The sequence below is a fragment of the Nipponia nippon genome, unplaced genomic scaffold, assembly GCF_047370975.1.
Source record: "Nipponia nippon isolate SJK-2023a ecotype South Korea unplaced genomic scaffold, ASM4737097v1 scaffold_6, whole genome shotgun sequence".
Classification (NCBI taxonomy): Eukaryota; Metazoa; Chordata; class Aves; order Pelecaniformes; family Threskiornithidae; genus Nipponia; species Nipponia nippon.
In genome coordinates this window covers 81,226,842-81,705,460 of record NW_028262380.1, presented here as the reverse complement: position 1 = coordinate 81,705,460, position 478,619 = coordinate 81,226,842, and the positions used below count along the sequence as shown (strand labels likewise).

The following is a 478,619-nucleotide window of genomic DNA, read 5'->3' as shown; positions in this document are numbered from 1 at the left end:
TCAATAATCCATACCTACTTTTAAGTGACCTGTACTACAGAGGGCACGCTTAAAATCAGCAAACCAACGGCACACGTTTCCCTGACCTGTGAGTCATACTCCACATGAATGCCACTCCGACATTACAAAGGTGAAGGATGCTCCACTGGAATACGATAGGACAGACCCTGGGGAAGCCTATTTGAAATCTGCTGTTGCTACATCCCTGCTCAGCATTCCACATCATTCTTCTTTTGAAGTCAAAGACAAACTTTCTACATACTTCTTTCTGAGGGACCAGGTGTACTGTAGTTTCAGTACTTTTGAAAATCCCACTGCAATGTTCTAGGAGTCTTGGTTTTTTCTTTTGTTAGCCTATGCTGAACTTCTTATTGATCTGAAAGGACGCAAAGGCAGATTCTGGAGCTTAAAATGTACGCTGCTGCGTTAAAACCTAGATGCACACTACCTCTACGTACTATTTTATTGAGGAAAAGTGGAGGTCTTGCATAGTAAGCAAGGGATTTTTACAGTCTCTGCTAACAGCAGTTGACTGCGCCTGTGCATTTGTGCGAGACTGCAGACCTACAGTCGGTGTCTGCTTTGTTTTGAGCCTGTCTTATATCACAGGCTGATATCTTCCCTTGTTCCTGAAATAAACGTAAGTATTGAAGGCTGCAATCAGATGATTTTGCTAGCCTGTGTTACATTATTATTTACTCAGGTGATCAACTAACTCTAATTAAAATTCTGAAATGTAAGTACCTTTTAGCAGGCAGTATCAGTGGAGCGAGACCAGCACAGCCGAGCTCTCTGGAGTCTTAGCATGCACAAATCCTGCAGCCTCAGTCCGTAAGTGCACCGCACTTTTTGGCACAGATAAGGAAAGAGACCAAAATGGCTCACATCGGGAGTCTCTTCCCAATTCCCAATGCCTATTGCACTTAAATGCACACTTGGTACGCCCAGAAATAAGGCCAGAATGACTCATTCTTAGCCCCTAGCCCTACTCCCGGCTAGTCGGTGGCAGCTGTTAGTAAACAAACGCTTTATGTGTCAGCCTTGAGACAAATAGCTCGTGTCTACCAGCTTATACAATGAGGCTGTGTGTGTGACAGCCCTGCGCTCCTGTCCCGGGGCAGGGCAACGCTAGCTGAAGGCATGATAGGCACTTCCTTCCCTGAAAGTGTGCTGGACAGTGGAGGTCTTAAGGGACCAGCGCAGGAGAAGGATGGAGGAAACTATGTTCAAACTGCTCAGACTGGGGAGTTAAAGAAACAAAGGAGCTCCTAAGGGCCTAATCCTGGTAAGGAAGCCTATGGCATCTCCTTCCTCTGGTTCCCTTAGGATCTGCGCACAGCTCTGGAACAATCTGTCCCCTTCAGCAGATGTAGTCCGTCTCCCAGCCCCACCTGAGGAGGTGCAGAGACGCTGCAGAAGGTCGGTGGTGGCTCAGAATCACTGCCCCTCAGTCGGCCTGCTGAATGCAAAGCTTTGGCACCACGATGTGACGAGCACCCGCGCCTAGCAGGATTTTATTCTAGTACAGTAAACAAAGTTCATGAACTGTTTGGACGGGCAGGTCGCCAGCCTCCCCCTAGGAGTGCAGCTGTTCGCAGCTGTTCACGGCAACGCTGCCTTCAATTATTTGCACCATTTTTTCAACACTGAAGTGGCACTGAGAAAAAAACTTCGGAGGGGAAGGGGAGGGCGAGCGCTGCCCGAGAACCTACTGCACTGCCTGTCCACCTCCACCTTCCTCAGGAAGGCAAACGACCCAGCACACTTCTGCTGTTTCTAGGCCCATGCATCTTGCAGAATCTAGCTCATCTGTCCCCGTTCCTTGTCAGACCCTGGGCACCAGCCGCAGTGCGATGTTGCACTTTGTTGTGCCTGCCGGCCTCAATGTTAAGTATTTAATATCTTGTGGCCAAAAGCAGTGCTGGGCCCTAGGATGGGAACCATTAAGCTAGACCTTCAGTGAAGTCTCGCATAGGTTGGCTGTATCCCTCGACACTGCAGTCAGGGCAAAGCAGGGAATGCTTTGGGGAAGCGAAAACAATCACACTCCCTGGTCGGTTCCAGCATGTGACTGGGTCTCAGGACAGAGTCACTGCATCAAGTGCTAGCTTGTTAAGCACAAATTACTGGCTCGTGTCTTGCCTTTTCCTCTAACATGACTGGGTGGGAAAGGACTTTATGCTTTCTCCTGTCATCAGACCAAAGCAGCGCATGACTAAGTGAGCAATGACATCCTCCTTTGAACATTTAACTCAGGAAAGAAGAACTTGCGGGAACGGTTTCAGAATAGGGCATGCCGATTTGATGTCAGCAAAACTGTATTTCAAGGCACGTGAAAGATTCCTGTTGCTGCCTTAGTTATATCCCTGGCTACTTATTTCAGGGAGGAGAAATACGTAACATCAATGAAAATACCCCTTCTGCAACTCTGTGATACCAGATCTGTAATCAAGCCTGTTCAGGGCATGAAGATAAACACTCTACCACCAGAGCTTATAGACCATTTGGGAGAATCCTTTCCCCAACAGAATTGTATAGAGTCCTCGTATGGTAGGCAGCCAGGCAGCACAGAAAAAAAAGGCTAATTCAGGGAATTGGGAGCTTCATTTTGAATCCAATCATGTGATTTATAAAATGATCGAATCGCTTGCAGCTTTCAGGAAAGCATCCTCTAAACAAAGGGGGCATGAACACCCATATTCAGAAATTCTATAAAGGTTTGGTCTAAGTCATCTGCTGAAGATTAACAGTATCTTCACCTCCTGAGAATGAAATACTTGCACTCAGTGATACACGAAGAGATGTAAAAGAATATAGAGCCAGGATAGGGGTGAGAAAAGCACTCGTCAAAAGAAAGCAAGCTCACCTAGAGCCCTCTGTGACTTATTTCTGTTCCACTCCTCTCCATGTCCTTGGCTCACGTGATACTTCATTTAGATAAACTTCAGAAGAAGTCTGGCAAAATCCTTCCTTGGAAAGGCAGACTGTTATGCCTGGCACTGAATCCAAGAGAATATTTAAGATGGTGTACAAGCCGTATTTCTGTGAGCCTGGTGATGACACCAGTGACGTGGCTCTAAAGCCTCCTTTAGTCATGACAAAAAGCTGCATTTCTAAGAGAATACGCATACAAGCTGCATTCTGCTAAGAGAATACACATGGGATGCTCCAGCTGAAAAAAGCCATTTGCCTGCCAAGCTTGCCAACACAGGTAACATGCTGTAAGAAAGAGTGTAAAATGATACCACACCCTACACCAGCTCCCTGCTGAGTGTCCTCTCAGAAGCTGCTCTTTCCCAGGAGCTAAAACCACATTTCCGCTATTTTCTCAGAATCAACTCTTTTCTATCTCCAGCTTAGAAGATTATACCTCTCAGCTACAAACACAGATGCCTTTTTTCTTTAAATCACAAAACTCAAGCTTGTATTTGTTTTCTCAGTGCTCTTCAGACTTTGGACTTTGATAAATTTCTGTGTTAAAAGTGGTTTGAAAATAAATATTTGGCTGTCTCTCATGCTGCTTTTTTCTATGGGCCTGAGAAGGCAAAGAATCTACATGGAAGTCAAAGCATAACGTCTCTAGGACGCTAGACAACCATGACAGTCTAGCAGCATGAATCTGCTGGAACATTTTATTTACGATTCAATTTCTAAGAGCTATTGGGTACCACAACTTCAGTGAACCCTGAGATGAGCTTGAGGCACTTAACATTTCACAGAATGTAGCCAAATATATTATACTATGTTTTATGCTTTGGGGTCTCTGCTGCTCCCCATCACTGGCAAAATAACGTAATGTAACAGAATAACGTCATATTACTGTTTCAGTCTATTCCTGCACGGTATACTGACCCTGCTACTCCGCTGTGTGCAGAACTTCCACTGAAGAACAAAGGCATTTGGGGGGAATATCTCATTATGTCTCTAAAGAGCGCAGAGATTAAAATAGTGCGCACAGGGAAATACTTAATTGAGCAAGATCTTTAGATCTGCAACTTCGATCCCTTTCTACTGGGCCCCAAGAGGAGATTTTCACTGGTTCAGTGTTTCTTTTTCCCTGCCTTGCAGTGTCTTCTATTTTCTCCCTCCTCCTTCAAATCCTTAGAAGCGATTTGATTCTAACCTGGGAGGAGGTAAAAAGCATCAGGCACCAGTCATGAAATGGCCTACGAAACGCAACTGCGCCAGCTAGGGAAAAGGAGAATGGAGAAGAACAAAACAGAAAGGATGACTTTCAAAGAGAGCGACTAATAAACTGACAAAAGCTGACAAATAATGGCTTATGGGAAACAAATCTACGAGGAAAAGGGATTTAGGGAAAGCTGTCATTCCTTGGTATTACTGACACAGTACACAAGTTCAGAGAAAGCGCTGGAAATGCAGTAAGAGACTGGCCTGGGCAAGTGATAAGCTCTACCTCAAACCCAAGAAGGAATTCCGAGTCAGATATATATCTATGGATAAGTAGGAAAGAACGGCATTAGATCTGTTAGATGTTTTGAGCCAGCTAAGTGAGGATGAAATGCATTATAATATGGAAAAATAGTAGAACAAACTCAGAATCATAAGCTGTTTCCTTGAAAATTCATGGAAAACCGGTGTACTTCCAAAGAATCTGTTCAAGTTGCAAATGATGCCCAGCTAGAAAACACAGCGAGGATGCTGAGGGGCTTTAAATGGATTCAGAATGATCCTGACATGTTGGACAAAACCTGGAAAATAAGAGAGTGACAAAAAACAGAGCCGAGTGACTTCTCCCAAGCAGAACTTCTCAGCTGCGCAAATGCAGAATGAGGAACAACTGGCTAGTCAGGAGTTCAGCGAGGGAACGATACGGGGATTTTAGTAGACTGTAAATGTCAGCAACATCCTGGGCGTGCAAATACAAGGTGGCATCCTATCGTGGGAACAAAGACAAACAGGAGATAACTCTCTGTACTCCTCAGTCTGGGTAAGCCCACGTCTGGGGGTGAGGTCTGTGTCCAGGTTTGGTTACTGTTCTTTAAGAAAGATGTAAACAAATTCAAAAGAAAACGGGGAGAGCTACAGGAATGATTACACACCTGTGACCAACATGCCAAGGTGGAGCAAACTGAGTTTCTACTACAGATAAGAGATAACTGAGGACATGCATAAGAAGCTCCAATTAAGTACAAGGGTGATAAAAAGAAACTGGAAATACTTTGCTTCCCATGTTTCTTTGGGACAGTGTGAGTCAGTTCAGGGGGAGCAGACAGATCTAGGTTAAAAACTAGCAATGATTTTCTAACAGAAAGGACAGTTAAATAATGAAACACATCATCCTGAAGGCTCTGGTTTATCCCTCTTTCAAGATCAGCTTGCATAAGCATCAGCAGCTTGGTGTTGTCTTATGGCAGAAGGGTAAAACGGACCAGCACTTCTTGCCTGTTAAGACAAAAAGTTTTTTTGAAGAGAATCCACGGACCCGCTTGTATTTTACAATTATGTTGGTGGCTAGGAAGAACAAAGCCCTTAAGGTATAGCTAAGCTTTACTGTCTTACAATACTTTTATTTTACTATTAGAATTATAAACATTCGAATTCGTAATGGGCAGTAGTTGGGAACCTGTGCCGGCTGACAGGCAGAAACATATTTGCCATCCACGTGCGTGCTGGAGGGGAGGAGGTTAAAAATAAATACATTGATGGGCGACCTCCAGGCCACCAGCAGCCTGCAGACACCAGCCCCAAACTGGACTCCTGAGGTCCCTTTCAGCCCATTGCCTTTGATTCTTTGCACACACGGAAAGGCTCTGATGGTGCCTGGCTTTCCGTCACTATGATTGCAAGCCCTAGAGACACACATGCTGATGCATTATGAGAACGAGCTTTTCCCCACTCTTCACTGGCTGCCTTCCAGATTTGAACGGCTGATGATGTAAAGCAGGTCTGGATCTGGGGTACCCTCGTTACTAACCGCTCTGAAGGCCAGTTCTGAGGACGGCACTCCCACCAGTTCTAATCTGCCTGCTTCTCTGCTCTCCCTACATTCTTCAGTGTCATTACTGCAGAAAGCAACTTCTTGGTCAGCAATCGAGGACAGAAGGTATGGAAAGCATTGCTCTTCAACAGCTAATAGCAACTGAGAGAAACCATCTCTTCGCTGTCTGGAGACGAAGCGCTTTTGCTGTCAGACATACTCCTCATGTGCCTCCTGCTGGCTACGGTGAAATGTTGCACACAGAAGAGCGCACGGCGTTCACAGCCGAGATACTCGCAATTAATACGGGAAAAGGATGAGACAGTCAGGGTTGCGGTTTCTTGCGTCCTTATGGTCAGGAAGGGCTCTCCGCAAACCTCCGTAAACCTTCCCCTGCCAAACTCTCATTCTCATGTTGTCTGTGGAACTTCCAGATGCCCCGATAGTACAGCCACAGGGAATAACAGGGCTCCTTAATTTCTATTTCTTTTGTACTTGTTCATGTTTCCATTTTGTTCTATTATAAAAGTAAAACCGAAGAAGCACTGTACACACACAAGGCTTGTTTAAGAGCAGTACTCTCCAACACCCTTAATACAGCAAGCGGTGGATACCATGGGATCAGACACTGGCCAGGCTCAAAAACGCTCCCTAAACTGCATCCCCTCCTGCCACTGTCAGAGCCAGAATAGCGGGACAGATGCACCACGGGTCTGATTCAGCAGGGCATTTCTCACTCGCTCTTAAGCTACAGCTGAGATTCCCTGTCACCACGCTAGATGGCACAGCTTACAGAATAAAATTCAGAAAGTTCATTTGAGACAGTGCACGTGGGCCAGGACTTCCACAGCTATGGCTGTAGCGTTGTTTATAGCATTGTAATAGTAAATATCTGCCCTACTGGTTTGGTTTTGAAATGCGAAAAGGCGGCAGGTTTGAGGCTCCTGATCTTAGGCCAGTCAGCTGCCTGGTAATTCTGCAAAGTCACACGTAGCTTTTCAAAATACAGTCCAGCAACTGCTACCACATTTACTGAATAAACAATGGTGCAATAAAGCCTCAGCATTCACAGAACACTAACTTCCAAACTAATACCACATCAGAAATGATTAAACTAAAATCTTGAATTAATTAGAAACAGAATTGCTAGTATCCCTGGGACGTCTGTTTCCTTGCCCCTTTTTTGTACTGCTGCTTTGTTTGGTTCCAATGAAAGCTTTAAAAAAATGCAAGTCACATTTTGGAGCATTTCTGTTACTCTGCTTTGGAAATTCTCTTAGGAGGCAGAGGTCTCCACGTTCTACGGGATGTGAGCATTTCAAGAATTCCTAGAGAGGAAGGGCTGCCAAAAACCAGGGGTAAGTTACCGTCTGCAATGATCTGTGTGTTTGCTTCAGAACAGGAACCTCAGTCCTCAGCATCCTCTGAGCTCTTGGGCCGTGTTCTCACTTCTCTTCTGACCAGCATCTCTGCTTCTAACACTTGATAAGCGAGCAGTGACTCAGGAATTTCAGCCTTAGTATTTGCCAAGAACCCTGTTTTAAAAAAAGGAAATAGAAAATGAATTATAGACATCCCAAGAGGAGTTCCAAAGCACAAATTCGCTGCTACCTGGACCGAATATCATTGTTACAACCATGACTGAACCACCTAAAACTAGTTATAGCCAGCATAAATCCACATTGCCTCTGAAAGGGAAAGGTTTGCCTTTCCTTTAGCCAGCCATTCTTACTTTCTCCCCTCTGTTGGCACAAGTATTTGTATGGATGAAAAGAAACATTTTTTAAAATTTTCTGCGTTAATTTTCAGCTGGATCAGCTACCTCATCTGAGCCGCTTTAATGGTCACATGAAAGCAAAGGCCTGAACAAAACAGGCAGTGAGGACAAGGGAGCCAAAGGGTCAGACGACTTTTCTGCAAGTGTGGACTCCTCCTACCAGGAGGTTTGCAAATTATGAAGCCTTTTCAGGTCCTGCCACCCACTGCAGCCACCGCAAGCAAGCGATCGTCGCTAAAGCTGAACCCCTTGCTCACCAAAACCTCCCTCACCTCCGAACTGTGGCTGTTCCACATCAGATTACAAGGATGGCCCTGGTCGAGGAGACCACGGCACTCAAAGTGCATTCGCATCACTGGATGCTGACGGCACCCGGAAGCGACTGGGCAAAAATAGCAGGTGCCCTCTGGGGACGAGGTAGGACATGCGGGGGAATCTGGAATCTGGGTTACAGAACCGTCCTTCCCCGCCTGGCTGTGCGGCAAGCTTGTCTCTGGTGGCACCTGGGTCCTTTGTGACTCCCTCTTTTTGTAATCACTCAAATGCATTATTAGTAACAATTACTCGCTGAGCACTCAAAGCAAGCTGTGTGATTGCTTCTGCAGATACTGGATGAAAGAGAGTCTGGCAACAGAAGAGACTTGTATGAGCACGGAAGATGAATAGAACCAGAGGAGACCTTTGCTCTTTTCTTGCTCATTAAAGCAGCACCCTGCCTTTCATCATGTGCATTTCTGCGTCTTCAAAATAAACAGTTCCTTAAGGATTTCTGTAATAGTCACTTCTAAGCTGTGTTAGTTTGGTGTCTCTTCCTTCCCAAGCTGTTTTATCAAATATATTTAAGAAAAGAAACGCTGGGATTAGCAGCTCCAAACACTACTTCTTCATCTGTGCTGAGGGCTGGCAGAAGGATGCTCTTTTAGTGTAATGATACAATAACTATTGATTTTTGTCTGCTCTGCTGCAGGGAGATGACTAGGAATTTTAAATTGCAACACACGCACACGCTACCTAAAGAACAGTAGTATGCAGGTGCCCTAACTGATAATCCCAGCTGAGCAAGGTGGTGTGCAAAGACGGAGCACGGGACTGTCTCTGTTTTGAAGGCTAGAAAAAAGGAATGTAAGTAAACTGCGAAAAGATGATCTACTACGCAAAGAGTTTCAGTAGTTAACGCAGCTCCTTACAGTCAAGTGCCTGTTTTAAGTAGCAAGGCTAAGCTGCACCTTGAAGCATCAACAGTGGTAAAAGAGAGTTCACCCAAACCCACAGTCACTGAGAAAGCGCCCAGGCAGGTCCTGGCTTCTCAGCTCTTTCACTCTATTATTGAGCAGAAGATCTGAGCAGTGCATGTTTAGCACATGCCTGAACGCATCCCACACATCAAAGTACCAAAATAGATACTTTTATTTAAGCACAAGCTCAGCGCTTTGTTGGAGGAGGGCTTCAGAGAAGGTGTCTCTTAGCTACCGTGGTAAGCAAAAAAAGGAAAAATATTTAGATCATGAATTCTGTGTATTTGCACAGGCCACCACATACCATATCAGCCAGGGAACTTCACCGCAAAGACTGCACACTTGTGCTTCTATAAATTCGAATGACATTTACTGTCCTGTTAAGCTGAGGTAGCGCTGCTCTAAATGACACTGAAAGATTAAGAAGTTCGCACACTGGAAATAGACTTAGTGGGACATCCACTTAGCCACTCTCTTTTCTAATGAGATAGTGCATAAAATCTCATCAGTGGGCTTTACAAATCAAGTAACGACAACGCCTTTGTTCAGATAAAGAGAATGGATTTTAAAAAGACAGCAGTCAAAACCGAGTGGAACTGCCTCCCCTACCTCCTTCTCTGGTGTTGATCTTTGGCGTTAATAGTCTACACTGACAAACATTTTTAGAGTTTGTCTCTCTAGAATTACCAATTCAAAACACAAAGCTGTAAGTTGCATTTACTAAATTTCTGGGGTTCCTAGTAAGATTTATCTGTATAACCTTTTAATTTTGAAATAAGATTTTACATCGTCACTTCAAGAGGAAAATCGGGTAGTAAAACGAAGGTAAATTAAAATAAACATCAAATATCCTCGGCACTAATGCGCTCTGAAGTCCTAGTAGTCCAAAAAAAGCTTCCTGAGCATAATACGGAAGACAGGAGAGCAGGACAATGTTAAAAAATCCAACTGTAGTCATTAGAGTATGATGCAGAAGTTACAACATCAGCAGTGAATTCATCTCAGTTCTCAGGGAAACCACAGAAAGCCTGGATTTTCATCAATACAAGCATTAAAAGGACAAGCAAGTCACTCACCCTCAGCACACCTGTTACAGCATATAAATCTAAGCCCACCGGTAACGCTAGAATTAAACTTCACAAACCTCTGCGCTTACTACAGCTCCAATGCTTTCTTTCATGCAAAAATAGGAAAGAAACTCAAGCGTTCAGTCCTCAACTTTTGCATGTCATCTCCTTTCATTTTTGCCTTATCTGTGGTTTAAAAGGCTTGCAGCATGGCTACTGTGGGAAAGAAACTCAAGCATTCAGTCCTCAACTTTTGCACGTCCTCTCCCTTCATTTTTGCGTTATCTGTGGTTTAAAAACACTTGCAGCGTGGCTACCGTGTGCAGAGTGCCTCGCTACAGAGACAAAATGAGGGAAGAGAAGGAAAAAAAAGGGGAGAGATGGCAGAAAGGGGCGGGGGGGGGAGAGAAAGCAAGCCTTTCCACTTTTTCTCACCTAACTCGGGAGTCTTTTATTCTGACCTGCCTTTTCCCTCCCTTCAGCCACCGCCCGCCGCAGGGGCGGCCCGACGGCCGCGCCAGGCGCCGAGGGGAGCCACCTCCCGCCCCGGGGGCGGCTCCTCCCCGGGGCCGGGACCCGGCTTAAAGCGGCGCCGGGGGGGTGGCGGCGGCCCCGCTGCCAGCGCCCGGCCATGGCCCGCGACCGCGGCCCGCCCGTCTTGCGGCAGCCCCCCGCCGCGCCGCGCTTCCCCGCCGCTCTCCCCGCCGAGGCCCGCGGCTGGGGCTGGCTGGCAGCGGGGCTGTGGCCGGCGCTGGTGGTGGGGCTGCTGGCCGCCCTCGTCGCCTGGCTGTGGTACGGCGGCGGTGACGGGCGAGGCGAGGAGGGCGGCGGCGAGGCGGCGGCCGGGGCGGCCCCGCTGCGGGGCGGCGGCGAGGGGACCCCGCAGGCGAGGGGCGAGGCGGCGGCGATGGCCACAGGTACCGGGCGGGGGTGCTGCGGGGGGAGCCGATGCTCCGTGTGCCTCGGCCTGCCCCCGCCGGCCGGCCGGGACTTGGGTTTGCTGCCGCTGGGCTTAACTGCGTTGCTTAAACCATGCCTGTTTTCATTAAACGCCACTTTTAGAGGATCCTCTGGGGAGCGGGGAGCAAGCGCTGCTGGAGGCCAAGGCCGCTGCCCTGTCCGGCTCTCGGAAGCCAGGGGAGGATCCGGAGGCTGTACCAAGGAAAGAGCTTAACCATGTTCAAAGCGGTGGAGTTTCGGGCGAACCTCTGGAGATGGAGCAGCCGCTCCCAAAGCGGGGTGCCACCGACTCCGGGGAGCATCCAGCTGATACGCACGGCAGCCAGGCGGGCGAATCGAGACCCCAGACGGGACAGGGAAGTGATGGATGGTGTGTGATGAGCTTGGCAGGAAGCTCCGACAATGTCTGTAAGGACAGAAGCGAGGAGCAGCCGGGTCAGCCAGCCGAGAGTAGGGACTTGGACCACGAAGAGTGGGAAGTTGTTTCCGAGCACTTGGCCTGGGGGGAGGCTGGCAAGAATGGCAGCGTGGAAGACTCCGACGGCAAGGAATGGGAACAAGGAGACTGCCCTGATGGGGACTTGAAAGCAAAGAGAGTTGCAGCCGTGCCCCCCATGTTTCAAAATATCCACGTGACTTTCCGCGTACACTACATCACGCACTCTGACGCTCAGCTGATTGGTGTTACCGGTGACCACGAGTGTCTTGGCCAGTGGCACAGCTATGTTCCCCTCAAGTACGACAAGGATGGCTTCTGGTCCGAATCCATTACTCTGCCAGTAGACACCAAAGTAGAGTGGAAATTTATCTTGGTGGAGAACGGGAAGGTCAGACGTTGGGAAGAATGCGGCAATAGGACCCTGGTGACTGAACACGAAGATCAAATTGTTCATCAGTGGTGGGGATACCATTAATGGGATTCTGGAAGCGGCTCATCGAATGGCAAACCTGCTTAGATTCATCACAGAGCCCCTAAATTTTACCCCTGCTTCAGTAGGAGACCTTCTCAAGTGCAGAGCTCTGTCAATGCCGTATCAAACCTGGTTAAACTGCGTGAGCAGCAGATCTCTGCCACCCCTTTAGGAAATCACTTGGCAACCTGAAAAATCAACTTGAAACGCGTTCTGAAGATGTGCAAGGTAGGCTATGAAGGCATGAGCAGCAGTCCAAGCAGCTGCCTGTCCGGGTAACTCTGGACCCTGGACTTGAGTTTGCGTTGCTTTGAGTGGGGCTACGGGATGCACCTTTGTACCGACTGCTTAGGGCTTTTGAAGCATACTCGGAAGTGTGGTTACCTACGCTGTAGTAGGAACTTAAGTGTTTTAACTTATGTAATGTATTAAGTAAGCAATAAACACTTTCAGACTGACAAGTCCTTTACAACTTGGCCGGTGAACTGACTCTTAATAACTTTGAAAGGAGCGTTACTTCACCTGAAATCTTAGTGCTAAAGAACTACTGAGAAGTGGCTGGCACTCCTTGGAGTAACCAAGGTTTAACCCCCAAGTACTTCATTCTCTACTCCCTGCTCCCCGGGAAGCACCTCAGCTCAAATCGAGGCTTGGCAGGTAGGTCCTTTTTAGTCAGCCCATCCTGCTGAGAGGAGAGCAAAGGTCAGAGAGGACGGTCTGGGCTTAATGAATTACTTTGTCAGGGTGGGAGCAGGCTTGAAAAAAAACCTGGACTGCTGTGATGGCTAGGGAATAGGATTCTTTCTGAAATGAAGTGGCATATTCTGCCTACCTAGGAACAATACTACAGTATTATTACCAATTACTTAGCTTAAACTCATATGTTGTGTGGTTTTTTTTTTTTCTTCCCCAGACTAGGCTTTTCAACACAAATTTATTTTAAGTTGTGGCCTTCTAGTAAACCAGATAAAGTAGGATACTTCCAGCTTCAGCCAATTCATATTTTTTATAGGACAGAAGCAGAAAGCTGCGGTGCTTGCCTGCTTTTCTTAGCTTTGGTTACAAATACACGATACCACTTCAGCAAGCTCTTCTTTCCATAATGAGGAATCTAGCTCTAGCTTGCAAGTATCACTTCCCTAGAGCGAACTCGGTCTGAAGAGCATCATTTTGTAGGAGTTCTGGAAGTGCATAAATTAGCACTTTGGTTTGGAACATCTACTTCAAAAGCACATTGCTGATCTAATTGCCTCTGCTAATTCTTTCCTGCTTTGCATGTGGAGCAGTCTGAATGTGTGAAACGGAGTGGATTTTGGTGATAGACTGGAAGACGAGCTTCAGAGGCTTACCTCCTGCATCTAATGGTTAATGGACATCCAGTTGGCGGGAGAATACTAGAACTGCTGTGAAGAAGTGTCTGAGATGTTACTGTGAGTTCAGTACCAGCTGTTTCATGACACAAATCCGTTGCGAGCGGGCTGGGCAGCCTGCTCATACAGGCATAGCCACAAAATAGCTAAAGACAATCTTGGGAGGGTGTTAAGGGGAGGGTGAAAAGAGAGAGAAAGACACTAAGGCAAATGAACAACTGCACTGGCAAGCTGGAGTTTTCCTGTTCTCACGTAAAACAAGCCCCTCCCAGCTGTTGCTACATGATAGACCAACTTGTTCCCTGGGTCAGTTACTTCTGCAGATACTAGCTTTGCTCTCGGGTTGTCTTGAGCAGCATGAAGATTCAGGTGAATAAGTTTTATTGCCTTCAAGAGACTTTTTACACAAGAGAACAACGTAGGAACTGTGGGTGGGAGCGAAACTCAGGACTGACTGTAAGCTCAGCTGCTTGTCCAGAATGAAAAGTACCCCTGTAACTACTTCCACAGCAGCAGTATTGCAGGTCTGGAAGGAATGTGCTATCATTTCTGGCAACTGACTCAGAAGGGAGAGGATGGAGCTGACAATTCAGCAGGTGGCTGATGCTGCTTCAGTGGTCTTAAACACATGCACTTGTGCACACACTGGTCCTCAACTCGCTCAACGGGAAACTAATATGAGAGTTAAGTTACTTACTACATGAACTTAAAAGGAAAATAGGATGTAGTTAGCATGCCCTGGGTTGAAAAATAAATATTAACATGAGGCTCATTTCATTTTAGGGGCTACTGCTTCACTGTAACTAATATTTCTACTGTTTAATTATGATTATGCTTATGTACATAAACAGAAAGCTCTTAAGTTCTGTCCATGTGCACCACCACTGAGGAGAGACAACATTTGTGTGGGTTGCAATCAGCAGCTTACAGCTTGAACCGCATAGGTAAAATTGTGCTGAACTAACGGCTTGGTACCTTAATTGCATTTTTTGCACTTTGCTTTTCTAACAATAAATTTAAGCGAACGATATACCTAATATACAGAGGTACAGTTGAAATAGAAGTGGATCTTCAGAAACCACTGAAGTCAAAGCAAATGTGTTATTTCAAGCTGTCTGCAATTCTTTTCCCCATTAATGCAAGTGCTTCAACTAGTGAGATACTGTCAACTTAAAAAGCACTTGTCTGGCAGCCACCGCCATCTGAGTGTATTTATGCATACATTGGAGGCGTGCCTGAGAAGATTAACTCTAGTATTAGATTAAGATATTTGCTAGAAAGCCACTTAACCCACACTAGAATAGATCCTCTAACGCAATGATGAGCATGTTACAAACGGACTAACCCTGAGAAATCTCTCAAATTGAGAACATTTGTTTGTTTGTTTGTTTTTTTAATTAAAGACCCTGCACTTCGATCCCACAGACAACACACATAGTCCTCATGATTGCATCACCTTGCTGAATGATCAAGCAAGGTTCCTACAAAGACCTGCACTGCACCTCTACTATAACCTCTAAATTATTATGCCATTCACATCACTGCTTGCCCAGCAGGGCCTATGCCATGTCAATTACTTGTTATTTGTATGGCGAAAGAACTCCGGATCTCAGTATTATTGGAGGACCTGATTAGTATTTTCTCCAAGGTTACAGAGGTGATTTCTCCTTACTGAACAATCTATTCACTCAAGCGTGAAGGTAGATTTAAACAAAGTTGCCTTGCTGCACAGAAATGGTTATGCTGGAATGGGCTGATATCTGTCTCACACAACGTCCTGGCTATGAGAGTACGGAAGCTACATGTGAGAAACAAGTTCTTGTTGACATTCCTGCATGGATGTAACAGCCTAGCAGCCAGCAGCGCAGGGTATCGAAAAGCAAATAATAAACTGTCTCACTCACAGCTTGGCAAAGCCGGAAAGACTGCAATCAAAGATCTACCTTTTAACTTCACCTGCTCGTACTGCTGACAAGTAACTTCTGACAAATTAGACAATTTGATTACTTGGAGGTGAAATGCAATCCGCTCCTATTTGTGACGTAGGTTGGTGTACGAATGCTAAATGCTGCACCTGGATGGTAAGATGAGCAGACAGCCTGAGGCATAAACCAGTTCAAAGTCACATACAGAAACTTGCATTGCACCTTGCTTGCTTCCTATTCGCTTTGCAGGTGCCTTTGCAAAAACCGTGCCCATCCCACATTCTCTCTGGGAGTTAAACTTACTGTTTGGAGTCTCTCCACGTGATCCTTTGAAAAATCTTAGACTGGTATTAGGTTTTCTCTCTAGGGGGTTGGTTGCCATCTGTGCTGTCCTGCTGTGGTCAATATTTGCCTAACAGTCCTCCCGTCCTCCACCTGTATGACACGGAATAACAAAGCGCTATGCGTGCTGCAAAGTCCAGGACGTATATAGCTGCTCTAGGGCCCGCGAGCCTGTGACCCTTTCGCCTCCCCAGGCCAATTCTTTGCCTTCTGCTGGCAGCAGGGAGGAAGCCCAGACCTGTTCCCAGCTGCGCTGGATTCCGGCACAGGGATGTTAAGCTGCCGTTTTGCTTGGCAGATCTCCCTTTTCTCTGGCTATTTGTACCTCTCCCCCTGCTCCCTTCCATTCTCTCAGGGCTGCGGTCTTTTCAAACTCTTTTTTAGCTCGGCTCCTTGAACACAACTGCGAGCGTGCTTTTCCTTGACCTTTTCCCACCTGCTGGGCTCTGGGGTGACTACATGCTCTCGTTCTCTACGCCTCGCCCTTTTCTTACAAAAACTTTGGTGGATCTGTCAAATATGTATAACAAGTCCAAACTGCGATACACAAACCATCTAAAATGATCCTGTCATTTTCAGTGCAATCGATGCCTAGGGAAGGGGAGATGCCTTTATTAACATTCTGACTAGGCTTGCAACACTGGAGCAAAAAACGACAGATCAGTGGAAAAAAATTATTAGGAAATACAGACAATTGCCTGAATTAAATCAAACTACTGTTGGTAATAACTGCGGACAGCTTAGGAACAACTCACTAATCTCTTCTTCCCACACAAGAAGACCTCAAAATAAAAATAACCTCAGAGATTTGATCTACTCTGAATACAGTTCTGTGGCTTTCAGGTCAACAAAACCAAGCTTGTATCTCCATGGCTTGTGCTCATGAAGCTACTTTTGCTGAGCTGTAGCTACAAATCATTTGGTTTGGACGAAATCATGGGGTAAGCCCCTTGAATTCAAGCATGGCATTCCATGCTGCCCCAAATCCAAGGCAACGATTGCTTTTCAGAAAGCAGATAATAAGGAACAACACTACTGCTAGTGAAGCTGCCCCACTGGCACCTCCTGCTGACCCTGGGGATGATCTCCTTTTCTGTGCTTGGGTACTGCTTTACTGCAGAGGGACATCTTGCCCCTTGTTTTGTTAGTACCGTTTATGGCAAGGACTCCCCCGCTAGCAGGCCAGCAGTTTCCGTGCCCAGCTTCTCAGCCAGCCTTGCTAGACTCTGAAGGGGCAGCACTATTAAGCTGCTCTTCACGAACAGTCCCCGGACAAAAATCAAATGACAAATTCCGGAAATTTGGGATGAGTACCAAGTTCTTCCTCCCCTGTCTTTTTTTCAACAACTATCTTGTTCCCCGAGATACTGTCAAACTCTAATAAGGCTTTAAACATCAATCTGATACTTTAGTGAGCCTGTTCATTATTACTTTATTACTTACTACTTTGGAATTGTTTTTAGCATTGATAGTCTTTTAACTCTTTTTAGGGCAGTAAGTCATTTGCCAACTGCCACAAAATCCTCAAATGTCAGAAGACACAGGAGGTTTTAAAATAAATTCATGTACGCCAGGTGTGCTCAACATGCCTTCCTGTCTATTACCAAGTGTTACGCTAGGAACGGCCTTTGAAAACATTATTCCTAGGCACTCATATTCAGGAAAGGTTGTCTGTATTGGTGACTCAACTGAAGAACATTTTGGAGACCAACTGAAAATAACAGGCCCAGCTATTTTAGCAAACTTCTTAATATGGGTGGTGGAGCCTGGTATTTAAGTCATACTAGACTGTTGAAAGAAAAAAAGTCAGTATAGATTCAAAATGCGTTTTCTTCTGCCTAAACTTCACCTATTTTAGTTTTTATAGAGGGACACGGATTGAAGAAGGACAAAGTCCCAAACTAGGAACATACCCTCAGCTGTAAGTCAAAATACGAGTGCTATGCTTACAAAGCTAATCCCAAGGCAGACTGCGGACTCTCCATTTGTACTGCGAATCAAGCCAAATATCCCAACAAGCAGTGACAATTACATAAAAAATACCACTTGATGAGTCCATTCTGCTTAAAGGAATCATGGTATAGGATGAAATCTGCAGTCTTGCAATTTAAGGTATGTGGTTCAAAACCTTATCTCAACATCAACAGGAGCCACGGGCAGGTTTCCTGCTTTTATTGGAAATACCTGGCAGTTCTGGGACATCCAGATGAATCGGCATTTATTGAAGCAATAACATGAAGTATGGAGGGAGGGGAAACCCATTTATTTTAGAATGAAAAAAAAATGCCCAACAAACCATTTCAAAACTAACTTTCTAAATAAACTGGACATGAAATGGTGTGCAAGATCCAGAACACATGGAAGAAATACTGGAATTTGAAGCAGTCAGCAGTGGCCTGTGGCCAGTGTCCCTCACAGCACACAGTTACTGAAAATGTGTGCCAGTGAAAGAGTCTGTATTTACATTTATTTCTACTCCTCTGTACTCCCCACTCATTTAAAAGTAAAAACTGTAAAGAGTGTCATGGTTCCAGGCAAGAATTACAAAGCTGTAAGAACTTTTATTATTAATCTTTAAAAATGTAACTGTTTTAAACACAACGTACATACGTGAAAGTAATCACTAATGTATACGGCGTCTTCACTTCGACAGCTTTTTCTCCTTTTCCTTTGCTTTCTCTGTCTTCACTTCCTGAGTTCTGAGCATTGATGACATGGCTAAAAATAGCAGCAAGAACGGATTATCTGAACACCACCTTATGTTAAAATGATGGAGGCCTCAGGTGCAGACACTTGAAGCTTTGTAATATCCTCCCACATGTTACACTGTAATTATCAAGCCCTTATAAATACAACTTTAGTTTGCAATTCTTTATATGCAAGGCCTTAACAGAAAAGATAAACCTAGTTATAAGTAGGCACCGCCTCATCTGCTTTGTGAAGACAAAGCACCAAATGCTGGAGTAGTGGCGAAACGCTGTTGATTTCAGAGTCTCTCTTACGGGATGGTGTGAAATTAATACCTTGGGTCCAATGCTCATGGAAACAGGTTTACTTAGTGTGTACATAAAAGGCTTCCCCCCCCCCCCTTTTATATAGTAACTCTTGATACATTACAGATATGAATATATATTTTTATGTGGATATAGAAAACAGGCAAACTGAAGGTGTTAAGGGATGGCAAAGAGTAAAAATGAGAACACTTACCTTACACTTTATATAAATAAGTTGATTACTTTTACCTAAATCAGGTCACTTGCATGTCCCTGACATGTGTGCACTGTACGATGTAGGGAAATAATAACTTCCCAAATCTATGCAGGGAGACTTAAAAGGGCAAAGGGGAAGCAACTGTAATGTGCAATAAGAAAAAGTGCCGAGAAAAGAAATTCCATCTCACTTGGCATCCTGCCATCACAGGAGTTCATGAGCATTTTACGAGCGACTTCAAAGGGAGCAAGAAGAGACCCTGAGAAGTTCTCCATCGTCACCGTGATCATCCCAGATTTAAAAAAAAAGTTGAGGAGGAAAGGATACGCTGCCGAGGCCACTGCTGGGAAACTACGCTTTTGGAGTCTACTGCTGTCAGAGTATCTTTCTGTTTCCATGAAAGAGCCATCGGCTTGTTAAAAATTCCATTTAATGGGACGTGACAGCACATGAGGGCACCCGTGACCAGCTGCCATGTTTGAAATGTTAAGGATCTTGAAGCTTATTAGAGTTAAGGGGCTGAGCAACAGTGCATTGTGGAGTTAATCTAATTACTCTCCTAGGAGCAGGATAATGTAGAAGTGGGTACTGCTAGTAAAACAGGCACGTCTAAACTGACCTCATGCAAAAACACAGGCAGTGCTTTGGCAGGTAACAAGAACAGTTTCTGGAAAGTGTGGGTATTTTAAATAAAATAGGAATATGTTTGGTAAATTCTGGCACCTTGGTTTTTTATCTGTAATGATTCCACCAGGTTTTTCAGGCTCTCCATCTTGTTCTGTAGCTTCCTAGCTGTATCCTCGCTAGTTTCCACGGGCTGAGAAGCTAGTGAGAAAATTATTCATCAATATGTTATCACAGGCTAAAAAAAAAAAACAAAGATCATTATAAATTATTTAAACATTCCATCTAAAGTAAAGTTCTTAGAAAATAAAATTTCAAACAATAAAACTTCCAGTAGCACAGAAAATGAGTAAGAAGGCAAGGTTATTAACAGAAATTTATACTTAGCGGTATTTCTCTTTAATTGAAAATACAACCACATTTCTATTTTGCCTGAAAATTTCCCCATTTGGGCAATGGAGAAAAAGTGCTTTGTGTTACTAAAACAGCACTTATGCCCACAACTTCCAAGTCCCTCTTTGCCAGTAAAACCGCAAGGGTTGTACAGAGGAAAGCGGTAGCGTCAGTTGCATTTTACAGATGGAAAACTAAGGTATAGAAAGATGTAACTTACTAAAGCCAGGAATAAAACCAGAAATTCCAAGTCTTTGAAGATCCAGACCAGTGCACAATCCTGTAGGCATTCTGCCTGCCTGCCTGAACACTAACACCCACAGACTGACACGGTCACAGCCAGTACTTCACGAACAACTACAGTCTCCCACACTGGAGCCTCTTCTGACCAGAACTTGGACTGTTTTCATTTTTGCTACTGTCATCAATTCTCAAATAAAAAGAGGCAAAAAAAAATAATAAAAGGAGCCAGAAATGGAGGTAACTGGCTGCCCAGATTAACAAACAAAACAAAAAACCCAAAACACAACAAAAAAAGAGTGATGCCACTTATCTTTCTCTTTGAACTGAGCAATGATTGGCAAATGACTGAAGGCTACAGTTGTGACCTGCTACATCTCCTGTGGTCTACGTGGAAACAATTTGGGGTTTACGTCCTATTGCAGAGATATCCACACCGCAAACCCTCGTGTTTCCTAAAACAGGTGCAATCCAGAACCAAGACTCATTGCGGCGACGGTTGTGTTGCTCCACAGGTACAGAAATTTGCATGTACTCACTTTGATGGGGAAATGCCAGGCACACTTGCGCTCTGCTTATGAACAGGCATTTCTTAGATGTTAAACATGCATTAAAAATACAGAGTAGCTAACAAATATGCACTTCATCTTTGCACAGCCAGACAGCTGGGGGAAGCAAAGGTCAGTGAGCAACAATGCTCGTGTTCTAGTCAGGGTGACTGCTCAGCCCAGCTGGTTTAGATACCACTCTGCGTAAGGAGAAGATCCTGAGGTTTCTAAAATGCAAAAGATAAAGCGACTAAGGAGAAATCTCCGTTAATAAAATAACACCACAATACAGACATGCTAAAGTTAGGATGAAACGACAAAAAAAATCCCACCTCAGAAGCAGGAAACGTTAGTCCTTTTGAGCTCCTTGGACCTATGGTTAGATTTTTGCCGGTACCAGAACTAGCTTCGAGCTAGGTGTGCAGCATCTGTGTTACACTCCTACCTGCACTGTTTATGTGCCCTCTGAGAGAAATTACATGTTCAGACCTTGCACAATAGAGAAATGCAATGTTCAAAAAATGGTATTCGGTAAGTATTACTTGAAAATTTAGTTGCTTACCTGTTTTTCCTATTGCATCTACTCATTTTGGGGTCTTTCTGCCACTTAAATGTAATAAAGCAGTCCTGACAGCCTGGCTCACTGGCAAGCAATTAATACACTACCTTGAAAACGTTCGTTGTCCTCACACATATTTTGTGATGCAGGAAAGCTTATTTTTATCACTTAAGAGCTACGCAGACACAGCCTTACATCAATATTTTCAGTAAACCCCAGAACTTTTCTAAATGTGTTACAGGAACCACCACAACTACTACAAATATTAATATTAGCCAACTGTGTTGCCTGTTACGGCAAATACTGATGTTAAGCATCCCTACAGTCTATTTACCTGAATAAAGCAATTTACCAGTTCTTAAATTGAGTGGTGTATGGAATTTATCTTCTCTTCTCCTTGTACAATACATTAATTAGCTGCTACGTTTCACTCACAATTCATTTATCACCGAAAAAAAAGCCTTCTACTTGAACAGAACCGTGACAGGGCGAAGGCAGTCTGATGTAAGCAAGAACAGGTCACTTCCAAGTAAGTGGGCCGGAACCGCTAAAGCACTGCTTTAAAATGAACCATCAGTAAGTTATGTTTCAATAAATTTGCGTAACTGTAACTGCACTTGCTGGAACCACAAATGGAAGATCAAGCCCGTGTCAGCCCTGTACGTTTGAGAATCGCTCGTGTTTACGTTCAGCAACGTGAATGGATTCTGTAAGTGACGTATTACAAAGGCCCATAAAAAATACATGCAGTATGAAGTACAGGTACCACAATCATAAACTGTAAAAGACTGTATCAGTGAATGGTGGTGGGACTCCACTGTTTTCTACAGAATTGCTTAACAGCTTAATTTAACCTACAGTTTGTAACTCACGTGCTGTACTGGCTGGGAAGAGACCCAGCCAAGCTCTCTGGATCAGTAAATGGGACCGGACTTACTTATCTGGGGGACTGTGGGTACACCCTCTGGAGAGCCAACCTTCCTTGCAGACAGTCTGTGCTCTGGTGAGGTGCTGGGGCCAGCTGCAAGGTCATCAGGTGGAGCAGTTAACAGCAAGTGTACTGGAGATCTTTCTCTGTATCTCTCCTCCTGAGAAGCCTTCTTGGGGGAGGATGTGTAACGAGGAGCTGCTGAGAAGATGGATGCACCTCCTAGGAGATATCCAAGCAAAGAGCAGTGAGCACACACCTGAAGAGAAACCCCCATACCAGCTTTGACGTTATCTCTGTAACAGTTACAGGGTTGGGTTCCCTTCATCGCACTCTTTCATCCTTTCCATTCCTTATTAGTAGCCAAGGTAGCAGGAGACTACAGCCTGTTTGCAAGGCATGCTTGTTCCTGCTAAAGTGATGGTCATGTGAAGGATGGCCAGTAAACCCGCCCGGGAGAAAGTAGGGCCTGCTTTTTTCTGCTGGCTACTCACTTTGTGTATACTTCCAAAACAGCCTCAAAACAGGTATGGAGTGCCATAGCTGCTAACAACCCAAGACTCCCCATACGTTACTGCTGACTTGGATCTCATTACTTAGGTGTAAGAACCAGAAAAAGCCATGTTGCTTACGCAGGCCTGCCATCTCCCTCCTTTCCAAGAACTGATTGATATGCTTTGAATTCCTGGCAGAAAGAGAGTCATAAGGAAAAGAGACAAGATATGCATAGAAATATGCAATCAACACATTATGTGACATATTTTCATATGTATGGCACACAGTATGTGTGTAAAACAAACAAAAAAAGAGGTTGCATGCAACTAGCGAGGGGAAGATTTACCACAATTCTTCTCTTTTTCTTCCCATAATCTGTTTCCTTACTCCCAACACCCCTCCTGGGATGTCCTGAAAATAGTTTTGGGGCGGTTTCTAACAAACTCCCCTGGTTCAACTACTTCTCGAGTCTTCTATGTAAAAAACCGCTACTTGCAGCTATTTTGGAAGCTAGGAAAAACCCCTGGATGTTGCAGTAGGTTTGCTAGAAGGCTGACAGTAACTACCCAGGAGATTTTCTTTAATACTCAGAAATATAAAAAGAGGACCCATAGCAGTTACTCCTCAGGACAAAACAGAGGAGTTCTAGCCTATCTCTGAAGCACAGTGGCTTGAATGCTAATCGAGATCAATTAAATATAGTAGCACGCTCAGGCAATTCTCACAGAGAATTCACAGAATGGATAACGTCTCGGCAAGAAAACAGAAAGCGGCTAAGACCAGTATCTTCAAACCCTGACGCTCAAAGCCATATCCTCATATTTCTGTTTACGTTACTAAATTCACGTCACCACGTTTTAAAAGGCACTGACCACCCAGTACTTGGAAGGAAATCAACGGAATTTGCAATGATCTGATTCCTCTCAAAAGCACATCCATATTTAGATACCTGAATACAGAATTCAAGAGCCTAAATTTAGGCACCAAAAATTTGACAATATTATCTGTGCTAATTACAGAAGACTATCGCTATTCATGAATAACTACCATGGAAGATATCCATCTTAGGCGTGCTGGTATCAGCCTCCATGGAGCTGGTTTGCAACAAGATAAAAATTTTGCAGTGAGTGCAATACAAACTTTGTAATAGCACCTGCTACAAAGTATTTGAGTAAATGACCTAAGAAAATATACTGTATTTGGACTATATTTTTTGTAATATTCTGTAATGTTCCAGTTTGACACCGATATGGCACATTCATCCTCAACTGTGGCCAGTAAAAACTTACCAAGGGATGTAAAGGGCAGGGTAACGTCTTGGGACTGAAGATCGGCAGTACGTAAGCACGAAGGATCCCTGCAAGCAAAACGATGGCGAAAATTGCATTCTGGAAGTATTATGCTAAGTTTTGGTAATGCTAGCTAGCCTCCACCGTGAGAATGTGAAGCTCTCGTATGTAATCTCCAGGTCTTATACATGTAAATTAAAAACAAACAATGTAAACACGTTCCAGAGCTCACTCTTAGAGGGATGAAAGTAACATCACAGCTTTGTTTCGTAATTCCCAGGAAGCTTTTAGCATTATGAATAAAACAATACCAACAAGCTCAGGACTGATGCTATATTAAAACAGCCTTAGAAAGTGAATCTCAAATGAGTACTTCAAGAAGCAGGTTACTCAGCTAAGTGAAAGCACTTCTCACCATCTGAAAGTATCCTTTTCCACAATGCTTTCAGTGGCAGAGTCTCTAGCTGCAGTCTCCCTGCATGGAAAAACACACCGCTGTCAAAATCACAGCAAAAGCCGTGCCAGCAGGATTGCTACGTTGCACAATTTTAGAAGATAAGCTAGTTTTTTAAGCAGAGTGCAATGGCAGCCACGTTCTAATAGTGAAGAAAAGGCATCGTAAGATTGTTATACGAGATCGCTAAAAAAAGTCTATTAGAGTTGGAGTGAATTTAGACTACTGAAGTAATGAATATCTTTGGGATATAAAGGACTAGATTCATTATCAACACCGGGTAGTCATAAAGATGGAAAAGAGACAATGAACTTCTTTCGACAACTAATGCCATTGCAATCTTCCTTCTGGTTACTCACACAACAGTGCTTCTATTTAGCTTCTTCAGACCGCTCTCCGGTTATTAGGTGCTTTTTAGCCCATATTTCACCTAATAGCATCAGAGGACTACAATAACATAAATTCTTGCCTTTTCCAAGTTTGGACCTATCTCTTTTCTCAGGCACTGTAAATTGTGAGAGTACAGTGGGATTTGATGAGAGAATAGAAATGGATGATTGATTCATTTCCAAAAAACAGCTAGACTAATTTTAAGTATGAGCATTGAGAGACACTTGGAAGCGTTCCAGAGAAGTAAAACCTTACTGAATTTAATGTTGACCTTTTGTAGAAATGCTCCACTGCCACCAGCAGCTCTGCTATTCCATCTGTATGTACACAACCCCCCCCCCCGCTAAGCATGCTTGAAGCATACAAAGCGCTATCTTTCTTTATCATACAAAACCTTCTTCCTCTACGTCAGGCTTTTTGTGACAACCTCAGCTTTGGAATACACAAAAAAACCCCTAAACAAATAAGATTTTATAGCAAATGGCATTTGCCATTTGGCATCTTCTATTCTTATATGGTAACTCTGGATACTTTTAACTAAGGCACTGGGAATAAAAGACAAAAAAAAAAATTGAGCTTCACCTCAGTTTTCACAGGAAACAATCAACAAATTCTTAGCTCTGCTGAAGCTACCTAGAAGCATTTTGTTCCAGCTTTCCATATACCACTTGTGTATCTTTTCGCAAAGGTCCTCTATTTAATTAATAAAGTATCTATTTAAAAGGAAATTTATTAACTTCTGTGGATTTCAGCAATGTCCTGTGGATGTCATTACCACACTTTTCTTTACAGAAAATGTGAAGGTGATGAATGCCTTTCGGTAATCCTTCTCACTTGTTTAACACCAATTCTGCAGTACATGGAAACAAAAGCTTTGGCGATTAAGGATACACGCCTGGCCAATGGATCTCATACATCACTACTTCATTGAGCCATCTCAGAATTTTGATCTACAAGGAACTTCTAAGTCTTTACTAGAATATAAACAATTATTTTCTTCCCAATTTTTAGATACATGTTGTACAACTCTCTTCATTTCTCAAAATATTGTATCGTCCTACTGTATTCACTCAATTAACATCCATATCTGTGTTGTCCGTGACCTCTTCAGAAAGGGGATTTCTCACCTCTTCCAAGGATCTGATCGTAGGCTGAAGACAGCAGCGCATCCTCTACGTGCACCATCTCTGTGTAGAAGGATGTAGAACGACAGCATCAGAACTAGCACTACCAACAGCACCGAGAGAGTCATGTACTTTGACAGGCAGCTTTGTATATTGAAGGATGATTAGGTGTAGCATTCTCCCATCCTCACTTCGGCTCTGCAATGGAACACTGTCGCAACGGAGAAAAATTCTCCTAAAACCCACATGGTCTGAACCACGAAAGCTTGTAACCATACGTAGAAAGGAACGGTTTTTCCCACTGCCACCACAAACAGAGAACAGAGGCAGTAATTACATAGTACAGGCTGGCAAAGGACACTGTTGATCGTCATGCCTCCAAAGGACTCTGTCTGTGATAGGCAAAGTCAAGGCAGGAAGAAGTCATACATTCACTACTTAAAATATCAGACAGACCGACCAACTTCTGTGCATGAATCCTTTCTGCGGTTGTGAAATAGAAGCTTCTCTATTTAAGCTGTCAACAACTTGCATCTCGGTAACAGGCAGATCTTTTGTTCAATAAAAATACCCGGGAAAAGCAGAAAAACCCAGAACACATACGATATTGGGACCGATGTGATTTTGTTCCACCAGAACATATTATGGGAGAAGCATCGTGGTTTAAATTAATTTGATCCTAATCAAAGCCCACGAATTGTATTTTCCTTTATGAAGTATCCTTATGTTCTGGATTAGAAACATCAGAATTGGTGCCGTATTGATTTTTCAACTTCACGTACCATTGCCATTATAATTTGTTTGGTAAAAAAAATAATTGCCTGCTTCAACAATGAGAGAAGGGACATTTATGTAAGGCAGAAAAAGAAGAAAGGAGTTCTAAATGAAAATAAAAGCAGAAATGCCAAAAAGCAAGCAATAAAGGCAAACGGTGTAGTCGCCTTCTATTTCCCTACCACCTTAAAGCATCTGAGGAACCTGGCAAACACCAGACGCTTTGGAAGCTTTCAGATTATCTCAAACTTACTCGTAAACCCAACTTTCTTGCAAAAAGGCATCCTGTGCTGCTCCTGAAGCACGTGAATGGCCAGATCCTAGTTTCAGAAGGCAGTACAAGTTCACAGCACACAACAGAAATAACATTATATTGCTCGTACACTGTATTCCTCATGGTTGTTAAAGGTGATTTTTTCCCACCATTGCTGTCCTTCTTGCCAAGATCCACAGAGGGAATGTCATTGTCTGAGCTTGTTAATTCTTGAAGAATCCTCTTTAGATCCTGCAATGGTTCTTCCTTCAAAACACCTGGCTTGGCAGGCATCTGAAATAAAATCATTCAGTTACAAAGTATTTATAAAGGCGCTCTCTTTTTCAGTTCTCACCTATACTCAGGAATCCTAAGTCACATGTTTCTCCTCCTCCACTCTTGTCTTAGCAGTTAGAAACAGGGCTGCTTTTTTGTCATTTCAGTTAAGGAGTGTTGGAGGCTAGATCATGGTAACTTGAAGGCTGTCAAAATACTCTCTGAATATGACTGCACTGTTATTTGGAAAGTTATCTGACAGAAATGTGTGAAGCAACTTAATACGATCGAGGGAGAACACGGCTAACATCTGCATTTTGAATAAATGTCGTAAAAGGGTTACGACTACTGTTTCACAGTCAAAAACATTAAAATAAGCCTGTAATTATGAAAGCTTCCCCCCCCCAGCCAATACAACCATTACCTTTTTCAGTACTCAGAACCAATAATCTGTGCTTATGTGACAACTCTGTTTTCTCCTTTTTAACCTGTGATTCCAGCTATTACTGTGCAGTACACAAACACAGCTCTGAAGACAGAAATACTAGTATATCGGGGTGTTTTCTAGGCACTCATTTCTATAGCAGCTGAGTTGTCTGCAAGTATAAACCACTTTATTGTCACAGCCATGCTCTGAGATGAAGTGCAATATTATTCTCATTTTACTGATCAGGACTCGAGGCAAAGGCCTGGTTCAAAGAATCCCTTCTTGCTGTGAAAAACTGGATTTTTCAGACTACTCAGCACTTTGCATGTTCTAAGCACAGCTCCCACTGACTGAGGCTTCAACTGTGGATGGAACTGGCTAGAAACATTTTGCTAACGTGTTTCCATTGAAAAAAAAAATGTCTTTTCCAATGGGAACACACTAGTTTCAGCAGAGCTTATACGAAGAATAAATCCTCAGCCTCATAATGGGTCAATGTGATACCGAGTCAGACCAAATCCTTCTTTTCCACGCTCTGGCTGAGAAACCAGGCTATCGACCGGGTAGAGTCTCTGTCTCAAGTGCTGGAGCTGCCTCATTTCGTACAATAACTAATCACGCAGGAACCGAGAAGGTTCAAGTAGACCTTGAATCAAGTTCTCCTACAACCTGTTAGGTCCTCACCATGGTACATTAAAAATCGGTCCTTTTTCCTTCTTTATCCTCAGAAGTATAAAGTAACTCAAAGAAAAATGGGAGTGCCTGACGTTGCAGGGATTTCACAGAATTAACTGTCCTTTGTTCCTTGACGTGTTTGTTACCACATCAGAAAGTAAACTAGAAAATATTAGTGAAAAATAACTGCACTAACTTGTAGTCTCCTACAGATTTTGACATAAAAATTTATGAAAAGACCTCTACCAATTTCTGTGGGAGATACATCAGGTCTCTTTTGGAGGATTATACAAAATCTAAACAGAAAATACCGCAAGATCTTTTTGGTTTTGCATGAGAGATTTGAAATGATGTTTTCTGTAATGAAAACTTAGAACAACGCTAGCATCTAACTGTAGATGTACAAAAACAAAAGGAAGGAAGGACAATGATGCATCTTTTAGGATGGAATTGGTCAAAACCAGTGAAGGCCAGCTTGGAGAACGACTTAAGTATTAAAAGCTACTACAGGTCAAAGAGATGATGAAATTTATCAGGAACTATGTACAAGTCCATTTTCACTGCCAAATATAAGTGATTTACAGCAAGTAAAGTACTAGCAAAAAAAAAAAAGCGAAAAATCAAACTGCTTACAGATCAGTACCTTCAATTTTAATAGTTTATAAATGTTACTGGTGATAGAGGTAAGATAAACTCCTATTACCATCTACAGAGTTTTTTATTGTCCGGTTGGTTTTTACGCATCTTTCGCAAACGGGAAAAAAAGAAAATCTGAAAGGCCATAATGTACGAGAAGCTACAGAAAATGATTTCATCTTTGGTGTTAAGAATTCACTCTTGGACACTCCTACCAGATGCTCTCCCATTTAGAAATTCCATGTTATTTTTATTCTTTGGAACATCCCCGTCTCCCGTGCAGTTTCCCATTTTGAGGCAGGTACTCACACGAGGGGCACAGCTGGCCAAGCTCAGGGAAGGTGGCACGACAACGGAGTGAAAGTGGGACAGAGGCAGTACGTGTCGCAGCTTGCCTGAAGCAGAAGCTGATGAGTAGCCTGGACCCTGCAGCTCCTGCAGAAAAACATCAGCCGAGCAGAATAAGCAAGTATGGCTAAGCAGAATAGACGGGCATAGACAGCATGCCCTCTGTAACAGGGCATCTCTTGTAGTCAAATCTTTTACAATATGCAGCACTCAATTCTCAAAACACTTCCTAGTATTTATTAGGTGTGCTCAGACATAACCCTTTTAGTGACTGCTCTGGGTGCAAGAGGGGCAGTTTAGTTTAGTTTCAGAATTTGAACATATGCTCTGGAAGCATTCAAGCGGAGGACATCTCAGGGCCACCACAGAATTAAACTGTCCCACAGTTCTTGTCCCTTTTTTCCCCACTTGAGTGAGAATTTCTTTCGTTGGAGTATGAGATTCCCCACCTTTGCCATCGTTCATGCGAAGTACTTTTTGTATCGCTTATGTAGATTTGTATTTTGAATATTACATTTCATTTCTCACTCAAAACTAGCAACTGGGGTGGGTACTAAAATTAAAGATAATTTCTTGTGACAAAACTACTGTTCCAATATTCATTTATAGCAGTAGTTTCATTGCAGCCTTAATAGTCTATGGTTATAAATAAGACAAACAATATTCTCTATTAAACTCATGAGTAAAAACAGAGATTGGACTAAAACTATTGGGGAATAAAAATTCTGGGCTCTTTAATAAAGAGACTGGCTTTACATTACTGCATGATTTTCCCTATACCCTGTGTTTCATGAACGCTATATAGCTGCACAGATGTCAATTACATCTTCCTTTTTCTGTCCCAGATGCCTCACGACCCTGTTTCTTTTCCCCTTGCTTCCAAAAAAGGAAAATAATTTTTAATTTTTTTTGTTCTGCCTAACTGATTAGCATAATCAAATTAAATACAGAGCCCTTGTTTCCAGCCTGTATGTAGCTTTAAGGTTGCTGGTTTTATTTCAGGCCTCAAGAAGGACGTGGGTGCCCAAAAGCTTGTTAGTACTTTCTACGCTAGCAAAAGGCACCCCTACAGACCTCGTCTCTCTAATTCAATTTTCACAATAATGCCATGAATATTTCTAGCTTTTATTTGCCTAGGGCCGCAATAAAATGCTGAAGCGTCACTGAAACCAAAGCTTACCAGCTGAAGCGTGTGGTCCAATATTCCCGTGGCTGTTGAGTTTTTTTGTTGCCCTTACCGTAAATAGCACTTAGAAGTAACTGAAATTATGGACACGACTTGTGCAGCAATGAGGTATTCCATGTAAAGAAGAGTTTCACAACAGAAACTTTTTAGAGTGTTTGCAATAAATAGGGTTAAAGCTAAAGTTAGGACACAAAGTAAATGCATCTAACTTTATATCCATGCTTCTCAGTAACGTACTTACTTTTACATCTAAAGTATGCTGCAGTCTGAAGCGCACAGCTTCTTGTTCCTGACACTGGATTATGCACTGACATTCTGCAAATTGCATGGATGCCTGTAAGAGAGGATAGATAGAAGAGGCATAAATTAATTTTGCTAACTTTCGGTGGATTACACTCTTTCGTGTTTTCTTTCCAATAAAGAAACAACAAGGTACACATACAGATGCTGTACTTATCTACTACTATCAGTAGAGAAATACTGCAAGATGACCAGATGCCTTTCTCGATAGGCTTACAAAAGCAGCTGCCTGGTTATAAGATCCTCATCGGCATAATATGCACACCATAATATCACAGAAAGGAGCTAATCCTGTCAGGGACAGTCCTGGACCTACTGAACACCTCTGGGATTAGAAAATTCAACTGTGCTAATGAGGCAAAACTATACTGAAGGTTTTAAAACGGATGGCTAATAACTTCGTTGACTTGTCTTTGTTGTTATATACTCTTTCTTCTTTAAAAAGTTTACTCTGAAAAGGTGTGAGAAGATCTAATAACGTGGCTATTTTTCATTAAGTACTTATCAGGACAGCAAGAAGAAGAGAGGAAGCTCTAAGCCAAAGCACAAAAAGAGAGAGGGATCTTTATGAACCAGACTGCTTTTATCACTCTAGGAGAGTTCCCTCTTCAGTTTTAAAATAAAACCTGGCTCTCTTTCTGTGCTTCCTTGTGACTGCCCCCGAGGCATGGGCAGGCTCCCCGAGGCACTGTGGATGCTACAAGCAGCAGCTTTTTGAACGTTTAACTCTGAATCATTAATGATGAGCAAGATGGCCAATTACACTTTTTGATGTTTATACAATGGATGCTCTGCAGTGGTATATATTAGCATCCTGTGAGACGACACAGTACAACCTTTACAGCCTTCTAACTGTTATTTAGTGTGCCATATGTGCTTGTTTTCAGTGAGCACCGGCCTCCACCGTGTCTCAGCTTCTCTGTCAGTTGGCTATTACTGTGCACAACGATACGTACTACAAAGAAAGTTAAGTTTCCAACGTCAAGCATTTAAAGTAAGAAATGCCACACTTGGGAGGAGGTATCACAAGTACGTTTATTACTTTTTTTGAAGTAATAAAGCAATTTGAGAATGACGCCTTACACGAAATTTACATCCTGAAAAGCTAGGATTCTGAGCAGCTGAAAAGGACTGTTCCTTCTCGAAGAGCAGCAGCTTACCTGTAGGGCACCTGGGATTTATCTGCTAGTCAGACCAAAATGTAGAACCTAGCCTTAAGAGTTCGGTATGTCAGCAACAGAAACCTCAACTAAAAAAGGCAAATGAAACAAGACAATGTTCTTAACTTCCCTCACCCTGAGGGCCCCACAGCTGGCTAACTAAGGTCCCAGAAAGGGCTGAGCATGGATACGTGCGGTGAGTCAGTGCGTGCCCACGCTCGGTTCCAGTGGGGCCCCTGTTATACTGAGTAATAGTCTCTCTCGCCAGGGAAAGCAGCTGTGCCAAGAGCCAGTGCAAGGTCTGGAAGGTCAAGCTACTGCCTGGAAGGTGAATCTGCTTTAAATTCCCTGCAGTTGTATGAATTCTCTTAATGAAAGTAGAAGCCTTTTACCATTATAAAAACAGAACACAGTCCTCATTATAGACATCTCTTCAGGTAAGTACCTTACAGTACATGTGAACAGGACATATTAAATACAACCTAGGTAAGAGGCCAGACATCCTCTCTTCCCAAGTGACGGTAGTGGAAAGCACCTAGAAGTCTCACTGAACTGAAAGCTACCTAAAATTACCTTATCAAGGGCTGTCTCCATCTTGGATATTTTTTCTTTCAGACGCTTGTCTTGTGATCTCAGGATCTCCAGTTCCCCAGCAATCTTGGTATTTTCTGCTGTAATGTAGCTCAATTCTTGACTTAGTTTACTATTTTCTTCTCTGAGGTAATGTTTCTCCTGAATTTAAGACAAGGACAACAAAGTATGAGTCAAGAATTTGTAGCTACCTACACTATACATACTTGTTTTCTGCAATTTTTTTTCTCTTTGAAAGATCTGAATTAACCCTTTCAGAAGCTTAGCTATTGCATCTTGCAGAAAGATGAGGTTTTTCAAGAAGATAGGTCTTATAAAGAAAAGTACAATTGGACTGGTCCTGATGAAATAACGTCTTAGATTTTAGATCCGTTTTGAAACTGGAATTTTAGGCTTCAGAATCCACAGGATCCAAAGCCAGTAAAGAAGGAGGACAGGTTATAGCGAACAGATATAAATGATCATTCAGTAAATTCCAGCTATTGGTAACTGAATGATTTCTGCGTCACAGAAAATGCTGGAAAGACCTCAATATGCAAGACAGACCTTGACATACAAAGTTTACAACCAGAACTGCAAAGAACTGCCTCAGAAACCAAACAGGGGAAAGCACTGTGGGCCAAATTCAGAAGGATACAGAATGCATTAGTTGACATTTTTAAGAAGAACTGATACGTAAGAGCTTGATTCTCATTTAAACTAGCACTGTTCTGTCACGGAGAACAAATATAAATTAAAACCTGTCTCTATACAGAAGGCTAATTTCTGTGGTAGAGACATTCCCTGACATATGCTAGCAGGAGGTCAGGGAAGGTGCCTGTAACATCAAGTAAAATTCTCTTTGGCCCTTCTTGGGCCAATTGTGCTTTTGGCCATGGATTTCTTCAAAGAAATATTTCTCTACAGTTTAAATACTTTTACACGGAGTTCTTGTGACCTTAGCTGCATTTCTCATTGCCTCTTCCAAGAATTTAATCTTGCTCTGTAATGCATCTATCTGTCCTCTCTTGGCTGTGATCTGCTTCTGCATTCCCACTGCAACTTTCATAGCTGTAAAAGACAAGGTTAATTCTCAATGAACAACATAGATTACGCATTCTGAGTTCCGACAAAAGACTCTGGAAGTCAGTTATCAACAATATGTTAGAGAAAGTTGAAGCGGGATCCTATAGTCACTTATGTGTGCAAACCACCCGTTAGAATCAGCTGGAGCTTCGTCCAAGGTGGTGACACCAGGCCCATCACACACACAAGACACGAAGACAGCATTCCCTGGAAATCTGCGTAAAGATCACCTCAGAAAACTCAACTCGTGGTTTAAGTTTTACAATATGTAGTAAATGGTAAAATAAAAATATGTTGTCCTCTGCAATATTGTTTATTTATTTCACAAAATATCTGGAATATTCTTACAACATCTAATGAGGGATCAATACTTAAAAAATCCTCTTGTTAAAAAGACAAACGTGTGTGATTTTTGGGAAGTTCAATCCATAATTACCATGGCCATCAGATCCCTCCATAGTCTTTAGAGCAGTCCTGGTCTGTTCCAGTTCAGCTTGGGCAGATTTCAACTGCATTTTCAGTTTGTTGGCAATATTTTCCGTCTCCTCGATTTTATCCTGGTAATCCCTCTTCAAATCTTCAAATCCCTCTGGTGAGAGTACATAAAGATTAAAATTACAGTGACAAAAGTTATCATTCTTCTAGACTAAGATTACTGATCTGTTGCCTACTCTATTTAAACGCGTGTTAAATATGCAGATAGCTAAGGCATAAAGCAAATAACATCCACAGCTAACAAATGCGCAACTAGTAGTTCCTTGCCCTGCGTGTCAGCAAAAGCTTCTGTTTCATCAGAAACAAACGTGTTCTTTCGTTGCTCGCCAAAGCACCGGTTCAAGAAAGTGATATAAATCCACATCTCTGAGTTCCTGCTACTAGAACCAACTACATGTTGTGAAAGTCTTAGCGAGACAGCATTTTGCTCTGGTCATTCTTCTCTCCAGCCACACTTCTAACCAGACTCAGGTCTGAACTGATCTAATTTGTCAAGCATTCCCCCCGCAACTCCACTCTGTTTCTTATCTCTCTCTTCAACTCCTCCGATGTCACCCATACCACTCCAAGCCAGTCAGCTGTGTGCTCAGACTCTACCAACAGCTTGGTCCTAATTCCTCTGTAGTCATTCACTCTGATAAGCCCTTCTTACACCTCATTCACCCTGACAGTACTATACAAACGTATGGCAGACCCGCCATGTAAAATCACAGTATCTGTTTAATTCTTACAGAACTTAACCAGTTTAGAAGTATAGCTGAGTTGTGAAGAAACAAATGCTACCAATGGGTATTTTATGAGAGTACAGGGGTGTGTAGAGCGCAAAGCACGGAAACAGTATCATCTGTCTGGCTGCAGTGCAGATTTACCAAAGGATCTTCCTGAATTTTGGTGGTTGCCTTGGGTCCAGCCCCTAATTTTTTTTCTTTTTTTTTTTTTAAATATTACCTTAATCAGCTTCCCCACACATTAGCTGTGAAGAGTGGAGTTAGAACATAAACATTTAAATAACATTGTAGCAAAACTGCAACAAAATAGAAACGAAGTTCCACTGCAATTTGACCACAGATGGTTAATGGATCCACTAGTGCTCTTCAATAACACTTGGGAAAAAGGGGTCCAGTTCCTATTCTGTAATTTACTAGATCCGTTTCTTTGGTCTCCAGAGTCAGGCGGTTTAAGTATTTTTGCTCCAAGTAGTAAGAGACTGCCATAAAGATTGCATTCCCACCATTCTGTGCCAGAATCCCAAACCATGAGTTATCTCTCTGAAGCAATCTGACCATCCCATGCTGGCAGGGAACCTTTTGCTGTACCAGCAAGCCATATTTGGATTCAGCAAGCAAGCTGCTCTTCTATTTTTAACATCAGCCCAATTTAACAGCTATCGGAGCTGAGCTAAGTCGAGGCTGCCTACCTGCAAGGTCAGCTAGCTCACTCCGACCGGCTTGGAGTTCATTCATTAGCTGGTCTTTTTCCAGTTTCATATCATTAAGCGCACGGAGCCTCTCACTGCATGTGTCTACCAGTTTAACCTTTTCCAGTTCCAGCTCACTCAGTCTGGCCTCCATTTCATGTATTCTGGCTTCTTTCTCATCCTTTGCAATCTACTTACAGAAAAAACAAGAGTAATTATGTGCAATACACATAATTATATACAACAACCACAAAGATGTGCAGACATGATCATTACTTTAAATCTTAGTTGTCAGAGAACACTTTGGGGCAAGAGAGAAAAACAGAGTAAAACAGACAAATTGCTTTTGTGAAAATTACTAATGCGGGGAAAAAGGGTACAAGAGAATCTGACGGGATGGCTTCACAGCATGTTTAACCTTACCAGGTGTATATAAAAACTGTTTCCATCCTCTTGTAGCACTACCTCCATATTCACTCCTAATGCTCACCTGTTTTCTCACAGAATTGGATCAAATGCCCTATCTGGAGTGCATTTTTTCGGAAGATGCTGACCTGCATGAGACTACCGTATCCTCTAATTCTTGTCTGAGAAATAACCAGTTATAAACAGCGTCCTCAGTTTGGAATTCTGAGTGCTTTGCTGTCTCTTATTTCTCAGCAACACTTTGTATTTCTGGTTCTGCTACTGTTGTGGACAACTCTATCACTGAGCATGAACTGTATCAGCGTGCTATATTCCAGCTTTCACAAACCTTTTGGCAACTGCTTTGCACCACTGAATTATTAATTTTTGGTGGTAATGTGATAATATTATTCTTCTCTGCCCACTAACTCTTCTAGTGCTGTTAGGATTCAAGGTGTGTTGTCCGACCTGCTTTAAAACCACACTATTGGCACATTAAGGTACAGATTTAAAAAACAGGAAACATTTACTGTCTTCCAAAGACATAGATACAGTATCATTTGCGCACCTTAAGTTCTTCTACTTTAAGTTTCCAGTCATTTATTTCTTTTATTAGCTGAGATTTCTCAACTTCCATTGCTCCTGCAGTTCGACTGCGCTGGCCCACAATCTGGGTCACGTTATCAATTTGTTTTTGGAAGATCTCAATAATCCTTTCCTTCTCCAACAGCTGCAGTTTCAGCGTTTCGCGCTCCGACTGCGCGTTGTGTAAACAGTCCTCTTCATTCTTTAGATGCTGGAGCTCCTGCATCCTACTGCCAAGTTGTGAATGTAGCTTCTTGATTTCCTTATTGGTAACCTCCAGGGCTCGCTCTTTCTCCTGCAGACGGGCTGTCAGAATTGACACTGTTTTCTCAGCAGTCTCCAAATTGATCTGCTTGGCTGTAAGATCTTCTTTAACTTTACGGAGTGTTTCCTTGGTTGACTCCAGATGGACAGCCAAAGAGGAGATTCTTCCAACGCTTTCATTTTTTTCCTTAATTGCAGCCGTCTGAATAATAGCAATACAAGGATCCACCAAGAGAAATGTTTATTTCTACTTTTAGAATTTCCTGTCACATTTCTGGTTTTCTATAGTTCATCCTAAATATCTTAGTTTTACATGAAAATTAGGTCAGCATGGTCTGGTCTACAATGACTATGTGATTCTTCCGGTTTTCTTTCCTCTTTCTTAATTTTAATAAATGAAGTACTGCTTAGAATATTGTTTTTTTAATCATAGAAAATGAAAAATGTTAAACTGATGTAAAAAAACCCCGCAAAACCCAGCAATGTTAGTATAAGATTTAGAGTAGTTGGGTCTAAAGAACTTTAAGTGTTAAAACTCAACTGACTGCACTGTAAGTTGGAAAAAAATTTATGTACGTGAATAATTTATTACTGATTTTATTCCTGCAGGCAGCAATATGCACCACTTAAAGCACAAAGTACTATGACTCAGGAACTGCTCATAGCACAAAATAGAAACGGAAGAAAAGAATGAACTTCCTGGTGCGAGGATTTTGAAGAAAAAACAATGGATTGAGGAAACGTAGAACGGTGTGCGAGGTAGCACAAGTCTGTCGTTGGTAGGAAATAAAGGAATTAACTTGATCTTTCCTCATAATGCAAAGTGGGTTACCTAATTACAGCTCATTTTTGAGGGGCTTAAGCCTTGAAGAAAGAGGAATGTACTATGAGTACACTATCAGCAGAACATTCATTTTCGCCTAAGGCTTGTATGTCAAAAATCAAAATTAAAAATAATGCTTCTACTTCTTCATCAGTAAACAGAAACAAAGGCTGGACAGGTCAGATTAACAGAAAAAAAATGCAAATTCTGACTGCCACGCATCTGCATCTTTGGAAGCAAAATTCCGGCACACGAGCTCGCGAGGCCTCCCAACTGTGGTAACCAGAGTTACAGCATTTCTATCTGAAGTACAGCCCCCGGCCGGAGCACTTTCTGTCCTGAACACTATCACACTGCAGTTGCTCACCAACCTGGAGCTCCGTTTGTCTGTGACATTCAGTCCTCATTTCCTTCACCGTGTTTTCCATGCGCTGCAGTTGCATGTTTTTGTTGTCTAGTTCTCTCCTCAGATGGTCAATGGTGATGCTGTTGTCTGTGTTCCGATCCCAAAATCGCTTGTTCTGCTCCTTTTCTAGACTTAGTTCTATCTCTTTTTTATGAAGTTCAGTCTACAAGAAATTAAAGTCATCTCCCTCCTTGAATCACATTTAAGATTTTTTTGTTCTTTCTCTTAACATTAGCAACGTTCAATTACACGGTTACACATCTGATTAGGGACTACCGCCTGGACTTCCACTTAGCAGAAGACAGGAATATTGGCTAAGCTAGTCTGACACCTCCTACACGTTTTCTTCCAACAAAGCAGTAACTTTTAACTTTTTACATGGCTGCTATAATTGTTTTGAAGCATGTAACACCTCAATGCTGAAGCCTTTCATGTCATGTATATCTATCCCAAACCCAGTATAAGCTACAAAATGAAAAAAGATTATATTGTGTCAACATCAAACGAAGAACAACGAAGCACTACATTACATGCCAAGGAAGGCTGCTCTTGATAAATACTCATCTTTACCACTAATAAGAATGGTTCATTGCTTGTTTCATTTCATTTCTTTCCCACCTCAGACGTAATTCTAACAGTACATAATTGACATTAGAAATGATAATTTAAAATGTAAATAATATTAAAAAAACCTGACATACACATTTCAGACCTACTAATTTAAAAAATATGAATTTAAAATGTGGCCAAGCTGAATTATCAATAGGCATTTCTGCTAATCATAACATGCTATTGTTACCTATCTGCATATTGTTAAAGCTGAAGTAGAGAACTACGTAGGAAGCTCAGAGAATGGCAGGATGAAAACATGAGCGGAAGACCCAGAAACAAAAGGAATCCTAAAATTACTTTCCTAACCTTCAATTAGGTAATGATTATTCTGACTCCAGTCTTCTCTATAGCTAGGTACAATCTGCAGGAAAAGATTTACACTAACATATTCTTGAATAGGAGAACATTACACGGAATGAAATAATGTCAACATCTCCTTCAGAAGCACCGTGACACCGACTGGGCAAACAAACCTAATGAAACCACACCCACTAATATCCCAACATTTAGTCATTACGGAATAATCTTATAAAAGAAGAAAATCAAGGCTAATTATAGTACACGAAGCCAGTTGTGATGAAACCAACCCTATTTTTTTATACTCTATGTTCAATTTGTGAGTATTCTCAATCGGTTACAAAGGAATGTTTAGCGCCGTTAGGAAAATCCCGGATATGTCGTGCAAAATATGTGTTAAGGGACCAAGGCTCCTTACCAGAGGGATGTAAACTGTGAGGTTAAACTGAAGGTGGCTCATCATCTTTAATATGATTTGCATAGGATTCAAGGATTTTGAATTTATGACAAAGTTAATCTTAATTCTTAATGTCGTGCATTGCTCATGGCAAAGACCTTTGGGAAACTTTCTTCACAGCTAATTTAAATTTCTGATAAAAAATAACTTAATTATAAGGGGGCTGCTGCACTTCGGAAACAAGCAATGTGCAAATGTGAACACCAGCAGTAAGGAGAGGCTTTTAGAAAGCAGGATTTTTTTCAATACTATCACTTGTTTTTACCAACAACCGATGAATCTGGTCATTCGTATTTCCACATTCTTGGTTGCGTTGATCCCGTTCTGTCTGAGCTTCTGCTATCTCAGAATGAGCTAGGTGTGACTGCTTCTCAAGATCTTTGACCTGGAATAAAGACAAATGTTCATTAGGAATTATCTTAATGTATTCTATTTTAAATAGTACATTGGATTTCTTCCAGTTTTCTTCTGGGTTTTCTACTCAAAAGAAGACCAAATGTCATCTTTTGGCTCAGCAGAGTTATTCCCTAGGCGTATTCAGAATTGTGTTGTCTTCTTTTAGTGATTAAGCTCGATTTCATTGCAGAGTTAACTGAGGTTCCCGAGAATGAATTGGCTTCCACCCTGATCCACAGCTCTTCAAAAATTCCTTACCTACACTGTAAACATTGAACGGAATGGGAGAAGAGTCACTTTAGAAAACAAGTTCCAGCTCCTTGCTTGATTTGCAGTACTACTAGTTACAAAAGCCAATATAATGCACGTATAAGTAAAACGCAATTTATATGGAATCATTTAATGTGAAAATACACAACATCTCCTACAGTGCTCTTCTAATAAACACTTTAGGATCTGCAGTCTCTCTTTTGGTCAATACCAAAATCTGGGCATTTCCTTAAAAACGCTTCCTCAGCTTGTGACAAAAGCAATCATCTCGTCCCTTCCTCTTCTGCCCCTCCCCCTCTCTTTCATGCATCCGATTGCAATGATGACATAATTCTTTTCAATTAGTAATGGACCATTTATGCAGGGCTAGTCCCAAAACCTCACATCTTTCACCAAGTGGGGGCTGGGAACATCAGGATGATACGAGAGGATGTTGTTAAGGAAAGTTCCGAAGATCATCTTATGAAGTTCTTCTTCCTCAAAATCAGATAACATCAGTAATCTTCTCTTCCTAGACCTCCAATGCCTAAGCAGCAGCAGGACATTACCAGGGCCTTTTCTTCCTGTAATTGCCTTAGGTCCTTTTTGAAAGGGGTTTCTCTCATCTTGTGGCGCCCTCCATCAGGAGCCATCTCAGCAAATCCCAGATTACTTCCCCCTGAAACCCTTCTCACACAACCACTCCCCCTTTCCACAGAAAATCTAAGCCTGAAGTAAACCCTCTGCAGAGCTCAATGACTGTGTACGACATCATCAACATGGCTTTCACAGACGGTGACAGAAGGAGCGGTCCTCACACAGGCCCTTTCCTGTACAATTAAAGTTAATTTAGGGAGAATTTGATCCCAAGCATATATTCAGCCACATTCACTTTGCGTTTAATGATACAGTGAAGTTCTTCAGGCACACCTAGGCCTAACCGCAGGTTTCACGTAGCTAAGGCAGGGAGGTGTATTCCTTTACTATGAATACATTAAGAAATCTACAGGCAAACATGTTTTGCTCCAAGTGGTAATCGCTTTCTCTGAAAGGATGCAACTTCTGGCAGCGTATGAGATGATGGACCAGTCTACACCACTTTTTAATAAAGATAGTAACATAAGCATACCCACACAGAACACTTACATGTTTACATTTATATCCACTAAGTTAAGTACCAGATTTTCTGACTGCTGAAACTATCTGGTATCAACAACTTAGACGGGCTTTAGTTTTCACCTACTCCCTTGAAAATTTTAGTCGCTAAGGTGTTTTCCTACCAGAGAAGCTGCGGAGAAATGCTCGTCGTAGCAGACAGACATAGAGTTTTAAGAGCTTTATTTAGATTTTCTCTCACGCCTTCCCAGGAACGACTCCACGTAACAGCCTGAGATCAAATGATCTCCAGCTATCAACTTGTCTCTCACTAAAGTCTACCTTCGCACTTCAGTGTATTACACTTCCTATTCAAAAGCAATTTTTATTGGACCAGGTAGTACATTCTTTTATAGATACACAAAACCAACATTTTCTGGAGTTGGCAGACCGTGAAAAATAGCCTTAAATTGATTCCCAGTTTCAAATTTTACATCTGTTATGAGGTAAACATTACGAAAGGGAACATGGCTAAGGAATATAAACTACAGTTATAGCTATAGATGTGATATGACCTTATGCTGTGCACTGCACGATTAAAGCAGAAGAATTCAGGTTAATAGACCTAACATAAAAAGCATACTGTATGTTGTACTCTTCCTTGGGGGTGAAATACAGTAATGGAGATTAATTTACAGATTCTCCGTAGTTCGGTTATGCTGCTGTAAAAAGTCACTTTTGGAACTGACTAGTGTGAGTTTTGATACATGTGAACCAAAGGAATAGATAAAAATGGGAACCTACAGAAATGATAAAACACAAAGTCCTTCCTGCTCTGCTTTATAGTGCAAGTACACGTACTCCATGGCTCCCCAGGCTTGACCTGCACATCCCTGCCATTCCATTCTCAGACCTTTTTGGATCAGAGACTATCAGCTCTGCCAAACTTCACGGCACCCCTGTGACCTGAACTTTCCCTTTCCGATAGTATGTAGGAGGAGGATGCCTAAATCCTCATGACTTGTAATCTAAGCTGGATTTGGATCCATCAAGCATTTCTGCACGGGTCAGCTCTCCTAATTTTTAAAGGGAGTGCAGAGCAACAGTTTTCAGGTCATTTTCTAAGGAAAACATGAATTATCTTTCATCAAAAATAAGAAAGAATTTAAAGATACTCAAATTGTTTATAAACCTGGAATCCAAAGCAGTGAAATAAGCGAAAGACACAGCAGATGTGATACGGAAAAGGGATACAAAATGCTGCAGTTAGCGACGCGGCAGAGATTCTGTGGCGGGACTGTAAGAAGCTCTCTCCATTTGTCTGCAGTAACGCCCTGCTGTACTACCTGGAAATAAAGTTGGTCTTTGGGGAGAAGCATGGTTAAAAAAACTTGGTCAAGACTCATGTTTTCGAATGGGATTAAGAGATGGTTTGAATACACAGGTGCTGGACAGCCTGTCGTTTTTGCCTGTATTGTATGCTGCTGCTAAGAAGCCTTTGGATTTCAATGAATGGTAAAGATTCTTAACTCACAGCGGGGCATCTCTGCGCACCTGAATGATTCTCAAGTGCTGCTGTGATCTCTATGTTCTCCCATCCTCGCACTTACCAAGACAAAGCTACCAAATATTTTTTCTGGGCAGTACAACTTAAATAAGCAGCTATTTTTACTGCCTGTTTTTTCCCCCGATATATTCTCTAGCGGTAGAGTGGAACAGTGTTCTTGTCCTGCATGTGCTAGTGATGTCTGTAGTGCAGAATCATTTTCTCTATCTCCAGAAGGCATCATTTATGGTATGCTCTCAAGACACTTGGCAAAACTATTCTGAGTTCAGTAAGTTTTGCAAAGCTGTTTTGTGTTAGGGAAAGGTAACTTGTCCTCAAAAATAATACAACCAGAGTTAAGAATAATGTAATTTATCTTACTGTCCACACAGTTTTTCTGAAGCAATCCCTTATCAAAAGACTTCCCTTATCTATCCGGAACATTTCAGATATCCACAAATCCATTTTCATTGCCACGAACGCTAACACACAAACGCATACACACCTTGTCTTCATACATCCTCTTAGCTTCTCGTAATTCAGAACGCAGCTGAGAAACTGTAGATTCCAGGTGACTAACTTCATGTGCGTGCACTGAATTTTGGTCTCTTGTTTGTTCTCTAAGAAAAGTTTTAGGTGGAGAAATTACAAACTCTAAGAACCATGAAAGCACAAGACATTTGTGGTCGTTTTCACTGCAATCAGTATGACCACTGAAACGTACTGCTTTGAAGTACGATTATCGTTCACGGTGGGATCACATAAAAACTACACCTTCCTACTGGTTAGATTCGCTCTCTGATATCCATCTCACATAAAATTACATACATAGAATTCTTGATGCTTCTTATTCCTGATGGTAACTCATTTATTCTCAAGCAAGTTCTACGAAAGCTACATCTGCTTTCAAATGCAGCCCAACTACTCTACAAGCAGAGCGGAGAAGCATTTTGCTATCAGCTCTTCAGTCTCAACTATGCAAGTCAGATACTAATGCATACGGATATCTAAATCTTATCTTAAGTTTGCAACACCGCGTGGCATGTCCTCATTCTTTTAACTGACGTATTGAGCACTGATTTCTGAGTCATCGCATGGCCAGTGAGAATGTGTGTCTTTTTGTTCTCAAGCAACTGTTACCAAAGTCAACAGTACCAACATAGCTCTTTATCCCAAATGAAAATTACCCTTCCTTTAAAATTATCGTTCGTTACTATTTGTACATGTATGCAAACAACCCAACTGTTTACCCATTCTTGTTTGTGACTCAAACGATAATGCTGCTGGGAATTAATTTTGAATCAGAATCCATAGAACATTTACAAGGCAAAGGTCACGGTGCAATGCAGCCACCTAAAACTGCACTCCGCCGCAGCTCTTAGCTTACATACTCTTTCATCCCTTAACTCTGGCCACGTACTCCACAGAAACCGTTCACAACTCGGATAACACGGATTCATCGTTCCAAAAGCCAGTGGCAAGAACAGAGCCGACGGCTCGAGCCAGGTTCAATTTCCAATGAGACTGCTGGCCTTACTCTTCTTCTGAACCGCAGCAGTCTGAGAAGAGAACCAGCCCGAGTCGCCCAATTCTCTGAGTTCGCCTAATGCACGGCTATTTTGCTTCTCCTCTATATACCATGCTTTAACTTTTTTTTTTTGTTTCTTCCCTTTTTTTCTTCATGCCATAATGTATGCAAGGACTGCTTAACTCTTTAAACAAAGACACTAAGGAACTTATGCAGCATAAGCTTTCTCTCAAATTAAGATTACTCTTAACATTTTCTATACTATAATCAAAAAACATACTGAATGATCTCCATCTGGCTTTGGATACTACTTGCATACACTGTTAGCTTTATCAGTTAGTGCTGCCACCTCCTGTTCATGCTCACTTATTAGCTGCTCAATCCTGTTTCAAAAAGAAAATACTGGTTATAATTTTAGTCTTGGCAAGTAATAACTTCTCCACTGAAGAGGTAGCGATATTTTCCAGTAGTCAGAAATGTAATCATTTTGATGTTCTATTGTGAATGAGATATTATGTATCGAGTTATTGACCCTTTTATTTGGAACAGGTGACTGTATAATTCAGGTGGATAGCTGGGGAAATTAGGACTTCTTGAACAAGGAAGGACAAAGCTCTTAGTGAAATTAGTAAGAAAATGCTGATGTTGCCACCGAAGCAATTAATTTCAATCTTTTCTTTTAACGGTGGAGCTAGTCTCCCAACAAATTCCAGATGTCCACCTAAGTGACCAATCACACTTAGAAAAGTAAGGGGTACAGATTCTTCCAAAAAGATGTTTTTTGAGGCAGTGAATAAAACAGGAAATTGTCAGCATAGCAGGAAGCAGCAGCAGAAAGTCAAGAGCAAATAAACATGTGGAACAGAACAATTACTAAGTCCTCAAAAACATCCCTTGCTGCCCCCAGCTGCTCCCCCCCCCCTTGCCAATATCATCATCAGGAAAGCATTATCTGTGGAATGTGAAAATATGTCCATTTATGTTTTATGAATAAATAAATGGAGAACAGGTACCTATTTTGACGTTGCTGAAGCAGAAGTTGTTTTGGGGTCCGTGAATCCTTTTTCAATGACTCAAGTTCTTCTTCCACCTATAGTAAACAGATGACAATGCTAACCCCTAAAGAAAAGACAGTCTAAAAAGTAGTTTTCAAAGTGGAATTTCCTTCCTTTTGCTTCCACCTTGAACTGTGAAAATGTGCACAACACAGGTTAAATTCCAGCAATAAACCTAACCTCCAGTTGGGGACAACGTAAAAGGTTGGCATAGCGGCACCTGCCATCTTAACTGCAAAGTCGCATTTGTACCTCTTTATGCCACAACCATTTTCTTAGGCCAGTTTAGATGGGAGCTCACGGAGTTTTCAAAAATATTTTCTAAAAAACAGAGCACAGAGCATTGGAAGGAAAAGCAGCACTTTCTTCACATACCAGGATAACCTTTTCTTTGAGGTATGACACCTCTGAGTCTAAATCTCGCAGGACGTCAGCAAACGCTGTGCTCAGGTTGTGGATGTGTAGGCTAGTAATATTCTCATGCTCATAGAGTTTCTTGCCTGTGCTGTCTTCGTAGTCCATTAGGATGGCACGTAGTTCCAGAAGTACTTCCTCGTGGCTGTGTACCATCTTTTTCAGATGCTCAGTTTGGCTGTCAGCCTCCCTCAGCATCTCCTCCTGCAGCTGGTTGGCAGCTTCCAGCTCTTCAATAGTATTTTTTAGTTGTATTTTTACATTCTCTTGGCTCTGGGATTCCTTTTGTCTGAATTTGGAAACCAAAGAAATAATGTAAAAAACCAGCATTCGCAACATGGATTTTTATCCTGACTAATAGCTGTAATATTTAAGTTGATTAACTGCTGTTTTTTACAACCAATTAATAAGCCGTTTCCTAAACCAAGGTGCCATAGTCTCATTGTCTTCATTCCTGAGGTCAAGTTTCTCACTTAGGAGATCTGGTGTGCCTCTCAAAGCCCATATACACACTCTCCATAATACATCTGTCTTGGCCTTCATACCTGCTATCCTGAAGCGCATCTCTTTCCAATTGCACTTCCATCAGTTTGGTCTGCAAATCAGCAATGATCAGTCTTAAATTGATTTTCTGTTGCTCATGTAGCTCAGTGGTCTAAAGGAGAAAAGAAATAAACCTCCAAGCTAAACCAACCAAAATACTGAATACATAACATAAAAAAATGAGGCTGAGAGCAGCATGGGTATGGGAATTGAGAGGTTATTTTTGTTTCTTTTCTTTTTTTTAATATTTCTTACTTAACGGGCTAGTCACACTGTGCTGCGGTGGACGGACTATGCATGGAATACCGTTACAGGGATGGTGCCAACAACATTATTACCCATTGCCTATTTCTGTCTGTCAAATGACACGTGGGAATCATGACAGCCAAGTACAATTTACAGCAGACAAGAGGCTGCTCAAAATAGCGCTGGCAAAACTGTCCAAAAACTCAGCAATGACAAAAACAATAAAAGCTCATCTATAGTTAGGAAGCTGCCCCGAATTTGCAACTCACTTCAGTCAGCATCTTCTGCACATCTCTACCTTTCTGCGAGTACTCTTCCAGAACATTTTCCACGTGTTCTTTGCCAGCACCACTCATGTTTTTTTTCTCGGAATCAGTATGCTTTTCATATTTGGAACAGAAGACACTACTGGGTGGACTGCTACCAGTACTAGAAGAGGCTGAGTTTTCCATCACTGTTCTGACAATGGAAGAAGCTAAAACATTCTGGTTGCCGAGAAATGGGCTAGCAGCATCTGAAAGGCAGATAAATTTAAGTGTTGAAACAGGAGTCGTTACATGAGAATAAACAGTCATCCGTACAAACTGGGCATTAGTGGCTCTCCGTGCCTATCTATCGATAGTCAAACCTAGGAATGGTCTTTTCTAAGGACAATAAACCCAGACAGTTCTAGGGTTGCACACTGGGTGGGGAAAGCCACAATGTTCAGAGGAGAACACTTCAAACTGCTCTGCCTTTACCTTGGGCTTGCGTCAACAAGAGCTGTTCAAGATGCAGGGCCTAAAGAAGACTCAACTTGAAACATGAACTTACGAGCACCCTTCTAAATCACATAATAGTCTGCAATCTTTATAGTGATTTACTCCCAAATCTTGTTCTGAAATCTGTTTAATACTTGCCCACGCTAGGCATATTGCCACTTGGTAAAGATTGCTCATGACTCAAAGAACGTATCATTGATTGCACTGCGAATTTGGTGGCTTCTTCGTGGAGTTTCAGAGCCTCTTTTGTTTGTCTTTCCAGTGCCTCCCTGCAGAATAGCACACAGAAATATCTGCTGAAAAGGCAGGACTGAATGCACAAGAGAATCCAACTGCACTGCATCATAAATGCAACTTGAAATGAATAACTGAAAAGAGAAGCAAAACCAAAGAATTTATTCGTAACACTGTTTTATTTTCCTGTTTTGTGCTTACATTTGGCAACACATCTTCAACTGCTGCAGCTCCACTGTAGTCAACTGAACTATTGTGTTTTGCCCCTAGGAGGCATAATGTATGAAAGTCCAAACTAGTAAAATAACACTTCATCAAACAAACAGAACTAAATTGGTTTATCTTCTGAAAAGGGCTTTCCTTTTATTTTCACATTTTATCTCCTAGCTGGCCAGTAAAATGCTACCTTACTGACACAAAACTGTAACTGTATGGTCAATCAAACCCACAGAAATCTGTCAAATACTTCATTTGCAGGCATAATAAGGAACCTCTCAGAAAACCTGTAGAATCAGTGAAGCATTTGGTTATATAAAAACTCAAGCACAGAAGAGAGGAAACCTGTTCAGATTCACACCATCTTATTTTATTGGCATTGATGAGGCAACAGATCATTTTCTACATTCCTGGGGCGGGGAGGAGGCGGAATGCATGTGTGCAAAGAAAGTAGACAGGTAAGGGGAGGAAAAAAAAAAAAAAGGCAAAAGGAATTTTTCTGACCAAGAGAAGAAATCCAGTCTAAGTGAGAGTAATAGGGAAGTTTTGGCAGTTCACTTATAAACTGTCACTAGAAGAAAGCTAAGAGGAAACATGAAGAAAAAATAGTTGAGGGACACAGAGGAATGTGAAATCATGGAAAAATAAATTAAGTGGCAAGTCTACAGGTGAGGGAGCAACATGAGATCAGCAAGGAGAGCAGCTCCCTGTCATTTAGCATCAGTACTGTTGCGTGTGCGTAGCAGGACTGTGACATTCACAAATGACCCAATTGCAACGCACAGTTGAGTTCTGTCTAGGCAGCGCCTTTGTTTTTTTTTCCCCACAACGCAGTAAGTCCCGGCGTCTGTGCGCTGCACTTGTTATGCCGTCTCTCTGCATTTTTATTAACGCATCCTGATAAATCTGGATTTTCATTCTATAACATCACTGTTAAAAAAGATGAGAGGACACAGATGCAAACAGAGCTGCAGAGCGTGGGGAAAAGCATCCCGAGGAGTTTGTTATCCTGAAAGTGGGAAGAAGGGGCATCAGCTACAGGCAAGGGTGGCGGCTCTATCAACACTGCCCTGTTATTGTGGAGTATAACCTAAATGCAAAAACAGGTTAAAAGAATGACTAGACAAATCCCCAGGACTAATAAGTCTGATAAGCAGGACAGACATTCCGATTCAGTAAGTGTTTACATTCTAATTCCCCAGACACTGAGAGACTGAGGTATACTAACCAAAAATATCACTTTTTCCTGATCATTTTTCTACGCATCTGCCACTACACACTGTTGCAACAAGCACAGTGGTGAGATGACACTTCAGTCTGATCCATCAGGGTCTGAGTGAATCAGTAAATCAAAGCTTTAGAAAGAAAAATACTATCCCCATTCTTCTCAGTTGACCATTAGTTTTCAAACTCATTAATGATCCTTCTTTGGGAGAAACTTTCAAGTATTAGATACACAACTGTATATAAGAAACACTAAATCCAAGCACCACCTTCGGGGGGGAATCACCCAAAACAGCAAAATCACTGAATCTCACAACTATCACTTTTCCAATGCGGAATGATTTTGAATATAATAGTAGGCAGAATCCTGCACCCTTGCAAATTCGTTATCAAAGGGCAGTACTATATCATGCCATCTGTGCAGAAATCCCATTGCCAGCAGGAAGAACTCATTCCACCGTGGACAGAGATGAAACTATTATCCCGGCACACAAATTACAATGATCAGTGTAATTCATCATTAGAGCACCTTGTGCACCCATATCCTTCAATTTTGTGTTCACATCTTTCCTGTCACATTGGTATAACAGATTACACCTTAGGAATCTGTTGGCTTCCACTTTCAGTGAGTGCGCTGTTTACTGGAATGACAGATAGCAAGTATGAGAATTTCTCTTATGACAAACAACATCTGTGCACCACCTTAATTCCTGGATATTCTCACACATTGTAACAGTACCCGTGAAGAAAAAGTTCGGTCCTTATTTTCTAATGTATTAAGAATCAACTTTATGTAATAAAATATCCATTTTGCCCTTCTAATTTTAATACTGCAGAAGGAACTAAAGGATATTGAGGGGAACAGTTTCTCTCCTTTTTCAAGTCTTATGCTTTGTTTTGTCAGCATGAACACAGATGGAGGCTTTTATAAGCGCTTGTTAGCATCACCTGTTAAGTTTTGCAACAACAATTCAGTGGCAAATCTTATCCACTACCACTTTCCCACAATGTTTCCAGATACAGAATTTTTCTACAAAAAACACTGAAAGTGAGATTTCTATAAACATCTGCCTTGATCTCATCTACAAATGTTGTCTATCCCCCCCCCCCCAAAGAAAAAAAAGGAAAAATGAAGAGAAATTTATTACTTGGGGTAACTTTGAGCCTGATGGTATTTGATGGGGTTTTATTTGGATTTTCCTGGGTGACTGGTCCTCTGGAAAGCACGAGACTACTCTGTAAGTCAAGAGGTACCTGCAGTAGCAGTTTCCACACCATAGACAATTTGACACCTTCCATATCTCAATTTGACTGAAAAAGACCACCGTGGGTGCTTCCTAAGGGCATGTAACGGAGAAAAGTGAAGCCCTTTATCCCAGACCCCGACCCCAACCTCAACCCCGAGTACCAGAAATGCCTTCTTAACGTGAAAACATTGCCTCCAACCCTCACACAGCAGCCCCTGAAACTTCAACTCCGCCACGACCACAGGACCATTTTTCCTAAATCGGGATGCATCCCGTCTTTCTCCCGCCCGCGCTTTCCCTGCGGCGAAGGAGAGCGAAGCCGCCGCCGGCGGCGGATCTCCTCGGCGGCCATAGCGGCGTGGGCCCGGCCGAGCGCCAACAAAATGGCCGCCGGCTGCAGCCACCTGCTTTTCCGTGGCGGGAAACGACGGAGCCCCTGAGCGCCCCGACCGGCCCCTCCCGCCTGCGCAGGTCTGTCCCGAAGTCGCTCTAGCTTCCATAAACTTTCCTCACGACGGCTCCGAGGGGCTTTTTACCTCATCAGGGTGTGCACTCGCTGTCGCCTCCCCAAAGCAGCTGCTCCCTCACGGTAAGGAAAACCCTCTCGCCCCTTCTCTGGTCTCCTCCCCGGGAAGGGGCCCTCCCGCGGCTGCTACCCGATTCTCTGGGAGCCGCCCGTTTCATCCCAGCGTGGCCTCGGGGAAGCTGTGGCGTGGATGCCAGCGGCCGTGCAGCCCGAGCGCTGTTCCCGCTCCCTTCCCGTGCCGGCGTTCAGCCCCCTCAGCCCTAAAATGGCCGCTCACGTGTGCCCCCCTCAGGCTGTGGGCACAGGAGTTAAGGCGCCCTCCGGACCGTGGGATTGGGATGGCAGGCGATTTAATGATGCCGTGCTTGAGACTGGAGATAAAAATCCTCTCATACGGAGGTAGGGGAGGGCCTGGGTCATCTTCCTCATGATATTTGGCCAGCAAAGTAGCACGTTTCACGGAGGGGTGACCATGAGCTGACTGAAGGCAGAAGTTGGGGTGAGGAGGCTTCCTCCCACCAAAGAAAAGGCCTCAGGGCTAAAAGCATCTTCACAAAAATCCAGTTCAGAAATAAAAATTAAAATATTTTGATTTTTACACCAATCTCTTCAGAGATGAAATGTTTTTAAATTCCCCGAGGTGACTGCCTGACTGGTATTTTCAATTCTCAGTGAGAGAGTGGGTGTAGAGTCAAGAGACAATCGCTTTACTTCAGCAAAGAAGACCATGTCGCTGACTGTCCCATTTTGGATCTTGATTTCAGGCGTGTGCACACAGATGTCAACAGGCTGTCCCTCTTTTCAAGTTATTAGAAATAACAGCCAACAGCTGATACCAGACACACCATGTTCCAAGTTTCCAGGATCAGGTTTATGAACTGGGCCCAAAACAAAATCATCAGAGAGCTGGAGAACTTGAGTCAGAACAAACTCAGGAGACAGACATATATGTTTATATATTTAAATACCTGACTAAGAAGAAAAACACATAATCATTCCTCAACGAAGAACACACCATTTTAATTTACAAGAGAAGAAAACGATTCACCGGGTGCTAAAAGACAAACCTGAAGACAAAGGAAGAAAAGTTGTTTTACATGGACTACTGCAGACTGAGCGAAGAAAAGTAAAAAATTAACCAGCTGAAAATAGACCTCTGGTCTCCACTCTCTTAACTGTGCTGCGCTCCAAAACTGTCACTGCATCCGCAGCAAAAAACACACAGAGAGGATGGAAAACAGCTTGAGGAAAGAAGGGACTTCGTGTTGCGCCACACAAAAAAAGAAGCAGCACCGAAAAGATACATTTTTCTTCTATCCACAGAGAAAAGAGGCAAAGGAGTTTATCAGTAAATATGCTCTACAGTATCCTGAAGCCAGATTTCAGTGCTCAAACAGTCTCAGGTGTTAACAAAGCATGAAAACTCATCCGGGGGGGCGGCCCGCACCTACCTCTGACAGACGCGGGTGAGGTTTGTTTCTCCTGTATTTTGGGCGGTCTGTTGAGGTTTTGCTGCTTGCTGCGGGGCTGGGAAAAGACGGGGGGCACTGCTCACCTCCTGCTTTTGGCGGGCTGCCCATCCAGACCCCTCCGCTGCGGCTGGGAGCCACCTGCCCCTTACCCCAGCCCCTTTGCCTGCCGCGGTAGCCTTGGGAACAAACTCCTCCTCTGGAGCCGATCATGTGCAGGAGGGGGAGCCAATTAACGCCGCATCCAGCGTTTGATGACTCCGCAAAGTGTCATTCAAAGTCCGGCTTCAGCGGGAAACTCCATAGCTTTTCCCCATCAGAGCACTTGGCAGATTTTTAACTCCTGTGGGGAATAAGAGCCTGCTGAGAAAGCAGCACAGCCTCTGGCAGCCCTTTTTGGGTGACTGATCACACCTTTTTCCTTAGCTGGTCGTGGGTCCCTGATATATGCAGGGATCTGTATGTGACCTTTTTAGAGCTGGATTAACAGTATAAAGGACTAGCAAATCTGGAGGTAGTAGGGGGAGAAAATTATGTGCTTGCAGTGGTGACAAATTTGATGGAGTTGTTGGCAAAAATGCTGCTGGATTCAGCACCTGAAATGAATTGCAGTGCTGGAGTAGAAGAAAAACTGTGCCTCAGAAATTACGTTAATAACTGCTAATCATCAGCCACTGTAGGAACCGTGAGAAGTATAGTTGTTTTTGAAATTCTGGTGTCTGCAGATATTAGGTGTGGTGGGCAACGTTTTGTCTTGGAAATTGATATAATCCAAAGAAGCACCTTGGCTTGTTAACAGGCTGGCATGTTCTTAGAGTCTTAAATAGTCCTGATGGCTATGGATAGGAGGAGGTATGGCCCCGAGAGGCAGCTCGCGGAGCCTCAGCCTGTCTCTAGAAGGCCTGTGGGGGGACAGAAATTAATTTTAGTGAATTTGTGGTGATTTGGAGTGATGGTTTTTACAGTTCCTCTGGAGCTGATCATGTGGATGAGGAGGAGTCAATAAATGCCACGTCCAGTTTTTGATTTCTCTGCAAAGTGTCATTAAAAGTCTGGCTTCAGCGGGAAACTTGATAACTTCTCCCCGTCAGGGCGGTGGCGGGGTGCTTTCTGCGGAGCATTACCTCTCCTTATAGCAAGTGCCGATTTTGCTTAGTGTTTTGTGGGAATCCATGTCTTGAGCACCCCACCCTCTTTGCTGCTTCCCCCTGTCACTCCTGAAACAGCAGTTACAATGCGGGGACAGAGTAACTCTTTTAGGATATAATTCCTGAATAACTTTTCTCCTATTTTGGGAGTATCTCTGAGAAGAAAAAATCTAAGAATCACCACAGGTTTGCCAGCAAGATGCAAATATAAACTTATTGTGTTTAAAATGATCTGTTCCTCCTACAGAGAGGACTATGATCTGTGCAGGGAGGATATAGCTTCAGAGGAAGGTAACAGAGTAATTTATGCCAGCAGAGGCTCTACTTCAAAAATACCCAGGCCATACCCACCAGTCATTTCAGATTTTGGTTAAAGGCATTAATAATGGCTTTAACTGTTAAATAGTCATGTTATTTTGGGGGGGACCGCCTCCCCCCAGTAAATTAATTTATCTGAACCTCCTGTGTTGCTTCATATGCCACATATCAAACATAAATATGTACAGAATTTGCCCTGCTCTTTACAGGATGAGCTCAGACACAGGGTTGTGTCGTTGCATCTTGCTGTGATGTCTTGCCTGATAATAAGAGCATCTGGCCGTGGTGCCTCAGGTGACTTTAGCTGTAATCCATCTTGCAAGAAACAATTAAAAGAAATAGCTTGGCACAGAAACCTCTGATCTCAGCAGATGGGTATATCTAAAAGCTGTCCAATCATGTACACAGCCTGCTAAGATAGAGATAAATACTACACAACTGTTCAATTAAATGAAGCGATGGCTGCCCTGAGCATTTTGTGCTTCTCTCTTTTTCTGAAGTGTGTAACTGAGTCTCAGCAAGGGAAACCCCTTTAGCTTAATAATACTGGATAATTCTGTGTAATCATGGAATCTTTTATTAATTTAGTGTTAGAATGAGGACTTATCTTTGTTCCTGCTTTTGTGCATCTTGTTAAGTTAGTCCATTCAGAGCGCAAAATGGCCTCTTTCTCTGGAAGGGCTTACGGGAATATATAGAAAATCAGGGATCGTTATTGCTGAAGTGGCCTCAGTGTTGTTGCAGTTATAATGCTTGTATAACAACAGCAACCTGTATGTTGTAAGCTTTTGGTGTTGTCCTGTGATGACTCTTTTTTGATTCCTGGTTCCTGATTCAAACTCTTGTTTCAGCAGGGTCATTCTCTGTGCATTACGTCAGATATGTGAAAATTCAAATGCAGAGAGAAAATCTGCAATTCTGAATCGAGGTACCCTGAATTCCCCTGCTTCAGTTGTGACAGCACTTGTGCTCTCCTTAGAGGGACAGATCTATTCCTCCCCTTAGCTTGTTGCTTTTCAGTTTGCTTTGAGTAACTGAGGGACCCAGAGCTATTTTATGCCAGAGGCAATATTAAATGGAGAGGCTTTTTTATGTTCACCAAAGAAAATTCTTTTTTTTCAGACTTCAAAGACAAATGCCTTTTCAACACAAAAAGGATGCAGATTCATGGATTTTGCAGCTTACTTCTATTTCTCAGCTTTGTTCTTTCCTTTCAGTCTCAGATCTCTGTCTTTCCCTTTCCTTGTCTGATTTTTCATATTTTACCTCAGGCCTGTCCAGAACAGCAGGCTGATTCTGTGGCCTGGAAGGAAAATGAACTCAAATCCAACCTGGAATCTGAGCAGAGCTTCCCTGTGTAGGCCTAGAAATGTCTCCCTAGAAACAAATTTTGAACATGGATAGTTGATTGCAATCCCGTTGAGGCCATACAGAGTCTTAACGTGTGTGCCTTCCTGTAATTTCTTCTTTTAGATGCGAGACTGACATGTTACAGAGTTGAATGGATGGATATGTTACAGTCAGCTCAAGCTGACTGGAGAGAAGTATGGAAAAGCCATATTTTCTATTTACTTGTCTCTAATTTTTTTTGCGTAATAAAGCTTCAGGGGAATTGTTACCCCAAGAAGGAATGATTCACTTCTAAAGGGATCCTGGGCTGATTCAGGAGGATTGTGTCTTTTGACACTTGTGTTTTGTTCCATCCTACTGCAGATTTAGGTGAATGGCTTCAGGACTCAGGGGGAGAGGAAGAAGCTGGGATGACCACTGGTGCTTGAAGGCTGTCTATTATTTAAAATTCCTGAAGCTCTTCAGCTTATACAGAGCCCTGTTTGGAAGAAAAAGAGAAGTTGTTCTGTGTTAAAACCAGTGAGCTAGGAAAACGGACTACTTTCATTTTTCAGCCTTTTCATGTTTCGCATATGACCGTGAGCACGTCACCCATTCCCTCTGTTTGTACCTGTGAAAGGTACAAACACCCACATTTCTATCCTCTTCTGTCCACCTTGCCAATTTAAAATATAAATTCTCTGGAACGGGGCTGTTGCAAGCCTTTTCCTCACTCCGTAGCAGTTTGTGCACAACTAGAAATATGAAAGACTGCAAAAGTAGGAGCGAATGCGAGATGATCAGTGCACCCCTCCTCATCCTGAACTTCTTGTCAACCTGCTTGTAATGACAGCTTTCTGCCAAACACGACATATTGGGTAATTGGTTATACTTATGCTCTTCTGATGTCCAGCTCTGAGCCACTTTGGCATGTTACTCCTCCTCAGAAGTCCCTTCAGTACAGATGAGGGCTGCTTTATTTTATAAAACTTTTTTTTAGAGATAAGTTGTGACTTTGCTTCCTTTGAACTCACGGGATATAACTAAACAGCAGGTAGATTTGAACTAAGCATAATGTTTAATTCCCCAGCCAAAAAGGCAGTAACAGATGTGTACAAAATGTAGGAGACGAATTCCCTTTCTTTGATGTCTAGGTTTACCTTTAATCTGCCCTTACTGACTTGCCAGCTCAGGGACGCAGGTAAGATCAATAACACCACTCTGAATACTTAGTAAAGATTCTGTTTCCATTCTTAAAGGGAAAAGCATAGCAAATGCCTATTAACTAAACTGTGAAATGTTTGAATTTAAGTCAATCAAGTCACCTTAAACTGTGACCACTGATACTGCCAGCAGATGGGGGCAGTATCGCTCTGATTAACTTCATTTGCAAAAGAAACTTGGAGTATTTGAAGGAATTTAGGAAAAGTCAGAGAAGCCGCCAGCGAGGAGGCAGTGCCTTTAGCGATGACAAATGTAGGCTTTGATTATGGACTCTGAAAAGTGAAATCAGTGGTAGTTTCTCTTGCTTTAGCAGTGTCGTACTTGACAATTGAGGGAAAGGGTTCTGACGTGACCCTGTTCCAAATTTATTTTCTCTTATACTAAAACCATGCAAAATTTTAATTCAAATTCTTCTACTGCACCCCAACAGAGAGTATCTCAGCTCTGTCCTGAGAGGAACTCCTCATAGAAAAATTCCTTTCTTGGAGCAAACAGTGCTAAGATACCCATGCTATTTCAGGTTCTTGCCAGAGGGAGGATGAGAAAAAAAGGTTTGTATTTAATACTTTGAAAAGTTTATATGTAGGTGAATGGCGAATATTGCTTTAATTTTATTCAGCACTGAAATCTATTTCTCGGAAGAATTAGTTTTCAGCTAAAGCACAGCAATGCTCATCTGCATGTTGTTAATCCCACTTTCTTCATCAATAGTTGCTGTACGTTGTTAAGTGATCTTGCGCTGGTCTTGTTTGCATTGCGTCTGGCAGGAAGTTAAATCCCACGTGCGCGGGCTGGAGTTGCTGTTATCTCTAGCGTCCCAAAAGTCCTTTGGTTTCTTCGGGCGTCGGCAAGAGGTTAGCATTGTGAGGGTGGCCCAGACAGCTTTCTGGATAAGAAATTTATGAGTAACACAGACGGGAACTGGGTTCCATGAGCACCTGGCAGATTTTTAACTCCTGTGTGAAATAAGAGCTTGCTGAGAAAGCAGCACAGCCTCTGGCAGCCCTTTTTGGGTGACTGATCACACCTTTTTCCTTAGCTGGTCGTGGGTCCCTGATATATGCAGGGATCTGTATGTGACCTTTTTAGAGCTGGATTAACAGTATAAAGGACTAGCAAATCTGGAGGTAGTAGGGGGAGAAAATTATGTGCTTGCAGTGGTGACAAATTTGATGGAGTTGTTGGCAAAAATGCTGCTGGATTCAGCACCTGAAATGAATTGCAGTGCTGGAGTAGAAGAAAAACTGTGCCTCAGAAATTACGTTAATAACTGCTAATCATCAGCCACTGTAGGAACCGTGAGAAGTATAGTTGTTTTTGAAATTCTGGTGTCTGCAGATATTAGGTGTGGTGGCCAACGTTTTGTCTTGGAAATTGATATAATCCAAAGAAGCACCTTGGCTTGTTAACAGGCTGGCATGTTCTTAGAGTCTTAAATAGTCCTGATGGCTATGGATAGGAGGAGGTATGGCCCCGAGAGGCAGCTCGCGGAGCCTCAGCCTGTCTCTAGAAGGCCTGTGGGGGGACAGAAATGAATTGCTCTTTGTGGTGATTTGGAATGAGGGTTTTTACAGCGAAACACTAGGAGTGTAAAACTACAGAAATCTGATTTGAGTCAGGCTAAAGGGTGAGTTCTGGATAAAAGCAACCCGTGAGCCTAACCAGGATGTGAAGCGAATGAAAAGTCGGCCCCTGGGAGGGAAGCAGAGGGGACAAAGCTCAATATGAGCAAGGATTGAGGATCGTCTACCATGAAAAATAAAGGGAGGGGCCTCTTTTCTGCGTTCCTCTTCATGGCTATTGAGAATGAGAGCTGGGGCACATGGGATAAATAGAAGGCTTTGGGGAAACTGTAACATGTTAAAGGGGATGGAAATGGGGTGGCATGAAGGGCATGAACAAATGCAAAGATTTCTGGGTTTAGAGTCGCAGCTCCAAAGCTTTTCCCCCGCAGTTCATTATGGGTTTGTTAACACAAGATCTTCACAGCTTTCAAAGCCCGAAGGAGAAATAACGCACATCCTAGGCACTATAAGATCAAAAGTGCGGGCACCTTAGAGGCATAGGCACTGCTATTTGTTTACTCAGCTATGCCAGCAGGAAAGGGAGTGGTCTGTGGGCTACCCTTTCTATCATCCTGTTCACGGGCCAATAAAAAACAGAATTTTTTTTAACACCAGGTGATATATGCTGTTAACACCTATTCAAGCGATGAGTCAAATGCCTAAGCCTACATGCATATATGCAAGAACAGATGCACCCGCATCGATAAGTTCTACAGTAGTCATTGGCAACTGCCTACATTAATAAAAATATCTCAAGTTCTTTGTGTTATTTTTAATTCCATATATTGGGAAAGCATTGACCTTTTATGTAAATGAGGGAAAGAAATACGTCCAGGGAAGTTGATAGGCTACGTGCAGAGGAAAAGCACTTTATGAGAGCAAAATTATTAGCAGTGCTCCACTGTGCTAATTTGGAACAGGTCCATTGTATTTTCAGCAACTGGCAGTTTGGATTGTTACAATTCCTTGGCAAGTACAATAGAAAGATGGTGGTTTCCGGGGGCATAACAAAAGGGTGAGCCCCAGCTTTTGCACACTGCATTTTATAATTGCATGCTTGATGCGCACAATTGGGCAGCACTGCCTTGCTTGCCTTAATCCTCTCTCTCTCTCTCTCTCACTTCCTCACCCTCCCGCATAGCAGCAGTAGCTGCTGCAGCTTTGGCAGATCATCGGGGAGAGCACAGAAAATGAAAAGAGCTCAGCTATCGCCTTAACATTTTTCCCAAAGGATTAATTTCACCTGCTTCTCCAGTTTTCCTGATAGGCTTTTTTGCACTTTTTAATCCAATAAGTATGGAGTTATTTCACATTTTAAATGCCTCTAAATAGTTTTAGGAATGGACTTTCTCTCTCCTCCTCCCCCAGCTTTTTTTTTTTTTTTTTTTTTTTTTGACAAGTCAGAAAATTGTGAAGTAAGCGGACAGAGTAACTGAGAGCACGAGAGGGAGAAGACGCTTCCATTCTTTTAGTGCAGTGGGCTGAGGCAAAAAGGCCATTGTAATGGTAAATTGCACGCAGAAAGGAAGAAAAGACTGATAATCAATCACAAACGAAGGATTCGTTTGGATTTTGGCAATTTGCTGGCCAGGGGCTTTTAAATCTATAAACTTTTTTTCTTCTGTTTTTTTTGGCCCGCATCTTTAAAAGCACAAGTTTGATATACTGAAGATGGGAAGAGAAATCTTCACAAAGCTATCCTGCCCAGAATACCTGGGAATGGGGAAAGCACAGTGTTGAAACACCAGTAAAACGTTGCAATTGTGAAGGAGGAACGACGTGCTGAAATGTTGATGGGAAACGTTTTTAACCCATCACCTTGGACTCCAGCTCTGAAGAAAAATTTTCTGTCTCAGACTCTTCTTGTTTCATGTATTCAGGGATGACTTGTGGCGGGCTTCGGGGGAGTTTAATTTCCAACTTCCTTGTTCTGTGATTGCCTGAGTGGGTTTTGTATTTGACTGAGTATGTGATAGGACAGATGAGGATGTTAGACAATATTAACACCAGCATATCATCTTCAGAGTCCAGCATTACCCATAAAGGAAGATATATCTACCTGGAGGCACAGCTTCAAGGAGGCGCTCCATGGGGATTCACACTGAAAGGCGGACTGGAGCACGGGGAGCCATTAATCATCTCAAAGGTATTTTTTCTTATTTTAAATGAAATGCAAACAAGTTAGAAGTGGTGCCCAATTTAAGGGTAAGAGTTGTAAAATAAGACTGAAATATTATATTAGACACTGTATTTGCCTTGGTTTTCACAACTGTTGAGCACCTATTCAAGTGAGTATGTTTGCTCGGGAGCAACGTATTTGAGCAACACATGAGAGCTCTTGGCATTGTCTAACTATCAAAGGTGCAGTTTTTGTCATGCAGGAAGTATCTTGGCTTGCAGAAATTGGCTCTGTTTATTTCACTACTATGAATGCGAGTGAGTAGGGGACTCTCATGAGGTGATCTTGTGTCATGAAGTCATAGCATATCTGAGCATGTTCAGTAAGCCATCAGCACCGCTTCTGACGAGAAAAGAAAGTAAGTGCTTTAAGTCACGTGATGTCATGTTGGCTAATTAGAAGTGTGTGTGCGGAAACAGAATAATAAATACTTGTACCTATTTGGTATGTATACATATTATGCTGTGTTAGCAGTTTTCTCACCCTACGTACTCTTTACTTACTGAGTATCTATTAAGTATGGTATGCCTTCAAGATTTTTATTATTTTAATTATTCATGATTGAGTATTGTTAACAGGCAACTAGTAGCATAGCTCACAAGGATATTTTGAGGTAAAAACCAGGAGAAAGCGTTCCTCTCTTTCATCAGAACTGCGCTATTAAAAGTACCCAGGTATCTCAAGATGCAGATACTGAAGACAGCTCATTTTCAAAAGCATCAAATTGAATGTATGAATATCTGAAATATGTTTGACCTATGGCCCTAAAACTCTTTTGAAAATAGGATTCAGGTAATTCTGTAATTTTACCTGTAGTAGCTCTTAACTGTACTTCTCTTCTGTGTCATCTGTCTGGTGCATTCTGCTTGTTTATGGTATGCAGTTATAAAGCGAGCTGCTAGGTGCATATATGTACTTATGTCTAATCTTACTCCGTCCTGTAAACTGGGATGTACATGAGGAATTCAAAGAATCAGAACCAACGTCAGCTAAAAGAAAATGCTGATTCTCAGAATCAATGTTACTCAAGTCTTGCAACTTGCTGTGTGAACACATTCACATGAAGACTGTCAGTCACTTGAATAGTTCACCTGAAATAAATTATTTGTAATTAGCGCATCTACATGTTGAAAGTAAAAATGGGGGATGTCCATAAAAGTTCTTTCATCATAAAGGGATTTTAGAAATTTCACGTAATCATCTTTCTTGCAGGACCTTCTTGAAGATAGTTTGGCATAGCCACATAAAGCAAAACTAGCTTCACTGAAATGGTGTTATATTTTTCCATTTTCTAAACACGAGGGACTAACACTTCAGTCAGGTTGTTCACTTTTATTGGTAGTGTTCTGCATTTGTGAGGAAAAAGTTTCTTTTTGCTTCAACATTCTTCTGTGATGTAAAAAGCGCCGCCCTCCTTTTTTTTTAATTGGGGGCAGGGAGGCAGAGAGGAAGAGAGATGGCTCCGGCTGCTGAACATTAATTAATCTATGGGATTTGGTTTCCACAACAACCAGGCCCTTTAATGTCAAACATGCCTGGAGCGTGCATAGTGCCACTGGGAGCTGTATGACTTGTGCCTGCCTTCTGTGAAACAACGCTGCAAAAATGCGGTGTTTTTTTTTCAGTTGCGTCAGTTTTTTTTTTCTTAAACTTGTAGCTACTGCTTGGTTTGTGCTATCAGCGTTAGCATTTCGTTGTTTTGCTCAGGCATCAGTGATGCAGAACTGGAGAACGGCTTGCATGTGAAAGCTGTGCTTTCTGGAATTCATGCAGCGCCTATAGCTGTTTCCTGGTTTCCAGTTTCAGCTGAGAAATTCCTCTTGTGTTTGAATTCACTATGTGCTCTTCAGAATTAATTGCGTATTAGTCAGCTAATTCAGTATTCTTCTGGTTATACTGTGAACTAATGAGGAACTGTGGGGAAATGATAAATTGAATCATGGTACAGGTTAAATTCTGTACTTGCACAAGAGTGCTTACAGAAGCACAGAATGATTTGGGTTGGAAGGGTCCATTAAAAATCACAGTACTCATGCAGGTACACACTAGGAATGATCCAATAACGGTTCTAAATCATATTGCCTATAAATATCAGAAAATGTGGATGTCGGTTTTTCATTTCTGATTATTCATAATTACGGTAGGAGTTTTATTTCTGATTCGGCTTCCTATTCTGTTTTGGCAAATACATTATGTTTATGTCCACTTAACTGTCTGTTTAGGTTGACAGAGCTGTGTTAAATGGCCTTAGTGTAAATAAAAACGTAGATTTCACCAAATATTTAGGCTGGTACTCGTGAAAGCTTGCAACATGACTTAAAACAGTCAAAGTAACCTTGATGTATTGTTATAGAATACTAGACAGATAGCAAATCTGTTTGAATGCAATAGTTCTTTCTAGCCATCAGGAACTGATGCTCATTTGGGACCCACAAGTATTGGCCTGTCTCAGCTTCAGACCAAAGGCTGTGGCGGAAGTCAAAAACCAAGATGAGTGAATTTACAAAAGGCCTAGATGCAGGAAAACTGGTTCTCGCACCCCCAACCTCGCAGCGGTTCTTTGGAAAGACAGATTTTTCCACCAATAATGTGCCAAGAAATTACCCAAAAGCAATGGCAGCAACAGTTGGGAGTTAAGTTGCAAAAACCAGACCTATATTCTCAGCTGGCAGAAGGTGCTGTTTTAGAGATCTGATTACCATAGTTTTAGTATCGCCTTCAAAATAAGAACAAGTTATCTACTGCCTTTCGGTAAAAGTCCCTGTGCTGTATAGATATATTGCTGTGTTTCTGTGCAGCAAGACAGGCTGAGTTCTCAGTGTGTGTGTGGTTCATTGCACAGATACGCGCACTTACAGTTAAACACACTAGTAAACGCTTTGCTGAATCAGCCATGATGCTCAGCACATCATGCAACCGAGTCTAAATCAACTTGTCAGAAATGTTGGTTGTGCAGCTAACATGAATTTAGGTAGTTAAAACAGATGACCTTTTTATGCTAACGCTGTACTTTTTTCCCTGTGGAAAGACAAACCTGTACCGAAGCGGTTTCATGACAGCTAATTCAAAGTCCTCAACACAGGTCTCTTCGTAATGTGTTTTGCTGGAAGTGAGGGCAGACCATAAATAAATTTATTACATCCGACCCACATTTTCCCCTCTCCACAAAAGAAGCTGCTCTGACGTTCCCTCTAGTCGACTTTTTTCTGTCTTTTTTCTGGACTGACTGTATACAAACTCATCACATGAAGGCTGTAGAATCATAATATGTTAGGATTCTGGCTGCACAGGACATTTAAAAGAACATACTGATTTTCAATGAAAAGAAATTTGGAAATGTTAACAGTGTGTCAGCAAAATGGAAACTCGGGGTGTTGACTGTCCTAGAGCAGCGCTTAGCCATCGTGGGAATGCGAGGAAGTTCCCTTGGTCTTGTGGAGCTGCCTGTTGGGCCACAGCGCTTTAGGATTCTGCGTGGTACTCCTGGACTGCCACCTAAGCACAATCTTGTGAGGGAGCCTCAGAAATAAGCTGTGTGGAATCTTCCCAACATTAATTTTTGTTGTACCAGAAGGAAAGTCATGGAAGAATGGGCAAAAAGTAGCCAGTTCCTTTTCCACTGCACCTCAAGGGAAAGTCCAAAAATCAGTGCCTAAATTAGCACCAGAATGTCACTGACGAGTAATGGGACAGTGTCCAAAAAGATGAATCATAGGCTGCAAATTAGCAAAATGTATTTTCCCTTTTGTATTGATTTTGCGGTATAAAGCATGTCAGTGAGGAGTGTAGGTGAGAGCTTGAAAGGGAGCTGTAGTCTCTAACGTTATTCCCGGGGAAGAATTTCTCATTTGTATGAGCTTAGAGAATAGCTGTCAGTCAAATTCTTTACTTGGAACTGTTTGCTGTTTCTCCCCGTGTTTTGAAATAAATAAATGTTTTCCGGAGGTGAGGAGGAAAAAGAGGTTGGTGGCAGGAGTAAAGTGTCTCTCTAGAATGAGCATGCTATGCTAATTTTTTCCCAGCTGAGAGAACATAAATGTGTCACTAATGCTTCAGAAGCTGTGGAAGTCAAATCCCCTGTGGTGACCTCTGCTTCTCTGTTTTCAGATTTTGGTTCATATAGTTCAACTTTCATTTTTTTATTATGCCTGTTTAGTAATTTAGAACCATGTAATTTTGGCCTAGATGTGGAGAGATTTGCTTACAGTGGAAATCTCATTAAGCAAGTGGTTTCTTCACCTGGAACTAGAAATTCCATGAGAAAGCAAAAGGGATTGCAGGTGATACTGAATGTTTAATTGGAACCTGATTTCCTTTGAACTCAAAACCATGATAATACCCAGAAGCAAACCCAGATTTCCATTTGCCTATTACTTTTTTGGCTCATCCTGAGCTGTAAGATCAATATTGCAAAAATGAAAGCCCCGCCTGTTCTAGGCAGTAAAGGCAAACTGGTAACAGAAGTGTTCATTCCCTCTTGATTTCCTGCAAGAATTTCTAATTTAAGGTAATTACCATTATGCGGTCTCAACCGTTTTGAAGCCAGGCGAACTATTTCTGCACTCTGGTTCTCATTGCTACACACAAACCTTTGGAATAGTTTTAGCTGTTGTAGGCCTCTGAAATGCCCTTTTATTTTGAGCCCCATGTTGATGATACTAACAAAAGAGTTGTTTCTCTTGCCTCGGAATTAAAGCATCGAAAGCGTTCTTTCTCGGATAGCGGCTGTGTGGGAACACTTTTCACATGCTGTGCCGTAGTTCATCGGTTCCCGTAGCTGAAAAGGGTAGGTCATTTACAGGGACCTCATGCCAGAAGCATGACACAAACTCTGAGGTTTACCTCTCAGCAGGGATGTAGGAAGCAATAAAAGTTTAATAATAATAGGGATAGCTTGGGACAGAGCCTGAGAAATAATCCTGATTTCTTGTACGGTGTTTAAACCTTGTTAGGAGCCCGATCCAACTTTTGATGAAATGAATAGCCCTCTAGCAGTCGGTGCTTACAGGAGCTCGATCGGGCCATCTTCCGTGAAGCTCCCATGCTTGTGCTACTTCTCTAATATTTTTGGTCATGATGCCTTGTTCGCCTCGCTTGAGTGAGCTCATAGAGCAGTTAGTGACATGTAATAAGAGTCGTTCCACCATTCTGGACAAAACAAAACCCAAAAGGCCATTCTGGACCCCAGCTGGCCCACAGACACTTATCCCTGTCTCTGCCTCTGATCAGAACGCTCCGAGTCAGTGCTCTCCCGTTAGGTCAGTACCAGGAGCCCATTGCTTTCCCCACTCGAATGCTCAGAGTTCCCATAACCAAAATTAAATTATCTTACGCACTGACAGGCAAAGTTTCTTTGCATCCATTCCCCATATCCCTGCGTGTGACAAATGGCAATTTAGAAACGGTTAACCTTTTTGTAGGGCTGCAAGCACAAAAAAGACATCCAATGCTCGCATTAGAGAGGCTTGTCTGCAGCTGGCAGAGTCACGATAGACTTGTTGGCCGGGCGTGAGAACGTGAAACTGAGCCAGAGGCATGGTGACTTGTTCTGTGATTATTACTTTTTTTAAATTATTTTTTCTTTTTAGGTTTCCATGCTTGTTCTTGTCTGGTTAGAGATGGACTTTATTTTTCTCCTCACTGCTGAAGAATAGGTTGGGGCCTCTGTGTTGTTAATGTTTAAAAAAAAATACCCCTCTTCACTATTTATTCTCCATTATACTGCGTGTGAGCTAACGAGGGTTTCCATTTCAAAGCCGTTGTTAAGTTCATGCCTTCTTGCAGAGCATTTTCTGCACTGGTTATGCATTTAGGGCCATAGATGCGGATGTTGGGTATAATATGGCAGGTCCTTAGAAATGTGTTTTTTCTCGAGTATGAACAGAAGAAGAATGGTGTGCAAGAATCACCTGAGTGCTGATCTCGTACTATTTAACTACATCAGCTTACAGGGCATGGAGGGTTGGCATGTTCGTTATTCCTTCACTTCTTGTATTCACTGGGGAAAGCAGTAAGGGAGCAGTAAGTGGGCAATAATTCATCTAGGACTAAACCATAATGTAATTGTTTGTGCTTGGTCTCAGTCCAACGGCAGGTGAGAAAGTGCTCCTGAGAAAGGGAGCAAAAAGAAGTACGGACCTGCACTGACTGGCATCCTGTCTGGCTTGTAAAAGATCAAGGACCAAACCAGCCTGGTCAACAGAAATTGTTTCTTGCCGATTCCCCTCTCCCTGCCCTGCAGTACTTCTTTTACGTTTGGCACTGGAGAAAGGTGTGCTCTGTGTGCTGATGAGCTAAGGGGTTCATGGTGCAAAATCATCTGCCTGCACATCTGACTCTTGTTGCTAGACTGTGGCAACACATAAAGCAGATGCCTGATCCCAGACACCAAGGAAATCTGGATGATGCAGACCTTTGCTTTCAAAGAAGCAGAAGGGGACTGATGCTGTAATGGTTTCAGAAAGAGGAGGGGCAGTTCCTCACCACTCTTCCTTGTTTCTCAGGGCTCAGATTAGGGCCTCAGGAAAGACTGCTGATGCCAGCACAAGGGACAGGATCCTCTACCTTTTCTTAAAGCCAGGGAGTTGCTTGATGAAAAGGCTTCTATTGTCAGCCCCGTCCATTAGGCTGCCGATCCGTTCTCTACACAAAAAGACTTCTGTTCTCTTCCACAGCACTGAATTAGCAATTGCAGACAAACTGACTGACTGACGGGAGCAGTGGCTTGCCGGGCATTGCTGCTCCACCAGCAAAGTCAGTAGGAGCTTTTCAGACTGCAGATAGGCTGTCTGAAGGGGTAGTGCCGGTTGGTCTGTGATGCATCAGGAGGAGCCCATCTGCCAGGAATACCTTGGTTGTCCTTATTAACAAGGATCAGCACAGATGAATCCCAAGGTGCACGGACAACTCAGTGACATGGCTTTTATGAACGTGCATGTGGAAGGAAATTACCCTTGAAAAAAAGTCATACCTCTGTGCTGACAAGGCGTGGGGGGGACGACTGACAGGTGTCTGTCTCTAGTTGAGCAGTCATGCTTTAGAGCTTCCTCCTTACCAGAGATCAAACCAAGCTGCGAAGTTTTGGTCCAAATCCACAGAGATACCTCGTCTTTAAGATCAGGCCTCCACCACTGCATTGCAACCACATGAGTTACAGAGGACCATATGCAGTGTGATCTCTTTCAAAGTCGCAAAAAGGTGTAATAGAAGAAATATTTTCTTCCCAGGTTCTTGGGCAGAGAGGAATCGTGTATGATTAAACACAACCTGTAATCCTTAGGGTCAATAAATGCAGCCTTTGTAAATCCTGCCCTAGCTTTATCTTACATGAAAGACATGAAACAGAAAAATGCCATGTATCCTTGTTCGCCTGGCTGTAGCAAGTATAACCAGAGTTAAGATTTAGACTGATCCTAGAATGAGAACCAGAGAATGCACTCTTTAAATCAGCATTTGTGCAGAGTAGATGATTGCTTGTGAAAGGCTCTACTACCTGCAGCCTTTCCCACGCTTCTTGGGAGCCCAAGGCACAGGAGGAAAAACCATCATCGATAATATGGCTGGAGCTGAGCTAACCTCATCTCAGATTTCATCAGTGTTTGCCTTCAGGATCTTTTGAAGAAGCTCAAAACTGTGGAGCATGAATCTGGCATGGGTATATTGTGAGTGAATTACTGAGACTTTGGGAGGGATCTTTGAAAGTGAAAATGAGATGAGCTCGAAATTGCGTGCCATCAAACATTGCTAGTCAAAGAAAAAATGTCCAGAGGCCTTTGATAATAGACTGCTAAACCACATAATTTTTGTCACCGATCTGTGTATTTCCAAAGCCCAGAGTGGATCACCATCGGGTGGCAGCAGAGAGCATCCGAGACCAGTGTCAGGAAACCCCAAAATGTGTTGGTATCCATCAGCCCAAGAGGCAAATCTCTTCCCCCACTTGAGACAGTAGACTTTGCCTTTGAGCATGAACAACAGAAACTGATGGGCGTTCTGCCATCGTTCTGGAGTCCTCAGGCTGCATTTCTGACCTTGCCTAGGGGAGGCTTTCTTCTTCTGTCTGACACAAACCTGCCCTTATGCTTGGAACAGGGGATATCTAGTTAATAATAGAAAAACGCAATTCAGCATCAGGACTAGCTTGTCTGCAGGAAGATTTGGCATCCTCTAGCTGCCTAGCGCCCAGCCACATCAACCTCATGTCTTGGATTTCTTTCTGTGATGTCAACAGTGTGGCCTGCATTAGGAATGCCTGCCAGCGTGGGTGCTGAACAGGACACAGCCTGCTTCGTACATGTGAGATGTGGAAATCGGACCCTTGGGTAGCCCCAACTGTCACACACAAGTGGTGGAGCAAGGGTTGCTAGATATTTGGAGGTTCCCTGAAAACTTGCCTTGGCTGGAGCGGGATGTTGGTCATTGCTGCGTGTCAGATGAATATAATCTAGGAAGTGTAGATTTTAAATGGACTAAATATGTTTCTTCTTTTCTTTATAATCTCATCTCACATATACTGCCATAGCTCTGTTTGTGTCTCGCCCAAAGGGTTCCTGCCTTCTTTGTAGGTCCACTTAAACCCCTCTGCTTCGGCTCGCTTACTAGATCCTTGTTTCTGAAGGAGATGTGGACTGTAAACTTCAGATGGACTTGCCAGAACCCTGGCTCTTTAAAGAGACTCAGATCAGAAGTTGTTAAATGCCGGGAAGTATCTTTCCCCTGTGGAAATATAGTCTGTCTCTGTGTATTACACTTGGCGCTCCAAGTGAAAAACCGTCTTCCTAAATGTTGTAAGTTTGTTTTAAGTAAGAGAGGGCTTGTGTAGGTTCGTTCACATGGCTGAGCTGGAAATAGAGTTCTGGTCTTCCCATTTTCAGCCAGACACGCTTAAATCTGTTTCCGCAACTCTTGTTACTTTGCTGAACTTAAAAAAAACCCCAAACAAATAAATGATTCCAGGTTTCTTAATCAACTGAAATTAGGAAAAGGACAACAGAAACAGACAAGACGAGCTTATACAGGACACAGCTTGTTAACATCCTCACTGATATTCAGGGATAGTATTAATTTTTCACACTTGCATTAAAAAATCCCACCAAAAAAAAAATTCGAACCCCAGCGAAGAATGATTCCTGCTGATAAGAAAATCACTGTGCTTAAATTCATTAATAGAATAGGCTGTGGGATACATTTCAAAGCACGGGGTGAGAAATAAGCTCCCAAATCCCATTAAGAAATAACAGGATTTATGTGCATTCCTCCCATATATTAACTTTCTCCTCTGGAAACGTCTTGTGCTGAGTTGGTGCCATTTTTCAGGCAGGTGCAGTGTTTTGCAGTTCCCACAGACCCCTCCAGATAATCTGCCAGCCTGAAAGCCCTTCCCTATTCTCACTCAAGAATGGGGATTTTCCGATGCACGGATGAATGACGAGTTTGGCTGACAAATGTCATAGCTCCATGTTCTACTGGGATTCAGTCGCACATTCTGCAGTGATGCTGTAAGCAGTTTTGTCCTGTCCATATCAGCAGTTAAAATGTTTTAAACACCAGCCACAGAGACAGAAGAGATACCGGTTTTTAATAGACATTATCAGTAGCGGGTCATTTTCTGAACATGACTTGACATATAGAGGTGCAATCTGTGATGCTGACGTCTTCAGGGAGTTGGTTTGTATTGTCAGCGGGGTCAGTTTTTATTAGCACTGTTAGAGGTTTTTCACCTTTTTATTGAAGGCAAGTTTTTGAAAATATGTCAAATCTTCACTTTTGTCATTACTTCTGAGACTTTTCATTACTTTTTTCCTTCTAAAGACATGGGTAGATGTAAAATGTTAATTCATATAAAAACGGAGATAAAAGTATTATGGAAATATTTGCCAAAGAAATGGCAAACAGATCCGTTCGAAAACGTACAAAGGGGAAACAGTTTCATGGGACGGAAGGAAGCCAGAAGGGTCTCCAGGATCCCCGAAGAAGACGCGTGTTGTGGCAAGAGGCGCTTATTTCAGAAGAATTGAAAGAGCATACAGTCCACTACATGTTGCAGAAGAAAATTCCTATCACCTACAGAGAACTAGTGACTGCCTGATAAAGCGTGTTAACTATCGTCATATGGAAGTATTTTTCTTGGTTTTCTGTTCAGCTTGTAATCAATACTTATTTTTTCTGTTGTGGTAGTGCCCGCAGGTCACAGTTAAAAGCTGCGACCCCTTTGTGCTGCTTATGAGTGTAATAAAAAAATCTGCTTCCAGGCGTTCAGAATTCATAGTTGTGATACGGTCGCAAGATGTAAATATAAAAAACCAAATGTGGCAATGGGTGAAGACTGAAGCAAGGGTGAGTCTGCAAATGCACCGATGAATTTACTACCTCATGTACTAATGATGTTGCTTGGAGTTTATGCATTATTTAATGTTGGATTTTGAGATGTTTACAATGGCACGTTATCACCAGAATAATTGAAAACTTGCAGGAGTGCTGGATCCATTATTGCTATTTTTTTATTTTTCTGTAAAAATACAGATTGTTTAAATGAACGCTTCGTTTAGAAAGGTGGATTGGTCCCTAATGTCAGACCTCACGTTTAGATACATTGATTGATGACCGGTCTGGCCAGCGGACTGAGAGAGATCCACATTTCTCAAATGCAGTCTCATAGAAACTGGGAAATGAGCTGATGGAATTCAGACCGAAGATCTGGCTGTTTTCCAGGAGCAAATACATGGCAAGACGCATTTCCAGTTTCAAGAGAGAGGCTTGAAATGGAGAAAGAAATGCGAAACATTTGGACAGAGAGGGGTGGGGTCGTGGGGGGAATCTTCATTTTATCAATGATCCCACTCCCCTCCCTCCTGCCCTGCTCCATTACATGTTTGCTTAAAAGCGGTTGCCAGTGTTTGTTGAATAGTGTCAGCACAGAAGGGATGCAGCCACTGACCTGACTAGAAGGCAACAGCAAAAGGTTAGTAGAATTAGTCTTGTACTGCAGACTTGTATTAATAGTTGTATTGTGGCGGTGTTGGCACAAACTCTGCAATTAAATAAGTTGTTGGCACTCTTCCCTAGGTTAAATTACTACTACTGTTCCCCCTGCTTGCAAGTCAATGAATACAACGCTTTTGGGGAGAAAAGTTCAAACATTTTTGTTCTTTCGGGATTCTGCACATTTCTGATTTCAAGCTAAGAGGTTTCTGCTGGCTTTCCAAGTAGACCTCTGTTGTTGTTCTGTCTCTGCAAACAGCCCGTGCAAACTAAGGCTGGAATAACCAAGCAGGGAAGGAGGTGGGTGAGGGGGAAAGACGCAACAAAAGACTGATGTAGAAACAAATGCCCTTAGAAGGGGTCCTTGCTTTCTCTCATGCCCGGACCCATGGATGTTTCTTAGCACTGGGCTATTGTTGTAGAGAATTAGGTTTCCATCACAGCTTCATCAGGGGCAACTTATTCTTTTTATCAACCCAGAAAGACAGCCACAGACACGGGGTGGGTATCCCCTCCTACCCTTGCCCCAAAGTGCAAAGCAGCCACTTTCTCCGGCCCAAGGCCCTCTTCCCACTCCTGCTTTAGTCAGTGGCAATGGGGCTTGGCCCAGGGACCCACGCACCCCCCTGTGCTGTTCTGCAGGGGCCACTCGCAGCAATATACCTCCCCAATCCTGCTTGCCAGACAACCTCGTATTTCCAATTTATTAACAGTTCCTTCTACTTTGGGAAGACGAATCCTTGCACTTCTTCCCAAGTCTGTCTCTAATTTAGCAGCAGATGTTGGCTTACCAGACGGCACCTATGTCTTCACCTGTTCACTAAGGGGTAGATCGAAAAATCGCTTTTCCCTGGCATATTATAACTTTGTTTTTCTACAGTGTTTTCAGTAAAGCTAGGGAGTCAATCGCAGACTGACTTCTCTTCATGACCTACATAAAAACTAGGACTAAGACGCAGTCCAATCCTTTGGGGTAGCAAACTGTAAACATCCGTGGCCAGTGTCGAAATGCAGCAAGACTGTGGGGAGACTGTGCTACTGTACGAGTTGAGAAACTTGTATATGTAATGGTTTTCTAAGAAACTGGTGGTATGCAGAAAAATGACTAGGGAGAGCCTTAATCTGTGTTTTCCGTAAGACTGACTGTTATTTAATCAATCATCAGATGTTAATAATGAACTGCATTTAGAGGTTTCCCTGTCTACCAATGACGTAATCTTTCTATGGCTTATATCAGTGTTTAATGGAGATTGATAGAGAGCGAACCACTAGCACATCAGTAGACGTTGGAGGTTAGGAGAAAGGAGTAAGCAGAAACAAAAGTAAGTGCGCTTGAGTGACTCTGTCTCTACGACTTCTTGTGTATCTCATCAGCTGCTTAAACAAAAGGTTCCTCTGCTGCTTGGAGCTGAAGAGAACCAGGGTGAGCATCTATTGTTCTATATGTTTTATTATTCTCGGGCTGTGATCTTGTCGGCTCTCGTTAGCTTAACAGGTTGGACTGTGTCACTCCTTGGATGGGAGACTTAGAAACGCAATGAGAATTGACACAAAGTGGTTCACTGCTGAATCACTGACCCATCAGAGTTTGAAGTGGAGAGGGTGTGATAGCACGCTCTACGAGGCGTTCTGGCTTTGGTGATGAGATATTATCGAAGGTCAGTCGGTGGCATATTTTACTAGAAAAAAAAAATGTGATCCCATGAGCTAAGTTCTGTTTGGGATAAATCGCGTACCTACACCAGCACCATTATCTTGATTTTTTTTTTTTTTTTGTTCTAGAGCAGCTAAGGGTTGTGGGTAGCTGCTCTGGGGTGCAGTGGTAGCAGATGGCAGCACCTGCTGTGAAATGGTTGTGTTTTTATATATGTGTGTATATATATATATGTGTATGTGTGTGTGTCTGTCAGTGGAGGGTGCTTGTAGTTTGTAATACTATAAAGTACCAGGATGAAAAAAATTCATGCTTTTGAGCTGAGTCAGAATATACACTGGAATACAGAACTGAAAGGTAATAGATAACTGGATTTGGAGGGGTCCCTGCACACCAATTGCATGCTTTTCTCTTGGCTGAGATCCGTGTTTTATAGACAGTGAGAGAGAACTAGCCATTAGCACAGAAAACAGAGATGTGAGAGTTAGGGAGAAAGGAGTAAAGACAAAAATTCAATCCTGTATAATACGCTTATGACATTTTGATGGCGACAACATAAAACTGGTGCTAGTTAAGAGGTCTGATCTACGCATCCAGTCATCTCAGTTTTAAGAGTCATCTCTTTATATTTCACAGGGGGTTGTAGTCTGCCCTCGTACTTTTGGTGACCAGTCAAATGGTGACAGTCAAATGTCTTTGGTTAGTTGCTGAGTCTTCGGCGCTCAAGAGTGAGTCTGCTTTTCTGTAGGATAATTTGAAAATTATCCTACAGAATAGGATAATTTCCAATAAAAGCATTCTTTTCCATCATGCTGGGGCATTCACAAATGACCTAAAGGGCACAAATGACAATTGAATCTGAGTGCCAGTGTTGCAAGGCTCCCTACAACTGTGGGATATCGTTGGCCATCTTCAGTAGCAATACTTAGAAATCTGCAAGGCAAGTTTATTGTGCCAGAGTAGAGGTTTAAGGTATTTCCTAACAAAATAGTTCAAGGTGTGAATGAATACACATTCTAAAAGTTGTTAATGTGGGAGCCAGGTAAGAAAGCCAAAGTTAGAAAGACACTTCTCTGCACGTGAGAGACTGTGCTTTTCCAAACTCTGCATATATCCCTGCAAACTCCCTATCAAAAAAAAAAATAACCCAAAAACCAAACAAAAGACAAACAAAAAAAAAAGGAAGGGGAAAAAAAAAAGACGATGGACAAAAGGAAAGTGTGGTTATCTCATAGCTGCTCAACAGACAAGTCTGAGATCCTTCTGGCACGATCAACTGGAGCTGAATTTGTCATTGTTTGGCTTGTGTCACCCAGCTGGTCGGGTCAGAGAGCTTCTCTGACCTGAGTCCGCAAGTGATGGACAGGTCTGTAGGGGGCATTATCACAACATAATCACATGGAATGAAAGGAAAACCCTGTGTGCCTTTCTTAACTCCCCACCCCCTCACTCCCCTTCTCCAAATCTTTAGGATAATACATCTTTTCTTATTTTACTCTGAATCTGTTAATGCTTCTGTTATGTAATAAGGTTTTCACAGCAAAATATTGCCTGGAGAGTAGTAAATGGAGCTCTTCCAAGGATCCACAAAGATCTGCAAAGATTGTGTTGCACTGCTAAAGGGAGCATTAATCGTGGTCAGAAATATTTCCTGCTGGGTTGTACTGTGCTCTCTGCTTTCCTCTGTCCCTCAGGCACTGGTGGAAATTCCAACTAACAAGGAGGTGGGGTTTTGTTTTGCTGGTTTAAGTTAGCTAAATCGATTTTGGAATAGAACAGAGGGTCTGTAAGTTCTTAGTGGTATTACTGCTCTTGCCAAAACCAACAGCAGCCAGGAAGAAAAACGCTGGAAACCCAAAGACCCTGGTCAGGAGGAAACCAGAGGAAGAATTCTGTTGGCCTGGGGACTTTGAAATTCTTTTTATCTTTTTGTATATCTGTATTTATGCGTGTTACTGGGTTGGGGGGAGTGTAGGAGACGTGCATTCGGAGCAGGTGGTGTCAGGAGTTTGGTTGTTCGCTTGGATTTACAGGTTTTATTTAGTCGCAGCATATTGACCACAGCATGAAAACTAATTTTTAATATATGGAAGGTGCAAAGAACATAGAACTAAGAAATATTCTTCGTTTGGCGGCCTGTATAAAGAGACTAGTTCTTGTGGACCCTGAACCAAAATTGTGGCAAGACAAAAAGAACAGAAAAAAATTAGCGGTTTGTGTTGAACTGAAAAGTTTTGTTCGACCCTGTGACATAAATGCAAGTGAACTTCGAAATGAAAATAATAACCGAAAACAAAACCAAAATATTCTGCTTTAAAAATGTCAAACTTAAAAGTTTCAACACTTTAAAATTATTCTTTCTTCCCTGCATTTTAGGGATCAACACCATTTACTGCATTTAACCTGCATGTGGAAGCAGCCTTGTTCTTGCCACTCAGAATCACACTGTAGCTAAATAACGATGCCCCACTCTTGTCGAAATACGTCTTTCAAAATAAAGCTCTGCTTGAACGTGGAGCAGTTTAGACTTCATACAACCTATGAATGACATTCCTTATTACCTTTGTGGCTTAGTTTAACCTTTTGTCTTCTGGTGAAATAGAGCTGAAACTTGCCAGAATCCTCCTCTAAGACCTTTTCTCAATAGTACAAGGGATGTATTAAGCTCCTAGGAAAATTTAGGTAGTGAGGTAGAATTTTTGTGAAGGAGTGGATGTGGTAATATCCCTGGATATCATTCCTGTGCATTTCATATTTCTAATGCAATTGCGATGCTTCAAAACACATCTTTTATAGGGGTACGCACTGATATCCACCCATTTGCGCTGCTACTGTTTTTCTGCTTGTGTATAGGAGCAATAAGGGTGGATCACAATCGCCCTGTGCTGTATAGTCTGAGCAATAGTAGTTGCCAAGACAGGAACTAGAGGAAATGTGTCTCAGGTCAGCAGTTCTCCCACACGTTCATAAGCGCATCAGGAGCTGGCACAGCGCTTCAGCACGTGGCGGTATTCTGCTCCTCTTACAGCTCCCCATATCTCCTCCGAGCACAGCGTCGCAGTGAGGCCATAATGAGCAGTCAGATACTGGCTGGTGATGAGATACAGGTCCCGTCGCTAAAGGCTGTATAAAATTAGTAATAGGAGAGGGAGTGGCAGTTGGGAAAAGCAATACTGGCTGACAAATGTAGACTTGGTTTTGTTACGCGGCGTTGCCAGCGTTAGTCCAGTGTGAGAGGTGTCAGCAGAAGAATCCCAAAACACAGTCATTCAGGACTGCGGGTTAGTTTCATACAAAGAGCTCTTTTTTTTTCTTTGAGAGCTTCATATTTCTGCTTGCGAGAAATACCGTTTCATTTCATCCTTGGCTACTGACGCAGTTTTACAATGGCTAACAAAAAATGTTTTATGTGCCCCTTGATTCACTGTAGCCTGTGGAGTTATGTGAATCAGGCAAGGATTGGTCAGCAGGTCGGGGATGCAGGTGAATGAATCCTTTGTTATTCTTGCACTTGTGAAGTTGTATTTGTGAGGTACCACTCACATTAAGGAGAAACTAACTTTTAATATTTTTCTATTACTCGTGATTCTGAAAAAGGCAATCATCTGGGCTCTTCTGCATGGCATGTTATTTGAAAGAAAAGGCATCTCCCCATGAGTACTGGCCTCATGATCAGATGTTACTGATAAATAATAATATTCACAGGATAAATATTTATCACTTTACATTTGGGCTGTATATGCTGTGTGCTGCTTAGAAAAACATTCTAAACTGGTAGCCATTGTCCTCTCTGCTTGATGTACACATTGCAAGCCAAGGGCTGGAAATGGCTTGTTTGATGACAAACGATCAGCGTCACCTTCTCTAATCCTTAGACACGTTTGCAATTCAGTACCTGCTGGCAGAGATCCGTGCACCAAACCCCTGTTTAGAGAGTCGGCACTTAACACAGGAGATATTTATTTTTGTCTTTTACCATGCACCAGCGGCTTGCAATTTTCCCTTCAAGTGTACCCAGGAAAACATTTCTGAAAATGACACTGGGCGATGGCAGAAATGAGTAAATGTGGTTTTGGAGACCGTGACAATCTCCGGTGGAGAAGAGTGCAAGAGGTTGTGGGATGTACAAAATGATGTTACGCATCCCAAAAGTGCAGGATTGACGTGCTTTCAGTCTTTGTATGTTGGGTGCTTTTGGCTGCTTGGCGAGTTGAATAGAATCATGTTATTGTAGAACCTCTTTTTCTGATCCAAACTGATGAATCTAGTCAGCTTTGTCTGGGATTTCTTATGCTTCTTACTGGCATACTGTCTATTGTGTGAAATCTTAGATGGACCACAGGTGTGGAAAAAGATTACTTAGAAAATAATTTTTCCACGTCCCCTCCTCTATTCGAAGTCAACAGAGGGTTTTGTTGCCGCATGGGGAAATAAATGCTAAAGCTAAGGCTTACAGTCTTCGTACCTTAGTGTTATCGTACCTGAAGGCAGTAGCTTTTTACACTTCTGACTCCCCAGAGCGCATCGTCCTGGGCGCATACTGGAGCAAAGATACGTGCATCCTGTTCTCTTTTCTTTCTATATCCTGAGTAAGGAAGATAAACATACGCTGTCTCATACCCAGCCATCTATATCTTTTGGCTGTAAACAGTGTGGCATTGTCAAGGTATGCTCGGGAAAGATCAAGCAAATACAAGACTGCAAAATAATTGTGCTCTTATTCCACTTCCTTGTGTATGAAAGGCATTTTTAGCAGCCCTTCCCTATCTGATATACATCCATGAAATTATTTCTGCAGCGTGGTCATCCGAGGCTCTCCTCGGCTGTCTGTAAAACGCTGGCCAGATGTAACGCCTGTCCTGTCTCTATATTGCGTTGCCAGTAAATAGCGCTGCAAAAAGTCTGCAGGGAAGGTAGGGGAGAAAGATATTTATCTTTCTTTATTATTATTGGTAACTGGAGCTGAGTGAAAAATGGATTTTCAGGTCAGTGGATGTTAAAAAAAGTATTTGCACTTGATCCAGATGGTTTGTTTCAGTAACAGTTTGAGTTTTGACAATTGCCAGAAATAACTTCAACTACTAAAATCATATCAAATCATGAAATTTTAAATTAAACCGAAAAATTGAAACTTTTTGTTTTAAAAACAGTGAACTTCAGGCTGTTTTCTTTTTAATGAATATCTTATCAGAATCAGTATGTGTTTGGAAAATGTTCCCACTACTAACATGTCACCAATTGGACTTAATCACCTAAGTCCCATAGGCATTATGAAGGTTGATGAGCAGTCTTTAAAGCAAAGTAGATGAGAACTGGATTTGCAGGAACACTTAGTGTCCAGGGAGGTTTCCTTGGTCCTTAGTTGTAGGACTGAGTACTTGAAAAAATCTGACTTCCTCACTCAAATTCCCTGTTGGCTACTGCTCTTATTTATTAATACTCAGAAGCTCTCACCCATGGTGTCTTTGCACCCAGAGGGGATGCTCTGGCCCTTTGCCGATGAATACTGCAGTGGAGAGAGGCAGGGAGGAAGAGCGCTGTGAGGTTACTCTGCTATGATGACCATCATCCCCAGGACTGGCGAGGGGACCTCCACGGGAGAGCCGACGTTCCTGCTGCCTGAGCTAAAAAGCCCAGCTCTAAGCAGAAGGTTGTCAAGAACTGGATAAGGCCGAGAAGGAGACGCTGTGTGCTCAACATAAGTGCTTAACCTCTCCCCACAGCCCCAGCTGCCAAAACTTCGTTATTTCAGCTATTCCAAATAACTTCTGAGATTTGTTTCTAAATCTAGGGGTAGCAGTAATCCAGGGAAAGAGGTTTTGGTAATGTAAGGCCTTGTCGGCAGAGTATATACACCAGTCTGGTACTTCTGTGCCAGTGTAAGCTGTTGACTTTGTGCTAGATTCACCCACGTAGGCTCTATTTGCATTGGCACCATATGCATGAGTGACGCAGACATCCCTAGCCCAAACCGGCCTTTAGCTCTCCCACAGCTGAGACCAAAGGTTAGACAACCGACACTTCGTCATGTGTTTTGCCATTCTTTGCTCAGTTTTGCATGACTCGCACCTCAGTCACTGAGCTCTGTCTCTGGCTGCACCGTGCGCTTGGTGTTTGGCATCTAACTACACATTGCCGGTTTTTATCAGTCTGGTGAAGCACGCTCCAGGAGTGGGAGCTACCTGGGTGCTGGTGCTCAACAGAACCCTCTAGCAGCCCACAGCAATGTCAGCTGGGAGCTCATGAGACTTGGTGTTTCTGCCCAATCTTGTTCTCAGTTAAATATTGAGGTGGCTGTAATATCCAGCACACGAGTTATCGCCCGCAAGGGCTGCCTAACTCCCCGGGGTTTGCCTTGGCTGAGGAGTCCTGGCGTTTAACCGACTCTGCCAGCTCTAAGGTTAACTGAGGACAGCTGTTGTACGCGGGATGCTGGCTTGCTCCTGCATCTCCTCCCCACGTGAAACATGGGAACCATCAGAACGGTATTTGAGAGGAGGACGGGAGCACAAGCCAGGCCTCTCCGGGATCTGTGCGTTTGTGTGCTAATGGGGCCCAGAGGTGATGCCAGCCAGCTATCTCAAAGTGTAGTTTGCACATGAGTGCACCAAGAATGCACCAGCTATTCAACGATAATAAGTTTTTAGAAGCACACGTTTCTGACCATGTCAAATTTTGTACCCATTCAGCTGCTAAAATCCATGGAATTTGACACTGGGGAAACAATCGCATTTGAGAAGAGCTTGTACAAAGGGGAACTCGCATTGCTTCCCAGCTAGAGCCTGAGCAGTTGATTGGCTTTTCTAACACAATATCACACATTTATTCCTAAAGCAAGATTAACGCTTTAGAAGAAGAAAGATTAGTCAGCAAGATTAGAATAGAAAACATTCTTGGAGAGTTATATTAACCATAAAGAACCATCTGCTCTCCACAACTGCAAAAGCAAAAGGAGATTTTTCTTCCACAGTTTTGGATGTTAGAGTTCTACAAACACACAAATGGGGCCTAGTCTGTTCTCAGGTCAGAAATCCCATTAGTTTCTCTACTATTACTTATGCGGGTGAAGTAAAATGTGCTTAAGGGTGTGAAGAAGATGAGCAAACAGAGAAGAATCATGTTCCTAGAGACCTTTGTGTCCAAATACCCAGCCAACACCAGAAGATGCTGCTGTGCTCAAGGGGTGCTCACACTGAAATGAGAGGAGAATGCAATGTCTTCTCCATTGGAAAAAAATGCTGGAAGCTAAATCGTTCCTGCTATAGAAGATCACTAGTGAGAGAGACTCAGTAGCATCGAGGAGGGACAATGGAAAGAAGTGGGGTATGAAGAGAGAATAGGGATCAGGATGATGCTAAAAAAGGAGAAGAGAAAACAAGAAGGAAAACTGCTTGGATAACTTGGCATTTACTTTGGCTAAAATTGACATACCAAAGGCACAAGAATTTCCCGCTCAGCTGGGATGAACAGGCTGTGTCAGGTTTGAGCTGGTGTAAATCAGCATCGTTTCGTTGACGTCAGGAGGCTCAGCCTCAAGTACATCACCTCTTCCTGCTTTTTAAGAGCGTCCTGCAACTCACATTGCCTCTCAGTACTGTCCGTTCCTTAGTCTAAACAGAAATGCTGCTGGGGTTAAGTAGTTCCCTGATTCTGCGTCATCATCGTTGTAGTAGCAACAAGGTGTCGTCCTTCTAAAAAAGAAAAAAGCTCTTAGACTGGCTCTTTTTTGTCCACGTTGCCTTCCTGAATGAAGTATTGAAGTACAGGAGATGAATGCACTGAAATCTCATTTCCCACACTGCTAGTCTGGTATCAGTTTACCACAATAACCGCTTGCTGGAAAAATAAACATTAGCTCAGAAGAAGGCAAACTACAAAATACAAAGAGATGAAATATTAAGGAAATGGTGAGCAGTCACTTGAGCTTGTACAGGAAGGAGCACTTAACTTTCTCACCCCAAGGTCTCAAGTGGGGTGAACGGAGTTACTGAAACTCATTAACCATGAATCTATTGTTCATTTTCAGCTTTTTCTATGGGGCGATCAATACTCCAAAAACTGCGTGGGAACTGAAGGGAGATTAGGAACACATAATAAAAGTGAAACCAGATTACAGGCCTGATCCTTTCTCCACTGCGGTTGTGTGCAGTTTAATTCCTGGGCAGCGAGGAAAGCAGTATGGTTCAAGAGAAGGGGCCCTGCGGGAGGACCAGGGAACTTCTGCTCTAAGATCTGACTCTACCTCTGGTCCCCACTCACACCATCTTTTGTCTCGCTTTGGTTTTGGGGCTGGAAGAGACTCGGCAGGCTGTTGAGGGTGAAACAAAATTTTCAACTCTGCCATGACAAACTTTCTGTCTTTAACAAAGGCTTCGTACAATGCATGCAGCAGTAAGGTGTGGTTTGTCAGTCACCTGTGGTTTATGTAGAGTCATTTTTTGTGATGCAAAACACTGCTGAACCCTCCCCAAATACTACATCAGCAGAGCAGCCTGCTGTGGGACAGCACACAGTTCTCAGGCTGAGGATTTGGATCACTAACACGCGTATTACCAGTTCAAGACAAAAATCCAGTAGGAAAATACTCATGTTTGAGCTCTACCCACCGACGCATGGGAGATGCATGACAAGAGCAGACACTTTCAGTGGTAGCAGGTGACAAAGTAATCATTGTAGGTGACGGGCCATGAGACTAAAATGGACACAGAGGGCTTTTTGAAGTGTTGCACAGCAAGGGCTTTAAAAGTAAGACTGCTGAGTGCATCTGTGGGTCATGAGGTACCCTCAGACGGAAATCTGCTCTTGAAATTGTCCTGTGGTAAACCTGGAAAGAGACAGTGAAATGTCGGTACTATTTCTTTTGCTGCGCACTGACGTAACTGAAGCAGAATTTGGTTCTAGCTATTTAAGTGTGATGGATGAGCGTTATTCGCTGCCTGTAGAAACCGAGAGATGACAGCAAAGTCATCCGAGGACAGCCCTTGGGAGTTGGCCAATATCCCAAATTGGCGCTATGGCATCAAAAGACAGCATTTTTTCATCTGAGCTGCTTCTCTCCCAGCAGCGGGGAAATAATCTCTTTCCTCTCTGATACACCTTCGCTTCGTGCCTCCCCTGTCTTTTCCAGGCCACAACTGGACTTTGAAGTAGCTGGTGATGGGAGAAAGAGGATTGGGAGCTTTGCCTGGGCTATGTAGAGGGGACCTTTCATAGGACAGAGAGGCCAGACCTTGGGAAAAGGTCTGTCTCACTCTGGGATGGGATTTCAACGACCCTGCTCCCTCTCTGGGTTCAAAGGGGCTGGTTTGAGCTCCCTTCAGCATGCTGAGACTTCTCTTTCCCTAGGTGAAGACAATGACTGAGCCCTGAATGGGCAGATAGGAACTTGAGCAAAGCGATTAGGACTTGAAACAGGGAAAATTATGGAGTACCGCTGTCAGCTGGGCTGGGCTGGTTCACAGCCAGTGAAAGGGCATGCTGACAGGATCATACCGTCTGCGGAAAAAAAAAAAAAAGGCGGAGGAATTGTGTGGATAAAGTAGGATTCATTACTGCTACAGAAATAAAATATGATGGCCTTTTCCTTTGAGTTCTGAAGAAAAACATGGATGATGCTGAATAGCCATGTGACCTTTTTCTTAGATCCTGGGTCAATTTTGCCTCCCCCATCACTCACACAAAAGCTACCTGATTCATCAAATTCATCAAATATAATGCATGTAGGAATGATTTCCAGAAGCCAGTGCTTTAGCTGATGTAAATCAACACATTGATCCTACTGGAACGGCACCAGGATGTCAGCTGAGAAATTGGCCTGTTTTTCTTTCACCCTTTCTTTCTCTGGAATGAATAATGTGTCCCTAAAGTACAAAACTAATTATTGTAGGCATATTGCTCTCACAAAGGAAAGACTCAGGAGTTCAGGGAGGCAGTGTTAGGCATAAAGCTCAGGCACAACCTTCAGTAAAGTTTTGAGAGAAAATAATTTTCCAGCTGTCTTTCAGACCAGGTCTTCTGGAAAATTCACTTGCAGTAGTTGCAGTGGGATTCTCCTGCCTTGCCCTGCTCTTTGAGGAAGGATGCCAGCCAGACCAGAGTAGGGCGCCCTGTTATATTTGTTCTTAGAAAGCTGGCTTTTGAGATAGAAATTCAGCAGAAGGAAAGCAAGAGTAGAAGTGACACCATCTTGTAACAGAATTTCATGTACTGCTTCAGCAGTACATTCGACCTCTAAACTGACATTTCAGAGAGGAGGAGACAGGAAAAAAAATGCGGAGAAACTAATAAATGCATCAGGTCATTCCGTCGAGTGAGTTCTTTTGCTACCCAAATAAAGAGCCACACAGGTTTTCTTCAGAGAGGAGTCTTTCCTTCAAAAAGGCAGGTTTGGCAAGGAGCGCTTCTCATCGTCGACCCAAGTGAGAAAGAGGAAATATCTGTTGCCTGACATTTGCTTAAAGATGAGCCGCTTCCACGTTTGCTTGTGAGATTGGAAGGGATCACAAAAGAATTTGATTAAGCAACAGCGTGGATAATTACATTGTTGGAAAAATGGTTCCAAAACTGAAAGTTTCAGACTGTACTATGGATGGGGTGTCTATACAACACAAAAAGCTGCTGTAAAGAATGGTATTAGACAAGAAAATTTTGTAAGATCCAGTGGTACAGAATGGACTGAGATTCTGGTGTGTATAATGAAACATGGTAATTAAACTACAGTCAATGTTTGTGCTGTTCAGCTCTTGCTGTTTCATGCGCTTTTTATTCTTAACGTTAAGGGCAGAAAACAATAGGTTATATATTTCAACTCTGTCCTCTTTTCTGCTGTATTGATTCTGTACGCCTAGATCATTTATAGGGACTCTCAGCCTCTCGCTTCTGCTTACATCTGATTTATTCTTAACAAAGGACAATTTGACCATATAAATCTCACATTTGTGTATGCCTGTGTGTCTTAAGTCGTTCCTCTCAGGGTCTGTGTATATGTAAACTTGCAGGATGCTTAACAGAGTATTTGAAACCCGGTTGTAATAACTGCTCATGGTCTGCGTTATTAGCAGACGCTATTCCTCTATGATTCTTTTTCCTCCTGGCGAGAAGGTGAACAGGCAGTGTCAAGTATCAGCATTGCCATTTGTCTTATCTACCGTACATCTTAGCCTGACACTCCAGACAAAAAAGATGGGAATTGCCAAACGCATCAGCCTTCTCCCGAGGCCTTTAAGCACTGGAAGGGCAGTTGGTGGAGACGTGCAGAGAGCGGATAGTCAGGGATGAGGGTGAGTGTGGGGGTGAAATGGCAGTCATGGGACGGTCCTTAGCACTTCATCTTTGTCCTTGAGCATTTGTGAAAGCTACTGAGTAAATATCATCTGGGAGAAGCAGAATCCGGGCTCCACAAAAGGTGTTTGTAAGTCGTGATCTCGTGGTGCTCAGAGAATAAGATTGGGAGAATGAAGCCAGCGGGAGCTTGTGCTTTCTGATGAGGGAAGGAGGTGGTTTGCTGGGTAACTAAGACCACTGGAACTGGTGAGTTCTCTTTTGTTTCTTTTTCTTAGCTTTGTACCAACTTGGCTGGTATTGGATTTCTTCTTTGCTGATTGCAAGCTACCAAGGATGTAAAATGCTGCTGTGATGTTTGCTGTTCCGGCATAGTTTTTGGTCTCCGTGGGCGTGCGAAAACCTGATCTGCTGAAAGTCTTTGCGGTTGCTTTTTATGTATGAGGTTCAAACATGCCAGGAAAAGGAGCTGGGTGGTCATATACAGATACATTTCTGGCTTAAGGGAACCAGAATAATGCCAATGCCTTCGAAGTCCAGTTAACATGACGTGGGAAGCTTGACTCTATATGCTGTATGGCTTTAGTTCTCTGAACCCAGTGAACCATCTGAATACACTGAATCCTGTGGCCGACTTCTAAACCTTCTGCTGAGGTAATGGACCTAGACAGTGCAAGAACCACTAGATTTTAAAATGTGGTCTATGTTTTTGGACTGATAAGGAAAACGTGTTAACTGGTTTTAATGCATTTTCCTATCACATCAGGTGATCTGGATGCATGTATTTCTTCCTCGTCAATCCGATAGGCAAATTCTGATTTTAGAAATGCGTCTGTTCTCATAGTACTTTAAAATCTGCAAGGAATTATATATACAGGTAGTATTTTGGTGCCTAACTCCAAACTGACTTCGCCTGCGTGCATTTGGGGACCTGGGCCTTTATACTGCTCTGCGTTGATTTCTTCTCTGTACTTCCCGAATGAAAGAAGCGGTTATGAGACTATGAGAATATGAGATACTACAGTATCTCAAAAGGTGGCAGACACCTAAACATATTATGAGTATTTGGGCAAAGGCATTGTTTTAAACAATAGTTTTTAAACCGAAGTGGTAGGGTTGCAGTTTTGCCGGAGTCTTAATTTCTTATTGGGCCAGGGAAAAGCCATATTTGAAGTTGTAATAAACCTGCAGGTTATCTGGCTGTATTTCAGTCTGCCTTATCAGTCAAACTGGCATTTGTCTTCCAGTTCCAGAACTGTTATTGTGATGATGGTTTGTGAAATGGAAACAAGACAATTAGCGTTTCAGACACACCAAGCTGGCACTTGAACCAACTTACTTTAACTCAAAGGGAACAAATGCGACGTGGAGACCATTCAGTGTAAATAGCAGCTGCAGAAGAACAGCATGCCTTTATTTTCTGATCACGGTAGGTTAACAGTTGTTTGTTAGTCCCAAGATGTTCTCTGCTTCCCCAAGTCCGTTACTTTGGGAAAGAAATGCACTTGTTACTGAAATGAAGAGTTTTGATCATGAATCTCAGTAAGTGATGAAGCATGTATTATTATGAGCTATTACAACTTTATTGGCAAGTGTCAGGGCAAAATTGTTTAGTGGCTGTGAGTGCAGGAATGGCAGATAGGAGCCTTTTCATTTATTAATCACTTTAATTCACATCTGAAACTCAGCCAGCTGAAAAATAATCAGCTCTGGAGAGTGGGCACATAGAGCAGAACACGGTCAGCTCATAGCTCGGTCTTGACATCTGCATTTTATTACTTGTACTTTAGGAGGATATGCCACGTTTAATGACTCCAGACAATGCTGAGAAAATGTTCATTATATGCGGAAGTTTATTAGATTAACTGACTAGGAGACATTTTGTGGAGAACTTCAGTGAGTCACTGCCAATCCTTATACTTCACGTTTTAAATTGCATATTAGGCGTTTTCAGTTTAACTGCATAAAATACATCACCAGTGATTGGATTCTGAAGCTAAAAGATGTGATTAGAAACAAGGGGTAGCCTTTTATTCGTGAAGGGCCATTTATCAGTGGACCAATTTACCAAGCGTCTACCACAGCAGTTTCTTAATCCTTGGAAATTTTAAACCGAAGGTGGGATGTTTTGGGTTTTTTTTTCTTACAAAAAAATGTTTCAGATTGGATTATGCAGGAATTCATGAATCATTCATTAATCATGAACCTGTGTTATTTGGCTGAATGCTCACAACCGCTTTTTCTGGCAGCATAATCTAGACATTTATCTCATGGGGTTTATGGGGTTTACAAACTTGACTAAAAAACTGCAGGAAAATTGTAGGAGTCATTTACATCCTTGCAGAAGTTGTTACAAGCTCACAAAGCAAATGGGATAAGGCTATAACTACTTTCTTAGGGTCACAGATCTTAAAATCTTAGAAAGGTGGTACTGTAAAGACTCTCTGTGGATACGTTTTCAAGCGATTTGCACTCAGAAGTGATTTGTGCTTGCAAGATTTCCTAAGAGTTGCTCAGCACCCACCTTACTGGTGCTTCTGGGCAGGAAGGTGATCCGTTGTGAGAATTCAGCACCGGGATTCATATTTGTTCATAGAAACCGACTCAGATTCTTTTCTGGCTTCCTAGCATCCCTCCAGCTCTCTTGGGATTGACAATGTCTGCTCTCAGTGTCTTGCAGAGAAGGGAAGGTAAGATCAGGAATCAAACTGTTAATCTGTTTGAAAAGTGAAATCAGAAACGTTTAAAAAAATTCCTATTGCACACTCACATTTAATTTATAAAACTATCAGCGCAGTGTCAAGGTGGCTGTATTTAGTGCTATGACTGTGTCAGTGCTAAGAGAGCATTTGCTCTCAGGAGAGCAGAAGGGAGCATGATTTGCTCTCAGGAGCATCTTGCTCTAGACGTAACCAAAGCACACAGCAAGAGACAATCCTGATCACGAAGAATATATCACTTAACCGAAGGGATGGAAGAGAAAAGCAGACACAGGAGATGATGCTGTTTGGTTTGTAACAGAGCCCATTTGGTACCAATTCCCTAGTGGTAGCCTCTAGGTGATTCAGTTTCTTGCAAAAGGTGTGTGTATTCAGGGGTCTGGGCTAGATCAGGTTGCTGAAGGTTTTAACAGCTGGACTGTACTCTTGGTTTGCAGATATTTGAGACTTATTTATTTGTTTGCGGGCAAATAGAAATAGCTATGATTGCTTTTAACACGTTTTTAGCTGTCAGAGCCTGAGTTCTAGAAGAAGTCTTTCAAGCCTTAAATCCCCTGTAGCCCCTGGAGATGGAGGCGGCGATAGATATCTTCGATAGACTGATGGACTGGAGAGCTGATGGTGTGAAGCACGTAAACTCCCACAGCCTAGTAAGAGAAGTATGTTCATGCGGGGAGAGGAGTGCATTTGCAATCACATCCAGGAAAGCTGTTGACAGATACTGATCAGCCACATACATCAGCCACATAGCCCTTGCCGGTACTTGGAGTGGAGGGAGAAGGAGAGGATTTGAAACATTTTTGTTCGTTAAAGTATGACAAAAGGCCTTATTCTGCCCAGGCATACTGCCCACAAAGCCGTTTAGGGACTGAAAGAATCAATTGAGGTGATCCTGTGCTAGCAGAACAAAAGATCTCGGCCAGCGTAATTAGCTAAGTACTACATGCTGTTCCTTCAGCCCCCACTTAGTTAATCAATCGGGACACTGAGTGACGATAAGTATTTCAGGCGGATGGCTGACTGAAAAATACCTCTTCCTCTGATAAGCAGGCTGAGATCATACACTGGCCAGAACCGCTGGGCTTCTCTGAAAGCCACGCCTGGGTCGTGGTGTTTATATACGTACATTTTATCAATAGTTGAAACCAGCTTCCCAATAGACGGACATCCAAAATAAAGGCAGTTCTCGTGACAAATGGTGACAAGACAAGTGGCAAGTAGAGAGGACTGGTTTTGCAAGAGCTCTGTAGCCAGCAGAAGTCCTGTGAAGTGAGGGGTGTCTCAGTGGTTTATGCCAGCTGAGGTGCTGAAATGTAGTGACTTAAAAGGACCCTTGTAAAAGGAGTGCGGGGAAAAAGGAGGCATTTCCTAAAAGAGAAGTTGGAGTGAGCTACCAGGAACAGATTTGGTCCCTCGGGGTGCAGCAAAAGCACTGAAAAATGTGGACTCCTTCAGTACTTAGATAGATAGCACAGAGCTGGGCGCTGCGGCACGCATGGTCGCTGCCTCTGTTAGGCATTCAGGTAAACATCGCTGTGCAGCTGCACCAGCTCTCCCATTGCAGCAATCGTGAGCTAGTGGCAGCGGAGAGCATGAGCACCATGAGAAACTCAATTCCTTGTCCCCAGAGCTGCTAGTTAAGCAAGCCTGACGCTGGTGCAACAAGGCCTATTAAAATGCATCTCTTGGTCTTAATGATTTGGGGAGGGATGCTAGTAAGGAAGAGAGGAGGGCAAATTTATTACATCTGCTTCTGATTCACCAAGACTGGCATTCGTGAGTGAATTTCTAAGGCAAAGGAAAGATGAGCAAAAGGGCAACCTGGAAGCTAAACACTGGGCTAGGACTGAGGAATGTCTTGGTTCGGTTTTGGGGTCTGTTGCAGGCTGCTTTATGCAGTCAGTAAATCCCTCAATCTGCCCACACTTTCACCTGTGAAATGGGTAGCATAGCACTCCCTCCCTATCTACGCTTTGCATGGGTTTTAGCTCTGTGAAGACATGCACAAGCATACTGTTGCAGCTGTAATTTTGGTAGGGAACTCGAGGATCCGCTATTGTGCCAACAGTAATGGTCAAGAGGCCACCAGCATCACTGTGCTGTTTTCATACATAGTGAGAAACTCCATATTTTGGCTATGAATGCGATTAAGGCATTAATCCTTGCCCCAGTAAGGGCCAAAATGCAGGAGAGAATCAAACTGCTAATCCTCTGTTCAAATCTGGAGGCCTGTCCTGTCAGCAAAAGGGTGATTCAACAAAAAGAGGGTCAGCTGGCTCTGGTCCTAATTCAGCTTGAGGAACAGATGCTGGGATTTTTGCTGTAACTGTTGCTCTGTGCAGCTTTTCAAAGGGCCAGCACTGTACATTTTTAATTATTATGTTGGCAAGGGTGAGAGTAAACAGCAGCAGTACAGTATTAGCTTTCACAAAAGTCGCTGCTGGGACAGCTGGAATGTCCGACTTGCACCCCTAAGGTTTGTTGTCCCATTTCCCTGCGGTTTTGCTCCTGCCAGGCCATTTGAACATGATGTGAAGTCTCTAAAGCTCATCCAAGCTTTTCACATGTTCAGCACAGTCTGCTTCATCTGCTTCAATACAGACTAGACAGTGCCTGTTCTTAACTTACTAGGTTAAAGACACTCCCTCAGAGAGAGAGGATATCTTCAAAAATTATCCCTTCCGTGAGCTACCCTGCCACCGACCTAGTGGATGTGAGTCCAGGGTCACGTCACAGGCCTTGCTGCTCTCGCTCTGCACAGTACCTGGCTCTCTGGGTAGTGCTGGTGAAGGGCTGCGGTGGTGCTTGGTGTGAAGAAAGCTGGGAAAAATCTCGCCCAAGATTTAGATCATAAGTTAGGTTCTGGAGGTTTATTAAAAACGTGAATCACCGCTCACTGCTTCTTGGATTAAGCCAGGCCTAGGACAGACAGGGGTTGCTTTCTGAGGTGGTGGATCGGGCTGTCATAGAGAGGAGGCTGCAAATTTCGGGGTTCAAGGTATGGGTTTGCTTTGGATTTGGAAGCCTTGAGGAAGGGTTGCTACTGGCCATCTTCAGTCATGGCAGAGTGAAATACCCATTCTGAGCCCTCTTACAGTGGGAGGACTTTTTCTCTGAAAAATGCTTCTGTATAGGCTTCATCCAAACCCCATTAAATGGAAAAGGCATATACTGAATTTAGCAATGCTTGGTCAAGTCCTCAGAAGGATATTAGTTAAACTAATTCCAAACAGCCTGAGCAGCATCTGCCGCAATATTTCTGCTTTGAGGTTTCGAGTGTACTTTTTCTTTTTTCCTCTTAGAACTTTTACGCAATCTTAAAAGTTTTCTGCAGCTTGTTTGACTCAAAGCTGTTGTTGCAAACTTGTTTGCCAGAAGGGACATTTTCATCGTTCACAGGACCTATTTTTAAATTCCACAAAGATTCCTTAAGTGAGAATGATATCCCAGAGAACTGTACAGGATGCTGTGGGTACGGCAGCTGATCTCAGGGACGTTGCGGAGCGACTTGGAGCTGAAACAATTGACCGTATTCATTGAAGCGGCAGGGAGACCATAGGGAAACAGAATGTAGTTACCTTCACTGGAATTTGGCCAGCATCCCAGTTACCACTAATGCCTCTGCTCTTACAGGAATGTCCTGGGATTTTCATTAATGTATGATTCAGCTTATAAAAACATGTGCCTGCTGCCTTAGCCCCTGGAGCTATGGCAGTTAAAGAAATGTGGTTTAGCCAGTGTGTAACGACTGGCTTCAGCAGGCACATTCCCTTCCTTTCTACTTATTTCTGCTCCCCTTCCCTTCTTTCTCCTCCCCATCCTCCAGATGCAAGAGTAAAGTTTTCAGTGCATTGCGTAAACAGCACACGCAGTGAGCCCCTGTGCCCCGTTCAGGTAGTGTTCTGAGCGTACAGCCTTCACGTAGCTGCGCGGTCACAGAAGCGTGCTCTGTAAAGTCAATCAAATGGATTTTAGAGGGGAGCCATCTCTGAGAAGGGCCTGATCCTGACTGTCAGACTGACTTAACCTTCTGCCGGGCAGCGAGGGCCCCATGGATGCTCTTGACTGCTCCCATCGTCTGTGAAGCAGGAATAAGATTCTTTGGTGCTTAAGACTGAAACGAAGAAAGTGGAAAAGATTGTGCAATATTCAGATGTGAAGTGCTCCCTGTACCCGGTCCAGCTACGCTCGGGCACATACATACATCACCGTGTGTCTTTAATGCTGATACCGCCAGGACCCAACACTACGTGCAAGAACAGAGACGAGCGAGTCAAAGGGGCCTTCTCATGGTGCAGGAGTTGGGTCACTTTTTGTGTGCTGCCCTAGGTTAGGTATAAAACTGGAGTAAGCCTAGCAGTACTCATGGAAAAATGCCTTTGTAATCCAATTCTTTCCTGCGATCAAGGGCCTTCCACTGCCAATAGCCAAACAGGTCATTTCACATTGCCCTTGTTAGTGGGAATCTCGTAGTTGTTTGTCCTATCAGTTTATTTTCGATGACATTTTCGGAAACAGAAGAGCAGCAAAAAAAATGAGAGAACTGTGAGAAACCAGGAAATGGTGCCAAGTGGAGGAGAAGGCAGGAAGGGAATGCACGTTTTCAGTTTGTATTTGGGACGCTTGCGGTGGACTTTTCCTCGGCACATACAGCAGAATAAGAATTTGAAACCCTTACTCTAGAAAGGCATTTACATCTCATACTGGTGGGTTTAAGCCCTGCATTTTAAATCGAGGGCAAGGTGTAAATATAAGCTTCCACAAGGTTAGCAGCCGTCTGGACCGAATATTGAGGTTTGTCTTCACACAGAAAATAGTTTCAAAAGACAAGCTTAAGAGCGAGAGCTCTCTGGTATGCAGGAAGGAGGAAGACAGCGGGTGATGGGCCTGGTGTTTTTACAGGTATGTTTACCTCATCCATCTCCATGGCACCTGACAGCAGCACTGGCTCTGAAAACTTGGACCTGCCTCAACCTGAACTGCAGCTAAATTCATTTGTGTGTCTACTGCAGCTAAAAATAGTTTTGCCAAAAAGCGTTTGGCTCGATAAATGAATAAGCTTGGAAATGTAGCTATAAATCCCCTTCCCTAAAAGAAGGGCTTGATAAGACAGTTCCAAGAAAGATGTGCCTACTTCAGAGGATTCGAGCAGGGAGAGGGATAGGTGGTGTGTACATCTCTTGATGAACTTCAGCGCTGCTAGTACAGCTGGGGCAGGACACAACAGAGCAGAGTCTTACTGCCTCGGCTGTTAACTTGATTTTCTGGGGCATACTGTGGAATCCGAGCTCCCCGCTCAGCTCTGCTGCTGGTGATCCCAGACTAGCTAAGTTCAGTCACCCCTGCACATCCATATCAGCTGCAGCAGTTTGGGAAGCTTGTGTCTGCTGAGAGAATGGTTGAGCTGGGGGAAAAACTGCTGCCCTCTTGAGAGGATAAAGGCTGGGCCTTAGGAAAACAGACCTTGTACTTTATAAGGACTAGGAGCTCTTCCCAGGCATCATCTGTCAGGATACCTGTAAACGAAACACAGAGAGCAGGCACTAGTATCTTTGCTTTTCTGTTGTGGGAGTGGCTTTAGGGAGTACCTCTCCCTGTCACCCATATCTGAAGGGATTTTTTTTTAAAGTAGAAAAGAACAAATATGCATCCTTGCATAGCCTAGCAGCTTTTGCATTCTTAGTGTCCACATCTGCGGTGTAAAATTAACAAGGAAGTTCCTGGATTGCTATGAAATGCCTTGCTAATCACTAGCTAAGCCTGCTTTTATCGTCTTACTTTCAAAATTGCTCCAGCATTTTCTTGAGCTGGCAAAAACCCCTCCATGTGCAGACTGAAGACATTTAGGGTGACACGTGGGCAAGGGGATTCGGGGCTGCACTTGGCCTCTTGGGCACTAGTTAAAGAATTGACACGGAGCCCAAACAAAATGAATTCAGTGCTTATTAACATGAACGTTATCCAATGTTTAGCAGCCCAAGGTGCTTTTGGGACAAACTGGTAGGGATCGTGCTCAGAACCACAAGGTTAAGGGTACGATCAGCAAAAATGTTAGAGAGCTGCAGAGCAAAGAGACCACAGAGGTCACGGCTGGCGGAGTAGGAAGGGTTGAAAGATATCAGCCAGACAGGCTGAAGAGGTCAGGACCCCTTTTCATTTTGTAATTAGGCAGAGGACAGCAGCATTTGCTGGGGAGTCTGACTGGGTTTTCAATATCTAAATTAAGAAATAAGGTAAATGCCACTGTTTAACAGTTTATTCTCGCTTTTCCACACCATAAAATTTATTCACGCATCTGCCTTTGAACCTTTGAGATATTCACTCTGGCTTAAGCGCAGTGACTGCTCTATTTTCACGACAACAGTAATAACTGAATGGCCTTTCAGATTAATTTGCCACCCTTGCATAACTCATGTTACTGGAAACGGAGCTACCCATACGTTTGAAGGGTGAAATTCAGATTTAGGATTGAGCTGACAGGGTTTCCTTCCTCTTCTCGTTAACACTACATGAGCTGCTTTTTTAGCCCATCATTAGAAAAGCATCCCTCACCGCTGAGTCCCACCAGCTGCGAGCGAGATGGTAGTGCAGAGAAAAGCAGTTGTCCCTTGAATTTCAAACTGCCGCAGGGTGGCAGCAGGGGACAAGGATAGTGGCTGCAGAGCCAGGGATTTGAACAAACCGGCCAAAGCTGTGTTCTCTCCCTCGCAGAGTTCATTCCTCCATCTCCCTGCTGCTCCCAGTAAGACCACGAAGCCCTGCAAGACATCCACAAGGCCTGAGCAAGGACAGGCTTTTCAGTTGCCGTGCTCTTTTCCATTTGGATAGCCTGGTAGGACCCTGTTTAGGAAGACGCTTGTGCACAGCTAAGACTGCACACTTCCACATGGATTCGTGGGCAGTAGGTTCTCAAACGCTCAGCCAGCCTGTGCTGGCACAAAGTCACGGGATCATGTGCGTGTGCAAGTGGGTGTGCACGGCAGTAGGTGGGTGGCGGTCAGAAGTACACGGACACTTTGAATTTGAAGATATTAATTCTTCCTGTATGAAATTGAAACCGATTGCTCTTTCTCCTGTGCTTTCGATCATTTCTGAGTATTTGATTGTGATTCTTTACTCTTTGGGGGTTAGGGTAGCGTCACAGAAAATGCTGCCAGGGAATTCTTTTCATGGGTCAATTTGGGACGAGAAGACTCTCATAGTGGTGCCATGAACTGCTCTTCACATGAACACCAGTCCTGCAGATAGCCGTGCCTGTGTACGATCTGCTCCCATGCTCCAGTGCAGGGGGGACCAGAAGCAGTACATTCTGCTGCACAAATGCCCGTTTTTTAAAAATAGCTGCTGCACTTGGATCTGTGGAACTGGCCATCTCACTGAGGATCTCAGAGACATAGTCTTCCTTTTGCCTCCAAGGCTCTCTTCCTTCAAGAAAGCGCTAAAACACACGGGAGGTGCAGTGGGGAGAAGGGGGCAGGGAGGAAGGGTGACAAGCTGATCCGTAGGCAAGGAAAATGAATCTCCAGGGCTGTCAGCCTGGCATTTTTCATGAGCAGTAAATTCACTTGAGAAGACTTTTTAATAATTATAGAAGGCCGGGGGGATAAAGAAAGGGTTTGCCAAGTGTGATGTGATGACAATGGCTTGGACCGTAAAATTCCTCTTTCGTACTGGCACCGTCACTCTAAGCCGCGCGCTGTTGCCATTATCTGGTCCGAGGGGAGTTCTCGCTGCGTTATTGTGGAGTGTGTGTGACCTGGCAGAGAGTCAAAAAGCATCGCGCCGCCGTGCTGCGATGAACTGGCCCGGCTACTTCTGGAGAGTCCGTTAGCATTTCCTTCTCGTTACCTAGGGATGCCAGCACTACTCTCTTGCCCTAAAGGACACGTCTCGTGATGTTGAGCTGTATGTTGATTGCTGTTGGCTGCTCTAAGCTTCGATCTTCAAAGAGTCCCTAAAAATTTTGATGTCTGATTCTCATTAAAATGAGCGAGAAGCGAATACCTGAATCCCTTAGGCAGCTATTGAGTGCCTGGCAAGAGCTGCAGTCGGTTCATCAATCATGGCTTTGCTGCTTCGTCTGGTTTTTTTCCTCCCATGTATAGACCATTTAGTGGTTATTAGTTTGTATTAGTAGGCTCGGGGAGGAAGGAGGAGCATGATGAAGAAGGGAATATAGGGCAAAAGAAAGAAAAGAAAATGATAGCGCAAAGAGGGAGAGGACATCCACAGCAAATAGAGAAGAATGAAAACTGTGGAGACAAGTGAGGAACCCGAAATATAGATGGAAGGACATCCAAGGGCAGTTCCTCTTGGTTGTAGAAAAGGGAAAATTGCTGTGAGAGAAAAACAGTTCAATGCCAGGGACACGGTAGAAATATTAAAGGGGGGGGAGTCTCGTTTGGCATGAGTGCAGCGTGACCTGGCAGTTGGAGTAGAGAGTGCAACTCCAGCACTAATGTGTGATTCTTTCTGTGACCCTGGAAAAGTTACGTAAACATTGCTTCTGGTTTTATTCCTCTCTAATTTAGGAACAATACTTCCTGCTGTCTTCCCATGGTGCTGAAAGGCCAAATTAGCTAATGGAAGGAAAGTTCTTGAGGATCATTATTACTGTTGTCATTACTATTATTATTGCTATTTATAATAACAGGTATAATGGAAGTGTTAATATTGGGGAAGGAAAATACGGGAAAGAGAAGTGGGAAACATCAAAAGCAGTAACTGGCCATGGTGGGGCCAAGGATCTGTCTCCAGGAGAGATAAGTACTACCTGCTCCAGTAGCCAGAAAATCCCATCGTTTTAGGTTTACCTAATTTATGGAATTACCTGATCGCAGGGCAGGTTTTCTTGGCATTTCTGTTTTGAATTCACGTGAGCAATGCGCCAAGGCAGGAAGTTCACTGTCTAATCATGTGGTGAAAAAGACCCTCAACAACTGTGCTTCGAGGGCCTGCTGGTTCTCTCCTTTCTTCTCCGAACCGATCGCAGGTGCGTACATCTCAGCCGTATTTTCTTACATGGAAATATTTTCCAGTTACCCCAAGAAGACATAATCCAAAGAAAGTCTCGTGGCAGTTGCTCACCCTGTCAAGCTACAGCTTCTAGGGGTTATGGCAACATAAGTCATAACAGCAAGTATAGAAAAGTAATACAAAAGTCTGGGAAGACGGGTAAAGCATCCTGTAAAAAAGGGCACAAGGCAGTGCTGTGTTACAAGGATTGAAAGGCAAATTCCGAATGTTGTCATTTGCTCCTTGTTTTTAGAACAGACAGGAGGGAGATTAAAGAAATAACTACATTTCCTACTATGGCAGTTCCTGTGATGGTAGGTTTGGCTTTCCCCAGGCTTGAAAAATTGTCCTTGGAGTAGGTAACAAATATAATTTTGCCGACGCATCTCCAACTGGTTTGTTTTCCTAGATGGCAAGGACAGGAGGAGGGAGGGTAGGTAAGGTCATGCTGTGAGAAGAGGGTATGCAAAGCAAAAGAAACTGACAACAGCAAAAAAATAATAACATGTTCCTATGCCTATCCATTTGCACTCCGTGCAAAAGGTGACATTTCTTGAGGTGGGCCAGGCCTTGCACGTTTTACACTTTGATTTGTGAGTGAATGTTGGTCTGTGACGTCCCACAGTTTGAGGGATACACTGCAACCACCACAAAGGGCTGTTGGAGACGGTATGGGGGGTCTGCACAGGTGCCTATGGAAAGGATTAGGGAGCCCTTGATGTCATTGCCTCAAAATCCCAGGGTTTATAGGGTTCAGGCAGTCTCTTAACAGTACCTCACCTCAGTTTTAATGATCACAACTGTTATCACAGGCTCATTGCCAGCTTTCTCTGGGGCATGGCACTGGGTGAGAAACATTAAGTGCTAGGCTCAGTTCATCTCTGTGGGTAACGCTGGTGCATGCTGCATTGGCTCCTGCCATGATGATGAGGATAGAGACGGTGATGAGGATGATGAGTGGCACCCTGCACACCGGGAACACAATAGGAGGAGGAGTGGCTGGGGAATGGGAGTGTGTGAGGAGATGTGGGTTTGCCAGTGGTCCTCCGCTGCCGTGCTCTTCCACGGTGGACTCAGTAGCCGTGCAGTAGCTTTGAGGCAGTGCTCTCTCATATGTTGGGTGGCCACATGTGGCCTAGACTGTAATGGGCTCACTGTCTAAATGTCATAGGAACTGGGTTTTTAATTATTGAAACCTTGTGAGAAATGTGAGAAAGAACTGTGAAGTTGGCAGGATGGCAAAGCAGGGTGAAAAAAGGAGTCCTGAGTGCGGAAGCCTTGGGTGTGTTTGGGGCAGAGCAGAAGACCTTTCCAGCAGACTCTTTGACAAACAGCTATTTTTAACTCTCCCATTGCAAAGCAAATATTAACTCTCAGACATGTGCAGTCACTGGCTTTGTGTGCTCTGGAGAGGGGCGAGCTGTATCAGGTACAACAGAATAACAGGGAATGAGTTCTTGTAGCCCCTTGAGCTGCTATCGCCCTGATAATCGCTGCAGACCAAACAGGATCGGGTGAACGTGCTCCAGACCCCCGTATTTGTATCACCTGGTAATATACCCTCTGTGGCACGCATGGAATGGTTTGTTTGCAAAAACCAAACCGCGAACAAAGAAGTAAGGCTCTCTGATTCCCACGTGCACTGGCAGGGTGTGTTCTGCAGGCAAGACTCAGCTGGAATAAAAGCTGGCCTCATGCAGCAAACGGAGAAAGAGCAGGAGAAAGCGATCCCTCAAATTTTACCACTGCAAAAGGGTGAGCGTTACTCTGCACCTGCACAGGCATCGCTTTTCCGTAGTTTCTCTGTCTGTGACTCAGGCACACATCGGTGCTTTTTTTCCTTGCTTTGCCCAGTTGCCGCGTGCTGTGAACAACAGGAGGGAAAGGTAGGAAGAAGCATTAATGATATTTGAGATATTGGCTCCCCAGACACCCAGAGCCAGGAAAGAAGCCATCTCCTGTCTCTACCCACCTTTTTGCCGTCTCTCTGGGTCAGCAGGAGAAGGACTGTTTGCTGCCACTGTAAAGCATGTCAGAACGTCATTTTGCAGTCAGTCTCTGGGCACGTCACAGCTGGCTTTATGCTGGCTGAAAACAATCTGATCTTTCCACTGTCCTGCAGGTGCTCTTGCTTCTCCTAGCCTAGGTTCAGCCCATATGTTGCAAATGTCACCGTGTAGCTGAGAGCGGGCTTTGCCGCTGTCCTTCTGCTCGCTGTTGTCACAGCCTTTCCACATCTCTGTCCCTGTCCCTCTCTTTGTCTAACCTGTCCATTTATATGGTCAGGCTTGGGGCAGGAACCGTCCGTGATAATGTGTTTGTACCATGCCTCTAGAAGAGGACCTCATACGGCTCTAGGCGTTACCGTAGAGCAAACACAGATTAGTTCCTTGTCTTGTATATATGGAGAGGGGTGGAGAAAATTTATTGTTAGTTTTGCCTCTTGTTACAGAAAAGTTCCTGGAGGCTTCTTGAAGGCCTGAACAAAGCTGTAACACAGGTCCCTCTTTCTTTGTGCATTAGCTGAAAGAAGACTTGATTTTCTCTGCCCTTTCCACTTTTCAATGTAAAAATCTCTGTGGGAGCCTAACAGTTCTGTGCTTAAGAAGGTGGAAAATTATCTTAAGAGCTAAGCCTTCTTTCCTTTGCTGGCTTAGGAATTTAGAGACACCAAGAGGAGTCAGACGCAAACTCATCCAAGCATGTCTTCTTATCTCTTGTAGCTGAAGCCAGCTATCTGTTTTCCATTCACTTCTTGCCGCTTTTTGCTGAGGGGCTGACTGCTGAGATTAACCTTGCTCCCAGGACAGGAAACAATCATGCTGGACATGGAAAGGTGTGGAAGTGTTGGAGCCTGCAGGGTAGTCCTAGGAATGACCTTGAATCCTCGCGACTTGTCAGTAACTTGCATCCGCCCTGCATGGACCACAGTGGCATTTCTGCAGCTGGATTGCTGCTTTGGTGCCCGCAGCCACTTTGCTTTGGTGCCTGCCCTCGATAAATTATACTAGAAAAGGTCTTGGTCCTTCAGGGAGCCTCTGCCTGCACTGGCGCAGGGGCACTCCAGTATATTGCCCGCACTGCTGGTTTCCAGATTATCCAGACTAGGAGACTACAGGAAAGCAGTCTGGTTACTCCTTCACTCCCGGGCTGCGCTGTCCCCTGAAGTGGGGACAGCCGGGTGTGCAGCCAGGCGCTGTAAATGGCACAGGGTCAGTGCTGCTCCCTGCTGTCCTGGGGTAGTGCAGGTGCAGACGCGGAGAGACAGGGCTGTAGCAGGTTTCCATCTGGATCTGTAGCACTCGGCCGGGAACAAGCAACGCTTTGCCGCTGCTGCATGTGCTTCATTTTGGCTTTTGGGAATACCCATAAAAGGTGAGGTCCTGGTCCCCTTTGTGACAGAGGCTCTGTATCAATTTCACTCAGCGTCCTGGACAGATTCCAGTTTGAGTAAATACGACTCACTTGCCTGAAATCCCTCCTCTGAAAAAAACGTGAGTAGTTCCTGCTCATTTCAGCTTTCATCCGGTCCAGCCTTAGGCACAGACAAAATAAGGATTGCCTCCGAGCAGGGGAACAGGAGAGCAGCAAAGCCACAGGGACTAGGAGTGATTTCTCCAGACACATCTTGAAGGAAGCTCCTCTGCCGCCGTGAGGGATGGATGGCCTTTCTCTCTGAGCACCACCTACCTTTGGCCACCTGGAGGTGGGGAAAGCAGCTTTGACAGCAGAAGTGCACCCCAGCAGCCGGGAGGGGAGAGGAAAGGGGCTGGGAGCTGGCTGTGCTCCTTGGTACCCCACTTTCCTCAGGGCTAGCTGCACTGAGAGAGGATGCCGAGCTCCTGCTGTCTTGGTCTCCTCAGCTACTTGGGGAGGGCACAGCACTGGGGGAAGCTCTCTGCCACAGCCTTGACACTGAATTTTGCCGCTCCTGAGAATCAAGGCAGCATATTTTATATGTATCCTTAGAGCATGAGCTGATGAATTCAGTGGAGGGGCAGGTGAGCTGATTTTGTCCTGACAGGTAGGAAATAAATGACTCTCTCTGTCCCCAGAGACACATTCACACACGCACATGCTGCAAAGAAGCCGTGAGCTGTCTGTGACAGTCCGGTGCAGCCCTGAGCTCGTGACTCTTCTCTGTATGGGGTCAAATATTGCTGAGTTTCTCTGATGTCGGCCACAATGCTACAATCAGAGCTGGTGACTGTCACTGCCAACATGGTGAGTAGATGTCCCTCTAGATTTACAGGGGTGCCTCTCTGATCTAGTATCTGGAAAATAAGCCTGGGAATGCCAGAAGTGTTACAGTCGTGAATGGTAAGGGCTGGAGTTTTCCTTGCTAGGTGTCTTGCTCCAAGCCAAGTAGGTATATTCATTAACATGGTTCAGGCTGAGTGTGGGAGAAAATATGTTGTTTTGCCTGTGTTAAATAACAGTCTTTTTTTTGAAATGCCAGAAAGATTTCATAGCACTGCTAACCCTTCAAAACCGTGTAGTTTAGCTTGTTCTTCTACTGAATAAAGTTCAGCCTCTCAAGGTGAATTCATTCTATGTGAACCTCGTATGACTACCTGGAATAGATTAGTCTCTCCGCTGCTATGCTTTGTATTTGGGAGCAGAAATGTTACTGTAGAACAATCCAGAGCCCTATGAGAAAAAAACCTCTTCCTTGCTTCCCTGCAGAATAAAACAATAACTAATTTGGCAACACTTTCTTTGGCTTGGAGTAAATGTCAATAGCTAAATTCTCTCGAGATGCATGTCTGCATCAGGGATGGGGATATCCAGCAGAGACATGGCTCCAGGGGGAGACCTTTGACTTAACTATTTTTTGATTGAATTGTCTTAACTGCTCTGTCACGCTGACACAGAGGTTGGGGACAATGAGGAAGAATTTCTGTCTGCTGCATGGGAAACACTCGCTGCCCCCAAGTTGTGACATGGCATTAAGTCTGACTGAGGGGAGCAGCATATTCTCTGCAGTCATTCAGCAGCTCTGCAACTTTGTTTTTAAGTTTGAGAACCATCTCTGAACTCCACAGGGGCTTAAAAATCTCCATCTCCAACATAAAGCCTAAATCAGTCAGCTACTCAGCGAGTTTACTGAGCAGGTCAAATTTGGCCCAGTGGGCCCCTGTGTGCACGGCTCTGTACTGGGTGCAAGATGCGACTGGTCTGGCGTGGCTGTATCATGCCTAATAGCAGCCAGGTGAATGAAAGACCCCCGTCTCACCTGTTTGGTGTTTCAGTCTGGGCCCTGAGAAGTGATTAAAACCTTGACTGTCGAATTTGGAAATGGATACAGTCAGTTTTCCTGTGTTTTCTCTCAAACGCACAGCTGGTTTAAGCCTTTCCCCCAAGTTGCACCAGTGCTAATGACCTCGTGAAGGACAAGGAAGAGGCGAACCCCAGATCCACTGGAAATGCATTGTTCCACTGGAAAGAATGAAAATGGTTCCAGTAAAATATTTGAAAACAAGGGGTCCTAAGCAGAGAACATTTTTCTGTAATGGTCCTCCTGGGTGAGTCAGAGACTCCTTGCAGCGGAGGAAGCTACCTCTCTCAGTTCCTTCATGGAGCAAAATTTCTTCCTCTCTCACCCTGTCGGTTCCTATAAAATCTTTTTCAGCAGCTCAGGAATTCTGCACAGCCATCTCCAGCAGTTCATTTGTGATGCTTCCCTTCCCATCATTACAATATCTGACACGAAAAGGGCAGTAGTTTGTCACTGCAATTGCTGCTGCTTATGTCAACACCCGGCTATGCTGGCTTACTCTTTTTTCCAGAGCATCTCCCGGTGCCACTCAGGAGTTGTACTAACCTGCTGCGTGGCAGAGCTCTCACTTGTGGAACTGCATACAGTGTGCATACATATTTGCTTGCTTTCTTACTTTTTTTTTTTTTATCGAGAAACTTCAGCAAGCAAGTTTACGGTTTAGGAATCGCATGCACCATTCATAATATAAAGGACACAAAGATGGAATAATCCATCTTAAAAGCTACAGAGGATTTGTTGTTACAAAAGCTCCTCAAAGAAGGGGAAGAGAAAAGAGGAATAAATAAAGAAAACTTCTTTAAAATAATCAAGAAAGGAACTCAGTTAGAGAGCATTCTCTGAACCTACAGTAACCATAGCGAGCCAAACAAAAGACAGTAGTAATAAGTCTTATGTATCCTTGGTGATCTGCTTAAGCAACTTCTTGCTTTTACAGTAAGCCAGGAAAAGGGAGAACAGATGGGTTCAAAGTCTGCTGCAGGACCTATTGAATGACAAGAAGCCTCCTCTAATGCAAGAAAATGGGCCGGAGTGTTAATGCAAAGCAGAACCAGGGGTGGCCTTTGGGATTTTCAGGAAAGGGCAGTGGGCACGGAAGGCTTTACTGCAGGAAGGACAACTGAAGGGACTTGAATTCGCGTCAGCTCGAGGTGACTGTTGAGGTGTTTTGAAGTGGGTCTGAAAGACGCGGGAGAGGCCAGCTTGGCAGGGAAGATCTTGTTCTCTCCTGAAAGAACCTGAAAGAATCTGCTAGATATGTTTGTGGAAAACAGAAGAAGGAACGATGTGGGGGGGGAGATGCTGAAATCACAGAAGTTTGATGGGATTTTGCAGGAAGGAGACCCATCGTGTAGCTGGATGGTGGGACACCTTCTGGAAGGCGATACTTTCCCGTCACATCGTTCTAATCGGCACAAACTCTCCCCAGGGTCAGGGCCTGTGAGTCAGGGATTCACAGAGACAGCCCGTGGAATGAGAGCCAAGATTTGGATCATTGCCACCCACAGAGACCTCACACATTAAACAGACAGGACAAAGGTAGTAACGATTGTGTCCGTTTTACAAGTGGGAAACTGAGGCATGGAAACCAAGAGTCTTTATGCTATTGACAAGTGTTTTGCTGTACAGATGCTCCTGCTGGTTTCAAGGAGAGGGGTTCTTCTCCCCACGTGGCAGTGCCTGGGCAGCTGGCTCTACTCACAGCACCTGCAGTAAGACCAGCCATTGAATCCAGCCCCCTAAGGTTTAGCCCAGCACATGAAGTTCAAAACCAGCCTGTTTTTTAGGTATTTCCCCGCCCTGTGCTCATCAGAGTCGCCTCTCATAACTCGGCTTGGCAGAGTGGTTGGCTCAATCCAGCCAAAAGGAAAAAAACTTCAGTCCCTGGCCGGCTCCCGCTGGCTCCTCCTGCTCCTGATGGATGAGCGACAATCCTACACCCAGAAGGTTTGCTGGCTGCATATCACCTTCTTCTTCTCAACTGAAATGAACCATAAGAGGTCTTACTGGCTATTGATTAACCCCTTACGCTAGGTCCTGTAGCTCACGGCGATTACATTTTTGGCGCAAGTGACTGGTGAGGGTGATTTTGACAATGCTGAGGCTGCTTGAACTACTCCAACACGGCTTGCACGCTTAAAACAGCAGACGGTATTGCTGGCTTTGCCCTCGCTGACTGACAGCACTTAGAACCACTTGACATTTAGCGAACAGTTGAAGACTTGCCTTCTCATTTACTCTGACTTGGGACCTGGTCCTCACGGCGAGACAGGTTGTTCAGAGAAGGTAACCACATGCAGAAGCGGCCTCCCTGCGTATTATTTGTCTGCTGTGGCGGGTATAGCTTTGCAAGCATCTTCCATCCGTAACTGCTCAGTGCATCCCAGACCCAGCAGAGTCCCACCCTTGACTTTGTTCAGCCTTGTCCTGCGAAGCAGGTGTTCATTTAAATAGGTTACATGTACGCTGAGGTTTGTTTGCTTTGTTGACAATTGTTACACTGGGTAGAGATAGAGCTTTGTGTTTATAGTGCAGCTTGTTTTGTTTGAATCATTCAGTCCTTCCCTTGAAATATCACCACTCCTTAAACACAAATATTTTCAGAGGCATTCAGTGAGAAGAAATGAACATGGAGCATCTGAGCCTTGCTTTGGGAGACAGTGCCCTGTTTCTGGGCTTTTGGTGGAAACTTGGGCGTCTTTTTGCCTCTTTTCACTCTCTGAGCAATAGTGCCAGGTCACAGGCCTGTTGTGAATGTTTTCCTCCAGGAACTTTAAGGAATTTGCATCCAGGGAACCCCAGCCGAATAGATGACACAACCGTACTGAAGCAATAGACAGATGAGAAGGCTAACAGATTATTCATAGATGAGATAACTATGTAAACAACAAAAGATCAGCCCATATCTCCATTTATTTTCTCTCTAGGTACGTAAGTAATACGGTTTTGATGCTGCCATCAAAAGCTTCTAATCACAAAAAGTGGGTCTTGTTTTAGGTCTTGCTTGTGGACAATTTAAGTAGACAGGAGCAGAGCAGATTATTCTCAGCCTCTGGAATTCCTTGCAGATGACTCTCTACTCATGCTAGCAAACTTCCCTTAAAGGCATTCTTTACTATGGTACTGTGGCTGGCTATGCGGCCTTGCAAGCTGCAGTTTAAGAGCCCTTGGCGTAGGCATAGGCTGGAACGCATCAGGATTTGAAGACGGATTTCTTTCAGAGCTGTTCATGATGTTAGCAACCTTATCAGAAGTATTGCGGGGTTTAGTCTTTCCTTAAAGTCTTTGATTTCACATTATTTATAAAGATGATTGGGGAAGAATCCAGATTGCCATTTTCACTAAAAAAGGGAGAAAAAGAAATGTCTAGCCCACGTAGTTGCAAAGAGAACCTTAAGACAGTGATCCCGTGGAGCGAAAAGAACTAGAATATATAAATACAATTTGGATTATTAGAGGATAAAGCCCAGATGGTGGTGGTGATGACTTTTTAACGTCAGGGTTCATCAAGGCGGAAGTTAATAAAAATGCTTCTGATGAGTATCTCAGCCTTTGAAGTAGTTGGTATTTGTTACAGGAGATATTTTTCCAAGAATGCCTCTTCTCCATTATGTGCGATCTAACAGAACAAAACAAAAACAAACCAAAAAAATCCCTTCTGTTGACTATATCACAAGTTAGTCTAACCCATAATATCCCACTCTATTGTATTTCATTGAAATGATACCCACCTGTTTTTCTTTACAGCAGCAACAAACTGGAGCAGTACTGCATTTTCAGTTTCTTATTTATTTATGCTGGCAGCAAGGCCTAATGTTTCATCTCTCACCTTTCCTGGTTATTGTGATACAAGGCTCTTTATATGAAGTCTTATTCCTGTGGTTTTATCCATTCTTAAGAAGAAAAGAAAAAACTCATTCATCAGTGGAATGACTTCCTGGTAGGATGAATGACAATGATTTTTACCTACCTTTGTATGGGGTTCAGCGAATTTATTAGCTAATGTTTGTGGAAGTTAGATTTTGAGTTTTAGAAGGTACATGAGCTAGAATACTATTGTTCAGAAGAACAGACTGGCTTCGCCTGTGAGAAATCACCATTCAACACTGAAACTAATGTTCTGGTAAAAATCTGGGTAATACGTCTACATGCGTTGAGTTACATGTGGGGGTTATGGCTCAATTACACTTTGCCTGGCATGACTTGAAATAAAAGTAACTTCCAGAAGTATGCGTGCAATTTCACTGCTCAGAAAATGGTACCGCTGCAAATAGCAGCCCTTCCCCTGGCTGGATCAGAGTCTTAATCCGATTCAGATACATCTCTCTGTCTCAGTATGATGTCTGGGAAGGTGAAGGCCTGAAGGAAGAGATTGTGCTTCTAGTGTGCCATGAGACGCTATACTTAAGTGTGGGTCACATGGCAATTCCTAACACAGCTTCTGTTGAACAGGGACTGCCAGGTGCTTTGAATATCAGGGTTTTTTTGTGGCAAGTTTTGTAATAAAAGCTGTACCAGTTGCAGTCTGAACCGGTGGCACTCCTGAGTCTCCAGAAACTCAGGATTTGCAGTGCGTTAACTCACATATAGCCTTGCCCTCTGCTATGAGGTAGTGCATTAGCGCACAAGGCTGAGATTCAGAGATTCTGGGCCAAATGTTCGTGTCCTCTGCCGTGTCACTTACTTCTTTGCAGACTTGGTGTATTTCTGCTGGCACACTGGTGGAGAACCAATGTCCATGAAGGACTACACAATGTGCATGATGGACCATACAAAACAGAGGAAAGTGCCCTAGGATTCTCCTAGCTTTGCCACTACGTAGCCTTAAGCAAGCTGCTTACTTTCTCATAAAATTAAAATAGTTGTCTATTTTCTTTAAATCTCTAGCTGAAAAATCCTACAGAGGTGCTGCATGTCATTAACTACGTGCACCTATGCGCATCCGCGTTGTTGCTGGCCAGTAGGCAAGAAGCTGTTGTTAATCAGCCAGCTAGATCACGAAGAGAAGCTTGAACAAAAAAATCACATCCAAGCTCTTCTAATCCTGGCTCTGCCCTTGGGCTTGTGCCTCGGTGCTCTTACCAGGAGGCGTTCCGCGGTCGTTTTGCTGGCATTTACTGCTTCCAAATACCAAAGACTTTTCAGGCTTATTCAAAACAGCGCTTCTTGGCAGAATTAATTTGGCTGCCGATCCCTAGCTTCCATCTATCTGAAGTGTAGGGGAGGCAAGCAGAGACCTTTGAGGAAGCTGGCTGGCAAAGGGAGACAACATTTCTTAGTCAGAGAGCTGAGTTTGGGGCTGGTAGGCCTAATTCCCTCAACAGAAATGTATGCTCAGCTCTGCATGTGATAGCCAAACTGTGACAGGCATGCCTCACCATTTCTTTCTCCTCTCTTTCCCGTGCAGATCGAAGAGGGAGGTAAAGCGGACTCCCTGCCTTCCAAGCTGCAGGCTGGTGATGAAGTGGTGAACATCAATGAGGTGGAACTGAGCAGCTCCAGGAGAGAGGCCATCTCCCTGGTTAAAGGGTCCTACAAGAAACTGAAGCTGGTCGTCCGCAGGTAGGCAAGATCCAACACTCCTTCCCCCTCTCTCTCCTGCCCTGCAGGGTGTCACAGCCGTTCCCCTCACATCTCCAGCTGAAAGCCTATGACTCCGCCTGATCTTGGCAAAGGCCTTGTTTTAAGCACAGAGGCATGAACCCAAGGGCAAATGTTTGTTCTTTTCAGCCAACGTTTCTATGACTCCATTGTCACTGGTACCTCCAAGCGTGTGAAATACATATCCAAATCTCTTCCCCTGGTCCCCTGCCACATGACAATCCAGGATTCCTGTTCAGTGATTTACAAGCTGTCCCGTCTTCCTTCAAAGTGCTTGGGGCTCCCTGTGAAAGGGTGGCAGTTCTGTACATAGCTCTTGCCTCATTTGCTGCACGTTATCGCTGTTGCTGTGACAGCAGAAAGATTTCCACCGGCCTCAGCAAGATTTGGAGCTGTTTCATGTTTTGCAGGTGAGTGAGAGAGTGGCTGTGCTGACTGAGAGCAGTCTGACCGATGTTGTACTCGGGATGTCATCTAGGGGGAAGAGCGGCCATTTCAGCTGCATCTTTTGAGCAACAACCTCTGCGCTATCCCTGAATGAGTCCTCTCGCGCGTGTTCTATGTCGCCGTTTCCCTGGCTGTCAAAGGCCTGGTAGATGGTAATGAGTAGTGATGCCCGCGTGCTGGGTTTGACTGTGCTGAGCATAACTCAGCTAAGCAAATTGTGCTGATTCTCTTTGGTGACATGAATAATAAATATGTTTGTCTTAGGGTCAGGATACAGAACTTGAATCTTGAGGTTCATTTTGAATCAGAGATGTTTGGGTCTGGAATTTGGGGAAGGGGGGATTTAATACCTTGACAGAGATGCTTCCTGTATTTTTTTTACTGTGGGCATGTCCAAACATTTTTTTCTGTGCCGGTTAGGTGATAGCTGGTATCGCTTTATGGAATGCTCTGTCCTGAATTTCCACACTTAGCCAGAAAGGAATCTGGGTCAAGATCAGCATAGCTGAGGAGCTGTCATTAGCCAAACAAATGGTGTCAGTTTGGGTCACTAAGTTGGAACAAGTGACTACCATCTGAGCGGTGATGTCCAAGTAGGACAGGTATGAACAGCTCAGACACCCCCCTGCTCTCTGGAGTATATTTCGTGCTTTTGCTGGCTATATTCTGTTGTTTACCTAAAGCACCTTTAGGTACTGACAATCACCTTATGACAAATTCTTAATATTCGTATACAGAACTGTTAGATGGTTTGTGTAGCCATTGGGAGGATATTTGCAAAAGTAGTTCACTGCAGTTTGAGTGTTTTCCAAAAATAAATGGTTTTTCTTTAAGGCCCATGTAGATTGTGGTCCAACTGTATTGACTGAACAAAATGTTTAATTCAAACTAACTTAGCAAAATGGTGAAAATAGAACCCGTTTGTCACAGTTTAATTTCATTTTGCCGAGATGAACTAGTAAAATAACTGTTTGGTGTAAATTGAGAATTATTTCTGGCGTTTGATCTGTCCACCTAAGAGATAAGAAGAAAAGGAAAGAGGAAAAGATAGACAAGCAAACCTAAAGTCCCATTGGAGTTGTTTCATCCCAGACTTCCTCCTCTCCACTTCACTTAGATATTTTCATTAGCAGCACTTCTCCGGTGGAGACTAAAACCTGCTCATCTTGTGAAAAGCCCTTTTGCAGCCTACAAAGTGGAAAAAGTGCATTGGGAAGATCGGTTCCTGTGTGTCTCAAACCGGACACCAGGTGTGAATAAGCACTCTCTCTGCCTGGATATGTATGCGCGCGCACACAGATACATACGTGCGCACGTGCACGTATGTGTATGTATGTATGCATATATGTCTTTATAGACAGAGAAGTGTTGTACTCAAGGTCAGCAGTGTCATAGCCAGACCAAAATTCAGTAGCTCCTAATATTTCCTTGGGAGATGCCTGAATCACGGGACCACATCTCTTAGAAAGCTTTGTGGCCTCTTTCTTCAGGCTAAATGAGAAAATTAGCAACTATTTAATTGCCTTGACTAGTTTTTCACATGCAGTAGGAATCATGAGAGGCAGAGCAATCCCAGTGGGCATCTATCGCATGGTTCTCATTACAGTTGATGAGTTATTGAAAGAGGAGGTGGTCCACCTGTGCAAAAATCAACAATCAGCCAGCAGTGTTTTATGTTCCGAAATTACACTTCACAGTGTAACGTAATAGTTTCTCTCTCCATTATTTTTCAATTCCCAAGACCTTTTCACCTTTTCTTCTCGTTTTTAATGAGTGTGCAAGGGTATTTCATGTTTTCCTGGTTTGGAATACTATAGTGAACTTGAAGAAAATTTGGTTTGGAGCCTTTCATGGTTTCATTTCATCACCACTAGAAAGATCAAGCACATTAACTTTAAGAGCTATTACATTAACATACTATTCCCTTGCCAAGGTACTTCAGGCCCTCTGTGCATGTTTAAAGCTTAGTGACAATCCATAAACTTAGAACTGAAAAATTGCAATTAAGAGCTAAGAGCCCAGCCTTCAGTTCAGGTAATTTGACACAGTCCCAGCTGACCCTGCAGCGCTGGCCTGAAAGCAGCAAAAGGACAAAAATGTGAGGTCCTGACTGCTTTGCGGGCAGTGGGTCACAAGTTTTTCTGAATTCTCTCTGTCACCAAAGGTGGCAAGACTCAGCACTCTGGCCAGCTGGTGGCAAGGTAGAAGACAAAGATTTTGTCTGCAGTGCTAGAGGGAAAGTGGGTGAGAAGGGATAAAAGAAGGATCCCAGAGGAGAATGGTGAGAAAGAGGAAAGCAGCAAGGCGAAAGTGAGTTTCTGCATTAAATAAAAGCTTCCAACAATATGAAATGAAACGAGGCAGGATGCGAAAGAAACAAATCAAGGAAAGCAGCTCAGTACAGAACCTGAGCCGCGTGGAGCCTTCATCTCAGTTAGTGCGATGCTGCTGGGCAGGCAGCGTATCTGTGTGATGAAATGTGAACAAAGGTTTGCAAGCCAGACTTGAGGTAAAGCTACAGCACCAAGGGTGTGCAGATTATCTTTACCCCAAACATAATGGGTTTAGCCATTAAGGCTGGTAAAGGAAGCACTAGTGTGCTTGAGGTGCTGATTTTTGTAAATTGGCCATAATGATTTAATTGAAGTGGATTAGGGTTGCTTACTGCAAATACCAGCAGTCTGAAAACTCACTGACCAGTCATTTGTGACCTGAATTTTTAGTCTGTGATTTCAATATTCATGAGGGCTCTTGCTCAGGAGTGACACAAGCTCACACTGACGTGGACTTTACCCCTTCAAAGTCATACGCAAACAATAGCAAAGTCTGCTTGGTGTATGTGGTTTTGGTCCTTTCAAGGCATATTCAAGGTCAGCATGTTTTTGAAGGTTTGGTTGTTTGTTTTTCTAATTAAAAACTCAGGAGCTCTCTGTAACAGCGTGATGGTGACACCAGACATAGCAATGGACAGAAAGCACAGATGTTTTTATTCACACGTGTTGTAGTGAGACCATCAAACAGGACCAACAGAATACATTTGACCCGCTCCGTACACTTGTGTAGCCCACGTAGCGTACTCAGATTGCTATTTAATCTTGGTTTTTATTTTAGGACAAAGGTAAGCTTTTAGTACCAGTGGCAGCAGAGTGAGCCTCTACTCGTGTTACTAAGCAAAAATTGATGTTACAACACCTTGCTGGGTCTGTAGACAGGCTGATGCAATGATGGGTTATTTCCCTTGGAATGCCATCTGCCGAGTTCAGTACTGACGCATCACTGTCAGTCTTCATCAGTCTGTTATTGATCCGTTTAATGAAGGAAAAGAGTGGGAATAGTTGCAATGAAGGGAACGTGAAGGGAAAATCAGAGAAAACTCAATATGAGAGGAAAGACTACAATAAACAGAGATGAGAAAAATTACCTGTCTCACAAGGATACTTAATAAATATGAATGGCTATAAATAAATAACCAGTACCAGACTAGTTAGTGCATGAGGATCATAGTTTGCCTTTCACTCCTGTGCAAACGTCCTGCTGACATCAGGGAGGAACTTGCAGTAGGAGACACCTGTAAAGCTGTGAATTTATACGCTTTCTGCTTCCTTGCTCATGGCCTTACAGTAGGGCAGAGGCAGAGAATGACCAGAGGAGCCCTAGTGTTAAGTAAATACTGTGCCCATTCCCTAAGACGATCCTTGTTTGGGAGATAACTGCTAAATGATTTTTCATGGATGCTCTCTAGCTGCATTTTGTTTGTCTCATCCTCAGCTCGGGAGCCTTCAGTGGTAGTTTTCAAACGTTCAGCTTTCTCTGCTTCTTTAACAGGGCAGCTCATATGTAACTTGTTTAAAAGGCTGTTCCTAAACCAGTTCCTTTCTTCTGCCCATTCCTTGCTACCTCCCTGTACTTGTTTTGCCCATTCATTTCCAGGACAAGGGACTCAGACAGGTATGGATTTGTTCATTCCTGTAGACCTCAGGTCTGCAACTGGTGTGCTATGAGGAAGCTTGCTGAGACTTCACACTTCATTGTGCTGAAGGCAGAATAAGCCAGAGTAAGATGTATTCCCTGCATCTCGGGGAATTACAGAGCCTTATTGAGCGTACCTTGGGTGCACTTCCCAGTCCCTGCTAAGTTGAGTTACGATTTCCTGCCTCACGTACCCTGCTGCTGGTATCTTTTGTGTGGTGGATTTAGCTTGCTGGTCTGCTCTAGTCCTTTTTCTGCCATCTGATTCTTAAGACGTTTAGAGTTGCACAACAAAATTACCTGTTTTCTCTTCCCCTGCTTTTTAATACAGGGCTTTTCAGGACACTTTCCTCTGCTGGCCCAGAAGAAATCACATTCGTTTTTCATTCTGATATATTTCATGCCTGAGCAATCAGGCAAAAAGTGTTCAGCCCTGTTAGCCAGGTCGAATTGCCACAGGTAAACTGAGTGGGGGGAACAGCCTTTAAAATTATCACCGGGCAGAGACAAGATAGTATTGCGCTACAGGGAAGAGCAAACAAGTATCGCTCCACTGGTGACAGGCTGTGGGAGGGAGCCAAGAAGCTAGGTCCTCAGAAAAGAGGTCTCCGCAAGTATTTCCCGTGATAGTCTTCAGTATGTCCATATCACTGCTGGTGACAAACGTCTCTCGCTGTGGGTATGAGCAGAACCAGTCCCATCAAGCCTGAGGAATCCGCAGGCTGATGCTGGGGAGATCTTTTTGCTCACAGGTTGCCAATTTGGGAACAGTAGGTGTGAATCACTACGAGAAACTGGAGAGACCAGTCTGTTTAAATTTGTAGCGGGAGGCTTGTCTACTGTCCTCAGCAAACTACCTTAGATAGTTTTTGATAGTCAGTTGATCTTTAACCAGCTGGAGGAGACTGGGTGTTTGAAAGCTAAAGCTACAAGCCACAGAAATAAGGCTTAGTTGTTTAATTGTGAAAGACGGGTTATTTTTTCCAACTTGTTTTTTTCTGTCGCTTCCTCTCCAACTTCAGTATCTAAGCAGAGTTGGGTGCAATTAAAAAAAGACCCAGGCCTTTTCAGTGGCATCAGTTCGATCGAATTGTGTTGTGCATGCTTGTGTCAGCTGAAGATAAGGCTCGAAATGTGGGCATTGCCTTGTCGGCTTTACAGCGACCGCAGTGGCCTACAGCAGTTGCCAAAAATAGACTTTTCCACAGGTCAGTAAGCAAGAATGGCTGTCAGAGCGTCACACTGTTTACATAGTTTTACATTCAACATGTTCGTAACAGCAGCAATTAGATCGCTGAGGCATGATGGCAAATGTAGCTGTTCTGCAAATATCATGCTGAAGGGAGCCACAGTCACAGGGACAACAACTCTCAGACACCCTTTCTAACACAAACACTGTTTGAACTAAGGCCTCCTACAAGCCATTCCTTAGAGTTGCTGTGGCATTCACCGTTGCCTGGCGCAGGGAGGGCAGAGGTGAAAACATGAAGTCATTCTTGTTGAGACGCCAGTATGTTGTGAAGTGAGCTTGCCACGGGCAGTTCGGTCCGTGTCCTCGGTGGGTGTAAAGCAGCTCCGTGGACTTGAATGGAGCTCGGATGAGTTACCTCAGGTCAGAATTTGGTCCTTTGATTCTTTAAACTCTTGGATCCATCATCACTCTTGGTTAATGAATGCAAAGCTCTATTAAAATTTGCTAGTGGAACAGCAAGTAAAAATTTTCTGCAGAGAATTACCAATGTTTTAGGCCATTGCTCTGTACGCGCTGCCATGCAGGGGTCCTTCTGGGGTGTTGTTTTTAGTGTTCAGGCCAGTACATAGGTTCTGACTTGGGACGTGAGGGGCTCTGATGGCGACACTTGCGTTTGCAGAGCCAGTGAGATTGTGTGAAGTATGAATCTCAAAAGAGCTGTGGTCTAAAGCAAAACCGCATGCCTCCAAGACGTGCAACATGTGTGTTCCTAGCATATATCTGATCGTACAGATACGACCGACCATAGGAAGCCTTTTCAAGTATTATTTATATGGTATATACAATGTTATATCAAAGATGAAGTACATTCAGTTCCTATAGCATACAGTTGCCCTAACATCTTGTTGTGCTCTTGAGGCTCGAGGCACGCAAGCTTAGTGCTTCTGAGACCACCGCAGTAAAAGCCACCCATCAGCCTTGTTCTTCTCCAAAGCCGCCCGTGAACGTACAAATCCGCAGTAGCTTGAATGGGGATCTGATGTTTTGGGCTTGGTGCTAGCCATTACCATCGAGATAGATACTGCAATTAAAGTACGTGGCTGCCGCTGCTCCCGATACCTACTAACAGCTTTACTAACAAACAGCTTTACCTGTCCCAAGGGCGTGCGTTTGCCCAGTTCGCATGGTATGTTTTATGTAAAGGGAAGGACGTTTGACTGTATCATCTGTCGCTTTCTGGGGCAGCTCTGTAGTGAGGTGTAAGTAAACAAAGAGGTACAAACATAGCAAAGATCAGTATTCCAGGCAGTTGATGTTCTGTTTTCAGTGTTAGTGGTCGGTGGTTTGTGTCTGCCGCAAGTTTAGCCGTGCCTGCAATTCTTTTCCATCTCAAAGAGCCTTAGGCTAAAAATACGAGTCAAATAAAGGAGGAGTGGGGATAGAAAACATTATCCTCATTTTCCTGTTGTGCTAAAAACTGTATAAAAAGAAAGGATTAAGCTTATCCTTGGCTATAACTGTAATCTGCGTGTTCGTTTTCATGCTTCCCTACAGATTCCCCGCATCACTTGGGTTACTCGGCTTATTCTCTTGGCACATCCCTGTCCCCGGGCCCCCTTGTCTGAACGGTGAGGCCTGGGGGCAATGCTGGTAGGAGAAGCATGCTACAGTCCTGAGAGCGGGCGTGTCAGGGGGAAGCTGGCTAATTCAGGCGCTGAGCCGACTGAGAATTCATTCACCCAGGGATACACCCCCTGGAAATACCAGCCCTGTGGCAGACGAAAACCTGCTGCTAAGTGCCAGGGGCCATCTCACGCTTACGCAGTCGCTGCACTGCAAACGGCTGGGGCTGGGAAGATGTTGGACCTCTGGTTATATTAGTTCTGCTCTTATCCTCTTCTTGATGTGTCTGCTTTCAGGTGCTGTCAGGGAGAAGATGCTGGGCTACATGGGCCTCTGCTCTGCCACAGCACAGCCAGTGTTATGCTTTCAGACAAATCTGGTTCTAATCAACTTATTTAAAGACCTCAAGATCAGGCAATTAAACCCAGACATCCCGAATACTTACACCTATGCCATAGCTACAAAGTTGGTCTTCTTTCGGCAGCAAATTGCTATAACTAAGGCTTTAAAAAAAAACAAGGGCAAAAAGTCTTCCACTCTACCTGATAAATGACCCTATCGAAGTGTCGAAGTGTGGGAGGAAGATGTCAGTACGACCGACATCTGAGGCTCAGAGCCGATTCGAGCCCATGGAAATCGGTGGAAAGATTCCCACAGACTCAAAGAGGCTTTGGCTCAGACCCTCGCTGAGCAGTGTTTTCCCCTAGAGAGAGGGGAAGCTGCTGGCATTTTTACAAAAAGCCAAGTGCCAACACAATTCTTCAAAGAACTCTGTGGACTAATCCTTTCCTCTTATGACACTAATGTAATTTTATGTCATATTTGACAGCGTGCCAAAAAATTGCATCGAATAAATCCAAGTTTTGTGAATGAAATTAATTAGAATAGGCATTGGCTCATGCCCCACTCTGCAGCGAGGCAGGAGCATGTTTCCAAAGAGCTGCTATGCGGTACGGTTATTTTTTTGTTCAGTGATGATGACTGGGGGAACGGGAGAAAGGAAGGTTTCGTGCACATGGAATTTTTAAGACTGACAGCTGGAGAGGCCAAAGCTGGCATTAGCACCGGTAGAGGGCTGGCAGGGTGGTCTTGTGACTCGCGCTCTTGTACGTTCGGTTGTGAACCCTTCCACAGCTTTCCGGTGTGCCCTTGGTCACGTCTCCTTGTTTCTTGGCCCTCCGTCTGCCGGGTGTCACTGATGCTCTGTTGCGTGAGATCTTGGGACAGGGAAGGGGTCTTTTAAAATGCATCTTTTTAACACTCAAAAAACGAGCCTTCAGTTGGAGTCTTAGATGAAGAGACAGCTCCTCCGCTGATGCCAACGGGTGCGACCAGCCAAAGCCCATCAGGGTCCTGACCCGTTGTTCGTACAGTATTTCCGAGGCCCGTACAGCCTGTTCCCAGGTAAGGAAAGGCTTTAAAATTTGCCTGTGCGTTGGCTCAAACTGGTAAGTCTTTAACTCTCTCAAACATGAGTATTTTCATTAGAGGAGTTTTCTGTGCATTCATCAAAATGTTTGCAGTTCCTATCTTGATAAGAAGGGTCAATGCGAAACACAAGGCAGACAGCTAAGAGGTGAACAGAATTTAGTTTTGAAATCACTGGCAATAGGCTTACTGTCTAGGATTTAATCAGCTACAGCTTAGGACTGCCAGGCTTTTAGGAAATTTCCCACAGTGAGTAGTAAACGTGAAGAAGATCTAGATACGATTTTTGAAAAAAAAAAAGATGTAGGCCACTGATGGGGACAGTGGGAAAGTGCCTTGGAAAAAAAATACCAACCACCATAATGCGTTATCCTATATGGGACATTAAAGACTGACCTCTCACCTGAAACTGCATTAGAAACACAGCGATTTCTAGCCACTGCCACTCTGCATTAGCTGCTTCTTTCAGCAAATGCATTTGGATTAGTTTGCCTTCTTCAGGCAATAATCAAACTGGGGTTTGATTTGTCAGAAAGTGACACTGGAAAAGCTGGGAAATCTCTGCCAGCGCCGTACAAAGTGCTTTTTAGGGTGTGAATCGCCTTCTTTTGGAATTTCCTGAGGATTAAGTTGGAGCTGGATCGGATCACGATAGTTTGAAAACTCGAACAAACAAGCGTGTGTTCTCCGACTGATCTGTGCCCTGCTCCTCTATCTCTGATTGTGTCTAGGCTGACCTTTAGTCGATAGGGCAAATACCTGGACTTGCGCGAGGTTCTGGTTACCTGCACAGGTGCAAAGGGCTGCAGGATGACGGCGTCACAGGGCAGCTGCAGGGGGAGAACTGAGAAAAACTGCATTTCGTCATCTTTGTCGTAAGAAGCTCCAGTTGCATGGCTTTAATTTCAAGAGCTGACTGTAAATATTGATTGATAAGGGGTTTGTTAGTTGCACGGCATTGATATGTGCTGATGTATACATATCCTTAGCCGGGTTAAATATTTATTTTGCTCAGCTACCCTAGTTACCCAGGAATATAAAACAATTTCTCAAAAATGTTTCTGTGCTTTTCCTGCTTGATCCAAGGTTTCCTCTGAAAGGGAGGTGGGGTCAGGAAAGGCTAATGAACACTAACGTAATCCTACTGATATAAATTGAGTTTGCCTGGATTTACTTCAGTAAAACAGACGTTAGGGTGTAGTGGTCACTGTAATTACTTTACATTTTTTCATGAATGGACTTGTATGGGTCATCCAGATCCCTTGGTATTGTTTCTCCCTTGTGGCTGGATAAATGGAATATCTCAGTCAAAAGAATAATGAAGAGCAGAAACTGCACAGACAGTATCAAATGGCCTTTTATATGCACGAATCTTCCTGTTTGGAGCGAAAGGCAGCCTCACTCACTTGCACAAATGCAGGTGGACAAAGAGCATTCATGTGTCTGCACCTGGCCAAAACACTGGCTACGCCAATAGCTCTGGAATATAGATTTCCCCCCCCCCCCCCATACCCCTTTCTTCATCTTTCTGCCTGCTTTGACTTTGGTATTAGAAAGGAGACAGGGTTGGTCTTCAGGACATGTATGCAAAACATTTTCATGGAGTTTATGCCTGCATAAGTACACCATAACTTTTTTTTTTCTATTAAAGAATGCCTTAGCTAATTAAAATCAGAAATATTAGTTTTAAAATACATCTTTCAGACACTGAAAAGAACCAGTTAGCTCAGAGTTACTTCTTAGTCTTCTGTGTTTACCAGGCTTTTAAAAATTATTGCTCTCGTGAAGTGAAATTGCAAGAGGAGAATGGAGGCACTAAGTGCCATCCTCTGTCTCGGGGAGACGGGAAACTCCTCCAGGATGCTGGTGTTGGGCCTGGGGCGCTGGGTTTGGTTCCTCCTGCTGACAGATATTTTTATGTGGCATTACTCCTTATACTCACCTCCCTTCTAAAAGGGAGATACAGCTCTCCTGCCTGTAGGGTGTCAGGAAGTTAACCGCACTGAAGAGGATGATGTATTCAGACTCTTGAAGTAAAGGGGATGTTGAAGGTGGAGAAAGTATGGTAAGACTCCATAGGGTGAGACTGGGAATAACATGTGTTTCGATCTAACAGCCTGACTGGGAAAAAAAATATTTAGGGTGAAATGGAAGTGAAATCGTATGTTTCGTTTGGCCTGAAATGAAATGTTTTGCTCCCTGTAGGAAAAGCCTGTTAATTTAATATATGTAACGTATATTTAATGTATGTTTTCAGCATTCTCTTGGATGCTAAGGCAGCCTGGCTGCAGAGAAGGGAACTGAACCTCCCTAGTTGCATCAGGCTGCCATCCTCTGTATCAGGATGGGTCCAGTGTGATGAGGGCCACATACTTTTCTGTGCTATTCCCATGAACTTCGTACAGAGCCACGTGCCCAGGGCCTTCTCCTCTGCCAGGGCTCACGCCTGGTGCTTTGGCGCAGGAGAAGAGGCAGTGGGACCCACAGAGCTGACGGCTGGCAGAAGGGAACCGTTGTGGGCATCATTTTCAACCCTGAACCCGCAGTCGGATTACTGTGCCCTAACTTGTGGGCCAGTGAGCAACAGAGACTGATGTCCCTGCTACACTTCTCCTCCACTGTGGGTTTTTACCCCCCACTCTCACTTCCAGTTATTTTTTGCAAATGAACTTTGAATGGTGACTTTCAAGAGGAACAAGAAATAATTCCTGGCTGGCTGAAAACACTTCTTCATTGAATTTTTGTTCTTTTCTCCTCTCTCCCTCAAAAACTCAGTGTTAATTATAAGAGGGGGCCAACCACCAATCTGCTGGGAGTCAGGACAGAGCTGACTGGCACTTTCACTCAGCAAATTTCCCCTTTCCTCACGGTCTCTGCGCCTGTCTGTCAGGCCTGCTGACGACTGCTTGGTAGGAGGGCAGTAATCTGAGCTGCCTCTGCTGAGCAAACCTCCTGCTTTTTACTGCGGGATTAGTCCGGAGGTGCCTCTGTGCACAGCACCTGTATCTGCAACTTGTTATCTTAATCGCTATGCTCTTGTTTCTCCACTTTCCGAGGCGGTAGTGCCATTCCCTCCTCCGAGGACTGCGCTCGCCAAATGGCAGGCTGCCTCCGCCGCAAGGATGGGAATACCTGAGACTTGGTCTTGTGTCTCAAAAGGTAAGCAGCCTCTCAACAGCTACAGCGAAGCAATCCGGGCACGGCTTTGTGCCTGTGGAGGCAGTCGGACCTCGCGGCATGGCTTTGGGAGAGGGAGGACAGGAGTCTTAAGGACCCTGTTGGTCCTAAACGTCATGAGCATCATAAACTTCAGAGCAAGTGAGTGTCCAGACAATGCCATGGGGGATTTTTCAGCTGCTGTTGTAAGCGAGCTCACAGCAAACGGGCAGCCAGTGCCGCGCCGCTGCTCAGGTTCTGTCACTGGTGAAGCTTTTGAGTGGTGTAAGCAAATCTATTGGGCTTTAGGCTAGAAAAGTGCCAGAAGCTTGCAGGAGAGGTGAACTTCTGAGAGCCTCCGGACTTGTACGGCATGTTTAAGGCCATTCCCTCCCTTGGTGTCAAAGGGTGCTAATAATAATGCCATGCATTTGGGATGCTGAGTCTCATGAGCAGAGGGTCTGACTCACATACACACCACAATCTGTTGGGTGCATTTTACAGTTTTATAGTCTGTAAGAGTCTCTGCTCCAGTAAGTGGCACTCTTTTTGGCCTTCACCTTTTACAATTTGAGACTTGTTTAAAGTAAGTGTCAAACCAGGCCAACGCTTGGCATCAATGTTTCATACAGATGGGCTAGCCGTACAGTCTGGCGTATATTTGTGTTTGATTAATAAGGAAACATTGCAGATAGCAGAAAGAGAATGTGAAAGAGACTGATTCTTAAGAGATGGCAATCAGTATAGCTCCAGTATGAGCCTGCACAAGTTTACATTTGTTGGAGACCTGTCATATATTATACACACCTATACGCCCTTTTAGATTGGTTGTGAATCATAAAGCTAAGTTCATTGAACTTTGATTTTGGTTATTTCCTGAGACATTAACTCCTTTAGTAAACCCATTAACTGATCTTTAAACTCATTACCTGCTTCATTGCTATTAGGATATCTTTAACTTTAGGTTTGTTTGGGATTTTTTTTTTTTTTTTGTGAATATGGACCAAGCCTTTAGCTGTGCGCTTCAGCTGAAATTGTTGTAACTGTGGTTTTTCTACAATGCAGTGATCCAGTCTGTTTAGTGAAAGTTGGCAGTGCGGGTGAAAGCAAGTTGAAGTGGTGCTGGTGGAATATTGGGCTCTGTGTCCCTGTGTACGTAAAATGGAGTAATTTTTGGCTGTAGGTTATCTGCTTAAGAAAATCAACTTGAAACAGCCTGCTCTGAAGTACAAATGCAGCCACAACTTGTGAGCGCAGCACACTGCCTTGCCTAATATGCACTCCTTATTCCAATACTTAAAGAACAGGGAGATTTTGACAATAAAACTAGAACTGGTTAGAGTAGCAAATTCCCAGTCACTTTAGATTGCCCCAGCACCCTGCGGTGCACCCTCAGGTGCAGCCTGATGCCTGCACGGGTGGGCATGTTCCCAGGCTGCAGTGATGTGAGGAACCTCCTGTCCTGGGCTGGAGGACCCGTGTACGCGCACCGCGAGGCCGCAGGGAGCTCTGCAAAGGACGGTGTCAGCTCTTCCCCACTTGCATCTCTCACGTGCTGTGACGCTCTCCTGAGGAGGACTGAAGGCAGGCAGTACTGCAAACAAAACGTTCAGCTAGAAGTTACTGTGGACAATCATATATGGGCAAGGGATTAGCTTGGGTCCTCATCCACTACCTGCTTGAGTGATTTGACATCTCCTGTGGTCTTCATGTCAGGTTGTAGAGGAGCCAGACATATTTCTTCCTGGGAACAATTTGAGCAGAGCGATTCAGTGCTCTGTAGTATACAACGTGAAGAAAGGTGTTGTACGTAGCATCTGGAATTTGAAGAGATGCCTGAATTAAAGGGATTTGGTTGTCGCCTCCTTCAAGTGAATTGAAAAAATCGTCTAGGCGTGATGTTACTGTTTTCTCTGGTCTGTTTTGTAGTCTCTTAAAGATAAGTCTTTCTGAAGCCTTCAAAGGGTTAAAGGCAATACCTCGTAGAAACCCAAGTGGCTGAAGAAGTACCAGATATTAACATTTACCTCAGTTGCCAAAGCCTGGACATTTCTTTCTGCTTTTTAGAAATTACTGCCTGCAGGGACCATTTAACAATAAATCATAGCAACTTGGCTGTTAGAGGGCAACCCATGTGCATAGGCACTAAAGGGCTGTGCCAGCATCTCCTTTGTTCAATAAAAGTAACAGCAGGAATTTGATTAAAGACTGATAGAAAAGAGAGGGAGAGAGAGGGAGAAACATAGGAAAGATTAAAGAAAGAGCGAGCCACCTGGAAACTTCATTCCTCCTTTATTTCTAACTTAAGCTCATAAATACCAAATCTAAACCATTGTATGTGTGAGAGGGAGGGAAAATTTCCTGCATGCCTGCACAGAAAAGACTGCACATGCAGACGCAGAAACCGACTTTTAGCAAAAGTCATACCCTTTTTTCAAACTTCATACTTGCTCCTTGTCTGCATCAGAAGAAAAACCAAGCAGAAAATAACTCTATCCTCCGGTGCTTTGCAAGGACAACGTTTAGGAGGGTCAGGCAAGTCACAACCATAAAGGAGAGCGGTGTGAAGGATTTTGGCTGGACCTGCTGATGAGCAGCGAGCGCGTTTCCCAGGCTGCCTCGGAGCAGCCCTGCAGCTCAGCACAATGCAGATGGCCAGCTGCACACGTCCAGCGCCGCTCTTCGTGGTTAGCCTAAAGCATCTGCCGCTTTGTCTCCATCGTTGGTGTAACCCCCTGCCCCCAAAAAAAGAAGAAAAAACCAGTGACTCCAGCAGCCAAATGCAAATAAGCCCCAAAGAGCCCTCTTACGTGTGATCAGCAAGCGACAGGCAAATCACATTCACATTCCTTACCGCAGAGCCAACGTGTCTGTTGTTTGGGTTTAGGAGACCAGAAGAGTACGATTAAGTGTCAAACGTGCGTGCGGGAGTGATGGCGGATTGACTTTTCTTTAGCCTGGTTGTGCCCCGGGAGCTGGGAAGGCTTTGCTGTGCGGCTGGAGGCACGCTTTGGATTTGGCAGGGCGCAGAGAGGGAGGCTGAGACCAGGAACTCCCCAGCAGTGAGGAATTCTCAACAAGGTTTTGCATGTTTTGGAGGCTCTTGCAGGTAATCTTGCCCTACACTAGACTAGATGGAGCAGCAAGGCAGAATGCTGTACCTGGAGTTCGTTGCTGCTGCTTCTGGTGTCTCTCTTCTATACAGCTGGACACCTCTGCTGCTTAAATCATGCTTTTCCCCACCCGCTACTTCTCTTACTCCATCTTTACATTGTTTTCCCTCTGCACACTTTCTCTCGCACTTTTTAGCTGTTAATAACATCTGTTAGACAGTGAATCCTTTCTGGCAGTGACCATGGCTCTGAACCGTGCTCCCCTCAAGTGTTTTGGATGTGATGATGTCCCCTGCAGCAAAGAGGATGCCTCTGCCTCGGTCCAGCCTTCCTCACCTCGAGCCGTTATCCTGAAGGCTGCTGCCTCCTCCGTCCAGGGAGCAGGAAGATGCACAGCCCTGGTCTGGATCAGGCCCTACGGGGATGTTTTCTCTCTCGCTCTGATTCAGACCAGCGTGAGGATGCGGAAATCGGCAGCGTCCAGGACTGAGCCTCCAATTCACAAACCGCTTTCTCCCAGTGATTCAAACTCTCAGAAGATAAAAGTATTGAAATTGTCACGACTCAGTTGTGGGAAAACTCAGGGATGGAGAGGGATGGCGAAAGGCAGAGGGGGTGGGAGGACTGAATGTGGGCCCGCTGCTTGCATCCCAGCCCCGCGGCTTGGCGCAGGCACCTCGAGGAGAGAGGTCGGCAGGGCGTCGAGGGGGACAGGCCGCCCTGTGCCGAAGCCGCGGGGCCGGAGGTATGTGGGGAATGCGAATGGTATGCTTGAGTGGACAGCTTCAGAGCCAGGCGCGGGGATGGCTCTCGCTGCCATCTGTTGTGAACCCCGCAGGCCCATAGCAACAGCGTCTCAGGAATGGGGCTGCTTTTTTTTTTTTTCATAAAGAAATTCTTCCTTGCCCTCTTCCCCGCTCCTGCATACGCATACTCATGAATAAGCGGGAACGGGGCTGGGATTCCTGCTACAGAGTCATGCATGCTAAAGGAGAAAAGGGTCTTTTAGAGCTCAGCTTGTATTTGGTTTGGGGAGGCGTTTTCCTTTCTGAGCTGTGGCATTCTAGGAACATCAGCCGATGTGTGTAATTTATTGTTAATTGCCAAAATCTCGTTCTATACAAATCCATAGTGGATCTGTGTTTGCCATGAGGTATATTCAGTAAAGTCTGCAGTGGATGTGTAGCCACCCGGTTGTCCTTCTTGGTACAACAGAGACCACTTCTGCCTTATTATTACAGATGCCAAGGTTGTAACTGGTGTAAATAACCCCAGTGTATTGATTTGTTGTGCCTATCACTTTCCTCAGGCCCCAGAGCACTTCTCTTCTAGCTAAGGGGCTTTGCTGCCTAGTGAAGTGTTGGGACTGGATTCTCGGAGGTTACAGATAGCTCAGCAGCACTGGTGTTACTGAGAGATGCAAACTCTTATGCCAGGGAAGATTTTGCCACATAAAAACTCTGTCTCCTAAAGACAACAGTGTTGAGGCGGCATGCCACCAGGAAGGGTTAATGCTGAAAGAGCCTTTATTCAGGCAGCAGGGGCAGGAATTGTCTGTCCGTCTGTCTGAGTGAATGGTTTTACTCCTTCCTTTCTCCCTGAAATTCACTTTTGAAATGCAGACTTCTTTTCTCCCCACACCTTAACTTTTTTTTCCTGCTTTCAAGAAACTGTGGCCTCATTCCTGCAAATTGCTCAACCTCTTGCTTTGAGTCAGCAAAACAGATTGTCTTTAAGCAAGTGTTTTAATTCCTTTAAGACAAATAATTATACGTTGTAATTTTACATGAGAGTTTCAAGAGGTTTGAGGTGAGACATTCAGAAGTTAGGGCTATTTAACTTTTCCAAACAGTATATTGATTTCTTTAGTATTTCTATGCCTAACAGCCTGCAATAAATGCAGAAATTTGCAGAGAAGCCCCCATAGACAAGAGGGAGTCAGGGGACTGGCAAACCGAAACAGATCTCTCAGACGTTTCATGCCATTTGCGAAGAGATGTCATGCAAGAGGAGAGGGAAGGAGAAACAGCAGACACCCCCCGCCAGCGCTCAAGGCTGTGTTTGAAGCTGGGCACACGGCTATAGTGGCTTGATCACAGGGAGGAGGGTATAATTTCAGTGAAAGCTGATAGGTACATGGGGGAGATGAAACTCTCCCTCTTACAGGTAGGTATTATCGCTTGACAGCTGTCAGTTTGCAGTAGGTGATTTGCCTTCCTGTCATCCCTCTGAGAACTAGGTATATTTGCCTAAGGTTGTAGAGAAGGGTAAAAATCCTGCTTTCAAGTGCAGGTATCATTTAACCATGATAAGGCGGCAGGTAAAGCGTTTCTTCTGCAAGACGTCTGTGGAGAACAGGGAAGTAAAGTCTTTCTGGTCCTACCGAGATGGGAAAAACCAAGTCATTAAAATCTGATACCTACCTGCTTTTAATGAGAGAAACGTTGTTTGAAGAAATAATCTCAGCCCTATCACCACTGAATTATTTTGAGGAGCCATTAGCCTTTCACCTCCTCATATGTTTTTTCTTTTACTTTTGATCTCATTCAGGGAAAACGGCAATCCTTCTGCAACAAGAGATTTGGGCTTTAGCTTTAATCAGGAGCTTACTCAGTCATAACCATGCTCTTACAGCCTTTCCTTTCCAGTAAATGATCTGCCGAAGAACTAGGGGAGTAAGGCGTAGAAAACAATACTTGAAATCAAGCACTTCGTGTCTTTAGTCGTGCTTAATACTTCAGTGTGCCAGTATGGGTATTTTTATGGCTTCTGCAATGCTCCCTTCATCTTTAGTCTCTTCTTCCTCCCCAGAAACATTTTTTTCAGCAGTTGGGGACCATGATCTGTTAGTTGCCAGCTTGAACCACAGGCATGAGGCTGTTAGTATTTCTGGCCTCGCTGGAAAAAGCAAAGAACAAGAGCAAGCTGCGAATGGATGTTATGAGCTGCACTGAGTAGACACAAAATCTGACTCAATTTAACTATACCTTAGCATCAAGTTATGCCTTTCGTTTCTTTGGTTTGCTGTATTCTCTACTTGAAAGCTGTTGTAATGTAGAATAAGATCCTTCATCCATGCAGGGACGCTCCCGCAATCCCCCAGCTGTAAGGAAAAGAAGCAAAGATGGGTTGTTTTATTTTTGGACAGTGGGATCAGTAAAGGGAGGTTGTAGGTGACTGAGCGCTATTAAGGCTCAGTCTCATTCTGTCTCTTCAGTGTTTATTACAGAGTTTTGTACTTTGCACCATTCGGAAGAACGTTTTAAAATGAAACCAGAAATGCAGGCTTGATTCTTTACTGAGACAGAGTGCTATTGCCAGTTTATGTGACATACAATACTTGCTTTAAAGCTCCCGCTCCTGACCCAGGAGATTTGTGAAGTTATCTGCTTTTCAAGCTTCTAGCTCGCATGATTCAAAGCCTAAAAGACAAGTCAAAATTCTGCGTATACTAGTTGTGACAAGTAGATGACTTTTAACCTGCTCATGTGATTTTGGGGGCCTGTTCATGCTTTTACACAGTTGGAGCGTAATACCTCAGCATAATGCAAGGGGCAGAGACTTTTTGTGATATTCAGGTTTCTCCTGCCTGTAAAGATCACTTGTTCCCATCAGGGCTCCTGGCGCCGCGTGACCCCTGAAGATCCCAGCCCATGGCGTCAAGAGAGCATCCATTCATCTCCCAGTTTTGCGTGAGGCTGCTCCAGCAGAAATCTGTCTTTTTGCAATAGTACAGCAACATTTATCATTGCCTTATAATAACTTCTTTGGGGATGGGGGAGGAAGGAAAACGAATCGTTTCCTTTGGCATCATTTCATTATCCTCTTCCACCCTGAAAAGCATCAAAACTTCGAGAGTGGAGAGGAGAAATGTCTGCAGAAGAACAACTGTCCAGTGAAGCCCCCTGTTGAAGGGGGGGTTCTCCCTCGTTGTCAGTCTGTCTTTCTTCATACGGCAAGGAGCTGGCCACAGAAGTCCTTAAATCTTGAGGAACTTTAAAGCCTCCGATCTGCTCAGTTCTAGGAACAGCTACTGATTGATTCAAGGAAGAGGCTATGGAAGTTGCCTGTTCCTTGCACCTGACCTCCCCAGAAATGTTTCTCAATTCCTAGCTTCATAAGGCGTCATGTAATACTGGACTATCCTACTGATTCCCCCAATTTGAGATCTTGCTTCAGCCAGTGGCTGGTAGAGGAGGTTCAGAAAACAGCCCCTTAACCCACCTACTTGGAAAAAACCCTTGTGACAGGTGATTCCACGGGGAGGCTGGCTCCAGGGTAGGAGAACTGCTGGTCCCAACTTCCAAGTCTTTCCTCGCTGATGCAGCTGGAGGTGGTGGGGACCATGACGATGACCAAGCCTGCGTTAGTCTTCCTCTAGCAGCCTGGTCCCATCCAAGAGTTTACCCACCATCTGTATTTAAATGCAGACACAGTGCCTCTAGCTTGAGATGAGAAGACGAGCTGTCTGCATCCTCTGTCTCATGTGGCCCAGGAGTCCATTTCTCTATATAAAATTTAGCTGCTGTTGTTGCTGTTCCTGCACCACAGCAGCTCTCCAGAATCCTTAATGTTCTTGAATATTTTCTGCCTCAGCCCCGACATGTGGTATTAGGTGGTCTTCGATGCTGATTTTTTTCCCTTGCATTTGTTTAATTCAGACTGGGATCTGTTTTCGTTCCAGCCTGGTTTTATTTCAAAAGTTATCCATCATCAGTACAGGAAGAAAGTTTCTTTGCTAAAGACAAATGAGTGAGAAGAATGGGAATTATAAATGAGATAAAATATATATACATTTACTTCAGTGCTGCTTGTCCATATTTCTTTATTTCTTCTTCTTCCTTTTATCTATGGATATCAAAAAGCAAAAAAATGCCAAGAATGTCAGATCCCATTGAAGTCATACTGACGGTATCTTCAGAGCAATCCACGGCAAGAGCTGTATTGCCCATATATCTTCAAGCAGAAAATTGTACATCATCTCGGACAATGCATGGCATTACAGGCCTACATAAGGGCCACATTGCGGTCACGGTGGGAACCATCACTCGAGTCCCCTGGTTTGTTTGTGTGCACAAGAATCATGCTTATAATATTGCTGTAACATAGCACTTTGCATCTAATTTAAGCAATACTGGGGCTTTTGTTTGTCTTACAAGGTCTAACCTAAAGACAAAAGACGTAGTCCGGCCTGAAGCTTATGAGACATTACCAGACATTCATGTTCACACATACACGCTCCGTCAGAGGAATTTATGGCCATTACGATGTTCTCTAATGAGTACAAAATGAGACCGTTACATATTCACTTAATTAGTTTGACAGATTTTCATTTAAATATAAAAAGACTTCTAGTCTTTAGAGAACAAAAGGAGGGCTTTGTTTCCAGTGCAGTTTTTGACTCTGCTTTGCTGGAGCAGGAGGTTGGGGGTGACAACTGAAGGGAGACGATTTAGTGTGAATAATTCTCATCTTTTGATTTCACGTTGCCATTTCTTTGCTGCTTTTCCAGTTCCCCTGGAGCACCTTGAGGAGAGCAGTGTGATGTGGCCCTTTCAGCTGCAGCCGGGAAAGCCCGAGTGAGAACTTGGCTTTTCCAAAGCATGATGGATGCTTTGAGATTTGGGGGGGCGGGGGGGACTCTAAGAATATTAGAGAGCTTCTGTGAGCCCCAAGTGAACTTCAGTCTCCATTAGGTCACTCTGTCTCACTATTGGTCTAGTTCTTTGGCCTAACTTATGTCCCATAGTATCAATGTAGGTGACTCCTGCTTTAATAGAAGTTGGGAACTGGCATTATAAGCTTGCTTGCAGTTTTATTATGCCTTTTTAACAGCGCCGTGCATTACAAAGAGTTCCAGAGTGCAGCACAAGCCTTGACACACAGCAGACAAGTAATGCTGGGACTTGATCTTTGTGGGAGCCCATTCATTTGTGCTCTTCAATTGAAAATGTTTTCTCGAATGCCTGCTTTTGAAGATTGACTGTGATTCCATGTCTCATAGGATGAAGTGGGAGAGAGCACCACGCTCTGGTTTCTTTGTGTCCTGGAGCGAGTGGTGTATCGGTGTGGGCCCTGGAGCTCATAAGCCCTTTTCTCATCTTTTTAGCTGTCCCTTGAGAGCATAAAAAACAGCAAGGTGAAGTTGCTGCGGGCTCACGACTGTCACTGTAACGTATGCTAGCCTGGACTCTTCTCAAGCCTTTCCAAAAAACCTCATGCTTACCTGCCATAAGCTTAGTGGCACGGAGTAGTCTCCAGTGTCCTTATCCATGCATCTAGGCATCTCCTAGGCAGGAGATCATCTGAAGGTGTGTTAGCGATACAAACTGTCACACTTGAAGTTACCCACATGCCATAGGAGCAGGAAACATTTAGAGAAAATGGGCTGCAAAACCAGCTGCTGTCCGCGTGGAAAAATGTTGATGTGCAGCCTGAGGCAGGACAGCTCTCTGAGCGCTCAGCAGCAGTGGGTCTCTCCACCCATTTTTTCTGGTCTGGACTTAGCAAAGAAAGTGCCTAATCCTTGCATTGTGGACTTGCAGATTTCCCCTTTGTCTCTCACTTACGTGCAGGCATGATAGCATGAAAAGAGGCAGATAGCTGCCCAGACACACCCAGCTTTCTGCTTTTTATGGTATTTTCTTAATAGCTCTGGCAGTCCAAATTCATCTGGGGTGGAAAGCCCCTTTGATCATATGACTACAGATTTCTGTAGGCTGAGCGAGCAGTTCTGGCCGGCAAAACCTGCTCGCAAAAGTGTCCGTTCGAATTTCAGAAACACAGGAGCTGCGCAGTAGCGTCTTTAAGCCTCCTTCGTAGCGTGATTGCGCTCCGTATGATATATTTCCATAAGGGTCAGTAGGACCGTGTGGGGTAAGGAGCACAGCAGGTTCTACCCTAGCAGTGTGTCTCCTGCACAGGAGGCGCGTTTGGGCTGGAGAGAAAATAACGCGGTGCATACATGCAAACATGTGAGTGAGAGCAGCCTGAGAGAGAGAGAGCAAGCCACAAGGAGCTCACAAAAACTGCTGCTCTGGAAGCCTCATCTTTCCAATACGCTGAGGAAGATATTAGCAAGAGGAGGTTACTCTCATAACTCCAAGGAATCGTTTGAGATCGGTGTAGGCTAAGAGTAAATGGTCCCTTTCTATTGTGCCACATTTCTATGTGGGGACAAATTTGTTTGTGGAATTGCTTCATTGAAGAGGTGAGCCTAGCCTCAGGAAATTACACAGTTTGTGGCACATTATTTAGCAAAAATATAAAGCATGATCCCAGGTACCATCTGTTCTTTGTCCAGAGGGAAGCTGAAGGAATGTGTCCTTGCTCCTCAAGCTGTCAGGCTACGTCAGATACTGCAGGGGATGTTGATGGGAATACAATGACATTGATTAGAGATTTTTTCACCTTAATAACTTTAACCACCTGGAACAACATCAGCTTTGCCACTGAAGCCAGGCAGCGTACGACCGTGGCTCTCTAACGCTTGTCACAGGCATCTCCTCGGTGTGCTCACCGCAGGCAGTGGCACCCTAAGGCATCTTCTCCATCTGCGCTGAACCTTCCTATCTTCATAGGGGAGCCCAGGTGACGAATAGCAGGTTTTGTGATACCTTGGATGTTATCATGGGGCACCTTCGGATAACACTTAGCACCTCCTTTCCCAAGTTCCTTGCTGGTTTTTGTCTCTTCCCGACATAGCAACTAGTTAATCTTAAACAACCTGGGGCTGGCCCTGGCCCCGAATCATGTCTTCACTGAATTTGCACAACAGAGACCTTCGAAAATACAAACGATTTTGAAGGTTAATAGTATTTTAGCAACATATGAATGACCCTTTCTAATACGATCAGTGTTCCTTTTAACCTAGTGTTTTGTCCCTAGTGTCGCTTAACAAAGGGAGCTTCAGAGTACATCGAATTGGCTCCTTTCAGTAATGTACCTGGCAAACAGTACGCCCTGGAGACTGATTCTTTGAGTCTTATTTCAGTCTTGCATTTTTTAGGATTTTTTCCCAATATCATCCTGCAGCAGCAAGTTCTGTTTCTCGGATACGTGGGGATCAGAGAAAAAGAGGTGCGCCGTTTTTTTATTTTAGTTATAGTGATTTCTCTTTGGAAAGGTTAGCAACAGCTATACCAGCTTGCTCTGTACCTTTTTCCACACCTTTTTTACATCTCTTCCGTCTGCAGTCATTTGTCCTTCAGTTTATTCATCTTTTGGTATTCCATGTGCTCTATTGACATCACTTCAGCTGTGTTTTTTGTTCCTAAATCGGTTGGGATATGCAGCTTTTTCAGTAATTCATAAAGGAATACTTGCTTAATTTCACTTCTGTTTTTCGGAGGGGACATGTTGGCCTGGTCGTCTCTGCGTGATAAGCGCTAAACATAACAATTTCCAAGGACATTTCTGTACTGACTAGCAGGAATTCTTAAAAGTCAACGTGAGGTGTCCCCCAAAGACCCATGTGTGCATCCAGCACATCCAAACCAAAACTCCTTGGATTATGGTAAATTTGGATTGCTTTAGGCTGGGATTACCCACCTCAGATCTGCCATCTAGTACAACGGGTCAGTGTCCTTAAACCATTTAAATGCCATCTGTGGGGCCACTCACCTTTGTGTAACCAGCCGACGTCCTTGTCAGAGCTGACACAGTTTGTTGCTGCACAGGGGTTACATTCAGGACTAAGTGCACAGCTATTTTATTTACACGTCTAAGTGCCTCTTGGTTGATGCTGGTAAATTCATGGACGCTTGAGGTTCCCTGTGACATTTTAAAAAACAGCTTTTGTGCTAGAAGATCTTGCGCAGAATAGACACTGGCTCATCCCACACCTCCCTTTAACCGTTTGGACCTCGTGGCCCAGTTGTCCTTTGGTTTACTATGAAATGTCCCATCCCAGGACGTGCCTCCCATATATTGTGTCCAACTGAGAGCAGGAAAAGTTTTGTTCACGGGTCATGCGTGCCCACGCTCTGGAAGCACAGCTGCGAAATTTATAGACAGCACAAGGCATTTCGCCACTTCCATGTGCTAAAACCTCCGAAGTGCCTGGTGTTTCTCCTCAGCTGTTAGCATACCTGAGAAGCCCCCCTGCCTTCCTGGAGATTGCCAGGTTGGCTGCTAATGTCAGGTAAGAACTGACCTTTTCCCCAACTGAATACGAACACAGCACTTTTCATGTTTCGTCCAGGATCCAGGTGCTTTTATTCCATGTTGTTTAGCTCTATCTCCTTGCCTGGCATAGGCTTTTTAAAATGATCTAATGAAAAGGAGTTTGGGCCTAATGATGAATTAGTGCTATTGGAGTTTGAACTGCTCTTGTTTTTCAAGTTATTCTTATCAGAGAGGCTGTGCTTCTGGAAGAAGAACAGCGGCTGCTCCTTTTAGTAAAGCTGACAAAGCAGGAAATGATCGGCCAGCCCTTCACAAAACCATAACTGAACATTTACTTTGAGCCACAGTGGGAGAGACCCAGACTCATAAATCAACCTGTTAAGCCTTCAGACAGGAGTTTTTGGAACCTCCTAGGCATTTCTTTTTTCTTTTTTCTGCTGCTGCTGCGAAGTCTTTTAAGGGCACAAGCTTCATGATATCATTAAGGACAAGAGCAAGTGATGTTGCTCCAGGCCTGGAGTCAAGGCAGCGAGGGACCTTACCCCTCTAGAAACAAATCCCAGCAACTTCAGCTCTGCCTAAGAAGGTACATTGAAGGAATCAGACCCTCTCAGAGCTGAATAAATGATTTCAGAACAAACAGATGCATTGAATGAATGTGGCCTTTCCTCCCCTCCGTTTAAGAACATCAAAGCAGATGCTGATACTTCATAAAATTATCTCTTTTTTAAGGACTCTTGATTAATACTCTTGACTAACCTTTTTCAGACCATGACTGTTTTCCAGGAGCAACTAGCGGAGGTAGCAGTGTGCAGTGTACGTAGCCAGAGGTGTTGGCTGCGGTGTGTGTCCCAGGAGCCTAGCTTCGGTTGTGGTGTAGGACACAGCCTCTTAGATCTCTGCGTGCTGCTGCTTCAGCTTCTTAAAGAGACAAGGGACGATGACTTTGTCCCATTTTGCTTCCTGGATTGCTAGCAAGGTGCGTACGGAGATGTCGGGAACTGTCCCCCCTCTGCCAGTGTCTTTGAAGAGGGTCCCTCTGTGACCCAGGTCTCCCTAGCGCTACTCGTGCGGCCGGGAGCTCCGTGCTGCCTTTTAGCGCAGGGTCTGAAGGTTAAGCCTGGCCAGAGTGAGCGGCTGAGGGGAAAGCGTCTATTGTCTTTTTGCCGTTCGATTCTACACCGCGGAGGGCAGGAGGCATTTTGGTGTCTCTGAAATTGAGCCCTTCAGTAAGACCTGTGTGCGGTCTTAGTACACATGCGTATCTGGTGCCCTGCAAAGAGACAGCAAGCCTTCATGTGCATGTTTAGGGGCAAAGAAAAATACAAACCATCAGCATTTAACAACATTTACGAGTAAGGCAGCTAGTGTTATTCTTCACTGTTTACCCAGCCCTAATCCCCTTGTAAGCTTAAGGAAGGAATAATTAACCAAGACCTACTTCTAAAAAATCAGCAGCATACCTCTTTCCCCCTAGAAAACATTAAAATAAAGGCCTGTAGTTACATTGTGTAAAGTCTGATTACTAGGTGTACGATTTCAGACTCTTGTTGGATTGCTATAATGATGGGTAACTGTTTCCTCTTGGGGCAATTTTGTGCAACTTGGTGTTTTGCTTTGTGCCGGCATCGGCTAGACGCAAAGAGACGGTGCACAGGCAGCTTAGCCATGCAAAGATATGCCACTGGGCTGGTCCTCCTGTAGCAAATGGGATGGAAATCTTGTGACCTAGAGTAAAATGCTGGTCAGCATTCTTCCTTTTGTCCCACATTTTTCATCAAAATAATGTAGGAGCTTAGCACTCAGGGAAAGCACTAGCCTGATGGTCTTTGTCAGATTGTGTGAAACTGCTGAGGGAGAAATATAAACGGTGGCTCCTCAAGAAAGAGGAAGGTCTATAAAAAATCCCATCACTCCCCAGGCAACTTCCATTACTCTGAAAGGAACCCACTGCTCAGAAAAGCAATTGCTTAGTACATAAACAGGCCTTTGATGATAAATGGGCCCTAGAGTTGCAGAGAAACCTATCTCTTACCCAGCAAGCTGGCTGGCCTGCACACCGACAGTCTCTTTCTCCCCATGGAACACGTCTTATATCAGCCTGAATTTTTCAGCAATGTGTTACTGACTCCTCTCTGTTTAGGCTGGAGCACCTGCAGAGCTGAAGGGACGGTCGGGTCTCTGTGCCCTCTGCGCTTGCAGGGCTGGCTGGTAGGAAAGCAGTAGAATAGGAACCAGATTGTCGCTGCTGAGCAGAACAGTTTTCTCCTTTATTTGGAGGCGTCAGGGAGAGATGAGCTCAATTATTAGGGGGCCGGGATGCCTGGGTTTCATTTCTGCCTGTGCCACATATTCACTGTTAGAAGAGAGGTAAGATGTTTACTTGTCTGTATTTGCATTTCTCTGTCTGGGCAGTGTGTGTGACAGTCCTTCCTAAGGTGAGGGATGTTATGAGGCTTAATTGCCATGTGCAAAGCACTTTGCAAAACACATTGCACCGCTGTGGCAGTGCAATTAATGGCAATTAAAAGGAAAAAAAATAAGGTCTTTCTCTCTAATTTTCAGAGGAATGTCTTTGTACTTTGACTTGGTTGCTGTAACCACAGCCCAGGAGATTTTCTGGCTAAGTAGATGGTGAGAACTGCTGCTTAGCAAAAGAAAAATATCGCCTTCCTCAGCCTCAGTCATCCAAGCTAAAAAGAGAAAGAGATTCTTCATCGTTCTCCCTCCCATCCAGCCTGTGGGAGTCCCCAAGTCTATTCAGCCCCAGTTACAGCGAAGGGCATGCAGGACTTCCCACATGGTGAGAAGTAGTGTTCGAACTTCATGTAGCTGGAAGGATGCCATGATTGCCACGCCAGGCAGGTAGCTGTCATGTCTCTCCAGTGCTTGGAAGATGGGGGCTCTGGTCACAGAGGCCCTTCGCCTTTCTGCTTCCCCTCTTCCCCATCACCTAACTAGTCCTTCTGTCCTGGTGGAGGGGCTGGCACCATCAGCACTACAAACCTGGCTTGTACTTCCAGTACCTCTGAAAGTATGCATAATAAACAGAGCACCCCAGGTCCCTGTAGCTCTCCAAAATTGTTAGAATCTATAGGATTTCACAAGTGAAGCTGACACTGTCTGTAGTCTGCTCCTTGCCGTCCCAGTAGGTCATGATATTGGCTGAAAGTCTTGCCTCTTAACGCAGGATGTCTGCTGAAAATCACTTTTACGCTTATAATTCTGGCATTTCCCTACTCCTGAGGATTCTGCAGTGCTTCAGCTCTCGCAGGGTTCACCAGAAACGAAGAACACGTGACAAGGCACAGGAGGTACCATAAAACAGTTCTGTCACACGGGCGAAGCCAGGAAAACGCAGCTTTGTACCTTCCTTTACGTATATCTTTGCTTGTTTGAAGTTGAAGATAAATCATAAGCCACAGGGCTGGAAGCCATTTTACAGCTCATGGTGTGGGAATGGGTGTGTGTGGGTGTGGGCACACTCATTGCTTCAGAGTAAACCGAAAGTAAGCCATATTTGTTTTGCGCACTCGTTTCAGAGAACTGTGCTGGGAAAGAAACGGTGAGGAACACCAGGGAGTTTGGTTTTGCTCTGCAAATTGCCCGTATGTCTTTTGGGGTATTTTGTTCGTTACGTGGTTTACACACATAACTGCAGCTAGTCGCTAAAAGCAGGTTGCAGGTAAGACTTGCCCTTCGATGGAAGTAGTGAAGCAAGAGCCTCTTCTCCTACACGTGCTGTTTAAGGAGGCAGCAGTAAGTGCTGGGCTGACCCTGTGAGTTGCCGTGCAGACTGATCAGAACTGAACAGCCTGAGCACCTAATGGATCTGTGACACTGAGTTGGAACAGCTCTTGTAAACAGGTTTTCCTGTAATGTATTTGTAACTCCCAGCCTCTCCTAAGGGTGTTTCTACGTCTGTACATCCCCTGTGCGCACCTACGTGATGCAGCGCCACACGATGACATTGCTACAGAGCGCATCCAGCCTGCAATGTGTCTGGGCCACCAGGAAACCACCAGCGGTTTCTTCCGAGGGCTTTTGCCTCACTGACAAGGACAAATACTAGAGGAAAAGAAAGAGAAAAAACAAAGGGATGGACTGGGAAATGTGGAAAATTCACAATGGACGAAGTGGCCGCAAAAACGCCGCCATGTATGTCTCAGCACAGTTTCCATTGCTAAGGCCTCTTCTCCTCCTTCTGCAGGTTTACATGGGCACCCCCTCCCCTCATGACCGCAGTGGGACTAATCAGACAATAAGGACTTCTCATGTGAGTAAAAGCTTGCAGGCCTCAGCTGCCAAGTGTTGGCCATAGTCACGTTTGTTCTTCCCAGCATTGATCGCACCCTGGGAGATGCGCAGAGGAGTATTTTCCAGAGCCCTGAACTTTCTAGCAGCAGTCGCAAGGTTAATTTGAGCTGTTTTACGACCTTCTGACCCACAACATGCTCTGGGGTGAAAGGTGCTTTGTTCCTTGTCCCAGTTTTGTCTGAGCCTCTGAGGAACGGACAGTCTGAGGAGCTAATGTGCTGCCCAGATAATGGAGAAAGGTCCAGCAATGTCAGCTTTACTTGGCGTCAATGTCTCATCCTGAGTTTCTCTTTTAGCAGGTGGTAGGGTGGAGCAACTCCTTTGCAATGTCCTATATCTTTTTTTTTATAAATAGCTTGGTCAACTTCACGACCTGGTTCCTATCCAGTGGATGCTTCGGATCAGGTCCAGTTCTGCAATGCTTTGTTGAAAAGAGGTAGCTGAAATGAGTGGATTAAGACAAAACATTTTTCAAATAACCGGACAATCCCCTGCCTGTGAGCTGGAGGCAGTAAGGTGTGCTGGATACAGCACTGGCCTTGGAATCGGGACGCTGGCTTCCAGTTATTGCTGGTTGTTATCTACATGGTTGTATCTCCTAGGAGCCCTGCTCGTGGGTTAGGAACCAACAGTGCTTGCTGCCATAAAAGCGGAGCAAAAGGCAGAGACGGGCCCTCAGGCAGCAGCAATCTCCAAGTATGCCCCGTGATATCAGGGAGGCCTCATCAGCCCGAAGGGCGTTACGGCCATCATTGCAGCACCGCAACCTTCCGGGCTGATTCAGCAGGTCGCGGTTGTTTGTGACAGAGGTGTGTTGCCTGTGAAGTTACAGAGTGGAGTTATTTGGCCCAAATACATTCATTTTATTAGTGACATTTGGTGTGAAGGTTTTATGTTTGAAAAGCACGGAGTGGCATAGCAGTGTGGCTGGTCTGAGAGCTGCTTTGAAAGAGGCCTTTGCAGTCTTGAACGGTTCAAGAGATTTGTTGTGTGACATAGATGAGTTTTACCAAATGCTTTCCATCCTCTGTAAGACTCTTCTTCTTGTTTCTCTTTCATGATAAGCAAATGCGATGTTGGAATGTTTTTGTGATGATTGTACTTTTCATGTCATTTCCAAAGAACTAATTCACAAATAAATGAAGAGAAGCCATTTTAATAACCTCATTAAGTAGGAATGCAGCTCTTTCTGAATGTAGGGTATCACTTGTGTGTATGTGAGGTTAGTTCTCAAAGCAACACTCAATAGCAGAAAGTCTTGTGGTTTCTTTCTTATGCATTTATGCACTGAGCTGCGTTCTCTTAATCCCATCTGCATCAACAGATTGGTGTTATGGAAAACCAGTAATTTCTTTTGAGAAATCGTTCCCAGCAGCAGGACATGAAACAGCACTAGCTGTAACTGAGAACAGTTCTGAAAATTGACCTGTTGCAAAGTGCGCTGTTTGGTGGCAAACAGCAGCAGCTACGGTTCTGTACTCGTCAGAGGTGGTGTAACTGATCCTCGCAGCCTTCCTCGGCTCTGCAGTGATTATTCGTCTTTCCATTAGGTTCAGATATGCGAGACCCCATTCCACTCCCAGCTCTGCCACTCATCTCCAGGGTGGCACTGGATTTGTGGTTTACCTTTTCCTAAAGAAAAGACTTAAGAGCTAAGCATTATTTTTTCATAGTTAAGGTGTACGTAAGAGGATCTCAGTTTCATTTCAAAGTCATTAAAATATTTTCTGTTGTGGAACTTAACAGGCAGACATCTTTCATCTGACTTATCCCTGGGGGGACCGGGGGGGCTTATGAGAGTTTGTAACAAATGGCTTTTTTAAAGAATGAATAAGGGTTCGTAGTTACCATAAGCTGCCTAAGAATTCTGAAGGATCTTATCTTTTTAATGAAAATTACTCCCGTGTAAACCTTATGCCAGCTCTGAGTTCATGCTGTCACATTTCAGGTTCCTTACCCACGTTTGCTCTTAGGGGCTAGCGTTCAAAGATGCATTCACCAAGGATAAAGTTTGCTTGATGAGAAGATGTTTAATTTTCAGTGTCGCTGCCATTTCAGCCTTCCTTCCAGGGAAATGAAGAGTACAGTATAATAGCTGCTGTGATTGCTTGCTGGCTGAACAAAGCAATCGTAGTTCACGCTGGAGGGAGACGGTACATTGCTATGTTTCTGTAAGGTGGGAATGAGGAAAGTTTGTAAGAGTATTCCAGGAAAAGCATTCACTGCTTCCTTTAGGAAGATTTCACAGGGATGGTGCGCAGCCGCGGTGCCCTTCCCAGTTCCTGAGCTCTGCCACAGGCTCTAGTGACTCCTCCTTCTCCTTCAGTCGGATACCCAACGTCTTGCTAGTTCCTTCTTCTGCAGAAATAGAGAGGAATGGGATAGAGGCTGGAAAGAGGATCCTTGGCAATTGTCCCTACATCTTATGGCCATGCCTCAAAAAGAAAAAAAAAAAAAAAGCAATTACTTGACTGCTAGCCTGTGAGTTTTAAGGTTAAGCCTGATGTCTCAGGGCGCAGTCTCTAAGAGCCATACATATTGATCGCCTACCTTTATCACCTGATACGGTGGTAGGACCGGAGGGCGGTGGTGATGTCTCTTCCCTAAAAGCAGGGGCAGGATTTGTTCCTGAGGCCAAGGGACCAGCTTGCCTCTTTGCCAGATTGGAAGCACAACCTTTCCAACCAGTTTGTCAGCTCAATTATTTAGCAACCTGCTTTGTTTATGCCATAAAACCTGGCTCCTGCATTGAATGTGGATTGCCAGAGGGCACAGGAACAACACAGTGAGTTGCTTTAAGTCCTGTGCATAAACTACATCAGGCCTTAGAGATGTAAAGAGGAGGTTTCTCTCTAGCTGATAGATTTATTCCCAGTCACATTCCTGTGAAAGCCTGAGGAAACAGGCTGAGCAAATGGGGCAGAATACAGCTCCTGCAATGTGGTTAGAATAGCCAGAGCTGCAGAACAAAGACCAAAATACGTTCTGCACCGCTGGGGGATTAAAGTCAGGCTGACAGACAATAGGGGCTTTAACTCCCCGCAGATCTTTCACCTGACATTGTCTTTAAACCCGTTTGGGCTCTAACAGAAACCAAGGTGAATTAGAGGGAGATTTTCCTTAAAACCTGAGCTAAAGAGTCCTGAAGATGTTAATACTCACCTTGGGCTGAGACCGGCAACGTGGCTTTCATGGTGAGTCCCCGTAAGTTCAGTGAGCTGCTCCAGGCCTGGAGGTCATGAGGTTTTCTTTACTCGCTTTACGCACAAGTACTGACACAGTTAAAGGCAAGGCAAAAATGCATGATTTACACTTCAGTCTGGCTCTGACCTGTCCCAGAGTTTCGAAATTGCTCCACTCATAATTGCATTGCATTTGCCACTTACGGGGGACGTTTGTTGGGCTGCTGAAGCAAAAGGGCATGTTACCCGCAATCAGGAGTCTATAGTGCGATGCAAAGTGCAGGCAAATCCCTTCAGAAATGCCTTTTGCATGCAGTGCTGCCATGAAGGTGATCAGCAGACCTGATACAAAGGCTCACCAAAATAAGTGATTCCTGAGTGACTCAGTCCCGTGCACTGCTGAATATTCTGGTTTGATCCAGCAAAGCTTTTAAGATCATGATCAGCTTGAAGAATGTGAGTAGTTCCACTGAAATGATCGGGATTACCCCCGTGCTGGCGTGGGGACAGCACGCCCAGCCTTGCAGGATCAAGCCCTTGGATAGAGAGGCCATGTGCTGGAGGAAGGGCGAGAGGAGGCTGCCGGCACTCCTGTCACAGAGTAGCACCCTGGAATTTAGGGCAAAAGCACACTGGACTTTTTTATTTAATGCCAGTCTGCCTGAAGTCCTCAAACTGTGCAAGCCGAGATCAACGAAGGAGGCTCAGACCTCTAACACCGGTTTCTCTTATGTGCTGACAGCAATGTCAGGCACAAAACCAAATTCTTTCTGGGTGTCAGGTAAGTCAAAGACTGCAGAGTGCCCCAGAAGGGGATTCTTGGGGATTTATGTTCCATCAACAAGATGAGTGATAATTAAAGCCTGAATATTTCTGCTAAGCTGCGAAACAAAAAAGAACCGTCTTAATTCCTTAAATTCCTCATGCCAGGCTGGAAAATATATTCCATTCATGCCTGTGTCTTGCTGCTTGTTCTCTCTGTGTCTCTTTCTTTCGTATTCAGCCACCTGTTGTAACCAGTGTCCTGCAGGTTCTCAGGGCGGCTTTCTTCTCCCCTCTCGCTGCCCTTGGTCTTGTCGCTTTGACACTGAGGCCTTGTTGTCTGCAAGAGACAGTACATTAGAGCTCCCTGGCTTGCCCGGCTCCCATAACTTCATTCTTGGAAAGTTTCTGAGTTTCCCGGGTGATAAAACATGAGCAACATTTGCTCTGACCTGAATCATTTCTGAAGGCATTCAGCCCTGTTTTGTTATGAAGGTTACTCGGGGTGGGTGGTGGGGCATGAGAATTCCCAGTGATGGCAATTCCTGACAAGTGTCAGAAAGTCGCTGCCTGCACCTTCCTTTTACGCTGCAGGATTGTTTTGATTAGTTTTTTAGCGTATGCTGAAGAATACATCTGACAAGCTGGAGGGTGAGAGACACCAGCAGAACAAATCAGCAGATTGGCTGTCGCTGCCTTCCCCCAGCTCTCAGCAAAAGGGGAAAAAAAAGAGGAGGAAAAGAAAAAAAAATCCAAGCTCCAGCTCTGTGTATATAGCAGCTATCAAACTGTCACAGATCACTACTACTATAGCTTGGGTTAGAATAATATAATAGTGGAGTGTTTGCTAGACCTGTAAAAACCTCCAGTTACTCGCTGGAGACCAAACTAATGAATCAAGCCGGACAGTGTTTAAAACTGTTAAAAAACCTATAAAATGACAAAAAAACCCACCTAGTAAATAGCTCTGGAATGTTGTGGGTTGGCTGCATGGGATTTTTTTTCCTTTGCTCTGCATTATTTGTCCCCTTTAAATTAATACTGTATGCATGATGGGTGGCTCAGGGCTTTACAGAGCCTTACAGAGAAAGTTCACTAACAGTTCTCCAGAAATTACTTTGGAGTCTGATGCGGTTCTCATTTATTCTGGAGTATATGGGAAATAATTGCGTGCACCGCATGTCTGTTCCCCTTCATATAGTATATGCTAGGGAATAATAAGACCTTGAATGTCTGGCCTTTGCAAAGAGAGATCCAGGCCACTCCAAATACTCTCCAGTCATTTTATCTAGTTTTTGCTCCCTTTCTTGTGCAGAAAGGTCTTCTGCTAGCATCGACGCGTTGGCTTCAGTGATGACACGCTGCGTTTCTGCTCCCAGCCCCAGCTCGCAAGACCAGCATCACTTCTGGTAGAAATGAAAAAGCTTCAGTTTTGAACTTTGGAAATATTCAGTCACAGGTCCAAATTTAAAAAAACCCAAACATTTCCTTAATGGCTTCAATAAAATACTGGAACTGAACCAAAGCCCTAGTTCTGAAAACCCTCAGGCTTGGAGGTGGGCTGTTTTCCTTGATGAGGCTCTGAGAACTTGCATTTTCACATTTTTATTCTTGTAAGCATTATTCACCTATAACCCAGAGGAAATCAGTAGTAACATTGGTGGGTCCGGCAGTCCGGAACCCAGCCAGCAAAACAAGACACCACATCTGGATCTCTGTGACAGAGCTAGTGAAAACTGCCCCCTCAACCCTTTTGGAAGGAAAAAAAAAGACATGGAATTTTGAAGGCTAAAGACCAAAATATTTCCATTCTAGGTGACGCACTCTTCCACTCTCCTTAGAAGCCTGGGCTTCATGAGGGGATGTTATGCCACGCATTTCACCACAGTTTATCCGCCTGGAGAGAGGAGGTCAGCCGTCATGAGAGATGTTGCCTGACCAAACCTGGTAACTGAATAGCAATCTTCACAGGACAGTGTGGTGTCGTTTCCCAGTCCCATGGCAGTGCTTGGGTGGCACTGGCTTTCTTCGTGAAAATAATCATCATTTTCTGCTCAAAACAAAGCATTTGCTTTTTAGCTTGAAACTTCATTTCCTCTTAGAAACACACGAAAACATTGGAGCAGGATCATTTAGCAGCCAGGCCCCCGTCACAGACATTGACTTTGCCTTTTGTGAACCTTACCAGCACATTGGCAGCTCCTGCCAGCGTGGCTGAAGGTCACACTGCAGCATCTCTGCCATCAGGAAAGAGGGAGGTTCATAGCTAATATTATGCCAAATTAACAGACAGGGCTTTAATGCAACATCAGTTATGTATGAATACTTGCAGAAGGAATCATGCTCCTGCTTTAAGCAAAGCTCTTGGGCATGCGCTTCAGGTTAACATAAGTACAAGTGCTTTCTTGTGTTGTGTCTCGGAAGTAAGTGATGAATGCCAAGTTGCCTTCATTTTTCCCCAAACTTGCTTTAAACATAAAAAAACTTCTTGGCTGTGACAGGTAACTTGAAACCTTTTCCTGCGTAAATTTTGTCGCAATGGCAGTAAGGCACACTGAAGAAAGCCACGAAAGAAATCTTAGCAGGAGTTTTATGCTATGATATCCACTGAACTTGTGAAGAACTTACTTGATGTGGCATTGTGAAGGTTCATATTTCATTATTAAACCTCTCCAAGAGGTGAAGGAGCTTGCAGAGATCTATCAGTATCACTGTTAGAAACAAAACACATCATCCAGGTAGATGGTTCTGCAGGAGAAAGATTTATGTGAGACCTAGTGACTGAAGAAAACTCTGATTTTGATCTTTGGAAGTAATAAGAAGTTGCTTGCCACTGAGATGCCCTCCTTTCAGAAGTCATTTTGTCTCCAGAGAATCAGGATTTTACTGTGCCACTGATGGAGGGAGGTAGAATGTTAGACGGGAACCTCTGTGCCCTCTCAGCAAACATTTGATTTTCTTTTAGAAGGAAAAATACGATTTTCCATCTGGCTATGATTTGTGAGGCTGCCGAACCCAGTTTGCCGAGCGGATCCCTGTACAAAGAAAGTTGGGTCGCGGTCCCTTTCAGTCAGACAGACACCTCAGCCACCTGCATTCAGGAAAGCACGTAAGCCTCTCCGCCACGCCAAGCCTGCGTCTGAGTCTTATTATAGTGGACTTCAGCTCACGCTGCAAATTAAGCATGTGCACAGAATGTAGGGACGTGCTCGACAGCCAGTGCCGGCTTCAAGCACCCTCCCAATTAGGGTTCAAAAGTAGAAGCTGATAGTTCTTTCCATGTTCAGGGTGACAGGGTGTCGGAGGAGGTCGATAAGAAAGATCATGCTCCTGTTCTGTGCTGCATCAAAATTAGAAATGGGACTTATCTACACAAGGATCCTGAGCGCTGGACGAGAGTAAACTACTTTGCATGTGGGATAACTGAGTGAAAAGTTGTGTTATAAGTGTGTCCTTTTTACTTTAGAAATACAGAGGTTTTCGACTACCACAAATTGCATAATTTGAGCTTCCCTCCAAGTTCTCTGTTTATCAGGCCATTGAGTCAGTATCTTTGGTGAAATCCTCCAAGAGGAGCTGTTTCTGCAGTGAGTCCTATGTGTGTGAAAACCCAGTGACCACGGGGAAAGGCGTTTCTGAGGGACTTATGCCCAGCTGGAAGAAGCTGGTCACCCAAGGCCTGCTGGCTGTCAGTCTGCAGGCGGTGGTCGGCCCGGTATTCAGAATCCTTTTGCTTTAGGATTAAAAGTAAGGGGGTGGCTGAAAGTTTTTTTAATTAATGCAGCTTTCTTTCATAGCTAGCTGGAGTTTCTGGACAGTTTGTGTCTTCTGTTTGGTCAGGTAACTCGAATGCTGTCAGTATTTATAATAATCCATGCTTTATCCATTAAGCATACAAAGGTTTCAGCCGCGTGTAAAATACTGATAAAGGTGCTCACTGATATATTTGCGTAAGTAGAATATGCTTCTGAAAAAGAGATGTCACAACATTTATAAGAGGTCACGGTCTCTTTTTCTTACCCTGAGACGTGTCTGAATCAGAGCCTGACCATGTTTTCTGCAGGCAGACTAATTCAGAAGCTAAATGCAGCTTTTATGTTGCAATGAAAGGAATTTTACCTTGCCTTAAAATGTTCTGCCGCCTTCCCTGTGGTTGGAGCGCTTTTGCTTCAATCGTTGTTAACTGGCTTTATTTAATTCCTTGGAGTCGCACAATGCGTTTCCTTGGCATGTCACCTGTATCAAGATCCCCGCTTTATTTTCAGCGTCACGGTTACATTTGCAACTGCTTCTTACTTGGCGTCATAAGGGTTTCTCTGCTATTATAGAAATGATGGCTTGATGAACTTTGAAGAACAGCATGTGCTCGGAAATGCCCAATATTAGCATCCCCCTGCCCACTTACCTGAACTGAAGCCAGTGGCAGAGACAGATCCTGCTTTTCCTCCCACATTTTATGGGAGTTTGCAGACTCTGACTATGGAGCAAGAATGAGCGGATATTTCACGTCCTTATCGGGAGTACCGTTGAGAAGGGTTTATATTCGAGATATGAGCTGTGAAGGAATACCCCTCCATTTCTGCCCTGTCATGTCTTATTGTTTAATTACAGTGTTACACAGAGCCCCTGTGGGGTCTCACCGGTTCACGGATGATGTTAATGCAATCAAGACAAATTCTAAGGCAAAATCTTTTAACGCCTGCAGTGTTTGATGAGAGCCGATCCAGCAAACCGTCTTGTTGTGAAATATTAGCAAGGCCACAGTTGGCATCCACAGTGATCTTTAATCCATGGTGTAGCTGCTTTCAGCATTAGCAGCTTCAGAGGTGTATACGATGAGGAGGGAGGAACCATACTTGGATAATTGGACAGACCAACTGACTACCTGGCAGTCTAGTGACCAAATGTAATTAAAAACATTCCTGTCTCCAGCACAAGGCTTGTGAATCTGTCCTGGCCGTCTGTAATTAAAGATGTTGAGTGGATATATTGTTTTTGGAGTGAGATTATTGGTACTTTCCTTGCTTCTTTGGGATGTTCTTTGGGATGTCCGGAGGAGTTCAGTATCAGAAGTGATCGGGAAAGGAGCAGAGCAGGAAGCGGTGTGAGCAGGTTGAAGATCAAAGGAGAGCACTGCCCAGCTGCTTGTGTACTCTTTAAAGAAAACATTTCGAATTTCAGCACATCATTAATGAAGCTCAAGGTAGACCGATCTCCTGTTACTGATATAGGGAGAAGACATAGACCCCTTGCAGGGGGAGGGGAAAATAACCATAAATTTAGCAAATACACACTGTACCAGGACAGCAAGAGCGCTCACTTGGGAAAATTAGCACGTTCCTCCCAGAGCAAGCACAGCGGATTCCGGTAAACTGCTGGATTACAGCGAGCTCCCGCACCGAGCCTGTAATGTGCTTGCCCCTTCATTTTGCGCAGCCCTGTTTCCCGGCCCAACCCTGACCTACAGGCCAAGCTTTCAATCAAAAGGGATCCTTATCTTTTTCCTTCTTTTCCAAAACTGTGTGAATGGCTGAGCAGGACTCTTTGAAGTCAGTGGGGTCTGCAAACAGCTCTGTGCTTTTGAAACTCAGGCCGTGAATTTAGGCACCTGCTTTTTAAAGATTGTTATCTGTAAATTTAGCAGTGCTTCAGCTTCCCTATCTGTACGAGAAGTCAAATAATTCCTGCTTTCTTCAGGATCTGAAACAGGGGGAGTGGGGCAAAAATGTCCTTATCTTACAGGAAAATCTTATTTAACTTAATGTGGATGGGTACATGATGGACCTATCTGAGCCACTACCTTTCAGAATATAATAAGGAATTAATCCTTTTCATAAATGTTTTACAGTACCCTCTATGAGAAAATTAATGATTTAATTTGATGGGATGGCACGAAATATGCACAGAAAGGTTATCGTGTGATTCAGTAAGGTGACTGTTCTCATAAGGATCCCCTTGTCTGCCTTTCTCTGAGTTTCTTTTTCTGTGTGGTTTCTCTGTCATTTCTTTTTGGGTTCCTTTATTAATTTCATCACGCCGCTCCCTGCCTTTTTCCTCTCTTTTTCTTCCCCTCTGGGGCAGGTGAGAAGCAACAGCAGAGAAGGAGGAGAGGGGCCCGTGTGACAACAGCTTTTCCCCAGTCGTCAGCCCTGCAGTATCCCTCCATACAGGGAAGCAAAGGACTTTCCCAGGACTGGTTCTCATGGCTAGAGGAGAAGAGGCTGCATCTGAAGAGGCAGTGTCTGAGCCAAGAAAGACCAGGCTGCGGCCTTTAGTTCCCAACTTAAGGGCTGGGTTGAGAGCACCTGTAGGTGTGGTTGTGAAACTGGCAGTAAAATTTGTTTCCACTCTCTCTTCATGAGTATTAGAGATCACACAGGGTAACTGATCAAAACCAGAAAAGATGTGAGAACTGCTGGTATTGCCTCTGTTTCTTTCTGTTGTCATTTCCCAAGGAGCCGGGACTCTACTGTGAAACTGAAATCGCAGCTTTTATCATTATTTATAAGAACATTTCAGGCTCTGAAGAAAGTGTCAGTATGGGGCTGGGATAAATCATCCCTCCTTTGTGCAAGTCTGTGAGGCAGCGCTGATCTGTTTGAGCTTTGACAGCTCAGGATCACTAAAACGCAGGGGCCTGCCATTAGCTTCATAGCGGATGGCAGTGCTTTTCTAAGGGGTAACAAACAAGTCAGCTTCTCCCTCTTGCATCCCTTCTGCTTCTCCTTCCCTGTTCTAGGCACCTTTCACTCCTCTACTCTTGTCTCATCGGCTCAGTGCCTGCAGCGATGGCAATTACTGCAATGGGAGCATACAACAAGCTATGGCTGGCTGACTGCTGGTGAGTGGAGCTCTGTCATTATCACTGCCTGCCTGTTAAAAGGGTGAGCAAGGCTGGCTCCTTCTCCCTTCCTGCCCCTGGCCTGCCGTCCCATGCGCTGCCTCACCTTCCCCATCACAACCTGCAGCGCTGATGGTGCAGGTACTTCACCCTCCTCGCTGAGAACAGCCTCCTGACAGAGCTCGCCATGCAGTCAAACCTGCATGCGCTTAAGAAGATCCTGGCTTTCTGGACCGCATCGCGATGGTGCGTACCCCAGCTCTGCGGGTTTGATGAGCTTGTGCAATTTTTACAGTCGATTTGGCGTGTTACGCCCCACTTGGGCACACCGGATCTTTTGCGATGCATTCCCTGGCAGGCCTTTTGCTGTGGCTTCCTCATCCCTCATGAAAACTTTGGCTCCCTTTGGTGACAGTTGAAGGCAATTCACTGCTATTTGTTTTGTCTGTCTTGTTTTGTGAGGGATTGGACAATAAGAGACATAGTGAGCTGGAACGCTGAATTTTGCTGTCACCTCTCATTCTGTTTCGTGTCGTTTTCTTCTTCTTTTAAGCATGAACCTGTATAGGTTAACACAGTTGAATCTGTTATGCTGATACAACCAGCTGTGTGTAGGAAATGGCATTTTTCCGTGAAGCAGTTCCAGCCTACCCCAGGCCCGCTAGCAGCAACCTGGAAATGGTGCTGTCACCGGCCTGGTTTGCTTTCTTCATTTGTCTCGTGCTTAGTCCCTGCAAAGGCTCTATACAGTCTCTATACTGTGACAAGGTATGTTTCTGTTGTTGAACGTATTGTTATAGATGATGGCAAGTTGATCAGAATAGCATCGTATCACACTGGGAGCTTAATCGCAGGTGGGCGTTGTGTCATTCAGACAAGTCCTGCGTTCACTCGCTGCGCGTGTTTGATCAGCAGTCATGTGAAGTGCATAATATTTGCTCCTTTTCTGTTGGTTTGTGTATTCAGGGGCTGGGTATGAGCTTCAGTAGTTAGCTGAAGTACTAGAGACTGCAGGGAGATCTGTTTGCCAGACCCAACGCTGAATTTGCAATCTTCCGGATTCGATTCTAGAAAACAATCTGCTTTGCCTTCGCACAGATGCAGAAACGACCGTGGTGGCACTGAGTATTTTTGCCCAGCAGGAGCTAGGACCTAACGATACCAGGTGTGGAGCAGCCTTGCTTTATAGAAACCATGTAGCTTATAATTTAAACTTCACCTTATGAAATGACAGGACACCTTCCTTTTCTGCCAGGCCACTCTGCCCGCCAGTGTCACTGTACTTCGTGCAAATCGCACTGAGGTATTTTGCAGGGTGGACTCTCTCTTCTTGAGGCTGGATTGAGGGCATGGGCTCGTTTTCAGTGGCTGCTGATCAGCTGTTAAATGGTTACCTTTCCGGTGCTCTGTTGTCACGTCGTCTTGAATCACTATGTGATTCCTGAAGACATCACTGTTCAAGTGATTACTTTTCTTGGGGTCCAAGTGTTTGGGAACTAAAATAGAACTGGCTTGGCTTTTCAGAAATACTTCATATCTATGACAATCCCAAGGAAATCAACATGAGCTGCAGCTTAGACATGCTTAAATCTAGGCATTTTTATTTAGATATCTAAGATTTTAGTTGTTTTACCCAACTCCAGATTAAGTCATTCTCTACCACTTAGAGATTCGAGTGTTTCTTTTTTTGTTATTTACTTTATGTGTGAATTCCTCTGCTTGGCCTCTTCCAATGTAAACAAACCGCAATTTCTTTGAGTGATGGAAGCTAACAAGAGTTTAACTGTATGACAGCACAGTGCGACTGACATCGTGGTATCACGGCATCGGTGTTGTGATGCTGAGCAGCCCCCTGGGTGGCCGCAGCAGAGGGGTTTTCCCTCTGTCAAAGCTGTCAGACCACAGGGCTGAATAACAGAGATGGGAAATGGCAGGGGAGGTTCTGAAAGTGCCGTTGCAAAACATCTCAAAAAATCCATCAGCACAAGGCGGCCAGACCTGTAAATGCTCCTTAGAGATGGACGCTGAAGGAAAGAGTTTCCTTCCACTGAACTGAGCCTTAGCCTTTTTTTTTGCAGGCTGTTAGCCGCATCCTTATTATTTTCCTTCGGCAGTTTTGAGCTCACACCTCCCAGCTGTGGATGAAACAGCCCGGGAAGGATAGTAGCTGAGTGGCAACCACGTAGTGCTGAACACCTGCACAGTGCTCAGAGCATGGGGCCAGCTCTTCCACGGGATGCCTGGGAAGAACGGAAGGAAATTGTTTCCAGCCATGCCTTGTTGTACCGCCTGGGACAGCATTGGTGGGAAGAAAGCCTCCAAGCCAGGCTTCACCAAGTAGTGCTGACCTAGTTAGGAGCAGAAATAAACCCTTATATATCCACGTTGCAAGTGGCATTTGGCATTTGCCAAATTCTCCGTCCCTCAGTCTGGAGAAATAGCTGAACACATGCTCTTCTCCGTAGTTTCAGCAGTAACGTGTAGCCACAAGATTTACACATGATATTGTATTCATAAGCACAGGGGAAAGTTTTGTAGACCTGTTGGCTTGCAGATAGCGACTTGATTCTTACAGGGGAAGCAAAACTTTATCCAACTGTAAAAGGCAATGTAGGGACTTAAAATTCTGCTGTGGAGGTTTTGAAAGTTAAAAAAATACAGGTTAATTTAAGCGCGCCTTTACACATATGGTAAGTGTAGTTCTCATTTCAGGAAGTAATTGGTGAGATGTCTCACAGAGGACTAATAACAGGGTAGAGCAAACAGAGTCATCGTTCTGTGAAATAGCTCTGTGTCCTCAGAGCAGGCATAAACAGTAACTGCCAGCGGTGCGTGACACAGACTGTACCGCAGGCTTGTTCCTGTTTATTACAAATAGGCAACCCACAGGATTCTTGTTCTTGGGAGAGACTTAAATGAGCTCAGCCCATTCTGAGACAGAGCAAGATGACTTTCCTAAGGCATCTCAGAGGATAACGAATTCATTTCATCAGCATCTTGAAAACGTCTTGGACCAAGTTCGTTGCTGGAGAGCAGAGCAGAGCAACGTGTTTCAGTGGTTCTGTGCAGTTGGCCGGTGGCACGTCAAATCTGTTTTAAAAACATACTCGGCCTACAAACCTGGTGATGATAATTTGCAGGTCTGAATCTACCTTTGCTAGCTTGGAGGTTTTCGCTTCTGTGGCTCGTAGCTGCGCTGAGCTCCCATTGCTAAATTATTTGCAGTTGGGGTTCCCTTTTTGGTTTTGTTGGTTTGCGTAGTGGTTACTTGTGAAACAGCATGTGAAAGAAATAGAATTATTCTTCTTACCAAGACTTGGAGGGATCCCAAGTGTATTTTGGCATCCAGATCCATTAAATTTGGGCAAGCCTCAGGCACTTGTCTTTCCGTATTGATTAAATAATATTCTTCCTTTCAGGAAACAAATTCCAGTTGACTTGCGCCCTTGTGACAGAGGTAGGGTCCCGGTATACATGGGGCAACTGAGATCACAGCTCCCGCATTTTGACAGAATTCGGTCTGGATCAGGAGCTTCACACTCCTGATAACTTTGGAAGCCTTTTTCTTTGTTTTCTCTCACACTATTCAAGACTTTTGTCTCTGTTTTTGGGTGACTTCATGGTGACCTGGTGGTCAGGGTGCTGGGATCCTGCCAAAAGCTATGGAAGGGGTGGGGACCTCATCGTCATGAGCTTACATCAGAGTTGTGCAAGCTGTATTTTAATTGCAAATTACTAGGTGATAAGAGTCAGTGCTCCTTACCTGCTCTTAAGTTAGATTACACAATTAGTGAGTTTGATGGAGAGGGCGGAAGAGATGGCGGCAGCAAAAACATGCTTATAAAGTAGAACAGCTCTTAGGCAGAGCAGACCAAGAGGGTATGTTACCTGTGGAACATGACACGGTGTGTATAATATATATAACATATATGAAACTGAGCCCACAGAGGTTGTGATGCAGTTGAGAAGGTGGCTATATTAGAGCGGTTACAGTTCCTGAAGCAGGACGCGGGCCGTGGACTCACAGAGGGTTTAAAACCAGCTCGCTCTGCGACTGCCCCAACCAAGCAGCTGCGACTTACTACAGTTGGAGGCCAGGGACTGTGTTTGATGGGGCTGTTTGCAGACCTGCATCTTTCCTTCCCTTGAAGATGTTATAAGGGCAAATGCATAAGGATGGGACGTATTTTCTGTGCTCTGGTGGCTCTGCCTTTCTCTACTGGTTTCCCTGAGCTTTGTCAGTAATTCAGAGTAAATTGCCCTTCACTGAAACAGTGAGAATCAACTGAAAGCCGCCTCTCATTAAATGTTAGGCTACTGACTTACACATAAGAATGCAAGCAAAAACTCCATTTGTTTCTTAAACCTTTATAAAGCCATTAAAGTCCAAGTGACCACTGACCTAGAAATGCGGCGGCTGCATCTCTGGCAGTCACTAAAATAGCCTCTCGGTGACCTAGTTTCTCCTAGCAGCGAGCATCATGCTGCACAAGCGTGAATCCTTCCCAGTAAACTGAACAACAAATGCTTCTTGCCGCTGAGCTTTTGGAGAGGTTGCAACTGAAGTGGTAAACCAGGAGGAACCGTGAGGCTTGTAACTGCTTGGAAAAATCTGCCTCCAGATAAGCCTCAAAGGCAACAGTCGCTCACTCGTGGGTGAAATTTTTCAAAGTGTCCGAACAGCTGCTTCAGATTCGAATGACCAAGTCCCAGTTTTCAGACACAGCCCAAATTACACAGGACCCGTTAAAACTGTGAACACCCGAGTTGCTGGATGTTTTGGGAAATGTGACCTTGTATCTGTTGTTTAATCCCAGAGCTGCTGTGCAGTTTGCTCTTCCAACCACAGAAACACTACAAGGGAGTGTGTACTGGAGGCTTGCAAGATGCAAAATCCAAATAAAAAACTAGCCTGACTGTCAGCCTTTGGGGCAGTTTCTCAGTGTTTCCTCCCACTTAGGCTGCAGTTCGCAGAAGCTTCGGAGCGTGGAGTAGAGCAGAAGTTGATAGCCTGCCTGCTCTGCAAGCCCTGTCTGTCTGTGCACGGATGTCTCTGATTTCCATTCTGCAGCTTTGTGAGCCTTGGTAATAGCCTTCCTTTTTTACACATAGCTATGAGCCTGACCTTATCTCTGGAGTTAACAATACGATACGTTAGACGTGCACTTACAAAGCCCCTGAAGAAGATGTCCAACCTAACGGGCACACACCAGGTTAGAGAGTATTAAATGTAAGCCCCTGGGAACTCTCTCCTGTAAGCTTATTTTGTTTTAATGATCTTTTTTGCTTTCCCGTTTTGGTTTATGTAGAGCAACAGTGACATCCATTGGCATATTAAGCTAATCAAAAGTACTGTACGCACAACATCTATTTACTCAAGGTGGAGGGCTGTACCGGAGGCCTCCAGCGCTACTGTTTCTCATTCAAATAGCAGCTACTTGCTCTCTCTTTGAATAATTTTCAGCACTGCAGAACCAATCCAGGTAGGAAGAAGTTAAAGCAATTTTGCTTCAGCTTATTCGCTGTGATAATATGTTAAATTTCGCTCCCAAAAATAGAAATCTGTTTTATTTTAAAAGCTGCATCCTTTCTTGAAGATGAGGGTTTAGAAGGACCACGGAAGAGAGAATTGGGAGAGACTGGGACATGTGGTGGAGGAACTGACAGCCAGAGGGTTGTGAAAAAAAAACAGTGAATGAAAGACTGGGAGTCTGAAATAGAGGATTCAGTGACAAAAACCAAACCAAAACAGATTATTCCTCTGCGAGGGAGATCTGGAGGATTCTGATTTCATTCCAAACAACCTGAAAACAGTTCAATTTCTTTTTAACCTTGTCAGTAAATCAGTACACGTTTCCTACAGACGTTTCATTGAACAGAACCAGTGTCTCTTGTAAATTTTTGACCAGCTGTAGTTACAATCCCATTTCGAGGTCAAACAACCTGTGTCTGAAAGGTCTGTCTGAGAAGCAGGACTGAACGCATAAGCCTGCGGGCCCATTTTCGTTGCCCCATAGCACAGTGCAGCTATTGCGGTTTGTATCTGCAATGAGGTGACTCCCTCGTGACTGGGGCAACTGGAACTTTACCCAGCAAGGTCAGCACGGGGTTTTTCCCTTCCAGCATCACCAGAGACAGAGGAAAAAAAGAAGTTTTGCTGATTCATGCTGTCTGATTTGGAGTCTAGTTCATAGCTTTTAATTAGAAAGGAAATTGTAAGCGCTGTGGGTCCTTCTTTGGAGCAATCATTTCCCGGTGATGCTCAGTGTACTGGAGAATTTCAGACTGCACTTTGTGGATGTGTGCAGCATGAGCAGGAGGGAAGCTCCTGAAGAAGCTTTACCTCCTGTCCCTCCAAACTGCAACATGCTGGAAATGCTTTCGTCCAGTTTATGTGATTTTAGCCCTTAGAGTATCTTTTCTTTACCTGCACATCTCTTGCATTGCCACTTTGTATGGTCTCACAGCTTGCAAATCGTTCTGCTGGATATTTTAGATACTGCCATCTTATACAGCTCAATCCGAACAGCCCGTTCCCTTTTGACACTCTGTCTCCTCCCCGCCTGGCTTTGGGGACTTCTCTGCGGAGATTCGCCGATGCTTTCCTTGCTTTCCCACCTCCCTCTGAAGTGCTTTCATGCCTCTCCGTGGATGCACGTCTGTAGCTAATGCCAGTGCACTATTGCTATGCTTTCAAGGACCGAAAGGAGAGCACATCATTTCTTTTTTCAGCTCTCTTACTCATTCTCTGGCCGATTTCTCTCTCTCGCACACAGAGCTGCTTTGCAGGTCAGCTACATACAGCGTTTGGGTTTGCAGGGGCTGATCTTCCCGAGCCATTACCAAACGCTGGAATTTCCCTGGGCGTTGACTTTTTGATGCCTGTTGCGTTTCTTCCCTCATTCCTGCAGTATGTGGTTTCACAGGGAGTGCCTGTCTGTCGGCTCAAGTTTCTTTGACTATACTTTGTATACATTTTCCATGATCAGGGACCAAGACCGAGCACCGGATAAAATCCTGCTGCTTGCGGGTAACAACGGATAACATTGTTGTGCTAACAGACATTTGCATAAGAGATATGAAAACAGCCCCATTCATACCCTTCTGTGACGGTGCTGGGTCTTACCACTGCTTTGAAATTTGAGGTGGGTTGTTGCTCGATTGCATAAGGCAACCGGCATTGCCACAGCTTTCCGCAGCCTGCAGGTGCACTGGACTTATCTGTCCCGAGTCAGGCTGCCAACAGCGGGAGGATAAGAACAGCATTCCTGCCACTGCTGCAAAGCTCCTGGCATCCCGGAGGAAACTATAGACTGCTTACGGGTGTCTTGTCTACAGACTTCGAAAGATGGAAGGGAAAATACCGCGTGTGCGCTCCAGAGCAGGCTTAGCCCCGTTCTTACCCATAAAGTAGGGATAATTTAGCAAGAAAAAAAAATCCAGATGCCTTTTGGTAACAAATAAGCCAAAAGGTGGTCTTCTCTCCTGAGAAAATATTGACATTTCATTGAAAACCGGAATACCCCGAAAGTGCAGTTGCCTATACGGCACCATACCCGGCAAAGACTGCACCGACCAGTTGTTGTACCTGTGAGACCTGCGTTTATTCAGCCTTTCCGGTGAAGACAAACAGGGTTATCATTCTCGAGTGTGCTTGAGCCTGCAATGAAAGGAAGCCTTTCTTTCCCATTGCTAAGAGGGACCAGGGCTGATGCTCTCCTGTCACACAGGGACCTTGTTCTGTCTGTTTGTCCCTAATTAATAACATCCTGTGCTGATTACTGGTGTCACACAGTAGCTTCCAGTACTGCCCACTCAGGTACTTGATTTTGCTTGTGCTGCTACACCAAACTGGCAAAATGCAGTAGATTTGAGGCAGCGAGGAAGCTTTAATTTAGAAAATTCTCTCTTACGTGGGATTCTGCTAGGAGCTACTTGAAGACTTGCACGGGTGTCTAAGGTGGCGTGCTGTGGCCCAGTTCTCTGGGGTACCCCCGTGGTGGTGGTAGGGACGAGTCCCTGCGGTGGGCTTTCATGGCTCTGCTGTGGCGAAGGGGAACCGGACGTTTTCTCTTTTGCTGAGCTCCCAGTGCTTCCGTGCTTTCACGCGCAGGAGCTGTTTGCGCATTTTCAGCAAATAATGCTTTATTACTGTCTTAGTGAAAGGAGGAAGGCAAAATTTAAAAAAAAAAGAGAGGGAGAGAGAGAACATCTTGTGAACCTGCTGTTCTCAGATCTCTCTGATAAGGACAGTTCCAAGTGCGTGAGAAGTTTCCTACTCCGAGATTTATTTACTTCTGAGAGAAAAGCCACCTTCATCTCATTATTTGATTTTCAATACAGGTTTTAATTTGGTGAGAAAATATCTTCCCCATAAAGAACCTATTCTGCCTCATTAACTCCTATAAAAAGCATCCCCCCCAAGCCTGAAATGTTAAAAGAAGCATAAATTAAGGCTAAGTTTGTTGTTTGCCGCTTTAATCAACAAACAACCTTAAAAGGGACCCACAAAAGGTTCTGTAAACGAAATTTATTAGTGAGCAGGAAAACAAGCCTTCATCCGCGGCTTCCTCCCCTTCCCGGCCCCCTGAATTTGGAGGCGGGTGGGTTTTCGGGGTGACCGGCTTTGTTTACAGCATCTTACTCTCTTAGGCAGGTTGCTGTGGTCCCATGGATCTCTGTCAGACTTTTGTGATGCAGCTGAACTGAAGTGACTCGGGACAGAGTCTGTTAATTAGGTCTTCAAAGCCGCCTCCTTTTTTCTTCGCTGTACAAATGTCCTTTTTTCCCTCCTCTTTTCCCTAAATCTGCTTGTCAGTAGCTCAGAAGGAAAGAGGAGGTTTTTCACAGCAAGAGAAAACTGCCATTCTGTTTGCCCTCCTTTCACCTCTCCAGGATGCTAGAGGAAAAGGAGATGCACATCTCTTTTCTGCCCTTTTCCTCTCCTTGATGTCTTTAAGAAGCCTTCCTCTATTTCCTCTTTATGCTATCATCATGATAATCATTTATATCGTAGGGATATCTCCACTCAAAGAGTGATGCTCACAGTGACTGCAGTACCAAGAACCGGGGAAAAGCTTAGGGACATAACCTAGAAAGTTTCAGTACAGAGGACAGGATAATTGCATAAAAACATTAAGAATTAACTTTCCTGAGCTGGCACATATGAATATGTAATTTCTTTCCGAATTCCCCGTGACGTAACAGTGAACTTCCTTACGAACCTCTTGCATTCAATTTCATTTCAATCTTAAACTGATTTTTCACTGCTTTTATTTGGGAGAAGACTCCATGAGAAAATATAATAATGGATTTTGTTCATTGCTGCAGCGTTTGGACTTCCTCGCTTCTTAATTTTTTTCACAGCTATCTTAAGTTCAGTCCGAGATATGCAGTGTAAGAGAGATCCAAGAAAAATCACTTTTGTTCACTGGAAAAAATGGCCTTGATCCATTAGAGAGCAGTTTCTGATATTTATCTGAACACCTCCTCACCTTCCAGGAGTTAGTTTGAATTGGAGATGAGCCAAAATGGGGAGTTTCTCTATACTTCCCCAAGCTTTACGGGCTTGGATTCAAACGGTCCTGGCTCTGAGCAACCTGTGGTTCAGGTTTGCAAAATCGAAAGGCGACTGGGCACGTTCTGCAAAACCTGAACCTCCCCTGGAGTTTTGCTCTCCTCTGATGGATAGCCCCGGCTCCAGCCCCTCCTTGCTCTCGTTCTTCATGGTCTGTGGGTAGGTCAGCGTTGCAAACAGCTCCTCAAAGGAAATCATCCTTCTTCAATGCAGCCCATGTCTTATTTCAAAAACTAATTTCCTCTGTCCGTCCCACGCCTTCCCTTCCTCCACCAGCAAACGTGACGCAGGTCTCGCATTTCACACCAGCTGCCTGAGCAAATGCACAAACCCGTCCAAATTTACTGTAGCCTGGCATCTGCATTGGCCAGCAAGCCGCTGACATAAATTACAGGCACAAGACAGTTTCCTTTTGAGATGTTTGACGTTGTCCTTTCGTCCTTCAAATAAGATCTTTTTTTCCTTTTCTGCGGACCAGCTTAGCCCAGCTCTGTGCCCAGCAGCTCGTGTTGCGAGAAACAAGAAGACGGGGAGGCAGGGGAGTGCAGGATGAGGGGGAGCGCAGGGATCCGGGGCTCTGTGCCGTTCCAATGCCATGCCACTCTTCAGTGCCATCGCCGGGGCACGCGGGTGTGCGGCGCTCCCCCGCCTCGAAGGAGGTATCGCAGCTTTATGTAAACAGGAATAAGGAAGCTTTCTCGGTTATCCGGTGCCCCCGGAGCACGCTGTTCGTTGAGCAAGGCAGTAGCTGACATCCAGGTGCCAGGGAGGTGGAGAACAGGAGCACTGGCTCCTGCTGGCTCCAGCACTGTTGAGCGTTGCTGCGATGCAGGGGCCAGGTGCGTCAGGGTGAATACAGCCTCCTAAAAATGCACTCAGCTTTCATGTTCTCTGTGATACCTGGGATATTTCTGCCGGTTAGCCTATACCTTCTTTAATTTGCTGTTGGTCCATTGACGGGTCTCTTAACATTTATTTCCCTTTGGATTGTTTGCTGTTCATTTGGGGGTTCGGAGGGCTTTTTGTGGCGACTAGAAAAAAGCGAAAGAGAAAAAACTCCGAGATGAATGTCTGAGTCCTTTGTTTCTCCACAGCGCAGTTATTCCTGTCATCTCCGGTGAAATACATGGGGATGGGGAGGGATGGGGAGTTATTCATGGCATCAAATTGAAAAATGTGCTTGAGTGCTTTGCAGGTCTAGGGCGGCTATACCCACTTACCATGTACACGCATTGATCCTGCTGATACGCAATGGCCTCAGCTCGAGGAAACACGCTGTGTTTGTTCTTCCATCGCCATTATCAAGTCCATCAGTGACATGAACTGAAGCAGGTAATAGCTTGAAAGCCTCCATGACCCTCAGAAATGCCCCTAGTCTGCATTTGACAAGGTGTGCAGCTCGTCTTGTGTGGTCCACTGACCAGAATGCTAGATTTTATTTCAGAGTGGCCACTGACAGTGAACAAATTTATGGCACGCAAAGTGGGCTGCTGTAAACCAGCCCTCAAAACATCACGGCCGTGGGTCGGCTCTCCCCTTACCATCCAGAGCTCTAGTTGTGGTGGCTCCTGCAACTGGTTTCCAACAATTATTTGCAAGAATGGTGCAAACATAGCCCTAGGGCGTCTTCAGCTGCTCCCAAAGGCAAACAGCGAATGCATGTCAAGGTGGCGTGTGCACAAGTTTTTCTTAGGCTATTCCCCCCTGCTCCAGATCCAGCTGGCAGGCTCCAGGGCTGATGACAGCAGTGTATACGCTAGCTGTTCGCTGTGACGTGGGAGCTAAAACGAAACTGCCTGCCTGCTTTCGGTCTGACTCCCACCATCGCCAGGTGGGAGGGGGCAGTGAGACGGGCAAGGTCTTCACCGCACCCACTGAACACTTATTCCTATCCACCTCTGCCATATTTCACTCAGCTTCTCATGCAACTTGCAACAGTTGGGAGAAACATCGGAAAGCCATCCAGGCACCGGAGAGTCCAGCTCTAGTTTCTTCAGTTTTTCTTTTAAGTCAAAGGACCTAAGTGTTCAAAGGCAGTGAAAACCCCAGCAGGACTGAGGAAAATCCGCTATATCGATGATTGCAGTTTGTTGAGGGAGACTGTATGACCTCTCCTTTTGTGCTTAAATAGGATTAAACTGCCATCGGAAGCAAACACCAAGCATGAAACCAAAAGCCTGCAAAAAATGGTAAAAACAACCCTGAGTCCCGTCTCCCCCCCGATTCTTACTCCTTGCAGGATACACTATTTGATAGCGGTGTCACAAGAGTCACCTGGTGGAGAAATCACACTTTGTTATAGATATTCTTTCACTTGTTTGCATGGAAGGGCTTTTCTTTCCAGAATAAGCACTGAAGGGCTCGGCATTTAGCCTGGTCCCTGCTGGAAAAAGTTATGGAGGCAGCTCAGTAGGAGCTGAGCTGTGCCGGAGAGGCGGCCCTGCTCTGGGTGCTGGCCTGCACACAGACTGCCCTGTGACGCAGCAGCTGATAAGCACGTACAGGACAGCACGCCATCCAGGGCTGCTCCAACAGGACGGTGAAAAATCACTTTTCAGTTGAAGCAGGATCAGGGGAGAATTGCAGAAAGGCAAAAGTGCAATTTTCCAAGCTGGCGCTTGGCGGAAGGACCAGGCATCACCCAGCAAGACGTGAACATGGCTTTACATGTGAGCACAATGGGTTTAGCTGTGTAAGGCCAGTGAGGCATCCTAGCTAGGACACTGCCGCCGCCACTCAGCAGGGCGCTGGTCCAGTGTTGGTACAGGGGGTCAGCGCGCTCCCCTACAGCCTGGCTGTATCCTGCGGGAGAATGGTCCTTGCCTTTTAGAAAGATATTGCTATCTAACCCAAAATAGGAGTAGCACCGCTGATGCGGGAGAGACACGAGGTGAGCTGTGGACACTGAGCACCGCCTCGATGTGGCTGTCCGTCAGCCAGAGCTACCTGCAGCACCTCAGCTCCCCAGCGTGGGTGTTCGCCTGACCCACGCCTGTTTAGTCTAGAAGGGAAGCTGTGGTCGTTACTCCGGGGTGGTGTGGCTGGAAGGTGTGTTGAAGGTTTCCTTTTGTCAGCAGTATGTGCTTGTTGTGATCCCTCATAGTTAATTCCCACTTGGACTAGCTGCCTGTCATCTGCCTCAGGGTGAGTACCTGTGCTATCACAAGTACATAATGCTTAAATAAATACTCCAAGGTTCGGGGGAGCCTCAGGTTTATGCTACGGGTGGTAATTTTTTTGTTGTTGTTTTTATTGCAGAAGGACAAATGTTGATGAGCTTTTATGATTACATCCCAAAACAGGACTTTGTTTCATTGCCCGGTAACTTCTTGGGAACTGTTTACCACTCGGTATCTCTCAGAGTTGCCGGCTAAGATGCAAAGTACACTTGAAGTCTTTAAAATCTCAATAAAACCATCTGGAATCGTTTTATGAAGCAAATTACTGCGGGTCCATCTGGCTCCTAATGGAATGGTCCTGAATAGGTGACATACACTGCATGTGCCGGTGTGGGAGAATGCAGCGTTCCACGTCGCTTGCCAGCCAGAGAGAGAAATCTCGCTCGGGAGAGGTGGTAGCAGAAGTCATGCCTTGAACTGAATGACGTTTGCAAGCAGGAGCTCTGCTGGCAGCGAGCAGTCACACTTGCTTCTGGATGAAGCAACTGGGTTTTTAGCTGGGTGATGGGTGTGTTTGGTTCGGATCAGAAAGGGACCCTTGCCCAGAGAGCAAACCGGAGGGCAGGCGTCACCGGAGTAATCTTTCCTCACCATTCTTACCAGGCTGTTCAATCCTGTTTCCAAAACGTGACCTGTCGTGTCGTAAGATAGCGATTTAGAGCTGTTGAAATTATTAACCCATTTTGATTGCGTATCCCCTTTGGCACGTGCACGGGAGGAGTGTGGTGTTGTCCCCCGATGGAAATCTGACCGTGACGGCCACGCTAACTGTGTAGGTGCTCAAAGTCATCACAGCCCGGGGCTGTATCCAGGTGTGTGACAGCACGCCCGATTTTAGAGAGAGACGTATTTTTCACTAGGAAGCACAAGTGGCAAAAACATGGGAAATGGTACTTACTCTGCTGTGAGAGGTGCCGCTTCATGATGGGTTTCGTGATTAGGACTCATAGCTAACGCTTACTGCCTTTATAACGTCACCGCAGGTGTTTCTTCCGCATCTCACATTCGGGTTTATCACAGGCTCTATGATTTATGCATCTTGTTAAACATTAAGCATTGTAGGCTGGTGATTATGAGTTAGCAGATAGAGAGAGATGTCAGCGTGCAAAGCTGAGCATAACTTAACCTGATAGAGATGCACCTGTGCAAAAGGCCATTAAGCCACTTTTATTATTTTTGGGGAGTAGAATATTTTAGTTCAAATAAGACCGACAGGAACCATTTTAAGCTAAGACAGAATAAGTTACTTATGAACTGAAATAAAACGACCCACGTAGCCTTTTATGATAGCTTAACGGTGGGTGAATAAACGGCTTCAGGGCAGCCAGTGCCTCTTTTTTGTGAAAAGCACACTGGGGAGTGGGATCCTTTCCCATTCAAATTAAGGGCACATCCCTTTTCCTCCCTCCGTACAATATTAATTTCTCCCTCTATAAAACAGGGATACTTTTGGATGGCCCTTGGACATCCCTAGATAAAAGATCCACTACAGGCCAGATGCTCATGTTGTGAAGAGCAGCTTTTCCAGCATCTCCTTCCGTCACCTCTTTGGGGCCAAAAGGTATTTTCTTTCCTCCAGTGCATCGCATTCCCCCACGGACCGGCCATCTTCCTTCTGCACGGCACTCTCGTGCGAAAGGCCGTAGCGTCAGGAGCAGGTGCCATATTCGCATCCGTGCGCAAAACCGAAGAACGAGGGTGAACGTGGAGCAACCTCTCAGGAGGAAACAAAAAAACCCAGGAGTCCTAAAGGAGGATACAGGGCAGAAGGGGAAAGGAAGGTGTTCGGCATCAAAAGGGCAGGAAGGTGGATGGCAAGCGGCAGGGAGGGAAAGCAGAAACCAGTTTCGTTTCACCTGCAAAATCTGTCATCGCTGGGAACGGGAAAGTGAAATCCTGCGGTCTTCAGCCAGGAAGACTTCCGTGACACGAAGTCTGGCCACTTTAATTCCTAGACATAAACCAGCTCGGCTCAGTAGTAGCCCTGTGCTCGTTTTATACCAGCCAAGAATGGGGCAGTAGAAGTATAAATTCCTGCTTTAAACTTTAACTCCTTTCCCTGTGTGTAACACAAATCATTCCACAGCTTGAAAGGTTTTTTTCAGTTATTCACGGCAAATAGGAGAAATGAGAAGGGTTTATTTATCTTGTCTCTGCCTGTCATCTTCTGGCATGAGATACAACAGTTCAGCTTCATGTAACTTTTAAATTAATTAATATAGCTCATTTGCTGATGAAATGTGCTGTATGAACCAAACCGAGTAGGTGACAGGGGACGCTGTTAGAGCCACCCCTGCCTTGACATGGCTTGCTGCGGTTGCCGAGACCCGCTCTGCAGGACCCCAGGGCTGCGATAGCGTGGGATCAGCGTGCCGTCAGAAGCACCCACGACGCAGCCCAACGGCCTCTGATTTCTGGGATGGTGGGACTGGACCCTTACCGGGACAGGTCAGGGAAAGGATGGCAGCGCTTTGGAGGGAGCCCCGTTCTCCGAGGTCCGCACACCGCGGCCGGACGGGAGCTCAGGCCGGGCTGGTGCTGCTGGCGCAGCCCCAGCGGAGCTGTGCGGGGAGGGAGAGCTCAGCACCCGGCCAAGTCTGGCAGCGTGCGACTGCCGATTTTCTGCCCAGCCATCGTGGCCGTGAAAAGCGCAAGGCAGCCTGAGCCGGTACCGCTTCAGCGAGGGCCGGCGCAGGCTCTGGCTGCGGTGCCGGGCGGCCGGGCCGCGCAGCCGTGGCAGGGCGCAGCAGCCGGAGCCCCGGCCGCGGCTCCTCGCCCCGGCCCCCCGCGGTGGGGGTGAGGGGAGAAGCGGTGGGGCCTCCCCGCACCAGCAGCGTGCGGGGGGCTCCGGCCTCTCTCCTCGCAAGGCCGCTTCTGCCGGGGCAGCCCTGGGGGCGGGCTGCCCGCCGCGGCACCTGCCGGGGGCGGCCGCTGGGTCCGCCGCCGGCCTCCGGCGCCCTCGCCCGGCGCGGCTGGGAGCGCGGCGCCGCCGCCGGCGGGAGCTGCCGGCGCCCCGGGGCAGGGTGAGCGCGGCCGCTGCCGGCGGGGAACCGGGCTGCGGGGGCCGGGGGGAAGCGGGCCGGCGGCGGGGGATGCGCGGCGGCGGGGGGGCGTGGGGAGCGGGGTAGGGGCGGTGCGCGCCGGCCGGGGATGCGCGGGGAGCGGGCTGCAGCGGCGGGCACGGCGGCCGGGGGGCCGGGGGCGGCGCGGTGGAGGGAGACCGGGGGGCCGGGGGGGCCGGTCTCCCGCTGCAGGGGCAGAGGTGCCGGGGGCGGGCAGGGCAGGGCAGGGCGGGCTAACAAAGGGCGGCGGCCCCGCAGCCCGGCTGGCCCCGGCGGAGCCGCCCGGGGGAGGGCGGTTGGCGGCGGCCACCCCCTCCCGTTCCAGGTGCTGTCGTCTTCTTCGGTGGTTTTGGAGCCTCTGGGTGCAGGGAGGGAAGGGGTGTAGCATCAGACCCTGCCGTGCTGTGCTTCCCTCTGTCCACTCGTGAAAGCTCATTACTCGGAGGGATTCTCCAGGTGTGATTGAAAACCCATCTTTTTGCTCTGATTGCACGCATACCTGTAGGACCACATCATTCAGCTCTCCTGTCTGTCCGTGCTGCAGCTGTTTGAAGGGTCCCCTTACAGCACCTTCTCTAGAGGAAATTGCTGGGCATCTGACCAGCAGGATTCTTGTTTGCCTGCGCCGCGTGGCCGTTGCATGTTTTAATAAGTAGTGTAGTGTTCTTGGAGGTAGTTCTGCTGACAGGCACCTTGCAAGGAGATACTGGGACAGAAGCTGAGAAATTTTATCACCTGGTTGGAATGACCCCCAGACTCCTTAAAATGGCAAGGAACAGAATTATATTCAAATGTAACATTATCAGCCAGCATCTTTCTTGGGAAATTTGGGAGGAATGTGACCCACAGACCTCATTTGCCCATTTGCCTTCACTCCAGTTTTCTCCTCAGCTTCTTCTGCCCAGAAGGTCCAGAGGTCCGTTTTTCTCATTCCCTGCTATAACGCCTCTTAAAGACTGACCTCTGCATGTTCTTCTGCTTATACCCAGCCTTAAATTTCCTATCCGTTCAGTGCTCCCTGCCCATTAGGTGACACCAGCAGCACCCGTTGAAGCTCGTGCATTTTTCATCCCAAACCTCAGTCACGTTTTGCCCCCTTTTGCTCAGCAAGCAGTGGGGTGAATCTCAGCAGCCCGGTGTATTTTCTCAGCAGTGAGAGAGGTGTCTCAGGTCCTGCTAGGTGCTTCTCAGGATTTTCCTCGACTCCAGCAGGAACAATGTTAGGGAAAAATCGATGCCCTAGAACTCCTTTGACTAAGGGAGGTGAAGTCCAGGCCACTTGGGAGAGAGAGGGGTGCTCCTGCAGGTCCATAATATGGGGATTTAGAGGATTGGGAGCTTGTTGGCCCATATTGAATGGTGCTTGGCACCTGTGGTTCTTAAATCGAAGAGGGAAGTTCAGTTTGACTGAAATAAGGATTACTGTAATTTTTATGGAAAGATCAGGCTGTCATTTAATAATCACAGCGACTTTTCTTCCAGAGATCAGCAGGCCAGAAGCTTAGGTATAAAACATTGCTAAGAAGCCAACGACTACGTACACAGTCAGCTCCAGCCTCCCTGGCATCGCTCTGCAGAGAGGGCTGCTACCGCGGCAGGCGGGAGTCCTGCCTCTGGGAGACAGGCAAGCTGTGATTCTGCAGCAGCCAAGAGCCTCATCAAATGTCCCTGTGTTCAGTAGATGGCAAACAAGCAGACCCCGGATTTTTTATAAGAAAAGCAGCGTGATGTAGAGCCCTTCTCCTTCTGCATAGTGGCCTAGCTCTTGGCAGCAACGGGAGAAAAGCTGTGCTCCTTGCAGGAGGATGCAGTTGGCGTTGGCGAGCAGATGGACTCGAGGAGGGTGCTGAGGGAAGAGCAGTGACAGGGAAAACATCCTTCCTGCATTTGTTTAGTTAGGGTGGACCCTACTTTAATGGTAAGCCCTCTGGGTGAGCAGTCGTCCTTCACCGTGGTGTTTGCAGAGCATCTGGCGCAGTGGAGCCTGGTCCGTTCCTGGGCGTCCTCACCTCAGTGGCGGTACAAGCAAATAAATAAGCAGGATATGACATCAAACAGGGTATTTTATAATGCCACTCGTCCCTAGCCCTGCGTGATTCCCACCAGAATTTCTAGCTTGACTAACATTTGTTTAAAAAAAGAGTTATCGTGGCCGGCACTGGGTGTTTGGTAACCGTGGCTCAGCATCTGGCCTTTGGACATCCAGGTGAAGGCTGCATTATCTCTGCTTCTGGAATGGCCTTACGGGTGTAGGAGAAGGAGTAAAGGCTGAACCCCTGTTTTGAGGGCCCCGATTCAACAACACACACTCAATTTTAAACCTGGGGTAGGCCGACGACCCTTAGCTTGGCTTTCAGCAGAAATGTGATGAGTTCTTGGTGCTCGCTGTGGCAGGCTGGCTGACTTCAATGGATGCGGGAGTAGAGAATGGCTTATAGTTAGCAGGATCAGGCCTGCTGTAGCCACACTATTCACAGCGTATTGGATGCTCGAGTCACTGGGAAGGAAAACCTATTATCGATGTGGAAATGGAATGAAGCCGATTTTTGCTAGCTGCAGACCTAGCCCCAAATCTGTGACATTTGAAATTAAGTACTAATTGCCCGTTACAAATGCTTATTCATGAATGCCCCCACGTGGAAGCTTATTTGTGCTCTGGATTCCTGTAAGAGTGCAGTTGGGAGTCTTGAGTCTCGCCACACAAAGACTACCTTTATATCACCGGGCATACAAGCAAGCTGCGCAGTGGCGATAAAGCGTATTGCCCTGAATGAACAATACCTAGAGCTCGGCTAAACTCCTGTAAACCAGGGGAGAGACAATGACAGTGTTTCCCTAATTCTTGTACCAGTTTTAGACAAGCCCTGACTCTATTCCAAAAGTAAGATTTCACAGCCTCCCGCTGTCTCAGCCGTCCTGACAGCTGCCGGGATGGCACCGTCCCTCGTTTTGACAGTGACAATCAAGCAGAGAGCGGGTCACCCTTCTCCTGTCACTGCGGCTGCCTCTGTCTTGTGGAGGCAACAGGGATGTTCCCTGAGGGTCATCTGTCCTGCAGAGGAGAGCGAGGAGGATGCAGACTATCGATGTGCACGCTCGTCTTCACGAGCATTTCCCTTTTCCTGGCAAGTGCTGTGTTGGAAATAGATGATTGACTCCCGAGAACCTAAAGTTGCAAGAGGATATAAATACGTAAAACTTTGTGAGACCCAAGTGGAAAGAAGAGACACACAAGAAAAGACTGTGTATGTTTGAAAGCGATGATTTAGTGGGGTTGTTACCAAGTTTAACTTGAGTGAAAAGCTTGGCTAACTGTGACGTGATGCATGCTTGCCTGTATTCAGACGAGAGCCACTTCTCTCATCCTTTACATTTTAGTTGCACCAGTGCTTCAATTAGTGGCGCTGTCCTTTGGTTCTAAAGAAACATGAAGAATTTCAATCATCAGTTGTTCTTGACGGAAGAGGGTTGGGTGGGTCTTTTGATGTAGCAGTAACTGCTGTATCGGCTCAGTTCTAGCGGTAGGGAGAAGGATCAGAAGGGTAAATTTGTGCCTTTGAAAGAGGAATCTGATGAAAATGAAACCAGCCCACTTCGCCCTGATTAGATTTCATCATGTTGTGACTTCAAAATGCCTTCAGCATCCTGGCAACAAGGGCAAAGATTTGAGAAACGTCCAAAAGTTAAAAGGACGCGGTTCCTGTGGATTATCGGTGTATCTGTTTTTTAAAAAAATCTCATCTTTACTATTCTTTCAGCAACTTAAAACGGTGTTGAAGAAAAGCATTCGGGCAGACAATAAAAATAGCCAGGCCAAGTGCTCTCCAGCAGCGACCTGATCCCGTCTCGTGTGTTACGGAGGGCAGATTCCTTTGCAGTTACAAACAGGCTCCAGGCTGGAGGCAGACTCCATTTCAGACTAATTTAGGGAAAGTACGTGATGATAACTGATGGCCAGTGCACAGTACAGTTATAGTGGGGACAGGGCCCCCCATGCAAGATGGCTGCATCCTAATCGTGCCATGGCAGCTTAAGTTTCCCTGGATAGATGGGAGCAAATATGTGCTGTAAGGCATAGCTTTAAAAACTAAACTGACGGAAAGATCAAGCCTGGAGTGTATTTGTCTTAATATTGCGTTCTGCCGTCTAGGCAGGGAGAAGGAAACCATATTGTTGCGCAGCTCACAAGTTCTTTTTAAGTGGATTTCCCAACAATTTGTCTGTTAAGGGTATGTATTGGTTCTGGCTGTTTCAGGCACATTATTAGATCCCAGATGCAGAGGACAAGGAAAAGGGTAGCAAGCATTAAAAAAGAAACAAGAAAACGCAGGGGTAAAAGAAGGCCTAGCGACAGCATATGAACAAAACCAAAACTTTGCCTGTGTCTCAAGCGAGGGGCAAATATAAATCCAGATATCTTCACTGAGCTACATCAGTCGCAAGACCTGGCACCATCATTGGGTTTCACCCAACGTGAACTCCTTTTTGTGACGAGATGCAGAGGAAAGCTGGGGCCGCTGTCGGGCTCTGGCCCAGGCACCTTCAGCAGAGTCACCTGGCAGAAGTGAAGCGGGGCTGGTTCCCTTCCCAGGTTTGCGGTGCGGCTGTGGTGCTGTCAGCACACCCGACGAGACGGCGTATACCACCACCCACGGGCAGGAATGATCCGCGGGGAGAAGGAGAAGCTGCGATATTTGAAGTGGCTTTTGCGGCCGAGGAGTTTGCCTTGTGAAATCCTCGTTTTATTTGTTTGTCTTCCTGTGCAGACGTCTTTTGCCTGGGAGCTCTCTTACTCCGTGCTAATTTGAGCGCCTAATGCACTGCATGGATGGTGCTGCTCTGCGTCGGGGAAGAGAGCAGTTAAGCCAGCAAAGCCTCTCCGGACCAGAGAGAGGTGTGTGTTGAGAGGCAGATTGAAAGGAGAAGATTTTATGGGGCCCAGTGGCTTTGTCATGAAGGATGCCAAACCTTCAGGCTGGAAACTGTGGGCTATCGCTGTGCAAAGCAAAAAAGGAGCTTAGTTTCTAAGTGGCTAATGAGTTTACTACCTTGTTTCTGTCAAGGGTATTGCAGGGGTGATGCTGATTAATGTCATGTCCTTTCCCCAAGGCTATCCCCTTCCTCTTCCATCTCACCAGGCTCAGTCTGACACTGTTTATTAGGCTACTTGTCCCTGATTTGTGAGGAATAAATATTGACACTGATGGCGGCTTAATAGGATTTGGGTTTGCTGTTCGTTCTGTGAAAGAGTTTGGCACTTCTGAGTCAAATGACAATTTGTGTTTGGGACTGGCTCCACCAAGGCTTAATTTTGGAGTTGGTTTTGGTTTTTTTTTTTTAACGAGGATGGTCACAGCATGTCCTGTGTTTGAGGAGAGGCTGCGACTAGGGATATGTATCGCTCCCCTTTTTCCTATCGGCATGCAGAGCAGAGATTTCCAGACTGGGACTACAGATCACTGCATGTCCCTAGCAAAGATGCGGCTTCCTTTGAGAGGGGTGCTGGTGTTCACACTGGGGAATAATTATTTTTCATGTGAGCGGTCTTTCGTTAACTTGTAAATGGCCGCCTTCTGCTTAGCTGTGGAAGACCTCAAGTCAGACTGCCGGTTGGCACTGCAGCAAGTGGTCATCTCCTCCGTGCTTTCTTAACGTGCTTGGAGCTCCGCTGAGGAAAAGCAGTTCATACTGTTTCAAACAGAGTGGGTTTGGGTGTCTTAAGTGACTTGTGAGGAAAGGCCCATTAAAAGCCGACAGGCATTTAGGCTAGGTGGGGTTTTCTGGGTTTCCCAAGAGCCGTGAAAGGTTCTTTACCTACAGAGTAGCCCCTTCATGTTCCCGGGAACCCAGCAGGATTTGAGACATTTCCCTGGAAATCAAGGTCATATGCTGATCTGTAGGGTAATTTCTCTTAACTGTTCCTGGAGGTGCTTTGTCCCATCGGTACTCAAGGGCAGCATCAGCGGGGAAGACCCTGACCTCGTCCAGGTGAGCACGTGAGCTTCCCCCAGCCTCCGCGGGTGCTAATCTTGCTTTGAGCCTGAGAAATAATTCGGGTCTGGACTCAGGATCGTCGGACCAAAACACAGTAGACGAGGTGACAAGGGGAAGAGTTTTCCTGTTGGCAGGGCGCATAGAAGAGCTCCCAGACGTAGGGCTGTGTACGGGAAAGATGCTTGTAGTATCTTTTCAGCAGGAGGAAGGCAGAGGTCTATTTGTGCTCCTAAATGGCCTGAAATTTCTACGTTCCCCAGTCCTGTGATTAAAAGAAAAAGGGTCATGACTTCTTTACTCTTAGCAGTTGTTCGCGTATCAGTGATGATGTTACTAATCCTGTTTCTAATGTAGGCTGTGTAAGACTTCATCATGTCGAGAGAGATGAGTTAACTCTATTTAGCTGTGCCGTGCGAAGACAGGCAGCGTCCCACCAGGGACTGCTGGCAACTGCAAAGGGTTTTGTGGCTCCGGCGTTAGTTTCCCATCCATCTCCGTTCGGTGCTAATCAGGAGGCTCGAGCCCACTTGTCTCTTCCACCCTTACAATGCTTCCCCAGCCTGCTGAAACTGGAATAATTGCTTTATTGTCGCTTACAGTCCTCCCTATTCTTCACCTCCCTCCCGCTTCTTTTTTAAAATTAGCTGCTTTGTGCACATCCCCGCAGCGTGCCCCTCACCGCTGGCGGCAGGAATGTGCGGCGGGGCCGCCTTTCCCGCACCGCCGGCACCCGGCTCGGGGTGGCCGGCCCCCCACCGCCCCGCGCTCCAGCTGGCTTCGCAGGGCAGGGGTAGGTGGCCGCCCCTCGCCGTTGTCGGAGGAGCCGCAGGTGCCGGGGGCCTCCGTCGCTGCCGGGAGGGAGTGGAGTCGGGACGGCCGGTTCCCCCTTTGAGGTGGTTTGTGCGAGCACAGTGGGGATGCGCTGAGGCATAGCACCAGGCAAGAGGGGCCAAGGCTCCCTCTCTCATCTGATGTCTCTTGTCATGGCTGCAGTCCTCATCCTTTTCCAAACTCCCGTTACATAGCTCTCGTCTCTCCCGGACTGGCAGATGCTAAAAATAATTTGGGTGACAAACAGATGTTTGTTTATTTTTTAGCTTAGCAACCAGCATTTCTGTATCTTGCCTTGGGCACTCTCATCGAAAGTCAAAGAATCACAAAATGCTCAGAGGGCAGACCCTTAGCTTGGGCACACTGCTGTAACTCGAATGGGTTCACAACCATGGGCTTTGCTGCCCACATTGATTTATAGCTGCTTTTATGGCTGAAGTTATAAAAAAGCTGTGATATCCCTGCTGCAGGGGGACAGTTACCACAGCAAACTCATTGTACTCTTCAAAAATAAAAATGCAAGGAGGTGATCAGCCAGATTGCAACTCTGCTGTATTCAGCAGGCTTTTGTTTGTGCTTATACCACGCTCTGTGGACTCTGCATGTACCTGAAAAGCTCGAGTCTTTCTGCTGTTGCCAGGCTATTTTTGTGCCCTCCCTGGACCAGTACATTGGGTTTCCACTGGGCCTGTCCAGTTAAAATGGTGCAGGGGAGATCTGATGAAACAGCGATAGCATTTCTTGCCTCAGGGATGGATGGACAGCTAACAGGCATAGCTGGGTTCTGTAGTAACCCTATTTTTCTCTTTTGCTTTTCTATACTACAGTCCCTGAGAGCTAACTCTGTGCAAAATGATGCTGCAGGTGCTGCAGAGATTGTGTTTTGTAAAGCAGCGGGCCAAATCCTTATCTCCTTACTCAGTCAATCCTCATTTCTCACTTTAGCAAGTAAGTCTCCTGCTGAAGTCCTGAGGAAGTAAATGGATGCTGTGTTGAGTAAGGGATTCAGGAATTTGTCCAGGAAGAGGTGGGTGAGTGGGATGGAGGAGCAGCTCATACAAAGTAGCTCGTATTCTGGGGATTAGGCATTGCTACACCCGTGAAGGTGATTTCGGCCTGTAAAATGCACTCCGCCCCTCGAGTTACTGCAATTAAAATCTGGCAGACCAGGAAACATTGCAAAATAATCAGGTTAGAGAGCAGAGAGACAACTCAGGTGCAGACTTGAGTCGGTTCTTGATGCTGAATGTCCACTGTGCCCATGACAAATGTGAGTATGAGGGTTTCTTCTGCCCCCTCTGAACAGATGCTCAGATTGCCACTCGCTCAGTACCAGCCACTGAGACCCGTTTTTCAAAAAACAGCTCAGCTACCATTCCAGCTCTTCAGTAACATCCATATTTTCAAAGGAGAGCTGCTAGGGTAAAATTTCAGGACGTGTTTCTTAAAGTGCAATGTGTATGCAAGCCAGGAAGAGAGATCCAGCTGTGCTGGCGGAAGAGATTAATGCCCTCGCTTGCTCATCAGTGCCAGAGATCTCATCCATCTGCCACTGGAACAGTTCGTGTAAGCACTCCCTTAATCTTTAGCTTTAAACCATTTAAATTGTTGGTCTGAACTGACCTAGTTCGTTTTGCCTTTAACATCTTAGGAAAAGTGCTCACGCAAACCACTGCACCAGCAGATCGAGTCTGGCCCCGGCTCCTACGCGCTGTTGGAAAAGGTCCCGGTGAGGGCTAGTCTTGCCTTTCAGGTCTCGGGTCTGCACCCCGTGGCCAGGTCCCAGGTGGGACACGTCTTGCCTGACATCCAGACCCCTCCCTAGGACGGCCCCTTCGTATCTGGAAAATGTCACTGTTCTGAAGGGTGAGTGTAAAAGGAGTAATTCTGGGAAAATATCTTCTTCTTATTGAATCTCTCTCTGGGAACAGAACTACTTTTTCAGTGTGGAGGGCTTGTAGTCTTCTCCCATGGCATCGTTTTAATTCTCTAATGCCAAGATGGAAACCAGTCCTTCTGTTATATGACTTTTGCTTCCTTCTTACGGCTGCCTTTCTTTGTAGGAGCTGCAGTTATTTTTGTTTCATTACACTTGTCCTGTAGAGCCGGCTTGTTCTTTTTTTTGTGTTATGTAAGAAAAGTTAAGTGTTGTAATTTATACAGAATGACTTTTGATCAGCATGATTCAGCACTAGGGTACCCCAGAACCTGTAAAAATAACGTATCGTTTTACCTCTGTGCGGTAGTCATGGTCCTTAAAGGGACAGACGGGTTAACGATCCTGCTTTTGTGAGCTCTGCAGTGCATCGTCTTCATGTCGGGCACCTCTGACTAACAGATCTGAGCGCTTCTGCACCTCAGAGAGAGCCGATCCCGATCTGTTATGGCCAGGTCTGAAAGATTGTTCCTGATGGCGTCCTGGTCCTGAACAGCCCGTGAAGAGGAGCGACGCTCTGATTCCCCAAGCGAATCCCACAGCGTCGCCAAAGGCCAGCGTGACTTGATGTCTCTGAAAAACTCAAGAGATTTTCAGTAATGGTCAAGAGCAAGTCTATAGATAGTCCTGTTAGTTCTGGGGTAGAATAGAATGAAAATGGCAGTTCTCTGTATTTATACTTTTGTTTTGACACAGTAAGTAGATAGACCTGTTTTCTAAGGGGGTTAAAACTCTCTGAGTGCAAGGTGCAGGAAAGCATTTCACTTACAAGCAGTACAGGAAAGCATTTCACTTACAAGTAGGGTCGGGATGCAGGGCGGATTGCATGCCGCTTTTTTGTGGTAGTACCATTTGACAGACCAAGACAGCTGTAACCTCTCAATTCTCACCTCCTGGGAAGGTGAGATCTCCCCTGATCAGGCAGAGTGCTGCTCCAGTCGGTACTAATTTACACCAGCTGAAGATGAGAGCCCTTTACTTCCATTGAACTACATCCTGAATTGCTACTTTACACAACTAAGCCACGATCCTAGAACTATTTGGGCCAGAGCTGCACGGCACACGCTTTCCCCATCTGGGAACACCAGTAGGCTGTAAAGGCTCCTGAGTCCCTGAGCAAAATCACGGCCAGCAACAAACCCACCCTGTGCACAGGCAGCCACAGCGGTAAAAGCCCAGCTATGCACAGAGTTGGTGCTGTGGCACTGGGCATTTGGAAGTATTACAGAAATTATTGTTCCTATAATAAAAGGAATTACCTTTTATTATATATTGGTGTGTACAACCCAGGAACGGTGGGCTCCAGTGCCCTAACAGGCAGGCTCTCTGGGTGGTACTGTGGCACAAACAGTAAGCTATAATTGAGTGTAACCATAAACTTCTATTATAAAAAGCCAGGAATTGACTAGGGATAAAAGCTAATTTCTCAGCCCTGCAGGTTCTTCCTTCCAGTGAGGGTCCAGGTCTTTTTGGCAGGGCCACGCAGGGAACAGTGCACTCCGACTGCCGGCTCGGCAGCACAAGAAAAGACTCTGGTCTTCAGGGCTGCGTGCCCAGCTGCTGCCTGCACGCTGAATTCACGTGCGCTGTCTGAGGGCACACTACTCATGCAAAGCAGGGGAAGGCCCGCATTTCAGAAAGCGCCGAGTTAGGGTGTCTTTAAAAGGGTGGCAATCTCTGGGGTCAAGGTCTGGGTGCAGTGGAATGCCTATTGTCAGACGTAAAGACCAAAGCGAATGCGACGTATTGTGGACCCAAATGCAGCTGGCACGAACCAAAAATGTGCATGTGAGTGCCTTTCTAAGTACCCAGTAATCCTCCAGGGCAAAACGAGGATTAGGTCTCTCTCACAGACAAAGAGGGAGTTCATTTTCTCAAAGATCCCTTGGCTAATACCAAATGAAGTGAGGAACCCAAATGAATGCGAATACTCCTTTCAGACCTCTGCTTGCAAACAGGTACAGCGCCGGAGCAGCTTGTTTGTGCATTTGTGTGGGTCTGCGCAAACAGAGCGTGGCCAGATTGCGGGATTGAGGTCAGGTCAAATAAAACCCATCCAATCTCAGAGAAAAGGGAAAGCCAGAAAAAGGCTGGACAAGTAGGACTAGACGGTATTGCGCAGTCCAAATGCGGTTTCCTTTCTCCGGATTTTTTCTCGGTGGACCTGCAGGTCAGCACTCATTGAAGTTGTTTAAGTTGGAGCTGCATAAGTGAAGAGCTCTCCTAGAAGGAAAGCTGTGAGTCTGAATTAATTCCAAGTGGCTTCTCGGCCCCTGTGTTTCTTTGCCCTGAAATACCGCGTGCTCGGCATGACCACGTAGGAGCCATTAGGTTGAAAGTGATTGGTGCTTGAATGTGAGATGTATCCATCTCAAATTTGCCATCCCAAGACAGCTCCGTGATTTCTTAGCCCTTTAATTTGCCTTCACGCAATGGCCTGTGCATTTAGGAAAGCACAAGCCACCTCTACACTGTTCCTGGAAAATTTTTTCTTTCCTTTGTCGGTGATGGGCTTATGGCACGAAGATCAGCTCTAGTAATCCTGTCTTAACAGATACCAGCATGGATGTGCCTGTGATGCATACAGAAAAATTTGTATTAAATAGTCCTGTTTCTTAGAAACAGCAGCCAGGAGCACTCTGAATGGTTTTGGGTTGTGTGGTTTTTTTCCCTGAGCTTTACTGAGCCGTCTGAAGCCAAGATGTGGATATTATTGTTTCTACTTGAGACTTGGATCTTGCTGCAGAACTCTGGGAAGAATACCTAATTTGGTCCCAAGATCCGTGTGCTCAGTGAGCCTTATTGGGATTCCAAAACCTGTCCTGCTCTGCACTAGGATGAAAAAGTCCTTCCAGGGGTTTTCACGGGTAGAGCCTGTTGCATTTTGAGGTGTCCATGAAATGGCCTCGAATTCCTTACCTGCCTCATTAGACTGCGGACTTGAACCTGGCTCTTCCCCATCTCAGGTGAGTGTCCTAAGTGGCAGGCTGGAGATTTTACCCAGGAACTGAGAGACTTCTCCCAGCAAAAGCTTTAGTCCAAATTGCATGGCCTCCAAGGAGGAGTTTTAGTTCAATTTAGGAGAATTTTTCTGATGAAGAAATTGTTTTGTCCATGTATTTCCAGCTGGTCCTGGCTCTTTGTCTGGCTTGGGGGTCCTGTGAGCACAGACTAACAAACCTGTGCAGACGTTGCTGCTACCAGCAAAGACCCACATGTGCTCTGTCCAGGAGAGGACCTGACACACAGGGCACTTCCACTTCAGCTAAAGGAGATTCTGTGAGCGTGACAGATATGTGGATTACGGGCTATTTCTGGACCAGCCACAGGAGGTAACAAAATAAGAAATACGTAAGCGATCCAGTCTTCTCACTTCAGGCGGAGCAGGAGGATCTGCAAAGCAGCATGCCTATTGGCGAGTGCAAGGTCGGTGCCCAGGATGAGCGTGGTCTCTCTCCCCACCTGCAGCCCTGCCCGGGGGAACCCTCATCCTTAACAGCACGGAGGAGGCAGGAAGGCTTGCTGTTTGCCGAGAGATGGGGGACTGTCGTGGAGGCGGCGTTTTCATTCACAAGGAGACGTAATTCCAGCTCATCAGCTGCTGAGAGCTTGCCTGTAGCCTGCAGGATGAGGATACCCAGAGGTGAAGCTGCTGAACTGTCCTTATGTCACTTGGCTGAGCTGGGGATCTGGGGCCGCCCTGTGACATTGTGTAACACGGGGTGTTACAAGGATAAAACAGCAGCCTTAACTCCTTCGTCTCCCTCCTTGCAGGGTTGTTGGAGCCGAGTTCTGCTTTGCTGCTGCTTCTCCTTATTTTTGTGTCTGTGCTGTGCTGTTGGCTGTTTCTGTAGTGGAGGAGGGTTGCCTCTTACGTTCTGATTTAAGACAAAGGGAAAAAATACCAGGAAATGCCTACAAATTGCTGTAGAACTTGCAAGAGGAGTTCCTTGCTTTAATCTCAATTTCAGGAGCGTCAGCGTGCGAGCAGTTATTTTTCTAGGAAAGCTTTTAATTCTGGTGGTGGTTATAAACACTCGTGTCGATCCTGAATGATTTAAAAATGAGAATTTAAGCTCCATCCTCTCTTCTAGGAATAACACTGGGCTTAGAAGTAATAAGACGTTAAAAATTACTAAACCTATTAACATTTGGGGGTTTGATTTTCTGGGACTTAGGTCTTCTATTACGATGGCAGCAAACCTGGTGTTAGTTTAAAATAAATAATCGTGACTCCAAGAGGTGGAACCATTAGAAAAATACCCATTTTGAAACATTTAAAAAAAACCTTTAATAATTTTTAAACATAGTTCCAGGCGCTGTTTATGGATGATCTCAGCCATATCCTAGACTCATACCTGGAACTGCAGACAGCTAAGCAGAAAAGCGGAGTACAGGATGGTAGTGCGGACAGAAGAAGTGTAAGGCTGATGTGCTGGAAAACAAATGCTATGAGCAGACAAAACTTCAGAAGTTTGGTTTTGTACGGCTTCCCTGTGTAAAATCTCTCTCCTCTTTGTAGCCAGGCATCTGAGCTCACACCGCAGCGCTTCCTCAAGGAGAGCAATGATTTATGCTACTTCCATTACTCAGGGAACTGTTTTTATGAAACATGGAGTTTAATTCATTGAGAATAATATCTCTGCAGACCTTGCCTGAAACTGGTCAGAATTGGGTGATCTGCTCGGCGTAGGCACGCACCCCCACTAGGCTTGATTTAGGAAACCAGTCCGTACTGGAATGTGGAGATTATAAATAAGGATAAGGAAGACTGAAGAAAGTGAGAAAGAAGAGCCAAGAGCCCAAAAGGTTAAGATAAATGCTATGAAACGTTTCAAGTATGCAGGTAACGGGAGGTCAGCGGCGGAGGCAGATAAGGCGGCCAGAAGAGGTCAGAGTCGTCTCTGGTCAGAAGCGAAGGATGTCCCTAAAACAGCGAATGAGTTCTGCAGGGATTGTGGCGCCTTGGGAAGGACATGCGACATCGGACGGCAGCAACAGGCAACCCAGTCTTGCAGGGAGCTGATTAATGTAAAATAAGGCTGCCGATGCTTTCTGGTAGAGTTCTGAAGAGGGTGGTAAAAAATAGGGAAACGTTTCGCAGATGTCCGCTTCAGAAAAGGCGGTGCTGGATGTGCGGAGGAGATACTGCCGGTGGGCCAAGAGGCGCTGCCTCTTTCTTCTGGCGGCTGGCGCTCTCTGCACAAGGCAGAGGCAACCAAGCTGTGGGGCAATGAAACTTCTGCGGAGCAGGCTTTTCTTTAAAAAAGGCTTAAAGCTGTAGCACTGTATTCTTTCGCTGTTTGTGGAGCAAGCATCAAGAAAAAAATCCTAACAGGCCATATTTTTAGATGAGGGAAAAGCTGAGCAGAGTGTCTTTCTACAGCTACTCATTAACATGTGTGGTATTAAATACCAAAGGCACCATGGAAGCAGCAAATATAAATAACAATTCATAATTAAACATGAACTTTGCAGAAAAGGAAAGATTTCAGAGGCAGCTGCCAGCCTCAGGTGGGAGGTAAAGGAGTTTTAAATAGACTGCACTGGGTTTCCTGTCTCTCGCTCGCGAGCTTTAGAAACAACGTGATAACAAAAAGAACAACTGCAGGCCACTCCTTGCCAGGGACACTTTTTAGGTATGCAGTTGTGAGGAGGAACTTTGCAACATCCCGAAATAAAATGCAGCCCTGACCTTAAAGAGCATCCCAGCAGGCTGGGTGCTGTTGCGGAGAGCCGGCACGCCGCGCCGTCCCGGGGGCGGCTCGGGCTCTAGGAGAACGGTCACTCTAAGGAGGAGTGAGTGGCCACGGTCAGGACGCAAGGTAGGCCCTCAACGTCTTTGCGCTAGGGTGGCTGTTTCCATGTTATGGTTGAAGAAGTACCTTTATAGAGATTAGCACACTCCTGATCGTTAGACTGAGCCGCCTTAGAAAATTCTTTAGAAATGTCTTAGAAAATCTTCCGGGATAAGCAGTCGGGCTGCTTGACTGAGTGTGGGGCAGAAGGCTGCAAGGGGAGGAAAGGTGCTGGGTTGTGGGTCCTGTTTGGGGGAGGTCTCCGCCTCTGCAGCTGCAGCCCTGGGGCTGGCCCCAGGTATTTTCCCTGCTCAGCCAGCTGTGCTCTCGCTGGAGGCGTCCCTGCGTGGGTATCGTCCTCTCCGGCAGAGCACCCGGCAGCGCCCGCGGCTGAAGGGCTGCTGTGCTCCATCCCTGATGCGTGTGTGCTTCGCTGGTGGAAAGATCCGCATCTCTTGTGTTCCCCACCGGGCTTGATTAATGGTGTTATTTATAGACTGGCTGATTAGTTTTCAATGTCTTATTGAGCCCGCCGTTCCACACAGAGCTCAGTAATTATCGTTTTTTAAGAGGCTCGGGAAAAACTCCATTGCATTTCCTTCTTACCCCCGAACAACAACCCCGGAGCCCATGCAGACACTAATTAACGTTTCTTTGTCTCTGCGAGGTAAACCCCAAAGTTATGCATGCTGGCAAGCACGGGTTTCTCACTGCGCGAGGGGGAACACCCAAGCTGCTTACCCTCCCGCTGCTTGTAGCCACCGATGGTGAGGGTCGGATCTGTGTGGATCCATACGGGAACGCTTGGAAGTGACTGACTTGAAAACTCTGCTCGCAGCAGAGTTTAGAGCCTGTGTTGTCTCTTGCTTTCTTCACGTGTTTCAAAAGCTGTTTTTTAAATAAAAGGAAGACCCTAAGTGCTGAAAGATCACTGGGCTCTGGCGACGGGGAAGCTGTAGGCACTTATTCCTTTACATCAATTTCTCAGGCTGCTTACTCTTTTTTATGTATTTGGCACAGGGGCAATTTCCCAGTCCTAAATATTGTTCTTGGCTCCTTCGGAGACAGCTGACCGGAGAGAAGACATGAGCAGCTTTACTCCCTGCAGGAGTGCAGCTATTGCGTAGCCTGGGAGAGCCAAAGTCTGCTATTTAGGAAACGAATAGGGAGGTTACGACTGAGCCCTGCCGGAGGTGCGTTAGGAAAGTTCATTGCTGATCCAAGGCGTCTCCTATGAACACGGCAAAGATCTTCTACTGTGTCAGTACCTGCTTTCAAACAGGTTGAAACAGCACTCTTGAGAACTGTCTCAAAGAAATCGCCTTGACTTTTACGTGTTTCTGTGTTTTGATGAGGGTTATAGCACCGTGGCAGTTGGCAGCACTTTGGGACATCCAGATGCCTTTTCCAAAAGGGCTCCGCGCCTGCGTTGCCCCTCGAAATCAGCAGGAGCCACAGGCAGCAGCCCTTCTGCAAACAAGGCTGCTGGGCCAGCCCCCAGTATTGGCCCACCAGTTCTGACTCATGCGAGGGTTACCCCGAATCAATGAGGCAGGTATGCTCACAGCCAAGCACCCGTTCTCCCCTTTAAACTCAGGTCGTGTCACCCCAACACGGTACTGTCTGGGAAGGATCTTCAGGTAAACTGTATCTTCCCTTCATGGCCCCGTTAGCAAAGCAGGGAGGTGTAGGAGATGGTAGTTCCCTGCGTGGGAAATGAGGCCTGAGTGGGGAGGTCAGGATTTACCCCGGAGTTAAGACAAGTGCCTTGCTGCGATCCTTTCCCCTCGCATGGGATCCTGCCACGACGCTGTCAGCGAGACGACTCATTAGGCTTCAGCACGATACGCAGCAGCCTCGCCACGAATTTCAGCTGTGCTTAAACGCTCCCAGGGGGCTCTGTGGGGCCCCTTGTCACAGAATTCCCTCGGGGCAGCGTTGTAGGGGCAGAAGTGCAGTTCTTTGTGGCTGGAACCATCTCTCCAGTGTTTCCATACAAAGCCTTAAACGGGGGACTTGGTGCTCTAAACACTACAGCCGTAAATATATTTTGCTTAAAAAATTGTGTACCTTTTTGTATATGTAAATTGTTTACGTACGATCTTTTAAATCCTCATCTGTAGCAGGCCTTCTGTCCTTTGTCTAGTGAAATCTCCTCTAAAAATTAGTAATTTTTCACGGTAAACTTGGTCAGCAAACAGAATTGGAGCAGTTAACGGTACTGGCACTTCACAGGGCTGCAGTAAAGGAGGTTGTGCTCCGAGTATACAGTAAGGCTGGTACAGGAGCAGGGAGGGGGATCTTTCTAGTTTGATGAGAGGCTTGACATCGTCTCAGAGGAGAGGGGTGGCAGAGACAAAGCAGAAGGGGATTTGGCACATGGAAAGAAAAGGTGGCTAAGGCAGGATTTGGAGTAAAATTTGGATGAAGATAAGCAGGGTGAGCAAAAAGGACCGTTCCGGACTGGTCGCTTTCCCTAATCTAGGTGAAAGTGCTGCTGCACCGCTTCCCTGGTATATCTCATCCGCAATGTGCGGCTTAACATTCCTGCCTGGCACGTGGGGGCTTGGGGGGGGAGCGTGGGGGAGGACCGAGCCGGACACAAAGACGGCTGGCCTCTCACCGGAATGGCATCCAAGCCATCTCAGCTATCCAAAGCCCCAGATGCCGGCATGTGCGCTCAGCCTGCAACCCGCTAAGCACGCAACAAGAGGCAATTACAGCGCGCGTCGGGCCACGGCCCGCTGCGGGCCCAGGGAGGCGCGGAGGGGGTCCTTTCAGACGCGCTTTTATTCAGCGTGGGGGTTCCTTGAGCAAGCAGAAATTTCAAATCTCTCCCGCGTTTCAGGGCTAAAAATGGGAGGAAGTGGGAATACCGGATCGTTTGAGGCTCTCCTGTGCCTGGGGGAAGGAAGGAGCAGAAGCGATGGTTACACGATGTTTGTGTGACTTCTGCATGCGTGTGATGAAGCAGGGTAAATATTTGTTTGCTAACTTTGTGGAAATATCAGTAGAGGGGGGGATAGGCTTCTCTTTCTTGCTCTCACTGTGTGGACCTTTCTCTTAGCTTGTCTCTTTGCGTTCAGAGCGTTCCCTGAGCTCTCGTAAGGTGGTTTCGTGTGGAAAGGACATATCCCGCAGTGGAACCCCTGAACCACTCAGGGATTTCGAGTCCCAAGATGCAGGTGTAGGATAATGAGTTTTGCGCCGTGGACGCTGCAGCTGATCGCGCTCCTGTGTGCTGAGACGCAGTGCTGCGGTATTGCGCAGCTCCTCCAAAACGGTTGTGAGGGGCACTCGCAGGGGCTGAGCGCTGCCTAGGGATAAAGGAGAGCAAAATCTCACTCTTACAGCCTGTCTGGGCAATGAGACAGAGAAGAAAAGGGATACACGTGGCTTTCTGTGACATTTTCTTTGCACTTTTTAAAAACTAGACTGATGCTCCTGCCTTGCCTCCTGGGTCTGTGTATTGCCTTCTTTCCTAAAATCCGTATTAAATGTAGGATACAAGGGCTGAGTTTTTTGGGCGTCGATGTTTGCATGGCCTTGGTTTCTTTTGGCAGGGACACACATGCAGCAAAGGGATGCACCAACCTGTCTCCCGACCCCCTCAGTCCGGAGTGCGTGACCGCTGACTTTCAGCCCAGCAAAACCACGTGGTCGGGAGGAGTTAAGTTACGGCTGAAGACCAGGTGAGAATGCTTGTACCTCTGTCCCTATCTGCTGTGCGTGGTTTGTGGCTGCTGTTCTTGGAGAGCGGCTGGCAAACTCCGCTTCCCTCGTGCCGGAGTGAGGGCAGCGGTAATGCTGGAGTGGAGCAGCGTGAATCCCCAGCGTCTGCGGCGTTAGGCGGTGGAGGAGGTCCAGGACAGTTTCTTAACCTCACGCCCGCCTTTTCCCAAGGCTTCCTTGCCCTCAGCACGGTGCCAGGGAAATGAACTCACCTTTTGGTCCTTGAGTCAAGCATCAACGTTGCTGGATGCCAGTAACATCTCCATAGGGCTGGGTGTAAAATAGTTACTGCTTTGGCTGTCAGTATGCCTGAGGGTGACTCGCTGAGAAGGAATCCTGGAAGAGGTGTCCTTTCTCCTCAAAAACTTTTGTCAGTGGTGGTGAAGGTCATCAGAGGTGCCGTACCAAAATATCTCCTGCTCAGAAGTGGTGTAAGCCAGCTGTGGGTCCCCAGCTTTAGGTGCCTGGCTTTCCAAAATCACCTGGCTTCTTCCGAGTCTGTGAGTTTCAGTGGGAGTTTGGCGTTCATGACAGCGCTGCTGAGTGCCTATCTGCATTTTTAAATGATTAAATGTCTTCAGAAGTCAGTTTCCTGAATTGCTCTGGATCGGCCAGTGTTGTGGCAGAGCCTGCTTTGTCCGTGCAGTTTAGGACCAAATCCTACAGCATTTACTCAGGCAGAGCTTTTGCTGGCATCAAAAGAGCCTCTTAGGTCAGTCAGATGGTAATCTGGATGACCTCATAGATTTTTGTGTCTCAGTCTTCTGAGCTTTGCACCATGGAGTCAAAGCAGTGACTTTTATTGGCGAAATTGCATTCAGGCCAGACCTTGACTTATCTGAAGTCACGAAGCTACGCTGAGTTCCTATAGCTGGAGGAAATGTGGCCCAGCGCCTGTTTGTGAGCGGCTCCGAAGGGAACGCGACGTGTGAAGTCACATTCTGATCTTATCAGCAAGGATGCACTTCTGGAGCAAACTCACTGACCTTAGTGGTGTTGCAACCGCTTTTAGCCGCTGCAAAGAGTTACGGATGCTGACCCTGCGCAGCCTGGGCGGCTGCGAAAGGACGAGAAAGGGCTCAGCTCTTCCGCCAGTGTTCATGTCTGCGACCTCACTAAATTTGTATCGCTTTCCTCCAGATGAGGATTTGAACCATAACTTAAATCTCTCTTGGATGGAGCGGATTTTACAGGCTGAAATCTCTCCTCAAGCTAGTTTTATCAGGGAGAGATTTATCTCTGACCGTGGTGTGGGACTCTGCAGTTCCTGAGGTATGTGACCCACAGCGAATTTGGGAAGGGAGCTCCCATACATCCACCACCTTCCTATAGCAATGAGTTAGGCAGCATATGCCCTCTGCAAATCCCGCTTGCCTGTCTATCTAGTAGCAGATCTTCACAGGAGCTCCAAAGTTTAGCGTTTCACTTGGATTAATTTGTCTTTGGGTGCAGAGCCCATGTTTTGCTTTACTTTTCCAGCAGTGTCGGAGGCTGTGTCTGCATATCTCGGTTTAACTCGGGCTGAAGCTTTGGTTACAAACAGGAAGTTGCTTTAATGTGTAAGAATTGGAGTGTGGGAGGGTATCGCAGGCTCAGCGGCCTTTGCTTTGGCCGTAGCACCGGCCGCAATTCCCCTGCTTGTTTGCTTTCCGCAGACTCACCCTAGGCGATGAAGGTGACGGGCTGTCAGCAGTCCCGATCGCTTTCTGAACTTTGGGGTGATGAATGAACGTCCTTAGTCAAAGGGGAAATCCAGAGCTCGGGACCGGTTTCTCGGGTGTTGCAGCTGAGCATCTATGGGAAGGAGCAGCACAGCACCAGCCTGCAGTTCACCCTCCCCAGCGTACACGCCAGGATTGCTCACTGAAGCTTGCCTCATTCCCTCCGCTGTGCGAAATAAACAAGGTCAGGGTGGTATCGCCAGCCAGCGCAGCCACGTTACTACAGCTCTCCCTGTCGGTAAAGGGCAATCTGAGAGGAGGAGGAGGGAAGAATTAGGTCGAGAAATCCAGATGATACAGATTTTTTGGTCTTTCACCAAAAAAATGTCTATTACCAAAGTGATTAAAAGTTTCCCTGAGGGAGAGGACAGGTTCCTTAGCTGTTCTGTGGCTTGAATTGTGTTAGATCACTGCAGATTTGCTATTTCCTTGCCCCACTGGTGTAAGTCCCGGTGATATACTCAAGAATGACTCCCTGGAGGGACAGTGGGAAGGTGAATTCCCAGCTAGGAGTAAATCCCGAGTTCACCTGACTAGCTAAAAGTTTAAACTCCCCTTGGTACCCTTTGCCTTTTTTTTTTTCCTTGCAGTACCTCGGCAAGCAGTCTGTTTGTGAACAGATCTCACGCACGAATGTGTGTATACACACACGCACATTCAGCACGTGCATCTAAAGGACTTTCTTCTTTTCTCCCGTTTATCATTTCTACATTAGCACTTTGGTGTTGAGTTTATTAGCGGTGCCTGTGATTTGTAGCCCTGTAACTCAGAGGAGAACCCAGCTACTGTCTGAAATGCTTGCCCTAAAAATCCCCTTGGTTACCTGCCGTGACTCATTGTCCACGTTATGTCTGGATAATCAGGCTCACAGGGCAGCGTTTCTGCTGCCAGCCACCGAGTTCCTCCTAAGCACTGAACGAGACTAGGAAAACACATTCCTTCCATTGTTTCTAAGTCTCTCCTGTTGCAAGTTGCTGCGTGTTTGATATCGGGGTGCGAAAGAATCTAAGCTATGCTTGTTTTTCTGTCTTTTTAACTAATTTACTGACTGGAGAAGAATGAGGAAAAATTATTTGAATTAAGCCCGTTGGGCCAATTCGTCAATACGGGTAAATCAATGCAGCTCTGTGACTTCTGCAAAGCCACGGGCAGGGGAGGCCGCTGTAGGGTCTGGCTGCTGAGATTTTCTGCCCGTGCTCTGAGAGATGATGTGAATGCCTGGAGAAGTCAGGAAATAATAGGGTCCTTCTCAATGACTGTAAGTCAGTCAGCTGTCTCTTTTCCATGTCTGTTCTTTCTTCCTCTTTTTCCAGCGAAGGAAATAGAGTAAAATTGTAGCAAGAAGAGGAAATTTGCAGGGGGTCTTTAACCCAGTGCTCACCAGCTCCTCATCTCCTCATTCTAGCCTACGCGTGCTCTAAGTAGCAGGCAGGAGGCTGTCTTGGCTTCCACAAGTCTAAGCCGCAGTCTTGTGTGAATGGCGCAGGTGGGCTGTCCTGACGGCAAGTATTTTCTCAAAATAGAGATCTGAAATGCTTTTTATTTTGCAATTTAAATCATACTTCTCGTGTTGCTTGGTAATGCTTTCTTTACAAAAGAAAATCCAGTAATCCTTGAATCCAGTAATCAACAAGAATGAAGCTTGTATACATCACCTCTCACACTAATAACCAAAGCCCCGCTGTTCCTATTCGAGCCTCTTGTCTGGTTAGTGTCAGGGAATGTCAGTGGGACTCTTTCTTTCTGTAGGGCAAAGTCCTCAATCTAAATATTGCCTGTCAGACATATGCTTGGGCAAAGGGAAAACGAAGCAGCAGCGCACGGCCCGGTTCCTAGCACTGCACTCTGCGGTAGGCCCATAGGGTGATTTTATGTAAGTCGCTTCACCTCCCGAGGCCTTTGTTTCCCTTTCTGAAAAATGGATAAATACCCCTTTCTTGGATAAGACAGCCTGGGGGTTACCAAAGAAATGTGATAACACAGAGGTGCGATGTGCAAGACCAATAATCATTAATTACAATGTTTGACTGTTGCCGAGTTCAACTAAGGAGCGACCGTTGCTCGCAGCTGCCATCACCTCTGAGCGATGCCAGCACTTCCTTCTGCAGCCTGGGCGGAGAGCGTTTCTTTCAAGAAAAGCCATCCTTGGTCTCTTGCAAACTCTGGCAAATTTTGCTGCAGCACTTGACGCTTTCGTGTGTCCTCAGCCGTCCACACCTTGTCCCCTACCAGAGACAGCACGATGAACACTGCTGTGCCCTTGGTCATTCCCATCCACAAAATAATCTTTCTGCACCATTTTTCTCCGCCTGCTTTTGGTGTCAGGGAGAGAAGAGGAGCAAGAGAGACAGGCTGTTTCCTGCACGTAGAGCTGAGAAGAACAGTAGAAAAAATCTGTACGTACATCCACATACGTGGTTGTCATCTCTGCTTTCGCACAGGGCTTTTCTTTCCAGCGGTATGGTGGGGAGTTTTTCCCAAAGAGTTGGTGATGGTAACGGTAGGAAATCTGAGCAGAAACCTCTGATTCTCTGCTTCCTCGCCCCAGAGGGATTTCAGGGAGCTCGGTACCTGTCTCCCAGTTCTGACATGGCACTCGGGGCCTGGTCTGATGCAACCCAGACACCCAAGTGATGCTCGTCAAAGGGAAAAAACAAATGGCATCTGACGTCAACTGGAAACACCATGCAGGCACGACATCTGCCTATGCCACTGGGAAAGGGGCCGGAGAGAGAAATGAGGCTGGACTGGTCTGGGGTAGAGCCCTGAACTCAGCTGGGGTATTTTTCTCAAGGCTTTTTCTTTTTTTTTGTTTAAGACTGAGGCTGCTAAAAACTGTGGGATACTCTGCAGGGATTCCCTGGGTGGGGGGTTGTCCTCTAGAAGTTGCAGAGATTAACATATTCTGGAAAAGAAGTTTGTGTCCTGGTATGAGAATATTCACACGTTTCACCTAAGTGTTCTGAGGTGAGGGTTTTTTCAGTGTGTTTTTTACTTAGGGAAAGTTTTAATCTGAGCATAAAGAGGGGCGGAGGGCACAACTCTCCCTTTCCTTTATAGGTGAGGAGACACTCCTGCCCAAGATCGAGGACATGAAATATCACTTCACGTGCTTCAGGTCTTTCTAACGAGTCCTCCTTCTTTTTAGTCCAAATTGTGAAGTGGCGGAGCTCACTCCAGATCTCTCCCGCCCCGGAATTTACCAGAATGGCTCTGTGAGCCTCAAAAGACAGATTCAGTGAAAGACACATCAAGCTGACGCCACTATGGTCCGACTTCTTTCTAATTGGCCTCATCTGTTATGCTTATTTTTAGAACCATGACTGAACCTTAATTAAGAGCGACGTTGCTTTGAGTAGATTGTGGCCTTGCCCTGTCGAAATCCTAATAGGCTTCTGAGTGCTTTAGCTTTTCCTTCATCTCCTGTTTAATAGGTAGGTACAGGGACGGCAGCAGCACGTTAGGATGTCTGTATAACGTATCCTTGTTATGCTAGCGCTCCTTTTAGATGTGGCCATCTTGGAGGCCAGTCCACACCGGTGAAAATTCAGATCATTGTTTATGCTTGCTGTTGGTGCAGTTACGCAGTCGCCCTGGGAGGGTACATGTGAATTGCTGCGATCGGGATCTCTTCGTATAGAAAGAGCCTACTGCACGGTGCAGCGGGGTACGGCTCAGGACATACTGCCTCTGCCACATACTTTTTGTTAGTTTAGAAATATCACTAGCCTGAAATCTTAACCACTGCGAGGATGATGTGGTAAGGATGGGCAGCTGCCTTCTTGGCTTTCTCTCTTGTGACTTGGTGCCTGGGATCAGATCCGAGAGGCACAGTCTTTGCACTTGCGTCCAAATCTTTCTTCTCTTCTACAGGAGGGGGGGTCTCTGCTGCAGCGCCCCGTCCCTTCCCACCTCCCCGGAGGAATGGGCCAGGCCATGGCTATCGCTTCCAGCTCCAGCAACCTCCCACACAGCCACCTGGGCCACACGGCTGCTGGGGGAAAGCACGTCCGCAGGGATTGCGGTTGTCTGCAGTGGCACAGAGTGATCTTTTTGGCCTTAGGTCTCTTTTCTATGTCTTCCCATCTTTCTTGGGCATGTTAACACCAGCGGCTAGTCAAAACCATCCCTGCAGGTCATGGAGAATGTGTCCCGGTGACCACGGCTCCTGCCTGGATCTGCAGGTGAATTCTGCTCCTTGGGGAGAGATGCTTTTCTTGAAGGGTTTTGCTGCCTTTATCTTCAGCCTTCCCCATCTCTGCTGAGGAGGATTTTGAAGCTTGCTGGGTCGGGGAAAAAATGAGCACAAGGTCAGTGGTAGAAGAAGAATTGTTCACAAATGGTCTCTGTTCAGCCATCTGGGTTGATGTGTTTGACGGTCATGAGGCTGATGAAAACTTAACTCTCCGCAAGCTCTTTGGGTGTGTCGCAGTAGAAATAGATCCCTTTATTGGGGCATTGACGACTCTGAGTTGGTAATTGATCAGCCACATCATCCCCTCCCTGGCTTTCACTTACTAGCTTTCTAAAAGGCTGAGTTATTGTCTGTTATTGTCCTGTTATTGCCTGCAAGGATAAAATCCAGTCTGTGTTTCCTAAGAGAAGGTGCTTTCCTTGTGAAATTCTTCTCTTCTAGCTTCAGCAGCTTGCTTTGAGGCTCTCACGCTACGTCTAATCTGCACAGCAAGTACATCCCATGACGTGCCCCAGGATCCTGCTCCGTGAAAGACCAGGATATGGCATGTGAGGGGAGGGAACTCCTTCCTTCCTGCTTCTCATCCCAGCGTAGAAACTGGTCCCATAAATTCGGGCGTAACGACAGTCGTCCGCTTGCAGTTCTTCTTGTCGTGGCAGCAGCAGTCGGTGTTGCTGTATTGCTGTGCTCCTCGGCCTCAGCCAAAGTCTGCCGCTGGCTGCTGCCAACCTGGAGGCTGCTGTCGGAAAGCTGGAGCAGAGGAGTCTGCAGGGGTTATTTGAATATCTTTTTCTCTTTTTCTTTTCTCCCCCCTCCCCCCCAAAGCTGCTCCACCTGGAGGTTTAGGAAAAGGGACAGTTTTCTAGGCAAATCTAGGAAAAATGAAAATGGCAATTTGAAGAAGCTAGGTTGTTTGCTTTGCTTCAAGACGGGCCTTTTGACACAGAAGTATCTGTACGCTCTTGGAGGACACTGGGCTGGAGTACATTTGAATTGCAAAGCGCTCAGGTTGTGCATGTACTCTGGCATCGGTGAGGAACAGTATGTAAAGAATGGAAATTAGACTGAATCCATTGTTCTGTGCGGTTTTAGTTTGTAACCTTGGCAAAAAGATAAATCAACCTTTTGGTTATACTGTGAAGAAAGCTTCAGATGGCTGTCCTCTAGATGCTGATTCATTTTGTAGAGTTAGGGCCAAGGTATCTTTATAAAGTTCCATTACTGTTTTGCATACAAAGCATAAAAATAATCTACAGAGAGACAGAGAGGAACACGCTCAGCCCTTCCTAATAAGAAAGGGCTACAGAGCTATTAATGGTAAAGGGCCTCAGAAATGTCAGTATGGTCCCTGCAGCCCAGACCGCATCAAGCCTTTGCCAGACTGCCTTCGAGGAGACTGCTAATGTGCCGGTCACGTTTCTGTCTGAAAATGCTGTGACTCGTATAGCAACAAGGAGCACCCAGATAACAGCAGCTGGGCAAGATTAAAGACTATTCTTTTCCCTTCGGTTTTCCAGTTCACGGCGTGAATTTGACAGTATCTGGTGTGTAATCAGTGTTACAGCTGCCGTGGAGCTGTTCAGATGCCAGCATTGCATCCAGGTCCAGTGACTTCTCTGGGTATCTTCGCTCCGAGGCATTTGTCGTGATGCCAGCCTGACCTGGATGCCCAGGTTATCTGATGACTGGAGGTGTCCATGAGGAACCGGGAGTCTCTTTTCCAGCCTTGGCGTTTACAACAGAGGGATCGCTTTCTCCGTTATCTGAAGTGGAGAATTTTTTAGTAATAAGATTGTCCAGACGCTTTCGCAAGTATGGTACAGGTGCAGCCCTTGAAGAACCAGTATAAAGGATAAGGGGATGAGGTTGGTTTATTATTGTTGTTGTTACTATTATTATTACAGTTCTGCATTTTGAAATCCTTCAGCCTCCTGGAACAAAGTGTCAGCTGTTGCTCCTGGTTTTGTTGAAGGAGGTTTATTATTTATACCCATTAAAGAGCTAATGATTTATTTGTCTTCACTCAAGTCAGGAATGAGCTGCTGCATTTGCAAGTTTTATCACTCAGCCGGTTTGTCTGGGATGAATCAGGATTTGAGGTCGTGGGCTTTACAAAAACAGTTCTGGCCCGCTTGCCAAAAAGAGTTTAACCTTGCACTGGTTTTTATTGCTTCCCAAAAGTTGCGCTCTGCAGTAAAGCAAGTGTAACCAAAAGCTGTTGCAAAAATGGCAGATTAACTGTGTTCAGCTCCCCCTCCATCTGTAACGGGAGATGGCTGTTGTCCTTTAGACGCTGTGGTGCTCCCTGTCGTATTGCACTCCAGTTCCAGTCCTTTTCCCTAATTAGGCAACAATAATTATAAACTAAGCTTAAGGAAGTAGGGTGAAGCAAGGTGCTATTTTCAGGTGTTACAGAAGGCTGAAGCTAGGAAATTCTTGGCGTTCCCTGAACGCCCACACACAGGCACGGGCAGCATCGGCTGCGCCTTTCTTTTCAACCTCAGAGCTCCATCTCAGGGAAGAGTCTTTCGGTTGGTTCAGCGGGGACTGGATCAGGCCCTCTGTTCTCTGCCTTGTGGTGCACACGTGTGCACGCAGACCCTCCATGCTTCCATCCCGCCGCCTCCTTGGAGATCACCTGCGTGAGTCTGCAACATGAGCTGGGGATCATGCGGACTGCAGCGCTTCCTCTCTTGGCTTAAGCTCGGCTAAGATTCGGTTACCCTTAATCCACGTTTCCAGGATCAGGTAGGTGTGGAAACAATGCAAGGTTATCCCGCACTGAGCTGGTACGGCATGTCTTCTGACTTAAATTCACAGCTTCGCTGTCCACGTGTTGTATTATTACAAGGATATCGACCAAAAGGGTTTAAAATACCTGTAGCTCCGAAGATTGGCTACGCAGCTCCCTTGCAGGTTTTTACTGATCAAATCAAGGGATAACGTGCTTTGCTTGTGATCGTTCAGTGCGCTTTCCCAAGCAAAAAAAATAAGGCTGGGGGCTCATACTACTCAAAAGTACAAAAAGAGAGTCTTTAAATCTCTGCAACGGAAAAGGCAGGAACGCGGGTTATTCTTAATAAACAGTTTTGTCAGCTTCCCATCCGGCAGCGTTCAGCTTCCTTGTGTCTCTGGGCAAGGAGCTTAACAAAAGAGCTCTGTTTTAAACATGCCTACACCTCTAATGGTAAAACGGTGCTCGGTTCAGCTCGCCCTCTGTAAGCCTCCAGTTCAGCTTTCCTTAAGACAATCCCGTCACAACAAATGTTAAAAGGAAAAGAATGTCCCTTTTTCTTTCTTCTTTTAGCTGATGATGAGAGAATGACCCGCGCTTCTGAAATCTGTATGGAAAACCTACCGGTGGAATGGTTCTGCCTCTCACGTTCTGCCAATGCTTTTCCATGTCGCAGAGCATCAGCCGGCGCCAACGTTAACTCGTGCTGACAATCACTTTTTACTTTGTACATTTTCCTGTATTGTTTCTTTTCACGATCTTAGGCAGTACTAGGAGAGTCCTCTTTCGGAGTCTGGTTTACATCTGCAGAGGGCATTTTAATCTATTTGCTGACTTATTCAGGACATGCCGTACTGTGAAATTTTCAGTGAGACAAAGGCTTTAAAGATGCATCATATCCTCCTCTAGCGTTTATGCTTTATAGGTAGTCAGGGTTGTCCTGCAGGGTGTCACATTTGGGACATCAGTGGTACACAGGTCCAGCGCGGCTCCTCGTTCTCGCAGGAAGGGTTAGAAACTGCGGCGATGAGTGCTAGAGCAGGGGGAGAGATCCCCCGTGGAAAGCAGAGGGAGGATTAAGGACAAGCCCAAAGGCTGGGGCGAAGGAGAGTCTGTGCGGCATGTTCAGGGTACTTGATCGCTAATCCCCTGCTTTGACTTTCCATTGCACCATTATGTGCTTTAAATAAGGTTGCCGGTGTTTTTTTTCTCCTAAGAGCCGACGGAGGCCTTCCTTAGCGTTGGTGACTGGAGCATCCGCAGGCCGGTCGTGCCGCGCCGTGCCTGGGGACGCACCCAGGCTCACTCACATGCTGCAGGGGGACAGCTGGCTGGCTGCAAGGCCCCGAGGGATGCGAAGGACGCGCATTGCTGGCGCTTGGTTGTCACGTCTCTTCCTGCATTTTTATCAGCACTGAGGAGAGATCAAAACAGCATTGTGCAGGCTTCCACCCCCTCACGGTATTTGATTCTTTAGATGACTTTGCCAGCCGTCACTTTAAAATGAAGGGAACCTTTTGAGAAAAGCGCTCCCTCAGCGTCCGCAAGAATCACACGCAGCCGCCCTGCTTGGTGCATCGTGTGGGAGTCCGCACGCAGCCCGGGCTGTAAACTGATCCCTGTGAATGGGCCCCCAGGCTCGTCCCCGAGGGGTAAGGCTTCTGGCTGGGAGGTAGAGGGGAAGACCCCCCGCATTCAGTGATAACCCGCTTGTCTGCCCATGCCTGTTGCCTTGCAAATATGAGGGGGAGCGTGTTGTGCGAATGTCAGGAATGGTGCGTGGTTACTGCTTGATTTGCTTGGAAGAGAAGGACATAGCCGTGAAAAGGAAGGGAGCACGAGCAATTTTAAATGTGGCTGTTGGTGTTACTTCGCATTCGTCTTCCTTGGAAGAGCTGGCCTGTTGCTGATGTGCAAAATCCTTCTGCTTTTACCTAGGCGGAGTGAAACTCCAGGCCGACCTCACTCCTGGCATTCAACCAAACTTGCGGAGAACCAACCCGATCCCAGCATGATGCAAATATCTCAGGGTACGCTTGGCACCCCTTGGCATCAGCCCTACCACTCCAGGTAAGCACTACACAGCTGTGGTCTCCTGCCGTGTAGGCAGAGATGTAAAGCAGTGTGCGTTTTTGATTTAGTAGCTTTTGCCCTGTTTTGACATATCTCCCACAGGTGTAGAAATCAGGCTGCCAAGCTAGCATGCCTCTCAACTAGCCCCCCAGTCTTATGTCCTTCCTTGTTTCCAGTGTCATGCTGGCTTCAGGGAGGCTCTGCCTCATCCCCAAGGATGTGTCTTGATGGTACTGACTACAAGATCAGGGCCTAAATCTAGAGCACAGGAGTGAAGGAAAGGGACGAAAGATGTGGTGGAAAAATGTTACCAGTCGCCTCCATACAGCTGGACAGGTTTACAAACAGCCAGGGCTAGGATTAGAGTTAGGAAGGCTTCAGTTCCTGTTCGGTTACCAAGATAAAGTGGCCGTGTTTTCCTCCTTAAGTGCTCTGTGGGGTGATTAACAGCTAGGAAATTAATTGCTTCAAAAATCCCCCTTCCTACCAAGATGGGAGCCCGCTGTCAGAAAGCTAATGCAGCTTTCTGTGGATCCGGATGCAGGAGCTGGAGTCCTGCTCTGCATCCCGCGGATTGCCCCCATGTAGAAATGCAGCCTGGTTGTTTCCCCAGCAAAGGAAAAGAAATCCAAAGTCAAAATTAGCCTATTAAAAAAAAAGGAAGAAAAGGGTGTAGGTAACAGGGCAGCTGTGCCCATCAGCTTTATCATAACTGTATGTGCGTGGATGTTTCTCTACGAAGTTAGTGCCGTGGTTTATCAGTCCCCAAAAGACTAAACCAGTAACCTCAGTGCTGTTAAAAGAAGGTGGTAGGAGGCGCCTCTGGTTTTGGCTGTGGGCCGCAGCCGAGGCAGATGGGAAGCAGTGATGCGGTCCCAGAGAGCTGGGGCTGTTTCTGTGAGGCCACGCAGTGCAGTGAGTACGGGGACAAGGGCTGCCTGGGGCAGACGTACCCCTCAGCTACCCTGAGCAGCCCCAAAAGGTTCCTAGTGGTAAGCCCTGGGCCAGCTTGAGGGCGGACAAGTTTAAATTCTGCCCTTGGAGGATTCTCCCTGGGAAGGCAGAAGGGTTTCAGGAGCAGGAAACTCTCCTTATAGCCACTGGGATTTAAACATCGTTTCTTCTACAGGCGAGACTGAGCCTTGGCAGGGGGGAGGAAAAAGAAAACAGAGCATTAAAAAAAGTGAGGAGATGGTTGCAGAAAAAGTGTATGTTCGTCTCTGGCCTTCAGCACAGCTCATGCTGTAGCATATTCATTTCCCACCCAGGGGCTTTGCTTCCCAGCCACAGCTCCTGGCAGAGCCTTTGGCGGCAGGGCTGTCTCCTGAGTGCTTGAAGAGGAGCACGGGGAACATCTAGTGGCCAGCTGGCCAGGGCTGCGCTGGGCATTGCCAGGGAGATATTTATTTTAAACTAAAATAGATCGGTGCGTTTAAATGAGTAAACCAGCTTTATCCTGAGATTTGCCATATCTCTTTCTGCCTTTCTCTGTGTTCCTCTGCATCTCTCTGCAGAGCTGCTGCTTTTTCCCCTCACAGGCAGGCTTGCTTCTGCTTTTCCTCATCCTTAGCAGCCTTCTCCCCCCTGTCTGTCCCTTCGGCCTGTGGGTGTTAATCCAGCAGGGTGGAAGCGACTGCGGCTGGGATGTGATCTGGAGCAAGCTTTAGGCTCTTCAGCAGACGCTTGTTAGGGAGGGGGCTGTTGCAAAACGCACCTGCTCCTCCTCGATTCCCAGGGTTGCTGTGCATCCCCAGCTCCCCCGCTGCGTGGAGCAGGTTTGGTTTTGTTATCCCAGTGGAGCAAAGCACACAGAAATGGAGCTTGCCTTTCCCTGTGCCAGATGAGGCTGCAGCTTGCACCCTGGCAGACCCAGGCTCCTCTCCGTTCCTGCTTCCAGCTCTGAGCCTTGCCGCCCTTCGTGTGGGACAGCAGCCTTTCCTTTCCTGGTGCTTTCCTGTGGCTCTGCCAGGAGAGCGCACGTAGCTGCACAGGGAACTAGAGAAAGCGCTATCTAAGGGAGGGGAGCTGGGAACAGAGGGAAGGCAAGTGAAATCCTCGGGCTGTGCTCCCCAATCCTCAGCGTATTTGCTCGAGTCTGAGAGGAGAGATTAGCCAAGGGAAACTCCAAGGTGTACCTGCACCTGCTGAGCCACACGAGGAGGTGGCTGTGAAGATTTCCTGGGGCATCCTGAAACTGTTCCTGTTGTTGCACCCCCGCTTACCTCCACACACAAACACATGCATCTCTTCTCTGTCTTGTCAGTTTAGTTTTCTCGCAGCAAACAAACTGTCCTTGGGACAGCTGAATTTCCAGGAAGCCTGCCAGGGCATAGCCTTCATCTCCATAAAAAGAAATGAAATGGGAAAAAAAGAAAGAGATTAGATTCCCCCCAGAACGCCTCTCGTGCTCCTCTCCTCCTCCTCGGTGGCGTCAGCGCTCATTCAGCTTTCCAAGTGCTTTGGATAGGTTTGATGGGTGGGGTTGATCCTCCCTGGCTCCAGAGATGCACTGTCTTTCTGTCTGCATTTCCCTCCCACCCTTCTGTGGTAAATAAGAGCCATGTGTTGCAATGTCAAGCAGTTCCTCTTTGTGAACTGGGATGACTGCAAACAGGGGATGGAGTAAGGCCCAAATATGGGTTTTCATCTGCACTTCTCAAAGCTAAACATCTTGCTTCTGAGCTCACTTATAAGTTGTGCCTCTCCTCTGCTGACAGTGGGTTTTTACTCTTCCCTCGCTCTTCCCCAGCTCCTCAACCAGCGATCTCTCTGGCTATGAGCATGGCTATCTGAGGAGAAGTCCGGACCAGTACAGTTCCCGGGGCAGCATGGAGAGCTTGGAGCACTCCTCCCCTGGCTACCACCCTTGTCACCTGTCCCCGGCCAAATCCACCAACAGCATCGACCAGCTTTCCCACCTCCACAGCAAGAGAGACTCTGCCTACAGCTCCTTCTCCACCAACTCGAGCATCCCCGAGTATCCCGCTCCTCCATTCAGCAAGGAGCACTCCTGCTCCACGGACAGCATGCAGCCCCGAGGCAGCCTGCAGGAGGGGATGAGGCAAGCCGACATCAGGTACGTCAAGACAGTCTACGACGCCCAGCGAGGGATCTCTGAGGAGTATGAGGTGAAGTCCTCCACCTTGCTTCCGAGCTGCGAGGCCCGGGCTTCGCTGGACGGTCGCGGCCACGGCAGGTTCCACGGCTTCAGCCGGCACAACGCAGCTCCCTCCTGGGCGCAGCCAGGCCAGGGCTCCTCGGACAGCAAGAGCCAGCCCCCCAAGGGACCTCCCTTGCCTCCCACTCGCAGCGACAGCTACGCAGCCATCAGGCATCACGAGAGGCCCAGCTCATGCGCTGGCCTTGATCTGAACAAGCCTGGTCGAACCCAGCCGAAAGGGGCCTGGCCTTCGCTCGTCAGCACCCTATCCCAGGGACCGCTGCTGAAAACCCCCTTTGGAGAAGGGCATCTGCACACTGTGGTGGAGAAGAGCCCGGAGAGCAGCCCCACCGTGAAGCCCAAGCAGAGCTATGGCCAGCCAGCCCAGCCGGGGCAGCCCCTGCTGCCTACTGGTGTCTACCCAGTACCTTCCCCAGAGCCGCACTATGCCCAGGTGCCCCAGCCTTCTGCAAGCAGTAATGGGACTCTTTATCCAGCTCTGGCCAAAGAAAGTGGGTACTCTCCACCTCTTCCAGTCTCTTACGAGAAGGCCGTAGCCAGCAGCACGCTGGGCTTTGATGAGAATGGAAACCAAAGCACTACAAACAGATCAACCATCTTCTACCAGCCCCCAGCAACTGAGAGAAAGCACGATGCTGTAGCAAAACTTCTCCAGCAAAAACCTCCTAGCCTGGCAGGCCCAGAAGTCTGCCCGACCACATCGAGAAAAGAGGAGTTGTTACCCCCTTACAAGGTAGCACACAGCAACCGAGAGACCGCAAGTACTGCACAGGCCTCCAAACACAGTTTTCAAGCCCCGCAGCCCCAGCTGAGGGATGCCAGTGAGAGAAAAACCCATTACCAGCCCAAAGAGGACCGGACGGCTGAATCCCAGGAGGACAAAAATAGCAATGCGCAGATAAATGAGAGAAACGCTGCTGCTCACCACCAGTGGGGTCACAGCAAGGCCAAGCACTATGGCTTCTCCTCCCTGCAGAACATCCCAGAGAGTTCCAGGAGGCAAAGCAGCTCCGAGCTAAACGAGACGCAAGCAGGCGAGGGTTATTCCACCGCCCAACTGTCCTTCCTGAACAGCAGCAGCAAAGAGGAGAAGGATCACAGGGGACAGGGGCACAAACAGTGGAGTGATGCGGACCCGCAGGCCTTTGCGAGGCAGGAGGAGGAGGGCACGAGCGTGACTCCGTTCCATGCTGCCGAGCCAAAGTGCGAAGAGCCCCCTTCTCCGCAGCACCCAAAGCCCTCTGATTTCGGGAGGAGCCGGCTCAGCTCTAGCAGCGCCCAGAGCTTTCCCTATGGCAAACCAGACGCCGGCAAGCCCCGCTGCTCGGTGCTGGAGAAGGTCAGCAAGTTTGAGCAGCGAGAGCAAAGCACTCACCAGCCCCAGAGTACCGGCATTCCCAGCTTCGGCCAGCACTACGGGCCGAGCAGGATGAGCCAGCCCTCCAGCACGAGGTGCTCTCTGCACAGCCTGGAGGACATGCGGAGCAAGCTCCGCGAGCCCGGCCAGCTGCCCAGCGAGCCTCGCAGGGTCTCCAGCCCCTCCATCAGGAATGGGAAGCTGGAAGAGGCTGACTGGCGCCCCATAGAGCTGCAGATGGCAGCTTCAGCGAAGCAGGCGAGACCCAGTGAATACTACGGCCTGTGTCCTGAAAATGAGGTGCACATAAGGGCGGCTCAGCTACCGAGGAGTAAAAGCACGTTCCAGCTGGGAGGTGAGCCTGAGAAGGAGATCCTCTGGAAGGATAACGTCCAGGATGCCCACGGGTCGCAGCTGGACACACCGTTTAACAGGGCCTACAGGAACAGCATTAAAGATGCTCAGTCCAGGGTGCTGAGGGCCACTTCCTTCCGTCGCATCAGCCCTCCGTTCGGGAGCGCACCCAAGAGGACGACCCAGAGGCCTGCCTCGGCCCACGTGGGCATGAGGAGCATGGCGGCGTCTCCCCACACCCCGAAGGAGAGGCACAGCGTCACACCGACAGAAGGCAGCCTCTCCGCCCTGGACTACACCAAGACACAGCACATCTTGCGCATCGGGGGCCGAAAGCGGCTGACGGCAGAGCAGAAGAAGCGATCTTACTCGGAGCCGGAGAAGATGAACGAGGTGGGCATCTCTGATGGGGAGCCGTCGCCGTTCTCCTTCCAGAAGAAAGGCATCCATTTTGTCTTCCCGGAGAATACAGTGGCTGACCGGCGTAAGATCTTTGAAAGGGATGGCAAAGGTTCTTCCACAGCTAGCCTCTCCAAGCCAGAGCTCAAGCAACTCCAGCAGAACGCCCTCGCCGACTACATCAAGCGCAAAACTGGGAGACGGCCATCCTCGCAAGACGTCGGACTGCTGAGGGAGCACTCCTACAGCTCCTACCTACAGGCAGGTGGCCCAGACAGCCAGAGCCTTTCCTCTGCCTCCAGCATGAATTCCCTCCAGGACCAGAACCTTTACCGCCGGAGAGAGTCCGTAGAGCGGATATCCAGGACGGGGCGGATATCTTCTACCCTCCCTCCTGGGCTGACGGGCTCCTTTGACATGAGTGGAGATGAGAAGAAAGGGCCCCAGGACAGCTCGGTCACGAGCCGACCGAAAACAGAGAGGTGCCGGGATTACAGAGCCAAAACGGAGCTCACCAAAGGCACGCAGACAGACCCTCTGGGTGTGCAGGGCCAGCCTCGCTACGGGAAGCAGGAGCAGGTCTTTGAAACGCCCTCCACCGCCAGGAAATCTGGGAAATCGGTGTCTGTGGAAGACTTGCTCGATAGGTACGACAATCAGACAGTCCCTGTGCACATCCGTTCCAGATCGTCTCCCACGGCGGATAAGAAACACCAGGTATGTGGCGAGCGGATCACGCGTGCAGGCAAGCGGGGCTCGGTGAACCAGGAAGGAGGGGGGATGTCGGAGGACAGGCTGATGTTCAGTCATGGCAGTTAGTTACTCCACGGGTTAGAGAGAGGTTAAATGCATGTTGAGACAGAGACGGTTTATTGCCTTTAAATTACCAGGATGCTGTTTTAAATGCTTGCTGGTGGCGTGCTGCTTCTGTTTGGCTTTCTTACTGCTGGGGCTATTTCAGGGATTTCAGAGATGCTGGGATTTCAGTGCATCTGCTGGTAGCGTGTGTGTTCTTGCTGCTTCTGACTTCCTATCTGAGGTGTCCTGTCCTTACCTGCCACCATCACCGGAGAAGCACCGATCGCCGTTCTGGTGGGGTCTGCCGTTAAGGTGGTGATACGCTGTTGCTGCTGTTCTGCCTTAGCCCACTTTCCTGGTGCAAAATAGAGAAGAGTAAAGGCTGCTTGAACTTGCCCTGGCTCCCACTGTGCCTGACAGTGCTGGGAAATGCTCGGCGGAGGCACTGCCAAGTAACCATTATGTTTTGCCTCCAGCCCCGGAGGGAAACATTGCAGGGAAAACTTAGCGGAGACCCAGGCCGCTCTTTCCATGTCCCCTGCTTGGCGGTTGGGAACATTGCGCTGATGTCACAAATGGGGAATTCGACTGACTCTGATGATGGTAAATAGTAGAAACAGGCTAACTTCTTAAAGAACAACTGCCCAGGGCAGCTCTTCAGCTGCCTGAAATCTGTTCAGACCTATTTAGGTAACCGCAACTGGTCGAGCCGCAGGGATTTACAGCAGTGGTGGGTCTGCTGCCCCATCCCCGTTTCCACGCCAGGCTCCGTTCATCACGGGGAGAGGGAGGAAACAACCCAAACGTGTGGACAGGCTCCTCGCTCCAAATAGTCTGAGTGTTTGGACAGTCTCACGTGTTTATGGGGCAGCTGAGATCCAGGACATCTCCTTCTACTCTTGCACTTGCTACTGGCCCAGAACAGATTATCTAGGTGCAATGAAGTGGTACCGAGTCAAGTAACGTAAAGGAGGCTCTGGGCAGCGTCTCGGAAACGAGCCAAAGCGGGGTGCGGGGGAAGGAGCCGTCCTCCCAGACTCATTGTGTGCTTCATTCTAAATGTCCTCCCTCGACAGACCTCAGATCCCACGCTATGTTCTTAAATAGAATTTAAAAAGCAGCTTGTGAATATCAAGTGACTGGAATGCATTCCCATAACCGCTGCTGTCTTGTCCCATCATCAGTGTTTTTCCACACCAGCCAGGCATCGGGCTCACCTGTGAGATTTTGTCACCCTTGCCGATCATGAAGTCTTGCATTCAGTAAGAAGGCAGTCCTTAAGAAAGTTTGGGTCAGGGCCAAGCTGCGACTCTTCCTCTGCCTCCATAAACAGTCAGAGCAGCAACAAAAACAGGCCTCCAGAAAGAGAAAAATCACTAAAATGTACTTTTAAATGACAGGTTGGACGACGAGCAGCCCTAGTTCATTTTTACCCGGCCCCCTCTCTTGGGCAGGGGACATCCAGAGTAGTTCTTAAGATCTTTATTTCCCCCTTGTTGGCTGATTTTTAGTCTTGCATACGTTCAGCAGCCAAACCAGAGTGTCTGCCTGTTGGAAGCTGACTCGAGGAAGACGACGAACAGCAGTGCAGACCTGCTCGCAGGGTCTTAGTTCAAGTGCAGAAGAGGGGAGAGCCTGTTTCCCAGAGTGATTTAGCTATATCCACTTCTGGAATGAGGATTTAGTCCCATAGGCGGCAAGGCACTTGTGAAAGAAAATCCTGGTTTTAAATCCTAATTCAAGAAAGCATGTTGGACTTCAAATATATACAGCAATCCATAAGTGTCTCTTTGAAAGGGAAGTATATGTTTAAGTGCTCTCTTAATTAGGTTTGTTTCTGATCTGCCTCCAATACAAAACCACAGCTATAAAAGTGGGGGACAAAGCCAAAGCAACAGGGTGATTTTTTTTTTTTTTTTGGCCTTTTCACATTTTTGCGGGAAATGTTTATTTCCAGTTCAGCAGCAGACTGCCTCACTGTGTTTTTCAGGGCCTTGTGTACAGTGTCTGATGCTCCTCTCGGGCTGCATATAAATCACATTGCAATGTCACTGTAGGGATTTGTTTAAAGATATGAAGAAATTGATAGCCATGAGGAATTATTAGCTCTCAGTCTTCAGAACGCATTCTCAGCCTTCCTTCCTCTCTGCTTTTTTAGTCTGTCTCAGCCCACATGTCTCCCAGCTCCCGGACTCCTAAATCAAGATCTGCGCTCACCCTCCCTCTGCAGCAACACTGACCAAAAAAGCAAATTACTAAGGGTGTGGGGAAGGGGGGCACTGAAATGCTCTCTGCTGGAAAGATCGTACGGGAGAAAATACCAGCCTCTTCACAAGCAGGCTTAGCATTTGCTTTCATGTCTCATAATAGTCTGGTGTCCTATGGTGGGAGCTCTAGGGCAGAGTCGGTCACATTCGCAAATGTATTTCAGCTGCAAAATTTCTCTGGTTTTAGCTGACGTGAGTACCTAAAGAGGAGGTAGTTCCTGCGCTTTGGTTTTCAAAAGAACCAAGTACCAGGTTTTGTGATGTTTTTCAGCACCCTTGCCTGTGGCTGGAGTTGCCAGCCTTTGTGGCATGCAGCATCCCTGCAGCCTTCCAGCCCTGTTTTGGCACTGGGCTTGGGCACAGATTGTTCACTGTTGAGCTCCCCGGTTCAGGCTGCTACAGTGATGTCTCAGCTTCTTGCTTGCCTGCAAAACAGAGGTGAACACCTAGGTCCCACTGAGCATGTTTTTAGAAGAGGCAAGGACTGGCTGAGGGGTTTTAAAAAAACATTTCTCTGAATAAGTCTGCCTGTTGGTCCCCAATCCATCCTGGAAAAGGCAGACAGGTCCTCTAAGCAGGAGTAGGGTGCTGGAGGGTGGTGCGCCACGCTGGAGTTTTCCTCCCATCTGTACATGGCACGTGCTGTGCTCTCTTCTTACTAGGAAGCATCAGTGTTTTGTTATTTTGTTTTGCCTTCTGCTCGCTTCTAATACTCTCTTTGCACTCCAGGACCTGCTGAGAAGGGAAACCAGTGAATTTGGCCCCATGGTGAGAGATCCTTTCTATGTGGTCAGCGCAGGAGCCAGGTAGGTATATGTCAGTGTCCCCTTTGTCACTGCAGGATCAGCTCTTGCCATCCTGCTGCCAGCAGCAGTTACCATGCATTGTCTGTGTAAACGGCTGGATCGTGACCAACTAGAGAAAACATCTGCACGGACACAGTTCTGAGCGTGCTGTGCCCAGCGGAGTTAGGAGGAATAAATTGCTTTGAGCTTTTTTTTTTTTTTTTCCACTATATACATTAATTCACTGTCAAGTCCTCCTCGTGTCATCTTGGAGCATATTTGTGCAGCAAATTTCCAATTACGTACCTTCCAAAATGTGTTTGATCTGTTGTTAGGTCTCACATCCAGATGCTGTCATAACTGAAGGATTCTAAAGGGAAAAACACTTGATGTCCCACTCTGTCTGGTTTTCTCCAGTCCAGAGTGCTGCTTCCCCAAAACCAAGTGAACATGTGCGTGGACTAAAACCGGGAGATTTCATTTATCTTGCTGAATTGGGAGCTTGCATGTAGGCTGCTTTCCTTTGTGCAGGCAGGATATTTTGCTCAGCAACAGGGGAGAGAGAAATGTTTTTAAAAATAGAGAATTGTAATCATAAACCTCATAATATTAGGACTTATGTAACTATCCACTTAGCAGTGGATTGTTTTGAAGTTAACTAGAACTGAAGTTGATCTTGCTGTATTTACATTTAAATAATAAATAGATGCTTGCCCTAAGCTCTGAGTGCCCAAACAGCTAACTCATATTACGGTAAAAAACATCGAGAGGGACTAAAAGAATTATTCACAAAGGAGCTCTGTTTCTCACAAGCTTGCAGTAAGTGTCATCCCACTGTTGTCACGGTGCCAGTTAACACTGCTGTCTCCAGAGGTTTCCCCACGCGGCTCTGGGTCAGGGAGCAACGGCTAGAAGAAGAGGAAGGCTCCTAGTCTAGCTGGATCTTACTTCTGACTGGCTGGCCATTTTTACCCCTAAGAAGACATAAATGCTGTTTTAGAGGGACTCAGTCTGCCTCCAGGCACATCCTTTTATGATTATTGAAAACATACCCGTTTACTTTGATTTGGAATAACTTTTTCCATTTTTTTTTCCTAAGAGAACAATACAGCTGGTTTAGTTCATCCTGCCTCCCCATTTCTTCTAGAGATGGCATTTAATCATAACTTCTCCATAACTGCTTGCTGCTTCCTTTTTTCCTGCCCCCCCCCCCATTTTCCAAGTAATGGGACTGAACACCCAGACTGAAAACAAGTTTACTTGGGCACGAAATGTAGGTTTCTCATTTTCGTGCTTCACTGCACAAAGATTATTGGTATTAACTTAACAGCTTTATGATGCTTCTGCTGCGTAGGCATCCTGCATGCTCTGCGAGCACATTTCTCCTGGGAGATGTGAGGTTGCTTTCCCTTCTTGATCAGAATTGGATTTCCCAAAAGATAGAAAGAAAGGACAGGAGAAGACAGGAAAAAGCCCTTGGCTCTGAGGACACAGGGTCCCGCTACACGGGCTGCAGATCACTCCCTACCAGCCTCAGCTGTTGAGTGGTTTTTCTTATGTTACTGCACCTGAAACGACCCAAAACAGAATGGTCGTGAGTTTTGGAAGCCAGGGGGTTCTGACCGTGCGCTGCTGAAGCTGGTAGAAGTTTTACACTTAACTCTCAGTGGGAACGAGACCTGAATCCTCTGCAGATTGAAAGGGACAGGTAGACCAGGACCTTACCCATGTGCCAATGACTCACAGAAGGAGTTCCCCTATTAGGATACTGTTGAACGTTCCCCTGCCCCAGTGTGAGTGAGTATTTCACGGTCTGGGGCATATGGGATTATCATAATATCTTTAATCCATTCCTTAAGAGGTGCAGTCTTTGTCTGTCCTCTGATTGTCAGCCCAAAATAGCTGGTTTTCTAGCGAGTCCTCCCACACCTAGCCATCACCATCCTATGGCTGTCTGCAGCGTACTCCGTGCACGGGCCCTTCAGGGAAGGCAATAGCAGGCAGTAGGAATTAAGCTTCTAGATTTCCTTGGGACACAGCTGCTTAATGTGCTGGAGAGGAGATGGGACCATCCCGACCACCTCTCTTGCTGAAGGAGGAAAACTGTCAGATGGTGAAGTTATGGAAACCCTGGTCAGCAATCGCTCGGTCCAGTCACACGTGCTCCGTGACCTACGCTCCGTGCTCTTACGCTGCTCCCCGGGTGCCGTACAATAGCTGTCTCGTAAGCACTGTTGGGAACGCTTGTTGCTCCCCCAGTTTTAGAATCCGCAGTTGCTTCCACGGTAGGAGAGATCTTTCAATTAGAAAATTACCGTCTGGTGTTTCTGACAAACACTGAGCATCTGAAGAGAATACACATTGCTACTGTCCAGGAACCACAGACAATACCACGAGCAGTCTGTCTGGGAAGTTTCCCCGCCCCCACGCAAAGGCTGCCAAATTCTATTCTCAGTTACACCAGAATAAAGCCAGAACGACCCATGTCTTTGACAGTTATTCTTAATTTGTACCAGCACATCTGAGAGCAAATTTGGGGCCCATGTCTCAAACATCACAGACTGGCAGTGTTGGATTATTTGAACAATGCATCTCAAGAACACAAAATATATTGGCAGGAGAGCTTTATTGTATTTTATTGTTTCATGGTATGGCCTGATGTTTTTAGGCCATCTTCTCTTGCATCTGCTACCGCTATTATTACTGCTCGTTTTGTTTTCCAGCTAAATAGCCGTACGGGCAAGTAGGTTTGGCTATGTATTCCGAGGAGGATCCTCACTTCAAAGGCCCGACACTGTTTCTCAGACTCGCATGAGAACATCTGAAAAAGACCTGAAAGGAGTAATTGAATCTGCTGGCCTTGCAGCCTTAACATCCGTTTGCAGCCGAAGTGTATTGGCTTTGGTTTTTGCAACACCCGCCTATCTGAGTGGAGCTCTTTTTTCTAACAGGATTCCAAGGTTGTAAGAGCTGCTTTTTATTTTTCTCCACAGTCAAAATAGTGCATTTTTTGGCCTCACTTTGTTCTCGGAGACAGTTGAATCATTTCAACGGCACCTTTCCAAAAGGAGCAGATAATGTTATGGGAATTTTTGGTCCATAAAGCTGAAATTCTTAAAATTATCAGCAACTGAGAATGGGGTTTGACGGTAGATAATGTCAAGTAGTCTTTCTTACAGCGGTCGCTACTAGCCCCATCTGTAACAAACAAAATTCAAAGCTAAGCTGGGAAGGAAGCCAGGCACTTAGGTTTTCCTAATTTTTTTTTGTATTAAGTTATTGCTCTGATGCTTGCTACCTGTGTGCACGTGTGTGTGTGATCCAGCACACACTGAAAATGATGGGAGACGGTGATTGGGAATGGATCTGGCTCTCTGTCCCTAGCATTAGTAGACTGGATTTTACAACCAGTTTCAAAGCACAACTGCACCTCACCTCGATCGGCAGGCGCTGACCCAGGCCTCTGATACGGTTGCCTAAGTTGCTCGTTAAGGATGTGTACAATAGCTTTTCTTGCTCATTGATTAATTATTAATCTTATCATGGTCTGTCTCTTGGTTTTTAGGTCTTTCAGCAAGCAAGAAAGAAGCCACTCAGAAAAAATGGTGTTCACAAGTTATTATCCCCATCCTCACCACAGCAGCGAGGTTGTCACCGGGTCCGCCACACTGACCGAGAACCACAAGCTCTCAGAACTTTCCAGGCCAGATAGCAGGACTTCGGCATTTGTCCTGTCCCCAACAGACGGAAGGAGTCACTATCCTGAGCAAAAGCAAGGCTTTAAACCCTTGTTCCTTAACCTTACTCCTTCTGGATCTGGCCAGTCCTCCCCTAATACGCCCACCCAGACTCCCTCAGACTTCCAGAGCGCAGCTGACGGCCAGGCTCTGAGACAGCACCATGCCAAACGAGATGCTGTTTCCCCTGAGAGCAACGGTAATATTCAGGCACAGTCTTCGGATGCTGTCCAGGATAGATCCCCCGAGACTCCCGCGGAAGAAATGATGTGGAGAAGGAAAGCGGGGCTGCTTCACAGATCCCTCCCACCCAAAGTCGTGTGGGCTCATTTGGTCAAAGACAACAGCTACCCGAGGGCTATGGTGTCTCCTCCAGCGGCTGGGCCAAAGTTCTTCCAGAGGTGGCAATCCCTGCCGACACAGAGCAGCACTTCTTCTGACCCAGAGACTCCTTCTCCCCAGGGGACAACCCATCTCCGGATCTCGGAGTCGGGCCTGCAGCTCACGCCCCCGCCATTGCTGCAGGACGATGAAGACGACGAGGTGTTTGTCATGCCTTCCCAGCCCGGTGTCGCTGCTCCACCCTTCTCACCCCCACCACCATCCCGTCCTCTTCCTGAGCTGAGCTCTTGCACTTCTGCAAACGGCACGGAGGAATTCCCACCTCCTCCCCCACCGGCGGTGCTTGAGGGGAATGGGGCAGCTGGAGACAAATCCGCCAGGCTCGCAGAGGAGGCCAAAGTGAGGTAAGGGAGGGCTGTAACGCAGCGCCTCGGGCGTTGTAGGGCCATATACAGTAAGATATGTGGGGTTCCAGACAAATGTGACTGACCTCCGCAGCTCCGCGTGCCGTGACGACCCACCCACAGCTGGTAGCTGAGCGGGAAGCTTGCAGAGGAGTGCACGTGTTATAAGGGGAGAGGGACAGACAGACAGACTCGCTGCCTCTAGGCTTTGCTGGCTGCCAAGAGCTTTGTCAAATGATGCGGCCAGGCCAGGGCACAAAGTAAGAAGGCAAAAAGCTTTGCGGCCCAGCAGCTGATGCACCGACAGGTGCTCGGTGAGCACGGCAAAGGGGGTTATGGGTGAGAAACCGTCCTGGTCTCCTTCTCCCGACAGTTACCGTATGGATTTCAGTGGAGTTGCTTCTTACTCACTCCAGCATGAAGAGTTAAAATGGCTGCTGACTCCTTCCAGTTACTGGCTTTTGAGAGAGAACTATGAAAATCCACGACGGTTTTTCCAAACAGTTAGAGTTTCCCAGAATACATTTTAGACCTGGCACAAAACAATGCTGTTATGAAACAGTGACCATCTGCCAAGAAGTGACAATACAAATATGTCACAGTAACACTGTATAGTGAATTTTTCCTGAAGGATAGGACTTTGGGCTAGGTGCCCAGCTGGTTTAACTCGGCACGGTTTCCCTCGCTCCCAGGGAGCTGCTCTGATTTCCATCCGGGAAGAATCTGGCCGGGGCTGTGGTAGTGACAGGCTTTTCCAACATGAAAAGAACAAATGAGTAGAGGCTGCTCAGGATGGTGCTGCCAGGTGGTGAGACTCAATGTCCCCAGCCTGTGAGCAGAAAACAAACTGGCGTGTCACTCGGTAGTTCCTTCTGTGTTGGAATGACAAAACAGCAGCGTCCAGGTTGAGGGGACAATATGCTTCTGGTGCCGGTAGCTTCATGCTGTGGGCCTTTTCGTGTTGAAGTGAGAAGTAAGGGACAAAAATAAGTGAGAGAGAAGGGAAACTTACTTGTCTTAGGCCTTCACCATGGGTTCACAATGGTCCTGTGTGGTAAGTTTATCTTCATCTCACAGAACTTTTCTGTCCGTAGCAGCTTCAAAAGCTTTCCCAAAGCCCTGGCCGAGAAGGAGATAGCAGGGTTGGGCACCAGTATCGGTGAAAAAGATTGGCCCTTCTCACCACCTGCATCCAAGAGGACTAGCTCTCCATCTGCTGTGGATAAGCAGCACCAGTTGCCTGCTTCTTCTGAAGGGCCTCAAGGCGCTGATAGACAGCCCATAACTCAACCTGAAGGCACCCACAGAGAGCCGGCAGTCATCACCGGAGAGTCAGAAAATGGCAGCCTGGACTCCGGGACACTCAGCGCAGCACCTCCAGTGAAGACGAAGAAAAAGACCCCAGAGGATATTAAGTCAGAGGCTCTAGCAAAAGAAATTGTCCATAAAGACAAGTCTCTGGCTGATATCCTGGATCCAGATTCCAAAATGAAGACAACCATGGACTTAATGGAAGGGCTTTTCCCCAGTGGGACCAGCTTGCTGAAGGAGAACAACATGAAAAGGAAGATGACGCAGAAGAAAGCTAGCAGGACAGTAGTCGAAGATGACACGTAAGCACTTCTTGTTTGGGTTGTGGGCTAATGTCGGAGCAGAACTCGCTGCTCGCTTGCTTTTAAGGACAAGCCGGTGCTGAATTTTTCTGCGTCTGTAAAGGTGGGCACGGGCAGAGAGTGAGTTTCTCAGTTCCGAGGCGTGAGGACTGGCAGGGCATTTCTGAATGCCCTTTCTCCTGAGCTCGGCTGTATGTGTGGCCTTGGAGCTCACCTCTCTGGGCTGTGTAGGAAACGATGCTGAGCTCGGGCGGGAAATGAACCATCTCTGGAGATGTTATTTGATTTCGCTATCTTAACCTTCGTAATCTGAAGCAATTCAGTCCAAAGCACAGTAACAGAGATATGAGAGTAAAATGAGGACCAAAACAGTGATGGGCAGAAAGGTCATGAGAGGCCAAATTTTGGAAGGAGGGATGTGGGCGCCTGCTTACTACAGGGGGATGCAAAGATCAGCCCAAGTCCTCCAGCGTGGTTTTTTTAAGATAGAGACTCCCAAGCGACAGGTGGAGAATCCTATAGAAATAAGTTGTCATGCATCACGCCAGATAAGATGGTCGGTCTAGCCATCACCAGGTGAGCTGTGCCGATTTACCTTCAGCAGGATCTGATCCCATGTAGAGTTATTAACCAGTCAACGTTTAAACAGAGCAGTTGCGCTGTTCTGCACAGGGGAGAGATACGAAAGCAGCTGACATGCACCCTCTGATGGCAGGAATCGGCCATTTCCTTTGTGGCTAATACACTGGGAAGGTACCGAAGAGGGCGTGCTGGAAAACCACGGATCTGGGCATGGGAAAAAGTCAGGCTCGGACTGAACTCTTCCTTTTTCTTCACTGTGCTGTAGGAGAGAAGAAAAGGAAGCTCCTGTAACCCTGGTTGCCTGTCCTGCTTATTACAGTGTCTCGGCACCCAAAGCAGAACTGCTGAATAAAATCAAGGACTTGCCAGAAGAAGTAGGTGAGGAAGAGGAGCTGCTGGACATCAATGAGAAGAAGGTAAATTCAGCACACACCACCATTTGCTGGTTACATTCCTGAAATAATAATAAGCCCTAAAGTAAAGTGCATTTCTATTTGATGTCAGCTTTTGGCAGTCCCACGTTGCGTGGGGTCTGGGTGCATTTAGGCCACTGGTGAAGCTTCATTAGGGTGACCCAGATCAAACAAGGAGAACTAATCTGAGTACTCACTGCAAATTTGAGTACAAATCTTGCACAGCCCTCAGGCGGGCCTGTATTACGCCATCACTGAGCGTACAGGTTGTAAGAGGCAGCCCCTGTCCTGTAGCAAGGAAGGAAAAGGGAGAGGTGAAGTGATTTGAGCAAGGACAGCTACATTTCACCGAGGAATGGCCCCTGCAGTTCTTGCTGTAGGCTTGGGTGCTCTGTCTTCTGGGTCTTGGGTGCTCTGTCTGGCTTTTGCAGGGCCTTCTAATTTGTCCCTGTGGTTGACTCGCGTTGGTTACCTGCTAATTACAGACATGTTGCGAAGCTCCCAAATCCCAAGCAGCCACAAGCAAAGATTGCCTGTCTGTGCCTCCCTTCGCACACCTACTACCTTCGTGTCAAACGCAGCTGTGCCTGCCTGCTTGTAAATGTAAAACATCCTACATTGCACTGGACAGAGTAGCACAGCCCGTATCTCACGCTGTTTGTACAACAGCAGAGTTTAAACATACTGAAGGACACAAATATTTGTGCAAGTCCCGTATGCTGTCAATATAGTAATTAATTCTTCCTGCACTGAAATCAGGCACGGATTTAAAGAAAGGCTCCCAAGCTCAGCCTCTCTGTCGAAGCGCAGAGAATTCATATGTCGCTAGCACAATTCTGCGTTTTCTCTCTGGGTCCTCATCCCCATGCCAAGTGTAAAAAAGCAGGGAGAAGACGTGAGGCTGAGTGGTGTTTGCGAGTGTGCAATTTGTCCTGCAGCCCTGACTTGGAGAGCTCACCTCTCTTTTTCACATTGCCTGACTGTTTCTGTTCTCAGCTTTTCTCTGCTAAGCAAAATCTGCTCCCTACCAGGCTTTAATACAGCTGACAGCCAGAATGGGACTTCCACCAAAGTGCTCTGTAACACAAAATATGAGTACTAAGTGAGTAGATTAGCCCTATTTTGTGGGGCATTTGAGGTGCAGGTAGGACCCTGTCAGGTCTTCAGGAGCTGTCATACCATGCCACTGGAACGGGTTAGAGACGCTCGCCGTGCCTGCCATCTCTTATTTCTGTGGTCCTGCACAGATTCTGGGCAGCAGGTCTACACAGATGGATCATGCATGTGTTGCTAATCAAAAGCATTTGCCTAAGGCCTTTATCTGCTGCTTTAATTACCGTCGGGCCCAAGCCATTGGTCGTAGAGCACCCAGCTTCAAAGGTAATTGCAGCCCTTGCCATGTCTGTAGCACTCGATCGATTCTTGGGGTGCTGTTCACTTCAAAACCGGCTGCCTGCTTATACCAATGTGAAAGGTAGGGAGTGATTAAACAAGACGAGGGTGCTGCTCCAAGGAGTCAGTGGACATGCTGCAAGCATCTGACAGGCTTGCAAGTAGATGTCCTGCCACGGAGGACAAGTCCCAGGCCTCAAAGGTTACATTTGCATGGGAAACAGAAATAGATGGGAGTGATTAGGCCCAGACAGCCAGATCTGCCTGGCATGTTTGTTCATGGGCTGTGTGAAATAACATTTGCATAGGCATTATCTGAGAAGGCAGCTACTCTGAGAGGTCATCTGGATAAACCAAGCTCATTTCCATTGTACGTATGCAAAGGAGCTATATTGGTTGGCATTTGGGATCACAGGAGAGTCACTGATTAATGAACACAAAGCACGTATTTCTCAGTCCCCGTCCAGCTCCCATGCCTTCAGAACAAAGGTACGTCACTCCCAGCAGACCCATAGCCTCCTGCTGTGGTTGGAGGGCAGGTCTGCACCTTGAGCAAAGCTCCCGGAGCAGGGAGGAAGAACTGTCAGTTCTGAGCAGCTCGTCCCTCCTGAAAACCTGTCGAGCTTAATGCCAGACTTTGTGTCCAGCCCATAGAGTCCCGCTATAGAGTTTTCCCACCGGCATCGTAATCATTGAAAACGGATCCTTTCTGTTGCTGCTCAGGATTTGGTCCAACGATCAACTGATAGAGACCTCGGATCTGTCTTCTGAAGGTGGCATTAGCATCACAGGCACAGGGAAGGGCAAGTGTTGGTTCTTGTCTCTGGATGCTACCTGTCCTACTGAGGGGAGAATCCACGTAAAGGAGTTCTGGTTGTCCCTTATCCTAGCAGGTGGGATTTAGTACCGCCTTTGCTCTCCTGTTCCCCTGAACTACGCTGCTAACAAACGGTGTGACTTAGCAGTCATTCTAGCGTAAGCCTGCTAGCTGACGTTTGTTTTAAGAGAATTTTACTCGCATTTTATTGAGTCTTTGCGTACATGTGGAAGCTGACAGTGGACCGTAGCGCAGCCTCAAAACCACGCGCTCCAGAGGGTGGACGCAAAGCGTACCATCTAGCGGTGTCTGCCCAAACAGTGCTGTTAACCTCCCGGCTGCGAAACCAGCCTTCTAAACCCCGCTCTGACAGGCCGCCCCTGGGGATAAGGGCCAGTTCAGAGCAACCCCCAGCCTGAGCTGGGTTTGAAGATCCTTTCTCCTTTGAAGCGGACCGCCTTCCTACTTGAAATTACTTTTGATGGAAAGAAGACTGTGTTAGTAAACTTGGAGAGACTGTTTTCCAGCAACCTGGTGATTTCCTTCTGTTTTCATCCTGCAGTGTTTGTATGCAGAGTAGATTAGCATACCTATAATGGTGCCTCAGCAGTGCGTAAACTGCGGAGGCTGAAAATACCCAACCCTTGTATGAAGAGTTTTTCCTGCTCTCTGCGCTCTCCGTTCTGAGTAAATGGAAGCAAGAATTGCAAGCCCCAGGCCATAGACTTCTGCTTTTGCATATGCCTTTCCCCTAAATCCTAACAGAAATTAGGATCTCCAGCACATGTGCAGCACTGCTGTTTCTGGAGTAACTGAACGCCGGGGGCCTCCTTTTCTTGAGCTAGGAAACAGTTGCCAGCATTTTCACAAAATGGGTGTGTGCTCTCCATGTCTTTGCTCAGTCACTAAGTAAATTTAGAGCATCTTTGGTGTAAATGCTTGCTTGAAGCCTCTCTGTATGAGGCAGTGCCCGCCCAGGCAGGGAGTTTTGGTCACAGCTGAATTTGAGGCTTGCACCTCAGCACTGAGGCGGCCGAGTAAGGAGCAGTCAGTAGTTTCAGGGTACTTTAAGAGGGGAAATATGTAGCAATTACATCTTTCTTGCTAAGCCGTATGTAACTAGTGTCAGCTCAGCCTCCTGTTATGCCATTAATACAGCTTAAATTTATTTTTCTGCCAGTTGTTTTGTACAGTTCTGGGTCGTAAAAAATGTAACATCCAAACCAGAAATTTCAGGCTGGGGAATATGCAGGAGATGTGGCTGTAGCTCTTTTCCCTCAGAGACTTTAAAGAACCTACATCTTTCAGATGTAGGTAGCTGGGTATCAGAATACGGTTCACCAAATCAGATATCTTTTTTATCTATGTTTGTTGGTGGTAGAACAAATGTATCTTCATGCAGTCTGATCGGGTATTCAGCTGATCCCCTAGATGTGGAATTTCAGAGTTTTCTCTGTTTCTTCCTTCATGTCTTCTTTGTCAGCTGTTGCTGACTTGACCCTGCTCCTCAGGAACTGTATCCATATCTTCTTGTTGTCGTCATCCATATGGCCAGGGTGATCACGGTAATGACCGATGTGGCAATGTGTTTCCCTTCCGACAGGCTGAGCTCATCGGGAGCTTGACCCACAAACTGGAAATCCTGAAGGAAGCCAAGGCAGGCCTGCTTGCAGACATTAAGATGAATAATGCTCTTGGAGAGGAGGTGGAGCTGTTGATCAGCACGCTATGCAAACCAAACGAGTTTGACAAGTACAAGATGTTCATTGGCGATTTGGATAAGGTGGTGAACCTCTTGCTCTCCCTCTCGGGACGCCTGGCCCGCGTAGAGAACGTTCTGAGTAGTCTAGGGGAAAATGCCAACAGCGAAGAGCGGGTACGTATCTGCACAACCGTAGCATCTCGGCCTTTTTCGGGATGCGGGACAGCAGCAGTCACAAGAACGTGCTTGTATACGCTAGGACCTCCAAAGGCTCACAGGAAGGCAGGTGTCTTAGTGCTTACGTGTAAGCAGTAGCAAACGCGGTTCTGTCCCTAGGAATCTTGGTCCCGGTTTCTATAAATGCCTCACATCCTGCAGCTTTTGTCCCGAAACAGAACGGCCGTGTTCGGGACAGCACGGCTGTGACCCGCGGCTGGAGAAAAGGCTGTATGGTGGTGTGTGTTGTGGAACAACCCACGGCCTTCTGCCTCAGTTGAAGCTGCTTTTTAACATTCTATGGGTGGCTGAGGGAGACAAAGCCAGATATTCCTGGTAGCTGTTGCTTTCAAGCCAGTTTTACTGGCTTTCTTGGAGCACTTTCTGCCCCACATTGACTAGAACATTCGGAGTCTGATTCAGGGGGATTCACATTCAATCGGCAATGAGGAGTTCATCCTCCTCCCCCAGGCTTTTGACTGCGTGTCTGGGAGCTTAGCAGCCATCCCGCCTGCCCCAGAGGTGGCAAACGTGGTGTCGGGGGGAAGGAGAGGGGGGATCGGTGAGTTTTATGCCGCTGATACTGAAGCACTCTCTCTGGTGCGTGCAGAGTTCGCTGAACGAGAAGAGGAAACTGCTGGCTGGCCAGCATGAAGATGCCCGGGAACTGAAGGAAAACCTTGACCGTCGAGAACGGGTGGTCTTGGAGATCCTGGGCAACTACCTCTCTGAGGAACAGCTCCAGGACTACCAGCACTTTGTAAAGATGAAGTCAGCGCTCCTCATAGAGCAGCGAGAGCTAGACGATAAAATCAAACTGGGTCAGGAACAGCTCAAGTGCCTGATGGAAAGCCTCCCCACAGACTTCACGCCCCGGGATGCAACAGCAGCAGCTGCCCTAGCCGCAGCGCTTGCTACCTCTGCCGGGGTCAGTGGTAAAACACCTCCAGCGGTCTCTTCCTCACTCTAACCTTTCCCAGGTGGACCTGGGATACAGTCCTCCCGCCGGAGTCCATTTAATCCAAGTACTTGGCAGATGGTTCTCTACAAAGACAATGAACAGAGACAGGTTTAAGCCAAGATTTTAATGAAGGAAAAAATAGCAATAATAAAGGTTTTATTTTCCTTTCCTTCCACCTCTGCTTCCTGGAAACTTAAATCAATGTGGAGGGAAATCTCCTCCTGCCAGAGATGAGGAAGAATCTCACGAGAATTAAACACATTACCTTTAATAAGAAAACATGACCTCCTCTCTTCCCTCCCTTTCCTGCCTGCCTGGCACCTCATTAAATAATGAAGGATCTAAAAGAATGAAGCCTTAAAAATAAAACCAACCCGTTCCACTGAACATTATTGATATTTATATTTTTTAAAGAACAAGACAGAATGTGTAAGTTTTTGTACATACTCTAATCAGTTACTTGATTCTACTTTGTTCTGTATGTAGAAAAGACATTTAATTTTGTATTTTGTGAAAACCGTAACAAAAAGAGGGAACCCCAAAGATAGTCATGCATTAGCTTGGAACATCTCTTCGTGGTTTTGTTGCTGTTGTTGTTGTTGTTGTTGTTTTTTAATATAATAAAGGGCTACCAGAAGAAGCTTCAACCTGTTTCAACCCATGCTAAATATACCATTCAGTGGCCTTGTGAAGGAGATTTTGACCAGGAAAATACAGTCTTTCCTCTTCTGGATCGTGTGATCCTCTGATTTGGGAGTTTAAACACGCTTTTATGAGAACCTGCGTCTCGGGAGTCCAAGTTAGCACGAAGTAACGAACTCAGGCCTGGACTCGCTGCGGGAGCGGGGGGGAAGTCTGCCTTTGTCGCGAATAATCTAACTCATGATCTGTGTTACTGCTGCAGCCTGAATGCATTTCTGTGAGATACGAGAGGGATCTCTAACAACGTTACTTATAGGCCTGTTTTTGTGAAGGGGTGAGGTACAGTAGGACTTTTTTCATACAGCAATACCTCATTTGTCTGAACCCACTTCATCAGAAATTATTTTACAAGCTAGAAGAGGCGTTAACTTGAAATCCAATATTCTCTTCCTACCCACAGAAATCACACACATGTAAAGATAAAGGTGTGCACCCTGGTTAGACAGACAAGAGCCTACCATAAAGACTATTGGATTATTTCCTAGTCAGGGCAACCTGGAGTAAGGAAATTTGCCTGACTGAACTTTATGGTATCAACTCACCAAGTGCTGGAGGATTGCTGCCAGTTTGCAGTCAGGAAAGCAGATTGGGGCAGACTTCCTTTTTCTGTATGGAACGTGCATGTTGCATATTCCTCTCTAACGAGCTGCATCGCCGTTTAAACGAAATGGCTCGAAGCTGCATGAACAGATTACCACCGCAGCTGACGAGCCAGATTCGGGTCATCTCTCTTCTAACCTTACAGAGATTTCCTGCTGCAGCAGCGATTCAAGCTTCTCCTTCCTCCAGGGTGTTGCATTCTTCATCCCATCCTATCTTGCCACCAGGACCAGAGCAGAGATTTTAGTTATGTAGTTTTTTGAAGTCCGTTCATTTTGAATTTCAACTCTAGCATGTGCCTGAAAACTACAACATTCGTTGCTTTCAGTGCTGGTTTTAAAGCCTCTTTTTTTTCATAGCTCTTACACAGGCGGCTTGGCAGACTAAAGAAAATGCCAGTGCCCTTCTGTCATATCAAGCATCAATCCTCCAATACCCAAAAGAAAATCTACCTGGTTTTGTCATGCCTTTTGAAGCAGCAAGCCTGTTACTTGTGATGACAGCAAATATATCCTTTTCCTTACTTCTGAGCTTGAATGCTGTTCAGGTTCGTACAGCATTTCATGAGAACCCAAAGCAGGGGAACTGATTTTTATGCCTTAATAGCTGAATCAAAAACAAAATTGGAGGGAAAAGTATTTTTGGGGTCACTCAAGAATGATTATTTGTTTGAGTGGAGTTTCAGGAAACCAGTCGGGGGAGCTGTTTCAAGCCAATCAAAACATTTAATTTGTCCTAAAAAAAAAAATCCTACACAGTACTACCATTTAGTTTATCATACTTAAAAGTTGTTTTCATTTAGATTTTTTTTTTTACAGCCACCCTTCCATCCTATGCTTACCAAAACAAATCAGAAAGACTTGGCAAATCTGGCGGGCTTTTGCGAACAGCTTGAGACCGGCCAACAGTGCATTTTCCATTTAGTAAGTTCTTTCCTGAGAAAGAAAGTCCTGCAGTCTGCCCTCAGGCCAGGGAGAGCCTCCCATCCAAGCGGGGTCTGCCCGTTTGCTCCGGGAACCAGTGCTGACTTCAGGGGGAGCACCTCGGGCTGCGCACGCTGCGAGGTCCAGCCACCTTCGCCCACGCGGGACGCGTGATTGACGGCAATCATCACTCTGCGTGCCGGCGTTACGCTGCGAGTCAAGTGTTTCCAAGTGGCGGGCAGTCGGCCAGCCTTGTGGTGGTGGTATATAAGGCTTTACTAAATAGTGTGTAAAACAATTTCTTTCGTCAGGTTTCCAGCGAAAAACTTTGAGGTTAAGGGTTCATGGTGGTTTAGAGGAAATTCAGATGTTTGGCATGGCTCTGTGGTCCAGCAAGTTTGGGGGTTGATGACGAAAGTCCTGTGTGTGCTCCCACTGTACACGCAAGCATCAGCTAATGAGGCAAGTGATAGTTATTTACATTTTTATAACAGCTTAGATCTTCAGGTGAAAAAGGAGTTAAAACCCGTATTTCTGTTGTAAGCACTGGTAAGTTTATCATTAGGGAAACGGTCTTTGCACAACAGTTGCTCCCCTAACTGCAAGTTTTGCTAAGTTTGGTAGAAGCACATCTTGACTGGTACTTAAAAGTAATTAAACATTGGCCAAGCCAGTAGATTTACTGCTCAGTGCCTTTGCCAAAAACGGGAATCGGGGGAATCTATTCATTGGTCCTTATCCCACCTTGCTTTTCTCTTGTGTTTTTGGAACTAGAGTATAATAGAACCTCATTTCCCAGAGTGATGACATGATTTCAGGGGGCAGGAACACCATGGACAGAATTTTACACTTGCTGTCTAGTCCTTGTAAACTTACTGAAACAAATCTGAATTTTGGGTCTGGTTACGTGAGATTTTTAGATCTGAACCTGTAGTTACATGGCTGCAGCGGAGAAAACCAGTAAGCTAGATGCAGCGAGCGTGATTTGCATTGCTACCCCTTCCCCAAAATGCAGTGTCTTGTGCATCCCAGAGCTGGGGTATTTCCCCTTGCAACTGCAGCAGGGGCTAAACATTACAGCATGTTAAAAACAAATGATTCAAAACACAACTCGGGACCAACAGTGGTTCTCAACTGGTGAGCAGTTTTGCTAAAAATGAGCATTATTTTTATAATTGAAACATGTATTTGGGACTCTGGAATGGAATACCCTACCTCCCACCGTGCCGCGGGGACAGCGGCACTGGCTGAGTTCTCCGGTGACAGCGGATGAGACTCTTCCCCAAGTCATTTCAGAGTACCCGAGTCGAGCGCCTTCTCCAAAGCGGCCTCCGGAGAAGTCCGTCGACTGCCGAAGGATCCCGCGACAGCTCCCTGGCCCGTTCAGCTGGCTACAGTCGATGCCTAGCACAGGCTGAAGTGCGCAGACTCGCTTCGCTAGCTTGAGGAGAAATCCTAGTAAGGACAAAGCAGTTAGTTAGTTACACTTTTGACACGTGTTGCCAGTTCAAAGTAAAAGCTACTTGTACGAAAGCAGTGGGGTGCCTCATTGCCTGTTATGTTACGTTGTGCTTGCACATTACAGTTAGGAACAAAGCATTTTTCCTAAGTCAGCATTCCTTAAATTATTATCTTCAATTTCCAGCCAGTTTCTGAGGGATCTCTCAGGACCAAGGCAGATCTAAATCATGGTTCCGCAGCCTCCTGCTCAGGCTGTAGCCTTGGCACCAGGGAGCTGGGGTGCACTTTTTTCCTGGGCTTTGAAAGTAATCAACCTGCACTGCTGTCCCAGCACCCAGACCCAGCACGGGGGAGCAGAAAAAGATGGAGGCATGCACTTGCGCCGTGATGCTGTCTATCACGCAGGGTATTCCAGCAGGTCTTTTAAACCTAGCTCTCAGTAAGTCCTCACATGCTTTTAGCAACACGCTGTGCCTACAGGCTGCTCTGCCATGCCACGCCACGTGATATAAGCACCGTGAAAATCTAGTCATCCGACTTACAATTTGCTTTTTTTTATCACAGCCTTGAGCAATTGATGGTCACAAGGAATTCACATCAGATGCTTTCCTCAAGACTAAATATAGTAAAGAGTGTTTACATGCTAGGGTCTGTTGGTTGTAAGTTTATACACAAGATCTTTTGTGAAGGTTACCTATAAAATCGGTCAAACACAGAGCACCAGAACAGTTTATACATCAGGCATGATCCATCATCTCTACAACTCAGCCGCTGTGGTGATCGTTTAGACTGGTAATTAAGAGAGGCAAGCAAACCAAACTGGATAGCATTTCATACTCACTCCACACAAATCCTCCATAGTAACATGAGCAGTGACTTGTCATTTGCAACATGGGAAACGGAGCGAGCTTTTCATAGGAGAGCCCATGCTTTAAATCGGTACGAGCAAACTAGGGGCATATCTAGAGACCCGATCCCCAGGTTTCTCCATGCCTTATTCAACCATCCACCAAGCCAGTGTTTACATCTGGGCTTGATTCACATAAAAGCCTTTATATCCTTCATTCTTTCTTTATATCCCCTCCAGAGGGGATGTATGCTGACCGTGGCATGGCGTTGTGGTTTGGCTGTGCTCCTACAGGACTGTTGCTCGTGCCTCTGCGTGTAAACTAAGTGTCGTACACTTCTCATGTATTACAGGGTTTTTCAAGCAATGCATTCCTGAACAAACATCGTCTGTGTTGTGCAACTGAATGTATTTATGTGGCCAGAGTAGTCTCAGTCTCGGAGACGGTCCTTTCCTGCCTGGTTTGGCCAGACTCTGCTGTCCCTCTTCAGTACAAACTGCAGAAATAGGCTGAATTCAGGGTCTGAAGTAGTCCGGAGGGTGTTCGCCAGACACTTACACGCATGCAGCTTATGCTGTTGCTTACACGCATACGGTAACGCAACCTCTCCAGCTGTAGCTCTGGCTTTTGTGCAGCTTGCTGCGCGTTAGTGCTAAAAATGCCTGCAAAAGTGTGCTTTTTCATTGCCCATTGCAAGATGGCGGGGAGCTGGAGCCGGCCAGGCTCAGCACCCTCGGCTGGGCTTGTGGGGGTGTCAGCGCGGCTCTGCCCGGATTAGGACTTGGGATTAGGAAAAAGGGTTCATTTTCTGCTACGCCATAAAGAAAACATGGTATATGTGAGCCAGGCAGCTTTTTCCTCTGTGATTTGCAGCTTGAGACCCTGTCTTTCTGCTAGGGGTACTCTGTGAGGGGATGGCTTTCAGGTGAAGCAAGAGAAGCCAGCAGTACTTACTTAGTTCATGTTCATTTTAGCACTAAATGAATTTTTAGGACTGAAAAAAAAAAACTACCACATAATTCAGCTGGGGAGAATAAGAGCTGGTGAAAGCGTGACCAAATACTGAGGCTTACAAGGGACCCGCTTTTGCACAGCTCGTTGTGCCACAGGTGTTTTGCTGAGCTAAAATAAGATTGTGATTTAAAAAAATGATCCGGGCAAGCTTAGTAGGGATGGCATTTGAAAATGAGAAGCCAACGCGGGAGGGTTTGGGGGAGAAAGTGGCTTCCTGCAGGAGTTTCTGTCGGCTCTCTAGCTGGTTTTGCGGTGGGCGCCATTTTACCTGATGAGGGGGCCAGGCGGGGCTGCCTCACGCTGCTGAAGGGAGCAGCACACAGCAGGGGGGACGGGGGGACGGCGGGACCCCCCCCCCCCGCACCTTTCCCTCACCAAAATGTCCAAAAATGCTAGCAGGGCTTGCTGCCCACCCCTCCAGGTGTGTTTTTACAGTTAGCACCTGTGGGGTCGTCAGGGCTAACGAGGGACAGCAGGGCTCGGGGGCAGCTGGCCAGGAGCCCACACCCAAGCCACTGCAGGAGGATGCGCACCTCAGCCTGAGGCCTGCTGCGAAAAAGGTGAGCACATATATATTTTTATACATTGTTTTCCCCTCGTGTGGGAAGGATTTGCAGTCTGTGCCTGCCTGCTGGAGCTGTGGAGCAGCCAGGTTGGGGTTGAGAGCGAAAAATGTCCCAGTTTGTTGGAAAACAGGCGTGTGGGGGTTTGGTTTCCTCAGGGGTGTCCTCGGAGAGAGGGCCCCAGCCTACGGGGACGTGGCCCCCTCACACCACAGGGAAGGGGAATTGCGTGGTTAGAGTTTCTCATGCTCTGCAGCAGAGTGGGGGGTCAATGATCAGGTAATGCAGCTTGCAGGTTGAGGCTGACTTTCTGAAAATAAATGATGGAAGTTCCCTTTGGTTTGTGCACGTTGAAACTGGGGTGACAAAGAAAGAACATGACTATCAGCACACTGCAAAGCTGGCTGGGGGTCACCTGTTCATTTTGTGTAACAAGAGGTCGGTTAATTTCTTATGTCTGTTGTTTGGGAGAAATTGTCTTGCCCCTTTTTTTGCTTGTAAATTCCAGTGGGAAGTGACCCAGCTGGCTTCCCATGCCCCCCCCCCCCCCCCCACCTGCATCACCCACGGGCTTACCCCCGCACCCTCCTTCCGCACACCGCACCTAACTTACACCATGCACAGTTTGTGGGTGCACAGTGTCCTGCAACTGTCTTTTGAGGCTGTACTGAACAGTGTCACATGCATGCTTGTGTAGCTACAGAGTGACTTGGATGGCCTATTTCTGTCAAGTGAAGTTAGTGTGAACTGCTCAGGGAGAAGTTATTTATTGAGAAGACAAAGCTGCTGGTCTGTCTTAGCCATCACTCCTCTTCTAGGTCCTGCATGAGATTTTAATTCCTGTCTCATCTCCTGTTTCCTAACGAATCTCTTGTGTAATTGGGTATTTGTTCTCCTCTTCCTAAACATGAGGTGATCACATATATCACTTAATTTGTGTTCATAGAATCATTTATATTGTAAAAGACCCATAAGGTCATCGAGTCTGACTGTTACCCTAACACTACTAAGTGCACCACTAAACCATGTCCCCAAGCGCCACATCTTTTAAATACCTCCAGGGATGAGGACTCAACCACTTCCCCGGGCAGCCTGTTCCAATGCTTGACAACCCCAAAGAATTTTTTCCTAATATCCAGTCTAAATCGCCATGTTATAACGCAAAGCCTCACAGCTGTTTTGCAGGGGTTTCAAGGTCCCATTTTCCCTCGCCACGATGCTCTAAGGAAATAATGTGGTGCAGCTTGAATAGCTAGGGATGGAGACAGAGCACAGATCAGCAAACTTGCAGGATTCAGCAAACGCATACCTCTCAACAGGGATCCCTGTTGTTGCCCCCCACCCCAGCGTCGGTCTCACTGTTCAGGTAACCAAGGGGCAGATGCTTCCTCTAGGCTCTTGGCTCCTGTTGAGATGTGTTGCTGGACTGCAAGACTGACTACACACAATGCAGGATTTAAATTAAAAAAAGGAAACCCACACCCTTAGGCCATGCTGCGGTGCTTTCTGCTCCTCCCCAAAGCAAGCAGGGCTTAGGGTCCTCCTAGAGATACGGACAAGCTGAGTTCACCATGCGCTTCCAGGAGAGCATACTTGGCAGGGACTAGCCCTGCTTTTACATTCACTGTGACCCTCTGCCTGCAGCAGGGTGTAGCCGTCTTGCTTTCCTGATCACTCTAGCAGAAGTCTTAGCATCACTCTAGGAGCCAGCCAGGGCACTCTGCATTTACTCTGCCTGTTTACCAGTGTCACTTATAGGAACAGGAGTGGTTTAGCTCTGGGCCATGGGAGAACGGAACTCAAGAGGCAGGAAGCGCTGGCAAGGGCATGCTTCCTTCCTACCCTTTCTTCTGTTTTGTGGTCTCCTTAGTGGTAGCTGCCAGTGTTAAAAAGCAGGATGTCCAACTTGTCGAAAGCACAAGAGAGGTTGGCCCCCATGCAGGCACTGTGTGTACCCTGAGCATAGCAGTTAGGATTTCTAGGTAGGTTAGCCACAAGTGTTCTTGCCTGCTAACTTAATAGAAAAAAAAAAAAAAAAAAAAAAAAAAAAGAGATCAGCTTTACTCTTGTCAGCACTGACAGACATAAACCTCACCTAATCAGGGCAGCCAGGAACAGAGACAGCAGAGGGACCAGCTGAAAGCTCCCCTGTGCCTCTGCAACGTAAGGGCCTTGTACTTTTTAAGTGCATGTACACTTTGTCATTTAGGTTACCTTCAGTCAGATCATGTAACACAGGGATAGAGGGGGAAACAAGACAAAAGCCATCCTCTTCTCCCCAAGCACAAATAACCTTCCGGAAAAAAAAAAAATCTCAGGACTTATTTGAGAAGGCAAAGCATCAGTAAGACTTCTCTCATCCTTTGCCTAATTAACACATCCTATCCTCTGAAAACTAACATCCTAGCCTGTAAATAATGCAGTATATACAGGACAGGAATTATAAGCACCATCATCTGTGCCCCATCAGTGTCAAATGAGATAGTCCTGCAGCATGGCCAGGCTCCTGCCATGCAGGGTGCATGCTATCTCTGTCCTACTCCCACAGAGGATAGTGGTTACAGCAACGCCTTCCCCACCCTCCCAGCAAGTACGTAGTGGAAACTTTTGCTGAGCTTGGACCCTGCAGCAGAGCCCTTTGGTGTTCCCCAGGCACACAGACGTCCCCAGAGGGACAGGTGCCCAGAAAGCCTCCTGCTCTTTTGCACACCAAGTCCCTTGCTGTCATTAGCTGCATCAGCTCTGAAGAGCTGAGAGGAAGAGCCCTGTCTATCCACAGTCACCATGCCTCTGCCCACAGGGTGACTGGCAAGACACAGCTACAACTCATGCCCTTCTGGCAGAGCTGCAAGAAGGCCTCCATAACAAGGGTTATCACACAGCAGAGAGAAAAGGACATCAGTCCTTGGGGATTGCTTCAAAGCAAATCCCCCCCATCACTCATGGGGATGCCCAGCTGCTGCAGTACAGATCTGGACAGTGTTACTGCCATGCAGCAGCTGTGCTGACATGAAGACAACAGGCTTGCAGCCTGTCAGCCGCTCCATAAAAAGCCTTCAAATGGCCAAACCACTCTGTAGAGTGGCATTGCCCCTACCGCAGCAGCTGGCCCAACTGCTCAGCTATTCAAAGGAGCAGCAAACGCAGCCCTGGTCTAGAACAGCCCTGCTGAGAGAGATTAGCCAACACGAGTCAAATTCCACCACTTCAGTAGCATTTGGCTAAGGAAGACCTCACCCACACAGCCAGTTACCAGCTGAGCTGCACTGGGGCAGCACTGTTGTAGCTTCAGTAGTCACAGAGCCAGCCCCCAAACCTGAGCAGCCTGCCCACGCTCCCACCTCGCCACAGGCAGGACTTGCTTTACCTTTCATCAGGTCCTCAAATGCTGCAGCAGTCCCAAGTCGAGCCCTGTCTTGGGTAGGCAAGGCTAGCAGGCAGCTGGGGGACAGCAGTAGCAGACACACTCCAAGGCATTGCACAAGCAGAGCAAAAGGTTGTAAGCAGAAGAGACTGTTTACTAAGCTTTTTACTTTTCTTTTTGGTCTGCCTAACTGCAGCTAGTTGTGCTTGGTGCACTCAGGATTTAATACCTCTAGTAACCCTCTTTGATACAGCCCTCAGGCTGCATCTGGAGCTTAGCAGCCAAGTGTTAAGACACTTACAGGCTGCCACATGGCTTGTCACCCATACCTGCCATGTTGCTAAGCCACTGACTTCATGGTACGACATGATACTGGGTCTCTGACAGTGTGAGGAGCACAGTTCATGAAGCAGCACAGCCAGCCTGGATCCTCTCAAGACCTCACTCCTAAGCTTTCTGTCAGGCTTCCCCGTACACTCCATGTCTTTTCCCCTAGCAAATGCAGTTAGCCTGACTTGCCTGCTCTTCTCCTGAAGTACACTAGTGCCAGCCTGCAACACACCCAATTGCTGACTGAGCATGTTCTTGGAAAGCACAGCTATTTGCAAGAGCACAAGCCATGCCCTGTTCCCTGTCAGTCCCCCATCCGCAGCAAGGAGACGTGAGCAGAACTTCTCGGTCAGAGATGGCACAACGCATGCCCAACATACTCTTGTGGAGCTTCCCTGGCTGGGACTAGTCCCGGACTTTAGAAACCGGCCAGCCAGGGACCACGCACTGCAGCAAACACGGTCAAGGGAGCAACTACTGCTAAGGAAGCTTTACTCACAGTAAATCATGCTTTGCCCGGCACGTGGTCTAACTCAGTACCAGCCGCAAGGCCGCAGTGTAAGTAGGCACATAGATCCATACCCCTTCCCACTGCCCACCCCTGTAGCGCACACAGGAGCAAGCAGATTAGAGCAGAAAACAGCAGAGGAAGCAGCCATTGCAAGTTTGGGTTTATTTCAATATGCGGGGGGGAGAAAACAAAACAAACCAAGCTATAGCTGGTCACTGAACTTAATGGCTTTGACTTTGAAGTCACCCTCCACAGCCAGGTATTCAATTTTCTCCATGCCCAGCCGATTCGGGAACTGGAACTCAGCCTCAGGTAGCTTCACCGTTGCCTCCACTTCATTAAAGGAGATGCAAATCTGTAGAGAGCCACAAGAAGGAAGGCTAACACATCACAGCTCCCAGGCCTCACTCCCCACTACCTCCAGTCCGGGGGCAGGACGGATCAGGTGGGTGCTGCCGTCAAGGCCACGCTCACCAGCTCAGCCTCCTCCCTGCCCAGCAGAGGCATGGAGGGGAGGAAGCTCTTTTGCTCTCCCCAAGGTCAGCTCCAAGCTTTTGCAGCAAAGGGATGAGACAGACCCAGTCTCAATCTCAGGTCAGTGTTTTAATTGCTTCTACTTGTCTGGCTTGCAAAGGAAGGCCAGAGCGGAGCACTTAACACATCTGAGCTGTCGGGCATTGACTTGAGCAGAGCACTTCCAAGCAGCGCGTTGGCTTTAGCTGCGAGCCTCTTCCCCTGTTGCCGAGTCCCCTTTCCACGCCTGCTCCTTCTCCACCACAGAGGTACAAAGCAGCATTAAAAAGCTGCGCCCTTGGCCCGTTAGCGGTCTGTGCCAGGGCCTCACGCGCACCCCTGGGGCCTCACCTCGATCTTGTCACCGCGCTGGAAGGGAAAGTCCGCCTTCCTGTCCTCCTCGCCCCACGTGCCATCCTCCTTCGAATTGCACACAATGGTGTTGACATCCCCGTGGCAGTCGAAGCGAGGGTTGAAATGCAGCATGAGGGTGCTGCTGTCCTTCCCTACGTTCACAGCAAACCTGGGGAAACAGAGAGACAGTGCAAAAGAGGTGCCTGCGCAGCAGCTCCAGCTACCCGGTGCTGACAAGCTGAACACAGCAGGAGCTCCGGCTTCCCCCAGCGCCACATCAGTCCAGTCGCTACCTCCTCACTCACCCTTTGGCATCAGACAGGATCTTCCCTTTGACCTTGATGCACTCACCGGGCTGTATGTCCAGCTGGGTAACGACCAGTCCCTGCAGGGCCAAACCACAGGAGTTAGTCTGTCCCAAGGCAAGCCTACCAGCAGTGCCAGGGCCAAGGCACAAAGCAGCTCTAGCAGACCCAAATGCATTTGCTGTTTCATGCTAGAGGAAGGGCCGAGTCAGGACAGCTGCCTGCCTCAGCCCTCTGCCAGGGAATTCTAGTTCATAGCCAGCACCCCACTAAGCAATATAAGGCGACAAGGAGGTGATTCAAGCCAGTGTAACACGAGTAGGCCACAGGCACCGATTTACCAGCTGCTACAGAAGACATCCTTGCAAGAAAGGTTGCACCTTCAAGTCAGCAGTGGACTGAGCCATTAGCACAGGATTAACATCAGTTACCAAGCTTTTCTAACACTGGGTCTGTCTCCCTTCCCTAGGTGGGTCTCCAAGCACCAGGAGCCACCAAAAAAGTCTCTTGTCTTGACTTAAAGCAGCCTACACACAGAGAGGAGTCCGTGGAGCCCACTTGTGGCTGCAGCCCAGTAAACCAGAACAAACACCCCCCTGGGAAGCTCCCGCTGCCGAGAAGAGGGCTTGATCCTTTCCCCAGAGCCAGATTATTCACTCCCCCAGCCACGTACCCGCAAAATATCGCTTAACATCACCAGCCTGCTTCAGCTAAGAGGTAGATGCTGTTTGGTGAGCTCAGGTACAACGCAAATCATGCTTTGCTGTGTGTGCTCCAGGCCCAGGTACACGGATGCTGAGCTCCACTGCACCACATGCCAGATAAGGCAGGGAGACTAATTTCAAATTAGGTATGTTGTTTGCTTGGGCTAGTTCTCCTTGCCTGGCTTGTGCAGGCCCATGCCCAGCAGCTGCTGCCTGCTCTGGAGCCCAGTACTCCTCTAGGACTGCCACCTAGCCCCAACAGTGCTTTCCCTCATGCCTACTCCCCGCTCTGCCCACAGCACAGACTGCTAAGGTCAGGTTTCCCCCAGTCACTACACTGCTTACCATCACGGCACTAATGCTGCTTTCTAGCTCTATTTCTAGTACAGTGCTGGAGCACGGCCTGAAACACAGCCTCAGTGCCCAGGGGGTCTTTTCAGGACAGAAAGTTAGGGGAGCAGCAGTAGGTCAGAATACACCACCGTCCTGCTTTTCTCTGCTGTTGCATTAAGAGTTAGTCTAGTTCTGTACCCAAAAGGCATTTTTCCAGAAGGAAACTACAAAGGGGAAAAAAAAAAAGGTATAAAGGATATTCCAACTGTAGAGTTGCAAATAGTCCCAAACTTTTAGAGTACTCAAAGATATAAACATGCATTAGAATAGCTTCCCTACTTAGTCAACATGCTAGAGAAGAGGAGGTGAACGAAAAACAGTTGGTCAGCCCTAACTATTCCTCCCACAGCCACAGATCAGCTCAGCATTTCCTCTCAGCTAATCCTTTTCTCCTCCTACCTCTGGCACCAAGCCCAAAACCCATACGCAACCAGACCCTAGCCCCGCTCGGCACACCGGTCCAGTTCGAAGAAGGCACTCACTTGCTCCATGCTGCAGACACCGTCCCCACCAGGCAGGACACCCCCGAGCCCCTGCTCCACAGCCCAGCATGACTCAGCGCCCGGCTCCCGCAGCTTAAATCACTTGGGCAGGACCATCACATGATGGAGGGGGGGTGAAGAAGGGGATCGGTTGCAGCTGTTTGGGGCTGGAGCTTTGCCAGCCATTTAAAGTGGGCAGCGGGAGATCTCTATTGATATTGTTCTTTGCAGGCAGGATGTGTATGATTTTAAAAGCTAGTGATTGTTTGCTTCTGCGTGATCCTAGAAATCCTTACTGTAAGCTCTTCTAGCTGCTATGCAGTGTATGTTGGCTCTTATCCCAGGAGCCCGCGTATGGCTCCGTGCCTGCAGCGAGGTGGCTGCTTTTTGTTAAGTGATCCCTGTCTAAAATCCGGGTTGGAGTCCTCGTGTTACGGCCGCAAAGTGACTGCCTCTGAGAATATGTGTGTATGCATCCTCCTGGCCCAGCCTCCTGCCTGCGGGAGCCTGGGCTGACGGGAGCCCCTGGGTACAAATCATCGCTACTTGCAGTTAAATGAAACCCAAGGGTTTGTTATATTCTATGCCCGCATTTAAAAAGTGCCTGAAAGTTAAGGTTGTTTGTGTGGGGCACTACTAGATATGAGAACTGAGGTTGCAGCTTTTGAGAAGTAGCGTGATCTCGCTGGTTCCATTCCAGTTGCAGAAGACTCCGGAGGGAAAAGAGAAATGCTTTGTTAGCGGAGGAAGAGGCCGGGCAGGGCTGAGCGCAGCAGGCAAAAAAAGGAGGCTGCTTTCCCAGCCAGTCCCTAACGCCCGTTTTTCCCCTTTACTATGTCCTTTAAAAGCGCACAGCATCACTGCCCCGAGGGTCTTTGCAGGGAGCAGCTGCGGTGCATGGCAGGTCTGTGACTGGATCAGCTGGGTGCCGCTCGTAGCTTTGGACTGGCTTTAGCAGGGTCCTCAGGCCTCTGTGCCTCAGTTTCCCTCATACGTGAAGTGACATGAATGACGTGCAGCTTCACAATCCCACTTGTAAAACTTGAATCAGAGCAGCTATATAAATGCAGCATGCTCCTTGCTGGCTAAGCCATGACTAGCCTGTGCGGTGCTGATCTGCAGGTAACTTTAGGAAGAGCAGCTTACAAAACAGCGCAGGAATTTACGGCTAGGTAGCAGGAGGCAACATGCTGCCCCGCAGGAGGCTGCTGGAACTTCATTAGAGCGTGCTCGCTCTTACACGAGCAGCACCCTGAGTCCCGACACCATCCTTTGCCCCAGGTCTGCCCCACACCCATTTCTGAACGTTCACGTGGCATTTCAGCATCCCATATGATTCCGGGTGAATGAAAGCCGAGCTGCGTTTGAACTAGAAAGTCACAAGCCTGAATTGGAGCCCTGTGACTGGGGTGTATAAAAGAGGGCAAAATGCTGACTGAAAGTACTACAGGGAAAATGCCGCACACGCTCTGGCCTCCAGCTAACTCCCTGGCCATGCTACGCATACGCGAGAGCCACGCTGAAGCTGGGGGCGAACCGCAGGGGCAGAGCGGGTGCAGGTAGCAAACGCCACCCAGAGCAGGCCCCTCCACGGACAGTTCGGAGGAAGCCCACGTAATTCCACCTTAAGTTTGCCCCAGTCTCTAGCATGATGTTAGCTGGGATCACGTGTTATAGATAGGCTTTAGGCGCCTGCTTTCTGTGTGCCTGGGTTACTGTGCAGTTGTTCCCCTGTTTGCTGCCACGTGTAAGGGGTTGAGCAAATTCTGTTTGGTCGGTTGGGTTTTTGTATTGTTTTCCATTCAGCTCTGTGAAATCCCTGGAGACTTCTCCTTTCAGTGCTGCGGCATTTCTGGAGACAGAGCTGCTGGCAAGGGGAGTTGCGGTGCCGGGGCCGTGCAGTGCCATAGCATCGGCCGCTCCGACTCCCCTTCTGAAACGCGTATTTCTTGTGAGCTGCTTTTCTGGCCTGAAGTCTCCTCCTCTGACCCTTTTGTTCAGACAGAGAAATACCTTTCTAATAATACGTGGAGACAGCGCTGTTTGTTTTCCTTGAGTGCTCTGCACTGGCAGCGTAGTTGGTTTAGCAACAAACCCTTCGGTCTTGCCCCTGATTTAAAACGCTCATGGTCTTATGCCCTGTGAAATTAGTAAAGCTTTTATTCTCAGACTACAGTGCTGAGATGATACCCAACTGCCCTCCATTTGCCAGTAGTGGGGAGGCGAAAGAAAGAACATCTTCCCATTTGCAGCCTCCAGTAGGAAGAAGCAGGAGAAAATTCCCCTGTGGGTCTCCTTGCCTTTCAGGGGGTTTGTAGAGGGAGACAGGCTGCAAAGAAAGGCCCCGCTTCCCAGCCCCACGCCATCAAGGGTGACCCCAGCCCCTCGGCACAACACCAGGGAGAGGACACCCTGCACTGCCCGCAGAGGAGGGACTCGGCCCCCACGCACTCTGCTTCCTGCAATGAGAGTTTTGTGCCTAAGGCAAAACATAAAGCTCAGAGCAGGCAGGCAGAGGATTAAAATGTGCTTCGAAGGCCTGGGGGGGGGCAGAGAGATGCTGCCCTATGCAAGCTGCTCTTGCACCTCAGGACCAGCAGGTGATGTTGTGAGAAGAAACCCTTGGCAGGAGACAGAACACAGCGAAGAGCCCAAGTGATCTTTATTTGCCTCATAGCAAGGGATTGCAATACGTACGTGCCCTGAGAGAGAGTAGTTGGGGTGTACACGTCCTCACTTCCAGGAGTTACTGCTCTCTCACATGCTTTTGGGGAACTGTTGCACCCATCAGGCAGCTCTGACAGAAGCAGGGAGAGAAGAGGCATCTGCTCATCCAGAGGGTGATGCCCAAAGGAATTTTCCCCTGTAAGGAAAATTAAGGGTGCCCTCCCAGCATGTGGCCTTGCAGGCTTGCTTGAGGACATGGGGCCCTGCCCAGCACCAGGTCCCCAGCCCAAACTCTTCACTTACCTCTTGATTTGCACAGGCTGAAGCCAGACAACTGGCCAGTCTGATTTTTTTTTTGTAACACCCTAGAAATGCCCCGGATCTGCTTGAGAAAAATGTAAATACCAAAAGGCTGTAGCATGCTGATCATGACTCTTTTTAATCTCCTGTGAGAGAAAATACACCTTAGCCCTGGGCAAGTCATATCCCTGAGTACTCACTCCTGTCATTAGAATTGGCTTACCCCTGTTTTTGGGAGGTCTAAGAACACACCTCCGCTGCTGGCTAACTCAAGGACTACGGTATATTGTCTAGCCCGTGTGACACGGGGTGCAGGGGCCAGCGCTGCCGGCTCTTCAGTATCTGGGCCTGGTTTGTCTTCACTGAACCCACACACACTGGTAGTTGTTGATGCTATATATTGAGTTACTCGTTGCTGTAGCTGAGAAAGAGGCTCCGCTTCTTGCTGAAAGAGCAACTAGTAGCTTCCTCCTCCTCCTCCTTTGGAGATGGCATCTGGCCTCAGCTCCAGCGCAGCAGTACTGTACATGTGCTTCCCTGGGAGGGCACCCCTGCTTCAGCCATCACACCAGCAGGAACGCACACCTGGATCACTTAGGCTGGCCAGGGAGGGAGAAAGTGCTCCAATTCATTTTCATTAGCGCAAGGATTATACTGGTAAAATAACAGCAAGAAACACTCGCCACCCTTTCCTAGCATGAGCTAAAGCTTACAGTTTGCTCCAAGTTAGGGAGTTTTTGCACTTTCTTTAGGGAAGATTTGCTCTTGTCTCTCTAAGTTCATTCTCGGTTCATCGAGCAAAGACAGCATCCTTTCTCTTGCGCTGCCTTTAGGGAATATTTGTGTCAATACTGCCTGGATGGGATCCTGGTCTCCGCAATAGCCCCTGGTTACTCTTGCAACCTAAATATTACACTGTTGTAGCATAATAGATATACTCATTATATATACATACACACACAAGACTGCTTTCTACCTCTTAGAATATCTGGGGACTTTAACTTAAGCAGCCCTCTGCTACTGCTGTTGATGTCCGATTCTTCCCGTTTCTCCCATTAGTTTGTCTCATCCAAGAAGTCTCTGCCTTTTTGCTTGAGTAATCGTAACCCCCTGCAGAGTTTTGTTGCACACAGTTTCTCTGCAGCCTTCTGCACCAAAGGTCCCTTGCACAGCTGGCTAAAACAGTGCTCTCGCCACCATGGTATCTTCCAGCCCTACGCTATCCGTGCGGAAACTTCAGGGTTGGTCTGGAGACCACAGGGGAATCAAGCCAGACTCCCAAGGAAAAATCCTTAGCCTGCTCCTGAAAGACAAAGGATGACTCTGGAGCCACAGTCCAATTTGGCAGGAGGCTGAGAGCCCCTCCCAAAGCCTGCAGGCACTGAGCTTCCCAAAGCACCGCTTCAGAGGGAGCTTTGTGCCAGGAAGAAGGGCTGAAGGTCCAGTCCGCCCTGGATGCCAGCTGGGGTTGCATGGCCGCATGCCACTACAGCATTCTTATCCCTGAGGGTTTCCCGATTGCAGCATTCCCTACATTCAAAGGGAAGCATCTCTATTACAGGTTAATTATAAATTAAGTTAATTATAAAGAACTTCTTGCACTATCTCCAAGTGATGAAAGGAGTTCGCCGATACCTTCAGTGGGATTTAAAATATGTCTCATCATTTTATTTCCCTCATTAACACTGACCCAAGCTGACAATCCTTCTGTTTCATCTCTCAGTGGATTAGATTTAACTAGAGCAAAGTGTTAACTACCCAGGAGAACTGGGGCTTTGTTACTTTGGACTCATTTCGCTTCAGCACCTCTCCCCATACCTTTTAAGTTTGCAGGTGGCAAACACATCTCCTCAGAGTTTATTGCCTCATCTCAAAGGAGCTGTTTGCATTTGTTCCTCATTGGAGGTCCCCTCTACTCTCAGCTGATGAATCCAGGTACATCTTTTCCTCCTCTTTGCAGCTCACCAGGCAGCAGGAAGATTAAGCTCTCCTCCAAAGTCATCACACTTGCAAAAAAGCAGTAAAAAGCAGTGTGCTGTCCTGCAGCTGTACGCTGCCAGGCTGCACCTTCACCTGCCAAGCCACTCCTTTTACCATTTCTTGCCGTATTAGAGTGCGAGACCCACATCTCTGGGGACAGACCTGCCCTTGTTCCCCTGTGACACCGTACCCCAAACAGCAAGATCTTGCCCTGGAGCCGGAGGCTATAGCAGGGACTGCAGTATGAATTCATAGCAGAGATCACAGGTTACTGGCCCTTCAAGTGCCTGTTTTCTAGAGGCTTCTTAACTCCAGCAATTTTTAATATTTGTTTTTTTCGTAACAACATTGTTGTTTACTTTACATCTATGACCACATTGCAAACTCGTGCAACAAGGAACAGACCCTGGAACACTTTTCACAGGGATATCACCGTAGGATAGCAACACTTACCAAGCTTTATATATTCCTGTGGTCTAGCTCCAGACAAGCTGGCTTTGATTTTTAACTCATAATAAACTGCAAGGGGGCTTGGGGAGGAGAGATGGGGAACTGCACCTTCCCCTGTCCTTAACCAGCTGAATAAAATCCGTACAGGCCTTGAAGAGGCTAACATGGTGTGCAAAAGGTGAGGACAGCTAGAAGGGAATGCACCTGCATTGCCCTCCCGAAGGTACTCTGGCAGTAGAGCTGGTTAGCTGGGTCTGGACCCTGTGTGAGTGGAGCAAGAGGAGAAAGATGGCAAGTAACATAGCCTGTTCTGGTTAAAAATAAAAGGAGAGTTATCTGTGGAGAAGGAGCATCACTGGAGCATGCCTTCTTGGTAGCTTTCGCCTTGAACTGCAGGGAACGCACACAGGTTGGGGGTCTAGCCTTGGTTTCATTTCCTGTTCACAAATCAGCTTTCACCACTTAGTGCCACCCATAAAGTTAAAGCTCCCGGGATGCTCTTCTCAAAGATAACTGTACATTCGGCCCATTCCAGGCCAAAGGACTGCATCTCTGTTGTCACAGTAGGCACATCAGGAAGCATTTCTTCCATTGTCTGACACAGGAGTGGCTTCAGCAGGGCTGGAAGGCAGAGGCAGCACTGCACTACTCAGGCTGAAATGCCTTACTTAGTCCTGCCGAAGTCAGGAGAAGGCGATGCAGGAGCTGGAGGTCCCTGGAACAGATCTGGCACCTTCCAAGGCATCTGCGAATGCAAAGGACATTTCTAGAAAGGAGTGCATTCCCCAAACTGCTTCCATGGTGCATGGTCATCTGCAGCAGAGGCCAGCATCACTTACCTGCTCTGCAACAGCCAGATGTGCTGTGCTCAGAGCTGAAGAGCTGTGCGCTCCGCCAGCGTGGCTAACCGCAGGCCCGTTCGTGGTACAGTGACACTGCCAGGACCGCACACCCTCAAGTTGTCATGAGAGCTGCAGGGAAACTTGGGCAAGCACAGCGTGGATTGCTGGTAAGAACAGCGATAGTCAAGGCACCCCTTCCACCTCCCCCATATATCAGAGATGCAGAAGGCACCAGCTCTGGATTCCCACCCTCACCCCCCCCCACAGCTAACAGAAACAGTACCTGTTGGTCCTTTTATATTTTCTCCTTATGACTTTAAGGCTTGATTTTCCTTACGTCACTCTCATTATGCAAAGCCTGCAAGGCAGGGGTCTCCCTTGCACTGAAGGGCTGTGAAGTAGTTTCTTGTTTTGGATCTTTGCTCAAATCAATGGGGGAAAATAACTTGCAGTGACTTTGAATAGGGTGGGACGCAGCCTTCTGCATCAGCCCAGTGTCCACAAACGCATTCCAGCAACCTTAAGCTGGACTGATTTATAAGAGCTCTCCTCTAGCCCGACATACAGCACATACAACATGCCAGGATGGTTTAGAAACTCAAGCCATCTGGAGTTCTTTCCCACAAAAACATGTGTGCACCAGAATTTGTCTCCTTCAAGCCACCCACAGTGAAAAGGGATTATATTAAAGCTGGCTCAAATGTCTCAAATTCAGTTTTAGGCAAAAGAAAATTGTCAATAAGTATTTGGAAAATGCCTTGGAAAGAACAAGCTGATTAAAAATTTAACAACAAGCTTGGAAGAAACATTAACACTGTCCATTCTGAGCCCCAAGATACTGAAGGGCCTTCAAAATTATGCTGCTTGGGGTCAAGTTCCTTCCCCTTCCTGGGACCTTCTCCCTCGGTGTTTTATCAGCCAGGTTTAGGGTTTACCTGAAGCGAGTCCTGGGTCACGAGGGCTCCCTCACTTCAGAAACAAGCTGTAATCTTCTCTGGCTGTTGAAGTGCAATAAACAAAGATACACTCAAGTTCAAGACTAACGTTACTGGATCCCTTTAATACAGCAGCTGTAAATCAGTACCCAACACAGGCAAATCATTTGATTGTCTCCCATTATTGACGACAGGCCATTTCTCAGACAGCTGGAAGATGACATCTCAGCTGATAGCTAAAGAAGAAAGAGCCAGTTAGAAATAGGCACACACACACACACACACATTGAGAAATACACTTAGAAGCAGCAGTTCAGTAGGTTCTGCTTGGAAGCAAGAGCATCATTACCGAGCACTGTGGGCAGATCAGAAACCCTCCTCCTAAACCCCCTGAAGGCTGTGGTGCTCTTGCTTGCAGCTCTTGGGTGGGTCCCTGAAAAGATTCTGGCCACAGGCTGATGAAAGAAGGCAGTGGCGGGGAGCCCTGGGCACTGCAGGATGCATGGAAAAAGGAGGGCAGGCAGGATTTGTCACACTGACAAGCAGCAGGAAATCGGGAGAGCGTGACTCATGCCATGGGCTGTAGCTGCCCTCGAGTCCCATGGGAGGGCACAAACACAACTGGCTCCCTTAACGCAGCCACCACCACATTCGTCAGCAAAAGGCGGCAGACTCTACCAAGGCATACTCTAAGGCACTGCCCTCCCAGGGTAAATAACAGTCTGCAGCAAGGTGTGCTCCGCACCATAGAGGAAACAGTCAGCTGTCAGAGAGCTTGGCTGCATGTAATCCCACAGCACCCTCGGAGATCTCAGCCCAAGGACAGACAAGGAGCACACCTGCCAAAGTCCGCAAGGTATCAAAATCCAAGGGAAGCACCACTACATCTGCCCTCCCCTTTGACCGCAGGCAGGGAAAGCGGGACTTCGCAGATGCTACGCCTGTATGCGTGGACATACAGATCCAGGACCAATGGCTCCTCATCTCCAGCACAGACCATCCAGCAGCTACAAAGCCATCCAACATTAAATCAATAAGCAAGCCGTACAAGGAACAGCCACGAGAAACCAAGGAGAGGGGAGAGTTGCAAGATGTTTGCTTAAATGATCTATTCAGTATTTGAAAAGCAAAGACGCAAAAAAATCCAAATCGAATGCAAATAACTCCTGAACTGAAAGATCTGCATTTCCCTTGAGCATGCCATTCAGCAGATGACTCAACCAGTTCTGTTGTTTACGCAAAGAAAAATGTGCAACTACCCTTGACTATGCCCATCTGCGCATCTTAACCTGGAAGCAAGACTGCCAGGCTTACTGACCTCCTGTAGATGGTGTTTATTAAAGCCGCTTGCCTGGAAGCTGCCCTGCCTCGGCAAGAGCATTTCATTGCTTTCCCCCCCACACCCCAAAACACTTAAGCCACGTCTAATCAATGAGACCTACAACTTTGTACAGGGCCATGCAATGGCTCATCTTTTCCTGGAAACAGATGTGTTTTGACATACACATACTATGTGTTATGAAACAACATTGCTCACCCCCCCCCCCCTCCAGAAAAGAAGCTTTATATATAGGGATTTCTGATGGGGTTTGTCAGCTTCTTGGGTTTGTTGTCCTGCTGCTGTGGTACATGCCTTGCCTTTGCCTATGGACTGTAGTGACCTGGACACAGATGGGGAGAACTACTACAATTTAACAGGCTCGTAGCTTATAAACCTCCAGCAAAAAAACCATGCTAACATAAGATTCAGGCTTTACCTTCTTTGTCACTGATGTTATGACTCACGACCAGAGCTGGAAGCTCAGCTGATGAAGTATTTTAAGACAAGAAGCTATGTAGGAAGGAAAACAGCAAGATTATTTCCTAATGCAGTTGGACTGTTTTATACATGTTTTCTTATATAAGAGTTAATTCCCTTCCAATGTTTGCACGAATTTGCATTTTATACTCTTGAATAATATTCAGCACATGCCTAGCAAAGGGCTTCCTGCCTTTGGGGTGACTCAACGCCCCTTGGCACAAGCAGAGACACTGGGTAAGGGACACGGCCTCAATGTAGTGCGATTTTGCGGGCCAAGTCGGGGTCACAGCACAGGGTCCCACCTCGGTTGCCCAGCCTGCGTACATGGACGCAGCACGTGTGGGCTGAACCAGCGGCACTGGCGTAGCCAGGCAGGGATATGAAGCATCCCCAGTGGCAGGCAGGCTTTCCCTTGGGTAAAGTCACAAGGAGGCTGAAGCTGCAGGATAAGAAACCAGTGATGGCACACGGGAGGGACTGTTGCTGCCCCCAAGCTCTGCATAGCCTCTACCAAAGCCCTGCAGGCTGCAAGGGAGCAGCAGCACTTGCTTTTCCCTTGGCCTTCTGCTCTGGAGCCCCAGTGCCTCCCCTGGCCACCAGCAGGCTTGCAAACCACCTGGCTCTGAGGACAAACCCTGCCCTCAGCCTTATCAGCTCCCCATTTTGTTCTAGGGCCAGGAGAAGAAACAAACCACAGGACTAAGTGCTGGCTCCTGGTGGCCAAGGACAGGGTGCCAAAACAGCAAGGCTGCTGGCACCCCTTTAGACAAAGGCTGCAAGCCCACACGCTCATTTACCTCTGATAAGAGAGCAGCCCAAATCCTTGCCCTTTAGATACTATCACCAGGCAGTGCGAGAAAGACTAGGGAGATAAGGAGGGCGAAGTACCTGTTACTGGAGGGAGCACAAGGCCCGAGAGGTCTTGTCCTCCCTGTAAGCAAGGCACAAGACCTTCCCATTTCCACTAAGCAATCTCCTCTATTTACCAGTAGCATGCAACTCCCATGCGGACTTTGGACAACCTGTGTTAATGCCTGCTCTGTGCCTGGCTGTACAAAGCTTGTTGTTCCCTGCCAAGTTATTACGGGACTCCAGGCTCCAGACACGCACTAATGCAAATTCTTCTAATCCCCACTTTCACTAGAATATTCTGGGCTGCATTAAGGACTGTAAAACACCTCTTCTGGTATCAGATTCATCAGAACATTCTTCAAGTCTAGAGCTGCGTCTCAGGAAAACTGAAAGAAAAGACTTAAACCAATAAGTATTCTGGCAGCGGCCCAGCAGCAGGGGGGAAGCTGCTGTGACACATCTTGAAGGATTGTGGCCATTGCTTCCCATGGCAGCATTAGAAATGCAAACTGAGGCCAGTCCCCACAGACCGACATCCTTGTGGGGAGCAACTTCTGAATAGTTTTGATGGGTGTTTCCTTCACAACAGAAACTATGACTTCTTAAAAAAATTCATTGTAAATAGCTTGTGGCCTTTGAACACATAAAACATATCTGCCTAGCCAACACTGTCACAAAGAGACAAAAGCATCAGAAATCTGAATCAGACCCACCTGCCATAAGCAGTTTTGTGCTTTCCTTCAGTGCCATCAGAGCTACGGAAACGAACAGGAGAGTAAAGGGGTATTCCACAAACACAGATTTTGTTTTGCTTGTATTTTATAAGCAGGCTGTACAGTAGGGAAGTCCTTATTGACATTAGAAGCTTAAGTGTCTTGACTTTGCCAAAATCCAATGCAGATTTCAAGTACTGTGAGCCTTAGGCTTATGTAAACCATCCAGAAAGAAGGTTGCTCTACCAGGTCAAATTAAGCGCTCTAATGAAAAAAGCATAACCTATACAAGATCACTCAATTGTGTCTGTATAAACAAGCTCTTGCACTACACTTGCCATGCTTGGTTAGGTATTGAACACAACAGCACCTCAGCACCAAGCCTCCTATCCATAGCATTTGGTGTACAAAACCACTGACCTACAGAAGGCTGCAACACCTCTCCCCGAGTCACCCAAAACCAACCCTCAGATGGTACAAGGAATTTCTTCCCCGCTCACCACCTCTTAAGGAAAACTTAGGTTTCTTCTTCTGATTTGCTGTCCTTTGTAATACCTTCCTTTGCTTGTTCCCCTTCTAGCTTTTGAAGTCTTCCTCTCCTTTTCACTGCTTTTTTCTTAAGCCAACAGTTAAGTGCTTTGCACTAGACCTTCCCTACCCCCACATTTATCATTTTTAAGTTTCTTGTAAAAGTGAAATAAAAATGTTACCTTCTCCCCCCCCCAAATTAACGCTAATAGCCCACAACCACAATCCCTCAGCCACAAAAAAATACTCTGAATATCTCCTAGTTTTTCTTTCTCCTTACTTTGCTACCCTGCTGCTCTCCAGGTAAGCTCTATCAAGACTGCAGCTTCAAAAGAAAACCACCATACATGATAAAAAAAAAAACAAACCTTTCCCAGCCTCCTTTTAAGCAGGTCTCACCCAGCACTGAGGCTACATAAGGGGATAGGTGCCATTATTTTTTTCAGGTGTGGGGGTTATGCTTCTGACTGGGGACATGTAGGCTAGGGAAGAACATTTTTAAGTACTCTTAGAAGTTTTTGAGGTGGGACCGTTATTGTTTGTTTCAATGGTTTTGATTTTTGAAGACAGACAATTTAATTTAATAAATGTTTTTTCAAGTATTCTGAGAAAAAATGTTTTGATAGTTTGCTTTAATATATTACCATTAAATATTTTTGCTAAAGTAGTTTAAGTTGATATCTTAAATTATTTTTTTTTCTTTTTAATAATGGTAAAACGAGTTTCATTTGCTTAAATATAGCCTCACATTGGGGATGAGGGATAGTAATTTAGCTAAACTGAGAATTCAACTTTTAGCGTTTTTCAGTGTCCAAAAGCAAAATTTTTTCCCCTGAAGGGCTAACAATTCTCATTTTAATGGAGAAACTTAGGCTAGAAAAAATTGTACAGTTAATTGGGTTTTTTTCTTCTTGTAAAACCCACCTTGCTTCTCTGCCATCTGTTACTACTTGCAGTACATGTAGTCATGAGAAATTCTAGTTTTAATGAGGTTTAGTAGTAATTGGGGCTCTCTTATTACTTGTTGAAAGCGTGCAAGGCATTCTTCTCACTGCAGAGTTATATATATAAGTTCAATGACATTTGTCACAGTAGGAAAAAGAGGGCATTTTGTGCGATAAACTCTTTGATATGTTTTTTTCTAATTCTGTAAGTTCACTTTTTCACCGCTTCAGAAAGTGTTCTGATACAAAAGGTGTGCTGGCCGTTAGCTTAAGTTAGCAATGTTCTGCTATATTGCTCATCTGCTTTACCCAAGAACACTTTAATTGCATGAAAGCCCCTGGGGTTGTTTGAGCTGGGATCCCACCGTTGCTCTAGCATTCGGTCCTTGTCCACAGGCTTGTAAAAAACCAAAACTGAAGCATGGCAATTTGTTACCAGCTTGCTGCTCTCAGATTGGGAAGCTTAGTGTACATTTGGTGTGTCGGTAGATGGGAAGCTCCTCTCAGATGGTAAGCTTTGATTTGCGGAGCGGGAGGAGCTCCGTATCTTCCAAGAACAGCTCTGTGACAAAAAGGGACTCAAGTTGACGTGCTCCCCCTTCTGTGCTGGGTTGACCCCATTCAGCATAAACGATTGCTAGTTTAAGCGCTAGTCTTGCAAACTCCTGTGGTTTAAGGAGCCGTTCTGTTGGGCTGAAGTGACAAAGACCCTAGAGGCGAAGGGCAGTTGGTGACTAACAAGGAGACTTCATTAATAGCTGAGCAGTCGCATCAGACTGCTAGCTCACCTGTGCAACTTCTGTTAGTAAAGGCTGCAGCAGGAGTCTCATCAGAGCCACAATTCGGGAACGTAATCGAGACCTTAACAGAAGCCGCAGGAGATGAACATGCAGCTCTGCTGTGCTGTCGGCTTTTAGCAATCTAATGAGTGGGTGTGAAAGCATGTGCCGCAGGAGCAGGGAGGTGGTGAGAAGAGGGGCACTGTGCTTTCGGGGTTACCTTTACTATAACTTGGTAAGGCTCAGAGTTCACAGGCTTGACAGTATGTGACGGGCAAAGGCTACTGCATGAAAAACCACCCCGCTGCTTTGAAGGACGTGGCTTTCAGAGTGCAAAGCAGTTGGTTAGAGATAAGCACAGGAGAGCAGAGAGGTGGACTTTATCATCAGCAGCTGTCGAGTGGGAGGTGTGTTTTTTTCAAAAGCAATGACAGGAGAGGGCAGAGTCCCGCTGTGCGTTAATCCATGACATGTCCTGTGTTTCAGGGTGGTGCAAATCAGATGCCTGGAGAGGGTGTGAGGCAAGGAGCCCCGTCCACCCGCAATGAGGAAACGGCAGCGTGCATGGGTGTGGAAAGGGCCAGGCAGGCTGATGAGTAAGTAGCAAGGAGGTCAGGAGCGCTTTGCAACGGAGATGCTCCGGCTGCGTGCCTGTGTATCCAGGGGTGGATTATCTCTGGGGGACTGGACCTGCGATGCCTGCATCGCCCTCCCTGATGCTCCAGGGCGGCAGTGTGATTTCTCCAGGCACAGCTGATGAAAGATCTGGCCCTGCCTCCTACAATAGGCTGGAGATGGGTTTCACCCTCTCCGTTGCTTATTTCACCAGCAGAAAACTTGGAGGACGAGGCTTTCTGTGGGTTAAAGGAGTGGTTATTCCCACAAGCAGTGACTGACGGCTTTTAAAAAGTGTGGTGTAGGAGCTGTGCAGTATTACCAATGTCAGCAGTCCAAGAGCTCCTCAGTAATCCTAGGGTGATAAATTGGTGAATGGATCAAGTAGGGAAAGGTTTTTTTGCCATTTCAGACTTCCTAAGGGTTGCTTTACAATTTAAAAATTGGAGAAAGCAGCTTGTCTGTGTCATCTCAACAGGCGAGCAAACAGCGGTCACAAAATGATTTCACAGCTCGTTGTTAGACTGCTGAACTCTGAATACTGCTAGGGAGAGAAAAGCGCTCTGAAAAAGATGACAGACGAGGTCTGCAACAGTGTGCAGAAAAAAAAAGCACTACTTAGATTTGCGTCACGGAGAAAGGTCATGGAAAGGCTGTAAAATGAGAATCCCAAGGTAGCGCTGTCCTTCTCAGTCTCTGTCTTAGCAACACCGGAGATGGCAAAGGGAAAACCTTGTTCTTCGGAAGCTGTAGATGGCTGCGGAGCAAAAGTACGCTCCCCACCAGACAGCTTAGTCAGCTCACAAACTTCTTTCATTTGGGGATTCTTCCCTGAAGCTCGCAGTACGCGAAGGCTCTGGTGGCATCCCTGATATCAACAGGATGCTTTTAAGAGCTTCTAGCCGAGGCTCAAGGAAGGCTTTAGCGAGCCCTTTCCCGAGGGAGCCTGGTGCGTGATGTGAATTGTGGCAGTGGCTCTGAATGTGGTGGAAGAGACTTGAGCGTTTTACCAGGCAAGAGCCGCTTTGCGTGTTTGTGCTGATCTAGGCTATAACCCCTAGCTGGATCCTAGAGGAAGGGAGCTATATAGGATTCCTCCTGCTGTTGGGGGGTCCCGGAGGACCCTCCGGGTGTCCATGCCAATGGTGCAGAGGCCACATGGGAGCTGAATTTCTTATGAGTCCAAGCTTGTCTTGTCCTCTCAGAAAGGAATGATCAGTCACAGGAGACTGCCTTGGTTTATACTGAGCTCTTTCCCCTATAAAAGGAGAAAACCAGTCTGGGAAAACGCCGCAACCTTTTGTGGCCACAGAGTCAGGCAAAGGAGCTTCCCTTCCGCAGGAAAGAGTTCCTCCCTCAAATAAACCCCAAGCAAAGCGCAGACCTCAATTAGTGCCTGAGCAAGGACTCGAGGCATTCCCCAGCACGCGTGTTATGCAAGGGTCAGGTTCTGCTGCCCTGATTCCCGTTCCTCCCCGAAACTGCAGGCATTTAGGCACATGCCTCAAATAGATGAGCAGTCCCACCTACCGCGCCGGTCTGCCCCAAAGCGTCCCGCTGAAGCAGAGCCAGCAGCCCTAGTTTCACAAGCACTGACACCCACTGGTCCTATCACTGGGCTCATCCAGCAGCAGGAGCATCATCGGTGATGTACCCCTGTCTCATGGATCTTAGCTCTCTTCCTGCCCTCATAAAGGATCCATAGGAGAGCCAGATTAGGTACAAGATTAACCTACTGCATTTTTTGACCGTTTAAAAGCTCGTTGATGCTAAATCAGAGAGCAGAGTACGTTACAGGACCCATGTAATCCACTGAGATTCCTAAAGCCGGCTTGCTATTTGTAAGCTCTCAGGAATAACTGCAGTGGACATCTCTTCCCTGCACCTGGACCCCCAATCCCACCCATTCCCATCACATAAACACCTATGAGGCAATTTAGGGCTGGGGTCTCTGGGGAAATGCAGCTCTGGTTATGAAACTGCTTTCCCCCTACAAGCCTGAGACCCGTACCATGGCACAGCTCCTTTTCTGCCCAACGCAGATTCTTGCAGCGACGCTTGCCATCCCCAGGCATGGGAACAGGGCTCCAGCCACAACGTGGGTACCGCTTCCTAGTCCTGCGGTGCGAGGAAAGGGACTGGAGGTGCAGGAAGGAGGGGGCAGTATCGGTGCTGCCAGGCATGGGGCAGTCGTGGGGAGGAGCAGGGCTGCGGTGCTGCCCTGCATTCCTTTCTGCATGGGCTGGTGGGCAAGACGGGCTGAGAAATGGAGTGGGTGTGTTACACCCTCCTCTACTCCGGGCTCTCCAGCTGCCACCCTCTGCCACAGCCAGTTGCTCCCTGAGGACTCTCAACTAGAAGGACCTTGATCAGCTGCATTTTTAAAAGCGGGACTTATCCTTAGTCTGCTGGGATTAAAAAGGGACGCAGCCTTAGCTACTCCCCAGAACTCAGGCGGCGTAAACAAGTGTTTTGCAAACCCCAGGACCAACACCAATCTGTTGCTGTCAGCAAAAGCAAGCACTCTGCCCTGGCTGGGGCCAGGCTGTGAGCTTCACAGCGGAGTTTGAGACCCCGAACCCACGGTCCCACTAAGGCTGGCGATTGTGGCTGCACCCAGCAGCTGGTGCCTGCCCTGTGGGGTGCACAGGACTTGTCTTCCAAGGGTTCAGATGTGCTTCCAGCAGAGTCGTTGCATCCTCCCACTGGTAGAAAAGCAAAAAATGGGAAGGAGGGCAGAGAGGCTCAGACAACAGTTCGTGGGATTAATTTAAAAGTACATTCTTCCATAGGTTCAATCTGTTTCACAGCTTTTTTCTGCCTGCCTGGCTTCCTCTTGGGGGATGGCCACCAAGGTCCCATCTCCACTGGCAGGGGATGCCAGGGAGCTGTCTCTCAGTCACTCTCGCTGCCGGTTCGGTGGGATGCTGCCCCGTGGCCGTGCTGCGGCCTGAGGCAGGCGGGGAGCGCTGCCCTGCCAGCGGACAGCGAGACCTTGCTGACTGAGGACACGCTGCGGGCCAGGGGCTGCGTGGGGAACATAATCGTGCCTCGGGGTGCCTCCAGGAGCTGCCAGATCTCCCCCGAGGTGGAGCTGCCCAGATACTCCCAGGGCCGGCGCCCGCTGCCGTCCCGAACCTGCACCTGGCACCCCAGCTGCAGCACCAGCACCTTGATGACGAGCTGGTGGCCGTGTATGGCAGCCAGGTGCAGCGGAGTGTACCCGCAGCCCGAGCGGGCGTCCACGTCCAGGGCCAGCCCAGCCTGCTGCGCTGCCGCTGCCAGCTCCTGCAGGCCTGGCCCATCGCCGTGCTTGGCCAGCCAGTGGAGGACTGTGAAGCCTGACATGAAGTCCCGCTGCAGGGCCAGCTCCGGCTCTTCCAGGAAGAGCCCCCGCACCCGAGCCCAGCACCCCGCCGACACCGCCACTAGCCAGGCGTGCTCCCGCTGCCCCAGCGGCACCAACAGCCCCCGGCTTAGGACGTTCCTAGGGGAGCTCTTGGAGGGCATGGTGCGGGGCTGCCGCCCACGCTCATCTGGCAGCGATGGGGTGATGCCCTGCACCTCCAACAAAGCAAGCTGGCACCTGATGCTCCTGAAGACAGGCAGCGGTGCTGGGGGGCTGCTGGCTGGGGCCTGGGGCCCCGCGGGGCCCTGTGCTGGCAGCGAGGACTGGGACGGGGGTGGCTTGGCAGGGGGTGGCTGCAGGGACCAGGATGGGGGTGGCTGGGCGGGGGACCATGGTGGGGATTGCGAGGGGGGTGGCCTGGTGGGGGGCAGCACCCCAGGACCTGACGGCAGTGGCAGGGTTTGGTACGGGTGCAGCAGCAGGGCTTGAGATGGGGTTGGTCCATTTGGGGCCAGCACCCTGGATCTCCTGGGCGGGGATGGGGACGGGCTGGTGGGGAGCTGCTGCAGGGACCTGGACTGTGAGGGGGGCAGCCGGGTGGAGGGCAGCACCTCTGGGCCTGGTAAAAGCGGTGGGGACGGGGAGGGGCTGGCGGGGAGTGCCTGCAGGGACCGGGACAGGGGCAGCACCGCCGGGGCGGACAGCAACGGCAGGGAGCGGGGTAGGGGGGGCTCGGCGGGGGGCGGCGGCGGGGAGCGGGACAGGGGCAGCTCGGCGGGGGGCGGCACCCCGGGGCCCGATGCCGGCAGGGGGGACTGGGGTGGTGCGGTGGGGGGGCGCCCCCCCGGGCCTGCCGGGGGCGGGGGGGCCTTCAGCAGGGGCATCCCGGTGCGGGGCTGTGGCGGAGACCGGGGCTGAGGCAGCCTGTCGGGGGGCGGCACCCCGGGGCCCGGTAGCAGGGACCGGGTCGGGGGCGGCCCTCTAGGGCGTTGTGGTGGCGGGGACCCGAACGGGGCTGACAGAGTGGCAGGCAGCACCCCGGGCCCCGGCGGCAGCGGTGGGGACCGGGACCGGGACGGTCTGGCACAGGGCGGGGGCGGCCCGGCGGCCGGCAGCGGCGGCGATGGGGGCCGCGGCGGCGCAGCGGGGGTCAGCGCCCCAGGCCCCGACGGCAGCGGCGGGGGCCGGGAGCGGGGCGGCCCGGCGGCGTGCAGCGCCCCGGGGCCCGAGGAGAGCGGCCGAGTCCGGTAGGGGGGCGGCTGCGCGGGGGGCGGCGGGGAGCGGGAGCGGGGCGGCCCGGCGGGGGCCGGCGCCCCGGGGCGCGGCGGGCGGGCGGCAGCGCGGTGCGCCCGGCGGCACTCGCAGCAGGGGCCGCCGCGGCCCCGGGCGGCGCAGCCCCCCGCGACGGCGGCCCCCGGGGGCTGCCCCCCGCCCGGCCGCCCCTTCTCCGCCGCTTCTCCCGGGGGGCCGCGCCGCCGGTCGGGGTCGCGTCGGGGCGGCGGCTCCTTCTCTTTCTCCTCCTTCTCCCGCTGTTCCTCCGGCGGCGGCAGCTCCTCGCCGAGGAGATCGCGGTACCTGCGGCGGAGGACGATGTCCTTGGAGGCGCCGGGGGCGGCGGCGGGGTGGACGGTGGCCAGGGAATTGACGAGGCTCTTGAAGTACTCGCGGCGCTCCCGCCGCTGCTGCTCGCTCAGCGCCGGGTCGCGGAGGAAGCGCTGGAAGTGGCGGAGCAGCGCCGCGTTGGGGGCTCGGCCGCCGGCCCCGCAGAGGAAGTCCAGCACGGCCTCCTGGCTCAGCTCCCGCGCCATGCTCGCCGCTTCGCCTCGCTCCGGCTCCCGGCTCGGTGCTGCACGTCGGGGCTCGGCGCTGCACCCAGGTGCGCGGCGCTGCTGCGGCGGGGAAACCCGCCTCCTGCCGCGCCGGGCCTCCCCGCCTCCTCCTCCTCCTCCTCCTCCTCCTCCTCCGCGGCCGGGCCGCCACCCCCCGGTTGCCTTTGCCCGGGGTGGCGGCGGTGAAGGAGGGAAGCGGGGTCGAGGGGCCGGAGGAGCCTTGCTAGTGCTCTGAGAAGTGCGGGGCTCGTTTGGTGGCGTGCGGCGAGGAGAAAGAGCGCTTTATCAGTCATCATGTCGGTGAACGGACGGGAGGCGATGGGCACAAAGGGAAACGCAAGAAATTCCGTTTGTGTGTGAGGAAAAACTCTTCCGCAGCGAGGGCGGTCAAATACAGGAGCAGGTTGCCTGGAGAGGTTGTGGTCTCCATCCTCAGGGACATTTAAAGCCCCGCTGGATGCAATCCTGCTCTCTGTGACCCAGCCTGAGCAGGGGCTGGACCAGATCATCTCCAGAGGTGCCTTCCATCGTGAACCGCCCTGTGATTCTGTGACTTATGAAAACTGGCAGCAAAGATACACGAACGTGATGTGGTTCAGCTGTTATTACAGGTGTGTGGGATTGTACCCGTGTACGACAACCGCACACAAACACCAAGAGTGCCTGAAGTCAAATTACATCTCATATCATCTCTGTATTCACTGTGTGGCTGGGGTGGGTTGGCCACCTATCGTACCAGAGCGGGGATCTGATGTTGCTCTGTGCTGCCAATGCTGTTATCACGAGCGTGTACATTACAGCTGAGAGGGCGCCCCGGTGCGCAACGTGCCCTGTACACACCAAACAAACGACAGCCCCTGCCCCAGGGAGTCTGGGGAGTGAATAGTGGGTGGAAAGTCTGCGAGAGACAGCGTGCTGGTTTTTCTGTCTTGCAGCCAGGGATCACAGGCATGGAGGGACAGAGCTCAACATAGGCTTTAAAGAGGTCTGGATCAGGCCCTAAGTCACGCTCCAGAAATCACCTCTATTGCAGGCTCCTGGGTATGCATAAATATTTTTAGCTGCCGGTCATCTGGGCAGCTGCAATATCCTCCAGCCCGCTGCAAACCCAGAAGCGTATGCAACCTTCACAAACCCCGGGCAGAGAGTGCCATAGATGGTACGTACAGGCTTGCGATTTCTGTTTTGGTAACACAAAACCTTAGGATAACTTTGAAAGTTCAGACCCTGCCAACACGTGCAAGAGTGGACGCGTGCGGCAGCGTTGCTCTCGAGTGAGCAAGCCACATGGGTCTGTGCTTTTGGGGGTTGCTGACACTGAACCGTTAATTTCTGCCACAGCACATCATCAGTCCGGTTTGCGGGATAAATTGCCCTGTGGAGCTGCAGGACTGCTAAACTGTAACCTCTGGAGTGGTGGGAGCAGCCCTAAAAGAAACTTTTGAGTTTCTAGGTTAGAAGTTACAGTTTAGGCAATGTATCAGAAAAGTCTTCCAGCGTGCCAAGATTTGGGTGGCGCAGCAAGAGAAACGGCGCTCCGTGCTCTGCCGCGTCCTGCTTTTGGTTTTCCCCGTGGCGTATATTGTAGGAGAGTCTGGCCGCATCCCGTCAGTGGTGTTCATCTGAGTAGGGGCAGGTGCTGGGAAGAGGGTAAGGCTCGCGTTACTATTTTACCATTTTGCACGTGCTTTTGGTACAGTTCTTCAAGGCAGAAATACCTTTCTCCCTCTTCTTCTGATGAGCCCTGAATCGCAGTTACAACCGTGTTTGATAGCGGCACGCGCTCAGCGGAGGCGGTCGAGGGGAAATGAATGGAGCATAATGCCATGACTGTGATCACAAAGAAGAGAGGAGGGTAGATGGTCAAGATAAAAAATTCAAGTAAATAACAGTGGCAAATAACAACACCACTATGAAAGTGTCGGTTCGGTTTAATGGACAAAGGCGTAAGCGGGAGGCTTTCCATATCACATTTTCATTTGAACACCCTCGGAGGTGTTATCTCGCTTACTATAAGCTTAGCTTTGACTAAAAAAATAGAGGTTTTTCTCCTGAGAAATGTCAGCTCTCACCCTGTCAACTTATTTCTTGCAGTTAGTGCAACACGGTCAGGTAACAGTAAGTGACTGCTGAAGCACCGGCAGGACTGAGACCGGCACCGAGCGCTGATGCTTTCGCCTTGGTGAGGTTGGAAAAGCCCCACCGAGCTCGTTGGAGTGAAATGGGTTAAACTAGCGCGTCTCATTGACAGTCAATCAGTGGCTCAGTGTTGCTTACTGGATAGCTCCGGTGAGGGACAGTAACGCGGCAGTTGGTTGTAACCCATTCGGCTATGACTGTCTGTCCATACCGTTTGTAGGCACGTGCAAAAGTCTGCTGGAAGAGTAGCTCACGTCGATTCAGAGGCAGCCCAAACGCTGGCACGCGTCTCTCCCCTTCCAGCCTGAGCTGCAAATCACATTTTGGGATTAAGGGGGTATAACGCTGCATGCCGGCAAGGAGGAGCGCAGCCCTGCTACCTGGAGTCGCTTCCTTGCCTGCTTCACGCTAAGAGGTTTAAGGAGATTCTTGTTTCCCCTTATGCTCTAATGATTTACCCTGTCTGCAAATCGGTCGCTTTTGGCTGTGGGTAGGACTCGTCAGAATGGCAGAATTTACCCTGCTCTCGCCCTCTCTGGGGGCCGTGGACGCAGCAGGTCCCTTGGTTCTTTGGGCGAGATTTGAGTAAGTTGTGAGTAGTGCTAATCACAAAATGGAGGCAGGGTCAAGCATTACTTCAACATTAAAAAAAATAATAAGCCCACCGCTTAGTCTTGTAGCTGCCTATTGTTGTGCCAGAGGATTTCGGGATATAGCTTTAGGGAGCTATATACCTGTGTTTGTTTTTAAAGAGGAGGTAAGTTAACCCAAGTTCTGTGTCTCCTTGTATATTTTCTCATCCCCCGTCATCTGACAAATTGCCCCGCAGCTGACACAAAAGGTTATTAAAGCATTGACGTGCCCTATCTGCAAAACGATGCAAAACACCTTCGGAAAAACGGAAGCAGTTCCTCGGGGGTCTCTGGAACGAGGGACCGGCAATTCCCTTTGCACGGGTACCGATTTGTTAGCAGCAGTTACGAAACTGTCAGGAGCGAGGGGTCTGCTGCTTCCCGCTGAACACGAGGAATGCAAGGAACTACGCTAGCTGAGATCTAGAAAGATTGCAGAACATTTCTTTGTCTTGATGGTTTTTTTTTCCCCCCTACTCTTTCAGCATGAACAGCCGTACCCAGGAAGGTCTGCATGCATGAGTATCGCGGAGAAAACTCGGCCACAGCTCTCCCAGCTTCAGGCCAAGGAAGGACACGGTGAGTCACGTTCGGGTTTGCAAACGCAGAAGATCTTTGAGTTAGTTAAGTTACGCTGATGCCGGAGCATCATGCATGCCTCTAATTCAGACAGGGGGAAGCTACGTCTGCCTCACCCACAGATGCAACGAGGGCAACTCTTTAGATAGGATCATCAGGTTTCCACTAGAGGCTGCGCTGGTCCGAGCACATTTCCCAGTACAGGCACGCTCACCACCTCCTCACCTGGAGCCATGCATGCAGCAGGACTTTGCTACAAGAGCAAGAACATGAGTGTAATATAGCAGCCTCCCTAGGATATTAACAGTAACGCCTAACACGTTAGTGTAATAAAAGTTCCGCGTCAACTGCGTTTGCAGAATTTTACAGGTAGAAACCCCATTAGCGTTTTTTGGTGTAGCAGCTTTGCTAACGATGGCTGCAGCTGTGCCCAGTTGAGGGCTGCTGCCCCAGGTGTGGGTCCTCAGCCCAGATGAGGAGCAGTGCCAGGGCTTGCTCCTCTGTTCCCTTTGGTTTCTGTTTGGTCTGGGCGCTGCGGGAGCAGGCGCGGGTGACCGCTCTCAAATACCAGCTCCCCAAACTTCAAAACGTCATAAAAAGACCTGCAGGAGGGAAACGCCTGGACCTCTGTAGCCCTCTACAAACAGCCACGTGTTTCTTCATAGTTGTGCAACGATGGCTTTTGGAGCGAAAAGGTAAAATTTTTAGGATGAAGGCTGTCCAACCAGCAAGTGTACCCCTGAGGTCTATTTACTTACTACCCTGGGACATTTACTTGTAGGAGGTGCTCTCAGCTTTTATCTTTTGTTGCTGCGGGTGTTCGCATAAGAGGGTAGCTCTGCTAAGTTTGTAATTCATCGTGTCCTTCGTGTGTGTGGCGAATCGGGTCTCTGTCTTTTGGGGGTTTATGCCTTGCGAAACACCGCAGGGCCTTTCTTTCATTGCTGCCTTGGTTGAAGACTTGCAAGCAGAGTTGAATTTAGCCCTAAGGCTCCCACCTTTGCAGGTAAAGGGTTATCATGCTTAACATCAGGATATTGAGCATTTTGCCAGTTGGAGCAGCGAGGAGCCAGCTGTGCTTCACGTCATCCCTGGAAATCACTCACTGGAGCGGCAGAGCAACCGGCCACCCGGGCATGACTGTTGTTTGGTATACCCGGTGCGTTTAAAACCGGACGACGGGTGTGTTTGGCAGAGGGGGAGAGCTGAAGGAGAAACGAGAGGGATGAGGTGCCTGGTTGTGCCCTCTGTGTCATTATACGAGGGCATTGGGGGCTCCTGTTGGCAACGGGGGGGCTCCGGTCTGCCCCCCGTTACAAATATCTCTTTGCTGAATTCCCATCCTCTTTCTTAACCAGCCTGGTAGGAGGAGGACGTTGCCAGTCGCTTGCTGGGCCGCCTCTTTGCGAGGGCCCCTGGAGCGGAGGGGTCTCTGCTTTCAGCCGTGCCCCCGTGGCTGCGGGGCTGCCCGAGCCGGAGGGAGCGGCGCCCTGAGGGGCAGGGGATGGGCGCCGCCGGGGGGAGCGGGCCGGGCTCCCCCTGCCCGGGCCAGCCGCGCCCTCCCCGCAGGGCTGCCGGGGAGAGGGATTAATTGCAATTAGCGCCGGCCTCCCGCCCGCTCTCGGGGTACCCCGCGGTGGCGGGGCCGGGGCCGGGGCGGTGGCGGGGCCGGGGCGGTGGCGGGGCCGGGGCCGGGGCGGTGGCGGGGCCGGGGCCGGGGCGGTGCCGCCCGCCGCGCTGCCCGGCGGCCCCGGGGGAGGGCCGGGGGGGTCCCGCCTCGCCGCCCGGCCCCTTTGCATTGCGCATGGGCCCTCCCCGCCGGGTGGCCATGTTGCAGCCCTAGCAGGCAGCGCAGAGGCGGCGGCGGCGGGCCGGGGAAGCGCAGCGCGCTGCACCGCACCGCACCGCGATGGCCGTGGCCGTGGGGAGACCGGCGGTGGGTGCGGGGACCGCGGGGCCGGAGGACGGGGGGGTGCGGGGCGGTGTGATGCGATGCGATGCAATGCAATGCAATGCAATGCAGCGCCGGGGGTGAATTGCCCGAGGACGGCGGCGTGCGGTGCCGGGGGTTGGAGGGGTGCAGTGCCGGGGATGCCGTGCCGGGGAATGGAGGGGTGCAGTGCCCGCCGTGCAATGCGGAGGGGTGCGGGGGTGCGGTGCCGGGGGCACGGCGGGCTCGCCGGGGGGCCGCCGCCGCCTGTGCCCGTTCCCGCGGCCGGAGGGGGCCGCGCAAAACTTTTTCGCCCCGGTTTGGGGCCGCGGCTCTTTGTTGCAGCGGGGCCGGGCCCGGCGGCGGGCAGCTCCTCCCGGAGCCCTTCGCCTTGAGCAGCGGGGAGACAGCGGGGGTGGTCCCCGGGCTGCTCCCGCCGCCGCCGCGGCCGCGGGTGGTGCCTTGCCGCGGGCGTTTCTGCCCCGGGGATTCCCACGGCTGGGAAGAGCTGGGAGCGGGGCGGGCTGCGCCGCGGCCGGGGAAGGGCCCGCCGCCCCCGGGGAGAGGCTCGGGGCGCTCGGCTGCGGCGGGCGGCAGACGTGGAAATCCCGGCGTGGAAGTCTTCCGAGGGGCACGCGTGTTTTGCGTCTTCCAGCGTGACCGTTTTTCTGGGGATGTGGTGGCCGGGAGTATTTTTTTTTTTTTTTTTTTACATCCATGTCGAGACAGACAAAGGATTTCCCCTTTACAGAGGGAAAAGAAAAAAAACCCTAAACCCACAAAAACTAGCAGATGCTGTTCCCGAAATAAAAAAAAGTCTCTCTTGCATCCAGCTTGCAGAAACGTGAATGAAACTCCACCGTGACCAGACTGAATGCACTTTTGTGCATCGGCCGGGGGAGGGAGGGAGGGAGGGAGGCTTGCCCGACTCGCCGTAACTTTTTCAGTGCTTGCGAGTAAAACAGATGTTGCCCATGAGCGGAGGGCTTGAGCGTGGCTCCTTCTCATAACAAGAAAATGGTCTGTGTTCAAGATGTGACCGGGATGAGGCAGTTTCTTTTAGCATTTATTATGCACTTATGGATCTGCGGGGCTACATGGTTCCTCTGATGTGGCGAAGAAAATGCATGAAGATGGGGTTAATGGTGTTACTGGAGGTGGGGAAGTTATGCTATTAAGCAAAATAAGAGCTGATGTTTGTTAACAGAATACCTGTAAATTATACCAGCTGTTTGTAAAGCTGCTTCTGAAATGATTCCTTGATCTTAAGGTCTAAAGCGTGCTTGGAAATTGAAGTTTGTCTTCCGGTGTAAGAAGATGCATTGAAATCGCTACTTCTGCTGGTTTTTAGGGCAGGCTGAAGGGTATTGCCAAGCAGAGCCGCTTTGCTTTGTGTAGAGTAGCAACCTCACGCCATGAATAGGCTCAGGAACGTGGCTTATTGCGAGACGGGATTGCCATTTGTTCTTGTGTACGTGGTTTGCTTTATTTTTCTGTCATTGAACTGATGCCACTACTCAGCTTCTCACGCTTTTGCTTCATCGAAGTCCATGAGCAATCCCAGAACAGCACCCACAGAGGGTTTCGCACCGGTTAAACTGAATTGATATCTGTGTGCCACTGAGTCCAGCCCAGTGGGACTGACTGCGGAATATAGCATCCTTCAGCGTGAGAAGCATGTGCGTGTGGGAGAGGGAAGGATGAGGGCACTCGGCTTCCTCGTAAGCAGCTGGTGGGCAGAGCACTCATCCTCCAGAAGCGGTGCTTTTTGGAGAGGAGAGTTGTTTTATCTCGGGGTGATAAGAGAAGAAAGGACAGTGGGCTGGTACTAGGGAGGTGTCGGGGGCATTTTGTCTGGTAGACCTTCTTATCTCGTCCTCTCTGCGACCGCTTTGCATGCTGCTGTTGTGCTGCTGGGGGGTGGTAGGGAGTTGGAAGAAATAGTTAATTATATGGTAGAGCAAGGCAAGGCTGATGAGCGTTTGCCTATCAAGCTTTCAACATAATAATCTTATTTTATAAGGGCCCTGAGTGGTACGTGTCTTGTTGGAGGGAGCACGGGGGTAGAATTAAAGGAAGTGGGAAAGAAAAGGATTGAAACAAAAAGCCAGTCAGGTTGACTTAAAACTAAGATAACATTCCTGAGTCACAACCTTTTACGTCCTGGCAGGGTATGACATTATGTTAATTGTAAAAGCATGCATAAAAAATAACTTGAGCGAACTGCTCTGAAGTGTCTGTCTTTAATTGTAGCCGAGCAGGGCGTGGCTTTCGGTGGAAGGCCCTGATCCCACAGATGTGGAGGCACATGCGTAACGCACCGCCTGTAATTTCCTTTGACTGCACAGAGACTGATCTCGGTACGCAAATGTAAAGGCATGCATAAGCAAAGCTTTGGCAGGATTGGTGCCGGGAGCTGCCATGGGACCTCTCGGCTGATGAAAGCCATGCATATGCTCAAACGTACCTCGGGGTGGAAGGATGCATATGGTCGTCTGTGCTGGCTCCATCCGGGCTCAGTGCGAGAGAAGCCATTTGCAGCCTGGAAGCTGATGAGATGTGCTAGGTAGGGGACCCCCTTCCTCCTCCTGGGTTAATTCCCAGCATCTCGACCAGTGCTGGATGGTTTCTTAGCAGTTCAGCGCATGAAAGAGGGCTCTGGCCTCCCTACCCTTCTCTTTATTTGTTTATCCTAAATGTTTAGAGAATCATAGCTTGGTCTAGTTAAAGGAGCAAAACAAGGTTTACTCATATGTATACACTAACGTATACTCCCCTCCAAGTCAAACAGAAATTGATGGAAAATGAAGCTGGAATACAAATTTTACGTGGGGGCCATGGAAAACGGTATCCGAGGGATTAAAAAGCACAGTGTATTCCTTCATCTGTTTTAAAAATGCTTGATAATGAGAGACTGCCAGTTTCCATGGAGGGGAGGGAACGAGACAAGAAGGTAGAGCGGGACTAATGGAGCTGAAGAATCTACATGCTTTGTCTTCCTCCGAGCAGCAGCTCTGCCAGCACCCGCTGGGGTCAGCACGAGCTGTGGGGTGGCGCCTTTGGAAAGCCACATCCATGTGTGTTGGTGGCTGGAGCAGGGCCACCATGACCACTGGTTCTAGACAACGGGTTGAGCGCTAAGAAAGGGGGTACACCTTTGTGAGTGTTTCTGTGCTTTTGCTAGCTGAGTGTCTGGTCATCCTCACTGACGAAGGTGCGACTGGGTGGGAGAAGAGCTATAGCAGGTGGAGAGCTGAGACCAAGAGAGATTGAGGGAGGAGGTGGGTTGGGGATGGACCCTAGGGCCAGGAGTGGGTTGTCAAGCTCCAGGCACAGGTCAGCAGTGCCCTGGCTACTTTGCAGCTTGTGGCTTTCCAAGTTATCGGCGAGGCTGAGCTGTCCCTGCTGTCCGGTGTCCTCCAGGGAGCATCATGGGGCTGCGGGCTCTCCTCCCAGTGAACGTGGTGATGATGTGGGCTTGGGTGGCACTGCTGGGGCTCCTGAGATGGCCAGGGGCGTGGGTTTTGGCTTCCTTGCCTGCTTTCAGCTGCAAAGAGTGGCTTTTTGGGCCTGGCCTGGCTCAGCCGCCTGCACCAGGGAAGCAGACCTGGGCGGTGCACGCAGGGCTGTATTTTAGTTTGTGAACTCTTTGTTTCCTTTATTCACTTCAGTGCCTTGTCTGCAGTAGGAAATTCTTTCAGACAATTCTTGTTGCTCCCGTTGATGTTAACAATGGTGGGAACCTGTCCCCTCCTTGCCTTGTTTTCAGCACAGCCTCGGTCGTGGAGCAGGTTGCGTCCAGCCCACCGCAAGCTCAGGGCCTCTAGCTTTTCCAGCGTGAAGTGAGGTGACCTGGAGTCAGGATCTGATGGGGACACTTGGAAAATCCTTGTATTGTCTAGGTGAGGTCATGGGGAATCAATTTTAGCGTCTGAGTAGGGCCTCCGAAATAACGATGGGGATTGATTAAGTAAGCAGCATGAATCTGAGAAGTAAAATATTTACTCAGAGCTCATGCATGTTTTTTATGTCCCCTTCCCACCCCTGCAGCCCCCGAGAGAGATGGCTTGACTGGCTGGCTGCCCGCTCTAGAGAGATTTGAGGGTTGCCGCTCCTGTTGTGCCCTTGGTACGCCTCTTCCTCTCGAGGCGATGCCGAGAGCAGGGGCGCGAGGCTGCTCAGTAGCTTGTGGCTTGCTTGGCAGGAGAGATGCCGAGGGGACAGGGTCGTCTGTAGGCTTGGCAAATGCGTCTGCCTTGTCCAGCCTCTTTGTTGGCTTGGTTTGGCTCTAGGCTTGAGTCCTATAAGCTGCAGTGGCTCTTGCAGGGAAAGATACTGAAGCAGTTTCAGCTCAGAACAGTTGGGTGCAACCAGGTGATGTAAAAAGAAACAAACTGAGGCCCACAATAGTACTTCAAGCTTTTTTTAGGTACGCTGTCTAGCTGCCCTCACTTCCAGCTCTGTGAACAGCTCTCCAGCCTACTGTAATAAGTGATGCGTAATAATGGTTCAGACAAACACCGCGGTGCCGTTAGCATTCAGCACTAACGCTGCTGGAGAATGCTCCAGTTCAGAGGCAGAAAACCAAGTTCAGGGTCTTGCTGTCTTAGCTAAGAGCGGTGGTAACAAAAAAATCAGCCCAAATCATCTTCTCTCCCACCCAAAGTGCTAGTTTGCACGCTGCGATGTGATGCAGGAGCTGCCAGAGCTGTTTTCATCCACAGCTCGGGCAGGTGTGATTAATGCGGGTGTAAGCATGGGATGAGGCGGTGGAGAAAGAGCCCTGAGAAGGAGGAAAAGCTCCCTGTGGTTTCCCATTAGCAACACCCAGCCCTTCTGCAAGCTTTCCTCCTGTGGCTGCGCTCTCTGCTCGTCCAACATCAGCGATCCCCACTGCTGGCATGAAGCGTGTAGTCCAGCGGCTGTTATGGCCATTTCACTAGTAGTACGGTTATTTTGCTGAGCTCTGCACTTGATAAGTCTTGAGCTATCTTTGGGACTCCGTATTTAAAAATCCAGACTGTGCCTGTGTTTAGAGAAGTGGCGAAGTAGCCTTAGGATCTGAATTGGCAATTAGAGCTTTTGAAGTTGCTGCAAGTATGGAGGAGCTGAATCTTTTTCTCGCAGGCTTAGGCTTTTTGTTTTTCTTTAGTAGCATCCCACATACAGCAATGGCAAAGAGCAGACTACTACTGGTTTTGTGGGGGTTTTGTCTTCGTTGTTTTTTTTTTTTTTCATCTCGGCTTACAGCTTCTTCAGATCTTTATATTATCTAATTGGATTTTCTGTTACCATTTCTGCATCCCAGACTTATTTTCAGATGGGATTTAGCTGCTGGAAATATGGTATTGAAGTACTGTAATTGCGGGTTATTTCTTTACCAGATCTGGTCACGAATGCTTGGCACAAGCTAATAGGAAAAGGCTTGTTTTAGAAACACTTTGGTTTTGCCACAGATGTTGCCCGCTTTGCCAGCGGCTCCTCAGAACTGATTCCTATGCACAGCAGTAGTTCCAATAGGAATTGTTTCTGGAAATCTGCATGCATCTCATGTATTTCATTAAGAAATTATATTAATCTCTCTCGCATGATGGGAGCGGAAGGGGAGAAATAGTGTTTTGAATCCAGAGGGGCATCTTTGTAAGTGATTTGCAAGGCTGTTTGGGGCTGTCTGTGGATCTGAAGGTGTGCTGCAAAGTCTGCGGGTGTTTTGCCGGAGGTTAGCTGCGTGCAATGTGAAGGACCATGTCCCGTGTAAGCGAGAGACGTGACAGAATCTATTTGCCAGATGTGTTCAGTGCACCAAGTGTGCTAAATGCTTTATTTAAGCACATTACTGTGGCTTGAATTAAGTTTCTGACAGTCTGGTGGTGGCAGCCTCTGTTTTTGCCTGTAAACAAAATTAAGGTGGGAGAGGAGCGAGTTCGGTAGACGGCTCGCTCGGCTTGCTCGCTGACTGCGTGAGCTTGTGTTCGGCTTGCTCGCTGACTGCATGAGCTTGTGTTTCCCTCTTCTGCAGGGCAGCACGGCAGTGAAGACGAGCACAAACTGCAGTAGAGATCGAATTGCAAGTCTGCTTTTATTCTTTCGGATGGAGGTTCCCACTTGTAGCCGCAGCCAAATCTTTGCGTTTCAAAGCACACAAATCATCTCCTTTCAGGCCCTGTGAAAAACCATCTCCTCCAATCCGAGTCAGCCTGGGAGCTTTTGGCAGCTTTCAGATGAATGAAGAATAGCAGGGTGATGGTTCCGGCTTTATTTTTCTAGGATAGAATTTGGCAGGCAACAGCCTAGCTTGGAAATAAGAAATTTGCAACCTGGAAAGGTGAAGGTATCTGGTTATCATGGAAGCTCGTTCTTGGCATCTCTGTGCAATGCCGCGGATTACCCCACATCCTCCAGATGTGTGTAGGAAATGTACAGGGTTGCCAGTCAAGAGGTTGTGTATAAACGTAGCTGAAGTTTCCTTTTCTTGCTTCTTCCTATGATTAAAGATTTTTCTTTTCTCTGTTGTCTCCTTTTGTTTTAATCGGTAGAATTAAATTTCTTGGATATCTGCAGAATGAACTTAGAAACAGCATGGCTAATGATATTTTCATAGTCTTTGTTTTTGTTTTGTTTCTAGTTTGAGATGTGAAGACTTATTTTCAGAAATTGCTGAATTAAATAACTGGAAACAGTTCTCATTTGTTCTCAGCTTTTACGGCTAAAAGATTAGGCTGTCGTACTGTGAGCAGGTATGTTGCTAGCTGTAAAGTCTAGCAGTGATTATAAGGCTTAACGCAGCCGTCTGGGGCTGAACATATGCACGGTCCTCAAATCTTCATGTCAAGACCCCAAGAGGAGCAGAGACATTTGCTAGATCGTCTGCTGACTTGCTCGAGTGGTAAATCGCAGCAGCACCACCTCCGGCGGCTGCTTCTTTTTCCTCCCCCGAATGTGTTTCGTGTCCCGGTTGAGCTGTGGCAGGTCTCACTGTGCCGTTTCTCGGTCGGTCGCCGAGTTCGGCGCTCTGAAATTTTTGCCTGCGTGTCAGCGCAAGGGTGTAGACACTGGGGGGGAAAACCTCATTTCTCAAATCCATGCCAGCGATTTTACCCGTACGGGTTTCCCTAGCTGTGGCCAGGTAGCTCACCTTGCTGCTGCTGTTGTTTTTAACAGAAGAAACAACGAATCAACAATTATGCCTTTGTTAGCTTATAGAACCAGAAGATTAAGATTTTCAATTATATTTGAAAATGGTTTTCTTTGTTTCCTGTATGTTATTTCCAAGCCAAGAAAAATCCTTAATGCTTTTAAGTGAATGCTTTTGTGCCACAAAGTGTATTTTATCACAGAAAATACCAACCTAGTCTCATTCTGTTTCATCTGTCTCATTAATATTGAATACGTGGCGCTTTAATGTGGCAGCTAAAGGAAAGCAGGGAATTTCAGCTAATATCTGACAACGGCAAGCTGAGATTAAATGACATCCAAATGCAATCTGCTGTATACAAAGTAATTGGCATTTTCCAGGAGCGTTTGACCTAATTTATGGGTTTTTTTTCTCCCTCTGCCCCCTCAAATCTATCTTCAGAGGTTGGTTAGTCATCAGGATTTCTGAGCCTTCAGCCTGCTTTTGAGAAGGTGCTTGGTGCCAGCCAGTCCTCTGAGCACCCGTGGGGGTGCCAGGTGCTAAGCATCTCTGGGGAGCAGGTTGTTGGGGGCCTGAGGGCGCTCCCCTGGTCGGTGTCAAGGCTGATGTGCGAGGGGTTCCTGTAGGGGCTGGGCACGCGAAAGGTCAGAGAGTGCTGTCTCTGCACCAGCCCCTGCGCCTGGAAGGTGCTGTTCCACTGTGCCGGACCCATTTCGGGAGTCATGAAATGAGGCCCTGGCCAGAGTCCGGAGGCAAGCCCTCCTTCCCGGCTCTGAGCGAGCTCTGGCAGAGCGTGCCTGTCTTTCTCGTAGGCTCAATAAATGCTCAGGTCTTGCAGGGAGTGGGGGGTTTTGGTGACTGCAGCCCAAGTTCCTGGTGTCCAGTGGGGGTAGAAAGTGTCGCCGGATCCAGGAGCTGCTTCACACGGGCAAAAACTTGCCTGTAAAGTCTCTGCTTTGGCCCTGGGCCAGCTCTTCGGCGAAGCAGCGGCAAACCCTTTCTGATGCTCTGAATTACGAAGAAGCTGGGCTGAAAGTTGAAAGTAAAGAACTTCTCCAAGTGCCGTACCCTCTGGGACGCACAGTGGATGGTCACTGAACGATTTAGTTTGGTTTCTGGTAGATAATTATCAAAAAGTAGTAGTGTCAGGGGTCCTTGGGTTTTGTGTTTCAAGATTGTTGAATATTCATCCTGCTGAAAAGCTCTTCTGCTATTCAGCATTTGGAGTTATGCAATTATTCATTATTGGATCATTAATTACAAGAGCCACGTGGGATGAGGGCTTGCACGGTTGGCATGCTGCAAGTGTTTCAGCTTCTGATTTGCTGGGTGGTCTTTGGCAAATACCTTCATTTTGGCATGCCTTTGTCTTCTCCGTCTGTGAAGCAGACCATAATTTGTAAGGTGCAAAGCTGTGGTCAATCAATTAATAGCATGGCCATAGTCACCTTACAAACCTAGCCCTATGTATTACCAGACTAATGCTTTTAGTTAAAAACACTTTCAAGAAAATAAATAACTATTTAAATAGGGTAATATGCAAGTTATTTTTTTCAAGGGGATTTAACAAGTAATTTCAATAAGGAAGAAGGGTTTAAAAGTGAGCGGTGTGAATAACTCCACTGACCTCGTTTCTCTGGGTTTACGTAAATGCAATTGAGGGCAATTTTCACGTAGAGCATTCCTAAGACATGGCGAGTTTCTCTGTTGTAGGCCGGAACCACTTGAGCATAAAAGCCAGAGGTGTTTTGGTGGTGGTGTTTAAACAAAAATACTATTTGAAATTGTAGTCTGACGTGCGACTACTGTCCGTTCCTGAATGCAGCCACGTTTCCCCCGGGTTTGGCCTCTCCAGGAACGAAGCTCAGAAAAGCAGTTTTTCCATGGGATGTGCATTACTTGGTTTTGATATAGCCTAAGGAAAGCAGTATTTTTTTTTTTTTTTTAGCCTAACCAAGCAACCTGATGATTTCTTCCCGTGGGATGAGCCAGAAAGCTAGAAGTATAAATCCAGGCAGGCTAGCTGTGATACGGCTTACATGCAATGAGGGGAAGTATAAAATTCACACAGGCTAAAAAAATGGTCGATGTTTCTGGCGTGAAATAGGTGGTTGGTCCCTGTGTGAAAATACACAGTAAGAAGTCCCAAGAGAAGAGCATGCAGATGCTGTCCCCAACCACACTAATTGTGGTAAATGGGTCTTTTGCTGGACTCTGTGTGCTGAAATACCCTGGCAATTGAAAGCTGTTCAGGGCAGGGGACCTGGTATTTCAGGTTCGATGCAGTGCCTTGCAGAGGAGGGTCATGGCCCAGCGTCTCGGGTTCAGTGGCGCTGAATGGTGGGAGGGAGGATGGAGATGGCTGGATGGGTGCCGTCCTCCTGGCTCCTCTACAAGTAGGAAGATTGCAAGTCAGCTTTTGAGGTTTATGCTCCAGTTTGCACCCTTGGGGGCTGCCGAGTGGCCCAAGGAGATGGGAGTAAAAGCATCGTGCACCCGAGGAAGGGCTGCTCGCCTGCCTGCACTGACTCTCCTGGGGTCAGCGTGCGCTGGCCTGCCGCAGGACCAGGCTCTCGTGCTGCGTTGGTACTGTGGCGCGCACGGAGCGGGAGCCTCAATGCTGTGCGTACAAACGCAGCTCTTTCTCCTGGACGGTCGTGAGAGGAAGGGAGGAAGAGCTGGGCGTTAGCCTTCCTCTTTGAAGGCTTACCAAGTTCCCGGAGCAGTTATTTACCTGTCAGACTCCAGCTGCTCTGGGGTACGAGCAACCCTTGCAGTGCTGCTTGTGGCTTCGTGCGTTACCTACGGCTTTTAGCGATGCAGAGCTGGAGACTGCTGCATCTCCTTTGCAGCATTAATAAGGAATGTGCAGCAGCAAATCGCTTCCTTTGGTATTTCTCATTAAATAACTTGAGCCAAGGGCAAAAACATGCACCGCACATGGGAATTGTGCCCCAGTTTTGGGATAGGCAGGTCTGCAGCACTTGGAGCCATAGAGCGTGTCGGAGCAGGAAGCTCCTTTATGTGGACTAATCTTCCCTAGTCCTCTGCAGGAAACGCTTGCTCGGAGCAGGCTGAATTTGCCTTTGGGTATGCTTGTCTCCCCGAATCCTTAGGGTTGGCTCCATGAAGTTGTGACAGGATTTACCTGCTCGGTCAGGCCTTTAAAGCCTTGCTGCTGCAGAGAGATGAAGCGCAGTGCAGTGGGGCCTGCTCGCTCGGCAGCACCTCTGCTCATCTGTCACAGTCGCTCTTGCTCCGCGGTCGACTCGTGCTCAGCTGGTACGTGCTGCCGTAGTTAGTTGGCCAAGCTAAACGGTTCGGTGCTTTGCTTACAGAGGGATACCTGGCATGCCCTGCTGTCTATCCTGGTGCTTCCAGGAAAAAAAAGGAATTGAGATCGAGTCTAGAAAAAGGGATCTAGCATGGGCAGCGTGTGACCTGCACGGGATCCCAGCTAACGGGGTTGTGCGCTGGCCCGGTGCTCTGCCCTTGCAAATCTCACTGCAGGAGAGCAGCCGGTCGTGAGCTGCCTCTGTGCTCCGCTGCCAAGGCGGCGGGATGAGAGGCGGCTGGTGCACCTGGGCGCTAGATCGCGCTTCTTTGGAGTGGCACCTCTTAGGGGGAAAAGGGGATGAGAAATCTGAGTCGTGCGCGTATACAAAGCTGCAGCCTAAAGTAACTGCAGGAGATGCAGGCGAACGGCAAATCCTCTTGCTTATTATTGTTATTCGGAGAAACGGCCTTGCAAAATGTTCCATTCTTCCCTTCCAAAAGTTGTCCTTGAGCTATATTATTCAACAAAGTGGAGTGCAATATGTATTGTCTGTACTCATGAGGTTGCAAGACTTTGAATTCTACCATGTATGTGTTTAGCTTGACTGTCTGGGAGAAGCCTGAGCAGCCGGACCGTTCGGATGGGTAGTACGCTAGAGAATAATTTGTTCTGTTAGCTTTTGGGGTGTATCAAGGAATAACGTTGGTACCGGGGATTTAATTTAACACTAGTCTGTTACAAGCAGTGGCATGGATCGCTACAGCACAAGTCTTGACAGGAGGGCAGAAATTAAAAGTAAGTCTGGGTCGGACTGCTTTTGCTTTCCTTTAAAGCACAAACATGATGGGTGGACGGTCAAAGCAGAATGCGGTGGCCGACATTAATTCATCTGTGGGGGTGGATACTGGCTGCAGCTTAACCTTTTAGCAGGGCTCCATCGACAGCTAGTGAAAGTTGCAGCAGCCGATGTATGGAATAATTTATGAATTTGGAAGAACACGATTCCAGCGAGCATGTGGGTGAATGCCAGTGGTTTGCGAATCTCTGCCAACGGTCTCGTGAGCAGTGGCCTGCTGCAGGAAAAATAACATTGGATTAGCTCAGGATAATGTTTGGAAGCGTCACACTTACTTCCTAAAGACTGGCCCTTCTGCAGAGCAGCGCTGGGCAGAGATATATTAAATATGAGTGTTATTCATGAATCAAACGAAGTCAGAAGCGACACAGGAGACATCTTTAGCTACCAGCTTTTCCCAAGCAGCCTTTGCAATATGTCTGTCATGTGGAAAGACAATTCCCTTGTTTCAAGTACTCGATCTCACAGCTCCAAGGCAGCTCAGTACCACGTTATCTGGCTCGGGAGCTTGGTGTTGGGTGCCTTTTCTGCAGCTGAAGAAATGGCAGCCTTGCCTCAGCACCAAACTCGAGAGCCAGGTGTGAACCCAGCAGCACTCCCCTGCCTGTTTCCAGCTTTTCGGCCTCCTGCTTTTAATTAAACTGTCCCAACACTGCAGGCGGAGCAGGACCAAGATACCAGAAGCCAAAGGTCCAGCTCACAAAGGTATTTGCAAGCCTTGGTATGCGGATGGGAAGCTTTTGACAGCGCGTAGGGCAGGGTCGGTGCCTGCCTCCCGCTAATTGTGGCTTGTGTGCTCTCTGCTCGTCCCGCCGCTCTCTGGCAGGGCTGAGAACACCGTTGCAGTCTGGCATTTTCTCCTCATGTTGGTTTTAATAACCAAGTGTATCGTCTCACCTGAGGAGCACCTTAGACGATAGGTACCTCTTTGCAAGCCCTCAGCGTGTCTCACTCTTTCTATTTGCAGAAGTTCATGTGCACCATGTAGCTGTGAGAATCTTTGTTGCTTTGAGAATAATTACAGAAGGCTACAAGGAGACTTGCTGCAGTTCATCTGTGTTACCTGGTGTGTCCTTGCACCTTATGCCTCCAGATGTGGTCACACGATAGAGCAGTGCTTGCATCTGAGCAGCCGGAGCGGTTGCCTTCCGCAGGGGTGTTTTGGTAGTGTTAGAGCCCAGGAACATTTTGTGGTTCGTCGTCTGAGCTACTGGATGGCGGAGGCACGTAGGAGGGTGTAACTCCTGTGTCGGGTTTGTTCGTGGAGGTTGGGTTGTTGAATCAGATATGGAAACCTGCCAAGCAGAAACTCCTCCAAGACCCATGGGGCTGGCACGGTGTTATTCCCGGAGAGGGGGCACTCTGAATTTTGTAGCTCAGCCTGTAGTTGTCACCCGTAGGGAAACAGCCAGCGCGGAGTGCTGCACATCTCGCCCTGCGGAGGCCGTGCCGGTGGTGCGAGCTCACTGCTGAAGCAGTGGGAACCTCTGCCTTGCCCGTTTGGGGGGTCAGTGACCAGCTCAACTGCAAGTTCAGTGTTCGCTGGTTGAAGACCCTGTGTTCCCATAAGGCATGTAATCTTTCAAGTGTTGGCTGTAACGCACAGGCTCCTCGCTTTCTTTTGAAAGAGAGTGATAACCAAACCACGTTTTTGCAGCAGGCCTTTTCCTGGCAGAGCCACGGTGCTGGGAAGCACGATGAAGCGTTTATGGCCAGCGGAGCATTGCCAGTGAATGTCTTGTTTCATAGGAAGAAAAACAATGTTTGCAGCTACCCCCATAGTCTAAGCAAAATGAGCTGGGTCGACAGTTGGCCGTGCTCAGTGAGGAGCCCCGCTCCTCCCAGCTGCAGGATGTCCGGGCTGCGGGGACCTGGCCGCGCTGGCAGCTGCTCCTTCGGAAGCCTCGGGTAACTCATTCGCTGTCCTCGTGGAGCTTACCCCTTTGCCTGCCACGAAAGCATCTCTTCTGTCGTTTCCAGTCCAAGTGTTGCTCCTACTATGCCGTTGCCTCCCTTGTTACCAACGGTGGCCTTCCTAGCGGACGGGTTGAAATGCAACGTAATCCTCAAATGTTCTGGAGCTTTGATGTATACCGTGAGATCACTGAACACGCAGCTCTGCCAGGGACTGCGTTGGGACGGAGAGCTTTTGAAAAAATAGCTATAGGAAGGCTGTTTCTGGAATTCCCTCCCTCTAGAGGGAGGGCGGGAACCAAGCACAAAACCCCTTTACTGGTGGTAATAGGTGTGGAGAAAAACTTCAATGACTAGAAAGTAGCTTTCCTTCTTTTTAGAGCTGCAAGCCTCCGTGCTTTGATCAGGTCAAAAGGTATAAAGCTGTATGTTATATTTTGTAATAGGTTCCGGGGGGGCTTCGATCTGATGTCCCAAGCTCAGAGAGTTACTAGATGAGAGCTGTGCCTCCAATTTCTGTTGCTCCCGAGTGCTGGCCAAAGGCCATCAGACCCCCTTTCCCTTAAGCACCTGGAAAATGGCGAATCCCTGATACAGCCCATAGGATTACAGCCTTGGTAATGAACCTGCTGCCAAATTACGGATGCACCTTGTTTCGTCAGAGGGGTCTTAGAATAGTTTCTAAATCCTTTTGCTCTTCTCTGCTGTGAAGTGCGTGACTGCGGCGCCTGCGATCGGCCCGCTGCCCGGGTGACGCCGGACGCGTCCCTGGAGCGCGCCGCAGGGGCTGCTTCCCCGTGCTGACAGGAGGGGGAATTCAAGAGCGAGCCCGCTGTCTTCTGAGAACGGACTTGCTGACCGTGGGACTCTTAGTGCTGGAAAACCTTTGTCAGGTTAGTGTGCAGTATGCTTCTGGAGGTTATAGGGGTTTTTTGCCTTTTGGGTTTGTTTTTGTTGTTTTTTTTTAAATTTTCCTGATGGAATAAACTTTGTACGGCTGGAGCATTGGGCCCTCTAAAGTTGACAGTAGGTTTTGGATCGAGGTCTCGGAATTACTTATAAATAAGAAAAGGATTTTTATGCTTACAGGATGCATTTAATTAGTGTCTGGAGTTTAGCCACCAACGTGAGTTTGTTTATAGAAATACTGTTAGTATTTTCCTTGAGGAGTTGTTGTTTTCTACATGTAGCTGTTCAAAATAACACCTAGTGTTAATGAAACTTAGTAACAGTAAAAAGAAAAATATTTTTCTCTGCTTATTTCCTTATGCTGTGCATTTATATACAATGTTGCCGTTGAGCGCTGTTGTTTTGGGGTATGTATGTTGCTTTTTCTAGAGCAAACATTAAAATTGTTGGCCAAGAAAAACTAAGGTTATGAAAACATACCAGTTGGCTGAAGGTTCAGGGGCTGGTAGCATCTGAACCTACTTACATGAAGGGGACGTGTGGGACCTTGATGTTTTATTGCCTTATTTTTCACGTTGGACAGTCTTGAAGAGATTTCCCCCTTCCCAGCCCCAGGAGTTTAATGTGGTGCTTTGTCTTTTCATGACTGCTCGTGCATAACTGGTGTTTGTGGGAAGTTGGACGTGGGATTAGCCTCATCTCTTAAAGAATGAGCTTCCTCCCCCAAAATCTAGATACGCTGCTTAGAAATTGGCTGGGGGTATTCGCTAACAGGGCTGAGCTCGAGATACGTGCAAGCAGATTGCAGGCTGTAAAATATGAAACTGCCTGGAGCAAGCGCAAGCTGTAATGATGGTTGGTGTCTACCAGGTCTGGCATAGCACCGCCACGGTGCTGCGCTTCACGCTCGGAGCACCGCGTTACGTTTGGCCTTGAGCAAGCAGCTGCTTGGGCCTTGCTTATGCCAGCCCCCCTCTGAATCCTTTAGCTGACAGCAATCGGTGTCCTTGCATTTGACTTTGTGAGCAGGATCCTAACGGATGGTAGTCTGCGCCCAGAGAGCAGGATGAGGAGAAGAGGAGTGTGACTTGGGGGTGTCGCCTGAGCCTCCAAAGTGCTTGCTGTGAACCGGGGGATTTGCGGTCTCTCTGCTAGGGACTGAATTTAAAGAGAGAAGAAACTGCACCCCCTGAAGGTGTGTTACTGCATGCAAACTTTGAGCTTGGTCCCAAGGGCTAGGACGTCCAGCTAGACACAAGTGCAGAAGCACCTTTATTGGGAGAGCAACCGGTTAAGTGGCAGCCGTGCCAGCCGTGTCCCCCTCGCACACCCAGCCCGGTAGCAGCGAGCTGGCTCAGTTTCCAGACGATGGGGAAGGAGAGAAAGGGTAACTGTGCAGGCTTGTGCTTTAGTACGAGAGATTCACCAAGGGGGGGCACGGGCAGGTTTTTCCACATGTAGCGACTTATGCCGGTTCTGCATCTGGCTTTGTTAGCGTTATTAGGATTAAACTAATAAATCTGCTTGAAATCCTTGATGACGGGAAATTGCCGTTTGCCAGTGCTGTGTTGTGGAGGAAAGGCTGGGTGTCTGCTCCACATGACAGATTATAAAGCTGTACTGCACCCTCGTGCTCTGTTGTTCTTTTCCTAGTGGGTTATCACCCATGACTTAGCTTTTTATATTAAGCATGACATTTGCTTTTATTACAGGCTTTAGAGATTTCTGTAGTGCGGTGCCCGCTATAAAATGGGTAGTTGTTGGGGACTTTGCATAGGTTTCAGTAAGAAGTTGTTCTGTTGGCTTGCGTTTGTGTACAGACCATGTTCTTTATGGTGTTGAGCTTAACCTCACAGCAAAGGCAGCGTCCTGTTCTCTGGATTTCTGGGGGGACCGTGCTAGTCTCGAAGCTGCCCTTGAACTATGCGTGACTACACGATCGCTTGGCTCTTGGCAGTGCTCGGGAGCCTGGCTGGGTGAACACCTCTCCACGCACACGCTCAGAGTTGTCTCTTTCCCGCGGAGACGGAGGAAGGGTGCTTTACTGTCTTCTCTCCATACATCACACGCTCCGTGGGCAAGGGACCGAGTGCTGTTGCAGAAGAGAGCAGTGGTTTCCTAGTTAAGTACCACCGCTGAAGAACACCACTCATCTGTCCATCTTTGAGATGTGCTGTTACATGGCTTTTTTTTTTTTTTTTAAGTGGCAGCTGGCAGGCAGTTTTCACATGTCCCAAACTGTGCATGTGTTTGCTTGGAGACCACAGAAATATACTGGAGACTGAAGAGGAAGACACGCAGTGGGCTCTGTTTTGAGCCTGGCTGCTTAGAAATTGTTAGCATCTTGGTGGAAAGCTTGGTAGTGAGTATGAGCCCTGGCAAAGGAGAAGAGGAGAGAGGCAGGCAGAAGGGTAAAAGTCATCTCCGAGCCTTAGCTGAGGCCACAACTAGTAGTAGTTCATGATACCAAACCTCTCGGTCACTGCCAGGCCTGCTTATAGCACTCATGTCAGGTGGGTGCGTAGCCACAGCAGCTTCAAAATGTCAGGTTTGTCTGCGCACATGTGCTTGCTTAGAAGTTAAGGCCTGGATTTTCCCCCGGCTCAGGTAGGCTTTGTTATTTCAGTTGCCTCGGTAGCTGTTCCTGCCTTGACTACAGGTAAAGGTGCAAGAAAATAAAGGCAAATTGTGTGGCTGTTCCTTATCCTGAATGCCGTGGAGTTATTTGCTTTTCCTGGTCATTTCTCCTTTGCAGCTCTTCCCTCCTAGATGTCTCTCACACAGACAAAGTTGCTGCTTTTACTCAAGGTGATGAAGTTGTAGGCTTCAGAAATTAAGTTCTGTGGCCGGCCTAGAACATGCCTTTTCCTGCTAAGGAGCTCCTCGCTGTGAAGTAAGCTGCAGTAAGGAAATCATCACAGCTTGTATAAAAAGAGCAAGGAAAGCTGAGGTGACTACAGGAATGGAAGCTCCTGCTGCGATCTGAGCTTGGTCTGGTGGGAAGGCTTGCCCAGCCTTTCCGAGGCTGAGAGCTGCGAGCTAAAAAACAGCTAGGAGCCATGCAATTGCTGTGCGTGCTTGTGAAGGGGGCACCCGGGGGGGCTCGGAGGCTCTGCCGGGAAAGTGGCGTGTGCCAGGGCTGGGCGCGCAGCTGGAACTGGGGGTCTGGTGCTGAGCCTCCCTTCCTGGTGTGTGTCTTAGCAAGCCGGGGGTTGCACGTGAACCCCCCACCCTCTGTGCCGGCGCAGATCCACTGCCTCTTGCTGGAATCCAGCCCTGGGGTGGGAGCTGTGCTCCAACAGCTTGGGAGCCTGGTGCATCCAATGAGCTGTGGTGTGGCCTCATTGCCTTTATAATGTATTCCCAGTTGCACCAATGAAACTATTTATTTTATTCCCCAGGAATTCATGCCTTGGTAATAGAGGTGTTTGGAAAATAGGTCCCTGCAAAAGAAACTTGTCGGACAAGCCTAATGTTTGCTGTCATTGCCTGTAATTGGGGGAAGATCCCTTCCTGCTGTGCCAGGTTCCCAGGCTCGTCTCCTGCGGGAAAACCGCACTCTTGTTTTACGGTGATGGTGTCTGCCTGAGCCACCTTTGGAGGTGAGAGCACTCGGAGAGCCCAGAGGAGGGAGGAAACAGTACTGCTGTCTGTCTGCTTTGTCAATGGCGTCAAAATATTTCCCTGAAAAAGCCTCCGCTTCTCTGGTGCCTTCAGAGGGATTCAGCCTTGAATCCCTTCAACCCGCTCCTTTTTATCCCTGTCTGTGGCTGACCTGCAGCCGGCAAAGCATGAGGTGAGAGCAGTCGGGGCTGCAGGAGTCTCTTGCTGATGCTGGTTGGCAACACCATGGAGGTCCCCTTGAATTCTTGTGCTGCAGCACGGCCCAGGGCAGGGAGGCAGCACGAGGTTTCTGTGCCTTGGCTGTAGTGTCTGCAAAGCCTCATTCTGGCTGACTTGTTCCAGATTAATTTGGGTTGTCTTCACTTGCTTGCTGACATGGGCTCCTCCTGGGTTAATTAGCAGATGAAGTTGATGGTACCTGTGTTTTGCTGGCTACAGTTGTGGAGGCTTGATGTATAGGGGTTGGGGGGGGCAGAGAGAAGAAGTGACGTTTTCTCTACTGCGGTGCTAGCTGGGGCTGCCCAGGCTGACTCCAGCGGGAGATGTGATTTCAAGTCTCTCCTTTACTTCTTGGAGACATCTGCTCGGTGGAACATCTCTGTGATTTTGTAGCTAGCTCCTCTGGCTCAGGCAAAAAAATAGTTGTGCGAGTTGGATTTCCTTGCTGGTCTGTTTGCAGTGGAGACTGAGGATGTGTTTTGGAGAGGGCGGAAACCTTCAGCTGCAGAAGGGAGTTTGGCTGTGCTGCGTAAGAGGCCTTGGTGGCCTGTGCTGTGGTGGGGACTGGCCGTTCTGTAGCATCTTTCACGTTATGTCGCTTGTAGTTAGTCACGAGCAGCTAGAGCGCAGGGAAAGCCTTTTCCCTATGCCGTGTGTGTGGAGGAATAGCTCAACATCAACTCCAGTGCAGAAAATAGGTATGGGGCAGAGTGGGACTCTTCATGGTTATGGGAGTTCGTTTAGATCTCTGGAATAAAAGGCTCATCTCTGCCACACACCAAAAACTGGAGTTGCAAAGCCCATCCTTGGATTCCTTGTGACTAGAGAGTTAATCCTTTCTTCTGGTGCTGTAAATGTTTATTTAGCTCTCTCTTACGCATTTATGGAATTCAAGCACTTTTGAGTGTATATTGGGCAATTGCCGGTGTCCTGTCCAGGGATTCTTTATGACTTGGAGCATCACCAGGGGACTGTAGTGGTCATAAAATGCCTTTGTGATCCTGCCCCTTTGCAAGTGATGGATGTGGAGAGGGCTGTGGGAACATTCCCGTCTGCGGGCTCCATGCGAGAGAAACCTTTTGTCTTGCGCTGCCTATGGAGTCCAGCAATGTGAAGTCTCTCTAGCGGTTTATCAGTGCGGCAAAACATGGGGCGGGTAAAAAGCCTGGTGTAGGGTGGCCTTCTAGTTCCATCTCCTCCTAACGATAGCAGTGTTATGACTGTGCCGCGGACCTAGATCAGATGTGCTTTCCTCTGGAAGAACTCTGGCCAACTAATCTTTTTGGAAAGACAAAACCCAATCTGTCAAGGCAGCTACAAAAATGTGCAATTAATGAGGTGGAGGGAAGGAAATGGTTCAGCTAAAATGGGGAATTGCTCCTTGAAGCTGTGTCCTATTGATGAAAATTTTTGTATAGGCTTTCCCTGTTAAAGGCAGGAAAACGAAGACTTGCTGAAGGCAAGTGGGGAACGTTGCTGCTGTTGAGTCAGCTGAGAGCTTGAAGTCTCCGGACTAATGTTTCAAAACTGTCAGCTAAATAATTCAATAAACCTTGACCTTTTCCTCTGCACGTAGATTCAGTTCAACTTAATTCCACTTTCGCTCCTGCTGAAGACAGAAAACTGCATGCTAAGGCAAACGACGTTATTTGTAATCCTCTATATTCTTGGATTGCTGACCTTTTCTTATTAATGATGAATGACTTCTGTGGTGCCCCAGAAGGGCTTCACATACCAGAAGGGGCTATGCACGGTCCCCTTCCCTTTTCTAAGCAGATGCAAGGGCTATGACTTAACACTCGGAAAATTAGACCATAGCATGAACGCATTAAAATCTGGTTTTCCTGCTTTGTTGTTGTTATCTGCATTACTTTGTCAGAACCGTGCTCAAGTGTGCGCGTTGCTAGTGAGAGTAAAAATGCCGGACTTGTCAAAATCGAAAATGTTTTCTCTGGCCTTTTGTTTAATATCCTTAGTGTCATATATGCATGTGCACGTCGCTTAGGAATTTAAGAAGAGCTGGTCTGACCCAGCTCTTTGAATCCAGTTGATACTGGATCAACAGTTCCTTGGTGGTGCTGGACCAGTCGGGTATCCCTGAGGAATTCCAGTCTGTATCTAGCACTTGTTGGGACCCTAAAAGTCCTGGGAGGGATTTCCCAAGGAGTACATTTACCTGCTTCATTGAAGTCCTCCAGTAACTCCAAGCCCAAAACAAGTTGCCAGTGCGCTGACCGTGTGAAATCACATAGCTGAATGATGGTTCTTTTTTTTTTTTAAGTTGAGACCTGTTCATACGCACTGCTGTGGTAGCTGGGCATTGCAGAAACCACGTATGTAATCCAGCTTTGTCTTAGGATTTTGATGTGAAAACAATTACTGTGATAAATCTGAACTCTTTATTTCAGACTCAAGAGAACTAGTAAATAAATGATCTGAAGTTCTGTGTCTTTACATGCACAGCAATGCATGCCCTACTTGGAAACTGGGTCTGTGCAGACAACTGTAGCACGTCTGTGTGCAGGGCAGGACCGTGCCATGGTGTCCCCCACCTGCCTTTGAGCAAGCCAACAGGGCACACTATTAATGCAGATCCTGGTAGTAGATCCCAGGGCTAATTAATTATCCAGAGCACGATATGGGGCACCTTTCAGTCCTGGAGCTTGCTGAATAGGAGCTGACAAAATGCGCCCTTGATGTGCGGCTACGGTTTTTCAGGAAAGAAAACACGGGGTTAAGGAACTGCCAGGCAGCCCTGCTCGGCTCTGCCTGCACCACCTCGCAAGGAAAGCTGCTGCCTTTTGTGTTTGGAGTGGCCCTTAACTTGATTCAGGTATTGGAACAGTGCCGCCTTGTTACAGTTTTATAAGCAAGCCCTATGGGCTGCTTTCCTTTCTAAAAATCTCTGTATTTCGCTCTGGTTGTGTTCACACTCTTAACTGGACTGGAGCTGGTGGAAGCCTGGGGAAGGGTTGAGGAAAACTTGGCAGTGGGATCAGATGCTCTGTTCCTGGGTTTGTGTTAATTCTGCCTTCTTGTGCCCTGGATCTGCGTCCCAGAGGACGTTCTCCCTGCGAACGGCCTCTCTGTTAGCGTAGCTGGGAGTCTCGCCGGGTTTGTATATCACACTTCGCTCTGTGTCGAGTCCCACATAGCGCTGTGCCTCCAGCTAAAGGCTTTTAGCAACGTACAAGTCCATGTTTTTAACGGCCTGTGATGCAGCTGTTTCAGGGCTATTTTAAGTGCTTGACAGTGGAATACAGAAGGAAATGACTGTTGTTGGTTTTTTTCCTCTCTGCTGTCTTGCTGGACTACATCTGTATCTGTGGTGGAGTGGGACTGTGTAGCCAGAAGGGCTGCGAAAGAACGGGAGGGGGCGGAAAAAAAGTATTTCTAATGTCCGTAGAGCGACATGCCTTTCTGCCATCTCCCAGTTAGCTTCTGCCCTACTGGTAAGAGTTGTTTTTTAACTCTGAAGATTACGCGTTCTCAAGTCTAACAAAAACTCGACCTTTTCCAGCGCTTGCCGGTGTAAAGCGGCCTGGTGTCACGGGCTGCCTCGCGTGCCGTATCGCTGTGCAGCGGCTGGCGCTCTGCTGGCCCGCGGTCCGCACCAGAAACGTGGTGTGCAGGGCTGTTGTGAGGGATCCTCCAACTTTCTCAGCTGTGCCTGGCTGAGAGAGGATGGCTGGGGGTGCGCAAAGGGATACATTTACCTTTCCCTACATGTGGCACCTTAGAAGACAAAAGGCGGGGAAATTGCAATAAATCGTGTGCCTTTTTTTGAAACAGAAGGAGTGGAGCGTTTCAGCCTGGGGAGCCTGGCACTGAATAACTCCCGCTTTATTTCATCAACCTCATCCAAGCGGTCAAAAAGGCAGTTAGTTGCACGTCGTCCTCCTGTCAGGAGAGAGATTGGGCCAGAGAAGCCAAGAGCATCTGGTTCTCATTGGGCTCTGCCTTTGGATGGTCTTCATTCTTGTTTGTCGCATTATGTCTCTTCCCCCCTCCCTCCCTTCTTCCTTCCTCTCTCCTCTTTTTTTTTTTTTTTTCCCCCCCTCCCCTCCCCTTCAGTGAGTTTACAAGCCTTGCTGGAATGCACATATGGTCCTTATCATCCCCAAAGTCCAGCTTTTTTTTTTTTTTTTTTTTCTGGTTAGCAGTTTGTGACATCAGGGGCTGCTAGAGGCATTAGTCACTTTTACTCCAAATAGAAAGGTCTGTGGTTTTTGGAAACCTATGGAGGGAAATGTCTTTCATGTCAGTTCTTGGCATAAATGCAACTGTTAGTGCTCTGAGCTTGTGCTGACCTTTAGCCAAACGCTTGGCCTGGAAGACAAATGTTCGTTCCCACTCTCTACAGGCACTTCTGAATTGTCAGATTTTGCTGACTTCCCTCTTCCCAGAAGAATGCGACTGTATCCTTTTTCTCCATCTTCCTGCTGAGCTGCTGCAGCTTGCCAATGTAAGCAATTCCCCTCGCCTCCCTGCCAGAGTGCCTCGGAGGCGCGGGAACAGCGGCGGCTCGATCGGCTGCAGGGAGCGTTTCCTTGCCGCGTGGCAGGGGCTGGGGCTCGCAATTGCAAGCCGATGGCAACCAGGATATTTGGGGCTAGATGTCTGGGACGTAGGCCTTGTGCTTCCCACCCCATGCTGCATCCGTGCTGGGGGAGCTGGGATTGGAGCAGGGGTTTTGCTTGGGTGGATTTTCCTCTGGCAGGCACGGTGCCTGCTCGCCGTTCCTGGTGCCATCCCACGATTCACTCGGGGAGCCAGCCTGGGAGAGAGGATGCTGCCTTCCTCATCCCTGCTGCGTGTTATTGCCTGCGCTAATGTAAGCGTGTCCAGCATCGCCCAGTCTCTGAGGGTGTCTCCTCAGAGGAATCCATCACTTTGTCTCGCTGGCAGCCTTCTTTGGTCTGTGATTCCCCAGCTAAAATCTCATGTATCTGTAGAGCAATATTCTGTGCGAGGAGGGCAGCAGGAGACCCAGACCTGCCCTTCCCCATCTGCTGCCAACGGGTGCTTTGTTGGCTAAATTGCTTCTAGTCTTCCTCCTACAAAATAACCTTTTTTGCTAGCCCGATTCTCTGGGATTAAAAGGAAAAACCAGTGCATTCAAGGAGGGCCTTTTTGTGTTCCCTGTGACCTCCATGATTACTGAGCGAGGGAGCCAACTGGGCCATAACACCTTGCCGACGATATTTCTGGTTACTGGGAGTAGGGAGACCTGGCTCCTTGCTGCTGTTTTCGATGTTGATGTTGCTGGAGGGCTGGGGCAGGGGATGTACCGAATGAAGCAGCGCTGTTGAGAAGCTGTGTGCCCCTAAGCAGCTGCAGCTGGCGCCAGCTTTTATCGGGGAAGAACAAGACAGTTTCCTGAGGTCCAGCCCTTGGGGGCAATAGCTGCCGCAGCGAGTCGCTCGGTGGGACGGTGGCACGGCGGGAGGCGTTAGCCATCCAGCTTGCCTACCTCGCCGATGAATCTTCACGGCTTGCTTGACATATGAATCTACAGAATGAGGATACGTCTTCCAAAGGGGTCTGCTCTCCCTGTTGAGAGAGAAGGGGAAAAAAAGAAAGGAAGAAAACAAAAAAAAAGACCTCCCAGACTTCAGTAGCTGTGGAGACATCTGCCCGAGTCTGCAGCCAGCAGCAGCACGCAGACAGGAACTCCCCCTCCTCTGCTGGTGACACTGATGGTTATCCCAGCCTGAAACAACAACAAAGTCGTCCTTCCTTCCTTGATGAACTGATTGATTGCTATGGGCGGTTTTCTTGTGGCATGACTGCACTAGCTATGGCAAGGAGGGGAAAGGAATGGTTCTTTCTGTTCGTGTTCCCCACATACTTGACTTCCCTTGCCCAAGAATTAAGGGTTTAACCCTCACTTAAGTCTCCATAAGGAAAGGGATGGGGGTTGTGGGTGCTGTTTCAAGGAACTGAGACGGTGAGCTTGGCTCTGGCGTAGGCGCTGGGAATACTTTGTGCCCTGCCGGCGGGGACCCCAGCTCTCCGGTTTAACACAGGGAATGGGTACGACAGATGCGTCTCTTGCTGGCTAGTCTTTGCTTCTGTGCTTGCTGCTCTTTCCTGAGCCGCCTCTTTGTCTGAGCAGACTAAAGTATCTCTGAGGTCCCTGGCTTTGGATGCAGCATCTAAGATTACTTCAGAAACGCGGGAACGTGCACCTAGTAATGGGGCAAAAATGTAGCTGGCCTGAGCTGCTGACAACAATAAAAGCTTTCAGAATTTCTTAAAGGTGCCGCCTAAGTTGTGTGGCCTCAAATAACTAAACACTTGGTTCATATTTGTGGTTGAGCTCAATATTTTGCATACCAGCATTTTTCCCCTCTTGAATTTGAGGCTCAGTTTGGTTTTCTTTAACTCTTGGGAGGCCGTGTGAAGCTGACCCCCAGCTGCCAGGAGCAGTGGGCCAGGAGGGGCGGAAGGGGAATATTTTGCCAGCAGCCTTAAAGCAGAAGGGGCTCAGCCAGGAGCTTGCTTGGGTGGAGGGAACAGCCATCATCATGGTTAAGTCCTCAGCGAGGAGAGCGGACCGGGGCAATAAATGCAGGTGTCCTTGTGGACCCTCTTTCCTCGGCCTGTTGGGAGCGACACTCTTTTTTCTACCCAGGAGAAGAGCAACCTTGCTTTATCTCGGATCAGCTACCGGACACGTTATGAAGTGTAAGGACGTGGCTCTGTTTTGTGCCGCTTCTGGAGAAGCGATGCATTTCTAACGATGGGACCCACCTTTATATCCACCTCCCCATCCGCACGCAGGCGTCCTGCTGCTGAGGCCAATACATTTCCCCTTATTCCTGCTATAGCTCTGCCAAGCCACCGTGGCTTAGGAGGAATGAGCTGATTCTCTACTTGCACGTGCCTCGTCAGCCAAACTGTTTTATAAAGCTTCACTGAATTACATCCAGGCAAACCCACTGTTTGCCACAGAGCATCTGTTACAGCGTTGCTTGACCTATAAAACCTTTGCTACCAGGAGCTGTGTATGAAGAAAGCCAGATCCAAAGTAGACTTGACAGGGCTCTGAGATTGCAAACCCCTTCTTGTCTTTTGCAAGGCTTCCCCCCCCCCCCCCCCCCCCTTAAAATGAAGAGCACCAGGACATCGAGTCCTGGCAATTAATCGTTTTAGAGTGATGGTCCGTAGTAGACGCTGTGCCTCTGGAGGCCTCTGGCTGCTTTACTTACCCTTCCCTTAGCCTGCTAGAGTTAAAACCAGCAGCTGCGATAACAGCATCTGAAAGATTGTTGTTGACCCAAGAAATATCAACTGTGGGATGCCTTGTAGGTCACTGCAAAGAAAAGCAAAGGGATCAGCATCTTTCCCAATAAACAAGCATTTATTTGTTCATGTAACTCTGTAGTTTTTGTGGGGGTTAGCATACAGCTCCAGAGGTTCAGAATCGCCTCCCGCTCACGCAGGTGGTATGCGAGGAGGAATGGGAGGGCTTTGCCCTATAATGTGGGGTTTGATAAAGGAGATAGGACTGTGTCGTAAGGAAGAGTTTAAAATGAAGGCTGCTCTTGGTATGTCTTGAGATCTGAGAACATCCAGACACCCAAGTCTAGCAACCTATCTGGCGCAAATTGGCTGATCTCTCTAGATGTCTGTGGAGCTGCAGTTTTACCCATGCTGATCTTGTCCATCGATCCTGAAGCTGCAACCAAGGGGAGGTGCTTGGCAAACAGCTATTCTTTTAGCAGGAATAAACCAGCGCTTGTCGCATTGCTCCGGTGGCTTGTTGGGTGCACCCAGGGGCTCTGGGCTGGTCTCTGGGTGTTCACGGTGGGATGGCTCACCTGAGAGCAAAACCCAGCCCACTGGCTCTTCTCGGGAGCTTGTCACAGCGACTCACAGCCAGAGCGGTGTGGCCATCTGACTTAGCATCCTGTTGTTTTAAAAACACTTCTGTTTTGCCAGACTGAATGCGTGAATCACTTGCCTGTTCCACTAATTATACACTGAGCAATCATGCTTGTTGCTCTCCAGCAGAGGCTTTTTTTCCATGTGGATAAAATCTGAGCTCAAGAGGCACTCCTGAGTCTGCAGTGGTTTCAGTCCTTGTCCCCTCCCCAGGCAGCCCGAGGGCTGAAGGTTGTAGCACTGTTGAGCTACTAAAGCCAGAACTGCCCAGTCCGATGCAATTGGGCTAATTGGTAAAATTGCCCATTGTGGTTTTGGTGCCTGACACCCTTGGCAGAGCTGTGCCGTGGCTAAAGGGGCCGCAGAGCCTCGTGGGGGTCCTGCGGCTTCCAGCCTGCTGCCCAAACCTCTGCTGGGGGGAGAGCGGACAAAGGGGGCCGGGTTTTTCCCCTTGTGCCAATGTCCCTGTAGTTACTGAGCGGGAGTAAGCTGTCCCCTTGAAGAGGGTGACAGCAAGAGCAGAGGCCTGGCTGCACTGGTAAGAGGTTACGCAGTGTGCGCCGTTCCCTTTAATCCCTCTCCTCAGAGAGGACTGACCTGCGTCTCCCCCCAAAATGTGGCGGCTCTCCAAGTCCATCTGCATGCACTGGAACTGGCTGTTACGTTTCACGATGCTTTCGTTTATGTGTAGAGTGAGATATTTAGGAACTCTAGTCCCTTTGGCTCTCCCGCCTTGTCCAAAATGCGTATCTGTGGTGCTTCTGCAGAAATGCACATATTTGCTGTATCCACTCAATGGGATGTGCTGCAGTCTGGGGAATACTGAGGGAGGTGGAGACGTGGATTTGCATTTCATCTTTGCCCATGCCTTGGGCCTCTGAGCTTTTCATGAGCGTTTTGGTGTTTCGGGCAGATATCGGACTACGCTTCTGCCTCCTGTTATGCAGCACAGCTTGTGAAAAACACTTGGCATTGAAAAGCGTAGAGATAGTTTTTGTTTTTTCCACTGTTGATGTTTGCCACTTGCAGGGGAAAAAAAAGAAAGGGGAGGGATCTAAACCAAAGAAGGTATGCAGCAAAAAATAACTGACACAGATGCAAGGGATGCGTCTAACTCCTGTTCCTGCTGAGTAACTGATGATGAGGCAGTACTAGCTTTCCCAAAATATATCAGGGAAAGATATCGGTGCTGTGCTGAGAGATGTTAAACACCCACCACTTTCTGTGAAGCCTGTGAGTCACGGGCACCTATTGCTTTCTGGGATCTGCTCCGAGCTCTGTTCACTTAATCATAAACCCAAGCCCACTGGTGTTTTAAAAATACTCACGTTACAAATATTTAATTTAACCCATTCACATTGTGCATAAATCCCAGGGTCTCCCTCCATTGCCTGGGGCTTTTCCAGGAAAATCACTGTTGCGGGTAAATGAGGTGATGGTCTCTTTCGTGTTGTTTTTTTTTTGTTTGTTTTTTTTTTTTTTACCCAGCCTGAGTGAAGGAGGTGGCATCTCTTATTCACCTTAAGCTTCTGTGGTACGGTGTTGGTGAATAGCTGTCCAGTACGTGGAGGGATGGCAGTGAACAGTCTCATGTATTGGCAGTAAGCCTTCAGCCAAGCCTGGTTCGGGCGTTAGGAGAAGGCTCGGGTACCTGGTACAGGGTCAAGCTGCGTGTGCCAGCGTGGCAAAAAGGAGCTCTTTGCTCCCTGCTCCATCCCTCTTAGTTATGATGATGGCACAGATTTAGACATATTTACTTTGAGATTTCTGTTTGGTGGGTTTTTTTTCTTTCTTTCTTTAAGTCTGAGTGGTATTTTCATCAACACTCGGCCCAGATGTAACTTATTCCTCCCCGCAATCGGCGGCTGGTCTGTATCTTTTGAGGAGGGAAGTGGGGATGCTCAGCAGTTGTGCAGAGAGTGGGAAGTCCTCCTCCGCTTTTGATTCTTATTTTAACAACCGAAGAGTGTCTTTTTTCGTGTCTGGTCCAAAGCCCACTGATTTTTGTGGAAAAGAAGCTGGTGCTTCCAGCATCTTTAAAGCAGGCTGAGGCTGCCCACGGCTGTGATTTAGCTCAACAGTGTGGCCTAGGTGGAGTGACTCTACTGGAAATGTTTGGGTTTGGAGAAAGGTTAGTATCTTAAGTGAAGGACAACAAACTTTTGCAGAAAAAAACGTGTGAAATAACAGCAGAGCTGCTCTAGGGCTGCCGAGGAGGTTTTTGCTATTCTTTTTATCTGTACTCAGGATGTTGGCATAACTGCAATTTGCTGGGGAAGAGATAACTGGGCTGGCTTCTTTTTCCAAGCCTCTCTGAATTACTATACAGCCGTTGTGGAAAAAAAGTCCTAAATATAATCTTGGAGTTGTTTCAAACCCCTCTGCTGCGAGGTCTGCGCTGCCCTGTTACCCTGCCCAAAACAGCCTTGGGGGGTTCGATGTTATCAGCTCAGGCCCCCCAGGCAGCCTGGAGGAGGAGAGCGGGTCCCGAGGGGTGACCGGCACCTCTGGAGGGCCTGGCCTGGCTGTTCTCCTGCCGAAGACACGGAGGGACAGCACGGCAGGCTTCGTAGGTCACGCAGGGAATGCCAGCAACAGTGCCCTGCTTTTTCACCTCGTGTCGGATGAGGTTATTTGTGAACCGAGGCATCCGCAGAGCAGCACGCGTGCTTTTTTCCCTTCCGGCCAAGGCCTGTAAAAGGTGGAAAGAGATTTAGCTGGCTTTAGAGGCGGTGTTGCCATCTAAGCTATGTCCTGCTGTGGCCATGCCGAAGGGTCGCAGCAAAAGTGCAAGAGTGTTGGGTTTCCCTCATATGGCTGGGAGGGTAGAGCAAGTCCGAGGGAGCTGCGCCTTCCCTTTCGCACACGGAGCCAAGGGGAGCACGAGCTTGGCTCTCTGCTTGCTTACACAGGTTTCTATCAGGAATAGATTTTGGAGTTGCGAGCAGGACCGCATCGCAACCGGTGTCACTCTTTCATGTCCTGTTGGGGAGAGCTGGCCTCCCTGGGTGGTTTGGGGAAGCTCCTACGCTGCTGGGGGAGCTGTGAAAGGGGAGGCTGGCTGGGGCAATCAAACAGGAATTGGTCTGCTTGCAGCTATGATGGTGTTTCATTCTCTTCTCTGGGTGTCTGCCTAAATAATCTTTGGGTAACCCTAGGGATATGTGATGCTGAGGCCTCAGAAACAATGTTTGGGTGTTGCAGATTGGTACAGAATCATGGTTTATTAGTCACAGGCATGGAGAAACAGTCTGGTGGTTGTTTGCATGCCTTGGGTTTGGGGATGTTTTGGCTCCCGAGCCCCGCGGCTGAGCGCGGGATAGAAGTAGGAGGAGAGCACATCTGGGGGGACCAACCTAAGACAGAAAGATCCTCTGTCCCGAGAACTCTTGTGTTGCTACACAGTTCTGACAGGACTAGGCACAGCCTTCTTCCCTGATGGGGGTGTTGCAACTCTGTTAAATGCCTTTCTTCTTGGTCTTACAGAGCGATGACCTTAGGAACCTGTCCCTTTCTGGCCACGTGGGCTTCGACAGCCTCCCCGATCAGCTGGTCAACAAGTCAACGTCGCAGGGCTTCTGCTTCAACATTCTCTGCGTGGGTAAGGCATCCTGCGCCGCTGGGCGGCCAGCTCACGCCAAGGGGTGCACGCGTATTCACAAATTAGCACCTTTTCCCTCCTGCGAAGGGTGAGATCCGAGCCAGTGGGGACCGTTGTGGCAGGGAAGTAACAGTTTCTTCCCAGAGCTGCTCCAGGGTAAAATCTAGTATCCCTCTTTTCCTTTTCTCTACCCCATCCCGTGAGTCAAAACATGGACATTTCTAGGTGTTAAAAATCTACCCTTTTGATGGTACTGCGCTTCTCCTTTCCCCAAGGGCTGCCCATAAGGAAAGTGAGCTAACTTGGGAACGAAATGTATTTTTAAAAAAAATGTTAACTTACATCTGCCTTTCTTTGGGTTGAGCGCAGAGGCTGTTTCTCAAAAATATTGCATTCCTTCCCTTCCAGGCTTTGCCTGCCTGTCTCGTTATATTCTTAGTTTCTCCAGTTGGAAACGATGCCATTTTTAGTCTCCAAATGATGTACTTGAGAACAAAGCCTGTCACCCGTTCCCTGCTGTATTTAATCTGGATGCTGCAAGTTAGTTTTATAGCCTGAGTTACTGTGTTACTTTGCCCAAGTTGTTCAGAGGGTGAAATGTGGGGAGGCAACTCCTTCTCTTACCTATAGATACCTGCTGCCTTGGCACTCTATGGCTACTGTGCAGCTGGAAACCCCTTGCTCAGCCCTAGGGAGCTGTGTGCTGAACCAGCCTTGATCTATTGGTGGACCTCTTCAAGATGCCCCCAGAAAGTGGTTCTGTAAACTGACAAAAACGGTGGGTTTTACTCTTCTTTTGGCAGAGCAGTCTACAAACATCATCTTTCCATTCGCTGTTCGTTTAAGCCTGTAAGAAGGGAGTATTGTCCCTTCTAATTAGTTACATTAATTAGCTGGAAAAACCCCCACAACCCCCTGACTGTGATTTTCTACAGCAAGTTGAGAATGTCTGTCTGCAGTGCAGGGGGAGCCATCTGAAAAAAAACCTGGCAGACAAACTGGACTCCTGTCTGTAGCTTTGCACGTCGAAGAACGAGATAAGAGAATAGTTGTCCTTCTGCGCGCTCAAGCTACCAGCCCTCACGTGACTCTCCTAGCAGCGTGGAACCATTTAAAATTCAGCAGGGAGCATCCCGATTAGCAGGCAGCTCTTGGATCAAAATGGCATAAATTAATTGCCTTTCTCTCTGGCAGTAAATATTCCTCTCTTAGCATGACTTGATATGTGTCCATTAACACAGCAATTTGGTTGAACTCTTTTTTTCTTGTAAAATGTGCTGATCAACCATTTTTTGCCTCAAATTAAAATCTCACACAAATTGTTGCAGTTGTGCAAGGGATAGACATCTCCCCATTTAAAAAAATATTTTTGAAATTGTGTTTTGAGATGGGACACAATTAACTTTGGCACTGTAACGGGAGGCTTTGAATTGTGGTGTGCATGGATAAGATGCTGCAAAGCCCATCTTGCACAGCATGCAGCAGCGCAGCATTCGCATCAGGAGCTCACTAAAATACGTAGCTTCAGACATTAACGGTCTGCGCCATCAGTTTAGGACTGATCTTTTCATGTGGGTTGCGCTCTATGTGGGCCTAGAATTTTGAGCTATAATGTCGTGTATATTTTCTGTCTTCACGTCAAATGTCTTTCATTTGTTCATTCTTTTTTAAAAGCTTGCTTTATGTCCTGCAGCTTCCCAGGACAGGAATGCTGCGACAGACGTCTCTCTGCTTAATTATTTTACTGGGCGTTAAGTATTCACTTGCCTTCCTGAGCCTAGCACGAAAACCGTCAAAGTCAAAGCCAGGAAAATGAACTGTTGAGTACCACAGAGCAACAGGCAGTTGCTGAGTAGTGGTATTTGTCTCTGTGGACGCAAGTACTATATGGTTCTCTCAGGTCTTCAAAGTGGGGGCTTTGCATATTTTGAGAGATTTTTCACGCCAGGAGAGCTGCATACAGCCTAGAGAGATGCTTGAGGGCGATCCCAGATGCAGGCTCCCCTCTCCCACCTGATATTTTGCATTGCTCTTCAATTATTCCCTCCTATTTAAGATTTGGGGGGGAGATGAGAGGTTGGGATGGGCCCCCCTCACAAGCCTGACCTGCAAACGCCAGAGCTGCACGCTGAAGTCCAGGAGGTCTGTCCCAAATCCCAGCATCTCTTCAGTTGGAGCAACTTCAGGACGTAACCTCAGCCCACCCCCTGCCCACAGCATGGGTCGCAGTTTGAGAGCGTAATTGCTAAGCAAACACTTTTGACTTAAAAATGGGATTTAGGCTAATGCTTTCATCCATGTTACTAATTGCACTGGGGATTAGTTGAACCTGTAATAGCTTTAAAAATTGGTATTTAAGCAGTGTGCTATTGTAGATTTTTTTTTTTTTTAAACTTTTTACATATTTCTCTGTCTCAAATTATCATCGTCCAAGTTTCGCTATGGTTTTTTGTGCTTCTCTTGAAAAAGGAACGGAAACTGAGCTGGGGGAAAAAAAAAAGCATAAAAACATGTAGAGAATCAGATATCTCCTTGGGAATCAAACTGAGAGCTGAGAGAATTTATAACTTGCTTCTGTAAAGAAAGTTGTATGAAAACTAGGACTTAGCCTGCACTATTAAAAAGAGAATTAAGTATTTCTGGAGTAAGAACAGCTTCTTGCTGTCTTTGGATAGAGATCCTGCTTGCGAGGTGGGGAGGTTGGCGCTCGTCGTGCCATCGAGCAGGAGGGAGCCTGCATCACCAGTCAGGTCGTGCCAATGTAAAAACCACAGGCAATAGCTGAAAACCACTGGAGGCAAATGCTTTTATGGGAAAGGAATGATAATTTGTCTCTCTTGCACTGCCAGTGTAGCAAGTCCAGTAACAGGGTTCTAGCAGCAGCAGGCATTTGCTGGTTCATCATGGAAGGAGTCCTTTCCCTTCTCCGAGGAGCAGGGCTCACTCGGCAAATGTCTAAGTAAATGTTCTTAAAACTGTTGTGATTTTAAAATTTTTTTTCTTATTTTTTTCCCCTTCCGCCCAGTTTAGTACCTTCTATTCAGGGAGTCTCATAAGCCTCAGCCCGTCCTCTCCAATTCCCCCTTTTCCCATAGGAAACGTTAACAATAGTATTACTGGAAAAGACTGTGTGCCTCTCTATATGTGTGAAATAAGCCCCTTTCCCAAAATAATGAAAAATACCTGAGGTCAGTGGTACTCGGCATCTCTGGTGATGCCCCTTTCTGTGTCCTTGCCTGTGACTGTGGTCCATCTCCCTTGAAAGCCTGGCCCACGGAGCCCTGAATTTCTCTTGCCGTTCCCAGCATAGCAGCCTCGCTCTTTACCTGCGGGTGACGCCTTCTAGCTCTGAAGGCATTTGGTTTGTCTTGGTGTCTGTCAGGGTAGCAGCTTCCGCCTAGCGGGGGCTCGTTTTGGATTCACATCCCCAGCGCCTGGTGCTTTGATCGGGTATGTTTGCAGGGTGTGCTGCAGAGACCCTGGCGGTATGACCTGCGGAGGAAATCAGTCGGAGCCCAGCAGCAGAAGCCAGAGCTGCTGTTGCCTCCCAATGTCCACAGAGTCCTTGCTTCAGTCCTTGGGGACTGTCTCAAAAGCCATCTATTCTGGCAGGGATTATTTTGCTTAACTGCGTGCACGTAGCCTAATTCCACTGCTACCGAAGTGGAATAACTCCTTAGCCTGGCAAATGTGCGCTGAGAATGAGGTGCGTAAGAGGGGTTGGACCATACTAATGTTGCCTTTGTGTGCTCAGGCGAAACTGGCATCGGCAAGTCAACGTTGATGGACACTCTGTTCAACACCAAGTTTGAAAGTGAACCTGCGACGCACAACGAGCCTGGTGTGAGATTGAAAGCCAGGAGTTACGAGCTCCAGGAGAGTAATGTCCGTCTGAAGCTGACTATTGTCGACACGGTTGGATTTGGCGATCAAATTAACAAAGATGACAGGTAAATTTATTTCTGTCAGGAGAGGGAATCCTTGCGCTGGTGTGCTCTGAGATCAGGAGGGCCTGACCCTGTGTGGGGAGTAGGTCCCTCACTGTTCCTGAGGGTGTTTCCCGATCCAGGCAGCCGGCATCGCTCGCCCCATGAGACAGGTAGAAGTGAGGAGAAACTGAGGGGAGGAACCCACAGCTCAGCTGAGAACTGAAACTGTGTTTCTGCCCTCCTCGTCTCTGTGCAGCTTAGTTGAAGTCTCCGCTCGAGTTGAAACCTGTAAATATTTGAAAGCATGAGTTCAAATTGCAATGAGATGGCATCTTTTAGGGAGCTGGAATTCAGATCGTAGTTCCTGTTCACACCAACCTGCAATGTTCAAGTACAAGTGGGTTTTACTTCAACGTTGTACTTGGGTGCTGATTTTCTTGTTGCATGCATGCAGTACGTGTTCTGGGCAGCCTACGCAATCCCTTGTGTCCATCCATATGGACTTTCTCTGTAGTGTTAGATCCGGTTGTTCCGTGATCATGGCTAATATGCTAATTAATGCAGTTCCTATACCTTAAAGCCATATATTCCCTTGTTGCCGTAATCCCAGCTGCGTCTGAAGGGTTGTTTGCAATCCTCCTCTCTGCCCCTTGCCCCGTGAGGGCGTGCTGGCCGGCAGCGTGCGCGCTGACCAAAAGCTATGAGGGCACTAGGTAGATAGATAGCATAGGCTCTTTGGAAATGCAAACTTAACATCAAAGTTTCCACCAAGATCCCTGTTAGCATGGAGATTGAGCAGGTTCTTCTTACTGTCCCATTGGGAACTGGGGTTGTTTAGCCTGGAGAAGAGGAGGCTGAGGGGAAACCTTATCGCTCTCTACAACTGCCTGAAAGGAGGCTGTAGCGAGGGGGGGGTCGGCCTCTTCTCCCCAGTAACAAGCGATAGGACGAGAGGAAACGGCCTCAAGCTGCGCCAGGGCAGGTTTAGGTTAGACATTAGGAAAAACTTCTTCACCGAGAGGGTGGTCAAGCATTGGCACAGGCTGCCCAGGGCAGGGGTTGAGTCTCCATCCCTGGAGGTATTTAAAGAACGGATAGATGTGGTGCTCGAGGACATGGTATAGATGGACTTGGCAGTGTTAGGTTAACGGTTGGACTCGATGATCCTAAGGGTCTTTCCCAACCTTGACGATTCTATGATTCCATAAGGAAAACTCTGTAGATTTTTATAAAAGATTTTACAATGCTTTATTTCTGTGACGCTTCCTTGCTGCTTGACCCGACACCAAAATGCAGCTGTTGCCTCCGCTTTGCAGCTCCTGCTCCTAAATAATGCTACAGAGCCGAAATGGCGAGGGGCGCGTGCCGGCTGGGGGCAGAGCTCTGCATGTCAGACGCTGCCATATGCTGTCGGGCGCGAACAAAAGCTGCTCAGAGGAGCAGCAGGTGCTCGGAGCGGGGATGCTCTGCAGCTCGTTACTGCCAGGTCGCTTTGCATTTGCTTCATTCGGCAGGCAAGAAGAGCCAGCAGTATCGGTGGTGAAGCCCCTCCAGCTTCCCGCTCGGGCAGTTGGAGAGAGCGGCAGTCACAGGGCAGCAGGGCTTAGGGAGAGCTTTTGTCCTCCTGCTGTGTCCCGACACACATGGCTGCGGTGGGTGGGATTTCCTCTGTGCTCCTGGTTTGAGTCCTCCCAGTGCTTTTTAGCTCTGCTTTTTTACGGTGCTTTCTCTAATACGATCTCCCAATGTAAGGCCTTATTGCTTTCTTTGCAACATGCCTCTGTCTGAGGTTTTTGAGGTCTCACGCGTGGAGACAGAATTTCCAAAAGCAAAGAAACCGGAGCAGCAGTCGTGTTAGAAACCCACCTCGTGACATTTGCGCTACCCTCTGTGCCTGCGGATTAACAGGCGGTGCTCAGCACTGTCTTACGGGTCTCTGTGGCCCTCACGCAGCGCTGGCTGTCTTTTGCTATAGCTCTCGCTTGGTAAATCGTGCAAGATTCTGCTCTGCTGCACCAAGGGTTTTGAGCAACTGCTCAAACAGCTTCCTGGGTGTTGATCAGCGACCTGTGTTGTCCCAGGAGCGAATGCCCTGTTTTTCTGTACCATGTTTTCTCTCTTCAGCTACAAGCCAATAGTAGAATATATCGATGCGCAGTTTGAAGCCTACTTGCAAGAAGAGCTGAAGATCAAGCGATCCCTGTTCAATTACCACGACACCAGAATTCACGCCTGCCTATATTTCATTGCACCAACCGGACACTCGCTGAAGTCCCTAGACTTGGTCACCATGAAGAAGCTCGACAGTAAGGTACTTGCTGCTCGTGTTGTGACCCTCGCATGGCCCTAGTAGTGCTTTTATGATCTTGCCACAGGCTTAGTTAAACTGCTCAGAAAAATACCCTCTGTTTTTAGCAGCGGGGAACTGCAGAGGTGCCATGTGAAAACTTGACCTTGGGCTACCTGCTAGAATGGGTCATTATTCACTGATTCATGTGCTGCAGAGGTTTGTTAAGAGTTTGGGCTCCTGCCCTCTTGCAGTCCCATCTCGGGTTAGGAAACTTGGCCGCTTGCTCCACAGCTATGCTATAAAGTTAGCAACCTGCGAGCAGGAAACTGTATTTATGAGGATGCATTAGGAGACCACTGTTCTTTTTGCTTTTTTGGGGGTTAACAGTGACAGGTGACAGATTTGTTCACTACTGAAAGGTCAGTTGGCTGTTGAAAAAGAGAGAAAAGTGTGGTTGCCTCCTTAAATGCATAAATAAAAATGAGAGGTTGAAGTTGAACTCTGCTAGTTCTAGCACTCAAAGACACGGTTGCCATCTCTATTTCACTTTGTCCGACAGATTAATTAGGTTCTTGTACAAAACCTGATTTGCGAACTGTGTGAGAGATGAGAAATACATCTAAAACACTTGAGGTCATCTTACTAATCAATGAAAAACAAATCAAAATGCTGTGTCTGCGTGCTCTGACTGGATCCAGCTAGACACAAACAGTGATTTGATCTTCCACGGCAAATGTAGTGTTGTTCTAACCATAATCTGATAAACGGGAAGAATCTGAATAAATACATTACTTGCCATGTGCTTTTTCAGTTACCCTCAGGAGTAGCAAGAATGGGAAACGAGCTGGGTTTAAACCATGGTGTTCTGCTAAATACTTTCAGGGAGGTTTCATCTCTCTTGTTCTAGGGAAAATAACCGAGGTACCAATGTAAAACCTGAGTATTTAAACTGCCCTTTCTCTGTGCTTCTTTACATCATGATTAAGCAATGTAAGTCAGTCCACCTTGCCCCTTTGGCTCGTTGGATCCTGATTTTGCAGAAGATAAATGATGACAACGGTTCTTTATTTCCTAGAGTGGCCTATCGATTGGGTTTCATGCAGTGATGGAGAAGGATTCCTGCCCTGTTCAACTTTAAATAGGGTTATGGAGATTGACTCAAAGTGAGCTAATTGGCATTCGTGTTCTAGCTCTTGGCAAAGGGGGATTTGATAACTCCAGGCCATCCTCCAAACAGAATTAAGCCATGTAATGTAAGAGGATTTTCAAGTACTGTAGTTAAAATCCGTTCATATAGGTCAACATCAACATCTTCCTCACTACAATTTCTGTTTGCTGTTGCAAGGAAAAGCAAATCCTGCAACATCAAAAGCAGAAATTGTCCATCTGCGGGGAGCAGAAAGGGAAAGAAAGCAGGGTTCCTCATCCCTAATGCAGTCTTGCCCTCGTGGTGCTTGCTGTGCATCGATCCATTTGGCTCCACTGAGGGTACCGTGCTATCTCCCATCGCCTCCTAGAGGGTGTTGCTGTTTGCCATCCTGCTGCCAGTGTTGCGAACAGCCTATCTAGGGAAGGGAGGCAGTAACTTCTTTTTCGTTTCTGTGTTAACCCCATCACGCAGTTCCTTTGGATGATGGTCCTAGAGCGGTGCAGGGGTGGATCGACCCTAGCCCCGCAGTACAGCGGTGTATGGGAGCACGTGAGGGCATGCAGGCGGAGGAAGCGTGCCTGTGTTACTGCCGGCCCCCACCCCGTGTGTAGCGCGGTTGGATGCGGACCATCTGCTTCCACCTCCAGAGGGACAGCAGCAGCACTGCTGCCCCCCGGGTGTCCCTGGTAACACCCCAGCAAACGCCCACGGGAGGCTATTGTCTGAGCGTGTCGCTTGCAGTCATCCAGCCCGCTGCGGCATGGAGGAGAAGTGCCTAGGTGGTAATTTCCTTTTTTTGGAACAGCTTGTGATAATCTGTGACAGTGTTTCCTGTCCGGCCCGTTCGGATGAGGAGGGGAATACGACAGGGCAGGAAATAGCATGTTGCCAAATCGCATTTGACTTCTTTTTAAGGCCATCATCGCTGCTGCCTGAAAATCCTGTCGCTGCTCTCCGTCCTCTCCCGGTGATGCAACATGTGCGGTTCTGTAGGTGGAGGTGCTGTCTTTGTCTTGCAGGTGAACATCATCCCCATCATTGCCAAGGCTGACACCATCGCAAAAAACGAGTTGCACAAGTTCAAGAGTAAAATCATGAGCGAGCTGGTCAGCAACGGCGTCCAGATCTACCAGTTCCCGACGGACGAAGAGACGGTGGCTGAGATAAATGCCACGATGAGTGTATGTTTTTTCGGGAGGGTTTTTGCTTCCCTTGGTTTGCGTGGGCCCATCCTTGATGGTAGGGCCCATTGTACCGTGTTTCTTTTGGCTTTAAAACCGCAGTCTAAGTCCAGATATCAGGCTGGCCAGAAGGCTTTTGGAGCTGGAGATACCTGTCGCACGTGGGCTGCCTGGCCTGATATGCTTCATTGTCTGACAAACGCTTCTTCTCTGGGCATTTTTTCATATCCTTCCCCTGTTGCAGTATTCCCGTCTCGGGAAAGGAAGAGGATGGGAGGCAGAGCCCCGACGCGGTCAGGGCAAAGGGCTGCGGTTTGGGTTTCCTGTCCCAAACGACCACTTGTTGCTCAGCGGGGGGTGATTCACTTCTGCCTTTGTTTTGCTTTCCGGTGAGAGCGGGGGCATCGTCAATGAGTTCCAGCTCTTGGCAGGGCCAGCGGCCATCAGCGGCAAGGGCTCCGGCTTCTACCTCCTTCCCCTTCCTCTAGCAATAGGGGTGGGATTTGAGGGCCAACAGGGCTGTGGTAGACCAAACGTTTTAGTGGGGTTTACAGAGGGGAAACAACTGTTTCCCATGGGCCTGACGTGGAGCGCAAGGGGAGGAACCTGAGCTCAGGGTTTCTGGCAGTGACGTGCATCACGGCAGTGCTGACAGGGCCCTTGGGTGGCTTTAGCGAGGCACGTAACACCCAAGAGGACGTGCCAACCCCGAAGCAAGTGCGCTCCAAAGCAAGTGCAAAGTTGAGGTTGGGTTATCTGCATCCTTACAGGGAATGGAGGCGTCAAGATGAAGCTGTTTCCTTGCAGCTTGAAGGTTTTCGTGAGTTTCCCTGCACAACTCCTTGTAGATGGGCAGTTGTCACATCTACCTGGATATCGGAGCCTCTCCAAACCTCTGTATTGCCTCCCTCTTTTCCCGGTGTTGCGTTCTTGGCAGGGAGAAGCTGGCACAGAGGAGGGACGTGGCTCTGCCAGGGTGCAGCATGTGTTTTGCTGCCTTCTGATGCGGCCCGGCTGCTGGGAAACTCCTTTGCCAGTTAATCACATCTCCTCTGCCACTTGGCTGCTTCCTCTCCCGCCCAGCCTGGGGCCGCGGCCTGGCCGACACGGCACCCGCTCCCGGAGCTTGTGCCCAGCCCGTGTGGATGCTGTGAAGGCAGGGAGAGCGCTGCGGGGGTGGGCTGGTGGCAGAGCCCAGCTCCTGCCCGGCAGCAGCCACGCTTCTGGGAGCAGATCCCAGATTGTCACCACCACACTCGCAGAGAGACTGGGACGTAGCAGAGCTCGGTGACTCAGACACATCGGCCCGGGGCTGGGTCGACTCCGCTCTTCCCCTTCCTCACAGCTTTGCCCTCTTTTTAAGAGGAAGCTTTAGAAGTTATTTCTAGCAGCAGAAACACCCTGAATTTTTGGTCTACCTTCCTTGGGAGGATGTACTTTATTTTTTTTATTGTTTGATAGTTATTTGTCCTCAGTGTTCAAATTCAGTTCCCGTTTGTAAGACTTCTTCTGTGCTTAAGATAGTCATGCTTCGTAATTACGTGAAAAATATGTACGTCTCTCGTATTTTTAGGAGTTTAGAATTTTGGACTTAAAGTCTGAGTAGGTTTCTTGTGCAGGCGGTCCTGTTGCTCTTTCTAAAGCACCAAATGAATTGCCAAGGCCTTTAAGCAACTTAAACCCAGCACAGCTGCCACAGTAAACAGCTTGCTTCAGAAACAATCCCTGGCAAGGCAACAAAGGAAATCCCTAACCTTATTGTCCCTTTCCTTTTGTAGGTCCACCTTCCTTTTGCTGTAGTTGGCAGCACTGAAGAAGTGAAGATCGGCAATAAGATGGCAAAAGCCAGGCAGTACCCCTGGGGTGTTGTGCAGGGTATGTTACCGAAAGCACAGATAACACCTTGTCATCCTGTCTCGTTCTGATGAAAGGTGCATTGATCTCTAGGTGGTCCTTATTGAAATCGAGATCACAGCTCTAAGACTCCTCCTTAAAAATCAGGGCTTTGCAACCTTGATTTAATCATGGAGGGGGTTTGGCTGGAGGGTGGTAGTGTCAACCTAGCCATTGGCTTTGGGAAAGAGCAGGGTAACGTTCCTAGGAGATGCTAAATAACTATCGTGAAAAATGACAGCTTAAATCTCCAGTCTCTGTTGCTTATGCTTTTCTGCCAGCAAAAAAGCGTGAGCAACTGGGAAGGCTTGGACAGCGGAGTGGTTCGGTTTGGACCTTGCACACAAGCCTGAACGCAAACATGTAGCTGGGGGATTTTCCGGGGAGGTCAGCAGGTGCTCTGCCCTCTCAGCTTGAACTAATTCAACGCTGACTGCTTGGTATGTTTTGTCCCGGTATCGTTAACTCTGGACATGCAGCTTTAGTACGCGGTCCTCCGTGAAGCCAGCCAAAAGCCCCTTTCTGTTGGGGAGCAGAGCGTGGTTAGGGCTGCGTTTGCAACCAGGCTGTACTGACGCTGCCAAAGATAAGGTTGGTCCTTGCTTTCCCAGCTGGTGCTGAGAAGTACAGGGTTGAGACAGTGGTGGTCTGCTTGTGGCTTCAGTTGTGTGTCCAGTTGGAGAATGGCCCAGCGAGCTGCAGGGGAACATTCGCAGGGAAATTCTGCAAAACTCAGAGTTTTTATCAATAATACCAACAGACCCTGAAGCAGCTTCAGACTTAATGTCTTCAGCTGTATACAGCAGAAGATAATACTGGGAATAACTCACAACTAGTAAAGAAGTTGGTATGTTTGAGAAGTCTCGGACTTGACATGTATCCTGCTGGGTTCTTGCTGCTCCCAGGAAACCAGGACCAGATAGTCAAAGAGATTTAGTTGAGTACCAGAGAGGCTTTAAAGATCTGGCCCTGAACTGCCCCTTTGCAGAGACAGCTGGTCTGGTCGGAAGGGGAGCAGCTGGAGTGCTTCGCCGGGTCCCCGGAGGCACGCTGTGGAGTTGTCTGTTAGCAGCAGAGATGCCTGCTGCTTGCCGTTGCATCTTAACGACAAGACTTCCACTCCTTGCCTTCAAGCATACCCAAATGGTTTGCCCGCGCTGAAGCGTGCAGTCCTCCTCCGGCTGCAGGCCCTTCGCAGACTCAGCAGCTTGCTCACCCAGGGGCTGACCGGGGGCACAGGAGCCACTGCTCTGAATAGAAGTTGTTGTGGGAAGCCATGTTATACCCTGTGTGCTGCCTCCCTTCAGCGCCAGGAGCAGGGGTTTAGGGCTCCTTCGTAAGGTTAGCTGGCATGGAAAGGGTATGGCATCTCTCGTGGGGTCTTCTCGTCGCCTTTCCTTTCCCTACTGCTGCAAACTGAGACTGCTGCCCGCCTGGGCCCCTGTTGGTGACTTGGATTTAGAGTGGATTTGAGTGGGAAGTGAAATCCTGTGTGCAAATGGATCATCACCTTGCTGGTGCAGAAATGCATGGAGAGACAGGAGCTCTGTGACAGATGGGCAACGCAGAGATCTTGCAAATCCAGTGAAAGGCCTTGAACTGGTGCCTGTGTGTGTTGGCGTGGCATGGTTTCACCCCCAGTTCAGCAAGGCATTTTGGTGTAGGCTGACTTGGAGTTGTGCTTGTGTGCCTGAAGAATTCTCAGGCTTGCTAAACTGGGGCCTGGGGCCAGGGAAAGGGAGGACCTGGCTCCTGGGTTTAACGTTCTCTCTGTGGATGATCTGTCTCTTTTTGCAGTTGAAAATGAAAATCACTGTGACTTTGTGAAGCTGCGGGAGATGCTGATCCGAGTGAACATGGAGGACTTGAGAGAGCAGACGCACACCCGACACTACGAGCTGTACAGGCGCTGCAAACTTGAAGAGATGGGATTCAAGGACACGGATCCGGACAGCAAGCCTTTCAGGTAGGAAAACATAACTCAGGCCTTGCACAACCAGAGAGATTGGAGGTTTTGGGGTTGCCGATGTTTGCCGGAACCAGGGAGCAAGCGGCCATGGTCACTTAGAGCAGCCGAGACCTCAAGTGTGGCTGGGGAGGAGAACCTTGTGCAATGCAATCTGACTCTCAAAGCCTAGGAGATCTGTATGGGATTTTTTTTTTTTCTCCGCTCTTGCTCTTCCTTTCCTAAACCCTGGGGAACGGTCCAGTCTGAAGTGAAGCTCGTGGTCATCTTCCTACAGGCAGTACTATGAGCTTCATGGAGACTTGAGTGAGTCTGTTGAATGGCGAGCTTGTTAATCACTTCAGAAATTCCTCCTGATGCTTTTTGCCCTTGGAGGAGGGCAGGTTTTGAGACGGTCGGGTGATAGATTAGCACTCCCTTTCCTCTACTGCAGACTCAAGTGTGTTTTGCAGCCAGCTTGCTCTGCTGCAAGTCAGGGCCGCGTGCAATTGCTGGGCTTAAAGTGCAGCTGTGTCCATGCTGAGCTGAAGGCGGCTCGTGCGTTGAGGTATAGCTGGTTACCAAAGGGGAGATCTGGGGATAAATGTTCTTATTGACCCTCCCAGAGCTTTTCACAACTGGGCCAAGGCGCGCTGTGAAGAGGGTGCCGTGGTCTGATGCTTGAGGTTTGGCTTTTTACTAAGTACAGAGTTTATGCCGTCTGACAGCTTTATTGGTCTGAAGCCCAAGTCGTTAGCCAGGGACAACAGCTGTGTGGGAATTTGGGAGGGAGTGTTTGTTTTCTCCGTTCGTTTCCTGTTTCCCATTCCTCCCCGGCTTTTCCCCAATAACTGCACCCGCTGCCTCAGCAGCATCCCACGCTCCTCGCTGCCCCAGGGGAAGGCAGTCCGAGTTACATGTGCATCAGTGTGGGTTTATCCCCCCCATAACACACGTGCGTGTCAGGAATTGGCGTGCCAGTCTCTGAGACGGCAGCCACGCAGCTGGCTTGCGCGGGTCACGAACGTGGTTCATCTCTGATCCTCAACGGGGGAAAGCCAGGTGGGCTCCAGAGCAGCGGGCAGAGCGGGGGCCTTGTGGTCACGTTTCTGGAAAAGAGCACTCCGTGGTGAGCCCGGCAAGGTCTGCGCTACAACACGGGGTTTGCATCAGTTCAGGGTTTTATTTGTGACTTGCTGAGTTTATGCAGCTGCATTTCCTTTGTGGCACAGAAACTCGGCTGGGATCAGTCGAGCCCAGTTCTGTTACTAAGCCCAAGTGTGGAGCTTTATTGGATTTCCTTTCTGGAGAGCAGTGGCTTAAGATGGGCTCAGCCCTTCCCTTGGAGGAATCTGAGGAATTTCCATTGCTTCCTGTACACGAGGCCTCTTTTGACCAAGCTATAAGTAGAAAGGAAATGAAAACGTACAGAATTTCTCCATCTGGTACGTGCTAGTTCAGAACAGTTCGCTCTGGGTGCCTCCTCCCTCCAATAAACAAACAAAACCCATGATCCCAAGCTGTTTGGCCGAGGCTGATGTATATCTGAAATGAGGAAAACAGTAGGTTTGGTTCTTTCTGTTCTTCCTTTGGAGATCAGGGATCAAAGGCATGCCTTCCCCCTGGGTCTGGGCCCTGGGAGCCACAGGGACCATTGCTTTTCAGCCAGGAGCAGGGAGCCTTTTGTAAATCGCAGGGTAAGCAGGGCAAAAGACCCCAGCAAACCGCTGGTGCTGTGTGGGCGCTTGTGCGAGATGTGAAAAAGGGGGAGGCTGGCGACGGTTGTGAGACCCACCTTGCTGGCAGAACCCGCACCGCTTGTCTCAGGTGAGGAGGGAGCACCAGTGCCCCTATAGGCATCTGCTCCATGAAACGGGGCCCTCTGCACAGAGACCCGTCTGTTGTGGGCTGGTTTCTCTGCTGCTCCGGTTAATTTTCTCAAAATACTTTTTAAAAAAAGAATATTATTTGCAAGGGCATCATTCAGTGTGTGGGTGTGTGTTGGGGAATCGAGTTACTCTTGTAATCTAGGTTCATATATTTGTATACTTAAAAAGTAAATTCCCTTGTCATCTGTGTCTGTGAGAAGCTGCAGGGATCCCAGTTGGTTTGGACTGTTATTCCTTAGGGCTCTAAGTGGTTTTTTCATATGCAGCCTGGAGTTGCTGGGCCAGTTTCTCCGAGAATTTTGCTTCCCTGGAAGTCGGAGTCACTTCAGTAGAGGATTAAGCTTGCTGGCTTTAGGTTAGTGCTAAGTTTTTACGCTCAAAGCTGGGATTAGCATTGAACCTGGGACAATTTAACAGCAAGCCCCTGCCACCCTCGCTCCTGCCAGCATTTTCCTGCTTGCCCATCACCTGGCATTGTGTCTTTGGAAATGAGCTTTGCAAGAAACTGGTTGCAATCCAGGATACAGTTAGCAGTGTGTAGAGATTTCTGTCCCGGTCTGTAAGGCTGTGCTGCTCCCTAGTACAGTGTGTCACTAACGGCAGATTCAAGTTTTGCTCACTGAGCAGTGAAGCCTAATTTGCCCTCAGGGTTTTCCTAGGCTCTAGCCAGACCCTTCAGAAGGGTTTATGAATTTAAGTTTTGGTGTCCGCAGTCAGAGGATTAAACCCAAGATGGAATTCTAGTGAGGTTTTGATTCGAGTGTTCTGATCTTTATCTGCTGTGAGTGGTCTGGTTCTTGATTTAGTTACGAATCCAAAGATGTTTCTTGCCCTGTTCTCCCATGGAAAAGATTTTTGTCGGTTTTAGAGTCAGCGTTTTTTGCTTCAACCTGTGGGAAGCTGGTGTGGTCAGCTGGAATTGTGCGATTCCGCCGGGACGGCCAGCGCTGTGCAAGAGCAGCTCTGGGCACCCTGTCTGTGGAGTGTTCTAGGAGGCAACTCAAGTGCCCATCAATTAGCAGCGTTCAGCCCAAGACTTGGGGTTGTCTGTCAAATTTCGTTCCCTAGCTCAACACACCCTGCCCTGCCACCTGAAAAAAATACCGAACAACAAAACCAGTCAACAGAAAAGCCACTAAAGATCCCACCATGTGCCAGGAAAGGCAAAAACTTGGCTTTAATGGGATTAAGATGTTCCCTTAGCCCAGTGGTTAATGTGTTCCTTAGGCACGTGGATGCGAAGTATCTGTGTGATGTCAGTGGAGTTTTCATTTAAAAAAATGCATTTTCAAACAAGCATCTTGAGGGGAAATAGTTATCATTCCCACACTATCATTATGGCTGAAATATCTGAATCCATTTAAGGAATAAAATGAAGAGGAATTTGGCATCCAGAGTTCCTAAGAGGAAAATCTCTGAGGTGCCTGGGCAACATATTTTGTGTCCCAAATCTTTGCTGCGGTATCTCGGTGCTGGGGAAATAAAGGAACGCCAAGAAGTAGAGGGGGAATAAAGGAATGAAGGAATCCAGTTACGTGGTTATTTGGAGGAGGAACGCCGCTACTCGTTCGCAAGGGCTTAGCCTCCCTTGACAGCTAAAGGAGAAAGAGAGGTCTCCCAAGGTGGCTTTACCTAAATAAAGCTCCTGGTCTTAATCCATTGGCAATGAGTAGTGAAAATTTCTTTTGCTCTCTGTCAGTGTCACGCTTAATGAACTGCATAAAGCCAGATTTCGCGCTCTGATATGCCCGTGTCTGTCCCACAAATCTTGCGCTTCAAATGAAGAGCTTCAGGAGAAGTGAGAAGGCACGAGTCAAACCGATCACAAGCCACGTGAGCATCAGGGATCGCTGTAGGTGCTCATGTAGTGGCTGTTTATTTTCGAGGACAGTCATCCTGCCTGCTAAGTGGTTTACAGGGTCCTGAACAGTGTGCTGGTTTTTTCCTTGCTAATTTATCTCCCACTGCTGCCACCTAGCAAGCTAGGACTGGTTTTGGTGGAGGTGTTCATGCCTCTGTTGTAGTCAGGGACCTCTGACGATCTTTTCTGACAAGACAATACGGTAAGATCACCCAAGGCTGGAAACTCATGACTCTGCTTGAAACACAGCTCTGACTGTTTGTTTTTTCTGTGTTTTTAACAGTCTCCAAGAGACTTACGAAGCAAAGAGGAACGAATTCCTGGGCGAACTCCAGAAGAAGGAGGACGAAATGAGGCAGATGTTTGTTATGCGAGTGAAGGAGAAGGAAGCCGAGTTGAAGGAAGCAGAGAAAGATGTGAGTAAATTGTAACTCAGAGGACTGTGTGTGAGGGTTCAGGCTGGGGCTTTTCCAAGACAGCCCTGAGAAGCTGAGCATCCAGATTCCAACATCAAGCCTGCAAAGGTGCTTGCCGTGCATAAACAGGCCCAAGAAGCAGATAGGAACTCAGTTCCCAGTTGTGCTGTGGGCTTGTGGTGTGCCCCCATCAGCCAAGTCCTCAGCCACTTTTCTGTGCCTGTGAAACGAAGCAGGAGTATTGCCTGGGTTTGGGCAGCTGGAGGGGGGATATATACCACGGAGCAAGCGGGAGGTGCTGCGGTGGGACAGGAGCAGTGGCTGTGGCTACGTAGCCCACAGCAATGCCAGCCTTGCTATGCTGAGGGAGTCCTCTCTGCGCTCTCACCTCTTCAGTCCCACCCGAGGGAGAGAATATGTTTGCTGCTCAAAGTAATGTTAATTTGCAGTGGATCTTCAGCTGTGGTACAGCCAGCGCCGCCCTTTAGCAGTCACACCTTTCTGGAGACTTTCAGTAGGTAGGTGAGGACTTCCCAGAGGGCTGTAAGTCCCACTCGGCGTAGTTGTAGAGCGACGTGACAGAGCTCTTTGAGAGCAGCCCCACCGTGATTTGGTCGGTGTGCGTAGGTCAGCACTGATTGCTGTGGGACAGCGAAAACGTAGATGTTGTGCTAGGGGAGGGAGCTGTTTCTTGGGCCTCACGGAGGTGTGTGTACTTCTGCAGAGGTTGAGAGAAGAGCCCCAGAGAACATTATCGCCCCAAACGGCCACGTTTTCTTGCTTTGCGCGAGCATAAGAGTCCACTAGGTACAAAGCAACGAGGGCTGGAACATGGGCGTTTGGAAGTGTCCAGAGACCTGTCATATTCCTACAGCAACTTAAATTCCCACCGTCTGTGTGTGTGTGTGTTAATTGCAGGACTTGTCTCACGAAGTCAGGTGTGCTTGGGACAGGCCAATGCCTTGTTATTAGCACAGCGAGACCTCAGTGCCAGCAGAACTGCTTCAGGCATCGTTACCAGTAATCGGGGTGAAACGTGCTTCTCTTCCCGTCCAATTCTCATTCTCTCTGTCCCGGCAGCTTCACGAAAAGTTTGACCATCTAAAGAGGACTCACCAAGAAGAGAAGAAAAAAGTGGAAGACAAAAAGAAGGAACTTGAGGAAGAGCTGAACAACTTTCAAAAGAAGAAGGCAGCAGCTCAGCTATTACAGTCGCAGGCTCAGCAGGCAGGTTCTCAACAAACCAAGAAAGACAAGGACAAGAAAAAGTAAGCGGATGTCACCCACGTCCTTTGTAGGGTTTTATTACAGTTTGGGAGGTTATTTTTTCTTTCTTGCTGCATGTCTGTATTTGCTTTTCCCCATTACCAGACTGGAAACGGCTTTTATCAGCCTGATCAAATAAAATATTTTTTTCTAAAGGGTGGGCCAGGGACATGATCTTAATTTTTCTCTAGAAGAGTACCTTCAAATTTTATGTCGAAGTCTGACTGGTATGGGAGAGCAATCGAATGGTGGAACTTTGACCTGCGATCTGTCCGGCATCTTATGGAACAGCTCTGGGATGTTCCGGCCTCAGATTTATCTGCCTGAGCCAAAAGTATTAAGGGGGTCTCTACCCATCCTTTCTTTCACCCAAGAGCAGTCTCTAGTTCCCATTCCTTAAGGTTATAGTTGTAAGTAGAAGTAGATTAGAAACCAAAACCACCATGTTGTTTTTACATGGGAAACGCTAGTGCCAAAAGTGAGTACTTGGAAGCTTGCTTTAAAGACAAGAAGTTTTGCTTTTGTTCTTTTCAAAAAACAAACTATTACGGTACCATAGTTGCAGGTAAATGGTACTTGTGGTTGTATCGAGTTGACGTGATAAGCTAAGAAACCCATACCTTTTAGTAAAGATAATGGCACTGTTTTCTACTATTTTATATTCGTATGCTAGGAGTATAATCCTATACCCTCCCGTACTGTGAGATTCCAGCGACTTAGTGGGCACCAAGTATATCTGTGGACAGAGTCTGTCCTGTGGTCAGTATTTGGAGGCGGGATTTTCAGGTGTGCTCAGTTTGGACCTAACTCTGCTTCCGTTGAAACTGGAGGAACGTTGCCATTGACTTGGGCTCAGAGTTAGGTCACCGCAGAGCTCCGCTGAAACACTTAAGCTCCAGATTCACCCAAATTGACGTAACCTCCTTCTTGCAGCCTCTGCTTGGAGATGGCTATGTTTAGCCTGCTATTAGTGCAAGAGAGCCCTGTTTATTACACGATACTGGCTACTTCATTGTGCTTTAAAAAACAGAGCGCAAGGTCCACTTAGATGTGATGTGTACACTGAGGCCAGACGAATCTTGCGGAGGTGAAGTAGACTGCGCGTGGCTTGCTTGTATCGCGCAGCAAGACGGGTTACCGCAACAGAGGCTGCTTTGGGCCTCCTGCCCTAATTTCCATTCACTTTTTCCGTACCTAGTAAGAGGATACTCATGCAAGCCCTTTCTGGGTGATCGGTGATAATGGCGCTAGCCGATACCTACAGTCGGGAAAGCTGTAAAGATGGTAATGCAGCAAATCTCACTGGCAAAGGCTGCTTTAACCGCCCCACAAAAAAGACAGTTCCACGCTTCTCTTAAGAGCCGATAGCGAAGGGGTGCGTTCCTTAATAGACTCTGGCAGAGTAACCTACTCGATTAACACTAAGCTGTCACTGTTGGAAGAACCAAAATGCTAGTAGGGATGTGGTGTAGACACTTTTGTCTCCCTTGCTAACCTGCGAACTTTAAGCTAGGTCTGAGCTGCCTTACGGCGTGAGCCTATGGGGTTCTGTTGTAGTGCATATATACTAGCATATTTTTCTACTTCGGGAAGTTACGCTGACGCTCACTGCATGTCCCCTGTCTCTACGGCTGGTTCGGTGCCCGTCCTTTGCTTTTGCCCTTGGCTTCCCCGGGGAAGGTGGGGAGGGCCTTGGGCTAGTTCCTCAGCTGATGTAAATTGATGTAGCTCCTATGGAGCCCTGCTGCTTTATGCTAACCGAGAACCTGGCCTTCGGCACCCGCTGAAATACATAGAGTGCTTGTGTGCTGCATGCTCTGCTTGGGGAAAGAAATCATTACGGACTCCTCAGTGTCGTGCTGAACTGTAGAAACTATAAGTGTCGGCAGCTAACGTCCAAGCATGCTGAAATACCGTTCTGCGACGACGCCTGTAAATAGCATAGGCTGAAACACCGGTCTTCTCTCACGTGAGATTTCAGACACGGTGACCTGTTTCCTAAAAAGAATAGAGAATTTTGAAGACCCTTTTTCGTATCTCTTAAACAGAGTTGGTGGCTTAATATTTTTAAGAACTCTGCAGTCAGTTTTCTCACCTCTTCGATAGGAGACCAGTGCAGTATATGACGGTCTGGGGAATTTTGTAACTCGTGGCAGTCAGTGTTAGCTACTATTTGCTTCTGTGAAGTTAGCTGGCACATGCACAGTGTCGTGGGTCTGATACCTGGATGTTTCTAGCGACCGTGACAAACGCAGTTTCTGCTTTGCTGATGCATTCACAGAAATCCAGTCATGAGGAACATGCACGTGTTTTAGCGCGTCCTTTCGGTGTCGCTCCACACCAGGTGCTGTAACTGCTTCAAATGTTCTTTAGTGTCTGAATTACTAATGGAGGCTTTAAAGGGGAATGCTGATGCTTCTGCTTCATAGCACACCTTGGTTTTTTCTAAAGGCTTTACGTTCCTCCTTGCGCTCTAATGAAAAGCTGCAGTTTGTTTAGGTAAGGCTTTCAACCTTTCTCTGTGCTGATATGGACTGTGGTGGCTCTTGTGCATTTGCCAGAGGAAATCCTTGCCACGCACGATCCTTGTAGCTTCCCCAGAAAGTAATTCATGGGAATGCTGCTTTCTCAAGGTGGGATCAGATTTCTCCAACTTGGACAACGGAGACTTCCCATTGTGCTGTGCGAGCCGGAGGGAAGGCTCAGGGCAAAAGCTGCCGCTGGCCTAACTCCGTGAAGGAGAACTTGGCCCTTTCGATTGCTAGACTGTTCCTGTAGGAACAACTTGTCTTTTTGTACCTTTTTTTTTATATAATCCATTTCGCAGATTCCTGTAGCTTATGCATTTTTCATCTAAAATTGTTGCGGCTCTGGCCTGCCGACAGAAGCGTGCCGTGTTCAGGACAGCCCATCTGTGTACCTGAGACGCTTGTGTGACTGTAGTATAGACACGCGCTCGAGTACTTTCCTGCATGTGGGGCTGAGCATAGTTATCAAGCCCCTGCCGTAATTTTGGGACGGGACTGTACTTCAAACCTGAACAATCTGGAGATGGTTCCTGGCAACGGACTTGGCAAAACCGAATAGGAGCAGCAAATAGCCTTCTGGTGCTTGCCTGTTGTTTGGTAGATGGCCACATGCATGCCTCAACACGTGTCGTTGTGTTATTTGCTCGTCCTCGACGCCCCCAGGAGCCGGGACCATCTGTTTGGGCTCTGTTTCTGTTTATTTCAAGCAGCTTCTGAAAACCAGATGAGAAACCTTTTCCCAGTTTCCTTTCTAACGTAATAGTTTCCAGTCCAGTGTGACTGGTCTGGCCATCAAGGGCCATGCTTAGTCCCAAAGCCATCCGTAAGCTATAACACGCAGCTATAAGCTGAGCTGTAACACACGTGTCAGGGCCTGGCCCAACACCCTGTAAAAAGAGGGGTTTGTTGATGTCTGAAGGATCTGGCTTGGTTCTGAAAGCTGATGTGCTGAAGCGCTGGGAAAAATCACGAGGTCCAGGTCTGAGATCCCCGAGTTTGGGTAAAGGCTGCGCACGCAGCCTTCTGCAGGAGCGCAAAGCAACCCAAACTGGTCACCCGCAGCCGTACCCCCAGCCGTGCACGTTCTGAAAAAATGAAGCTTCCAGACGCCAACCCCTGTGTGGTTACAGGCTGTAACCTTGGCCAACTTACGTGGTTGGTTGCTCAGTCGTTCTGCTCCCTCGGTTATTCTTTTTGCTTTTGCTCGTCGTAGGCTGGAGTAGAGCCCAGCCTTGAGGTTTAATTTCTTTATAATTCTATAATCCATCTGCATGCCCACCCACCAGAGCGGGTTGCTGGTGTCGGCTCTCCCAGCTTTCTTTGATTTTGGTGGGGTTTTTCTCCATTTTGAGTTCAATTATTGCTAACTTTTTTGTTTTTTGTTCTTTTTTTTTAACTTGCAGTGCAAGCTTCACATAAAGCCTGTCAAGCCAAGGATGTTCCTGCATTCACCTGCTTTTGCAGTAATGTCTCTGCCATCTGTTTTCTTTCTTTTTTTCTTTTTTCTTTTTTTTTCCATTTTTTAACATGAATAACTATTAACTCATCTAATAACATAGTGGGAACAAGAAGGAAGAAGGATTGGGTAGAGGACTGTGTGCAACTGGAAGTTCAGGGGTGGGTGGAGGGACAAGATGATGATACCATGTATTTTTCTCATCAAAACCAGCCGCAGTAAATCATTGTTGCCCCCAAATTTGAACTGAGAGTCAGGACTGGATGTCAGCAGCTCGGGTGGGCGTCATTGACTGGATCAGGTCCTCGGTGCTGCTGGCCTACCCAGCTCTCGGAGGGCTGGCTGCGATAGCCCTGTGCTGAAGGGGTCCCTGCGGCCGCAGTAACCAGCCTCGGGGAATTCCTGCCGTACGAGGGTGACAGCCCAGTCCCCGGTGTGGCTAAACCCCGGAGTTTAGTCCGACCCATATTCCTTCAATCGCTAATGTGTTAGAGCAATACGAGTCCCACTGTTGCGGGAGAGGGAGGCGGGTATGTGTGTGTAGATAACAAAAGTTTAACTGACCTTGCATGCCATTACATTTGCATGATATTTTTAATTAGTTCCTGGTTTTGTTGTCTGACTCGATCGTGCTAGTTGGCTTGGATTTATTGTCACGCGCTGGCGTATTTTTACAGCCACCCTTCCAGTTCAGTGTAGTAGCTACCCGCTGAACGCTGCGGTGGGAACCGGACGGCGCTGCAGGTGCCTGGGAGAAGGACCGTTTCTCATGACTGCTTTCCATGTACTCGCCCGACTAAAACTTTTGAAATCTCACTTAAAATAGTACCTGGTTTCCAATGTGTACAATATTAGCAAGACTTAGCAGCCCTTAGGGAATCAAATGCCTGGGCAGGGGGGAAGACATAGCCTGCAACATTCTCTTAGGGCCTTCAGGAGGACTCCTGCACGCACTTAAATACAGACTCGCAAAGCTGCGGGATCCAGAATTCACGTCAAGGGAGAGAGGGCGCCTGGACATACGTCCCCCGCGGTCCCCACCGGCCCTCCTGCCCCAGGGACAATGTCCCACTCAGATGTCCCTTGAATGTGCAAAGGAGACTTAGCGTAAGCCAGGCCTTGCTCTGTGGCCAGCACGGTGTGGAAATTGGTTTGTTGAATGTGTATTTTCTATGCCATTGCTTTTCGGACAGAGCCTTTCCCTTCCTTCCCAAGAAGTGGCGAGCCATGCTTCCCCTATGACTTCTGGATTTCTTTCTCTTCTGCTGACGTACAGCCAGCGTTGCCCCTGCTCCTGGCTAGGTAGTCTCCGGTTTCTTTCTTTAAAGCACTCTTAAAAATAACTCTCTCCACCTATGTCTCGCGCACTGCGGTTCTTTGCTTGTTTCTGGGATGGAATTTCTTGCCTCGGGGCGGGGGGGGGATAAAAAAGGCAGAATGATCACCTTTTCCGCAGTGTTGGACTGGGAAATGTGTTTGGAGGTTAGGTTTTGGGTCACCTTGCTTTTTAACCCTCGCTGCTTAAACATGGCTTTGGGAAGAGGTTATCCAAACACGATGTCTTGGACAGACAGCAAAACCTGACTGGAGATAAATAAGCTGGAAATAAAATAGTTGAGCCTTTTTATCTTTTTGTTTTGTTGGGTTTTTTTGTTCTGTTTTTTTAAATTACGCCTCCTGGTCTTATAACCATAGTGCACTTTTCGTCAGGTTAAATAGGTTTGCTAGGGGGCCGTTTGGCAAAAACGGAGCTGTGGTTCTTGTGGCTTCTGGCAAACCCAGCTTTAAAACCTTGAGTTATCAAGGAAGAAGTTTGGGTTCTGGCATGGGTTTTTTCCAGTCACTTCGTAGGCGCATCAGGGCATGCTTGTGGCGGTATGCTTTGCTGTAGCTGTCTCTGTGTGCGTCCTCTTTATCATTACCAGCATTTTGTGCCAAGTAGAAAACTTAATTTTAACATTTATTTGTCCTGCTTCATTTAACAGCCCTTCAATGGATGTTTGGCAGGGGAAACCAGCTAAGTCTAGCTATGCCTTTTTTTTTTTTTTTTTTTTGACAGAAAGCTGTGGCCAAGTGCATGAATGTATTTTTGGTTGGGTTTCTTTCTCCAGCAAAAAGCAAGCTCTTTTGGAGAAACTGGGAATAAACTGTAAACTTGCAAAAGTTAAAGGTACTGTTTTGGTTTTTTGCCAAAGGAGACATTAAGGACTTTTTCTTTTTCCTCCTTAAACCCCTGGGCCATGTTTAGCTTGTGACTGCTGCGCTTCTTTCTTTTCTTTACTTACGCCTTTTTTCACAGTAGCCCCCGATTCTGCATGGAGTAAATGATACACTCAAATCTAGTTGGATGGGCTTTCACCTTTGCATGTAAGTACAGCAGTAAGAGACTCACCCTTTCTGCCTCGTTACTGATACGAAACCAGTTGTGTTTTTCTGGGGGGGGGGTGTCTTTAAGTCCGCTTACTTACAAGTGGCATTGTCAAAACTACTTTAAAACTTCCTGCAATAATCTGCTTTTGCTGAGATGTTGAAAAGAAGCCATAGGGAACACGACACCTAGCTGCTGTCGACCGCCCAAAGCAGCCCTGCCCAGCTTCTCCGCATGCTTGAAGCTAGCGAGGCAGCTGGGGACCCTGTGGTCACACGGTTGCGTGGGCAAACGCCTCGCTGGAGAGGCGCTGCAGCCTTTAACGCGCGTTAGACGGCGATGAGAACTTAGCTGATAACGCTGCATGTTCCTGACAAGGTAGATTTCAAACCTTAGAATATACTAGAAAGGAGCAAGAAAGCACACTGAAACGTGTGTTTCTGGGATGATGGTGTTCCCAGGGCATAGAAGGAACGCCCAGAATGGGAAAATGAACAAAATCCGGGTTACGGAGAGGGGCCATCATGGCTCTGTAGAGAAGATGAATAAGGGTTTGCTCCCCTAAAACCTCACTGGGGTTGCACCGTTCCTTTCCAGGAGGGCAGTAAGTAGGAAGGTGCCCTTTGCGGTCATGGTCGTTAAATGCATCGCCTTGCATCTCCCGTGGCGTGGGGCGCTGCCGGGGAGCGGGGGAAAGCAGCGACTGGCACCCAGCCCGGGCTCCTCTGCAGCCTGAAAACCGCATCTCGTGTCACCCTCTCTGTGCGCTTCTGACGGCTTGAAATGCCATCAAGGAGATGTCTATCTTTCTGTCTCCTTTAAGCATGTCTTTACTTAACCTGACAGTGTTTCTGCAGGTAGCTCTCATTCTGTTTCTCCTAAAACACCCAAGCGAGAATGGAAATGTCGTCTTGCGTGCGATCAGATCAGAGCTGTCCATTGAATCCAGTTACCGTTTGCCCTTCTAAGGTGTTAGAGGAGCGCGTATTTGTCTCTTCTCCGAGGACCCTGGTTGCGTTGGCAGCGTGCGATATCCGTGATGCTCTCATCGGCGTGTATCAGCATGGAACTGTACAAACATGAAGGGTTTTTTTAACTAACGGGAAATAAAGCTGTGAACAGCAGTAGAAATATTGTATTTGTATACATTTTTAATATCCTGATTGCCTTAAGCTATAGATGTAGAACTTTATTACCTTGCTATTTGAAAATAACCCATGTTTGTAACTAAATAATTGTGTAACCTACATACAGTGTTAATGCAAATTATATGTATGCATCTGTTAGATATTGTCACTTTATTTGATGTTAAAATATTTCGGTTTTTGAATTACAAATTGAATAATAACCTTATAGCATAAGCTCAGTTATTTCTTGTATGTGCTTTTGGTTACAAATAGTGCCAACACTTGAAGGGGGGAGAGGAAATATATTTTTACCCAAACGCTTTGGTCTTGGCGTGGCCTTTGTGAGTTTGTTTTGCCATTGCCGTTCCGTAACGGTGCGGCAGGAGGGGATGAGGAATCGCGAGGTTTCCCGACAGGTCGTTCTGTGCCTTGGAGATGCCTCTGTAGGTTTGTGCCGGTGTTTGTCAGTCGCTTTTTGTGGCGGTTGTCAGCTTGTTCTCCAAATCCGTCGGTGTCTCAAAAGAGGTCCAGGCCTCTCTGGTGTAGTTGGTTTATATGCCACCTCCCCGGTGCGCTCTTCCCTTCATGGCTTACTTTCTTTAAAATGTTGTTCTTCCTTTTGTTTTCCCCCCCTCTCTCACTCTTTCATTTCAATTCTGAACCTCTGTTTCTTTTCTTTTCTGTTTTTTCTCTTTTTCTGTAGCTTCTTCTTTATGTAACCGTCATCTTGCCAAAAGCCCCCCCACCCTCTCTCCCCGTGGGCAGTAGGGCGCTGGAAGAGCCGGCGGCTACGGGCACCCCTGCCAGGAGAAGAGCCATCTCATTCTTCCATCACGTCCGCCCTTCTCTCCTTCCCTTTTTGTTTTTCACCTGTGCGTCTGAGGGTGCGCTGTGCTCTGTGTCTCTGTGCGGGATCTGTCTGCTCCCGGCGCGTCTCCAACAGAATTGAGGCTACCGAAAATGGCAGAGGTAACGGCTGGAGGAGAGAGCTTGGCCATAATGTCAAATATTGCACTGGATTAGTTGATCTTTTTTCTCCCTCCCCGTTTTCTTTCCTTTTGCCATAACACGCACGCGTCGCTGATGACAAATGGAACGACAGACTGTGGATGAGGGTGAGTGCGCGTAGCTGGAGGACTTCATTTCTGCCGCTAAAGATCAAGCCTGGCTGCTTTGGACACCACAACTTCGGCGCGAGTACGTCGTGTGCTCCTCTGACGTGCGCCGAAGAGAAGCCCTTACCTTGGGTGACTTCTTGTTTTCGGTACGCAGCCGCACGAAGCGGAGGTGGCTGATGTTGCGTACTGTTGCGTTGATGGAGCCTGTTCGGGACGGTCAAGGCCTTATTATTTTCTGGCTGATCTGCCTCTGTATGAGCAAAGTACGTATCTCTTGTACAACTGAGCTGCACTGACTTGTACGTAGATGGAAGGCTTCATTTTATCTTCATGAAGCCTAATTAGTGATTTTTTTTTTTTAACCATTTTTGAATGTGGGGGTAGTTGTTTAACTTCTATAACTTGTTTACTTTGGAAGTTAAGTCAGTCAAAAAGCTTGAAAAGTGCCAAAGTATTGTTTGAAGGTAGAAAACAAAGCTTGTCAACTTGGTGCATAGTGACCTCTAGCTGGTTTGGGATGGGTGGAAGGAGACAGCCTGATCCTCTTTGGTTGTTTCTCATGTGGGGTGATGCACTCTTTTTTTTTCTTTTTTTTTTTTTTTTAACCGAATACTAGTGAGTTATTCTTCTCATCTGTGAACCTTAATCAAGGAATTCCCCTCCTTTAACCTGTCATGGGAAAGGTACTGTTAAATCGTCTGGGTTTTGTCCCTTGCAGTCTGTGTGAAGCGCCAGCTGCCCGGGGTCTCTGCTGAAATCTGCTGGGCTCTCTTCAGAAGCACAATATTTCCCAGCACTCTTCAGTGACGGGGTTGGATCGCTGGAAGCTCCCTCCAGCCAGGTGGCTGTTTTTCTAAAGCAGCAGAAAAACTGTTTATCCTGGAAACATTTGCAACCGACTCAGTGACTTCATAGATCCGGAAAGATTATTAAATAATCTTCAAATATAATCGGAAATAAGATTAAATATTGGCCTTGCACGTATGCTGTAACCGTTTACCTGGTATGTAAATGGAGCTGCTGACCGTTGCCCAAACGGAAGGGATATGACTATTTGCACAAATGTAGCTTCGGACAGAATTTGCGTTAATACCAAAAAGGGAGCCCGCTCTCCAGGCTTCGGTGGGCTCCGGTGGTGCCTGCTGAGCGTCTGCTCTCCAGCCACCAGTGCTTCCCCCGAGACTTCGCACGTTCAGCCTTCTAAGGACAAAACAGGGTAGCTAATGCCTCGCGGCTGGAGGCCTGGAGGGTATTGCTGGATTAAACCTTGCCTGTATTAATTCTTCTCTTACTCTGCAAAACTCTGTGGATGCTTTGCTAACTGGGAAGGGGTTGCACCGCTTGCAGGAGGGAATCCTTTTTGTTCCGATAGGGCTTAGGCAGCAGTGCTCTGTGTGCACCGGGCCACCCGTACCTAGCAAAAAGCCATGGGTCGAGCCCCGTGTTTTCTGAACTAAGTCATTAACTTTGTAGCCAAGGGCTGCTGTGGGGTTGGGGCAAGCCGGTCCTTCGGCCACCCCTGTGCCTCGTGCAGGGCGAGCGTCATCTCCAGCCCGGCTTTCTCCGTGCATGAAGGCGGTCACTGTTTGCGGAGAAAATGTCTTGCCCATTAAAACATCCCGTTTGAGTGCTGTGTCTTTTTTTTTCCAGTGTTGGTGCCTAGGCCAGTCTGCAGCGTCAGGGACCACCGCCTCGGGCCCGGGGGCCTCGCTGTGGCTCAGCTGTGCAACCCTCTCCCTGGTAGCCTCCAACTTGCCAAAATACCCTACTGGTTACTGGCCCAGAGGCCAGCGCACCTGCCGGATGGCTCCTGCAGCCTCCTGCGGGGCGAGAGCCTCCCTGCTGCCCCTCTTTCAGGGAGGGAGTCGTCTCCTTATGTTGTTCCCTAGACTTTTTTTTTTTTTTCCATTTAAAAGTTGCAGCGTGGGTTTCTCTGGTGGCAGTAGGAGTCTAGCCTGTACAATCCCACCACTGTGCTATAGCCTCTCGCTTGAAATAGTCACTTATTAATTATTTCACCGTCACGGATGGGCACAGAGCCGTTCTGCTGGGCTTTACCTCGTGTCAGGTCAGCCACGTTTGCTGCTGAGGGTGCTTTAGGACGCAGGCTCAGTCATGGGTGGCTGGGCATCATTTACTGTGAGTAAGAAGGAAAAAAACCTACATGGTGGAGGGTTTTTTTTATCCTGTACCTAAAGAGCGGCTGCCAAGTGCTACTAACCCCATCGTCTCATCCATGTAGCTGTGCCCTGTGACTCTCGGAAATCTCGTGTGTGACAGTAAGAAGTCGTGACCAAATCTGCAGGTTGGCAACGCTGAAGAAGGATCCTGAGGGACTCCCGTCCGCTGGGGCAGCCCGGGGCTTTTCGAGGAGCTCTCGAGACCTCTGCTTTTAGGGCTATTTCTTCTGCCCTTGGCAAGTGCTGGGCTGTACCGGAGGAGGCTGTTCCCCATCAGCTGGAGAGGCTCGGGGCTAGGTGACACACCGGTAGCACTGGTGCGTCAAGAAGGTTTGAAGAGGGGCAAACCCCTTTTGATGGTTGACTTCTAAACTCCAAATAGAAATTTTCTTAAAGCTTTGTATAAAGAGAAGCAGATAGGCACAAACGAAATGCCAACACTTACATAAACTGCCTTTATTTTGCAGCTCTAGAGTTTTGCGGTGCTGGTGCCTTGAGTCCTGCATGCAGCTCTGGACTTGATGTCTCCAGAAGGACGTAGCGGAGTTAGAGAAGGGCACTAATGATAAAGGGGATGGAGCAGCAGCTTGCCAGGTGAGACCGCAGAGGCTTGGAGGCCTCAGTTTGGAGAGGGCAAGGCTGAGATGAGAGGGAGGCTGAGCCCCGCTGTGAGCTGGAGGTTGCCGCAGATGTCCTCTAGAGGTCCCTTGCAGCCTGAATTTATTTGTGATTCTCTGTGACAAAGTCCGCTAAGTTGTGATGGCGGTGGATGCTGACCCGCTAGTTAGCTAATCGGTGCGACTAGAACCAGAGGGGCGCTCAGCTAGAAGGAAATTGGCTCAAAACTTGGAGTAACTTTCTTGTAGAGCAGGTAGTAAACTTGTGGGATTTGTTGCCCCAGGTTGTTGAGGCAGATGGTACCAGCAGAAGGGTTTGGGGTTTGTTTTGGGGCTTGTTTTTTGGTAAATTCCTGGGGAAGCAGAGCCATAAGGAATTTTAAGGGCCGGGGGGGGAACAGAATGAAACATCTGACGTCCCCATAATCTGGTGGTGGTGGAACTGGGACAGAGGGAGTGGGATCAGAGAGCAGAAAGCACATAGGGGCACTGCAAGTGGTGTTTGTAGCGAGACAGGCGTGCTGGACGAGGGGACGGGAGCTGAGCTGAGGGAGTGTCAGCATGGGAAGGGGACAGCAGTGTGAAACCGCTGTTGGACAGCCCAGAGAGGTTATTTGTCACTTGGTGTCACCAAATGTCCCCAGCAGAGCTGGGAAAGCTGCTTCATCCACAAGAGCGAGCGGGTGCCCAAATTTAAAATCATGCTTGTGAGCTTAACCCTCCTGTCACTGCTGGAGACTGAAAATGAATGTGAAGAAACTCCCGAAGCCCAGAGGTAGGAACAGTTTCCAGGTTGGACGTGCCCCACGGCACAAGCTGGGGGGGTGCAGTGCCGTGCTGCCGCCGGCCGCCGTGGGCTGGGGCTGGGTCGCATCGTGCCGGCCGGAGGGGGCTGAGGCATCGACCTGCTGCCTACTCGAGGAGGAAGGAGCATCTCCCCCACGTTCAGCACCTGCAGGTCTCGTGTAAGAAATAAATACTTCATGAAGGGTCCCTCGGGCTAAGTAGGGTGAAGGAGCTGTATCAGCATCTCTCTGAGGCAGTGTTGTGGAGAAAATTGTAGAGAGGTTGCTGCTATCGTGTCTTCAAAGCAAAGTTTCTGGGGCATTCAGGGAAGATGGGGTGTTGCGGAGAGTAAGGGCTGCGCAGCATGTACAGGTGAGCTGGGATTATTGCTAGAAGGCGCTTGAAACAAGAAGCGGCGCTCTGCTAAAGCTGGGCTGCCGTGCGCTCGGGTGCTCCCTGGGTTTTGGGGGACCGTGCTGGGTAATAACATGCATGGGTTTATGAGTGCAGTGGTTTTATCCCAGTGCTCGTGAGGGAGATGAGGCAGCAGGGAACTGAGCCTGCGGTTTGAAACAGGTTTCCGTTCCAGCCAGCCATTGCCCTGACCCGCGTACTCTGCCGGACTCCTGCCTCCTCAGCGCGCAGACCCTGTGCTCAGCATCTTTGGCAGGTCTGTGGCATGAATCATTAGGGTGCTAGGAAGCCTGTGGGCAAGCCGCATGAATATGAGGAGTCACGGGCATCGGGGGATGTCCTCCTGTGGGTAGCAAGGAGCCCTGGCAGCGCTCCAGGACAGCCCTGTGTTGTGACAGCGGGAACAGCGGACAAGTCAGCCCGCTACTGTATTAGCGAGGCATTTGGACTGCGTCATCGCCAGGGTTTTTTGGTGGGGAGGAAATGTGGGAAGTGGGAAATGGTTTTTCTCTCTGGCGATGCAGGTTATTTCCAAATCAGGTGGACCTTGCTACGTGGGGGAGCTGCTCTTGCTGGGATGCACCTCATTTTCAAAGGCAAGCCTGTTTTTGCGCATCATCTATTTAGCTGCAAAACACCATAAATCTGTACACCAGCGCTGCCAGCAACGCAGTCCTGTGTTCCCCAGGCTCCTTACCGGCCCCGGCTGGCCTGGGACGCAGGTGGCCACAGCACCAGCAGCGGGAGGAGAGCTGCAAAGCTGAAGACCACCTCGTGGCGTTGCTGTGGTCGCCTGTGGAGGCCAGCGTGGCAGCCCTGGCCTCCGAGAGCTGGGCTGGCCGGTCCCCGAAGCACGACTCGCCACGGCCAAGTCAGCCCCAGGGCGGGGGGGTAAGCTGGCGCACTAAGCCTGGTTCTGTTGCCTGCGGCTCCCAGCAGAGCTGGGTACCTGCACTGGGGGCATGGGTGGTTTTGCAAGTTCCTCCTCTGTATCCTGCTGCACCCGTACGCCTCGATGGTGCAGCCAGGCTCTTGGGTGTATCAAGGTACCACAGGCACAACCGGGTGTTTCCTTAGCGGGTGCGTTCCACGTGTGGTGGGGGGTCCAAAGGGTGCGCTGAAAACCAGCGTGTTCACAGCAGAGGTAGAGGGGGAGAAAAGCAGCGAGTCCAAGAGTTGCGTTTGCAGTTGCAGAGCCTGGGTTTTTCCTTTGGCATCCGGAAGAACAAAAGGACGCGGCTGGGCAATGCAGCCAGCGAGCTGGCCCACGCATGCCCTAGGGCCGGCGCGAGGACAGCCGGGCAGCAGCCCGCCGGCGGGACCCTGCAGAGGTAGGTCTACCCAACGGGGCCAGGTTTTGTCTGTCTGAACCTTGTTTTTCAGTTGGTGGAGTTGCCTGTATCCAGGCAGAAGATAATGGGTGTGGATTTGTGCGTAGTGCCAACAAATAAAAAGGCAATGGCTCAAACTGGGGCTGGGGGAGTGCCTGTGTTTGGGACCGGGGAGCAGGAAAGCTCCCTCGGCAGCCAGGGAGGCTGCGAGTCCTGCCTCTTTGGTGCGTGCCTCGCAGGTGCCCGCTGCCTTGGGGCTGCGGCTCGGCTGGCTTTGTGCAGCACAGGAGGGCTGGGAAGGCTCCTGGGCAGCGACCCGTCCTTCCCAGCGTTGCGCTTCGTACGGGGAGAGCCAGCAGTAACGCCGCATTGATCGAGCACCGTTCTGAAGGCGACACTGTAAAATGAACTTTGACTCTCGCAAGCTGCAAGCTAGAGAGCTACCCCCCTACCCCTGCGTGTGAAGAACAAAGCTGTTGCTTTTCCCCAAAGGAACAACAGCAACAAAATAAGAGGCTCCTCTCCTCTGGTGCGCCGGGGGCTGAGACAAGCTCAGCAGCTGGCTCGGTCGCCGCAGGGCTGGCAGGAGCTGGGGACGTGCCTGGTGTGGGGCCAGCGCTGGGCCTGCTCTTGGCCCGTCGCTTTTGGGGAGGAGAAAACAGTGAGAAGGAAAGCTCTTACCTTCTGACAGAGCGACTCGCAGCCATGGCTGCGGCACATCTGCTAGGGAAGAGCTGCTCCGGCAGCACCCAGATCCCTCTCCTTACGCCCAGCTTCCCTCCCTTCTGTTCCAGGCAGGCCGCGCCAGCTGGCACAAGCCAACGCCTCGCTTCTCCCAGCCCCGTGCCAGCTCCTCTCCTTGTGCGCGTCCCCAGATGGGTTTGGGCCGTAATCCTCCCGAGTGCCTGCGTGCCAATACTGCCCAGTGGGGTGAGGGGGAATGCCCCCTTCAAACTGGGAGGGAAGGAGCGTGTGGAGGGGGAGAGGCCAAGGCAAGGTGAGGCTTGGATTTATTGCCGCGGGATGACGACGCCGTGGCGCTTTGGTCCCCATCCTCTCTTCTTCCCCCGGCAATGTGTCTCCTACCGTTGGAAGCCAACTAAAATAAGCTGTCGTCCTGCAAAACTCCCTCCACGGCTTTATACCGTGGAGGCCAACAGCGTCAGTACGTACAAGAGCCCTGGCTCACCTCTCGGCGCACGCAGCCGGAGCTCTTCGCAGCACGCACACGCGCGGAGGCTCCCTTCTGCGCAGAACCCGCAGGTGCCTGGCTTGGCTGTCAAGGGGTGTGAAAATTACCTGGCTCTGATCTTTCCCGTGCCAATGTTGTTCCATCTAGCGTTGGAAATCAGGGCAGCTATTTTTGTTTAGAGCTGTTATGCTGTGTAACTGAAGTGGGAAAGATGCGTGCCTTGAAGTAGGTTTGAAGTAGTGAGTAGCAGCGTTGTGGAAGCCCTGCGGCGGCGGGTATTTTGCTAGGGGTGCGCTAGGTGAAGCCCCGAGGCCGCCCAGCAACATGGCTGGAGAAAACTGAGCTGCGGGAAGAGAGAAAAGGTCGGGGACCGGTTAGGGCATAAGGGTGACGGGAAGGGCTGGATGGGAAGGAAGCGCACGCCCCTTTGAGAAAGGCGGCCTCGGGAGGTGGTTTCCAGGACACGGGCGGGAAGAGAGCCCGAGGGAAGTTTGTCACGGTGGACGGCGCCCGACAAAAAGGATGGCACCTCGGGAGACGTGAGGCAGGAGGGGCCGGCTCCTCCTGAAGTGCAGGAGGTAAAACCAGCCGTGAAGGCGGCGAGATTCCAGAACTGAATCTATTCTGCAATCTACGAGCAGCAACGCTGTCTGGGGTAACCTTGTCATTATCAGACAGGATTTTCAGCGGAGGGGATGTCAGCAAGCAGGAATCCCCAGCCAGCCGGGGTGTGGGAGACTTGACTCCTCAGTGGGGCGTTCAGAATGCCAAAGAGGAGATGGCTACCGGAGAGGTGAGACGAAGCAGCGTCCCAGCCGTGCACCGAGTGGCCCGTACTCGGCCTGGTGACCGAGGAGGGAGCACGGAGCCGCCAGAGCTGCGGCTGAAGCTGGAACCGCTGCAGAGGCCCCGAGTTTGTTGTGTGACTCCGCTGGCACCCGCCTGCCCAGCGCCCCTAAAGCCGCTTTCTCACAGGTCTGGCACGGAGCAGCTCCCTTGCAGCCTCCGGGTAAAAGCGATCCCGGACTCGGGCGAAAAGCACAAAACAAGAGTCGGAATCCAGGACAACTTTCTTTATTGCTACCAGAAGGCTTTCATCAGTACAATGGCTCCAAATACAATACCTTCCTCAGGGCTGTGGAGAGAGCTTACAATCGGGAGAGGTCATTCTGAGAAACAGAGGGGTAACATTGAAGAGACAAGTTTTTAAAGGTTTTACTCTTGGTTAGAAGTTACGTGAACACAAAACTTGAGGGTTAGGGTCTTTTGGTTTGGTTTTGTGGCTGGTAAGTAGACACCTTTCAAACCTCAGGCGCACGTAGCTGCCCCAGCACCTCACCGAGCGGTGCTGGTCACACGCTAAGCTTATAAACATATGGGAAAAAAACAGACTCTGCAGAATTTAAGGTTTACACTTGACATAGAGAGTCAAGGCATCGGTGAAAACCTACACTGAGTGCAACGTTTCTCGGTGCAAACAAGAAAAAATTACCGTTTTTGTTCTAAGTACTGCTTTCTGTGTTTGAAAACGGAAACTGTTTTAACTTGGCCAAGTCTCTGTGTAAGGTACGGTGGCCGGCTGCCCTAGTGTTCTTCTAGAGTACGTTCACACTCTGTGGTTATTACTTAAGTGTGGAGCAGCTTGCCAGTGTTGTTTTTTGGTTTTTTTTCCTGACTAACCTTTTATTTAAATCCAGTTTTTAAATATTACCACATTTAAACACCAAAGCGCTAACGAAACAAAAAAGGTCTTTTTCTTCAGAAAGGAAAAAGAAAGCTGTCGTGAAGGTCAGGGAGTACAAAACATCATGCACAAGACTTGCTGAGAATTAAGAGAGGAGCAAGCAGAGAGAGAGAGAGCAAGGAGCAGATGGAAATCTATCAGAGAGGTGTTAGTTGGCTGGGAAACCTGGAACGACTCTGCACGACTGATGTGAGCTCTTGGACGTGGAGAATGGGTTACAACACACAGGAGCAGAAAAACAGTAGAACTGTGACAACACTAGAAAGGAACAGGTTTTTGCTACTTTTTTTGTTTGGTTTTTGGGTCTTTTTTTAGATTTTTATACTTTTTTGTGTTTTTAAGTGCTTAAATAGTGGAACTATAATTAGCCGCACAAGAAAAAAATTCAAAAAAGGGTTGGGATTTTTTTTTTTTTTCTGTTTTTTGGCTCCCTTCAGTTCAGCCTGACAAGGTATGGCCCCATCTCCCCCCACTGCGAACACAGGATGCCAGGTGCTGCGTGGTTTCTAGAGCAGCTATGGCGGAGCGGGTGGTGTGCGCTCACGGCTACATAACAGACACTGGCTGCAAAGGTGGACAAGGGGAAACGTTGCCCTCCTGCCTCGAGACATCAGCGCCACAAACAGAGCCCATGCTTTCAAGAGCCACTACCTCCGGAGCGATGTCTTCGTTGTAGAGACGCTTGATACCGTCGTAGAAGTCGTCCACTTCCATCTCTTCCACTTTACGCTTGGCAGAGGCTTGCTTGCAACCGCTGGGAGCTGGCAGACGCTGGTAGAGCGCAGCTGTAGCTGTGACTGGCACTTCTGGCCTGCCGTTGTCCTTGGAGAAACCTGGCCCTGGGACAGAGGAGGGCTGGCATTTGAACGCTCCTCTGTTACAGGTCACCAGGGTATGCTGGAGGGGACTGTAGACATATACAGAATTGGGCGGCAGAGAAGACTGCAGAGTGGAAAGGTGATGTGCCACAAGCTCCCGGCAGTGGATCAGCTGCGAGCTATCCATCTGGAGCGGGAAGACAAGCAGAGACGCCGGCATTGCGGGATTACTGCCACGGAGAGGAGAGGCTGTCAGCCAGGGCAGGGCTAGGGCTCTGAACACACCGGCCACCGGTGCGCCTCGCTGCTCAATCATACACTGGGCGCGGGAGAAAGTAAGCGATAAAGGACCAAAAAGACCCCCAACATGGCAACTTGGTAAGATACAGACCCCTGCTGCTGCTTAGCCCTCATGGCAGGACTGGGGGGTAAAAACCTGCCGGGTATTAAAGGGTTTCACTGCATATTTTTAGCAGCTTGAGCGTTTGTCTTTCCAGTACTTGCCAGACCACCCCGTATGCTTAGAACGAACGGCTGAGCAGCTAGCTAGGATGTTCTCCCCGGTGTGTTACTTTCTCCCCGATGCAGAGAGCTCGTACGCATCGGGGCACACGGCTCCTCCCCGTGTCACCCGCTGGATGCAGTCAAGATCAAGACTTAGCAGAACTGTCCCAACAAACTCTCCCTGCAGGCTGAAGCACAACCATCCTCGCAAAAGCGGAACTGCAGGCAGAGATCAGCAGCTAGGGATCTGAAAGCCCCGGCCGGCTCGGATCACCGGAGGAGCGAGTGAGACGCAGCCTTCTGCGGCCCCCGGTCCCTCCCCGCTGCAGCGTGCAGTGCCAGCACCCCCTCACCTGTGCCTTCTGGAGCAGCTCGATGATGAGAGCCAGCCAGTCGGGGAGCAGCTTCTCCAGCTCCAGGCTGACGATGGCCAGCGCCAGCATGGAGCCCTTGAACTGCAGCAGCTGGTAACAGGCCATGCAGTGCAGCAGCTGCTTGGTGAGTGCCGCCACGTGCTGAGAGGGACTCAGCTTGGGCAGGATGGTCAGTAGCTGAGGCCTGTTGGACACCGCAACTGCGTGGAACTGGGGGGGGGGAAACAAGCACGTGAGGCAGCTGGCGTCACCGACGGGCAACCCCACAGCAAAGCCACGTCAGACCTCGAGAACGGCATGCGACACGTCTTTGATGCACAAGGATCCTCCTGCTTAACCTTCAAGGCAATTTCCACGCCACAAAAAACCCCAATGCGTTGAACCCACCAACAGCTTGGCGCAGCTTTTCTGGCGGGACCTGCCATCGTACACATCATCGGCCTGGGGACCAGGCTTCTCGGGGCTTGGCAACAGGCTATGCCCTTCCACCCTTCTCTCTCAACAATGCAGGCTGGGCAGTTCTGGCGTCCTAGACAAAAACTCCTCCTCGAGCAAGCAGAGAGGATGAAATTCAACAGAGAACCTCAGGACACCTTCCCTCCTCTTGTCTTATCTCAGCCACGGATCTGGCTCTCTGGCCGTGCCTTTCTGTAGCAGGCCCGGAGCACACCAATTGCCCAGCATCAGTGCTTTCTCCATGGTTGTACTTAACCATTTTCGTGCTGCCTGGCATTTAGTTTTGAGCCAAACCCCTAGCGATTAAGACTTAGGGGCGAGGGTTTCAGGAGCTGAGAGCCTTAGCGTGTGGTTTAACATGCCTCAAAACAGGTCAGACGGCAGGCCTGCGGTTTGGAAATGGCGCCCAAAGCGTCACAAGTCTCGTGTGAAATTCTGTGGCAAGGCTTTTTCTTTCAGAAACTACTTGTACGGAGGAATTACGAACACGTCCTGAGGTCTTCGCTCCCCTACAGGTAGAGTTTTTGTCTAGGTACCCAATTTACACTGACAGACTCCAGAAAGAATGTAAATAGCCCCCTACTTACAATATGAAGGAAATCCAGTGGCGTTGCCATGTGAAGATCCCAGTTCAGTTTATCCAGGATAATCTTCTCCATTCTGCGAATTTCAGCTGGAGAACAACCACAAAAGCTATCCCGAGCCAACACCTTCAGTACTGGAATCCTCTGCAAAAACCAACGCAGAAAAGAGACGCGAGAACCAGTCATTATAGAAATCACACAAAACACTTCGTGCCTGTCCTGGCAAGCGTCGGCCACCGTGTGCAGGCAAAGGCAGGACTGGAGGAGTGTGTATTCACACAATGCTAGGGGAGTAAGAACAAAAAAATTACCTCATCTTCCTCAATGGTCTTTGCAGCAAGGAAGAAGCAGCTGATTGCAATACAGTTCAAGTACTTTGGACGGGCCTACGGTACAGAAGAGCAGAGAAGTCTGTGTGAATGCGATGCGAAAATTAGGCGTAATCCTTTCTGGTCGGACGTCCTGAGCCCCAGGGTCTCAGCTGCCCGTGCACCGTGTTCTGGATCAGCAGGCTGACCTCCAACTACGCCACGGCGGTGGCAAGCCGTGCCAAGCAAAAATCCATACTGCGTGATGTAAGGCAGGACGGCAATCTGCCAGCCCCCGATCGTAACTGGCGCCCACTGATGTGCAGCGCTGGAGTGGAAAGAGCTCGTTTTTAGGCAGCGCGGTAGAAATAGGAAGGAGAAAATCAGAAGGGCTGGACTGTCACCTGGCAAAATAAATTGCCATTTCACTTGCTTCAGCAGAGCTCTGCTGTTAGGGCTGCTGGGGGTCAGACACAGAACAGGAAGGAAAAGAAGAGAATTTAAAAATGCTGTCCTTGCCTAGGAAGTATAAAACACCCATAAAAATCCCCGCTCATGTAATATCGCGCCGCAGTTCTCAAAACCGTGGCCCAGGGATTATCGAGGGAAAGCTGGTCCCTTCTACAGTGAGTTGTCTTAGGCAAGGTCAGTGAAAGTTGGAGGGGAAGGGGTGATTTTTCACGTGCATCAAAAACTCCTTTTTCTGTGCGTTGGTTGGGGGGTGAGGGGGAAGCAGGAGGCACGGGCTGCGCCCGTTCAGATAGTCCCTGTGAGGGAGCGGGCGAAGCACGCGCTCCGAGTGTGGTGCTGGAGTTCTTGCTTAGCAGCGACCTTCGTCGATGTGACACTCTGACAAAGGACTTGACTTCCAACATCAGCGTAAGAACCGCAGGATGTGTCCCCTTGCTCCTTAGTGGCCGGGGGCTAGGGAACGCAGAGGCACCTGTTCTAAACCTCGTCACAGCCGAGCGAGCAGACAGCTGCAGGGCTGTGCCCCCTCCTCCAACAGCCGACTGGCAACCGGTCCTCTTCCGTCTATGTTAGGAGATGCTGAAAGCAAAGGTGAGTGAAAATCCTGTGCCGAATGTGAAAATCTACTTACAATCTGAAGTGTTGCCATGATTTATTCTCGCTAGGTAAATTTTAGCAGAAGCAACAGAGCTGTGGGGTGGCTGAAGAGTGAGATGCTGCTCGTTACGCTCATGCAATGAGCTGGTGAGAAATCCAGAACACTGTCTCCAGAAAGCAACAAGAGAAGAACGCGGGATCGTGTCCAAATTGAAGATCTTTACCTGCCCTCAGCCTCAGTTACTTAAAAAGGACCAGGCTATGCCTAGAGCTTTGGCTTTCTGGTGCCATTTAAACTTCAACTTAAATACGTGTAGCGAATCCACGCTTGGGGGCGGGGGGGGGTGGGGTGGGGTGTGTGTGCCCATATCTGCTTGTGCATTCAGGTGTCGCTAAAAGCAAAGAGAATAAATACCCTTAGGGCAAGACTGGAACTTGTTCTTGACCACCCAGACGGGTTCAAAGAAAACTGTCAAGTTAGCACAAAATAACGCATAGCGAAGAAGGACACCTTCTGCGTCGTGTTCAGGGAAAAGCAGGTGTCTAGAGCAGGTCCCTACCATCAGGGAAGCTTATTGTATTCTCCCCGTTATTTTTAGGAAGACTGGCTGTAAACATGGCTCTGTTGAGGGTTAACGAGTGCTGTGCAGGGAGCTGCACCAAAAGGACTGGGTAACAGCCTTCGGGGCAGCCAGCCTGAGCAATTTCAGAGCGTGTTCACGGTGAAGGGAAGGGACAGGACTAGTTGTCTTAATAATAAAATCCCGCACGGTAGTGCCTGGTAAAAAAAAAACAAACAAACAGGAGTTAAGCTGCATCGGAGGAGTGACGGCTTTATGGGAGAGGAAAACTGGGGGAGGGAGCACGAAGCCCTGAGCTGTTCGAACAGTGCTCACCCAGACAGAACACCTTTCCGCATTCCTGCTCGCTGCTGCCTGAAGCAGGCAGTGGACTCCTTAGTCGTATTCTCCTGCTTTTTTTGCAGATTGCTTGGCTGCTGCAAATTACTGAAAGAAAAACTGTACTCGAGGGCATTAGCTGTTGAGGGATTTATATCTGTTTCCCATCTCGGTATTTCAGTAGATCAGCGACTTTGAGATCTCCTTAAAAATAAAAACTTCTATGACTTGTAATCAAACATCATCAATATTTATTAATATTTAAAGGGTAGGTTAATGGATGATGTCACTTGCAGTCTACCAAACTAAGTCACATGGAAACTAAGTGCACAGGCTGAGAGTATGTTCTTCTGCTCACATCTGCTAAGCTCTATTGCTTACCTAGCAGCGGCGGTGATGAGATAAGACACGCGCGCAGATGAGACCGCACCTTTGCGAGCACGGAACGTGACTGAGCAAATACGGTAAGAGGTAAGGCTACCCAAAGCCTGGCTTCACAGCTCAAGGCCAGGGATTTCGGGTTGACCCGCGGTTTGTTCAGTCCCTTGCGCGGGGGCAAAACACGGCCCGAGCGCAGCACATCTAACCTCCTCCTGTGGCGGACGTAGAGGGACAGGAGAGCAGCAGATCCCAGTTGCGGGTACCCCAAATTCTCATTTTTAACTTGTCTTTTTTAAACAGTTTCTATGGCGTAACAGCCTTAAAAGCAAACGGGCGTATATATTCTCCGTTCAGTACAGCGGGAGGGGACAGCCTGTCCCTTTGGTGGCCTGCACCATGCTTGCTCACCCCTCTCTCTCCTTCCCATCTGCCTGACTTGACGTCAGTCTTAAGCTCTTCGTCTGTCAGACTGGCTACAGAGCACTCAGTAGTGAACTACTCCCCCAAAAAGCAATCGCCTCTGGCTGTACCTTTTTTCCCCCCTATTTTTTTTCCCAGTTCCCTGCACTACCACACTTTCCAGGCCCAAACTTGTCCTCAAACATCTATTTGTTTCCTCCAGCGAGTTCACCGCTAGCAGGTGCTCCCAGTGATTCTAGGTGGTACAAACGAGATAAAATGCAGTTGAAGCACCAGAGAAATTAAGAGGTGAGCAGGGACTTTCCCTGACTTTTTTGTCAGAGGGCACTGGGCCTAGGTTCCTAACTGCGAGCTGCTGTTTCCTTTAGCTGTATGAGTCAATTTAGGTTAAGGCAGAGACTGTTCTTTTTTTTATCTCAATAACCTCTATACAGCCTCTTTTTCTGATTGCTTAAAGGAATTGCTTAAAGGAACAGGTACTGTGCTGAGGCAAATCCAACTTTCAAACCAGGTTAAGAGCGAGCATGTAGCTGAAGAGGAAGGGTGCCTCTTTTCTCTTAGGTTAATGTACGTTTAAACTCATGAGCTGCATTACATGAAGGAAAGGAGCAGAACAGAGAAAAGAGGGAAAATATTCTTGGCAGGTATAAGTATTGGGTCGATTCCCCCAAGAACTGTGTGTTCTTATTAAAGCAACGGCTACTTTCCCTGGGTAAGAAATGACTACGGAAGGGATCTACCTCCAAAAGTTCCTGGCGGCAGTGTGCGCTGCCAGTTCCACAACCTGAAATTAAGCTCCTGGAGCATCCTATACGTGTGCGAGAAAGGAAGAGGGCGTGAGAGCCGAGGGGGAAGTCAGCGTTTCCGTACAACCACACCACTCCGACTGTACACAGAAACAGCTGAGTGGGTGGTATAAATCTATTTCAGTTTAGGTATCTGCAAATATTTACCTTTACTGCAGCTAAAAACCTGTCCAAAAGGCTGATGGCCAGGGCGAGCGTTTCTGGATAAAGGTGGAACTGGTATTTGAGCTTGGCCAGCCACTGGATGACCTCATCCCTCTGCTTTGGAGAAATGGCTACATCCTGTCGGAGAGAAAAACAAACTATTCTTATACACAGGCTGAGCAAGTCAGAAAAGAGCAAACGTTTTACCTCCGCAGGAGTTATTCAGCACGGAAACAAAGCCTCCTTTGGAAAGGGGGGTCCTCGAGCCAGCCTGAATCACCGCTTTGTTCTTGCAGTTACAGTTACGTACCCCATCCCAAGAAATCTGCCCTGGGGATCACAACTTTCCTTACAGCAACCTCGAACGTCACGCAGAAATTTCACTGTACAGCGGGGAAAAGAAGAAGGATGTGTCATGGTTTCTCCAGTACTGACAGGGTCTTCTCCGGCTTAGCTCTAAGAGGTTTATTTTTTTTTTAACCTCCTTAGAACCGTGTAGCTACACAGAAATGCCCAGCTTGAACAAAACCAGACGTGCGATGGGAGCCAGGCAGGTGCGCAGCCCCCGACAGACAGAAGAGGGGAGGGACCGAGTTGGTGTGTTGAGAAGGTTTATTTTTCCTTCAAATTATGGGGGATATTTTTAGCTCGGTATATACGCTAAAAAAATAAAATTCTGAACAGCTTACAAAAGACCTTTAGTAGTACAGTTAACTACGACCTGAGGTAAAGCAGGTAGGGTTTCACCTAAAAAAGTTTGGGATGGTTCCCCCCCCCATCACCACTTTTTGGCCCAGGTCACCAGCATTGATCGGGTTGACCTGGATTTCAACCACACGTACAGATCAGTCACGGACATAAAATCTCTCTCTGTCTGTCTGTCTTCAGAAATATTTACAGCTTTTCTAGAGCCTTCCACTTCAACCAAGTAAAGGTCTGGTCTCACTCCAAGGGGGATGATGTGGGGTGATTAGCAAAGAGGCATCCAGAAGTGAGAAGTGAAACCAAATGAATTTCTTCTGCTATGTGCAGGGTCGTTGTGCTTTTTTGGCTACTGCTGAGATGGTTTAAGAGAAAGAAAGCAAACGAGATGCTGGCTGACCAGTCACTGTGGAAAAGAAAGCTCAGGGCTTGTGCAAACAGACGTCGCTGCTGGGCTGGGTTGGAGCCGTCCTCCCCGCAATAACACAGGGCGGGGGGGGAAGTAGCAGAATTTTAGAAAATAAAAACACCCAACATTGACGCAAAATAAACACTTCAGGCAACACCTATCACCAGTGTGCCTACTGTGTGCTTTGCACAGACAGTAACGCGCTTTGTTACAGGTCGCTGACTCTCCTGCCTTGGAGCCGAGAACACGCGTGGAAGCAGAGCGTTGTAGGCAGACCTGTAATTACGCCAGGGCCCCTGAAGCCCTGAGGGTGCAACCACAGCAGGACTGCGTCTGATCCAGACGGGCCCCTGGTCTCAGCTGGGACCTCTGGATGCTGCGTCACTACAGCGTGGCTTTTTAAAAAGCACCTACCCTTTTGCAGGAGAGAAGAGAAAACTCGTTTCCTCAATTCCAAGGAACAATGATTCTTTCTAAAATCGTTACTGCAATTTAAGGGTGAAACCTGAGCCCCACCAGGGGCAGGGCACCCGCTGTCTGCAACACGTTGAGCTCCTTCCAGAAATGCTCGTTGGACGCATGCTGGGAGTATGATCAATGCACCACACAGCAGTGAGGAGTTTATTAAACGCTCTGCTAAAAACATCTTTTGGACAGCAGGATAGGGACCTAGAACGTATCTGGGGAGAAAAACGGGCACCGCTATGTTATTTACTGGCTGTTCTTACAGAGCGTACTTCTGTAGCAAAGCGATGCCTGCGCAGCTGAACCTAAAGCAGGCAGAAAAGGGAGGAGCGATAGTTAAGATGAAGTTCCTTGTTGCTTTATTTGTTGCGCCTATTTTTAAATGGAAGGAGACAAAGCCATACCGAAGGGCTTATAACCACAGCCAGGTTTGGACAATGCTGCGGACTTAAACGGTTTCAAGCAGCTTAAAGGATTATTTTGGAAATGCAGTATCTGGGTGAATCCAGTAGGTAAGCTCACCTGCTAAAACCCAACCTGAAACCACCCCATCGAACAAAATAAACTTGACTTTAAAAACCTGCCTCTGACTCTGAAATCACCGCCCTGGCCCCGCCACAGCAGCTCTGCCAGCAAAGCCGGCAGGAACGGGCTCTCGGGCCCTCGGCCGGCGAGGGGAGAGCTGCGCCGTCAGTGCGGCAGCGGCAGGCTCCCCTGCCTTCCCTCCTGCAACACCACCTCGGGGGGCGAAAACGGCGTCCCTCGCGCTCCTCGCTAGGGAGGCAGGGCCGTGCCTCGGTGGCACGGGGGGGATTTTTCCCATCCCCTTCCATTCCTGGCAAATCCCGTTCCTGCTAGATCCTGGCAGAACCGGCTCCTGGCGGTGTCTGTCCTGGCTCAGCGCCGTTTTCCCTGCGCCCGCCAAAGCAAAAGGCTAGGCCTTCTCCTAAAGACAGCATGGGTGGGAAGGGCGAGATCCTCTTTCCGTGCTGCCTCTCGGTCTTCGGTCCTCCCGAGATCTGTCCTTACACCTTCTCACCCTTCGTGGGCAGCGTGAGGCCAAAAGGCGAAAATTCAGACTGGGGAGTTAGCTTTAAATAGCAAGGCTGGAACATAAAGAACAGCAACTGTACACTCAGTCCCTGGTAACAACCGGCCTTTCTATGTGAAAAAGAAATGGTGTTTAATCTAAACCCCTGAAAAACAACAGAAGAAGGAATAAGAGCTGGTCCCACCGCACCCGCGAACCCTGCTGCTGCTTCCGAGCAGGGCCAGGAGCTTCCCGCACAAACGTAGCCATCTTTATCCCTCTCCCTCGAAGGTGTACCCATGTCATCCTAGTAACACAAATAAGAAACGCAGCACTGTAAAATTAATTAAGCAGCGAGGTCAGTGTGCCTTAGTTATATAAAATTAAAAGCAAAACCGAGACGCTACAGTGGCTGAAAGGAAAAAAAGTCCCTTTGGGCTGGAAAGCCAAGTTCCTCTTCGGCGTGGAGGTACTTTCCCACAGACGTCGCCTTCTGCCACTCACCGCGTCCGCGTGCGGCCAGCTCTTTGTTTTGTCCCCACAAATCCACCGTTGCGGAACTTAACCCCCGGGGTGGAAGAGCGATAGCCTAGCGTGACGGCTTTAATTAGGGAAAAGTAACCCAAGCCCAGTGACGGCGGGCTCCGTTTTCACACAGGAGCAGCAGCAGGTTGCTCCGAGACAGACCTAACAACCGCCCTGGGGACTGACTGCAGGACAATCCACTTCCTCCGGCTGGTGCTTTCCCACCCCCTCTTTTTATTTTGGAGGGGAGGCCAGATCAGAGCAAGGCCTGACCTACAGATCTGGTTGCCCATCCCGGCATGTGTGCGTGACTCCTGCCAACAAACAAGTGACAGCGCTCCCAGCTCTTCGCCACAATCGCCGCCAGCATCGGGCGCCAGACCGAGCCCCGGTCCTACTCATCCTGAGCGACTGGGGGTGCCCAGGACCCCCGGCTGCTGCGGGGGGACCGCCTTACTGCCCCCCTCCCCACACCAGCCATCGCAGACCGAGCCCGCGAAGGTGCCGGAGCGCTCGTCTCTGGACTATCTGCAGGAGGTGCCGCTTGCCTCGCCCGCAGCAGGAACCTTTCCTCCTTCTCCGTCCTGCTTGGCACCTCCATAAAATAACAGCAGAGGTTTCTGCAGCTCTTCCCTGCCCTCCACCTGCGGAGCACGCAAACACCTCCGTCCTGAGGAGCACAACGGGCGTGCGAAGCTATCAACGCTATCCCAAACCCACGTGTGAGTGACAGACCTGTATCCTCCTTTCCAAGCTGAAGACATGATGCTAATTCCCGCCTTTTCAGCCCACAGTAGTGCGTGTAAACCCGTCAGTTTTGTTTCAGCACAAACACGGAGAAGCCACCTTGCAGAACTAGGGAGCTGACAGGCTGTGTTTGGGACACAAACGGGGAAGCGGAGGGACGTCAGCTTCTCCCTCTTCCCTGCGTAAAGCAGGGGTACGTCACGTTGACCTGCTTCCTGCCATTATTTGCTGGATTCCTTATCAAGAAATGTCCTGTCACCCTATCGATGAACATGCCTTTAAATGCTGTCAGCGAGCGGGAAGCCTCTGGGAAGGGCTCCCGACAGGTATTTTTACATTACATGGCATGAGGCCAGTCAACGTGCCGGGACGGCAGGTGACTACACAGAGTAACGGAATGGCAGCGCCGCGCTCACCGCGTCTGTCATTTTGCCACTCCGAAGGGAGCAACCGCAGAGGTCAGTAATTCTGCCCAAGGGAGGGAACGCAGCGCCCCGTACAAAACAGACAGACCCGAGGCCTCCACCATCCGTGATGGTTAATATCTTATTTGTCCCAATGCCCAAATCAGTGTCCCAAACCCCATTTCTTGGGCATTCTGTCAGAAAGCTGCCTGTGAGGCCTTGGCAACGGTGAGAGGCACGCAGAGCTGTTGTTCTGCTTCCCCTTCACCAGCAGCAGCGTCGCCTTGCCGGTCCCTGAGCCGGCAACCCTGCCGCCGGGCCCGCTGCACAAGACAGGAGGGCCGGAGGCCGCGACTCAGGCTCCAGAGAGCGAGCACAGTACAAATCACCTCTAAGAATACCTTGAGACTTCTGGAAAATGCAGTCTAAAAAGAAATATTATCTGTGAACTCAAACATGACTCAATCTTATTGCTGCCTAATCTAGGAAAAACACCTTACCTAGTAGTTTTTTTTTTTTTTCTTTAGTGTCTGCTGTCTCAGAGATGTTTTGCTCTTTCCCCTATTTGTTCCTGCCCAGTCCCGCTGCGGGCTCCTCGGGGGGCAGGCCGGTGACCTTTGTTAGGACCGGGAGGCTTCTGCAAAGGGCAGCTGTAAGCATCACAGCCAAATCGGTCCGTCCTTGGATCTCAGGAGTGCTTGTGTCACACCAGAGCGACCCCCAAGTGACGCCCGCCGGGCTGCTTCTCACTTGCACCGGTCGGGAATTAAGAGGTGCTCTCCTGATACCTTTCAGAAGCGGCGTTTTGCAGGGTTTGCCCACGGTTTAGCGGCGCAGCAGAGAGCTCAAGCGGCACAGCCACGGCCGCCGGCACGATAACGTGCACCAGCACCGGGGAGGGAGACTGCTGCTTGGCAAAGCGGCAGAGCTGGATGCATCAACCTCTCACGATGTTTTACAAAAATGGTAAGTCAGTCTCCGACTCGCCCGCGGGATCAACCAGGCATCGGAAGGTTAAAAGACCAACCCGAGGTCATGTGCTGAGAGAGTGAAAAAACTGGAAATAAACTGAGGTCTCCTGATTCCTCAAGAGGTACAGAGAACAAACACGAAGACAGAAAGAGCTAGAACAGGCAAGAAAGGAGAAATGACAGAAGTGACACTGTGTTTCTATAAAAAAATAAAAACCGTGGCGTACACACCTCTCTGCTGCAAAGTTACTTGGTAACATGCAAAAATCAACCTTTGACCAGTCTTTACTGCTTGATTTCTCAAGCCTTAATCACATGAAAACTTCTGCGTGTCATCTGCACGTTGTATAACCCAAGAGACAGGGAAAAAAAACAAGGGGGAAAAAAAAAAGACCAAATACACTCCGAAGCACTAGGAGGGTTCCAGACTCAGCCCACCTATTTTTTCAGGCTGAAAAGCCCCTGTGACATCTGGCTTTGATATACGGCAAATACCCGGAGCCAGTGGCCTCCATTTAAAGGAGGAAAACTAAAAGAAATACACATGCCAGTAGGAAATGGGAGTTTTCAGCCAAAAAGTAAAAACGAAACAGAAAAATCCCGTACATTATCAGGACCGAAGTCCCCAACAGATTCGGCATCCTGTACTAAAAATGTGAAGTCTTCCTCTTTCTGTAATGAGGAGTTTCCTTCTTCCTTTCAAAGATCTCAAATCTGACACATGTTTAGAAACCGACTTTGTTCCGGTTTTGTATATTAGAATGAAAAATGTCTCCTAAGGAGTCAAAACTGAAAGTTAACGCCTGGAAAACAGTTACGGCGTACCTCCAATCCCATCATTAGATTTTTTTTTTTTTTTTTTTGTAGACGCGCTGACATTTTCTCATTTGCAAACCAGATGACTTCATTAAAACCCATTCTGTAGTCAGTCTACCTTGGTAGCAAGGAACGGAAAGTTACACACGCTTTGGGTTGCCAGATCTGATACACAGAAGGATGCAGATTTCCTGACTGTCATGGGAAATAAACAACAGTTTCATACGAGTCAGGTTTTAGGCTACTGCAGCTGTTTTCAGAAGAAGGTAGTAGATGTTAGGGAATACGACCTTCTTCCAGATATTACAGAAAATAGGATCGTTCACACCGAACGTCCGTGACTGCAACGTTGCCAAAATGAACGTTGCAGAAGTGGGGGGCACACGCGACAGTTTGCAAAGTCGGGTGTCACGAACTGTAGGAACCGAGAGAACTATGTGACTACAGATAAAGGGGTTTCAGCTGCACGGTGGCACTGCAAGTCAGGATTTCCCCAGAGCAGACAGCTGTGTTTATGTTCTCTTCTAAATCTGACCTTGGTACATAGGCACACAGAGATTTCAATCCCATTGAATGATTATTTACTGCTAGAAAACATTTAATGCTATGGCATTCTAGCTGATAAAGTCAACGTCTGAACTGACATGTAGGAAAACATGAAGAAAAAGGTTACAAAGACAGCACGGTTTTGGGGGTGGGAATTCCAGGAGCAGAAACCCTCGGGCAACGAGCACGGAGGGCCAGGAAGCGCTCCCAAGCACGGACCTCGGACAAACTTGGTATTCCTCCAGGCCAGACCCGAGACTCCGCTATCGAGCACAAACTTGACGCTGGCTTTAGCCATCGGGCTGTTCCCATGCTTGACCCTACTCTGACTTTTCACGGCGGGCGACAGAGCTGCCTCCCCGGTTTCACATGCGGCAGACGGCCCAACGTCCCGCTAACTTCTCCGAGGCTTTACCACTGAGGACAACACCTCGCGAGGTGCTGCAGACCTCAACCGCAGTGACGTTAAGACCCCCTCGAGGTCCCTGGCGGCAGGACAGGGAGAGGTTAGTCTTCCCCGCAGACAGGGCTGAGGTTAGTCCTTCTGCTCCAGCCACAACTCAAACGTGGCGCAGGTGGGGAACCTCATCTTCAACGGGCGACAGCGCAGTCCTGCAAAGGAGGGATTGCTAGGAAGACTGCCTAATGCGGGTGGTGGTCGCTGAGCCACCAGAACCAACTTCACCAAGGCAAAAATGCGAGCGCCTTGTCCCTGTGAAACCTTCACGCAAGAATCTGGTTTGGTTACACTCTCCGAGTCCCTAACCTATCTTGTTATACCATAATCTTATCTCCCTACATTATAATCGCTAACCCCAGGAATACTGCCAGCATGGAATAACAGGCTGGTTTACCATAACCAGGGTCTGAAACGGTATGTGCCCAAAGACAGCCACAGCTACAATATACTCAGCACCTCTGACAACCAGGCCACGTATTTGCAAACCTAAATGTGGATTAACAAAACTAATACTGAGCCCCTTAAAAACATATTTGTTCCTACACAACAACAGCCGTTTCTTGCTCACCAGACAGAAAAAACAAACACCACGCTGATTAGCTTTGACAACAGCTGATAGACTTGCATGAACATTTTATATGAATCAAGAACAGCGAGACTGGATCCGAGCTCGTCAGTGTGGTTATTTCTGCCCAACCCGGCGACAAGGTACCAGAAACTCAATGACAACCGTCCTCACGTTGCACATTTTGTTTGAAACAAAACTTTGTGGAGTTCACAGGCATTTTTGAGCGGACATGCCAGACAGACGCCGCCTCTGCAAGGAGCACAAACGCGGTTCAGGCTGGGCAAAGCCGGGAGCGACCTGGTCCAACCTCCCAGCCGGGCCTGCTGCAAAACCTGAGCAGGAGGTTGGACTACGGACCCCCGGCAGCCCCTTCCACCCGGAATTTTCCTCCAGTCCTATGAGAACATTCCTCACGGGAACAGGCCAGTGCCTGGCTCTGCGTCCCTCGACACGAGCTTCCACCCCGCTCCATAAATAGTCCGATTACAGCCAGTGAGGTTCTCCCTGAAGCAGACGGTGCCTTACCAAGTCAGATCCTCATCTGGCTTCCGCTGACACAGCCACAGCCCACCCTGCAGAACGAGGCTGATTCGCACCAGGGGAGAATCCGGCTCAGAACGGGAAAAGGCGGCAAAGTCAGGCTTTCGCTGTGAATATGCCGTTTCGGGGGGAGGCCCGAGCTAAGCTAGCGGTAACGGTACACGTGAGAAGGCGTCACTTCGTGTGGAAAGCAACCAGCATTTCAACGCTGTTATCGGTGAACTTAGTCCAAGAAAACGAAGCTGCTTTTAAGAACTGTTGCAGAGTTGGCGCCCGCTAGAAATGTGCGTTAATTATCCACGCAATTTGTAAAATTAACTTAATTAGGACAATATATGTACGTGCTTTCACAAGCAACAGCAGAGATCTCACACTGTAGGCTGTACAGTGTGCTCTGTACCCCTGATTGCAGGGATGTCCCTCAAATAAAAAAGGCATCACTTTTACTTCAGAGGCTAATTTCCCAGGTCTCAAGCAGAAGGTAACTTCTCATGCAACAGTGTCAACTGTTCACATAAAAATACACCAGAGGATAGACTCATGCCTTTACTGAGATGAATGAGGAGAAGAAGAGACGTTACCTGATTGGGCTGAATTTTCGGCACATGTGCTTTCCACATTTGAGCTTCCCTAGAGATTGCCGTCTCCAGAAGGAGAGACAACCTCTGGCTCTCCAGGGGTCCTGAAAACTTCATGGTAACCCTTGGATCCACCTGCCACCCAGCTGGATACAGCTACCTGCAAAACCAAAGACAGCCTGGTGAAATACTGGGCCACGCCTGTCCGGTAAACTGGGCAAAAGAAAGCACAGAAAGGTGACGAAAGCTGCAAGAAATGGCACAGGCTCATCTGTAACACAGACAGCCATCGGGTACTTGGCAAACCTTCCCAAGGAAACCCAAACCAGTCGGCTCAGATTCAGGTGAAGCTGGGCCAAAATCGTCCACAGGTCTCCAACACCTACGCGGGCCGGAGAGTCCTGCCACTTTGAGGTTTTCTGCTTCGAAGTTATGCAGGCCATCAGGCCAGACCCCTCCTGCTGCGGCAAAGTAGCCAAAAATACTTGAGAGGATGGAGGAGCTGCGTGGCAAATGTAAAGGGGATTTTAGTAAGTTGGTTGCCCTGACCCAAATCTCGCTGAAGTTCAAACCAGTCTACCTGTGACTTCAAGGGAAATTAAGACCGACATTCAAACGTTTTTCAAAACTCCCAGCCTCGGAGCCTGGTTGGTGCCAGCCGTACGCCGGTACTCTCAGCAGCAACAGGAAGCTCTGGGCAAAACAGAGGAACGCTTGTTTGAGAATGATTTACAGGCTGAAGCCCGACAAAAAGATCAATGTTTTCCCTCTCGGCACAGTATGGTTCGTAGCTTCTCACAGAATCTGCGACCTGTTTCATGTGCAATGCAAATGTAGCAGGGGGTTCAGGAAGGTTCCTTTCAGGTCTGATCACTCTGAAAATATGTTATATCCACCAAACTCTAGGGCACATCTCTAATTTTAGATAGGAAATGCGTTTTGAAGGAGGGAAAGAAAAGCAGCAAACCCAAAGTGACAGCCTTTGCAAAGCATGAAATGACTACAAACCGAGTAAGTGACGGAGAAAATATCTGCAAGGCCGACGGTATTCAGAAACACCTGCTTCCAGTGGCAGAGGCGATGATAAAAAAGCATGCAGTCTAAAGCAAAACACCTTTCTAGACCCAAAGCAGAAAAAAAGGGGCTTCTCCTGGCCCTAGTACAGCCTCACTCAGCAGTAACAATGTGTCGAGAAACTTGTAAATTCGAAATTAAAAACAAAGCAGAGGCAAGAGTTTTCATTTTTTTTTTTAAGGACAACAGATTCCACTGCCTGCTTTCAAATGGAGAAGATGGTCTGACTGATTCAAATTGTTCTCATACTGCCTACCATTACTCCGGCCGCCAATTTCTTGCCAGTATTAAATCGCTTAGGCAAAACAATTCAGCCCTGAAGGGTAAATCCATGGGAAAGTTATTTAAACTTTCAATTCCTTCTGCCAGCTCTTGTGAAATCCCCAACAGGTGGATATTGGCCAAACGCTAACCAGGCTATTTTATAAAGACTACCTTGTTAATACAACAGCTTATGCTGTATTTACAGGAAATAAGGCAACACGTTGAATCTGAGAAAATAAACAAAATTCACAGTGAAAACAATCAGTTTATTATAAATAATAACAACAGCAGCTCTGAAGGAATGAAGATTCAGAGTGCTTTCACAGAGTTAAGGGAAATGGTAGAACAAATATTTTTATCAATTTAGAGGAGTTTTTAAGGGGTGTGATTCACACACAACCTGCACCAGGCAGAAAACCGCACTCGAGTCCCACTTATAGCCAAGCAGGTTTTAAGTGGCAAAGAAACGTCAGGCCTCTCCATCCTGAACAGAAACCCCTTTTATATTAGGTTTTTATAAAACAAATGCTTCTCCATGAACAAAGGAGAGGCTGTGCTGGCTTGGCATACCCGTACACAAGGTTTCCAGCCTGTGTAACGACCCGAGGTGATTGGGGCCATATACAGATTTTCCGGCTGGAGGGAACACTTCGGATCCTGGATTCCTGAAAGGGCACAAAATGCTCTGCAGCGTCTCTCAAAATCACTCCCCATCAGCCCCTAAATGGCTAATTGAGTCTCACTGTGGACTGAAAAATCCCTGTTAAAAGTTCCCCGCTTGACAAGAGGAAGACTCTGCCTGGAAATAGGTGAAACTATGTTCCTCTGAAGAGAACCGTGGCTTGAACCGCAGCTTATCTATGTGCATTTACTCATTTTTGCACGTGTTTTTTAAACCTCCTGACGATGATCCGGACGACACTCTCACCAGTGTAAATGGGGCTGCCGGCGAAGCTGAAGGGGAACAGGGATGCACATTCACAGCTTCCCCCCCCCCCCCCAGCTCATTCCCCCGGGGGCTTCATTAGCATCTCATTATCCTCCCATCAGACACTCCAGGTTTCCCTGGGGGCTGGGCTGGTTCCCAAAGGCCGGGTCACCCACCATTTCCAGAGCCGCCACCTCTTCCCAAGGAGGTGTCAAGCCCTGGGAAATGAGGACAGCGGTGATGAGGGCTGCGCCCCCGCACTGATGGAAAAAAGCAGTTCAAATTGCAGGCGCAGGCGAAGTATTTTGCAGACGGGGGTTGAGCTGGGGGACCCTGCATCGGGGAGCGTGGTGCCTTTTTTTTTTTAATGTCTTTATTATTTAATTGAGCCTGCAGATCCATCAGTTGCTACGTCCCAGGTCATGCTAACTGGGTAACATCCAAGAGCATCAGGTACAGTCTCCCAGACCGCACCTGGAGAAGACGGCGATTAAAGGCGTTGCACAAGGTGAAATAGGTGCACGGAGGAAAACGGCGAGGTTAGGACCGGACCCCAAGCTCGGCCAAACCAGCAGCGAGGCCAAAGCCGGGGACCAGAGCTGAGCGCCGGTGAGCTCCTCACTGCACGCATGTCAGAAAAAAAGCAGTAGCTGTATTTATCCCGACCACGTCTTCTAATATGAAATATTGATGGTCCTCTCTCGGTTTTACAGGAAAGAGAGAGTAATTACCCACCCCTCAAATCACTGGAGAAAACACATGAAAAATTTCAGGCCGAAGTGAGCATCCTCAGGCACCTTTTCTTTCTGTTGTGATTGACAAATATTCCCACTGTATTTACAACACAAATGGGTTTCACAGGCCTTTGGGCCCAGAAAAGCTCTTTTAGTTGCCCTGATCCCTTTTTGGGTTGCCCCTGTACTGCCTGGGCCGGTCGGTGGCCCCAGCAGAGAGCTCAGGGGCATCCCTGGAGCAGCCTGAAACACCAGTGGCCCTGCAAGGGACATTTTTAGTGAGCAGTGATGGCAACTCTTCTCGAGCTGCCAAGGGGAAAGGAGAGGGAAAAATAACCTGTCCTTTCTGAACCAGGGAGGTAATTCAATGAGGGCTGAGGCACAATAACCTTTATAAGGAAAAAAAAAGAAGAGGAATGACGTGCTCGAAAGTTTCCCTTGGAGCAACAGTGGCGCGCAGACTTTTCCAGCACCGAGAGCATGCCAGGCAACTCGCCAAGCACCCTGAGGGCTGAAACGAGTTTGCATCTAAATTTACATAGCTCTTAATCAGATAAATGCACGCCGTTTTAAAAAAAATGCCAGCACGCTCTACATGTACGCTTCACAAAACACAAAGGGAGCCACTGCCGAGCGAGCGCTGCTCGGAGAGGATGAGAAACGGGATGGCCGGCACAGCTTCCCGAAATCCAGCGCTGGGAAGTCGGGTGAAGACCGTGGAGGGACCGGACTCTCTTCGCTCTGCTCTGATCAAGACGATAAAACCTAGGCATCGGGGAAAAGCGACGTCAAGGCTCGCATCAGCAGTAAAGCTACTTGGCAACGTAGCAGGCATCTCTGCAGAGAAGAGCAGTACCAACAGGAGGGCTGAGCCTGCCCTGACGGCAAAGATTTGCTCCAGCCAAAAACTTGAATGCGTTTTTCTGCGACTGAGCCCAAGAGACCCGCGGCTGGAGGAACTGCCGAAGCTGCGACAGTCACCATAAACTCACTCACCCTAGCTTTCTGCTTGTTTCCCCGATTTAAAATTAAACTTTAGCTTTAGGGTTTTTTCTGTGGTCACTTTGGGAGTTTTTAAACCACTGTTCAAACAGTTCTTAGAAGTTTCTTAATCTTCGCTGGAAGGCCAACTGGCTACGCTGAAACTTCTTAAAGAAGAGTTGGAAGGTTAAGTAAAGGAGCAGTGAGGCAAGTCAACGCATTGGCTTTGTTTTGACGTCTCCTGTGGGCAAGGTCACGAGCTGCAGGTTGAATCTTGCTCTGAAATTAGAGAGTCAAAACTTTGGCGCGAGGTTTTCACTTGTGAGCGGCATTAAAAATCACCTGCTTACCCATTAAAAATACCTCGATTTGGTCCATAAAATGTAACCCATCTCATAAAGATCTCTCTTTTGATCCAAGTTTACAGCTAACTTTACTTAAAGAGGTACTTTCAGTTTCCCTAGAGAAGTTTTACGGTGCTAAGTGCTGCAGGCTACAGTTTTCAAAGCAGTTTTGTGTTTGCAGTAATTGGGGCAGACAGCTCCCTAGCCAGAAACACTTTTTGGTTTGGGGGGAAGGCGTGCATTTGTGGAGGATGCGAAATAGTCGATTTTTTTTTTTTTTTTTTTTTTAAGCTTTGTAATCACTTGCACTGACAATAATAAGTGCCTCCTGCAGACAAAAGATGCAGTTACAGTATTATCCACTGGCAGAACAAGCTCCTAACACAGCTCCTGATTTTGCCCTGCCTCCAGTTGCAATTCAGCGGTGCCAACACAAATGCACTGTAAACAGGATCACTGAAATCATTCAGGACAGTAATAAAAACCTCTTTTGTTTTCGCTGTGGGTCGTTGTTTGGTTTTGCATTTTTTTTTTTTTTTTAAATATAGCTCATTTCATAAACAACTAACAAGATTTCTAGGACTAGAGACAGCCTACATCCAGGTGGGTATTCTGGACAAGAGGGGCAATTCCAAGAGAGCTTAACCACCACACGCATTTCTGCAGACCTCGTAAGTATTTTCAGCGGCCAGCAGACAAATCTGCTCCAGCTTTAGCAAGCAATAACAGAATCTTACAGATGACCTGAAAACAGACTTTTCTGGGTGGGGGAGGAAGGCGAAGCAGAAGGAAGAGAGGAAGGAGACCGAATTCCTCCCAGCTCCAGCCAGCCATCTGTGATTTCGAACGATCAAAACGTAGTTTGCACTGCTAGAAGAAACTGTCTAACTGCAAGTTGTGATTAGAAATTTCAAAGCTGTGGGCGGGGGAGTGGGATGGATGTTAATTTTAGTATCTGGGGCTTTCTCTTAGCTTAACTCTTTCCTCGCCCCGCGTCAGTAAAGCAGTCTGGAAATTTATGCCAGACAGAGGTAAATGCCTACGGCGTTGCTTACGTCCGAGAATAAAAAAGCAGCAGGCGTAAACTACTTTTACAATTTTACGTTATTTGTGTGCCGCGTAACAGTTCTAAGAGGACAACGTTTCTGTGGTTTAGACAGCAAAATTTCCCGTGAATGCCTCGCTGCTGGAAATCGGCGCCTAGCCTTCTGTCTTTTCAACTTGCCAAAGCACAACCTGATGCGATAGCGGTAAGGAGAGGACCGGCGTGGGTTGAGAGCAACTGTTTTGAGTTGTATAAAGTAAATCGTGTTAGAGCCCGGTTAGTGAAATAGCTTGAGTTGTGAGACAATATATGATCTCTTTCAAGTCAATGACTGGGAAAAAGATGTTTGGGAATATAGTTTCAAATTTCAACATCTAAATAAGCGAGTGTATTTGAAGCAACGAACTGACGTCTACGGAATGAATACTAACAGACATTACAATAAGAATGCGTTCCCCCATGAGAAACGCATTCGTATCAAACACAAATACACCACAGGTGCGCGTATGATATTGCACCTTTAACAAGCAGCGTATTTGACTTGTGTCTAAGCCAGCCAACAGACCTACATTCGGAAAGAGGTAATTTTATTCAGGCTGGGAAACGAAGAGGGCCCTTGCCATTTGTCTGTGTGACTCACCCAGCGCTAACTCCCACAACCTGCTACAAAGGCAAGCCTGTGAGATATTTTGGCAGCACCGTTCAGGCGGGCTCGTGTACATCACGCACTCGCCACTTCTTTTCCTCCAACCAGATTTTTCCTGGGAGCGCAAATAAAGTTGACCTCATTTTAGTGCCGGTTCTCCAAACTGAAGGATTTTTCCAAACATTTTAAAGAAACCTGCCAGTTAAAAACGCAGGTCTGCAACTGCAGAAAGAGAATGCATAGCAATGTCTTGATGGGAGGGAGGCGTTTTTTAAGTCTGTTTTGAAACAGAGAAATCCCAGGGCTTATTTAGCAACCGCGGAGGAGGAGCAGGAGCCCTCTGGAGAGGGCTGCATCGTGCCCAGCAGCAGTACGCTCTTCTCACCGCCATCTTCTGTTTCTGTTCTGTTCAAAACGGAAAGCTCAGATGGAATTTGTCACGGCACCATCACCGCCTTTTGGTTCATAGAGCAACGTGGTAGAAAACATAAACATCTTCGGTTCTTCACAGTATTCCCTAAGGAGAGCAAAAAAATCATCAAGGAAACAGGGGGAATAATTCGGGGCAAAAAAAAACGCCTGGATGAGGGCATTTTTAAATGCCACTGGTGACAGGGGTGGTGTAAAGCTGCTCTCTGATGGCTGTCACTCAGGGGGTTTCTGCAGGTACAAGCCTGAGCCGTTCCTTCTTTTTTTTTTTTTACAGCAGCCACCGCTTTGTAAAATCTATGCTCGCTGCCCAGCCTGTTCTCTCCCGCACCCGGGAACCATAAACCAGACCAGTTCTATGAAATCTCTGCTGTCCTTCATTCCCCAAGCCTCACGACTGACACCAGGGTTTTGCTATTTAAGGGCAGCTTAAATGACGCTTTCCAAAGTAGGGATTTTTAAAAAACAAGGTAGAAGATGAACTCCTGACTGGACTTTCAGACAGTGTCACCATTCTTCCCTCCTGGCGAGACAGGCGTGCTTCCAGACCCACGCCTGCCCTACCCCCTTTCCGAACGGCTCCGGTTGGAAATGCCAGAGGAGGTTTGCATTTCCTTTTTGTCTCCGCAACCGCCAAGATGAGTCCGTCCAAGCAGCATTTGCCCAGAAGGGCCTTTGGTCAGCAACAGCTTAAATTTTCTCTGCCACAGCTCGGGAGCAAGGCAAACGAGCTGTTTCAATCACAGCTCCTTTCCCTTTTTTTGGCGGCGTGTGGCAACATACCAAGCAAACTGCGGATAAAAGGTAGGCTCAGAATCCAGCCCTAGGAGACCAGCTCCAGCTGCGTAACGTATGCGTTTGATGCAAAGAGGAGATGAAACTCAATGTACTTTCATCAGTTCTGCTTTGAGATTTTGGTTTATTTGAACTTAAAAATCAAAGGAAAAGTTATTAACTGATGGAGGCTGTTTGCTTGCATGGATTAAATTAAGCAAAAACAAAACCCTCGCAAACCAAAACCCCTTTATGCCATTTTATGACCGCTTGCAAAAGAAATGCTTACACTTTATACTCTTTCAACGCTGTGGGCTCATCATGTAGCTGCTTCTATGCATGCAAGATGCCTCTTGAAGATGTAAACTCCTCACAACGTTTATTAAAATCAGCCAAGGGGCTCGGGCTAACGTTTCGGTAGGAATGGGCCCTGCTATTGTTCGGCAGGCAGATCTCAACGCTCAGGGCGATGAGCCGTGCTGCCAGGTCAGGAATGTCAGCCCTCATTGTGTGCGCTGGGGTATCACATCAGGGGCAGACAGCCCTCCTACGGGACAATTTGCGGTCCCATGCCAAAAAGATGGTGCTACCATCAGAACCGAAGCACGAGACAGGTATAAAGCAACTATAAATGAGCGTGCTGAAATGACGCCCACTATTTTTATGCTGTTTCCATCCTAAATGGCGAGTAAATCCAAGAAAGCAATGGCTGAGCCCTGTACCAAACTCTCTGTACACCGTCGGCAAAGGAACGAGCGCAGCTCCCAGAGGCAACCAGCCGCGGTTTGCGCAGCAGTCTCTGGGTTCTGCTTGGGGACCTTCTGGATCTTTTGGGGACAAGGTCCAGGACCATTGGGGAACACCTGGGAACCCTCTGAGAAACTTGAGGGTGCTGCTGTTGCTAGGTAAGGACACGGTAAGGGGAGCCACAAGGCCGTGGGGCTGAGGAAGCTGTAGCAGCTCCTAACGAGCATGATCAGCTGCCCTTGATCTAGGGTGCAGCTGCCCCTAATTAGGGAGGGTCAAGCACCCTCTTAGCCAGCGCTTGGGCCAAGTCTATATAAGAGACAGGCCCAAAGCACCACCAACAAATGCAGAAGTTTAGGTAAAAAGCTGTCGCGAAGGGGGACTTGGCTACGTCTCTTCCAGTGTAAGTGGTCTCAGGTATGGTGGTGGCCCACCATGGAGCAGCTGCCCCTGCCAGGGTAGAGGTTTTGATGGAGACAGAGCTTTGGAGGGTGGGTGCAGCCCTCCAAGCCCCAGGCTGCAGGGAGTGCCTGGGGACTCTCTCTGGGGGTGGGAGAGATGGCTTTCTGTCTTGCAGGAGCTGTGCTGGCTTGGAGGAGCTGCGGTGCCAAGCGAAGGAGTTAGAGCAGCAAGCGAGCAGGCTGTGCAGCATCAGAGAAGGTTCATGGCAGACAGGCAGCATCTTCTCTGGGACTGGGGAGCTTGAAGAGCCTCAGCCCCTATCTGTAACAGAGAAACAGGCAGCGCCTACCCCCACTACCAAGGTAAGTGACTCCTCTGGAGAAGGGGAAGGGTGGAAGCTGGTGACTTCTGGCACTAAAAGGAAGGCTTCTGCCCCACCTAAGGGCTTACAACTACAAAATAGGTTTACCATTCTCTAAGTTTAAGAGGAGCTAGATGTGCCTTTAAGCAAAAGATACAGGCCATCTGACCCTAAACCGTTTAAGACCTCTAGGAAGAAGGAGTGAGTGATTGTAATGGGCGATTCCTTGGGTAACCTGGGAGGAATACGGAAACATTGAGCGGGCAGGGATGAAGTCCAGCTGGGCTTTGGCTTTCCTGAACAGTATCTGGCAAGGGATGTCAAAGACAAGAGGGGGCTTCTGTAAGCACATAGGTGACAAAAGGAAGACTAGGGAAAATCTGGACACGCTAGTGAAAGTAGGGGCTGGAGTAGGAGACAGTGAGGTGGACTGAAAACTGGCTGAATGAGACTGACCGAACGAGTGTGAGAACTCATGAAACGAACGAAACTGACTGAAAATGAGAATGAGACCGACTGAATGAGTGTGAAAACTCTCATGAAATGAAGAATGAAATGAATGAAACTGAGTGTCCAGAGAGTGGTGATCAGTGGCACAAAGTCTAGCTGGAGGTGGTAACTAGTGGTGTACCCCAGGGGTCAAAACTGGTTCCAGACCTGTTTAATGTCTTCATTAATGATGTGGGAGACAGGGCAGAGTGTACCTTCAGCAAGTTTGCAGGTGACACCAAACATGAAAAAAATCAGCAAAATCAGGAGCGGCTGATGCTGCCATCTGGAGGGACCTGGACATGGGTAAGTGCAGAGTCCTGCACCTGGGGAGGAACAACCCCAGGCACCGATGGATGCTGGGGGTGTCTGGCTGGAAAGCAGCCTTGCAGAAAAGGCCCCGGGGGTCCTAGTGGACACCAAGCTGGCCATGAGCCAGCGGTGTGCCCTTGTGGCACAGAAAGCTAATGGCATCCCGGGCTGCATTAGGAGGAGTGTTGAGGGGGAATCTTATTTATATATATATATATATCTATCTCTAAATACCCGAAGGGAGGGTGCAAAGAAGATGGAGCCAGGCTCTGCCCAGTGACAGGGCCGGAGGCAAGGGGCAGAAAATGAACCACAGGATGTTCCCTCTAAACATCAGGAGCCCCTCTTCAATGTGAGGGTGACAGGGCGTTGGCAGAGGCTGCCCAGAGAGGTTGTGGAGTCTCCATTCTTGGAGATACTGAAAAGGCATCTGGACATGGTACAGGGCAACTGGTTTTAGGAGGGCCCTGCTTGAGCAGGGAGGTTGGACAAGATGACCTTCAGAGGTCCTTTCCAGCCTCAACCACTCTCTGATCTTAAGGGCTTTAGGCTCAAAGCAGCACAGTTGTGAGGGCTCAGCTGTAGGCCCAGAGCAGCTCATGGGTTCTTCAGGCAGCAAATGCTGAAAGCAGAGCAGGAAGGCTTTAAAATAAAAAAAAAAGGCAAGCCAAACCTGGCATTATGTAATGTCTCACTGCTAGTTGCCTAAAAGCAACACATGCGGAGCATGATTCATTTCTCCTGTCGCCAATATAACTTGGTATAAATCAACAGTAACTTGAAGGAAGTCGCTCTGATGAAAATCAAGCTCACAAAGTATGAGAGTGAGCAGTAATTTTATAAAACAGGGCCAGAGGCTTTCAAACTCATGAAAGCTAGCTGTCTACAGGCAAGGGCCAACAGGCATTCAGAATCTAAAGCATCACGCAACACCTTTTGAGTAATATAATCCCCTGAAACCAAATAAATACAATGCCTCTGTGGGCAAAAACAGAGACAGGATTCAGCAGTAGTTCTTTTTGTCTTTCGGCAGTAGTCGGTCATTAACATAAATGAACAGCAACAAAACCAAACAAGTTTATACCCAGTTCAGCACCCACATCCAAAAAATGTGTAACTACAATGGCTTGATTCCTCTTGACAACAACAAAAGAGAATTTTAGCTGAAAGCATAACTGCTCACCCAGGCCAATATTTCGCTTTGCAGATTGTGATTGGCTTCAGGGTAAATAATCAGTGATTACAGCTAATATCAGGATATATTGTGAGGCACTAAAAAGAGATAATTATGAGGAAATGAGGAATTATCTGCTGTTGAAACAATAGATCAATTATGAGGTACAGCACAGTAGCTGCCGAGCAGCATTCTTAGGCTCTGAGGGTACTGTCTCCTCTTTCTCATCAACTAAAGAGAACCCACAGTCATAAAGCGTAATTATCCTCCAGGAGCTCGAGCCTGCTGACTAATTAGCCTCTTGTTGAGACAATATGGAAAAGGACCTAATTCCAATTGTCCGCAAAAATAGGATGGCACAGGCACGGTCCTGGCTCTTCCCTAGGCGCTCATCTCTCCCGCCCAACCGGTATGAAGGTAACAGCCTTGATATCCCCAGTTCTGGGCAACCTTAAAAACAACAGTCCTCAGCCTAAAATAAAAAAAAAAAAAAAACAAAACCAAAACTCTGGGAAGGAAACTTTGGGAGGTGGGGATACAGAGAAAACAGCATGTCTGGGGCAGTGCGTAATGGCAGTCAGAGTTCTCCTGCCGCTTCCCCGAAGCGTGTTGTGCGCGGTCCCCCTTTGCTCCTACCCATGCAAGTACAGACACATTGGCGGTGCTTTCATAAACGGAGGCTAAGCTGCATTTGATGGTCATGTTATTACAGCGGTTGCATCCTTAAAGGAAGCAGGCTTTTCAGCCGCGCGGCAGCAGTTAAACCCCAAGATTTACAGTCGAAATTGTTAGGAAGGTAAAGGTTCAAGTTTTTGGGAGCCGAGTTCTTTGTCTAACAGACCACTGAGCTGTCAAGAGCTGGCCCAGCCAAGAAACAGGATCTCGCTGTATACAGCAAAATACCACCAAAAAGGCGCAAATGCCTCTGGCAAATGGGTTCATCCAGCACCTCCCATCATCCCAGTAAAGAAGATGTTTGATGTCTGATGAGCGAAATGGAGTATCTGCAGCAACATGTTATTCATGAGTGAGCTTTTAGATGAGTCTATTGCCTAGCAAGTGCAAATACCCATTATGGTTAATAAATCAGTGATGATGATATTTGCAGTCAGCAAGCACACAGGAAGGGAAAATTTCAGACCACATCTGCTTCGTACTGAGATGGGAGACACCTGAGATTTTCCTTCCATCTGAACGACTTCACCTTGGTTTTTTGGCATTTGAAAATAGCTGCTATTGTGCCGAGTTCTCAAAGAAACTACTCTCTATTCTCAGTGAACCAGAATCCCCCTTGAAATCCATCTCCCGGATGGCCAGTCTGGATTTCCTGCTTTTTGTCGGGGTGTCCTGGTGACAAGCACCTGGGTTTGTACCTTCTCTAGCCCCACAAAGTCATGGGAGTAAAGGAAAACAGCCACAAGTTGGTCCTGGGTTAGCTCTAGACAACCATTTTATACCTTGCAGGGGAGGACCTTCAGATCCTACAGCCCTGTTTCACACATTCTGGAGATACAGGTCTTCTCCTTTACTCACATTTAGAGCAACGGAGTCCTAAGGGTTATCATTTGGTGGTCAAAATACAAGGTCTCGTTTTCCTGAAGCCGCTGGTCCTGCCCAGCTGTTTTAAACTCTTTCCCTGGCAGGCTACGGAGCAGTGTGAAATAAACTGCAGATTGTGTATCTAACCATTCTGTCGCCCAGTTTAGATGGATAATTTACATCAGCAGGACAGCTGCACCAAGTCTTCTTTCCTAAAAAGTGCCACATAAAGCCACAAAGATTAAACCCGTGAATAGACGTGCTCCCAAAAAGCCGGTTCAGCATGAGGTCAAGATTAATTACCGCTTTAACCAGCGCATTGCTGCAGGTGCGCGAAGGAAAGCATCTTTCACGCAGGCCCTGGGGGAAGGCACGCTCCACCACTCATTTCTGTGGCCTGCTCGAGAAGCAGCAGAGCACAAAAACGTCGAGAAGGGAAAAACGTCGAAGACTGTAATGGCAAAGGGAGATGCTCAGAGCTGCAAAAAGCTAAACGCTTGGGTCCTACTGACTTGAGACGTTTCTCCCAGGGCACTGACAGAAGCAAAGGTAGTGGCACTGAACAGCCTCACGCTTCGACTGAAGTCTATTTAAATTGATAAATGTCTGTGAGTATTACTATAACAAATAATCTGAAAACAGGAAAATAACACACTTTAGAAAGTAAATGTTGATTGCATCAAAGCGTTAATGTAAGATGGCAGACAGATAGCTCTGGACACTCCACTGTCCTGGAAAACACAGGTTCCCAACACCTGACTTGTCCGTTCCCTCAGACGAAGTCACCCCAAGGCCTCTAGGAAGTAGGGATATGGACCGCTGAGCTACAACCGTTTCCCTAAAACTACACCTGAACCAACCCCAACTCCCGTTTACCCCCTGGTTGTGCAGAAGAGCCCAGAAGGGCGGGCTGCACAGCTGGCCCGGACTGCGCTCCTGGCAAAGGCCAGGGCACGCGGGACCGCCGACAACGGGGTCTCTCCGAGCAGCCCGCACGCAGCAAAGCTCCGGCTGCGCCGAGGCACGTCAACGCCCTCAACTGCATCCAGGAACAGCCGCCGACGGCGAGGCCGGAGCAGAGAAACCCCACGGGAGTGCTGCTTTGCTCACCATCGGCTCCCATCGCCACCGGCTGCAGCCCTGTGACGCCCCAAACACGAAGCGGTGGGAAAGCCCGGCCCCGGCAGGCGTCCACCGAGCAGGACGTTTTGTGGAAAGGGTCCGGATAGAGCAAGGCTGTTATCACGCAACGACAGAAGCAATCTCAGAGTATTTTTAAACAAGAACCCGGAGCAAACAAAGCACAGGACTCGGTAAGAATACAGAACGGCCGCAGTAAAAGGAGCATCTGAGATGAGTTCTGCCATGTCAAACTATATACAAGCTCTAAATAAGGGTGAAGGGCAGTTAGAAGCATACATACGCCACGGCAAAGTGCAATTCCCGCTGGGGAGAAGCCAAAAGCTCAGCTTCCCGCATCCCACGCCAAGGTCCGTGCAGGCGAGAGCGAGCCGTCCCCCGGCTTTACGAGCCAGCCAGACTACCAAAACCGAATCATTTGTTGGGATCCAAAACCAAACCTTCGAGACGAGGAGAAGATGCTATAATTTGCTTTTTGAGGCAAACTCCTACCCAGCCTCGCCTTGCAAAACCCGGGCTCCCCATGCATCCCCCAGCTTTAAATCGGGGCCGAGGCAGCCGGGGGGCGGCCACGTCTGCCACCCCCGCAGGGAAAGGGGGAGATAGGCTCCGGAAAGGGGAGCTTCGCAACCACAGGCGTTTTGCTCGATTTAAATATTTGGTTAATACAAAAAATCTCACCCTTCTGTCTTTTGAAGGGGCTGTGCCACGTACGGGCTGTCACAGCACAGGTTTGGGGAGCGCACAAAGGCTGATGCTGAAAAGCACTTTCTAAAATTCAGGCTCGGAGCAGTCTAACACCCTTACTTTTAACAGCGGGAAAACGCAGGATTGTTCCTTTTTCCCTCCTTCACAGGGTCAAAAGGGGAGGATAAGGGAACAGGTTTTTCTGCGTTCAACGGACAAGTTTTCAGGAGGATTTTTTGCCAGTCTGCTTTCTACCGGGGCGTGCAACAACCGGCGGTAACCCCGCTCCTTCAGTTCACCCCTCTGGGGACAGCTTCACGGAACACAACGCCGCTCTTCTCTCAAGCAAGCTTCTTCCGTCGCGGACGGGAGGGCAAAGGCGGAAGGGAGGCGAGCGCAGCCCATCTCTGCAAGCGAAGCACGCGAAGAGAAGAGAGCAAAAACGAATTACGTGCGCCACCGAGAGCCACCAAGTCACACCTGGAGCAGGGATGCGCTGCTGGAGGGGACGGGGGCGTCGAGGACGGCACAGCGTGCATCCTGCACGCCCGTGGGCGTTGCACACGCGCATGCAAACTCACACGCGCGCACAGAGAAGCGCTGCGCGGCGCCCGGCAGCGTTGCAGGCACAACGCTTTGCGCGCCCGGCGCGCACACACGCACACCAGGCACCGCTCGCGGGATGCGCTGCACCCGCGCGGGCGCTTTGCGCACGCTCCTGCAACGCACGCAGGCTTTGCACACGCCCGTGCAATGCATGCGCACTTTGCACACACCCATGCAACGCACACGCGCTTTGCACACGCCCGTGCAACGCACACGCGCTTTGCAGACGCTCGTGCAACACACATGCACTTTGCACGTGCCTGTGCAATGCACACAGGCTTTGCACACGCTCGTGCAATCCACGCGAGCTTTGCACACGCCCGTGCAATGCACACGCGCTTTGCACACGCTCGTGCAATCCACGTGAGCTTTGCACACGCTCGTGCAATGCACACAGGCTTTGCACACGCTCGTGCAATCCACGCGAGCTTTGCACACGCCCGTGCAATGCACACAGGCTTTGCACACGCTTGTGCAATCCACGCACGCATTGCACACGCTCGTGCTATGCACACAGGCTTTGCACACGCTCCTGCAATGCGCACAGGCTTTGCACACGCCCGTGCAATGCACGCTTGCTTTGCACACGCCCGTGCAATCCATGTGCGCTTCGCACACGCCCGTGCAATGCACGCTTGCTTTGCACACGCCCGTGCAATCCATGCGCACATTGCACACGCCCGTGCAATGCGCACAGGCTTTGCACACGCCCATGCAATCCACACGCGCTTTGCACACGCTCGTGCAATGCGTACAGGCTTTGCACACGCCCGTGCAAAGCACGCGCGCGTTGCACACGCGTTACGCACCACCGCCGTGCGCGCAGCGTGCGCACAACGGTGCACTGCGCGCACACGCACTTCACACTCGCGCGCTGCGTTGCACACGCGTGCACCGCCCCCCCCCCCGAAGCAGTGCACACCCGCACGCCCCCCCGGTGCCCTGCACACCCGATCCCGCAGCGGGGACCCCCGCCCTCCCCCCCCCGCCCCGTTCCCGCCCCCCGATCTCACCTCCCCTGCGCGGCGGCGGGGTGCCCGGCGGGGCCCGGCCATCAGCACCCCATGGCGGGGCGACGGCGGCGGGGCTCCTCCGCGGCGCTTCAGCACCGTGCGGGCCCCATGTCCGGGGCGGCGGCGGCGGCGGCGGCCGGCGGGCTCATGTCGCCATGGCGGGGCCGGTGCGGGGCCGCGGCGACGGGGGCGGGGGGGGGGGGGGCGGGGAAGGCGGGCCGCCGCCGCCGCGGCGCGGGAGGGGAGGAAGGGGGGGGTAAAATAAAATAAAATACAAATTAAAAGGGAAGGGGGGGGGAGCGAGAGGCAGCCCGCAGCCAGCCGCTTCCCGGGGGGAGCAGGGGAGGGAAAGAAGGGCCGGCGGGGCGGCCTCCCCTCAGCCCGTCCCCGCCTCCCGCCCGGGCGGGGCGGCGCGGCGGCCGTTGGCGTTCAGCACCACCGGAGGGGGGGACAACGCCGAGCGGGAGGCGGCGGCGGCGGGGCTGGCTCCCGCGGCGCCGCCTCCCTCTTCGCCTCCCCCGCCGCTCGCCGCCCACGCCGCGGCGGCGGGGAGCCGGCGGGCGGCCGTGAGGGAGGGGGACTCTCTTCCCTCGGGCCGCCCGGCGGAAGGATCGCGCGGAGGTAGCGCGAAAAGCGGCCGCTTCCCCGCCGTCCCTCCGCGGCGCCTGCGCGGCTGTGGGGACGGGCGCCGCCGCCGTGCCGGCGCTGAGGGGGGCTCCGGCGCTGAGGGGGCTCCGGCTCCGGGCGTGAGGGAGCCGCGGGGCCCTGCCCGCAGGGTGAGTCGAGGGGCAGCGGGGAAGGGCCCGCCGGGCTCCGCGCACCTCTCCCCCGCAAGCGGGGTTGTGGGCCCCCGCCGCCTCTGTCTGCTTCTTCCAGCAGCCCCGGCATCAGAGGTCCGAGTTCGCCCCCCTCAGTGACCCTGTGGCAGCGGGCGGGTTGAAGCTTTAAAGTTGTCATTTAAAACACTCGCGAAACAATAAGCAAAGGCGTTTATTGACAAACACCTTCTCCCGCTCGGCAAAAAGCGTCGAGGTCTCGCTGCTTTTACCTCGGTACGGCGTCACCCGGCCTGCGTTTGCTGGGCGAGAGCCCCCCGGGGCTGCCTGAGAGACCTAAACGGGAATTTACCCTTTGCTTGCTTTATTTACTGACGCGGGCCTTGCCCCTGCGGGAGGGATTCACTGTCCTCCTCCTTTCCCGGCGGCAGGCCGGGGCAGCCCCACTGACAGGGCAGAAGACAGAGGTGCCAGGGAAGCCCAGATGTCCTCTCACAGCTCCACTTATTCCTTTTGTCCGCTCGACTTAAGAACTGGACAGCTGAACTTGTGAGTCTCCAGATTTTTTGTAACGTAAGTTTGTTTTCTTTTCCCGGAGGGGGCTGGGGGTGTGTTCCAATACTGCACAGTAAAGACCGGGAACAGACTAAATACTTTGCATGAAAATCCTGGCACTGTGAAGATGAGTGGCAAAACCTTGCTATACCACTAGAGTTTCAAATTAACAGATAAAAGCAACAAGTTCAGAGCAAAGGCAACTCGTTTTCTTTAAACTCCTTCCAGTATCTGTAGTTATTAGCTGTTCAGACAGCACACAAAGGAGGATTTCCTCTGGAGATAATCAGCACAGAGACATAAATCAAGCGTAGAGAGAGCATAGAAAAATTTTTTTCCATTTATTTCCTGACAAATGAACTCTGAATCAGTTTGCTAAAAATTCGTCTGTCATAAGCTTCTTTAACCCTTTCTCTAGTAACTCTCAGGCCACGCTTATAAGGCTGAAATGAAAGGCCTTTTTTGTTGCAGCAACCAAACTCCTCTGTGCCTAGGGTGAACCGCTCTTCGAATCCCAGCTTGCGGTGTGCTGCTCCCTTCCCTTTTTCTTACTTTTTGTCTTGAAATAGGATATGCCTTTTAGAACTAAGAACGTGCAGAGAAGGGCAAGTCCCACTGGAATTTTATCTAGCTTTCTTAATTTCATTCTAATTCTTTTGGGTCTCATTGTTTAAGGATCAGAGCTTAAGAAGTCTGTGAAGCTGTTAGGGTTTTCCAAAATCGGTCAGCCCGCTGGTAGTTTGCGGCAGTGACCAAGTGAAGATAATTGAGCTGATGCTCCTAGCTGGGAAATTCTTGCTGGGGGTCTGATCGACACTGTCCCCAGATCGTTCCAATCCCGCAGCTACAGCAGTTCTTGCATATTCTGACTCTTTGCTCAGGGGATTTCCATCAGGGCCCTTCCCAGAATGTTTCGCATGTCAGCGCTGGGAGCCCACGGCGGTGCGGCACATCCTCAGACCAGCAGACTGCGGAATCGATGGTTTGGCAGGAACCTCTAGTGCTAACATACCGCAACAGAGTTCCTTTTATTCGTCTTGTGCCGCATATGCCCTCAGCTGGGTACGTATGATGAAAGTCCTTTGTCCTCAGTAACAGTAGGAAGGGACAGTTGAGGCAGCACCCAGCTGAGTTGAAAGCAGCGCAATAAACGAGTCAGCTACTGGATCGATACTCCTTCCGAAGGAAATCCTGGGGACCGAGGAGCTGGCGCAGGAGGGACCTCAGAGCAGGTCGTGTTAGCAGGGTGGTCAGTTGAAGGCCAGGTCTCCCAGGACCACTTCCAGCCTCTGCAGGAGGTGGCCTAGGTCTGGGCACAACCGCCCAGGGGTCAAAATTGCAGCACGGTTGTACACGCTCCGAGAAGAAAGACGCAGCATGTGCCCAGAGCAGCTGAGGGTTATGGTGGGCAGGCTGCCACAAGTAAGTGGCTGCCAAGGCCAAGGCATTTAGAGAGAGAAAGAGACGGATGCAACCAGCAAGAACTCTCTGTGTTTGGGCCTGTGGCCCGGGGGGAAAGCGAAAGATGCAATATTAAACCTAGGAAAAAAAAATTTACCCGGTGACTGTAATGAAGCGCACCTGGAGGAAGGCCGTTACACCATTAGGAGCAGGTGTTCCGCGTGCAGGGACTTGACGCACTGTGCAAAAATCTGACACCTTGGAGCGGTATAAAGACCCCAAGTGCCACGTCAGCCAAGGAAGAGGTACGCTTCGGTAGCAGGGAGAAGGCCTCTTCATCCCTGGGGGGGGAAATGAAGCACATCTCTTTTAAAGAGACTTGACAGGACAACTGCATTGGCACGGGCAGCAGGTACAGTGGACTCGCTGCCCAGGCGTGCAGGGGGCTTACAGCAACATGGGTTGCTCCGGTCATAACAAAACGAAGCGTGTCCCAGCCTGGCTACCGAGACAGCGTGATGGCATGCAAGTGTAACTACACAGGTGGCCACTGCCTTAACGCAGCCTGGGCTCTAGGGATGTGACAAACCAGTAAATGTTAGACCAGTGAGAGCTCCACGTTAGTGGAAACTAGAAAATCCCACGTATAAGGCATTTGTAGTACCTGCCTTTCAGCTTAGTATGTGGAAAAGGGAAGGACGTGTATCCTTGCAGCAGATAGAAATATCTGTGCTGTTTAAACACCCTTCAGAGGGAAAAACAGATGGTCTTGTGGTTTGGCTCTGTGTTCTGCTTTGGAGACCCAAGCGCTCCTCACTGCATGACTTTTGACCAGTCAGTTAAACCCGCAGATGCAAAGGTTAATACTAATTTTCATATCCACCCAACTTATGTGCACCCAAGGTCCAGCACGGACAAGCAAACTTGATGAGTGCAAAGATGTGTGCAGACAGCAACTTCAGAACAAGGATAAATTTACCCTTATGTCAGGCTGGTTGTGAGGCTAAATTAAAATACTTTGTAAAGCATTTGCATATCCCGAGGGGCTAGAGACATGCAAACTTTCAATAGTAATTGCTGTTTGGATTTAGCTGGTCGAGTTCAGCGTAGTGTGGCAGAATAAGCCTAGTTAGTGCCGTGTTTGTCCTTTGACTCCAACCATTATATAACTTATTTATTATTTCTTGCTTACCTGAGATCTTTAAAATAGCAAGCAAGTTTTGATCAGCCCAGAGAAGGCAATTTTGATGTTGGTTTAAAGAACAAAGCACACAAAACCTTAAAAAAAATGAAATGAAAAAGTCCTGTTGTTCTTTTCCAAACGGATCTCAGACGTAAAATTTGGTGAGCAGCAGAGCTCTCGTCAGAAGTCACGTTCATCACGAAAGAGGAAGGGCCTGGAGCATCTCCGCTGCCTGCCTGGAGTCAGGCTGAGCTTGGGCCGCTGGGGGAGGAAACCCTCGCAGAGGCATCCGCGTGCTCATCAAAGCAGTCAGGAGAGAGATGTGTGCTGAGAGCACTGACGAAATATCATACGGAGGCTTACTCAGGGCTCGGAAATACTCCCCTTCTTGGAGGGAACTCCTGTTTTCAAAGACTGGAATGAAACAGACTCTCGGGAAGCGATTTTTCAAAAGCTGCGAAAAAAGTTACGCTCCGTTTTCTTTGTCTAGAGGCACAGTTTGCAAAACAACATTGTGGAACATTGGGAAATGCAACAGAAGGAAACGAGGAGAATCCTAAAAAATCGTTTATGGTGAAATTACCTGACAAGACTTTGCTCAGCTTCCTGGGAGTTAGTGCTCATCAAATAAAAATCCTCAGCACATAGGAACGCTCAAAGAGGAACGAAATGGGTTTGAGCACTGAACTGTCTTTGACCTCTGTGAAAACCGAACTATCCAAAATCGCTAATTATTTTTGCAAGTCTTATCCTTTCTGCGCAATGAATCAATCAATGGAATGCTAATTTTCCAAGTAAGTAGTGTGGAAGTCGGTACACAGAAATTATAAGGCTGTTCTACCTTTTAAGTACGTTAGCTATGCTTGTTCTTACAGGCAATAATGAACTGCCCTTTGAAAAAAAAAAATCTAGTATTCCTGAAGTATGTGGCAAAGGAAAAAAAGAAACTAGACGCAGGCTCCTTCCATTTCCTTCAGCTTAAAATGTAGATTTCCACTGCAGCTGGACGGACAAACCCTGGCTTCAGTTTCACAAGCAGAATTCAGCTGTTCCATGCATGAAACTGAAGCTAAATTGTTGTCCTGGCATGGAACAGGAAGAAGCATCTGGCCAGTAAGAGAGACTAGCAGCAAGCGAGCCCCCTTTCCAAAGTACTCTACCTTGGTTTACTTTTTCCAAAGCAGATGAGAAAAAAAGCGACATAAACTCCCTGTTCCAAATACTTGTCAGCTTTTGAAAAAAAAAAAAGTTTAACCAAAAAATAAAATGGCTTGCACGCTAAGTGTCTCCGATACCTAAATCCATTTTTAAATAACGATAACAGAAGGAGCAGCCATGGCATGCGTGCAGTCAACAACTTGTGCAATTGTGCAATCTGCTCTGTCTCTTTTAAAAATCAATTGTCAAGTTTTAGTGCTCTCCCTTATCAGAAGCTATCGCCTATCATGCAGGGAGAGGCAGTCTCAGGGACGTAGCCGCTTGGTTTTGATTGCGAGTCCGCAGAATCGCGTGTTAAAAGCAGCCTGCTGACGTTAGAAATCATCATAAGCTGGATTACAGGAGTGCCAGATCAAGTGTAACATCTCCGCGGCCTCTTACGACTTCGTAGCTGTTGCCACGCTGCTTTCCGACAGTCTCTCGCAACTTCTTCCTAACAGCGGGAATATAAATTATTTACTAGGAAAACAAACCCTTCTGTTTGAGCTGAAGAAGATTCCCTTGCTATCTGTTCCCACCACAGAGCTTCTTGAAACACCAAGACACACTTCTGCTTTCAGCCAGAACAGTGAAATACGTGCTTACATTTAGCAAATGAAGTACCTCTCTCACATTCAGTGATTAATTCGGAGAGCAGAGCTGCGGGCAGTAAATTAACCATTCTACCTGATTTATTTTTACTAAATATAACAGCCCCGTAATGTAATTTTCTCAACCAGAACAGATATTTTCTGCGGTTTGCTTTGCTGTTTGGAAAATGTTCTAATCTATTCCAAATCTATTCCATTTAACTTGGTAAGAGTAAAACCTTCAGACTGTGTCCCTCACCCTAGGGATCGCACCTGGAAATCAGTCGTTCTTCCTCGAAAATAGAGGACTAGTCAGAAACGCGTGTTGCGGCATGCGAGGACGCCAGCAGCAGGTAGGAACGTATCTCCTCCTCTACAGCATTTCCAGTTTTACCCTTTTAGTATTGGCAGCGTGAATGAGATAGTGGAACGGCTAGCCGATAGTAATATCTCATGCACATTTCTCCTTAATTTTGTTTCATATACATGATCTACGTGCCCGAATCCAAGTTACTGTGGGGAAAAAAATCCTTCGTAGTTTAACTGTCTGTATCCAAATCTTTTTGACCTGCTCTTCTAAAGGATACAATGGTGCCCGATTTTCGAAAAACTCTTCTCAAGTAGTCATCACCTGCCATTTAGTTTAATTCTTGTATAATTTGGTTTGAAGAGATGCGTTTACTTGAATCGCTTTCTAAACTACAGTATAATTTCTTATGGCCTTTCTTTATAGTGCTAGAAGCAAAACAGTGTGGTAATAGGGCAGTACAGGAGAAGCAGAAAATGACCTACTTTCACAATTCACGATCAACAAGTAAATGGGCATTATAAACGCAAAGGTGTTAACTGCAATAAATAGTCATAAAATGGAAGAACGACTGAGGTGGGAAGGGACCTCTGGAGGTTTGCTAGGCCAAACTGCTCCGAGCAGGGCTAATTTCAAAGTTAAATGAGGCTGAATAGTTTTCCACGTTGCGTGTAACAAAGACGACGGGTAAGCGCGTGGGAACGGACGTGGAGGTAAATCAAGGCAACGACAGCTGTGTCGAACCCTTAGGCATCCCTACTCCAAACACGCCTTCAGCTAAAGCGACTTTATCATGGTCTTCAGGAAGGGAGAAACTGTGAGTAACAGTACCTTAAAAACTCATTCTCTCTGGCTCATTTAATACCGGTTTTCTTACATTTTTCCCTTCCAGAACATAAAAAGTCCTTCCTTTTCTCCATGTGACTACTTAAAGGCAGTTCACGTTAATTACCTGACTGTGGTTATACTTCACTGTAGACATCGTCATCTATAATTGGATATTTTATGTCCTGGAGAGTTCATATCAGCACTGTAGGAGTGTTTAAGTTTGCAAAATGTATGGTATTTCTGTGACGCTTGTATACATGCCTCTTGAAATGGGTAATTTGCTGCCCAGTAACATAGTGACTCGCACGTTTCTCTGTGGGTCAGGATCACGTTCGCCGACGCTCGTTTGGATAGATGAAAGGTTGCAGATTTTACAAAAGTGAGATAGGCTCCCGTTTGCTAAAAATCACCTGGCAGCTCCACTGGATACAGCAGTCTTCCTTTCCTGCCCTCGCTCCGGAATCCTTGCTGCCAGGGCCTGGCTTTTCTTCCACTGAAGGAGACGGGAGCTTTGCCACCGACTGCGGCGACAGCAGGAGGACAGCAGACCCAGATTAGGCGAGGTGTTGGAGGATTTTCTGCACGCTCTGTAAGTATTTAGGGAACCGTGTGATATGCGATCCTAAATACAAGGTTAGGCGGTTTGAACTCTTGAGTTCGACCCAGATATTTCCGGACAGGCAGAGCTACCTACTGACTGTACATCTGAGAAAGTACATCTGAATTATTTCTTCTGGCAAGTATCAAGAGTATGTTAGTGAAATGTGCCTGGATATGGTAGCTTAAGATAGAACTATGCTGGAAATGTTTCTGCAGCTGTTACTTGGAAAACATCTGTGATACTGTGCGCGGACATTTGTAGATCTCTGTTCACGCTAGCACGGAGCAATTCATCTTGTGAAACAAAGTATAAATTATTATTGGGAAACATGAGAAGGACACGACGCACCAATGGACATGAAATGACTCACGGTAGTTATCGGTTGGAAAGAAGGGGAAAAAAGGGAATATTCCATTTCTGGCACAGGAAGGAGAGTAAGATCGGCAGACTCTGTGAGACTTCCGGAACTCCACCTGCTAGTTATTTGAGTAGGAATAACCAATCCACTAGACATGAGGGGTGACATTTTTTACACTCAAAGTTGGGAAAAAACTTCCGTCTGTGATAATTTGTGAGTCTCTGTTTGTATAGTCTGATAAAGAGAAGAATATACAGGTCGACATGATTTCTTATTCGCAGTTAATGGTTATCCCTATGCAAAGTATAAAAGACATTGCCCCGAATAACTCAGTTTTAGCAAAAGACGCACAAGAAGGTAAACTTCAGAAACCCTGGGAAAGGACAATGAGATGTATTTTGTTCACAGCACATTAGATAATTAAGGGATTTTTTAGGTCTTGAGGCTTTCAAATTAAGCCTGAGTCATTAGAAGGTGTGCTTGCTGAAATGTAAGGGCCTGTTGTATTCTGGAACTCGGACTGGATAATCTGAAAAGCGAGCGCGTAAGGAATTGAGAAGATCTTTGGTACCGCAGCAGAGAGCGGCACGATGAGAAGTGAGGGGGGATATCTTGACTGGTGGCCAGAGATTTGTCACCGAGTGCATCTGAGGCAGGGTTTCTGCTAGGAGCCGAAGAGGCGCGAGTTGCAGCGCGTGACCCGTCCTGTCATCTCCCAATGGCCACGTATGAGCGCTCTGGTACAGAACATCTATACTTTGCTGTTTTACCTATTTGCTCTCGTGATACTTGCGTTGCATGATTAAAAAACAGAAAGCAAGAGGGAAGTATCTTCCTATTGTTTTGTGGATGCTTTGTGCCAAGGGTCTTTCGGCCTCTTAGTGATTAATCCAAATTATATAAAATGGATTTGCACCATGTTAAATCTGAAAATATAAAATATCCATTCCCAGTCCTCGTACCTGAATGCCTCCTAGCAAATCATTTTACTCAACAGCTGCCTGGTTCTACAGTCAGAAAGGGGACTGCTCTTTTTTTCTTGGTTTAACTTTTAATGACTGATTTAAATTCCATTTATGCCGAATCCCTACGATTTTGAAAACGCCTTCTGAAATTATGCACAACTACCTTTCTAAAAAAATACTTTAAAAAGCCTCAAGTACAATATTGCCTAGAATTATCTTGTCAATTAAATAAAAGAACCCACTTGAAATAAGTGACAAAAACATACAGTGAATGAAACGCACCTTCCAGTAACAAATCGTTATTAAAGAGACCTTTAAGCAAACTGCTAGTTACGTGGTCATGCTTAGACAAGCACAAGGTTATTGAAACATACAGCTTCCTTTCAAACAATTTAACTTGCACTGAAGGCAAATTATTGCCATAAAAGCACTGAAGCACGTTGCTCGGGCATTTGGTGTAATTCCGTTGGCTCCTGAAAGATTGCCCTCCCTGCACAGCAATGTCAGTGGGATCAGAATCGGGCCTGCATCTTCAGCTGCCTTTACAAATACTGCCTGCAATGTCTTCCTGCAGAAAATTGATACATGCATCTGATATTATTATCTAAAAAAGACAGGAAGCAATTTTTTAATAGACTTGAAGATGCAATATAGATTTCTGACAATAGCTGTAATGGAAATCAGGGAGACTGAGCCGGCTCACAAAGGAGCTGCAAGGGGACTAACAGAAAGGGCACCTAAACCCACCCAGCGCAGAAATCGTGAATTATAATTGTATTCACTGGCTAAGTTATGAAACGTGTCACAGATTTGGAGTCTTTCCTAGTTCCTTCCTTTTTCTCAGCGCAGAGAGAGTGGAATTTGAACGAGGTGGGGCAACAACAACCCGTGAGCAACAAAACTGCAAATATTCTTGACGTGGCACTGGTGAAGTCATCCACGAGTGCCTTCCCCTTCTCACCCTCTTTACGTGAGGGTTTGCATGGGTGTGGGGGTCTGGTTCCCCATTCCTCTTCTCGTACTGGAGTTGTTTGCAAGGGCTCCAAAGTGAGATTTGCTGATGTTACAGAAGTGGGTTGCGCTGGACGCTCTGCTTGCAAGCGTGGCAGTTAGCGCCTTAACACCACTCTAGATCTTTTCAGCTCTGTGTAGAGAGGGGTCTTCATGAAAACACAGGCGGAGAATCGGGCTCGCCGAAGAATGCTGTTCGCTCTCCAGCCATTTCCTCACGCTCTGTCGGTATCGGAGATCGTGGATTGCTGTGCTTCCCAGCATACCCTACGTGGGCTTGCTCAGAGTCATGAAATAACAGGCAGGGGCCTATCCGCGGTGTCATTCCTGGAACAAAATCCTTTTGCATCAGTGAAACTTCTCAACAAAGACCTGGAATTTCCTTCAAGAATCAAGATTTCAGCGCTCCAAGCAATTCAATTTTTAGCGATGTTTTACAAGTTTTATGCCAGCTACTGTACAGGGAATACGAATGTTTTCTAGGAAAGATTTGTTTTCCGATAGACTTTTTGATCTCTCTCTTCCAGTAACCTCATCTTGGGAGTCAGAAGTTAGGTTTCTCTGTTGTCAGAGAGGATTCAGAAACACCTCCTGACACAGTTTAGTGTCAAAAGTACCTCTGATGAAACCAGATCAAATAGGCGGGGAGGAGAACACTGCGTTAAACCAGCGTAAATGGGATGAAAACAGACCAAATGTTAATCGAGGCAGGGAAGACAGAGGTCTGAAGTAGTCCCCTTCAGCGCTTCGCATCACCATTCCGTCTTCTGTAGAAGTCTGATGCTTCTCCCTGGGGGGTTAGCTGCAGTTTGGCCCTCTTTATACTAGGACGTTTTGCGATTTAAGTTATACCAACGCACTTCCTCTTGTCCCAGGACTTCGATGCAGCTGTGCTGGTATAGGGGTACTTACATTGATATAATGGTATATATATGGTAGCTTTTTTTTTCAGTAAACAAAGTATGTGGTATCAGTACACGGCAGCTTTACACCAGCTTAAATGCACGCATAATTTTAGGTGTACGTAAATATCTATAATATGTAGAAGAATGATAGGTGCTTCCTCTAAATATACACCGGAGTCCTAGGGTATATATAACCAGCTCTGTGTACAAGCGGGGTTCTTTGCATCGGGCCTGTCCCAAAAACGCGAGCTGCTTGGCGGAAGGCGCCCTGCAGTCAGCCGCGTGCGGCAGGCCCCGCGGCTTAATAAAGATCCCAACGAGCAAACGGCGCTTCCAGGCTCGCTCTCCGGATGCGCCTGAAAAGCGTTTGTGGATGCCCATCAAAAAAAACCATGTAAACTTTGCCTTTGCAAAACAACGCAATGCACCTAAACAGCACAGCTGTGCTGTTATAAATTTTCCTGTGTGGGCCAGCTTGCGTTTCCCTTTGTGGTGAGCTTCCTCTTGTAATGGAAATTCCTCTCACCTCGCCATTAACACTGTTAGATGCTATTTCTGCGCTGGGCTGCCATACGTTGCAGCAACAAGACAAAAATCACAATCTCTAACAGCTTACGCTCTGTCCTAAACTTCTTCCGTTTCCATTCATTTGTGGTTGGGTCTTGTCAGCTCAAAATATTTTCTGCTAAGTATAGCTCCCTTCTCCTGAGCAAACAAGATGTTGGTTTTTTTTCCCGCACCCTCCCTTCCCAATTTCAACAGCTATTTTGAACTCGGGGTGTGGTCGCTTGAGACAGACAGACATGCGCTGTCGTTGCTTGTCCCTAGATTTGTTCGTGTTGCCGGTGAACCTTTACCGCAACACCAGCCTCATATTTACGTGAATCCTGGATCGGCAAGCCTGGCTCTCCTTACGTCTTTTAGGGAGCACCTAGTAAATCTGAATACATTCGTTTATTTATGAATTCTGAACTTGACGGACTTCCATGAGCACAAGGTGAAAAGTGTGAAATTACGCCCCTCTGTACTGAAGACAGGAGCTGTACCAGTGGGGACGTTTACTCCTGGGGCTACTTGAGGATCAAACGCCACTCGCCTTTAGGGGCTTCTGTCAGGGGAACAAGTTTAAAATTCTGGCAGATTTACGAATCGTTTCATCTCCTAGACTTGTTCCCTCAGAAGGGGCCTGGTGAGGGGAAGCCTATGCAAAAGCTTCCGTTTCGATAGCTTTTATCACCAGGTGCTGGTCCCGCTCCTTCTAAAAGCAACAGAATCTGCAAAATATTTCTCAGATACACACACGTCCGTGTACATGTACATATGTATGTAGCCTTTATATGTGTTTTCTACTATGTATATTTCTGTATAAAACTAAAATGTACACACCGAGGTTATTTTATTTGCTTCAAGAACCTACTTTTACTCCCCTTAGTTAAGCCAAAAATACCCAACTGTCAAATCATCCCATTTATTTATCCCAGAGATTTTTTTTTTTCATGATGCCTCTTAAGGAGTTATGAAAGAATAAGCAGCTCTCGAGGGGGGAAGGGCTAATCTCATTTGACGCAGGCTCTCTCGGTGTTTGATCCTTTACCCACATTCTCAAATGAGCTTGAATTACATTTGAAGAAAATGCTAATTCACGCACGAGCTGTTGTCTCTTCCATCATTGCAGAAAACGAGGATGTTGGCCAAGGTAGGCAAGTTTTTTTCCCCCCAGAATTAGGTGCCAAGTCCCTAATCACCGTAGAGCAGCAGTTTGGTCTTAGGGGAAGAGAAGTAGTCTCCACTCTGTGACTTGTGCTTTCCAGTTTTCAGCACTGCTGCTTCCCTGGTGCCGCTGGCCTCCATACCAGTATAATGGGATAGCAGCGGGGCACTTAGATTAATTAGTGGTTGTAAAGCCCCTGGAGCTCTTTGGTTAAGTGGTTCAAAGGAAACTATTGTTCTAAGTGACCCCTATTGTTCTTACCTGGGTGTCCAGTTGCCGAGTGGGCAGACTGCTTGTGTCCAGCGTGTTAATTACCACCCGTCTCTTAATCATGAAGGTTGGTAATCCTCTTTCAGTTTGGAAATCCACATGCCACGAGGCCCAATTAACATCTCTGATATCATCGTCTGCTAGTCAATACAAAGCTATTAGCCATCCACAACTACTGCTGTGCAGACTGGCCAGGACAAGTTTTGCCAAGCCATACTGGAAGATAGTTTAGCAAGGCTAGTTAAAATACTACCTATTTAATGTGACGGCATTGGTCAGTCTCACATCACAGCAAAGATTTTTATTTAGTTTAAAATTTGTCTTGCAGAGGTTAAGGCTTCAGTCTAAATCTTTGCTTTTGTTAGGATCCCAAAAGATTTCAGATGGGTTTTCCTCCAGTTTTGATTCCTTTTTTTGTTGATTTCACACCAGCCTTCCGGCTCAGTGTAACTCAAGAATTCCCCTCTCAAAGGCTGTCGTCACTGTTTCTAAGTAATGAGTGCTATAGCATCTGTAGCTAAGGAATTTATAACTTTCTTTTCAATTACCGCATCTTTAGGTTCCCAAAGAATGTCAGGAAGGAATTGCTATTCTGTAAACACGGCGTGTTACAGAATAGATAAATTGTGTTTTCTCATAATGCGGGGAACACTACTCATTTCTCCCCCCACATACACGCTTCTTTTAATCACAAATCAATGCCACATTGAAAGAAAATTATTCCTTGCATAAGGGAAAAAAATCCAAATTTTATTTCTAGACCTTACCGCGACTCCTCCTTTGCCCGTAATACTTGCTTGTCCTGCCAGGTCCAGACAGCACAGGGAGCAGACTGATTCTCCCTGCTTATAATCCCAAAGCTGATGAATGCAACACTGAGTAAGGATCCTTGTTTGTTTGTTTGTTTGTTTGTTTTTCCTCCTCGATCCTACTCAGCTCTTTGCAAGAGATCAGTTAATTACAGAGGAACAAAGATCGGGCAGGGATTCTTCTCTCCCAAGGTAGAAAATGAGCCCTTCTGCTGCAAGGCTGCCGAGAAAGCGCTGTTGAGGCACGCTCGTATAACGGATTCCCCCTCCTCAACTTACATGGTACATGAATGATAATTTTGCGGAGCGTTCCATTAGGTTTAAATTAGTAAAGGAAAAGGCATGTATGTGCTCAAGTAGATGTCTGAATTAGCATTTTTAGAATTGTCACGCTCTGTGTTTGCAAAATGAACCTTTTTTGCCCTTTAGGTACAGTGAAACGTTACGTTCCACTACGTGGCTTAATACAGCGGTCGGAGGAGGAAGAACGTCCACACTCCGTCTCTGTGACGGCAAGATACACTTCAGAATGTGGGGAAAAAAATAAGCGGCGACTGCCAAGGGCATTCAGACAAGAGAGACTGGAGCTCCGAGCCTCGTCCTGTCAACGTCACCTAGATGAAGCCCCTGCACGGAGCCAGTTTGAAGTCAACTCCATTAACAGGAATCATTGTTGTTCAAACTGGAGCAGATCCACAGCTCTTCCTTGAGAGCCTAAAACTACTTTTATCCCTTGAAATCCTGGCCTCAGACACACACACAAAAAAAATCAATCGGCATGCCAGTTCATTCCCCTTGCAGGGATGCTGTGTTTTCGGGTGCTCAGATATATCTGATGGTACCTACAAGCGCGCTGGCCTGTGTCAGGAATATCCCGAGGAGAAGTTGTGCACGTTTATGGGAATCTAAGAGTGCTTGTCATCAAAATAAACTTGAAGACATTGTTGGCCGTCATCACTGGCATAGCAGACAGGAACTGTGCCTAGAAATAGAGATTGGCATAGCAACATTGCTGACTGTTTTGTAGAGAAGGCGGCTTATTTTTCCTGACTGCGACATTTAATAAACATTTTCTGTTTGTTGAAACTGTGGAACCTCACTAGATCAAGCTGAATGCTAATCTGCTCGAGTCGCCGCCACAGACTTTTGTCTCCAGTATGTACACATCACGAGTCACTGTGGTTTCGTTGGTTTTGTCCTATGACACTTGTTCCTTTGTGTTTGTCCACGAAAAATAGGCAAAACATGGGAAACAGCCCCACAAATCCTCCAGACGATGATTTATTTTGCAAGATCCCGTTTTATCTTGTTGGTAGGGCTCCGTTTGGCCGCTGGCTGAGAAGCCCTTTGATGCAGCCTGTGACTGGCAATCTGCGAGGGGGTCGACAGGCACCCGCGCAGCTGCCCGCTGTCGGCGCATTAACCGTCTTCCACCTGAAGCGTCGGACCTCGGATTCACGCTTCACGCAAATGGACTGCGATGATAAAGAGAAGCTCATGTCCAAAAAATGCTCTGAAATGCCAGCCCGAAAATAAATTTGACTCTTGGTTTGAAGCTTTTAAATGGGGCTTTTGAATCCGGATGTCTTGAACCCTGGACAAGCACCCTGAGGAGAAGGGTCCCACACAGACAGGCGGGAGTTAGGCCCACGGGCGCTGAGCTACCTCAGGCTGCCTTCCTCGCAGGCAGCAGGTCAGCGTTTGTCTTTATCACAGCGCATGTCGGGACGGGGGACGGGTGTTTCTGGGCGGCTTAGCCGGCCCAAGGTGTGCCCCGGGGGCCCGGCACCCGGTGCTGTGGAGCCGAGGGACGGCTGGGCCCGACCGTTGGCGCCCGCAGCCCGCCCTCAACGCCGGCTGCCCCTGCCCCGTCACGGTTGCTAAGGCGCGGAGCTGTAGGCGGGGCAGAGGTAGAACTGCTCCGACCAATCCGGAGAGACCCGCCCTCGGCGGGAGCCAATCACTGCCGGTAAACAACACCCCTCCCGCCATCGCGGGGTGGGGGGGGGGAGAGCGCTGCCGGCCAATCAGCGGCTGGGGAGCGCGGACCAATCAGGGCGGGGGAGGGTTTGGGCGGACTTTTTAAAACCGGTCAGCCGCCAGAGGGGCTCCGCGCTCGGGTCCCTTTAAAGGAGTGGTGCGGCTCCTCCTTGTGTTCCTCCGCCTGTGCCTAGGGTTCCCTCCGGAGGAGCGCGGTCCCGCCCGGCTTCCCGCCGAGCAGGAGCGCCGCTGGACGGCTGCGTCGTGACCTGACCTCCGGGCCCTCTCGGGGCGCCCTGAGGGTGCGCGGCTGGAAGCGGACTATTTTACTTCTCGGCGGCGCCTCCTCACCGGCCGGGCCTACGCGGGAACGCTCCGCGCGGGGCCATCTGCGGGCCGCCAGAACAAAAACAAGGGGGCGGGGCCGCGCCGCCTCCATTTTGATGCGGGGCCCGGGCCGGAGCGGCGGCGGCTGCTGGGGGCCGGGGATGGTGCCGCTGCCGCGGGCATCGCCGTGACTCGTTGGGGGAGGCGAGCGGGGCCCGCCGCGGGCGGGGGCGCAGGCGGCCCTGCCTGGATGCGGGGCCAGCGGCGGAGCCGACCCGCGTCCGTGCGGTGAGGGGAAGCCGGGCTCGCCTCCCCCCCCTCCCCGCCGCGGAGGAACCGAGCGGTGAGGGCCGCGGGGGGGGGCCCGGTGCCCCCCTCACCACTGCCCCGGGTGAGTGTGGTGGCAGGGCCGGGCTGCCCTTCCTTGAGGCGTCCGGTCGGGTCTCTTTGTTCGCCCGGCTCCCTTTGTCCGGCGGTTGGGAGGCGGGGGGGGGGGGGGGGGCGGGCGGGCAGAGCTGCCAGCTATTGACGCCGTGTGTCTGCCCTGAAGGTATAAAAGGATCCGGAGGCAGGGGAGAAGATGAGCAGCGAGGCGCTGTGGCTTTTCAAGCAGCTGAATCTCCACCTGGAGCAGGAGGGGCGGTTCCAGCCCCGCGAGAAGGGGCTCAGCCTCATCGAGGCCGCCGCCGAGGTGAGGGGGGGGGGGGGCGGGGAGCCTCCTCAGAGCAGCCAGTACGTGGGTTTTGCTAAAAAAACCCTCCCAGCCAGAAGGGAGACGTGCCTTAATTTCGGAAAGTTAATTCTTCCTTCTGCCAGTGCCGCTTGCCTTTTGTTTTAACTCTGTCTTCATCTGTACACTGCATTATCAAAGAACGGTGACCTACAGGGCAAGTAAAATATGGAGGCGTTTAATAGTAATTGTTTAAAGTTCGAGTGAGCGCAGAACCAAGCGAAGTGTCTTATTTTCATTTTGGGAGCTTTTTACCACTGTGTCGTACCCCTGCAGGAAAGCTGGGATGTCAAGTAGGCAATGAACAAATGGGGAAGTGACCAGCTTTTCATTAGCAAGGTCGAGGGAAATGAACCTAGAAACACTCGCTGCTTAACAGAAAAAAACAAACTAAGCATAAACATTTCTACGTTAATGACCAGAGTTCCTTACTGAGTTTAGGGCAGGCTTGCATTCCTTTGGCTGCTTGTAAGGTTTTTTTTGAAAGAGCCTTAATGTTTAACAGAAAAAGTCTCTGAAATCAGTCTGTTTATTTCGAAACAGAACTTTTCTTGATTAAACATTGACATGCAGACAGAGAGAAGGATAAGCTGAGTTTGGTCACCTCTGTTTCCGTAAGGTCAGGAGTCACTGTGTACGCACGCAATGGGTAACTATTGTCTTAGAATAATAAGTGCGCACTTGGAAATGTGGTTGTGCTGGGTATTGCACCAGTGAGACTCAGGACCTGGCTGTAATCCCTGTGCCTTGGGCGTGTTTTGAGTCTTGAGTATCTAAATTGATTTTTTTAAGTTAGGAGAAATACAGTGTTTACGGAAGAAAAGAATTGCTTCCCTTCAATGTAAGTAAAAGATGACTTGGGGAGTGAGTGGTCACAGTCATGACTGCTGCCACTGAATAATTCTGACTTTGCTTCTCTTACCATAGAATGAACATACTCTGTGTGCGAGACAAAGGAATGCCAAGGTGGAAGATCTTTGGAGTCTGACCAACTTTTTTGGTTTTGCAACTGAAACGTTTGTTTTGGCTGTTAACATTCTGGACAGATTCTTGGCTCTTATGAAGGTATTTTGGGGGAAGACGACCTGCTACAGTGTCAGCTGGGAATATGCAAGCTTCTTGTCTGACAAAAAGGGGAGGGCTGTGATCTAGGACGGAACTGCGGCTATTTCCTTACTCTATGCTAGCAACATGTCTGAAGTCTTGCTTTGTAAACTTGAAGTCGAGTACAGTTCTTGCATGAAAGATGAGCTTATGTTGATGTGATTTATTAACTGCTTTATACCACGGCCTCTTCTTACCTCTAAAGGCAAGTAGCAGCATGGTTTATTTCCTCTAACAAGTCTGCAGCCTTCACCATGTAGATGTAAAAGACTAAGAAAGGAGGAATTAAGAAGGAACAAAACCATTTGTGCGGCAGACTATTTTTAGGTACCGTGGTAAAGCTTAGCTTAGCGCTGGAAGTAACACCAAATGATCGTTTCCCGGATGTTATTCTTCTCGTGTTTGTGCTGCTTTATGGCAGACAATTTGAACCTAAACCAGTTCCCCGTTATTAAGTTGGCAGAGAAACTGAAGTTGCATCAGTTCTCTGGTCTGACCGTCCTTGAGGTTGCACAAAACGATACGCTGGTACATGGGAAAGAAGAGCAGAGGTAGGAACAAGTTGTGGAGGGATACGACTGCCTAGAACAGGCTCAGGCTGGATTTGTGTAGGCTTCAAATGAGGGTAAGCGAGCGCTGCCGCTTGGAGAAGTGGGGTATTACAGTTCTTGCTGCAATCTATTTGCTGTGTAGTGATGTGGAACAGTTTCAATAGAGGGTGCTCAGCTGTTGAACTTAAATTCCTCTGGCTTAATTATGGCAGATTGATATTGCTTTATTGGCTCGGCCAGCTGTTTTGCTGAAACTGTTACAACTAGGTGAGGTCTGTGAGCTGACTGATGTCAGGTCTAGTTGAGATAAGCGAGTCTTTCAGTTGAATTGTGAATATTCAAAACAGCTCACCTAGGCTGAGCGAGCTGTTGGTGTTGCTGTTTGATAAGCGGGGTGTTTGGGGTGGGGAGGTATTCATAGTGCTTCCTCTTACTTTCAGGTGAAACCGAAGCATTTATCTTGCATTGGAGTTTGCTGTTTCCAACTGGCCGCCCGAGTAGTCGAAGAAGAATGCAATATTCCATCGGCTCATGAGATCATCCGGATCAGCCAATGTAAATGCACTGTGTCCGACCTGAAACGGATGGAAAAGATAATTTCAGAGAAGTTGCACTTTGAATTTAAAGCTACTACTGCCTTAACCTTCTTGCACTTGTACCATACTATTGTACTCTGTCATACCTCAGAAAGGTGAGTTGAGTTGCACGTTGGTGGTGGTCTAGGTTTGCTAAGCCCTTTTTCTCTTCAGGTGCCTCTTAGACGATTATGGCATTGGCTGTAGAGGCAGCAGCTCCTTAGTTTTCACTTCCTGACAAGGGAATGCTTGTTGATGAAACGCTTCTTCTCTTGGGTGTCTTACAGGAAAGAAGTATTGAATCTCGACAAATTGGAAGCACAGCTAAAAGCTTGCAACTGTCGTCTAGTCTTTTCTAAAGCAAAAGTAAGTAGAAGTAGCTTTCTTTGAATTCTGAGTAGGTTTTGGTTCATTTCACATGGAGTGGTGTTTTTTGTCCTCCTAGCCATCTGTCTTGGCCTTGTGCCTTCTCACTCTAGAAGTTCAGACCCTAAAATCGGTTGAGCTCTTGGAGATCCTTCTGCGGGTTCAAAAGCATTCTAAAGTAAGTATTTTCTGTGGGTTGTTTTTGCAGTTCCTGGGACTGGTGCAGTTAATGATGTAAATGTTACATTTAAGGGACCCCTGCTGTCAGTGTACAATCTTTACAGGTACTGTTTGGTATCGGCTGAAATAAGCAATGAAATGGGTCTTTAAGCATCTGTCTGCAACTCTTGTAACTAACATGGTTTCATTGGTGGAATGCCAAATGCAAAAAACCTGCTGCTTAGAGAATGAGGTCAGGTAGTCATTTTGCACTGGCTCATCTTGGTAGCTGCCTGGCAAGCGAAAGGATTATGGTTTAAAAAACGAGCTTAAATGTATAAAATCAGAAGGAATGCTGATCTCATGCCTACACAATACATGCTTTAACAAGCAGCTGATGTAACTTGTGCAGTTCTAGCTGTATGTTGTAGAGAACCTTCCAGTGGGTTCATAGAACTACAGTGACTGCTGGGCTGGTGATTCTTTTGCCTGAATAATGAACATAGGACTGGGAGCATGCAGCTAGAAGCTATATCAGTTGATGGTCTAAACAAGCTTTTCACTCTTATAGTCAAATTAACTAATGCAGTTTCTCGAGGATTGGTAAGTATGAGATTATTCCATTTTCAAGTTAGTTTCAATTTTTTAATTCCATTTTTGAAACGGAATAATCGTGTTTTCATTTTTCCTTCGGAATTGATAATGAAAAAGTTAACAGGAACTGACAGGCTAACTGTCAACTCAGACTTCAGTGTGGACATTTCTAGGAGGTACACAGGAGTTCAGCCCGAGTTGGACAAAAGTATCACAATTACCACTCACTTTTATTTTGACTGATTTTTTTAAAGTGTTTTCCGAGAAGGTAAAATGGAGGGGGGGTTATCTTTAGAGCCTGTGTGTAATAGACTAAATAGGTACTTCTGCTTTTCAGATAAGCGATAGTGACCTGCTTTACTGGAGGGAACTGGTCTCGAAATGCCTAGCAGATTATTCTTCTCCTGAATGTTGCAAGCCTGATCATAAAAAGCTAGTTTGGATTGTTTCGAGACGTACAGCCCAAAATCTACAGAACAGTTACTACAGTGTTCCTGAGTTGCCAACGATACCGGAGGGGGGATGTTTCAATGAAAGCGAGAGGTTGGTAAAACTTAGGCCAGGTGGTTAATCTGGGAATTCTCATTTTCTGGACATGTTAATGGCAATTCTGTATAACTAGGCTTATTCAGTACTAATTGGAAAAAAATGGCTAGCTTTGAAAATACTGATGGGCTTAAAATATATCTTAAAGAGAAGAAAGAAAAATGGGGAACTGTCATTGTGGTGTTCAAAAAGTACAAGTGCTTTATGGGGTGGGGATAGGCATTGCTATTTTTTTAAGGTAGGGAGGCTTAGAAATCATTTAAGTCTTCTAAAGTAATTTATATTTGAATTCTTGAACACTGGCTTCTTGGCTGGGAGGAGACTTTTGATGTTATGAGAAAGGAAATTGTGCTTGGTTATGATTTAAGCCTTAGTGCTGAGAAGATCTGGGATGTTAGACTGGGAACAAAACAGCTTGTAAGAAAACACAGGATTGAGGTGTACTTTGCCACTTCCAAGGGGTTGTGCTTTGTTTAAATTACCTTTCTTATTGTTCCTTCTAGTGAAGACTCCTGCGAAGATATGAGCAGCGGAGAAGAAAGCCTTAGCAGTTCTCCTCTAAGTGATCTGGAAGGCACCTTCTTCTTTGAACTCAAACCTAAAATGAAGTGGCAAACTCTTAGCTCTCGGTCTTAGCATTAAGTCTTGATTGTATTAGGTTGAGATGTTTCATGCACCGTAGAGTCTGTTGGCAATAATAAATGAGGTGGTCATCTGTAAACTGTATTAAGGCAAGAATTGCTGTGGTATATCAATGCTTTGAATGCCTGCCTTGTTTTTTTTTGTTGTTGTTGTAATTTTAAGGAAGAAAAAATCCCGTTCAGGTTCCCCAGTTCAGCAAAAAAGTTCACGTATAGTTCTGTTGTTAAGAAGCATAAATGTTGTCTTGTACCTGGTGGTCCAAAATGTTAGCAGCTAAACAGATGAGCAGTGTGCCCTGGCAGCAGCGAAGGCTGTCAGCGCACTGGGCTGTGTTAGCAGGAGCACAGCCAATAGATTGAGGGAAGCAAATTTTTTCTTCCCTTGATTTGGCATTCATTCTCTCTTTGGGACAGCGTCCAGTTTCGGGCTCGAGACCTTGATCAACTTGTGCAAGTCCAATAGGAAGCTGCCAAGATGATTGAGCCATTTGGGGCACAGGACCTGTGAGGAGAGGCGAAGCGAAGTGAGCTTCGTCAGCCTGGTGAAGTGGCCTTTGGAGGGAAAGAGGGATAGAACAACAGCCTTTTGGTATCGAAGAGGAGGTTGCTGAGGAGGAGATGACTTCAGGGTCTTGACTGAGAAGCATGGAGCAAGAACGAGAGGCTTTCACTGAATTGCAATGTGAGGTTCTCAGTTAATGGAAGAAGTTTGCTCCATGGGAGCAGCCCAGCATGGGAGTGGACCAAGTGGGGCCGTGCAGCCTTTGTCCTGGGACGTTCGTAGGATTCAGCAATGACAAAACCCCCGAGCTTGGTTTGAATTCAGCGTTGACCCTGCTATGAGCAGGAGGTTGGACTAGAGTCCTCTTGAGGGCACCTCCACCCTTCAGTGTTTTGGGAGTAGATGGAGTTGGCTTAGTAGGTGATGTGGAATGATAGGTATGCATAGTACCAGGCTGAAAGGATTTCCTGTCAAATGGGCCAAATGCTGAAACCGCTTTAATGCTTTACCTGCTCTGCTCCTTTTCAGCAGGATCTTGAGCTGTGTGCTCAAGGAGGTTGTTTCTTTTTTAAAGCTTGGTTTTTATAAACTTCAGGAATCCCTGTTTCACAGCAGGAGTTTGCGTGGCAAGCAGGAGGTTTCCAGTCAATGCTAGTTTTCACTAGAGGATAGTATAAAGCGTGTGGCAGGGAGTAATTTCATTCATTTTCTTTAATACAGATGTTCTTACACTGAAAATCACATGGTATACTTCAGTGTGTTTAAAATCTTAACTGTTAACGTGTCAATCCATACTATTAGGTTAGACTTATTAACGTGGTAAACCTTGGTAAGTCTACATTCCTTTTGATATTTAACCCTCGTAGTTGTTTTTCAGTATATTCATGTTATTGATTGAGTCATAATCAGACTTGTTTGCATGCTTATGTACAGCAGTTAGTGCAGGAAAAGTTGATATTATGCAGTAATATCAGGTAAAAGTGATGTTGATGAAGTAGTTGATGTAATGGTTTTTTCTGAACTTCCTTTACTGAAGCACAAACTGAAGCGTGGTTGCGTTTCTCCGTATTGAGAAGATGGCTAGGTAGCGAGCGGACTAATGAGCTCAGAATAACGGTGTGAAGTGTGGTGCCGAAGTAGAAATGAAGGAGCAAACAAGCTAAAGCCTGTTCTGTAGATGCAAGCGTTGGTTTAGAACGGTGAGAGTGGTGCCGTAAGTTCATAACTGTTACGTGATTTCAGTTTTATAAAAACAAAAAAGTTTACAAAAATGTATATAAAAATGTAAATGAAAAAATGTACAGAAAAAAATTTAAAACAAAAAATGAGCAGAAAATACTGTATTTTTTTACGTTATATGTAACTTTTTGTAGGTATGTTGCATGTAGATAGTAATTTATTGTGTACTCTGTATGATATAAATACTGTACATGTGAAGACTTCTTACCGCAAGGCTCCGCTCCTGGAAGCTCGCTTCTGCGATAGAGTACTTTCGTTACAGGTAACGAACCTACCGAGTCGTCTTTGAGAACAAAAATAAACCCAGTGCTGTATTTGTTAACTGGTGTGAGTTACAGTCGGTTACTTGAAGCTTTTGGCTTGCCTTTTTTTGTTGTTGTTGTGTAGCTTGTGTGCTACTGCAGCTGTGTTCCAGGTTCCCCACATGTTCTGGTAAGCAGTTTGCAAAGGAAAAAGGAGAGGCTTCTGCATGGCTTGCTGCTGGAGGTGAATCTCTTCTCAGCTTTGCTCCTACTGGTTTTGGAAGCTGGTGTGAGGTATCCTCTGCTTATCACCCAGCCGCAGCTGGGCTCTGTCGTGCTGGGATGAGGGTTGGGAATGGCGCATTCGCACATCTGGCAAAGGGGAGCTCCTGCTAGTGGTTAAGTTAGGGGTCATTACAGGCAAAGCGGCGTGGGTTTTGCTGGATTTGTGGCTGCTGCTGTTGCCAGTCTTCGCAGTGAAACGTGGTACAAGAACTCAAAGGCAAATTTGAGCTCGTTTCCATTTAGTCTCATCCTGCCCATCTTGCCTGAGTTGCCTACATTGCAAAAATCAAGGAATAAGGGGCTGTAAATGGTTCTTGCTGGGAAGATGTTCCCAGCCGGAGAAAGATAAAAAGAGGGAGCTGGGACCTGCACTCAGCTGCCTGCTGAGATGGCTGTAAGCATCACAGTAGACCTATTGCACCTTGTAGCTTGGTACAGATCTGCCCTCTTCTTGTCCTTTTTTAATTTTTTTGTGCAAGGGCTGGAGTGAGAGGAAGCCCAAAGGCGCTCCCTCTGCCGGGCCAGCCTGCCTTCCAGCGCTGGCCGCTGCTGCTGCCGTGAAGGGAAATCTTGCCTCGGATGCTGCGGCATCGGGGCAGCGTGTGTAGGCTGGGGCAGCGAGGCTGACAGTATGAGTGCTGTCACGCGCTGGCAGGGAGCATGTGTGGGAAGAAATACTGTTAAAATCATCCTCAGGTTTTTTCTTTACGGCCTTCACAGGTCCTTTTTTTATTTTTAAACACAACAACACACCACAAGGCTTCTCGCTTCCCACATAAAACAGATGAGGGATGGGCACTCGATATTCCTAAGTTCTGTATGAAATTCCCTTCTGCCTGATAACTCGTATGTACCACAAAGTCAATTATACGATGGAACTGCTCACCTTCGAAACGCGCGTTGTAATGTTGTAAGAGCAATGCCTGCCTTGCTGTCTGTCGTGACCGCTTTGAACATGAAAGCTGCTGCGGCGAATATGTTGGGCTTCTTCTTCAAAGGTGCCCACTCGAGTCGCTTCAGTCCAGCAACCGCCTCGCGTGGGAGGCGGCCGATAACGCGTGCGCTGCGTAGGTGGGCTGTTACGAAGGCAGGAAGCCATGGGCCGTGTCCCTGGGTTTATTAACAACTTGAGATTCGCCTGTTTAATAAAGCTTGAGGTGTACCACTCAGCCCCTTTCAAGTTGGTCCCGGCATGAAAAGAGATCTGCTTGCGAGAAGGTTGCCAGGTTTACTTCTGTGGTTCGATAATTGAGGCTCAACTTGGATTTCTGCCAGGTCGGATAGCTGCGTATCCCTCAAAGGAGGTTTGCCTGGCTTTGTTCAAAGAATGGGGCTTTTGGTGGTTGGCTTTTTAATAGCAGAGCTGTGCATGGGTTTTAAGTGCTGTTTCTCGTACCACGAGGTGAAACTTTGAATGCTTGCGGTCTCAAGAGTTTTTAAACGTGTGCACATTTTCAGAATTGCCTTGTCAGTAAGACTGGTTGGGGTGGGGGCTGAAAGGGAGTGTTTCTGTGGGGAAGACAGCTCCTGGCCGTAGGGTGTCCGTGCGGGCTCTGGGCTGTTGCTCCCCGTGCCTTCGCGAGCCGGCGTGTTGCCTGACCTATCTCAAGTGCAGAGCTGAAGGTTCACGTCGGCGTAGACGAGCCCTGGCCTCTGAGAGCATCTCGAGGTGTTATCGTGCTGCTCGCCTGCTCTCCTGCGGCTCAGCTGGGCCGCAAGGGATCAGCAGTGGCACCGCTTCTGTTCCTAGGGAATTGTCGTTCCATAATTCATGGTAATGGCCTTTGAAATGGGAAACATGACTTCACCACTTGATTACATCACAAGTGGCGCGGAGCAATACTATCTTGCAGCGTAAATCAGTCGGTGTGTTCAGGTCCTGGTCTTTAACAGCTCCCCGATTTTTTTCCTAGTAGAATAAGTGATATATTTCATTAGTCAGTGCTCAGAGCAGGCTCTGCGCTTGACTGCGGCATGAGAGGCTGAACCATCCAGTGAAGGAAACGATCTCAAAGGCAGCGCTGCCTCCCGATGTCATACCATTGCTTTGCTTGCTTGTGAAGGGGCTGGACTAATAGGTGAATCCTTTCTTCTTATGATACTAGTTAGCTCTGAAGGCTTTGAAACTCAGCGAAATGTGAATCAGTAGATACTGGGGCAAGACCAGAAACCAGCTTCTGCATTTCCAGTTCAGTGTTCATTGCACAGGGCCTTGAACAAGGGGAAAAGTCTGTGTTTTCTTTTCCAAACAACGTCTAACTCACAGTTGCTGTCTTCAGCTCCCGAAAAACTTGATGCCTGTGAGACGGGTGACTGAAAGAGATTTTAAGGATGTACTCCAGGGATCAGCAAAATGTGCTTTGCTAGCATACGTGTTCGGAGAGCAACATGTGTTTTGCTGTGCACAAGCTAGTGGCTGTGTTCACACACGAGCAGCAGTTCCACCATCCCTGGGGAGAGACTGGGCAGGAGAGAGAAATAGGAGTGGATGTGTAACTACAGCTGAGCAAAGCCTGTGTTCTTGTGTAACTGAACTGCGTACCGCCTTCTCGCCAGCAAAAGGCATGGTTTTGACTTCAGGTCTTGACTGTCAGGCTTCGAGTTCTTGGTCCGAATTCCTGCTGTGGAAAAGGTTTTCTGGAAAAGAGTCAGAATATAGATGAGGTGATGTCTGTGCTGACATCTGTGCTGACAAAACTGCTGTGAATAACTAGCTTCTGCACGAAAGGGCCACTGTTTTTGCTCAAGCAGAGCGCCGGGTAGTATACATGGAGAATAGTGGACATCAGCATGGAAGTCATCGGTTGGGACAGCTGACGGAAACTGCATGTAATAAAACATTAGACTAGAAGGTGTTAGCTCTAACTGTGGTCGTGTCTACTATGTACATGAACAGATAATCAGTATTATTTGTCTTACAACACATGCTGCAACTGTGGTGTGTCACATAGCCTTACTTCATGGCTCAAGCCTGTAAGCGTTTACTGTAGTGCATATACTACAAGGAGAAAGTTGCCATAACAACTCAATGAAATCAATTAGAGTAATAAGCAATTAAAATCTCATCCTTAGTGTTGCATAAACATAGCATTTTGCTCATGAATTATTAGTAATCTTGCCTCTAGACCTGTATGTTCTGTTCCCGATTTGCAATCTCAACAATTTTTGAATTAATGAAGCATTTCATTTCTCCTTCAAAGAGTGCTGGTGGGTTGGTTTTTTTATTTTTGGCTGCAGCAAGTACGTCTTCATCAGAGAGATGTGAACCCTATTAAAACATCTAAATGAAAGAAGCATTCATGATGGGATTGCCAGAGCGCTTGGTGCTGGCTTCGTTCCCACCCCGTGAAGTCAACTGGAGAACTAGCCTATGGTGAGAAATTCTTGTCCTGGACCTAGAAAGGCAAATGCAACTCCTTCCTCGGTCACACGCTTCCTCCTTGACCTTCTGTGTATTTCCGAATCCCTCGCTTCCTTCGTCCCCCCTCAGCAGAGCAAAGATAGGAATAGCTCCGTGCTGTAATTCGCAGCTGTCGAGGATAAATGGGCTGAAAAGAGAGAACTATATAGCTGTTGTGGGCAGGCGGGATGCGTACGGGCCCCTGAGAAAGCAGGGCTGGCAGGCTTTGGTGGGAGTGGAGCTAGGCCACTTGAGTCTTCCCAGCAGGGCATTTCAGTGCTCCTATAAAGATGTGCCCCAGCAGGGATTCCCACTCAAATGTGATGTCGTCTTTGCTAGCGTGGCAGGACCGGCGTTCTGATCGGTTGAAGACATCCCCCGTTGCCATGGGAGGAGGTATTGAACATTGTCCAAGTCCAGATAGCCTCTCTTTGCTGGGAAGGCCCTGTGCTGTGCCTTGCAGGGTGCTGTTTCTCCAACAGCCTTGTGCGTGCACCCAGAGCTTTGCCCGGGAATACGTGGACGAAGCTTACAGAGAGTTGCAGTTGTGCAAGTTACGCAAGGGTGGAAATGCAACATCTCTGTAGACTTTGCAAGGGCCTGTATGCTTGTTCTCTCAGGATTTCATGTAGCTGTGGGTAAAATGTTTCAAAGGTTAGAGTTGAATTTATAACCCCAAGTCTCCAAGGAGCTTTGGAAAACATTGCTGCGGTCTAAATAGCAGTCTTGTCATGTACAGTGACTGAGCCAGCGATCTGGGAAGTCTTTTTCATCCAGAGCTCAATCATTAACTACGGGAGGGAGTAAAAGGACTGGAGGTGATCCCTGGTTTTGGCTTGCTGTCCTGCCAGGATTACGAACGTAAAGGCCGGTAGCCTAGTGGTTTGTGCTGCAGATGATCAGAAGGTGGGTGCGGTTGACGTGCCAACCCCTTGCCCAAGACATTGGCACGGTGTTAGACAAATAGGAGGGGAAAGCCGTTCAGTGAGCGTGAGCGGAGTAGCGTGCTCCTCCCTCGCTGTGTCAGGAGAGCCAAGGGACGCTGGGGGTCCCAGCTGCTGCTCTGTGCTCCGGCACTGTCCCTCACTCCAACCGTGCTGTAGGAACCGAATGTGATGTGTTGCTCATAAGGCTGAGACTTCTTCTTGCGATGCCAAATTGGGCAGTGCTGTCTTAGCAGAGGCACTGTCCAGTGCGTCCAGAGGTCTGATGCCTTCTGCTTTTCTAAGCTTTTATTGTTCTCCTAAATGTAATCCTGCCGCCTTTGTCCTGTCTGGGCAATTGGGAGAAGCCACGCACTCGATGCTGTAAATGCGACAGGAGCTACTTACCTCAGTTCTGAAATCAAACGTGGCTCTGCTGAAGGAATTTTATTTTGTTCTACTCTCAGGATGTGTACTTGGACCGCTTACCCCCACAGCCTACCGTTCCCACTGTTTAGCATTTTTACAAGCCCCAGTTAGGGATTCACCCTTGCACCCCAAACTCTCAAATTCCACCTTAGTTCCAGGGTGTTTTCTTTAACATCAACCAAATGATGGTGATGATGCGTACTCGTCTGATCCGTATGCATGTACGCTGTGTGGCTCTCACTGCTTATAAAAACATGGATTTCTGTTTCAATGTAAAAAAACGTGCACCTTACCCTGCCAAGCAGAGAGGAATGCATGGTCACGTAACACGGCAGACGTTTGTTCGGCGTTGCTGAGTGCTAGACAGCTATTAGGTATGTTTATCATGTGGGTGGGAGATGCCTTTGCCCAAGGTATGTGAGACGGGGGAAATGTTCTCTGAAAGTAATCCCTGGTGTGAACCTGTGGCACGAGGGTCTGAGATTTTCTTAACTGGATGAGCAGAGCTTATCTCATGGATTTGCTCAAAAGTATGGTTAGAAATTAGTACTGTTTTCTCCACCACTTCTCCCTAGCAAGGTAGCTGTAGTATTAATATTGGGACTGTACTAAAATCATGCGTACTTGGATTTTACGTTCCCGTTGCTTGCTATTAAGACTGATTTTGGGGTAGCTGGCAAAGACTGAGGCGTTTTATTTTTATGGGCAGCGTATGGACTATTCTTCAAGTGTGTACCATGGCTTAAATATCCAAGCGGGGGGAAAATGCACTTCCACTCTTGTTCCACGTGGTTTGGTTCAGGAGCTGATAAAGATAAGGGTCACTGCAGAAGAGAGCTCTTCCAGCCATGAGCACTGCACTGAGGCTTTCGGGTTTGCAGGGAGACGGTGCAGAAAAGGGTTGAGTACTGGTGATGTTCCACAAGTTTCCAGCAGGAACAGACCTTTTTTTTCCCTTTGGCAGCCTGTAGGATTATTTTACTTCTCTAGAGGAGAGGTTTAGAGGCAGGGGGCTTGGATTTGTTTTCCCACTCTGCAGCTATCCATCTTTGCGCTCTGAAAAAGGAAGAGGGAAGGAGGAGAAGGAATACTGTGCTAAGAGTTGGCCCTTGCTTAGGACATCTTGGTTTATTTACAGCTGTGTACCGATACAGTCACTGCTTGCGGGCACGTTTGCGAAGGCCGTGGCCATGGTTTTCTAGATAAGGGCCCATCTTCTTTGCTGTCATCCATGGCTTTTAAGGGTATGCGGTTTCCTACAGACTGGGACGGTTGGTTAAGGCGTTTGGCATAAAGATGCTATGGGCTGGCTTCCTGGCTTTGTCTTGAATTTTCAATGTGAGTTTTGAGTAGCTGTTGTCCCACCCTATTGAAACTTAGCTGATTGTCCCAGTTGCAAAATGAGAATGATAATCTCTTTTTTGTGTGCTTGGCATGTTCCTGCAGCGAACAGAGCGCCGTGCTGTCCTGGTGTGCACTCTCCTGTGTATGCAGTGTATCTTCTTTCTGTTTGCATATAGCAGCCTCACGTGGTATCTTTGGATGCAGCTAAACACAAAAGATCACTATAATTAAGGGCTGTTTTGTTGAATAAAATAAGTCTGGGGTTTTTATCCTTTCATCTACCAGCTGATTTAATAAATAAGATCTTAGCTGTGGTGGTAGCTTAGCACTCTTCTCAGATCTCCAGGATGAATATGGATTTATTCCTTCCAGGGGGAAAAACAGCGGCTTTAAAATTCCACTGGTGTCTAATCTCTGCGACAGCGCCTCTGCTTCCTTCAGGTAACCTGGCAGCAACGCTTGACTCCTGAGCACCTACACTCAAGTGCAATCCTTCAGCTTTTTCTTCTCTGGATTGGTTTAGCATCACAGCTTTTAGTCCACAGCTCCTGGTTACACGTCACCGTGCGTTCTCCAGCGTTTCCATCTTCTGCCTTTCAGCTCCTCGAGCAAGGTGGTCCTGGGGGCAAAATCTCAGTCCGGGCGGACATTGACGCTCCCTGGCCCGGAGCCTCCAGCTGGATTCAGCTTCCAAAGGCATCAGGAGCTGGGGCTAGTGCTGGGGTTTGTCCCCTGCTTCCTCTCTTCCCTTGGGACTATTTCAGCACTTCTAGGACATTAGGACCTGAGAGACAGCAAAATCAAAGCAGCCGACTACGGGCTTAACAGGGCCAAGCCTGCTGTCCAGCCTAACTAGGTTTTATGATAACATGGCCTGGCATATTTGGTGATAAGCTTTGATCTCACCAGGCCATAGTTACAAAGCAGGAAACCCACTGGATCTTAGATGTGTAGTTGAAGAAAAAGCAGACAATTAACCTGTCTGATCAGAGAAAGGTACTGTAGGAAGAGGGGACCTTTTTATTCCTGCTTTGCTGATCAGAGGCTGCTGGCAGCTGCACATGCAGTGCGCACGTGTTCACAAATGTAAGTTTGGGGAGTTAGATGGAATGAAGCACGAGGTGGGACCAGCCATTCCCGTGAATGAATGCTGCTATTCAGTGTCTGCGTTTAGAAAACATTTCTTGAGGATGATCTCTCTCTCATCCTGAAGGAACCACTGTGGATCCTCCTCTTCAGTCTCCCCAAAAAGAGGCAATGTCTGTCTGAGACAGTGACTGCCAAGGGCTCAGCTGTGTCCCGTTAGTTCCTTTAGGGTGACCTTCAGCTCCTTCAGGGGGGACCTTTAGTTGCAGAGGCTGCTGGATGCGTGCGGTTTTACAGATACGCCCTGAAGGGAAGAGTGGGCAGTGGCTGCAGCTCCACGAGCCCCGTGCTGGAGGACTGGGCGAGGCGGGGAGAAGCATGAGCCGCCAGTGTCAATGTACTGAGGACAGGAGCAGTGTGGAAAGCCTTGCTCTGCAAATCAGCAGTCTGGAGGAAGATCTCGGTAGCCAGTATTTCCAAGTGCCCTTGGAATGAGAATGAAGCTTTCTCAGGAGTTCATCGAGACTGATGCTAGCGTGAGAAAAGTTGGACTGTGGTGGGAACAGGGGTAAATCTACGCTGCCACCCACAAAGAGGCATCGGAGCGGGCTTTGCAGGTGTACCCTGAGGGGGAGCCAAGGTCACTGACTGCTGCTTTCAGCCATTTCTTACCATCGCTTTCAGAATAGCAGGTTGCTGTACAGGTGGGGACAACGTTCTCTGTCTCCCAACTACATAACACTGGTGTGTAAAATCTCTCGATCCTTTCATTCTTGTCCCTTTTTCCCTTTTAACATTGGAAGAAGAGACAAATGAAGCCCTTCAGCTCCCTTTTTCTAGAATTCATCTGACTGCCCTGGCTGTCAGGGCCTTCTTGTTAGAGTACTGTTCTTCAAATGCAAATGGTGAGCTGTGTTTGTGTCTAAACGGGCCCAAGTGACATGTTTTCGCAGGGCTGGCCTTCCCCCAGGTGCTCAGGGCTTCCCTGTGCCCTGCTGTCCTCGCGGATGCCACTGAGGGCGTCCTTGGAGGTCCCACCTTGACGCAGCAAACTGCCTCCGTAACAAATGCACCCCTCGCACGCGTATCCATTGCACGCAAACGCAGAGTTGCAAGAAGGTTGAGGAGGGGTTTGTGTTTAATACGGGATGCTCTAGAGGCCAACCTATAACTGGCATATAATTCTCAATAAATAAAAATAAAAAACATTAGGATGGCTTCAGATTTTTACAGAAAGCAGTGAAAGGCTTGACTGTTAAATTAAGTCCTATTTACCCTGTGCTGGGTATACTGATGTACATTTTAATCAGTGTTGATTTGGAAATTTTCTGTACTGCCACGGTTGTTGGAAAGAGACTTTGTGTAACAAAATTTGTTAACTTTCTTAGTCTGTTTAATGGGCTTTGACCACAGTTGCCGTAGGATCCTGCCTTCTGCGTGTTCCTGTGATTCATCTGTTACAAAAGGTCCACCTGAAGTCACAGGGCTGGACTCTCTTTCTGTGTAACTTCCAGTCCTCAGAGGGTTAAAGCCATGCTGGCTCTGGTCATAAATCATTTTCTGCTTCACTAGGGTTCAAACTTTTATGTTACTGCTTTCCTTAGATGTTTCCAGGCCAATCATTTAGACGCTGTGGCGTGTGGAGCATTTAGGTCTGCGCTGGCCATGGCTTGATGTTGGTGCTCTGTGATCGGTTTATATCTTTTGGCATGATTTCTTGAGCTGTGAGCAGGAAATAACTCTTCTTTTTTTTTTTTTTAAATAAGCAGTAGTAGATGACAGCGCTCTGTATCTGGTACTTATCTGTCAGCTGATGTCCTGTGTGCCTCGCTTTTATATAAAAAGGCAAATAAAATGCTGTGTGAAATGTACGGCTTCTTGGAGGCGTTAGGTTGTCAGCTCTGGAGATCAAAGTCCTTTTTCAAGTAGCTAATGGCAGCACACACTTTTCTGTACTTCCTCTTGTCCGTGCTTCAAACCCGACCTCAAGAGGCTGGTTTTTGAGAAGCACGTCGATGCTGTGGAAATTTACCCGGCTGAGTAAAGCCACTTGCCCGCCCGGCTGGAAAACCCCACGCATCTGCACCCAAAATTTGGCCTGGTTGTTTGCAAGGCAATTGGTTCTGTAGGAAAGAAGCTGCGCATCTGCGGGCTACCGGCTCTGTCGGTGATGCGTGGGTCGGGCTCAGCCTTGTAGTGTCATCTGGGCTATGAAATAGTGAAAGGGCTGGATTAGTCCTTGGTGTTGTATCACTCAAGGATACCCAGGATTCGCTATTTCTGGAGAAGCTGAAGAAGGGGAGGTGAGTAGCTATAGGGACTTGCTTTTGCAACAGTTCTTGTAACACAATACATCTTAAGTCTGGAGCATGGCCAGTCTGCGCTCTGGCTGCTGGTCCACCTTCATCGGATCCCGTAAGCAGCTCCCTGGGGCTGGCAGATCGCCCGTCTCCTCCAACAGTGACATGGGCTGGGGCTGTCATCCTAGAGCTTGCTGTTGAAGCAGAGATTGCCTCTTCCACGCCATGCATACGTGTTAGAGGTAATTCTTTGAAGAATACCGCTCAAATAGAACTGTTCAGGTTCCTAGCGGAGGAGACATACGGAGGCTATGTGGATGCGCAACAGGAGCCGCCTTTTTCCACCTATGTGCAGGCAACGTGATTTTCACAGTAGCTGAACACCTCCATCTGCCACTGCTTTCTGAAGGAGTTGAAGAGATTCATGAGCTCCGAAACTCGGGTCTCGTACATCCTCGGGTTATGCCGGAGGGAAGACTTCGGATATAAAATACCTGATCAACAGCCGAGTTTTGCAAATGCTTGCTTAAGTTCTTATCTTAGTAACAGGTTTTTGAAAACAAACAAGCAAGCACAACTGTCCCCCATTACTGGGGGCTGAATTAAAACCAAGGCATAATACTCCTGAACTTCAGGAAGTCTGACATTCAAATCTGGGCTTTGAGACTGGGCCAGTCTTTTAATTTCCATTGCAGAAGCGGAAATACCCCACAGCAGATTGAGCCAGGAGCAATTGGCCAGACCTGGTGTCTTAACAGAAGGTTCTGAGCAGATGGATATAAGCGAAGATCACAAGGTCTGAAGATGGAGAATATTTATTTTACCGTTTTATCTTCAGTTGCAAACATTTTGCGAGCTGCCTCGTGATGCTGCTTGTTTTGTTTATACGGGAAGGGAGGAGGATCTGAGCTGGAGCACGACTCCCACAGAGTGGGGGCTTAGAAGAAGCGATTTCCCATGCCCTGTCCAGGCCAGAGAAGGAATGTCAGATTCTGGACATAAGACTCACTCATTAAAGGACTCAAAATAAACTATTCTGAGGAGTATATAAAAAAAATAGAAGGACAAAGGGTGACTGGTGATTCATCTCCAATTTGGCCTATTACGGAAACGTGGGTCCCCCATACCACAGAGCTGTGACACTTTGCTCTGCGTAGCCATCCCTCATGGTTACTTGGTTCCCCAAATCCTGGCCTAGCAAAAGTCTAACTCACTCGAGCCGCACAAGCCCAGTTCATACCCCTGTGGAGCAGCCTTGAGCCTGGTCTCCAGCTCTGTGTGTTGGGCTGATCTGGTTAGCTTCGTGAAGGAGGTCCCTTCTCCTCTGGCACAACATACTCTGCTGTCTCCCGATAGCGGAGTATTAGCAGAGAGTTTATTTTCACTTTCCTTTCACCTCAGCTGTGGTTTTCTTTCCCTATTTAGCCCCATGACAATATTTCTGCCTCAGCTCACTATTGCCTTCCCTGGCCATAATCGGGTAAGGTCTTACTGAAGCAACAGGCTTCAGTAAATGGTTTATAGCAGCCCACATGGGATAGGAAAAGCCAGACTGGGGGGGTGCTTCTTCCCCCGCTTCTAGCCTAAGTAAGGCATGCAAATCTTCTTGGTTCATGTTTGGAAAGGTACCTAACCATGATTACCTCCTTGAACCTCCTGATAGCGTCACCATGCCCTTCTGGGTAAAAAATCAGGAAATTTTACATCCCTGCCAGTGGTTTGAAACTCTCAAAATGCTTTAAGTTGTTAAGGGCAGCAACACTTTCATCTTGCCAAATGAAGAGAAACAAAAGGGAGATGGGAACAAGAAGTTGGTGGGTTTTATACCTTCCCAGCATTGGGAAACTCTTGGAGGACAGGTTCCTGTATGACAAAAAAAGCAACAGAGGATGCCTTTGCTATTTATGTGGTCGCTTGGTAATGGCAAAATACCAGCACTTGGCGTGGTTAAGCTATCAGACTGTTTCTGTGAGCAAGATTCGGACAGAAATCCAAGTGCAGAGGTAGAATTTGTAGTTTTAAGTCGCTCGACGCAATCGGTAGTTGCTGATTATCGTGCCCTTGCTGACCCGTGGCAGGTGAATTTGCAGCAGCAGATGTAACCCCGGGGGGTACCGTGACTCCCTTAGCCGTAAAGGATGGAACAAGCAAGACGTACCGTGCCTCGTGCCGCCGGTGGGGCCCGTGCCCAGCCTTGCAGAGGGATTGTTGTCTTTCTCCGGGGCTGTTCATTTACGGCTTTCCAGTGAAATTGCTGCTGACAGCTGGGAAAGATCCAATCCCAGTGCAGCAGGCTGCCTTTCAAGCCCTTTCTTTCAAGCACACTTGATAGCTCGGACGCAGCTGTTTTGCGAAACCAAGCTGATCCCTTATTCGGCGTGTATTACAAAGATCGGAGGCCTTTCTTTTCCTCCCTGCTTCCAAGTTTACATCCATAACCCACCCAAACGTTTCTTGGGCTCTTATAGACGGCTTGACTCCTTCACCCGTGCCTACCCCCTTGCCGGTTGAGTGGTGGCCTGGCCTGTCTTCACGGGAGCATTGATAATGCGACCACAAAATGCTCCTTTGGGGATGTCATATTCACTTGGCACGTGTGTTGCTCAGCACCATCGACACCAGCAAAATCATCTCAGCTCAAAACCTGAGCAAAGAGCGCAGGGTCAATCCCTTTCCGAAAAGGACAGGCGTTCTGGTGTAATCTCACACTGATACTCGGCCAAATCAGTCCTGATTTTGGAGCAGCATGGATAGGCGAGTCTTCTGCAAGCTACGAGCTGGCCAAAGGATGCCCACAGTGGCCTCCTGGTGAAGCAAAACGTGCTCAAGCCGAGACACAAACGTTCTCAGTTTGCTTATGCCTCGTGCTAGGCTGCTGAGAGTAATAGAGCCGCTTCTGCAGGGAGGTAGGGAGGCAAACCTGCAGGGCCGGTGCTTCTGTAGGGAAGAAGTGCTGAGTGACAGCTGTCACTGCTCTGTCAAATAGCCTGTTTGGGGGGGAAAGGGCAAAGAGAAGTCAATCCGCCATCCCCTTTGTTTAAATTGAGAAGAGGGAGCTGCAGATTAGGCTGTAAAAAGGGGGCTGTGGTTTTTAAATGGTGGGGGCTCGTTTGAGGGAAGGCTGGGTGGAAATGCAGAGGTAAGGCAGCTGAGGGAAATGGTAGTGTCGTCTTCTGCGTGCAGTTGATGGGAAATGGCAGGGAATTGCTTTCATGGAGAGAAGCACGTTGGAGAAGAAATGGTAGGAAAATAATAAATGGTGAGGGAAATGATTTCTTAGCTGACTTCACACCGGATCTCCAGGGAGTCGGAGGGCTTGATGGAAATCAGACTCTTCTCCTAGGGTTCAGCTTCGTTAGCATCAGCAGAAAAGAAACTTCCACAGATGAAAACAACCTGCAAAGAGGGAGAGCCGGCGGGAAAAAGAACCTACTGACAGAGAAATCATCTAGGACAGAGGTTTTTGAAGTGCAGCCTGCAGGGCGCTTGAGGCTTGACAAGCCTCGACACGCAGCCTGTAAGGGGATTTTTGAAACCGAGGTATGGCGTTTACCTGGGGTATTGCACCGCGAACGAATGTTACGTGATCCAAGCCCAGCAGCCCACTGACGGAGCGGGTGACTATGAACGTGACTAATCCTACGGTAGGGCTTTCCTAGCAAGAACTTCCTAAAGTTTTCTTTAGGCGTGTTATGTGTACTAAGAAAAAACAAAGCCTTTTGAGGCCAGGAAAGAAAATAATCTCCTGGAAGTCGTATGTTTTATCCTATGGCTTCATTAGCTTTGTCAGGGAATTAGGCTTCAAGAAAACAAATAGGACAGTTTGCATTTTTTCAGTATTTAATGTCAGTCTTCATCAGTTATCTGAACTCTATCTCTGTTTCTTACTGCGTTAACGGAGGGCTGTTCTGGGTAGCCTGCCACAAAGTGGCTGGAATAGTGAGAAACTGCCTCTTTTGCAATCTGCATCCTCTTTATCGTGGCCAGGGAAAAACAAGCTCGGGGTTGCGTATGTGTTGAAATACCAACAAGTAGGAGAAATCTGGCTGCAGAGTCCCTTCGGCCCTCAAGGCTGCGTAAAATGGGTCACTGGCAACATGCAAGCAGAATGAAAGGGAGAGGAGAACCTGTTAATCCCGGATTTTTTGGTTCCTCGAGCGCAAACTTAATGCTAAACTACTTTCAGGCTTGAGGGATTGACACGTGCTAAAAGGCTTTGCTACAAAGAGGGGAGAGAGCACAGAACATAAATGAAAGGAAAATCCTGCGCCTCTGAAAGCAAGCGATTTACTGAGACGTTTTGGGATGTCTGGAAACGTGTTCCCAGTTCAGTACCGCTTTATGGAAGCAGCTTTCCATATGATGAAGAAAACTCATCGAGCGCTTGTAGAATTGCCCTGGCATCCTCTCCTTGCGCTTCGAAGGAGACGCCCAGCGTTACCCTGCTCTTGGCAGGGAGGGTACGGCAGAACTCCCCCGTCCCAGCGTTTGGGACGATGCGGTGGATTCTCCGGTAGAGAAAAACCACACGCTCCCCTCGCGGGTCTTCTTCAAAACTAACACACCGCTTGGCGCTTGTAAAATTTAAGCTTGGGAATGACTGCAGAGAGGGGATGACAGAAGCCTGCAGAGAAGTAGTCAGGGGGTAAAATGGCATTAACTTGCTTCTGTCTTCCTCTAATTAGCTTGGCTCATCCTCTTGCTGCCAATCACCAGATAGCTGAGGAGTGCTGGGAAGCAGGCATCCCTCTCGCTCGCCTTGCCTGCCTCCCAGGTGGGAGTGCTTTACGAGGAATTGGGGGGCGTACCAGCTCCCAGCTGAGCCCAGGTGCAGACGCTGCCCTGGCAGCGAGCTTCCTGCTGATCGTGGGAAAGCTGGTGGCCACCTTTCTTAGCAGAAAGGCCCCTGGGAACGGGGCTGCGAAGCACAATCTGGCTGCGGAGACGACAGGACTCTGGCTTCGTTGCACCTCTTGCAGTTCCTGATAGCGGCTGGGCTTCGATATGTGAGTACGCAGAGTTTTTCCAATTGTTTTGCTAGTAGTTTGTGCTGGTGGCTGCTGCTTACCTTGAACGGGAACTTGTTTGTTTATAGAAATACACCTTGACCTCAACTTCTTTCCGATGCAAGTGGAAGTCTCTATTTGTCTGCGCAGCGGGGAGCTTTTCTTTCAGCTAGGTGTTATCAGGCGTGAGGGTGAGGTGGTACATACCGTCCTTTGACGGACGCAGGCTGGGTGGTGTCAATACAGCTTGTCTCAGAAGAGGTTGAGTTGAGTTCCTCTGTGAGAAAGTTCTCTGCCAATGTAGCAGTTTTCTAAATGGGTGAAAAGATGCTTTTGGGGAAAGAAGGACGGAGTCTGTTTTCTCTGATTCAGTTGAAATAAGTAAAGCGTGCGTTGGGGAGAGCAGCTGTTGCCCTGTCTGGAGCCCTCAGCAATAACCTTTTGGGTTGCTTCTGGCTTCTTTCTTTTGGTTTGCCCTTTCTGGGGAGAGATGTGTTATTTTGTCTGCCAAACCAGGCTTGTTTTACAGAGGGAAGCAGAGGAATAAGAAAAGAATGAATGGAGGAAGGAGCAGAGCCGGTATACACCTGAGGAATGAATGGACAGACAGCACTGGAGCTGGTGTAGAAGGTGTAGTCCTTGGAACTTGCTACATTTGATCCCAAAAGATTTGCTGAAGTTCTGGCTCCAAGGTCCCAATGAATTGTAGGGTCTTCTTCACCTCTACGTTTTAAAAGCTTCCTGGAGGAAACGTGACTATTTCAAGGGTTTGGAGCTTTATCTCAATAAAATAATAACCCAACATGCTCCTTTGAAAAGTCCTAACCCTTCTAGAGCTGGGTAGTTACTCTCCATTCACCGAGAGCCCGTGAGTAACATGCTGTTGGTGGAGGTGTGGAGCACCTGAAAGCAGGAGCTGGGAAGTAGCAGGGGTAGAGCCAGGCTTTTAAGACTGAGCAACAGATTAAATGAGGGACTCGCGCTCGTTTTTTTTTCACCCAGAACTTAAAAACCCAACCGAACGAGGAACGGGAGCGTGGGCTCCTCGGTTAGGCTCTCGAGTTAGCACGTCCCTGTCTAGCAGGACACTATGGTCCAGGTAACAGTAGTGCAGTGCACGGCCACACGAGTGCTACCAGGCCACAGGGAGCAGAAAATCGGCTGAGCGCACTGCCTGAGAAACTGGCTTCACCCTCACGTTAGCTGTGGGGAAGAGAAATGACTCTGAAACTCTCCGTAGCTTTTCCGACCAAATACCGGGAGCTGAGGAGCTCAGGGCCGGGAAGGGAGGGGGAAAAGCGGCGTTCCTCCCTCTGGGTCGTTTCAAAGCACGGGAAGGGTTTGCGGTGGTGGCTTCAGAGGGCCGTGACTGTTTAAATAGAGCAGCAAGCAAGAAAAAGACTTGCTGCCCTGTGACAGGGTCTTCGGGCTTTTGGGGACAGGCCGGGGCTGTTGGGACTCTGGAGGGGGAAAGAAATGCTGTATTTGGAAAATCCATGTCCCGTTGTTATTGTCCCAGGATCCTACTTTTTCCATACAAAACTTTCCTGTCGTGTCTTTGAACCAACCTGTCTTTCTCGGTGAAAATGATGTCTAGATGTTTTGGGTTAGGACAGTGACTGGTTTTTACTTCCATTTTAAGTACTCGGCATTTGAAGTGACGTCCCAAACATGCTAATATTGCCGGTGAGCGCGTAAGCTCTGGAAACAGCCATGTGTACGAAGCCGCTGACAGGTCCCAGGCTTCTTCCGGAGGGGAAAGGCGGGAGGAGATCTGGCTCGTCTTCGCTACTAATTCTAGAAGAAACCGCAGCTCCCTCTGTGCGCTTCAAAGCGCAAACGAACTGGAAGGATCCCGTTCCCTTTGGAGTCCAGCGAGGTAGCCAGCCTCTCGGGAAAAGCTCCCATACCTCAGGAGCGAAAATAATCTGAGGCTCTGATGAGGAGTGGGGACTTTGCTGACAGCAAATAAATTCGCTCAGGCTCAACTAAAGACTTAAAAGGGTCCGTTGCTTCCCGCGGGCTGCTGCAAGGTATTGCGGAGAGGGTGGGAATTCCCGTAGCGCGTTCGCAATGCGAGGTAGGGAAGAGGTTTTTGACAGCTTTGCGAGATGTTTGGGGTAAAAATGGTACACGGTTGACATATTGCTTCAACTAGTGCAAGCTGGAGGCAAATTACTGTGTAGATCTTAATGAACTGAGCATCCCAAGCCTGGTGTTGCTGCCCTAATGGGGAAGGAGACGGGGCAAAGTTTGAACCTAAAGGTGACTGAGAAAGGGACCAAGGGACAGGGTCCTGTCCTGAAGCAGTGTGTTCAGCCAGGTAGGTGTGCCTCCGCTATTTCTACTCGGCATCAGTACGGGTGGGGTTCAGACAGCACCCGCAGCGACCGAAATTTCTCCTTTGCCCGTTAAAGTCATGCCGCCTGGCCTGATGCTGATGACCGCGCGACTCGTATCTCTTTAAACACAGCTTTGAAGGGTCTGTGTGGTCGCGTACCCGGAGGTGTGGGGCACTCGCTGTGTGTCCTGTGACCGACTACTGCCGCTTGGGACGCGTCGCACAGGGAAGAATAACGAGCTTGAATCGTTTCCTCTATCTTTCAGCCCTTGTGTGTTGGCAAAGGGCCTCCTGGCGTCTCCCCGGCTTGATTAAACAGAAGCAGGCGTGTGGTGGTCTTTTGGCGTGACCCTGAAATGCAAGCGCTTCGTCCGGTGACGAGTAGCGCAGAGTAACTGCGCCTCAAAAGAAGGGTTTTTCTGTAGGTGTGGTAGAAGCGTGGGCTCCCTGCTTGCAGGTTAGTCTGAGGTTAGGCAGAACGGTGACTAACCTTAGGAGGAGGAGGGTGTGAGCGTGCTGCTATTTATGCAAACACCCTGATAGCTCCAGCAATTCAGAAAATAGCTCAGGACCTCAGAAACTGAGGCAATATCACAAGGAAATATCAGCTGGGTAGGGCAAATAGCTGCGGCGTTACCTGCGAGGAGGTGGAACGGGTGGCAGCTTGGGAGCGTGACGCAGATGTGTCACTAGACTCGCACCTTCGCCTCGATTTGCCCCGGTTTCAAGGAGAGGCGGAAGGAAGGGAGGCGGGCAGGGCTCCTGCCCGCGGGTTTGTAGTTGCCTGTCTCGGGGGAGGCTGGCAAGAAAGCGATGCGGAGCCAGCGATGGGGACAAAAGGCGGCTAGCTCACCTTGGAGCTGCACGAGAGCCAGGGCAGGGGCTGTGACCTGGTGCCCATCATAAAATACCTAGCGGTGGCGGAGGCAGGGTGCACCAGCTTACCTGAAGCACCGGAGCCACGATCCTAGGGCTGATATGGGAAGGGGTCCTTTGAGTGGCAAAAATATTCCAATGGCATTTAGCACCGTGACCTTTAAACGCTTCCACAGGCTGATTCAAGTCGCGTATAGAAAACACTTTGGGTGAGGCAGGGCTGAATGTAAATCTGCTGTGAATCACGCTGTTGTGATGCTGTCCGCCGCATCACGCGGTCTCCCGCTCCCATGCATTTGAGTTCTGGGCAGATAAACCTCATTTGCTTGGGCCTGGCAAGTTAAAGGGTTGGGAGGGTCCATTGCAGTTCCCTACAAATGCTGGATGAGCGTTGAAGCGGATAAGGCTTACCGTGCGGTAGACTTAAAGCATCGTTTAGCTGTTTGTGTTGGCTGTTAGTTCCAAAGCGTTAAAAATCCCGGCTTTTGAAGATGTTCTGTGTGGAAATGCGCTTCACCCACCCTCCCCGCCAAGTTGCATTGCTTGCCAGGAAGCAGCTGAATACCCTACAGCCCGGTGGCTTTCCCAGTATCGCTCCCCTCCAGCTTGGATGATAACCAGTTGGACTGTCAAACGGGAAAAACCAGACAAATAACCATAAGACAGACCGGTTATATCAACCGGTACCTGGGACTGAATGCTTTCTGGGTGGCAGTTGGCACAAACCCTAGGGAAAATGCCACCCCAGCTCCTGTATCGCCTTCCTGTGGCAGTCCGGAAAGAACCGGGTATTGTGTCCGTATTCCAGTGGGATTTTGTGTTTCTACTGAACTGCGTGGTTTACTCAGTCAATTGACACCTATCTCGCTTACTCGGAAGTACTGACTGTCACGAAACCAAGAAATACCGTACAAAACCGAATAGATCGTGATGTGTCATGTTCACAAGCTGCGTCTTGTGCTTTATAGGGGCAAATCTGTTGGAATGGAGGGCTTTGGAGTAACTTAGTAATTTCTTGTAAGGTTCACAGATCTGGCTAGGCGTTAGGGTAACAGTACCCTTCCTCGGTCTCTCCCTCCTTTATCTTTCATCTCTGAAGTCCTACACCGCAGGCTTGCGCCCGTGTTACTTCTTAGCAAACGAGCATCCAGCATTGTCTTGGGGGAAGAGCGTCTATGGGAGAGGAAACTCCCTTGCAGGCAAAAACCCAGGAGACATTAGGGAAGAAGTTCACCTCGAGCTCCCCTAAACTTTGGTCCCACTGTTGCTTCTCTTTGCGATCCAAGAAGACGGAGATCCCGAACGCGTGCTCTCCTGGCACTGAAACACAAATGCGGCGAGTTCGCGTGTCGAAGCGATGGAAGCGGGCAGCCTGCGCTCTGGTTCTTGGGCTTCTCCCGGCGGGAAGCCGCAGCCGTTGCGGTATTTCTCTCCTTTTCTGTGCAGCACACTGGCTGCCTGTGACGCTGACAAGTTCCAGCTGTTTCCAGGTGTGCAGCTGAACAGGAACGCTCACGTCTCGCCTTAAGACTACTTAACCTACAAGTTTTCTAGCTAGGAATATAGCCAGTATACAGATACTAAAAAGGCATTGCATGTAAACGTGCATCTCCATGCTTCTAGCAAAACTCTAGATATATTAATAACAAGTCTCCCTGGACTTGGAAAAACAGGAGCGATACTTTCCTGCCGACTGCCCTTTTGATGCTGGCATGCTTTTAGTGTCGAGTATCACAGCGTAGTTCAGCAGTGGGAGTCCTTCACGGTATATGTTTCTCAGCCACGCTGGCTTTAGTTAGGACGTGCAGCTACGTTAATACTCTTTCAGGCCATAAGCACAAGAAAAGTGTGTTTTGGTTAACTCAGAACTAACTCTGGTATTTTAGGCTGCTTGCAAAGTCAGGCAGATGTGCTGTGGCAGTTATACCCACTAAGGTTACCGGGTGTATTTGCAAAGAAGGGTCCTACAGTCTCTCAAGAAAAGCCTGGGCTTTAGAGCCCAAAGCAGGGCCGTGTACAATGTACGCGGCTCGTCAGACTAACAGGTGGCAGCTTCTACCTGGGTCTGCTCGGAGGGATGCCTTTTGTAAGATAGGAGCAGACATCCGCGTGGTCCGTAAGCCTGCTGTGCTCGATATGCAGAGCAACAGTTTGTCTGGAGGATGATGAGCAGCCCAAAAGCTTCTGGCCTGCCTGTTGCCCCGGTGCCCTCCTGCCTCTGTGTTTTCCGTCACAGAAGTCCTTTGCCTACACCATGCATCTTGAGTTTGCTCATGCGGGCTTGCTTCCGTTCTCTGTAACTGGGGGACGCCTCTAAATGCCCTGGGGATGGTGGAGCTGTGTAGGAGAGTCCCTCTCCTTCTGCCCTCCCCAGGACAGTGCAAGCTCTCCCTGTCCCCGACTGGGCATGGGAGGCTTTTTCCGCCTGCCTGCGGTGGCTCTGCAGAAGGCACCATGTGGCGCGATTACTCCATTTCTGGTGGTTTGCTCTCCAGCCTCCTCTTGCCACCCACAGACGGTCCTGTGCGCTTTGTCCTGTTGGGAGTGCTCGGGCTCTCCGGGGCGATGTGTTGGCTGCAGGCTATTTTCCTTTCCCACACTGTAGACCTCAGCCGGTCCCCCAGCAGTGCGGGAGAAAGAAGGCTGTCTGCCTACATCTCCTTCTCCTCCTCATCGTTCAGCGGGCTCGCTGTTCTGTGCAGCAGTCTTCCTCGATCCTCCCTCAAACGGAGGTCCCTTTACATTGCCGCAGGGTCTGTAGGGTCTAACCTGCATTTCTAGATTTCCAGGATGCCTCTGTGCCTCTCCCCACCCAAAAACCTACCCTAAACCGTGCTTTGCTGCAGAACATCAAGACAAGCCAGTTCCACAGGTTGCTACCGCTCTGGCCTGGGAAATGAGCAAAGAGCCCTAACCTGTGTGTTACGTGAGAGGAGGAAGCCCTCCTTTTCTCTCATCTCTTTCCTTCTCTTTTTTTCCTTCCCCAGGCTTGAGTTTCCTCTGTTCATTCCCACCCTGACACCCGGTGCCTCAGTCCTTCTCAGCTGCATCCCATCTCCACGGCCATGCCTTGGAGCACCCCGGCCTTCGTGCGGCACCCACCTGTGCTGGGGTCTGATGACACCGGGCAATGCCGTGGCACTGCCCAGCTCCAGTGTTACTGCACCGCAGTCGCTAGCAGAAAGGATGAACTGGGAACAAATTGAAAGCTAGCAGTTCAGAAATACTTCTGAAAATTGCCTTTCTTAAGGGGAGTGATGGATAAAACCCCTCCGTGATGAGAGCAGGCACATGTAATACCTACAAAGATGTTAAAACTTTTCCTGTACAGTGGGTCAGCTTCGACTGCGATCTTCCGCAGGTTGTAACCTGGACCCTCGGGTGGATCCCTGGCTGTATGAACGTCTCCCTTCCCGCTCCATTTTCCCTCGCTCAGCTGCTGTCCGTGGCGCTGGTGTCTGCCGCTCTCTAGTGGTGCTGAGCCCTGAGCCTGCCGGGGAGCCCCGCTTTACACCGGCTTTTCCCATAACTGCTGGATACGGACACATGTGCAGGCGCTGGAAAGGGCTCGGGGGAAGTTTCGGTGTATTTGTACATCCACTCCTCTCCAGGCATCCACCGCTGGACCCTGCTCACAAGCAGTTACTGGACTCCCTGTCTCGCCCAATACAGCCGTTCTCCGGGTCTTTCCTCAAACCAGATAAAACATCTTCCTATAAGCAGGGCAAAAAGAAAATCTGGATATCTGTACGTGTGTTGCACAAACCTCTTAGCTGCAGCAGCTGTGCCTTAAGATCAGTGCCGTGGAATAAAACAGCGAACACGGCTCTGAAACTAAACAAGAAGGCTTTTTTTTTTTTTTCCTGCCGTGCTGTACATCAGTCCTGTGCTGTCACTGCAAAGTGAGAACCTGGCTGGTGCCTTTTTTTATTTTTTTACAGAGCTTATTCTGCTGTGGCAAGTCTAAATCCTGTGTCTTTGTGATGCGGGCATTTAAGCTGCCCACGTTCCCCAGTCCCAGGCTCAGAGGGAGAAGCAAAGTCCCTCACTTTGTTATGGTAAGGTGATGCGCTATGTGGATGTGTTATGTTGGGGAAACATCTTTCCAGGCGCCTCCCCTGTTTCCCACCTCCACTTTCCACACAGCCAGAACTGCCAGGTGAAATACCCACTGCTACTGCTGCTGAGATAGCTGATATCCACCCAAACGTCCTCAGCAAATAGTGTGGAAAAGAAAATCCCCTGTCCCGGAGAGGAAAAACCCTTTCTAGCCTTCATGTCGTTCTGCTCCAGCTCACCGTTTCCAGTTACTGCAGCTTGGATGCTTGTTCTGCTGTGCTGCAGTCCCCATCAGCAAAGGGGGCGGCTGGGGGGAGACCTGTTGGTCTAGGGTGAGCACAAGAAGGGGTTTTGCTCTGTCCCGTAGCCTGTTCATGAAGCAGGAGGTTGGATTTTGTCGGCTGAAATGCAGACCCTTAAATCCCCAAGCCATCTTAGAGGTCCCTAGCTATCCCCCAGTGACGTACATCAAGGAGAAAGGGCGTAATGCTGCGGTCTGAGTCACCACGTCTTGATTTATTTTGCCATTGAAAAGTCAAGTTGCAACTTCAGAGGTGAAAACGGAGTACAAGCAGCAATTCATTGGAATGAAGCGTATAAAGACAACCAAGGAGCCCTCAGAGAAGGGAAATAAAACCCTGATTCAAACCAACCTGCTAGCAAATAGTAATCCTAAGTATAAATCTAAAATAGAGATCTGAAATGCAATGCCAAACTCGATCTGAGTACCAATCCCAGTGGTCTGATGCCAGAGCAACATGCAACAGATGACCTCATTTTACTGGCAAATGCAATTTAATACAGGACTATAATCAGATAAATTTGGGGAGGGTCAGCTTGGATCATGTCAGTCCTCCTCGTCCGTGATATTTCTCTAATGTGAAGCACAAATGTTATAGCCCTTTGGCCTTTTTATATTGATTAAACAAGGAAAAAAAGCCCCTAAAAATAAAAAGAAAAAAGAAAAACTTCTGTGTTTGTCGAAGTAGTTGATGTGTTAAAGAATCCGGGTTTTCTATGGGATATTGTCTGTAGTTTTCTCCCAAGCCTTCTGAGCATCTCCGGTGCGGACCAGCAAACTAAGGAAGGGGAAAGGCTGATTTCTGACAAATCCAGGTGCAGGGGAGGGCAGGCGTTGATCTTTCATATGATCCACAGAGTGTATTTGGCAGGAAAGAAAAGGTAAAATATCTATTGCAACAGACGAAAGCAAGTTTCCCTCAGATATTAATTATGTCAGTCTCTCACTGATGTTCCCTCAATTAGCATGCCAGTGCGATTTAATATTTTTTTGCTTTTAGAAACGGTTTTCCTGCGGTTGGGAACCTCTCTGCAAAGGCCGTGCCTGCGTCCCCATTACGCCCCGAGGCCCCAAGAGGTGTCGGGGTGCGCCCGCTCGCTCGCCGGCCGCGGCTCAGCGCCCTCTGGCCATGGGTGCTCCCGCCCTGCGCCCAGCTCAGCCCATCATGCCTTTGATTAATTTTTTTTGGTTTTTTGTCGAATCCAGCCAGCAGCAGATGGTTTGCTGATGTGCTGGCTTGCTTTGCATAAACACCAAACAGGTTCAAGTGACTGAATAGCAGGGTCACTTGTTTAATAAATGTATTTCAAGATGTCTTTTTATTTTTTTCCCTTCTGGGCTCTGGAAAATAACCTGAGCAAGTATCCACGTAGTCAGAAGAGGTACTTCAGACTGCGTCGCGTTCAGTGCTTGACTTTGCCTTCAGACCTTTATAAATGTGTCTTTTGACTGCTTCGTAGGGATGGTTTTATGAGATTGGAGATACACAACATGTCTAAATGCCTTGTTAAGCCTTCAAGCAGGCAGCAGGGTTATAATTGCGTAAAGGACAGAGCAAAACGGAAGGGTTTCATCTGCAGCGCTCAGCAGACACTGAGCTTTTCTGCTTTCTATCGCTGAACCTCCAGCTCAGCTTTTAACTTTGTATTGACCCTATTAGCATCTTCGTTTCGCAACGCCGAGCGCGTTCAGCCGTAAATGCACGCCTTGTCAGAAAACGTGTATTGTCGTGTCGGCACCGGCCACGCGTGCGTTTGAGCCTGCGAAGGGCTGGCACGGCTGCTGGGAAGCGTGCGCTTCCGAAGGGCACGTCTCTGACTGCGGCCCGGTGCCACCCGGGGCCCCTTTGGTTTCGAAGGTCTGCCCGGTTTCCCTGGCTCCTTCCAGTATTTTGACTTCTCAGCGCAGCTGCCTTCTTTCTTTTTCTTAGATAGGGGTTGGAATTAGGGGATATTCCTGTTAGGCATTGGGGTTGAGTCAACTTTAGTGATTATATACCCCAAAATGCAAAGATGTGTTTCCATGTAGGTTATAAAAATCACTCTCAGATAATTTTTAAGCTGTTATGATGATTACTGACCCTTCGTAGTCTTAGTTTCTCCAGTGCTATGCAAGGCACGATCTTCTCGTACATGCAGACACCTGTGCTGCCTCAAAGTAAAGATCTTGATCCAGGGTGGATTGTGTCTTGCAGAAGTTTATGGCAAAGCCAAGTGACGAGACATCGGGTTGTCCTTAATTTGCATGCATTGCTAAGGTAGGAACAAAGCTCAAAACCCCCAGATCGTGCTTTATGTAATGCTCTTCATTGAGCAGCCTGTAAAGCTGCTCTGCTGTAGTGACAAAATCCGTGGTGTGGGTCTGTTACCACAAGCTGCGGGATTTTTTTTCCTCCGTGCTGCCAGGTATTTCGCAACTGGTCGCTTTGCCTTTCCCCAGAAGTTAATTCAGTCTTTTGTACGTCGTGGGCTTTTCGTACCCTGAATAGTAATGCCTCTTCCTTCCTGTTGTAAAAATATAGTCACGTTCAAACGTGGGATTAACACAGCAGTTGTAAAGAGGGATAGCTGGATTCTCCTGTCGTGGCAAATAGCTGTATGGCTTCTTGTAGTACCTGCGCTGTTACTTAGCTTACTGACGTCCCCCCCCATCTCTTCCACCGCATCCACGGGACAGAGAAAACGTGCGCTCCCCCTCTCCACGGGTGCCCCTCTCTCCCTTCCTGCGGGTGCAACGTGCTTCTGAATGTAGAAACAGCCTGGGGCTCGTCACGATGAGGCAGCTTGGGCTGAACCGATCTCAGGGTGCGTTTACATTCATGTGTCAGTTGGGCTCACTAGAGTTGGGTGAGTGGGGGTTTCTTTTGTTCTGAGGGGGGTTTTTTTGGACCAAACATCCCCAGCGTCCCCGCTTACAGTGCTGTGCTCCATCCTACGGGGTTGTCCTCAAGGGCATGAACTCGGTTCCCTTCTGGCAAAACTAAACGGGATGACGAAGGACAGTGGACGTGGGCCAGCCTCCAGTGGGTGTTCGGTCCACAGGACCGGACTAGGCTGAGTCAGAAATGAAAATGAAAAAGCCCCTGATGTGTGCGTGGAGTCTGGATGCCCGATCTTCAGACGGGTCAATGCTTTGCAGGTGTTGCGCTGGTCCAGGCTACTTGCCAATGTAGACGGGACTGTAGCCGTCCTTTCTGACCTTAAGGGAACAAATCACTGTGCGGAGAGGAGCGTGGAAGGAGGAGGACAGCAGTAATAAATCCTTTCTGGAGCCCTGGGACGTGAACTGCGGGAGAAAAAGTTAACTGGAATATCTCTCTTCTGCAGGCTGAGATCAAGCAGGGAGCTTTCCCCCCGCGATCGCTTCCTTGGTGCGTACCCCTGAAAAATCAGTCTGGTTGGGTAAAAACTGCTTTTCCCCTGCTTGCCATTTGCGCATCGCTAGCAGGGGCGGGAAGCTTCAGGGTTGCGATGGAAAATCTTTCTCGCACGACAAAACCTCAAGGCAGGAGATGCTCTCGGCTGTGCTTGCGAGAGGCAGTCACCCGAGCCGCGGCAAGAAGGGGATGGAAGGGAGGGGAGATGCACAAATAACTTCAGGGACGTTCTGGATCCAACCCAAGGCTGCGCCCTGCGACAGATGCGACTTTTTAGGCCTTATTAGTTTTCAGGGTGTGTTTCGTAAGCGACAACCGAGACAAAAGCTGAGGAAAGATCAAAGGAGATTTCATGGTTTCTATGGGTTTATGCTTCTTGGTTGTACTTTCCGGTATCTCCCTAAGCCTTTCTTCTCTCCTTGCCTGCGGCCCTTTCATCTGCCTCCCTGTTTTCACCAGCAGGTGAGAGCTTGCTGACCTTCCAGCCTTGAGCATGACTTGTGAGCTTGACCAACCTTTCTTTCATCCCCCCAAAACCTGAAGCGACGTTGGATTATTTTAGCTGCAAGAGAACCCCTTTCAGTATCGATTCTCTTAGCTGATGAGATTTATGTCCTTTGCAGAAGTTGAGCTCGAGTTTCTCCTTCTCTGCCGAGAGCAGCTCCGGGTAGCTGCGTTGGCTCAGCAGCGTGCGTGAGGCTCTGATGTCCGAAGTGCTGATTCAGGGGTGCTGGGTCCAAGAGAAACGGTTGAGAAGGGGGCTTTCCAGGGGACGGGAGGGCTGCTCATCTCCCCAAAAGACATTCGTATTGCGGTGACATGGTTCCTTCTTGGTGGAGACCTGGATTTCCCCTCCTTACTGTGTGTACTTCTACTTGCTGCTAGAGAACAGTTGCTCTTGGTTTGCTTTTTTTTTAAATATAACTACTCCTATGGTGGCTTGCGGGCGAAATGTGGGGAAAGCATCTTCCCCAAGGAGAAGAGGTGGGGAGACACCTGGCAAAAAGAGGGTAAGGAAAGGCCTCGAAACATTAAGTGGACGTTAATGAAAATAACGGCTCCGGGTGGAAGCCCAAGTCTGATGGTCGAGTTTGGGTCCGTTCCTAGTATGTTAGGGTACGAAGTGCCTCGTGGCAGAAGCGATACGCTCGAGTGTGGTGTGCTGCACTGGGACCTCAGCCAGAAACAGCATCCCCCAGGAGCTGGGTGTGACGTGCCGCTGCGCAACTGTGAGGGGAGGGTGGATGGGGCTGGCACGCGGCGGTCCCTCCAGCAGCCATGGCTGGATGTCACCGAGATGTCTCGGGAGGTGTGACGTCCCCACTCACCATGCACAATCCCATCCCCACAGCCGTTTCCCACATATCTCCTCCTTCACATTCCCAATAAAGTGTTAATAGCTGGGAGGCCTCCCACCCCTCGCAGACCCCCGTGACCCTTGAGAGCAGCCCCTCAGCAGTGATGAACCCTGGCAGGATGGCAAGCACTCATCTGTGCCTGTCTGCAGCTGGAACCATCGCTCCCTCTCCTGCCCCACCACGTGGCTCTTCCAAAAGCAGCACATTTTGGGGCTCCAGACTGCGCTTACAGGTACTTCGCCTTGCTGCCAGCAGGCCTAGGGCTTGGAGCGGTGTCGGTAGATATGGCAGACAGAAATACCCGCTAGCGAGGCTCTCCAAGGTAGCTGGGCACATCCTTCTCCCTTGACCATGTCACTTAAATAGTACCAGCTCTTTAGAGCAGATCTTGGGGTAGGCAGCTGTGCATCGCAAGGACTAGTGCCCTGGTGGCTTCTCCGCATCTCTTCAGAGCGGGACTGTGGCTCATCTCGTGGTCCATTTAGCTGGTCATCCTGCCTCGCTGGCTTCCCGTCCTGTCGGTAGCTCATCCCAGGCTGTGAATGCGCCACGCTGTGGTGTCTGTGTGCAATTCCCACTTGGAGAAGTGGGTTCTGTGGCGACGGGGATTGGCAAACCCTTCAACTGGCTTCTGTCACCTTTAGGTGACTTACTTGGACTGGACCTCATCAGGCGAGACCCTGCTCTGAGGTGGGGAGCTGGCCCTCATGTGTGGTTGGTGAACTTTGCAAGTAGGGTGGATAAACTTAATGTTTCTCGGTCAGGTGGGAAATGTCAAGCTACAAGATCTGCAAATACTGCTTTGTAAAGATGGAAAACAGGGGAGACAAATGTCATATACGCTGTGGCCATCAAACCCAGATAGTCTGGAAAGAGATGACATTTGTTGGGAAATGAGTCACCAACGTACGTGTGAAGCGGAGATGTGCCATTAGACATTGGGTAGGTTGGTTGTTGTGGGTGAGGAAGCTTGTGTCAAGCTAGAACGCAAGAGGCGCTACTTTTCTAAAGAGCAGCTCCTATCTTCTGGCTTAACTAATAGAAAGTGGGTCAAGACCATGTTTAGCTCTACCAGAAACAATAGTCACTGGTTATTCTGCAAGCCAAATAACGTGGAGACAGATTAATTACCGACTCAACTAAAATGGAAACCGCTAATATTTGGAAAAATAAAAAAATACCGCTTTAACTAAGCCTGCCAGGTTCTAGCTGCATTTATCGAGATGTTAAACTCTGAGGAGAAGGGGAGGAGACCTTGCGGTAATGCTCCTTGGCAGGTTGGTGGTAGGACTGTTGCTAAGTGCTTGCCTAAATAAGTTACCCAAATAGGATGTAATTCCGCTCAAGCAATTACAATGTGCCTTCAGGAGGCTGCTCCCTCCGGGTACGGAGGGGAAACGTGCTTGCATACCAGTATCTTTGTTGTATTTCTGGCCTTTGTGGCATTTTTGGCGCCTCTTTCCTCCTTGTTACGCGCAGAAAAGTCCAGCTGTGAAAGCTCGCGTGACTCCTTCCATATCTTGGCAGCCCTCGGAGTCTAATTCCTTTTTCCAGTCCTCCAGCTAATGGTGCAATTGCTGACATAGCCACAGAAGACAGCTAAAACCTTGAGCTGCTGCAGTGACGTCCTCGATACCCAGCCTCCCACCGGCACCGTGGTCTTGGCTGGATCGTGGGCGCTGCCGGACAAGCAGGCGATGAAATCCTGCCGCTCTGATTTAGCTTCTTCTCTTTAGCACCCATTGCGTAAGTCTCCTGAAGAGCTGGAGCGTCCTCACTGGTGTTGCAGCATTCTCTTTCTATTCCCAGGAAAGGTGCTGGGCGTCATAGGGGCTGCCTTCGAGTCTGGAAACTTCCCATCTTGTGAAGCACAGGCTGGATCTAGCCGGGGGAGTTTCCAGGAGCATGTTTTGGCCGAGCCATTGTAATTAGACCTGGACCGCTTCTTCGCTAGCCCAAGAATGAAGTGCTAAAAGCAAGAGACCTTCCTCTCAGCTGGTGGAGATGCGGAGGACGTCGGGTTGAAGTTGCAGCAACTACGCAACGAGAGCAGCAAGGCCATGTCAACGGGCACGTCTTGCTTATAATGCGCCGGCTTGCAATTTATTGGCTCCCTCCCTGTCGCAGCCTGACTTCGTTTCAACTCATCATCGACTTGCTCCCGTGCCAGGGCGTGGAGCCGTCACCGTCGCACGAAGCCCCTATGCAAATCGTTAACGGTGCTCGCTCGGCGGCACCTGCAGCGTCTAGACCGGTTCCTGCAGCCGCATGCAAATGTGCGGAGAGGGAGCTGGGGCCCGCGGCCGAGCCACCGACACCGCTTTCTGGTAAAGCCCTTGGGTTTAATTCCCACTTCACGTCTTTCGTGCCAGGCGGCACGGCGCTTTCCACTTTGCCTGCCTGCCTGCCTTTGAGGAATAACGCTGCTTCTCTGCTTCGTGTTGGGTTCATTTTGGATTAACTCATATTTGAAAGACATCGAGAGGTTCAGGCGAAGAAGTGCGGGGGTGCTGGGGTATTTCTCCAGTGCGCTTTTCTAGCGGCAAGTGCAAATTAGCACAGCAGTCCGGGGATTTTCTCCTGCGCTTGCTTGGTGCCATTTGCATCTCTGGGGTGGACGGGATGTCCCAGAAATTGTCCCTGCTCTGGGGTCGGGCGGCGTGCTCTGACACGCTGCTGAACGTGTACTGTTGCTTCCCCTTGGGCAGAAAGCACCCGCTCGCGGCTCCGCAGAGGTCCTATGGCTCGGGATTGACCGGGGAGGCGGGAGCGTCGAATTCACATTTCTTAAAAGTTTCCATTAATTTCTCTCACCCCGATCGAGCTTTTGTTCTTGCGCTGAGCCTTTCTCCTTCCTCCTTATCCATTCTTTTTCTAAGCTCCCTCTTACCGTATTCCCTTTCTTTAGCCTTCAAGCAGACCAAATACTCGAACCCTACTTTTAAAGATGCCCATAGTAGGCTTCTCACCTGCTTGCAGATAGGCAGAGCAGAGATGTCATCACACCGCTCTCATATCTCCAAAAACGAGCCCAAAACGAGATCTTGTCCCCATGCCACATCAGCAGCAAGTCTGTGCACCTTCGCTCGAAGACAGTCCGTGACAGTGAGCTCGATAGGTGGTTTGAACAACTTAATTTTGGACCGATTTCGTTAGGCTTTGGCTAATTCTGGTCGTCTCACGTTGAAATTTCACTTCTATACCTGGCATCTGCCACAGTAAGCACCATCTGTTTTGCATCCGAGTACAAATAAATCTCCGCCGAGTGGCGTCTGAGCTGGTAACCACCAGCACAAGGCCTGGGAGACCCACGTGTCCTGGCCAGTCGTTCCCTTCCCCTGGGCTCTACCCTTGTGTTGGTGTTATTTTTTGCAGATTTGGGCTAGTGATTTTTTGGGAGAAAGGAAGGCCGGTTGTATAAAGGGAATGATTCTTCTTAAAACGCAGCCAGGAGAAGGGACATCAGGGGAAACAAGGGCTAAAGAAGTTGTTGTCATACGTGGATAAATGAACAGGGGCTGTGGTTGGGAATGTGTTTTTGAGGTGTAGGAGGCACAAGGGGATGGAGGACATCCCAGCTGGGCTGGAAGGGGCTCTGGGCTGGAAACTGGGCACCGTACGAAGAGGCTGAGACACATTTTGGTACGATAAGAGAGAAACCAACGCTGCGCTCGGGTCCTGGGTGACTCTGCCCGGGTTTTCATGCAGCGCTGAACTGGTTGGTGCCGAAATAGGTGTGGGTGCAGCTCTCCTTCAGGTTTCGGCAGGAGGCACCTTTATCTTTGAAGCAGATGACGGACCACAAACCGCAGCGGTGACAATGCACTGCAGTTGGGGATTTTTGGGGGGTAATTTTTAAAAAAAACAAAGCTTTTTTTATCTCTTTGGCAGGGAGCGCTGGGTGAGATGTGGAGAAAGGAGGGGTGTGCTGAAAGTTCACTTTCTCTCAAAACAAACCTAGTGGTTTCGGTGTGGCCGAGAGGTTTGCTTGCTGCAGACGTCTCTGACACAGGGTCTTGCGAATCCTTGCGCACTTGCTTGTGGAGCACGCAGGTCCTCGCTGAAGGGCGGGAGAGCCGGCATCTCCAGGGTGTTTACATCAAGGTTGGGTTTCTGCCCATCCTGGTCAAACACGGAAAAGGTTTTTTGGGTTTTTTTCCTCCTGCTCCGCTTAGCTCAGGTCATTTTCTACTCATGTCTGAAGCTGCCTTGTTGTTACAGACCAACTTCTTGCTCCTTCCCTGGCTCATGTGTTTGGAGATGCCATGACAGGTTTTCCACCCTCATCTTTCAGAGGGGGCTCAGGCACGTAAAACCTCCAGTTTCGCTCTGCCAAAAAGCAGGACCTCTCTTCTTCTTTCCACACGCGGCTCACCTACCTCCCCTCTCATTTCCCATCACCTATTTTTCAGTGTCTTCAAGAAAATCTTTGACCTTGCTGAACTAGCCTGAGGCTTTCTATGGCTTGATACCACTAAATTACATGGGTTTAAGTGGTTTAATGGCTGCAGCAGCACAGCGAAGCCACGCAGCAGAGCACTTCTTTCCTGCCGCGGTCGTGGCTTTTGGGAGGTATTTGTACCATGTTTTTGTAGGCCTCTGATTTAGGTACCGTGGGAAGGATGTCTGGAGGATCCGGGGGATGTAAAATATTTTAAAAATCTAATAAAAATAACAGAAATGAGAAATTAGTCAAATCAAACTCTTGCCTGCAAAGGTACAGCTGCTGCAGAAAATGCAGGAGCTGTTGGGGAGGAGTGGCTGGAGAGCTGCCCAGCAGAAAAGGACCTGGGGGTGGTGGTCGACAGCTGGTGAACATGAGCCAGCAGTGTGCTCAGGTGGCCAAGAGGGCCAGTGGCATCCTGGCTTGCATCAGACATAGTGTGGCCAGCAGGACCAGGGCAGTTCATCCCCTTGTGCTCGACACTGGTGAGGCCGCCCCTCGAATGCTGTGCTCAGCGTTGGGCCCCTCACCCCAAGAAGGCCACGGAGGGGCTGGAGTGTGGCCAGAGCAGGGCAGCGAGGCTGGGGCAGGGGCTGGAGCACAAGGCTGGGGAGGAGCGGCTGGGGGAGCTGGGGGTGCTCAGCCTGGAGAAGAGGAGGCTGAGGGGAGCCCTCATCGCTCTCTGCAGCTGCCTGAAAGGAGGCTGGAGCCGGGGGGGTCGGTCTCTTCTCCCCAGGAACAAGCGATGGGATGAGAGGGAACGGCCTCAAGTTGTGCCAGTGCAGGTTTAGGTTGGATGTTAGGAAAAATTTCTTCACCGAAAGGGCTGTCAGGCATTGGAAGATGCTGCCCAGGTCAGGGGCTGAGTCCCCACCCCTGGAGGTATTTAAAAGATGGGGAGATGTGGTGCTGAGGGACATGGTCTAGTGGTGGGCTTGGCAATGCTGGGTTAACAGTTGGACTTGATGATCTTAAAGGTCTTTTGCAACCTAAGCGATTCTATGATATTTCTTAACATGTTTCTGTTGATGCTGGCCTGGATAAGTCCACAGATCAATATGTGAGGGCCACTCTTCCGAATTACCGGCATCCAGGAAGCGGTTAGCTTAACTATAGTCACAGGCTAGATCCTCACCCTCCTCCTCCCTTTTCAGAATTAGCACTCAGCATGCACAAATATTAGCCGCCCGCAATGACTGAAGCTTTTCCTTCCTGAGAAAACACCACAATATTTATCAATATACACATTACTCATACATCAAAACCACCATGACTACTATCAAGACAATTCAGAAACCCTGGGATTACAGCATCTCTGTCAAGTTCTCCTTTCTTGCAGCGTCCACATTTATTTCGCCTTTCCTACCCGAAGCAGAAACTTGTAGCAGCTTGAGGACCAGCTAGGCAAATGCACGTCTTCTGGGGTGATGCAGCGGGGATTCACCAAACTGCCCCATCGTCCTGGGGGAAACCCGAGCGCATCGCTTCAGAGATGGAGCTGGAGCTGGACTTCACTATGAAAATTTGCGTCTAGGTATGAATCAAGAGGGCACGTCTGAAAGGGAACCGCTGGTTATGTTCTGTTCATCTTCGTAGCCTTGTAGGCAATGACTGCCATGCCACCCCACTGCCTGAAATCACAGCGATGAGCCTGCACTTTGGGCTGTCTTTCCAGAAGCATCCATGGGCCGGATCAGGGACACTTGTTGGGCAGCACTGCCTGCCCAAAGGATGCCGTGATGGCTGTTGCTTCCCCACAGCCCCGGGGTGAGCACGTTATTTTGTCCCGGCAGCATTGACTTCTCCCGCTTGGAGGGGAGCTGCTGCCAAGGCCACCTCTGCAGAGGGGGCACCTTGCTCGGTGCTCACGATGAAGAGGAGGCTCTCCTGTCCTCCCCTTGAGGGACATGTGGGTCTCATCCTGGCTACAAAGTAATTTAATGAGCACCATGACGGTCATGGAAGAAGCGTTGCGAGGATGGGCATGAAGTAACATGTGAGCACAAAGCAGCACATCCCCAGAGGAGACCACCTCAGTGAAAGCACCTGGGATCTTGCATAGGTCTGGGGGCAAACATCTGCTAAACTGAGGCGGTCCTGGCTGAACGGATCGCCCTGGACCCCTCTAAAGCCACCTCTCTAAATCCATCCAGCCAAAACATGCTTCTGTAGCTCCCACTTCTCTCCAGGGTAGGCAGGAGATGGACACCTGCGCTGTAGCTACAAATCCGGTGCGTGATCTTGCTGATGAGTTATCTTGGTCTGTCCATTGCATATCTCCCAGGGGTAGCTTCTTCCCATACCAGTTTCCTTAAGCGCCGCCAGCACTGGTGTTGGTTTCCCTCGGCCATGGAAGAGCCATGCTTGGAGCGTTGGCCACGTGCCCCGGCTCCGTCCTCTCCGCCACGCAGCTCTGGGGGAAGTTGCTTTCGCTTCTCTTGGTTTTCCCCAGCTATAAAAGCAGGATCATTTTGAAGTCACGAACCTCAGAAAGATTTTGAAACTTCTTTGGTGCCTCCATAGCGCTTTGAGTAGGTGCCCAGTCATCTCTCCCGGTAAATCGCTGCCTTCTCCTCTGTTTTGCAGACTTTTCTTAGAAGAGACCCCTGCCACGACCCAGCAAAACCACTTAAACCAGTCCTAGGTTGGGCTCCTTCTAATAACTCTCTGCAAGGAAATTGAAAACTCTGAAAGTATTGAACAAAAACCAGTTTTAAAGCTGTCTCCTTTTCCACTGCCATAGTAGAAAGGCTCTCATTTCCTCCACAGGACTTTGGGAATAGCTCATGGAAATTGTCCCTGGCTTTTCTGCGACCCCGATGTGCAGGGACTTAAACTCCTCTCTCGTCTGTGTTTGACCTTGATCTCTTGAACAAGGTTTTACAAGACTTTTGGTCCTATCTCAGAGGAAAAACAAGTTTTTAAGAGAAAGATGAGTAGCTTACAGTTTGAGTGGAAGATTTTTTTTTTTTTTAGTTTATCATTTTGTTACTATATAAAATGCTGATGTGATTTGAGAGCTCCACATGACAACATTATCACACAACCACATAATTTTTCTTCTGCCCTCTTCCTTCCTCCTCGCCTCGCTATTATGGCCGCATGTCCCCTTCCCCTTTTGCTTCCCGGCTGGTGACTTTGCCTCATTCAGGGCAGCCTCCGTCCCACCAACACCCGAGAGCGCGGGGTGCTGCTGTGGCCATCGCTTTGCAGCGGTGGCCCTTGAATATTCTGTGGGAGAGCCGAAGGCGTTGTTGGCGTTACAGGACTCGACCCCTTGCGTGCCAAAATGCGTTGCTTTAGTCCTGCAGTGGCTCACTTTGAGAAGAACCCAAAAGACGCTGTGAAATGTGCGGAGGAGCAAGCGCCAGCCGATGGTGCCCCAAAACGAGCAGGCGTATTCCCTCGTGTGTAAGGCCTGGAGGACCCCGCGTTGCCGGAATAAAGCCCTGTGGACACGAGGCTCTACGGCATTGTAGGGATGTGAGTGGTCTGACCTCCCTTTCTCTATGCTCCTACAGTTTCTCGGTGCCATGTACGCGTCTGCTTTGGCGTCCATAGTTTGCCCGCTACCATTTGATTATCCCTGCCGTGAAGGATGGAGAACTGGCTCACTGCATAGCGCACTGCGCCTGGAAGCTTATAAAGTAATAGAAGCTGCTTTTCCTGAAACGGTAGGCAGGCAGGACACCTCTAAGCCCAGACTATTTCAGGTCCTAAGTGCTGTAATGGGCTACTAGATGGGGCCACATAGGATAACCCCTGAAGCTGCCCCTGGTGCCGTTCCGTGGCTCCTTGTGCATCCAAATGGGGTTTTATCCCTATGTTATCGAAGGGCACGCTGGGCACAAAATAGAGAGACGTTCACAAGGGAAACAGCGGGGCTGCAGCCCCTCTCCCTCCCGTCCCAGTACTGCAAGGGGAGAGCTCAGGTCTCCCCCTCAGAAATCCCCAAGTCCATCCCGGCCCCGTTGCTTTTCCTCCTGCCGTTCTCTGCCATCCGCCCGTGTTTCACACCCAGGCCGCTGGTACCAAGAAAGTCGCCGCTGGTAAATGCGCACGTCGGCGCTTAGTCACAACGGTGCAGAGACGTAGGAATAGTTTGCTTTTTGCTGCTGCTACTGTACCAGTCATTTCTTGCGTTTCTTGGGTGTTTTACTCGTACACCAAAGTGTTAGATTTGTAGTGGAAACGTACAGCAGAGATCTTTATTATTTTTCCACGGTACGGTGCTAGGCATTTTTGCTGATGTAAGAGATAGCAAAAATAGCGTGGGGGAATTATAGCCCTAAGAAAGAAATATGTAAATATCTGAGTGTATTAAAAAAAACCCTGCTTACCCAGGGGTTGCGCTCCGATTTCATTCTGGGCTCTTTTTGTGGTTGAGGGGTAAATGCTAAAGGGAACGAAGGGAGATGTTTGTGCTGACCCAGCTAATCAGAAACAGGGTGTGGGGAATCCGAATATCCACTTTGTCCCAATGGCTGATTTTAATCAATAATATTGTGAATTCAGCTTCTCACCCGGCTGCGGGGAGCCTACGAGAAACTACGTCACCTCTTTTCACGGTCCGCTTGCTAGATGTGATTGCTGAAGTTTGAATCTTGCCGCTTGTGTCGGAGCGTGACCCTCGCGAATAAATAGGGCTGTTTCTTCACCCGGTTCCTCAGACCGTCTCTGGGGCTGAGCCTGCTGCGAGGATGCGAGCGCCGGCTGGGCTGCGGACGGGAGCCCCGGTGCTCCCGTGGCTGCTGCTGCTGCTGGTGATGTCCCACTCAGCCCGCGCAGGTGAGCTGCTGGCGTCTTTGCAGAGATCCCTGCGCCTCTCGGTTCCCGGCCTGCCGTGGTCCTCGCGGTGGGTGGGCGTCACCTGCATCCTGCGCCCCAAGGGAGCGGAGGAGCCGGGGACTCCTGGCTGTTTAGCCCAGGGTTTTTCTCGTAGCTGAGGAAGGAGCACGACCGTTCTCCTTTGCTAGGACCCGGTTCAGCTTTCAGGAGCTGTGTGAGAGTGGGGTACCGAGGTAGAGGCGCTGGTAACGGTTTCTTAGCATGGTCCTTGCAGTGTTGTTCAGTGAAAGCACAGAAAGGGACAATTTCTTGGCCTCTCTAACAGATTTGGAGTCGCTGCATGTCTAAATAACGCTGTTTGTAAGTTGTTGCCTTCTCTCTTTCTCAGCCATCCTGGAGGTGAATGGAAACCTGAACTGTAGGTGCGCAAAAACGACTTCGGACTACCTCAGTCCGAAGAGATACGAAAGCATTGAGATAAGACCCGTGGGAAGCACCTGCAGACGTACAGAGATCATGTAAGTGCTGCGGGGGGCTCGCGGGGCAGGGAGCTGCTTTCCCCTCCGGCCCCCGCAGAGCGGCAGGGCCAGCGCTGCGCCTTGTCTTCTGCAACCACCCTGCTTCCCCGCTCTCTTGCTGAACGCTAAAGCCTTTCAAAAATGCCGGCAAGCTCGCTCACGCTTCAGGGCTGAGAAACATCGGAGCCCAGCTGACCTGCCGGAGCTCCCCAGGACCGAAATGAGCCTTTCCAGCATTTTTTCCGCACGCTGGTGCTGAGCGGGGAGCGTGCTGGTGGGGGTGTTTGCCGTTTGGAGAGAGCACATCCTCGGACACCGAGGCAGGACAAGCCTTAACCAATTTTTCCGCTATTGATACGCAACACTCCTGAGAGCAAACAGCATCTCGGGTCAAGATTTCTTTAAGTGCTCAGCACTGATACATTTGTAAATCTACAGAGAAAATTGTCTTTCGGCTTCAAGCACGGTCTCCGCCTCGCACGGGAACGTGTTGCATCTTGCTTTTTCCTGATGGTCCTGTGGCTTCCCTCTGTCGCTCGCAGCTTTCTGCGATTCTGCTGGCGCTGTGAATGAAAGCTGAGCCTCGCAGATCAGCTCCGGCTGCTCCAATCCCTGCCTTTGGAGGGGAGGGTAATGCTCATAAACTCTCCTTGCGTTTCAGAATTAAATTAAAACCCTCAGGGAAGGTGTGCGTGAATCCCGATGCCCCTTGGGTAAAGAAACTGCTGAAGCGTATTGCTGGCACGTAAGTTGCTTTGGCGAAAAACCCTTTGGCTCAGGCGGCCCTGGCCAGCATCCCATCGCGCCTGGGGTCCTGGGGAGCGCTCAGAGGACCGAGGGCTCTCGGGGGGCTGCCGGGGGCCAAGGGACCCACTCGCAAGGCGATGAGGGGTGAGACCTCGGTGTGCAAAGCGGCACTGGGGTTGTGCTCCCCCCGGCTTGTGCACAGTGCCGCATCCCTGAACACATTTTAGTGAAAAAAAAAAATGTATTGGGGGGGGGGGGGGGGAATGGCAGGAGAAGGGTTTGCTCATTGCGAGTGCAATAGTGCGTCGGTGCTCGGCTGGGAAAGCCGCCCTTCTTCGTCATGCCCAGGTTTCTGGCACAGCGTAGGGCAGCTGGGAGACGTCCCCGCGGGTGACGGCTGCCCCGGGGAAACAGCGGTGACTTCCTTCAGCCGGGGCAGGAGCTTCCTCCCCCAGGACCCACTTTTCTCTACGTTCACACATTTCTCCTCCTTCTGCTTTTCGCAGGAAGAAAAAATAAGTTTCCCGCTAAGGAAGTTGACGCTCGGAGCCCTGAGACAGGCTGGCGGATGATGCACAGGCGTGCAAACCTGGCCGCTCCTCACTTTGCCCTCGCTTCCCTCCCCTTCCCGAAAGCCCCGCGTCCGGCCCCGGCGGCGGCCGCTGCAGGGAGGGCGGCTCGCCGCCGACCCCAGCCCCGCGGCAGGTTCGCGGGGGTGTTCCTCCCCCCCCCCCCCCCGCGTTTGGTCCCTGGATCAGCGTGAACGTGAACCCTTCGTTTATTTACTTGCCCGTAGGCTGCGAAGCCTTGCTCTGGCAGGGGCTGCTCCCGCCTCTGCAGGAATGGCTTTGCGACTCTTCCCGTGCGAAGCGACGGAGCGCGCGTCCGGGTTTTTTATTATGCAGCGTGGTGTGTCCTGTCCTGAGAGCTCAAGTCCAATAGAATTCAGGGTTTTTTTCCTCCTGTTGTATTTTCCCTGGATCGCCTAGCTTCGAAGAAACTCGGTAGAGCTTTGATGAACCCCACCGTCGTAGCCCCCCTAGAGCTGAATTTACTGTTGTTTGCATCCGGCGCTCTTGTCTTGATGCTCTTTCACAGATACGCCGCGGGCATTAAAATGTGCATTTGAATATACGTCAGGTGAGGTATTTCCACTATAGGTAGGGGAACGAGGGCAGCGCCCCGGTGCGTGTCGGGCGTGATGAAAACTCCTTTTAGGCAGAGGAGTGAGACGGGGGCGAGAAAGGGTTTGTCTTAAGGCAGCGACAGTAGCTGGGATGGGTGTCCCAGCCCTGAACTGGGTCCGGCAGCCCCGGCACAGCCATTGGGAAGCCAAGTTCCATCCCGGCATAACCTGTTGTCTCCCGCGGTGCTGATTTGAAGGCTGCCGTGGTGCAGGGAGACGGGTGATGCAGCCAACGCGCCCCAACTCCAAGCGTTCGGGATGGGGCTGAGGTTTGGAAGCAGTAAAGGCCGATAAGGAAATACAGGGAATGGGTGCGAGAGTTTTGGGATAATCGGCCACGGGGGAAAAGAGCAAAAGCATATGCCACCAAAGCTCAGGCCAGGATGCGCCTTGCAGGGGGGAAATGCGGGCATAGGAGAAAAGAGTAATACCTGATCATGCGAAAAAAGAAAAGCACCCCAAGAGCCTTCCGGTTTGCACGGCTACGTGGGCTAAGAACAAGCGTTGGGGGAAACGACCGATAGCTTTACAAGACCTGGCTTCGTAGGAAGGGGAAAACGGAGCCGGTTTCAGGAAGCCTGGGCCCCCACCAAGCCCCGAGTTGCTTTTTATCAGCGGTGTTGCAAGCTCAGCAAGCGCTGTCAGCAGGGAACGGAGACGGGTGAAAACCACCCCAGGGCCTCCCGCCTGCACCGCCTCACTTCTCCTATTTTCTGGCTCAAATAGGGGGATGCTGCGGGGCCAGGGATGGGGCCGGCATGGCTGCGCGGGTGGCCCTGCTGCTGGGGGTGCTGCTGGCGACCCACCGCCCTGGGGATGCAGGTGAGGGTCCCCGTGTCCCCACACGCGGGGCTGGAGGATGCAGGTGGAGGGGGGAGGTTTTTGGAGGCGGCATCCCGCTGCCGTCTCTTGGGCTTAAATACCACTGAGGCTCTTTTGCAAGTGGGTGCGGTGATCCTGGTGGGATGTAGGGGGAGATGCATTGCCCAGAATGGGTTTTGGGGATGGCGGCGGGTTTTCGGGCGATGCGTGAGCCACGGCCATGTGCCCCTCCAGCTCTCCTGGAAGCCAACGGCAACCTGAGCTGCCGCTGCGCCAAGACCACCAGGGCCTTCATCCCCCCGCGGAAATACAGCAGCATCGAGGTCCGGCCGGTGGGGAGCAGCTGCCGGCGCCTCGAGGTGGTGTAAGTGGCTCCCGGGGGGCACGAGCCCTCTGTTCCCCCCCGTCTTCCCTGAATTATTTCAATTTTGCACTCTTTTTCTTTATGAGAAGCCCAGGGGGGCTCGAGCAGCCGAGGGGAGGGGGAAGTGATGGTGCTGAAACCCCGTGTTTTCTAGGATTAAGCTAAAAACTCTGGAGAGGGTCTGCCTGGATCCTGACACCCCTTGGGTGAAGAAACTCCTGCAGGACCTCCCTAACCTGTAAGCCTCCCTCCATCCCGAGCGAAAGGGGCTCCCGGCGGGACCAGGGGCATCCCGTGGAGACTGATTTTCACACGTTTCTCCCCCCCCTTCTGCTTTTGGCAGGAGGAAGAAACAGGCTCCCCACTGAGGAAGCTGCCACCGGCGGGACGGCCAGATGTGCCGGGCCCGAAACTGGACTCCCCCCATCCCGCTGTCACCTTGCCCCAATGCGGAGGGGAGAATGCTGCTGCGTGATGCCCCGAGCCCCTTTTTCCTTTGCGTTTTAGGCATTTAAGCCTTTAAAAATGTCAGTCCCCGCTTCCCCGCCCTCCCACCCCGTGGCCGGGAGCTGGCTGTCCCCTTGGGGCACAACCCAACAGATCCAATAAAGGCGGCAGCCCTCGCTCAGTGTCGCTCGCGTCCCTTCCCGCGCCGCGCCAGGGGCTTGGGGGTGCGCAGGGGAGCGAGTCCCCGTGGGACGGGGAGTAGATCGGGGATCACCGGCCTTTCTTCACCAAGAAACATGGGGCAATGGGGAGGTTTTAGGAGGCGGCTGCGGTGGTTTCTGCCTTTTTCGGCGGGGAGGCGGTGTGGGCCACGTGCGACGGGGGGAAGCGACGGCAGGGAAGTTGAAGCGTGCGGCAGCTCCTTTCCCCCCGTTCCCGGGGCGTTTCCCAGCCTACAACATCCCCAGCGGGTCTGGCTATAAAGCAGCCCCCACGGTGGCTCGGGGCGGGCGGCAAGGATGCAGCTGCTGCCGGCGGTGCTGGCCCTGGCCCTGCTCCTGAGCAACCTGGTGCCGGGGGGCGGTGAGTGACCTCGGGGTGTCCGTCCGTCTCCCCCTTCAAATTCCTCGGCAGGGACATTGGGGGTCCTGGATGGGGCTGAGCATGGGCTCCTCTGAGCTTTCAGACTTGTCTCTTGCCTATCTTTGAGCTTGAGTTTATCTTCTAAACGCAGTGGCTAAGCTGGAGGGGGCTGCCTGGGACCGGGGCGGGGGGATTTGCGTGATGGGTTTAAGCTGCTTCTCTTGAAGACCCCCATGAAACTCGAGTGCTCGATGGGGTTTAATTCATAAAGTGTTGGTGAAGTTTTCAAGCCTTGAAGTTAAATCCCCTCCATATGCGTGAAAAGAAAGCTTTGAGACCGTGCCGGGAGGGATTAGCCTCGCTGCTCTCGCCGCTTGCCGCTGCAAACCCCATTAACGCAAGCCTGTTCCTGCAAACAGCCCCGTGGGTGCCAGGAAGGGGACAGGACGGTGGCATGGGGACGGTGGCACGGGCATGGCAGCGGGAGGGGGCCGAGACACCCACGGGGGCTGAGACACCCACGGGGGCCGAGACCTGGGTGTGGGCTGCTCTCGGGTGCAGGTCTGTCGCTGGAGAGCCTGCTGACCAACATGAGGTGCAAGTGCATCAAATCGACCGCCCAGGTCATCAACTTGGGGCTGATCCTTGCCATCGACGTTACGCCGCCGGGTATTCACTGCAGGAGGAAGGAGATCATGTAAGTGGAAAGCCGGCAAAGCAATTCCTGCAAATTGCTTGCTCGGATACCAGCACAAAAATAGGCGGGCGCTTGCACCCTCTCTGCAGCTCCCAAACTTTGTGGTGACTCTTGCAAGGCGCAGGCTGTTGCGTGGGATGCTGCTGCTCAGTTTAATTGGGGTTACCCCCAGCGTGGCTCACGGAGCCGAGCTCGAGGCCCAAAAAATCTTGCCTATCTCCCAGCGAGGGTGGCAGGGGCGTGCTCCTAACCGTGCCAGGGAGCAAGAGGGGTTTTCTCTGCAGACAGCAGTGCGGTTGGAAAAATTTTGGGGAAGGGGCATGCGTGGGGCTGAGAGGGTCTCATCACCTTGCAGCCTCACCTTGAAGAAAAACAAGAAGGTGTGCGTGGCCCCCGAGGCGCCCTGGATCCAGCTGCTCATCCACAAGCTGACGCAGAGGTACGCAACGCCCGGCGACCGAAAAACGAGCGGCATATCGAACGCGTCGGCAGGACCATCCCCTCCTCCTGACTGCTTTGTTTTCGTTTTTTTCCTCCCCTAAAATCTGCAGGAACGCCAACAAAAAAGAAGCGGCGGCGCGGCCGCGGCGGGAAGCGGAGTGGTGGGCTGGGGGAGCGGAGCGGTGGTGCCGGCCTCCTTGCAGACCCCCCGGCCCGTCTCTCCTTCTGTCAGCTTACGATAATAAATAACCAGCCGCGGTTATTTATTCCTCTGCAGGGATAGCAGCGATATAACCCCTCCGCGCCGACGTACGCCGGGTTTCGCGGCACAACGCCGGGGCTTGCTCTGCTCCTGGGGTTTTGGCAGGGGGCAGGAGCCTTCCCCCGCTCCCCCCAAAAAAAGGCTTTCCCCTCGGGCGCCCAGCGTCGCCCTCCATTTCTGCACGCAACGGCAGCCCGTCCCGGGCGCCATCAATAAAAGGATGAACGTGCTTCCTTCCTTGGCTGCGGCAGCTCTTTCTGCGCGGATTTGTGTAAAAATTCGGATTTTTGGGCTGGGGGAGCGAGAGTGGACAGGGGCACCGGGCAGCCCTCCGCCGCTTTGCTGCGGGGCGCTTCCCAACGCGCCGCCTTTCCTCTGCCCCGAGTTCTCGTGCCTTTTTCTGACGGCTCCTGGGAGGAGAGGGTCACGCTATGGGACGCCAGCGGGAGTTAGATGGGGTCTGACCTCTGCAGCCCCACGGTGCTGGCTCCCAGTTGTGCAAGCCCAGGAGAAATGGGAGATACTGGGAAATTTCCCAGTGAGTGGCTGAGGATCTCTCTGTGGACCCCCATTTTCCTGGGATGGATGCATACGTCCCGCGGGGACCCCGGCAAGGCGCGGGGACGTCCCTTGGCCACAGGGACCGAGGTGACGCCGGTAGAACTTGCAACCCCGTGCAAAACTATCATCATTTAAAAATCTGGCTTGGCCATGCTGCTCGTAGGTGTCTGGGGATCTCCCCAAAAAGGCAGGAATCAAATCTGCGTCACCCACCCCCCTGGATGCCACAAGTGCGTCCCAGGGCCACCGTGAAACCCCCGGCTTGTCCCCATGTCCCCCTCCTTCCCGCCCTGTGCTTCTCAGGAACCATAGCAGGGGCCAGGAGTGGTTGCAAAAGGGCTGTTTATTGCCTACAGAAGGAAATAAAAGTACACAGGCGGGAAGAAACAAGCAGATATTTAGCCCTATCCATCACGTGTGAGCAGTACCCCATCTCCACGGTGCGGGGGGGCGTGTTGAAATTAAAAATTAGAACAAAAAAAATTAAAAAGGGAAGAAAAAAGTAACAGTTCAGAGTTTTGAGGACCTCCCTTTCCCGAACTGCCCTAAGGTTATAGAAAGGCAGGGCTGCTTAGTTCGCTCGTCGTCGTTCTTTTGTCCGGGCCGGGTCTGTGCTGGGGAGCGGGGCTTCCCCCTGCCTGGGTCCCCGCTCGATGGGAATTCGCTTTCTCGGTGAGTTTTTCATTGCAGAGCATAATCACGGGGGGAACTGCACTGTGGCGTGGCACTTTCTCCAAAACATGAGTTCTTTCACAGGGAGAGAAGAAAAGGCTCCTTTTGTAAAAGCAAAGGAGAGACCTGGCGAGGTTTCTTATTATTTCTGCTCGTGGGAAACACGGAATAAGCAAGTTACTCGGGTTTTTTTGCTCAAGTCTCAGTTGAAGGCTGCTGCTCTTGCAAGCGTGATGCCTAGGGCTGGTGTCAAACTTTGCAAAGCTTTTGGCCTGGGAGAGCTACCCCGTCCCCGTCGTCAGGGCTGGTGGGGAAGGCAGCCTCGATTTAAACCTCTCGATTTAAAGCGAAGCTATCGTTTCCATAAAACGAGACGTAAACCCCCCTAAAATGTGAGCGTAAGCGTGGCCGGGAGTGACACTGCAGCTTCCCCCCCTCCCCACGTGCACTTCCATCTTTTGAGGGACAGGACCTTGCGGTTGCAAAGACAACACAGGAGAAAGAAATCCCACTAAAAAAACCCCAACCTCCCCAAATAACCACCCTGAGATGGGGCGTGAGGGGGAGCCCGGGCTCCCAGCGCCGCTGCTCCGCTCCGGCCGGGGAGTTTATGAATTAAGGGCATATTTATCTAACAGGGTGCACAGAAACACTTTAATTGCTCGGAAAGCAAACGCACAACGCGATAATTAAAAACGGAAAACAAAGCCATGTAACATAGCACTTGTAAAGAAAGCCACCGTGAGGTTTGTTTTTTTTTTTGGTTGTTTTTTTTTTTTTGCTTTGGAACAAAGACAAATACAGACAAATGCAAACTCAGTAAACGCCTAAATTGTAGGAACTGTTGACAAGACCAAGTACCAGGGTCGCTCTAACCTTCACCACCCAAACGGTGAGAGATTTTGCAAGCTAAACACACCGTACGACCGCAGGGGGGGAGGGAAAAAAAGAAGAAAGAGTCATATCACTTGGCGTGCTTTGCCATCAACGCTGTTTAAAACACCCTGACGTACCAAAGTACCCGAGCGTTTCTCTATCCTCATGTTTATTTTCAGATATACTCCAAGAAACTGTACTGCTGAAGTCCGTCATCCCCGAACATAGCCAAACCAGCAAACTTTATCGTCTCTTAATACCTTCTATAAAGCCAAATCATTTTTCTTAGGATGAAGGAGTTCTTTAAAGGTGTTAATTTGGTCCCTTTTCTGATCGGGCAATACCTGCACCTGCCTCATCCCCTCTGGTTTTTGTCCCTGCTCTCGTTTCCCGGAGGAAAAGCAAAGCCGTGGTCGGTGTCAGGGCAAAGAGTGGTCACAGGAGAAGACGCTGTATCCCTTAGAGCTGTGCCTGGATCTAGAGCCTTATAATCTCCTTCTAAACTTGTTTTTAATCTTCAAGTGAGTTCTTGGCTGATGCTTGGCGTAGGGACTGAAGAGGTGAACGGTTTCCACCAGGTTCTCTCGGGGTTTGTGTTGTGAAGGGTGAGAAAGGGAGGGTACGTGACTATGCTTCTGTAATCTTATTAAAAACTGATAAGCTGCATATCGCAAGATGCTTTTCCTCACTATGAGATGAAGAGACTCAGTTAATAATAGCGTCTATCAGAAAAACCCGAACCTTTCTGCATCTAGGGCTTATTTCTTTCCCTGTCTTTAACAAATCAGGTCCTTTGCCCCCATGGGTAAAAACCCTCCAAGACCAAGCACTTCAGCTCCTTTTGGGGCACGCAAAATCAGGCAGGCGAGGTTTTTCAACGTGCGCGCTCAGTGCCAAAACCACGGCGGTTCTGAAGCCAGCGCGAACTTCGGCGAGCCTCGTAGGCTGCTTCGCCTCCTCCCGGGCAGTCTGGGTTGCGAAGACTGCCCAGAAGAACGTCACACCTGCGGGGTGACCAAGCAGGACGACGACCCGCTGCTCTTTTATGCCGACGGCCGGATTTTAGCCGAACGGCCTCCTGCTGCTGCCTAGCATACCAGCGTGCCAGGTAAGGATGCGCTTAGATCGGGCATCTCCCCGTACAACAGGGAAAGGGTCCTTCCTTAGGTTTACATCAGGCCTTAGATCTTCGTTACCATTAAAAATATCTATGCAGAAGCCAAGGACAGAGGAATCGTAATTACGTACGAAGCTGAGGTCGCTGGGGAAGAGGAGAACTCCTATTTGCGTTTAAACCCCCTTTTAAACCATTATGAGGGTGCGTATCGCATGCGGGTGATATTTCTAATGCAGGCTATCGATTTGGTTTGGATAGGACTGAAAGACCTTTCGCTCCACCCCGCTATGCCAAGTTTCGTGCCAAGGGAAGGTTTTGACGCTAGAAGCTGAAAACACCTCATGGAAATGAAGTACTGCTGCTGTGTCGCTGGGTTTAAATCTGGTCTTTAGATAGTAAGGCGTGAATGCCGTGCTCCTGGTCTAGGAATCCTTCAAGTGTTTCCCCAACCTGTTTTCTGAACCTAGAAACTCTGAATTTCAACAAGCCTTTTCGGCTTTCCCCCCTGCCACCTCACCAAAACCAACCCCCAGAGAAACAAGTGATATGAACCTTTGAGGTCTCAAATTCTCGCTCGTGATTCGGACCCGACGTCTCACGGGCCGGGTGCGGAAAGCCGGTCTCCAAAAGCCCAATATTCGCGATTAAGTGGGAGCTGCAGATGCTCAGCATCTTTGTAAAGTGGGCCTCGGGAGATCAAGAGCGTGAACGTGGATTTAGGAGTCTCCGCAGAAAAGCCAGCGAGGTGGGAGCCCATCAGCCATCCACAGCGTTACCCGAACGCTGAAGATCACGGTACGGTTTTGAAAGCTGCGTTGGGTCAGTGGCAAGTGCTTCTGAAAAGGTTAAGTCAAAGATTTTGGCTTTCTAGTCTACAAAACACAGAACAGCGAGGACTTGGGACTAAAGAGACCTTTTCTGAATGTGTCTGCAGACTAAACAGGAGCGACTTCCGACAGACAGAGGAAGCTTACCCATAAAATGAAATATTTTCTCAACGAATGCTAGAAAGAGACGACAAAAGCTTTTAACGAGGCAAATGGGAAGGAAAGCTGGTCTCGGACCCCATTGTGCCATACCTGACTTCAGCGTGTGGTACGCAAATGTTCACGCTCCTTACATCGAAATAAGGAAACAAAAATATTCAGCTACATTGTACAAAATTCTTTTTTTTTTTATATATATATACACACACAAAACCCCATATCTAACAGATTTACCATACTGAATTTTAAAAAGTTGCTTGTAGAAGGGTGTTGGATTTTTTTTTTCTCTGCTTGCTTTAGGCAGTGCTGTTGCTTAGAAGTTGACACCAGGCACCATATTTTTGAAAGCAAACCGAGAGAGCGAGGAGCAGTAAAGGACTTAGAGCTTTTTTTCCAGGCGTCGGCTGCGAGAGCACTGCGACGTGCTGGGAACCGAGGGTCAGCGATGGAGAGAACGGACGGTTTCCCATCCGTCTCTGCTTCGGCTTAGGGATATTTCGCTTCTTATTACTCCCTCTCCCCTAGAAAACACCCTACCGTCAACTTCCATCTGGGTCAAAAGAAAATTAGCGTCGCCATCTGGACGATGCATATGTTTGCCGCAAGGGATCTCGTCCTGCGCGCGAGGCTGCCGGCTGCCTGCTCCCCGCTCCCTCTCTTCGTAGAGCAGAAAATCACTACGGAGAGCGGCGGTTCTGCTCGGCTGGGAAAAAAGCGCAATCCCCTTACTGCTCCTGCCGGGAAGGGAAAAAAACAGAAGGAAAACGGGGAGGAAGCCAGACAAGTGAAAGGCGGGTAAACACGTCCCCGGTTATGTGCATCGACTGAAACATAAACAAGACTCATTTTTTTTTAAATCCAGAAGTTTTGTGCAGCGTCTGTTAAAATAACTATTTTTTTTTTAAAAAATCGCACAGCGTAATGGACGTTCAGAAGTGGGTTTCGCAGCAGAGAAAATCCAACTAAACACCTTCCCGCAACAGAACGCTTCAGTCGGTTAGAAACCAAAGGAAAGTCAAACTTAAGCAGTTTACAATGTTTGCCAGGTTTGTTTTTTTTTTTTCATCCCCATCCTCTCCCACCCCGGTATTACAAAAGATTGTTGTTGGTTTTTATTTTTATTAATAAACGGGCTCCTCTGCAGTTCATATACAATCATAGGTGAATTTTAAATTGCATTTTATACAAACATCTCAAAAAATATTGGGAGTGAAGTATGGTAGGAAATATTGCTCACGTTGCTAGTTAACATGCGTGTAGGAAAAGGAGGAGAAGGGTTTGTTAGTGCACACCTCCAGAGCAGAGCACCCCCCCCTCCAAAAAAATACAGTAGCTGATTACAGAAAGGTAATGTCCACAAAATTAAGTTTTTCATGCTATTCTACTTTCCAGTACTATACTCTCAAATCGCTTTTGCAATTTATCTGCAATGGCTAGGTGTCGACCGCTGAGGTATATTAAAAAAGAGATACCTGCACCTAGAGGAAAATCCGTCTTTAGAAAGGGCTTTTTTTTTTTTGGTGCTGCACAAAGCAATTGCTGTACAGGAATTTCACCCAGCTACGATTGCTTCCAATTTATAGTAGACAATAGATGACGCCTCCGTTTTTTAGGCACTTCTTTTAAAAGGGAGTTGTCGTTTATGTTGAACCCATTTTTGCGTCCTGTCCCGCACCGCCCCCTCCCCGGCCCCCAACGAGAGTCAGGGAATAGTTTCTACTCTAGGTCCAATTGATTTTTTTTTCTTCCCTACGGATAATTTCCTATGTATAAAATGACAAAGGAAATGTTTAATTAAAGAGTAGAGGAACAGCCTGACGTAGCAGTTTAGCAAGACAGAAGATGGCTCCTTAGTATTTAAAACTAATTTCACAATTTAAATTTGACTTTTTTAAGTGTACGAATGAGACATAAATATAGGCTATCAATCTGTTTAAAAATTTCATTCACATAATGGAAAATTTTTTCATTTATTAAAAATATCACATTTTGAGACTAGAAACAGTAAAGTGCATGAAAAGTTTAAAATATAAATTCAAGAAAATCTTATAGCAGCAAAAAAGCAGAATAAAGAAAAACTTAAAAACACAGACACAACCTTTTCCTATCACTGTGCCGTCTTTTTTTTTAAACATTAAGCAGCCAACCAATTTTTCAGAAAATTGCATTATGTTTAATGCCTCTTGAGGCACAAGGTTTTGAACTGGCCACCTAGAGCATAAAAAGGAAAAAAAAAAAAAGATTTCCAACACATCCAAAGAGCATTAACAGTTGGGAATGAACCAGCAGCTTTTGAATTCAACCCTGACCGACAACAGGAAAGAAAGATTATTAAAAAAGTGTGATGGCTATTTGGCAACTAGGGTCAGGAAAAATAATCCAAGGAATGATTACGGCTACCGCTCGCTCCCCCAACGAAAAAAGCATGCCGACAGCTACTCCGCGTGCCCTTTGGAGACAGAAGTAAGATCGTTTCCAGCAGCTTTTTCCTGTACCCTACGCTTAAGCATTTAATCCCAAGTTTCCCGTCTGTGCAACCGCACTTCGGAAAAGGCAACCTAGGACGGATTTGCAACTTCTTTATTCACCCGGAACCCAAACGCTTGCAACGCCTCGCTTCAAGTGCAATTTCTTACCATTTCTAAGTCCCGCTCCCAAACTGTGCTGCTGAACAGCGGCTCGCCCCGGCTTGCCGAAGCAGAGAGGCAGCTCTGTGTCACAGAGGTCCCTTGGATCCCTGCGGATCTCGCCCACGGAAAAGACCCGAGGTCTTCAGAGCTCCGAAAAAAGTCACCGCGGCATCTGCCGAGCAAGCGATCTATACACAGCATTAAACGCTCACCTGCAAAGCCTCGTGAGACGTAGCTTCGCTGGAAACTTCGTTGTAAATGAGAATACGTCGGGAGAATTTAGACCTCGAATTTTATCACAGCTATCAAGCCATCTTTGGTTTTCTAATATTAGTTAGACAAGGGGCAGGGCCACACTGCTAAGCATTTCTAGTCGGGTATTAAGTGCTTCGCTAATGTGCAAAATTTATTTTGGATGCAGAGTTCAGTCTCCGTTTTGGGTTCAAACAAACAGTATTTCTAATATTCTTCCTACAAAACAAGCATTTCTCTTTTTGTTTTTCTTTCTCCTAAAAGGTTGGCTCATTTCGCCACGTTCTGGAAAAAAGCATTATCTTGAAACATGTTAATAAGCAAGTTTTTAATCTCGTTTTGTCCATTTATAAGTGCAGCTTCCTACTGAAAAGAAAAAGCTTGCCAGTTTAAAAAAAAAAAAATTAAATTAAAAACCTGGAAAGGGAATAATACTTTGGTTCCAGCCCTAGTGCCAAATGATACCAATATGCACCAAAATGTGCAAAATCCCATATCAAACACATAAGGAAAGGAGCTTGAAGAAGCAGCTTAAGGTTGGCCATACTTCACTCCTATATACTTTGATTTACAACTGTACAGGTCCATAACAACAGGTTCTTGCCCTCAAAGGGGCAGGGCTCCACTACCTCCTGTTCGGCAAGTGCACACCGTTGACAAGAGGCAGGAGCGGAGGATGGAGTTCGAGTTGTGTTAACAGTGAGAAGTGGTCTGAAGGGATGTGAGGGTGTGGACACCCAGTGATGTTGTTGTCAACCAGCCACTGAGGGTCCAAAGGCCCCAGGACACCAAGCACGTTCATGTGAGTGTTGGAATAGAAAATGTAGTCAATCACACCCTAGGGAGAAAGAGAAACACGACAGTGAGAACAGACCTCGCTTCTGGCAACCTGAACTCGACCGGCTTCTGGCTGCGATTCAGAGGAAGAGGCACAGCGCTGGAATTAGGGTAAGAAACGCGCGTGGCGTTTTGCGTTCAAAGCGCTGCATCCGTTCTCATTAAGTCACTGGCCAGAGCCAGGTCGGAAGCTTAAAAACACCAGCAAATCAAGGATTTGTGTGCGGTAGGAAAGTGTCCAGCGAGTGTAGGAACCAGTGATGAAGCACTTACAGGAACAAAGAGAAAGACAGCCAATGGTCAGAAAATTAAGACAGCATCCTGGGGAGACCAGGTCAATGTCTGCCATTTCAGAAAAATCGCTGCTTACTTTGAAATCAAAAGTGTAATTGGTGTAAGGCATCAAGTTGTTTTCATAGGCGCTCTTGAGTTGGAAGCCATGCGTAATTCTTCCTTCAGAAGCCCCGTTTTTTCCGTTGCCACTGAAGTTCATGAGACACTCGTTATAACGCAACTCCTTGAAGTCCTTGTGGTTGTCAGCTACTATGCCATTGCTTAAGTATTCCACTACACCTGTTTGCAAAGGAAAGGATTCAGGGAGTTGCTTTAAAATACAACGTTCAGGGAATGTTGGCCTCGGTGTTAAAAACCAAAACGCCAACGAGACACCCCATGAGATCAGAAAAAAGGTTTCCAGCTAAGGGGAAATCTAAACAGGCGCTGGCTTGTCCGCGTCTGAGCCGTCTACACCTTTCTGACACGCAGCCAGGGAACTGAGGCTCTCCGGCGGTTTCGACACCATTTGTTGAGGATTACAGTAAACCCGTAGTTCCTCTACTGTAGTAGGCATGTGATGGGGTGCTAGAGAGGCAGCTTTCATACATATACCTGACATTACAGTATCGAACGTCATAATTACCAAAGCAAACCCGTCTCCTTAGAAAGTTTTCATGTTCCATCACGAACTCGCGTCTTTCCTACTTATTATTGCTGCTCAAGGCACGGGTATTTATTTAACGATTGATTTAAGACCTATTTGTGCTTTCCTACCTCTTCGTAGGCGCAACCGACTTTTCTGGAGCGCAAAACTGATCACGAAAAGCAGTCTACTCAACCGGAGGACTTGCATTCTCTTCAGCCAGATTTCGAAAGACAGCCGTTTCTAAAAAGGTTTCATCCGTACCTACCCAGGGAAGTGCAAACCGCCCCATCGCCCTCAGAGGAAAAGAGGGTTCAAACGTTCTAAAAAGGTACGTTAAAAATTAAGCCAAACCCAGTCTTACCGGAATCAGGCAATGAGTTGAGATCCGCACACAGCACCAGAGGGATAGAGTTAGGATCTGCTGTTGGGCTACCGGGCCTGCTTGAGGCTTTCTCGAGGATATTTTTCAGTTCCGAGACAAACATCATAGTCTGAATGAGTTTCACATCTGAGTATTCGGGGTCCCAGTGCATGTGGGCATTGGCCACAATAAGCAGCTGTTTGTCCACATGAAGCGATTTCATACCTAGATAAAGAAATACATTTTTATCAGTGAAAGGCTGATTGTGCGAATACAGCAGATTTCCCCCTGTTAATATTCAGGGTTTAGCTACTGAGGACTCCCAGTCAGACACACCAGCAGATGGATGTACTTTCGTCGCTGGAAAAAAGGCATTACCACTGCTCCTTTCTAAATTCGCAGCGTTCACATAATATTACGTGACTAAATCTCTCCAATATAGGAAAGAAATAGCCAGCATAATCTGATACCGTTACAATTGCATTCCTTCTCTACTGCTCACGCGGTCGTCACTTGACCGTGCACCACTCTTCAATATTTAAGGCACAAGGGAGTTTCCTGACTCTTAGCTGCCACGGTACGGGAACTTATTCCCTTGGGGAAAAAACTCAAACCTGCTTAAATGAATGCAGTATGAACCTGACTGCTGCAAAACACTATAGCTGTTTTTACTAGAGGAACAGTACTCTGAAAGATGAGGCATAAAGTCACAGGCAGCTCCTTCCAGTCCTGCGATTTAGATATTCTGCTCCTTTGAAGGGTACACTGGAAGCAAGCGATCAAAAAACCAGACACGCAGACGGAGCAGGGTGGCAATTTTAAGTGTGTTGAAATCGTCTGCTGCATCTGATCGAACTTAATGAAAATATGACAGTCTGTCAATCAAGTGGCATGAAAAGATACCTGATAATCTCCTTCTTCCACATCAGTACATTAGCACTGTCATACAATCACTGGGGGAGGATGGAAGGATTCAATCAAGGGCGAAAAAAAGTGAGTTGAAAATAGAAGTTGAACATTACCGACGACTATTGGTAAGAGCGTATGCGTGTAAACACACTGACCTTGGGAAAGCTTAATTCTTCAGGCAGAATTTAACAGAACAGGTAAGCAGGGGCAAAAGCTTGAAAGGAGAAAGCTAAATGCTGGGAATCTGGCTGCGAGCGCAACCGGGCCAGGAAATCATGTCATCTGTGTCCTGTCTTAGCCACCGATGGGCTATCGTTTCTCAAATTCGCACAGGGAACAGCGTTTGCTCATCTGCAAGTATTTGGTTACCACCACCAATGGCAATGATATTCTAGAGAGCCGTACTACCTAAAGAATAACTCGTGCCTTTACGTGGAACTGAATAGTCAGTGAGAGAACCACGGTCATACTCACTTGCTCCAAATAATTCTTTGTGCACCTCTAACACCACGGCAACTCCGATGTTGTCCTTCGTCATCACTCTGTTTAACATAGCTTCTGAGCCTTCAGAGTTCGCCATTGCCACCTGGTTGAACTCCACTGTATGCTTCTGCACCAGCGTAAATCTGATGAAACAAAGAGAATCGCGTGTGAACACGTGTGACGCACGGCTCCGTGAAACGACATGGGTTCCATCTGCATTCCAGTCTACCACGTCCAAGGAGAGAGCCTGCAGGACAGGGTAAGGCACATTTCTTTTGTCCTCTCGTTTTATAAAAGTAAAAACAGTTCTGAGAACTACTCCCCCCGTCAGGATAGAGCTCTCGGTCTGGCAAGTGAGATACTCTCAGGGGAGACGAGATACCTGGGGTTTAGGAAGTGTTGACTTGTTTCAGCGTGGCACTCTGAGCGGACTGTTCAGAGCAACGCTCAGAGGTTATCGCACCTCTTCAGGCGTGTTCTAGGCAAAGAATTAAGATGAGATGGTAATTAAAGGCTTGCCTTTTACTTTGGGCAAATGCATTATTAAAAACCAACTTCTTTCAAACCACTAGCTACCACCAGTAGTTTCGTGAAATTGGTTTTACGGCCTTAGGGTGCCTGAAAACGCCTTGCTTCGGGACAAACTGAAGGCTACCTATTGAAAGGGGGTTTTTTTTGGTTTTGTCCTCTTAGAAATAAAAAAGAGGTATTACTAGCAAAGAAAGAGGATTTTTTCTGCTTTTTAACTGAGCGCGCCACAGTATAGTAACCAGTTCTGTATATATCCTTGTCAGTATCAAGGTTTGAAGGTTTGAAAAACATCAGTTGTTTGTTTTCACAGCCTTCCTCTACTCAAACCCAGTCGAGTTGTTTTTATACATGCTCTGAAAGGCCTATTTTTGTTTCTGGAAGCAATGAAAACTCTGAAAGGGAGCTAAAGCTTTGCGTAACTTCCATTCCAATTACCGAAAACTGTTGCGAGGGAATATTCAGAGGGATACTCGGCACGGCACAACCCATGAGCAGCTTACACAAATGAGAAGCGTGAATGCCAGCACCTCTCCTCCCTTCCCAATAGTTTGATGCTTTTAGCGTAGCAGAACTTTTTGGATCAGGTATTCAATAACGTATTCAATTTTCTGTTCATAAAAGCAGAGAACATTCTGTGATCCTTTGGCAGTAATACCTCTTTTAATACCTGAAGATTTAATACCTGAAGCACAGCTTATACATCTTTAAAGATGAATCTTAGAGGGGTCAAACTTCTGTCAAGCAAGGCAAAAGTTTGTAGAGAAGGTGAGGTATTTGTTAGATCTGCCAAAAATGCGCACACGAAGCACGTAAGTTTTTACTCATAGTAGCTCTCCTGCAACTTCCATGTTTCCGAAGAAATGTCTTTGTTCGTAGTCCGAAAGGGATGGAAGGACTCTGTTGCAAATAGAGCAGCAAAAGGGAAGGGAGGATCATTCCTTGTAGTGAACTTTATCTTTTGTTTTACAGCACGGTACTTCGGTTACCACGCGCCCTGAGAGAGGAGAGCTTTCAGACCTAAATCAAGCGGGTTGTAATGTATTTTAAAAAAGCTGCTTCTGCTCCTTACTTTTCAGTTTTGAAGAATATTGCACAGCCATCCACATGCTTTTTCTCCTGCTCAGACATGATTTTGGCACGTGACTTTGGAGAAAAGAATCCATCGTATCCTCGTTCTTTCAAGGCTGGCAGAAAAAGGGTGAAGTATTGCTCTGTTTCCACTTCCTGGAATTGAACACAAATACCTTAGGCTAACAAAGTCAAGTAAAGCCTTCCTATCGCTGTACGGCAAGTCGAGCCTGCCTTGGCTGGCAGTCAGCAACTCTCACCAAAGAGAAAAGCTTCTGTTTGCACAAATCGTGTCACTTCCTAGATTCATGGCCTGCTGGAAACAGATTTGCATTCCTGGATATCCCAGAATCCCCCCCCAAAGGGAAAGTGACAGGTGTGTTTTGAATAGCAACAGATTACACCTGGTATTTTTGACGTCTGAACGCAGATACCGTCCTAGGTTAAAACTTCAGAGAGGTCGAGAGATATCCAGCAGCAATTAATATTTAATCTGGAGAGCTCTTTCGCACACGGGTCTCTCACTGTTCTGTAACAATACATTTTCTTTGTGGTTACATTTGGACTCCAAGAGGATTTCAGAGGTTGATCTCTTGAGGTTTTCAGACCAAGGTAACTACTCCCTTCTTGTGCAAGACTTTTGCCTACCAGAACTTGCTTAAAAACCAGAAGATCAGTTTAAAGGCAGAAGCGTTCAACTGTTCTCAACATCGGCAATAGATTTCAAATAACATAGCAGGATACACATACCAATGACAATCGATATTTAACTTCAACCATGAGAGTCCCCTTGTTTGCCAATGAGAGTATTTTTGAGACTTTGACTTCTGTACCAAGCAGGAAGGGACGAGGAACAGTGGCGTTTGGGGTTAGAACATTCCACATTCTCCCCTTCTGCAGTAAACCCCGTACACCCAGAGGGAGAATATTTAGGATGCTTATCTGAGGGGGAAAAGCCCCAGATCTTCCAATGCAAATTACCTACTAATTTAGCTAATTTTATCTCACTTACTTTGTTTCATTTCATAAAACACAAGCCAATATGTAAACAAGGAGCCGTGCACACAGCCTGTATTGGTAAGCCCCAGAATTTGTTAGCAAGCAGGCGAATGTGGTGTTTTCAAGGGAGCATTTCATTCTAAAGGTGGAGGTTAATGTTTTCTGTTTCCGATGAAAAATACAGTTATTTTCCAGTTACCTGAAGACTAATGATATCTGCATCCCAGTTGACGATTTCTTCCATTATTCCCTTTTTTCGATACTCCCAATTGAGTGCCCAAGACGGGCAGTAGCCGTAGAGCTGCCGGGTGGCATATTTATCACACAACACATTGTAACACATAACTGTGAAGGAAGCTGGAAGGAAAGAAAGAAAGGGAAGGGTTATCCACCTCTGAAGATTACAAATGCCGAATTTATTCAAGCCAAAATACTGAATCTTACACGGTCTATTCTGGAGGGCCTACTGAACACGAGTCAGTGGGCTTATTCCACTGAGCGTTTCATGAGCAGGAGTAAAAAAGGGCCCTGCTGAGCCAGCAGTTACCATGTAAGGCTAAACTCTTCCTGAAAAAAAAATCAGCGTTACTACCAAAACGAGATGGCGCCGTGTGCGTAACAAAGCAACGCAATCCCATTTTGCAGTCAATTCTTTATTACCTTTGAGGCTGGGGGAGATCTAGGGGTCGGCAACGATTAGGAACAGTCTCCCTCTGGATTTGGGGGTAAGGAGAGGGAAAGTAGCGGCCATTTCAGTGACGGAATCAAAACCCAGGATTTATTGCCTGAGGTGCCTTGATACAGCAACTTCAGGCTGAAGTGAGCTGTACAGTTCTAAAGCAAAAGGAAAACCAAGCTGCTAAAGAAGCTGTGACTGTGGCATGATACCACAGCACCAGAGAGAAATGCTGCTTCAGAACGCTTCGTTTTCAGGCAGCCTGATTCCAAAACATTTGTACGATTTTCCTAGCACCTGTAAAACATTTCCAGGCTGTATCAAGTTGTATCTGTGTCAAGTCTAAGGGGGAGAGGGAGGTCTGGGCGAGGGCAGGGAAGAGAAGGAGAAATGAAGTCATGAATTAGTAAGCAGCTAATACATTATTTGGTCGCATTTTAAAAAAAAAAAAAAAAGAGAGAGAAGTCAGCATGCAGCTCATCAGATCATTCACCTTGAAACACACTTCTTTCACACACAAACTTCTCAACTCCCTTAGATTTTACACCAATTAAAAAAGATAGGTAAATGCAACATCCTAGCGCCACGCCACTGGGAAAAGACTGCTCGTATCTGCAGGGAAAGAAGCGAGGTTTTAGTATAAGGCTACCCCACAGCTCTATTTTTTTTATACTCGTAGTCAAAGAAGATTTCCGCTGTTCAGTTGTTTCAATTTTATAACAGCAACCAATTGGCTTGTTACAGTTTCTACCATGAAATATCCCACAGCTCACTCACCTACCGCTAGGCTTTCTAATGACTTCTGAATTCTGTTTCTGCTCAGGAAGTTCGATTTTAAAAAATAAAACCAAAGGCCGTAAAAGTCCACCGAGATACTGATTTGCACGGGAATTCGAAACAGAAATGCAGAACTTAATGTTGTGGTGGCTTACAGGACTTTTGGCATTTCCCTCTTCTTCCTATTTTTTTTCTGGTTTGTTGTTCTTTAATATAAAAAAAGTGACAGATGATCTTAACTGCAACATTAGCCTGCCTAAGACACAACCCAGTTAAGTTTTGAAGACCTGCCATCTTCACGCTTCTAAAAAGAAAGCGTAGAGGACTGCCACGTTATTCTTGCTGGTTATTAATCTCATTTTCTGCAATAACGCTATTAGCATGTTTCTTCTTGATACAACCTCACGGGTGCTTTTTGAGGGATATATTCAGGATGCACAGGGGAAGAAGAGCCGCTGGATTTGGACAGCCTGAAGAAATGCTGCCTCTTGCACTTTACCAAAAGCAACAATAGAGGGCATTAAACTAACTTCAGTACGAGGCACTCCACGGGTTTACTTGCAGACAAGGACTTCTCCAAGTCTCGTTTTAGTCAGCCGGTGCATGGACACGGCATTTGTATACAGTTATTTTACAGTTGTTCTTATTTCTGAGAAATGCATTTTTTAAAACAAGCTCTTTTGCTTGGGCATCAGTGGCTGGAACAGTTATGAAAAAGCCTAACATGGAAAAGAAATGACTGGCATCACGTTCAAATTACAAAAACGATATTTACAGCATAGCCGTATGTTAATTGTTTTAGTACAAAGGAACACAAATTGCCATTTTTAGTCTGATCCGTGTAAGGCAGAAGACTTCTCTGAAATTAAAGCCAAAGACAAGTTTTTCAGCGTATCGTTGTGTGAACATAGGGAAAAGAACCACAGATTTACCTGAGGGCAGAATTTGGTCTCGTTCTTTTAAAGTAATCCATGGCCTTGGAGGCAGCTGCTCTGGATGAACTAAAAAAAAATTAAAACAGTGATTAATTCAGGGTTTATATTTGTAAGTTACAATTCGTAAGTCAAAATGATGACTGAACAATAACGTTCTATACTCTGCTTTGCAGCCCCAACTCCCCGAGTCTTTTTACGCTCCAGGGGAAGCACAGATCATTTAAATGGCTAGCTATAGTAAGAGCAAATGCGTCAGTTGTAAGATTCACGACTATTTCGGCCTCTTGTTTTCAAACCTAGAAGCACCACCAAAACACTCCTGCACCTTCAATATACTGCTGAAGAAGGAGGGGTAAACCCTGTAGCGGTTCAGACATCCTATGCTCCCCTTCTCCAAGAACCTCACCCTATATCCATCATTCCTGCAACGTTTTAACTTAAGTAGACATCAGGTGGCAAAACAGAAAGCTCGGTTACAGAACCACAAAGCAGGATTTAAGTCAAGTACTGGATAGTCTCAATCACTTTGGTATTTCTGCATCTAAATTTGACATTCTGCTTGCATTTGGATTATCATTTCTAGTGGAAAGTATCATAGTGGCTTCAGCAAGGAAGACTTTGCACTTTGCTGGTAATTGAAGGGTTTCAAACAGAACAGTGGGAACAACTGGCTGTAACGTGGTAACATGGGAAAAGCTTAGACAATGTATGTCAACCTCTTCTGTGTGGGTTTGCGTGTACGACTGGAACCGCTTGACAAAAAAGCAAAAGCAGTTAGAAAATACTCTCCCTTCAGCGGTTCAGATTCTTGTTTTAGCAGCAAATACTGTCGGAAACGCATGCTTTTAAGCCACTTCTGTCAATCAGATTTGTAGGGCTGTCACCTGCTAGATTGTCAAGCATGTAGTTCAGTAGCTTTCGAGTTCCGTCTGGATCCTGGTAGAGGCTGAGAATATCTTGTGATAAAGGATTGCCTGCCAACAGCATAAAACAACAACTGGGTGATTAGCTGCCTGACTTTCTTGAGGCTTTCCAACCAAAGAAAATCCCCCATAATGAGAACAGACAACTTGACTCAGAAGATATTTAGGTTGCTTAACTCGGAACTGTCGAATACCACAGTAACAGATGCTATAGAAATAGCGAGCACATGTAGCCTTTCTTCCTTCGACTCACCTCAATCAATAATACAGTAGGTTACAAGGTTTATTTCCCTATCTACAGGTTTGAAATAGGCTCGCAAGGATGTTTAATAGCATTGAAAAAGAAAAACACTGTTTTCCAAACTGGCTGGTCATTTTTGCTACGAGCTTAATATCTCAAATGAACCGTAAGAAAATGTTGAGGTAATACACAAAGCTTTTGAACCCAGCCCCCTCAGTAATTCAACAGTACTCCTGGGAATATTTAACCGTAAAGAACTCACTCACCTTTCAAACCTAGGGTTTGTAGCTGGAAGAGCCGTCCAAGTTCATAAGGCAAAACCCGTAACAGATTGTTATTTAAAAGCAATTCCCTGCAGCAAATGCAAAAACACTTTTGATGAGTATCACTTCAGAAGAAAACTCTAAAAGCGCTACATGCCGCTCACCTTCAAAGACGACACTTTTCACCCTGAATTTTTTTGTATTATGGAAAGATATGCCAATCTTCCCATTTCAAAGCATGACCGAAATACTTTCCTTAGGGGAAAAAAGCCACAAAACCCCCAAAACACAAAATTAAATCAGGGAGAATTTAAACAGCAGGCAATCACCAACTCTCAAAGAATGTTTCAGAGCAGAAGACTACGTAGCTTACAGACGTATATCTGTAGAGATCAGAAAAGAAGGGTAATGAACCCAAAAGTAATTATTAGAACTGAAGCTTTGCACCAATCTTGAATTTTTCGGAATTATTTTAAATACGAGAATGGAAAGCAAAATAAAATTCTCGGTCCCAATCCCAGAATACAGTTTTTTGAAAAGTTCACCAGAATAATTTCTCTCACCTGAGAGATACCATGTTTCCTAGTTCTGCTGGTAAACTTCTGAGTTTGTTGGATGACAGATCCAGGTAAACCAGATTATGAAGCTTGGCAATATCAGGTGGAATGCGAGTAAGATTATTGTCATTGAGGTGCAGAGCAGTCAAGTGCGTCAGCGACCAAAGCGACGTACTTAAGCTCCGCACTCTACCTAAAAAAGAAAAGCAAAAAAACCACCTCTTCAGTCAGGTCTGCACTCTCAAACCATCAGGTACAAACTACGGGGGATGTCAGACTATGGGATTTCCAGTGCGGAAAGCCTACCACTTCACTGGAACACTCAGGGATGCTTGCAGAAGGCACCTTCGTGTATCCTTTCTATGAGCAGACTTTAAATAATTATCTAACCCTCCCAGTTAAAAGGACAGAGACAGAGGTACAGTTCTAGGGAAGCAGATGTGCTACCCAAAAACTCGCGTCCAATCTGAGTTGCTGTTTTAAATCAACTGGGCTGAATGTGAGCCAGCCAAGCTCGAAGGCAATCTGGTAAGTCAGTTACTCCTCCTCCCCCGACTCAGAAAAACTGTTTCCACAACAGGATCCCCTATCTGAAAGCATCTGGTGGTATTCTGGGGCACCAACAACTCCGCCGAACCAAAATTCAAAACCAAATCAACTCACCCGAGATCTCTAATTCAGCCCAGTGCGACTTCTTCCCGTTGGCTACCTCTTCTGCTGACATGATGGTGTAAATTCTGCGAGGATCTGGAGGATCATATTTTTCCTTTGGCATCCCTGTTAGTCTGAAAGACCATCACAAACATTATCGTCTGCCATTCGACAACATCTCTTCATTTCTAGCCCGCCAGGAGATTACCTTCCCCAGTGACACTCTGCAAAAACACATGCCCTGGAGTTTATGTACGATAAATATTAGGCCGACGTCAGCCCAACCGCTCCCAGCGCACGGAGTAAAGCAGGTGCTCAGACCTTGGCAGAATACGGGCCCGTAACAAAAAAGGGCATTTCTTCCTGCAAAGTTTGGTTTTCTGCGGTCATCTGCAGCGTTACCTTGTACTGCCCTGATGCAGACTTTCTGGATTTCCTAGTTTATCCCCCAGACCAAAACCGATGTCGCCGCTGAGTTATTTGCTGTGCGCAGAACCTGCAGACAAGATGACAGCGTTTCGCTATTCACGGCGAAAGCGCACGGATTCCTCCCCTCCTGTAGTTTTCACAGGGAACCAATGATCGAAGGGAAGGCTCTTCTCTTTGCTTTTACAGCAATTATTTTCAAAAGTCCTACTTTTGCACTCCACTTACACAAGACTTGAAAATGCAGTCTGAAGGGGAATTAGCTCAATTTTTCCCATCAACTACCTCGCTTTTCTGTTTTGTGCTTTTTCATGCTCAGTATCAGTCAAGACCTTTTTACTCCTAATGGCCTAGGAGACATAAAACGAGCTCAGGTAAAATTCTCATTAGCTGTTCTTATGCGTACAGGGCTTCAGCCCAGTCCAAAACTTTAATATCAGATGCACTCGTGTCTTAAGGGTGAGCTTGCGCACACACAAATTCAACTGATCTCATTTCAGAGATTCTAATCTCAGATTCTTGTCAGAAGAGAGCTCCGATGTCCCGTTCAAAAAACATACGCTTTCCAGATGAGACGGGGAGAAGTTTCCCTCCATATCTCCCCGGACCGTTGTGCTGAGAAAGATTAGGGGGGGAGAGGGGTTGTTTGGTTTAAAAACACAAGGTTAGCTGAATTTGCTGTTCGCTGGTCTTTTCCTCCCCAGACACACAAAATACACAAACCTCGGTTTTATACAAATCCAAAGCAGCTGGTCTACAGGATGGATTTTTTTCCCTCATACGTACATCTCTACCACAACAGGCTGCAATAGCTGTGAAGCCCTTAAAACAACTGTAACTCGTTGGGTTCGCTGAACTGACAAGACAGAAAACCATGAAGAATTTGAGGAAACGAGTTCAGGGTTGTTTTTTTTTCAGCTAGTCCAACTAAACCAAGATCACACGTCCCCTTTACGAGCTTAAAGTACTGCAGTTTTTTTTTCCAGCTGGCGCAGATAGCCAAAACAGGGTTCTGGCACGGCACCGGAGCGGGAGCTGTCAGGGCTGTCCCCTGCGAAGGGTCTCAGTTACAGGTCTGGTCCTTCCTTCCCCGACGAATGCCCAAGGAAATTCCATTCACGCTGAAGTAAGGCACCCGGTTGCAAGCGCAGGGCAGAGGCGAGCCCCACATCTAATTATAGCTGACTTCTATTTACAGGTGAAGGCATACGACGAGGAAAGCTACAGGGTAAGAGGATTCTGCACTCACGCTGCTCAGCTGCAGCGATTCAGTGGGAGGCGATGAATGAAACGTTACTTAAGGACATGGGATTAGACCTGAAATCCTTCGATCCTCGTTTCAGAACCCCAAAATTGGGGAAGGTACTTCCCGACACAATCAGAGTTACAGTCTACGCTTTGGGAGTGCTAAATCTCCGGCGCTCAGGGTTTGATGGATTTATCTCCACTGTTAAATACATGCATGTGCAAATGCAGGGAGCGGCCCCAGCCCCAAGAACGGATTCCTCACAGCCCCTGCCAAGAGCCACAAGAGCCCTATTTCACCTTTTCTCCTGGGCATCCTTGCCTTTAGACACGTATGAAACTAATCCACATTCCAGCGAGTCTCGACACGGCTCTTCCTGGATTTTGCTGGACCCCTGGAACCGACCGGAGACATCCAGCGGAGCCGTGAATTGCTGCCGAGACGGGGGGCCAAGCCCCGAGCACTGGGAGAGGTCGCAGTCCCTGGCAGCTGCGGAGAGCACGGCGTCCCAGTCCCAACGCCTGCGAGGAAGCGCGTCGCAGCGCTACCGCGCTTTGTATTAAAGCCTAATTGCCGCGAGTAGCACCGAGCGTATGATCTAGCATACTACTCAATACAAATTTTAAGTCGTATACACTCAAATAAGACCACAGTCCTAGCGTTTCAGACACGGCATAAACGGAGCGAGTCTGCCCGTGCCAAAAAGCAGCAGGCTAGTTTTGCAGCAAGTAAAGCTCTCTCGTCACTGTCACAGAGTTACCTGCAATAATCCTTTAATAGAAAATGAGATTTCGTTACCTGGCAATATTTATTTCATCTGCAAGGCACACTGCAGATTAGAAGGGGGAAACCTAAAAGGTGGGTGGTGAAAATCTAGCAGCACACCGACAAAGGATTAAGCGTTTATGGCAGAAGGGAGTTTTTTGGCTCTTTAAGTCTTAATCATCAAACATTTGAACTGACACAAGATGAATCTTCGTTTTGCTTTTTCATCTGTCCTATCTTAAAACGATCCATACTTCCACCACATCTGGACCCAGAACCACAAACTTTGCTGTCCGATACTCAGCGTCAGCATTTGGGCGAGTGCTCTGTGAAACACGCTGTGCTTGCCGGGTCTTCGCATTCTTGTTTTTACAGCGTCATATTATAGGAATATCAGACCCAGGCAGATTTAAATTTCAGTTTCTGCGTACTGAAACTCCTCCCTGCCCTGCATACTGCTGGCAAAAGCTTTGGCCACGGTTGCCTCCTATGGGCTTCTCAAGGTGCATTTCCAGCTAAAGAGGCAAGCGGAAAATTATTTGTATTTCTGCTGGCTGTTTCATCGCAAGGCAGACCCAGGTGGCTAACAGCTCAGGAAGGCCCGGGGTGCTTGCCATCACACATGCATGGATTCAAAGTCTTGAAGCGGCAGCGGTCTCCTCCAGCTGCTGAGCAGCCTCGCTGGAAACCAGAGCTGAGCTTGCCGTTCCCACCGCAAGACCCCAGCAGCTTCGCTCCTCGCAACGGGGGAGAAGTCGGACAAATATCCCAGGGCCTGCTTGACGAACTCTTTAAAACCACGGTGGTTAGACCATCTGAGTCACCCCCTACTCATCCATACCTGCCTGCAGGCCAAGCGATGACCACTGACCAGGTGACGCCATCCAAAAGCTTCAGGATTACAGTTTCCTCCTTGGCAGGGAACTCAATTAAATTATGGTGAAATATCGCTCGTTATGAGAAGTGCTCTGCCAATTTAAAGCAATTTGCGGCAGTCGGAGGCCCTCCAATGAAATGAGCCCTGAACTGCGAGTCAAATGACACACACATTTTTCAGATATTAGTCACTTTAATATTATTTTGAAACAGTAGTGAGTCAAACGAGCATCAGTGTAATTTCCACAGTTACAGAAAAGGGAAAACAAACCTAAATCAAATACATTTTTTTTCTTCTGCGTAACAGCAACGTTGAGCAAGACTTGAAAGCCACCACATGTATGTTTTTGAAACAAAAATGAATTCTGCCTGGGTTCCCAACTCCTAGCGTTCCCATCTCCCCCTAGGCTTCTCCTGGAACGAAACCAACATGCAAAAATCCCAACCTATTTTTGCTCGGTCTTCAGGGAGCTACACCGCGTTCCCTGAATCAGTTAACCCCCAAATCGGACGCGCATTAGCGCTGTCGCGAGGAACAAAGCAAGAAGACCCAGCCAGGGACGCGGGAACTGAAGCAGCAGTGATTTAGGACAGCCTGAGCTGTGGCGGAGTTGCGCCCTGCGGTTTCAAGCAAGGCCTTTGCTAAAATTCAGCTAACGCAGGTGTGACATGAGCAGAATATGTTCACTCCATTTCTTTGCTTTTCAAGTGCGACCAAAAAAAAAAAATCTTGCTGGCTTTTCTTGCAAAGAGTTCCCTTGGAAAACTTTGGAAGCTAGTAAAACTTGCTCTCCACTACAAACCTAACCATGTAAACTTAGGTATTATGACGCTGATATTGTGTAAATTAAAGAAAACCTGGATACGAGAACATCAGGGCATTAGTAAGAACAGTATTTGAGCCCTGAACAAACTTTAAAATCTGGGGGTTCCTAACAATATCATGCTTACGCACTAACTCTTTGGCTACGAGTCCATCCTCAAAGGCCTAGAGCTGACTGGCACAGGAGAGCTACTCAGCTGAAACCCTAAGTATGGTCCCAGGTGAACTTAAGCAGCTCTAGCTCAGCTGCATATAAAAAGGGCTAGGGGGAAGGTTACTTGGTTTGGAAGTGTTGCCAGCAGTAGGTTTATGGCTGCCTTTTTTGCACTTTTGTTTTTGTATGTTGCTGGCTTTTGTGTATGGGGCACGCTGGCTATCCATTAAAGCCAAAAAAAAAGGAATAATGTAACAGTATTGAAGGTGTGAAGAGTGTTAGAGAAGAAAGTTTTGAGCTATCAGGCTGCACCGCAGGCTTCTACTCTGCAGACGTGGTTTTTTTGGGCAACAAACAACAGGAGCTTCTGCACGCTTGGAGTTTCAGATAACCAGGTAATAACAGAAAAGAGCACCGCTCTTCTGTACTTAACTACCTAAGGCCTTCTCAAGTTATACAGGTGTGGAGAATATGAGATAGGGAGGATCTAGTTAGCAGTGCAAAATATAAATTGTGATTTTTCTTAGGGAGAAGCTGAAGGCAGCTCTACAAATTGCATCAACTCAACACAAGAGAAAAAAGGACAGTATGCTAGGGATTAAGAAATTTCTTAACTCACAGTGTATTTTTTTTTTTGTATGGGTGGGGGAAATCAACAGCAGCTGCAAACATAGAAAATCTCTTCCACTACACAGCATATCCAAACATACCAAAGTAACTATCTCAGGGTTGCTCTGAGAGATGAACGGCATCGCTATCGTTTTTAATAAAGTCAGATCTCTTCTTCCGAAGGCAAATATCCCCCATCAAGCAGAAGGATTAACGTTTGTTCAGAGCAAAGAGAAAGCCTGCTCAAAGCTGTCCAGATTATTTGGCATCGATGTTGCAGGAGGACTTTGAAGCCAGATAGGTCAAAGTCTCTTAGAGCTATGTGCTGCTGCAAAATAATGACCAGTCCCTTCCCCAGAGAGGTCAGAAGATGTATTTCTTAAATTACAGCGACTGTAATGTGTTGTTCATTTCAGTTCTTTCATACCTCCATGCGTAAATTAATTGTTTCTAACGAGAAAGCAAATCGGAAAGAGCTGCAACTTCATCTTGCCTCAGCCCTATGTTCGTGGATGTGTTGGCACAACTCAAAATCCTTGCCTCCAGCGGAGGGACATTCTTTGTGATTTTTTTTTTTTTTTTTTTCAGTCTCTGTATATAGATGAGTCAAACTGCCAAAGCGTTTTAAAAACTATCCAGCAGACGGCCCTGAATCATTCCTCCTTCCTCTGTGCAGTAACAGCTTACTGTCCATCCACTTCCATATGGTGATCCCTCCCAGGAATTAAAAATCCTGCCGGCTGACGAGGCCGGAGCGTGTGCGTGCACATGTATACGCACAGGCACGTGTTATTTCATGTTGGAAAGTTGGACCAGAAGCTGGAAAACAGAGCCATTTTTACCTTATGTATTTTGTAAACAGGACTAAACGGTTGCAAAGGGAGGAGAGGAAGGCTACTTGTCTGTAATAAGCGTGCTCTGTTTTTGTGAGTGTATGGCAAAAGTCTCCCCGTTTCGGCCTCAGGAAGGGGAAGTACGGCCAATACCCACGAACACAAAAACTGACTTAGAGTACTTTGAGAGGGATGAAGATCAAGCAAATACGGTGATTGTTTAAGGGTACTTTAAGGGGATTTAAAACAAAACCGCTAATACTAGACTAGGTATGTATGTGTTGACTAGGTATGTACGTGTTAGCTTAAGGTAACGTACTTAGTATATCAGTATATATAGTATCTAGTGTCTATATACTCGCAAGAACATACGCATGGGGAATTTTGGTAGTCTTTTGCTTGGATCTCAACTTTGGTTTTTGTGCTTTCCTGCAGGAAGAGGCAAGGTGTTCAACCACCTCTGCTGTCTCTAGCAAGAATTCAACGAGCACCATCAGTCTGCCAACAAAGGTACTGTCTCTTTGCAGTTTCTTACTCCAAGTAACCTGACTGGGAACAAACGTTATCAGTGAAATAAATAAAAAAAGCCTCATCACGGTCTTCTATTAAAAAAGAGAAAATAAGCATTTTGTTACTGTAGTTTCCCAATACTGAGATGTCAAACAATCTTTGATGAAAGTATAATCCAAGTACATAAATAGAGACTACTCGGACACAAGTAACTATCCTACCAAGAGGAGGATAGTTAAACAGTAAGTGGAAATAAATCGCAAGGCAAAAGATGAAATTGGAAGTGAATATTAAATCTAAGGAATAACAACAAAAATTTCAAGCTTACACCGTGGAGCTAGCAACAAATGATTAAGTCCACAAGCACAACTGGAAAAAAATATGTTGTTTTATAAATCTGTAAAAAGACGTATTTATTTTCATATCATCCATCCAAGAAAATGGTTTCTCACCAGAAGGCACAGTGACTCTGCTGTGCAGAGGGTTCCCCTACATGAACTCAGTAGGACTACTGCTTTCTACTCACTAGCAATCTCTTCTTTAGCAGGAAGAGGCCAAAAACCACATAGTTAGGAGAAACATGGAAGCATAGAGCATTAAAGGTTGTTTGCTTCTGTTTCCTTTCAAGTCTGTAGCAACAGTAACGCTGCCTCTATAGTAACCTGTAGACAGGGCCTCAGCCCAGTTTGCTATTTTTAAATAATCTGGGCTCCAAGCGGGAACGAGGCAGGACCTTACTTCAGTCAAGCTGTTAGGAAATGGCATCACCTTGTTTTCTTCTCATCTGCTAATGCGTTTAAAAATACAGCAAGGTAATACGGGGAGTTTCTTGAACCACATCAGTTGTGCATCTAAAACCAAACTTGCTTTAGGTAAGACATCTTTGTTGCTCTTCGTTTCAGTACTTAAGTACCTTAACTTGAAACTTTTAGGGAGTCTTAGCACATATTGCAAGCTGAACGTTTTAATGAAGGTGCCGCCTCTTCTACATGATGAAAGTAAATATTAGATGTAGAAAGTAGTTCAACAAAATCAGTTTCAGAAGTAATTTTCATAGTCCTTCCTTGTACCTAACACAAGGCAGATCTTCTTGAAGGACTATAGCTTTATATTGCAGCTGATGCAGGGAAAATAAGCAGAAGTGGCAAGACCTAAGTAGCGCAACCTCTATACTGATGCTGAGAGGATGAAAAGCTGCTCCTCTAAGCTATAACTGGTCAGGAGGCATGTTTGTGCTGAGAAGCAGAAGGGAACAGACTCTTACTATGGTCCTGCCCCTGCCTGGCAATTTTATCTTTGCTATAGTCAAGGGAAACTCGGAGCCCTCCACCAGGTCTTGGAACAAGGTTGCACAGGCAGGAGGCATCTTCATGAAGCAACTTTAGGGTCGGGAAGAGAGCGCTACTGCTTGATAAACTTGGCTGACGATTTGGAAAGTCCTTAACAGAGTGGTGGCAACCCTGCGAGAACCTGCGTGCAGGATTTTGGACTTGCACTCACCCACTCCAGCTAGCGAACCCAGAAGCATGGTTGAAAAGGACACGTCAACAACAAGCACAGTGACAATACGGTTGTCCAAACCTTGCTCTAGTTTTTATTCTATGTGGTACTCAGATAAGGCTCAGGAAGAGGAGGCTGTTTAAGTTTTGCGTGCTCAGTTTCACAGAAAATCCTCTCTTTGTTCATGAGCGAGTTCTTCATTGCGCGAGAGGTGCAGCAGTTCATAGGGATCTGCTAGAGGCTGTCATCCAAAGGCGCTGCTTTCAGGGATTGGAAACACAGTCACTGTTACCTTAACTACCCAGCTTTCTTCCTTTCCAGTAAGGAATTGCATGCACACTGGTTAGGGTACTGGCTCAGCTCACACGGAGCTGCTCAAGTCCTGTCAAGCCCCTGTAAGGCAAGCAAAACAAGATGTACGACCGGCTGCAGCGACGTTCGGCAACCACATCCTGCGAGGCTTCTCGCCTCCTCTGCCTGTCTTGACACACGGCACAAGCCCGAGCGCAGGGAAATGCAAGCTGGGGGTGGGAATAGTGCAACGCAAGAGGTAACCAAGAACCTGCAGCCGATAGTAAATTCAGTGGCGGTGGGATCCCGGGGGGGGGCTGCACGTCATCGCTTCAACAAAGACCGTAAGAGCCCAGAGAAGCATAGAAAAGTCATACCTTGGAGGAAAAAAACAAAAAGGCAGCAAAAGCCAAGGGGAGGAGTGGGATGGGAGGAAAGGGGCTGTATTCGATTAACTCTGGAGCCAACTGGCACTCGCTTGATGGAAATGCTGATTGTCCTACTGACATACACCCACTAGTTATTTCCCCCTTTTCCCTCATCTCCTCTAAATGAAGTGTAGAGTCTTTTCTTAAATCACAGGTAACACAAGAATACCCAGGTTTCCACCCTTCCTTTTCCCCTATGTCACACCCCCACTTACCAGAACAGCTGAACTATTTACTGCATGGAAATACTATGTAGCATTATGTAGTTATTTTTAATTTCTGTACTTGGTTAACATTTCAGTCCTTCCTCCAAAAGAACAGTTCCTGCTCTGTTTGAAATAGTCTGTTACCTCTCGTTGTGTACATGACAACTCTTGAATATCTGCATCAAGTCATAGAGTAATACCTGCCTTTGTCTGCAGATGCCTTTTACGCTTATTGCTTTCAAAGGAGCTCTTAGGGGCTAGTTTATATGCAAACACAGGGTAGGTAGCTCCTCCAAAGCAAAGCTCTGATTAACAGAAATGCATACAAGACGTCTATTATAGGGCAAAAAGAGTTTCAACAGCCGGCCTGTAAATAAGTCTGATCAGAAGCCCCCAGAGGGAGGGTTTAAGTAGTGTACATTTATTTACACATCGTATCCCACAATCGTTCAAAGAAGTGACCCATTTGCAATGCTGCCCCGTCCCCTGGAGAGCACCGGTCTTAATGAGATACAGGACAGAGTGGCTTAAAGGATTAAGGACTGAAGTCACCGGGAGTCTGGGGAAGGAAGCAGCCAGTGCCGGATCAGTAGCAAGCATTAAGCCAAAACGCTGTCCTGGGCACAGAAGAAAAGCAGCCGTGCATGGCTGCGACTTAAAGCAGGAGGTTTTCCTAGCGCCGGTTTGACAGCGATAGGACCGAGCGGAGAGAAAACTTTCAACACCAAGAACTGAGTAAGTTTGAAGTGTCGTGGTGTGCAAGCATCCCTCCGAGCCTCTAGGGAAAGAGCTGTTCTATTGACAAGCCCGATCCGACACCTAAGCTCGTTCGGTCACTTGCCTCGAAATGATAAAGACGCCGTTCAGGTTGCCCCGAGCCACCACCTTGTCTCGTTCAACTCCTCAGGATCAATAACTGGAGAGAAGTCAGCTATCGACCCGTTTTTTGAGCAAAAACTACACCAGAATTATTAATTCACGCACAGCACTGCAGCAACTTGGGAGCAGTCTTCTCAATGAACATTTCTTCCTTTCTTTAAAATACAGTTTCAATAACCTTTCATCCTTCAAAGAAAAGTTTGTGCTAGGAGAAAAGGACAAATGAGATTATTTCCGTGGCTACGACATTATCTTACCCTTTAAGCAGTAGGCTGCCAAAACTTTAACAAAATAAGCAAAGCCCAGCAGCACTTCAGCTACTCTCCCTATATGATGGCAAGATAAAGGCCAGCTTATCGCTCACAATCTGTTCTTTGCAGCAATAATTAACAACAGGGAAATCTGCCGCCATAAAACTTACTTCAGATAGCTTTAAAGTTACAAGGCCTGCCCTGTTCAACTACAGGTAGATTCAGATGAGTCAAAGCTCAAGATTTTAAAAGAATGAGGGGGGGAAAAAAATAATCAAGCCAGAGGAAAAAGCACACACCAATAGTGGAAACTGTTTTGCAATTGCTGGCACAATAAATCAGCCTTTTCAAATTTCAGCCCAGTTTCAACAGGCCACAGGGTGTTGCACTAGTGTTCAAAGTAGCCAGGCTTGTATGCTCAGAAGAGGAGGAGAAAGAAAAGGGATCTCTCTAAAATAAAGCAGTTGATAGGCATAAACCCCTTTCTCGGTAGGGTATATTTAAATGTACTTTACTATTTTAATCAAAGAAGTAAAAAAGCTTGCCTGAGAGAAGCATATTATTTGGATATCGATAAAATTAGTTCAGCTGATTCTGTATCTGATTATCCAAATGTTTCCCGTGTGCATTTACACCATACTTAAACTTCCAAATACTACATTTCATTTTAAAATCGATGTTGACGAGTAACACATACTCTTCCAGCTACGTTCCAGTAAGGTGGAAAGTGAGAAACGACAGCAACAACAGCCCGAGACCATCTCTAAGGGGACAGGGAAATGCACCTCTGACAGAAAAGCAAGATGCGGATATCTGGAGGTCAAACTATCAGCATCTAAGAAATCTGACCACAACAAGACACACAAGAGCTGTCATCTCCAGTGGGTCAGGACGCTACCCAGTGCAGGAGGTATTCTGCTCTCTAAACCAAAATTAGCAGAAGGCTCATTCTGTTGCTCAGAACGATCACTGTAATATTTAGTTTATTAGAGGGAAGTATATGGGAACAAACCCTGAGGTACATGTTAGCTGGCAGGGGGCATGGCCGAGAGCTGACACGAATTGCGCTCGCTCCTCTGCCAGAAGATAGGTTGAACTTGGGTGGATTCCTCTGGTTAGCCAGGGTTTCATCTAAAGTGCGTGCATTACCTAACCAGGGAATACCTTTGGCAATTTTTGCTGAAAAAAAGGTCAAACAGGTCAGTTGCCTGTTAGTTCTTAATATGCTAGCACGTATAATTCTAGAGTTCCCTAATGTTTGTGTTTGCAAAGGCTTCCTTGTGCTCCCCCCTCCCTCCCCGTCAGACTGGGTGGTCCTTTGGTCACGGTCCTTCGCTGCGGATTCGGAGTTACGCAAGCCATCGGGCACCGTCGGAAGAGCTGCGGCACTAACGCTCACTTTCGAAGCACTGAGGTGCTAGGAGGTCTGAGTACTCATGACACTAAGTGCTGTATAAACCTGCAAAGAAGATAATGATCTCTGAAAGGAAGTTGAAGAGAAATAGAGTCTGAAGCCCCAGTCCTACCAAGCGTCGCTCACTGCTGGGCTGCACACACACCGCTGCTCTACAGAAACAGAGCCTAAAGCAAGAGCACCGACACAGTGGGTATGCGGAAGAGGCAGGTACGGATTCAGGAATGCTGTAGCGTTGTTGACAGCTTGAGGTTTTAAAACACGTAATTTTCCAAGTAGAAAATACTTCCGAGTTATACTCATCTCTCCGCATAGACATCCAGGGTTGTTTTGTCCATACCTGCAGCTGCCTTGAAATAAATGGCCATCAATTTAAAACTGAACGGTATCACCTTTACCTGCATGGGGAGGTTTGTTTGGCAGCACCCAGGGGTTATTACAGCAGGCAGCGAAACATCTTTTAGTTCATCACAGGACTAGTCACTGTGCAGTCTTCAAGTCAAACCATACACCAAGAAAAATACATCAAAGGATGAAACAGGTATCATAAGGTCACAGCCTCACTCAAACTTTGCTACGTAAGTCTGCAAAAAGGCTACATAAACTTGTAATCTGAGACATCCTGAAGAGATTTTAGTACTGTTTAAAAAAAAACCAAAAACAAACCCGAAAACCTTCTATTCTATCCACAAGTCTCAAATACTTCATACCCGTGCTTTTCTCATCCACTCAAAATATTCCTAATTCATCTGATGAACTCCACTCCTTCACCATCTTTCGCTCCAGACTAAGAAGGAGAAGGAAGAGGATCATTGCACAGGTACAAAAATGTGCCTAGAGACTGAACTACTCCCAATGGTAAGACATAACTTGGCTGGAGGCAAAAATGCGAGCCAAGGGCCATCTGACAGTCTGAACCCAGCTCTTTCTGGCACTTGTGACTATATTCTGGATGTGAGAAGTTGTCCGGCCCCGTTTTTCTTTTGCTTTCTTAACTTTCCAAAACAAAAAGGGATTAGAGGAAAGGCGTTCACAAGTGGAAATTTCTGCTGGGTGAATAATTCATCCTGTGCTAGCTCTCTCCCACTTCCAGGGCCAGTTGTAAATTCATGTAACAGAATAAATATAAATTGAATTTTAAGGTATAGAGGAAGAAGTAACTAGTTTTCTGGAACTACATTCAGCGCTGCCCCATTTGGCCTTTTCCTGCCTGGAGCTTCAAGTTCCACGAGTCTAAGAAAATGCAAAGAAGAGTGTTTTCTTTTACCTGGAGAGCACAATTTCTGACGACGATTCTGCTTTTATGTCCCTTGCCAATCGGTTTTAAGTTTCCTATCTGTATCAGCAGGAAGCTCTGTCTCGCAGCAGCCCGTGTCACGTCTGCGAGGGCTGAGGAGCGCATACCGATACGTGCTCCGACAAGAAGCGAGTGAACCAACCCTTTCCGAAAGGCCAGGAAACGCTGGCAGTTTCACGGCGCTGGTCGCGGTTTCTATCTGCGTTTCTCCCCGCGGATGACGGGGTGGCAACTCTACGCTTTCCTCCGAGCGTTTTAGTTCTGCTCCAGCTCTCAGCCTGAAGCAACGAGAAGAGCAAAGGATATTCTCCACGTGTCAAGGCTGACTCAAGATAAAAGACATTTATTTGAGGGAGATACACACCCCTTGTGCCATCGGGAAGCTTATTGACCGGACACAAGTATGTACGGCAAGCAAGTCTCGGGTGTGCGTTCACCTCCACCCCCCAAGAGCAAACTCCCTAGCTTACATGGAAGAGACAAACATATCTGGAGTGCTTGAACGGGACTTCTGCATCAGAAGCTCTCAAATACCTTTTTTGGCCATGAAATTTTAGCGTTAAGCACCAGGAGGAGGAACAGCTGCAGGCCACAGAGCTGAAAACTTCAAAACCTGCAGGACTCCGCTGTTTACTAAACACGGGATGGTAATATCCAGGAAAGCACACAACGTATGTTTTCTGTTTTCCCCCTTTCTCAGTTTTCCTGCAAGTATCGCATGGAAAAAAACAGCTAAAAATCTGTAGAAGGAAGTCTTCCCCAACATGCTTCTCTCTCTACCTACTTAAAGCCAAGCCAGAACCTTCTGAGAGCGCCTTGGGATTGATTTCTTAGGCAGAAAAGAAAGCAAAACTAATTTGGGATTAGAAGGCACAAAGATGTTCAGTCAGATGGAAGCGTTCCTGAAAAGCGAGGGGAAAACTACCCAATCGATTCATTGAGCTGCCCTGAAGGGTAAACGGCAAACTCGAGCACGGTCTACAAATCCTGACTATTATTAACAGCTTGATCAAAAGCGGATGTTTTTTGTAGTTATCTTCATACTTGTGTAATCTGATGAACTAAAAAAAAATATGTTGGACGGAACCTGACACCAAAGCAAAGAGGACGAAAAGAAGAGAGGGTCGCTTTGCACTGTTGTTCCCAACGTGAGGTTCAGGTCCCTCTCTCAGTGAAGAAGCTCGCTAAAAAAAGGTTGTTTCAGCTGGTAGCGGACACTCGGAAGAAATGAAAACAACAGAGGCTTTCTGGGTTTCGAATTTACCCGAAAGGCACACATCTCAGCCTTCACAAAACCTTGCTTAGCAGCCCACAAAAACCTCCTTTTTCAAATGATCTGTCAGTGAAGCAGGTTTCTGGAGTTGTCAAAATGTCTGAAGAAGAAAAGCAAAGCCATTTTTTACATGGGGAAAGCTCCCTTTTCCATACTGGGAACCCGTAAGGTGAAGGCTACGTATCTCTTCTGTCTGTAGCTGTGAGCCACAGCATGTGTGCTGCTAAGCAGAAGGCAATTCCCCTTCGCTTTTCCCGAGACCTTCCTTCTCCTTGCCCGCCCCAAAAGCGGCCAACAAAACCTCCCTCCGCAGCCGCGCAAGGCTAAACACTCCTCTCTCTTCTGCAACTTGCAGAGCTGCCTCGGCCCATGAGTATTTTTTGCCTTTAAAAAGTGTTTAAGGTTGTTTAACTGGGTTTTTAGTTTCAGGTGGTTGTAAGTAGGAGACTGGAGAGCTTTTGACTTGCGGTGGTAGTTGTGTAAGGACTGGTGGCTGGGATAAAGGACGCACAGTCGGGAGCTTTGGGTTGCGTTCCCCTTTCCAACACAGGCCTCCGGAGACGGCAGGTGGGTGCATAACTCGGGAAGGGCAAAGGCCCAGGGGCTCTTTGGAGAAGCGCTGCCTCCGGTAGTTTCCCAGCCATAAAAATTCCTGCTGCTCCTAGCTGAGGGCGCCATAGGTTTGCCTTTACGCTTGGTTGAGGGTAAGGAATAATCCTGATTTCCATCAGCAGGGATGATGGCAGGGTGCTCTGAAGGATTCGTTGGTGTCTGTAAACAATCACAGATTTACCAAATTCCAAATTTGGGAACCCCAAAACTAAAACCCTTCTGGAAGATCCATCGCCCCACAGACTCAGAAAGTACATGCCCTCTCCTGAGGGTCGTCATCTTTATTCCTAGACTTTTCCCCTCAATAAGTTGTACTGATTATTGTCGTCGGCGAGATTTGTGTCCGCTTTGGTGGGACAAGTAAAATAGCACAAGAGGTGCCGTGGACCTACTTGGATTGGAGCCAGACAGCAGCGCTGCTGTTTTGATCCCCAGATCGCTATTTTTGACCCCGCCGCTTTTAACCATCGGTGTCACAAGCAAGCCTCAGCTTGCTTTCGGCAGCGAGGCAATGAGCGAAAACCCCTCCTCTTCCTCTCTCCTCTGGCCCTACTCTCACTGTTGTGCTCAAAGTGGAAGTTACAAAAGGGAAAAACTTTCATTTCTCCGCTGCTAGCGTAGACGGTCCGAGCACCTTTGTTAACAGGGCTGTGTTGTAAATCTGTGAAATCTGCCTGCAGACAACGTACGCACACTGTTAACTTTATTTAAAATAGGCACCTATACCACAGGCTTAATATCCTAGGAAATCTGCAGATAGAGTCCTACAGCCCTTTTAATCTCATTTTAAATACATTTCTCAGAGAAAACATAAAGCTCCTTTACAGGCAAGCAGAACGTGCAAGACAATAAACCCTTTGGCTGAATGCTAACATAACCGTGTAGCTCAACAGCTACAACGCCGTGCAATCATAGAACGCCATTAATCATTTACATCAGGAAATGCCAAAGTAAGGGTGAACACACACAGCCTTATCTGTTCCTTGTGTACACATGCAGGCTACGAGCTTTAGCTAAATTACTTGTGTGCGTGACACGCAACAACTAAATGGGGTTCTGTTCCTTGGCCCTAGGCGTTGACTTCGTACGGCTTCAAAAATCTCTGTGTTCACTGACTGAACGTGAGTTGTAGCTAAAATGGTTTGTAGCTGCTTTTTCTTCATCTTGGAGCATTTTTATCGGTGCTGGTTTAACGTTTCCCCTTGAAAGGGATAAAATTTGTTTCTTGCGGAACACCATATAAGGCTTTTCTGCCTTATGTGAGGCATTTCTGCCTACCTTAAATCATATTTTCAACGACCACCTCTCAAACCCTGGAGGGAAAGCTTTCTGGTAGTGTCTGAACGCTGTTAAGTCACTTCTTGATCCTCTGTAGGGAGGTGCGCAAGCGGCTGCGAAAGTTGTTCTTCTAAACAGGATTCCAGAGCAACTCTTGTGGAGAGATTTTCTTCCAGTGCTGCTCTTTTTTTATTCAGAGTAATTTCAGTTTGGGATTTTTTTTTTTCTTGCTCATAACTCTGAGAGGAGTTTTCTCCCAAATAACAGAAACCAAGTCACATCCAGTACCTTGCCATTACAGGTAGCTGTCACGTCGCCCTTTTGTGAATTTACCAAGCTTCAAACAAAGCCAGCCAGCGTGTTCAGCTAAATGCCTTACACGGTCCTCTCTGCACCTCGCTCTCTGAGATCTGCTCCAAGGCACTCCAGAAAGAGGCACAAACGGATCCAGTAAATCCTGTGGATATCAAGTCTTTTTGCCATCTCCTGCGGGATACATCAGAGTTCGCTTTGTCCCTTCCGAGCTGTCTGATCTTTTTTTGTGGGGGGTGGAGGGAGCCTTGTGGTGGGAGGTACATGTGCGAAGTTTGCTGACACAGACCTGAGATGCACAAGCTTTTAAGATGGAGAAGGAGAGCAAGAGAATTCCAGATAAAGACACTGATAAAGAAACGTCCTAAGAAAGTCTTTACTTTTATCTTTACAGGTGAGATGAAGAAGCTGTACAGGCAAATCACTGAAGCCCAAAGAATTAATGAAAAGGTGAAGTTAGATGGTGCTGTCACGGCCGATCTAAGAATCAACGCTTTTAAAAAAACAGGAAGGCTTTGCAGCCTCCATCTCCTGTTTTGTTTATTTATTTACTGTCAGGTTAGTGAGTGAAACTGGCTCGGCACAGGGTCCAACGAGTGGCCGGGCTGGAAGCGAAGCAGCACTTCCCCTTCTGGCACCAGCAAAGTTCAATCAGCTCAGCTGGGACAGTTGCACCATCAAAATAGCTCGCCGCGTGTTTTGACACGTACGTTAACTGATAACCTGATAAAAAGAGGAGAACGCACAGCTCTTGGATGTAGTCACAACTTCCAGAGCGAGGGAAGACCTGACAGCTGGGCATCCTGAGCAAGGTGAGTGCAGCATTAAAGGCAGCTTGCTCCCCTAGCCTGAGCCACCAGCAGTGCGCAGGGGACGTAGACAAACGCAGAGGAGAACGATCTATATCTTTACGGCGCTAGCAAATCTGCTCGAGACAGGAGAAATGCTCTGTTAAACTGAAGAAAGCAAGTAACAAGCACCCAAGCCTTGATTACAGGCTATCATCAAGAGAACCACAGAATTAAAAAAAAAAAAAAAAAAAAAATTACAAGAGGCTTAGTATTTAATGCTCTAAAGTAGTAAATCCACAGCAAATCCTCCTGAATCTAAATATGCCTAAGACATATTTTAACTTATTTTTTAAAGTTTACTCAAACGCCACCTTACGCTCCCAAACAACTAAGCTCCACCGTCAGATTTGCTTTCTCAGTATTCTGCAAATCAGGTTACATCCAGGGCCTCCAGTGCCCTTCTGGCATCCCAAAAGCTCCTTCCAATGAATAGTAAGCAAGCCATTTATTCGTATTTATCTCCCCCTTTAAACCCAAGTAACCCGAAAGAGTCCAACAGATTAAAGCTGATCTAAGCAGTATTTTTTTTTTTTGCAGTTAAAGAAAGTTTGCTCTAAAATTATGCACGCTGCTGACACACAATTTTATCTTTTAAAAACAGAATGGCCTCAGAAAGGTTTTAAAAAGATAAAAGAAATACACCTCCCCATTTGTGCACATTGACTCTGAACAAAAGAGACAGAGGCTGCTACTATCTAGCTAAATGTAAGTTGTTCTTCTCAGTGTTTTAGATTTAAATTAAGTAAAGACTTAACCCAGTGTGGAAATTCATTACTTTTTCTCCAGTGGTGCCTTTTCGTTTTACTACCAGAGTCCACACACACCTTGGGATCACTTTCTGGCTTACTTCTTGTAAGGCTGGTGTGAAAGCTAAATATTACTGTGCCTGGCAAACTTAGTCAAAAGCCTGCCTCGCTCTTTGCAAAAACAAGAATGTTAATGAAAAACAACCACAGTCCACATGGGGGAAAAAAAAAAAATCCCAGCTTATCACATTAAATGGAAGTTTTATAAATACCTTTGGAGGTAAGGAAAACAAGTAGCAGCTATAACACCACTTACTTCCACAAGAGAATTTCCACTGCAAAGGTGACCGAGCTCCTACAGACTGCGGATGGGAAGAGGAGAGCCACACACAGAAAATATACCCTAGCCAGTTGACCATTCCAAGCCAGGGGCAAATAAAGCCTGGCTAAAAGCAATTTCGGAGTATACTACATCCTTGGGAGCATGGTGCCTTACTGGCAGCAGCGCTGTAACCAGGAGAGGGAAAAACACCCTTTAAAAACGAAAACAAGCTATATCAGTAAAAGTGCACTTTTGCAGATAACTGCTTCTACAGCTGGGACTTCTGCTGGCACAGCTATGTCAGTCACGGGTCACGCTTCGTCACAGCGCTCGCGGACAGAGCTGTGCCAGCAGAAGTTTGCCATATAGACCTGGTGGGAAACTCACCAGCCGCTAAAATGAATCTGCAAAGTTTCGTGTTTTTCCTGCTGCTGCCAAACAAAGTTTTTCTAACAGTGTGATGACCGGTAGTCTTACTCCTGTGCTGCTGACACGTTAGGATCTCGGCTTCCAAGGACAGAAGAAACCTAAACTTAGCTCAGGAACGTGGCAATACCTATCAGCCATTTACATTGTACTTTATCCTTCAATTAAATACACAAACTAAATTAGAAAGAGCCCCTGTAGGAAGAAAAGATAAAACGGAATAAATTAAATTCTGCCGTGCTTCAGCACTCGGCGTAGACCGCCCTCGCTTTTAATAGTAAGACAAGAACAAAACTGAAAGTGTTTAACAGGATTTGTTTAGCAGACAGCAAAGCACTGCAAAATTCCCACACTTCAGTTAAACCGAACAGTCAAACTGTAACGGGGCTTTTGTCATCTTCAATCGTCTTTGAAGACAGCGGGCAAGGAGATTTAACGCCCGAATTGACGCTCAAACGTAAGTGCTATTCGGATGAATCGACACGATCCTGCGGGTCGTGTGTACAGTGATGCGTATTGTTATTCCAGAGCACGGAGCAGCAAGATGTCAGAAGCGTGCGCCGCCAATCTGCTCTGGAGCAAAATTACAAAATCGAGCTGTAAATAAACTCCCACCACCCTCCGTGGGGGAAACGAAAGCTACAGGCAAGCGCTTCGGTGCCTCCGAAGCCGCTTGCATTCAATAATGAACAAAGCCGTCCGAAGCGCGGGGCTGTGGAAAGGAGAAGGGCGACGTACGGGAAGTCAGGTCAGGCTGCAGCGCTCGCAGGCAGCGCAAAGTAAACCTCAAATGTAAAGCCTGCCTTTCTCTGTTGTGAGGTATCGCCAGCACGTGGCCGTACCTAAAGCGGGCTGCGTTTCGAAAGAACGACATTTGGCAGTAGAAATTTCACCATCGCTTCCTATTTTGATAGGGAGAAAGCAGAAATAAGATCACTGGCAGCGCTGTGTTTGTAAAGGCCGTGCTCCACCTTCATCAGAGCTTTCTGGCCCTCCGAATTGGGATACAGCTTCTAGCAATTCCTTGGGTTGTGTCACAGGAAGACTTTGTTGCTAGAAATAATGCGGGGTTTTTTTAAGTTAAAAAAAAAAAGCACCGAGGCAAAAACATCTCCAAGGAATGGCAGAGGCTAAGAATAGACACGTTATCACCACTTTCATTATCAGCCACGTCCACGTACACAATAAGTCTAACGGTGAGCGACTTTGGGATGAGGTGTTTTCCCCTCCAGGTTAGTTTGGGGTTGCGGGGGAGCACGTTTGTGCTTGGCTGCACAGCGGAGCCTCACGGAGGGGGACGGCACAGGTACGAATTTAATTGTAGCAAACCCCCCTGCTTAAACACCGTCATCTGAAATTCTTATCAGCAGGCTGGCTCGTGAGAAGTTGTAACTCCCCAAAGCAAATACTTAGCCTATTCAAAGTTTCAAAAATGGCCTGATAAAGGCTGCTTGTCTAAAGATTTCAGAAGGTCAGATGAAACTTGGTGTGGCCACGAAATGGCAGAAAGCAACTGAGCCCTCCGCCATATTTACCAAGAGTACTTGAGTTTAAAAAGCAAGCCCCAAATTGTTAGAAAAACTCAGTGTTTAGGCGCATTATTTTATTTGCAAGCGCCACTGCCTGAGCTTGAACCCCAGCTTTTATCGCAGGTGATGTTCCTGCCGTCTTCCTCGTACGGGACTGCCGCGGACCATTGGGAAAGAGCGGCGAGACCCGTGGTTCCCCAAAAACACCCTCGCCAACCCTGCTGCCAGGGCACCCCCGGCACCGGGCGAAGGTCCCATCGTGGGATGCTGGCCGGACCGGGGGGGATAGGGGCCAAGCGCTTGCCCCACGGCCGGGGTTTGCCCCACGGCCGGGGTTCGCCCCACGGCCGGGGTTCGCCCCACTGCTGCTGCCCTCAGTGGGGCTACGGGGTGAGCCCGGCACCCCCAAAAGCAGCTCGGAGGGGCGGCTGCCAACGCCGCCGCGGCCCAGCCCTCGGTGATCCCCCACCGCCGGGCCCGGGGCCGGGACCCCCGCTCCCTCCTCACCTCCCGGCCCCTCCGGGGGGGCCCTATTCCCCTCCGGGCCGCCCCTCGCCGGGGATCAGCCCACGGCCTCCCCCACCTTGTACAGGGGGATCCGTGAGGGCGCGGAGCGGCGGCCGCTGCCCGGCGGCCCAGGCCGCGGCGGCCGCCCCGGGTGCTGGCCCCGGTGCTGGCGGGGCGGCGGCGGGGCCCGACATGGCGGCGCGGGCCCGTTCCCGCCCCGCCAGGCCCCGTCGGGCCGCGGCTCTCACCTGCATCCGGCGCGGCGGGACGGCGGGGCCGGCGGCGGCGGCAGGGCGGCGGAGCGGCGGCTGCCGGCAGCAACGACATGCAGGCGGCGGCCCGCCGGGGAGCGGGGACGGAGCCGCGGAGCCCGGGCGGCGGCGGCGGCGGCGGCGGCGGCGGCGGCGGCGGCGGCGGAGGGGAGGAGCGGGCCGGGGTTCGGGCGGCGCGGAGGGCGGAGGAGACGGAGGCGGGGAGGCGGGCGGTGCCGGGGCCGCGGCGGCGGGGGGGGGGACCTCGGGCAGACGGCGGGCCCTGTCACCCCTCGGCAGCCGGTGTCAACACCCACCCGGGGCGGGGAACCCACCACCGGCCCCGGGGGGACACCGGTAGATGCCCGAAAAGCCCGAGGGCGGGAAAACACCTCATTTTTACCTCATGATTTTGTCGGCGGCAGCCAGGAGTCCTCTACCGGAGCGGGAGCCGAGGAGGCGGTTGTCATCGGGGGGCCTGCGGAGACTTTTTGAGGGCTGCCTGGCCCCCCAAATTACGGAGGCGAGGGGGTGCAGAGGGGGCCGCTCGCCCCCGGGGCTGGGGGAGCGGGAGAGGGAAATGGCCGCCGGCGAAGCCGGGGGTCGCGGTGGCGGAGCTCCGCGTTCAGCGTGGGATTCGAGGCTGCCGACGTCTCCTCGCCGGCGTCGCTCACGTTTATTTCTTCACGGCTCCTTTTCTGGGAAGTCTTTTTGGGCGCCCAAATTGCCATCGTACGGACCCCTGCGAGGCGGGGGATGGATGCTGAAGCAAGGAAGCGCAGGTAAATGTCACCCCAGCGGTAAAGCCCATCTTCCCTCAGACACACCAGAATCCCTTCGCTGGCCGTTTCCATGTTGGGTGAGGAGGAACGTGGGACCACCGTGAGGGAAAGATGGTTTAAAAATAACATAGAAGCAGCAGCCAGGGGTGGGGAGGGATGTAGGTCTTTATTCGGACTCGCTTTCTTCTGCAACTGCCTGGACTCGTGTTGGACCAAAAAACCTCGTTTATGCTCCGAGAGCGGGAAGTGCAGGAGGCTTTGCGATGGAGCAAGGGGTTTTGGTGGGAAATGGGCTTCAGAGCATCATCGGGAATGGGTGCACGTTAACCGTGAGCCTGTATGTCCCTCACAGGGCCAAAATCCACGATCCACAGCAGCGACCTGGTGTCTGAACAAGTCAGAGGCTCATGAGGGGATTGAGGATTCGTGGAGGAAGACCGTAAGGGATGCAGGTACACCTTAAACAGTCCCGTGGTGAGCCTTGCGTTACGTCTGCCACCACTATAGGAGGCATACGTGCCTAATGCCCACCCGAAAAGAACCTGTGTTTTAAATTCAGACTTTTTCACTCCTCACTGAGACTTTTTAACTGAGGAGTAGGTTATTTTTCCTCCTGTCACCCTCACACCCCCCCATCTCGATCCCTTCCCAGGACGCCGTGCGTATAGTTACATTGGACGAACACATATCATTTTTGTTACGACTTGTTTTACCTTAAGCACATATATCTGATTTAAAAATAACAATTCCCGGATCGGGGAACGCCAGGGGAGATGTAAACATCCAGCAGCCGCCGGGCCCTCGCAGCGCCCGTGGTCCCTACGGAGAGAAACGCTGCCGCCTCTGCGGAAAGTTCGAATCGTCTTGCACCGCGAGAAAACCCGTGGTGTCGTGGCTGGTCAGCTATGTTACAAATATTTCCGACCAAACCAACAGATCTTTCCCAAACCCGTTGGCAAGGGCACAAGAGTGACGGCAGGCAGAAAATCGCTTTATTGAGTTACTTGGGAGTGACGGACAAAACCGTTAAGAGTGAAGCGGCCAACGTGAAGCGCCGCAGATGTTTCTTTCAGGCAGAAACGTGCCGGTTTCGGAGGGAAGCGGCCCTGGCTGCCCGCGGGAGAGGCCAGCCGCCATGTTGGGTCGCGCAGGCCCAGCCCACTGAACGCCTTCTGCAGGGGGATCGGTTTTGTTTGCAGGGCTGCGGGGTCAACCCCGCTTTTGTACCGAGGCCGCCCTTTCAGGCCGGTGAAGAACCGAGCTGGAGGCTTTTAAGCAGGCCGCGGTAATGCTTCCCTCACCGGGCACCGGACGCAAGGCGGGAAGGGGGAGCCGCGCACCCCCGGAACGACGGGCCCCGGCAGCGGCGGGTGGGGGGACGGCGGTAGTGGGACACCGTGAGGCGTTTCCGGCCACCGCCGGAAGTGCGCGGGCCCGTGCGCCGCCGGAACCTTTCTTCTCCGCTGCGGGGGCCGGTTTTCGCGTTGCACCGCGGGGGCTCTGCAAGATGGCGGCGCCCGCTGGCCGCTGCCTGTGGAGAGGTGAAGGGGCTTCGCCGTCTCTCGGTTTTCACCGCCGGGAAAGCGCGGGGATGGGTCTACCGGCTCTTCTCTATCTCCAGGCGGCGGCTTTTCCCTTGGTCGCGGGGCAGGGGGCGGCCCTGAGGGGCGGCGGGGCCTGGCGGGCGGCCCCCGGGGAGGTGAGAGAGGCCGTGGCCCCTGTCTGAGGCGATGTTTGTTTTTCCCTCGCAGTCCTGGCCCCGCGTCGCGGCTGGGTCTTCCCTGGGCTCGACCAGCGCCTTGCCGCCGTCCCCGCCTTGGTGAGCGCCGCGCCGCCCGCCCGGCTCTACGCTGCAGCAGCGAAGTGAGTGCCTCTCCTTCCATCCGAAGCAGCTCTCTCGGCTGTCGGGTGTCCTGCTGGTGGTGCGGGGGGGAGCGTGTGGTGGTTTCGGTGTCTGCAGCGTTGCTTTGACAGCTGAGCTGGCCTTGGTGGCATCCTGCGAGCTGCCGGCTCCTAGAGAAACAGCCTGGAGAGAGAAGGGCTCAGCTGGGCTTGCAGGGAGCGTTTTCTGTTACTCTTACAATAACGACTGTAACAGTTACGGGGAAAGATTTACGTCATATTTTTGATGTGTGGTTTTGGAGGGTATGGCTGGATTACAGCTGAAGGGGTGTGAAAGCTGGTGAGGTTATGGAATCTGTTTCAAACAGTTCCTCTTCTTGCTTCAGGTTGCCTTTTATTGTTGAATTTGTTGTCTCTTTAAGTCCCATGTTACGGCGTAAGTGGGAGAAGTAAAAACGAGCTCTGTGTACGAAACAGTGAAGCGTGCTCTACACCAAGTGTTCTCAAGTGTTGTGGACTTCTTCACCGTAGTTAACAGAGGAATGGAGTATCTAGCTATTACTTTAATCTATCTTTCCTTGATTTGAGAGCCTTTGAAAATAGGTAGGAGAATAAGGATTGGGGCTAGGGTGTGTTAACTGCACGTGAAATGATACAGGAGAGGGAGGAGAAACCTTTTTTGAAAGGTGGGGCTACTGTGATCCACTATAAGAAGAAGAAAAACCCTGTGGATGTGGCTCCTTCCGATTACCGGGAAGGCGTGTGGGATTTGCTCGATTTAGAAGCGGGTCGGGCCTGCTACCGGCCCATGTGAAGGCAAGACCTGGACAAGTCGGTGTGATCTGTTAAAATGGGTTTGCTTTGATGCAGTAGGAGGTTGTTAACTTGGTTCCATGCTGCACAAAAGTGGTTGTGTTGTTTGAGGGGCTTAACTGCCTTCAGAGCTTTTGATTAGCGAGTGTTTGGTTTCTGTCTTGGTTTCCAGTTTCGGTATGTACTGGAAACCAAGACTTGTTTGGTTTCTTGTCTTCTGAGACAAGTAACCGTGATGGATTTAGTTCACCTTTGTGTAGAACCTTCCTCGTTAACTAATTGTTGCTTAACAAGTGGCACACAACAGTATCTACTTTTTTGTCTTGGAACAGGTGCCAAACTCTTCACTTGATGATCTAACAATATTTTTTGGTTGTCTTAGAACTGCAAAAAAAGGTTCACAAAAGACCAAGAAGGAAGAAACGAAAAAGAAACCAGTCCCTAGGAGGCGGCCGCTGATGAGCAAGCCTGTGGATGATGTGTACTTGACGTGGTATTATGAGCGGCCATCCTACGGTGTGGAAGAGGCTGTGGGTATGCTAAAGAAATTTCAGCAGCTGGACTTCACTCACCCCAAACAGTTTGTCTACATTAACGTCTTCCTCGATATGGCACTACAGAAGAAGGTAGGTTGGAAGCCTATACAAATTTTGATCCTTTTTTCCTTTTTAACGTGGGAAGGCTGTGTTTTACGTGCAGAGCAGATGCTGCTGGTAGCCTTCTCGGCTGCCTCTTGCAGCTTCTCTGCCTGTCAGAATAGTGTGTCCTTTTGCAGGTGGCTTTGTGCCTTTATACGTGTATAATTATTAAATGTCCCTCCTACTCCTGAGGTGAAGATAGCACCACTGAGGATTTAGAAAGCAGGCTATTAGGTGACTAAAATTCACGTCTGGACAGAACGGATCAAACTAAGCTTTACATCTGTTTGGGCTTTCCACTGAAAAAGATGTGTTACCAAAATCACACGTGTTTTGTTCTGGGATGAGGCTTACAGGGAGCAATATAAAGGCAAGCTTCTTCCCGCCTCTGTCCGTCACCTTGTTTTGATTTTATTTTTAATGATGTTTCTTGAAAGTATGCTATTGCTTGTTTGCCTGTGACGTTTTTGATTTAAAGGTGTCTAGCCCAGTTCAGTCTTTCCCTAAAATTCCTTCTGCTTCCCTCCTAAGCAGAGAACAGTTAGGCTGCTTTAGAGTTGGTTTCTTGGCGTGTGTAACTAATTACCCCTTTGGTGTACCAGGGCTCCCTTACAGCTAGAAAATAAGTCCACGCTTAAAGAAACACAAAGCTCATGCTCCTGCTTTTGGAGGCTACGTGGTATTCTTAAGGCTTGGCGAGAGACGCGTTCCTTGCCGATGGTTTGCAGCGGCCTTTGCGTCAGAAACGTGATTTAGAGAAGCTGCAGCTACAGCACCTCAGTGTTTGTTATTGACTGCGCCTCGGCCTGGTAGCAATCCTACACTGGAGTCGCTGATCCCAGCCCCTTTCTCTTGGGTAGACTGCAGCGTAATTAATTCTTGTCTCGTAAGTTTAGATTTCGGTATGTACTGGACATTAAAAAAGCAGTCACAACTTAAGCATCATGCTTGTTTGTTATGACCTCTGTGCAAGGAAATTGTGGGCAAGATTGCTGTTTAGGGGACCAACTCCATGCGATTGGGTAACTGGCCCTTAAGTTGTGATTTCTTTTGTTTGTTTGTTTTAATATCTTTCTTTATTTACTTTTTAGAAAAAAGTGGATCCATTTGCAAGCACTGTTCTTCTTCCGTATCGCTTTTCAGATGAAGTGAATAAGGTCTTGGTTTTCACAGAGGTGGGTAGGCCTGAATTACTTGCTCTATATGTTTTATGTATCGAGCATGCTCTTACGACACAACGAGTTCCCATGCAAGTGCTATACCTTTGATTGGGAAGACTGCGAATGCTTTACGGAACTCTTAAGTCTGTCTAGGATTAGTCTTCAGCAGGGCCTTAATGTACTAACAAGCATCTTATAGGATTTCCTTCATCTGGATAGGTTTAGGTATATGTAGATTGTTCTAGCAGTGCACTTAGGGAGTAAACATCTGCATGGATGTGGCGAAGGAAGAGATGATGAAAGATGATTTAGAGAGTAAAACCTTTGTCACCTGTTGGTAACACGGGCAGATGGTTTAGTGCGGCAGCCATGTCCAACCCTGCTGTCTTAAGCCTCAGCAGGCAGTGCAGATGAGAAGGGGGTGCTACTCACCGTAAGCTGTGCTGTAACAGGAGAGCTTTGGGGGAGGAGAGGAAGAAAGTACTGTCTCCTCAGAAACCCTAAACAACTCGACAGCCCCCTACCCTTTGCTCTCCTAGGAGTTGGGTCATGTGAAATGATGTGTAGAGCAGTTGTAGCATCTGTACGAGACTGATATCAGCCTCCGCTGCTCTCCTTTGCCGGTTCATCATTCTAACGGAACAGACGTACGTATGTCTGTGTGAGATGATCCTAGAGAACTGTCACAGATTTAGCCGACTACCCTTTGCGTTAATTTTTGTAAAATTCCCTACCTGAGCTACAAGGTGAGAATCCTCCTACGGAACGGAGGGCTGACAGAAAGACCTGAGCGTGCCAGGTTCTTCGGTGCTGTATCTCCCAATCTTCTCTCTTCACTGAAATTCAGGTGGGATAAGGGATCCCCTGCCTTGTGAAGGGGTGTGTGTGTGGAGAAAGGTTGAGCCACTGAAACGCTGGTGCTTTTGGATGGAGGTGTGGGGCTGTTGAGTTTCCTCATGTGAGGAAAAGTTGATTCTGGCTTGGGGTCAGGAATATCTGCTTGTATCAAAAGCTCAAGCTGAAGTTTTTCCCGAACTGATGCCTTTTACCTTTCCGTCTTTCAGAAATTTTGCAGCGGACAGATGAGGTTAACTTCTAAATGCTCTTTGAAGCTCGAGTTTAATAGCACTTTGAGAAGTTGAATAGCCTTATTTTCCAGTGGTTATTAGAGCACATTCTGTGCTTTTCTTTAAGCTTGGAGTAAGACGTTGGCTCCATCCAGTGGTTGGTTCGTTGTAGTTCCCAGGGGATGGAGGGGGGAGAGAAAGGCTTTTGACAGAGCCGCTCAGCAAAGGGGATGGGCTTTTCTCCTTCTCCAGAAGTCGACTAAAGATTTGACTGCTTCTTATTGGGACCTGGAGTCAAGTGGAGTTGCTGCACCTATATTAAATCGCCAGCATTTGATATTTTCGGTCCTGGATTGCCTTAAACCGTTCTTTCGTTTTTAACCTGTAAATAGCCTGGTTTTATACCCAATCGTCCAAGGTAAATCACCTATCCAGGGCTGTCGATATAGACTAATTGGTAGTACAGATGTTACTAAATATTTTTTTTTTTTCTCTCAACAGAATGAGCAAGAAGCTGAAATAGCTCGAGAGAATGGAGCTGCTGTTGTGGGAGGAGTTGAATTAATCAAATGGGTATTTATATATATATATTTTTTTTTAAGACTTACCTAAATATCCTAACTTAAACAGTGACTGAGGTGGAGGGAGCAAGAAACCTCATGTCCAGTAAACTCTAGCTTGAAGTTAGCAGGCGATATAAAGAGTGAGAGATGGGTTTCTGCGGTCAGACATGCTTGTAGGTCAGCTTGCGTACTGAGTTCGTTTATTGTATTCCTAAATATATTTAATTTTATAATTGCAGATTTTGGAAGATGAAATCCAAGTGGACTTTTATGTAGCTGTTCCTGCAATAATGCCTAAGCTAATACCGTTAAGGAACAAACTAAGACGAAAATATCCAAGCACAAAAAGAAGTAAGAAGCAATTCTTATAAATCTCAAGTACTGAACAAGATTGAACTCTAGAAGCGACACTGAAACTTTTTTGATGAGCATGTATAATTACATTGAGTATTAGACTGTATGTGACTGCACCACTTGTTTTGTCTTAGGTAAGAGTGGTTTTAGGAAGCTAGAACTGCGCTTTTCTCCTACAACAGGCAAATGGGGGATTAGAATCAAGATAAGTCTGCCTACTAGTTGCCCCTGTGCTTGTTAGCCCTCATGAACCATAAGAGTATTGTGAAGTTACCCAGGAAAATGGAAGCAAGTTGAAAAAAACACAATCGGTGAGATAGTTGCGTTGTCTAACTGTTGTGCAGCTGTTTGGATCCCAGCCTAGTGACCGCTACTGCTCCTTCTGCCTGTTCGTTACTACTCAACGACGGAGTTAGTTATGCTTTTCCTTAGTACCGCCTGCTCCCTTGCTGGTGTGGTCTCTGCTTTTTCATAATGCTCAAGGTCAGGTTTTCACAGCAACAAACATCAGGCTCTCAATACTTTTGTCCTCCCTTCCTGACTGACTTTATTTTAGCTGTGTCAGGGGTCTGTTTCAAATATGGAAATAAAGGGGGCTGTTTTTCAAACATAGAGCCTGTGCCAGCTGTGTGAAGCACTGAGTCTTGACCTGTATCTCTTACTTCCCTGCCCCAGCTGTCTTCAGGTTTTACAAGCTGCAGGCAGTGTTTTTAGGCTCCTAAACATTTGAGACGAACCTATTAACCTGGCTAAAACATTGCAACAGCGAATACTCCAGATAATTTTTGGAACAAATGAAAGATATATTATGCCATTATCCATGTTCTTGGTTTGTAGCTTATCCGGTGCTAATTTCTCTTGGAGCCATCAAAAGATGTGTGGGAGAAGTAAAGCTTGTATTTTAAACAACTGAGCGATGGTGCCAGTCTGTCAAATGAGCCCTTGCGGCTGAGATAAGAAACAGCTGTCTGGAGTTGTGGGAATGGCTGGATTGGGCCAGTGTGCTCCAGGTAGTGCGTAACCGTGCTATAACCTAGCTGTAAACTTCCTTTTCAAGGAGGACTTGGGGCTTGTTCTAAACCGAACTCAGGAGGTTTTGGTCTTTCAAGCTGCTTTAGTTGTATTAGGTAATAAAGCTTTGTTTTATGTATACATAAACAGGTTCTTTATTTGAAGTGAAGCCTTTGTTACATTTCCTACTGTATTAGCTATTCATGTCTGCTGATTCATGAGGAAGAAGGGAAGATAGAAACGATTTATATAGTATGTGTGAGGACACCATTGTCTTGTCTGTGAAACTGCTTTTTTGATTGGAGTTTAACCGCCTTAATTGAAAGATTGAATTCTCTCTTCACTAATATTGCACTTAGCCACGCTACAAAGTGTTACTCAACTTCTTTGCCTTCTTGTTTTTTTAATTAGATTCCCTGGGCCATGATATTCCCAAAATGCTGCAACTCTTCCGAGAAGGTCTTGAGTACATGGTAGAAGACGAGCGTGTAATCAAGACGAGAATAGCAAGAGTAAGTTGTATCTAGAGTTCTTAAGTTTTCTCTACTCACCAGAACTGAAGTTAATATTAAAAGAGGGGGGAAAACATGGCTTTAATCTGTGTGTTCCCAAGGTTTTTAACCATGTTGTTTAATTGACGTGTGAAGTAAATGGAACTCGTACTCTTCCTTGTGTGACATCTTCGGCTGATGTGAGCCCCGTATGTTGTTAATGTGTGGTCATAGAAGATGGCTCTTCTAAAACTGAGAGCAAGGCATACCTGGTGCTACGAGGTTAAGGATGCCAGGAATGGGATCTGTATTTGCCACTAGATTGGCAAGGAATAGTAATAATAAACAAAACGGGATGAAAAAGGTACTATTCCTAGGAATCTCCTCCTGAGTTGACATCTTAACATAGGCTTCCCTTTCCTCCTGCCTTCCCCAGAACTCTTCTGTGAGTGAAATCAAGCTTATTGGGTGTTTTTTTAAAGTAAATAAACTATGGGTTGTAAGCCTGTGGTCAGTGAGCACAGGTGGATCCCAAAGTGTTTGCTTTAATCTAATAATTAAAGACTCATTTGATTTTGATAACTTTAGTCCTGGACTGAAGCAAAAAGCAAAAGCTGTTTGCATTACACCTGAAATGTAAAATCAATTTGTGCTTTGCTGTGATATAAGAAATGGGGTCATATAAGAGTATCTTTTTCTCTCTTTTTTTTTTTTTTAGTCCCTTTATATGTTTTCCTTAATGTTTTGGCTTTTTGGGGGTGTTTTTTGGTTGTGTTTTTTTTTAGTTTATTTTCCCAGCTCCAAACTGTGTTTTTTGTTTTCATTCTGTTTTGTCTGTTTGTAATCCTGCCAGATTTTTTAATTCCCCTTTAACTGATACTGGCACAGAAAGGAAGCATACAAGATCCCCAACCCCTGAAGCTTTGCCTGGCGGTGTTAGAGATCGGCAAGTTTATGAATTCTGGCTAGCTGCTCCAAGTTGTACATGTGAATTTCAAGGGTTTGCTCATTTATATGATACTCAACGATACTCAAAACTGAGGTTCTTGGGACTATTCTGCTCAAGTGTGTTATAGATGGGACTTTGGTACAGGCAAGAATTATCTTTAGCTGTTTGTAAGTGAAATGGACTGTGTGAAATGCCTCGAATCCATAGGTAACTCTTGGTTTCAAGTATTGTGACTGTCTTTAATTTTTGCTTTGGACTGCTTAAACCTTAGTCATTTTATACTGTAGATGAGTCTAAAAAATACCTGCAAATTAAACTTATTTTCAAGTTTCTTCTTGTGTAGTAAAGAAGAAAGATCAGTTCTTTGATAAAAGTGAATGAAGAACTCTCATGTCTTGACAGTATTCAGCGCAACCGCGGTTGGTTCTGCTTAGCGTAGCGTCCTGCAGCTGTGGCTGGTGTTTTCTGAAGTTAAAACCACGTCCTGTTATTGATGTAAGATGTCGGTGTCACAGGTGACCTTAGGTTCTGTGCCCAGGCAGCTCAGCCCTGCAGTTTCCTGGCACTTCAAAAGATTTGGCGCAGCCGGAGATGCCACCCTGTACGAGTAAACAATAGTTTCTTGTGAAGGGACTCTTAATCGTGGGTCAGAAACAGCATGATGAGGGTTTACTTACAGAGTTCGGATGTGCTAGGTTGATGTCAGCTCCGTGGCAGAGGTGACTCCAACACTGCGTACTCGGCGTGACGCCCTCTGTCACACTGTTGTGTGTTGAGTTGTGTGCGGAGGGATGACTCGGTGGTTAAGGCTTGTGTTAAATGTCTCCACCCTCTCTAGCTACTCTTCTTTACCTGACCTGGTTTTCCTACTGTTTGCCCAGCAGCGCTGGAAGGAAATCGAGTGCAGGCCAGGCTCTGGGAGGCTGTGAGAGCCTTGAGTGGTTATGCATATCTGCTCAGCACTAAATCAAGAGCTTTTTACATTTAAATCTCGTCCATCAGAAAATAATAATTTATGAATTACACAGAAGCATGAAGGTCTGTTGCTGTATTCCAAACAGTAGCGTAGATGTTTCTGGGAGTCTGCCAAGCTGGTGTTTCTCAGAGGTGTTTTCCCTATAGTGCTGCTGTCTCCTGTTGCCTGCTAGTTCAGTTACGGCCAGCGGCCTGATGTAATGCTGCACTCCCACGTCAGTCAGCAGCCTCAGTGGTGTTTTTATAGTCGTAATTGAGATGTCTTGGAAAAGCCCAGAATTTGGCAGCAGGTAAGTTTAATTAGTAGATCTGAAGTTGTGAAACTGAGAATGTAAAATATTATTTTAAGACACGGGGCGTAAAGCAGAGTGAGACCAATGAGGACACTCGGGATACCTCCTTCAAAATCACGCTGTCTGCAGAGGGCAGCTTCAAGTCGTGTTTTTGAGGGTTTCGACACAAGTCTTGAGTCCGGACAGGGTGCTGTTGATCGTTACAAATTTTTTTCTCCCAAGTTGGAGTCGTCTTTACAAAAATCATAGTCCAAATGTGACACCAGGAAGGAATTTCGAGTGTATCATCCTGTCTGTGCAGAGAGCTGCCTGCGAAATGGTGGTTCTCTGGAAAAGAGTAAGCTCGTTTCAGGAGGTGGGACTTCAAGGTTTGTTCAGAAGGATGTATTCTCTGGGAGGGGGCACTTTTACGGGAGCACTGTTTTATTCACAGGGTTAGAAGCGTGGAGAGATGCGTACTGAGCCAGAGATCTCTCCAACTTGGAACACAGAACGTACAGGTGCATGGAAATGAGAGTGAAGGCAGGAAACAGAAATGCCAGTTTGCACTGGAAGTAGCATCTACCTCCCTTGGCTGTTAATGGGATTGAAGGCCTGAAGTGTCAGTGTCCCTTGAAAAAGAAAGAAAGAAAAAAAAAAACCCCAACCTAATGGATCCTTAGCTTTGAACTCCTTAAAGAGGGGGGAGAAATCCCACAGTTGAGGAAGAGCTGTTAAATCTTGCCATTTCGAATGCTTGAGGGTTGAAATATGTTTATTGGGGGATGAAAGGAATAATGCGAAAAGCACAGGTTGTAACAGTTGTGACCTGTTTGAGCTGCTCTCTATTTGAGATATCACCTGGGAAGGCTGGCCTGACTGCAATGCCATTTCTGAATGATTCCAACTACAGACAAGCCTAGAATGAGAGAGAGATTCAGCCTCAGGTTACGCACCTCGGAGTTGAAGGGGTTGCGTAGGTCCTGAGGGTGCGTGCTGGACTGTACCTGAATAATGTCTTCTTAATAGTCTCGTACTGGCAAAAGGCTCGAGCTTGGAACAAAACGGGACCAAGGATGTGGAAAAAGTTGTAGCAAGTTGAACTAGGAATAGGAAATAATGCTTTACAACAGCCTCAGTGAGGGTATTTCTATGCCTCCTTTCTTTTTTTCTTTCCTGCAGACTGCGTAGGGCTCAGAAATGCATCTACCTTAAGTGCCAGGATAAGAAAATGCTGTCTGCACGGTCCATGTTATTATAGGCTTTTACACAGAACTCTTGTGTTTTCCCTTAATCTGACCTTCTCGGGAAGATGCAGAACTGAGCAGAACCCTATGAAAGCAAGGCAACACAAAATACATCAGTGCTCTTCTCTTATTGATACTGTCAGTCCTCCCGATATCTGTGCAAATGGTGCAGAAATGTTGTTCTGCCATGTTTGTCAACGCTTAGCTGTTGGTTCAGAGGCTCGCTTTTTGTTCTGAAAGCGGAGATGCGAGTTTCTGCCCTCGCAGCGTAACGGAAGATGCTTCGTGTCCAGAATAACAGCCAAGCGGAGTTGTCGCGTTATGCTGCGGCAAAGCAAAATAAAACTCCTTAGGAGTAGCTCTAAACCTGATTTTTAAAATAGGTGTAGGTAACATTTTGTGTAGAGGCATTTGAAGACAAGTTCTTGGAGTTTGGTGGATTCAAGTGTTTTGTGTTGAAATTAAGAGAAAATCTGGTTATATTATAATGATGCAGAGGTTGCACATTGTTATGGGGTGCTGGTCGAATTACCAGTGGTTATTGCTTGGCAGTTTGTTGTGCTCCAGAAATGTCTCGCCTTTGCGAAAAGGTAAAATAGGTGAAAAAGATGAATCTCTTAAGGGACAGCCTGAGGAGACAAAAGGTACCTGCTTGGAAAATAGCGCTATGAACGCATGTCTGGTTTTATTAACTCAGTTCTTGTTTTGCATTTGACTGAAATATAAATATATATATTTTGTGGATAATTGAAATTCTAGATCTTGCTGTTGAGGGAACCCAACCTGAAATTCTGGGTCTCTGTGGGTTTAGTATCTTTAGTTTGTCTCCAAACAGCAGTAGTAGGGGACTTGGAGTAGATTTCTGCCTGCCCCCTGATACCACAACTGTGAGCCCAGTTCAGGTGCTCTGAGAACTGATGTAGTTTGCTGGTTGAATGGTCACCAGGCAGCCCAGGTCTACTGAATGCCACGAGATAAAGCCATAAAAATTCCTGTTCCGTTTTTGGAGTGGATAGTTTTTAATGACTGCCTTGTCTATAGCTTTTCAGAAGAGCTGGTACCCGAGTTGTGAGTGAAGATGCTCAAACTCTTAATGTCCTCATTCTTGCGGCCTTTGCTATAGGAGTTTTAAGTCCTCTTGACTTGATGTGGAAGCCCTCAGTTGAAGAAAAGGCTGGAAGAAACATGGGTGGATCAGTGCTAATACATATTTCTCCTGGCAACCTCAAAAAGGGTCAGGAGGGAGGAGCAGAAAACTGGTTCAGGGAATAGAGCGTGGACTGATCAGCCTTGCTGTACTAGGCATTATTGTAGGAGGATATGCTATAGCATATATTCTTAATACTGCTTGCTGGAAGAAGAGATAGTGTCAGTGAGATAGAGGCTGAAGCTTTATACTTTTTCTCAGTTTATTGAATGTGGTGTGAAATGGCCGTTTCCTGAACGGGAGGTGCCTGTTTCGTTAGATGTGCATGCAGAAAACCAAAAAAGGCTGTCTTTGCCCTGCTCTAGGGAGAACTGGGTCGATTAAAACAACGTGGTCACACAGGTGAGTATTACAGGATGCTCACTGGACACAGGAATGAGGGAAGCTGGGTTGACTTACTTGGAATTTAATTGGTATTTCATATTTCTTCTAGGCAAGCCATGTTTGAGAAATGCAGTTGAAATCATATAGTTTTGTCTGCTGTGGAGTTCTCCTGTTGACTTAGGGGGTACCATACCTGTTAAAAATAGTTTCACTTAACCTTTAAATATTATTTCATACTACTTTTAAATCTATTTTATTTGATTAAATACCTTAAAAATATTACAGAGACTAAAATGTTAGTAGCTGAGATGGTGAAGTTCCTTGGAATAGCAAAAATAGAGGATGACTGCCCCTCATGAATAAAAGGAGGGGTTATTTCCCTTCTCCTCTTTCACTTAATTTGAAGCTGCATGAAGCTTTTCATTGTGGTTTTTTTTATAGAGGAATAGCCCTGTCTAATTTTGGATAAGATGCTATGTTGATTTCATTAGATGCAACAGTAATATGTCCAGACTGCAATCAAGTCAGTGGTTTGCTTTTCTGGGTTGTTTTTTTTTTGTTTTTGGAGGACCAGTGCTGGCAAATGATAGGTGTGCTTAGAGAAGGTAATAAGCAATGGAAGTGCCATTCTTGGTTAGTTTGCATCAGCGTGGCTTTTAATTTTTGCGTAGTACGTAGCAAAGCCGCTTTTTGGATTTGTATGATGGATCAGTCAGTTGCAGATTGCAGTTGATGCATACATTTGTGTATACGTTAGTCAATGCATGACTTGAACTTAAGAGTTGTCAGCTGTGGGTTTTTGTTTTTTTTTTTAGCCTGGGTAGTGAAACCATTGTAAAACAGGCTATAAACTGAAGAAATAGATAGAAATTCCTATCAAAAAACTTTTCCCTCTTGGCTTTATTTCGATTCCATTAATTTTCTGTTGCTCCATCTTTCTTTTTTGATGTATAAATGATAGTACTGGATTTTACTTCATTTTATTTAAGTCGTCTTTTATTTGCTGGTTCTCAGACCAGATTCCTTAAATATGGTTTAGAAAGGCAGTTCTGTGGTGAAAGCTAGTGCTTTAATAGCAGGGCATCTTTTCGTTCTTAATTTGCGTATTTAGCCAGCGAATAGCTGAGTGGCTTCTCTGTGTGTTCAGTTGCAGCCTTCTAAAGATCCCCTAGAAGATCAGAAGCATTGAGACTTCATGAATAGGGTTTTAAACATGATCTGTTGTGGTGGAACTTGTGCAAATGTTGCTATATGGATGGGAACCAGAGTGTGTAAAAGGGGTAGATGGAGAACTGGTATATGTTTAGAGCTCGATGCTTCCGTGCACTTTATGTAAAAAGTAGAGATTCCATGTAATATGTTAAAATGGGAAAGAAAAGGGGAAGAAACTTTAATTTTTCAATGATTCATTTGGTTCTGTTGAAGTTCTTAATGCTTTCAATTTTAGATGCTTGTGTTTTTTGAGTTGATCTGTTTTGTGGTCTCTGACAGCTACTTCTAGAAGCTTCTTTCCTCGAATACTTTATTTTAATATGACTTTTGTGGAAGCACTTGTGTATGTATATTGGTTTTGAAGACTTTTTACCTCTTTAAGGCTACATGTTGTTACAGAGCTGTGGGAATTGAATGTCACGAGTAGAAATATGGAGAACAATGATGAGCAGATAACCACGTATAAAATAGTTTTTTCTCTGAGCCATTTGCATAAGGCCGTTAATGGGGTTTGTAACTCCTTAACAGGGAACACAGAGAAATAAAAATCTATCCAAATGTAGAATAAATACGTACGCAGTGCTGTCAGGTTAATCAATCCAGGCTTTCAGTCTCACCGTGGCTAACTTTGCGTTATCCTTTTTCAGCTGGATATGCCTACTGAGCAGATAGTTGCCAATCTCAAAACGGTTATCCATGATATCTGCACGTTCAAGCCAGCAGCTTACGGTAAGTAGCCGTTCTTCTAATGTGGTAGTTGAAGTGACAGCAAACCAAATTAAGAAATGAGTGCTCTTTACCGGGTTGTCATTAAATGACCTTGCTGCTTTGTCTGCCTTGGGACAGGAGGAGGGAGCTGTTAGGCAGCTCGGTAAACCAAGACCTAAGAATTTGACAGCCTGTAAGGGCTTGAATAGCATCTGCTCTTATCAGCGTGAACTCTAATGGCACCGCAGCACTACGTAAGTGTCTGCGTGAGGAAAGGAGCGACAAAGCTAAGTTTGCAGGCTTGATGCTTAAACAGATTAAAGCCACACAAGGAAATCCTTGTGAGACGTGGAGGTCTTCACCGTCTGCGTGCCTTGGTTTTACCCCACTGACGTGACCCTGTTGGGGCTCAACGCGAAGAATCTGAACCCGGATTCCCCCTGCAGTTGCCGTAGTTAAAACCTATGCTTCGGTTAACATCTAGTCTGGTTAGCTACCCTCTTCGAAGGTGTACCGCCTTTTTTTTTTGTTGTTTCTGTTACCAAGATATTTTTAAAACTTCTGCTGCTCCATGGGAAGAGCTGTTAATTTTTTTTTTTTTTTTTTAATTCCTTAGCAAAAGGATTGGGTTACAAAGGAGTGAAGGTGTGAATTCTGAAATATTGTTATAATGAAGTAAACTTTAAACAAATGTCATCTGCTTAGCGGCAGTGGAAATGGTGATTTATGAACATAATTTTATGGAAGAATAGCCTTGTTTAAGCTAAGAAAACAACTTTTTGTATTAATATTGGCTTAAAGCCTGCAAAAAGAACCATCTTGCATTTCTTCCAGTGATGCTGTTAACAGTAACTCCTGTACAGAGAACAGACCATAGAAAGCCAAGTACACATGCCTTTAAAAGCATTTCAGCCCAAAAATAAGTTTAAGGGGTTGGTTGACTTGAAATATAAGTAAATAGAAGCAGAAAGTGGTGGTATTTTTGCTCTTAAAGAGTTTATATGTGAACTACGCCAAGCTAGGTAAGTAAGGGTAAGCTCTACTCGTTTTAGCAGCGTTTCTACTGATTTTGCGGTATCAAGCTTGATTTTTTTTGTGGTGGGTCTCTTACTGGCTTGATTAAAAATATTTGCCGTTTATAGGAAGCTGACTTGATGATGAACACATCTTACCAACAATGGAGTCTAGATATGCTTGCTAACTATCAATCACTTAGACGAGCTCGTTATAGGTACCTGTTCTTTAGTTCCTTTCAGACTTTCCATGTGTAATAGCATGTCTTCGTGCAGCTACGTAGTTATCGCTGAAACGGCATTCCTCTGCAAGTGACTAGATCTAATGCAAGACTAAAAACACCACCAGGCAAATGTTCTCAGGGTATAATGTAGATCTATTTAATTTTCCGTAAAGAAATCTGGCTGGTTTTCTAGTAGTTCTTGTCAAAAGTTTCCCTTAGCATTTCACGGTAGGATCCTGAATTAGGAATGGTTTCTTTTGTGCTCTTAGTCACGTATGAATATTTGGGTGATCAACAAACTTCTCGCCCATATCCTGCTGTTCAGGACTACTTCCCCAAGTGAGTTCACCTGTATTTGATTTTTTTGGAGGAGTGTGTGTGTGTAAAGCTTGGCTTGTATGTTCAAAGGCCCAGGGGCACCAGTGATGTCAACTGCTGGTGAGGTATTGAAGGAATACGGTAGCCACCACATCAGTACCTTCCATGGCACCGGAGTGTGAATTGTGTTGTGAACCTGATCTACCAGGGCGGATGTTGAACTCTCTGTACTGAAGGGATGTGCCTACAAGAATAGTTCTGATTCTGGTCATGAGCTTGACACAGTGGGGATTAGTACTAAGATACATCAGCCCGGAGACACGAGAAGTGGTAGAGTGACCGAATTGGTGGTGTTCTTTGTCTTCTAGGTCCTTTTGTGCAGAAGTTGGTTATTAGATCTTCAACCAGCGAAGGTTTGCTCTTGAACCTCGATGGACTTCTACCTCAGGTGGAGGCAGTAGAAGAAGAAGAAAAAAATGCAGAAGATAATGAAGAAAAACACGTCCAAGAATCTGTTACTACCTGATGTCTTTGCTTGTAAACCTGATGATCAAGCTTGGAAAGCAAATGGTGTAATTCAAATCATACTTTATGAAAAGAAAAAAGTAAATCTCACTTGTGAATTTCACTTGTAAATTCTGTGGAACCAGAAACATTGTCACAAACAGGAGTCTGTTGTCAAACTGAAGGCCTTTTAAATTCCTTTTGTTGCTCTCTGGAAGCTCCCTAGTTTGTGTGGTGTTTTGCTTTGCACGTAATACTTTAATAAAAGTATTTCTGTAACTTCTGAAGTATTGCCATCTGATTTCCACAATTGCAGCCGAAAGGCCGGCACATCTTACATGCATAACGCTGGGCGTTTCACTCTGAAATTGCAGGATGTTCAATGCTTTCGCTGTCTTGACTCAGTCCCCCACAGAGCAGCGAACGCAGTCACTTGTGGAAAGCTGCTGTGTGTCTCGCCCATGAAGGAAAGGACTTTTTATTTACCATTCCATTTCCCTGCTGAGTCGGACGTGGTGTTCCTTTTGAGTTGGCGGGAGTAACGTCTGCATGATGCTTGCGGTAGCTCGCTTTGTTTTCATTTAATCTGCGTACGTAGATACTGGAGGGGCATACAGAGGATTACTGCTCTGCTCCTTGGAGCCTCTGAATGCAGGTTAGTCTTTGTGACAAATTGTAATAGGTGAGGGTTTTTAAGGAAAAATGGGATGTATTCTGTGGGAGGAGTGATCGTGCACCTTGTCGTTCAAATAATGCTATTTCATCCGTGCATAACTGAGACGGTGCCCCTTAGGATCCGGTCAGTTGGTGGTTAGTTTGTAATTCTTAGTCCTGGGAAGGATTATGCTTAAAATGTTTTGGGATGAAACCTGAGTGAAGCTACAGTGTCGCTTTCTTGTCTGTTTTCTATCATAGAGGTTCTTCTTGATGGGCTTGGGATAAGTGGATGGGTTTGGGGGAAGTGAGGGCGTCTTCACAATAAGCAGATGATTTCTTTTTCGATACAGGTGACTCTCAGAGGAAGACGACTGTGCTATGCTTCCCGATGAGATTTTTGGGTTTTTGCCTAAAAATGCTGACTTAAAAATGATGCCTTATGTGGATTTCATGTGTTATTGTCTGGAGATGAAGAGCAGGTACATACGGGGAGCAGTGAGTAGCTAGGAGCCGTAGGGCTGTGGTCCCGTGCTAGGTTACTGATCTTAGAGCTGCACTAGGCTCTGTAGACCTGGCTGGAAGACACTGATTTTTTTAGCGGCTGGATGGAGGCTCCCCATCCCCTCTGCCAGCGTACGGGGGTGGGAAAAAAAGGCTGCGAGGGTCACCTGTGGTTATCTACCTGCTTAACTTTGCTCCTCTGACTCTTAGTAGCTATGCATACCACTTAGATTTGGTGGAAAATCTTGAAAATGAAGTCTCTCTAATTGCAATGGAGGCCTCTGTCAGCAATAGCACAGCTTGACGTTAGTGGTCGATTCCCAGTGTATGAGTTGAACTCTTGCCAGGGTTTGAGCTCTTAAACGCATCATAAGGCTCAACTTGGCGATGGTTCCGTTTTTGGCACAATTATCTTTTTGTTCTTTGGGGCTGGTTGGTGTGGGTCAAAGAGATGAAAACCGAAACACCAACCCTTTTTTGCAAGAACCAGCCTTGAATGTGCTTGCGATGTACCCCTACCGTCCTGCCTGATTTAATTCAGTCTGTGGCAATTGCCGTGACTTCTTATTTTGCTTGCCTTGTTTTCCTCCAGCGGAGTTCTTAAATATAAACTGGACACCAGCATAAATATCCATGCATCTTTTAACTGGCTGTGTAAAAATCGGTGGTTTTGGCTTTGCTGCCATTTTTTCCCCATGTTTTTCCCCGTTGTTTCCAGCAGGTGGCATTCTTGTTCCCTTCTGTAGAGGAGTTAGGAAAAGAGTTTCTCAGTGGTTTGGGTTTTTTTTTTTTTTTTGGACTTTGTTGCTAAACATACGTTAGTAAAACTGCACCCTAAAATGTAAGATGGTTCCCAAAAGGATTGGCTATTTACAAAAGGGATGAGCTTATCCAAATCTGGTAGGGTTGTTTGTAGTTTCGGCTTGAAATCGTTCCTATTATTGCAGGCAGGGCTCATTTTTCAAAGAGGTTACCCATATCTGTCTGCACAGAAATTCTCGTACCTCCTGTCCGAAGCATTTGGCTGCTGTCAGTCAGGGTGCCCGACAGGTTACTGTTAGGCCACGCTGCTCTATCTTAGATGGCGTGGGGTGCTTTGCTCCGAGTTTGATCAGAAAATTCTCTTAGGGGTTAAGTCAGGCTTCGCGCTGACTTCAGGAGACTTCCTAGGTAGTACGCGGGAAAAGCAGTGCCTCTGCACTTGAATAGCCATCTAAACACATTTTTTGCTACGGGCTGTGCTCACATGCCTCATAGAAAGAAGAAAATTCCATCTTTTGCTTTTCCAAGTGAAGAGTTGATGTGACTGGCAAAAACAGTCAGATGTGTTCGGTGATGTTAACTGCCCCTAGACAACCCATTTGGTCCAAATCCTCCTACACCAGGAATTGGTGATGAGGAGGCTGGTCATGGTAGGCATTTGTAAGTATCTATAGAATGAGTCATGTCTTTTGTTTTTTTTTTTTCTTCCTTTTTTCCTCCTCCTTCCTCTGTTCTGCAGAAGGTAAAGCTGTAGCGTAAAGCTTTCTTAGCTCCCGAATACTGATGTCTATTAATTTCTCCTTTGGAGGGCCAGGCAGGTTTCAGAAGATAGGTGAGTGTAGGTAATCAAGAGGAAACAGTTTTCTTAAATGTTTTAAGTTTGTAGGGGCTTTTTCCCCTCCGCCCTGTGCCTTAAGTAACGGATTATACTGGTTACTGATGGTTGTGTACTGGCAAGTCTAGTCTATGCCAACGTAGATGGGATAGCAGCTTAATCAGTCCGCAGCAAAAGGCTTGATTACTTACCACAAGTTTTACCTAAATGTTTTTTTGAATGCAAAAACATTAATCATGTGGCACAAGCTCCTTATCTGCAATATGTCCAGCTTCGTTAGCTCAAGTACAGCATCCTCTGCAAGTACCTCGCTTAGGCTGTAACCTTTTTCTGCTTGGAGTTTGTGCCGAGGATGCAGGCTTGCATGAAGGGAAAAGATCAAGCCGTGGGGGTGTGCTTTGTTTTGAGGACCTGGCTCTTAACTTAGGTGCGTCTCAAATGGATCACGAGCGGTTGATTTAACACTCGGAATTTTAGCAAAAGGCAGGATATTGTTTTACAGGAACATGGTTTCACCCCGCAAACAACATTTGGTGCCTGTGTGTAAGCAGAGAGTGTCTTTATTACTAAGGAATTACATAAATAAGGAATATTATGAGATATCGTAATAGTTACGTGCTGTCTGCAACCCACAAGGAACAATGTGAAGGTAAGTTACCTGTTGGTGTAGAAAAGCGAGGCTTTTTGGTCTCTTCTCTATTTTTTTTTTTCTTGGCTTATTTCAAAGACTTTACTCTCCGTTATGGAAAAAGGTAGACCTGCCCTTTTGAAGACGGGTGGCTTTAAAAAAAAAAAAAAAAAAGATGTTTAAGCATAAATATATAGGTGAACTTAAATCATAAGCTCTCCGACTGCTGAGTGTACTTTCAAAGAATAGAAGTGTGGAATAATAAACATTCCTGCAGAAATCTATACTTGGAAAATCTGAACACTATGGGAATACTGTAAATCTGAGCCTTTAGAACTCAGGGGAGGAAAAAAAAAAAAAGTAGTTTATGAACTTAACAAAATTTCAGCTGCATTTGTTCAGGTGTAATCCTGCAGTTCTGAGTACGTGTTACCGTGCTACCAGTTGATGAAGTAGTAATGCCTCTGGTCTGTGTAATACTGAAATAGTGTTATACAGGCTGTTGAATATATTGTGGTTTTTATCCTGAAATGCTTGATTGGCATGGAGGAGAGATGAAAGGGAGGAAGACAACATGAGATTATTCCCCTTTAATAAGCTTCGTCCCAAAAAAATGCAGAATGGGAGTTGTTGTGGCTTAGAATCGAGTGTAATCGTTACACTAAGCATAAATAAAATGGCATTGCTGGCCTCTAGAAATTAATGCTAGCGTACTCATTGCAAAGCGTGGGGTTGTAATGCTTTAGTGGGTTTTCATTAGTTAGAGCAGTATATAAATAGGTTATTGGTCCTGAAAGTTAAGTTCTTGTACGTCCTGTAAAATAAGAGGCACCCTTTTTACCAGAGTTTCTGTTAATGAGTGCTTTATACTCCTTTGGTAGGTAAAAAGAGCACGGATCTTCCGTCAAAAGCAAAACGGCAGTGACTCAGGACCTGGTTACCCAAATATGTGGTGGAGTCCGAAAGGAGGTGTAACCAGGCATCACCCAGTCGGTGCTAGTTGCTTCCGTCTGATGTTACCTGCCGTAAGCGGAAACTTATCTCAAGTAAGTTACTCCAGAGTGAAAGGTACTCGAGGCAGACTCTTTGCACGTAGTTTGGTGTGAGAGGACATACTCTTGGTTCCTGACAAGTTACTAAATGTTGTCTCCCGTTACCAAACCATACCTTGCTGTGCACGCTTGGCAGTCAGCAGGAAGGGGGAGATGTCTGGGCGGGTGGCTGGAAGGACGAGGCCGTCGTCACGGGAAGATTGGTGTGCCCTAGATTTCTCCCAAAGCGCTTCGTGTTTTTCAGTGCATTTACCCTCCCTTCTCTCCTGTCTAATTTTTAGCAGCACAATCTAAGCTATGCTGAACTTGGTTAGCAGCTTCGTTTCAACCAAAAATACTTCTCGGATGTATCAGGTTACGGCATTTGAGGTCGCAGCCTCTTTGCCTCTAAAAGCGCGCTCTTACTGATGGTAAGAAAGCAGGAGTTGATGTACGGGGCTTGGAATCCCCACTATTTATGAGTATCGAACAAGTTCCCTGATGTTCTTTGTGGAAAAAAGGGAGTGCTGCAATACATGTAGTAATGCAAATGATGTACGATTGTGTTTAAAATCATCCTGTATGAAACTGCTGTTAGTTTAACTAAGGAGAAGCAGGCAATGAAATGGGATTCACAGTTAGCGCGTACAGAAACGTTTGCCCAAACAAGGAAGAAATTGCCGTAGAGGCATGCATGCAGTTGCGGGGAACGAAGGGTTTAGGCTGACGCTCAGCCTAAACCTAGACTTGTACGGGAATTAGTTGCACTCCAAAAAACTTGGAATCTGTATGGGTCAAACGGAGTTCACGGGGCTTTTGCTGTAAATTATGGCATGGAGGTGAAGTTGGGAGAGCAGGACAGGGATGTTACAAATGCCACGTTCAAAACTGATGGAAGAAAGGCGGGCCTCTCTCTACCCACTGGGGGTTTGGCAGGGTGCTAGCAGTTAGAATTAGCACTAGTCCCACAGTTGCTCTTCTGCTGTGCTGTAGCTGAGCATAGTCTTGGAAATGTCGAGTAAAATCAGCCTTGTACGCCTCCTGAATTTACCTTGCCAGGTACAGAGACCGATTTTAATTTTGCCAGGGACAGAGCTGCCAAGTTCTGCTGGGTGTCTGCCTCTGCTCTGAAAGTTAAGCTCGTCCAAGGTGTTGGGTTAAGCACTTCATCTGAAGCGTACAAAACTGCTTGGAAAGATCTGGGCTAAGCACGAAGCCCATCCAGACGATGTCACTGATGAGGTCTGTTTAAAAAGCTAATTGTGCCTGCAAGGGGTGTGATGTTTCTAAACGCTGAGACAGGCTTTATCAATTATTACACTCATGTTCTGCAGTACGGTTGGTATGGTCAGCCTCCAAACTTTGGGTGAAGCTAATACCGTAGCCTAAATTCTGTCTATATGGTAAAACTTGCATTCATCTAAATAGGATGGAAAAAAAAAAAAGCTGTTAAGACTGATTAAAAATAGGGATAAAGATGGTTATTTTACAAGCAGTCGTTTCTGTCAGTACCTCAGCTTGCAGGTGGCTAGAGGCTTCACCCCCCCAACTGCATGGAGAGTGAATTCCTGATGGTTGTACCTTGCAGGGCTAGCGCTCGGTGCATGTGCAAGTAGGTTTTATTCCGGGGGGAGTGCTATGTTGTTCAGGTGGAAAGCTGGTTTGGGAGGAGAACAGTGTTCTTATTCCTACCACTGTTTGAAGAAAGTAAGTTGTTTGTTTTTTTTTTATGCCGTGAGGACAAGCAGTGTGGGAATCAGTCCATCAGGGATTTGTATTGGCATCCTACTGAGAGGAGGGGGCTTCATGGGAGACTTGATTTGGGTACACTCATTGACTTTTAAGGTTTAGTACTGCCTTTCATCAGTGGCCTTCAATATAAGCTACTTGTTTTTAGGGTTACCTTTGTTCCTAGTGGGTAGTATTCTACCATTTAGCAAAGGCAAGTGCTGATTTCTGAAGGTTTTGAGAACAAAGATCAGGCTTTCTGCTAAAACTGCCTGTGAAAAATGTGGAAGTCATCGGAAGAGTATTGAATTCGTTAGGGTCAAAACCTGTCAAGTTAAACATTAAGTTCTCTAGCTCCAAGAGTACTTGGAAAACACAGGGAAAACCCCGGTTTGCCCAAATTGCTAGGTACTGGGAAATGCTGGGTTAAGAGAAACTATGGTGGTGACTATGCAATGCCAGATTGCTTCGGCCCCTGGCAGAGCTAGGCAGGTGCGTGCCGGGGCTGTGGCACTTGGAAGCTTTGGTGCGATCTTCAGTGGCGTAGCAGGTCTTTTCGTGAACCTCTGCGGTGTTCTAGTGGGCATCTTTATATGAGGAACCTGTGCTGATGGTATTTATTTGCAACCGGAGTTGTAAAGGTCTTTGTACTGTTCAAGTGGAGAAACACTTGGGGGATTGCTCTCTCAGCCGAAAGAAGGCTTAAAAAAAAAAAAAAACAACCGAAAAACAACAACCCAAACCAAAAAAATAAAACGTAAGTGTACATGTTTTCAGTAAAAAGGATAGATGTTAAAAATATTTTGTTCTTTCCTGAGAGCTTCATCTCGCCAGCAGGAGGAGTCCTGCGATTACATTGCCAGCAGCACGGACTGAGTCACTACAGGAAAAGTGACTGAGGCAGAAATAAAAGAGAAGGCAAAATTTTATTCTTTAAGATGCCCCTTGCACAAAGTCAGGTAAATTTCATATCCCAGCATTAGTAAAATCGATTATGAGAAGCCTAATTTGGAAGTGACCTGTACACAGGCTAGCTACTATTCAAAGCTTCTGTAAAAAACGGTGACCTTATGCTAGAGGTGCCCTGTGAAAAATAAAGCTTTATTTCGGGGACTTTGAACCATTTTAAGCACGGTTCCTGTAACGGGGCTTTCCCAGGCACACCGGCTTTCAGCTCCCAAGGCTTGTCGGGGATGGGGTGTGGGTTTTGGGGACTGGGACAGTGAGAGATAAGAACATCGTTCTAGTTAAAGCTAAGTTTACACATGTGCCATGTAATAGAAAGACATTTATGATTTCTGAGGTTTCTGGAAAGTGCCTGCTGGATTTCCTACCAGTGTGCTGCCTGCTGGCCTTGACCTGGACTGCAGTTCTGCCGCAAAGCTGCGCCGCATGAGCGCCGTCCATCACACGCTTCCCCAATACTGAAGAGCAGGTCTGCGTGTGCTGCGGAGGACGTGTAAGTGCGCGTCTGCGTTGGCTATACCGAGCTGAAAGGCAGGCACCCCTGCGTCAAGAGAAGTGAAGCAATTTTGTGCTGGACCCTCAGTTTGGGGAAGGGTCATTTTTCTGCTGCACGAGGGCTTTCCAAGAGGATTGTGAGTAGATGCGATGGCAGTGAAAGCTCGAGTTGTTCATATTTCAAGAAAACTAGTTTTAATATATTTTTTCAAAACGCTTACGAGCATCCGTGATCAGTGGATAGTGGCTTGAAAGGGATAATTAATGGCCTAATCTCATTGTGTATTAAAAATGCTTGTTGACAAAATCTGTACTACTACATGTAGTGCACAGAAGTGGTGTCTTATTCCTTATCTGTGTGCAGAGACATTGGGAAAAAATTGAATTTCCTTTATTTCAGTAATGATTTGTCACCTTAGATGTTATGAGAAGGGGTGAAATGTCTACTAGATGTAGAGCTTCCAGACTCTGAAATACAGACTCTTCTTAAAGCGTATCAGAGTGGCCTTCAAATTGTCATTTCATTTCCAAAGCCTTTGTAAAAAAAGGTGTTGTAAAGGCTACCTAGCAAGTTGGAGAACTTGGAACTAAAATCAAGGACAGGCACTGCATCCCAGTGTGTGTGTATTGAGCTACAGACACCGAGGTGTTTTAAAAGTACGTTTTAATGTTTCTGAGGGAGATCGAGCAAGTGGGCAAAAGGTCAAATGAATCATCTTGGAAAAGTAACTTAAAGGCATCGTGTTAAAAACACAGCTGTCCTCTCCCAATACACGTGTTGGTAAATAAAGCAGTTTTGCTTACCTCTGACAAAAGACTGACTGAAATACCATACCTAGTAGTCCAAGACGGCTAGGGTGTATCAGGCTTCATGCGGCATGAGAGAGTTTAATCTCCTAGCCTTATCGCAGCATCAGAATATTACGGAAGGAAGTTGTTTTCTCTTTGGCCAGATAAAACCCATTCAGGTCTTGATCTCGCACTTAGATTAGAAAAAATCCTTTCTTTTTTTTTTTTTTTTTAAATTGAAGAAATTAATCCTTCATCCTTCCGGGGAATACTAATACCATCTGTAAACAACCATGAACACGCTGAAGTCAAGCCAAGCTTCTAGTCAATGACAGCGTCTTGACGCGTTAGGGAACGAGCGTTAAGTCCTCTCCCAAAAAGCTTGTGCCACTTTATACGGCGTTTGTTTACTTTTCATATGAGAACCGTGAATTACTTATGGCACAGTTGCAGCCTCTGGCACGTTATCGTTCTGTGCCAAGCAAAACATGCACCGGTAGGGATTTTCATTCAGCTTCGACAGGGTTGGCTGCTTGGAATTCAGCGAAGCATTGCTATCAAAGATGAATTGGGTTTGCTATTTAATATTGATTGGGAGTCTTGCACCTGGTGTGCACTGCATAACTCCAGGGAAGGTGTAATTTTGTTGTTGGTGGATAGTTTGTGCCTGTAGCCGTTGCTTCCTTTACCCTCAGTTTTCTCTACGGAGAAATCCATCTGCGTTTTTTTTCCTCCGCGAGATGCGAAAAGCTCTGGTCCGTGCAAGCGCAGCACTGATTCTGTTACTCACTGAGTAAGGTCAGTTTGTTATACCACTCTCTGGACTTCAACAGATCAGCTTATTCTTCAAGAAGACAGAGCAGAAATAGACCAAGATGGCAACAAAAATTTAGCTATGGCAAAATTCTGCTCATCGGACAGGCTGGAAAGGTGAAATAAAAGAGGGAAGAGCTGTGCAGAGGGTAGATTCTGGCCTCCTGGTAACGTTTTTCCACAGACAAGCAATGACCAGTTAGATGGGAAGTTAGAAGTCCAAAGTGATTAAATGTAATTAATACATATAAAAATAATTTACGTAATTCATTTCTCTAATTTAGCAGCCTTAAGGAAAGGAGCGCATACTTATATCAGGTAAAATTTGGAAGAATTTTTAACTGTAAGAACAGAAGTGTCAGGGATTCTGCAAGTGGGGAATTCACAGAAAAATCCGTTTCACAATTGTCTACTTGTCAGGTTTTTTTAATTGTCCCAGAAAGCAGCTGGCTTGATCCAAGTACAGGACTACGTCTGAGCCTACTTTTATCTGAGACGTTCCTATACAAAGGTCACAATCTTTGGAGGGCTTAACCCACAGATTTCCGAGTATGGACCATGTGGGCTAAATGCTCCAAAATTCACAAGCTCCTGAGAAGAGACCTCAGCCAGCAGAGCTGGAATAAGACGGATCCTTTTCAGAAACATGTTTTTTCAGCTCTTCGGTGTAAGTCGCTGCCAGCACGTGCCCCGCTTTCAATGACCGTATGTTTTATCTGGCTCGAATCACTCAAACCAGCGATTTCCATGCCAAACTGAGAAACAGATCCTTAACACCAACGCGCAGAAAATTGACCTCTGCCTAGAGATTTGATAAAAGGATGGCTAAAAATGGTTTATTTTTACAACCTCAGTGACTTTTTTTGTGCCGCTAGGTCCAAGATACGGGGCTGCAGTTGACAGTTCGGTCACTGTTTTGCAAGGTGCACCCTTCAAGCTTTCAGTCTTAGAACAATCTCACATTTCTCCAGACAGTCTTATTCTGTAATTTAGTTTGCTGTTAACTTGTAAATAGACTCAAAACAGAAATGCTGCTTTTGTATTGAATTAGGAGTTTTAAAAAAAAAAAAAAAAAAAGGATGTGAAGGATAAGACGTTACAAAACTTTGAATTTCTGAAACAGCGTGGGAGGCCTTGGTGCAAAACTTGAGGAATGTTTTCTTCCAAATGCATGTTTTGTTTTCCAGAGGGAAAAGCTCTTCATTCATAGCATGGAATGAGTAAATTTCCAAAATCGTGTAAATTATTGATCTTGATTTCTTCTGACTTTAACAGCTTCTTTAGAACAGTGTTAGTATTGATGTAAGTTACTTTTATGGTCATCTCGCATGATTTGTAACACCGTACACCTGTAACACAGTCTGCCTTGACAGATAGTGGCGAAATACCTGTTCTCTCTCTCCATGTGATAGAAAAATCTGCTTTTTCAGGTCTGGTGAGGCCAGAATGGTGTGAATTCTGACAAAGAAGTGTTTTGCTTCTCTGCGTGGGTACGTTGGTGAGGCGGGAAGGAATTAACTCCAACCTTCGCTCTTCTCCTCTGTTGCACCAGGACTTGTGTTACAGTCTGAAACAGCTCTGTGTACGAATGGATTCCCTCGGGGATCACGTATCTTCTGCTGCTCAGCTGGGATCTTTCTTCTCCTGCCTGCTGGCTATTAACACAAGCCTTAAAGGAGGTGCCTTGGTTGACTTGGAGGTCTCCCGAACTTCCTTCTTAAATCCCTTGGTTTGGTAAAGGGCTTTAGGGCTAGGAGCATGTAGTAGCAGGACACAGCACGGAGGGAAATGCGTGACAGCAGGAGCTGGTGGGCATAGGTGAGAGCTGTAATACCGAATATTACTGAGGGGGTGACTGGTAGCACAGACCCCCTGCTGAATGGGTATGACTGTACATGTGACTAGTAAAAACCACGAGGTGCGAGGAAGCATAGCAGGTCTGACCTTCCTAAACCCGATTTCATTTGTTAAGGCAGTTTGAGCACGGAAAACAGCGTTCTTGCCAAAGGAGTGGGATGCTGGCGGCATGCTTGCGCTCTGCTCACAGAAAGCAAAACCTTGTTGCTTTACGGCTGTATAGATTGTCAGCAATCGTGAACTCTGCAACAGGACCTGTGGGAAGAAAGCTGGAGAAATGACAGAAGCAAGATGGTGGCACGGGTATGGTGAGCAGGTCGGTACTCCAGAGATGGGGAGGAAAGGAAGAAGGGGGAAGAAACAAGCTCAGAACAGCAGAAAGGGAGGTAGGAGAAATAGGGAGGGGGAGGCTGCAGCTGAAAGAGGGAAATAAATTTTAAAAGCATAGAGAATAGTAGCAGAAAGATGAGCAGCAACACAATGCAAGAGCAGGTGATAAATTTGTGTTTCAGCTGTTCTGTGGAGTGGTGTCAATCAAAAATACCTTATCTTACTAGATTATGCTGTCTCTTGGAGCTTTTCTCCTGCACTGCCTGAAACACTCGGGTGTCAGAGGCTGTGTTTCTGCACGTCTTCAGATGGTCCCAAGCGAAGAGCCAGACTGCTCTGCAGGGCTGATTTGAAAGGACGTTTGCACACATTTTGGCAAGGTGGTTACGTGGCAAGAAAATATTGGCAGCGTTGCCTTCGGTTGCCTTGGTTTTACCCGTAGTTACCAGAAAGTTAACCGAAAGAGGACCGCAAGCAACCAGAAATGTTGCACTGAGTCGCTGCTTTGTTGAACATGTGCCTGGTGTAAGTGTGTGTCTCCATGGCAGGCATCTCTTGGATTTTACACCTCGATTAAGTTAATGAACCCTGTATGTGCCTGGCTCTTCTTACGATTTCCACCTGGTTTGCTTTGCTACTGCTCCTTTGAGTTGGGTCAGGTTGTCCTGAATTTCGCAGGAGTAATTAGGAGGGAATTGGGGCCTGGGTATTGATTTCTTTCATCATTTCCACTGTATTTGGAATTAAAATGAAATATTTGTTTGGTTACCGTTTGTGTCTGCAGTGGTAGTTATTATGTCTCTCTGCTCCTATTTTTATGAAAAGTACCTCCTGCTAATAGCTAATGAGTATTTACTTGGTGAAGCACTGAGAAACTCATCATGCAAATTGCTGTTTGAATCTTGGATGGGTGCCACGCTGTACATCTCACTTCTCCCATTTGTTGCTGGAATTACGGTACAGTAATTAATGGCATACAATCCTGGAAAAGAAACCTGACCTCCAACCCGGAGTTCAAGATGGTAGTGTTCGTTAGAAAGTGAATCAAAATTGAACAGATTGAATTACCGTGAGGCAATACTACTAAATTTAGCTGGCGTAGTTGCACTTAACCAGACGGGCTTTGTTTAAAACAAGCAGGAGAAGGTGGCCGCAGCAGTCCAGCCTTGTACAACTGACTGGCTGCTACATGATAATTGGGATACTGCTGTGAGGCAGGTACATGGAAATTAGCTGGGGAAAAAAAATAATATTTTGCTCATAGACTGGTAAAACTAGGATCGTTTTTCTAGTTCAGTTTTAGGCTTCTGCAGGTAGCAATTGAATGGCTGTGACTTCAAAACTTGAGGCTTGTTTTCTTTATCCTGCGACTTAAAGGAACCCAACTTTCATATTGCAGAAGCACTTGGAAAAGCTGGCTCTGGTATCTTCTCTTGAGCGTGCGGTGCTGGAGGTGTGCAATCGTAAGGTTTTCA

The 478,619-nt window shown here is 47.6% G+C and overlaps 13 protein-coding genes and 4 long non-coding RNA genes across 42 annotated transcripts; 11 read left to right on the top strand and 6 right to left on the bottom strand.

Moving 5' to 3' along the window:
- Positions 1-10,612: 10,612 nt before the first annotated feature.
- Positions 10,613-12,367, top strand: STBD1 (starch binding domain 1). The gene is made up of 2 exons (XM_087737442.1): positions 10,613-10,937; positions 11,083-12,367. The coding sequence occupies exons 1-2, from the start codon at positions 10,652-10,654 to the stop codon at positions 11,892-11,894; spliced, it is 1,098 nt and encodes a 365-aa protein (XP_087593568.1). The 5' UTR covers positions 10,613-10,651; the 3' UTR covers positions 11,895-12,367.
- Positions 12,368-13,192: 825 nt separating this feature from the next.
- CCDC158 (coiled-coil domain containing 158) lies at positions 13,193-52,196 on the bottom strand. Its single transcript, XM_087737876.1, is given in 26 exon segments — positions 13,193-18,246; positions 19,462-19,563; positions 22,040-22,252; positions 23,815-23,882; positions 24,230-24,289; positions 25,150-25,203; positions 25,832-25,845; positions 26,810-27,103; positions 29,133-29,258; positions 30,599-30,691; positions 32,391-32,549; positions 33,346-33,458; positions 33,910-34,062; positions 35,386-35,575; positions 36,359-36,841; positions 37,834-38,031; positions 39,500-39,619; positions 43,026-43,140; positions 44,329-44,364; positions 44,366-44,431; positions 45,062-45,138; positions 45,479-45,806; positions 46,063-46,172; positions 46,576-46,820; positions 51,966-52,061; positions 52,136-52,196. Coding segments are annotated over 26 exon segments (3,651 nt in total). The 3' UTR covers positions 13,193-18,169.
- Positions 52,197-59,428: 7,232 nt separating this feature from the next.
- SHROOM3 (shroom family member 3) lies at positions 59,429-212,339 on the top strand. Of its 8 annotated transcripts, none has more exons than XM_009477183.2 (10): positions 59,429-59,713; positions 106,081-106,235; positions 190,128-190,259; positions 193,012-196,270; positions 199,348-199,424; positions 202,969-203,886; positions 204,981-205,499; positions 206,347-206,497; positions 210,307-210,579; positions 211,232-212,339. In XM_009477183.2, the coding sequence occupies exons 1-10, from the start codon at positions 59,549-59,551 to the stop codon at positions 211,589-211,591; spliced, it is 6,009 nt and encodes a 2,002-aa protein (XP_009475458.2). In that variant the 5' UTR covers positions 59,429-59,548; the 3' UTR covers positions 211,592-212,339. The 8 variants fall into 8 exon arrangements, with proteins under 8 accessions (XP_009475458.2, XP_087593336.1, XP_087593341.1 ...); XM_087737210.1 differs by lacking the exons at positions 59,429-59,713; positions 106,081-106,235 and adding exons at positions 117,917-118,092; positions 134,539-134,604; XM_087737211.1 differs by lacking the exons at positions 59,429-59,713; positions 106,081-106,235 and adding exons at positions 161,155-161,209; positions 179,371-179,499.
- Positions 212,340-222,041: 9,702 nt separating this feature from the next.
- Positions 222,042-224,763, bottom strand: LOC104023376 (16 kDa beta-galactoside-binding lectin). The gene is made up of 4 exons (XM_009477184.2): positions 224,650-224,763; positions 223,071-223,150; positions 222,763-222,934; positions 222,042-222,253 (listed from the first exon to the last, which is right to left on the bottom strand). The coding sequence occupies exons 1-4, from the start codon at positions 224,656-224,658 to the stop codon at positions 222,101-222,103; spliced, it is 414 nt and encodes a 137-aa protein (XP_009475459.1). The 5' UTR covers positions 224,659-224,763; the 3' UTR covers positions 222,042-222,100.
- A 4,644-nt stretch (positions 224,764-229,407) lies between these two features.
- LOC148051619 (uncharacterized) lies at positions 229,408-231,888 on the bottom strand. Its single transcript, XR_015700055.1, has 3 exons — positions 231,824-231,888; positions 230,886-231,028; positions 229,408-230,812 (listed from the first exon to the last, which is right to left on the bottom strand). It is a non-coding gene; the product is annotated as an uncharacterized LOC148051619 (long non-coding RNA).
- A 9,062-nt stretch (positions 231,889-240,950) lies between these two features.
- On the bottom strand, positions 240,951-243,212 carry SOWAHB (sosondowah ankyrin repeat domain family member B). Of its 3 annotated transcripts, none has more exons than XM_087737898.1 (2): positions 241,839-243,212; positions 240,951-241,742 (listed from the first exon to the last, which is right to left on the bottom strand). In XM_087737898.1, the coding sequence occupies exons 1-2, from the start codon at positions 243,210-243,212 to the stop codon at positions 240,951-240,953; spliced, it is 2,166 nt and encodes a 721-aa protein (XP_087594024.1). The 3 variants fall into 3 exon arrangements, with proteins under 3 accessions (XP_087594024.1, XP_087594025.1, XP_009475470.2); XM_087737899.1 differs by having other exon boundaries at positions 240,951-242,358; positions 242,455-243,212; XM_009477195.2 differs by having other exon boundaries at positions 240,951-243,212.
- A 5,168-nt stretch (positions 243,213-248,380) lies between these two features.
- On the top strand, positions 248,381-327,973 carry SEPTIN11 (septin 11). Of its 11 annotated transcripts, XM_087737908.1 has the most exons (11): positions 248,381-248,519; positions 277,824-277,938; positions 281,693-281,888; positions 283,992-284,178; positions 286,327-286,488; positions 288,267-288,363; positions 290,179-290,347; positions 294,360-294,492; positions 295,573-295,760; positions 318,016-318,101; positions 320,707-327,973. In XM_087737908.1, the coding sequence occupies exons 1-10, from the start codon at positions 248,493-248,495 to the stop codon at positions 318,050-318,052; spliced, it is 1,311 nt and encodes a 436-aa protein (XP_087594034.1). In that variant the 5' UTR covers positions 248,381-248,492; the 3' UTR covers positions 318,053-318,101; positions 320,707-327,973. The 11 variants fall into 11 exon arrangements, with proteins under 11 accessions (XP_087594034.1, XP_087594033.1, XP_087594041.1 ...); XM_087737907.1 differs by lacking the exon at positions 320,707-327,973 and having other exon boundaries at positions 318,016-319,366; XM_087737915.1 differs by lacking the exons at positions 318,016-318,101; positions 320,707-327,973 and adding an exon at positions 316,800-317,988.
- On the bottom strand, positions 311,934-343,975 carry CCNI (cyclin I). Its single transcript, XM_087737918.1, has 7 exons — positions 343,832-343,975; positions 328,146-328,302; positions 319,385-319,519; positions 315,667-315,741; positions 315,359-315,499; positions 314,295-314,525; positions 311,934-313,624 (listed from the first exon to the last, which is right to left on the bottom strand). The coding sequence occupies exons 2-7, from the start codon at positions 328,257-328,259 to the stop codon at positions 313,166-313,168; spliced, it is 1,155 nt and encodes a 384-aa protein (XP_087594044.1). The 5' UTR covers positions 328,260-328,302; positions 343,832-343,975; the 3' UTR covers positions 311,934-313,165.
- Positions 343,976-344,149: 174 nt separating this feature from the next.
- LOC148051618 (uncharacterized) lies at positions 344,150-358,853 on the top strand. The gene is made up of 3 exons (XR_015700099.1): positions 344,150-344,607; positions 345,039-345,180; positions 357,728-358,853. It is a non-coding gene; the product is annotated as an uncharacterized LOC148051618 (long non-coding RNA).
- Positions 358,854-359,682: 829 nt separating this feature from the next.
- On the top strand, positions 359,683-366,934 carry CCNG2 (cyclin G2). Its single transcript, XM_087737919.1, has 8 exons — positions 359,683-359,996; positions 360,156-360,296; positions 361,263-361,400; positions 362,431-362,681; positions 362,853-362,931; positions 363,011-363,109; positions 364,022-364,227; positions 364,734-366,934. Exons 2-8 carry the CDS (start codon positions 360,186-360,188, stop codon positions 364,864-364,866), a joined length of 1,017 nt encoding a protein of 338 aa, XP_087594045.1. The 5' UTR covers positions 359,683-359,996; positions 360,156-360,185; the 3' UTR covers positions 364,867-366,934.
- Positions 366,935-403,059: 36,125 nt separating this feature from the next.
- LOC104023389 (C-X-C motif chemokine 2) lies at positions 403,060-405,474 on the top strand. The gene is made up of 4 exons (XM_087737921.1): positions 403,060-403,170; positions 403,559-403,688; positions 404,350-404,433; positions 404,942-405,474. The coding sequence occupies exons 1-4, from the start codon at positions 403,083-403,085 to the stop codon at positions 404,952-404,954; spliced, it is 315 nt and encodes a 104-aa protein (XP_087594047.1). The 5' UTR covers positions 403,060-403,082; the 3' UTR covers positions 404,955-405,474.
- Positions 405,475-406,332: 858 nt separating this feature from the next.
- LOC104023390 (alveolar macrophage chemotactic factor) lies at positions 406,333-407,354 on the top strand. Its single transcript, XM_009477198.2, has 4 exons — positions 406,333-406,443; positions 406,678-406,807; positions 406,962-407,045; positions 407,151-407,354. The coding sequence occupies exons 1-4, from the start codon at positions 406,380-406,382 to the stop codon at positions 407,173-407,175; spliced, it is 303 nt and encodes a 100-aa protein (XP_009475473.2). The 5' UTR covers positions 406,333-406,379; the 3' UTR covers positions 407,176-407,354.
- Positions 407,355-407,772: 418 nt separating this feature from the next.
- On the top strand, positions 407,773-409,298 carry LOC148051617 (C-X-C motif chemokine 2-like). The gene is made up of 4 exons (XM_087737920.1): positions 407,773-407,836; positions 408,398-408,533; positions 408,889-408,972; positions 409,085-409,298. Exons 1-4 carry the CDS (start codon positions 407,773-407,775, stop codon positions 409,221-409,223), a joined length of 423 nt encoding a protein of 140 aa, XP_087594046.1. The 3' UTR covers positions 409,224-409,298.
- Positions 409,299-410,122: 824 nt separating this feature from the next.
- On the bottom strand, positions 410,123-448,257 carry CNOT6L (CCR4-NOT transcription complex subunit 6 like). 4 transcript variants are annotated; one of them, XM_087737902.1, is made up of 13 exons: positions 448,076-448,214; positions 427,866-427,959; positions 427,476-427,597; positions 426,819-427,005; positions 426,259-426,344; positions 425,713-425,802; positions 424,826-424,894; positions 422,640-422,797; positions 421,443-421,597; positions 419,834-419,985; positions 418,451-418,675; positions 417,538-417,740; positions 410,123-417,168 (listed from the first exon to the last, which is right to left on the bottom strand). In XM_087737902.1, the coding sequence occupies exons 3-13, from the start codon at positions 427,585-427,587 to the stop codon at positions 416,956-416,958; spliced, it is 1,650 nt and encodes a 549-aa protein (XP_087594028.1). In that variant the 5' UTR covers positions 427,588-427,597; positions 427,866-427,959; positions 448,076-448,214; the 3' UTR covers positions 410,123-416,955. The 4 variants fall into 4 exon arrangements, with proteins under 4 accessions (XP_087594028.1, XP_087594026.1, XP_087594029.1 ...); XM_087737900.1 differs by lacking the exons at positions 427,866-427,959; positions 448,076-448,214 and adding exons at positions 439,942-440,249; positions 445,360-445,583; XM_087737903.1 differs by lacking the exon at positions 427,866-427,959 and having other exon boundaries at positions 448,076-448,257.
- An 86-nt stretch (positions 448,258-448,343) lies between these two features.
- LOC148051616 (uncharacterized) lies at positions 448,344-449,806 on the top strand. The gene is made up of 3 exons (XR_015700100.1): positions 448,344-448,860; positions 449,213-449,312; positions 449,513-449,806. It is a non-coding gene; the product is annotated as an uncharacterized LOC148051616 (long non-coding RNA).
- Positions 449,807-450,352: 546 nt separating this feature from the next.
- MRPL1 (mitochondrial ribosomal protein L1) lies at positions 450,353-466,031 on the top strand. Of its 2 annotated transcripts, XM_087737916.1 has the most exons (9): positions 450,353-450,401; positions 450,612-450,723; positions 451,898-452,141; positions 453,245-453,328; positions 454,882-454,953; positions 455,183-455,294; positions 456,720-456,820; positions 463,633-463,714; positions 465,617-466,031. In XM_087737916.1, the coding sequence occupies exons 1-9, from the start codon at positions 450,368-450,370 to the stop codon at positions 465,772-465,774; spliced, it is 999 nt and encodes a 332-aa protein (XP_087594042.1). In that variant the 5' UTR covers positions 450,353-450,367; the 3' UTR covers positions 465,775-466,031. The 2 variants fall into 2 exon arrangements, with proteins under 2 accessions (XP_087594042.1, XP_087594043.1); XM_087737917.1 differs by lacking the exon at positions 453,245-453,328.
- A 7,152-nt stretch (positions 466,032-473,183) lies between these two features.
- Positions 473,184-477,892, top strand: LOC148051615 (uncharacterized). Of its 3 annotated transcripts, none has more exons than XR_015700096.1 (4): positions 473,184-473,492; positions 476,388-476,775; positions 476,934-477,130; positions 477,372-477,892. It is a non-coding gene; the product is annotated as an uncharacterized LOC148051615 (long non-coding RNA). The 3 variants fall into 3 exon arrangements; XR_015700097.1 differs by having other exon boundaries at positions 476,930-477,130; XR_015700094.1 differs by having other exon boundaries at positions 476,388-477,130.
- The last annotated feature ends 727 nt before the right edge of the window (positions 477,893-478,619 follow it).

Bases quoted from the DNA above. Each gene is read 5' to 3' on its own strand.
- STBD1 (XM_087737442.1), top strand. From the start codon at position 10,652: ATGGCCCGCGACCGCGGCCCGCCCGTCTTGCGGCAGCCCCCCGCCGCG. The intron at 10,938-11,082 runs GTACCGGGCGGG...CGCCACTTTTAG, and splicing joins GGCGGCGGCGATGGCCACAG to AGGATCCTCTGGGGAGCGGG.
- SHROOM3 (XM_009477183.2), top strand. From the start codon at position 59,549: ATGAGGATGTTAGACAATATTAACACCAGCATATCATCTTCAGAGTCC. The intron at 199,425-202,968 runs GTAGGTATATGT...CTTGGTTTTTAG, and splicing joins GTGGTCAGCGCAGGAGCCAG to GTCTTTCAGCAAGCAAGAAA. The intron at 210,580-211,231 runs GTACGTATCTGC...TGGTGCGTGCAG, and splicing joins ATGCCAACAGCGAAGAGCGG to AGTTCGCTGAACGAGAAGAG.
- CCNI (XM_087737918.1), bottom strand. From the start codon at position 328,259: ATGAAGTTTTCAGGACCCCTGGAGAGCCAGAGGTTGTCTCTCCTTCTG. The intron at 319,520-328,145 runs GTAACGTCTCTT...TCTCTCCGACAG, and splicing joins CGAAAATTCAGCCCAATCAG to GATGTAGCCATTTCTCCAAA. The intron at 315,742-319,384 runs GTAAATATTTGC...TCTGTACCGTAG, and splicing joins GGTTTTTAGCTGCAGTAAAG to GCCCGTCCAAAGTACTTGAA.
- LOC104023389 (XM_087737921.1), top strand. From the start codon at position 403,083: ATGCGAGCGCCGGCTGGGCTGCGGACGGGAGCCCCGGTGCTCCCGTGG. The intron at 403,171-403,558 runs GTGAGCTGCTGG...TCTCTTTCTCAG, and splicing joins GTCCCACTCAGCCCGCGCAG to CCATCCTGGAGGTGAATGGA. The intron at 403,689-404,349 runs GTAAGTGCTGCG...CTTGCGTTTCAG, and splicing joins TGCAGACGTACAGAGATCAT to AATTAAATTAAAACCCTCAG.
- CNOT6L (XM_087737903.1), bottom strand. From the start codon at position 427,587: ATGCCAAAGGAAAAATATGATCCTCCAGATCCTCGCAGAATTTACACC. The intron at 418,676-419,833 runs GTGAGTATGACC...TTCTTTATCTAG, and splicing joins CAAAGAATTATTTGGAGCAA to GTATGAAATCGCTTCATGTG. The intron at 417,169-417,537 runs GTAAGCAGCGAT...CTTTCTCCCTAG, and splicing joins ATTACACTTTTGATTTCAAA to GGTGTGATTGACTACATTTT.
- LOC104023390 (XM_009477198.2), top strand. From the start codon at position 406,380: ATGGCTGCGCGGGTGGCCCTGCTGCTGGGGGTGCTGCTGGCGACCCAC. The intron at 406,444-406,677 runs GTGAGGGTCCCC...GTGCCCCTCCAG, and splicing joins CCACCGCCCTGGGGATGCAG to CTCTCCTGGAAGCCAACGGC. The intron at 406,808-406,961 runs GTAAGTGGCTCC...CGTGTTTTCTAG, and splicing joins TGCCGGCGCCTCGAGGTGGT to GATTAAGCTAAAAACTCTGG.
- LOC104023376 (XM_009477184.2), bottom strand. The intron at 222,935-223,070 runs GTGAGTGAGGAG...CTGTTTCCCCAG, and splicing joins ATCCTGTCTGATGCCAAAGG to GTTTGCTGTGAACGTAGGGA. The intron at 222,254-222,762 runs GTGAGGCCCCAG...GGCTCTCTACAG, and splicing joins AGCGCGGTGACAAGATCGAG to ATTTGCATCTCCTTTAATGA.
- CCNG2 (XM_087737919.1), top strand. From the start codon at position 360,186: ATGAGCAGCGAGGCGCTGTGGCTTTTCAAGCAGCTGAATCTCCACCTG. The intron at 360,297-361,262 runs GTGAGGGGGGGG...CTCTTACCATAG, and splicing joins TCATCGAGGCCGCCGCCGAG to AATGAACATACTCTGTGTGC. The intron at 362,682-362,852 runs GTGAGTTGAGTT...GGTGTCTTACAG, and splicing joins CTCTGTCATACCTCAGAAAG to GAAAGAAGTATTGAATCTCG.
- SOWAHB (XM_009477195.2), bottom strand. From the start codon at position 243,212: ATGGCGCGGGAGCTGAGCCAGGAGGCCGTGCTGGACTTCCTCTGCGGG.
- MRPL1 (XM_087737916.1), top strand. From the start codon at position 450,368: ATGGCGGCGCCCGCTGGCCGCTGCCTGTGGAGAG. The intron at 454,954-455,182 runs GTATTTATATAT...TTATAATTGCAG, and splicing joins GAGTTGAATTAATCAAATGG to ATTTTGGAAGATGAAATCCA. The intron at 455,295-456,719 runs GTAAGAAGCAAT...TTTTTTAATTAG, and splicing joins ATATCCAAGCACAAAAAGAA to ATTCCCTGGGCCATGATATT.
- LOC148051617 (XM_087737920.1), top strand. From the start codon at position 407,773: ATGCAGCTGCTGCCGGCGGTGCTGGCCCTGGCCCTGCTCCTGAGCAAC. The intron at 407,837-408,397 runs GTGAGTGACCTC...TCTCGGGTGCAG, and splicing joins CAACCTGGTGCCGGGGGGCG to GTCTGTCGCTGGAGAGCCTG. The intron at 408,973-409,084 runs GTACGCAACGCC...TAAAATCTGCAG, and splicing joins ATCCACAAGCTGACGCAGAG to GAACGCCAACAAAAAAGAAG.
- SEPTIN11 (XM_087737904.1), top strand. From the start codon at position 248,493: ATGGCCGTGGCCGTGGGGAGACCGGCG. The intron at 284,179-286,326 runs GTACTTGCTGCT...TTTGTCTTGCAG, and splicing joins TGAAGAAGCTCGACAGTAAG to GTGAACATCATCCCCATCAT. The intron at 286,489-288,266 runs GTATGTTTTTTC...TTCCTTTTGTAG, and splicing joins AGATAAATGCCACGATGAGT to GTCCACCTTCCTTTTGCTGT.